This window comes from Oreochromis niloticus, linkage group LG20, assembly GCF_001858045.2.
Source record: "Oreochromis niloticus isolate F11D_XX linkage group LG20, O_niloticus_UMD_NMBU, whole genome shotgun sequence".
In the NCBI taxonomy this organism is placed as follows: domain Eukaryota; kingdom Metazoa; phylum Chordata; class Actinopteri; order Cichliformes; family Cichlidae; genus Oreochromis; species Oreochromis niloticus.
The window spans coordinates 24,483,025-25,035,763 of NC_031984.2; the positions used below are offsets into that span (position 1 = coordinate 24,483,025).

Consider the following 552,739-nt stretch of genomic DNA (forward strand, 5'->3'; position numbering starts at 1 on the left):
AATTCACCTCTTTGAATCAACTCTAGATATTATTTCTGCTTCATTTGAGACAGTGGGAACAAAGAACTCCAGTTTAAGGATGGATCAGTCACCTGATCCAGACTTAACTATAAACTTTATCAAAAAAGAAAGTTATTGAAACCTAACTGGTCCTTTGTGAAAAAAAATTCATTACTTTCCAAACCTAACAACTTGTTTTGCCAGTCTTGTGAGCAAGAACTGCAATCAGGTGTTTGCTACAATTGTCGATGAGTCTTTCACATAATTATTTCATAATTATTTTAATTCAGCAACATTGATGGATTTTCAAGCACAACACCCCAGTCTTTTTCTTATTGTTGAATCATGCACTCTGACCTTAACTCAGACAAGTGAGGCCTGCAGATCTTTAGATGTTGTTCTAGGTTCTTTTTCAACCTCCTGGATGAATCGTAGAAAACTTCTTGTGGTAATTTTTATTGGCTCCAGGGACAGTTCACCACTGTTCCAAGTGTTCTCTATTTGTGAACAAAGGCTCTCAAGGTGGTTCACTGGAGGCCAGAAGCTTTAGAAATGGCTTTCGGGACTCAATGATGTTGTTTCTCAGCAGTTTCTTTAGACTGTGACATGATGTATTGCTTTTTGAGGTCTTTTAGCTTACTTCACTTTGTCAAACTGCTTGATGTTGATTTCTTGGTTCAACAGATCTTGCAGTAAAACAGTATTTTTGAAGTCTTGTATCCTAGCTTTTGGAAATCTGACATGATGAGCACGGCACTGAATTGACTGGGAAACTGAGTGAAACTGCAGGCTTATATGACAGTAACGGGTGAATTACAGATTTACAGGGTTTGCCTAAAAGCATTCCCCGCCTTATTGTGGGACCATGAATTTAAAAAAAAAGAAACTTTATGTTTTAATTATTAAGACCTGAAATTAGCATGGTCTCTGTCCATTAACCCCTGCCACAGCACCCAAAACTAGTAGTTCCTTTTACTTTTCATATTGCCCCAGGACCGTGTTTAACAGCGTTACACACAGACTCACAAGGTGCTGGACACATCACCACAGCTGCTCATGACAAAAGCAAGCAGGATGTTAACATAAATAAACATAAATATTGTTATTTAATTGATATTAAGGTATCAGTCAGTGTTTTAAAGGCACCTATAAAAATATATATTATTATCATTGTTATTAGAAATTAGATCATAAAGCCCATTTTTATTTTAGAGATACTGTTGCCTTATGTCGAGCTGCTCCTCCACGTTACATAATTCTAGTAAACACTGACACCTTATAATATACTTGAGAAGATGAGAGCATTATGTAACACCAGAATCCTTGACTGTCTTCACTAAACCTTCAGACCTTCCATTTTTGTTTATTTAAAAGCTTCCTCTCCCACTGTTTCTCTGCAGTAACATCTTTACCCCCCCTAGACACATAAAAAGAGCTTGCCTCCTCTTTCTGTCTCTCTGGGCTGAGAGGATATTTCATTTTTGATGTATTTATTTATTATTCTGAGAGGATTTCCCCTGAGACACTGAGTGCTTTGTAAAGCAGCACTAAATTAGCATCAAACACGAAGCGCTGCTGCTGCCTATTGGAGCATTAAATATCTAATTTACCAACAAACTGAATGGACTTTTGTTTTGAGTGAGTCATGTCTTCCAGTGTTTTGGATGAAGTTCATTGCTTCAAGTTTCTGCCAGAGGAATGTGTGCCCTCCATAGAGACCAGGCAGCAGATTCACAGGTTAAAGGTCAGGGATGTTCTCAGCTCTGTCGTCAGAAAAGACACACAAACAAACCCAAGGACGCACAGACGCATGCACACACGGAGGACCACAACACAAAAATAACAGCTCATCTGCTTCATCTCCGTGCCTCTTTCTCATGACCTGACAGCTCCTGTGGGTTTGTGCGAAACCGTTTGACCCCCTCGTGTTCTGTCGTCCTAGCGCTCCTTACTGCCACAGCCGTCCTTGTGATGTTCACAAGGAGGAGAATTTTTTGACGTTCACTATTCTTTGCTCTCTTGCCACTGCTTTTTTTGAGAGGAACACAAAACTGACTCTGAGATTAACGTCAAATCAGAGTTCAGGGAGTTTCTTTGTTTGTTTCACTGTTTTGTGAAAGGATCTTTTTTTAAAATGAGACTTCAGCCAAAAAACCAAGAGATCCGCCCCCAAAATGATCACGTTTGTAATCCGTGTACGCTTGAGTAACAAGGGCGTTCTCCTAAAAGTTCCTTCAGGTTGTGTTCATTTTACTTTTCTCTGCTTACAAAAAACAACAAGCATACATAAAGTAGGGATGAAGAGGCGTTCGGTATGAGCCTAAAATCTGAATTTGTTTTTTTCTTGTTTATTTCAGTCTGGATGTTTGTTCACCCACCATCCACTATTTTAGGAGACAGATGTGAATATGAATATTTTTAATACTTTAATGCTGCACTTTACACTGTGCAAAACATCCAATATTCCAATTAAATGTGAAAATTGTGGTTTTATTATGTGCTTATACCTTTTTTTTTTCATTTTTCTTGTTGATTGTAAGATTACTTGGTTTTGTTTTAGCATATTTAGCATATTCAGTGATGCTGAAGCCTCAGAAAGTTTCTTTAACTGAACAAAAATTGCTTCTGTTTGCAATATGGAAAGCATACTAATCTTATTACCTTGTTTTAGATTAAGTCAGTGGGATTTATATGTAAGCTAATGTAATTTAATGTCTTTATATTTTGCTTCCAAAGAGCCAGGCTTTCCTGTAATCTTTTAAAGTTGTCTTGAGCAACAGTTTTCCAAGCTCTCTGAAGGTCTTTTAGATTTTTTCTTTGGACATTGGCTGCTTTTTCACTCAGTTTTAGTCCAGTCTTCTATTTATTAAGTGACTTAATACTGACATATGAATTATTCATGTGTAAAAAATGCACCTAACTCACAGGATGAACCAGTGTTGTGTCTACACATAACAGAAAACTTGGCAATTGTCAGGAACTTTACTAGCAGCCTGTCTCAGAAACACATAATTTGTTCCCATTTCTCAAAGTTTGACAGGCATAAAATAGTATTTCTGCACCAACGAGGTGATTCAAAAATAGCTATTAGCTGAAAACTTGGAATATCTCAGCCTGCTGCGCGATATGCCTTCAAAAATGTGAAGGAACTGGACTAGAAGAGGACAAAAGAAGAAGTGGTCGGCCTATCTATAGCAGGTAAACAGTATCTGATAGTCATATCCTTAAAAAACAGGAAAGCAAATCCAGCAAAGACCTGAACGGATTTTGGTCTATCATGCAATACAATGTAGAACCCATCCGATTGTCAACAGCTTCATTTGTCAGCGTGACAGTGATCTCAAATATGCTGCTAATGAAGTAAAAGCATACCTGGATAGAAAAACACACAATGGATTGGCCTCCCCATTGACCTCAACATTATTGAAGAGATCTGGGGAGGCCAATCATCTTGACAGAAAGCAAACCAAAAGGGACCAAACATCCAAAGAAGGGCTTTGAATGCCCTTCAAGAGAAGCAGAGAATGATTCCTGAAGACTATTAAAAGAAATTATAGGAAAGCTGCCTAAAACAGTTCAGTCTGTGTTGAAGAACAAAGGTGGTCATACCAAATATTGACTAGCTTGGAAGAACTGTGCAGACTGTTTTTGCCTTATATTTTATGTATGTTTGCACCTATTTCCAATATTCCCAGCAAAACACAAAGAAACGAGAGGTGTATTAAGACTTTTTCATGTCCTATATATTAATGGAAAATAATACGGTGTGTTGGACACATGCACAGGTTATACATCAAAGTCTTTCAGGGGGAGGACTGTTGAGCGTCCTGCCTTGCCTGTCACTCTTCAAAGACGCTGAGCTCCTGTCACACACACTGGTACACACGGACAAACACAAATACAAAATGCAACCACACACATTAAATGCAGTTGTAAAAACACTAATCAGGCTGCAGAGTGACAGCTGCACTGCCAACAGATGGATCGGTTCCATCAGAGTTACTGATTGCGTAGGTGTGGAAAAAGATCTGTATCTGGCTCCGTTCGGTGCGGGTGTTTGAGGAAAGTCACCTGTGTATGTGCTGGAAAGCGCAGAGTGACGACAAAAGCTCTTCTAAACACAAATAAGACAGTTTATTTATTGAAAGAATTCTGCAAAGTTGATGCATCTTTTTTCAGCTTTTTTCATAACTTACACAGTCATCGCTGAATTTAGTGGCTGCTAAACCTACAATCATATGACAGTTATGAAGGAATACATGCGGTCTGGTCACACTAATATGACCTTCACTGTGATGCAGCACAGCAGGCCAGTGTCATGTTATGAAAAGCTGGTGCAATTAAAGCTCCTCACTTGCAGAAATAATGAGGAAAACATTTTAAAAAATCAGCAACAGAGGAAGAGTGTATACAGAAGTTTGAAATATAACCTTCAGTAAGTGAAAACAAAAGCAAAAAGCATTAAAAAGCATTTACAGGCTTCAGCTCCTCATTTTTTTATGACCAATCATTTCTAGATACAGAATAGTTGTCTTTCTCTTCTTATTAAAAGCAGCTCAGTTGATTTCTGTCCAACACACAAAACAGATCTACCCTACCCTGACTATATTATCATATACTACCTTGTGTGTTTACATATAAATATTTGAATAGCACGAAACTTTCTCAAACAGGCCAATCTGATGGACAATTGTATTTGTGATTGCAATTGTCTAAACATGCAAAACCACTGCTCCTGTGCCAGCAATGTGTTGTGGTTATTCCTTAGTAATGACATATGATAAAGGCTGAGTGTGTGCATATATGTGGAAATAAGCCTGTTTTTCTATTGTGCATATGGGCCTTCAGGATTGATTGACCGACAATCCCGGTCACATTAACCAGGTCACCAGCAGCTCTGCAAACATCACACAGAATCAGAGACACTAAAGGCGCATCCTGATCTGGAATCCGTTTCCCCCGTCTGCAGCGTATTTATAATATTTATGTCCAAAATGCTAACTATAAGTAACTTGACTAGATGTAAATATTCCATGTGATTTTATTACACAAGTAATTATTTCTGGATTTGATTTATTTACATTCAGTTTATCAGTTTATACCAAGTATGTTTCCTTAATGATTATTTCAGATGCATTTTACATAAAATTATTCATTTTTATGAGGCCAAAGAATTTTTTTCTTGAGTGAAGGGCAGGGGGGATGAGTCTGACCCAAGATCAGGATCTGTCATTCTTTTTGGGGGGTTTTTGTTTTTTTTAGTTACACTCTGGTTTGTGAGATTCAGAAGTCAGGTCCCTCTTTCTTCAGGTTTTTGTAGTCTGTGGTGATGGCCACAAACTGGGGGAAAAAGTAGAAAAAAACTGTGTTTGTGTACGTTGACTTAACAATCAATCGACAGTAAAACCCAGTCAGATCAGAGTTCATGTGCTGCCTTACCTTGTACTGGTATGTCGGGTCAAGTTTATTCCATGGCTCTGGGTTGTTGGTCTTGTCCCAGCTGAAGACACAGAAAATTAAATGATTAAATCTGATGAAAAATTAATCAAGCTTTCTCCTGAGAGCTTTTTTGTTTCATCCCCACTTTGTTCAACTGGTAAATAAAATAAGAAAGAAGCAAAAGAAACAAAAAGACAGTGCTCCATCCCGTGAGGTCTTGTAAAAAGCACTTAGCCATGTCTGCTGTTGTTGGAGTTTCTTATATCAAGTGCTTGGGTAACAGCAGGAGAAGAGAAAGTCCAAGCAAAAAGGATGAGAGTAAGCAGGACTCCCTGTTGGCAGAAACCATCGTGAAACAAATCCCTCCACTTAGAATGTGAAACACTTATTCATCTCCTCTCCACACGCCTTTGAATAAATGTTAACAAATGTGCATTTGAGGGTGAAATCAAGACTATCACAGGAAGGAAGGCTAAGTCCTTTCTCTGTTTGGAGTCCATCTGTGATCATCCGGTAGGGGGGCACTGGTTGCTCTTTGGAAGCTGCATGCAATTAAAGTGAAAACAAAACTAAACAGATATGCAAACCTGAGGAAACACAGGGTCTCCCAGCTGTGACACGTCTCATTAAAAGATGATGGGATAATGACTTTTAGCTTGTTGTTTTTGTCAGTTGAAAAACAGTAATGATAACGAACAATTAAATGATGTTTTTAAAAAGTTCTCACGTGTGATCAGAAGTCAGAAATTTAAGGGTGCTTACGTAACATGGGGTCCTCTGGCCAGCCGGATCAGATACAAGGATGCTCCGCCCATTCCCAAACAAATGAAGAAGAACTGGGGGATGAGCTACAGAAAAATAAGAATTAGGCTTCTACACATATTTTACACTTAAACCGTGAAAGAGAACACGTTTACACCTACATGCTCATCTGCACCACACTGTTCACCGGTGTATTGGCAGCTGTACCTTTTCCTGCAAGGCCAGGATGATGTTTTGGTTTAACATAATGGACGTTTGACTTAAAAAGAAAGAGCTCAGGAAACTCAGGAAAGCTGATAAAATACATTTCAGCCAGATGCCTCACAGACCACCCTGAAGACAGATGAAGACCCCGGGGACTGCCACATCCAGGGCTGATATACAAGGAAGTAATCTGGATATTTTTCTGCCAGCAGCAGTTTGTTTGTCTTATGTGATTTAGAAAAACAGAGCATTATTTCTATTTCAGCTGTCATTCTGCAGTCTTTATTCAAGATAAACTCATACCACCCTGAATATATTCACAAGCATCCATTGTTACCATGTGCACAATAACAGGAAGGGTAGTATAACTTGCCTCTTTTTACTGTTACTTTTAGGGAACATGTGGGCTGCTTTGTACTTTCTTTTGGGATAGAAGTTCACTGGTGACGCTTGATGTTTCTTCTTCATGTGAAGCCAAATCTTCTTATTTATTTATTTATTTTACATTTCAGCTAACCTGTCATTTTCAGATTTGTCATCATCACAGAATTTGTCGTGCAATAACAGGTAGCTTCACGACAGCATCCAGGTGTGTTAAATCACCACCTCCATGATTAAGAAGAAGAAAAAAGAAAAGTCCAGATTTGTCGGTCACAAAAAACAGAAAGGTTAAAGGTTGTTAAATAACTATTATCACGACGGGAAGCTGTTATTCCTTTCCAGCACTGCATCATCTTCAGCCTCGTGACTCCTGACAGTCTGCGAGTCGAATGTCTCAGTTAGAAAAAGCACATTCCTTGAATTTCAAGACAGATGCGGCACCTGTTTTTTTTTAAGCTAAGGTGAGGCACGAAGTGAGCCAACTTATTCAGCTGTGAGAAACTTTCTTCTAAATTAGCTGTCAGCCTTCAGCAATAGCATCATTTATTCAAAAACAGACACTCGATTTAAAACTGAGTCTATACTTAATATCTGCTGTAACAGAGGTGATCTGAGCAGCTGACCCACTGAAGCTCAGGGGATTAAGTCTTGGCCTGCTGTTGCTCCGTCACCCTGCATCATCCCAGTGAACGTGCTGACACACATCTGGCTCATGTGTGCGCGCGTATGTGCGTGTTTTTGTATAATTAAATCTCAGAGGGAAATTTTGCACTTCTGACTTCTCTGTCAGTAACTTTGAGAATAAATATTCCTTCTTTAAAAAAACTTTTGCTGCTGCTTTTACAGAATTTTCCTGTTATTTCAAACTTTATGACACATCAATAAAATGACAAACAAATATTTTTTTAAGATAAAACGGTTTAATTCTAGTTTAATGCTGTAAATAAAATTCAAATTTGTTGTGCTGAGTTTAAAATGACACAAAAAATACAGTAAAAGAAGAAAAGTTTCTGTATTTCTTTTATCATTATTTTCATAATGTGTTATTTAGTAAATGGTAAATGGTAAATGGCCTGTATTTATATAGCGCCCTAACAGTCCCTAAGGACCCCAAAGCGCTTTACATATCCAGTCATCCACCCATTCACACACACATTCACACACTGGTGATGGCAAGCTACATTGTAGCCACAGCCACCCTGGGGCGCACTGACAGAGGCGAGTACCACATAAACCCACCCTCACCTCCGTGTTTTACAGCTGGCACACCAAACCTGCTGAACTCCATCTGGTCCAATAAAACAATGTGTTTTGGTTCACCCCACCAAAAGAATATGCTGCCACTATTGATTAGACCTAAAAAGTCCTCTGGAAAAGCTTTACTTCTGCTCTGACATCCCCCGTGGAGACTGACTTCATGCAATGAGCTTTACACCGTCTGAGCCGTCACCGAAACACCAATTTTCACAGTTAATCTTTGTGCCAAGTAAGAAGCACTTGCCTGCTTATTTTTTTCAAAGTTGAAAGAAATAGTGTGCAGCGTGCCATATTATTTATTTCCAATATGGCAACTGTGCCTTCTCTTCCGTGTCCACATTAGCACTGCTGCAAGTGTTTCTCATCTTTACGAAGCCACAGATGCACAAAGGTAATTATTAAGAGGTTAGTGATCACTGATTCTAAGGAACTTTACATTCTGGATTTCCATGTGCCGTTTTTTTAGGGTACAAGAATCCTCTGACGTTCACACACTTGTGAAAAGTGTATTTTTGGACACAGTCTGTATAACTGACCCTCAGCCTGGCTCTACGTCTTAGTGCTGCCACCACCTGTCTGTCTGTCTCATTCTGCTTTTAATCACTGGTTCCATCTCCTCTCTGTCTGTCTCCCTGACTCTCTGTCTACTTTCCCATCTGACCAACGATGCATTCATCTGGCTCATTCTCTGTCTGTGGGGCTCAGACTTTCGGACTCTCTCTAACAGCCTTTCAGTCTCTCCGTCTTTCTGTTTGTTGTAACTTGATCAAGGAGGGTTGTAGAGTCTCACAGGGATTTGCTTCCTGCAGCTCTTCCCTCACTCTCGCTCTCCCTTACAGTCTGTCTCTCAGCATCTCTGCCTGTCAGGATGATAGACCACATCACGGAGCGCTGGTAGAGTCTCATACGGATTTCTTCCCCGCTGCTTCTCTCTCTCTCCCCTTCTCCTGGGAGGCCAGTGACAAGAAGCTAAAACTCTGTCACTCCCCTCTCTGACAGCAGAGCCGGTTAAAAACTGCAAAAAATAATCCCCTGCCCTGTAGGGACAACTCAAATTTAAAAATTTCTTACTAAACATTTGTGAACTGCTTAGATTTTTGTCAGTTTAGATTTAAGGGGTTTGCAGAAGTCGCTGATGTGTTTTTGATGTCTTAAGCTTCTCAGTTCAGATTTTGAAACGAGCAACTGGAGCAATTTAACTGACTGAAACAGAGCTAAGATAAGATTAGACGAGACAAAATTAGACTTCTAAACATACCTGCTGCTTTAACCAATTCATTTACCTGTTACATACATACACTGCTTAGGGTATCATGGAGTTTGCCTCAATACAGGCACTAGAATCAAATCAGTTGCAGGTGCAGCAATCGTTATATATTATATTAGGCTTCATCATTGGGCAATATTTACTTTGAGCATACACTAAACCAATAAATACACAAACCTGTGGCTTTAATACTGTTGTGTATATTTCTAACAAACAGAGCTGAAAAAAAAGAACCATCCTTGGATTCAAGTGTTTATCCAACCTCACTAGTGACAGACCGAGTTTCTAGTGCAGCTTTGGTTCTGTTTCATTCAGTGAAGCATGTTTGAATAATTTCAAAGCACTTATCCTAAGCAAAATTTCAGAAATGCAGAGCAGTTGATGGATTTCTATTAAAATGTAAGTTGCATGTTAAAAGAAGCTGGACATGGCTTCTCAAAATGTGAAACACCTAAAAAACTGGTCAAGAATTTAAAAGATTACTTACACCGGGGTGCTTCTTAGCATGCTCGACTGCTGCCCGAAACATCATTGCTCCAGTTTACAGTAAATCAGGAACAATGCATGAAAAGAAATGAATTCAGGCCTTTGTTCACAGCAAACACAAGCTTTGCACAGCCGTGCACAGACAGGATTTAAACCTGTTGCTTTCTGGATGTAGAGCTGGGAGAGGCGGGAGGTGGAGGAGGAGGAGGAGGGAGAGGAGGAGGTCGTTTTACATCTGATTACAGCCACTGCTGTTCCCCTGTTGGGTAATTACACTGTGCTGGACACTGGTTAATAGTTTGTATTCAAACGGAAAAGTTTCGCCCCAGTAAATTGTTATTTGATATCAAGAAAAGAGACATTTGATGCTATCAGGCCATTCAATTAAAAGAAGTAGGGTGGTCTCCTGCAGAGACCTCAGAGACGTTTTCTCTACCGTTTCCTTCACTGTGTTTAAAGACTTGTCGGTCATTTGGGAGCTGACTAAAGGAAATGGAAAACCATTTGAACGCTGTGTCCTTTTAAAGGCCATTAGGGAATATGGACCCTTCTCAGATCCACAAAGAGAAGACCCAAGTCCTGAATGAGGATCATTCTTCCGTGAGCGGGTTTTGATTCTGAATAATTAAGTTAACCAAATGTTTGATTGATTGTTGCTAGTATACAATTTACAAAATCTTGACACAGTGCTTTTTGCACTGTGTCCATATTGCGTGCTCTTCAGCAGCAGATTCTCTGGGCTTGACTTGGCAACCAAATTCAAAAATGCTCAACCAGCATGTTTGCTTTGTTTCAGCACAGTCAGAGCTAGATGCACACCAAGTGTGTGAAATGTGGCGACACAGCTTAACCCATCTAAAAACAAGGAAAATCTAAAGAGCAAACATAACCCAGTTTAGTCTAAACACCAGAAGTAACACGTACCCTTCACATTACGGCCGCTGCTGTGATTAAATAAAGGTAAAACCATCAATCAGCAGAGGTCAGGGCAACAACGCTTATCAGCTACACTGTTGCGTTTTGAAGGGTTATTGCACTGATTGATGATGACAGAAGTAGAGCCGCTAACGTACCTGTAGCTCGCTCACGTAAAATGCACGCTGCCTTTGGTCATCAAAAGAAAATGTCCCAGTCTGCCTAATGGACCCGTGTCTCTGATTCACTGCACTTCAATTTAATTAGAAGTGAAAACAAATACAACTCAATTTAATAAACGATGGCCTCACTTTCAACTCCACAGACGTGTTGTCCCAGATGTCTGTGCTAGATAATAAAGCAGCATCATAAAAGCTGACATGATGAGTGCTGCGGGTAAAACAGGTTTAAATAATTTCGTGTCTACACGTTTTAATTTTTGAAATGATATTTTAGCCTTTTTTTCTTCTTAAAAATGAAAATGGATCATTTGCACAGCTAGACCTACAAGGTTTTTCATAACAGCAGAGATTCATTATAATGACTTCATCGGCCTCAGACAAGGTGCCTGCAAAAGGTAATGAATCCCAGAGTGAGACAGGGCCATGGTCCCTCCTGTCAAAGTATAGTGTGTGTGTGTGTGTGTGTGTGTGTGTGTGTGTGTGTAGTAGTGGTAGTCAGACCTTTTGCAAATTGTAAATGAGTGCCTGGAACTACTCTCAAAGAGACTGTGTGTTTAGTGCCAGCGATGCTGATGTTGTGGAAACATCGATCTTTCCACACAGTCACACTCTGTGGATTTGTCTTCCTTTCGGGGGCAAAAGTTAAGTGGTTAACAAACAAAAAACTGTAGAATATAAATTAATTATGAATAAATAATTTTTTACAAAACTTCAATGGTTTTAGTGTCCAGCACAGTTCTCCAGCTGGTTGATTTGGACTGTATAAAACAAATGAACCAATATAAATCTGCTCACATCAAGGTTTGGAAGAGAGTTTATGAAATGTACTTTTTTTGGTGTTTTGAGTACCGCAATGCGAATCTCTTTTAGTTGAGTTATAATTAGGAGAAGCCAGACAGACAATCTGAAAAACTCTCCAACAACAGCTTTATAATGATGAAAGCGTCTAAATTAGGTTTGGGGTTTTACATTGTAAATGCTAAAAAGAGGTTAAAAATGAGAAATACGATTGTGTTGGGTTTTTAAAATATATCTTCATTATTGAAGATATATTTACTGGTAAGTTCTTCACTACTATGGTGCATTGCTTCTTTTTTCAGTATGTGTTTGGGAACTTAGGACACCAGCTTCTATAGTTTTAAAAGCAAATTTTGTCATAATCTTTGTTAATGCAGCAGTTCAGCTCAGCTTGGTGCAAGCTTTGTCATTTTGTTCATGCAGTGCAACAAAAAGGAAACGTTTAGCAGGTTCAGACCTGTTACCTAACAAATGTTTAGCAGGTCTGAAATGCAGCTAGCTCACTTCAGTACTTAGACTATTTTAGTACAAAGCCATGATAGTGTAATATTTGTAGAACGTGGTCTAGGATTATCTTGCTGAAATAACCATGGCCTTCTGGGTTTCCTGGGTAGTAACATGTCTTCTTTTATGATATTTAGGCATACATTCTTTTATGCACATCTCTATTAAGGTCCTGGTACAGCATTTCAGTCATGTTGAGGTCTAGACTTTGACTGGACCATGGCACCTTTATTGTTTCTTTAGCTTTAGCTGTTGGACAGATAGCCTTACACCTGACTCTAGAATACTTATATATAATATATATTGTATACAGAGGTCATCTCAATGACTGCAAGGTGCCAAAGATCTGGTGGCTGCAAAACAAGCCTAAATCATCACCCCTCCACCACCATGGTTGGCTGTTGATATGAGGTGTTTGCGCTGACATGCTGTGCTTGGTTTTTGACAAAAATGGTGCTGCTTATTATTAAGACATTGTTCCAGAAGTCGGTTTGGAGAGTAGAGACTTTCTCCTGACAACCCTTCCAAGCAAACCACACTTATTCAGTGTTTTTCTAATTATACTGTCACAAACTTTAATATTTAAAATGCAAACTGAGCCCTGTAGAGTCAGAGATGTATCTCTTGGGTTTGTTTGTTTGATTGATTGATTGATTGATTGATTGATTGATTGATTGATTGATTGATTGATTGATTGATTGATTGATTTGGTTTGGTTTGGTTTGGTTTGGTGGGTTGGGTTGGTGGGTTGGGTTGAGTTGGGTTGGGTTGGGTTGGGTTGGGTTGGGTTGGTTTGGTTTGGTTTGGTTTGGTTTGGTGGGTTGGGTTGGGTTGAGTTGGGTTGGGTTGGGTTGGTATGTTGGTTGGTTGGTTGGTTGGTTGTGGTTTCGGGTTGAATAGCCTGACCTTGGGGAGAATATGCTGAGCATTCTCACTGTAGAATGACGGACTTCCCACTGTTTGGAAATTGACTTAAAACCATTTCCTGATTGATGAGCAACAGTTGCTTTTTAAACATTGTTGTTGACGTCTTTCCTCTTTGGCATTGTGTTAAAACAAACATAATGGCTGCAGATGAGCAAAGATTCAAAACTGATCAAAACTGCTCCAGTAGTGACGCTCACACAGTTTTTGTTTTCACTATGAACCACAACTAAACTTTTAAAGAAGAGGATTTTCTTTTCATCTGTGACTCTGTGACATGTTGTGCTAGTCTGATGTAAAAGTGCTGAGTGTTGCTGACGTATAGCCATAACTGTCATTTCTGTTTCTTACAGATAAACAGCTATAGGGATCAGCTGGAACTAGTTTTATGGCCGTCCACACCCCGAGGATGCAGGGTACAGCCCCGAGGGATAAAAGTGTGTCTCTGACCTCTTTTCTGATCCATGTGAGATTACGTGTTTGCACTGAGATAAAGCTCACAGGCACTATTCTTTTATGTCTGTGTTTATATTTCCCTTCAAGACTGCGCAGTCAGAGAGGCAAATGACAACAATAATCAGGATATATCCAGCGAGCGTTTTACAGCTGATGAGGAGACAGATTCCAAATACCTTTTTTAGTATAAAAGCATAGCCTACTTTTGCCTTCAAAGGCGACTCTGGAAAGTTTGTAGTTCAGTTCAAGTGACTTACAAAGGTGTGAAAAAAGTGACAGGTTTTCACTGAGCAAAAAACTGTTTTAAAACATCCACAAACTTCTCAAAGTGCTCCTGCAGCACAGCCAACTTTCCTCTGTGAAAAACATATAGTATTTTCAAACAAAAAAAGCTTTTAAGATTTTTATTTAGATAAAAATTCTACTTTTCCATCACACAGTTCCTTGAATAACACTGCAAATATTGACGGGCAACAGAGAAGTGGCTTAAACAGCTGGAATCTTCTTTAAAGGTTACTTATTTGTGCTTTTGAAGTCGGTTACTTTACGGCTCCTTCGTCAATAGTATGAATATGAGCTTGCAGTAGCCTCTGTTCTTGTGCATAAAAACTCCAAATTATTTTGAGTACAGTATCCTTACAGTAATTTTATCTACTCACAGACTGTCCATGTTCTCTGTCAGCAGGAAATACCAGCTGTGTCAGGGTCAGTCAGCCAAATGTTGATGTTATTGTATAGCATCTACATAAAGCTCCTCTGGTTGGATGGCAGCCAACATGTCTGTTGAAGATGAATCATTAAAGTCCCATTCTGGGAGTCAGGAAACTTAAGACAGTGGTACATGATAGAATTTTTAATGGAGCAATAGATTTAAATTCATGATAATAATGTGTTTTTACTTTGATTGACCACATCAAATGTTTATTTAGCAAAAATATGAGTCTATGCTTTTGACACACACCATCTAAACTTGCAGATCAAGCGGTCAGGGATCCGGGGACTTGGACTCCAAACTGCCCGGGTGACATCTAATCAAGCATCTGTGGGAAGCCTCTGAACTATCAGCCAGGAAACCAGGGTTAGAGCATCATGTTGGAACCATCATATCACATCTTTTTTTTCCCTTTTAGGCTCATTTAAATCACCTTTTGCAATGTTAACTGAATTTTGAAAAGTTTCTGCAGAAAACCAAAGTGAATTGTAATTTTAAAACGTAACTGTGGGTGCTTATAGGAGCTTGCACTAATGGGGGGGAAGTCTTATTCAAGACAGCCACTGGAGCAGCATGTCAGAGTCAGACTGACAGCAGCTGGCACGTTGAGCTCCGGGAAGGGGGTGAGATACTGAAGTGACATTTGCAGGCAAAAAAAACAAGCGCTATTTAAATGTAGTTGGACTTTAAAATGATAAAGAAGTACATGAACATGTAATGATTATGTGAAACTTCTATTTACAATAATCCATCAGATCCCATATTTTAGATTCATTTAATGATTTCAGTCATTAAGTGTCTCTAAATCAGCAGGTTTAAAGCTGGAGTCACCTTCATGTTTGCATGTGTGTTTATAGTTTAAAAAAAACGCCATGACTGACGAGAGAAGGCATGGGGAGAGGTGGAGGAGCTGTCTGCAAGAAAGCATCCCAGACTCACTGTTACCCGGTTTACATCATTCGTAACTATGCCAACAAGACACTCTGCTGACAGGCTATTTCATATATTGCAACCACGAAGACCTCTTTCAACTTTGAACTGGCGGGGAAGTGGATAATTTCACTGAGGATCTTTCTGGAATACAACAAGTTTTACACAGAAGCAATAACATAACTGATATTGGCCAGTCATTAAGAAAAATAATACCTTTTTGTGCATCTGTCACAGCTCCAACTCCAGGTCATTATTTTTTCCTCCCCTTTACAACAGGACTGTGACATGTGCTCTGAGCTGCCTGGCGTTCCTGCTGACCTACAACACTGGAGCTCACAAATAAATCCTCCTAATTGGACACTGGCCAACCTGGTGGCACAAACAGGGTGCAAGACAGAGCAGGCTTGTTTAAGAATACACAGGATCTGCATGGTGTACCTACAGTATCAGCAGCAGTGCTTGACGTGCATCACAGCTGTATGTAGGGTGTACAATAACTGCATCACAGCGGTGAGAAGAATAAGGCCACTGGAGATCCTAACCTCAGAAAACTGTTAGGATTAAAGAGTTTTTTGCATTTTGTAGAATCTCAACTTAGTCAGACATTATTCACCTGCTTTTTATACCAAGCAAAAACCCACACAACAGACTCCAGTAGCTCACATAAATGCTGTGCACTGAATGGTAAGGAGAAGGTAGAGAACATCTGCTGGGTTTTTTCCCCTCAAAATCATTAGGAAAGCCTGGCTGGACTGCAGCGCAGCCATAGAAATAAATCCTGGTTACTAGCTTTCACACATAAAAGATTGCCTTGTTTTTCCCCTTTAATCCCTCTAGTTACATTTGAGCCAATCAACCTGCAGTCACTGGCCTGTGTTGGCTCTGATTAGCCAAGTTCAGCCCTGCTGTGGAAACCGGGGGCTATTTTATGAGTGGGGTCGCCACACAGTTGTTTTGGGAAAAGTAGAACGTTCTGAACCTTGAGCACAGTTTAACGCCACATGATGCTATTAGACTTCAGAGGCCAGGTTCATAACGAGGACCGAGAAACAATGCAATGTACACACCCTCCAAGGCAACTCACGGTGTGTCAGACAAGACTCAAAATCTTCAGATGAGTGTGGAGGTATATACACTCGGTCACCAGCAGACCGGATTCACCTGCTGTCCAACGACTCCATGAGAATAAAGTCCAGTCAGGTTTTAGCATTAAAGGAAATCTGTGGTAAGAATGTGTCTCCTTCAGTCTGGCTGATAAGTCGGCTCTCAGGCAGCTTACATAAACTATTAGTACAAAACACTAAATACTGCTTGTAACTGTATAATAGTGAAGCCAGAGTGAGATTTTGTGTTCATTTGTGCCATCTAGTGGTAGAACAATATACTGCAGCACACAATTTTATTTATTTATTTACATTTAGAGCCCATCTACTTTTACCCGAAAATATTTTATTACATTGTTCTGGTGGCATTTAGAACAGAATAACTTTATTCTCCACATTAGCGGAAAATTGTGTGTGAGTCACCAACTCACAAATAAATTCATAATAAAAATACTGGCAGCAATAAGCCCACAGTCACACAAATGCATGCATAAAACTTTAGTACAAATACATCACAGAGTCTTATAACTCAGTATGCTAATTGCTTTTGGCACAAATGATCCCTTATACACCTTTTGGCTACCTAAAGGTGTCCTGTGAAGTCATCCTGAGGGCATTAGTTCAAAATAAGAATGTTATGTGGTCTTATGCTCTCTAATCACTTTAACACCCACAACAGAAATTATATGTTCCAGGGTCGAATTACTGGTCAGATTTTCTGTAATCTGTGACTTAGAGCTCAAAAAGGATTTCTTTGATAAAAACCTACAGGACAAAGAATTAAAGCTGGCATGAAAGAATGTTTTCACTAAGGTTAGGGAAAAGAAACTAAGACTAGCTGCATGTATAAATAGCACTAGAGGTGTTTGAGCGAATGTGTGTGGACATTCAGTAAACTGAACATTTAACGAGAAAACAGGAAAAGAAAGAAGAGAAGAAGAAGGAACAGAAGACGCGAAATATCAGATTTCTTTGACAATCAAAACACAGACAACGGTCTCCAAGAGGGGAAATGTTTTTGTTTTGTTTTTTAAAAACACAGACATACAAAATAAAATTATATTTACACAATAATACAAAAAATATCCTTGGCCTTTAACAACATTCATTTGATGCCTGTTCAATATGAACTCTTGTGATTTCACCAAGAACAGCAGTGTACAATACTCCTGATTCAGTTACAGTTATGTTTAGACGGGGCATTTCCCGCCTCTCTCAAGCTCCATTTTAGGTTTTTATTCCCAGCGCCTGAAATTCAAAGACCAAAGCGTTCAGCAGGACTGACAGCAGCTTCCTGGCGGTTGTTGAAAAAGCACGATCGGAGTCGAGCTGAAGGAAAGAGGACAAAGTGAAACCCTTCACTTCATCCTGAAATTATTCCTGAATTTCGGACACGTGGGGGGGGGATATCAGAGAGGTTTGCATCACGTGGTAACCATGGTAACATCAGCAACAGCACTAGCAGAGGAGGAGGAGGGGGTCGGGTCTGACGTAACCATGGTGATGGCAGCAGGAGCTTCTGTTGATGCTTGCATTGTAACGGATGGCTCAGCAGGGCGAGCGGGTTTAGCGATCTTCATGGGAACGAAAGCGTTGGAGGCGCAGTGCTCGCTCAGATACTCGCCTCCTTTCTCCTCGTAGTCCTGTCTGCTGATCCATCCCTCCGACCCTGCTCCAGGAGGGTGCTCCAACGCCCAGCCTCGTGCTCCATGCCAGGCATCCAAGGCTGGACAAGACGCCATGGTCACCTATGAAGAAGTTTTAGGTTACCTTCAGATGATTTTCAACAACAATCAAAACATCTGAAAGGACCGGACAGTTTAGCTGGAGTCATTTATCCCATAACTGTTCCCATAACTCACTTCTTTACTTTGAAACAAGCTCTTTTGCTTCATATCTAACTATATGCACTATTTACATGGCTGGCTACTCACTTGACACTTTATTAGGTACACCTTGCTAGTACTGGGTTGGATCCGTTTTTCCCCTTTAGAGCTGCCTTAATTCTTCAACCAAGTGCTGGCAACATTCCTCAGGACATTTTGGTCCATATTGACATGATTTGTCGGCTGTGGAGGGCGTTCACTGGATATGTTTTCTTTTTCAGACCATTCTCTGTAAACTCTAGTGATGGTTGTGTGGGACAATCTTCAAAATCACTTTTTTTCTCCATTCTAATTCTGGGTTTGAACTTCAGTGCCTGCATGTGATTGGCTGATTAGATATTTGCACTAACAAGCAGTTGAACAGGTGTACCTAACAAAGTGTACCGTGAGTGTATATTAGATCATTTATATTTATGTCACATCCCATGTTGAACTCTTTGTGTTTTCCTACTTTCACCTTTAGAAAAATGTTTGAGCTGATGACTTTAAAGAGACGATACAACCTTTTTCTGGGGTTTTGCGTTCCTTTACTATGTTCAAGTTTTTTTCCAGAGAAAACACGAAAGCTTAAAGTCCAGGGTTTTACGTCCACCTGAAAGCTCTTGTTTTCGGTTTTTTGTGGTTACTGTTTGAACTATTAGATTTTTTTTTTCCTTATCAAAAAAAGACAAAGTAAACATAACAGGGTTTTAGGAGAGCACAGGCTGTACCTTGAATTGTGACTGGAAGGGTCTCATGGCCAGCAGTTCTCGCTCTACTCTCTCTTTCATGCCAGGATACTGCATGTTCCCTCCGGTCAGAAATACATTGCTCACTAGCGCCTCCTGCTGCTCTGGAGTGTACCTATTTATGATTAAAGCATCAGAGTTCTCATCATTAACAAAAAAATAAACACCACCAGTAAAAAAATAATAAAAAAGTAACAATAAAAGAATGTTTAGAAGATATAACATAGCATTTTCTGGCTCCTTGTAATAATTTCATCAGGATGAGGTTATGTGTTTATATAACTTCTCTGCATATTTGTGCTTTTGTGTAAAACCGTTACATCCCATCATTACCTGGCCAAAACATATTGCAGAGTCTCCATCAGTCCCATCTGCTCCTCTCCAGTCAGCGAGGGCTGGAACAAAATCTCTGGACACCGCAGACGCTCCGTCCCCACAAAGAGCTGGTGGTACTCCGCCATGTTAAACACGGGCTGGAGAAGGAGGACGGGGGAAAAAGTTTTCCTTCATTAACGTAAAGTTACGACAAGTACTGACACCACCACGTGTTTCAAATGTTGCAATAGCAAAGTTATGCTCAAAAACTACTAGAAGTTTTTCTACACATTTTGCCACACATGACCGCAGCAGGTATCTCCCTGCACAGCATTAATGAGGCTCTACATGTCTCTGAGACATTCAGGTATCCTGTGCCATTACCTGAACCACATTAGCAGGTTTTTCTGGCAGCGAGTCCTCAGGGAAGTCAGAATCCATCAGTGCCACTCCATCTGTCTCGTCCATCGGCTGTTCCAGCTCTGACACCTGACAGAGAGCGACAGAACAGCCTCAGGCTTCGTGTCAGGAGCACTACATCCACCGCAGCAATCAAGCATAGATGCTGTAGAGCCTCGCAGCACAGTCGTGATAATGACATTTACACCTAATTAATTATTGGATCATTTCAATTTCACTTGTGCTCTGTAGTCATTTTCAGTGTCATTTGACAACTTGAGCTCTTCTTCTGGATTATTTACATAACCATCTCATTATAGATACAGTGCTAGCGCTGTCATATGCTCAGGTCATACATAGCATTCTTCTATTAACTGCTTTACCTTTCTACCAAAAAGCAGTTACAGACTTATTTATCCAAATACTGATTCAGACATAGAGTCTGGAAATGTGGGCACAGCACATGCAAAAACAAGTCAGTACAACCGAATTCTATTTTTTAAACTTGATGGCAGAACACCTACCTCCGCCTTTCCCTCTGCTCCATCACTGTGCAGCAGCTTCTGTCTACCCTGCTCTACAGCCAGCTGCAATTTGTTGATGTACGACTGCAACTCCTCGGCTGAATCCATATTAAGCTCCACCAGACTCTTGTGAAACTGATCCAGCAGGCCGTCCTCCAGCAGCTCCTGCACGCACACACACACACACACACACACACACACACACACATTACTCTATGATCATTAGGTGAAATACTGAGAAAGGATGAATAAACTCTAAACAGAATTAGAGTAAACTCATTTGGAGGCAACAGATGGAATTTTACATTTTTTTTTTTACTTTTTAGCTCCATTTCCAAACAATATACATTGAAAGTCTGTATATTAGCTCACTGATTTTTTTCCTGCACAATTTTATCAATACAACCAGTTTCTGAGCTTTCAATGAAACAAAAAACTATCTTTGAGCCCACAGAGTACAAATTTCTTAGCATATCTTCATGTCTTCTCTTGCTGGGGCCGTAGTTCCTTTTGATGATGCATGCCTGGGTAGCTGTTTCGTTTACCGCCATCCATAAGTAAAAATGATTTACTTACTAGACATAAACTCAGATTTACACCATTGAATAACTAAAATCCTACATTGCTTTCAGCTGTTTGATGTGTTTATTACTGAGTGCCAATTTCCATCTTGTCCTCCGTCCTCAGCTGGAACAATCAATCAATCATCTTTGACTCGCAGTGTAACTGCCAACATCTAAATTATGCATTTCTTTTTCTGCAACTCTCTTTAGCTCTTGCTTGGTCACCCATGGTGTTGCAAATGATTCCCGCAATCCCAGTGGAAGTGCAATGGAATGAAAATGTATCTGCCAATCAGGTGCTGTGTTAGAAATCATGTTGTTTGTCAACACTGCACTACCATTACAACTACCGTAAGTATGCATATTAATGTACCAGCCTAAAAACAAGATCCAAACCTCCTGTTGGCAGTTCCATTGAAATATAGAAAGGCAGGCGTTTAAAAAAATGGAAAAAGATGAAGAAACAAACAGGCTGACTGATAAATAAGACAGGAATCCTCCATCAGAGAGACAACTCTCATGCTTGTGAACTTTAAAAGGTCCAATAAGGTCCTTGCCTGTACTGCTAAGAGTCTGTCCAGCCTCTCTTGGTCCTGCTGCAGCTTCTCCTCTCGGCGGCGAGCATTAATCTCTTGAAGTCGTCGAAGTTGCTGAGCTCGTCTCTCTTGCCGCTCCTCTACACTCACACAGCCCCCCGGCACCTTACTCGAAAACGGAAGCTGCATACGGTGAACTTCCCGCTCGTAAAACTCTGGGCTGCGCCACTTTTCCAGCTCTGTGGAAAACACAGCACAGGGGAAATGCAAAGTCAAGGGGAGGAGAAAGCACATGCATGCACCTCTGTGCTGGCTCCTCACTCCTTTTATTCACAGTCATCTGTTTCTCTAGGAATTCTGAGGAGGAACTCACTGTGTGCATTTTACTGATGTTACTTAAATGATCCTTAGCTATCATAAATCCAAAGCATTTAATTGCTGTCCCATAAAAAAAAATGCATATTTATATGCGCATGGATATATTTGTACCTTCATGATAATCCACAGCGGTGTAGCTGTGCTCATGCAGCAGCTCCTCCATGCGGCTGAGCGTGATGGCAGCAAGGTGACCTGGGTATTTCAGCTGCAGGAGGCGCTGCAGGTAGGACGCTGCCTGGCTCCCAGCCACATTCACACGCTTACAATTTACAGCATCCAACCTCAAACAAAAACCAGATCAGAACTAAAACTATGGTGTGTGATAAAAATCAGGAAAGCAGAGCAAACTGTAAAAGCTGTATATAAATCATTCGTTTGTGCATGTTGATCCTTACCTGCCATTAATAACCGGCAGGATGTGTGAGCAATGGTACCCTGAGGACAGAACGATGCCCGTGTGTGGTGACTGGAGCTTCCTCTGATTGTTATTGTGGTAGAAACTGTACAAGGAATCCACACCGTAGGAGACGTATGGGACGCTGTAGCACTCAAAAAGCAGCTCTGACATCATCTGGCGGCAGTGCAGTGGGTTGCAGGGCGCCTCTGTCAGCACAATGGGGTGATCCACACTACCCTGCAATAATAATAATAAAAATAATAATACAAATAATAAAGTGGTGCTGATGTATTCTCTGTCCACGTGACTTGCATGACTATAAACAGCTAGCAGAAAATATCCCGGGAGTTAAGTTGTTCAATTAATCCTGAACTCCAGATACAAAACCTTCAAACCGACCAACGTTTCACTTAAAAATGACTAATTTAACTTCCGCTCACCTCTGACGTGATGCCCAGGTGTGTAAACACATAGTCGAAGATGAGCTCCTGGATTTCAAAGTTGACCACCACGTTTCGGTCAAACTGGCTCTTCAGCAACCACCGCAGCGGCTCCAAATTGGGGATGTCGTTACCGATCTGGGTCTCACTGCGGGCAGCGCCTCTGCTTCGCGCCGCCACCGACTTGAACAGGAGCCGCGGAGGGTCGAGCTCGGCCCCCGGAGCCGCCCAGCCGGCCCGGGTCTGGAAGGAGCCGTTATCTATCACTATAGGAGAGGGTGTGGGGGTCAGATACTGTGCGGGGAGCTCAAAAATCGGATCAGGAGAGGCTTTCCAGTCCTGGAACGAGAAAATCTGACACACCGGTCCTTCTTTGGAAGCCATTTTGAAAATGTGTAACTGCAAAATACAGCCGACTGGAGTCTCGGTGTCGCCGATTTAGAGTTCCTGACAGGTTTTTAAATAACTTTTATTTAACCTTTCATAGACAGTGTGTGATTTTAGCAATACGAACTGGAAACAAACACTGATTAAAACACACACACACACACACACACACACAATATACATGACAAATCCGAATGGAGAAAAGCATAAGACTAATAGTCTAGCTCAGTGATTCCCTAAATATGAGACGCCCCCCCTGGTGGGCTAGCAAAGTACTGCAGGTGGGCCTCTGTAACATTTATGTACAGTTGCATTCATCCATCTATCCATTGTATTTATATACAAAGTGAATTAAATCTGAGAATAGGAGGTGGTTAGTTTGTGATATTACTCTTTACTCTTATTTACTGCTCTTGTTTCGAAGTTTGTGTCCCAGTGGCAGGTGGGTCACACTTTGGCCTTAAAAATGTCTGTGAAGGTTCTCAGTCATCCAGGTCATCGTAGTCAAAGGAGTTTGCAAAGAAAAGCGTCTGGACTTCTTTAAGTTGCTTGAAGACGTTTCACCTCTCATCCGAGAAGCTTCTTCAGTTCTAAGGTCAAATGGCCATCTATAATCCAGTTTTGAGTTCCCTCCCCAGACGCCTTAACGCCCACTCACATCCTGGGCCATCTGACCTCAGGAATTCACATGACAAGGTGGGGCCAGGTTTCACAATGAGCTCACCCGAAACCCTGGCTGATTAGGTCCCACACCCGCTTTCACACCTTGGCGCATGTGATTAGAGGATCACCAGGGGGTCCTTTGTCCCTCTTTGGGGGGATACTCCCACTGGGTTTAAATCTGGGACTCTCGGCCATTTGACCTTAGAACTGAAGAAGCTTCTCGGATGAGAGGTGAAACGTCTTCAAGCAACTTAAAGAAATCCAGACGCTTATCTTTGCAAACTCCTTTGACTTTGGCCTTAAAACTGTGTATACTGGGTAGTCTGAGCAATTTATAGCCAAAAGCCTGTATTAGTTATATATTTTGAATAAAATGTTCACAGTTACAGTCCAGGTCACAGTAATCTAAGGAGCTTGGAAAGAAAAGTGACTGGACTTCTTTGAGTTTCTTGAAGACCTTTCACCTCTCATCCAACAAGCTTCTTCAGTTCTATGACCAAATAGTGGAGAGCCCTAGTGGGAGTTGTCCCTTAAGATGGTCGTTGACCCGCTATTGATCATGTGCCTCATCACATGAGCCAAGGTGTGAAAAAGGGTGTGGGTCATTATCAGCAGAGGTTTTTCGGGTGAAGCCATTGTGAGACCTTGCCTCACCCTACCAAGTGACTTCCTTCCTTCCTTTTTGAAATCCTTTAAAGTGACTTTGTGGAGGCCTCCTAAGAACTGCTGATGAACTTCTTGGTAATATTTAGAGTGACCTATGCACTACATCTGCTATTTCAGTTATAGCAAAGGACTAAATAACACTGTATTCATTTAGAGTACAGACGTCTAAAGCTGGTAAACTATTCCCCAAGTTAGAAACTCAAAAGTCTGGATAACTGCAGAGCACAGTGTCTAGTTTTGTTTTGGGCTGTTGTTTTATATCATTTTTTGTTGCAATAACTGGACTACAAGAAATTTCTGATAGTCATTGTTTGGAATATAAACATTAACAACAACAGAACCAGGACAGTGGTATATGTACAATTTAGAATTTTAGAGTTTTAACAGTTTACAGTTTAATTAATCAAATCTGCCACTGAGATATTCAAAAGTACGTATCATGTCTTTAGCATTTTATATTCTTTTTGGGAATTATTTTAATATTTCTTCTCCTCTACAGGTCTTCTCTTCTGTTACTATTAGATCTATTAAGTCATTTCCCCTTTGCTCTCTCCCCACCCTCCTGTCTCCTGTCAGCACTGTCCTGTCCAATAAAGCCGAAAGGGATCATGTTCTGAAACGTTTCATCATCTGCCAAAGCGTCCTGTCTTCTAATGTAACTGAGGCTCCCTGAGCAGAGAGTCTTTTTGACATCTTCATTGATAAGAATCCGCACATGTAAAGCTGTATTTGTTATGTCCCATCCCTGATTTTCAGCTGGGAATGAGAAATTATAAAATGGGTCCAGAAAAACAGAGGATAAAATGTGTGGGAATGTGGTAGCAGACAAGCGTAGGTGTTTAAAATGTACCAATGTTGGAAACTTGTGCTGGAACGCAGGAGCAGAAAGAGACACACGTTACCACGATTTGTATCCACATTTATAGAAAAAGTGACATAAATATACCTGCCTTTCACCACTAGAGGTCGTACTTCACCGTGTGAGGGTGATTCATGTCAAGTCAAGTCAAGTCAAGTCAAGTTGGCTTTATTGTCACTTCAGCCATATACAGTTTGTACACAGTGAGGCGAAACAGCGTTCCTCCAGGGCCAAGGTGCTACATGCAACATAAATTTACAACATAAATTAACAGAAAATCACTAAACTAGCTAACTAGAGTGCTCATATTTTCATTAATAGTTCATATTTGAGTTATTATAGCCAGATTCTCGGATTAGATCTGTTAATAAACATATAGACTTACCCAAAAACATCTGTATCTTCAATCTCCCAATACAAGAATTTTAACTCCTCTCTAGAATAATATAATTGCCTTTCAAGAGATTTTTCCCCCTGGTCTGAAGCTCTTAAATTTACCACCAGAGTCATTTTAGTCTGTGTGCAAACTAAAATAAATGTTACAGTTACAGTTGTTTTATTTTCTTTTTAACACACGCAGTATCAGCTGAAGCCGTTCAATCTGTTATTTCACCAGTAAAATTCCTGGATTGTTTCCGTCTGCCATCCTGTTACTCTCAGCTGACCAGGCAAAGCCTCAGCTGGATATGTGGGGCACCTGCACATGAGAGCTACTGTACGTCCCTGTCGGCTTCCATTCAGATCAGCCATCCGCTGCATTATCTTAATGGAAATGGAACCCGCTGTGGCAATGAATGAGACACGAGATACAAAAAAAAGATGTTTTGGCAAGTATTAAAATGGAAGAATCGTTTCTTTATCTTCATCTTTTCTTCTTGCAGTTTCTTATACTTTGTTTTTGTAACCATTATGTCCACCATGTGCAAATGTACACTTCATCTACTTCACATCCTGTGAAACTGAAACACAGCGAATGCACACAAAAGGCAAACACACTCAGTTAAACCACTAAAATGCTAAAGACTGAAATACAAGACTGAAGGGCCAGTATTATGCAAATCCAGCAAAGGAGTTCTGCTGATTCTTGTATTATTATTATTATTATTATTGTTGTTGTTGTTGTTGTTGTTGTTGTTATTATTATAGTTATTATTATTGGGGGCAGCATTGTTTCCTGGATGGCACAGAGATGTCGGGGAGGAAGATGAAGAAAAGTGTGTGTGTGTGTGTGTGTGTGTGTGTGTGTGTGTGTGTGTGTGTGTGATGGGGGGGGGGTTACAGTATGATGTATGATGGTGTGTCACTGAAGCACGAGCACAGTTCACTGCTCAGGCACAAAGCTCTAAGTGACTGCCGCCCCCTTCCTCCTGATGCTAATAAGCAGATCTGGGTCACATCACCCTCTCAGACACACACACACACATACACACACACATACATACACATGACTACATACCACTGGTAACACACAAACACACACACACAACCGCATCCATACTATCCACACATCCCCACACACAGAGAAAAATATATCCCCTTCTACTTTCTGTCCTTTCAAACACACACACACACACACACACACACACACACTGGCGTCCGTTCCTCCTAGGAGCCGAGACGTGACTTTGTGCTGCTGTCCGTGCACAGTGCTTGCAGCGTTATGCTTGTTGTGCTTGTCATCCAGGCAGCGGTGATGAGGAGGGGGCAACTGATAGGCTACAAGCACTATGGGAGTGCCACGCGTGATGCCAAGCAGCCTCCATTTTGTGGAAGAATGAACAGACAGTTTCCACTGAAAGGGAGGGGGCGTGTTATAAAGGTCCTGTTACATTAAAAATGTTTATGGATACATCAGTGATTCATCAGCGACGATAAGTCTCACTATGATGAGCTGCAGTTAGTCAGTGGGTAGTGGGTAATGGGCAGGGCTTCACCTCCTTACAGCAGGACGTCACTACAGTTTCTCCTTCACAATATACTCTTTTGGGGGGGGGGGGGGTGTCCCCCGCACACAGTTTTGGGAGGAAAAACATCCGTCAGTGTGGATTAAGTGTGTGACTATGAGTCACAGCATTCTGAACTCATTTTAATTCCGTTGTCATGGCAACACAGAACTTTCTTTTGGCCCACATCAGCGCAGAATTAGGAGACATCCCTCCTTTTATCGTTTTTCTTTTTGTAATTTACGAGGCAGCTTTAACCATCCCTGGTCGTTTTGATGTCACAGTTGGATTAAAAGTCAAATTTAGGTTTGTGTCATTTCTGGCAGGAGCACAATTAAGAAGACTGCAGCAGTGCCAAAGCCAATAAGTGCATTTTTCCTCACTTCTTTTTTCTTTTCTCCTTTTTTTTTTTGAGTGTAACTCGCTGAAAATCGTCATTTTACAGACCTGTTTAACTGATCATTTGATCACACACACACATTTTCAGTGATTTTCAGTGAACCCCTGGTTGGATGGTTTATAATCCGTACTACAAAATGCACTGCAGTATTTAGAAATGTTCGTTTGTTTGCACTGGTTTGTAGGAAGAACACAGTCATGTGTCTTCGAGTATTTTGAGATCAAATCAAATGTAATGTAACTAAATTTCTGATTGGAAACTCGGTTTAAGGTTGGGATAAGATTCAGGTGCGGATAAGGTTTGGGAAAGAATTACTGCGATTAGAGCAAATCAGATAATACTGTCAGTAACTGCTGCGTTTGTGGGAGTGTGAAGAAACGAAGAAAGCAGGAAGAGAGACCAGTTTATGTAACGACTCTGACTCTGAACACTTCTGATATATCAGAGGCACGCTGCAACCTCTGTGACTCTCCTCTGCGCCCTGTCACGTCTGCGCATTCAAGCACACACGCTGAGACGCATACGCAGTAAACTGCACTCCTTTGTTTCTCTGTCTGTCTCTCTGTCTCTCTCTCTCTCTCTCATCACATACCAAAACACACACACACACACACACACACACGCACACACACACACACACACACACACACACAGGGTTTGTCACTACCGCTCTCTTCAGTGCCTGGCCCTGTAAGCCCAGCAGATCTTTTTGGGCCACAGAGTGATGAATGTGTTTGTGCACCTGTCACTATCCATGCATCAGATATGTGTGTATGAGAGAGAGAGACTGTGACAAAAGTGTTTCTAAAAATTTAATTTGTTATTAGTTATTTCATCCGCTGGGTATTTAAGAAAAATAATACATTGACGTTTGGGCCTTCCAGCCATATAGGTGTTCTCACTAGCCTGGCTGATCCAACTTCTCATCCGGTTGAGCAAAGCTGTAGAAGGACGTGCTCATTCGCAAACCCCGCCCTGAAAAGCACCTGTCCATTCACAGCCACCAGAATTAGTCACGATAGGCCCATCCAACTTTGTATTTCCACACAGGCCAAAATAGTGTGGTCGAATAACTGCAGCAAACTCTGTTCTTTCAGACGAATCTGCCCGTGTGTCATTGTAGAATAAAAATCTTGATATAAGCATGAGTGTGTTGCTGGGATTTAAGTGAGGTGTGTAACAAAACCAAGTAGTAATGAGTGTAATTTTCAGTGGAGCCATGTGCAGAAATTACAGTCATAGAAGGGAACAAGATCCGACTTTTGGGGGGGACAAAAAACCCACAAACAGTGAAACCGTGTTTTCCGCTTCCGTTGCTGCAAATCATCATTGTGAGCTCCACAATGTTACAAAATAAAATAAATAAAAATAAAATGCACTGAAATACTTTGTGCTAATTATAGATTTTAAAAAAAGAACAGTGCGGTTTGACCTCCCCATGAAACGCCTCACAGTGGTTTGATCCACTGCCTACATTCCCTCACTCCTTTACTTACCAGAGGTGGACTCGAAACAACATGTGAGACACTGGGTCTAAAATATATTCACAGTCACATATTAATAATATTCATGATTTTTTTTTCTGTGTTTATTTCTGATTTTTTCCCCTCAATTTTATGATTTCTATTTAACTTCTAACCAACATGATCAGAATCAGTGGGTCAGTGTTGCCTGATATGGGTTTATGCAGCGGAGTATAAAAATGTCTGTTTGTTTCTCAACAGTGCAGCTTTAATTAATACATTAATGAAGGGAAAGGTTCGATTTAAGCCTTCAGACAGAAAAAAAAAACCCGACCGGTGCTGAAAAAAATCTCTTTTCTCCGAAATCTCAAAGCACACGCGCACACACCCTGTCCAATTACTGTGGCCATGGCAACTATCAGAGATTATTGCTCCCAGTCAGCACTGCACGGCTGTTAGACGGGGCTGTGAGCCTCTCCTATTTCAGGCCTACACACACACACACACACACACACACACGGAGTCTGAATTAATCCTTCTCTTTGTAGCCTGGAAGCTAAACTGCTCGCCCCAGAAGCCAGTGTTAAAGTAGCTCAGTTTGAAAGAAAAAAAAAGTCAGACTGAAAATCGATTTATTTCCTTCAAGGGGAAGCGAAATATAAATCTATCCTGTTCGACAGGATTTAATCCGGACTTTTATTTTATCACTTTTATTTCCCTTTTTAATCTGTTTCACTGTTACTGATATTATTTTCGAGTGGAAGCAGCGAGTTTTTATTTCGGATGGAGCTGAATGTACCAGAGCTGCGTGTTTGCAGTCGTGTGCGCGCCCGCGCCCGTGTGTGACATTTGCAGCGATCCTCTGTCCCGGCGTTAGCCCGGGGACTGCGCGTGTCATGGGGGAGGGAGAAGCGCCTCAAGGTCTCATCCTAGCTCCTCACCGTCCTACACACACACACACTCAGACATGATGACACATACTCACTAACAAAAACTGTGTTGGCCTGAACACAAATAGCAGCTGGCAAAGCAGCTCAAGCCAAGCATGAAAATATGCGGAACTTTTACTGTCCTCTGGCTCGTTTCTAAATTTAGATCTCTCGCCCGTTTTGTTTTGTTTTTCTTGTAATGATGCTCGTTAAAACATTTGGGCCTGTGTTTCGCAATGGTTTGTTCTTTTCAGATCATCACAATTGCAATCAATTTAATCACAGTTGTAAACAGGCGTCACAAAGATTGTTCATATTTTAGAAGCTCAAAAATCACAGCTCAGGAAGAATGTCTATATTTTTCAGCCTTCCTGCCACGGAGGGCTACGTTTTTGCCACAGAGGCAAAAATATGATGGCAGTTTTGCTGTCTTGTCACAGCAAATTACGGAATGCTTCGTATTCGCAAGGATTCAATTCAATTCAAGTTTATTTATACAGCGCCAAATCACAACAACAGTCACCTAAGGGCGCTTGATCACATCTGAGGTGGAGAAGAAATATTCCCTTACACTGAGATTTTCAGCCTCGTCTTTAGATGAAAGCAGCTCACCGAGAGAAAATAATTATTGTGTATATTCGATGTTGCCCGTGTTGTGTTACATTTTAACGACTGCTTGTTTGGTACATATTTTCTGTGTGATTGTGGAGCTGTCCGTGGAGCTGTCCTCGGAACTGTCCGTGGTGCGCATTCAGCAACTGGCCTGCAGCAGGATGCGCAACGAGTTGCATCCTTCCCCCAGCCCGCTGATCACGCTCATCTGGAGTAGAGCTGCTGGCAGGAAACGCAAAGTCTGTTGCTGTGTGCGTGCGCGAAACACACAAATAAACCCTGGGATATATTTAAGTTTCACTCATTTCAATATTTGCCTCAAATTTACATGCTTCGTTTCTCTCACCTCTTCTGTTTTCATTACATAAAATATTACACATGGAAATGTGTAATATTCATCGATATTTTTTGTTGTTAAAAAAACATGTTTTTATGTAGGAACATAAAAAATATTAAAGGTGGCACGCTGGGTGGGGCCTTTTGGCTTTTACAGAAAACAGAAAATTCGCTGTGCGCTGTGTCGATTGATATAGGGAGATATGGCGCAGTCATCGTGCTTCATTTCACAAAATTAGGATAGATTTCAAGTGTTGGAAGAGACATTTTTTTATTTAATTTAGTTTTTAAAGCAAAATATCGCGATTATTCACGCCTTTGTAGACTACATTGTTTATTTGTCATATCGGCGTATATGAGGTATTCCAGACGTCCAGACGAGCACTCGGAAACTCAAAAATAGCCTTTCCAATTCAGTCATTTTTAGCAGCAGGTTTGGATAAAGGGTGGAGGTTTATTTCGCCATCACAAAGGACATCACACCCGCCGTTTGTTGGTATCGGTGTCCGTGGACCTGTTGACGGGATGAGCAGGTGAAATGTCTGGTGTTTTCATTCATGCGTGATGTCAGGCGCACTTCTGTGACACTGATGTATTTAAATGGCCTGAACGCTTTTATTCTCGTGATCACTCGGTCGGTCAACCCCAGATGAGAGATTCAATCTCTCCCTCTCTCTCTATCTATGTCTCTCCACGCCACCCGTGACAGTTCTGCTGCGCGCGAGCCTTACACTGGCACTCTGTGCGGACACGTGCACGCCCCTCTCGCTCCCTCTCTCCCTCTCTGGGTGATGCGGAGATTCCTGCGCTCACGTTGTCACCAACAAGACTCCAAACTGAGAGGACTGCTTTGTGTATGTGGGGAGGAAAAAATGCAAAATTGACATTTTTAACGACGAATGGAAATATTTTTTCGTTTTGTGTCTGTTCTGAGGCGCTTCTTCGTTGAGGCAGATGCCTAGGAGTGTTTTTTATTAAGGGAGGTAATATGGATAAACAAGCCAAGAAAAGCAGCTGAGGATATTTTTTAAGCTTTGGGTAAATCGGTTAGGCAGCCGTTAGAATGCTGGTTAGTTTATTTTGCAGTCACATCGAAGAGGCAACAGGCATGGTTTCACTGTAGCGGGTAAAAAAAAGTAAAACAATCAAAGAAATTGCCCTGCATACACCTGAATCTGCGCTTTTTACGCGTCCTATTTAACTGAAGAACGGATTTTCTTTCGGAAAGAGATGGCTCACCTAATCCGACACAAGCTCACCAACAAACTGACCAATGCGGCCCACACGGTGTCCAACAAATCTCAGGCCAAAGTCAGCGGGGTGTTCGCCAGACTGGGCTTCCAGGCCGCCACGGACGAGGAGGGTTTGGGTTTCGCGGAGTGCGACGACTTGGATTATGACTACAGGCAAGGGATGCAGATGGATGTCCTTCAAGGAGAAGAGGAAGGGGGGCAGATGGAGGGAGATGGGGAGCTGGAGGGAGACAGCCACTACCAGAGAGACGGCACCGGGCCGAGGCCCTCGTCCCTGAAGACAGCAGGCTCTCTGGAAGAAGACAAGCCAAAAATCACGTCATGGGAAGCTGGCTGGAACGTCACCAACGCCATTCAGGTACGCCGTGATTACTGGCATCCTGCACGCGTGAGTGCAAAAATACCATGTGCTGCACGGCCATATTAGGCCTGCAACCGCACATAAAGTCACCTTGAAGACTTCATATTTTCACATTTAATATTTAAGCTGGAAAAATAGGATGGTGCTCAGGGGATGCAAATAATTCCCCACAAGCCAAAATTAGAGTTAGTCACCTTTAATTTTGTGCGATGAAACTATAAAAGGTTTCAAATGTAAAGGGCCCGTTAAGCTACATTTTATCAGTTAGATCCAAGCTTCGGCTTCACCTCGAATTCGTGGTTTGTGCGTAAATCCGTTGCAGTGAGTGGGACTTAAAATGTATTTATTCAAATCTTTTTATCAGTGGAGCTGCAGGCGGGATCTGCTTGACTTTGATAGCCTGGAGGCTGAATAGCACCCACGTGCTTATCAGAGCCTCCATCATATTAAAAAGCTGAATCAAATGAATTTGAAAATTCGTTTTGGAATTTATTCGATCTATTATTTAGTACAGATCAGGTATCGGACATATTATTGCAGTCTAATTTAAAATAATCTGTGGTGACAATTTTTCCTGTTGAGTTATTTTTAAATATAAATTTAGGCTGTTATTATATAAGACGAGCTGGTCCTTGCATGCCTGGGTAAGCTCGGCCTGTCACTGCGATGTGGGTCTCGTCCATTACCACTTAACTGCGCTTGTCTTTCCGCAGGGCATGTTTGTCCTCGGCCTCCCGTACGCCATCCTCCACGGCGGCTACCTCGGCCTTTTTCTCATCATCTTCGCGGCTGTGGTGTGCTGCTACACCGGCAAAATCCTCATTGCGTGTCTGTACGAAGAGAACGAGGACGGCATTAAAGTGCGCGTGAGGGACTCCTACGTGGACATCGCGAACGCCTGCTGCGCGCCCCGCTTCCCGGCCCTGGGCGGCCACGTCGTGAACGTGGCTCAGATCATCGAGCTGGTCATGACGTGCATTCTTTACGTGGTGGTCAGCGGAAACTTGATGTACAACAGCTTCCCGGGGTTTCCGGTTTCCCAGAAAGCCTGGTCTGTCGTGGCCACGGCCGCGCTCCTGCCGTGCGCGTTCCTGAAGAACCTCAAGGCCGTGTCCAAGTTCAGCTTGCTCTGCACGCTGGCCCACTTCATCATCAACATCCTGGTGATTGCCTACTGCCTCTCCAGGGCTCGAGAGTGGGCCTGGGAGAAGGTCAAGTTTTACATCGATGTGAAGAAATTCCCCATTTCCATCGGCATCATCGTGTTCAGCTACACCTCCCAGATCTTCCTCCCGTCGCTGGAGGGAAACATGCAGAAGCCCAGTGAGTTCCACTGCATGATGGACTGGACTCACATTGCGGCCTGCGTCCTCAAGGGCCTCTTCGCCCTAGTGGCCTACTTGACATGGGCAGATGCCACCAAAGAGGTCATCACGGATAACCTGCCTTCAACGATCCGGGCTGTGGTGAATCTCTTCCTTGTCTCCAAGGCATTGCTTTCTTACCCTCTGCCGTTCTTTGCTGCGGTTGAAGTTCTAGAGAAATCTTTGTTCCAGGATGGTGGGAGAGCCCTCTTTCCAGACTGCTACGGCCCCGGAGGGCAGTTGAAATCATGGGGCCTGGGCCTCAGAGTTGCCCTGGTGGTCTTTACCTTGCTTATGGCTGTCTTTGTCCCCCATTTCGCCCTTCTTATGGGCTTAACTGGGAGCCTCACCGGTGCTGGCCTGTGCTTCCTCTTGCCAAGCCTCTTCCACCTAAAGCTCCAATGGAGAAACCTCCTGTGGCACCACGTCTTCTTCGACGTTTCCATTTTCATCATTGGGGGCATATGTGCCATATCTGGTTTCATCCATTCCATCGAAGGTCTCATAGAGGCGTTCAGGTACGACATCCACGACTGAGAACTTCAGAGAGGGCCTGTGAAGGGCAATTGTCCTAAAATAACGCACTCCTGATGAAAACACCGCACTGAGAACTTGGCATAATCTCTTGAGGAGGATTATTTGTGTGAAATGTACATCTTTTTTTATTTTATTATTTTTGCCTTCGTGATAATGTGCAATAATAAACTCTACAGTCATAGTGTAAAGTAGTCTACTCATTCCAGAAAACGTGTTTCTTTAACTGGACAGAGGAACACAACCTCCTGCATGATAGGGGGTGAATGAATATGCAGGCATTTTAAAAAGCCTGTCAAGTGTCAGTCTTCATGCAAAGATCCAGTTAAAAAGCCCAGCACGGGTCTAACTGTGTGCGTGTAGTGTTTATATCTGGGGAATGAAATATGTGGAAAAACAATGGAGTGATTATGTTCTTACTGGTTTGTTGAACTGCTAGATATCAGTATCCCCCCACTTCAGAGAAAATACAAGACTAAAGCACCCATCCGATCAGATGGTGCACCATAAACCATGAATAACTTGTGTGTAGTGGTTTGAACAGAATGATTTTTTTTCCAGTCGGTTTTTGGTTTTGTGTTTGTTTTTTTGTTTGTTTCTTTTCATTTTTATGCCTATAGTAGTCCTTGCTGTTTGTTTTCTTGGTGTTTCAAGTGTCATTCTGGATGACGTGACTTCAAGTGCAAGCAAGTGGGTCCTAACTGTGTTATATATGGAGAACAAAAAAAAATGTCTGATAATATTCTGTTCCTATTGAACTTGTCAGTTGTGAATTAATGGAACTAGTCATGGTGTGTGAGACAAAAGAGTATTTGTTGAATCAAGAGATAAATAAATGAGATATTTTATGGCTGGTGATTTCAATCTTTTCTTACCTTTTCTCTTCTTTATTTACATGGACCTCTGCTAAACTTCCCCATTAAGAATAAGTTGGTGGCGCTTCTCCTTTTCACAATGTGAAGTGGAGGCACTGAAAGTGGGGTGGAGGTACATTTCTGCATTTTCCAGTATAATCAGTTCATGACAGACAGCATAAACCTATAAAACTGCAAGTAGCAAACAGTGGGAAAACATGGCGCATTTGCTATTAATCCTATTGTAGATGTGATCAATCTGAGCATGATTGTTGTTTAACTTAAAAGTTAAATAATCTAAAAGTCAACAGATAAATTTCACTTCCTTTTATTAGCATGCAGCTATGATTTGCATTTATTCTGAGAATGAGGATGTTGGTACAGTGACTTTTTTGTTTTAAAGAATACTTTTAATCTACCTCCAAAAATGACTGGTTATGGCTGCTGTGCTTCCAGTGCAGATGGAGGGGAAATTTTCTTTCTGCTCATCAATCATATTTGGCTTAATCTAAATTGGTTTCCTTAGAAACGGTACCATCCGTGTTTTGAATGCAGACAGGGCAGAATCAAACAACTGCTTCCTCTTTCTCACATCGACATAAACAGAGTGCAGGAGGGGACGGGGTATTGTTAGATGTCTGTGAGTTTCACTTCTCAGTGACACAGGAAATTAAAGCAGAAAGACAGCACAGAGAGGCTGAGGCGACTTGTTTGCACACGCAGAGCAACTCTGAAGAGCTGAATTTGGCAAGTTCATCCCGCATTTCAGGTATGATATCTGTGTGATCTATCTCAACAGGTTTGCTGTGCACGTTTGAGTTAAGAGTTTACTTTCCCACACCAAAATGTAAATGTCTTTGACAGCAGCACTGTTTGTTTGCACCACAAACAGCAGAGGAAAATGCTTCTATCTGTGACAGTAGTGCTCGGCCTCCTCTCCTGCGTTTGTGGAGAAAATCCTGCAGTGCAAGTTGTCCTGACCAACAAGGGGCTTCAGTACGGTAAGGACATGTGGGCTCAGCGCTTGCTTTCACTTAGCTGTTAAGGTTGTGTAAACACAAGTCTGTTAATAAGTCAGTTTCATTCATAGCAACTGAAATTTCATGCAAGTGCTGTTTGTCCCAGGGAAGCATGAAGCTGCAGGATGGATTCAGGAAAGGTTGAGTAAAATCACTTTCCCTGACATCACCGGGAGTGTTCACATCATATTTGGGAACGTTGACTACACTCTAACAGGGTAGGATTGCATTTCATGTTCTACAAGTACAAAATCTAAGAATCTAAAATATCCTCTACAGAAGGAATCAGCATTTGTTATTAAAATTTCTCCACATGTAAGTTAGCCAGCAGGAGTCTTTATTTCACTCACAATTCTGATATTCCTCAGCTCTGTGACCTCATGTTTTTCTTTGCTCTCCCTTTGCGATCTAGCATCACCATAGTAAAATGTGACTTACCAGAGCCTTCTGTCGAGTTCCTTCAGAATCCCCCAGGATTCCAGACAACCATCTCAGACCTCTCTATTGCAATAACAGGCGATTGGAGAACACATTTTGGCCTAATGTGAGTTTTCTACGTGTAAAATACAAGCTTTGTACAGTAGGATTATAGGGGGTAATTTCTTAACATGTTCCATTTGGGTACAAAACAAATCATCATCCAAAAAACAAAAAAACAAAACATGTGAGACAATCTGATCGTCCCTTTTAACACATAATTTTTTTTTTTTAAACCACTGACTATATTGTGATTTAAATCTGTAATGTACAGAAGCGGACATGAAGTATAAATGAGGAAGTGATACTATAGTTAGTGTTTGAAGCTATAGTGTGTTTTTAAAGATTCTGGCAGGTGAGGTGAGAGAATTTTGGTGACTTTGCATTTAGGTTTGCCCCTCGCCTTTTCTAACACAGCTGGCATCCGAGTTATGTTAAACCTGAAAGCTTATCATCTGTATTTTAGGCTGTTTACAAAACTTGTGATCATTTCTGTTTTATCGTGTAACAACAGAGTGTTAGAGTAACTTACAGCGCTAAACCCATATATTAATTACAGCTTTAATCTACTGATGCTTTTCCAAACGTAGTTTCCATGTAACACATTTGAATGTTCTCTAAGCAGAGAAATAAGGAGGGAACATTTCACATCTATATTAAACACGAGGCCTATTTTATAAACTCTATCAGATGCCTGTTGTAAGATAGCTATCTGCCACATATGCACAAGTGACAGATGTTTCAGTGCCTTTGAAAGCAGATGTTGTGTGAATAAATGTTCACCAGCACCAACAATGCACTGTGTTTGTATTTTGTATATCCAGACACGACGGCGGGACGTTTGATATGGCTATATATAACGTAGATGTGACCTCTGTGGCGCAGCTGGGGAAAGAAGCTGACGGGCATCCGTCTGTCAGCAGCCTCAGCTGTCACTCTCAGGTTGGAGATGTGGACATAGAATTTCATGGTGGAGCCAGGTACAGTAGAGCCGAAAGAGGGAGACACGGGGCGGTGGTGGGGATTTCATGTATGATGTAAACCTTGGCTTTCTATTTGTGAATAGTTTCATCTTCCAACCATTTGTGAAACACTTCAAGGGACGGATCAGAGATGAAATACAGAAAAGAGTGAGTGCTCCCCTACAGCTTCATCGCATGTGTTAGTGGATGCTTGGGCTTTTCTGTATGATCGTCACATAATGTTCACTGAAATGTGGTGTTAAAACACCAGGACTTTGCTGTGTTTTCTCCCTAGCTGTGCCCCGGTGTGGAAGGAAACATTCAAAGCTTTGAGGACCATCTACATGTCATGAACGGTACTGCAGCTCCTAATTACAAAGAGGAAAACCATGGGCCACAAATTAGTGAACAGAATATTGAAATAACAGAATTTCAAATGTGTAAAGGAATACCACTTTTTTTTCACTCTGCTCAGTTTCAGTCGATGTGAATGAAGTTCTCACTCTTGCCCTTCCTCTCACTGATGTCCCCATCATCGGTGCTTCAGGTATGAATGTGGGTCTTAAGGTAAGGATACACATATACAAGTTTCTATGTTAATGTCCCGGGCTTCTGATAACAGTTCATCTACATGCCAACATATGCATCTAGATTTTATAATGAAAGCTTATGAAAAAACATTGAGAAAGGAATAAGAATTTCAAAATGATGATATTTAGTTTTATTTGATCTTTTTTTTTTTAATTAAAGGGGGAGTTTTACAACATCAAAACTCCTGTCGAGCCTCCCTTTGAGGCCCAGCCTTTCACCATGCCGGACGAGCCGAGCTACATGCTGTCAGTGGGCATGTCTGATTTCACTCTGAACTCTGCCTCCTATGCATACTTCTCGGCTAAATTGCTTCAGCTCCTCATCACTGACAGCATGGTAAGTGAACACACATACTAAAAATAAAAGACAGTTAAAAGCAAAACAGTTCAAGTTTTAGGTGAAGTGTGTGGTTAAGAGACGTTATTTTATCCTCTCAGATCCCTCCGATATCTCCAGTGCACTTAAATACCACCTCATTGGGAAAATTCATTCCTAAGGTAAGGCTGTCTGTGTCAGGGAAAAGTAATCCCAGAAACACTACATGATGATGTTCACCCTGCAAAACAACGATACTTCAAACATGATTGCATTCTCTCAGATTGATTTTTAAATTAGTTTTCACGTTTAAAGTTTTCAGAGCACACTGACCAAGGTGGATATGGTTAACTAAAACTAAATGAAAAACTAAAGCTAGAAAAAACATTTTAGTAGGAAAACATAAAAAAAAAAAACTTGTAAAATGTAAACTAATTTTGTAAACATTTTTAACCCCAACTAAAATAAAATAACAATTTGTAGAGTCAATTTTGTAAAATGTTTATTACAGTGTCTGATGAGGATTGATTGACATGTCTAAAAGACTGAGTCAGCTGCTTTCAATGTAGGATTGAAGGCAGGAGCCTATCCCGGCTGTTGGATGTTCTGTTGGAAGGAGATTTGGTGGCTGTGGGCATAGTTCACTGTTCTCTGTTCTCTTTTTCAGACAATTTTTTCATATCATTCACGTAAACCTTCGACATGGTTATGCTGGAAAATCCCAGCAGATCAGCAGTTTGTGAAATCCTCAGACCGATCTGTCTGACACCAACGAACACGTTACATTTGTCATTCATTCAGAAGCTTGTATGTAAAGACGTTTAAGCAGATATGTTAAAACATCTTTGCATACAAGATGAAAAGCAAAACCAACCAGCTTGAAAAACAAACATATACTATGCCTATAACTAGTCACAAAAATTATTTAAAAAAATCAAGACAGCTAAGTTTTGCTATCGTGGAAGTGAAAGTATTTAACAAATGGGCCAAGAGAGGAAGTATGTCTTCCATGCCTGTCTCAAGTACTTAGGTCAACATCCCTTTTCTAGTATGACCTCCAGGAGAAGTCTATGAAACACTCTGTGGCCTCTTGTGTGATTTTGTCTTTGCACGTATGAAAAAAAAAAACTTTAATTCAGTTCGGATGATTATCTTTGTGTCTTTATCCTCATCTAGGACTCATTTGGTTTCATCAGGACTCCGTTACCTCACTTACTTAGAAGTAGTTTGCTTTATTTATACTACTTTCTCTTTAAGTTCGATACAGTCAAGAATAAAGTGTTAACACTTGTAACTTGTTCACTTTGCAGCTTGCCGAGATGTATCCAGATATGCTGATGAGTGTTCTGGTTTATGCCCAAGAGGCTCCAAAGTTTTCCATCCAGCCTGATGCCATTAACGTCAGCATCAAGGCTGTTGCGAAGGCCTCCGTCATCCTACCCAATGGTACCCAGATCCCGGTGTTCACCATCAATGTTGTGAGTACTTTTGTTTGTTGGACCTTCGCTGTACTCACTATGTTATCTTTGGGGTTGATATCAAAGTTTGGACTAACTTAAACTGCAGCATGCATTCTTTACGATTTCTGACCTTTTCTTAACAGCACTGATCGACTACAGAATATGACAGACTAATGGTAACAGAAATTACTATTTGCTGCTGCTGAAATTGAATCTTTTTTTTTTTTTTTTTTGGTTCCAGGACTCCAAATTCAGTAGTGAATTGTGGATTGATGATGGAAAACTGAAAGGCTCTGTGAAGATGGATAAGTAAGCATAAGTTAGTTTTAAACTGCAAAACTGAGCTCAACTTCTTAAACTTCATTCTAAAAATAATGACGCTGTTTTCTTCCAGCGTGACGCTGACCCTAGCTTCGAGTGAAGTTGGGACTTTCAAGGTAAATGTCCCCAAAATTAAATAAACAAGTAAAAACAGCAGATTTTCTGTTGGTCACAGGTCAACAGCGTGTTTTTCTCTTTGCAGACCGACTCTCTTGAATCACTGGCGCGGACGGGGGGGAAGTTTGTACTGGTGAAAGTGAACCGTGAGTCTTAGATACTTCATTTTTGTGCTATTCCCACTTTGTGCTACTTCCACTTCTTCATGAGATTTATCTAAAAAACAATGTGTATCATGTCAAGCATTTTCCGTAAACTAGAGCGACGCAGGGCAGATACGAAGCACTTCCCCTTCTCTTCGATCTAACAAAGGAGAGGCTCGCTGTGTGGAAACAGTGTCGCTCCTTTCCTGACTTGTGTTTTTCTGTGACAGAGAAACTGCGAGAAGGATTTCTTGTGCTCAGGACAAAATACGCACAGTTGGTCAACTCAGTTCTGAAGAAGGAGAAGGTCGGTATTTTTTGGAGATCACACATTAGCACCGACGCTTTGGTCTTTGAATGAATCTGTAACTCAGAGCAGAATTCATCTTTGGGCTGACCACTGTCTTTGTCCCAAACAGGGATTCCTATCCATCTCTTCAGACGTGCAGGTGGTGCTAACGTAGAGACGCTTCAACTGACAAACACCAAACATGGCTGCTCCTCGTCACCGTTCGTCATCAAACCTCCGACCACCAATCGAAATGAATGTTTCTGCATCTGTAGTAACAACCCTAATGCTGTTTCCTCAGGTCTGGATTGAGAATCATGAAGGTGCCTTGCTTTGAAGTACATAATCAAAAAACTTTGACTTGAAATTTGCACATCTTATTTGCAACTTTTGAAACGCTTCCTAGGTGGAGCTGCCTGATTTCTTTTCTCTTAGTGACAACATCTATTTTTTAAAATTCTTTTAGATTCTCTGATGAAAATAATGATGTGAAAACGAGTGAATAAAGGATTAAAAACAACTTCTGTCATAACTTTAGAGGATTTTATAGACACATACACTCACCTGTCACTTTATTAGGCACACCCTCATGGGCCCTCTTTTACTTTCAGAACTGCCTCTCAATCCTTCATCGAGGTGCTGGAAACTTTCCTCAGATGTTTTGGTCCATGTTGACATGATAGCATCACAAAGCTGCTGCAGATTTGTTGGCTGTGCCAATTTCCTGTAAAAAAAAAAAAAAAAAAAAAAAATAGACTTGTGGTTACTGGACTGAGGTCTGGTGTCTGTGGAGGTCGTTTGAGTACAGTGAACTCATTTTCATGTTCAAGAAACCAACTGAGATGACTTTGTGGCATGGTGCGTTATCAGAACAGGCACACTGACAGGAGATGCATCCAGTGTGCTCGTCTGCTGCTGTAGCTTTCCGTTTTAAGGTTCATTGCAATGTGCGTCATAGTTATTGTAGTTTTGTATTTTCTAATTAGTTTTTTTAAATTTTTATTTCATTTTGATTATTTTGTTTTTTAGTTCAGTTTAGCTTCAGTTTGTCTCCGGGGAGGATTTTCTTGTTTCACCTTAGTTTTTATTGTTTGAAAATGTTCAGCGTTAGTTTGGATCTTTTTAATTATTATAGCACAAAGGGCATATGTCAGAGGCAAGATCTAGGAAAACTAGTACAGATATTACAATAAAAACACAGAATTTTTTTAAAGCAGTTAACTCATTGACTTTTGTAGACACCCAAAAGTGTCAATAAGTCCTCAGTAGTCCAGCTCTAATAACATTTGTACTAAACTCAGATACTAACAGTAAGGAAATTACTTCTAATTAATTCTTTTCAGTTCTTAGATTTTATGTTTGGTTTAGTTTTAGTTAACTATAATAACCTTGATGTGCATTCAGAGATCCTTTCCTACATACTTTGTTGTAACAAGCGGTGGTTTGAGTTACTGTTGCCTTCCAATCAGCTTGAAGCAGTCTGTCATTCTCCTCCTCTGAACTCTTTTTTTTGGACCAGTCTCTGTAAACCTTATAGACCGTTGTATGGAGAAAAATCCCAGCAGATCAGCAGTTTCTGAAATACTCAGATCAACACATCCGGCACCAACCACCACGACATGCTGTTTAAAGTCACTTAAATCACCTTTCTTCATTATGATGCTCAGTTAGAGCTTCAGCAGGTCACCTTGAGCCTGAATGTAAATCCATCTAGTTGTTACCATGAGGTTGGCTGATTGGATTTTTGCATTAACTAGCAGGTGAACTACTGTTGAGTGTACCAATACAGTTTAAAAAAAAAAAAAAAAAAAAAAAAAAAGCACCCTAATAGACAATCCTATTGTAGCTGGTGACAGTATACTGTGCGTTATTTATTCTACCACCAGAGGGCATTGTCTTTAAAAAGAAAATTACAAAAGAGGTGTTTTATTCATAAAGTCAGACAGCAGTGAACATAATTTAAACCCTTTTAAGCTTTGCCACAAATCATCAACACCGTGTTCATGAAACAATGACATCTCTTTATTTTGAAACATTTCAGTGTGCACACTTTAGATTTTGTTCCACGTTCACATTCTTGGAATGTAACACCAAAGTATCAATACAAGCCTATTTACAGCCACTGTTCTCAAAATGTTCCCCATAGAAAAACACCACATTTCATGAAATGAGACTCTGTGGACGGGTCAGGTTTTAGACAAAATGATCAGGAGGTGGGTTGCACATGATGAAACTGAAAACCAGACGGTTACTGTTTTAAACGATGAGTCAAACTGGAAGTACACATGTAATGCTGTCGAAACAGAAAGCTAACCGTGGAGCATCTTGGAAGACCTGTGATGCTGCTGAGATCCAAGGGACACTTTAACACTGTATAAAGCTCAAGATGTACCACAAACCCTTCTCATGTAAACTTCTATTTGTAGCTTTGTACGTTTTATAGTGAGAAGCAAAAAAAAAAAAACAAAAGAAAAAAAACAAAAAAAAAAGGGATGTAACATTTCTTTCATCTCCTTGTGGTCTTCGAAAAACTTATTAGGGACACTAACCATTGTTAACAATGTAGCACCTGAGAGTCCTCTATGACACAAACAAGAAAGATTTAAAGAGGGGGGAAAAACTGCACCAAATTTGCACAACATCACAAGCCAACAGTTCTTAGTTCGTCAGTTCAGCCTTTGTAAATGTTACAAATACAAAATAAATAACAATCAAATAAAACAGAGCAGGTTTGCCACAAATAAAGTTAGAATAAAGTGTTCTGGGGTGTAAAACTGGTTATTTCTATTTCTCATGTAGGCACAGAATGTGACCCTGAATGTAACCCTGCAGGGCTGCACCACAACACTGGTGAGCGTTAACAACACACTAAACACTGGTGAATTCTGACATGTTGCTCAGTGCCCACTCTTCTTTTCCTTCTTTTTAATTTGCAGCCAACGAGGACTTGCTGCCACTTAAAGTATATATGCTGAAAATAAGTTAAACATTCAAGTATTTACATTCTTAACACTTAACTATACAGCACATCACTGTAAGAAAAAACTGAATTCAGAAATCAAGTATTCTTGAAGCAAAACTCGACCACAGTGACCCACAAGTGGGGGGGGGATAAAAAGAAAAGAAAAAGAAAAAAACACTTGCAAAGTCCGGTCCACTGTGCTGACAGCTGTGGCATATACACCAGTAGTCATGAATTAGCAACACAATTTAATTAACAACAGTCTGCTCCACTTGGTTTAAATGCACTGAGACGTTTGTTAAATAACAAGTCTAAGCTGCCTTCATTGCTCTACAACACCTTCTCTCACTCTCCTGTGACCCCTCACACAGTTATGATGCAGTATCACTCAAGTACATCTGCATACTGCCTTTTATTTTTTGACTGCCAGCACTTCCTATCGTCTCTGAGCAGGACGAGTTTGAACTGTTCAGACCTCAAACTCTAACCCATGTTCTGAGGGAAGTTGCACTTTATCAAAGAGTTTCTGCTATGGTGAAAACATCACCCAAAGGTACACGGGATCTGATCCATCCACCTGACAGAAAGCTGATGCAGTTTGTAACTTACAGTTTCCCCTTTACTTTCATATTCTTTTAGTCTGTGTGCATGGCAGCGTTTGGTTTTGAGTCATTTCAGTCAGCTTTGCTGTGCACGGCATGGTCAATCAATCCAAAAGCTGACATTAAAGTTGATCCAATCAAGCCATCCTCTGCTTGTTTATGAAGATTTGAAAGCGATAATGAAATGTGAGAGACAAAAGGAAGAACCCAGTGAGATGATTCAGAGGCACATTGTGAATTCAATTCTAAAAAAAAAAAAAGCTTCCATATCACAAGACCAAGTCATATGAGCTTCAAGTGCAGTCCAATTTAAGTGTTGTTTAATTTTTTAAACCGTCATCAGCTCAACACTTCCTCGTCACTACCTGACTGGTGTAAAAGCTTGTTGGCGCAGACTGCTGAGGAAGGACTAACAATGATCTCATGACAAACAAACGCAGGGCCGAAGAATGGGGCTGTGGTTAATAGGCTGTGTTGGCAGATGAGGTGAGGGTCCCCTTTGAGGGGAAAATTACAGAGAAGCCCATCGGTTCATGATGGTGGAGTAAGAAACCGGGAAGATCCAGATCATTTATCTGCAACTGCTGCCGCCATGGGGGATCGCATGGTACCGCGAGCAGTGGCGGTCAGCTCCTCGATTTCTGTGTTTAACCGTCTGATTACCCACTCCATTGCCTCCCGACCCTAAAACAGACACAAATGCTTCACATTATAACGCGCATTGATGAGGATTTTAAAATCTGAAGAGTAACCATATTATCAAGGTGAGTTTAAGGAGGATTTTAAAGGCAGCTTTACCTTGCTGGCATTGACGGATATGGTCTTGGCCATGAGACCCTCAAGGTGGTTGCTCAGACTGACGCCTTTCACACTGATCAGAGCCTCCTGTGTCAGCACTGTCCTGAATATGCAAGCATAGAAAAGTCACAAACACAGCGGAAACAAACTGTTTCTTTGTAGAGTTTCCTTTTGTTTTTAAAAATCTTGGAGTTAAACATTCAAAACCTTTTTGCATTAATATTATGGGGGGTTTTTTATGTTATGATTTTTAACTCCAATTTAACTGATGCGAAAAATAAAACCAAGTCTCTTACTTTTCTGGGTCCTGTGGATGTGGCTTGTATGTCAACTTCTCATCCACAGACACGAGGTTGGTAAAGGAAATCTGTAAGGACAAGACACACCTGAAATCAGTCTTTTTATATCAGCATCTGCCACGAGGTGACACATAGCAACCACATCGAATCTATAGTGACAGAAGTGCTGAGTAGACAAGTAAATACAACTGCAGAGGTCAGGTTACAGTTACATCCTCCCATAACAATTCGACTTTAATGTCTGTATTGATGAAGCATAATAAAAGCATTTGTCAATCCTACTCACGTTTGTAGACTGCAGCTCAAAGGTCTGCTGTTTAGGGTCCACTACTGAATGTTCCTGGACATACGTGCATGTTCTTGTTACCCCAAACATCTGCAGGAAACAATAAAATAAAAAAATAATACAACTCTGAAATGATACAAGGAAAAACAACTTAACATTACCCAGTCTGAACAAAACACGTCGATCATTTCTCTTATCCTCTTAACTCACCGACTTGGCCAAAGCAGGGAGCCCCCACTCTGTGCTGAGCAGTCTGGTGCTGTGTAACCGTCCCTCAGTGTCCACACTTCTGTCCATAACGTCCACACCAAAGACACTGGGGTTCATGGGATTGGGATACTTCTGCATCGCAGCCTTGGTCACCGTCTCCCATGGGTGGCTGTTTTAATCAATATCAACGTTAGAAACGGGCAATTTAACATTCTGGTGAGTGCAGATGAAGATGACTAAATGCTTGCTGCTGAGAGTGTGCTCTTCAATGTGGAAAAACATCTTAAATTCTGAGGTTACTAAGGTAAACACTACTTAAAAATCCACCATGCCTGTATTTCACTCATCTTACAAGCAACAAAAAGGACCAGTTGCATTATTGTGAATCTGTATCTCCATCAGAATACGTGTACAAGTGAACTAGAACAGATATTTAATGGACATCGCTTGATTTGACTTGTTTGGCTGGAGAAAAGGTTTAGTGCATTTAGTATCTTGCAATGCAAGCAGCAGATGTGGTGCATTTATGGCTCCGAACAGTCAGATCCATTCATGCAGCGCTTTGTCTGAAACATTCAAGTTAGCGGACGACCTGCTTCACTTCCAACCCAATTTAGGAGGTAATAATGTAGGAGAAAATAATTTTCTGGAAATATGGGGATATTTGAATGTAACAACATCGCTGATGGTGAATCACAATAGCGTCTCTGTTTGCAGACAGGCGAGAGAAGAAACGCCCCCTCTGCACAGCGCAGACTCACATCAGCAGCAGCACACACGGTTTTTCTCTGGAAACTTCTAGTAGAGGGTTAAGCAACCAGACTGATTTTATTCATCAGTCGCTGTAAAACGAGCAGAAATGCTCTGATTATATACCGTTTATTGTGTTTAAACGACAGACCGGTCGTTATGTAACGCTCCCCGTCCATAATGTCAAACACGCGGGTAATTAAATTTTCTTTATCCCGTAACAAATACCAAGGCTAGGGGAAAGCGTTTGAAAATAGTCCTCTAAGGCTGAAATGTTGCAATAAACCTAAACATAATTACAGTCATAGTATTCAAGGCGAAAAAATTAGCTTTAATGTTAGCAGCACAAAGCTAGCGGCAAAAGTTAACTCGGGTAAAGGGCACTTTAACTTCAAAAACCAATACATGTAGCAAATACAGGCTTCAGCTGTAAACATCAAACGCGGTGGGAAGTCAAAAGCCATTTCTAAACATAACTAATATAAACTAAAAGCGTTAGGTAACTCGACTAAAGCGGCGCGCCTTCGTGTTATCTAACTTATCCGCAGCTTCGCCCAGACTGCACACGGAGCCACGAAAACTGATTATATAAGAAGAAATAACCAACTTAACAACCATAATTTATAAAGAAAACTACCGCAGAAAAAAGAAACACTCACTTGAAAATGTGCTCTGACGTCCAAATCTTCATTTTTACCGATTTTTCTGTCACAGCACGGGAGCCGGCGACAAATGGCAGCGTGACCGCTGAGAGAGGAAGGAAGGAGGGGCTGAGTGAGAAACCTTTGACAGTCTTAGCCGCGATGCTCCCCCTGCTGGCAGACAGAGCTGCTGCACCCTGCCTTCCAGAACAATCCATGTGTTAGTTTTAAACACCTCTGAGACCCTCAGCAGCGGATCTAGAGAAATGTTCTTAGGGTGGCATGAAAATCAGTTAGGGTGGCAAAATCAAAGCCATTTCTTTACACGTATGCAGGTGTTAATATATATATACATATATATAGTGTATAAATAGTGTTATGTATATATACCGGAGAGAATGATTGTTATATAATGTTCTATGAATGATCCATGTATGAAAATATAATTTATTTGTAGCCATTGTATAATTTAATTATATGTTTTTGATAAGGCATATACTTAAGTAATGTATATGTTTCTGGTATTTTCACACAACTAGTCACCTATGGATCCACTGATGCAGTGTCATGAGAATTGTCATTCAAGTGTACATATATGTAATGGTTCAACTCAATTTTATTCATATAGCTTCATATCACAGCAACAGTCACTCATATTGTAAGGTAAAAAACTATAATAATACACACAAAACCATAACAATGAGGCAATCCCCCATGAGCAAGTGTTTGGCAACAGTGGGAAGGAAAAACTCCCTTTTAACAGGAAGAAAGAGGAAACACTGTGGAAGAGAGCCAGAGATTAGTAATAACTCGTGATTAAATGCAGAGTGGTATACAAACACATAGTAACTGAAAAAAGGTGAGTGAAGAAGAAACACTCAGATGGTGTTTGTTCCCAGAATCCAAATGGGAGCTAGTTCCACAGAACAGGTGCCTAAGAGCTAAAGGCTTTGACCCCCATTCTACTTTTAAAAAGCCTAGGAACCACAAGTAAGCCAGCAGTTTGAAGAAAGTGGCTTGATTATTCAAGACACTGTGTGTGATTTTTTTTTTGCTTAAGTTCCTTTGTCACTTTGGCTGAACATTAATAACAAATATAAGAAATGCATTTTCTAAATTGGCTTTTCCATCTTATTATTACAAAAATTAAAAAACAAGCAATAGAAAAATATTCCAGGTCATAAATTCCAGGTCAGCGATCAGCTATTTTAGATCCAATATTGTGTAAATGTATAATTTCAAAGATTCGTGTAACTTGATATTACAGCATACATCGTCATTTACTATGAACTTAATTAATAGATTAACTGTCCATGCAGTCACATCATTATGTGAATAATATGAAGTACAAAGATTCACAAAAATAACCCAAATATTCACAGTTCCAATGTAGAAAAAGTCCTGCTCTCTGTTGCTATGGTAACAGTGAAGAAATCTTCAGATGGAAATTGAAGCTGTTGGCTGCACAGCTGAAATAAGAAAGAGAAACATTTTTATCTGTAGTTGAGTTGGAATTCTCATTCAGTCAGACCCGTTAGTGGGAAACATTTGTTAGTAGTAAAATTATTTCAAGTCAAAGATTCACATTTTCCCACAAGTTGCTTGAGCTTGTTTTTTCATTCATTGTGCAGGATGTGCTCTTTCTGTCAGTGTAAAGAACTTTAACTGCACATTTAATCCCTGAGATAGCTTAATATATCAACTTAATATAGCGGTATAATATAGACTTAATTAGAGATAGCTTAATATCGATTGACCGCTTCATGAGGTGGTGTGAGGTGAACCACATGCAGCTGAATGTGGCCAAAACAAAGGAGCTGGTGGTGGACTTTGGCAGAAACAGATCCTGACCCTCACCTGTCTGCATTGGTGGAAATGATGTCAAAAAAGTCACATCTTACAAGTATCTGGGAGTTCAACTGGATCACAAGCTGGAGTGGTCTGCTTACACGGACGCTGCCTACAAAAAGGGTCTGAGCCGGCTTTACTTTCTACAAAGGCTCAGATTCTTCAGCAGGCTGCTCTATATGTTCTATCAGTCTGTTGTTGTGAGCACCATCTTCTTTGCTGTGGCGTGCTGGAGTGTAGGCATCAAAACAAAGGACGCAAACAGACTGAACAAACTCATCAGGAAGGCCTGATGTTGGCATGAAGCTCACCACCCTGGAGGAGGTGATCAGTGATATAATTCTGGCAAGACTGCTGTCAATCATGGACAATGACTCCAGGCCCCTCCATAACACACTGGACAATCTGAAGAGCAGTTTCAGCAACAGGTTCCTTTAACCTCGCTGTCTGAGGGAACGTTACAGGAGGTTGTTCCTTCCTGCTGCTATCAGACTCTTTAATTCATCCACTAGGGTCAGATCCACACATGTGGAACAGAATTAATCACACCTCAATGCACCCTGTCACTTTTTTACACCACAACATTTATTGCACACATACTTGTCCTTTTTTTGGTATATTTATATTTATATCTCTACATTTATCCATTTATCTTAATATTTATCTATCATAACTCCGTTTGTACACTTATTTATATGAGTGCTTCTTGTTTGTTGTATATTTGCTGCTATGATAACCGATGATTTCCCTCTTGGATTAATAACGTTTTTCTGATTGTGATTGTGATAAAAAGAAATGAAGTGCAATTTAAACTGTACGTCTGCCGTTTTTCTCCATGATAAAGAAATGGTGCTGCAGTAAATGAAATAGGTCTATGAGCGTGGCTCTTTCTGTATTATACCTTCTTGAAGCTGTTTTCTTAATTGTGTACATATTAATTATTAATCCTAGTCCCTTGCACATTTTCTGTCTTACTTTTTACTGTTCTTTAGTTAACTTCATTTTTGTATTATATTTTGTGGGGGTTTTACAGTTGTAAATGTAAAACCTTTGCTCCTTCATAGTATGAGGCCCTGACTATGCACCCGTGATGCTTTTACATGAACTATATTAGTTATTTATTGAAGACTGCACTATTGTTTTTTTTGTTGGTGGTGGTGGTTTTTATCCTGCCTGCTGCTGTAACACAATATTTTCCCCTGAGGGATCAATTAAGTATCTATCATTATTTAGGCTTAAAAAGAAATAATTCACAGACCATACCACTTATTTATTTATTTTATTGCAATTTTACTTTAAAATTTACTGTCGACTCAAAGCCTGGCACTTTTTTTTTTTCATCCACGGAAGGCGGGACAAATAACAATACCAGCTGTCAACATGACCAAAAACTGTTTTATTGGCTGTGAGAACAAACGTCTTGCGCATGTCAAATACGTCATCACGCAGACATCCGACCTGTCCTTGAAGCTACAACACAGCCAAGATGGTCGCATACTGGAGACAGGCAGGCCTGAGGTATTAAAATAAAGATACATATGTAGTTACAATGAAATGGCTTGTGGTAAATGTTGATTGCTTTATTTTAACAGGGTTTAAAATGAGAACAGAATGCTCTGTCAAAGAAAATGTTGTTTTTTGGTGTGAAATTGTCAATTTAGCTACATAGCTAATATACTAAGTTTACTAACGTTAGTGTTTCCCACCGTATGCGTTTAATTTATGGCAGTAGCGTTACCTCATTACTGAGTCAGGTGGGACTTCTTCTGATAGTGTGTGGTTTATTAATGAAGAAGAGGTTGTTCTTGTCCTTTACAGACAAATCATTGTCGGTAGCATTTAGCATGTGGCTAACCTGTGTGTCCTCTCTGCAGCTACATCCGCTTCTCCGCTATCTGCGCTAACGCGCTGCGGGCTGCCCTCAAGCCGCAGTTCAAAGCTGAGGCGATAAGGGCCGCAGAGTCCAACGTCAGAGTCCTCAAACCTCAAAATAAAACAGCATGTAAGTTCATCAACTTTAAAGGTACCAACGCTGTTCTGATCACAGCTCATGCCCTCTGATAGTATGAATGTCAAGGAGAGGCGGCTGTGACGGTGCTTTCAGTGTCTCCTTCAAACAGTGGTGTACTGGGTTATTATTACTGTTGCACACACATTTAAGCTCCACATTAATGTCCTGTCTAGTTAAGGTGAAGCTGTCCTCGTATTTGAATTGTCGAATGCATAACAATGTAACAGTGCATAAGTTTAGCGTTACATTTTATTCAGACAAAGTCAAATGCTCTTAGTAAATAAATAAATAAAAATATAAAGGAACATATTGGTTTAGGAAACGTAAGTGTACACTGAGATTTATAATACACAAGGTTGTTTTTTTTTTTGAGTATTAAAATTCAGCATTTGAGTGCATTTATTTGGTTGTTTCAGTAGTGGTCAAAGGCTTGAGCAGGTAATGATGTGCTCGTATTGCTAACTGTATATGTGCTGTGGTGGTTTCCATTCTTATTAAGAGACTCTGAACTAGATGACTTGGTGAACATTACACCAACTTGTTTTATGGTGGTGAGGTGAGCTCCAGGAGCAGATATGTAATTTTAACAATTGTGACAAACTTTGCTGGAGGGGAAATGTAGATGTTTTATTAGGTGTGCTTCTAAACTCACCAAGCTTGTTTTTTGTGTCAAGGTGAAAAATCAGACCAAAACATCTTATTTTGTCAGTTTCTGTATCTAATTGTGTTATCTGGCAGAAATGGCAGACCAGGAAATGCATAAAATATGCATTATGGGGACTTTTTCTTTGCACTTCTAGTTCAAATGATCCATAGCTATTGCCCTTGATAACATGGGTACTGTCCTTTGTGGCTGACAGCTTAAGTTTAAGATCTCAAATTTGTTTAAGATAAGATAACCTTTATTAGTCCCACATGTGGGAAATTTGTTCTAACCTTACAGTCACTGAATGTTTTAGATTTACAAAAACATTTTCAGGATCTTTCCATTAATGTCGCCATTTTTCTGCTTTGCTTTCCTTCCAGGATGTATGACCATGATGTAGATATTTTTTTTTCATGGGTCGTGAGGTCCTGCAGCTTACCTGTCCTGCACACCATGGAAAAGGAAAATAAAAGCTGGTTAACATCAAGTTGATGTGTTAGACTGGAGACCTGAATGACACTGCATCCCCCTGCCCCCCTTTTCATTTGTAATCAAAATTGTATTAAAAATGGATGTTGGAATTCTGTTGTCTCTTTGTGTTCTTCCCCTTGTAGTGAATCTATTGTGGTATTTACAGTACTGCACAATAAGACCATGATTTTTGTCAAACACTTTATTTTGATATAAAGCAATGGAGTAGTCTTCATAGTTATACTCAGAAATGTAGTATTTACAGAGGTATGTGTGTGTGTGGATCCATGAGTATATTAGTCAGAAGTCAGATGGGGATGTCATCTTTTTTATACCAGTAAAAAATTGAATTCGAAAGCATGCATTAACCAATGGTATGAAAACAGAAATCACATTAAAAAGAAATCAATAGGGCTTTTTACTCTTAACTGCAGTTAAGATCATAGGGTTTGTTTGTTTTTTATCTGGCAGGTAATATAATAGATCTTTGGTCATTTAATTTTTTAGATTTTCGTGTAGGTAGTCATTTAAATTTATCAAATTTGCTTTCTGGATAGGAATTGAAGTGTTGGTGAACAAACAGCTCCATCATTAATGACCTCTAGTTTATGGTCACATGAGAGGTTTTTGGCTGTAGTACATCTTGATGTGTGACCTTTCATATCTTTAGCAATGATTTACCGAGCTGCTTAGAAACACTTCTCGACTTGTCCTGTCACTTAACGTCAGAGGCCATGATTGAAAGGACACGCAGGGTAGCTTCCTGATAAAGCCAGATCATTTTCTAATAATAGATTCATGCTGATGTTTCGTTTGTGCTTTTTATTTTTAATTTACTTGAAATCATCCTTCATAAGTTACAAGAGTAAAGCATAAGTACTCTGACAAGCCACTGAGCCCTAGCTGTCTTTCTTCTCTCTGGTCATCTTGATCATGGTCTCTGGTGATCGATAGAGGAAGATGAGCTTCTCAAACAGTGTCTCTTCTAGCTCCATCTCTCCCGTCTCACGAACCACAAAAATGTCTGTGCAAAGCTTCAGGACTCTGTCGACACATGGCAGCTCCTCAAACATGATGGACCTGGATATCCCATTGAAGAATTCCCTGACAAACTTTCCGATGACTAGCACCACTGACATGTAAAGACCCACGATGCTGTTGTGAAGAGGGAAAGAGGACAGGTTTTGTGTGTAAATGAATCCACAGCTATGAAAAAGATTTCCTGTCAGGATGCAGTTAAAATGTCTTGTTACCTACCCGTGTCCGGCCAAAAACCCCAGACTGGAGGGGCTGACTTTATCGCTGAACACCACTAACTCGATGCTTTGACATTTGTGCTCGGAGGACGTGACAACTGGGGAGCACTCTTCCACTACCCACCACTGATCTGCCTCCTTCTTTGACGTCCCATTGACCTGCTGAAGCTGGATTGACATGGGCCTGAAGAAAGCCAGCGCCTGAAGGTCTGGACGGTCTGTCAAGTCTAAGAGATGATGTGGGTTTAAAGCAAAGTGCATGTTTTAAACACCAACGACAGGGAATAAGACTGACCCGCTTTGATCAGGTAAAAAAATACAAAGAGTAACTAACCTACTTTCATCCTGGTTGCCATTTTGGACTCAGGTCCTTTGGGACCCCTGATGAATTTAGGCAGCAGAGAATCAATAATCCTAGAGAGACAAGAAAACTCAGATTAACACCATAACATTTTCAAAACATTCACTAATGTTGTACACTGGAGCTGCCTGAGTTCCCTTACATTAAATTTAGTTTGATGTTTAACCTTCTATGTGCTATAGGGACAAGAAGAGCTGCAGAGCCACATTTTCTACATTTCTGTTTGATTTATGTATGCTTTCTTTAACAAAGATTTCATCACCTGAATAAGACACAATAATAAAGCATGCATAAACCATCTGATTGTGTGTTGACTGAGACTCACACAGGACTGCTGCTGTTGCCTTTAAGCATTCGCACAATCCCTTCCCTCAAGGTTTTGTCGTCAAACTTCACAGTGTGCTCTCCCACGGTCTCTGCATTCATTGATATGGACGCATTCCTTAGGAGGGGAACATATTTGCCAGTGTCATTTTAAGTGTTATTTGCACTGGTGCAAAATGCAGCCAAATGATGTGAAATTGCAAGTACTTAACAAAATTTAGCAGAAAAAATGGGCTAGTTTCCCAGATTTTTGAAGTTGATATGACAGTATAACTACAGTCATGTGAAAAAGTAAGTACACCCTCTGGTTCAGTACTTTGTATAACCCACCTTTAGCAGCAGCAAGTTCATTTTCTCTATGACTTATGGTTCACTCTTTTAATGTAAACATTGCTTCAGTATATTGAGGTTATTAAGTATTCTATTGAGCTCATTCATGGTCCTACCATAGTATTTCAATCTGAACTCCAAATCTGGACTTTGAATGGCCCATTGCAACAAACGCTCATCTCAGGGATTTGTGTCTGCTCCCATTGGCTGCTATTACTAACATGACCTGCATTACTGAAAACCAACACAGACATGTCTCCTCCCATCTTACATGTGTCCGACAATTTAGTTAACCACTACGCTATGAGGCCAATGACTGGGCCACTGTAATAACTTAATTCTTTTATTTTTAGCCAGTGAATTGTAGATTAGCTACTGTGCATCATTGTCCTATTGCACAACCCAGTTTGGGACAATGGCCTTACATTTGATTCAACCATGAAGTCCTCTGGATAGCAAAGCATACAAAGGAGTTCATGGTTTGCTCAATGATTGTGTCTGTAAAACAAGCCCAAATCACCCCCCCCCACTCTGTGCTTGACAGTTAGTATGAGGTGTTTTTGCTGATTTGATGCATTTGGTTTTCTCCAATTGTGACACTAAAGGACATTGTTGCAGAAGTCTTCTTGCTGTGGCGCCTTGTTCTTTTTAGAGAGTAGACGCTTCCAAACAAGCCACACTTGTTCAGTCTATTTGCATTTGTACTGTCATGAACTTTAACATCTAACATGCTAACTGAGGTCTGTAGAGTCTGAGATATAGTTGTTTTTTTTTTTTTTCTTCCCTGACCATTGCATTCTGTGACTCTGGGGTGAATTTACTATGACAGTGTCTATATATTTGATGGTTAAATTACTTTTACGAAAAATAATTTTTCTTTCTTTGTCTCAACTAGCCGACAAAAATACTAAGCAGAAATGATCTGAAGGTGAAAGATACATACACACACACACACACACACACACACACAGCCTGACCTGAGCAGTGTCCAGCGTAAGGTCATGTATATGTGAGACGAGTTGCTGAGCTCCTGGATCATGGCCGCTCGACTGGCTGGGCTGATGGTCCACAGTAAACTGGCATCGCTCTTGATCTTAGCAACAAGAATGTCCTCGGCTTCATAGTTCATGATGAACTGCATGGCAGACTGAGAGAGCATTTGAGAGATGATTAGATTTCCTAGGTTATTTCAGCAAATGCCACTACAGTGTTCTGGTGAATTTAACATTTGGATAATAATATTTCAACAAACTAGTGTTATATAATACAAACACAGCATAAACTCATTCCAATATGGCACAGTGAGTCCGCGTAGAGATTTAATAATGAATAATGAATGTAATAACTGTAGTGTCATCTGACCACCAGACGTTATATCTTCTTGTAGTGGATATTGTGTAAGAAATGCTAAACAGTAATGTATTTGTACTGGTGTTCTGGTTTTCTGCTCTAATACCTGAATGACTGCGCCCTCCTGTGGTCATAGGTGGTATTATTACAGCTAGAGCTGAGCTCATAAATTTTTCGAGGTTAATGTTTTCTGTGAAAGAATCAGATTGAGTGGAGTTTTGATGCTTTATGTATTTGTTTCTATTTACAGTAAAATAAACTGTGTCTCACTGGATGAGTCGCATAAACTTTGGTTAGCCTGTTGAATTTGGCTTCTGTGTACGGCACCAAGTTCTGCTCCTGGGCGCTCATAGTGAACAAAGGCTGTGAGAACACACAAAGATGCGCAGAGAATTAACACATGTGCACACACATACACATAAACCATGACACTATTGCAAGTATGAATTTAGTTTTCCATACACCATGACTTTGCCGTTTCACCTTAGCAGGAAGGACAAACTTTATAAATGATATTAGTAACCATAAAGTTTTTTTTTGTGGAGAAAAAGTATAATTAACACAAAATATGATGTATCGATTCTGACCTCGTATCCTGCGATGCTGAGCTGGATGGAGACGTCTAAAGGCTGATTGGTCACTCCGGCTGCTGACTGGACCAGTGACATGAAGAGCAGTGGGAACCAGATGATGCTGATGAGAGCAAAGATGATGAAACCTCCCATTCCATATTTCACCACCTTCTTCTTCTTCTGCCCTGGAGGGTGGGGGTATTTCTGGAAGAATTACAAATAGATTACCATCAAAAGTTATTCAGTCCACTGGATAAAGACGTGCCATTTCAACAGCTCATCTCAATTTTCCTGCATCATAAATAAAGGTAAGCAAAAAGTTCTGGTAGCTCACAGCCCAGACTCTCTCATCTTTTTAATGGAAATTTCTATAGTCTACACTGAAAAACAGACATTTTTCTGTCATTTAATTGTTTATTTTGTACTTGTTCAGGGACTAAAATGATTTTAAAAGTAATTTCAACTACTTTCTTAAGCACTCCTGCTTACTTTCTCAGACTCCCTCCAGCACTTGAGGACGAATATGTTAGCGTAGATGTCTTCAATGCAAATCCAACTGGAGAGAGACAGCGTGGTGTCGGTCCAAACCCAATCCATCACCGCCCTCAGCTCTGTCAGGAAGGGAACCATCCGAAAACTGAAAGAGGAGAAGAAAGAGAGAGAAAAAATGTTTTGAATTAAGATAAAAAGTTTGATCAAGCTCCAAACAAACCAGTCAAATTGTAAAACATGTGTCTGATGTATTTATGTTGGAGGTTATTTAGTTACAGTTTAACCGGTTTTTGTACCCCTGAAAGAGGAAGAGGTTCAGGTAGTTGTAGTTCTTGGTGAGGAAGTTGCCCAGGATGCGGTTTGGGTAGCCACATTTGATCTGGTATGCAGACAGGCCGAAGTAGATGCACTTTACAAAGTACCACAGCTGAGCAACTGGGTTTCTGTTGAACCTCCTGTAGCAAATAAACAGAAGAGATATCGATCTTTGCTCCTTTTACTGTCATGGATCAGATTCGTTTATTTTTATTTTTATATACTGTGCTTAACAAATTGATTAGGCCTCTGTCAAATGAAAGGTTTATGTGACATTAATCCACCAGTATGTGCAAGCTCTTTAAATGAAATCATATTTTTTATGCTAAAATATATAAGTATTGTTGTTATCCATGAAATTCTGAGATTTACTGTTATACAAAAAAGCTGAAAAAAATAATAAAGCATTATTATTTTTTGATTACAATGCCAGATTACAGTTATCCAGCCCTGAACAGAAAAATTAGTTTGGTGGTTGAATGTTTGAAAAGGTCAGTCATACCATGCCAACTTTATTTACAAAGCATTTCATTGAGTTTGAATTTATTTTACTGAGTAAAAAATGAGAAGAAGAAGAATTGATTGAACAATGACCTCTCTGTGACACCGGGCAGAATGAAAAACATCCAGAAGTGTATGCCAAACACCAGCACCACCTGGAAAACACACTTCCCCAGCAGAGACTTCTTCAGGTAAAGGGCTCGGTCCACTATCATGGTACCAAACTGGATCAGTAGCATGACCAGAAAGGCCTCTGGAACCTGGTCTTCTGACAGCGACTCTGTGATGTCAGCCGCTGCAGAGTATTTCTACAGAGCGATGAAAATTACCCTCATTGTTCCAAACCATACATGTCAAGTAAATTTTGTTTATGATTTAAATAATAAGAAATATTCATATGTTTGTGTAGTCTTACCCCAAAAGCCCAGTATCCGTATATGGTGACAATGAAATTCACGACATCAATGAGAAACATGAGGGCGTAGACGTCACACACAGGGCTGTAATCTGGGTGAATGATGTCATAGAAAAACTGCCTTATAGGTAAGTAGATGTGAAGGCCGCTGCAGAAAGAGAAGAGACTGCAGAGTAAGACAGAAACGGGGAAGCTCCTCTCCACTAAAAATAAATCTATGGAAAAATATTATCTACCAAAATAAAATAATGAAAAACATCTCAGAAAACAGACTCAGTGGACTGCAGACAACTCACATTTCTATGGCGGCAGCTTTGGCTTGTAGCATCCTCTCTCTGATCTGCTGTCTGATCCTCTGCTTCCTTGTCAGCGGAGCCTTATGTCGTTCCCGTCTCTTTTTCTTGCTTTGCTGCTTTTTGGGCTTCATCTCTCCAGTTTAAAAAATAAACAAATTAAAAGAAATTGAGAAACACTAGCCATTTGCTTGTAATGAATTCAACATGAGAACTTGCAAAAATAAGATAATGAACATGGAGAATTCATTCAAGACATGTAGGGATCTTCTGAATATTCACCACCAGATTCTGCAGATTCGCCTTTTTTATGTCTACAGAATAAGGAGGTGGTGGACGCCTGAAGGGGGAGGAACCTCAGACGGCGTGGTGGTTGCTCCCTGCTGCCCATCTTCTCTGCTCCGGTCTTCTTCTTGTCCACTTTCTTCTTCAGCTTCTTGAAGAAATCGGGCATCTCAACCTCCTTGTTGTCCCACAGCCCGTGGCACTGCAGAGACATGGACACAGGCAGCACTTGAACATTTCAAAGTAGCTGCTTAGAAACGGTTTACAGTGGTTAATTTTCACATTACCTTTAGGATAGATCGGTGGAAGAACAGCGCGAGCAGCTGAATTAGGTCAAAGAGGACATAGCCGTCCTTCTTCTCCACCCCAATGATGTTGGGCAGGGCGAAGGGCCGCTCAGCGTTGATGCCTCGGTAGGCAGAGGTGGTCCAGGGGAAGAAACCAAACTGGAAAAAGTACTTCACCACAACAGTCAGCTGAGACAAACAGGAGAGACGCAAGAGATGTGAGTGAATTCTGTTTGCAGCACGCACATTAAACTACTCAACAAATCAAGCATTAAAAGCATTATATGTGTATATAGTATTTGCATTAAGAAACTAAAAACACACCCTTGCTTCATTTAGATTTTATCTGACGTATTTACACGAAAACCTACTTCAGTGTAAATGATGGCTGTCATCCAGAAGCGTTTGGTCGGCCGAGGCACAGACAGCATGGCCCAGAGGAATATGAGAATCGGCAGGATGAGGGAGAGGAGTGAAGCTGACACAATGTGGTTGAGGATGATGACAAAGTAGCACAGCATCTCTGACTTGGACACCATGGTGTTATAGAGGGCAAACAGCAGCTTCAGCGGCCTCGGCAAGGTCAAGAAAAACTTGTCGGACTCGGAGATTTCGTCATTTTCAAACATGCTTCAGAAAGGACGGAGGAGAGAGGAAGAGGAAAAACACAGTGATGGAGATTAAAGTTCTTAAGCGATGCAGCTTTTATCTCTTTCATCCTGCATACTACATTTTTTGTGTCTACTAACTTGTTGAGCAGCAGCTCGCTGGCAGTGAGGTTCCTCGTTTCTTGACTCAGAGGTCTGGGAGACTCAGTGAGGTCAAGACTCTTCTCTCCATCGCTATCCCTGAGATCCAGCGAGGTCCATTCTGGGTATTCGGCACCTTCCTCCTCTTCTCTTTGCAGCGACTCCTCATCCTGCTCCTCTTTCTCCACCTCAGGATCTTCTCGTTGTTCTTGTTCTTCTTCACATTTCATCTCAACTTCTGTTTGTTTCTCATCATCTTCCTCTTGTTCATGACGTTCTTTTTGTTCTTCGTGGCTTTTAAGAAACGAGTGAATCATAAATCTTACTTTCAGGAATCAAAGAATCACATCTTGAAAGACAATTCTTGTATCTGAAGCTGTTTCTGGTAAATGAAACCTTTCCTGCAATTATGTGTGTTATTCATGTGGTGTTTGGAGTTTTACTGACTGGGATGAGGAACAGGAAGAAGTTATTCTCAATGGAAAATAATAATTTTATGAATTCTCCACTCAGGTTTTTGTCTGTTAGAGATCACAGCTAACGACAGGATTAAACTGAGCAGAAATATGTCTAAAGCGTCCTTCACTACATCCATTCACCTGGGTGAAAGTTCATCAGTATCAAAAGATGTCATGTCAATATTGGCCTCTTTCAGGAGCCTTCGTCTGAGCTGGTCAGCAGCAGGTGACACAGCAGGAGGCTCATCCAGCTCCTCCTGCGTTGGCTGCCGGGACACCAGCATCGTCTCGTCTGTCATGCAGCTGAAGTTAAGCAGGAGGGAGAGACTCAGTGTGCGTGCCTGAAAGGTAAACTATGACTATGTTGTCTGTGTGTAACCTACCTGGAAACACTGCTGCCCCAGGAAGTTTTGGAGGCTTGGTTCTTCAGCTTGGTGTACACATGTTGTGAAGAAGGGATGGCAGGTGGAGAGCCGGGAGCTGACAGGGATTTATCTAGATTGTCCTGAGACGACAGTGTGTTCTGACGGGACTTCCAGTTTTCATAAAACTGCTTCACACTCTCCTGACTCACCTCTTTACCCTGCAGAGCCAGATAATACAGAGATAGAATGCTAACAAGTGCATTAGGATAAAGGATCCTGGTTAAATAAACTGAGGATGTATCTGGTTTTGATCAAAAACACTTGAAAGACAAATTTAAAGACATTTGTGTTTAGTGTTCATCTTATGCATGGATCATGAAGGATTGCCTGGAATTTACTGAACTTGCTAATAGCAGATAATGTTGTTGTTTTTTCCCCAGAAAACTGTGTTAATTACAAATATCAGCCTTGAGACTAATTGTGAAACTTGATCTGGAATGGTTACATTGCTTATTGACTAAAATCAAGTGTTTATCCTCAGCTGACCTTCTTTTGCTGCTGGTTGAGTAACGCTCGCTCGAAGCGCAGCACTTTGGAAATGTCCAGGTTGTCTTTACAAAATGAGTTCAATCCCTCCGTCAGGTCATCAAGAAGAGACTGAAGGAACACCCAGCTGAACTTTATCGTGCTGATGATGCGCTGCAGGATGTTTTCTGTAAGAGGTTATGTGTAAAAGCACAGTAAGCCAATTAGAGTGAAGATTTTCCATGCATTTGATTTGCTTTTAATGGTTCCTGTTTGCATTGCAACAACAAGCAGAGGGTCATTTGGAACTAGGGCATTCCCATCCCTTAGAAGTGTATACCTTTTTTCTCCTCTCCCTCCTCCTCCACAACACTTTCATCTGGCTCGTCCTCACTGGATTCTGCTTTATCAATTCCTGGAGAACAGGAGCCATCATCAAACTGTTTGTGATACAGCATGTCTTTATAGTTACAGTCCACTTTACCATACATGTCTACTAGTAAGAGTAGCACTAGTAAACACAACATGATCCTTTCTCACCCTGCTGCCTCTGCAGCTCTCTCTTTGCTTCTTTCTTTATTTTTGTCTTCTCCTTCTTCAGGTCCTTCAAGGCCTTCTTTGAGCTTGTGACCCAGGCCTCATAGGCCAACTAGAATTAAAGACAAAGATGCACAGATCACCCACTGATCTTACAACATAGCTTGTTTTTGCAGCTACAAAACTCAAAATGAACAATTTAAAGGGAAATTGTGAATTATTTTAACTGTATCTCCATTGCTTTTAGTTTTGGCTCAGACCATTCTGGCTCTAACCTGAAAAGCAGATTTCTTCTTTGGGGGTTGCTCTTCCTCTTTCTTCTCAGGAACCTCTTCTTCCTCCTCCTCACTGTCACTCTCAAACAGGTGGTAGCCGCAATTGTTTTCCACTGTGTGAAACAGAGCAGTGTCAAAACTACATGCACACAGAGACATACCACAACAAGGCATCTGATCTGCTCTAAAGAAGCAGCTCACTGGCTAAAATCTGATGCTGCATTTACTGTCAGGTTAAGAACATTTCTCTGACTAACTTGAAAAGAATGTCTTTAGTGCTTGATAAAACTAAAGACATTGTAAATGAATTTAATGATTTCTTTGTAAATGTTGGCTTTAATTTAGCAAAAGAAATTCCAGAGTCAAGAAATAATAATGACCTAAATAAACATATTACTCAGAATGTGTCCTCCATGTTTATTGGTGCTGTAACTCATAGAGAAATAATTAACATTGTGAAGACATTTAAAAATAAAAAGTCCACTGACTGTTTTGGTATTGACATGAAATTAGTTAAGAGTATTATAGAATATATAGTGCAACCTTTCGCATACATTTGTAATCTGTCCTTTCGAACTGGTGTGTTTCCCTCACAAATGAAAATAGCAAAAGTTATTCCAATCCATAAAAACGGAGAGAGATGTCAGTTTACCAATTACAGGCCAATATCACTACTCCCACAGTTCTCAAAAATTTTAGAAAAGTTATTTGTTAATAGACTTGATAAATATATAGAGAAGCATAATCTCCTAAGTGATAACCAATATGGCTTTAGAGTGAAAAGGTCCACTTCGATGGCAGTGATGGAACTTGTAGAAGGGATATCTAATGCAATAGATAATAAGGAATATACCGTTGGTGTTTTTATAGACTTAAAAAAGGCGTTTGATACAATTGATCATTCTATATTAATGAATAAACTAGAGAGATATGGCATAAGAGGGATAGCATATAAGTGGATGAAAAGTTACCTGGATGACAGATATCAATATGTTGAAATCAATAATGTAAAATCTAATCAGTTGAAGGTAACTTGTGGTGTTCCTCAGGGCTCTGTGCTGGGCCCTAAATTATTCATATTATATATAAATGACATATGTAGTGTTTCCAAACTGTTAAAATGTGTATTGTTTGCTGATGATACCACTCTGTATTGCTCAGGTAAAGACCTAGAACAGCTTCTGACTACAGTGGAAAAGGAGTTAAATATATTAAAAAACTGGTTTGATGTAAATAAGTTATCATTAAATATAAAGAAAACAAAATTGATTATTTTTGGCACTAGACAAATGAAAAATGTATCTAAAATCAGGGTTAATGGAATTGAAATTGAAAGAGTGTTCGAAAATAAATTTCTTGGAGTGCTAATTGATGATAAGCTGAGCTGGAAGTCTCATATAAATCATGTGACAACAAAAATGTCAAAAACCATTGCTATTCTCTACAAAACAAAGCATGTCCTGAACAAAAAATCATTATACACACTTTATTGTTCTCTGTTGCTTCCATATATGACTTATTGTCTGGAGATATGGGGTAATGCATATAAAACAAATACTCTTCCTATTTTCAAGTTACAAAAAAGAGCTATAAGAATTATAAATCAATCAAACTATATAGAACCAACTAACATTTTGTTTATTAATCTGAATACCCTAAAATTTTATGATTTAGTCGAATATAAAATGGCACAGATAATGTATAAAGCACAAAATAACTTGCTTTGCCGCAGTATTCAGAAGCTGTTTAAAGTCAGAGAGAGTCAATATGACTTAAGGGGAACAGATGTCTTTAAAACAAACAAGATAAGGACAAACATAAAGCAAAGATGTGTTTCTGTTAGAGGAGTTAACCTGTGGAATAGTTATGACAATGATTTAAAAAGGTGTAGTTCATTTTCCTTGTTTAAAAACATGTTTAAAAACAGAGTATTAGAAAAATATATTAATCAAGAATGAAAAGAGCAAAAATAATAATTCTGAAACTCTTGATTGTTTTGCTTTGATGTAATTATCTAAGGTGGAAATTTTTTTTTTGTTTGTTTGTTTGTTTGTTTTTGCTTTGCTTTCTTTTATTCTTTGCTTCGAGCCCTGTGTACAGGAGCTGCATGCAAAAGATTTTTTGTTAAAAGGGTTGGCATAATAAGCAAATGCTTCAGCCAATACCCTTTGATTAGCCTTGTCTCATGATTTTTTTGCTTTTTGGTAATCTTTATTTTGTATTCTGTATGCTAATCAATAAAAATCAGTCAATCAAAAAAAGAAGTGAAGCACACAACCCAATGATAGGAAACAGCATTGTCTTCACTCTTTCCTCTGCCATACTCTCATTCTTTCACACTGTTTAAGGCTCCTGCTCACCTCCAGGCTGAGAGACCCAGGGCTTCCACCATTTTCCTGCGTCTCTCTTTGCCTTCTCGTCATCACCTGGAATTTACAGTTCGTTTTGTTTATGTGTTGATGATATTTACCGGCTTCCATAAAGTAAACACATCCATCACAGAGAAAAAGACAAGCACACTAAACCCCCTCCTCAAAAATCCCTCACCATACTCTCTCTACTGTATGAGTTTGGCCTGTTTTTCTTGCTAACATTAGAAACTGAAAAAGAGTCACTTGTGTTACCAGGTGTCACCTGCTCCTGATCAGCAGAAGGTCCTTCTGGTGCTGCAGGTCGACCCTTCTGTTTAGATTTGATCTTCTCCATCCTATGGAGGTGGAGAAGAAAGGTGGACAGCAAAGAAAGAATTTCATTGCACAGAGAAATGCATTTTTTCTTTGGACACATGACAATAAACACTTTGAATCTTGAATCTATAGGAAGAAGGCTGAAAGGTTAGTTTATAACTTGCTGCTTAGGAAGAGGGGAAGTGTGATGGTCTTTACTGTAAACCTGATCCATTAATGGTTTCAGTGTAAGTGTTCTTACTGTTTCTTCAGCGTCTCCACTGATTTCTTCTCCATCTCCAGTCGGGCTGCTACCTGTTTTTTCACTTTGGCCTCAAACAATTCAGCACCCCTTCAAGGTCGAGATGGACAGGGACATTAACTGCTGCGTTACCTTTTACTTTGTTTGTTTTTACATTAACATGCTAAGTTTACATTGTGACTCTAAAGCAGGTGTGTCAAACATAAGGCCCAAAATGCATGACAAAACTGGCCCAGCTCAGACTCCAGTGCGGTCCAATTATTACAGGACAGTCTGGGCAATGATTTACACATTTATTTCTTACAATTTAAGTCTAAAGAGTCTTGGCAACAGATTTCCTTCATTTAGTAGACACTTCTCAGTAAAACTGAGACATACCGTTGAAACTGCTCTTTTTCTTATATTGAGATATTTCAGCAATTAAATGTGCAAATAAACTTCTGTATACAAACACAAAGGAAAGAAAGTTTCACTGGTCTGGCCCTCTCAGCATGAAAGTGGGTTAAATGTGACCCACCATGTAAAATGAGTTAGACTAAGAGATTAGTGATGTCTTTTTACAGCTACTATGTTGTAAAAACAGAACAGAAAAAACAGAAGAAATAAACTGTAGTTTGGTCATTCTAGCAAAGCCTTGACAGCCTTAGTAAACTCACAGCAACTCACAAACATGCAGAAATACATTTTCATGCAGTCAGGACCAAATCACGTTGTTCTTTCCAGGAAAATTACTTGAAATTATTATTAGGAATTCTGTGTAATGAGTTATCCATGAAAGAGAGAGCTACCAAAAACCCTATCGTAAACAGCTGTGAGTGCTTTCTCATGAATTCTTGTGTCTTTGGTTTTCTTTTATATTTTAAGTGTTACACTCAAGCTAGATTTATCTAACAAAACATATCAAACTTTCAAGTTTTCAAACCGCTCACTAACCTTATGTGTAAAGTTGTAAGACTACTGTATGTTATAGAGCTAAACCTGAAAGTGAAGCACTGACCTAGAGGCCAATATCTTAGAAGACTTGAGGTCAGACACCACATAGAGGAAATAGTAGCTGAGGAAGACCCTCCTTTGTGCCAAGAGGACAGTGAAACAGATCGCATCCCAGACGATGCCGGCTTCACCTGCAGGCAGCTCACATTCATCATCAGGATCAGCTGAAAGGCACACAGGGGAGGAGAAATATGTCTGAAGAATTTACAGCAGATTTTAACAAACTTTTAAATGACAGAAAACGTTTCTGCATCCTCTGTTTGATAGAATAATGACTTTGATTTTAATTTTAATATATTTTAATGTATACCAGTGGATATTTAGTTCTGCTTTATTTTGGCTAATTAAAATGATCATTTTAACCTGCCAAATAAAGTGCAACTATAAAAAACTGTAAAAAAGAGTTGTTAAACATCTAAAAAATGTTAAATGTCAACATAAAAACTCTCATTTTCCATCATGTTTTTCTGTTGTTGTTTTTTTCTTTTTTTAATGATGCTTATAATTATTGTTTCAGCACTGTGACAATTTCATAACCAAACTAGTTCTCAGTTTGAACTTCAGCAGGTCATGCATTGAGTTGCTGCAATGTGATTGGCTGATTAGATATTTGCATTAATGAGCAGTTGAACAGGCGTACCTAATAAAGTGGCTTTGAGTGTAAATATCCCATCGAAAATTCTGGCACATTCTTTTCTCCCTAACACAAATCATGACTAAATATCCTTGTTACAGACACTTACGGACATCATAACCTTTGATGGTGCAGAACATGCTAAACGCCTGAATCAGCCAGCAGCTGTTCTTCACCAGGCTGTCCAGGTAGGCACAAGAACCCAGCTGAAAGAAAGGCAAAAAGAAGCGTTCATCAGTAATGCGTGATTAAAAAATAAATAGCTGCATGTCTTAAATTATTCTGTACACAACTTCTGAACTTCTTTATGGTATGGTCGCTTACAGACAGCAGGTTCTTCATGGCGATCACAAAGCAGGTGTACCCAATGAGCCAGTCCCACAGCCGCAGGATGTATCTGACTGGCCGCATCAGCACGCTGCCTCCAAACAGCATAAAGTAGAAACAGGCCACCAGGTAGCCGAGACAGAAGATGTTGATGCGCGTCGTGCCAGTGATGAAAATGAGACAAAGCACCAGCCAAAAGAAGTAGCTGAAAACAAACACCTTCACCATATCAAGATAGCACCTGAGGACAAAACACAGACCACATCTCCAGTTTAAAAAGAAAGCAAACCATACTGCCAAAACATTACAATGCTAAAGCGTCACTATAAAAAAAATATGTAAGCACTAGAGTTAATCTAGATGGTATTTTCTATTAGTTTTTATTTTTAGACTCCACATAGAGGAGGGCATATTTTAGAGGCAGGATTTAGGCAAATCAGTACAGGTAATACAATAAAAACACTGACTCACAGTCTTACAGACATCCAGGTTCCCAATAAACACATCCATGAATGCCTCATTAGGCCAGTTGTGATAAAATCAAATTATCAATTATATCAAACTAACAAAAACTAACAAAAACTTCCAATATTTTTTTATTTTATTTTAATTTGATTTCCAAGTTCACAAAATGTTTTAGTTAGTTTTGATATCTTTCAAGAGTCTAGTTTCTATTTTTATTTAAGTTAATCAAAAAAAAAAATCACTTCTAATTCCAGTTTTTACTTTAGTTTTAGCAAACTATAATAATCTTGGAAAGCACATATTTAAAACTCTTCAAGTAGTTTCATCTTTCTCTGTATTTACATTAAGATAAAGCAAATAAATTATTATTAAAGTGCATGCTATCCTTATTTACTGTACAGGCTTATGATGTTATTTTATGGATTTAATTGAATGCATTTCTTACTTTTTCAAATGTTTGAGAGAATGTTTTTTAAATTTTGTAGAAAGAGTAAATAAAAAAAGAAATTTGGATGAAAACTGTTAAAGGTTTGCATCATTTCTGTCACGGTCCTGGGTCTGTGACCCAGTGTTTCTGTTCTGTATCATTAATCTTTGATTTCTTGATGTATCTTTGTTTATTCTTACATTTTGGTTCTGTGTTTCCCCTCTAATGTAGTCAGGTCTGTGACTACGTCTCTGAGTCTGTGTCTTTGCGTGTGTGAGTTTCCTGTTTTACTCTGAAGGTCCGTGTCTGATGTCAGTGTGTTCAGTTTACATTTCCCCTGTCCCGTCATGTCTGATTACTCCCAGCTGTGCCCTCCTTCTGTGTCTCATTCCCTCGTTATCCCTCTGTGTATTTAAGCCTTGTGTCTGCCTCTGTTAGTTGCTGGTTCGTCTGTGTTGTTTCCTTGCGTATAAAATTTTGACTGGGAAAATTAGAGATTTTGTATTCTATATTTTCAGGCTTTTCAGCTCATCAAGGAAACAAGGACATTTAATAGTAACTTACAAAATTACTGCAGTTAAGCATGGGAACACTACATGCCTAAACAGAGTTAGTAATAACACTAATACTTGCACTGTAGACAATAAGAAAGTTTTCAGTGCAGTTGTAGTACAATGAATAAATGCATGGATGTGAACAGACAGGGGAGGATTCATTGATTTATGTTTTGTTTTCTGTTTATATGTTTAATAAAAATCATGAGCTCTTTACTAAATGTTGCTTCTGTCTGGAAGATGCTCAGATGCTCAGATGCTCCCTGTGGCCACTGACATCACTCACGCACATCAACATAATGGAACATGATGTGGTGTTATTATGTGTAAACAAATAAGCAAGTTCTTTCTTTTATCCGTCATTAACCTGCTAGCTCTTTAGTACAAAGTCTGTCTGGTGAATTTACAGTAAGTCAAAATCAGGCTTCCTGCCTTCTGTGCACACTTTTCTGGCAGCTCCATTGAATCGAACTGAATCAAATCTTCCAGCATTGTCCAAAGTACATGTGTGATGACGGCTTTATTTCTTAAGCTGGCAGACGGGGTTTTAAAAGGGTGTTCCCTCTGAGTAGGCGATCAGTCCTCTGCGAATAGCCCAAAAGTTGAGATATGAATATTAATTTTGTTGTCCCTAATGTGTGTTGAAACAAAGGAGCCCGAGCCTCAAAATCTTTGCTCATGTGGCTTGCTTGCAATTTTACAAATAGGGAATTAATTAATCAATAATATAGGTGGCAGGGGTGAGTTGATGGTTAGTTGGATTAAAACAATCAGAGAAGAGGAGCAGGAAGGGTGCGTGTGAGAGAACGGTGCAGAGCAAGAAGAAGGACAATCATTTAGATTAAATCTGAACTTGTTCAAAGAGTAGTAGGACAAACAGTTCAATCTACTTTCATGTATTTTGTAGCCATCATAATCAGAAAATTCAGACTTCTTCTGCATACACGGCACTGAGTCCTGGGGGCAGCAGCATAAGCAGAGAAGCCCATACCTTCCTCTTTCAAGCCATCTTCTTCAGTTCATCCAGAAGAACATCGAGGCATTCCCAGCCCAACTCAGAGAGATAATCTCTCCAGCGTGTCCTGGGTCTACCTTGGAGCCTGCTCACGGTAGGGGAAAACACCTCATCCAGGAGGCACCAAAAAGCATCCTTGTCAGATGCCTGAACCACCTCAGCTGGCTCCTTTCAATGTGGAGGAATAGCAGCTCTACTCTGAGCCCCTGAATGCCTGAAACCTATCACTAAGGGACAGGCCAGCTTGATTCTGCCACTTGTATCTGCAATCTTCTAAGCTGCCAGGGAGTCGATTTTCTTGTCTTTATTTTGCAAAATTGTACAATTGTACATGAATTAATAATTCCAAATGTGTTTTCCACATGGAAAGTTTTTGGTTTTGTCTGAGAATTTTCAGAAATATATTTTGCAGACAGCAAGAAATCTGGAGACCAAAATAAAGCCCATTAACAAAAGTTCCTGGAAATGAGACACACATAAATTAATAATCTAATTCAACCCTTTAATGCTCCTAAAATGACCACAGACCAGAGTGATGGGCTCCCAACTCTCCATATACAGTTTAACCCACAATACAAGAAGCGGTTTGATGAGAGTGCTGGATTATGGAGTTCAGGCTATTTCCTGCTCTGATCAGCACTAAATTTAGATTTTGAGGGTGAGTCATGTTAAAGATAAGAAGAAAATAAACTGAACAATAGATTTACATATTGTCAGTATACTGATAACAGACATATCAACCCTACAACAATTAAGAATCATACTTTCTGACCTGCAGTGAAGAAAGTTGTCAACAGGTATGAACTGGTTGAAGGAGCAAGGATCCAAACTGCGGCTGATCTCGACATTGTCCCCGGCCAGCAGTCGCACTGCTGCTCGGTTCTCCTCCTCAAACACGTGCCACTGCAGAGACGAGCAGAGCAGCAGGAGGTAGTCATCTGCAGACGGAAAAGGACAGAAATGGGAGTCAGAAGACGTTTTATGGACACAGGGAATTACAGAACAGGAAAAGAAGATCAACAAAATAAGAACTTGGAAGATCAACTCACAGAATATGAATAAAGGATTGGGTCTCATGGCAAAGTCCGGCATGTAAAACCACTTAATCACATTAGAAGACAAAGGGTGAACAGCTGTTCTCCAGGGGTAATCTACCAACCAAATGGAATAAAAGGCAAAGCACAGATTATTTTCATTTATATATATTTATATTTCCTTTTAAGTGATTAGGTGATTACATTTTTTATCTTAGAAAGTTTATTTATATTTCTTTTTTCAAGAAATGGAAGCAAAACTGCTACAAACTAGTAGAAACATCCTTACCAACACAGAAAGCAGGAGGGATGCCGATGCAGAGCAGATACTGCAGCACCATGAGGCCCGCTGTAAACGTGCAGTATTTAGACCACACTTCACCAATCGCCTTCCTGCGTCGCCGAGACAGGACGGCTAGTAAGGCGCAGGAATGGAGCAGGGCGTAGAAATCCATCCTCTGACCAATCACATTGACTGCAACGATTAAACTGATCTAAGAAGCAGTACAAGCATGGTAAGAAGTCAGAGATGTGCACTTTCAATTAAAGAGACACAGAATGAAAACTGCAGGCCTGAAAAAGTACCTCGAGTCCAAATTTGTAGAAAAAGAAGTTGATGAAGTACTTGATGCATGGCAGGATGCCATGGTCCAGGTGCTGCCTGGTGATGCCTTGGAAGATAATGCTGAAGGGTGGAGGCTTCAGGCTGTTATGGAGACGAAAGTAGAGCTGGTGGCGGTGGACAGTAGACTCAAATACCAGCAGACCCAGGACCATCAGATGGTTCTACCACAGTAAAAAAAACAAAAACAACAATTATTTTAACGCTATAATAATAGTATGCAAATCAAAGTATTATTTTCTCTAAACAAAACTACTGCAAGTAACTGAAATCTAAATTTCCTAAAGATTTTTGCCCTAATGAAGTTTCATGACTAGTAATCGACTTTAAAGGAGCTTTTAAAAGCAGGCGCACTCTTTTCTAAATGTTGGAAACAGCACAGTTTTTTTAAGATACCAAACTTTGACATGTATCAGCTCACCCTGAGACAGGGGAGGATCCTGCCCTCACACTTGCGCAGTGCTCCACACCAGTAGACAGGGTCAACAGGCTCGATGTAGAGAATAGACCTCCTCAGCAACTCCACCATGTTTCCCTTCAGCTCTGCTCCATCATCCAGGCCCGAGCTGTTGGAGGGAAGAAAACCCTGGACAAGGTAGTCAGACTCATTATCAAAGCCTGTTTGTGCCTCAGTATGAGAGATGACATCAGGACCATGTGACTGAAGTTTGTAATGTTTGTGCATACTAGAAGAAATAGCATCCCACATAACTACAATCCTGAGTGGCACAGTGGCAGTTACAATCACAAATTAACTTATTATGCATTAGCAGGTTTGACCACAGAACCTTCTTGCTGTGAGGTGAGTATAACTGCACTACCACAGAATACAAGCGCAAAAAACCCCAATAACACAGAAACGAGCCACTTAATCCAACCTCCAGAGACTTATAAATACATAAAACTCACAGCAGTGCAGTTAGAGGAGTAATCAAGAGGTTTGATGACTTTGAGCTGGTAAAACATCTTGCACACCACCATGACGCATGCCCACACAGCAGAGATGCTGGATGCTAAAGGTCGTAACCGTGGGAACGGGAGTGCAAATGCCCACAGAACCAGGAAAAGCAAGTTCATCAGTGAAACCTGTGCAAATGAAAGTCACAATTTCTGTTTCTAAAATATATTAACATATTTATGTACAGAGAAGAAGAAAAGCTGGAGATTAAATGTACCCCTTTTTGATGATCATCAACATCAGCACTAAGTAAATCAATACTGTTGGGCATATTTTTTTGTTGCTGCTTTAATAACTTGTATTTACACACCTATAGAATTTATGCATACATGATCAGAGCCAACATCCCACCTCTTGCAGCGAGACCCAGATGATGCCAGACGACACAATTTTGAGGCTGTGGAGCTCCATCAGCCTCCAGCTCAGGTCCTGGAGCCTTTGAAGCCCCAACAGACCCTGGATGAGCAGCAGGCTCGCCCGATCCACAATCACAATCCACTTGTCCTCACTGCTGCTGTGCACTGTTTCTAAGAAGAGGAGATGATACCAAGGGTAGGAAAGGGCATCAGACAGAATTTGATCATTAACACTGGATTATATCAATGCTGCAGCCGCAGACAGTAACAGTACAATCTCAGTTATCTGAAGAGGAAACATCACAACATGTGAATAGACTCCAAATGCTCTAAACTGAAAAAGTAATGTTTGCATGTGTTAAAGGAAGCCAACGAAGAGTAAAATTCTACCTAAAATTCATGATTTTCACCCATAAAAAACAACAACAACCTGTGCCGGCTTGTTAATGAAAAACATTATTGTTACAGATACTGTTATTTTATAGTCCCGTTAATATTTATTTTCCCAGTTACCTTCTCCTGTCTCCTCCTCCTGCTCTTCTGCTCCTTTTTCTGAGGAGCTTTGCTGTCCAACGCTGGCCAGAGTCTCCTGACTTTTACCATTTCCCATCTGCTCCTTCACAAGCCTGCCAACCACAATGAGCGTGTTTCATTTAAAGAAAATCTGACTAAAAAAACTTTAGGAATTCAGTAACAAATCCATTGGCAGTTTTACAGGTTGTTATATATCCAAGTATAGGAAGTAACTTTTCATCCAAACAAATTATATTCAAAATTAATACAATACAGAATGAAGCTAATAATTTTAAAATCAACAATGAAGAGTTTTACCTTTTCTGGAGCTTTTGAATGTTTTCTTTAATGCTGGGACAAAATGAGAATAATGAGAATGCTTGTAATATTTCAGTTACCTCAAAGCACAGCCAGAGACTATTTTTTTATTGCCCGACTTTTAATATTTTCATGTAACTGAAACATAATCTAATGTTCTCACCACATAAAGAAAGTTCATTTTGATTCAAATGCAGATTTTATCCACAGGCAGTGAATGAGCCGTGTGAGATGCAGTCAATTTTGGTGGATCTTTGTACAAACTATCAAAGTATTTGGACTGAGAGTACAATGAAAAATTTATAATAGGATAATTGCTACACTTACGAGTCAGATATCTCATTGACTGAATTCATGAGCTCTTCCTCTCTGTACGAAGAAAAGGACAAATGAGACACATAGAGTATGTAGTATAGTCAGTAGGCAACCAGGAGATAAACATTTCATAAGACTTATCAAAATTTCCTTTAACAAAAATAAACTAAAAAACTAAAAACTCCCCTTCAAAGTTGTGTCGTTGTGCATCTTCTGACTGTACCCAGTGATGCTACAATTTTAACATCCTCTTATGACGAGTAGCACTTGAGCAGCTGTCATTTCACCTTGAACCTCAAAATCTTGCAGAACACAATCATTAACTTCTGTGCCAAACTGACCTGACTTTTACATCAAGTATCATTCGTGGTAATGAGTTAGGTCTCTGGCTACAATTGAACTATGGCTCAGGTGCGCAGGGAGACAACCCTGAAGGGAAGAATTTAAATCTGTTAAGGTGTTTTCAAGGAGTCATAGAGCTTTTTTATTGCACCTCATACAAAAAAGCCACAAAAAATGTTATTTCATTTATCTAGAGAGGGGGAAACCTATAATTACTTTTAAAATATAATAAAAATTATGTATTTTTTAAGTAGATTTATCCTGTTTTGACATGCATGACTGCCTCATTAGTTTAAGTTTCTTTTAATATAACGCTCCACATCTCCTTGTTCATATCGATGTCAAAACAACAGAATGTTTTTCTGAGCAGAATCTCTCCCTGCACACATTCCTGCTGTCTCACCTGGAAGTCTCTCTGACAGGTACGTTGTCCAGGTCAGTGAGAGTCAGAAAGTCAGAGTTAAAATAATGAAGCTGGAGGATACAAGCCAAAAGGAACGTAGCAGGAAGCAGAATGCGTGCAAAAAGCTCCACTGTGTCGTACCGTTCCAGACCCAGGTCACGAAGACTGGATAATCACACGGGAGAAAAACACACAACCTTATAACAAATAGCCAAGTCTGCTACAAAGACAAATTAAATATATATATATATTATATATATATATATATATACAGTGTTGGGTAAGTTACTTTAAATTAGTAACTTAGTTACATTACTAGTTACTTCTCTAAAAAAGTAACTCAGTTACTTCAAGTTACTCGTTACTTTCAAAGTAACTAGTTACTAGGGAAAGTAACTTTGGTTTTACTCAGAATTCTCTTGTTAATGTGTTGCTTCCGTAACTGGATACTCAGCAAGGTTCCCAGTCTTCTAGCTTGCTTACTTGCCACAAGTGCACTGTGCCACCTACCAACAGAAAGGAAAAAATAATGTGCACATTTCCACGAGAGAAATCCCACGCCTGGACCGTCGTTGACCGCCGCCATGATTCTAGCCTGCTTTTTACATCCAACACAAAAACTGCAGTCGTGGTGCTTTTGATTGTACTCAGAACTCGGAAATTCTGCCTTCTGAATAGGAAGATGTAGGTAACACCAGACTGCAGATGAGCTGCATACAGAGCTGGACTGGGACAAAAAAATCGTCCCGGGCATTTTGACTAGAGACCGGCCCACCATTATACGAAAAATCATAAAGCCTTTGAATGAAAATAAACACTGTTGTGACAGTGATGTACACTGTTCTGATGGTATATATGTATCAATCTATCAATCGTTTGTTGTAAGACTCAGATAATTATTTTTTTAAAAGCGAGACATTTTAAATGAGAATAATAAAGAAAAGTATTTCATTGTGCCCCCCTTTCCCTGTTAATGCCCTACCTGGCCCCCTGGCAACACTTTGCTAGACCTGCCCCTGCACAGTTACCAGCTGTCAGCTACATAGAAAAGGATCCTGGTGTTATTTGTCTCTCAGAAACAGTTCATAACTTCCCTTCAACTCATTCATGTGACCTAAAAGGTAAACCTGTTTCTCCATCACCTGTTCAGCTCTGATGATTCAGTAAGGACATCTCCTGGTTTCATCTGCATGTTTCCCTCTCACCAGATAACCAAACCGATATCATGACCAGCAGCTTTACAGCTGTGGCTCCAGCAAACATCAGCTGATACTAGCAATTAATATTAAATAAATTCTAACAACAGCTGATCAAGCTTAAACGTGCTGCTGTTGTTTAACGCGACATCCGCTGGTTTCCTCTTTCTGGCGCAAAGTGGGCGATAAATAAACAAGAGAGAAAAGCCGATCAGCTGATCATTGATCAGTTTCATGATTGAAGTAGAAACAGGAGAGGGAGGGGAGAGAATGAGAGAAGAAGAGGCAGCTGTGCAGCTTCAGCTTCGTGTCTTTTTCATTGTAGCTGAAGTCCGGGACAAACTGTGTTCCTTTTCACCTCAGTACGAAACGCGTAATATTTTCTCTGAATACGAGACGATTCTGTTTTTTACGGGATGGTTGGCAACTCTAATAATTAACCGTATGAACAAAATAAAGTTCAACATCAGTAACATAGCACCCACCCAGCTGTATAGAAACTCCGTCATGCTAGCTAGCACGCAGTACGAAAATGTCAGCATAACGAAAATAAACTCCACCTAAACTTGGTTTATATCTGACTCCGATAGACTGCAGGTCGTAACTTCTTACCTGAAGTTCAGTTCACCTGACACGCGGACCGGCGGCCGCTTCGGGTCTCTCCTCTTGCCTCCCTTCTCCTTCATCCACCTGCTGGCCTCCACCACTTGCTAATGTTATTGAATCTGTGGAAGCTCCGCGATATCCACCACACGAAGTAACGAGTAACGAGCCTATCTAAATCCCAGTAACGAGTAACGCGTTCCTGGTTTTGGCATAATAACTAGTTACCGTGCTCGTTACCACAATAATAACGTAGTTACTGTAACGCGTTACTTAATAACGCGTTAGTCCCAACACTGTATATATATATATATATATATATATATATATATATATATTTATATGTACTATATACTCGTGTTATAACACGGGTATATAGTACTAGACAAAAGACTCGAGTCTACACCCCTCATTTCTTTATATTTTGCTTCCTAGGAGTCAGGCCTTCTTGCAATGTTTTAAAGTGCTCTTGAGCAATAGCTCTCCAGGCTTTCTCAAGGTCTTTAAGTGCTTTTCTTTGGACATTGCCTGCTTTTTCACTCATTTTTAGTCCATTGATTGTACCTGACCATTTCAGAGGAACATTTTCTCTTTATTAAGCCACTAACCTATGAATCATTCAAACATAAAAAGGACCAAACTCAAGGTATAAACCAGTGTCGTGTCTACACATAACTATGCAAAAACTCAATCTATTCTTTTCTACATCAAGTGTTGGGTAGAGAATATGACAGTGACCAAAACCATCCAGGTTTTTCCTAACCAAAAACTCTGAATGATGGGTGAAGTACAGGCTCTGATCAAAACTAGTAATTCCGCCTTCAGGCTGAGGGACAGCTCTCTGTACAACACTGCCAGAGCCAACCTAAGGAGAGGCATCAAACAGGCCAAGGAGGCCTACAGGAAGAGGAAAGAGGACTTCCTCACAGACCAGCTGTCAGAAGGTGTGGAGAGGCATCCAAGCCCTCAACAGCTACAAATGCCAGAGGCCCCCCCAACCCCCGACAGCTGCCTCAAACCTATAGCCCTCACGTGTTTTGAGCGGATAGTGTTTCAGCACGTCCGAGACTTTTACTGTATTTACATATGTGCTTGCACATGTTTCCATAAATTGCAGCATCTATTATCCCATTTGCCTAACAAAATATATAGAATCAAGAAGTTTCTAAAGACTTCAGCACGACACTGTATGAGACTCACCCTTCCTCTGACATCCCCATGATTTGTCTGAATAGCCCAGACACACTTCTGAACTGGTACATGTAGATGGCTATCAACACCACCATGGAGTAACCAACAACCACTGCCCAGAACGTCTTCAGGAGTCGACGCCACACGTCATAACGAATCTGAGAGAAAAAACACAGTGTATAATTTCTCCTGTAGGTCTTATAATAATCAATTAAATATCCATCCATCGATCCTCTTCCCCTTATCCTTTTCAGGGTAAGATGGAGCCTATTCCAGCCACCATAGGGCGAGAGTCAGGGTACATCTTGGACAGGTTGCCAGTCTGTCCAGGGTGTACCTGGACAATAAATAAATATATATATATATAAAAAATTAAACAAAATAGTTCAGAGCAGCCAAATTAGATCTTCATTATAAATGACAGCGTTGCATTTATCCCTCGAATCGCCTTGGTATGTAAAACACCGGGGCGTTGCTGATGTTGTCTAAATAGACATGTCATCTCCAAAGCCATTAGGCCTTCCTGTAAGTGCCTACCGTCTTTCTAAAAGGTCAGCAGAAACATAATATGGGCAAGAAAAAAACAGCAAAACTGGAGCAAAAAAAGTGGCTGTGTATGTGCTTATTAGTCATAATCAATACTTTTAACTGGAAAAGAGTATGGATGAAGAGTACACAGTCTGTCTTTGTGAGCTTTTTCTACATTTTATATAAGATCTACACCCACTGCGAACATTTTTATGCACAAACAACAGCTGAATGGTTCACTGACGTTAGTTTAGGAGTCAACACATTACAGTGTAAGATGAACCTAAAATATATTGGCTTTATGTGTTCTGCAACAACATTTTAACTATAAAAGTGGATTTCCTTTCCACTTAGTGACCCATTTCAAAATCTCATTTCCCTCTTTCATCTACTATATATATATATATATATGTACACACACAAGGGTATTTTGTGAGCTGAGTAACTATACTCTGATATAAGTCTACTAAGTCTACTATAAGTCTACTTAGAAAACTAAGTTACTAACCTGGTAGAGAACAACACAGAAGAGGAAGAGGACAATGTAGAGGATTTTGTATACGACCACCTGAATGAGTGAAACATGATACAATGAATGAAACAATAGTATTTACTTATTATTTGCACGTCTCGGAAACAATTCTGACTGAGGTTATAGAAACAGCAGGATCCAGTGACTTGTGGGACTATACGAAGGAGCATTTTCATCTTCTTTTTCGTAAATAAGGTTTTACTAGCAGCCAACAAAACACGTGCTGATATTCAACAGTACTGAAGAAGGAAATATATGTGAAAAAACAACAACAAGAATAACAATAATACTACTTTTACACCTATTACTTCTACTACTACTACTAATCATAATAATATTCGTTTTTGACCATACAGAGGCTCCTAAAGATCAGTTTGAAAGTATTTTTGCAAAACTCTTTTTGCAATACATTTTTGTTTGCATTATATCCGACTTATAGAGAAAGGCTGTCCTTTATAATGATACACTATGGTGCATTTTCAGTGCATTCAAGGACGAGGTGAGAGTGCACTGATGTTCAGGGAAGTCGGAGGAGTTGCAGTTGCAAAGGTGACTGGAAGCGCTGGTTCAGCTCCCTCACTGACCACAGACAGACTCTCTGTGACTATGTCTGCAGATTAAGATTATGCAGCCTTTACTGAAAGCCGCTGTAACAACATCTTCATTTTTACTGGATGTAACTGGGACTTTCATCTCACGGCTGTGTTAGTCGAGCATTACTAAGGCTGCTGTACGTTGCCGTACGTGGCACCATGGGCTGACCCACAGCAGCAAGATGCGTTCTTACAATAACCATACTAGCTAGAGTGCTCACAGCCAGTATCTGGTGAGCACTGGGCACTACATGTAATGAGAATGCAAAAAGCATATTGAGAAGTAAAGCAAAAAATTTTCCTGTGATATTTAGGGCCTCTGTCAGTAAAAATCTGCCTTAGCCAGTGCTACGATGCTTAAGTCTGTCATTAGATACCTTTCCAGAGAAGCTGACCACAAAGAACATAGAGCAGCAGAAGAGGATCCAGTACTTCACCAGCAACCCCTTTACACCTGAGATCAGTTTCGCTACCAGAGGAGATGGTTGATTTTCCTCCGCTGGCAAGGCGCAAAACAAGGAGGCAGAAACACAGTGAGAAAGAGGAGGAGGTAAGGGAGAGCATTACAGGGACAGCTTGATGATTAAACTTGTCTTGTTGATGTCAGGATGATTTTCATTAGTGCCCAGGTAGGAGTTACATTACTCCAACATCTTCTGACATATGATCTCGAGAAAATCAATGAAAAGATAAATTACGTGGCACGACTTTGACTTCATCCAGAGATTCTGCCTTCATGCTCTGCCCCTCCTGTCTCTCCTTCAGCTGCTGACGAAACATCAACCAAAAGCTGAAGGTGTAGAAGACCTGCAGTGAAAATAGTTTATCATAAACACAAAATACACAAGTTTGTGTGCTTAGTAAATATTAAACTGAAGCCGACCTGTGTTGGGAACAAAAAATTATTTTAAAAAATCTGTCAAAAGTTTTCAAAGTACACTAGTCTGTGGATCCTGTTGGAAAATTCTTATTTAAGAAAGATTTAAACTGAATTCAGTGACTTGTCTGATTAAAAAAACACAAATTTCCTTATGGTAATAAACTTTAGATGGAATATATGAACACACTGATAAATAGATGTCAGGAAGAAAAAGTGAATTAGAGTTATTTAGAAAATAAATGTGTACAAAAAAAGCCAAACTACTATACAGGAGTAATTTTTACTAAGTACATAAGGTTACTATATACAGTAAGGCTCATGTTTCTTAAATGATTGAACGGTAACACACACAAAAAACAATATAACCTACCTACAAGCTAAGTTAGGTCTAAATACAGCTTTATTGTTTTTAATGGAAGCGAGAATAACAGAAGGAAATTACAATAGTTTATCAGGTCCATTCCTGCTCCTTATGACCCTGTCATGGCTCACCTTTGCTCCCAGGTGGACGCAGGGTGCAGGGTGATAGCTGTTCAGGTCAAAGTCCACTATGACCGCCTGGGGCAGACCCGGGTACAACTCGGCCCGGCTCAGCCGGAGCCCGCTCAAGAAGCCCAGCACCACCAGCACGGTGCCATAGATGGCGAGGAAAGGGGCGGACATCATGGCATACCGCCTTCTGTCTCTCATCATCCAAATTATACAGGACCACACAAGCATGGCGAAAGTCAGCCAGTTGTTGTAGGTGATACTCCAAATCTGTACGCAGTGGATATCATAACAAAAACAACTTAAACAGCCTCTAATGTTAGCTAGTTTTCTTTAGCTGCTTTTAGCCGCTTAGGGTGAATTAGCTAATATTGTTAATGTTGTGAATTATAGTAATAGTTAGCTTCATAACGCCATAGTGAGTCTGCTATTAAGTATGCAAAGTTTGCTTGCTAATCTTTCACCCAAATATGGCTGTTTTAGCTTCAACTGGTAAGCTGTTAATTAGTCAAAGTTAATTAGACAATTTATGATAAAACTCGTATGAAAACTAACAAATACTACTAAGATATAGTCTCCATATTTTTTTTATTTTATTTCAGTTAATTTTCCAAGTTTTTTCAAATATTTTTTTTTCAAAAGTCATGTTTTTCATTTTATTTTAGCTAACTAAAACGCCTTTCACATCTAGATTTAATTTTTATCTTAGTTACAGTTAACTATAATAACCTTGGTAGAAAATAAAGGTTGTACCTGTAGGCTCTGGGAATTTGTAATAAAAAGCTTCATAAAACAGTATAGATATATAAATTAGCCTTGTAGTTGTCTAAAGTATTGTAACTGTATAAAAAAGTGGTTTCAGAAAACAAATAAACCAGTTTCTTTAAAGGTTGAACCGTCATAGCTAATGTGCAAATCCTCCTTATCTTTGCTTGTAACATAATGTGACCTATACCTAATGTCTTCACCTGTTCTGATGATACTGGTTGTGGCTGCTAAAAAAAAAAAAAGTGACCGCACAGAACACATTTATGAACCAGTATGATTATTTGTACTCTACCATCATGATGATAAGGCCGCTGACGTAGCTGTGCTTTTGCACCTGCTGACCAAAAATGACCAGACCACTTGGGCCTGAAGGTGGAGGCAAGGTCTCTGTCAGACTCTCATGGACCTCCTCAGTCTTCTCCTCCACGTCTTCCTCGCTTTCTGTGTCTGGCAAAAGAGGGAGGGAAAGTAAAGAATGAAATGAAAGGGTTTAGTGAAAAATAAAAGTTGACTCTATAGCATAGTGGTTTACAAATTTACCTAACAAACAAAAAGTTCCCCTGTTCCATATCAAGGAGGACACACAAATCTTTTTGGGGGTTGTGTGAAGAAGGACATCTGTCATTAAAAAATCTGCCAAATCTATATGCAGTGACCCCTTATGAATAAGAGAGCAGCTGAAAGTAGCTTCTGCTTTTTTATCAAGTTTGTGTACTGTATAGTTTTAGTTAATTAAATATGTATTTAGAAAGTTTTCTGTGATTACCATGAGACAGTGAGTCCTTGCCCTCATAATGTGGTAGAGGGTAACAGTTTGTGTAACCTGCCCCTTCTAATGGACACCCAAGACTGTCAGTGTGGAGATCTTGCCAGGAGTTTCCTTTAATAAAAATCATTGGCTGAAGAAAGAGAGCAAATTATGCTGTGTGTTACAACAAAACTGTAGGATAATCTCCAAGAAATTTTAAGTGAGTCCACATCTGATTGAGAATTCAGTGTGCTAAATAGAAAATGCTAAAACATCCTCACCTCGTCAGGTAGATAGGTTTCCTCATCTGTGCTACTTAAAAGCTGAAAAGGGAAATCTTGACTTTAATAGGCGTTTAAATACCAACTTGTAGCAATAAAACTATGTGATGTCCAATAATTTATTTAGCAGCCATTAAGCTTTCAGCATGAATTCAGGATCACTGATATAAGTACCAACCAGAACTATAGTCGGATGCAAAATTCAATAATGAAGTTACCTCTTGCTTATCTCCTGAGATGTAGATGACCCTGGAGAAGCTTGGAGGAGCGTCTGGACTTTCTACTGGACTCTCAGCCTCATCTGCTTCATCCTGAGAAGCACAATCACTATTAAAAGTCTGCCAAGTAAGTGAAAACCATGTGGACCAGCAATAGCAGAGTAGCACTCAAAGTAATAGTAAAACTTGCACTTCTACTTGTAGTACTATTGGGAGTGGGAACCTTCCAAGATAAGCTGGTAGAACCTGGAAATCTGCTTCCTTGGGCAACACAGTTGTGGAAGTTGGGGCAGAGATGTGTTACTGGTATGATAAAAGCAGTAGTTTTCTTAGCTCAAGTCACTGCAACAGCTGTAGAGCAGATAATGTATGCACAACGCTAGTGTTTAAAAGCAACTTCCCCCCTCGTCAGCCAAGGCAAGTGTTGCTTATTAAAATCCACCAGCCAGAAACATTTTTTAACCTTTTTTTTAACCTCATTGGATTTTCCACCCATGTGACTGGATCTTGTGTGACTTAAGATAACCCAGCTGTCTGCATCATTGTCTGTGATTGTGCGTGTTTTGTCACTGGCTTGTCTTCGGCCCAGGAAGCTGCACGAGCTCTGATGTGTGTGAGCATGTATTTTTCTCATTTTACTTAACAAAAAGCCCGTGTTTGTCATTTCGAACCTATCCCAGATGACTTTTGACTAAACATATTTAGTCTGACACACACACACACACACACACGCACCTTCTCTGTGACATGAACCCATTTGTGCAGCAGAGCCACTAGTGTGTAGTAGAGGAGTAGAAGAACCAAAGGGTTGAGGAAGTCTGGCCAGCTGACGTTTGTGTGCACGCTAAGAAAGTGCAGGTTTGAAGTGTCGGATCTGATGACTCCTATCATACCAAACAATCTGGAGATGAATGGGTGATTAAAGGGAGAGAGAAAAAAGAATAAGTGTGAGGCATATTTTTAGTAAAAAGAATTTAAATAAAGAAATAGAAGAACCAGACTGATATAATTTAAATATCTACTCTTATTTCTATACCTGGCATAAACGTCTTCTGGTGGTATAAGCTCCTGGGAAAGTGGCAACTGATAGAGATACAGAACCAGCAGGTGTCCTCCGCTGAAAATGGCCATCATCACACACAGGGAGCTGAAGAGTAGCATGCTGATGGAGCGGCCAAACACCCACCACCATACCAGCCCCAAGAACACCCCGAAGTACACTCCTGAGGTAAGGGAGGGCAGTATGATACCTGTACACACATAAAAGATGACAAGCCATGAAGAAAAAAGGTGAATTAGGCAATACTTACCATTTTTAAGCTATAGAAAGCTGGCATGCACAAAGCTGCTGCTGTATTGTACCTGCCAACCCCAGCAGCAGAGTCACCACCACCTTCCCTGCTGTGTTCATGATAGCCGACAGCAGCAGCCTCAGTCCAGCTGCAAACACTATGAGCTTCTGGACAAACTGTGGTGGACCCGATTGTACCGGCATGGTAGTCTCTTCTGAGCTGTCAAAGGACGAACCCTCTATTTCACTTCCATCCTCTGACTCCGTGTCAGAGGTTTCCACATCCTGAAAGACCCATGAAACAATCAGCACTTTGTTAGCTTAATGCAGGGAAGTCAAACCAATAGAACATCATGGGCCACATACAGCCTGCTTTGATATTAAGTGCGTCAGACCACTGAAACTCCCCATTCTGTCATTGTAAATACATTTAGCTAAACATTTAATCCCTGAGATGTCTTAATATAAGAAAAAAGACTGGAGTCTTTGCTGGGCCAATTCTGGACCCCGGGCCTTATGTTTGATACCCCAAGGGTAATGTTATGTCATAGTGACTATAGCTGTTGATGTGCGAGTGGTTACCTGCGGTTCAGAGGGCGGGATTCCGTTTTCATGGAGGTTGACCTGGGGCACAGGGCGTAGCAATTTCCTGCAGAGCCTCAGTATGAACAACGTGGAGACCAAGAGGCCCACGTCTGGGAGCAGGAGACGCACAATATTCCCAGGATCAACTGAGCTAAATCTGAAAATACACACACATTAACGTTTGATCTTCACTGATCTCCAATAGATGATACATCAAAATATATATATATATATATATATATATATATATATATGTATACAAACCGGATTCCAAAAAAGTTGGGACACTAAACAAATTGTGAATAAAAACTGAATGCAATGATGTGGAGATGGCAAATGTCAACATTTTATTCAGAATAGAACATAAATCACGGAACAAAAGTTGAAACTGAGAAAATTTATCATCTGAAGGGAAAAATATGGTGATTCAAAATGTCATGGTGTCAACAAATCCCCAAAAAGTTGGGACAAGGCCATTTTCACCACTGTGTGGCATCTCCCCTTCTTCTTACAACACTCAACAGACGTCTGGGGACCGAGGAGACCAGTTTCTCAAGTTTAGCAATAGGAATGCTCTCCCATTCGTGTCTAATACAGGCCTCTAACTGTTCAATTGTCTTGGGCCTTCTTTGTCGCACCTTCCTCTTTATGATGCGCCAAATGTTCTCTATAGGTGAAAGATCTGGACTGCAGACTGGCCATTTCAGTACCCGGATCCTTCTCCTACGCAGCCATGATGTTGTAATTGATGCAGAATGTAGTCTGGCATTATCTTGTTGAAAAATGCAGGGTCTTCCCTGAAAGAGATGACGTCTGGATGGGAGCATATGTTACCTGAATATATTTTTCTGCATTGATGGTGACTTTCCAGACATGCAAGCTGCCCATGCCACACGCACTCATGCAACCCCATACTATCAGAGACGCTTCTGAACTGAGCATTGATAACAACTTGGGTTGTCCTTGTCCTCTTTGGTCCGGATGACATGGCGTCCCACATTTCCAAAAAGAACTTTGAATCGTGACTCGTCTGACCATTTTGCCACACTCCATTTTACATGATCCCTGGCCCAGTGAAAACGCCTGAGCTTGTGGATCTTGCTTAGAAATGGCTTCTTCTTTGCACTGTAGAGTTTCAGCTGGCAACGGCGGATGGCACGGTGGATTGTGTTCACTGACAATGGTTTCTGGAAGTATTCCTGAGCCCATTCTGTGATTTCCTTTACAGTAGCATTCCTGTTTGTGGTGCAGTGTCGTTTAAGGGCCCGGAGATCACGGGCGTCCAATACGCACAGAGATTGTTCCAGATTCTCTGAATCTTCGGATGATGTTATGCACAGTTGATGATGATAACTGCAAAGTCTTTGCAATTTTTCGCTGGGTAACACCTTTCTGATATTACTCCACTATCTTTCTGCGCAACATTGTGGGAATTGGTGATCCTCTACCAATCTTGGCTTCTGAGAGACACTGCCACTCTGAGAAGCTCTTTTAATACCCAGTCATGTTGCCAATTAACCTAATTAGTGTTAATTGGTCTTCCAGCTCTTCGTTATGCTCAAATTTACTTTTTCCAGCCTCTTATTGCTAGTTGTCCCAACTTTTTGGGGATTTGTTGACACCGTGAAATTTTGAATCAACATATTTTTCCTTTAAATAATATTGACATTTGCCATCTCCACATCATTGCATTCAGTTTTTATTCACAATTTGCTTAGTGTCCCAACTTTTTTGGAATCCGGTTTGTATATATATATATATATATAATCAATCAGTATTTTTATAAGAACGTTTAAAAAAACACAACACAGGCTGCCTACCTTACAATTCCCAAATGGTAGAGAAATCCATCCCAGAAGCCACTAACTGTTAGAAAAAGGGAAAACCAAACAGCCATCAAGTTAAAAAGCATTATTCCTGCTTTACTTGGGTATTTCTTTCCACTGTTTTATAGTCAAACTATTTTTGGGCTGTCTTTGAGGTCTGCTCGGAGGATTGGTTACATTTTATTATAAAAATCGCTCATTTATTGTGACAAAAGTTTTGTTTTCACCTTGTGGAGGAATGTATGCGAAGGGGATCTGCATGAAGCACTGCAGGGTCAGGAACATCAAACTCGTGTAGATAATCAGCCGCAGGAACTGCCCAGTTTGACCTAAGACCAGCAGCAAGCAGGAAGCAAAAGTGAGCGCAGTTACAGAATTCAGAACAAAGTCTTTTGTTCTGTGTAATGAGCTAGAATTGGTTTATGGTACCCATAATTTATTGGACCATCACATAGTTTGTAGTTTAACACCTGTGTACACCACCACAGTGGATTTTAAATTGAACAATCACAATGTGATTAAAGTGCAGATTATCAGCTTTCCTTGATAGCTTCTGTAACAAATTTTGTAAAAACTGTTTAGGAATTACAGCATTTTTATACATAGTCCGACATTTTCAAAGACTCAAAATTAATTGGAGAAACCAACATTACTTTGAATGTAAGGATTGTTTTCAATACTTGGATTAAAACCCTTTTCAGTCAATGACTGCCTGAAGTCTGGAACCCATCGACCCCACCCAGTGCTGCATTTCTTCCCATCAGATGCTCTGCTAGGCCTTCACTGCAGCCAGTTTCAGTTGCTGCTTGCTTGTGGGTTTTTCTGCCCTCAGTTTTGTCTCTTAGTAACTATAAAACTGATCTGTTGTGTTGAGATAAGGGTCTGTCTTGATCATTGAAGAATATTCAATGGTTATGACCCACTTCCACTGGCAACCATACACGGCCACACCATAACACTACCACCACCATGTTTGACAGATAATGTGGTAAGCTTCGGATCATGGAGCAGTTTCTCCTCTGCTCCACATTTTACTCTCCCCATCATTCTGGTGCAAGTTAATCTTGGCTTCATCTGTCCAAGAATTTTTTTTTTCCCCAGGGCTGTTCAGGCTGTTTCCCTCTTGATTTTCATGGTAACCTGTGGTTTGCATCTTGTTGTAAATTCTTTGTATTCCCATTTATGAAGTTCTTCAATCTTCAATCGCATCGTGATTGTTTGATTTAAAATCCATTGTGGTGAATTACAGAGGAGAAAATACAAAATTTGTCTCTCAGGGGAAACAAATGATGTATTTCACTATATATGTTGATAGAAAAGGTCCCGAGGTGTGACTTTGATGTTTTAATATTTAATATTTAGCAATTTCTCTCCCTCTAAATGTTACCAAGAAAACTTTATGAAATTAGGACAAAATCTATTATTTTTATCGATTATGAAATCACAAATAATTAACACAATTACTCATAGACTGAAAATACTGAGTCAATTCAACTTTCTTCAAACTTTAACCTTAATTCATATATAAAAGATAAATATGTAAATGAAATGTGAGCAGGACTAAATCTGTGACACCCTGGTACAAAATTTATAGAGAAACAAAAGTCAAAGAAAGAGATGTCCTGAAAGGCAAAGCAAGCAAACTGTTGCAAAACAAAATGTTATGCAATAGTCTTTTTTTTATCTCAATTATATTCTTTTATAATTGTAGGAAGCCAGAATTATGTCTGAAATTAAGTAGGATTAATTCCACAGCTGTAGTTGCAGAGAAAAGTTGGTTTGAATAAAAATAGAAGTTGCTTTTATCTTTGCTGTACACCACGTGTTTTGTTGTCTCCTGTTCAACTCAATAATCATTTTTATTCCCCTTAAATAAAGCCGGCATGTTACTCTCTGAGTTCTGGGACACAGATACACAAAAACACACAGTAATGGATGCATCCTGTGGTTCTCTTCAGACATTGTTCAGCAGAATATTGTCTCCCAGACACTTGGCAGTAAATTGGACTGGTTCTGTCCATACTCCAGTTTCTTATCAAAGAAAGAAAGACTGTCTCTGTCACGACTGGTCTAGTACAACTATTTATCCAATGAAATCTCTTCGTGGCACTATTTTTGAAATCACACTCGTGTCACAACATTATTTGCACAAGTTCCCAATTTATTATCTTTAAGACTGTCATTAAAGATATTAATGACAGTTTTAAAGTGAGTTGCTTTGTTGCGATTTTGGCTGTATATTCAAATAAATAAAACAGTTCATAGTCTCAGGGCTAGAGTTCTTGTAATCAAAAGGTTGGAGATACAAAGCACTAATAGCTGACGTGGCTTAGCATTAGCTGAGCCAGCAAATGTGTTGTCGATGTTCACGCTTTTTACTAAAAGCATTGTTTCATAAAACACACACGTACACACTCTCTCCAGCATAGGTGGGTGCACAGAAACCCATGAGCCGCACACACACGATGTACACAGGCTTCACCACTTAGTCCAAGCGCAGTAAGATTATAGCAGGGGGATTTATGAAGCTGAAGGGCAAACAGTTTTTATATGGAGGCATAGAAAAAGAGCGAAAGAAGAAATGCTGTCAAAATGCTGACATCACATCTTTTAATTCCTTGCTGTAATTACCAGGCTATGTATAATTGATTTGACCATTCAAACCACTTCCCCTTTACAAAGTACTTTGAGGGAGGGATACATATACTTTAATTCATCAGAATGCAGTGATCAATACAGAGAAGGCACACACACACATGCTGTAGACATATACACATCGCACACATTTTGATTTACCTGTGCTTGTCTTTAAATTTGTTTTACTTTACATCAGATTAACTGATTTCTCCTATTTTTGCACGTAGCTCATGTGAAACTGTTTCCGCTCTTTAAACTAAGTTTAAAAAAAAGGAAAGGCAACCAGCAAAAACACAAAATACAAGTTTGAAATGATAAGTAGGTAAGTAACATGATCACAAAACTGTACACAAATTGGTGTAAAATAAATAAAAAGAATTAAATGGCATAAAAAAAATACAAAAACCAGTTAAGATAGAGACTAAATTAAAATAAGCAAATATATAAATTCATAGTTATATGAACTTATATATAATGATCAAGTAATACCAACCTGACCTTGCGAAAACGAAAAAGTATTTGCCCAAAACACTACCTCAAAGCATTGATAATTGTTTGGAGTATGATTTGTCACACAGAGACTTTATAACTCAGAAGCATGAATTGGCTAAACGGTCTCAATATTAGCGCAACATGCCAAAATCAAAAGAAGACATAAGAAAGAGGGTGAGTGAATGACGTCAGGGTCATGAAGCTAATTCTACATTTCTAAAAATTATCTTAACTTTTATCAGTTTTAACCATAGATTTTAATTGTTAAACTAAGATGCCAGATCAATATTAGGTTTGCATGCCACAGAGCATTTGGTGTACAAATATGTGGAACCGCAAATTTTATACAAAACATCACAAGAAATGTTTCACAAAGTGAAAGCATTTTCTCTAACCCACAAGGTAGGAAATTAACATTGTTTCTCTGCAATTACCTGCTACATGCTGGAATAATCTTATAAGCTTAAAGTTCAGGCAAAAAAGACTGAATCACTGACGTTGTTTAGATTTGAATCAAGTTTGCACCGAGACCTTTATATTTTGAATCAGAGCAACAACATGCCAGATGATGTCATTAGCTTCTGGAGCCCCTCTCACCTCTCATGGTGACCAGACTCGGGTTCGGCAGCAGCGGTAAGATGAGCAAAAACAGGAAATATACCAGTGACAGACCATTATAGCGGAAAGATGAAGCTGAGAAGCAGAGGGGAAAAAACACAATGGGTCTGAGAGAAATTCAAAGAAAAGGAGTATTTTTATAAGGTACAGCATGCTTCTTTTTAATGTTTATTATCTTATAACCTCTAAAATACTCGGAATGTTTCATCTAAAGTAGCAAGTATACATCACAATCACAATAATAAAACATACATAATAATAAAATAAAGGGCAAAAGAATAAACTGTGTCTACTATACCTTTGATTTTTTTTATAGTATAACAATTTATAACACCTGGCTCAAAGAGGGTTTTTCTGGGTTGCCTAACCACATCAGTATGATTACTCTGCTTGTAGTAACAGCAGTGAGTGTATACTACTTAACAGAAGCCCTATCGTTTTCCTGTTATTCCTGCCCATTTGATAAGCAAAGGTGCACTTTATGCATAATTGAATTAACCCCAACCTAAAGTTGTTTTTTTTAAAAAAGGTTACACACTTCCGGGGGGATTTCTTATGTGTAGGAAAAATCCCTGATAAGCTGTTACTGCCATTAATATAAGCCATTATATTAGTTTTAGCAAGGAAACCTTAGTTAACAAAGCTGGTTACAGATGCTGATGGTTTTTGATGGTTTCCTCTATGCTGGAAAACACCTGAGTTCAACAAGTAGACCTAAAATATTTTGGAACAGGAATAAATATTAATTTAGTTAACTAATTTAAAAAAGCCCTACAATTCAGCTAATATTTTGGTACTTCTGAAATCTAAGGATGATTTGTTAGAATCTTAAAGAAAATTGTTTAATACAGAAAATATGTCTGACTACCTCATACCTAACCTCAAATATGATACATTCATTTTAAACAACATTATAACAGCAAAATGAGAACATTTATGGCAGCACAAATACCAACAAATGATCATCAAAATGCTCCTAAGCGGCAAGCAGAGGTTAAGTGTTAACCTTACCCTGCAGCACATAGGGACGTTATGTGCAGGTTTCACTTAAACAGTTTACTTGATGGTGGGTACAGAAATGCCGCTCAGATAGGTGTAACTGTTTTACATCAGCACGGTCTACCTCCGGTTTAATCTGAAAGCACATTGCTTCTCACAAAATGAGTGTGAATTATTATTTTTGTGTCTCGATAATATGCTGCAACAGGGGTTCACCAGTAGCTTTTACCCAGCTTATGTTGTGTTAACGATATGCAACCTTTAGTAATCACCTGAAAATTCTTGTCATGTAAACTTTTACACCCAAAAATCTGAAACCGTGTCTATAGCATGTCCCTACAAACCCCACTATCTCCGGACAAAACCACCAACAACAGCAGTACAAATAAATAAAAATGAAATAATTATACAGGCATCAACTCACCAGTGAGCAGGAGCAGGGGTAGTAACAAGTTATAGAGCATCCCAACCACGAGGTCCCCCGCCATGTCCTCCTCTGTGTGTCAGAGACACCCAAACAGCTCCTTCAGATGCTCTCACCCGCTGGATGTCCGCATAAATAAGTAAGTGACTTAGTTATGTGGAGGGAAATTTCAGCCCGCTCACATATTTGTCAGAAGAGAATTCATGTTGCCTCAATCAAAGCATCTTATAGTACAGCAAAGAAAAAAATAACAGGAGGACGAGAAGCAGTGCGATTAAAAAACACAGCAGATGCAAATATTGTGTGCGGATAATGACTCCCTTTGCTCTTCGCTTGTGTTTCTGTCACACCCTCCTTTCCTCCTCCTCCTCACCTCTCTCTTCTTTCCCTTTCTCTCTCTCTGTCTATCTCTCTCCCAGACATAATGGGTTGTAACCCAGCATCTCTGTTACTATCCTCATATTGTAGCTAATCTCACTCAGGAGAATATCCACTATCGTTGCTTCACTGTAAAACACGCTTGCAGAATTACACAAAAGCAGACAAACAGCAAAGTGCAGCAGTGATTTTTTTGTGTCATTGGGGAGTATTATAAGTTTCTGCATGTGCAAGTTGCATCCATGCCTTCATTCTTGCATTATGTTCGAACTAGTGTATCCCAGAACCTTCTCTATCTGATATATGTGAAAGCCATACAGATACTCTCGTATCTCGTTGTTTGTTTCCTTAAAGCCACGTCAGGCTGGCTCATCATATTTGCACTGAGGGGTGAAGGGAAGTGTATCTAATATTCATGGCTGTAAGGCCATTAAAGAGCTGGTGTGACTACAGAGGGATGATCAATGCAAGGACTTACAATGCAATAACATTAACTTTGTTCTAAATATAAGAGGAAGGTTGGGGGGAGAAAAATCCAGTATGATCTTTTTGTGTTTCAAATGACAGTTTTGGCAACATAAATAATGTAAATGTGCTTAAATAGCGTCTTCCAGGACTATTAGTAGAGTGAGACTGGAAAAGCACTTTATTAGTATTTAATTAACTGTGGCACAGATTTGAGAAAGCAACAGAGTTTATGCATTAGGTAGTGTAAAATTTTCTTCAGTTAATTTAAATTGCAGTATTGCAGGAATGCAGGAATTTGCTGTGTATAAGAACAGGAAAAAAAATAAATACCAGCTTCTTAAATAAAAAAAGATAACTTAAAACATTAAAAGTAGTAGTCGTTGTCCTAAAATGTCACAGTTTTCTTCTTGTTTATATATTGCAAGGAATCAGCACTTTGTATAGCAGATTAATCTATGTGTGATCTTTTAATCAAATTCATAACGTATCCTATGAGTTTTAGCGGGGTACTGAGTGTGAATCTTATTTTCCCCGTCTAAACCACAGCAGCAGAAATGACACTTGTGAATAGAAGTCACATTTTGGTCTTTAATTAATTTAAAGACTTTAAACTTTCCTTTTCTTTATTTTACATGGTAAAGATTCAAATAAGGACACTTGAGTGTTCAGACAAAAGAGATGCCACCAATTGTATTGGACCTTTTTTTAAAATGTTTTTTATGGACTAAGCAATAACCAATAATGAAAATATCAGCTGCATAAAATAAAGTGTTTTGTTAACAATGTGGCAGTGGAATCTCTTGCAGCCAGACAAGAGAATGGAGGAGGGATTTTAGACCATGCTTACCGTTAATGCTTAACATCTAACTTTTAAATTGTTGTTACATTACAACGCCACAAAAAGTCAAGCTGTAGTTTCCCAAGCTATACTAATAAATCCCTTTTGTGTATGTTTATAGATATTTAGATGACGTTTCTCTGCGTGCAGATAAGCACCCCGAGTGTAAAAAAAAAGAAAGAAAAAAAGGCTGAATTACTCCTCAGCAGTAAATCTAAATTGATCATGATGACAATGAGTGCTGAGTGTGCAGCTAACATTTCATGACAGTGCAGTTAGAAAGAGATGCCATCGGACATGCCCTAGAAGGTTCCTGGGTGGGGATGTGAGCGCATGTGAGTGTGCATGTGTCTTTAGCTATTTAAGAGATAGGAAAATATATTTGAGATGTTGTCACCTTTCCTAGGTTTTAGTTTTAAGATCAGAATGATAATTCATGCTCAGCATGTGCGCAAGAGGACGTGCACAGAAATCGGTAGAAATGGCACTCTGACTCAATGTGAGTTTTACTCTCTGAGTTTAGCACCCTGGTTTCGATGGGTGTTGAGCCAATATTGATCTGTTGCCGGGAACAGTCTCACTTCAGTTCCTCTAACATTTACAGATCATTTGCCAGCATACATCACTGATGCACTTCACTCTACCGCCTTAAAAATACAAATAAACCCACACCTGCCTTGATATTAAGGCTGCATTATGCAGAGACAGTTAGGTTTTTGGACAGTGAAGCAGTGTTTGTACTTTCGCTTCTGTACAGTATGACTGTAGATTTTAAATAAAAAAATCAGGATCTGATTGAAATGTGGACTTTCAGCTTTAATTCAAGGGGATTTAAAAAATATGATGTATTAACTGGTTAGCAGGTATTGTCATTTTTATACATAGTCTCATATTATCAGAGGGTCAAAATTAAGTAAACAAGCTACATTAATTTTAAATATAAGAATTTGGATGAAAATCTATTCCAGTCAATGACTGCCTGAAGTTTAGAAACTATGGACATCACCAAATGCTGATTTTGACAGACTAGGCCTTTGTTTGTAGGTCTGTCTGCTTCAGTTTTGTCTTTTTGCTTGAAATCAGGTGACTGACTTGGCCATTAAAGACCAGCCCATTTTTGTGTTATTTGTTTGTTTTGAGAGACTCTTGTGTTGCATGTACAGTATGCTTTTGGATCATTATCCATTTCCATTGTGAAGTGCTCTCTGGCCAGTTTTGTGGCTGAATCTGAGTAGAAAGTGTAACCCTGTACACTAACCCATATGGAAAAGAAATAGTAAAAACTTATAAAAGACTTACATAAGATGTGGTCTACTTCATATAGTGAATCATATAAGGCTTATATGATTTACTCATGAAAGTGGCCACTTTCTCATTACTTTCATATATTGTTTTAGGAAGTATCCAAAACATACAAGTTTCATTTATATAATTTTTCAAGGGATCTTATATCTGTTTTCACTCTTGTATGCTTTTCATACAAGTTTCACACAAGACAGATTCAAACTTTATAAGATTTACATATATATCGTTTCCATATGGGAAATTACATAATTTATCTTGCTACCTCTATCTGCGGTCACACCATCAATAAATACTAGTGACCTGGTTCCATTCAACATTGCCTCCACCATGTTTAGTCAGATGCTTAGCATCATAGTCTATTTCTTTCCTTCTCTATACTTTTCTTGGTTTCATCTGGTTTCAGCCTTTCTTCTTTTAAATAATTTACTAGATTATGATTTGGTTATTCCTGAAGGTTTTTGCTGTCTCTCTGATAGGTTTACTTGTTTCAGCCCACACGAGGATGGGCACTTGCACTGACATCTCTTTGTAAGTCAAATATTGAGAATTCCAGTGAACAGCTAACAAATACAAGTTTGACACTCTGAATCATCTCCAGATGTTATTGTGAATAGTATTGAGCCTCTGAAAATTGGTGACTATGTATAAAAATACTTTAGTTCCTTAACAGTTAACTCAATGCTTTTGTTCAACCTCTTGAATTAAAACTGAAACTCTGCAGTTTGATCACATCCTGATTGTTTGATCTAAAATCAAGGTGGTGGTGCAGGGAGAAAAAAATACAAGAAACTATGCATTTGTCCAAGGACTAATGGATCTATAGGAACATGCAGATCCTGCCTTTATTCTAGTTTATATTACCCACATGATATGGTGTGAAAAACTGGACAGAGAAAAGGTGGAGGAGTCTAGTTCTCTTTTGGACTATTTGTATTACAATATGACAAAAGTTACTGTGAGTTCCTTCTCCAGTGACATGCAAAGCAATATGCATACCCCAGTTTTAACACTAAACGCTAACAATATGCGGTATATATACTATTAGTTTGCAGTTAGTGAGTCAAATGAATGGGGACACAGTTAACAGGAGATTGTGATTGATTTCAAGTTTGAAGTCACAACTTGATTTCACGTGTTTTATACTTTTAGCATATTCAAAGAGATGGTTGTCAAAACAAAAAGGTGTGGCGCGGCTTTTTTATTTTTTTTATTTTACTTGAACAGATGGTAGGCTTCTCCTCAGGGATTTTGTCAAATTATTTTTAAAGAGCTCCCAGTCTGCAACGGACTCACTACCAAAGCCTACCACATAGGGTAGTCCTCAGTCCTGCTTTTTGCATTGGTCAGGTAAAATTTCATGGTTCTAGTTTTAAATCAGTAGAAAGAAGAAAGTCAGTGAAAACAGCTTAGATATTTTTCAGAATGTACTATATGATTCACTTACTCAAAAAATAGCATTTTTTTTTAAATGTGTACAATAAAATGGTGACTTTTACGTTTAAACATAAATGTAGATCTAAAACTTAATATGTTTATTTAATTTTTGTCAAGAAAACGCAGATTATGGACCCAAATGCAGACTTCTGAGACCAACAGGGAGACATCAGGGAGACTGGAAACACCAGGGTAACAAGGCGCAGCTGTAACTAATTAAGGGATTAACGAAAGGAATTAAAACTACTAGCAATGCAAAAGACACAGAGGATTAATAAAATAAAACAGGAAGTAGATGAAAGGGAACAGAATAATGACAAAGACTTAAAAAGGTTCAAGATGTATCTAGGGAGCCTAGACTGTACTAGAATAAAGTAACAAAAATAAATAATGCAAAGTAACAGAGCTAAACAAAACTCAAGGAACAAAAGCAAACAGAAAACAAAATCAACAGCAATTAACAATCCAAAACTCAAAAATGTTGTAAATACTGTTACTTGATTTGGCGTGGTGTGCTCTACAGTCAAATATGTTTTAATGTCATGAGGATAACTCAGAAGCAAAGAACTTAAAATCAAACCTGCCTCGCTGATTTAGAAAAATGCTGCCACCCAGTGTCTAAAAGTCCAAACTGCAGTATGGATTCCTGATTCTTAGGCATTTGTTTTGAAGCATGTACATGAACTTTTCAAAGGTCAACAGGACATAAAAGTTCAAAGCCATGCTTTAACCAAGTCATTTAGCCTTTAGATTAGCTGGTTGTGACTTGTGATATTTTAGTATTGTGTTTAATATTGGTAAAGGAGAGCTGTGTTGCTCCAGTGGCAGTGAACTGATAGATTACATCCACTATCACAGGCTATAGCACATTTTATTTGATATCTCTAGATCTAGATGAAGAAGGGATAAAGACTCCACCCAGGACTCGATCGGGATATTATATGAAGTCAATACGTGTGTAGGTTTGGTTATAATAAATAATGGATAACTAGAGGAAGCTGAACACTTTGGTATGTATCAGTCAGAGCTTTTAGGAGTAGAGAGTGCTAATGTCAGCACAGCTGGCTCTACTCACTTGTGTTTGAAAATACAGCTTCTGCCACAGGTGACTTTTATCTGTGGCTTTAATATCTTTGATTTATAAATTTAAAAATGTGGATTTTATTTTTTGTCTGGAGGACACTATGGGACTCCTCAACCCTCACTAAAGATTTGCATGGTATGCCACTTGATAATTATATTTCACAGTATTTTATAGGAAAAAATATTGCACACCGCTGTTTTATTTTTCTCATGAATTTATGGAGTCACACTAAGTAGTCAAAAACAGTTCCACCACCTGTGTTATTAAAGGAGACCCTTATTTTCTCTTATGTGTAGTACTATTACAACAATAAATACTCAGTTTCAAAAAATTAGGTCAGTGTGTGTGCAAAGTCAAAAGCTAAGGCTCAGTCTCAGTTTTCTTCTGCTTGTGGCTCTATATCAGGGGTCCCCAATCCCTGTCCACGACGGCCGGTGTCCCTGCAGGTTTTAGATCTCACCCTGAGTCAACACACCTGAATCACATGATTAGTTCATCACCAGGCCTCTGGAGAACTTCAAGACATGTTGAGAAGGTAATTTATCCACTTAAATCAGCTGTGATGGATCAACGACACATCTAAAACCTGCAGGGACACCGGCCCTCGTGGACTGGAATTGGGGACCCCTGCTCTATATGATGTCAGAAAGAACATACTATATACTTTAATATAGTCACCTCAGGCAGACAGCTGGGGCTGTGAGCCCACCTGGCTCATTCAGGGACAACGCCAATGGGGAGCCAGGGGCGGCACTGGCCACCCCCCAAAATTTGTTGCCCCCCCCCAATGGCTGCCCCTGGGTCCTATGTTGGTAATAATTTTAATAAATGTGAGCGCGGGAAGAGAGAGAGGAAGACACCCTACAATGAGCTGAAGCATTATTTTTGTCATTTGTGTCACTATGTATGTCCCTCACGATTTCACCCCTTCCCCTCCACTGCGCCCGGCACTCTTCTGTTTTTGTTGTGCCACCCCAATATTTTTAGTGGCCCCCATATGGCCACTACTATGAAAAAAATGCTGGATGCGCCTGTTGCACTCACCTGCTTTACAAGAGAAAGCCTGTCAGAATTAGCTTAAAGTGAGGGCAGCTTATTTCACAAGATAAAGAATGATTATTTTAATTGTGAGTTATGGAAAAATATTTTAGCAGATTTAAAGAAATGGGCATAATAGTGTTAAGTCCATTTCTTGAAAGTAACTTAATGCACCAGTCTTCCTAATAATATAACTCAGTATAATCCGCTGCTGATGTGATTGTACTTTTCCCTGAATAAATGTCTGTAACAGAACATATCTAGTGGTCTTCTAAGATTTGAGGAGCCCTGCTCAGAGGGGTCTTGTGCTGCTATTCCTGCATACAAACCACCTCAGGTCTTTTTTCCTTGAAGAGGGCGCCTTTTTTCCCCTCCGCACAGCCACGCTGCTGACGCAGCTCCGCACCCGGGTCACGTGACCAGGCGAAGCGGCCTCTCCTCCTCCTCCTCCTCTCTCGGTCCTTCCTTCCCAGGGTTCAATGAGCGTTGTGTGGCCCCACCCCGTCTCTCTAAAAGCGCTGTCTATCTGTTCAATGTAGGCTACTATTCTCGGAGAGAGAAAGCAAGAGAGAACGGGAGAAAATAATAACCTCCAAGAATCGGGTATTCCCGTCTTTCACCTTCCTCGACCAGCGACCAGGAGGGGAGCGGCCTTCACGGTGGGAATGTGCTGCTACAACAGCCCCGCGTCCTACTTTTTGTGAATGTAAATGCACATGTAGTGTCAAGTCTGTAGCCTGTTTACCCACCTAGGATTCAGGAGGAATCTACATATGTGTATATAAATGTATGTTCGTATGACAGCGTGTGTGCGTGTGCACATGTATAGGCCGTATGTAGGTTATAAAAGCCGAGCCTGACAGCGGGGGTTGCTTTTTCACCTGCAAGAAACGTGGATACATTTCGAGGGATTTTCACGTCTTTGGTCACGTTTTCTTTTTCTGTTATTTTGTCCCCCTCCTATTTTTGTAATGATTTCCCCCCCTCTCTCTCTTGAAGGGATTCACCGGAGTCGAGCCAGAAATTAAGAAAAAAAAAGTCTATCGGTGCGCAGTTTTGGAGGCTTGGTGGTGATGTGAGGGGCTGATAACACATTTCAGCAACAAAAGCGAGGGGCAGAGAGAGAGAAGGCCCTTTGGAGGAGAAAACAGCAAGGAACAGCCATCACATATAAGGAGGACAATTCGGAGGGGGGATACTAGATCGTTTCGGATTTGGAGGTGGCGAGGGATCAAGACGAAAAGACAACCGCAGTGAGTTTGGGGCTGATTTGATGCAGAGAATGAAAAAGAGCCGGATGACGACGGAAGAAGCGAGAATGCCACACATGTAGCTCGTTTGGGTGTAAATATTATTTTCCTTACAGCTGTCCTGCTGGGTCCCCGATGAAGACAGCCGTCGGGGAGACAGAAAAATAGATATAGAGTCTAAGTATAAACCCATGGAAATGTTTGTCATGAAAAGCGACGTGGAAACGAGCGGCGCTACAGCACTGGCGAGCTTTGCGGACACGCCGAGTTCGGCTCCTTGTCACGGGCAGCTGTGAGACGCAAGACCCGGGCTTTTGGAGATGCAAATTAGGCTGTTTTTTCTGCCTCCGTTTGAGGTGAACCGCCGTTTTTGTGTCTTATAGCGGACATTGTGGATTACAAGTCTTTATCTTACACGGCTGAAGGGGGGGACGAGTTTGGAAAAACGAAACACAAACTGCTGCATATAAAAGGGAAAAGCCCGAGCCGGATTCAGCAAACTGAGAAGGCGGCCTCCGTGTCGTCAGCAACAGTATCCTGCCCTTTCTCTGACAGCAAAATACGCGTTACGGACTCTTAAATCTCTACAGAGGGGCGCCACGGACCTTAAACGGTGTAAATGTGGGTAACGTTGCTGCCAAATCCGCGGGTCAAACGAGGCATCTAGTTTATCTGATTTATTTTTCTTTCTACATTACCCCCCCCACCTTCCCTTCCCCTCCCCTCCACCACCACCTCCTCCTCCTCTGCTTCTTCTACCACCACCTCTTCCTCCTCCCCTGGACCCCCTTTTTTCTTTTTTCTTGCGGGAAGATGGGTTGTTTGGGCAACAGTAAGACCGAAGACCAGAGAAATGAGGAGAAGGCTCAAAGAGAAGCAAACAAAAAGATAGAGAAGCAGCTCCAAAAGGACAAACAGATCTACAGAGCAACACACAGACTACTACTTCTAGGTGAGTTTGACACATTTTTAGATATCTTCTGTGCTTGCTGCTTTACAGACAAGGCCTCTCAGTTTGGACAGTTGAGACCCTGCTTCCTCCCTGCATAACTTTCTGGGATGTTGTTTTGGGAAACCTTGTCAACAGTGTGACTTTGCTCTTGCATAAGGCCAAAAAGGCAATACTGTGCCGGGTTTTCGGCATGTTGCTGTCAGACTGTCATTCTGCAATGCTAACTCCCCAAACCTGCTGTAGCACAACCCATTGGCTGGTTTTAGAGTATGCAGTGAGGCAAACCTGTAAGGTGGGGTAAACTGCTGGCAGTGGTTAAAGGATTAACGAGCGCCAACATCAATCAGAACCAGCCTGTCCTAATTGATTGTTAAGTTATGTATGTTTGTTCTTTAGCACCTTTTCTTTTTCAGTTGTATTAAACTGGGACTTTGCAGCATGCTGAACAGTGCTCATGTTAGCGCTAATCATGCATGCAGGCCTCAAATTTGCCAAACTAACAGAAGCTTTACATCACATGCCAGTTTGTGGGTGTGTAGCCCAAACATAAGATAATGTGACTCAAAGAAAAGCACACCAAAACTTGGTTAATGAAGAAATGAATACATGTAAGACTCAACATGTGGTTGTGTGAGTGAAATTTAGTTGGGCTGGGTCTCTTTCATTATATAAGAGTGTTTTTTGTTTTCCTGCAGAGCTCTCATCTGTACCCTCCTCGTATATCCATTCACAGGGTTTTGACTTCTAAGAATTTGCAGCGGACCCTTGGGGGAGGGGATCAATTTGTTTTGAACATATCACTATTGAGGGTGGATATTGTATGACATGTCACTACTTGCATTAGGGAGGAAGTTGTGATGACTTTTGGAAAGGAGAAGGACAAGACTCACATGAAAGACAAAACAAGTATACCTTCTGTAATTTTTAGCTCTCTTTCAGATCTAAAATATCAGCTTGATTTAAATGCGACCGTTGTTTAAAAAAAAAAAAGTTTCCTTTTTTTTTTTTTTTTTTTTTTTTTAAGGGTGAGCAAAGGTAAGTAAGCATAAAAAAGGGACACTCAGTTCACACCTGCTACTAGACCTTGTTAGCTTTGTTGGTAATAAGATGATCTCTGCAGCTTGACAGGCAGTAAATTGACCAAGAGTCTAAGAGTTCAAGCTGGACACAAAACCTAACAGATTCTTCAGCATTCGTGGTGTCAGTTTGTGTTGTAGCCTAGCTAAAACACAAACGTTGACAATCTACTGGCAGAGCAAAATTTTGAGCATGCATGCCCACAAAGTTTAAATTTGCAGATCATTGATGTGTTTTTGCTCGGTATGCTTTTGATTAACCATCCAGTCTAATTAAAGCCTTAATAGGTCCATGTTAACGAGACCTGTTAAATATGACACAATGGGTGAAGGGTAGCAGTACCATCTCTACAGACTATAGCATCTTTAGCAAAGGGAATTCCTTCAGGGACGGTTCGCATCACCATGAAGCTGCATTAGTCTTAGTGCATAAATATAAGGTTTTTGTTGGTGGGTTGTTTGTTTATTTAAAAAAACAAAAACTTAAACCTACATAAGCGCCACAGATAAGTGCTGTGAGTGATAAGTTGTGAATTGCGTGACCTTCTTATGCCAGGTTCAGACCACATGGTACTTTTGTCTATTATGATGGGAACTGTCATGATAAAATGGTGCCTTTTCATGACTGTGTGTATGCTGGTGGATATTTTGTTTCAAATTGCAGATCCAGCTACAGTATTACAGCATTCCTTTTCAGCTTTTCTGTCTATCTGTGCAAAGTTGAGCAGTAGGGGGGGGGACAAAAAGACTGCTGGATTGCTCTGTGCTTGTACTGGTCAACCCCACAAAAGTAGCCATTATGGAATAGCCCCCCCCCCCAAAAAAAGATACTTTTTTTAAATGCTATGTTAGCGTACCACTATATTAGGAGCTAATCTGATGTTTTAGTTTAAGCAATGTTGCAGGAGTTTATCAGTGCTGATGACTTCTCTGTGGCTGTGAAGGGCCTAATGGCAGATTTTAGATTGAATGTTTCTGCAGGTTCTGTCATCCAGATCATGGTTGTCTTGAATGCTTGAAAAGAACACAACTGGGCTTCTTTAGGTTTATCCCAGAGGCTTTTTCACTTCCAAAATGACCAACCGTCCCAGGTATTGAACCCTTAGTTGGGGTTGTCTCTTTGGAGGTGGTCCTTGACCCAACATTGATCATGTGGCATCTCGCGTGATCAGTAGTGTAAAAAAAGGGCATGGGTCATTCTGTCACTGGGGCCATGGTATGAAATTTCTTATATCATATCTCCCACCCTACCATCATGTGAGCTATTGAGGTCACCTGAGGCAAAGTGAGTGGGGGTTGAAATGCCTGGGAAGGACTGTTGAGACTGCGTTGTAGCTGGTGTTCAACAATGAACACGTCAAAGTGGACCTAGATAGCCTCTTTCACTCCCCTTTCAAACCATCTGTCTTGGATGAAAATGTGAACACGGGTGTCCTTCTCCTTAAGGTACAAGTGTACAGCTGAGTCTTGAGGTGGCTCTCCTATGTTGTGTTATACATTTGTAAAGTGGTTGTTTGGTTTGTCCTGTTTAAAGGTCCAGGTACTCCTGACTGCACTGCATACACTATGCTGTTTAGCTTGTGTTTGTGTGTGTTGTCCTTGGGATGAACCAGTTTTTGTCTGAGGGTGTTGCTCAGCCTGAAGTGCACTGGGATGTTATGTTTGGAGAAAAATCTTGATTTTCTTCAACAATCCTGCCACATAAGGGACCAAAGTATTGTTGTATCATTCTGTGTCTGGCTGGTTGATGTCTGACATTCTGGTGTATCTTCTCTGATTTTAATTTGATAGAACTGCCACAGTAAATCTGCCAGTAATGTTAAAGGGTCTACTAGCAGCTATGCTGATAGTGGACATGCCAAATGAGTTTTGAATTATTATTATTATTATTATTATTATTATTATTATTATTATTATTATTATTTTATTTTTTTTATTTTTTTTTTATTTTAGTTTTCAGTTATTCAGAAGTCATATTGAGGAACCTGGTAGATTATATTATCACGTCCAACAATCCTTTCCTTTCTGACAAGTTCCATATTGGAGGCCATTGTTAAGGTGTTAAAGTCAGTCGGTATTTTAATTTTGGATAATACTCATTTGGAGATATGACCTACTTTTTAAAATCATTTGTGTGGTTAACATTCTCCAAACTAAAGTTTACTTTAGTATTTAATGTCCTTATTTTATTGCTTAACAATGTAGTCTGGTAAAAGATGGGTAATGGGCACAGAAAGAGGGGAGCACTGTGACATAAGGTTATGATGTTACGAGTTCATGACATGCATTGTAGCAAGCTGAACTATCAAAATGCACAAGTCCTAGATTTGTGTGGCTTCTCTGATGTGCCTGACTAACAGTTGCACCTCAGTGCTGGGAATCGCTGCCTAAACTGGCGCAAACTGTCAGATGATGCTAATGTAAAGCTGACTAAGTTTTTACTTTAGCCTTTGTCTTTTTACTTTGGAAAGGTATTTAGTTTTTTCTTTTCTTTTTTTCATTTGTCCAAAGCAGGACCGAAAGGGAGAAAAGAGCCCTAAGATAAACGACATCTGTACAAACATGCCACTTATTACGTCTTTAACTTTAAGTGAAATATTCAGTATTGCTGTAATACTGTAGAATGCCGAAATAAGTTTTACATGTAATTATGTATTTATACATTTACTTTAACAGTCACTCATATCATGTCAAGCAATAGTAAAAAATCACCTAATAAATAGTTAATCTTATTCTTGATATTAAATAATCAAACAAATTGAAGTACTTGTGGCTTTGTGCTTAATTAAGTCTATGTTTAAGCTTTACCTTAAGTACACTAGTTTTTTACTTACATATTTATATCTTTATTTAATTCAGGGTAAATTAAATTTTACCTTAAAAATGTAAGTGAACACCAGAAATAACTAACATGACAAAGAAGACGGCTGTTTCAGGCCTTTTATTTTATTTTTATTTATTTATTTTTTTAAAATTTATATAAATAGGCCTGAAAACAGGAAAAGCATACATCTTGGTGTACATTGCATCTTGTAACATAATTTGCTCATTCCTCATGTAGCCTTGCATGCTGTAGGTTTGACATTACAGGGCAAAAACTGTGAGTTTCATTCTTACAGCAGTTCCAAGCAATTCATCTGGCAACCTGCAGCTTACCGCTAACGGCCTCGTAGTGCTGCATGCTATCAATTTCAGTCTGTTGAAATAGAAATAAGAAACGGAAATAAATAACACACAGACCATATACAATATTACACAGCAAGGTTCAGGCTCGGATAAAGTGAGGACAAGGGTATTGTTGACATCTAAAAACAAACACAAATCCCTAATTGGATTTAATTTATCTGTTTATTTTTTGACAATTCAAAATTTTTCATGCATTATCTTAGGAGAATTGTGACACGTTATACTTTTAGCTAGTCTTAGTCTAACTGAGAGCATGGGGTTGAGATCAGGGATCTGTGGGGGGTTACAACATCTGTTGATGGACTCCTTGTTCTTGTCAGATGGTTCTTGGTGCTGGCTTTTTTTAGGGGGGCCGGGGGGGGAGTCATTGTGATGCTGCAGAATGAAGTCTCCCATCCCGGGTGATATTGAATGCTGAATGATCAGAATATTGCTCTTGTGTGCACACCTCGACATGTTTTCTCCCAGGACACACAAATATGTAATCAGCTTTCAAATTGTTTTGGGTGTTTGGTTTGTTTTGTTGTTGTCGTAGTTGCTTAAAGATAAGAGATTGTAGGGGCAGACGCAACAAAATTAAACCATTATTTGAAGTAGTTTAAAAACGAATCTCAAGGTCTTCTCGTTCTCTGGCCCCTTGGATAATATTAATAGTGTTGTGCTTTATTGGTGGCCTTATTTGCACTTGTTCTCACACCTCTGTGACCTCATAGTAATGTCACCGGTGCGAACATGCCTGTAACAGCGGGCGCTGCACTAATTGTCAGTTTGCAGGCAACTGTACGCTAATTGTGGTCATCAAAACAAAAGGAGAATGAGCCTCTGTAACAAAAGCAAAAATGTAACATCATGGTAGAAAACTTGCTGCCCATTTCTCTGTATTTGTTATATTTAAAACTTTAGCATCAGCTTTGTACTGATAGTTTGTTTTTCTTAATCAAAGTGTAAATTTAGCGATTTACTCACTCTTATGATCGATCAGTCAATGTCATAGATTAATCCGCCTATACTCTAATCTTCTTCCAAAAAAGTTGTGCATGATTTTTGTTTTTTTCTTTAGAGCTTATTCAGTCAAACCCATAACAGTTTGGAACCTTTATAACCTTGTAGTGAGCTACAGTGCTTGTGTCCACATACAGGAAGTGGTACTTTACTTGCACTGTAAACTGGTATTTCAGATAAACGCCCATTTTATCCCAACACTGAGTGCATGTGAGTGTATCAGTAAGATACATAATCCATTTTCACTTTTTCTCTCTCAGGAGCTGGAGAGTCGGGAAAGAGCACCATAGTGAAACAGATGAGGATCCTACATGTCAACGGCTTCAATGCAGAGTGAGTACTAGAGTGAGGGTGAGAATGAGCAGCATCCTGCTGAGTGCTCTTTTAAGACTCAGGCTCATGTTGGCTTACGGGTTTGAAAACTTTTATATCCCAGGCTGAATCTACATCTCCTCCTCTCAGCACCACGGAGACCCCTGTAAGAGTTTCTGTCAGTGGTCATAAGTTTCTAAAGAAATTGATGTGGGCATCTGACTGAAGCTGTAAAGTCATTTCTGATTCTGGGGTGTAGTTTGATACTTGAGCTGATGGCTAGACTTGTGACATGTTACTTCAGCACTTAAAGGTATCTTGATAAAAGAGCTGGTCTAGTCTCTTTAATCATATCTGCAAGTCCTATTACATTAAAAAAAACAAAAAACATCTAGGCTGCATGGTTAACACTTTCTGATCAGTGTCACTTCATGTTGACACTAATTCATTTTTGTGCAATCTTATGCTTCTGCTTTACAAGTTGTTTGCAGACAATTTGGAATCTGCTATGCGAACTACTGGTGACCCCGTAAATACATGAGCAATCAAAGCAATTGCAACTGTGTTTTAATGAACCAAAGTATACCTCTTTGCAACTACTTTGGCCTAGCAACAGCCAGCAACCACTTGCCAACCAATTGGCAAATTTACACTTTTCACTAGCAATTGGAGGTTTCCAAGGGGTCGCTGACCAGCCTGTAGGCTTCTGTGAAGAGAACTGACTATATAGTGGGATACTTTGTCAACATTTAGTAGACCTAACTTATATTGATTCAATAGAATCCTAAAGGTAGTTTCATCTTCTGCTATATAGCCCTGGAGCATTGAAGTAATTTATTTATTGATATGCTAGTATTAGCAGAAATTATGGGCATTTATTGATTTGGCTAAAAGTGACTATTTAGTGAGCTAATCCTCTGTAAAAACAATATGATGCCACTTAGCTCACTCATTGTTGACCAGCTCTGGTCAAAGCTGAATTGACTGCAATGACTGGGCCTAGTTTTAGTTTAGAGATCTTCATAAGTGGACACATGCATGTTGGTGCATGCAAGGGTAAGGTGCTCCCAAGCCGCCTTAAAGAACTGACAGTCAATACCCTAAAAACTGCTCACCTACAAGTAAAGTTAAGCCAGCTTTGTGACAAATGATTCCAATAATTTGCTGTTCTCCAGTGCGTCAACGGCTAGCTCCATGTTGAAGAGTAGTTAGCAATGTTCCAAGTTTTAAGATCAGGATAGTGGCACTCTTGCAAGAGATCTCCAGGGCAGAAGTCCATCTGAACACCAGACAAAATAGAGAGAAGGCTGAATGATATGAAAGACCACTAGTCCAGTGTCCTGGTCAGCTTTCCGATAGGAGAACATGACATGAGAGTTGGAGCTAGCTAGCTAGCAGCTGAACTTTTGTAGTACTTGCACAAGTTTCTGTCAGGGTCTCCTAAGGTCACTCCAAAGGTGACCAACAATATAACTGATAGTTGTTCGCTCTGATGGATTGGAGTGGCGGGGGGGATGCTAAACTGAATCACCAAGCATACTTGGTTGAGGGTTAATCTGGCTGAGTGGTCTAACAAATTAAAGCCTCTGTGTGGGGAAACACTAAAGATTACACTTGTATTGCATTTCTTCCCCCCTCCTCAGTGGTTTTGGGAGCACATCTTTAACTTTTGCTTAACCAGTTTCAGTAGTAAAATGAGAGGTTTGTATGTGTCTGGGTGTGTATTGGTCTGGTGGTGGTCATGTATTGATAGGATGGAAGTATCTTTGCCAGGTTAGACTAGATTTTCAGCACTTAAGGCAAACTTGAGCATATGACCCAGTGTGTGTGACTCCACAACAGAACAGTGTGTGTCAATGTGTCTGTCTCTGCTTGCATGGGTGGGATGGCTGTCTTCATTAAGAAACAAACCCGTAGAGTGCCATTGGAGTCATAAATGTGACTCTTGTTTGTTGAGACCTGTATGGCTCATTCCTGTCCTCAGATGCAGTAAACTGGAGGCTTTTCATGTTAAGTTTATTGTCTGTGTATGTCTGATCAGACGTCACCTTTGGAATTAATCACCTTCATCAATGAAGATCTCTTTAAACCAAAACGGTGTTCCAGAACAGTTGCATGTGGGGCTTCACATGACAAGAATAATAATGTGCTTTAATTTGCCTGCATCCTCAGGCAGGACATAAATATACTGATTTGGGCCTTAAAGGGTTCAATAAGGCCTGTGATAAAAAATTGGTGGGGTGAATGGATTGAGTGTTGTGGCATCATGGTAATGTCAGAGTAATTGTCTCGTGACCGGAAGACTGGCAGTTCCAATTGCCGGCGTGATTTGGGAAATGAATGAATGGATGACTCATCTCTCCATATTCTTTGAACAAACGTGACTTAGCTGCCCTTGGGCAAGGCATTTGGAACTGGAAAGTAGGCAAAAAATGAGGACTGGGGTATATGGGACATTTTTATTGGGGGGGAGGGGCAGATGACGGGCCATGAAACCAACACAGCAAGCTTAAAAATGGGCTTAAATGAGACTTCTATACAGTCTTCGTGTTAACTTAATATTGCTTCTCGCAACTTACTGAATTTCAGTTTCATACAAGTCGTTTGTTTGTTTGTGGGGGTTTTTTGTTTTGTTTTTTTTGGTTGTTGTTGTTTTTTTTGGGGGGGGGGGACTTTGCTGGGCCTGTTCAGGCCACCGCCCCTTATGTTTGACACCCCTGGTATAGATGGCCAGTTGATTATTAATTAATCCACATTATGCAACACACTAGAGTACAGAATGTTATTGTGATATTGATTTCAAACCCTCTTTAAAAGGGCTATCATCCACCTAAATGCTTTTCCTTTTTTTTGTTGAACACATGTTTTTTGGACACAATCACTGTAGCACATATGTTGCATCTTTAAGTCCATCTCTCTCCCTCTAACCAAACAGAGGGAAGTAGTCTCTCTGGAGAGATCACGCAACCATGTGACAGGCTTCATTGACTGTAGTTTAAAAATGTAAATGGTGCCTTCTCAGTTCCCCTCGTAACCTGACGACATTCCTCTTACCCCCATTTTATTTTTTTTTTCCAGTTACCTCACACGTGGTTTATAAAATGTTTTTTTCACCACAAAGACTGAGTGCCAGAAATGCCAAGTTACTAAAGCTAGTGAGAAGTTAGCTTGTGGTGTCATGGCTTTGGCTGTATACATACATTTGTGGCTGTTAAGTGTAGATGAGTTTGTAAATTGCATTGATTTTATATATATCTTCTACATTTTTGCTTGTTTGGCTTAGTGCAGCTGCATCTCTTGCATACAAGTAAAATCCATGGCTGAACAAAGGGGACCGTTTCACCCTTGTCACTGGCATGGAACTATTGTAAACACAATGCACTGTTGTCCTGGCAGGCTCAAGGTGAAAGATAGACTTACTGGCTCTCTGGTTGCCTTTTATTAGAAACATTTTTTGTCAGTCCAAATGTCTCAAACACACAGCTATCATTTACAGCAGACAGACATAATTTCGCTAGCATGCGTGTCAATGAAGGTCTGTTTACCCATACAGACCAAAAACAAACCTAATGCAGTGGACTGTAATACACCCTGTCAGGGTAAGAGGGACCTCGAAGACTTTTTTTTTTTTTTTTTTTTTCTCTAAGCGTCATTAAAACGATACTTTATAGCAAAACTAAACATGTTTTTGATGTAAATATAGTGGTTGAAGAGAGGCAGAGTTGCAGTGCGAGCTGTGGGAATGGCTGTTTTCTTTCAGTGGCTGTGAAGTTGCTTTTGTATCATGCAGTTTTGTCCAGATTTTTACATTGTTTGACAAAATGTCACTGATTACATTTGTTTTTGAACCATTCTGTCACCATAAGTCTTAAATTATTTTTTAATGCTAAATTCTTTTTATTTACTGTATTTTGCTCCCTTTGAACACAGTTTCAGATTATTGCTGTTTTATGGTTAATTTGTGGTCTCAATCTATTGCAGGTTAAATGCTAAACATTAATATCCAAAATCTTTAGGATATTAACCTTTTCTGTATATAACAAATCACCTGCAGACAAGTTCATCTCAAACAGTTTTTATATGCATGCACTTTTTTTTTCCTGTTCTAAAGACATTTGCAGTATCTCAGTAATTTACTGCTTCTCATTGAACCTTCTGTCTGTTTCAGAGAGAAGAAGCAGAAAATCCAGGACATTAAGAATAATATTAAAGAGGCTATTGAGGTAAGTGTGCTGTTGGTGGTTTAGTAGCAGCTCAGACAAATGCGGACGTAACCTGTCATGTTGTCTTAACGTTTTTCTTTGGGTTTGTCTTTTCTATAGACCATAGTAACAGCTATGAGTACCCTAACCCCACCTGTCCAGTTGGCATGTCCAGAAAACCAGTGCCGGATTGAATACATCCTCAACTTTGTCAATCAGAAGGACTTTGATTTTCCATCTGTGAGTAGCAATATATCGCCAGATGCATATCAACCCACACTTTGACATGTAGCTTTCTTTAAGTGATTTATTTAGCAGATTTTCTAGTTTGCCTTGCTTTGATCTTCAGACCTGTTTTGTAATGACAGCAATTTTCCAGCTTTACTCTTTCAAACGTATAATTGAACTCACGGCTGACGTTTTCGTAGTTCATTGCCCCAATTTAATTATGTTTTACTAAGAATTGTAGAGTTGACCTAATATACTTGGAGGTTGTTGGATTGCTTCAGAAATTGGGATAGATGTGTAAGGTACATTTTAGGATTTTTATATTTTGGTCTGTATAATGGATCTGTAGCAGGGCCATGCCCTTTTCAGCTGTGTGTTTGTGCTTCAGTAGATGATGGTAGGAATTACTCCCAGTGTCACAGGTGATAATCTCTTGACACAGGTAAAGACTGTATCCAGAGACTGTTATAGACACTAGTGTTTTCTAATGATTCCACGGGTAATGTCTGTGTGGGTTTGGTATTCTCAGTGGGATATTTCCATTAACTAATTGTCTATCCCAAGAGATTGAGGTTTGCACAATACCTACACTTATATGACTATAGCAGTTTAAGGTGAAACAGTGGTATTTGGGAATCTTTGTCCATCTTGAAAATATGTATGTTAAGACAACTGACACTTGGCATGCCGCCATGCACTGGTGGTGTAGTGGTTAGCACTGTTACCTCAAAAACGTTGCGGTCTGGATTATGTTCTGGTTGACTGTGATGTTTCTTTGTGGCTTTGCTTCGTTAGTAAGACCAGAAATGCACTGTGTAAATGCCGTCAATCTGTGTCAACATGAATGTTGAATTAACCAACAGTTTTCCAAGGTGATGGCATTGTTTTCCGGTGAACTATCGTGTCATACTGTAATAAATCAGAAGGCACGTGGTGACTTACAAGGCCCAATCAGGATGTGTCTGCATCATTGTTTCTGCAGTGCTGGAGCTCAGCAGCATTTGCAAGAGTCTGTTTGTGGGCTAGTGCAATGCATGGGAAGTAAGTTATGCATTCAACACTAAAATGTTAGTGTGGACATTAGAGAGTCAGTGTTTATCCACAGCCACCTGTTGGGCTTGAGGTTTCAGGTCACTCAGTCTTGTATGACCTTTTCAAGAAGAAGCTTTTGTTACTTCTGTTTATTTAGTTTTATCAGCTGCCAATATGTCCATGTCACGCTGAGTCACAAAAATACAATTAAATAAAAATAAGATGAGGATTTGTCTTGCTAGTAAGGCATTGAATTATGGGGGGTGGTATTAGGCAACTAAACTGCCTCTTATTTCTGTCCATATAGTAATGCATCATGGCCTATAATAAACTAGTGTAGTCTGAATGATCTGAGTCCCATATAGTTTTAATTTGAAAGTAAAGTTTGAAAGTTTTGTTCCGAACAGTGCTTGCAATGAAGTTTTGCTACCAAAACAATTCATTCAAAAAAAGTGCTTCTAAATTACAAATAGGCAATATGTAGACTGATATATCAATTAACCGTTTTATTAAACAAGAAACTTGTTTCACATTAGCTGGTCTCGGCTGCTCAAAGTTGAAAATGTGTTACTTTAATACGGGATCGTAAACTTGAGGTTTTGAGTGTACCACAGCGTAACCAGAAGTGCTTAATAAAAGAGGTAGAAGTAAGGTTTGTGGTGCCGTGGTTGGCAATGGGAACGCTTTTGCATTGGGAAGGTTATCTCTGTGTATGTGTGACATCATAGGAATAAAGAAGATGTAATGTGAAAAAAGTTCGTAAATGATAAGTGGGGGTGGGAAATATTGAAGCTAAAGGGGCAGCTGTGTTTCAGTCAAGTAACTATCCTCACCAGACACCCATTTATTTACATAGTGGCACTGAGCTCACACTCTTACCCTGAGTGATTTGTAGTTTGTAAGCAGACAGCAAATCTAACTCTGCAACAATTCATTAAGACAAATCAGCTGTCGGAGGACTCAAATCTGAGAGATTTAACCTACGAGCCACTCTCGTCAACCACTAAAATCACCCCACTGCCCAATGAATTCCACACATACTGAGCTGTTGGGAAGCAATTATTTGTTTATGGTCGTTTTACTTGTTTGGTTGGATGACTTGTTTATGACAAGCATGGCATAGTTTCCAAGTTATAAAACATGATGGTGAAAAGTGTGTGTGTAAAGAGAGGTGAGCGTCATAGGCACATCACTTCCAGTCAGGACTGTGACATTATTAATTTATCTGGAAATGAAGACTAATGGTAAATCAGGATGAAACTGGAATCGGTTAGCAGGAAGTTGGTTGCTTTTAAACTGGTTTTAACAGTGCCTTCGTGCGCCTGCCACTATAAATGTTTAGGTTGGATTTCATTTTCAATTTAAAGGAGGGAGTATTACAGTTAATTCAGCAAGCAGAGTGCTAGTAAAGTTGTAAAGAGCTACGATGACGTGCCCACACATGACACATGCAGGTTTGTGAACAGGTGAATTCCAACATTAATAGTTTAAAGCCGTTTACCGCGGTCAAACCGGTTTAGGACTTTAATGGAGATGAGGAATTGAATCCAGTCCAGATTGAAAATGATTGGAGGTCCTTATTTTGTCAGGTACATTATTGTAGACTGCCTGCTAGATGATTGGGATAAGACAAGTCCAGGCCCATTTACTTTTCCATTACATGATGACTTGAGGGCTGCACTAATTGTTACCAAGTCAGATTTCTTAACTTTAACTGAGTTTATGGAATGAGAGCGTTTCATTTGTAAAACATGAAGAGCAAATTTTGTTTGCAATTTGAATCACAAATTTGTTAATGTCTCATCTCTGCAGCCCATAGTGTAAATTAATAGCTACAGGAATGTGCCCTTGACTTACTGTCTTAGTAAATACTGGATTACTTCCTACATATGACTGCACACAGCAAATTCCAGTGTTTGTGCAACAGACAGCCATTTGTCTATTGCCCACTCTAGTACACTATGTAGATTTTGGTAAACACTGTAATTTTCAAATTCAGATGTGTAACTCAAGCACCTAGCCATGCAGTCTGACTTTATAAACACTGCTGAAAGAGCCAGTCTAAAGAGTTTGCTGTATTAGGGATAGTACTGTTGCAGCAAATCAGTTCATGAAATCTCTTCCCTCCTAGATATTCCACCATGAACTCTTAAGTAGTATTATTGCAAAGTCAAAGTGTTTAGGAACCACAACTCTGCTTCAAAGTGGCAGAGCAGGGTCGCCGAGTCCTGAGGCTCTAACACTCCGCTGACTCAGTAACAGCCAAACTTCCTCTGGCATTAACATCAGCACACAAACTGTGCACCAGGAGCTGCATGGCATGGGTTTCCAAGGCTGAACAGCTCCTGTAGGTGTAAAGTGTAGGAACAATACCTTTGTTCCTGTAGTGTAGGAGAAACCAGATATATTTGACCTGCATTTGTTTAGTTTATAGAGGAGCTAAAAATGGCTCTGCACATACAAAATACCTTTTGAGTCACTGCAGTTGGTCTGCTCTTTATTTGCACACTTTTTTTTTTTTTTTTTTTAAATGAGCTTATCCAATTTGATTTTTTTTTTTTCTTAGTTTAGCAACTAACTGCAGTTATTGATCAGTCACATATTTCATATCGCAATCTAGAAATCTGCAGTAAGAAAGGCAGCATCTCTCATATTAAATGTCAATATCACAGCACAGATGCTGGTATTAAAAAATGTAAATGAGCAATATAATGAATCTGGCTGTAATGAAGGAGAATATACTGTATGTGTATAGAGTGGGCATCTAAATGGGCAAAAAAAATAGTTGTGCTGTTTGTGTTAAGAAATTATTTTTGGGTGATCTGTCAGCAATATCTTGATCTGGGTGATCTTACAGCCACAAGTAAATTTCAGTTGCTTCAGTGCGTATAGCTGCACACACGCGGGGAACACACTGTTGTACATGAGGTAAGCCTCCCTGATCAGGAATGTGGAGATGCAGGGTTTTGTCAAAATGCTCAACAGTGTGCTCATAGGGATTGGAAGACTCTAAGGAAATCAAACTTGTTCCTTTTTAAATCTAGGAGCAGAGTCACCTGACTAATGGCAATGTTTCTGTGACATTGATATGAGAGGTTCACAAAAAATTGTAGTTAATTCATTGCTCTGTAGTCCTCTCACAGGAGCAGCAGACCAAATGATCCATTTTTAAAAACTATGCGCTAAGTATGTATCGCGTATTTTTTAAGGATGAAGGGTTTGGATGCTGCAGTTATAAAACGGTCCTTTTTATAGCAATGATTCTCATGGTGTTGCCACTTCATTTGGTAAAATCTACTGTAAGCCTGAGCAACAGTTCAAACATCAACTCCACCTTCACAAAGCTTGCACACTTTCAGTTTTTGATGTTATTAAAGAAGTGGCAAGTCAGCTTTGTTACTGGCTTCACATAGTGGCTGGTGGTGTACCAGAGTGCTTGACATTACCTAATGTTTCTTCACCCCCCATGTACGTTAATGGAGTGGACAAAATATTGGGAACATGTCGTGTAATGCAGTCCAGCGCACCACCATCCCACCACCAGCCACCATGAAGCCAGTTAAGAAGCATGCATGTACACTGCTCTGGACAGTTCAAGTCAGGTTTAACAGGTCCGCTCAAAGTGGTCAGTGAGTGCATGTGACACACAGTGGTGGTGGTGTTGCTGTTGTTTGTGCAACTTTTTACTTAAAATGAAATCGGCAAAGGTGTTGAGTGCAAAAAAGATAAATGCTTCATTGATTTAATGTCTGCATGTCACAAAGTCTGTCTACTGTGAGGTATCTGCACCCTTATTTACCTTTTTAAAGATGTGCACACAGACATCGCCCAGGCACAACGTACGCTGCATATGGTGTCAACAGAAACGCTGAGCAGGAGGTGCCCTCACATACACATCATGGACAACAGACAGCCCTGTACTACTTTTTTTTTTTTTTCTTTCTTTCTTTTTTTTCCCCTCTGTTTTCATGTCATGTTCAGTGTAACATGCACAGGGAATACACACAATCTCCTACTTTGAGCAACCGCTCGTGCGCTTAAACATGTTTCAATCCTGTTTAATCATGCAGTGGTTTTCATGTTGTCTCGCATTTCCACTGCAGTGACACAGAACTTGATTTTTGTAATTTCATCATAAACATGATTACCAACAATGTTCAACTTTTTCTGATGCTTCAATTCTCCTGTTCTGCCTGTATGATTACATATATTTTTTTCTTTTTCCCCCCTGTCTTCTTGTTCTCAGGAGTTTTACGATCATGCAAAGACACTGTGGCAAGACGAAGGCGTCCGGGCTTGCTATGAGAGATCCAATGAGTACCAGCTAATCGACTGTGCACAGTAGTAAGTAACTTATAAGTTCAACTTCATGGTGACATGATTTATAAATGTAAGTATTCTGTGAGGGATAACTTAGTTTTTATTGATACTGTGCATGTGGTGGCATTTTGTGTGGTTATCTTGTAGTTGGTGTAGTTTGCATACAATGGGATTTTGCATTGAGGTTGTCATATTTATTTATTGTTTTGTTTGCTTTGAGTTACAGAAGCTTATTACTAGTAATCTGAGGCAAATGTTGTGTACTTGGGGCATCCTAGAAGCTGCATGGCATTAAAGTATTTCGATGCCAAGAAGCAGAGCAGCGCCTTTCAGTTTGAGATGGTGTCAGGTCCTGCTGGAAGCCGGTTACAAGCAGGATGAACAGTTGCATTATTGACAAAGAAGTAGAGACTGAAGTATGTTTTCATATTTGTTCTAATACTTCCAGTCTTATGACTAAAGCATCATAAGTAGGGTGAAATCTGGGGTAGACATGCTCATCCTGATCCCAGCGTGTGCGCTAGTAAGCGGTTTCATGTCAGATAAGGCATACTAGTTGGGTTTTTTCAATTCATGACTCTTATGACAGTGAGACATTGTATTATAGAAAAGTGCATCTTACCTTAATTTCCCCAAATCTGGTTAAATTATCCCCTTAGATTAAATGACAACTAAGGACTCAAAACTAGATGAGAGCGATGTAAGCCCTACCGTCTGATCGCAGCCATGGATGGTGGACGTTTGGCTAACTTGAGCCTCCTCAATCCGGTTGTTAAGTGATGATGTATGAATCCTGCTTCCAGGTCCAAACTACTCTGCATTTATTAAGGCTGTTTTTGTGGGGGGGTTTTGTTTTTGTTTTAATGCTTTGTATCTTGTTCTATTTCATCTGAACAAGGCCGCCCAAAACAAAATTCAGTGATCACTGTTGACCTCTGTCGGTTTTTATTACCACTATTCATTTTAAACCTCAGCTTTTAAAACCTTATGATGTAACTAAAGCCCCATGGAGCAGTATATTAATGACTAACCTCATATTTTGAATGGATTATCTCAGTAGTTTTCCTGACTAAAGATTAGTCCGTTTACAGCTTCCTGCCATGCAATTGCATTTGTCCCTAACCATCGGGAACCTTCACATGAACTTTGAGTGGAAAAAAGTTAGCGTATATCTTCCAACTTTAGTGTGCTAATGTGTTTATATTATGCTAACCATAGCTGTGTAGCTAGCAGCGACGTAGCACAACATTATGCCTGCTAGCCCAACTTTAGTAACCCTACAAACATTGTTTAGTTTTCGGTCTTCATTTATTGGAAGTGATAGCAGCGCTGTACGTTTTAATTTTTTCAGAAATCTCTCAGTCAGAACATGGTTTCCCGTGTTTAGATTGAAACTGGCGAGCTAACTCCCTGCTGACTACGAACTCTGTTAAACTTCATCAGTTCTGTTATGGTGAATGCCTGGATGTTAAACTTAATTGTTACACCTGATAGAGCAGCCACACTGATCATTTTATTAAAGAGGAAAGAATTTAGGCGGTTTGTAACTCTGTGATGCTGCTATGTTCGTTAGACTGAAGTGTATCTTGGACCCAGAAACGGCTAATGACATCAGACTTAAAGACTGGATAGTCTGGATGTTCTAGCCCCCTGAGAGATTACCAATAAATCTACTCGTTAGGGAAGCACTATGCACCTTACATAATATTTACTGTGCTTTAAAAAAAGATTCAAAAACAAAGACTCAATTCTGTTTGTTTTCTGAATCCTTCTCCATACCCTCACCACACACTGCATGTTTTCAACAACACACACTGACTCAAAGTTGAGGAAAAGAGATAAAGTAGCTCATCTATAAACAAAGTTGCATGAAGCTCTAGTTTAAAATCAACCCAGCAGATAGAAACGCCCTGCTTCTGTTTCCTCTCATTTTCCCAATGTGCGGGCAACAACGCACCCTTACACATGTAAATCACGAGTGTGGTCATATGTAAAAATGCTGGCATGCAGTTGTGTAGTGGAGAAGATTAGATTTGATGATGCTGATTCAGTGCATTAATGAGAAAAACAAGCTAGAAATCATCTCGATTGGCAGTAAATCCAACGGTTCTCAAAGCTCCTCAGCATAAAGGGAAATGAGTCTCTTGCTAAATTAAGACTGATACCAGTGCATCACTATTATTAAAACAGCTTAGTCTTCGAGTGGTGTTTCTAAACATGCGGTTTTCATGTCCTGGTAAACACTGAAATAAAACTTAATCTTTCCCAAAAAGTATGACCCTTTAAATACCTGCAGACTTCTAAAAATCACTGATGAGACTTGAAGCACTCTATTTTTATTTGTAGCAGATGCAAAGTTATCATGAGCTGTCAGGAGTATGGAGTCATCCTAACAAAGGTGGATGACTTTTAAAAGAGAGCTGAGACAGGACTCACTGGTTGAAATCTTAAAATCTGGATGTGCATGCGTTAAGTGATTAAGTGGGTCCTAAATGTATTTTTCACGGGTCAGAGTTGTGTCCAGTTTATATTTTTCCAAACAAAAGCAGGTAAAACCACAAAGAGAATGTATAGTGAAGGAGTCGTGTAACAGCTGCAGTTTGCAGGGTTTGGGAGCAAACATGGCGGAGGCTGAGTCATCTACAGATCAGAGGATGTTTAAAGGAGGAGGGGGGGGGAATGATGTTTGAGGAGGATACCTTCGCTGCTCAGCTCTGGACTATGAGCCTGTAGTCTCGACTGTCTTTTGCTAATAAATTCATCCTGGTGAATAATGCATTCGGTCATTGAGAACTTTAGATCGGTTTGATCTTTAAAAAGTTGATTTCCTCACTCAAGTGGTACAGTCCAGTCTGTGATCCCTCCTCCTCCCTCCTTGCACACAACACAAACTCATCCTGCTTTCTTTCCTTCTCTCCTCCTTTTTTCCCCTTTCTCCATCCGTCTGTCTGTCTTCTTTCTGGAGCTACTCCAGCTGCACGAGATTGGGTGCTGATAGACTATTAATAGTGCCTGTGGTTGGGTCTCCATGGTAACCGTGCTGCAGGCCAGGGCGCTGGGGAGCTATTTTTGAAATCTGCTCTGTAATGTCAGACAGACGCCACTATGCTTTCATTCTGTCTCTCTCCTTCTGTTTCTTTACCTCTTCCATTCTCATGTGTGCTCTCATCTTTCCTTCTGGAGACTTTTTTTTTTTTTTTTTCTTTTCCTTCTTTCTTCCCTCTCCGGATGGGGCTGGTGATTGCTCGGACGGGCAAAGAATCCCAAAGATTCTCCCGCTGTCCACTTCCTCTTCCTGTTTCCTAGTTCGTCCATGTCTTCCATGATATATTGATGACCCCTTGTCATTGGCAAGATGTTAGAATGCTGCGTGCGGCTTATTCTGATCTTTAACATAGCAATTTTTGGTCCTCTTTTTACTCAAATGTGAAATAATTGCAGATGTTGCAGGAAGCCCTCCTTCTCTTGCAAGTGAGGAAAAAGCTGCATTAAATACTATACATATTAAAACTACCGAATGCACTGCACTCTCTTCTCCATAAGATCTTAGTTTCCTCAAGCTGAGTGTAACCTGAATCTATCATCTTCTGCCCTTTGAGTTCTCATGATCACTTGTAGCTACGCTCACTCCCTGCTTTCACATTGATTGACGCATTTTGGCATACTGGACAGAGCTTTAGTGTTTTCCCTGCATATTGAGTGAGTAGTGAGGATGCCTCTGCCTTCAAGGTCACCTGCTGTGGAAAAATACAATGAAATTCAAAAGTTGGTTTTATTGGAGACTTTAAGTCTCAGTCAGTATGTCGGGCTCAAAGAAACCACACGGACAGCCTCTCGGGGAAACTGGTTTTGTATTTCATATAATACCACAGCTGTGGCGATGTACATGAGAGATGATACTTAAGTGTTGCTGGAGGAAAAAGTGCACAGTCATGCCTGGTGTTATACCCCTTTTGTATTTTATTTTCTCTCATTTGACTCCTTGAGCACGCCTGTACAGGTCTTCACCAATATGAAACCACTGTGTGGTCTATAGTATTACCTCGGTAACTGTTCTCCTGGCTTTGTGTCCTCCCGTCTTTCAGCTTTCTAGACAAGATCGACATTGTGAAACAGAGTGACTACACTCCAACAGATCAGGTGGGTGAACTTCTTCCACTACAAAGTTAATAATATCCTACATTTCACTATACAACTATTTCCCCTGGGTAGTATTTCATGAGGAAGGGACTTTGACATTTTGGTCCCTGTCACATATTAAAATTAAGCTTTTGCTGCTTTGGTCCTAAACTAATGTTATATCCTGTTATTTTTCACTTTGAAATTCAGTATATTGTCCACATATTCCATATGTTGGAATTGTATCTTGTGAGTGTTTCTTCAGGTTTGTCACTCTAATCTGGCACATAAAAGCCTTGTTGTTACATTTGTCACTCCTGTTCACCAGGATTTGCTGAGGTGCAGAGTACTGACTTCAGGGATCTTTGAGACGAGATTCCAAGTGGACAAAGTTAATTTCCAGTAAGTAAAAAGGGTGGAGGGTAACAGTTTCTTACAAAGATAATCTACAGCCGAGGATATAAACACAAATCAGCTGTACATATACATTTTCTCCACATGATGGCAGCATTTTCCATGTTTACATTTATATCTGTACAGTATGTTTGATGTCGGCGGTCAAAGGGACGAGCGCAGGAAATGGATTCAGTGCTTTAATGGTAAGTGGTGTTTATTTCCTCTCACTTCCCTTGACTTGTATCCTTTTCTCTCACGGTGTCTGATTTATCTCCGTTCCTCCCTCATCCTCAGACGTAACAGCCATCATCTTTGTGGTGGCCAGTAGCAGTTACAACATGGTGATCCGAGAGGACAATCAGACCAACCGTTTACAGGAGGCCCTCAACCTCTTCAAGAATATCTGGAACAACAGGTGAGGAAAGACGCCAAACCTGTCATCCTGTGGACTTGTGGTTTGTTTTGTATTGAATCCTGAGATTAAGTTGACAGCATAGGAAATCAGAAAGCCTTCACAGAACTTCAGCTTCTCAAGGGTAGACAAGTTATTTATCGAACATGGTTTTGAAGCTAGAATGCTTTGAGCAAGTCCTAAGGAAACTGTTATCTGCTGACCCCTGTTATGGCTTATTTTGGCTGACTGAACTTTGCCTTTTCACACTTGGAAACAATTTTATATTTCAGTGTGATCTTATTTCAGTCTCTTGTCTTCCTCCTCAGGTGGCTGCGGACCATTTCTGTCATCTTGTTCCTAAATAAACAGGACCTGCTTGCAGAGAAGGTGTTGGCAGGGAAGTCCAAAATCGAAGAATACTTCCCGGAATTTGCTCGCTACACCACACCTGATGATGGTGAGCTGCCTTATTACAGCATCTGCTTTTGAGCACTGAAACACAGGAACATTTTCCCCCCTGTTTGTTTGTTTGTTTGTTTGTTTTGGGGGGGGTTGTTAAGATTAAGTAAAACAAATTTATACCGACGTGAAAACGCATTTTTATTTTCATCAGTGACATTTATCATTTAAAAAAAAAATCTGAAAAATTCGATGGGACAACTCATCCAGAAATTTGAAAGGGTGCCTTTAATATCATTCACCACAAGGGGTCATCCTCGATACACCTAGAAGATTTTTGTAGTGAAGCGCTTGCTCTGTGAGGTGGAAAGCTTCTTTTTACATCTTACACATTCTGCTATAGAGATGTAGTGTCTCCTTAATGGTTGTTGCATTGTCGTGTTTAAATTATCTACCTGTGAAATTGCATGTTGTGATAAGTTAGTCACTGGCCTCGGTCTCCTCTTACAGCGACGCCAGAACCTGGAGAAGATCCGCGTGTTACAAGGGCAAAGTACTTCATCAGAGATGAGTTCCTGGTAAGTTGTTATGCCCTAATAAAATTTGGAGAGTTTTCTGCTGCACAAAAGTTGTTTAGCAGCTTTGTAACTTTTCCTTTCTTCTACAGAGGATCAGCACAGCAAGTGGAGATGGAAGGCACTACTGTTACCCCCATTTCACCTGCGCCGTTGACACGGAGAACATCCGCCGCGTATTTAACGACTGTCGAGACATCATCCAGCGGATGCACCTGCGGCAGTACGAGCTGTTGTGATGGGAGAGGAAAGGTGTTAGGCCAAAAAGATCGGACTATGGAAAACGAAAAGCAAATCCCTGAACCTGCGTCTCTGAACTCTTCTGCAAAAGTATGAGAGCTCTTGTGACACAACAGGGGCCACAACACACACGCACTTATAGTAAACACGCCGTGAACCCAGAACTTCCCCTGATGCAAACTCTCTACCTGATGCAGAATTTTTTGATGGATGGGTTTGAGGGGCTTACACGTAAAACAGACTTCAATCTTGACTTTCAGCCATACTCCCAGCCCTTTCGACATTATGTTATCGTCACGTTACCTTCACCTTCCTAAAAACAAAAAACAAAAAAAGAGTGGCCCAGTCCGGACTGAGTTTCCTGCAGCGAGGGTTGGAGCTGCAGTTTGAGTTTTGTTCCCTTTTTTTTTTTTTTTTTTTCCCCCTGATTGGGCTGAAAACTAAGAGCTACTACTTCAGTGCAATTGGGAAAGAGATGAATTACTGCAAATGGAGAATAAATATATCACAGCAGATCAACTGAACACTGTATTTAAGAGAGACGGGGGGGGAAAAAAAACAAGCACTGTGCTCAGGACTTTGACTCAAACCATGTACACCAAACCTTCCTTTCACTTAGAGACATCTTTAAATCCAGCGGCTCTGCTTGCGCGCACACACAACATATCTCACCTGCTTTTTACTGGACTGCACAACGGGGTCAATCTGGCGACGCACGTACCTTCCGACGTTTCGTTGAGATGCCGGCTAATTTATCTGGGTCGGTGCTTTTTGAGATTAAATGGGCGGAGCTCGGCTCAGCCGAGCCCAGAGGAGCAGCGTTACCACAGACTTAACCGGACCACGGGTGTGTTGGTGAGACTTCACTTGAGCAGGTGTTCACTAAAACGAGACGGGAGCCGACTGCGATTTGAATTTCTCTGATGGGAGGTGTCTGCCGTGATTGACCGGGGCGCCAGCGGCTTCTCTACAGAACTGTTTTGCCACCTGACTTTGCCTTGTTGGTATCGGAGCATCACGTGAGGAGGATATATTGAGTTTAAAACAATAAGAACCAGAAATGCCAACTTCTATGGAACTTTCAATGGAGGGCGACGGGCATCCTTCAACAGTACAGTACCATATAAGTTAAAGAGAACTCTCATCCTGTTGTACTGTCTCCACAGCTGTTTTTGTCTGTGTAGACTTTTGTGCCATTGTGCCCTGTGCGCTCTTTCTTTATCTCAACTCTTTCTGTCATTCTTTTGTCACCCATTCTCTACACGTTCTCCATCTTTCGCCCACCCTCTTCACCGCCACCTTTTCCATTTGCACTTTTACCTTCCTGGGAGTGCTCTTTTGTTTTAAAGAGAAAATAAGATATATTAATCTTGGAATATTAAAAACACAACAAATGGGACTCTATTTTTATTTTTTTCCGCCCCCACCTGTGTGCTCGCACCTCCCTGCCATTCCTCCCTCCACCATTCCTCCTCTCCTCTCTTGCTCCTTTGTATGTCTGTCTTTACTTTACTGCTGAACTATTATTCTTGTACAGACTGTAAAATGTATTATTTTGTACAACTTTATTGAGGAAAAAATAACTTTTAGAAGATCCCTGTGCCTTGATCACGACTGTACGTGTGTAATGAGCTAAAGTGGGTGTCATACTGCGCTGTATAGCTTGGCCAATCCTCTCCCAACTCCCCGCCTCCCTCGCTCTTACCTTCTCTCCCCTTCTTTATCCCCACCCCTCTCTCTCTTTCTTAGTTTCTTAGTCTAATTCTTTCTCCTCTGTTCTCCTCTCCTTTCCTTGGAGATGGTGGATGACCATTTGTAGCTTTAGTGTTTTGGGTTTTGGGTTGTTGGGGGGTTTTTTTGTTTGGGGATTTTTTCGGGTTTTTTTTTTTTGTTTTTTTTTTGTTTTTTTTTGTTTTTCTCTTTTCCTTCCAGCCTATCTTTATGATTTAAATGTCTATAATATTATTATTATTATTATTATTATTATTATTATTATTATTATTATTATTATTATTATTAAATTTTTTTGTTTTTTTTGGGGGGGGGGGGGATCCATATACCCCCAAAATAAATATGAAATGTATATGGGTTCTAAAGTATTTTATTAGAATCAAATGAACCTTGACAAATTGTACACTTGATAGTGTGCATATTGCTATAACTTAATCCTTTCAACTGAAGTTGTTTTTGGGATTTTTTTTTTTTTTTTTTTTTTTTTTTCTTCACACACTGAAGGGTTATAAGTGGGAGGTGACAGATGCAAAACATTGCTTGTTTCTACACAAATTGTTATTGTTTTTGCAAAAAAAAGAAAAAATGGCAAAAAAAAAGACCAACTTGTTTTTCTTTTCTGCTGAGGGGGGAGGGGGTCCTCCTGCCTAGCCTTGCACAGCAGAGGCAGCCTGTACAGTATTAGCATCTCTCATTTCAGTGCCCTAGTCTCATTTAATGTGTACATCAAATATGGGTCTACTTTCTGAAAAGGAGCTCTATGAAATAAAGATTTTTTTCTTTTTTTCTTTTTTTTTTTCTTTTTTTTTTTTTTTTTTTTTTTTTTTGGTGCAAACAGCAACAGCTTTGTCATGTTTCTATCATTACACTCTAAGCACCTCAGGGGATGGGAATCGACAACTGTTAGACAAAAGTGCATCCAAGCTTATCGATTCTTTTTATGATTGTTGTGCTCTGCAAAATAACAATCCTCATGGCAGTGAACATTTTGCACATCTACCTGTGTCTCTAGCTCCCAACCAAAAAACTGATCTCTCCACTCGTTGTGAAAATCAATAACGTATCGGACCTAATCGCTCAATATTTAATGGTGCTGGTATTTTTAAAAAAAAGGCAACAAAAAAAAAAAACCCTTAATGTTCCCTGGGGATGACACGGATATCCTCTCCCTCCTCCCCCACCGCAAAAAAAACCAGACATGCCTTGTCTTGCAGCTTTTACAATCAGAAGTATGATCTGAATACACTGTATCAAACATATTTGCTATTTCAGGTCTAGCTCTATAAATTCTTTAGGCTCCTTGTTTATGTTTTTCTCTTTATTCATTTATTTCTACTGCTACTCAAAGTACATGTGTAATATAACGATCTCAAAGAGTGACTGGCAGGAAGAACAGAATATGAAAGGATGTAGCACAAGTAGAAAAGCACAATGGGTTGCCAACTGCTCGCCCACTTTGATCTTAAAAGGGCTGTACTGGAGAAAATCTTTCAGCCTGTATAAAATCATTTAAATGCATATTTACTGCTTGAGATATCTTATCTATATACGATAAATGTGTTAGCATGACTCTTCGGGCTCAAATGTGTAAAATTACAAAGATCTGGTAGCTGTTTGCCTAGACGGTCCTGTAATTATGAAATGGCAAGTTTTTAACTGAATTTCCTATTTTTATTACTTGACTGTGGACACTTTGTTTTTTTTTTTTAAAAAAAAAAAAAAAAAATCCAGACCTCCTCTTAACTTTGGCACTTATCTATTACTTAGCGTTTGGCTGTGGGGGAGGTCTTCTTCGGTAGGAAAAATAAAACTTCTGAAAATACATTTAAGTGCAGGATTTATGCCCTCCTACACAATTTCCAAAGACTTCCAGCAGGCCAGCTTGGAGTCTTTGCCGAGCAGATTCTGGTCCCCGGGCCTTATGTTTGACACTGCTGGTGTAAATGATTTTCCTGCATGTAACACCGAAGTGAGTATCTAATGGTAAAATTACCTAGTTTTATTCTGGATAAAGTAACTTCCAAGCCTACTCAGCTGAGTTTCCATGGTCTCAGTCAAAAGGAAATATTGCAGCCTAAGAAGTGCCCTGATACTTAATAAAAAAAAAATATATTTTTTATCATTAAGCACCTAAACTTAAAAACTTGACATGTTGATTCCATATTTTCAAAACTTACCAGATGTGTTTTGAAGCAGTGTGTATGAAAGCGATGCACAAGACTTTTCTAGTACATGTTCATTTTGTTTTTTGTTTGTACTCTTTAAACAAAAAAAACAGTTTATTTTCCAGCTCTCCGTATCCAAAAACTCAACATTTTCCTTGGATAAAAAGAAATTTTCACTATTTTAAGCTTTGACGTTAGCAGAGTTTACTTTTGTTTTCTATTATTATTTTTCTGCTGGTCTCACCAACATAAGCAAAGTTTAAGCTGATGCCAAAGTCACCGTTGGGACAAGGATGGAGTGAAAGCAGCATCCAAAACCATACGCCGGTCATTTTTTTTCAAGGAAGGTGTTGAAGAGCATGTAATGAGGATGGATTGTGATATGGTGGTAGAAAATCACAGCAAGCAAGAACTCATATCTGATGGATCCCCCCCCCCCCCCCAATATTCCATTCAGATACAGATATAAAATAGGAGGCGAGGGAATAAGTCTAACTGGAGCACTCAGCAAGAACTTGATTTAGAAAAACATAAGACACAAATGTGAAAAAAAAAAAAAAAAAAACAAAGCCAAGAAAAACACAGACCAGCCTCTCCATATTTTTTTTCTGTGGGGTGTCAAATCTGGCTGAGTTAATTGGTGTTACCTAATTCAAAGTCTACCTATGGTGAGGGGTTATGCAGATCTATTAGAGGAATTTTGGTTGGCATATTTTCAAAGGTAAGGTTTGCAAGGTGGCTGTGAGGCTTGTTTATACTGCATGGTTTGGAGATATGACACTAACAAGACAGGCAAGTTGAGATGGTTTAGACATGTGCAGAGGTATAATAAATATGTATTAATGCAAAGGATGCTGAATATGGAGCTGCCAGACAGGAGGAAAAGAGGAAGACCTCAGAGAAGATTCATGGATGTAGTGATGGAGGAAATGCAGATGGCTGGTGTGAGAAGGAATTCAAGGGAGACGGCGAGATGAAGACCGATGATCTGCTGTGGTGACCCCTACTGGGAGCAACCAGAAGACTTTAAAAGTCTATGGCCAAAAGGATCTGAAATTTCTTCCATATACCTGTATGGTTTGTATTTTTCATTATTAAAACTAAGATTAAAACATAATATTTTAGGGAATGTTTAGCATATGTAGTAGTGCTTTAGACCTTAATGTAAAATCTTTATTGTGGCTCAAGTGTTCATAGTGCTATCTTATCTCAGTCCTGAGCTGTTCAATGTTGGACTTTTCTTTGACAGCGCTTACAAAAAGCACTTACAAAAACCAGCCTACGTCACCTGCTAGTCCCGCCCACAGCGTGACGTAGCCTTTTCCTTCCTCGTCTCCGCTGCTAGTAAAGTTAGCAGTAGCACCTTTTAGCCTCCAGCAGCTGTCGGTGGCAGTCAGTCAGCCAGCCTGTCAGTTCGAGTGGCGGTGTTTGTTTGTGCGTGTAGAAATCCCCCCTCTTTATTTACCCTCCCGTAGAAAAACCGAGGGCGGCCGGGTTGTTTCTTCGGGAGCCAACTTGCTTCACCTCTGCGGGCCACCTGCGACAAAAATATTGTTGTCCTCGCCGTCACGACAGGAAGAAGCCCTGGGACATGGCCAGACCAGAACAAGTCCTGTTGCTGGAGCCACAACACGAACTGAAATTCAGAGGTAACCGAAGAAGCGGAGGGCAGGGCCGAGCTTAGGTAGCTAACACAGGAGGGGTTGTAAATGAGAGCCAGTATTTCGATTTCTGCATTACCGAGTAGTTGAATGTGCCATTAGCTGTATATGTTGTGGTAAAACGAGAGGGATATAGCTGTTGGCTGTAGTCTACATTGCGTGTACGACAGTTGTGCGGTGACAGGTGAAACGACACTGTGCGAAGGTGCTAACTAGCTCGCTGGAGTAGCATCCAGCTAATCTCACTAGCAACAAGGCAAACTGCTAGCTGTCATTGCAGCGTCAGGGCAGGCCGCCCGTACCGTTTCTCTATTTCTCTCATTTGCTTGTCATACTTTCTCTTTTATACTCTGACAGCATTGGAAACACCTCGATGTGATCTAACGGTTCAGTTAAGCTTCCCCTTCGGTGTCGTTTCTACCGCCCGACTGCAAAGAATTCCCTATTCCAGCATTTTCTACGATCAGGGTGTCATTGCTTATCCTTATTACCATGCTATTTCACAATATTTTAAGCTAGCCGGTAGGAGATTTGGCGTTTTCTCCCACTGTGCAGCCCGAATTCCTTTACAGCTTTTCTGTATCCAAGCACAATGATTATGAAATTACGGACTGAGCTGCAGTGCCAGTGGTAATGATTATTTTCTTGAATAATTACCTTGGTGTGTCATTTTTGCTGCAGAAATGGGTCAAGTGAGGGCCTAGGGTGGTGGTATCAGTTTGAAGTGGGCTGTTCACTGATTGATTATTGCAGGGCTTTGGAGAAGATCCATACACCCACTCTGTTACTGATTTTACTTGCATCAGCATCAGTTTCCAAAACCACGATTAAGCTGTCAAGAAAAGTGTGAGAGACCTAATTGCTACAGAGACAAAAGGAAAACATTAGCACTTAAGACAACCATCTAGTAATTTTTCTATAGCATCCAACGTTTGGCTGAGGGCGTGGCATGAATTATAAACACGTGCACACTTTGCTGCTCTCACCACTGTTTTAATGTTTAATTTGCTCTTTGTGGCAGGCTCTGTAAAACCCCTCAAAAAAATCTGCTCTCATATTCATATTTGCAGACATGGCTTTTTACATTGTGTGTATTTGCACTTTTACCAACATGTCCTGGGACAATCTTTGTGCACCCACTTTGTTTTCTTAACGAGGAGTCCAAGTGACAAACAAATGCTGCATCTGTGCCCAAACTACGAGGCATGTGTAAATTCACCCACATGCTCGCACGCACAGTCAAGTCACTGCATTTCTTTCTTTCTCATCCTCAGGCCCATTTACAGATGTTGTCACCGCCACCCTGAAGCTGACCAACCCCACAGATAGAAATGTGTGTTTCAAAGTCAAGACGACCGCACCTCGCAGATACTGTGTGCGCCCAAACAGTGGCATAATTGACGCTGGAACCTCCATAAATGTTTCTGGTAAGGGTTTTTGCATCTTCTTGCCATCCAGAAAAGTTGGTAAAGCCAACTAATGTAGAAGTCCAAAGGCTTATACTGATCCATTTTTGCCTAACTCTGTAATTAACATTAACTTATTGGACTTAATGGAAGTCAAACTATATTGAGTTGTCATAATTTAAGTGCTAGATAAAGTGTAATATACTTACATTTAACAGCGTCAGATATGGAACCGTAGTGTCGAACTAGCAGCCACCATGTATTGTGTTGCAGCTAGGGCTGCCACAAACGATTATTTTGATAGTCGACTAGTCACCGATTATTTCTGCGATTAGTTGACTAATCAGATCATGCATCCATTGGACGTAAAACGTACAGTTTATTGCACCAGCATGCATCTGCTCTTATATAACTATCATTAGCTTACAGCTTGAAGTGTTTAAGGTATGAGCTAACTAAAAATAAAGACAAGATGATAGTTTATTCAATTTTAATGACATTTGCAGATTGTTTCGGTGGAGTTTAATAAACTCAGCCGTCTGCTCATTGCTATCTAAAATTTAACAGGACACCGGAGTATACTCTCGAGCTTCTCATACTTCTGATAATCAGTTGTCTGCTTGACGTTTATTCAGCTGTGTAAAAACTATAACTTTTCTCAGCCAAACCGATTTACTCAGGAACAAATAAAATACTAAAAAAAGCCAAACAATAACATTTTTAAGTTATCTAAGTGACTTATATTACATGTTTAACCTGAGTAGCGAAAGACAGCGGTGGGTTTGAAAACGATTTGCCGGGAGTCCGGTGTTCTCACGGGCTCTAGTGAGCCTTGAACCCTGGCTAACTATCGAGCTGATGGGTAACAGACGTCTCCGAAAACGTCGGAGTGCTTTTGAAAATATGTGGTGTCTTGATAAACTGAGCAGATATTTGAGGTTAAACAGCTACATTCTGGCCTGAAAATATGTTAAACTTTATTTTGTGACCCCCCCAAAAAATAATAAGAGTAATATTAAAACTAACTAGCTGTCGCCATTGTTGACAACTGCGCTGGGCCGCGCTATGAATTCTGGGACACAGCTTCTTCTTCTTCGGGGTTTAACGGCAGCTGGCATCCTTGTACATGCAGTGCTGCCATCTTCTGTTTCAGTCCGTTATTACACTCTTAAATACTACTACTTATTCCTGCGTCTTTGGGATCTTACAAAGCTTCAAACGACGCGTCGACTATTAAATTAGTCGTCGACGATTTTAATGGTCAACGTAATCGTGGCAGCCCTAGTTGCAGCACGCAAATAAAGCGTCTCGCCTGCACTACATGTAATGGTTACTGCAGTGACTACCTGAGTTTATAATTACATCATGCTTGGAGACATTTTACACACATGCCTCCTCATGACTTTCCCAATAATCTGTCTAATCTGCACAGAACTATTATATTTAAGTTAAAATTTAAAAAAAAGACTGACAACTAAAGTAGTTTCTGTGTCCTGCAGTTATCATTTTCTTTTTTATTCTTCTATTTTTATTCCTTATTTTTTTGGAGGGCGGTATAATTTACTCAAAGTTTACATTTTTGAAAACATTTTGTTCACAGCATAAGATGGAAAAGTGTCAAATGTTTAGACGTGAGACATTTTACTACCTCATGAATAAGATGAGTTCAGTTCGAATTTCATGGCAGCAACACATAAAAGATTTTTTAAAAGACATCACGTCCTCTGAACTAAAGCAAAAAGTGCTTATGTATGGCTCTAATGGTATTCGGGGTGCATTTGTCCCTATGAAATTGGAAGCTTGTACTACTTGAAAGACACAATAAGTGCTGAAAGGTACATACAAGCTTTAGAGCAATATATTCATCTAGAAGTCGTCTTTTTCAAGGAAGGCCTTGCATATTTCAGCGAGACAATAAAACACAGCATAGTGCAGCTATCATAACAGTATAACTTTCTAGGTAAAGAGTCCAAGTGCTGAACTAGCCTGTCTGCAGTCCAGACCCTTTACCAGCCAAAAACAGCAAGAAGCTTATAACAGACAAGAGTGGGACACTATTCCTCCCCTGAAAGTCCAGCAACTGGTCCCATTTCCTCTGTGTTTATGGGCTGTTGTTAAAACAAGAGGGAATGGTAAACCACAGTAAACCACAGTAAACATGGCTCTGTCCCAACTTTTTTGAGACATGTTGCTACAAATTCTTCAAATTCAAAATGGCTAGTGTTTTTCTTGACATTTTTTTTTTTTTTTTTAAATTCATTTTAAACCTGTGATGTGTTCTGTGTTCTGTTGGTTTATGAGACATGCAAATGCTGGTTTCTTCATTCTGCCTTTGTTTTTGTCCACAGTTATGCTACAGCCTTTTGACTATGACCCCAATGAAAAGAGTAAACACAAATTCATGGTGCAGTCCATGCTGGCTCCATATGACATGACTGACATGGAAGGAGTTGTGAGTACCTGAGCATAATATTTATTTTTTTTGGGGGGGGCGGGATATTTTATTACTGGAGAATCTGAAGGGTTTAAATTTCATACATTACCTCTCGGCCCTGAGTTTTGTTTTGCTTATTTGCGTTAGCGGCATCTGTGTCTTCCAGAAGTCAATCTTCAGCTGAACTGTTGAATAATGTAGCTTGCTCAATGTATCTGTCTCATTGCGCAAAAGCTATTTCAAAACAGTTTGACAAATGTATACATTTTTATGCACCTCCCATTTCTGCTGAGAATTTCCTTTGAAGTATGAACATTTGTGAAAAATGAACGTATGTGATATGAAAAAAGAGAAATCTAAAGATTCCCTTTTTCATTTTCTTGTCAACAGTGGAAGGAGGCAAAGCCTGAAGAGCTGATGGATTCAAAGTTGAGATGTGCATTTGAGATGCCTCTAGAAAATGACAAAACTGTAAGTGTTTCTCTTCACTTCAGCATTTGCCACATCACTTTAAACATTCACAATCAGTCACATTTTATCACACCCCCAATGAGCTCCACAAACGGTTGTTCCACTGTGTACTTCATTGATTTAAGTACATGATAATAGCTGTCTGTAGTAACAGATTATATGCTGACTGAGTATTTAGTGGGACCTGTTGTGACAGAAAAGCAGGAAAAGTTGTAAGCAGTAATCTGGCTGAAATCACGGGCACCCCACCAAGCTGCTGCCCAAACCTTCTGTTTGAGAGGAGAGGCAGCCAATCAAAAGAAGGTTGGCTAAAACAGAAGGCAGAGTTAAAAGGTGAGGAGCTGAAAGTTCTCGTTTCAGACAATGGATCAACTGTTTGGCTGTGCCAAAGCCAAGTATAAGATGAATAAGGAATATTTTGATTTGTAAATCATGTCGAGCTCTAGCAGCGACATGGAATAAAAGTGTGGAGCTGAAAACGAGCACAATAGGTCCCCTTCAAAGAATAAAACCAGATGAAACCATCTAATTTATGTTTCAGTGGAGTAGTAGTTTTTAGTTTTTTTCCTCCTTTCAGCATTTTTTTTTAGTCTTGTGTCCATCAGCTACACATCACTGTATCACCCATCTCGTGATTTATTTTGTTTCGTGATTTGTTTCCACTTTAATCTCCATGCTTTGTCTTTGCATGTCCCCTCGTTCCTTTTTTTTTTCTTCCACTCTCATCCCACCGACCACTCCCCATCTTCACTCTCTCCACAGCATGACAGTGAAATCATCAAAACTGTGTCTTCCTCTGCCTCTGTTAAGACTGAGCACTCTGTCCTGCCCAAGTCAGCCAGCGCCTCGCTGGATGATGGAGAAGTGAAGAAGATCATGGAGGAGTGCAAGCGACTGCAGATGGAAGTGCAGAGGCTACGGGAAGAAAACAAACAGATCAGGGTGAGACGCGCTAAAACAAATAAGAGCCTGTGTGTCTGTCTCATATTCCAGTCAGACTTGTATTTTCTGCTCTAGCTCGTCTTCTCTTGTGCTAACAGACGAAGCGTTGCTGTGGAGTTTACTCTTAAATATAGGAGGAACAAGACCAAGTCTGAAATTTAAAAGAAAGATTCATTAGGACTGTGAAACAGAATGAAAAGAAAAGGCCGAATAGCAGTGACCCCATCCTGTATGTGGTGTGGCTCATATCATTGTCAGCTCTTTACGCTGATTCTTATAAACGTCTTTTCTGTTATGTGTAAATGTTGATCAGCCTATAAATCATAAACCTGAATAGGTTAATTACTACATAATTATGAGTAAATGTGATTTTGAGTAATGTTTAAAACTACACTTCTACACGATCACTGTAGCAAAATTTTGCTAGCAGTTACACTTTAACCCTCTCTTTAATATAAATAATAGGGGCTTTTAATTGGAAACATAGAAATTAAGATGGAAATGACTGAGGAGGCAAGTCAGTACTTTACCTTAAAGGAATGAACAACCACACCTGCCATTCCCAGCGATGCAAATATCCAGGAAGGTTTCCCTCTCTCTCAAATAATGCTGTCCAATCGTATAGACACACCAGATAGCAAGTAAAGTCCTGCCAGTTCTTACAACTTAGACCCTCTGGTGACCATTAAAGTGTACTTGTAACATGGATATAAACCTAAACATTGTTTTATTTAGATGCATAAAAACGACATACATTTCCAAACCGGCCTCGATCACGCAGTTTCTAAATACAAATACACTGAAAAAGAAAGTATTTTTTATTTGATGTTGTAGTTTTAATCACTTAACATACTACAAACCATAGGTAGTTTCAGGAAAATTAAACCAGTCGTCTAGGAGTGTGGGAACAAACATACAATCATCATACTGGGTGTATCATAGCAACAGCAGTGGCTGCAGTGACTCCAGACACGCTTGCAAAAGTATGGGACAGGTTTGGATATGGTGTGGACAAATGCCATGCATGGAGAGGGGGACACATTGAGCATTTGTGAAAATTGTATGTTTTGTATATAAAGCTTTATAGTCAGCATAAAATTTCCCGTAAGCTTCCTTGTCCTTTTGATATCCGTATTGTTATTATCTGTGATTTTTTTTTTTTTTCGTTTGTTTTCTGTAGTTTGATAATAATTTAAAAATTCTGACAGCACTTGAAGGCAGCACTGTTATAGCTACTTGCAACAGAAAAGTAAAACTGTTCACAATGCTGGCTCTTTGTTAAATGATGGGAAAAGATCCTGGTGTAAACATTATTTAAAAATCCAGTAATGAGATATATTTATTTTTATATCAGATTTTTGATAAGTTAGATGCGGAGTGACAAATTCTACCAAATTAAAAGTCAACTTATGAGCGTGTATTTGTATTTCTGACTCCTCGTCTTCATCACAGGAGGATGACGGTCTGCGGAAGAGAAAGGTGACACCAGTGGCCACCGCTCACTCCTCCTCCACCATGGCCACCACAGCCGTGAGGGACGAAGGCCTAAGCACCCGCGTGCTGGCGTTCTGCGTGCTCTTCTTTGTGATTGGAGTCATCATTGGCAAGCTGGCCCTGTAGGGACACAGACGGACAGAGCACAGTGACAGACGGACGGATAGACAGCGTGCTTGGGAGGACGCGTGTCAGCAACGGCGACGGGGATGTCTTCTGGGTTTATGTTGATCTGTTATTTTCTTTTTTTTAACATTTAAGGCAATATCATGATGGTTTGGTGTAAAAAGAAAACGAAAGAAGGCTATCCCAAGTTAAACCATGAGTGCAAGCATTTTTGTCACAGGTCCTTTTTTCTTTTTTTGATCTGTTCTTTCCGTCCATCTCTCTTCCTTAAATGATCTTCCCTAACTTGCACAGGTAACAGTTAGTCGTGTGTTTAAGTGGCTTCACGCTGGCTGAATGTCTAAAGTCTTTCATTGATTCGCAAGTTTTCATAAGTTGCTTACACACGTTGTCCGTAAAAAAAGCTCTAACCCTCTTCTGATAATCTCTTCCATTTATTAATCTGCAAGGAGAGGTGAACACAGTTTGTCAGTGAAAGACTGTTTTATTTTTTTTTTCCTTTCTCTCTAGACTCAAGCTTCATGTATTGTCCTCTAAAGAGTTTGGGGTTTTAAAAAGAAAAGAAAAAGCCAGTAGTGTGTGTGTGTGTGTGTGTGTGTGTGTGTGTGTGTGTGTGTTTTGCCTCCTGCAGGAGCAGTGATGTGTCGGACTGTGTGAATGTTTTTATGCGAGGAGACCACAGACGGTGAGGCTCACAGGCTGTTTTAGGACAAAGGAATAGGGCTGGTTTAAAAATGAATAAATAATCCAAACAGATTTCTTCTATTCAGCAAAAATGGGGGTGTTTGTTGAAAATCTAATTGAATATTTGGATGATTTAGTGTAATCCAGAAATCTGTAGAAATTAAGTAAAATCATCACTCGGTAAATTCACAATTACGACTTCAGAAAGAACGTGTTCTGTATGGTGATTTATTTTTTTTATTTTTTTTTTATTTTTTGGCTTTTTTTTTTTGGTTTCATTGTTTCAAAAACAAAGCTGTAATTTACATCTTCATGCTTGTTTTTTGGTTTTTGGTTTTTTTTGTTAATTAATTACTTCCTCAGGTTCGCACACAGAGTGACGCTGAACAGAAAAAAATAAAAGGCCTAATTTCCGACTACAAAGCTGTGGACAGATCATGCAAAACCGACTCTTATTTATTCATACACATCAGAGTATGTAACACGAGTTCTGACCACTCTATTGAATTTTGCCCATGGTGCATTGACTTTGCGCCCTCTGGTGTATTACAGCAGTTGTTTGCCTTTTTTTTTTTTTTCTTTTTTCTCTTCTTCCTCTCTTGTGTTGTCATGTAGACACTTTGCTTCTGTTGTTGAAAATATTCAAATGCACTATTCTCACGTGTGCACTCTGTAGTCTGCATGGAATGACCTTTATTATGATTATTTTATTTTATTTTTTGAGTGTTGAAAAATCCATGTTAGCAAAACCAACAAACAAACAAAAAAAAAAATACTGTCTTTTCCAAAAGGGACCATCTTGAGTCTGGTTATCAGTTTGTGTGCGTTTTTGTTTTCTTTGCCGTCACCTTTTCCGTTTGTGTCCTGTTGAGTTCTGGTGGTTGTGAGATAACACAGCTGTATTATCTTGGCCATCACATGACCATCTCGGCTGATTCATTTCTTCAAAATTAAAAAAAAAAAAATGAATATCTGCTTATTTGCATGGGGCTAGGCAGGGAGGGGGTCAGATATGTCTGGATGCGGGCAGCTGTGAGAGGACTGACCTGTGAATACACACTACGTTAAAGGATTTAAAAACGACAAAGGCATCAGCGCTTCAGACCACACCTGCAGATACAGTCACAACAATGTAATCACGCAGTAATTGGATACTCTTTTTGTATGTAAATAAAAATAAAAAGACTCAAAAGATAACTGGCAAAGTTATTAACATACTGTACTAAAGGAAGAAAATAAACAGCCACCATGGATGATGTAGCATCATAATGAATTAAAATACATAAACCCCCAACTGTCTGGTTCTGTGAAAGGTTTCTTTTATCCCCCTTTCAGTTATGAATGCAATCAGGGAAGCAGGGTGTGCATATCCCTGTAACTGCTAATACTTTGGTACTTGAATAGCAGGACAAAAAATCTATACAGTGGCAAAAATACTGCCTTTACTTGTCGTTTGGGGACGGTTCATTAAGCACGAAAGCACAACAGCTGCTAAACTCAAAAGAGGAAAAACTATTGTCATTATTATTAATATATTCCTTGTTAAAGAAGAGTGATTGAAGAATTAAAGAGGATTAAAAGCAGTTGTCAGGCAGATGGCGACAGAGAACTTGCAGACGACGCCACTCATTCGCCGGGCAGAATGACGTCAGTGGGCCTAATCCAGGAAGTGGAAAAACATCAACAACCCTTCCAGGGTCCAGGTTAAGGCGAAGTGTCCGAGTAGCTTAGCAGAGACGTAGCTTTAGCTTTATTTTCTAAGATATCTCGCATTTGTTTTTTGTCTTTATAGTAAGCGCTGTGTAATATCCCAGACATGTCGGTGTTTGGCAAGATATTTGGAGGAGGAGGAAAATCGGGAAAGGGACCGAGTCCACAGGAGGCGATCCAGAAACTCCGGGAGACGGAGGAGATGCTAACCAAGAAACAGGAATTTTTAGAGAAGAAGATCGAACAGGAGCTGCAGACCGCAAAGAAAAACGGCACGAAGAACAAAAGAGGTGAGAGACCGCGGGGTTTTTTTTCGTAGTTTCTTCTCTTGCTTTTGTTAGATTTTCTTGTCAGCAACCTCAAGCTAACCGTTAGCTAGCCCGTTAGCTGAGTTGGCTAACTTTCCCGAGGTGTCATCCAGCGTCTTTACCACGGCCATGGCTGCCAGCCTGGATGGGCGGCTATCTAGCTCCCTGTGTGACTGACTTCATCATGTGATCACCGTTAACTTATGGCCCCGCGGGGACGCTAGCCTTGGCCTTTGCCGATATTCGAGTTTTCTTTTGACTCATAGGTGGCCGTTTAAAAATCAGGAGACCTGGTTGAAGGTGTGGTGTATATAGACTGTTAGGTATCATGTTGCAAATATAGCGACAATAAAGATATCGACCCAGTTAGCCAGGACAAGGGTTGAGCACGTGTTATAAGTGTCAGAGAGGTGGGCGTGTTTGCACCTTGATCAGATGTCCGTATAGAAACCCGTAGACCTCCAGCAGGTCCCACAGTCTCCTTACAGATGATTACGTGAGCCGATCATAGCTTGGGGCTCATAACTTAACTGTAATACAAGTTGACCATGTTCTACCACAACGTGGAACCAACCATATAGATTAGTACCTGTATATTGTTCTTGTTGACATCAAGCACATTTCTGGGGATCAGAGTAAATTTAATTTAGATCAGAATGGTTAGCGGTGTCACCTCCCAAGAGAAGATCGCAGGTTCAAATCCAGCCAGTGTGGAGTTTCCATGTTCTCTCCGGGTTCTCCAGCTCTTCCCACAGTCCAAAGACATGCATGATATTAGGTCAATTGATGATTTATGGTTGTCTGTGTTAGCTTGGTAATAGACTGGCGACCTGTCCACCAGATGTATTAAGTTAAAATAAAAAAGACTTAGTGCCAATTTTTAGTCAGAATACTGCAGTGTATGGTACATTAGCTAATCACTTCCTTCTTGTGATTCACAAAGTTCACACAGAATGACTCAGCGTAGCACAACCTTCTCTGACAGGATCAGTATAGCCTATCAGGTTTCAGGGGTTGTTGTCATCTGACCTCTTTGGCTGATTAATTACTCTCCAGGTTTTCCATTAGTCTTCACGTAGGCTGTATTTGACTGTCTTTCGTATTGCTAAAACTGTCACTAACGTGGTCGAATAATCAGCAGTAAATCAGCTATGTTCACAGAGTAGAGCTGACGAACAGGAATGACAGCCTGATTGGGTAGTAACACAAATATTTGCTGTGTTAAAGTACCATTATTCACTGTTTCTCTCCATTGTCACTAAATGGTGTTTCAAGGCCAATCTGTTCATTCTGACTCCCCCCACCCCCCACCCCACTCCCTGTCTTTGGATCCTCAGCGGCACTTCAGGCCTTGAAAAGAAAGAAGCGGTACGAGAAGCAGCTCGAGCAGATCGATGGGACGCTGTCCACCATCGAATTCCAGCGGGAGGCTCTGGAGAACGCTAACACCAACACTGAAGTGCTCAAAAACATGGGCTTCGCTGCCAAGGCCATGAAGTCTGCTCATGAAAACATGTAAGAGCGAGCACCAAGGCCTGATCGATTGGACTGGGACAAAACCTCTCTGCACAGATTATATTTGCAACTTCCTTTTTGTTACTGAGACTAAAGCAAGTGTAAAGAAGATTCAGTCAGTTCTGAAATGATCAAAAATATTACAAGGAAGCTTTGCTGATAATGAAATGCATATAATTTCACCAACATGCAGTAATCCTTTCTTTTATGCATTTATTTCAGTCAGTATCTGTATGTTTTGAAATGTAACCATAAAAAAGTGTATGTGGGTTTCACTGCCATGTATATTAAAAGCCTGACATCCTCCTTAGTTTTTACCGTAGAACTACTCACACATCTAATCGTCATATTTAGATTAAATAGCCTCTTTTATAAAACTTATATGAGTGAATTCTCTTTGCTCACACTCTTTCCTTCTTATTTCAGGGACATTGACAAAGTGGATGAACTGATGCAGGACATTACAGAGCAGCAGGAACTGGCCCAGGAAATCTCTGACGCCATCTCTAAACCTGTGGGCTTTGGAGAGGAGTTTGATGAGGTAGGTGAAGCTCTTCAGGTGTTTTCTGTTTACATTTATGTGGTATATCTGTCATCTGTTAGTATTAAATATTTGTGATTCTAAACGTGCAAGTGCCTCATTTTATTCACAGATTTTATTACCAAAAATAAATTGAGAGCATAGCAAAATAAAACAGGTAATGATGATTAAAGAAAAAAGACTCCATTCTAAGCTTAAATCAAAAAAACGAAATGGTACAGGAGGGTTCATATGTACTTGCATCCACAGCAACATATTGATAACTGCAGATACACACTGTTACGACCCTGGCTTGTAGGCACGTTAAAGTGTGCTTTAACCAAGATGGAGAAGGTGGAGTTGCACCTAAAAGGTTTTAATAGATTCTTTTAAAATGTTTTTTGATGTCTTTTTTCACAAAAGGAGACAAAAAACAACTACACCCACATTTAAAAGAAAAAACCTCAACCTTTGGTACCACCTTGAGATCTGTTGTCTGTACACAGAGTAGTCATGCATGGTGCATATATATAAAGATGAAACTGGCAGCCCCTTCCAGCCAGCTTCTGTAATAATCTGGAGCTTGTTTGGAACACAGGACTGGGGCAGCAGTCCATCAGCAAATGTAGAAGGTAGAGTAATGAAGAACCAGGGACCAATCAGGAGAAGGGCTCTGCACACTAACGAGCATGCAAAGCAGTTGAACCACACAACGGAGAGAGTGTAGAGAGACACTGGGCTTTAACACACAGCCTCCCACAACCACATACACGTACAGTTATTTAAATGTGCATTTATGCATATGCTCCATACTTAGTTTATACTATGTCTATGCCCTACATCTGTCTAGTTGTTACTGGTTTCCAGTGTCTATTCTAATCCTTTCTCATTCACATTAAACACATTTCTAAATTCTGCTGTGTTCCACCGTGAATCCTCTTGGCCACAGTGAAATCGTTCTGTATTTTGTATCTTTGCTTATCTAAGCAAAGATGCAAAAGACGATGATGATGGGATTTTACTGCACATGACATAAGCATCTTTTTATACGCCTGACTCAGAAATATCATTACTCATATCTTAGAGAGTTGCTTTTATCCCGTGTTTGGAGTGTGAATGTTGCACTGATAATGATATTGGGTTAACCCAGTATAGCCGAGTCTGGTTATTAGTTTTTATATCTTTTTGCTTTTGCTGGTATGAATACATTGGTGCTGGTCTTCATCCTTGGGGTCAATTTCTTTGCTTCTCAGGATGAGCTGCTTGCCGAGCTGGACGAGCTGGAACAGGAAGAGCTGGACAAAAATCTGCTGGAGATCGGTGGACCCGAGACCGCTCCTCTCCCCAATGTGCCTTCGACCTCATTACCTTCCAGACCTGGTAAGAACTCTTCAAGAAAAGCCATGAAACACTTTAGCAACCCCGACTGCAGGTTTGTGTGTTTGTTTTGTCCTGCTTTAGAGAAGATTTAGGTGTTGCTGCTGGCTCTCAGGAGTTGCTAGGTGACCTGGTGTGTAACCATTCGCATCGCATTTTTTACGTTGTTCGCTGGAGATACAAACTGTTAATTACTAACTTTCAGTGATGCTGCTGCAATGGTTTTATTTTTAGTTATATAGCACCAAATCACAACAGCGGTTTCCTCAAGGAGCTTTATTTCATAGGATCTTTACCTTTATCCTGAGCTAAAGATGCTGTTATAATAAAGGAAAAAAAACAAGCAGACGATCCCTTATGAGCAGGCACTTGCCCCAAAGGTCACATGGTCAGCTTATCCAGCCCTAACTATATGCTTTATCAAAAAGAAAGTTTTAAGCCTAATATTAAAAGTATAAAGTATATAAGTAGTGTCTGAGAGTAAAGTGCTCGAATGGAATTATTATACAAGACCTTGAACCTGAGGAGAGGATTTTAAATTCAATCCTGGATTTATCAGGAAGCCAATGAAGAGAAGCCAGTATGGGAGAAATGTGTTGTCTCTTTCTAGTCCCTGTCAGTGCTCTTGCAGCAGTATTTTGTAATAATGAATTACAATAGTACTGCCTAGAAGTGATTAATGCTGAATGAGGATTTGATGAGATCCTCAGATCACATCTTTTATTTCTGTCCTCCTCCTCCCTCCCACAGCCAGGAAAGAGGAGGACGAGGACGACATGGAGGACCTGCAGCGCTGGGCGATGGAAGCCATGTAAATGCAGCATCCGCCACATCACACCTGCATCGGAGAGGAAAGGAAAAAGGGGGGAACGAATGGACTGATGGGATGTTGTGTCTGAGTGTTTCTGTGTGTCTGAGGAGAGTGGACTGTCTACTTTATGTGTAACACTACAAAACAAAAAAAGCAACAATGCTGTAGTCTTTCTTTTCCTTTTCCCCTTTAGAGACCCCCAAGGTGCTCAGTACAAATGAGCCCGTGAGGGTCTGCTATACTGGACAAAGTCACCTAATATTTTTACCCTCAATTTTAATGCAGCACTTTGTGGTCCTTGTTGTGTGCCATGCTGGTGGCCACAGATTTCATGTCGCGGGGTGGTGTTATGAGCTGGATGGTGCAGTAGATGGAGTTATTTACCAAGCTGTTGGCATTGTTAACATCGCTGGATGATAAGGGGGGGGGGGGGGGGTGTTTAAGGATGATTAATGCTTAAAAAATCTTTCCGATTTCTCCCGTTTACCTATTTGTGGCATTTTTTTGTGTTGTTGTTTTTTGTTTTTTTATTTTCTTGACAAAATAACCCGTTGCTCCCTCGTCTTGTTAACTGCTCTGGAAATGAAGGTTCAGCTGAGCGTGTGCTGGCTGAAGAAGCTTTGAGCTGTGTGTGTTTGCCAGAATCCAAACCTCTTCTTTCATTTCAGGTTGGGTTCTTCGACCTCCTCCCCCTCGCTCCTTCTTTGCCTCTCCCCTTACCCTCCCAACCCCATCAGTGGTTCTCGTTCTTTGGTGTAAATATCCCAGCTGAGTGTGTGTGGTGGGGGGGGGTTTGTTTGTTTGTTTGTTTGTTTTGTTTAAGTACACTGCATTATTGCTGCCATTGAGCGCTTCGGTTGATGCTGCGTGAAGCATGCAACGGTGGGGAAATCACGACACAGGTGACACCACACGGCTAGTAAGAGAGATGTATAACCTACCACTTTCATCCTCCTCTGTCTGTCCCACTCATAAAGGTTTTCATTTCAAAATGTATGTTTAAAAGAAAAAGGAAAAAAAGAAACTAGTAATATTAAACAGTTGTCACACCTTATTAACTGCATCCAGAGGGAGATGGTGGTTTATAAAAGATTAGATTATAGCCAATCTACACCACATGCATTTCAGAGTTTAAAAGAGTTGAATTCCTTTAGTTTTTCAGCAACATGATGTACATTTTTTACATAGAAAACGTAACACGAGGACAAATGGATAAGCATGTTTGCATTTCTATGTTTTATTTATCCAGATGAGAATATTATTTGCGAATCATTAAATGGTTTTCAATTCTTTCATTGTGGTGGAAGCATTGTCTGTTCATGCGTTTTGTTTTGGTTTTGGTTTTTGGTCAAATGACTAAGTTAAGCAGATCACCAGAGAAAGAAACAAAGTGTGAGTGAAGAAAAACCTCAGCGAGTACATTTTTAGCTTGAATATTAAATTGGTAACTAAAGCTTTGTTACAGAGTATTTCTAAAATCACTCCAGTCTTGTACTTTAAACAAGACAATGATGACAGAATCTTTTTTTTAGCAGTCAAAATCAACAATAATAATTTATTATTTTCTGGCAGATACCTTACTACCATTCAGATATGTTGTGATGGGATGTGGCATGAAATATTTCCTGTATCTGTCTCTTGAGGGAGCGGCAGTTGGGTAAGTATAGGAGAGGATGGCCAGTCACTGAGCCAGCCTTCCTGGTCAGTTTACTCATTCTGTTGGTGTCGCCAGCTCCCCCAGCAGAACAAAGTCCACTGTGCTCGTCACATCTACGTGATGAACATCTCCATGATGTCGCATCACATATTGGAGCATCTCAGCTTCCTTTGGAAACTGAGATCTGTGTTGATCTTCTCTTCAGCCGTTCAAGTGGACTCACAGGTACCTGTAGTCCTCCACCACATCAGCATCTTGTTCCAGGATAAGCACGGGTTGTGTAGCTGGAGGTTTTTTTCCTTTTCTTTTTCCATCATAAAAACACCAAAAAACAAATATTAACAAAATCTTTTTAAAGGCGATTTAAAGACGAGAACAGTAACTGGTCTGTTCCAAAGACACTAAAACCTAAAATATCCAGGTTTTGTATTCATTCAACAAAGTTTAACTAAAGGGAAAATCAATTTGCCGTGTCACTGGTCTTTTGTAGTTTTGAAAAATGGTGCCTGTTTATCAGACCTCAATGATTTTCCTTTAAAGTACAACTATTATTCTGGATATAGCACATTAGCTACATAGCGGCAAATATTTACATAATAATCAACGGCTGTATACAGTCATTGTGACATTATGACAATCATTATGAGATCAGAAGGTCATGAGATCAGAAGGGGAAATACATAATAAAAGATATGCTCCAGGTTGTAAAGAAAGAATGGGCTATACAGCATTGATAGCAGGTGTTATAGCCAAGTTTACCTATGCTTTATATCAACTGTCTAAATTTGACAGGAAGAAAATGTTCAAACAAACTCCCACTGCCACTCAAAAGGAAAATGTGATGAAAGATTACCTGAGACTAGCAGGGCTAGAAAATGTAATGAAAGATTACCTGAGACTAGCAGGGCTAAAAAAAATCTGATGAAATATTGTCTAACCCTGCCAGTCTCAGGTAATGTGATGAAAGATTACCTGAGACTAGCAGGGTTAGAAACAGATACCTATCCCTGCCAACATTCCTAAAAGGCAAAAGAAACACACTTCAACATGATAAAAAAAATTTTTTGATTGCAATGATTTTCTAAGACGCCAATTTAACATGAAATATTTCCTGTATCTGTCTCTTGAGGGAGCGGCAGTTGGGTAAGTATAGGAGAGGATGGCCAGTCACTGAGCCAGCCTTCCTGGTCAGTTTACTCATTCTGTTGGTGTCGCCAGCTCCCCCAGCAGAACAAAGTCCACTGTGCTCGTCACATCTACGTGATGAACATCTCCATGATGTCTCTTCACATATTGGAGCATCTCAGCTTCCTTTGGAAACTGAGATCTGTGTTGATCTTCTCTTCAGCTGTTCAAGTGGACTCACAGGTACCTGTAGTCCTCCACCACATCAGCATCTTGTTCCAGGATAAGCACGGGTTGTGTAGCTGGAGCTTTTTTCTTTTCTTTTCGCATCACAAAAACACCAAAAAACAAATATTAACAAAATCTTTTTAAAGGAGATTTAAAGACAAAGACGAGATAAGCAACTGGTCATTTTTGGGGGGTTTTAACTCCAAAGACACTAAAACCTAAAATATCCAGGTTTTGTATTCATTCAACAAAGTTTAACTAAAGAGAAAATCAATTTGCCGTGTCACTGGTCTTTTGTAGTCTTGAAAAATGGTGCCTGTTTATCAGACCTCAATGATTTTTCCTTTAAAGTACAACTATTATTCTGGATATAGCACATTAGCTACATAGCGGCAAATATTTACATAATAATCAGTGGCTGTATACAGTCATTGTGACATTATGACAATCATTATGAGATCAGAAGGGGAAATACATAATAAAAGATATGCTTTTAAAAGATATGCTCCAGGTTGTAAAGAAAGAATGGGCTATACAGCGTTGATAGCAGGTGTTATAGCCAAATTTACCTATGCTTTATATCAATTGTCTAAATTTGACAAGAAGAAAATGTTCAAACAAACTCCCACTGCCACTCAAAAGGAAAATCTGATGAAACATTACCTGAGACTAGCAGGGCTAGAAAATCTGATGAAAGATTACCTGAGACTAGCAGGGTTAGAAAATCTGATGAAAGATTACCTGAGACTAGCAGGGCTAGAAAATCTGATGAAAGATTACCTGAGACTAGCAGGGTTAGAAACAGATACCTATCCCTGCCAACCTTCCTAAGAGGCAAAAGAAACACACTTCAGAATGATAAATTATATTTAATTGCAATGATTTTCTAAGACAGCAATTTAACATTAAATATTTCCTGTTTATTCTGTCAAACACATAGTGAAACATTGGACCACATTCTTTATGGGTGTGTTCATTTTGGTATTTGTTTACTTTCAAAGGTTCACGTCAGAAAATGAAAATTCCTTAGTCAGGATTGCAACAAAGTGAAATATGGCCTGATAATGTAGAGCATGCTGTTTATAATTTTTTTAATTTGTTTTGTAAGTTTATTTTTACTGTATTATTTAATTGTATTCAAGTTGATTTTCTTTCCTTTTTTCTGGTACTATTCTCGCTGATATTCTCAGTCCTTTTTTTACTTAAATATTATTTTCTATCGTAATGTTATAATGACTAGTTTGTTGTTGATAAATGAAGGTTTAATTTTTTACTATTATAACTGTAAAAAATGAACTATATAAAAACGACAACGTGCATATTTAGCACCAATTTATTATTTCTGAGTCACGATCTTGAACGTTCCCTAAAAAATGCCAATGCGCAAGCGCAGAAAGGGGTGTCACCACGAGCACGTCAGGATTTGGCGACTTCACGCTTGCGCACTGTAGTCATACGCTGATGCAAGAAATTTTGGGCGAAGCGGTGTGGGACTGATCGAGGAAGAAAGAAGAGGCATTTTTATTTCACTGTTCAGCACGCAAACATGTCAGGAGACGAGGTAAGGCACTCCGAGTCAGACGCTGTTTAATCTGTGTAGGTGTGAAGAACTGTTGGACGGAATTCGTTGAGTTTCAGGCGCACATCGGTGCTGAGGATGACTTTGGGCCTCGACTCTGCTGCTCCCTCCCTTTCTGTCCGCAGTAGCGCTCACATGGCTGCTGCAGTCGGGCTAGCACGGCCCGAGCCAGCCGGAATATCAAGAAAATCATCAATTATATTGATATACAGCTATTTATCGGAGCATATACGTTATTTATTCTGAGCGTGGCTCATCAATCCAAGCTGTCGCAGCTTCCGCCGGACTCTCAGAGAAGAGTGGAAGCTAGCAATGTAGCCTTAGCTTCCCGTTACCAGAGCTGCGGAGCTAACTGTTAACGTTTTCTGCTGGAGACAAAAAGCTTTCTGTACCTCGGTTTGTCCTTAAGGACGGCTCCTGTGGCTGTAAAATAAAACCAAAATACCAGAATCACCGCTGCTTAATGTTAATAGTACGACATTTTTATTTTTATTATTATTTTTCTAACTGAATGGGGGCAGTCTGTGCAATATGTTAGTTAAAAATTCTGGAGGGTTGCTTTACCTCAAGCCGTTTTATTAAGAAACCTACAGCAGTAGGTAGTTTTCTTAATAGTGTACTGACACGCTCAGTGTGTCACTCAGTGTACACTGAATCAACTCAAGAGTCCAGCCTCTGTCTGTAAAGATGATATGCAGCATTTTGTTATCTGTTGTTTTCTTTGTTCAGTCCTTGATATGACTTCGTGTTACTTCTTTTGGCCTATAATGGAAAAAATAGCGTCTTTCCACAGTCCAGTTTTCATAACTGAAAACAAAACTAAATTTCACAAGCAAAAAATTTTCACACTAACTCCCACAGCCACTCAAAAGGAAAATCTGATGAAACAGTCAACGTTATGTATATTTAAAGCAACCATAAAGTGTCTGTACTAAATGAAGCTTGACAGCATTTCAATATTTATTTTAATGTTATTTTTTTATTCACTCTTTTTCAGATGATTTTCGATCCCAACATGACTAAGAAGAAAAAGAAGAAGAAGAAGCCCTTCATGCTGGAGGAGGACGGAGGAGAAGGGACAGGAGGAGAAGAAGCTAAGGAGGTGGAGACAAAGGAGGCAGAACCAGAGGCTGGAGATGACAAAGAGGTGGATCTAGATGAAGATGAAGGCAGGAAGAAAGGTTAGACTTTAGATCTATTTAAGGTGCGGTATCAGTTCACAACTATGTTGTGTAGAGTTAAGAGCTCAAAGGGTTTTTTGTTTTTTTTCCAGAGACGTCGGATGACTTGAACGACCTAAACTTCTTCAACCAGAAGAAAAAGAAGAAGAAACCCAAGAAAGTGTTTGAAAATGATATCGAGGAGGGATTGAAGGTCAGCCATTGATAAACATTTTCTGATTTTGCATTACTTTTAACTTTTTGCTTCTACTGATTTGGATTGGCTTACCAATAACTTTCACATGCTGAGTTTCACTTTTCACTTGTCCAAACCAGGAGCTGAAAATTGAAGGCGAGCAGACGGAAGCTATGGAGGAGGACAACCTGGATGTGAATTTCCTTACCAAAAAGAAGAAGCCAAAAAAAGTAGATTTCGATGATAGTGAGACCGCTGAGAAAGATGACGGTACGATGAAATCGCATGGTTTTGAAACTTAGGAACCGAAACAAGGGACAGGGATCTTTGACCCATAATGTAATTTTTCTTTTTTTTCTCCCAGCACCGGATGATGATGATGGCAAGAACGGTGATGGGATCTCCTTCAGCTCTTCCACAGGACCAGCCTGGGCTGGTTCGGAAAGAGACTACACCTACGACGAGGTAGGATGATACGTGAAATGAGAGAGTTAGAAACAATTCTGGAAAGGCAGAAAAAGAGCTGTCACAGTTGTTTGTGAAGTTATTTCCTGTAAAGTGGGATAAATATTAGACTGTTTTTGGTTGTTTTGTACTGTGTGAGGCTGTGTACGCATAGACATAATAGACTGTTGTATTTTTCTCTCTCTCATTAATAAATGTCCTGATGTTAAGACCTTAGCCCATTTGGTTTTGTGAGCCCCATCCCCACAGATTTTTTTAAACTGGAATTACTTTGCAAACAGTTTCTGCCTGAATAGAGCCAGTGTCCACTAACTTAGTGCTTTTATCTACATTTATGTTGAAGTTGTATTGAGTTTTGCACTGAATATTTAACGGCATTAAATGTACTTTTTGAATAGAGTTGTTAAAATCCCCCACTTATTGTTCTATGAGGAAATGAGTGAAACGGTTTGTAAAATTATAAAGGTGGATTTACCAGTTTGAGAACAGGGTTTATAAACAGCACAGATTTACACACTGCTTACCTTTTTATTTATTTTTTTTATTCTCAGCTGATCCCAGAGGGCTCTGAACTTCTGTCCTTTTATATTCTGTATTGAAAACTTTATGAACATAGACAAAAAAAACAAAGTCACAGTATTGTCTCTGTTCCAGCTCCTGAACAGAGTCTTCAACATAATGAGGGAGAAGAACCCCGACATGGTGGCTGGGGAGAAGAGGAAGTTTGTGATGAAGCCTCCCCAGGTGGTCCGAGTGGGAACCAAGAAAACCTCCTTTGTCAATTTCACAGACATCTGCAAACTGTGAGCCTCGTGTAGCTTTTTATATTTACTGACAGATGCATCTCAGTGACACTTGTAGTATGTGTGATTCACAAACTGATATTTTTATGTTTTTTTCATGCGATTAATCACAGGTTGCATCGTCAGCCTAAACATCTCCTCGCTTTTCTATTGGCTGAGCTGGGAACGAGGTACGCTTTTTGTATTTTAAGTGGTGTCAGTTCTCAAGCTAAGTTTGTGGCACGTTTTGTTTTTGTGTGTTCACTTTAAGTAAAAGTTTAATTTGCGTTTTTCTCTGTTAACAGCGGCTCCATTGACGGAAATAACCAGCTTGTGATCAAAGGCAGATTTCAACAGAAACAGATAGAAAATGTGTTGAGAAGATATATCAGTAAGTAGGAATGACATGTTCTTTACAGTGAAGTTACATTGATGGGGTAAAATTAAACCGTCCCTGCTTGTGAACAGTAATGTTGAGTGGACTGTTCTCACCCCTGCAGAGGAATATGTGACGTGTCACACCTGCCGCTCACCGGAGACCATCCTGCAGAAGGACACTCGTCTCTATTTCCTGCAGTGTGAGACGTGCCACTCCCGCTGCTCCGTTGCCAGCATCAAGACCGGTTTCCAGGCTGTGACGGGCAAGAGGGCGCAGCTCCGCGCCAAAGCTAACTAAAGGCCATTAAAACTGGGCTCCCCCCACCTCTTCTCACGGTCCGATCTTTCCCCATCAGAAGGGCCGAAGCTGGGGTCGGGCGCCCGCTTGATCTGCTAAAAGGACTCTCTGAATCGAACTGCGGGAGGGTTTGGCTGTCATTTTGGTTGTGTCACGGCCTGACCTGACAGGGAGTGAGAGTGTCTAAAGATGACAGATAGGGTTCAGGCACCTGTTAAACAACAGATGTTTGACACATACACTGCTGAAAGCATTTGATTTGTTTGGTTGGTGGACCCTCCAGCTCTTAGGGGTTTTTTTTTTTTGTTTGTTTGTTTTTTTTCTGTTTCCTATTTGCTGTGATTCTTGATTCCTCCAAAAAAAACCTTGATTTAACACAGCTTGAAGTTTACTTTTTGTTTATTTTCTCCCACTTTACATGCACCAGACATTAATATTTCTTCAGATTAGCCAAATTGTAGATAAGGTAAGTTCATCTACAGTAACAGAGCCTAGGAATAGTTTTTTTTCTTGAACTCAACTAAAGGGTGTGTTCATGTTTCTGCTCTTGTCCTAAATGATAATACAAAAAACTGTCAGTCTAGGATTTTCTACTCAAGCTTATAGAGACAAATCAGTCACGGGGCTGGAGTACATACAGGAACATGTCACTGAAACTAGTGTGTGAGGCTCCTAACACAGGACCTGCTTTTGATCATTTTGTAGCAGGAGACACAAAACCAGAAGACTTGGGGGCTGATGAAGGGGAGAGCAACATTAAGAGTACTCTAATAAAGGAGGCTGTTTATGAGACGAGTAGAAATTATTATTATACAGTATGTTTGTGAGTGCTTTTGTGGCACTGATGAGCAGTTTGTGTACTTATTTGATTAGAAAATTTTGTCAGCCACTTGAGGTTTGATGAAGTCAATTTGAAAATAAAGATTCAATTTTTCTCTTTTTTTTTCTCTCTCCGATGAGCAGGATTCATGAGCTAACGCCAGTCACTAAAATAATAAAGTAATAATAAACAACTTCTGAGCAGGCACCTCAGATCGTCTCCTCCTTCAGGTTCCTATTTTGCAGTGTGGTTAAAGAAATTTACACCAGAGTCTATCAATAAGTATCAATCTTAATTGTTTTGAGAGGAATGTGAATATAAAGGTCTCGCTGGAATCATTTTAAAACCTGGTTTTTACAAAAATAAAATATTCTACTCTCTCTCTCCACTACTTTCTCTGCTTGCATTAATGACAGTGCCTGTTTAGTAATTGTCAGTCATGGTAATGACGTTATGATGTTTTCACTCTGTCGCAATGGAAAAAGGTCGTAATGATCAGTGAACGGCTTTGGCTCTCGTCATTATGCCCCCCTCGCTTCACCCGTTTATAGATATGGCCATTTTTTTCGAGTCCCATTAAAATATTTAAGTCTTATTTGTGTGACTTGCTCAGATGTGATTGACGGTCCTTGTGAGGCCCACGGTTTGCTGTAATGATACAAACACAGACCCACAAGGTTAAAACATGAGCAGCTGATAACCATGGTAACTGGAGACAATGTCCTTGAGATCGGTAATAACATGTCGAGTTGCAGATTTATTTGGAACCTGACTGCAGGATAATATGGAAACTGGGTGCCATTGTTAGGTTTCCTCTGCAGGCCCAAATGTCACTATATCATTATATAATAGTTGTTGTTTTTTTAGCTGTGCTTAAACTACCAGTATGCAGGCGAACACATCAATCACTGATTTATAAGTCACATAAATCTGTCATAACCAGCCAGACTTAAGCACATAGCCTATCAGATAAGTACTCATTAATCTCCACCACTTGCCATATTATAAATGTGTTTCAACAATTTTATACAGCCAAACCATGGATGTTTAAGTTAAATTCACAAACTTTGCACTTATACTATTTGGAGTCAGAATATGGATGCTATAGATATAGTTCGCCAATTTATCCAATAGTTATCAAACCATTGAGGCTATGCTGTCTCAGTTCTGCTTCACTTTGTACAACTCAGACTTTCAATCAGTGCAACTCCAGGTGATGTCGCCTAAAGAAATACTCTGATTCTGCAGCAGCTGGATGTTTAAGTGATGAGGAGGAAATAGGCATTCAGAGCAAAAGTTAATGAATTTGTGGAGTGGTCATTGAGGAAGTATCCACTTCTGAATGTGAATAAGACCAAAGAAGTTGGTGACTGACTTTCAGAAGGACACGAACCGTGTGTATTCTGGGACAGACTGCTGATGTGGTGGAGGACTATGACTACCTGGGTAACCACATGAAAGGCCAGCACAGAGGCTTTAAACAGAAATTATAAATGATAGAGATAATCCGTCACGCAGCTGTGGGCCATATGCATCAGAAATGGTAATACCAACGGAGTGAATAAACTGAAGGCTGGTTCTGTGATTGGCTGCTAACGGGAATTTTTAAAGTCAACTTTATTGCAATAGAGACTTTACTATTCCAACAATTTACTGTTTAGATGTATGTTTTTTTAACTACCTAGTTTTTGTGACTGGAGGTGTTTTCTTTTTCTTTGTTTTTTTTTTCCTTTTTTGAATTAGTTAAGATGATCTCTGTATGTACCCAATGCAAACTACAGTTACAAAATGCCTCTAGTTGGAAATGACTGGGGTAGATTTTACATAGGATTTAACTAGTATTTTCCTCTCCTGTGCGTACTGTCTGCGGTTTTGTGTGATAAACGGTAGCTTTTAATTTGAAGTTCTGTTCCGGAAATTGATCATCGTTAGCTTCACGCTTATTGGCTGGATTTGGCGAAACAGCCGACCGGTTGCTGGCGCAGAGCTAACGGTAGTAGCATTCAGCAATTTCGGAGCAGTGGAAAGGAACAGTCGAGAACCACTGTAGGCGAACCACAATGCCTCGAGTTTATATCGGACGACTAAGCTATCATGTCCGCGAAAAAGATATTCAGCGTTTTTTCAGCGGCTATGGGAAGCTAATGGAGATTGATTTAAAAAACGGGTAAGTTTTCGGCGGAATTTTGTAAGCGAGAGTCCAACTAGCATGTCGTAGCTAGCATTAAAGCTAGCCATTCATGCGAACGACGCACGGACTCGCGGGGCATTTCACTCTTACGCAGATATATATATATATATATGTGTTTATATTTTTTTACAAGTTAAGTTTGATTCTAAAGGACAATATGTCGATGTCTGACATTTAGCATTGTCCTTGTAAATCTAAAAGGTTTTGTTTCTTTAACTTCATTCATGCACGTTTAGCAAATGTCGCGTGGCCAACATGGCGTCCTTATACTGTGCACGTCGCTGTGCTAACGTATGCTAACGCTAATTAGCTAGTTGATTCGTGGAAGTAAACGGGAACGCATTGCTTAAACTAATTTCATGTGGTTTTTAGTATTTCATACTCATGCATTTAAACCCTTTCTTTTTGCAGGTATGGATTCGTGGAGTTCGAAGATAATAGGGACGCCGACGACGCCGTTTACGAGCTAAACGGGAAGGAGCTGTGTGGGGAGCGGGTGATCGTCGAGCATGCCCGGGGCCCGCGACGAGACCGAGATGGCTACGGTGGGGGTTACTGGGGTGGTGGGCGCAGTAAGTGCAGTCTATTACAAGATACCCTCTCTTCCCCTTCCCCTTGGGGTGAGGTGTCGACGTGGACTGCACAGACAGCTGTTTGAATGATTCATGGTGACGCTAATTTTAACAGACTTGCCGCATAGGTTTACAGATACTCAGCTGGCCCTCGATCAGGTTTTTCCAGCTACCCCTCATGGGTTATAGCCAGCCGCGTGGGTAGCTCTTTAAGGCGCAGGTTGCATGCAGAGTTGTAGGACTGTCAGTAGAGCTATTGTTCATGTTGTCCATTATATCATGCAGTAACTTCATCACATGCAACCATGATTTATCTTCATTCTTATAAATCAGGGAGTCCAGTTTGGTTTGATATCACCCTGCTGAACAGTTCTCAGTCTGTCACCCAAGGGGTAGTGACCTGCAGGTTTTTGCTCCTCCATAGTGATTATCATCACGAGCTACATGCTATTTGATACTGCTTTATTTGATTGCAAGGGGCAACAATCTGCGAGATTTAAAGAGCAGTTTTGAGTCTAGAGTTTAGTGTTGTTAAATAACATAGTTTTCTTATCATACATTGTAAAATTCACTTGAACCATAACTGTCATTTGGGTGAGCCATGTGAAGGTGTCCTTTCTTTTTTGCACCAGAGGGGGAAAAAACAAGCTGAACACAAATCACGACATGCATAGCTACCTAGTTAGTGTAGTCATTAGGAGTAGACTAACATTTTCATGTGAAATGTGTTTTAACTTTGGTCTATATATATATAAATATATTTTTTTTTATATTCAACATTAACAAAAGTCCTTGATGTTTCAATTTGAAAGAGTCCAGTTGCGGGCTGAGGCTGAGAGTCCATTGAGGCTAAAGATGACTGGCTAAGATGACTGCCTGTCCCGTTTGGCCTTGGCTTTCACCTTACAATGTGTGTGTGACCTTTGCCCCCCCTTGATCCTTGGCTGACCTAACCGGAAGCCATGATGACAGCAGCCTTTTGCCAATAGACCAGGGGTGATGGTGAGGATTGCCATTGGTTTTTATGTTGACAGCAAACATAAGTGGATCGGCACCTTTACAGACCTTACAATCTAAAGAAATGTTGTAAGTTCAAAACTGGAAAAAAAGAATTTCAGACTGACATCCGGTTAAATAAAAAGATACCAATTTTCAAAAGATTGGTGTGTTTTTTAACACCGTAATCAATTTGAACAGTGTCCCTGACTGCAGCCTTTGTGGATGCCTCCTTTCTGTTTGTGTTACAGGATACAGAGGTCTTGAAAGAACATCACTGTCCATTTGTTTTATGCAGCTATAGCATCACAGAGTGATGTACTGGAGTAAGACAGATGCTGATTTGTGTTTTTTGTATTGCCGGAAACAGATGCAGTGGTGTTCTTTGCAGCAGAAAACAGCTTCCAAATGCTGAAAAATACAAACTTTAAAGAGCCCATGCAGTTGCTTGTAGAGCACTTAACTGAAGCTGTTTGAAAATGAGATCAAAGAAACCCCTTTGACTGTTAGTACAAATTTAAAACCCCCCAAGGACAATAATCTGGAAACTCACTGCCTTGAGTGCATTTGATAGCCCAGAGCAGTAGTACTTTGAATCTTGTTTGGTTTAGTGGTTTCTAACTATTTGTGTGTGCTGTTGTTTTTTTTAAAGGTAGCGGTTACAGCAGCCGCAGCCGCTCTGGCAGGGACAAATATGGGCCGCCAGTCCGCACAGAGTACCGCCTCATTGTCGAGAACTTATCCAGCCGCTGTAGTTGGCAGGACCTCAAGGTAAATATTTGAAAATAAGAGAGGGGAATCTTCAGATAAAGGGAAAATGTATTGTATAAGTGCTTGGTTTGAAATCAATACTCGGCACCTCATCCTCTTCCCGTCCACCAGGACTTCATGCGTCAGGCAGGAGAGGTGACCTATGCAGATGCCCACAAGGAACGCACTAATGAGGGAGTGATTGAGTTCCGGACGTATTCCGACATGAAGAGGGCTCTGGACAAGCTGGATGGTACTGACATCAACGGGCGGAAAATTCGCCTGGTGGAGGATCGTCCTCGCAGACGTCGGTCTTACTCTGGCAGCCGCTCCAGGTGAGCAAATTTCTTACTGCTGACTGCTTTTTAAGATGAGCCTTCCTTTTGTACATTTTGTTGCTCAAAGATTTTGTTTATTTAACAAGAAACTGATGTAATTTTTTCTGAATCATGCTCTGTCATCTTCAGATCTCGCAGTCGTCGGCGCTCCCGCAGCAGGAGAAGCAGGAGCAGGAGCTCAAAGAGTCGCTCCAGATCCCACTCGAGGTTAGGATCAATGTAATCTTGGAACAGTAACATAGAGATATGAATTAAATTATTGGTATTGATAAGTTCTTTGTTCAGTATGACATTTTGTCCAGGACATTGCTGTCATGTAAGGTGGGGCTGTACTGAGCTTTGCTTCTGTTCCTACAGGTCTCGTTCCCGCAGCAATAAGAGACGGCATCATTCCCGCTCCAGGTCTGAGAGAAAGTCTCGCTCCAAGTCAGGAGAACGCAAATCACGTTCTCGCACTCGCAGGTCTCGTTCTAGATCCAACAGATCCAACAAATCCAAATCTCGTTCACGCTCTCGCAAATCTCGGTCTCGCTCAGCCGAGCACAAGTCCAAGTCTCGTTCAAAGAGCCGCTCTAAGGTAAAGTCGGAGAGGGATTCTCGTAGCCGATCAAAGGAACGGTCTGCTGAGAAGAAGTCCCGCAGCCGCTCACCCTCTCCAGTAGAGAATGGAAAAGAAGAGCATGTGGCCAAATCTGCCTCTCGCTCCCCGTCTCCACAGGAGGAAGAGTGCCGATCCCAGTCCAGAGAAAAGCGCTCAGCCTCTCGCTCCAAGTCTCGCTCCAAGTCCCGATCCAAGTCTCCCTCCAAGTCCCGTTCAAAGTCCCGTTCAAAGTCCCGCTCCAGGTCTCGCTCACGGTCTAGATCAGCTTCTCAGGATTAGTGGGTGTAGAGAGGGGAGAGGTTTTCTTATTGTTTAGCTTGATCATTATGCTGTACATACTGAGCAATGTTTAATAACTGGTTTATGCTTCTGAGGCCCCCCCCTTCAAATGTACATTTGTCTTTTAACTTGTTAAAGCAGGAGTTTATTAGACCATCAACCACAATACAGCCAATGCTTTTTGGACTTGTTTCAGATTATCTGCTCCCTAAAAAAATAAAAAAAAATAAAATAAAATTTAGAATTTTGGATTAATGAAAATAATGGGTGCTGGGCTATACAACTATAGCCTGAGGAAGTTAATGTCTCTGTAACTGGTGCCTGATTTGGTAAAGTTTAGGTTTCTTACTGTTCTGCTTTCATTTAAAGTTGTTTGTTTGGTCAGTGAATATTAAGTTGTCTAAATGTTCTTTTATTCAGTTTGCAGCAGTTTGTTTTGGTTGTTAGTCTGACAGTTTGCTGTCCTTGTCTCCAGGCCTCTTATGTCTGAAGCATCCATCTTTGCTTGGTAATTATTTTGTGTTGTACTCATTCAGCTCGCATGATTGTTGAAGAGTAGGCTCCAGGACTGGAGCATTTGAGTTGTTGACCTGCGCATTCAGTCGCGTTCTTCGACGAATCAGTTTGTCTTCGTGTTAAACAATGAGTATTCAGGATGTAAGAGCTTGTAGTGCAGAGCTGCTTAATTTAAAGCTAATGAGGGTTTGGACTTACGTTTGAATAACTTGCATTGTAGATGGATTATTTTAACTACTTGTACATAGAGTAATCAGCACAAAGCAATTGGTCCCTTTCATCTTTTTGTAGCTTTTTGGGGGGAGGAGGTTTGTAACATTAAGCAGGTGATCTATTAAGGGCCTTTATTTTAGTTTTTGATTTTCAGTTTGACTAGAGACTCCTTTGCATTGTCCTGTTTTTCCTCAGATTCTTCCATTGCGCCGATTGCTTCCCTGGTAATGTTGTTTTCCCTCCCCAGCTTCAGAACAGACTGAAGGGTTTTGGACAGCCTTATTTAAAGTGTGCAGCTAGCACTGTTTTTGTACTGGAAAGGTCCATGTGTTCAGATCTCCTGTGAGTCTGTAAACATCAGACTCGCTGAATGCAGCCACACTCTCCATCTTGTGGAACTGACTTTTTTTCACCCCCCCCTAACATCTGAGATCCAATGGGGGAAAAAGTCCTTTTTTATGCTATGTTCAATAAAAGATCTTCATTAAAAAAATAAACTTGGTGCCTGACGTTGTTTTGTCTGGATTATGAAAACCTTGACTGCAGTATTGACATGACCTATATCCTGCTAATTATATAATAAACGCTCGCTCATTATAGGCTGCAGTTGTGGAGGAAATGAGCAGAGCGCGTATTTATGGTTGTAAGCGCGAACATTTCACTTGCATGCCAAATAAAAATCGTTACAGCAGCTATTTTACAGTTTTGCAGCTAATCGAGGGAGCACTGTTATTATTTTTTTCACCTATCGACCATTACTGAAAGTGGAGCGACGCACTGGAAGTCTTTCTTTTGGCGTTATATTATAGCCAACGAGCGGTGACTGTACTGTGGACCCGCGCATGCGCAATCGGAGCCCCGGAGCCGCAGGAGATCAGAGCTGGTAAGCCAAATTTCAGTTCCTGAAAACCGAAAACACGAATTAAAATCAATTTTTAGAACTTTCCTCTAATTATAGAAGACAGAAGCATCTTTTAGTCACACTGGGTTTAAAAAGAAACCCGCCAGTCTGTTGTTTATTTTTTTTTTTCTCCCCTCACCGAGGTAAACCGTTTTTGGCGTCAGAGATGTAATCAAGCACAAAGCTTATCATCTTTAATATATAAATTTGATAATGGCTAGCGGATCTTTGACGTAGCCTGTTTAAATACAAATTTTAAATTTAAAGCAGTTGCGCCAAGGTTTCAAAAATACCCGGCACACTTAACGCTGTTATGAGGAGAAAATGTTGCTCATTCATTAAAGATATTGCCGGAATGGGCGATAAGGTTGCTTTTTTCATTAAATGGGATTTTCACAGGAATTGAGCCTCTGCTTTAGCACATTTTTTGCCTCAAGGATTTCAGATCCTCCGCCATTTTAACTGAAATGCTGTATTTTAGTCTCTGTCGGTGTGTGTGTGTGTGTGTGTAGACTTGGGAGCTTGCGCGTAAATATTGGTGTGTCACCATTATTCTTTTATTATTGGAAGGAATGCATGGTTTTTAAAAGTTCATTGCTGTTTTGCCTTATTGGAAATACTTTTAGAGGAAGATTTTTTTTTTTTTTTTGTAGGTTAAATTGTGTTACATTTTTAAAGTAAAATTTAAACTCTGTGCTGTACTTTGGATACATAGTATTTTATTGAATGATAAAAGCGGTGCTAATGTGGTAAATTAAAAAGATGTTTCAAGATAGCAGAAAATAACATAATAATTTAAGATTTGAATTTTGTATATGCCTCTAAATCGGACATATTCCAATAGAGAAATATATTTATTTAAAAACAACAAACAACATAAAAATGAAAGCTTAAATTGGCGGGATTCCTCTGGCGTCCATACTGTGGCACTCCCTCCTCAGGTTTTGGGTACAGTCTCCTCCATAAATCTTTAACACACAATGTTAAAGCTGTTACCCTATAACCAGACAGCATTACTTTGTGTTATTTCTCATGCTGTGTCTCCCAGTGCTCCAGCACAACACACTGGGACGCCGTCATGAGTGCCAAAGTGAACATGGAGGCTCCAGCCAAAGAACCGGACTGCACCCCTATGGATCCGTCATCTTCGTCTCCCACAGAGACAATCCTCATCTGCGGGGGTGATGGTGTGGCCAAGAAGGCTCGGCCTCAGCCCCACACCACCACTGCTCTCCTGCTACCAGGTGAACTCATATGTAAGGATGTTCACAGATACATACTCTACTAAAGCACTGTTGGGGAAAACACTGATAGTGTCTTCTGACCTCATTAGACTGAAAAACGAATTGAGAAGTGAGCCTTTAAGTAACCAGCAGTGTAATCATTTACCAGGCAAAGTGTAAGGTCATAGTTCAGAATTTACACCTGCAATGTTTAACCTCATTCACAGGCATCACATTACAAAACAAGGGTCGTTTTAATGGTTGACTTAATAACATCACATAGAAATATATACACAAAAGATGCAACTCATCTTATTAGGTCCCTGTTCACAAAGCTGTGAGTTTAAAAATCAACTCTGAGTCTTCATTTCCAGAAAACCTTCATAGACTTACTAAACGGCTTCAGATCATTCTTTCAGTAATTCAGGTCAGGCTTATCGATGAAAAATCTGCATTTGTGATTAAAAAACATCCAATGAAAATTAATGTTAATTAAAAAGTCATCTTTTCTTTTCATTGAACAAGTCATGCGCTTTAAATCTCAGTCTAATAAAATCATTAGCTGGATACATTTAAATTAAAATGTAAAAATTTACCTCTTTTACTTTAGGAGAGCAGATTCACCATGGCAACAGGTAAACAAGGAGCAGAGCCTCGTTTTAGTCCGTTTAGAAGTGCGGAAAAGAGTAATTTTATTGAGCCACGGGCCGTTCGATCATCATCATACACAATATAAATGTTCGATATGAAATATCTAACTTCTCTGTATTGACTGTGGTGATTATTTAGCCAACTTTTTATTAGATGAAGCTGGAGTTCTGATTTTTTAACCCTAATGATTGAGCTGTAACCTGACAGGGACAAAATCTAGGAGACGTCCGGGAAGATAAGAATCTGGAGAAACAGACGAGCCACACTTTACTGATGGACCTGTGAGATTAGTAACCGATACGGCAACAGACAGTCTGCCCTCAAGTCAGTTTTGGTTCAGTAAAAAAACAGTTATTGCAGCAGTTTATAACCATTACATTATTTTTCCAATAATTATTCAGTAAAAATTTAATGTACTGATGGGCTGTAAGAATTTCATTTTTCACAGAGGATTTCATTATGTCTGCCATTACTGGATAAAAGTTTTTAATTAGATTTAGAGGAAAAACTGTGCTTTAATGTTCCCCAGTGTAAGCGTTCATAATTTTATGGAATATCAGCCTTCAGTGATAGATGATGGCTCTCTTACGGCAACAGTAGAGATGTTTTACTCAGTTACTGGTTGCCTGATAGTAAGACTTTGCATGTTACCATAGACAAACATGTTTTTAGAAATGTCTCAGCTTTTCTAGAGCTGTTTACAGATATTTTAGTGTAATTCTGGGAGGGTGAGGCACTTTCAATAAGGAATACAGATTGTATCGGGACAAATTAAGCCGCTATGAGTGGATCTGGTGGAGATGAGCCGGATCCAGACCTGATCCAGTCTGATTCCATGATGCTTATCTGAGCGCATCCTTAAACGTCACTGTAAAACAACATTGAACTCAGTTTTAGTCTTTTTAGCCTCATCCTTAATCAAATATTCTCAACATCCCCAAGACCCAGCCGTGACAGTCATTTTTCCATCAGTGTGACTGATTACAGCACAACACATGATTGATAACTTAAACAGTGATTGCTGCAGCAAATGTTTAAAGTGTGGGCAAACTGACTGACAGTGTGACAGCTGCATTACTGTCCATAGAGATTCAGCTTTAGAAAGACCGAGACTATAGATTTAAATCTGAACTGACAATAAGTCTAAGATGTAATCGCTGTCTCCATCTTCATGTTGATTACTGATCGATTATAAAAGTGGTCATGTTAGGTACAGAAAACAGTGAACTAAGCATGCCCACTTCTGTGAATGAATTTGCCCCGTTGTGCAGTTTGACAGCGACTTTATGAATGAGAAATTAAACTGCATGTCAGTTCGGGCATAACGAGAGGGGAGGAGTCAGAGAGAGAAACTTGGTAACCATGGTAACTACTCAGAGTTGAAGTTACCTCTCGTTCAGGGGAAGAAAACCAGTGTTTCCTTCAATTTAGGTTTAACAAATTCAGAGTTGTTTACTAAGCCTGCTTCCTGGAATCGGGCCGGCTTATGGTTTAAGGACTGTTAAAGATGCTACATCCACTACCAGTCAAAAGTTTGGACACACCTTCTCATTACTTTAAGAACTGAAGGTCAGACAGTCCGGAAAATAGCTAAACCTTGAATGCAGTGCAGCTGCAAAAACCATCAAGCGCTACGATGAAACTGGCTAACATGAGGACCGTTCCAGGAAAGGAAGACCAAGAGTTACCTCTGCTGCTGAGGATAAATTCATCCGACCAGCCTCAGAAATCGCAAGTTAACAGCAACCCAGATTAGAGCCCAGATAAATGCCGCACAGAGTTCCAGTAGGAGACATATCTGTACATCAACTGTTCAGAGGAGACTTTGCGAATCAGGCCTTTATGGTCAAATAGCTGCTAAGAAACCAATACAAGCAAAAACAACAACAAGCAGAAGAGATTTGTTTGGGCCAAGAAACACAATTATCAAAATTAGCACAAACACATTAGACCAGTGGAAATCTGTGCTTTGGTGTCATTGTCCAAATTTAAGATCTTTGGTTCCACCCGCCGTGTCTTTGTGCGACGTAGAAAAGGTGAACAGTTGGTCTCTACATGCATGGTTCCCACCGTGAAGCATGGAGGAGGAGGTGTGATGGTGTGGGGGTGCTTTGCTGGTGACACTGTTGGGGATTTATTTAAAATTGAAGGCACACTGAACCAGCATGGCTACCACAGCATCTTGCACCAACATGCCATCCCATACGGTTTGCATTTAGTTGGACCATCATTTATTTTTAACAGGACAATGACCCCAAACACACCTCCAGGCTGTGTAAGGGCTATTTGACCAAGAAGGAGAGTGATGAGTGCTGCGCCAGATGGCCTGGCCTCCACAGTCACATGACCTAAACCCAGTCGAGATGGTTTGGGATGAGATGGACCACAGAGTGAAGGCAAAATGACCAACAAGATGCTGAGCATATCTGGGAACTTCTTCAAAACTATTGGAAAATCATTTCATGAAAATCATTGAGAGAAGGCCAAGAGTATGCAAAGCAGTAATAGAAGCAAAGGGTAGCTATTACGAAGAATCTAAAATATAAAACATGAGTTATTTCACATGTTTTTGTTTACTACATAACTCCATATGTGTTCATTCTTAGTTTTGATCCCTTCAGTGAGAATCTACAATTTAAATAGTCATGAAAATAAAGAAAAAACATTAAATAAGAAGGTGTGTTCAAACTTTTGACCGGTCGTGCATAGAGTTCACTCAGCCACTCCTCACTGCATGTGCAAATCCTGACAAATCTTCCAATGCCTGTTCATAATTATACAATAATTTTGAATGCATAATTTTTAATTCAGAGTTTCCATGTTCAATATTATCATGTTTGTTTGTGAAAACCTTTAAGTTTTGATGTGTTGGCCGGACAAAGCAACACTTTCTGAGGCGTTAGCTCTAGCTCACCAAAGCTGTGGAAGTTTTTTACTTTTTTAATTTTATTAACAAAAGAGTAAATCAGGTAATTAAAACTGTGTTTGTCCAAAATAACAACAACATCAAGAAAACAGTTTGATTGCTTCCAAAATCTCTGCTCTGTATTAGAGAAACCAAGACTGTTGTTGTCACTTAAAACTGAAATAAAAACCATAACAAAGTTTTGGGGGGAAAAAACACTTTAATGAACTGAAGTAAAAATTAAAATCAGACAGAATTTATTTCCCGACATAATCCTCCCATTTATCCGACTTGGCATTAGAAGCACATAAGCTTGTGACCCTCTCTGAGGCCGGGTCTGTGCCCCTGGGATCTTTTACAAACGTGTTAATCACTAATAACAATAATATAACACTAATAAGCAGCAGATACTGATTTCTGTTGCAGTTTCTCATGTCAGAGAAATGTGCAGTAAAACTGAGTGTGAAAACTGAGTGATGATATTAGCAGCTGTTTAACAGTTTTGTGAATCGTGCTGATAACCAAGCCTGTCTGTAAATCTATAGAAACAAACAAATACTATTTGCCTGGTTGTCACGGCGACAGAGCGCTGTTTTTCCTTTACCATTTATAGTGAGTAAAGCAGAGGACAATGAACTACATCACTTTGTGCTTTATTATTCCAAGTGCATCTTTTTCCTCAGCTCCTGCCCATCAGAAGGTGGAGGTGACTCCAGCTGTTGCAGTGGGTAACCCAGGTAAAGGAAGCAGAGCCAATGAGATGGCCACGCCTGCACTGACAGCACAGGTGGGCGGAGCTTGTAGCATTGTCCATGTCCTAGAGTTGAAGGAGGGGATGGCCATCCTGCCCAGTAGCAACCTCAAGGTAAAGTGATATTAAGCTTCGCTGTGGTTTAAAAAAAGTCATTGAAAGTTGTTTTTATTTCTTTTTTGACAAAGTCCTGAAAAACTTCTCACATGTATAAAAATCAGCTTAGAATTTTATTATTATTATTTTACATGTCTTCATTCAAGCATTTTTTATACGCCAGCAGTGAGCAAACTGAGCGCCTAACTGCTGATGTGAACAAAGTTGTAATTTAACAGTCTGCTGAGAAAGAACTTGATTTGAGTAGTTTTAAGGAGAGCACATCGACAAAGCTGAACCACCTAAAGAAAATGTGATCCTCGTTATTGCAGATTTAAAAAAGAAAAAAGGATATGCTAATCAAAATAAGAATACAAATCTTTAAAATCATCATATTTAGTTTTCTTTACTCTTTAAAGGCTGTGAGACAGAACAGACAAGAAAGCAGCAACGATAATATATATATATATATACATATATATATATATATATATGTATATGTATATTTTAAAGCAGCATACAGTTTGTAAAGACACGGACACATTTTGACAGATGGTGCACTGATGCGTGTGTGTGTGTGTGTATTTGTCTTGTAGTTCTGTGTGAGTGACTTAGGAGCTCTGAGCACACTGATCACCCCGGGCACCGCCAGCAGCACCGCTGAACCTGCAGCAGGGACTTCTGGGAGATCCACTGACGCAGAAAGAGTTCCAGACAAGCCAGGTAGACTCGTGGTTACATAAGGTCATAGTAATATCAGGCACAGACACACAAATGCTGCACTCTGGTGAATCATTTACATTTTGCACACACAAAGCAGAAAACAGTTTGGAACCGGTCACCTCCACGATAACAGATTTTTATACTACTTAGCCACATGTGTTTGTGATATTTTAACACATATTTCATAACCAAAGCAGCTTTTATACCATGTGTGATATTTCCAATCTAACAGTGAGTAAAACTAGTTGTAGTGTTACACGTGTCATGCTGCTTTAAACAGCCTGCACTTTTATTTGAAGTACTAAACAGCATGGGCTCAGTCATCTGTGTGTGTGTGTGTGTGTATTAAGCATAAATGAGTGGTAATTACATCAGCTGTAGCAGAGCTTCTCTTTACAAGTGAAGAGGTTGCAGCTGCAGATTTCTTTGTAAACATTTAAAATCCAGCTGAGAAACTTTGAAAAGTCAAAGAATATTCAATAAAGATGCAGACGGGCGTGTTTTCACCTGCAGCCCTGTCTGTGACAGATGCGTCGGCTCCTGCCGGCTCTGGGAGGGGCGTGGCCCTGGAGCCAGAGAGGTTGGTGCCGGTCAAAGCCGAAGTCCAGGTTGATCCAGGACAACAGAACCATAATCCCAGAGCTCAGAGGACCTACACAGAGGAGCTCCGCAGAGACCCCATCACTGACAAGTATGTGCCCCGCTGCTCAGCCTTTATGTTTACGCGCCTCGCTCCATGCGCATAAGCTCATCTTTCGTTCCCCGCGCCTCAGGAGGAGCGTTGGCGTGGAGAAGGTGCCGGCAGGCGGGAGAGTCTCCCTCAACCCCGATCACTTGAAACCCATGAGGAAGAGGAAAAGGAAGGAGTACCTGAGTCCATCTGAGGAAGACTCTGACATCGAGGGCACGGTGGAACCGCGTTGCTATTTCAGTTTTAAAGGCGCTTTTATGCGTGATTACCATCTCACCGTTTCCTGTTGTGTGCTTTCTTGTGTTTTCTTTTTAAGGATGAGAAAATGGATGATTCTAAAGCAGAGGGCCGACACATCAGAGGAGGTGGGAGCATTTATTTCTTGCATCAGTGGTTTTGTTGGACGCATATCATCTTTCACTGGATACTATTACTACTAAGCTGCAACACTACATCACATAAAATCACATCATCTCTATACTTCATCCAGAAGCTGTATGTCCTTCTTTATCCTTTCATTACATACCCTTTCTTGTTTCAATTTATTTGGAAAAAAAAACATGCAAGGTCGAAAATAAGAAGTACTCAGAGTGTATAGAAGACATAATGTTGGAGTTTCACAGCAGGCATTGATTTTTTAAATTCCGCTACATCTGAAATGCCATTAAATTCTCTTCTTCTGACTGTTTCCATTAGTTGTAAATTGTAATAAATTATTTTATAAATGTAATAAATGATGGTGTCTGTTTGGTGAAGGTGGAGACAGTAAGACAGAGCAGTGGACGTGGGCTCAGTACCTGGAGGAGACCAAAGCTGTTGCTGCTCCTAACAAGCTTTTCCAAGAGGTATGTACACACACACACACACACACACACACACACACACAGGATTTTAAAACTTGTTTTAAACGTAGTAGGCAATCAAATCTATTGCTTGGAGCAAAATTGAGTGTAGCACTCTCAAGAGAGGGACAAAGCCATATGTTCATAGTAAATCAAGGATGTAAAACTTATTTCACATTGTGCCCACAAGTGGGACAAATCAGTGAAACTCTCCTTTCTGTAAGTGTAAAGAACTTTAGTTACACATTTAATCTCTGAAGTATCTCAGTGTAAGAAAAAGAAGTCCAATTTCAGCAGTACGTCCCCGTTTTTCTACATGATGAAGAAAAGCTGCCGTATCAAATGAAAGAAATCTGTCAGCGCAGCTCGTTGGGCTTAAATTGTAAGAAATAAGTGCTGAGAATTACACAAAAGAAAGCTCATTGCTCAGATTGTTCCAAAACAGAAAGTGTCTGTTAATTCACAGAAACTGCTTCTTTTTTTTAAGCTGTGAGTGTACCCAGCAGAAAAAAGCATCTGTCATTAAATAGTTTACCTACTATGTAGTTATGTTGGTGTGGTATGAATGGCCATGGTCTTCATCAGTAGGATAAGTTATAAAATGTTTAAAAATACAGTTAAAAGTCCAAAATTTATGCCATTTTCCAAACCTGTCCAAGCGGCCTGGATTGGAGTCTTAGAGTCTTTGTCAGACTGATTCTGACCCCCGAGCCTTATGTTTGACACCTCTGTACTAAATGTTGGAGTTTGATTTCAAAATAATCTAAAGGTTTGTATAACAGTCATGAAAAACCAGATCTTGGAATAAAAGAGTAAAAAACATTAAGATGAAGACATAATCACTCTTATTTTATTAGTTTTTCTTGCGGTGTTCGGATGGATTCTCTGTTCTTTGCTGTCACTCAGTTTCCCCAGAAAAATCTTTTATGCAGACTTTGCTTCCATCTCCTTGTTGTACGGAAACTTTTGCTGTTGTCTCATGTTCCAGTCCCAGAGAGTGCCGACAGTGAAGAACGGCTTCAAACAGGGGATGAAGCTGGAAGGCATCGACCCGCAGCATCCGTCCATGTACTTTGTCCTCACTGTAGCCGAGGTGAGCCAGAGGACCGTCGCCGCCAGCTTCTTATTTAGGATCATTTTCATGTACTCACAGAATGCTTTGGATGCAGAATGAGTTCACTGAGGTGTCTCCTCTTCTGATATGTCATGTCAGGTCTGCGGTTACCGGCTGCGGCTCCATTTTGATGGCTACTCTGACTGTCATGACTTCTGGGTGAATGCCAACTCTCCCGACATCCACGCTGCGGGCTGGTGTGAGAGCACAGGGCACAAACTGCACACCCCCAAAGGTCAGAGGTCATACTTATTCTTACATTAAATAAATTCTTAAAAAATATTTGCCATCCCAGTGTGTGTTTTATCGACACAAGAAGTTTAGAGCGAATGGTTTCTTTTGGTGCAGATTAAGTAATGAGATCTAGTGTTTTTACTGAGCTCAGCTGAGTCTCTCCTGGCATTTTTACATTTAAAGCACACAGATGTGAAAACGATTCCTCTAAATGCTGCACTCTCTTCCAACATGTGACTCCTCTCTGTATTTCTGTGCTTCCTGCAGGCTGTAAAGAGGAGGAGTTTACTTGGACCAACTATCTGAGAATGACTAAAGCACAAGTGGCTCCCAAAGAACTTTTTGCCAGTCCCGGAAGGGTAACTGTCTCTGTGCAGTATAATATATGCTGGCTGTTTTAACCACACACACATATTGGATGAGGTGATTGATTTAGGGCAAAATTCCCAACTTCAGCCATTATAATGAAAACCTTGTTTCAAGAAATGTGCATCTGTTTTATTTGATAAGATCCTGGATAATTTGAATGTAAAAACCTAATGCATGGAGATCATAATCCCCAAATCTTGACAAGTGGCTCAACAGCGCACCAAAGAAGGTAACGCTTCCCCTGCTTTTCCAGATCGATGTGAAGTGTGGTTTCGAGATAGGAATGAAGCTGGAGGCCGTCGATCGCATGAACCCCTCCCTGATCTGTGTAGCAACCATCACCGATGTGGTGGACGACCGCTTCCTGGTTCATTTTGACAATTGGGATGACACGTATGACTACTGGTGAGTCATAGCATCTCTCTGAATGCTTTTGGGAAATGATTTAAAGGATTTCTAAAATTATACTATGATTGAGCTTTTGATATGTTCAAATAAATCTGAAGCAGTATCGGTGAGAATACAGCTAATCAGATATTTCGTGCTGTCATAGAAAAGGGTAATTATAATAAAGTTGTTCTCTATTCTGCTGGTGTAGCTGGAGGTTTGAGTTTAATCAAGAGGAGAGCAATCGGCGTTGTTAGGGCGGATTAATGATGGCTGCTGGAGTTTGCAAAAAGTTCTGAATCCTGTGGAACGAAATTCATACCTTTATTAGGACTGAACAGCTGTTTGATGCTGTGTCATAGGTGATATGTGACCATTTCAGATTATAAAATTACATTTGTGAAATGTTCATTTCAGAACATTTTAGAGAGGCAGCCTTGCTCAGAAGTAAAGATTGGCAGAGGTTCGTCTGCCTGCAAAAAAACTGGATCTACAATTGTGCAATTATCTCATCATCTACAGTTCATAATACCATCAAAAGATTCAGAGAATCTGCAGAAGTCTCTGTGTGCAAAGGACAAGGCCAAAAATCAATATTGGTTTCCCGTGATCGTCACACGTCAAGCGGCGCTGCATTAAGAACAGGCATGATTCAGCCAAAATCGCTGCACTTTTCTCAGTGTGAACGTCTAATATGTTTTCCATGTATCCGATTTTTTTTTCAGTACATATCACAGCAATTCAGACTACAGCAGCCGAGCTGCATAAGCACGGTATATTGATTAGCGTAAAGATAATGCCTCCATTAAACAAAACGTAACAGGCTGGACTTTTATCTGGCTCACTGGTTTCAGTGCATGTGCCAGTTTTCTCCCCGTACACAGCAGATGCATGCTGCTTACTTTTGTTTTCACTTCTCTCTTTTCTCGCTGCTGTGTTTTAATAAAAGTAACTGTCGTTCAATATTCAACACAGTCAGCTCAGATTGTTCACAGAGCGATGCAGAAAAAAAGTGCCGTGCAAACAATGACATGACAGCGATTCAGAGCAGTACGACAAATCCACCTTTACATCAATTGTTATGGATACAATACTACTAAACAAGTGCCTTTAGATCACTTCACCAGAGAGAAACACAAATCTTTCAGGGTTTGAAGTTTCACTTTCTTCAACAGCTAGAGGCTGATTTATTTCCTGCAGCATCATCTCTCATCAGTTAAGTCTTAATTTTCCTGTAAGCCTGCAGAAATTTCTATTGAACCTCAATTCTGCATATTGTTGTGTGTCACAACATGCAGGTGTGATGCCAGCAGTCCGTACATTCATCCTATTGGTTGGTGCCAAGAAAGGAACCTCCCACTAACACCACCCCAAGGTGAGGAATGTGATCCCTGTTAATCAGTACTTTATCCGTGCTCATTGTCGTATCATGGGTCATAAACCTCATCATGAGTTCTGCTCAGTTATTTTTTTGTACACTTGCCCTCTTTTTTTTTCTTTCATTACCGTTAAACTGAGGATGAACATGTGAGAGTTAAAAGTTAGTACCTGACATATGTATCTATGCTTAAAACTTAGAAAATCTGTTTTTTAATAAGTGATATATAAAGTCAGGCAAAACCGTGTAAGGTTTTATGGCTGTTTACGTGTGTATTAAGAGTGTTGGTGAAAGTTTTTTCCTGCACCAGATTATCCAGACCAGGGCCGGTTCTCCTGGTCTCGATACTTGGAGGAGACAGGATCCAAAGCAGTGGCTGCTGATGCCTTTAAAGTGGTGAGAACGCAGATAAAAAGTAAAGAAGCGCTAGCATTACGAACAGTAAAGTCACAGATTAATGGAAAATATGTCTAGTTTGTTTTGTTGTCAACTTGAATGTGAAATCCCATCATCCTCTGCTCCATCTCCAGCGGTCACCTCACAGCTTTCAGCCTCAGATGAAACTGGAGGCTGTGGACAAGAGAAGTCCCGGTCTCATAAGAGTGGCTACAGTTGAGGAGGTGGACACGCATCGCATTAAGGTACAACTTTGTGTGGTTCTTTTATGTTGTGAAATGATTACTTAAACCCATTTTCTTGAACAAAAATTAATTGATTGATCGTTTCCTGAAGATAAAAAGATTCCAAGAATCAGTCAAAGAGCTGGGAGCAACACAATTAAACATAGTCCCAGTATCAGCTAAAACAAGGAGTCAAGGTTTGATGACAATAAAAAAAATCAAGTTTCATCAATCATCAGAGTAAATTAGATATACATTCCTGCTCCAGTACTTTTTCCTTATGCTCAGCAGCCATGCTTCAGTAAATAAAACAATAAACAAGTCTGGAGATCAAATATCATCTCGCTGGACCACTTTTCAACCTCTCTGAGCTCCGCTTTCAAAGACCGACCATCCTGACAATCAAGCATATGATCCCTTCAATCTGACCATCAGCATCCAGATAAACCAAGGTGCTCGCACAACCTGTCTGCATTCTAACTGATGCAATGAATCAAACCTGGAAAACAAGCAGAAGATGCCAGTCTCATGGGTTAAACCATCTTGCCTCGTCAGGAACTGTTTGAAAAAGAATTTTGCAGAAGTGAAGAAGACAAACAGAGATAAAAGACTAGATCAATAAAGTGGATTGTGTGTGTGTGGATGATCGGATCAGTCATCAGAAATAGGAACACAACAACTAAGAGAAGTAAACAGAAGAAACAATAAAGTTTGTTTAATGTGTGCTTGTCAGTTTGAATAGGTCTGCAGGAATAAGACTTTCCATGTCCCGATACTGTATCATACGTCTGTGCAGTTGACTGTGGATTTCTGTGCATTTTGAGCTCGAGTGCATGTGCAGTATTTATATCTATTACAGCCCACTCTCTTCTTGTTCAGATCCATTATGATGGCTGGAGTCACGTCTATGATGAGTGGGTAGACTCAGATCACCCAGACATCCATCCAGCAGGCTGGTGCGAGGCGACCGGTCACCCGCTTAAAATCCCTCCACGGGACACCAAAATGCAGCAACCGCATGGTAGCAACCAGCCTCATGTGACTCCTTTTTCTTCACTTAAAACCGGAGGTCAAAAATTCTAAGCCTATTGGTACCTTCTATAGACTGTATATAAAAGATAGAAGTGGCCACAGTGACATCAGTATTGTGTTACAGACTGTTCTGAAACTTTATTTGATATTTTTGAAGCCAGATTTGACCGTCTTTGAACTGGAAGGCAGTGCTGCTAAGATACTGGCTAATGCTAGCACTGACAAGCTAGCTTACATAGCAAGTGTAATTCACTGTGATATTAAATGGCATGCTAACTTTACCTAACAATAAGAAAACTGGATTAACAGAAACTGTTCTTAGGTCTTTGAGTAAATCTACGTTGTCAGACATATCCATAACTTTAAGATTTAATACAAGTTAAATGGGACAAAACACAAAACGAAGGAGAAGATTATATTTATAGACAGTGTCATGTGGACATTAGTGGATCTTTTTAAGCCTCAAGGTTTGCCACTTGTTATTTACATGATTTCTTAAAGGCATAATCAATGCCGTGATTGTGAACGTCAGCCTATGAGTGTATGTGAATGTTCTCCTCTGTGTTTGCATCTATGTAGGTGTGAGGGAGCCTCCTGCTACAGGCCAGTCCACCTACACCTCCTCTGTTCCCTGTAAACCCATCAGTCAGCCCAGAACCAACAAATACAGCTTCCACAACAGGTAAATCCTCAACTCAGCTCTGTCATCATGTCATTAAATGCATGATTTTTCCAAAAACTTGGGATGATGTGTAAAACTAAATGAAAACAGAATAAAAAAGTCAAATATTTGAACTGAGAAAGTGGATCATCATTCTGAATTTGACATTATCAGTCAATGATCTGAAAAAAAGTTGGGACGGGGCCATGTTTTTGTTGACATTTTACAGTGTCCTAACTTTTTAAAAAAAGAAATGGAATTTTTTTTAGATATGGTAAAATGCACGGAAAGCAAATCTCCATCTGATGATAAAGTTGACGTTTGTCTTTCAAACAGGAAGTGTCCAACTCCAGGGTGTGACGGCTCAGGCCATGTCACCGGTCGTTTCACCGCCCATCACTGCATATCCGGCTGCCCATTGGCTGAGCGTAACCAGGGTAGGCTGAAGGCTGACCTATCAGACTCAGAGTGCAAGAGAAACCTCTTCTTTGGCCAGAGGACTAAGAAGACTCATTACCGTGGCAGGTAAAGTGGTGTCCATGTATTTGTGTGCACGTTTGTTTTTTCTCGCATTCATTTTCTGTATTTTCAGGATTGGTCGTCCTCCCAAATACAGAAAGAATCAACAGAGGGACTACCAGAGTAAGTTGCACTGTTTTGTTTTTTGTTTTCACAGCACATCACCTCAAAACAACAAATACTAATAATCTAATCAGCAGATTTGCATGTTAATTCTTTGATATGCTGTATTTGTTACTGTGAAAAGGCCGGCAGACCTTTTTTAATTCACCGGTGGACTTTTTAGATCTTCCACTGAGCCTAGCAATCTAATAGAAATGAATTAAACTTTGCTTTTTCTGCTATGATACCAAAAATTAAATGGTTTGAAAAAATTTATTGGCAGTTCCAGTTGTCAACATATTTATCTTATCTAATTGCTTAATACTTTTAGGATAATTTTACAATCATGTTGTCTTTATAAGATTCTAGATACAGTATGAAGACAGGCAACGGTTGCAACAAACATGCAGTCAGCTCATGGATCTCGTATTCCCCTCAAATTTGCATGTTTGTACAATCGTGTGTTTCATCATGTGTTTGTATGTTTCTCTGCACAGACATGTCCTCACAGGGAGTGTATCCATCACTGTTCATGTCAGCTTTGAGCAACCAATCAGACCGCACTCTGTCTTTGTGCTGGGAACAGCACTGCAAGCTGCTGCCCGGCGTTCAGGGCATTCACGCCAGCCAGGTGGCCGCATGGAGCGTCGAGGAGGTGGGAAAATGTCGTTCGCCTCCATAATTATTTACATTCTTTCTCTGACTCATACGATTACCTGAAATCCGCTGCATCTGTGCCGCAGGTCTTCAGATTTGTCCAGAATTTAATTGGCTGTGAAGAACAGGCTCGTCTCTTCAAAGAAGAGGTGAGAACATCAACTGTTTGTGGATTAATAACTGAAGGATGAATAAAGAGATGAATCATTTGTAGTCTTTACTGGTGAAGTGCAAACATGTCATTCATTACTGATGCTGTTTAGACTGTCTTGCACTCTTACATGTTTGCAGCTGTATAATATTTCTGAATGGATTTCACTGCTAGGATTTACTATAATTTGATATTTGACCAGATGAAACAAACGTTTCTCCACTTACTACCTCCACATTTGTGTCTCTCTAGATGATCGACGGAGAGGCTTTCCTGCTGCTGACCCAGACCGACATTGTGAAGATCATGAGCATTAAGCTAGGCCCCGCCCTCAAGATTTCCAACGCCATCCTCATGTTCAAGAGCACAGACGAGGGACTCAAGTGAATCCCGCCCTCACTCAGTGGCAGCGCTGTGCCGCCAATCATCATGTGCCAAATTCATTCTGTTGCAGGGAAAAAGACCCTGACCCCTTTTTCATGTGTTCGGTGTCCTGTACCCATCAGAGAGAGGGAGGAGGGAGGGGAGGGGGGTGGGGGGGTGAGGTCCGATCAGGGTAAAGAGAGAAACAGAGCTGAGATTAGAAGATTCAGGTTGATTAGAAAATATGAATACTTTTGGAGAGTAATGGAGGACTGTCATCAAAATCTTTGGAGGGTGGATGTGAGGATGGAGCAGATGTAGGAAAACAGAAACTGATGGGTTTGGTTCAGTGTCAGGGTTCAACCTCATCCCCAATACCCTTAAAAAAAAATCGCTTGGCCACAGTACGTCTGTGTGTGCTGTGCTAAATCTCAACATTTCAACCCACGTACTTTATACTGAATTTGAATTATAAGCCAGCAGGAACGGCTGGAAACCCCGCAGATGTATTTCTCTGCCTACCAAAACGCACTTTACATCCATGTCTCTCTGCGGGTAACTTTTTTACTATTTGAACATAAAATGTTATAATTTTATAAATAACATATCCTTTTAAGCTATTGTGAGAAATGTTATCACGGTGTGAATTATTAAGCCAAAAATGTGTTTGTTCAGTTTCGTTTTAGGTCTCGGCGACTTTTAAACACCGACTACCAAATTCGAATCAGTTCATGCTTGAACTTCCAAATTTAAAGACAATCCCGGAAAACCTTCAAAAGGTATCACTTCCTTGATTAAGATGGACAAAGGTGTCCATCTTAAGGTGTACAAACTTATGGACACATGGATGGGCAGAGAGCTGCAGACACCCGCTGCTGTCAGTGGTGTGAAGGGGGAAAAAATAGGTGATGTCATGTAACAGATGTTTGTTAAACAGACATACTGTTTTATTTGTTTTCCCGTACAAGGTAGATTAACATCCACTTCCTGCCTACACCAGTGCAGCTGATATAAGTACTGGTGCTGTACTTTTACTTCCTAAGTTAGAATCGTTCCTATTGATGTACCAGGATAGTTAAAACCTCCAAGGAGGTCAACTTACCTTAAAAAGAAGTTCACACGTGGCCAGATGTGATGAGAACTCTACCTGCATTGTGACAAAACCCATCAGTTTGCAATGTCTGACGAGTAAAAGTGAAAGAACGTGTATCAAGGTTGAAAAGAAAACATCCTGAAATACTGTATGAACTAATGGAAATGAAGGAAAATAAAAAAAAGTTGGGTAAAAGACGAGAAAGCGTTCCACATAAAAAAGTAAGTAAAAGGATTTTGATGCAGTAAGTGAGGCTGGTCTGTGAGGCTCTTATAGGCTTCACGTTTTGTGCAATAAAGAAGCTGATACAGAAGTGCTGTATTCAGCAACAGTTAATATTACAGTTCCTTATATATTAGACAAATTGTTGCACTGTAATGTTTAAAAAAGGAAATCAAATGAGCTGCTTTGTTCAGACTGTTTAGATTTGTGATTGAGTCGCAGAGAAAGCCTTTGCTCATTTCACTGATTATTCCTGAGTATTAGTTCTTTACGTTCACTGCCTCAAAATTCCGCGTGCTGCACCGATAATGTGAGCGCTCGAGTGAAGGACGAGATGTAACTTTTAAAACGTCGACCCTCAGCTCTCGAATCCGAGGCAGAGAAAACAAACGACAGTGTTTGAATTTTTATCTCTATATGCAAAACGTCTGAAATTATTTTTTAGCTGTTATAAATAGATGAAACGGACTCTTTGCATTGGGATTTTAGCACAACTGTGAAATTCAAATGGATTTTACACATGGATATTCCCACACTCGGTCACTAGAGAGTGCAAAACATCCACCTTTTGCACTATAAACACATATTTGGTATCTAGCCAATGGAGCGCTCTTGCAGTTTACATGTGAAGGAAGCTCCGGGCGAACTGTGTTCTCAGAAATGTTTACATTTGATGTCAGGGTTTGTTTAAAACACTGTATGGAGTTGATATTGTGAGACGAAAGCTGAATGTTTTAAGGGCTCCTGGAATCTTAAATATTACTTCTTTGTGTGTCTCTCTGGTGGGATTTGTGTGCGTGTGTGTGCGTGTCAAGATAATCTTGGGTCACAAACGTCATTTAAACCATATGAATTAATAAACATCCACAGCTGTCTTGTCTGATTAATGTCTCCGCCTCTTGCCTCCTGCTACGGATGATAAATACTGCATTTCCTGTGTGTGTGCAGGTATTCTGTGTGCACAGTACTGACTATAAACTGACTATGCTTACAGGCGCATCCCCCTGTTCATCATATTGTCGTCAACACTTGGCCATGGTGGCGATAACTCCCTCCATGCCCTTTCTGCTTTCACTACTTATCTTCTTGTTCCACTGCAGAGGCCAGAAAGCAGGCGCTGCTGATAAACTGCAGCAGCGAGACTACAAACAAAGCCCTCAGTTGACTGCTGGGTGACAAATGTTTCATACAGGAAGGAGCAGCAGGTGACCAGGTGCTAGTCAGGATTTTTGGTTTTAACATTAACCCATGTTTCTGTACGAGGAGCTCTGGAAAAAGTAAAATGATATTATAAATCAGGGGTGTCAAACATAAGGCCCGGGTGTTCAAATGCCCGGCAAACACTCCAATCTGGCCCACTGGACAGCTTTAGAACATTTGAAGGATATATTTTGAGTCTATTTCAGTATATTTTAAACTTTTAACTGTATTTTAAGTCAGCTTTTCCGATTAATACAGACTTCACCCACCATCCATACCACACAAAAGTACAAGTAAATTTTCTGGGAATTAATGAAAACTTTATAATCTAAATGTTTAATTACAGGGCAGTCAGAGCGATGAACTTTACACATGTATCATGTAATCTCTCTGGTCCGGCCCACAATGTAGAATGAGTTTGACATCAATGTCATAAAACCTTAAAAGAAAATGACGTGGATATTCATAAAGCCCGGGGAGTTCAATGAATGCTTCATAAATTCTTTTTAAGTTTAGCTTGTTATGTAACATCTTTATATAACATAGTGTTTAAGGGGGAAGATGACACATTTTTATTCAAATGTTCTTTCATGTGTGTTAAAACACATTTAAACCGACAAACCTTGCTGGGAGTAGAGTCTGCTGACTTATGCTGCAGTCTGTCGAAGTTTTATTGTTTTTAGTTGTTCTCAAACTGTGGGACGGTCCCCACTAGCCAAGCATAGAGCCACTCGACAACCAAGATGAAAAATGAGGTAACGGCCAAAGTGTTACCAGTCTATGAACTATGTGGGACTGTTTCAGAAGCTAGATTATCTTAATGGGTCACAGGTCACATATGAGTGCAGTAAATTTAAATGGGGCCATGATTATCAGTGTGCAGCATCCCCGCTTCTTTTAACAACAGTTTTCCTCTTTGCCTCAGATCTTTGGCCCAGTGTTTCCATATCATGTATGCCTTCTTTGCATCACAGAGCTATTACCTGCATTTGTGGGTGTCTGAGGAACTAAAGATCTTTTCTCATCATCTACAGTATTTAATATCATCAAAAGATTCAGAGAACCTGGAGAAATCTCTGTGCGCAAGGGACAAGCCTGAAAATCAATATTGGATGTTGATAATGAGATATTCAAAGTCTTTGCAATTTTATGCTGAGGACCATTATTCTGAAATTGTTCCACTATTTCAAATTAAGTCGCCCCTGCCCTGTCCCAGCCTGTGTGGAACTGGTGTTGTTTTAGTACATTCTGAAAAAGTTCAAAAGAGATGATGAACATAAGAAAAATCAGTGTAGTTTCAACATTATGTGTCAGTTTGACTTTACTGTGGCTACATATAAATAAAAACGTTTACAACAAAGCTTTAAAAGCCATTGTAAGGACAAAACTATAGCATTTGCATTGTTAGATATCAAGAAACTTGACTGTCTGTATATTTAACTTTTTAATATATTTAACTTGTTGGATTTAACTGATTAACTGATGACTTTTTCTAACTGATTCCCATGGACTGAATTGGAGCTTCTGTTGGCTGACTGACAAGAAGTGATGTTTGAAGAAGTATTTTTTTTAAATAAGGAAGATATTTACTCGTACAGTAAACAGACTGTAGTCAACAGCATTTATGAAGGGGTTATAAAATACACAACTGACATATCTGGCAAGTGTCTTTATGACTCTGCCTCATTGCACCTTCATTATAATCAATACAGCAATTTTTGCCCACTTAAGATATCTTTATGGAACCGTGGTGTTGTATTTGTTGCACTTTCTGCTGCCCTGTTGGCCACGCCTCTCTTGAAAAAGACATTTTTTAATGTGAGTAAGGATACACTAAGGATATATAATGTACCTTGTGACAACATGTTCTTTCTGGCTCAAAATGACTTGATATCATTCGTGACAGATATGTTTGACAGATTATAGCCCAGCAAGCCTTGTACAAGAGTTTAGTTGTGTTGTGCTAAAAATAACTGCCCCTAATTAAACTGTAGTAAATGATTTTATTGGCCTACAATCTGTGACAGATGCTTACAAAACATGTGAGTTTTAAAACACTTTTTATATACAACCCGTTAATAAATCCTGTTGAATACAGTTTATTTAACAGTGTGTGCGCAGAAATTACACATGAGAAAACAAACAAACAAACAAAAACCTACAGAGAAAAATCGGAAATCCCTTTTTGGCACCCCTAGTACGCATGGTTTACATGATGCTAAAGTTAGGGTTCATGTACTCATGTAACCACATACATGATACATCTATAACAATGTGACCACTGTTTCACCTTTTTCTTGACAAATAACTTTGGAAGTTTTAAAAAAACATATCAGGCTTACATGACTTTATATCTTACTTAACTTATTTTGAAACCACATAGCAATTTCCGGAAATTTAGCTCTTTGCACACACGCACACGCACGCAGGGTCGCTGAAAGTTTGAGCCCTTGCACCGCCTTGTTATTTTAAGCTCGCTAACATTTCATTAATGATTCACTCGGTGGAGTCCTGCCCACGTCCCCTCATGACGTGTGAAAAGCAGACACGCTGACCTGAGATCAGCCTCGACCTGCCACTGTGGCTGCGCTCTGTTTGGAGTCCTGTCAGTGTGAAGAGCGCAGAGCACGGATCACCTCATCCTTCACGCAGGTGAGCTGATCATTTCTGACCTATTCTGCTTGATTTATTCATTTCCGTGTTCCTCGGGTCATTTTCTATATCGGGGGTAATAATAACAGATGCACAGATGCGTCACTGTGGTGGTCATGATTGTTGCACAGGTCTGCTTGTAAAACTTGTTAACAACCTCAGCCTGCTGAATATTTAGACACGTCCATATGTGATCTGTGTGATCGATCAGGGTTACTGATGATACTGTACTGAGAGCCCCGTTAGGAAGTCTCTACATGTTGTCTTTAGTCCCAACTCTCACTCAGATCACTGACTTGTAGCTGAGCTTTTTCCTTCTTTAAAGGAAAGTCACAGTTTTCTAAGAAGGCTCTGTAATAGGTTTTTATACTTTTATGATTCAGTTTTCTATCCAGCTTTTAGTTTTGCGAACATGAGTCTTTCTGTGAGTTAGTTTCTGGTTTGCTCTGAGGAATAATCTCTGAACAGAGTTGTAATTTTGCTGAGTGTAGCTTTAGTGGCAGATTAAGAGGTTATCATAACTGTCAGTGTGAGTCATTTTAACCTCCTGTCACGTCCTTACCAAATGTGTCATTATTAAATAATGCATTAAGTTCGCTGTTATAGCCAAACTGCAGTCTATTTTATTCACTTTTCTTTGGTTACATTTAAATGAACAATATAGTGCTTTCTCATATCAATCTTAATGTGGAAACACACTCTTACAGTTAAAATTTGGCAAACTGGACACTTTTTAACAGCTGAAATTTTGAGCTGGATGTGGATCAGGTGGTACAGCGGGTTATCCGCCTATTGGAAAGCTTTTGGGTCGAACTCCGGCTCGTCCAGTCTGCATGTCAAAGTGTTTGAGTGCGTGAATGTTAGTAAAAGCACCGTGTGAATGTGTGTGATCAAGTTTGAAGACTTGTGGTAAGAAGCTTTTTTAGTGCTCAACTTGACTAGAAAGGCATTATGTAAGTGACAGTCTGTGTCTATGAGAGTTCTTCATTATTTGTAGATTATTTAATTTAGCATAAAATCTTTATTTTTTAGGTGTGAAACTGCACGGATTCGATTACTAACTGGCCTCAAAATATTATTATTTACAAACTACAATAAATGCATCGGCACAAATGTAATGCGACATTCAGCACCTCATTTGCCTATAAATAGATAAACAGGCCTAGGGTTCCTAGGAAAAGCATGACCTCAGATCAATGGGACTTTTGTGTTATATGTGTGTGTGTTACTGTGTGCGCGTGTGTGTGGGTGTGTGTGTGTGTGTGTGTGAGATGTTGGTCATCCCGCATGTTTTGACAGATATGAAAAAAGACACAACAATATTTAGCATAGAAACATGTTCACCGACACACTACACACACACACGCACACACACACACACACACACACAAATGCACACAGGGTCATGTTTCCTTCACTTTAGAGGACATCGCACTGACTTTCAATAACTTTCTGAAAACTCGCCATAACCTCTGCTTTACCAAACATTCAGTAAAATTCACAGATTTTATTTTGGCGTCTCCTAACACTGTAAAAATGTGAGCCTTCACAACTTTAGTAATGCAAGTACACACACAGACGCACACTACACAAACACGAGGCCCCTCATGGTCTGTCTGTTGTTCCAGCATCCTCTTCAGTACAAACCAGAACTACCAGCTCCTCTTGATCCTCAGGCTGTCGTCACATGAGGTGAGTTAACACCTGCGCAGACACAAGTTAGATGACCACGTTCCTCTGAGTTAGAGCTGATGAGGAGATTTTTTTCACCTATAAATGTTGAATATGTTTTATCCTTATAAAAGAATATTTCTCCTCTCCTAGCAGGTCTGTCAAACACTGATGGGAGTGGAGTATAGTAACCATGGCACACTGTAATGTGAGTGTAATTTTATTATGATGCTTTTATTTTACTCTGTTGGGTGAAGGGGAAACACACTTGCGGTCCAGTCCTGCTTTGTTTAGCAGATGTCTTGTGAGTGAACTGACATCGACATCTGGAGGCTTTCATGCCGCGTCGTCTTTGATCAGGTCACACTGAATCAATATATTAGAGATTCAGCATATGATCTCTAGCAGTGCCATTCGTTTGATGTGACCACTTAGGACGAGACAAATCTATGTATTTGTTGTGTTGCTCTCAAAATTTGATGGGTTTCCCTGTTTAAATGAGGCAAACCTCACGTGTATCTTTTCCTGTGGTTCTGGATTTTTAATTTCCAGAGTAGATTTTCACAAAATCCTAATCCACATAATTTAAATCTGAGTAGATCAGACTCGAATAGACTGCTATTTACTAAAGAAAGTTATTTACTATAACTTTCGGCTGCTCCCTTTAACGCAGTTTCACCCCATCCCTAGCATCCTCCCTGTCTCACCAACCCTCTGCATGTCCTTCCTCAATGCACCCATGAACCTCCTCTTCCTCTTTTCCTCCTGCTCATCAGCTCCATTTGCAGCATCCTTAATCTGACATATCCACTATCCCTCCTCTGCACATGTCCAAAGTCAGCCTTGCCTCTCTAACTTTGTTTTCACACCACTGAACCTGAGCTGTCCTTCCAATCTACTTATTGTTAATTCTGTCCAGAGGTCCACAAGCCACAGTACTCCCAGTGCTGGTCCCAAGCCTGGGTAACTGGGGAGGGTTGCATCAGGAAGGGCATGAAATCTTGACCAAATCAAACATAGGGCTCACAGAGAATGATATTTCCACTGCTTTACTAAATGGCTGTGCATAATGTTGAACATATTTTGATCCTTTTACATTATTCTGGTATTTCAGTGTGCATGTACAAAGTCATCAAAAAGACCTGAAAATTGTAGCGTCTGGGCTTAAGATCAGCTCCATTACGAGTCTGATCGTAATGTTTTGGACGTAGTCCTGTCTGACCATTTTTGTGTTTTCTTTGATGGTCACCCCAGTCTGTCAAGCCACATTTAAAACTATTACAAAGAGGAATTTCAATGAAAACACTAGTACTTTATTTATGCAAACCATTGGTATGATGTAATAGTAGTGCAATAGCAGAGTCTGTGGACGAAAAGCTCGAGCAGTTTAACTCTAACACTCTCAGGGTTCTTGACAATATTGCATCTGTCAAGGTTAACACTGTTTCTGGTAAACAGAAAGCACCGTGGAAAAATGTTATAATGGTAGCAAATCAAAAGAGAAACTACAAGAAAGCTGAGCAGAAGCAGTCTTCAGACTGATGATGACGTTTTTAATCAGAGTGTCTGTATCTACATCTTTGAGTTAATCCTACTTTTCTAACATTATTAATCAAAACACCACAAAAACTCACTCTGTGTGCTGCTGTAGACAAACTAACAAGCCCTGCAGCACTGCCACTTCAAGAGTTTGTCTCATCCAAAAAGTGTAAGAAGTTTTTGTAAGAAAGACATTAATATAGTTAGAACTGTTGCCTCACTGCAAGAAGGACTATGGGTTTGAATCCAGCATCTCTGTGGAGTTTTGCACGTTCTCCTTGTGTCTGTGTGGGTTCTCCTCAGGTACTCCAGCTTCCTCCCACAGTCCAAAGACATGCAGTGAGTGGGGGTTAGGTTAAGTGGTGAAAAATCTGCCCTTAGGTGTGAATATGAATGTGAGCGGTCGTCTATCTCTCTGTGTTAACCCTGCGACAGACTAGCAACCAGGGTGTACCCCGCCTCTCAACCTGAGTCGAATAAGCGGAAGAAAATGGATGGACTACAAAACCTTTTTGTAATAACTGCTCTCCCACAAGTTTTCTTAAAAAAGGTTTGGGCAGCTTTGCTCCTGAGCTTCCTGAAAATTGTAAATTGTACACACCTATTTTCAGCTCCTTGCACTGGCTTCCAGTAACATACAGAACTGAATTACAAGTATTACTGGTTGTTTATAAATCATTAAAAGGCTTGGGGCCTTAACGACATATCTGAGATGTTTAATGGATACATAATCAGTAGATCTGGTCAGCTAGTGCAGTGCACAGATCTGAAACTAAGCAGGATGATCATGCATTAAGCTGCTATGGTGCTCATTGCTACAACCATCTAGCCCTGCTTTTAACCAAGCAGGTAGCTGTGCCGTCATTGTGTTTGCCGTTGTTATTTTTAGTATTACTCCTGGGATCATTTCTGCCTTTTCTTCTCTTCTTTTCTTTTTGGTTTTAATTTGATCTTCTAAAGCTCTTTGAATGGCTCTGGTGTTTGAAAGGTGCAAGACATAAACTTACCTTGTCGAGATTTTACTGTGAACTCCTCAGTTTCTGTATTTTCATTCGATAATTGAATACATCATGACATGTAGTCTTTTTCCTGCTGCTGAAGCCTATTTAGAAATCAACTGAATGGATCTTTTTTTTTTTTCAGCTGCGGTCACCACCTTCCTCTCCTCAAGATGATGTTAACCTGGGACCTTCAGCAAACCCAAAGTCAGTAACTCACTAACCAGCATGTAGCTCCGCCTCCCCATTAACTTTCTTAATGTCAGATTGAAGCACCTCAAACAGAAACTGTAATTATCTACAGTCTGTGTTTTATTAAGGAGGTGTTGCTCTATGAGGAGAAACTCTTACCAGCATTATATCCACTATTTATATCCTGTTAGAAATAAAGTATCTCAGAAGTTATTATGTAATTTTAATACATTACTTTCCTGTTTCAGTGCCAGGCCCACTGACTTTGACTTCTTGGCTGTAATTGGCAAAGGGACCTTTGGAAAGGTAACACTGAAACAATTACTTATTTATAGATCCATCTTTCTGCTCTTTTATGCATCTCCTGGCTTTTTTTCCTCTCGGTCATTTCCTTGTTGTAACTCCTTCAGTTCACTTGTTCCACAACAGCGGCTCTTTGAGGAAATTTTTTCCTTTTTTATTAATAAATAACAAAGCCAGTTGAAGGTATTAGTGGTATTAATGCAAATGAATAAGGATTTTACTGTGCTGACCTTGTGAGACAAGTGAGAAGGAGTTAGAAAGAAGGAGAGAGAGCGCATAGCGTGCGGTTGCTGACATTGCAGCGGGGGTCAGTGAGAGTCTACCTGCTGACTACTGTCTAATCCAAATGTGCTCCTTTCTTCATGAATCATTAACTGTACAATCCACTGAGGCCTCTTACGGTCTCCTGAGCGTCGTCCAGTGGAACGTAACAAATAAGGACATTCAGCTCCTAAAGATCTTAAAAAACAGGCGTTTTTGTGGCTTCGTGTCCACCTCAGGTCTTTTTTGCTCTTTGTATCAACAAACTTATCAGATTTCTCGGTATCATCTGGTTCCACAGATGACATATCTGTGCTGCGTGCGCTCCTTCCATGTAATATCCTGAAAGCAGAATGCTGAGATGGTGGTGCAGACTGTTTGCTAAACAAGGCACTAACAAGTGAACCTCCATACAGGTCCTGCTTGCCAAGCATAAAGCCGACAGCAAATTCTACGCTGTCAAAGTCCTGCAGAAGAAGATCATCCTGAAGAAAAAAGAGGTGGGCTCTGCTGTCACTGTGTTAATGTGTTTTAAAGGTAATCTGCATTTAGTTGAAATGCATTTTGGAATTCTGTCAGGTTAAGGAGGTGACAATGGAAAATAACTGTCCAAGAGTTCCCTGGGTGATAGTGAGGATCTTTGATAGTTGTTAGAGTTTTTACCTAGCAACACGATCTCAGGCTTATCTAATCTACAGCTCTGTACAAAGGACAGATTTTATTGCCTCCAGAAAAAAAAAGCCAGGCCAGGTGTTTGTTTGACAGCATAATTGCTGATTAGACAAACTGATTGTTATTACTGACCACGCTCGCAGGCGACCTTCTTCCTCAGCCACCCCTTTCACCCATCAAGTGTGAAGATTTTGTCATAAAATGACATTAAATGAAATAATGTAATAAAATAAGCTTTTTTATAGTGTGAAAGATAACTTGCACATCACTATTTTAATTACTTTAACAGGGAGTTAAAATAATGTTTAATGAGTGATTTTGGGGGGGAAAAGTACACATATTCAACTGATTTCACTCATGTGAAAATCAAACTAAACTTCAGAGGTATGAAATTAGCAGCATGAAAAGAAGTCATTGATGTGCTTCTTTTGGTCCAGAATCATGTGAGCGCAGAAACAATCACGTTATTCATCGGGCACTTTTTTTCACTTTCTACATCATCACATTGGATTTTAATTTGGACTATCAAAATGTGATTAAAGTGCAAACTCTCAGGTTTTCAAAACCTTTGCATGCAGGATGTGTTAAAAACGTTTCCTTTTTTTCTTTTTTCTTTGTATTATTTATGCATCATCACTGCAAATGTATTCTGTGAATTGTAAACAATATTTATTTATGTTCATGCGTGCATTTCAAATTTTATAGTGAAATAAAACGATTTAAGGCCTTTTTGTCAAAAACAGGGAGCAGAAAAGCAAAAAAACTAAACAAAAAAACTGAACTTCCCAGAACTTATTTTTCTCCTTTTCCCACTTCAGCAAAAGAACATCATGGCAGAGAGAAACGTGCTGCTGAAGAGCCTCAAACACCCGTTTCTGGTTCGGCTTCACTACTCGTTTCAGACTGTAGAGAAGCTCTACTTTGTCCTGGACTACGTAAACGGCGGAGAGGTACATGCGCTAACATACATACATAAATCCACTTACATAGTTCATTAGACTTTCTCAGAAAGTGGCTTAGAGACTAGTAAATATCAGAGTTTTCAGAGATTTAAAAAATAAAGTACCTGGATCTTTTTTTTTTAATAAAAAATGTTTTGAGTTGCCTCTTAAATAAGCTGAATTTAGATTGTAGCTTCATGGTTTGTTGGACTGTCTCAATTAAAGGTGCTACATTAAACAGCAATGACATTAGATGCTCTCTGTAATAAATAAGGTCACTGTCAACAAGACTCATGCCTTGCAGCCCGTATAGTGGTCAGATTCCAAAATCTGTTCTGTACACTCATGACTGACTGTTTCCACTTGTACAGGATATATTAGTAACTTCCTGGGTGACAGGAAGCAATTACATTTATGTGTTTACTGTAACGAGCATCATCAGTGTACGAAGTACTGATGACATCACAAACAATCTACCTCTAGCTTATTTTTGTTCTCTTTTGTACAACTGCTACAAACTTGCTTTTTTCTTCCTAAAACAGTAAAAAATTAGACAAAGTGCGGTACAACAGATGTTTTCCACAAGCTTTAAATCATATTCAGCCTACAGGTAGAAGAGTGAACCTTCCCGTCTAACTCAACAAGAAACACTGAAAGAAAAGTCCACAGATTAGAAAATGTCTTATCTAAAATCTTAGCATATTTCCATCTACTGATCAGATGGTTTTTATTTTACCTATTGTGCAAATTTGTCCACATTTGTAATGATGGAGCCTAAACTGAAACTGGTATGAGACATAGTTGATGTCATATTGTTGTATTCCTCTTGTTTGCTGTTGCAGCGCTCAAAAAGCAAAGCAAGTCAAAACCTTTTTTATACCGAGCTTTTTCCTGAGACTTTGGTATGAAGTGTCTCATCCCTCAATACATTGAAATTTTTAATATAATTTTATTTTCTTCTTTCCGCCCGTCTTTCTCTTCGTGTAGTTGTTCTTCCACTTGCAGAGAGAGCGGTGTTTCTCAGAGCCCAGGGCGAGATTCTACACGGCTGAGGTAGCAAGCGCCATCGGCTACCTTCACTCTCTCAACATTGTTTACAGGTTAAAGAGACGCTCGAACGTTTATTGAAACCTATCGTTTATCACAAATTGAATTTGCAAAGTAATAATATATTTTTGCACTGACGGTCTGATTTGTTCTTGTTCATTGTAGAGATCTGAAGCCAGAAAATATACTTTTAGACTCTCAGGTGAGTCGGGATCAGCCCATTTGCTTTAACGCTTTAAAGGGAAAAAGGCTTTATTTGTGTTTGTCACTCGCTGTTTTGTGTCACAGGGCCATGTGGTGCTGACAGATTTTGGGCTGTGCAAGGAGGGCGTAGAGCCGGAGGCAACCACCTCGACTTTCTGCGGCACTCCAGAAGTGAGTGAAAAACATTTTCAGTAAAGTTTATGAAGCATATTTTTAAATTTACATTCACTGGCCACTTTATTAGTTACACATTGCTATTGTTGGGCTAGACACCATTTTCTGCCCTCAGAACTGGCTTAAATCTCCATGTCATGCATTCAACATGGTGCTGGAAACATTACTTAGTCTTTTTTTATTTATATTTAACCTTTTGGCCGTATGACTGTGATGTGGTCGCCTGCTCAACGCACTGAGCTAAACCGGCGCCCTGACTTTGGTCCTTATTGACATGACTTGATCACATAGCTGCTGCTGATCTGTTGGCTGCAGATCCATGATCCATGAATCTTCCTGTTCCACTCCCAAAAGCGCTCTACTGGTCTGAGATCTGGTGTCTGTGGAAGCCATTTGAGTACAGTGAACTCATTGTCATGTTCAAGAAACCAGTTTGAGATTATTTGAACTTTGACTCATGGCTCACTATCTTGTTGGAAGCAGCCATCAGAAGATGACTACACACGTGGTCATAAAGGGATGGACATGGTGGGCAGCAATCCTCAGGCAGGCTGTGCCATTTAAACGATGCTCAGTTGCTACTAAGGTGTGCCAGTAAAATATCCCCCACACCATTATCCCACCAACAGCCTGAACCACTGATACAAGACAGGATGGATTCATGTTTTCATGTTGTTTACTATCCAAATCAATTTGTCGCAAAAAAAATGAAGAGCCGTTTTTCTGTGTAGGCTCAGTTTTACTAACAGGAGCAGGATCTGGTGGGTGTGGTCTTCTGCTACTGTAACCCATCAGCTTGAATGTGTTGTGTGTTCAGAGATGCTCTTTTGCATAATTTGCTCATAACAAGCGGTTATTGGACTCACCGTAGCCGTCCTATGACCTCCAGCATCAACACAGCATTTTCACCCAGAGAGCTGCTGCTCACTGGATGTTTTGCATGAAAATCCCAGCAGATCAGCAGTTTCTGAAAGATCAGCCTGTCTGGCACCAACAACCATGTCAAGCCATTTAAATCACCTTTCTTCCCCATTCTGGTGCTCTGTTTGAATGTGAGCAGGTCATGTGGACCATATCTACATGCCTAAAGGCAAAGAGTTACTGGTGGGCTGATTAGACCTTTGCATTAGCGAACAGTTGAACAGGTGGACCAGATAAAGAAGACTGCATAATATAAACAGAAGCATGCAGACTATGGGTAAACAGTAGTTTGTGGGAGGCAAATGTTCCCTGATAACCCAAAGTTTGCGTCGTTTCACTTTTTGCTCTCCTTCATGTGTCTAAAGTATTTGGCGCCAGAGATTCTTCGCAAGGAGCCGTATGACAGGACGGTGGACTGGTGGTGTCTGGGAGCCGTGCTCTATGAGATGCTCTTCAGCCTGGTATGTGTATTTGTTTAGGGTTTATGGATTATGAGTTTTGGCAGTACCGTGCTGTTGTTAATTTTTTACCAAGAAGTAGTCTTCCGCAAAAGTGAGACACATTATCTTTGTGGTACTCACAGAAAAACTAGAGCATAGTTAAAACCATCCTCCAATATGTGGATCCAAATTTGACCTCAGTTTTTAGTAGACCTTGTCGTAAATGGTCAAAGAAAGGTTTTGCCTCTCCTAGAAGTTCGTATGGACAAGGTGTGCTTTTGTTAAACCTCTTAAAGACAAGATAAGATAACCTTTATTAGTCCCACACGTGGGAAATTTGTTACACAGACTGATTGAATTTTGAGTTACGTTTTATGAGGAATTCTCTTCCCTTTGTCATTTACTGGGCACGCAGGCATGATGACTTCCTGGTAGAAACTGCTAACATTTTTTTTTTCGTTTCCCTTAAAAAGAAACTGAGGATAACTTGATATGTTACATATGAATGATATTTATTGCATCCCTTCTCTTCAGCCTCCTTTCTACAGCCGTGATATCGGTGAAATGTACGATGGGATCCTTCACAAGCCGCTGATGCTGCCTGTGGGAAAGTCTGAGGCCGCCTGCTCTCTGCTGATGGGTCTTCTCCAGAAAGACCAGCACAGACGCCTGGGAGCCATCGCAGACTTTGTAAGTCTTTCGGTCTTTGCTCCGTATTAAAACAGATGCTTTCCCAGACAGGATATAAGCCTAGTCTTAGAATAGGGATAACTGCAATAAATGTTGGCGCAAATAAAAGCTGGGTGTTGTCTTTATTTAAGCGTTTTGGATTTCTTTTAAAGAGAGCTCCACACCCAAGCCCTCTGATAACATTTACCTCACATGTAGCAGCTATTGGCGTTGTACTTGCACAGTGTTCAACATGAATCACTGTATGTGTGGTTTTGTTTTTATGAAAGGCATGAAAAAGCTAAGCTTGTGCAGTTTTTTCTTTCTTTTATTTATAGTTAGAAATAAAGAACCACACCTTTTTCACTCCGATCAACTGGGACGACCTTTACCACAAGAGAATCACTCCTCCTTACAACCCTAACGTGGTGAGTTGCTGCTCCGCCTGCTGGTGTCTTTTCTGTGTGCCTGCCTCGTCATATGTGACTTTATTAACCACTTATCTCCATTTACCTTAGCTGGTGTTCTGTTTTCTTTCCACTCACCGCAAATGTTTCAGAGTGATCAGACAGTAAAACCCTCTCAGATCAGTCCCGCTGCATTTTTTTGTGAATCTCTTTATCCCGTCTTATGTTATTATCTAGCTAAAGATTAATGCAAGGAAATCCCTCTGACCTTTTGCACTCTTAGTCATTATGTAGCTGGAACTCTTTTACTTGTTGCAAAGACTGGTGTGGCTTTGCTTGCATTTCTATGAAATAGAAATGTTTTATACTTTATATCTTTAATGAAAATAAGGATCATTTATCGTGTTTCTAGGCTTTTTCAGTATATTGATGTCAACGAATAAGCTGATCTGAATTTCCTCATATGCATCATTTAATCTTTTATAAAGTGACTATTTAAACTTGGTTTTAGCACCAGCTTTAAGAAGTTTCACTAGATCAGTGTTCACTAGTTAGACTTAAGTTAGACAAATGGGCATGTGCATCGCTGTCTATTAGCTTTACATTTAGGACACCTTGTCATGCGTTGTATATAATGCATATAATAGCAGTCGTCCTTATTTACACTTAAAATTGTTTCATCTTTCAGAGGGGCCCAGCTGACACCCAACATATTGATCCTGAGTTCACCAGAGAAATGGTTCCTAACTCAGTGAGTCAGACCCCAGAGTTCAATCCCAGCACCAGCTCCAGCAACGCCTTTAACGGGTTCTCCTTTGTCGGCACCGAGGACAGCTTTCTGTGACATCCGGACAGATGAATCGCAGCTAATCGCAGAAATCCTGTTCATTATTTTTAAAATTTTTCTCACAAAGATAAGTAGCGCAGCAGGAATCCCACATGACATCGGTCATGTTTGACTGCTGCAGTGAAGCGAGTATGTAGCAGAAAGGGCAAGTCTGCAATGGAGACACTGTTCGAAATAAGTTCGAGTTCGAAATATGTAAAACTTCTTGCCTGGGGGGTCCCGTGCTTAGGATATACACAAACCAGTTATGCAGTTGGAGTGTCCTTAAAATGTAACGTGAAGAGCCTTTATTTCATTTATTTGTAGAGAAATGAAGAACACATGAGGCTGGATAAACACAAAACTTCTTTTTCTTTGTATTTTTTTAAGGCTTTAGCATGTTGTACCTGCACAAAACACCATCTTTGTGTGTCTATATCAAGACTTAGCGTTGTTGCTCACTGATCCTATTTTTATAGAAAGTAGATCCTGATGAACATGTTTTTTTTAATATAACAACAGATAATAATCATGGAGTCCAGCACTGAGTTAAAACAGGGAATAATACAAAAAGAAAGAAAAAAGACTACAAGAAGAAATTCATATATTTTTAAAAAAACATTTCTTACTCTTAACAGGGTAGATAGTAACAATTCTAGTGGAGTGTTTTGCTTTTTAACATCAGTTAACACACTTGGCATGTTTTCTTCATTTGTTTTGATCTTTTTGTCATACGGTGCTACTGATGATTCTATGCAGCATGTTTCTCCTTAAAGACCAAAAAAAGGATAAAAGAATCTTTGACCAAAGAAGGTGAAAAAAATGCTGAAAAGTAATACCAGCCGTGCTTCTCGCAGTGATAAAACAGTGAAGGTGGCATGGCTGGGTGCAAAACACTGGCTACTAGTTATTGCAGCAGTGATCATAGCTGTAAATGTACTAAATGTCCACACTGATTTGCTAATGATGCACTGATGCAGTACCTTTGATTAACTTCAGTCAGTCAGCTATGGCTCTGTGTGCACATTATAGCTCTTTATTATGAGGAATATACAGTAGTTATGATCAAAGTATTCATTTATTTTTTTTGTCTGTAGATAGTAGTTTAGCTTCACTGGTTTATATAACAGGTTAAAAAAGCTGCCATGTCGTTGTGGAAATACGGTATCGAGTACTGTAAATATACGGTAGCAGCTTTGCAGCAGGATTATTACAGTACTACTGTGATTATATCAGTGTAAACTGTGAAGTGCCTCTCTGACTTGGCTGTGAAGTTGGTGATGGCAGTTGTGGTGATACAGTTAAAAATGTACAGTCAATAAAATGTCCTTCTGTTTTTATAATTCTATCCATATACGCCCGAAGTCTTGTTTGTGTATGTATTCTGGTTTCTGAACGTAGCACGCTGATATTTACCTCCTTAAAAACTTGTTAATCTTGTTCAACATTTCATCTTAACAAATGGTGTATCAGATGCTTTACTGTGAAACCAAATACACTCATGTACCCGCATGATTTCTGGAGTGACGGCTGTCATTTTTTCCTCCAAATCTACAAATGGTCTATTGCTCTTAGGAGTCAAATTCTGCTCAGACCTTTAAAGCTGTAAAACTGTGTGCCGAGCTGCCGCTCGCCATCAGATCTCGTAAACGCAGGGACTGCTGGGTCACGCTGCCAGCAGCGGCGTCATACATGACTGAAACCAACATTAGCAAAAATCCACGTATGTGTGTGTAAATAGAAAATGTGTTAATAACTCAAATATTTGCCAAAATATTCACGTTCTTTTGCTTGCATCGTTTAACGTGACCGAACTATGTTTTTGATCATTCGCTTCAGTCGTCGACCAGCTTGTAAAAACGTCAAGCTCTCAAAAATCAGTGGTGACCTGTGACACGGTTTATCTACTAAAGATTGAATCAGAGGGTAATGTGGGATTGAAGACTGTAGTAGAACAGACCTGTATAACAAATGAGGGATTCAGTGGACCAGAGTCTGTGATGCAATCAATCAGCAGTCATGGTCACCCCCCTTTAAAGCAACAGTTTACTTACTGTGAGACAGTGATAGCTTCTTGTGCTGAATTAATGTATTGGTGCGACTATATGTCAACAAAGCATATTCATCCATAAAGACATTATTTTTTTAATAAACAGCTTGGACATGATTTGTAATTTTGCTATTTTTGAAGTCAGAATATAATAATTTCTAATTATCTTTCCGTGCAATTAAATTTAAAAGCCCACATCTCTTACGTTTGGGATAGGTAAATACAATATTACTTCTACTTGAATAAAGACAAAGCACAGGTGAAAGTCATACAGACTGGAAGTTATTGTGCAACGCGTTTGAAATGACATGCACCACCACACAATCGCTTCAAAGTCCTTTTGGCACCACATTTTATTTTATTACATAAACATAACTCTGCTCAACTCGTCATCGATCCAACGATTCTCATTGGTTAATCGTTTTTGCCTGCTTTCTTTTTCAGTTGTGAGAGAGCAGTTCTGACAGTGGAAAAACAAAAAACAAACAAACAAAGAAACAAACTTGCAGTTGTTGAATTGAGGAGACGCAGCAGGGTAGATTGGAGACATTCCTCACTTTGCAAAGCAGGAGAAGAAGCTGGCTTTTACAGGCCCGTAGCTTCTACCTAAGGGGACATGTCAAAATGTCTTCTTTGGGAAAAGAAAAAAAAAATCAGGAAACAAAATTAAATATAGAGTAGGATTGTCTCCAGTTCCATCCCTGGGCTTTATAGGTAAAGTAAAGACTGTGCTGTGCTTTCCGATTTCTGGTTATTGCTACTGAGCCACAACGGCACTCAGCTTCCACATGTATTCAAAGTGGGAATTTCCATAACTGTAAAGAGGGAAATACCATAGTATTGTAAATTCAGTGCAAGCGATGATATGTTGGAAAACTGGTTATGTAATAGATATGTAATATATGACATTACTGTTATCCAGATAATCCAGATATTACACTTTTATAGCAAGTTAACAAAGTGCTTTCCAAGAAAAACTAAAAACACAGTTAGAAGATGCACAATAAACAATTGGCATCAACAAAGCAATGTAACATAATAAAACAATAACTGCATTTATCAAACTGATATAACAGTGAATAATTAAAAGAGCTAAGGAAGTCTTTCATTGATTCCGGATAGTCATTTATTCTCCAAAAGATTTCATATACAACAGGCTTTAACTGACAGCCTTGGGTGAGTCATCTGTATATGATGGAGGCTTTGTCTCTTTTTCATCACCGATCGTATCTTCTCAGATTTCATCACTTTATGCTTCTTATTATATCACCACAAACCTATCCAAGCGAAGCGCTGCAAGCTGTGGTCACATTAACCACCAGAGACTCATTATTTTTGAATTTTTCAGGTGAGATTAACAGATAAATTATTAATCCAACAGTGAAACATGTTCACCTCAGTGAGGAAAGTTGAGAGTTATTAACAGCTCGCCATCACCTTGAAGTGCCCCACTTAGTGGTCAAAAATCACCAACACTACACGTGAACACTGCTCTCTCAAGCAGAAGTCAAGTCAGTGTACACACAGAAACATGTTTGCAACGTGCATGGTTCTCAGTGTCGTTATGTGGACAACAGAACCTGTCGTGTCCCAGAGTCTTCTTTGGATTTCAGTGAGACATTAAGCTGCAAATACAGGATCCAACATAAACACCGAAACTGTTTTTTTAATTCAACACTGCAAACATATAAACTTTATAAATTATAGGAAACACACAGTGTGAAACTGCACCAACGATGAGGAGCCAGTGGTTCCTGAGCAACACTGCTGCAAAGGGTGGATGTTGGACTACACCTTATCAAACACCGGCATCCTTAAAAAGGTGTAGACATCAAACCTCCTTTAGGTAAATTGATAACCAATAAATAAATATTAGGGAGGATAAAACAAGATAAACATGTCGTAAATAATGATATTTATTTATTTATTTCAAGCCTTTTTTTAAATTAAAGACACTTTAAATAAAAACACTAATTTCAGCCTCCATCTTTACTTCGTTCCAGTCTTATAGAGCGGTTTACCTGGTTCACAATTCAAAATAATCTTTATTCATCTGATTCTGGGCTTTGGTGTAGGTCCTGGGTTCATCTGGTGTATGAAATAAATCATTTTAGCTCTCTTCCCTCTCCCTTTAAGCCAACTTTCTTCGGATAGGCTACCTCTAGAAAGCAAAATATTTGAACTGTTGGTGGATAGGGCTTCTGTGCTTCTCCCAGATCTGCCTGGCTGTCTGGGGTAAACATATTGTAGGTAGCCAAAGCCAAAGGTTTAGAATTTGGTCATGTTTATTTTGAGCATCTACCTTTGTAAAAGCACATACTTGATAAAAATAAGGAAAAGGCTTAACATGAATTTGTGGAGCACTTGTATGCTTCCTGTGGAAACTGGTGTATAAATAAATAAGAACCGGTCATACAGTAAAACATGGTTGCATGATATGTATTCATAGGACAGGCTGATTCTGGTTCTGCTTGTGGTTTGAAAGGGAGTTCCTCCTTCCCTCTGTCACCAGGTGGTTGCTTGTAGAGGGTCATGTGATTGTTGAGGGTTTAAAAAAAAAAAAAAATATTGTAGAGTCTTTACCTTACAAAATAAAACTGAATTGAATTGAAATTGAATAAGAGATTTTAAGATTTTTGACAGCCATATAATACAACGCCATGACATAAACAAAACAATTATTCCCATAAATAGGGGACTTAAACTCTTGCCATAGACAGGGTATTTACATGGATCTTAAAATGAAATTAATTTAATAATGGATGAAGTTAATCTGTTATTATTTTGACAATCTTTTGATAACAATGTGCGTTATATACATTTACATAAATGGCAATGGTAATCATCAAAACGTTATTATAACTTTAAAAGGAGGCTTTCTTATCTTAAAATGTCAATTTTTAGCAAGCACAAGTAGTATTTGCCATTTTAAAGACATTACAGGCAGAACTTTATTGAAACAGCTGCATAACAATTAGCCTACCAAGTGTTAGTGCCCCACTAATGGTTTTATGGGGAAGTTAATACGTTAGAATATATTCAGTGGTACATTAATGTTTTGACGTGGGCTTTTTATTTTCTTAAAGTCTCTTTACAAATGCTAAAGGTGAAGTCATGCATGCAGAGTAACCTGCCTGTTTTTGTAGCAGCCGTTAGCAGCAGCTCACATGGGTCGTTTCCGGGAAATGTGTGTAGCAGCTCTGCAGCAGTGGTGCTCTTGAACAGACCTCTAGTATTTCGTCCCGGCTAAATTTCAACTGATAAAACGCCAGCAGCTCCCTGTTATTGTCTCTAGATAACCAATACAAACCGCATTAAGCATATATTAGATGGAAACAATGATTTATTGTGGTTGCTAATTTCGGGTCTTCATCGGGACCGGGGGACTGAAGGGACAGAGGAGTTATGTCGCGCGGGTAAGTGTGAGAAATGTGCATGTGTGTGTATATTCTTGGTGTCTTTAAAAAATAAACAAACAAGTAATATATGGGTATATGATTGCTTTGCGTTAGCTGGAAATGTTTTACAAAAGAATATTTTGTTTGTCGTTATATTTATCACGCAGTTGCAGAGCTTGTTTGTGTTTATGGCAGTGAGTGAAACTGTGATTTCCTCCCCTGCCGTCAAGTTGTGAGCTGGAAGGGCTGAACGCGACTGTTTTCCAGAAGCACTTACACAATGTTAGATTTATTTAAACGTGTCCGCGTTATCGCTGCTTTCGTGTCGGCTAAATGTGCCTGTTACGACTTCCACTCCTGATGAAAGCGTAGTAGTTGGCAGGCTTGTTTTTATCCCGCACAAGCGCCGCTAGAGGCGCTCTACTTGCTAAATTAACAGCTAACGTTTTCTAAAGTGTGCTCACTGGATCTGCTATCAGAGAGTTAGCTTGAAGTTGCAACCAAGTTTAAATGTAAGTTCTGCAGCTTTGCGTTATATTTTTGTTCGATCAATTGCAATAACTTTGTTTCGAGAGTCGCACAATGTACTGTTGTAGATATATAAGGTAACAATTTGTTTTCACGGCGATTTAATTGTTGGGTTGGCAGAAGCTAATGTTAGCTACTTAGCTGTGGGAAGTTGTTAGCTCTTAGCTGAATAGCATGCATGCTTGTTTAACTGGTTGCTGGAGAGCAGGTGAAATACAGCAGTTAGATCTGTGATAATGTGCTCATATTTTGATATTGTATAATTGAGCAATTGTACATATTAGTGCTATTTCTTCAATTTGTAAACTCTGTAACATATTGCATTATTTACTGTTACTGTCTTGGAGCAGCTGTAATCCAGATAATTTCCTTAGAGAGAGGGTAGAATTAAGACTCAAAAATCAACCTTGAGTAATTATTTATTGACTGGTAATGTGTGTTATATTTGAAATGTACTCAGTAAATGAATGAAATTCATTCAAACCCATTTACACTGTAGTTATTATTAGATATCCCAATGGTGACCGCTTAGCTTAAGAGCATTACAGACGACTATATTGTGTTACTTACTTTTTTCTTTAATTTTGACATTAAGTTTACTTCTATATCAAACAGTTGCTCTCTTTAAATTGCAAAATATCACTGATGGGTTGCTTGCTTTAGAGACAGATAATGAAATTTCTAGGGCACTTTTTTGGGTACACCTTGCTAGTCCTGGCGCAGACCCCCTTTTTTCCTCAGCTGCCTTAATTCCTTCTGGCACAAATTCAACATGATGCTGGAAACATTCCTAAGAGATTTTGGTTTATATTGAATTGGCAGCACAAAGTACCACATAGTTGGTGCAGATTTGTCTGCTGCACATCGATGAGGTTCCCATTCCACCACATTGTTGTGGTTGTCTGTTGGATTGATGTCTGGAAATTGTGGAGGCCATTTGATTTCAATGCACTTCAGTTTAATTTATATAGCCCTAAATCACAACAACAGTTGCCTCAAGGAACTTTATATTGTTAGGTCAAGACCATACAGTAATACAGAAGAAACGAAGAAAACGGCAACAATCATGTGACCCTCTATGAGCTAGCACTTCGGTGACATTGGGAAAGAAAAAGTCCCTTTTTTTTTAAGAGTAAAAAAGAAAACAAGAAAACAGTTTGAGATTATTTGAGCTTTTTGGTCATCTTTATGAAAGCAGCCATCAGAAGATGGGTAGACTGTGTTCATAAAGGGATGGCCATGGTCAGCAGAAATACAGAGGTAGGCTGTGGCATTTAAATAGTTCTCAGTTGGTACTAATGCCTCTTTTCCACTAGTACCTACTCAGCTTGACTTGACCTGATTTTTAGGGGTTTTTTAGGGTTTTCCATTAGGTGGTAGTATCTGGTACCAGGTACTTTATTAGTACTTGCTTGGCTGGGGTTCCAAGTGAGCTGAGTCGATCTGAAAATGTAACAGCAACTGACTGCATGCCAATGATTGGTCAGTAAGTGGCGTCGCGACTTTTTCACAAAAATCAGAGTCGCCATTTTTACAAGCCATACACCAAGCAGCAGATATACCATCGTCTCGACGTCCTCCATTATTGCATTGTGTTTGTGTTGCATACAAACAACGTCATGGGACTTTCGGTGACATTACTGCAACGACCCGTAGCACATTGAGGTGCTACTCAATTGTAATTGAAATCAACCTTAACCGAGTGAAGTCAAGTAGGTACTAAGAGAAAAAGGCTTAGGTAATACAAAGCAGGAAGCATCATTTCATGTGAACACTTTATTCTGACCATAATTTTTGAATGCTGCAACATTGTTCCAATTTTCTGTCCAGTTTTGGCCTCAGTTTTCTGTTCTTAGCTCTCAGGAGTGGCACCTCATGTTGTGTTCTGCTGCCTTAGCCCATCTGCTTCAAGGTTTGATATGCTTGCATTCCCAGTTGTAGCAGGTGCTTGAGTTAATGTTGCCTTCCTATCAGCTTGAAACCGTTTGGCTATTCTACTTGGACCTCTAGTATCAACAAGGCAATTTTGCCCTAAGAACAATTGCTCACTGGATATTTTTTCTCCTTTTTTTTTTTTCAACCATAGTTAACAAATATGCCAACACTTGCATACTTCATTCTTAGTGCCTTCATTTTTAATATCTGTTACCTTTACAATAGATTTTGGTATTGACTTGCAAAAATGTAGATCTCAGTTGATACTGGATCTTTAGGGATTAACATAAATTCAGATATCTATATATGAATTCATATTCTCTATTTACATACATATTTACATGGAGTATTTCAGAGATATATTGAAAATAGCAATGAAGTCATTGTTTGTTAACTTGCCCTTAAGATCACAGTCTGCTCAACTGTGATATGTACTCTGCTGCATGTGCTGCAGACAGTACTGAGTGTATTGTAAACGATGGCTCTGGAGTTATTTGTTTGGGTTTAATGTCAACCATGTCATAGTCAGTGTTCATTGCTGAGACATCTGAGCTCTCTCTTGTGTGTCTTTGCACCTGGGAAATTTAAGTAAAGTAAAATATTTGTATTTGAGTTATTGGTTATCTTTGTGTTTGCAGCATGGACGATGAGGGAGATGATAATCTATGCTTTGACACTGACTCAGATTTAGTAGAAAATAAGGACGGTACCAGGTGTCAAGTCAAATGGACTCAGGAAGAGGTAAGTTGAAAGAAGTCTCAGGACAACTTTTTCTCTTCCTACAGCATCTTGATTTTCACATAATTTATTCAGTTACTGTTACTAATGTCATATTGTTGGTTGTTTTTTGGCTCATATTAATTAACTATAAATTTATTGAAACTACCTGGCTAACTCAGTATCTGTAAATGTCTTTGTAATGTGTTGATGATAACCCATGTACTGTGTTTGGACTTATTTTCTCTGACATTTAGGATGAAAATCTCAAAATTCTGGTCTGCAACATTGGAAAAAAAGATTGGAAAACTATTGCTAGTGTTTTACCAGTAAGTTTTGACACATGCAGACATCGTTCAAGAATAAGATGAATAACAGCAGTGAATTCTGAGTTAATACAGCGTGACATGTCTTGTTCCTTGTACAGGGGCGAACAGAATACCAGTGTATGCACCGCTGGCGAAAACATCTGGATCCTGACTTAATTAAAGGCTTCTGGTCCAAAGAGGAAGATGAAAAGGTGGGAAAATGAAAACCATGGAATATCAGATGTACACTTTTTGGTTTTAGTTTGGATATTTTCCTATTTTTGTTATTTAAATTCTGTTTTTACTTTTGTATTTTTCTCTGGATAGATAGTAGAGCTTGTGGCCAAGTATGGCACCAAGCACTGGACTCTAATTTCAAAGCATCTAAAGGGTCGATTGGGGAAGCAGTGCCGTGATCGCTGGCACAATCACCTCGACCCAATGATCAGTAAGAGCTGCTGGACTGATGAAGAGGATCTCGTCATCTATAAAGCCCACTCCATTTTGGGAAACCGGTGGGCTGAGATTTCCAGGCTGCTCCCAGGAAGGTGGGCCAGTTAGCTAGCAATGACTGAATTTTTAAAATATGATTAGCAATCAAAATGCAATTTATTTATTTATTTTTCCTTGCAGGTCTGACAATTCTGTGAAGAATCATTGGAATTCGACCATCAAACGTAAAGCAGAGCTGGGCTTCTTTAGAGATGCTGCTCAAAGCATTTCCATTGATATTCAGCAATTTGTGGATGGAGAGGTACAGTGCTTATTGGATGTAGTTGATACTTTTTAAGGCTTCATTTTCAGTTACAACTGATCAGATATACCAGTATGTTAGATAGATTTTATACTGGGACATAGCCAGCTCAAACAATTCAAAGCTGCTTGTTTTAAATGTCACTAAACTACCATTTTTTTCCTGCAGTTTTGAGTTACAGTAAACCTTTGATATTGTTAATTGTGAATTAATATTACATGATGTGTTACAGGTGGATTTCAAATATGACGTTGTTTTAGATGCCGAACCAGTAACTCCTGAAGTGGTGAGCTTGCTACAGCTGTATTTCTGAAGAAAAGATTTAGGAATTCATAAATTCATAAATCTTTCAGGATTTCACACAAGCTGTCCTCATCCGACAAGTTTGGTTTACCTATTGTGCACTTTGCTCTACTGCAGCTTAGGCCTGAGAAGTCACTGCAGGACAAGGAGCACCATAAAGCCAAGCAGAAGACTGCTGCTCCACCTCCACAGATGTCTACATCAAAGAGAGAGTCTTCCTCCCCCAGTAATTCTTTGCTCCCCAGCTCAAAATCCAGTCCCAGCTCTGGCACCGCACCACCAGCCGTGCAGGTGGACCAGAAAAAGTTTGCTGATGCAGCACTAAGGATGATTGCTGAGGACATGCTGCCCCTCAGGTGAGTTCTTCTGCTGATAGTTGAGATAGTGTTGGTTTGTGATCCACTGAAGGAGGTTTGGTAATCCTTAAGTCAATGCAATTTTCTTGTCACTCTGTGGTTATGTTGACAACTTTGTAAAAGCTTTTATATATTGAATTAATATTTACTGTATATCATTAAATGTATGATTCACTTTATTTCTCACAGCTTTGTTGAAGGGGCTGGCTTCAGGTCTTTTATGAGTACGATCAGCCCTGAGTACAACAAGCTATCCCAGCGCACAGTGGCCCTGCAGCTTTATGATGAGGTGGAACGAGCCATCAAGCCTCAGCTCATCCGTGATCTTAAATCCTGCCTTGCCACAATGAAAGATGGGGAAAGTGCCATTCATGTCACCGTTGATCTCTGGGCAGGGGCTCAAACCCTGCCAGTAGAGGATCCCATTGTTGTTGTGCAGCTTCACTTTATCAGTGATTCCTGGCAGCTCCGCCGTCCTATTGTGGCCTTCCGTCATGTCAGCCACAAAAACCTCAGCGTTTGTGTGTCCAGGGAGCTCGAAGGTGTGCTGCTGAGCTATGGGATCTTTCCTCGCAGCATCGGCTACGTCCTTGCCAACCAGGCCAAAGAAGCCCTAGCTACAAACAACTTGTTCTGCGACTACAAGATTATGTGCACGTCCAATAGAGGAGAACCGGATGGAGATGAAGTGCTGGCATTTCTGTCAGACCAAATGTCTGAAGCTGAGTCCCCTTTTTCCGAGCTGCAGATAGGGACAAGGACTACATGTGCTGCCAGGACACTGCAGATAGTGATTAGGGATGCCTTAAAAAATTCAAGGGTAGTAGAGAACCTGCTCTCACAGGTCCACAATGTGGTGGCTTTCTTCAAGAGCAGCCCCTACTGGAGCGAGGTATGAGACTAAAGGATTTAAATGTTATTTCCAAGGTATTTAAAGCTGGATTTCAATATATTGATTTTCATTGCGAGGGAGAAAAACAGAATTTAAGAGACGTTTCCTCTTGCTTACATTATTTAGTGTAATATGGTAAATGTTCTACAGAAAAGATGCAGACCTGAGCTCTTTTAACAAGATTATTTTTGCCTTTTTTCTCTTTTTTTCTTTTAAATTAGGTTTTGCTGAAGGAGTACAATGTGTCTTTGTGCCCTTCCTCTAGCAACTGTCGGTGGAACTCCATGATGCTATCATTACGGCGAATGGTCCAGGAGTCTGTCTGGAGCTCCATCATGACTCTCCTGGCCCAGGCACGCATAGAGGCTAGTGACACAGCCAGCGCTCCACCGCTGGTCATGGTTAAGAGGGAACAAGTGATTGACATTCTAGGTCTTCTTGAGCCCTTTGAGGAGGCTTTGCAGGTAACAGATCAAGTTAATAAAAACCTGATGTGTGCAATAATTACACCAGGCATCTTCAACATTTATAATGAAATTTCCAAATCTACATGTGTAACCTTTTGTTCAGTAATCCCATAATCAGGCTAAGAAGAAATGTGAACAGGGTTTTTAATAGAAGACATGTTTGTGTCTTTTCTATCGTAGGTCCTGCAGGGAAATGGTGTGACTATGTCTTTCATCATACCGTCCCTCATTGGACTTGATAAAACCTTGGAGAATTGTGTCACCAACTACACCCACTTCTGCAAGGCCCTGCGCACAGGCCTCTACACACACTTCCAGCCAGTGATTCACCAGAAGGACATGATACTAGCTGCTGTGCTGGATCCTAGGATCAAACTGCAGGTACCAAATTAGGCCAGAAGCATAGCGGACTTCTGTAGATTTATATTTAATTGAAGATGCGTGTTGAGTAGATGAAGGAAAAAAATGTGTCTACATTTTTTTTGCAGCCATTTTCTGATGACAACCAGGATGAACAGAATGATTTCCTGACACCTCCGTCAAAATCTCAGGCTCGCAGCATTGTTGAGTCCACATTAGAAAACATGGAAGCCTCAGCTTTTCCTACTGTTGAGGCAGAGAAAGATCAGACAGGCAGTGGGCTGGAGCACGATGTGAAAGAAGAAAGCCAGACAGATGGCGTGATGGACACTTGTGCTGGCAGCTCAGACAACAACTGTCCTGAAATCAGTGAAAACGACCTCAAGAGGAAGTCCATCTTCAACTTCCTTCAGCCACCTGCAAAGACTCTAAAGATGTCAGAGTTTGACGTGTACCTGTCTGAACCGCTGTGGGAAAGCAACTCTACTCTTCAGTACTGGAAATGTGCTTCTCGATTCCCGAAGCTCCAAGGCCTCGCCAAGAAGCTGCTGGCGGTGCCCGCCACATCTGGAGGTTTTGACCGTTTCAGTCCGATGGCTGCGTGCATTGTGAAAGCAAAAAGGAACCGCCTGCCACCTCACACCACAGAGAGACTGCTACTATACAAAAACTCTGTAAAAGTCAAGACTGTTAAAAAGCCCAGTCGGGCTGCTAAACACTGATGGATAACAGCTGAGTGTGGCAGAGCTTTCACAGCATTAAACAGAAACTCTGCCTCTACTTTTAAAAACTGTGCCATACGCTAAGAAGGAGGGTGAACTGTTAATACCTCTTATATTGTAGCAAATGAATCAGCTGACTCTTTGTTCCTAGAACGCATTTGCTGGACTGCATTAAAAAAACAAAGCAACAAGTCCTGTGTTACAGCTGGTTTCATCAGTTTGTTAAAGTGACGCATTCTGGTCAATGATCCTCACAGCTTCATACCTGCAGCAGCCATAGAGATGCACACTGTTCCTGCGTGCTGTACGGTGCTGCTCAGAGTTGTACTTTGTCCCTTCCACACATGATTCAAGTCAGAGCTCTCTACTGAATTGGGAAATGGCAAATTAGAAATGGAGTCAGTGAATGAATGGTATCTGATTCACTTCAAACCAAAATGAGTTCAGCTTGTATCGTTCTTTTGCAGAATCTCATGTTTTCTGACTGCAATTTTTGTTAAGACGGTAATAAATTGTCAAATCAGAGGTTGAATGCTTATTTATTTCCACTATGGACTGATAAATGAGATATTTGCTGCCAAACGTGATGGAACAGTAGATCTTTATATTGAATTTGGCTATTCAGTCCCTCCAGCAAAAGTCATTTATATTTTATAGTCAAATGAGAAATCCACTGTACATTTCTTTCAGGCATTACAGTTTCTTTCATTCATTCTAACATGAAATACAACCGTGTCAGCATCTTTTCAGCTTTTTATCAGACTTGTCTTTCACCATTTTCAAATAGCCTAATCAATAATTCATGTACTTTCATAGATGCTGTTATTTTCCTCAAAACCTTAGATTTTTAAAGAGAAAACATTTTGCTTGGATAAACTATAATGTCTGATGGAAGTTGATGGAAAAGCTTAATTTAGTTTGGTTTTGTCAGGTAGGCTGATGTTGGCATTGAATGACAGCTACCTGATTTTACTGTGGTAAAGACCGATAATGTGTTGAAAATTAACACCAGTGTTATGAGTGCTTTGATCTCCTCTGAGAAGCATTCACAAAGTTTCTGCTTGCATTAAACATTGGAGTATGTATCAGCTGTGTTATCAAGAAACTGAGATATCTGCTAGAAACTGGAACTGATATTAAAGACAGTTTGCAACTGAAGAAAACTGAGAACATTTTTTTTAATCCTCTCATTGATTCATCTTCAGTTGAAACTGCGTCAAATCTGCTGCCAAGAAGTAATTTAAATGCATTCTATTTTATTTTAGTGTTATTATTTATTTACATTTTATTGCATCATTGTTGTGCATTTTACTTGTTTTAGTTGCATTCTAGTTTGTAAAGCAAGTTGTGCAGCATGGGCTGTTGGAAATAAATAACTTGACCTTGACCATGTGTGGAGGGAGCCAGAAACATGCTGCTGTTTGCACATATTTAATAATCGTCTCTGCAGAGGAGCTAAAGAAGAGTCCAGCATGTTGCTCTGACTGTGTAATACCCATAAAGGTACAGTAACGGCAACATTGCCTAGTGACTGATCAGGCCAGTAACATTTCTGTTTCTCATATAAACCATCTCAGTGACTTCAGCAGAGATATTTCTTTAGTCAGGGTAAATACACGGATTAGCTACCGAACATGTGCTTTTCCTCAACGGCCGACTGCGAATTACTGAAAATGTGTTTACTTTAAAAAATGAAATATGTATTTGGCCACAGTAACTAAAGGTTCGCTAACTAAAAACTAACTAAAATGTAGCTTTAAAACTAGCTGAAAACAGCCTATTTTAATAACCTCACTCCACTTCCTGCCACTGTACAAAAATCAAGCCAAAATTCCCTTTTTATGGGGACTGCCATCACTTTGTATTTTTGAAGCCAGTGTGTGCGTAGTAGCGAATAAAAGCAGATCAAAAGTACTCAAATACAACCACTTGTACACATAAAAAGAAAAACTCAGTTCACATCAATTTTATTTGTGCCAATTTTAAAAATTTATTATATTATAATATATAATATAATATTGCAAGGTAACATCCCTACAATAATGCAGAGAAAACCCAACAATCCGAAGATCCCCTATGAGCAAGCACTTGGCGACAGTGGGAAGGAAAAACTCCCTTTTAACGGGAAGACACCTTCAGTAGAACCAGGCTCAGTGAGGGGCGGCCATCTACCGGGACCGGTTGGGGGTGATGAAGCGACATAGATGAAATGCATGTCACTTCCTCACACATGCAGAGATGTCCTTATTGTCTTACATTTATGATGTTATAGCAAATACAGCCACTCCTGGGTTACGGATGTAATACACCCTCAGGATGGGCGGGTATTTAATTTTTTTTCTAATATTGTCTCTTTGTGATTTATTTTGACTTTGGAAACAAAACATTAATATTTTTTAACCAGCTTAAAAGCTGATTATTTCTTTGGAGTCAGTGTGAGAACTGGTAGGAGGGTTTTTTAGATGTGTTTGGGTTTGGCTGAAGGCCGGCGCTTGATTGTTTTTGCACCAGGATTGTATACTCTACGTAGAGTGGCCTGGGATTTACTTACAGGTGGATGGGGATGAACCCTTTCTTCTTCTGCCTTGAGAGTAACAGTAGACTTGAGGTTGAGTGAGCTCCTAGACTCAGACTGCTTGTTTGAGTTGTCTACAGTTTTAGACTGGGCCCTAGTGGAAATAAGAGGTAGCTTACTGTCATATGTGGTAAGCTTGTTACCCATTTTGCCCTTAAGGTCTCTGATTTCTTTCTGTTGTTCTTTCAGCTCATTGTCATCTTTGGATGGAAAGTATTCCACATTTCTCAGGTCAAATCTCACCTTTTTCTGGGCTATTTTTTCATCCCCATCCTTTCTTTGCTGCTCTGGGGAGGCTTTTTTCTCGACTTGCACAGTGTGGCCGAGCGTGTCATAAATTACCTTCAGCTGTTGCAGCAGATCATCATTTTCTTTTTTCTGTACTGCATTCTTTTCTCGTTGAATGCCAATGTCAGTTTCCAGTTCTTCTATTACTTGCTCAAGCTTAAATACTGTGTGTCTGGACTTTGCCAGAGCTTTCTCAACCTTTTCTTTGTCCTCCACAGTTTGCGTCATCTTTGACTTCACTGCAAAGAGGTTGTCATTTCCAGAGCTAAGCTGTTTCTCGTGTTCTGTCTTTAGATCTGCCTGCTGCTGTTTGATAATATCCAGCTCAGTCTTTACAGCATTATAGCTGGTCTTAGCATTGGCAAGGTCTACTTTCGTCTCTTGGAGTTCTTGAGCCTTTTCTTTGATTTTATTCAGAAGTGTCTTTATAGTGTCTCTAGCTGTATAGAGTTCTTTCTCAATGCAGAACTTTGTCTCAGAAAGGAGCACTTTATCAGACCTAAGATTTTCAGTTCTCTTTATCTCCAGTTCCAGATCGTTTTCTGCTTTGCTAAGAGCAGTTTTCAGATGGGCTATCTTATTTTCTTGGGATGAAATTTTCTTCCCAGATTCCTGCATCTCCTTTTCAAATATAATTATTTGCTTAGTTTTAACCTTAAGACATTTTTCCAGGTGGTCGATAGTTAAACGTTGCCTTGGCAGCTCCTTTATCTGACTTTCAGATTCCAGGACTTTGGCTTTTAACTCTTTCCTCAACGTTATATTGTTACGTTCCTTCTCCCTAAGACGTGCTTTCAGTTCATCATTTTTCTTTGTCAGTTTGTTTTTCTCGTCTGTTGCCCAGCGCTTTCCTGCTCTATACTCCTCATTTTGTCTTTGACACTTTTTAAGTTCAGCCTGTAGTTTCTCTTTTTCTTCTTCCACACTTTTAACTTTCTGTTGACGGCAGTACACCTCCCTAGGTAGTGTAAGAAGCTCGTCTATCCTTCTTTCAAGGAAGTCATTACGATGAATGTACTTCTCATGGTTCTGAATCTCAGTTTGAAGCATCTCATGTTGTTTCTGCAGTTCTTTAACTTTTTCATTTTTTTCATCAGTCGTCTTGCTTAGCTTCATCATGAGTTCTTGTTTTTCCTGCTCATTTTTGATTTTAAGTACAACCAGAGATTCCACCTCCTTTTCTTTCTTGTCCCGCATCATTTTTTCAGTGGCACACTTATTTTCAAGGTGTTTGATTGCCTTATGAAGAGCCCGAAGTTTTGCCTCATATTTGTTTGTGAGATCTACATTCTGTGACTCTGCGGACCTTAGCTGGGATTTGGTTTCCAGCAAAACATTTTCCATTTTTTCCATCTTTTCATCTTTGGATTCCTCTGTCATCTTTGCAACCAGTTCCTGTTCTTCTTTCAAAGATGCCTCAAGAGTTGAAATCCTACAATTCTTTTCACTAATTTCCTCGAACTGAAGCTTTTCAGCTTGTTTGTACTTTTCTATTTCATTTCTGAGCACCTGCATTTCTTTGGACTCCTCTGTCATCTTAGCAACCAGTTCCTGTTCTTCTTTCAAAGATGCTTCAAGAGTTGAAATCCTACAATTCTTTTCACTAATTTCCTCGAACTGAAGCTTTTCAGCTTGTTTGTACTTTTGTATTTCATTTCTGAGCACCTGCATTTCTTTGGACTCCTCTTTCATCTTTGCAACCAGTTCCTGCTCTTTTGTCAAAGATGCCTCAAGACTTGAAATCCTACAATTCTTTTCATGGATTTCCTCAAGCTGAAGTTTTTCAGCTTGTTTGTAATTTTCTATCTCATTTCTGAGCATCTGCATATCAAAGTAGCTTAGGGAACTCATTTTGAAACGAATGTATTTAGTTTAGTTTATATAACGTGTAAAGTGTTCGCAAGGGAAACTGAAACCGCAGCTAGTTCAGAACTACAGCAATGTATGGGTTCAAGTTATGTATTCGGGGGGTATTTATGGGCTCTGACTCCGCCCCCCCAGACCTTTCTTCAAAGGAGTTCAAGTGACGTTATCGCCGAAAGTTATTTACGTCGTGACGTTCAAAGGACAGTCTATTAAGGCGTCATTTTGTAGTAGAATGGGTTAGGGATAAATCAGTAAAGTCATGGAGGCTAAATTTGATATTGTGTCTTTACAAGTTTGATCAGCTTGGATTACGATTTTTTTGCAGACTTTACCGATACTTGGCCTGTCTTCAAGTTTAAGGTATCTGTCGTTTCCCACCGTATCCCGCCCAGATCGATCCATTTATGTACGAGCCCATCCGCCCCGGATCCGTTCATCGGGGCTCATCGCTATTGTTGTAGTCACCTGCCCGGAGCTAACAACAGCTGTTGAGCTGACTATTAAGCTAACATTATGCCCGCTAATGTTAGGTTCACGTGTCCTAAACGTCACACTTTTCCTGTGATAAACAGTTGCATTAAATTCTTAGACCGTATGAGAGGCTACCAGCGTCAAAACATTAGCAATAGGTGACAACAACGAGTGCTGGAGGATTTATTTAATTATTTATTTAGACCCATTTCTTCAGTATAAGAAGCCATACTATGAGAACACCGCAATACAAATACAACTAATACTGGCGAACGTCACAAAAGGTACAAGTACTTATTCTGCAGAGAAACCTTCACTATTTGTGTTTAAGAGTATATGAATTTATATGACTACTGCTTATGTTGAAGATTAAGCTCAGTTTTAATATTTTATGTCATTCTATATAGATGAGGCATATTTGTCCATTTTAATGTTCAGCTGAGCATGAATGGAATGTTTGACAGTACATATGTATCCTATTATAATGAACATAGTGTATATATGTATGAATGTTTGATTCAAAGATAAGATTAGACATTTGAAATAAATTAATAACAAACAAAAATCTAGCAGGTTGAGCACTGTGTGAGCCAGGAAACATTCAAGCAGATGAAATAGACTAGAATAGAATAGAATTCAACTTTATTGTCATTGCACATGCACAGGTACAGGGCAACGAAATGCAGTTTGCATCCATCCAGAAAGTGCTTTAGCCGTGATACAGATATATTACAATATATATTAGCAATAATATAGATGTGTAAGTATATTACAGAAATGGGTCTATTATGGTATGTTATAATGTACACGGTGTGAAGTATGTTATGAATATTCTATAACTATAAGTATGTACAGGCTGTAGTGAGTACAAGCTATGTACAGGCTATGAACAGGATATAAATATGAAATAAAAACTATACAGAAATCTGAGATATACAGTTATACAGAAATGTGAACTATGCAAGTTATAAACAGTTGTAGGATTAAAAATTATCGTATGTACAGAATGATATTTACACAGAACTATACAGTAGTGGTAAAGTGCTAGTGGTTGTGGGTGTGTGTATGTTCAGTCCATGAGTTTAACGTGAGTCAGATGTCAGGAGGCAGAGTTCAGGAGTCTGACAGCTGTGGGGAAGAAGCTGTTCCGGTACCTGGTGGTCTTAGTCCGGAGGCTCCTGTAGCGCCTCCCAGAGGGCAGGAGGGTGAAGAGTCCATGTGATGGGTGACTGGGGTCTTTGATGATTTTCCCAGCCCTTTTCAGACACCGCTTCCTGTAGATGTCCTTTATGGCAGGAAGTGGTGCTCCGGCGATGCGCTGGGCAGTTTTCACGACCCTCTGCAACGCCTTCCGGTCCGAGGCAGAGCAGTTCCCGTACCAGACTGTTATACAGTTGGTCAGGATTATCTCGATGGTGCAGCGATAGAAGTCTGAGGACAGGTGGTTCTTCCTCAGAGTCCTCAAGAAGAAGAGGCGCTGGTGAGCCTTCTTGACCAGCTTGGAGCAGTTGGTTGTCCAGGTGAGATCCTCGGAGATGTGGACTCCCAGGAACTTGAAGCTGCTCACACGCTCCACAGCCGTCCCCTTAATGTGGATGGGTGGATGTGGGTCAGCATTCCTCCTGTAGTCCACGATGAGCTCCTTAGTCTTCTCGGTGTTAAGCAGCAGGTTGTTTGTGTCGCAGCACTCAGCCAGACGATCCACCTCCTCCCTGTAGGCGGTCTCATCGTTGTCGCTGATGAGGCCAATCACCGTGGTGTCATCTGCAAACTTAATGATGGTGTTGGAACCATCAGCAGGTCTGCAGTCGTGGGTGAAGAGGGAGTAGAGGAAAGGGCTCATCACACAGCCTTGTGGTACACCGGTGTTCATTGTGATTGTTGATGAGCAGCGGTTATCCAGGCGGACATGTTGAGGGCGGTTGGTCAGGAAGTCCAGTAACCATTTGCAGATGAGGGAACTGATGCCCAGGTCTGTCAGTTTCCTGATGAGTTGTGAGGGGTGGATTGTATTGAATGCTGAACTGAAGTCTATAAACAGCATTCTGGCGTAGGTGTTGTTGTTGTCCAGGTGTGAGAGGACAGAGTGCAGTGCGATGGAGACTGCATCCTCTGTGCTCCTGTTCTAGCGGTATGCAAATTGGTGGGGGTCCAGGGTGGGGGGGAGACAGGATTTGAAGTGTGCTAAGACCAGCTGCTCTAAGCACTTAGTGATGATGGGGGTGAGTGCTACTGGGCGGTAGTCATTGAGGCTAGATGGGTTGGAGTTTTTGGGTATCGGGACGATGGAGGTGGATTTGAAGCAGGCCGGTACCACAGCGTGGGCCAAGGACAGATTGAATATGTCTGTGAGCACTCCTGCAAGCTCCCCAGAACACGCTCTGAGAACACGCCCGGGGATGCCATCAGGACCTGCAGCCTTGTGGACATTGATCCTGCTCAGCACCGCTCCTACATCGGTGGGGGAGAGAGTCAGAGGTTGGTGGTCTGTATTCACTGGCATCCAAAAATATATTAAATGAAAATACTGAGCTTATCGTTGATCAGCTTGCATTGTGTAGATCACAAATCTTTTGGTCTGAATCTTTTTTTATTTAAATTTTATAAAATCCACTGTGACTCTCTTTTTCATCAGTGGAACTCTGTCCCAGTCTGCTCCACCACCGGGAGATTCTCCGCTGTCCACGATGTCTTCACTATGGATGCCAGTGAATACAACACAAGAAAACTTGCAAATATCATTCAGCATTGATGGTGCCTCCACAGCTGTGTAAGTTATCCATGTCAAGAGCAGGAGTGCACCCCCTGTACAATTACAACTGCTTTGGTTTTGAAGTGTGCTTTGATAAACCCAGATTGTCCATCTACTTTATAGACTAGTTATCACACCATCTGTGAGTTCAGGCTCAGGTAAGTTGGGACTGTTGCCAGATACTTTTTTTTTTATAACATAATTCGGATTGGGGGGGGCTTAATTTTACCATTGCAGAGCTTCTCCTGTCTTTTGTTGCACGTCGCAAACTTTTATGTTGCTCACATCAAATTTGTATTTTTCTAAAAGGAATACAATGCTTCAGTTTAAAGAGATGATATGTTGTCACATTTCTAACATTTCAGCTTAGATATATATTACCCTCTCAGGTTACTCTGGATGAATGATTCTGAATTAACTCATAGCACAAAACTACGGTGGCCCTGAGAGGCCAAACGGACTGCAACCTAAGAAAACACCAGCAATAAGAAAAATGCTGCAAAAGTACACAAAACCAGGGGCGATTTTAACCCATTTTTGAATGAATCAAAGCACCCCCAAAGATTTCTTACTTTTTTTGGACAATATTTGCTGTCTGTGTGACACACTGCTAAAAATATAAAAACCATACAGTACTTGGTTGAGACATAACATTTTAACAACAAAAGTATAGATAACACCCCCCCCCAAATGGTTTGTTCCAGCTCGGCTCTCCCCTACTCTGGCTCTAGCGCCATTGCTGGCAGAGTGGCTGAGACGCAGCGGAGCGGAGGTGTAAGTGCCTGGCTTAAAACAGGACATATTAGCTGCATTTAACCTTCAGTTACTCTTTATATAGTTAGGTAGGAGTCATAACATGTTTCTTTTTAGCTGAAAAACATTACACCCAGGTAACCTCCAGTGTTGAAAACATGTTTTCCGACGATCCGTCCTGCTCTGTAGTAAAATCAGCGACATTTGACCGTCCTGTTGCTCCCATTGAAATGTATACAGCCTATTGAAAATCTAAAACTTAAAATTGTCCGTAGCCTGCTGTTGTTACCACTGTCCTGTTTGAAATGGATACTAACTAGCTAACTGACTGAATGCCCATTAACCTTATAACTCCTGTTGTGTGTGTGTGTGTGTGTGTGTGTGTGTGTTTGTGTACAGAGAGACAGCCAGGTTCATAATGGATATAGGGAAGTTTTTTCAAAAAAAGGAGCCACATTCAGGTAAAAGTGTAAAATCAAATGATCCCTCAATCAAAAATAATGTTGGATCAGTGTTTCAATATTCATATCTTTTATTAGATGTTCATGTGGTTTGGTTATTTGCCTTTTGGTTGAAAGTAGACTGAGAGAGGACTTTTTATTAGTGATCTTAATGGTATTTTTTCATATTAATGTAATTTTTCATCCAATTGAATACAATCTATTTGTGTATGATTGTCAGTCCAAAGAGGGAGAGAGGAAAGAGGGGAACATGAGGAGAAAGTACAAGGTCAGGAAGAACCAGGTAAGAAAACAGACAGGGAACAGTGACAGGCAAAACAGAAACTGTTAAACTGACAAAGAGAAAAAACCTGATTTTACTCATACAGTCTGGAAGTTGTGCCCTCCCTATATTAAAGCTGCTATACAGAATCTGCAAAACAAACTGGGTTGAAACATTTTTGACCCTCTTTAACAACATTCCAACATAACATTATCATTGATTGGGGAGATTAAAATTAATGATATATTTTTATGTGGTTCAGCCACAACTCTACTAAAACTTCCCTCGGGATGAATAAAGTATGATCAATCAATCAATCAATCAATCAATCAACCTCAGCCAGTAATAGGTAGGCCAACTTTTGGACCGTCCAGTTGTCTGTATGACTGCCGCAGTACAGTATCAGAAAGTGTCAAACAGAGCCCTGGTGGAGTGAGGAGCTGTAAAGAGAAGCAGATGCTCTGTTTATATTCTAAAAGTGTTTTAAGCTGGCTTGTTTCAAAGATTCTGTACAGCAGCTTTAAATGTTTTCCAAAAGCACACATACACTTATCAGTGTTTCTCAAACTTTTTACAGTGTGTACCACCTGAGAAAAATGTCAAGCTCTCCCAAGTACCACTATGAAAGCATGAAACTCATAAATCTTACAACACAAAATTAGTATTATTAGTAAAATTAGTATCTGCAGTAAAGATTTTTATTTGTAATAATTTATTCTGTTTTGGGAGTGTTTTTTATGTATCTGTATTATATTATACATACACATTAAAAGTGAATCTCTGTCCAAATGCACTCAGTTTACTTCTTACTCACTATGAGCATCATTCATCATTTTCTCCCAGTAATTAAGGTTAGGATATGTTTTTTTTTTTTTTATTCCAATCCATTCTTCTTTTGCAGCATTTAAATAACCTTTATCAGATTTGATGATTTTGTTACAGACTTTTCAAAAAAAGTGTTTTGTTTTTCTTTCACAAATGTGGGGATTAAATTGTGTTAAAATGTACAAAACAGTGATGTCATGTTTTGAGACGAGGACCCAGGCACAGAGAGACTTGTTGAATTTAAGAATCATATGATTTAAGAAAGAAATTTGCAGACTTGCACAGAGATGGTAAAATTATGATGACTGATAACGGAGATGAAGACAATAGACGATGAGGACAGGGAGGAACAGGGGTTTAAATGCACCCAGGAGACAGTCAGAGAGAACTTGGGACAACTGGAGACATTTAAGGATGCAGGGGCTGACAGAGACAGGGAAGAAGTCTCATTGTGACGTGTAAAGTTTATCTTGCCTGGCTGGGCAGCTCTCTGGGTGCTCAGCACCCCCAAAGCTCTAATCCTAGAATCGCCCCTGCACAAAACACAACGGAAATAGGATAAAACAAAACAGAAATAGGAAAAAACAGATTTCCAAAAGCACAACGGAAGTGTTCTTCTTAGCATATTTTGGTTCCCGCAACTGGTCCGTCGGGTAATTGTCTCCCCAGAAACACTTCCCTTGTGCTTCTGGATATCTGTTTTTTCCTATTTCTGTTGTCGTTTTTCCTATTTCTGTTTTGTTTTTTCCTATTTCCGTTGTCGTTTTTCCCATTTCCGTTGTGTTTTGTGTGGTTTTGCAGTGTTTTTCTTATTGCTGGTGTTTTCTTAAGTTGCAGTCTGTTTGGCCTCTCAGGGCCACCGTACAAAACACACTATTAGAAAAACAGTGTGAGAGAATTCTAAAGATTTTAAAGAAAATCTGTGACTGCTCTGAGACACTGTGCTGGTCGAAGATCAGCAGCTTTATTAAACACCAAAGTCAGTTACTGTTTCTGTTCCTATATAATGATACCAGTTACATGGACTTTTTTGGCTTTTTGTCTTTAACTTTCTCAGTAAAACAGCTGCAGTTTTCAGTGACAGCACATAAAATAGTATGTAACCATTCCATGTAAAATTAAAGCGCATGCGGTCAATGTCTTTACTAATTTTCTTATCCAGATGTAAGGAGAGAGCAGCATATGTCAATTGGGATATCCCTTCAGCTTTAGTAATTAACACTCTACATTTCATAGATATATCCCTTTGCAGCCACTGGTTGAACCTTTTTCGGGTTTTCTAATAGTATAATTGGAGTGAAGTTTGAAGAGCATCTTGACTTTTGGTCTTTGGATATTAACAGTCCTAGGTATGTGACTTCTTGTTTAACAGAAATATTACAGATAGCATTGGCAGTGCAGTCTTTAATTGCTAGCAACTCACATTTTTTTAGATTTAGACATAAACCAGAGGCCTCAGAGAAATCACTAATCATTCTTCAAGAAGAGTGTGGTGTCATCAGCTAGCTGGCTGATGATGAGCTCCTTATCAGCTATGCTGATTCCTTGTACAACACTGTTTGTACACAAATTCTTGCAACTTATATTTCAAAGTAAAAACAAATATGGTGAGATAGGACATCCTTGGCGAATACCACGTTTCAGGTCAAATCTCGGGGTGGAGTCGTTAATCATTTTAATTGAGCTATTGCCATTCGTGTATAAGGTTTTGATAGCTTTACAGAAAAATTATCCAAAGCCAAATTTTTCCAAAGAGTGGAAAATAAATTGATGTTCAATTGTATCAAAAGCCTTATAAAAATCCAGGAAGAGAATCAGAGTAATCAGAGTATCGAGCAGATCCAAAACCAGTCTAATGTTATTAAAAATGTGTCTATTTCTCACAAAGCCTGACTGTGTCTCATCAATAACTGTGTCCAAGACCTCTTTAATTATGTTGGCAAGTACTAAAGCCATAATCTTATAGTCATTATTGAGCAGACAGATGGGTCTACAATTATCAATAAAAAGTAAGTCTTTGTTTGGTTTTGGAATAAGTGTTATGAGACCTTGAGTAAGAGTAGGAGGGAGGGTGTTATTCTCTATACTTTCTATGAAAACCTGCAGTAAGAACGGAGCCAGGAGATTAGAAAATGATTTATATAACCCTGCAGTTATACCATCCGTGCCAGGAGATTTGTTGGGCTTAAGTGCAGAAATGGAACTACAAACTTCCTCCACCGTTAGAGAGCTGTCACAATAACTTCTATCTTTTACAACAATAGTTTTTAGGTTTTTAATATTATTGAGAAATAGTGTTGAGACGTCCTCATTATATTTTGAGTTGTACAGTTTAGTATAGAATTTGGCACAAAAATTGGACATTTCTCTGGGATTGTCAGAGACAATACCATTAATATTTAGTTGATGAATGGAGTTTGTTCTGGATCTGTATTTTTCAAGCCTGAAAAAGTAAGCAGAATTTTGTTCTCCCTCCTCCAGCCACCTCTTCCTGGATCTTACAAAAGTACCCTCAGCCTTGCGTCGATATAAACCGTCCAATTTATTTTGAAGGTCTAGTAAAGTTAATTTATCTTCCTCTGAGATTTCTTCTGCGGATTTTTGGTAATAAGAGGCAATTTTGCTTATCACTTCTTTCTCTTCAGCTTTCCTCAATTTAGTAATTTGACTCCCATATCTTCTCAAGAAGTGCTGACATTATCTGGTTTACATCAGCTGGGTCAGAGCTGCTGTACATCACCTTCTTTGGAGCTGGTGATTTAAGAGGTGTAACAGGGAGAGGTGGGAACTCATCCATTTCCTCTTCGGCTAACATGAGTGTTACCGCAGTAGCTGCGTAGTTATGGCAGCTATCCATTAGCACGTTGCTGGGCGTAGCATTCTCCTCGATAGCATTCTCAGGCGTTATCTTAGACTTGGAACTTTCCATTCCCCTTTTCGTTCCTTTCTGACTGGGCGTTCTGCTGCTTCTTGCCCTATGACTGTTGTATCTTCTCTTTTTTAGTGAATTGTACTTAGCAGCATAAAGTTAAGGTTTTACCGTTGTTCATGAACTTTCTGTGCAGAACTTGGTAGAGAGCGCCTACTCACTCTGCCATGTTGGCACGCCCCCCTTAATTTTGACTTAACACGCCAAATGCCATCATTTGGTCTCAGGATGAAAATACTAACAATCAGCGGAACTACTTTCAAATGTAGTCAGCTCTTTTCACATTTGCAAAGCTCATTTAAAAAAACTTAAATAGTTGGATGATCATTTTGTAGTATCTGAGAATGATTCATAATGAATAATCACAGATTTCAATATAATACACCAGTTAGAGTTAGTTAGTTATCAATCCTGAAGAAAGGGCTGAATCATGTTGATCCAAAGTTTTTAGTTAAAGAATAAGTTGATAGCAGAAAGAGAAACATGCTCAGCATTTTTTCAGTCACTTCATCACATGGAGGCAGTTGTCCAAATCATTCAGCACTTAACCCAATAATGCCCTTCATATCATATTTGATACATGAGTTTCTGAGACCTCTATTTTATCAACATGCTCAATACTTGCCATAATATCAAAATGTTATGGACAAAACTCTTTTTCTTTGTCTAAAATTAACATTATTTTTAACAAAAAGTTGCCAAAAATGGCCAATGTATCAAATGTGATGCAAAAAATATATAATAGATATATCATAAAAATATATCATACACATCATGATATAGCAAAAAAAATGTGTGGATTTTGTTATAAGAGTTAATAAACAGGGCAAGTCATGTAATCATTGTCCATATGATATGTGTGAACAGAATAATATTGAACCTTGGTGGTTGGTGCTTTTACCTATTTTCATGCATCTGAAGCAGTGTCTATATCGAGCTTGCTCTGATTCATTCTCACATTCCTGTATTCGACCTTCCAATAAGTCTTCACAAACAACTCTCAAATCATGTGATCTATAAATTTTCTACTTATATTATTTTGAATGCTCAGTAGTGTAATTAATCATTAAGGTGAAATATTAATTACAGTCCCCATACCATTTGCCAGCACAGGTTTTGTAAACCAAACTTTTCTAGTCCTCACATTGCTCATCTTAGCTAGCTAGCTAGCTAGCTAGCTATCTTCAGTTGCAGCTCTTAACCTCATTTCAGTTAAGTACAGTAACAGCAGCAGAACTAATATTTGAACTATAGCACTCTTTAATCAACATTCAAGCACAGCATAGTGATTTCTTTAGTCAAGGTAAATACACGAATTAGCTACCGAGCACGTGCTTTCCCTCAACGTCCGACTGCGAATTACTGAAAATGTGTTTACTTTAAAAAATGAAATATGTATTTGGCCACAGTAACTAAAGTTTCACTAACTAAAAACTAACTAAAATGTAGCTTTAAAAATAGCTGAAAACAGCCTATTTTAATAACCTCACTCCACTTCCTGCCACTGTACAAAAATCAAGCCAAAATTCCCTTTTTATGGGGACTGCCATCACTTTGTATTTTTGAAGCCAGTGTGTGCGTAGTAGCGAATAAAAGCAGATCAAAAGTACTCAAATACAACCACTTGTACACATAAAAAGAAAAACTCAGTTCACATCAATTTTATTTGTGCCAATTTTAAAAATTTATTATATTATAATATATAATATAATATTGCAAGGTAAAATCCCTACAATAATGCAGAGAAAACCCAACAATCCGAAGATCCCCTATGAGCAAGCACTTGGCGACAGTGGGAAGGAAAAACTCCCTTTTAACGGGAAGAAACCTTCAGTAGAACCAGGCTCAGTGAGGGGCGGCCATCTACCGGGACCGGTTGGGGGTGATGAAGCGACATAGATGAAATGCATGTCACTTCCTCACACATGCAGAGATGTCCTTATTGTCTTACATTTATGATGTTATAGCAAATACAGCCACTCCTGGGTTACGGATGTAATACACCCTCAGGATGGGCGGGTATTTAATTTTTTTTCTAATATTGTCTCTTTGTGATTTATTTTGACTTTGGAAACAAAACATTAATATTTTTTAACCAGCTTAAAAGCTGATTATTTCTTTGGAGTCAGTGTGAGAACTGGTAGGAGGGTTTTTTAGATGTGTTTGGGTTTGGCTGAAGGCCGGTGCTTGATTGTTTTTGCACCAGGATTGTATACTCTACGTAGAGTTGCCTGGGATTTACTTACAGGTGGATGGGGATGAACCCTTTCTTCTTCTGCCTTGAGAGTAACAGTAGACTTGAGGTTGAGTGAGCTCCTAGACTCAGACTGCTTGTTTGAGTTGTCTACAGTTTTAGACTGGGCCCTAGTGGAAATAATAGGTAGCTTACTGTCATATGTGGTAAGCTTGTTACCCATTTTGCCCTTAAGGTCTCTGATTTCTTTCTGTTGTTCTTTCAGCTCATTGTCATCTTTGGATGGAAAGTATTCCACATTTCTCAGGTCAAATCTCACCTTTTTCTGGGCTATTTTTTCATCCCCATCCTTTCTTTGCTGCTCTGGGGAGGCTTTTTTCTCGACTTGCACAGTGTGGCCGAGCGTGTCATAAAGTCCCTTCAGCTGTTGCAGCAGATCATCATTTTCTTTTTTCTGTACTGCATTCTTTTCTCGTTGAATGCCAATGTCAGTTTCCAGTTCTTCTATTACTTGCTCAAGCTTAAATACTGTGTGTTTGGACTTTGCCAGAGCTTTCTCAACCTCTTCTTTGTCCTCCACAGTTTGCGTCATCTTTGACTTCACTGCAAAGAGGTTGTCATTTCCAGAGCTAAGCTGTTTCTCGTGTTCTGTCTTTAGATCTGCCTGCTGCTGTTTGATAATATCCAGCTCAGTCTTTACAGCATTATAGCTGGTCTTAGCATTGTCAAGGTCTACTTTCGTCTCTTGGAGTTCTTGGGCCTTTTCTTTGATTTTATTCAGAAGTGTCTTTATAGTGTCTCTAGCTGTATAGAGTTCTTTCTCAATGCAGAACTTTGTCTCAGAAAGGAGCACTTTATCAGACCTAAGATTTTCAGTTCTCTTTATCTCCAGTTCCAGATCGTTTTCTGCTTTGCTAAGAGCAGTTTTCAGATGGGCTATCTTATTTTCTTGGGATGAAATTTTCTTCCCAGATTCCTGCATCTCCTTTTCAAATATAATTATTTGCTTAGTTTTAACCTTAAGACATTTTTCCAGGTGGTCGATAGTTAAACGTTGCCTTGGCAGCTCCTTTATCTGACTTTCAGATTCCAGGACTTTGGCTTTTACCTCTTTCCTCAACATTGTCTTGTTACATTCCTTCTCCCTAAGACGTGCTTTCAGTTCATCATTTTCGTTTGTCAGTTTGTTTTTCTCGTCTGTTGCCCAGCGCTTTCCTGCTTTATACTCCTCATTTTGTCTTTGACACTTTTTAAGTTCAGCCTGTAGTTTCTCTTTTTCTTCTTCCACACTTTTAACTTTCTGTTGACGGCAGTACACCTCCCTAGGTAGTGTAAGAAGCTCGTCTATCCTTCTTTCAAGGAAGTCATTACGATGAATGTACTTCTCATGGTTCTGAATCTCAGTTTGAAGCATCTCATGTTGTTTCTGCAGTTCTTTAACTTTTTCATTTTTTTCATCAGTCGTCTTGCTTAGCTTCATCATGAGTTCTTGTTTTTCCTGCTCATTTTTGATTTTAAGTACAACCAGAGATTCCACCTCCTTTTCTTTCTTGTCCCGCATCATTTTTTCAGTGGCACACTTATTTTCAAGGTGTTTGATTGCCTTATGAAGAGCCCGAAGTTTTGCCTCATATTTGTTTGTGAGATCTACATTCTGTGACTCTGCGGACCTTAGCTGGGATTTGGTTTCCAGCAAAACATTTTCCATTTTTTCCATCTTTTCATCTTTGGATTCCTCTGTCATCTTGAACTCCTCTGTCATCTTAGCAACCAGTTCCTGTTCTTCTTTCAAAGATGCTTCAAGAGTTGAAATCCTACAATTCTTTTCACTAATTTCCTCCAACTGAAGCTTTTCAGCTTGTTTGTACTTTTGTATTTCATTTCTGAGCACCTGCATTTCTTTGGACTCCTCTGTCATCTTTGCAACCAGTTCCTGTTCTTTTTTTAAAGATGCCTCAAGACTTGAAATCCTGCTATTCTTTTCATGGATTTCCTGGATCTGAAGTATGTTAGATTCTTGGTAATTTTCTACCTGATTACTGAGCATCTGTATGTCAAAGAAGCTTAGGGAACTCATTTTGAAACGAATGTATTTAGTTTAGTTTATATAACGTGTAAAGTGTTCGCAAGGGAAACTGAAACCATAGCTAGTTCAGAACTACAGCAATGTATGGGTTCAAGTTATGTATTTGGGGGGTATTTATGGGCTCTGACTCCGCCCCCCCAGAACTTTCTTCAAAAGAGTTCAAGTGACGTTATCGCCGAAAGTTATTTACGTCGTGACGTTCAAAGGACAGTCTATTAAGGCGTCATTTTGTAGTAGAATGGGTTAGGGATAAATCAGTAAAGTCATGGAGGCTAAATTTGATATTGTGTCTTTACAAGTTTGATCAGCTTGGATTGCGATTTTTTTGCAGACTTTACCGATACTTGGCCTGTCTTCAAGTTTAAGGTATCTGTCGTTTCCCACCGTATCCCGCCCAGATCGATCCATTTATGTACGAGCCCATCCGTCCCGGATCCGTTCATCGGGGCTCATCGCTATTGTTGTAGTCACCTGCCCGGAGCTAACAACAGCTGTTGAGCTGACTATTAAGCTAACATTATGCCCGCTAATGTTAGGTTCACGTGTCCTAAACGTCACACGTTTCCTGTGATAAACAGTTGCATTAAATTTGAGAGGTTACCAGCGTCAAAACATTAGCAATAGGTGACAACAACGAGTACTGGAGGATTTATTTAATTATTTATTTAGACCCATTTCTTCAGTATAAGAAGCCATACTATGAGAACACCGCAATACAAATAGAGCTAATATGGCGAACGTCACAAAAGTACTTATTCTGCAGAAACAATTTAACCATTTGTGTTTAACAGTATATGAATTTATATGACTACTGTTTATGTCTAAGAGTAAGCTCAGTTTTAATATTTTATGTCATTCTATAATGATCATAGCGTATGCATAGATGAGGCATATTCGTCTATTTTATATATATGTACATATGTATCCTATTATAATGAACATAGTGTATATATGTATGAATGTTTGATTCAAAGATAAGATTAGACATTTGAAATAAATTAATAACAAATAAAAATCTAGCAGGTTGAGCACTGTGTGAGCCAGGAAACATTCAAGCAGATGAAAAATATATTAAATGAAAATACTGAGCTTATTTTTGATCAGCTTGCATTGTGTAGATCACAAATCTTTTGGTCTGAATCTTTTTTTTATTAAACTTTTGTAAAATTCACCGTGACTTTCTTTTTCATCAGTGGAACTCTGTCCCAGTCTGCTCCACCACCAGGAGATTCTCCACGCTCCAAGATGTCTTCACTATGGATGCCAGTGAATACAACACAAGAAACTTGGAAATATCATTCAGCATTGATGGTGCCTCCACAGCTGTGTAAGTTATCCATGTCATGAGCAGGAGTGCACCCCCTGTACAATTACAACTGCTTTGCTTTTGAAATGTGCTTTGATAAACCCGGATTGTCCATCTCCTTTTTGACCTAGGTATCACACCATCTGTGAGTTCAGGCTCAGGTAAGTTGGGACACTTTAGCTATCAATCCTGAGGAAAAGGCTGAATCACATTGATCCAAAGTTTTTAAAGTAAAGAACAAGTTGTTAGCAGAAAGAGAAAGATGCTCAGCATTTTTTTTACAGTCTTTTTTACAGTCTTGGAGCCAGTTGACCAAATCATTATCATGTAAAGCAGAATTATTCAATAAAGAAAGTGGAAAATCACACTTCCACTCCATACCCCCGGACAAAAAGCAAACTGATTATTGTGCACTTTAATGTGCAGACTCAGTACAGAGCATGATCATGTATCCTAAATCCAGAATAGATTTGCAGTCTGTGACATCATTGAAGTTGCAACTATCCTGTTTATGCCATGTTTAGAATGAAATGAATCCTGTCAATCGCTACTATTCATATCAATAAATATGTTCTTCAGAACATGCATTGATATTTGCTGCTGGAAAGCACACACAGCCTCAATGAAATGCATGTCAACTTATTTAGTAAAAATATAACCACATTATCAGAACAGTTTCCACGTTTGCTGTGTTTCAGTTCAAACATGTTTTAAATCTGCATCAGTGATTTATGTCATTAAATTACCTCGTCATCTTCTTTCTGCCGCAGCAACTTCACTCTTATTTAGGTGATTCATGACAAGCCACGCTGTTAAAGCATCCCAAGGAGAGAAGAACATTTGAGGACAACCTTTTTGTATTGCAGCCAGACACCAGGGGGCGATAGAGACGTTTTCTACTGTCTTTGATCCGGCACCAGTTACTGCTACTTACGTCAAAAGAAAAACAGTGCGTCAACGAGTACTTCCGGTGTCATGACCTCTCCTCTCACGTGTGCACGGAGGAAAAGTATAGAAGAAGCTGCTTCCGTAGAGCTGAAATAAATCCGCTCGTTGTTTCCTGCCCAGAACTAAAGAAAGAAGAGGAGTGTTTGAGCGCAGTAGGAAAAAAAAAAAAACCCTCTTTCGCCATGGCTCTGTACCTGAAAGCAGCAGAGATCATGGAGAAGGTCGAGGGGAAACAGGGGGCTTTGAAAACTCTTGTTTACGACAGTCAATTCAAGAACATTAAGCAGCTGTTTGCTCTGGTTTGTGAGACCCAGAAGTTTTCCTCCATCCTGCAGGAGATCATCGAGTCCACCAAGCTACTCAGGCATACCAAGCTAAAGATGCCCCTGGCTAAGGTGCTCGTGTACGACCTGCTGATAGGCCAGGGGCTGAAGTGTGGCGGATCCTGGAAGGCCATGATGATGAAGCATCGCTCCAGGCTGCAGGCGGAGTTGGCTCGCATGAAAGTGAAGCAGAAGGTAAGCAGGAATGAAGACCTGCTTCCTTGCAGTGTCAAACACCCTGCGGGGGACCAGCTGCCTAGATATGTACGTGTGAACACTCTGAAGACCACTGTGGAGGATGTTGTGGACTACCTGAAGAGGGATGGCTTCTCCTACCTGGGGAAGGCTTCCAGGCTGGAAGACTTATCCCTGAAGGACAGATACTTTTTGAGTGACCTGCACCTGCCAGAGCTGCTCGTCTTCTCTCCTAAAACTGACTTCCATGACCACTTCCTGTACAAAGCAGGCCACATAGTTCTGCAGGACAAAGCCAGCTGCCTCCCAGCTCATCTCCTTAGTCCTTCACCTGGTAGCCACATCATTGATGCTTGTGCCGCACCCGGCAACAAAACCAGCCAGCTGGCAGCCATCATGAAGAACAAGGGCAGGCTGTTTGCTTTTGATTTGGATGGAAAGCGCTTGGCCACCATGTCAACTCTCCTGCTCCGTGCAGGGGTCACCTGTCAGCAGCTGGCCAACCAGGACTTCCTGAAGGTGGACCCCGACAACCCGCAGTATAAGGATGTTGAGTACATCCTGCTCGATCCCTCCTGCAGTGGTTCAGGTAGAGTGACCAGTTATCCCTGTGTTTGTATGACTGCAGTAGGGTTCTTTAGAACATCTGTGCATATGTATCTTCAATTTGTGATGCTTTAGTTTGAATGCAAAATGTATCATATTTATTTCATTTTTTTAAACATTGAATTTGTTGTTTATCTAACAAACGTTAGTCATAGATGTGGGTGTGCAGAGTAGAAACTGGAATAAAAACCCGTTTAGGCATCACAGACCTCTCAAGTTCATGTTTCCCCCTAAGCAGATACTGCAAAGCTTGGCTGTGTTTCACAAGTATAAGCAAGAATCAGAGTCCCAGTGTGCAAATAAAGAAACAAACAGCTTAATTATAGTAAAAAAACAACAACCAAAAAAAATGTAATCTGTGTGTGTCGGGGTTCAGGTATGGTGTGCCTCCAGGACAACACCTCTGCTGACCAGGAGAAGGAGCAAGCTCGTCTGGCTTCTTTGGCCTCCTTCCAGCTGCGCTGCCTTAACCACGCTCTCAGGTTTCCCAGACTGAAGCGCCTGGTTTACTCCACCTGCTCCATCCACAAACAGGAGAACGAGGAAGTGGTAGCTGCCTGTCTGCAGCAGAACCCCGGCTTCAGGTAGCAACAGCCTGAAGACATTCAGACTGTTTATTTATCATTTTAACGCATTCTATTCTTATTTAGCTGTCTAGACGATAAAACCTGGAGATTTTTTTTATTTTTCTGTGATCTCTCCACCTTGACACACATGCATGTTATAGTAGCAGTACTGCATTGTAGTGTTGTCAATAAAATTTGACGTTACTGGTGTGTGAGACCATTTTCAGGACTATGCAATGACACTGACGGCACAAGATTTAAGATTTTCATTAAAAGAGGACTGTGACAAAGTGCAGCTCTGACAGTGAAATAATTTCAAATATCCATAATTCATATGTAATGGGGGAGGGGGTTACGGTTTTGTTTCTAAGTGTAGAGATGCAGGCTGAGGTAGCTTTTACAAACTCAAAACATGTTAAAAAAATGCAACAAATGTTCAGGTGTTCAGTGTTGGGGTTTTGATCCCTGAGGTATGTTATTTATGCCAAACTGGTTGTTAGAAGTGTTACTCGAATCCTTTCGTGTCTCCCCGTCCAGACTGGTTCCTCTGTTGGCTGAGTGGCCTGAGCGAGGCCTGGAGCCCCTCCCACAGTGTCTGCGTGCCAGCACCGCCAAGACCCTCACGCACGGCTTCTTCGTGGCCCTGCTGGAGAAACACAGCGAGCCTGGAAATACAAAGCAAGAACTGGTTGTTCAGAGAAGGTGAATACTTTAGTGTCATGTAAACTTACAAAAAAAACCTTAACACCAGCTGTTACATTGAGTTAAGGCCTTGAAGGTCTGCGCACACATCTGTGTGGTTAGCTAACAGTGTGTTTAGCTAAATAGTTTTTAGTTGTACCTGTTATATTTGATTTTCTGTATTTGTTCCCTATCTGCTCATAAAACATATTGAATTTGTCAGTAATTTTTTTTCTTTTGTTTAATTCTACTGTAACACTGTCTAGATCTGTTCAAATCTTTGTTTTGGGATAAAACATGATTGCCTGATGAAAGTAGCTGTGCAACTTATTATTTTAATGTTTCTCTCTGCTGTGGAAGTTTGCTGTAGTGTTTTTAGATGAGTAGGTTGACTCTTGCTCTTTACTCCGTCACAGCGGCCCAGAGGTGAAACCACGCAATCTGCCTTCCTCTGAGAAGAGACCTGCAGCTTCAGAAGAAGACTCTGAAGCTTCAGAGACAGAGGACAGACCAACACCTGTAGGAGGACAGACTGGCAGCAAACCCAACAATAAGAAGAGGAGGAAGAGGAAGAAAAAAAAGAAGGGGGCAGAAACTGCAGAGTGAAATTTAAAATTGGACTGCTGCACAGTTCGTCTGGATGAACAGTGCTGTTGATTTCTAATTGAGATGTAACTGAAAAGTAAAGATACTTTTTATTTTTACCGCGTCACATCTGTGTGTTATTGGTGCTGCTTGTTTTCGAGATATGTTTTCAGGTATTTTAGTCCCCTCCTGAATTATCCAGCAGGGGGCAGCAATCAGCAGCCAGCTTGCCTGTAGAGTGAATTTTATTTCCGGTAAAAACGGCGTCAGCTATTGGTGGAAACAGTGGTCTGTTTTGTAACTGTTACCAAACTCTTTTGTAACTGATAAATGTTTCAAACTGACGGCGATAAGCGGTGACCTGCAGTGCTGCATGCTGGCTTTGAGTCCAGCAGGTCTTTTGGCGTACACGGAGTAAGTCACTTTAACACTTAAGTGATTTAGTACTTCACCGGATAATGCACGACACCGCTCCCAGCAAGGACGCTTATTAAAGTTGTCCTTTTTCTTTTATTTACAACTGGGGAAAAAGTAAGACGGCAGGCCGCCTCCAGCAGCTTCTCCCCCGGCCCTGACAGCAGAATGTCCTCGGTGCCCAAAGTGACACTGTCCGGAGGTTTGGAGATCTGCCGGGTCCTGAACGGGATGTGGCAGGTGTCCGGGGCGCACGGAGCGGTGGATAAAGCCAGGGCAGGTGAACAGTACACCCGGGGAAGCTATTACTGAAAACAATAGCTGGCTGTCTTGATTTTATTTTTTCCGTATGCTTTATTCATTCAGTGAACTTATTAGGTACAGTTATAATGCAGTTTAATACAATAATCCTACAAAAAATGAAGCACTCATGTAGAGTTGTACTGTTGGTCTATTTAAATTGTTCTGGGATAAATAAATAATAATAGCTAAAACGTATCTGGGCAAACTAAGGATGATAATTAAAGCTGGATTGATACACTAGAAATGATTCACACTACTTCTCTAAGCTCCACCACGCATCGCCTTTGCTGTGCTGCTTTCCTCCTTTTCTCTGCTTTCCTCTTTCCTCTCATGCCTGTAGTTGAGGCCATGCAGGAGTATGTAGATGCTGGTTTAACCACATTCGACATGGCAGACATTTACGGGCCTGCAGAGGAAATCTTTGGACAGTTTAACAGCCAGGTAAGTGTGTATATACTGAATTCAGTATTACTTACACATCGCCAAATCACCACAGCAGTTACCTCAAGCCACCTTATATTGTAAGGTAAAGGCTCTAAAATATTAGAAAGAAACCCCAAGAATAAAATGCACTTGGTGAGAGTGTGAAGGAAAAACTCCCTTTGAACAGGAAGAAACCGCAGACAGACCAGACTTGGGGCGAGGCACCAATTGGTTTGGGGTGAGAGGAAGACAATACACTATCAGAAAGAAACCCCAACAATTACACAATCCCTTATGAGCAAGCGCTTGACAACAATGGGAAGAAAAAAGCCATTTTAATTTGAAGAAACCTCAGTTTTGCCAACTATTTGCCAGCTTTATTCAGTGTGCTGGAAGATATCAATACAGGAAAATTAAACTTGAGTGAGGAGGGACAGGGGACTCTTACTACTGTGATGTTTAAAATCTGATGTTTACACAGTTGCAGTTGGAGTGATGTACCGCAGCGTGTTTGTATGTGTGATATTCACAAGAAAAAGATGAACTACAGAGAGCAGAAAGGGTAGAGCAGGGTTCCTGATTTAGAGACAGAAACCTGTGTAAATTCTGTCATATGCTGAGAATCATTATTTATTTGACAGTAAATAACGACCTTGCCTTAGGAGATCTTGACAGGACCTTGTCAAGTATTTTGTAGGAAAACACAATTACATCAGAATTTAAAGATAAGATAAGAGATAAAATGAACCTTTATTAGTCCTGCACGTGGGAAAAGTTTTGTGTCACAGAAGAAAGTGCTGATATTTTTTTTTAGCATTGGTTATTCACAGAGGTGCAGATACTTGGCGTGCACTTTAAGACACTCCCACACTCACCAGTGCCAGTGTGTGCGCTCAGGTCAGTTAATGCAATATCAGCTGATGCGTTGTGGCAGTCTGATAGTGTCGGCCTTTGTCGGCTGTTCACCTGGAATAATGTGCAGATGACCGGAAAGCTCTTCGCTCATTCAGCAAGCTTCTTGTTTTTATTTCCCCACACAAGCTGTCCAGGCTTTTTTCCCTCTATAATGAAAACCCATCCACATATACTTTTTAACTCTTCCACCCTTAATTCAGAATTAGTGTGTTCAGTCTAGCTGTAAAACGTAACCCCGCTCAGTCATTGATGTTTTTTCAGCTTTTATCTTTGTTTGATCTTTAGCTGAAGTCCAAATCCTCTGGGAGTCCCAGCCCGGCTCTGCAGGGTTTGACTAAATATGTGCCGAGACCTGGACTGATGGAGCGCAAGGTGAGCCGCTCAGTCTGCCGTGCTTTTAACGGTGAGACCGGTTTTATCCACTAGAGAGCAGTGCATGTCTTTATTAAGAATCAAAGCATAACCTTGCTGCCAGTATTTCTTTTCTGTCTTTATCTCTATGAATGGCTTGAAATAGATACAGCTAGGTTTGATTCTGGTATCAGTCCATAAAATCCAGCACTCAGCTTTGACATTTTTTGATGTTTCTGGGAGAACTTTAAAAAATATCAGCTGAACTCTCTCTGTTCTTGCAGGTGGTGGAGAAGGCGTTGCAGCGGTCCATGACTCGAATGCAGGTGGACACCCTGGACTGTGTTCAGTTTCACTGGTGGGACTATAGAGACAAGAGATATCTGGAGGCACTGGGTCACCTCTCTGACCTGCAGCAGGAAGGAGTCATACGTATGTGCAGTGTATGCACAATTATAAATCAACAGACAACATATGATTATAATATGAACTCATAAGTCTTTATGAGGGACAAAAAGGAATGACAAAAAATTGCTTTGCACTCTGGGAAACTCTGAGGAGAACAACATAAATGTATATAAACACAAGAATTAGACTCTTTTGGTGGCTAATCATGGTTTAATATCAGCGTGGACTTTGATATAGATATAAAAACACAAACACAGCAATTTTCCATTGGCTGAATTTTTAAAAAAATCAGCTTGATTCAATTACTTGTTTTTTTCCCCACTGAGTCAATATTAATCTTAACAGTTCCCAAAACTTTGAACTTCATTTGTACATATTTGAAGTTTGATGTAATATGTTTACAGGTAGCATGACCTGTTATCAGCTTGGTTTATGAAATGTGTTTTTTCTATATAAAATGTAAAATCAGATTTGGTTTTGACTCTTAACAACAAATCTTGACTAATGTGTGTTGTTATTGCATCGTATTAAATCTTGACTACAGTACCAGAGGTGTGCTGGTTCCCAGACACACAAGTTAAGACTATGACTATTTTCTCCTCAGGTGAGCTCGCCCTCACTAACTTTGACACACAGAGGTTGGAAGAGATCACCGGCAAAGGCATCCGCATTTCCAGCAACCAGGTAACACATCCCTCTACATGTGAGAACACTGCTCCATCACATTTAGGATAGTCTTCCTCTTCTCTCTGTGTTTAATGTGGCCGTCTGTGCAGGTTCAGTACTCGGTGATTGACCAGCGACCTGCAGCCAGGATGGAGCAGTTCTGTGTGGCCAACAACATTAAGCTCCTCACTTACGGCACGCTCGGTGAGATATAACTCCTTTATTTGCATGCTGTCATCTTACATTAACAATATTCGACTTCAGTCTCTCTTCAGTAGACGTTACTTCAGCTTTAGTCATGCGAGTTGTGCATTAATATTGTTGTGTGGGACTGTAAAATGGTGGGTTTCTGAGATGGAGTCAGATGACATGACGACACATCCTCTTTCTCTCTCCCTTGCTTGCATTTTTTTTCCCTCCCACCTTCTATTTTCTGTTAACTTTCCCCCCTCTGCATCCCATCCTCGTCCTAACCACAATGGTCATCACTTCTCCCCTCCCTTCATGTTTTCCATACCGTTTCCCACTTATCTCCATCCTTCCGCCCCATCTGTCCTCCGTCTTCTCCCCTCTCTCCACCCTGACATTTTTAACTCCTTCATCCGCCCCCCTCCATTTCACTTACATCCATTTTTTCTTGGCGCAGCTGGCGGTCTGCTCTCTGAACGCTATCTCGGAAAGGTGGAGCCTATGTCTAGGGCGGAGCTCTACACCGCCTCCCTTTCCAAGTACAAGAACATGATCGACACTTGGGGTGGCTGGAGTCTTTTCCAAGATCTCCTCGCCACCTTGGAGACTGTAGCTAAGAGACATGACTCCTCAATAGCCAGCGTGGCGACGCGTTACGTGCTGGACCGGCCTGCAGTGGGTGGAGTCATTGTGGGTTGCCGGCTAGGCGTCGCAGGGGCGGGGCAGCACATCAGTGACAGCCTGCGTAGCTGCAGCTCTGACCTGAAGCTGACGGCTGAAGATCTCTCCACCATCGAAGCAGTGACACAACGCTCCAGGGACCTCATGGCGATCATCGGGGACTGTGGGGACGAGTACAGGAACTAAAGAGGGAGGGGGGACTGACTAACTGGATGTGACAGATCGCTGCAGAGGAGGAGGAGGAGGAAATAGAAAGATCTCCCACAGAACACGGAAAAGAGAAAAAGAAGCAATTTCTTTTGTTTTTTTAATGAATTTTTTCTTTGACTTCTACAACCCCCCACCCCCCAAAATGCAACCTAAAAATCCCCTTATTTGGAATAATTTTCCCATTTTATATGCTTAAACCACTGAGGTGCTTTAAGAAGCTTCTCTTTCAGCCTTGAATGCATGCAGATGCTTAAATATACATTCAAGTGTCAAGTGTGTCCTTAAGCCTTAAACATTTAGAGAAATTTCTTTTTGTATCGCCTTAAAATAAATGTATTTTTCTGTTAGCTTTAGTAAATTAAAATAATGCTAAAGTTGCATCTTGCAATGAACATAGGACCAAAATATATGAATGTATGTAACATGTTCTATTTACTCACAGGGTGTGGCGTGCAGTGATGTGTAAGGATGTAGGGAAGCCTGGAGCACTGTTGTACTAAATGAATTTAAGACAAAAGCATGTAATTTATCAAGGAGCTCTATCATCTGGACTTTATAAAAAAAGATAAATACTTATTTCAAATTTAGCAGTGGAAGAAGTAACCAGGTGATGGATAACTCTACTGTTATTTCTTGTCAACAAAATTAATACGACTCCTGATTTTCATCATAAATGTATTGGGAATTATGCTTATGTGTGTATGTATGCATATTTTCTTTTTTCAAAATATTTTGAAAGATACTTTTGTCATGTACCTGGAAAGACTAATTACAGGGAAGACAAATATGGGAGTGTGATAATATTATTTTATGTTTTCATCTTTTCGGTTGACTTTCTCATTTCTCTTCTTACTAAATGACCTTTTTTCTTTCAGATGTCTGTCATGTTCACGAATGTCAATGTGAAACAATAAAAATAAGGAAAAAAAGACCAAAGAGTGTGCTGCTTTTGTATGAAGGATGGTGAAATTCTGTGTTTGTGGTGTTTGAAGAGTTAGGGCATAATTATTTTAAAATGCCTGTGAATAATCTGTGTGTGTGCTGCATGACTGAATTTTATTTTGCATGTATTTCGCATGTGTGTTTTGAAGGTGCTCAAGAAGCAACAATCTAATGTGACAGGAGGCGACCGCGTGTGGTCAACAGTACGACAGCGTTTCAGAGAGAAACAGCCAGCCTGTGTGCAGCCACAGCACCTACAGTGTGTGGAGAGTGTAAACATACAGCCACATACTGTACTTGCACGCATGCAGTCTGTCAGTGCATTTCACTCTGCTCCCTCACACAGCCCCAGGTGACACACTGTCCATCTCAAACACCAGACAGAGTCGTGCAGCGCTATAGGAGACCAAAGGTGATGAGGTCCTGAAATTCAGTGTAGGATTGAAGTCCGGTACGAGGACGGGGAGGATCTTATTGTCTTATTAACACCAAAGCAAAGTTTGCATTCAGTGTTTGTGGGGTCAAGAACTCTATATCCAAAATAACACTTATTTATGTACTCGATTAATATTACACTGTCATCACAGACGTCTTCTTCAGGCATTTTAATTTTGAATCTATAGGTTAGGATACAATAAAGTGTTGGTAAAAATAGGCAGTGTGTTGGAAATCAATTAAACTCAGTATTTATTTGAATAATACAGAAAGAATGTATATTACATATTTTTGTGTTTTTGAACTTACTCATTTTGAAATTACTCATTTTAAATTTGATGTAAGCAAAAAGTGTGGACATGTTTAGATTTTGAGATTTTTTTCAAGAAGTCTAAATTTCTTGTCTTTGCGTGTCATGCAGTGTTAACTCTCAGTTGCTGCTTAATCTTTCTTACAAACTAAATTTCATAGTTTAATGACTTTATTGCAGTTATGAATAAATCTGAATGCAACAAAAAAACAAAAAACAAATGTTTGACAGCCGCACTCTGATAGTTCTTTTATGCTGTGGGCTGCATTTTTCTGGTTTGGGTCCACTTAGAGGAAAAACTCACCACAAATCAACAACCCCATAATAGGAGCAGTCTCTTCACCCTCATCCATAGTGCAAATGGCTTATCTAATGCTTTAAGAAGCATGAAAACATGCGACACATATGCTCACATCACATTAGATGACGCTGGTGCTCCATCACTCAGTCTTGTAGAATCAACCCAAAGCTGTTCTGGGGAAACACCACATTTTTCCTTTAATCTGTCACCTTGTATGTATATAAGGCAGCCAACTTAAATCTTTCAATGGGCTGTTAAATTATTAACGCACATTAAATATAGATGATACACAGTAGCTGTGTGCTTGTGTGATCCTACAGCCAGTCACCAGAACACTTTAATTTGACTGCTTCATAACTGAAAGATTTAGTTTAAAGCAATTATTCGATTGCTTGAGGCCACAGTGACCACTATTCAGCAAATTAACGCACATACAAAGTTAAACTATAAGCTTTTTAAGAAAATACATTTTCATAGCGGTAACAGCTGGGCTATTGCTAATAAAATTAATGCTGGTTTTCTTGTATTAAAGTGTGACAGTGATGGTAATTCACTTTAATAAAGCACTAAATCACAACAGTCTCAGAAAGCCCCAGCAATTCCTGATGCCATATGAGAAGGCACTTGGTGACAGTAGGAAGGAAGAACTCCCTTTTAACAGGAAGAGGGGAAAGAGAAGTGAAAGAAGAACAAATGGAGACAGGACAGGAGTAAGACCAATACTGGGACCCTGTTTTTTCCTCATAATATGTTTAATACAAAGCATCATTGCAGGGCAACTTGTGAAACTGAAACAGACAATGAGAGTTCAGACAGATGGACACAAAATCCTGCTTAGCGACATCAATCCATCTGAAATAATTGACTCTATTCCATTTATTAACCTGATATTTCTGCATTTTATGGTCACACTAGCAACTAGTTTGCCTGAAATACTTCACTGTGTGATTGAATTTGCCACTTGCAGATAAGAAAACAGGAGGATTTTGACTTAAAACTTAAAAGATGCTTGTTTCGTGCCATCACCGAAACCCTCAAGAAGACCTCAGACACAAGTACCGTGAAGTAACCATCCCTTTATTGGTGTGAAACAGTCCTATCCAAGTCAAAACAGGTTAAAAACAGTCAGTGCTCAAAACAGACCAAACCAGAGTTTCTCCACACCCTGCTTTGCTCATGTCGGGTGGGACTTTACAAAGTTGTACTGGGTGCAGACGCTCATATCGCTGAGCCCAAGAAGTGAGAGGGGGTTCCACAGAAAAAACGATAAAGACTTGACGTCACTCCAAACCACATTCACTGCTTTCACTGAGACACTACAGCAGCACCAGAACTTTCTCTGAGAGGTAGGAAGGAACTAGAGGGTGGAGGTGTGGGGATGGGTGAGTTAAGGGGTAGGAAGTGTGTTTACTGAACTCACAAAGTGATAGGGTAAAATTCCGGGGTGGGGGTGTCAGACAACACTGATGACAGAGAGAAATCATGTTACTTTCTTTTTTTTTGTTTTGCTTTTAAACGAATGCCTCCAATTGGTTTATGAGGAGGAGAGCGTGAGTGGGCCAGTCGTGCTATCCCTCCCCCCGTGTTGGTTTTGTTTGTTTGGTGCCTCTGTGGAGGTAACCAGTTAACCACGGAGTCAGTTACCATGTTGTTCCCGCTGCTGTCACTCCTGCAGCCTTCCTACTTGGCGTTGGCTGAGCTGCTGAGCATCTTACGGACCGCTTGAGCGATGGCGTCACGGTCTATGCCAAAGATTCGGAGTAGCTCGTGGGGCTTACCGCTCCGGGGCACTTGGGAGACTGCCAGGCGGTGGACGGTGAAGCTGGTCTCATTCACCACCGCCGAACATACTGCCTCACCTAGACCACCTGAGGAATCAGAATACAGAGCAGACAAGACTATCGATTAACGGGTAGTTCGTCCAAATATCAAGTTTCTAAGTTGCTCGGCAGCTTTCCGAGTGTCTTTCACCCTTCTGTCATATTTAATCTATCTACACCTCCATGAGCGATTACGCTCAGCAGAGATGTAATGTGTGCTGACAGGACTGGCGCCACCCTCCCTCTGTTTTCTCACTCCTCTCCTGTCACACGTTCATCTCCTTTAGGAATGCGATCTGAAGGCTGAATATAGTCAGGTGTGTAAGTAATACGTGCAGTTACTTCCTTTTTTATTCTGGCCATTAAGAGGTACCTGAAGGAAAAAGTCACTGCACCTTATTGAACTAAACCATCTCTGGCCTACCTGAACAGGCCACAATCTTTAAGATTTCCAGATGCATGCAACCTATTATACATATCTGATTTTTAAAGTGTGTGCAATCAAATGGGTGCAGTCTCTTTCACAGACAGAAGTTCTCTCAAAGAAGGAAAAACAAACCGCTAAATTTAGGCTCACAGAAACACACACAGTGGCTGAGAGGAGACAAAGGAAAAAGCAAAAATTGGATGCTTGTTTTTTTTTTTTTTTTGTCATGTTGGTACTGTATGTAGGTCACTGAGAGCCCAACGGCCGGAGATGAAATTAAGAAATCCTGACAGGCTCTTCCACTTCCACCCTCTGTCCTCCCTCCCTCCCCCCAACAAACATTTTTAAAAATATACGTTTTACCTTTTCCTTAGCGTACACCTCTCTTTACCACTACAACATGCACCTTAGTTCTCTGTGATGTTCCGTATCCCATACTTCTGTCTTTTTCCTCCCTTCCTCAGGCCCTTCTGCTCTCTCCGCCTAAGAGCTTCTCCGTCTGTCCTTTGCTGCTCAGGGCTTTTTTATTCATGAGCTGATACACAAGCAGCGCAGACATGCAAACAGCTGCATAACAATCTCTCTTATGCCTGTTAGTTAAATCTCTCCTGCTGCTGCCAGACTAATGTGACTTTGACCAAACAGGAATATAAAACGGTCAAAAAATAATCAGCATATTTTAGATATAATAATAAAATATTCTACATATAATAGTTTTATTGTAACAAATTGCAAATAATTTGCTATTCAGATACTCGTTTAAATTTACAAATATTATTTTTCAAATTTGGTGTAGAAGGAAATATACAACTTCTTGGATTAAGTTATGTTTTTTTGTTTTAATGTATTTAGTTTTGGCTTTTAGCCTTTATTGACAGGACAGTAGAGAGGTCAGGAAACCATTAGAGAGTATACAGAGAGAGAGTCCTGCCCCTAAATTATTTTGTTGGTTTTTGTCTTGAAATTAATTTCTGTAGACCGTCTTTAATAGATTGATGTAACCATTGTGATGATACCCATTCATTTTTTTAATCCTTGACTTGCTGTTTCCATCCAACCAGCCAGCCAGCAGTCCAGGCAGTGTTGCCAGACCTTCCTCTGACAAGCCTTTTCTTCCTCCAGCTCTTCTGTGGGGAAGGCGAGCAAGAGGTGTGATGTCTCTGTGTCCCCTCTCAGTAGAGCATGCCTATAACGCCTCACCTGGAGATGTTCAGGAGGCATCCTGAGCATCCCCGGGTGAGTGTGAGGCAGACCTGGCTGAGAAACGTGCCAGACACCAGGAGCCCACACCCTATATGATACCCACTTTATTGTCTATTTGACTTTAAACGGAACCCACCCCCCAAAAAACAAAACAAAATGAATCTCATGTTGCATTAAAAAATACACAGTAATTCAGACAACAAACCGATCATGAAAACTTTTACTGTGGTCCTAAATGAAGTAAGCAGCAGTCATTTTTCTTCTTACCAGACTCCTTAGCATCGTTTTCCCAGACAGAATCAGTGCCCCCTGCTGGCTAATAGACCAGGTTTATTGTGCTTGCTTTTTATTTTCAACACAGAGCTTCTGGCCATCTTTTATATACAGTATTTGTTCATTTTCACTTGGGGGCGCTGTGCAGACTCCTCACCTTCATAGTAGTGGTCCTCCACTGTGATAATGCGTCCTCTGGTGGCCCTGGCGTTGTCGATGATGGTCTTGGAGTCCAGGGGTTTGACGGTGAATGGATCGATCACACGAATGTTTATTCTCTCTGAAAAGCAAAAGAGGAAGGTGAATAGTGAATAGTTTTTCCACTGTTTTATGTCACAGGTCAGCTTTATCTTTTTTTTTCTTATTTCTTCATACCTTTCTTCAGCATTTCAGCAGCAGCCAGAGCCTCATGGAGGGTCACTCCCGCTCCAACCACAGTCACATAATCATCATTGGTTTTATATGCAACCTGTGTGCGAAGGGAAACTATACATTTGTCTTTGTTTGTTTCTACTCCAGAAGAAAATGTGCACAGAGTCTAATCAGATCAGCAAAATTAGAACAAACAGATTTTATTTAGAGCACAGAGCAACAAACCTTAGCCTGTCCGACATGGAAGTCTTCGTTGCAGTTGTAAATAATGTTGTTCTCTGGGCGGCTTGTTCGGATAAAACACAAACCCTAGAACAAATCAGAAAGCATCCAAATGAATCGCTACTTTTAACACACATAATCTTAAGTACTTAGTATTTTTATTTTCCTGTTATCAAAAATCATTATGAGTACCTTTGTGTTGGCGGCAAGCTCCACAGCTTTCTCAGTGGAAACACCGTCACTTGGGTAGAAGACAGTAGCTGCAGGAATGGCTCTGAACATGGCCAGATCCTCCAGACCCATCTGAGAGGGTCCATCCTCACCTAAATATGCACACAAAGTATTTCAGTATTGACTTTGGGGTGTGAAATGATAATAAACCAAACACTGTGGACTCTTCACAATGGTGAAGACATAACACAAAAGGGAAGATGGTAACTGACCGATGGAGACACCGCAGTGGGAGCCACAGAGGTTGATGTTGCTCTCGGAGATGGCGGCCATGCGGAGCTGGTCATAAGCGCGGGTAAAGAAGGTGGCGAAGGTGCTGGCGAACACCACGTTACGGTCTCGTACAGCACAACCGATCGCCACGCTCACCTGCAGGAGAGAAGAGAGGCCTTAGGAAAGTAATGCAGTTCAGCATATTTTATATTTGAGGTTTTTGGGGGGGTTTTTGCTTTAAAGAAGTCGAGCACTATACAGTTACAGTTTCCAATACACTTTGTAATTAGTGTGAATAAAGTAGAGCCTCACAGAGCTGCTAGCATAGATGCAGCATAGGTCATCACCTTGTTGAAGGTGCTACAGAGTATACTGAATATTACTTTTCATGTGAAATCATGATGATGCATTTCTTCATTAAGAAAACTGGTGAAAATTGTTTCCTGGAAGGTTCCAAGAAATGGTTGATAATGATCAGGAACAGTAAACATTGGACGTTGGATGTTAAGGCTCCTCGAAGGACAGCGACACGTCAAAAACATCTAGTAAGCAAACTGTGCCCCAATGGAAAATAACAGATAAGTGGAAAAACCTTAAACAAAACACTTTGTGTACATGTAATAGCTTCAGTCAGGTGGTGATGGACATCTTTTACCACTCTATACATCAAAGTTTGAATCTTAGGTCTATTTTGTTATAGTAACGTGCTAGCTTTCTCATACTTCTTCACACTTTAGCTTCTCCTGTGAAACTCTGCTGCAGTGTGAACCATGCTCACCATGTTTTGCTCTGCAATGTAGCATTCCACGTAACGGTTGGGGTGTTCATTTTTAAAGAGCTCAGAGAAGGTGGAGTTCTTGGTGTCTCCATCCAGAACCACCACACGCTCGTTGTAACGCCCCAGCTTGGCCAGAGCCATGCCGTATGCCTTCCTTGTAGCGATCTGATCACACGGGGAGAAAACAGAAAACAGATTCAATAAAGTACGCTCGGCTCAAGTTTTTATTTTTAAAAATAGCAAAAAGATTTTATTTACTTCTTTGATCTAATGTTATGAACAGGTAAAAATTACTTTTAAAGACAAGTGAGGGTGGATTGTCTGCTACCACTGATCCTACCTTATCTCCAGGTTTGTAGCTGGGTGCACTCGGCATGCGGATGTTGCGGAGGCTAACAGGGGACGTGTCCTCATTGGGGGCAGCAGGATAGAGGCGCTTGTTGCAGCTGATGATGCGGTTCTGCAGCTCCTTAATCACGCTCTCTGCCATGTCCTTAGGCAGGGGTTTACCATGCCAGCCCATTTTATCCTCAGCCGCTGAAAGACACAGATGCGCCTAAGTATCCGCTGAGCATCTATTCTTTTGACCAAAAGAAGCAAGTGAGCTTTCAAACACCTAATCAAAGTTTAACATTTAAATATTTTGATCTATCCATCTTCTTCTTCTTGTCACAAGACCCTCAAGGTAGGGAACACCCCGGATAGGTCAGCACTGGGCTAACACAGAATCATGAGTGAACCCAGCATAAAAATGCAATTTATTTTCATTTTTCGAGAGGGAAAAACAGAATGTTGAAGTCTTAAAGACTCACAAAAATTGCATCGCTTTGCATTGCATTGCATCTTAAACAGATGTTCAGCAGGTTTTGGGTCACTTCAGGACACTGGGTCTTTTCGGCTGAGTGTTTTGGTTCATTATCCTGTCAGAGAATCCATAAGCTTTCTGATGCTGGGCAGCACTTTTGGCTCATGCCGCCATAGTCTTGAAATTTCATGACTCATCAATACGCATTTTGACAAATTACAAATGATTTGTTTTCAGCGGTGGTGTCCTCCTCAGTCATCTTTCACTAAAACCACTTTAGCTCAAACAGGGAAGAATGGTGCTACCTGACACTGACGTACCTTGACCTTTTAAATTTGTTAATTTTCAGTAAATTTCTATTTATTGTTACTTTTATCAGTTTCAAGTTATTTAAGCGACCATTGTTCAGTTTTCTTTCTTTAACGGAACCAATTTGTCCACGTCTTGGGAGCGTACGCCCTCCACATTCATGCAGGTGCACATGTTGTCACACTCATAACAATGTTCCACACCAGTGGGTCACAACAGCCTCTAACAGAGGTCAAGGGTTAAGGCCAAGGGGCCACAGGCTTGCAACAACACTGAAGATTTCTGGTCCACTCTTCTGTACACAAAGACCCTCTTATAACAACCGTCAGTTTCTCCCCAACAAACACATGCGGTCGGTCGCACACACTCCAACTTAGCTTATCACAACACAAGTACAATGGGCTGTTGTAGGGAGTGTATCCTGCACATTCTGAGGGATTATGGAGCTGCAGCAACTAAAGCACCGAAGCGCTACCTGGATTATGGGGGGTTAAGGCCTCTGTGCACTCACAGTGGGTGCTTGGGGCAGTTCAGAAAACTTCAGACAGATCTAATATTCCCAGTCAGATGCCACATTTTACCCAGTCTTTAAAAAAAAAGGATTTTAGAGCACTTTTTAAAAACGTCTTAAATGTTAAACCTTACAGTAAAACTTAACAATTTATCTGCATGCTTTAAGAATGATTAAACAACCTTTATTTATTTAGTAGAGCAAACTGGTGCTCGCTACAGTACAAAATACTGATATTTGAGCACTCTGAACCACTGTCTGCATAGTTGCTATACCTGGGATGCCCTTGCCCTTGATGGTCTTGGCGATAATGGCAAGTGGCTGGTGGCGTGGTTGACTCAGCACCTTACACAGCTCCTCCACACTGTGGCCATCTACTATGATGGCATGCCAGCTGGGGAAACAGACAAAGTCAAACATTAAACACACATATGCTTGAGTCAAAATATAAAAAACTAATTTTGAGCAACAAATCTTACATATTAATTAAAGAACAAGTGCACTTTGTTTTATAAATAAATGATTGAAGCTGAGTTTGATTAACGGGTCTTGGAATGACTCCTTAAGCAGTTACTGAAGCACTAAATAACCCACTCAAATAGTTTCTGGCTTCCCCTCTGGCTCACCCAAAGGACTCGCAGCGCCGCTGGTATTTCTCCACATGGTGCTGCAGGGGAGTCGGGTCACTCTGACCCAGTCGGTTAATGTCCAAGATGGCTACCAAGTTGTCTAGCTGGTAGTACGAGGCGAAGGCCATGGCTTCCCACACCGAGCCTTCTGACAGCTCTCCGTCACCCAACAGGCAGAACACCCGATAGCTACAAACAGAGACCAGGGAAAGAGAAAGGAGTTATTTTTCATATCAGCTCCATTTTCCTCTCCTTTCACGTCCTCCCATCATCTGATGCCCCCCTGTAGTGGCATGATATCACAGCTGACCATGACACCTAAACACACACACAGACGCACAAACACAGATCCCTCCCCCAATCCTTATCCCCACCACGCTCTGATCATCCTCAGTAGCTGCTTCTGTGGCGTAACAACTCCTGACAGCTTTCCAGTCAAATAGACACGTTCTCATTAAAACTGGAAGATAGGCCGAGACACGGCGAATTACACCACGCATTCCAACTCTGACCGCAGAGGAAAAAACCCCAAAAAATCACAGGACACACAAAGAAAGGAAGAAGAGGGGAATTCCACAGAGGTGGGACTGGAGAGAAAGGAGTTAGAGACTTTAGATTGGAGGGAAAGGACAACAGAAAAACCAATAAAGTGTATAAATGGATAGTATTCAAATTCAAATTCAATTTTATTTACACAGCGCCAAATCACAACAACAGTTAGCTCAAGGTGCTTTATATTGTAAGGTAAAGACCCTACAGTAATACAAAGAAAGAAAGAGCAAAAGGCTGTTTATTAACCTTGATGAAATGTTAAAAAATCTTTGAACATAACCAAATCACATACTATTCTGCAGTGCATCTTTCCTTGAAATTATGCAATCAACTGTCTGTACGTTTATTTCTGAGTTAACACGAGATAGATTGTTGTGAATTACACAAAATCAGGGAGGGGGTCTGCATTTCCAAACTAACGCTGAAATATGACAATGACCCAAAACAAACAGGCTCAGGAGTTCTCAAACAGAGGGTCAAAAATGTAAAACTCAGTGATAAAAGCTGCAGGTGGTGATCATCGAAACATATTCTAAGACACACATATGCGCTCGTGTTCACAGTAGTCTTAAAGTAATATAACTGATCCAACTACAGGAGTAATGTTACTCCCTTAGAAGGTGTGTGTGTCTGTGTTACACCTTCCTTCATCCAGTGTTTGTAGGTGTGAACAGCAGACTTAGACAAGGTGATACCTCTCTCACGCACATGCTTTCCTTACTTGATCCTGCAGGTTATTGTGTGAGAGTATCCACAAGTGGCTTTGATGCAGTTGCTATTCAACAGTTCTGGGCTCAGATCATATTATGAAACCAGTGATGTAGCCGGCAGCCAGTAGTTGTTGTCACTGCATGCACCATGCAAACACGCATGGTGCATGCAATATTATTGTCTGAATGCACAGTGTATAGCACAATATAAGATTTCATCATTTTTTTAAGAGGTGGTGAGGGAAATGGGTGAGGCAGGGAGATGAGGGAGAACTGTGCTTTTGCGTGTGTGATTATTAGAGCAGAAACAATTGAGTGCACATAGAATGCAAAGAGAGTGAGAGAGATATGAAGGACAGCCAACACTGAGTGCAAGTGCAGCACTCCCTGCAAAACAGCAAAAAAACAAAAAAAACAAAGCTGCCTTTCAAGCAATCGCATTCTGCTCGGCTCGTAATCCAATGCACCAACAATCATCCTGAAAGTCAGGTTTCAGCTTGGATGCTTAAAAAAAAAGAAAATCATAACAATTTTTGAAAACGTGAATCCAGCATGCTACAGGCTACACGGCTCTAAACGTCTATTGTCAGACAGAAACGGCCGGGTATTTTCCAGACCACGCAAGAACAAAGGAGACAAACGTGGAGCGAGATCAATCAGCTAAAATTCAGCTGAGTAGGAGCCACATGGCTGTCACAGCACTGAGATGAAACTACATTTGAATTGTGAAGAATAATGTTAGAAGAAATTGAGAAAAAAAAAGAGTATACTGTTTTAACAACCATAAAACTTTTTATATGCATTCAACTCTGAGCTCACTGCCACTGATTTCATCCAGCACCATTAATCCTGATGTGAAGGTAAAACAGGATGAAGGTCGCCTCTCATAAGCTCTAAGTGACTGCCTAAATGTCAGCACAGACCAAGCCTGTCAGAGAGCGTTTTATTCCCAAGCTCCAGGCAGAAATGTCACATGTCTGTGCAGCTCGCTGCAGCGTACATTATGTCATGCATAATTTCATACAATCCATCTTAATGTGTGCAGATGCAAACTGGGCTGTTGCACTTCTGCAGAAATGTGCATGTTTTCCCCCCCCACAAAAATGATTGTGTTTATACGCGTGAGTGTGACTTTGTTTTTGTTACCTGGCCTTGTCAAAGTATTTTCCAGTGTAAGCCATTCCACACGCGGCTCCCAGCCCCTGACCAAGAGATCCCGTGGCCACATCCACAAACTGCTGCTTCTGCATCCACACACACATATAAAAACATGCACATTACTCACTCCAGCTTGAGCTAAGCAAGCAACAGCAGATGGATTGTTTTTCATTTCTAAATGGATCATAAAAGCAGCAGCAGTGAAACTGTTGGAACAGCAGCTATGGTCTGGATCTTACAGTGCGCCAATTTCTGGGTTTATGTGGACAAAGTGTCACTGATGTTTGCAGCAGACGACAGAGCATCTCTGTCACACAGGCGCAGCTTTGTCTTGCTGTCTCTGCCTACAGATGCTTTGCTGTTATCTATGGAAGCGTGTCCACACCTCGTGTGCAGCAAGGATACTGTAATGTTCTTATTCACAAACACTTGTCCATAAACTATGCAGTATTTAAAAGAAAAGTCAGAAAGCATACCATATATAAGATTTTACTTAACTTTTCAATATACCTCACTCTGTTCGTGTGCATTTCAACTTCAGTGTGAAAACATGACAAATACTTCTATCTCAACTCCAAAGAAAGCATGAAAGGCAGCATAAAGGTTTTAAAATATTCCCGATTCATGATAGTGACTCTCAAAGCTTTAAACTTCTTGCAGGTTTCAGTGTTGCCTCACCGGCACAGGGTGTCCCTCCAGGATTGAGTCGACCTTGCGGAGGTTGAGAAGCTCATTCTCCTTCAGGTAGCCTGTCTCTGCCCACACAGCATACAGCACCGGGGCTGCGTGACCCTGAGGAGGCAAAGTTTAGGCCTTAAATGTACTGAAGTGCAGTCGGTGTGTTGTTAGCATGCAGATCAACTGATCTGCTTATGCAGTTTAGCAGATGTTTGCCTTCTTGCACTACAGCCTGTTTTCAGAGCTCATTGATCAGATAACTGAACAGAGGGAACACAGATGACTGCACTAATTATGTAGCATGGTAATATATATGCTAGAGCCTTATATGAATGAGTTATTTAGACACATGCTATATCAAAATCATATGTATACACTCAAGCACATGCACATTATTTGACTCAGTTCAACCTCCCTCTGTGTGTTGATGCTTTTGAATAACGTCTACAACCATTATGGATGTGTGCGCATTACCTTAGAGAGGACAAATCGGTCATTGTTGGGGTTACGTGGGTCTTCGGGCCGGTACTTCATGGAATGAAAGAAAAGCACGGACATGATCTCTGCCACGCTGCTGCATGATGTGGGATGACTGCAACAAAATAAGTGCGGAGGCAAAATGACATTAGAAATTGAGTTTAACTGCCCGGTTCATCCCGTCAGTGCACATTCAGTGGGTTAATTAAGACCATCGGTATTTGGGGAGTTATGTAAGGCCATCACACTATCATCAAGGTCACACAACAGTAAGCACATATACAATAGCTCCTACACAGCTCCTTCAGTCCTCCGTGCGCACATAGTACAAACCATTCAACGTGTAACTCACTAACTGTTAAAATCATGACCATTTAACACAAAATAAGTCAGATTTTATTTCTTGTATGTTATTCTCAACGTCATTTTCCAAGCGACATGCCAAAAATACCTCACTAAAGCCTCTTTATTTAAATACCCTGAAATGAAGAAAGAAAGAAGAAAGAAGAAGGAAAAGGGTGAGTGATTGGTGCAGCACACGTTATTAAAAAAAAAAGTCTGTACGTGTTTGATGTCTTTAAGCTAAAAAGGGAATTCGAACCAAAAGTGATGGATGGATTTGGAAGCATCTCCACTAGAAAGAGAAGAGCTTCATATTGAAAGCAATCACTGAAGTCTGTGCACTGACCGAGAACAAAAGAAAAGAAACAATTTATTTATTTCTCGATAAAAAAAATTTTTTTAAAGTCACCAATAATGAAAAGTTCGATTTATTTTCCAGATCATTGTATTTTCTATCATGACAGCATATTTGTCATCGCGACTTAAAAAGTGCACACCGGACGTTGTTATTCGCTTTTGCCTCTTGCCGCTTAAGCGTTTCCGTCGGGACACGCGGGCGCTGCAGAAGCATGTTTGCGCACTGAGCGGCTCTCTGCTCTGCTGCAGCACAACACATCGACCCATGAGCCGTAGCAGTGGCCACATAAAGCAACTGTCCGGCGTGAGTTGTACGTGTGTGTTGCATAAGTGATCTCGGAGAACAAGAGGAGCGGAACACCAGTGCACCTGCAGCAAGCTCGATCCAAATGGCTAAAATAATAAACATGTTTTATTATTTCTAAGGGGCACAACATATAATTAAATACATTAAGACTATATTTTCTGTCAGGATATTGCTCGCAGCATGTATGTATACGTATGTACAACCGTCCTTGCTTTTGCGTAAATTGCGCACAGACTCTGGTATAAAACTAACTATACGCACAGGTAAACAATTGGAATGCTTAAAAAAAAGTTTAGGCACGTCACACACAGAGACAGATTTTCATATGGTGCATCTACAATATTTTAAATACACAGTGTGACTATTTTACACGTTAAAACAGACGTAACTGTGTTCTCCGACCAGTTCATCTGTAATTACGATGCGCTTCCCTGAAGCAGGTCCTCATAATTGAAAGAAATCACACATCGATATTTAAACGGATAAAAACGACGTGCATAAAACCACGTTTTCTGCTGTCACGCGTCTCCTGCTCGGTTTAACCATCTTACCCGCTGCCCGCTGCAGTTGTCGCCTTGATGGAGTTGATCCGGAGTCGGGTGGCGATGTTCCTGAGCGCCTGCACCGTCTGCTGGTCCGGTTTATGATAGTCCTCCATCTGGCCAGTGAACCGAAGAGAAGCACACTCACTCACACGCAAGCCGGTAAAATAGAGTAAAAAGAGTTAAAAGTTCCCCCCGGTCTGCTGTTCTGAGAATAAAAGTGAGGAGCGCGCAGCGGACGATGGCAGGGGTTAAAAAGAGATAACGCTGTTTAACCACAGAGACAGAGGAGGGAGGGAGGGGGCGTGTTTGCAAGCGAAGCCTATGAATATGGCTAATCTAGGGCCAAAAGAAGCCTGCAGTTAGTCCAAACTGTCGCATGAACCGACAGTAGGAAGGCTTTGGACTAAAACCAAGGCCACACGCGCGGGTGCACGCTCACAGCAACCCGGCACACAGACTCTGATCAGGGACACTCAGGTTCAGCATATCCACGCTCTAAAAGCACAGACAGCGACTCTGCAAACCAAAACAATGCGTGCAAAAAGTGGGAGCACATTAAATATGAAATATACATTATAATATATAATATAAAATAAATGATGCACACCGAGATCAGTTTATACTGACAGATTTTTGTATTCGTCATTTTTTAAACAGCGGGAAAGTTTTATTTATTAATCGTGAAGTCGCACTGAGGAGAGTTTCATCTCATGCATCCATACAGGCTGCAAAATGCGTTCACACCGCTCTATAAATAGACCCCGATGCTCTCATTTTATACAAATGGACTTTCCTTGTAGCTGCAGCATTGCTGTGGAAATCCATTCTTGGTAAATGGTAAATGGCCTGTATTTATATAGCGCTTTACTAGTCCCTAAGGACCCCAAAGCGCTTTACATATCCAGACATCCACCCATTCACACACACATTCACACACTGGCGATGGCAAGCTACATAGTAGCCACAGCCACCCTGGGGCGCACTGACAGAGGCGAGGCTGCCGAACACTGGCGCCACCGGGCCCTCTGACCACCACCAGTAGGCAACGGGTGAAGTGTCTTGCCCAAGGACACAACGACCGAGACTGTCCAAGCTGGGGCTCGAACCGGCAACCTTCCGATTACAAGGCGAACTCCCAACTCTTGAGCCACGATCGCCCTCTTACACAGATTCGACCAATATCACCACTAAGCCCATACATTCAATGCACTTGACATTTGAACATGAGCTTAAGGCGCTGACATTTGGGCTCGTGTTATGATGATACTATGAAGATAATACAAAAATAAAGCTCTTTCAGTAATGTGTGACTGATGCTACGTGTAAAAGACTGAAGAACCGTATAACACTTCTTTAAGTAAGGCCAGTGGGCTTTTTTCGGGCCATGATCAGAGGAGAGTGTATTCTGGTGTAAAACAGTTCCTAATGAAGGAAAGGAGACATACAAGCATTCAGGTAAGGTCTGCACAACCTGCGTTGCATAGTTATTCTAACGTTTGATTTTGTTTGACTATTTTCCCCAATTTTCTCTCTGATGTTCTTGAAGAATCTTCCCTTTTGTTGCCTGCAGATGATCTGGAAAGTAAAAGAGAAAAAGCGAGGCGTGTTGTTTTTTTAAAATCAGCATTCAATTTGTCATTTAAACCCGGAACTACTACCCGATTAAGTTATCTGAAGAAATACGACCTTGTACGTACCTGATACCAACTAATTACAATTTGATGTTGGCTGTGACAACCGATTACTGTGGGGTAGTGCGTATTTAAAGTAAGCAACTAGTGACATCTGGTGGTCAAAGACAAAACTTCACCATTCAAGACATGATTGCCTTTATAAACTTGGGCTTAATTATAAATATGAATAATAATATTATTAATAATAATCTGTTAAGAGGCTCAAATTTTTATTCTAATAATCACATTCCTCTTCAAGTTCTGAAGCTTCTCACTGCTCACCAAAACATTGACTCCTCCAAGCAGAAAACAAGAGCAAACAACTACTTTCAAATCTTTAATATCACAAAATATTCAAATGACGCACAATAACATCAATCTTAGAAAAATTTGTGTTATTTGCAAAAACTCTCAAAACCACACTGCGGGCCAATAAGATAAATTAGACCGACATGTAAAATAACCTTAAAATCTTAAATATGTGACCGGGATTAAAAACAATCTCTAACATTTCAATTATTCTTTATTTAACCAACACATGCAAAGAAAAAGAAAATGTGTTGGCAAAACCATCTCTGACATGAAAAATGAGTTTTTACATGGTAATGAAATTAACAAATGATCCCATTTGCTCCCTGGATCCGGACGTTATTTCATATTTGAAATTTAAACTTTTCCAAATTATAAAAAAACAAAATAAAATTACAAAAAAAAAAGTACTGAAAGCATGAGAAAGACAACTGTGAGTAAACTTCACATTCAAATATCAAATACCAAGCTGTGATGTCACAATCGAGGCAAGAATTCATGTCGCAAAATTAAAAAAAAATATATACAAAGCAATAATCTCTGCTCTTCTTGTTGCTCACAAATATTAAAAAAAATACACTGTTTGGATATTAATGACTTTGTATACTGGTCGTTTAAGTAACTGGATTAATGGCCCAACTACTGAACATCACTGTACCACTGGTCAGAAAACCCTCTAATATTTTCATGCATTTACATCTTTTTTTCTTCCTTTTTTGTATAAATAGACAATTTTAATAGTTTGAATATGCTGAAATTTTTGTGAGAAACTCATTAATATATATATTTTTTAGATCTTAGATTTCATGACGTACATTTATTCTTTTTCTTTGCTCACAAACAGCAGCCACTCAGCGGTGCACACGAGGAAAACTGATGTGTTTACTCCTGCTTCCACTGCAGTCTGCAGGGTTTATGGGTACGTGCTGCAGTAGCCTTTTACTGCAAAAACACCCGAGTTTATTTCATCTTCAACTTATTGACTGCAGCTTGGAAAAACATACTTGGGGGGGGGGTTAGATGGGTCTAGAGGTAGTTTAAAGTTTTCAGCGTTAGTCTGGGTAAATGTAGCAACTCAGCTTGTTCGAAGCTATCAAAAGCACATTGGTTCCACCTGTTTAAGCATTTTACTGCTAAAAGGATCGAAATGAAACAGAAATCCAAATTTGCTACTTTGTTTTTTCTTTTTTCTCTTAATACTCGAAACATAAATCACTTGCAGACCCCAAAAGGCTCTGTAGTAGCACACTAAGATATCCCAAAATGCTGGTATCCCTAAAGGCTTTGCAACTGTCGCCTATTGCACATTCACCTCCGAGAACATCCACGACTGCAAGATCAGCTGGTGGAGGAGAGATGACAACACAAACAAGGGGAAGGACGTAGACAAAGCAAGGGTAAGGAGACTTGTGGAAAAACCAAAGGTAGCAAAGGAGCTGGTTTCTGAGTCATAAACATATTAGCATCTGTAACATTATAAAAGCAGCTGAGAGGGACAGGTGATTAGTTTGAGTTCTTGGCTGCAAGTGCTTCTTCTCCAAACAATGATAGAAGTTATTCATCTTCACTGGACGAGAGCTTAACTTCCTCAACAAACTCCTGCCAAACACAAAACGCCTGGAACGGCTGTTCAGCATCTTCCTCAGCTTCAAAACGTAGAAAAACAAAACGAAACAACAAAACAGGGAGAAAGATTGGTTCTGCTTAAATGCCACATAGCAGGACAGCTCAGGTCCCCAGCACAGAGGTCTTTCTCATCACAAGTAGTCGCAGTATAAGTGTGCTCATGGTGAGAACACCAAACACGTGACGAGTAAGAGAAGCAGCACCTGTGAGTCATACAGCTGCAAAACTATCTGCCTGAGGGTCAGCGGGTTTGAGGTTCCCAAAGGTCCACTGTGGTTCTGTCCTCCAGATAAAAAAAACAAACAAACCCCAAAACATCAACAGCTAAACTTTATCCAGCCATAAAGTTTGACCACATTCAGAAAGTTCAAAAGGAAAAAAAACAAACATCAAGATTTAACTGGGAAAATGTATCTCATTAGTCTTTCCCACAGTAGTTCTGCTTTTCATAGATTTTGACAAAAGGTAGATCCAAAACGAGTATTCAGCATCAGGAACAGATGGTTAGACGGTGCGGTGCATGCTGTAATAACCTTTAGCACACAAACTAGTTTTGAAGGGTTTTTTGGTGTACAGTGTGTTGAAAACCTGTTTGCTCCACTTTTTTTAACTTCTCCATTATTTGTGTGTCTCTTTATTGATCCTGATGAGGTCAGAGCACTGAAAGTGGTGATGGCTGAAGTAGGACTATAGTTTTACGTTGCCAAAGTCCTTGGATAGGCTCTGCAGGTAAGCATCATGAATGGCACCAAGGAAGTCTGGGTCATTCTAGAAAATCAGGACAGGAAGAAGAAGAAGAAGAAGAAAAAAAATGAAACTGCTTAAGTGTGTGGATTTTGCAACACTTAAACAGCATCAATGGTTTATTATAGCCAGGGGTGCACATAAGTGGTCCGCAGGTGCACATTCGCTGTCAAAATAAAAGGCGCACCAGATAAGAAGTTGCAACGCGCGTTGCGTACATACGATTTTCTGGAGGAGACAGACATTTGTTTAGGACTCTTAAAGATGTCGAAGAAGCAAGCTCCTTTAAGCAATTACTTTGGTGATCCTCCACCTTCAAAGAAATGTCAGAAGGAGTCCGAACCGCAAAAGAAGCGCGTATTCTCGGAAAAGCAGTTGCAGGAGGTGAGCTGGCTTCAAACAAACGATGAACGCACAGAGATGTGGTGCAGAATATGCCACGAAAATCCCACTCTAATGGACAAAAACAGTGCCTTTTACATGTATGCAAACGCACGCTGCAACTTCTTATCTGGTGCGCGTCTTTTATTTTGACAGCGAATGCGCACCTGCCGACCACTTATGTGCACCCCTGCTTATAGCTTTCTGCAACCAGAATGGTCGCCCCCTGCTGGCTGTTAGAGAGAATGCATGGACAACGGCTTCACACATGAGGAAAAAAAAGAGCAAATTTATTTTCTATATACGGTATATAATCCATATTAATATAATTCTACAAGACCATTCACATTGGGCATACACATGTTTATGTACACAGGAAGCACATTGTTGGTTATTTAGTTCTGGGAAGAACACCTAACATTGAACCCAACTCTGAACGTCAATGTTGGCGTCTCAGACCTGCCACTGTCTACACACTAAACAATTTTTAGTTCCATTGTATGTGTGGAAAAGGTATTCAAAGTTACACATAATATTATACTACAAGGATAATTAGCTCTAGCTTGAACTTTTCTCATGCTATAGAGTGCCGACAGTTTCTTTTACATGCTTCACGCTTCTAGTTTACCTTAATGAGGTGTATCAGAGTCTCCTGTAGCTGTGCTTTACTGCAGGGGGCTGCTACAGGTTCTTTAGCTCCTCCAGAGGCTGAGGTGGGCTCAGTGGGTGCAGGAGGGACCACTGACGTTGCTGCCGGTGTCTTATTGAGGGACTGCTGGAAGGCACTGGGGGACAGCAGCACAGAAACCTCTGAACCTGGAACAGCAAGACTTGGACTCATGGGGACAGCCTGAAAGAGGAAAGAAAAGCAAAAAATGAAATAAGATCAAACATACTGGATTCAAATTTACCAGAAAAATAAAAAAAATTAGCTGAACTCACAGATATTGGTTTAATCAGATTTGGAGACTGAGAGAAAACATCCATGTCCTTTCCGTGTTGGAGAAGGGGTTTTCCCATAGGCTCTCGGAAGCTATGGGGTGGGACCAATGTGCTTGGCAGGAAGTTAGGTGCGAGGATGGGTTTGTGGTGATCTGAATTTACAGAAGGTGCTGCCGGTTTGAGTGTGGCAAGGATGTCCTGACCCATATAGGATGTTTGAGCAGTTGGAGGTCCTGCGGTACCAGGGGGAGCAGCTGAAGGCACTATGAGTGGGGACACCGAGGAGTGCTGGGGGTCTGACCTTTGGATCACTGACTGGAATACAGGACTTGGGTGTAATGCATATGGAGCAGGGAGCAGACCGGGGGCTTGATTCCTTTGGTTGGAACCCGGGTCTTGGGCTGCATGTTGGCGAATGAGGAGAGTGCTTTGTGGAGGTGGAGCAGGATACGGTTGTTTGTGGACGTAGGCAGCGGAGGGGTCACTGGAAACGGTGGTGCTCTGCGTGGGCATAGTTGGTAGAGAGGGATCCTTAGGGAGAGACGAACCAAAGAGCTCCTCCACTGTGATCTGCTTTACCACGTGGTGAGAGCTCTGCTGGGTAAAGAAACAATGATCTCAAATACTGCGGAGCTCCAAAAAATCAAATAACAGAAAACTAATCAAAAACTATTTTGATCATGTATTAATCACTCAGGTTGTTTAATAAGTAAGATTATGAAAGTTTGTTGGAAGCTATATGATTATCATATTTTGACAACATAGTTGGCTGCAAGTTTTGTTTTGCCGTTGCTAATCAGCTGGAGCCATTTTAGCTGTTTTTAAGCTGTCGTCATCGTTGAGCTTTGCAAACAGCAAACAGTGTAAGGGGGGGCTTTTTTTGGTAACTATTGGGATTTTAATGCAAAAACAAAAAAGTGACTAATCGGATGAAAAGAAGACTTTTCTGTAAAAATTACAATCCTTAGACCTGGTAAACATGGAGATGACACAGCTCCACTGTTTGTGATAAATATCTTAGAAATGTATCAGGAAACACGGGCTACAATATATCTAATATAATACTGGTATATGATTGATTCACAACATGGCCCATTTCCCTTTCCATTTAGTTAACATTGATTGCCCCAAACTGTTCAGTTCATCTTAGCCCCGCATGCAAACCCTGCAGAAAACCCAAGCAGCACTGATGGCTGTGACATAAATTGAAGGCACGTATTTGGGCGTCTGTTTGCAATGTTCCTTGCAGCATTCTCTGCTGCCAAATGCTAACTATGTATGGAGTGACAAGGATAAAAACCTGCCCCTTCTAACTGTCCTCCTCCACACTTTCTATGTGTAGGAGTGACAAGAATGACAAAGCTTTAAACATTTAAAGAGAAACGAAAATTGGAGCTCAAATCATTGCTTTGTATGTGTGTTGTACCTTTTCAGGCTGCGGTGCGGTGTGGGGATCTGTAGTGCTGACAGCTGCTTTTGCAGTCTGTTCAATGGACACATCTGTTTCACCTGCTTGGGACTGCAATTATTGCACAAACATAAAAACATTAGATTATATTGAACTGATCTCTCCATCTTAAACTGACAACTCCACACCTGAAACAGACCAAGGTTATGTACCACTGTAGTAACTTATATGGATATTCACACAAGTTTGTTTTTGTTTTCAAAATTTTCTACAAATTATGGCTCAAATTCTGTCATACACTATAGTTATACATCATGTGATCATACTCGTGTGATAACATAAGTCAGATGCTACGTTAACTGTCTGTTTGCCACCTCACCCTCTGGTATTCTTCCTTGGCTTTGCTGAGCAGCTCCAAGATATCGATGCTGCGGGGTTCTGCGACTCCATTGGTTCTCCCCGGCTCTGCCCTCTCAGGTGACTTTTTCTGGGCATGGTCTGCTTCTTGTTTCACAATCCTGGCACAGAGTTAAAGCATGACATATAGCCTGCACACACAACTGTTGTTTGTTTAGTCAGATACTAAGTACTGATCATGTTGGGGTCAGAGCTAATTTACTAAACAACCTTACTTTGTTTTTTTAAGTGAAATTACTCAACTTATACAAACCATGCAATGAAAACCAAAATATGAACTAGACAATCCTGGCCTTCACAAACTGCATCTTTGCTTCACAAGAGCACAATACTGGCACAAATCAACAGATTTCCTAAGTGGACCAACAGATTTGTTTCCTTTTACTGCACCGTAGTCAACTTGGGAGTGACGTGACTGCTCCTTTTACCTCGCAAGATGGAGATGGCAGCCTTACTTTTAAGGTGAAGCCTGAATCTTACATCCCGCTGCTTTGTTGGTTCATGGTCTCATTTGCTTTTCATGGGGCTCCTATATTTCTGTTTAATTTGAATTATTCTGTATTGAAAACTCCTTACACTGCATCAACTTCATGGCATCTTATATGCCGAGTTCTTTAAACCCTGCATTTAGTGAACATAACAGACCTCCACATTTCTAGAAAGTACACATGGTAATTCATTGTGGAAATACAAATCAAACTTGATAAGTGGAAAAAACTGACAAAAGTAAAGCCTTGCCCAATTTCATCCACTTCATCCATCAAATGTCCGGTTACTTACTTGACCATGAGCTGAGCGATGCGTTGACAATCCTTCTTGTCATAGAACCAAATACTATAGATACCCACTGTTAAAAACAGACACATAAAATGCATTTAATAACACTGACAGCAGACATCAGTTTATACAAAACTCTTTAAAACAAACCCAAACCTTCATAAATACAGCTAAAATAACTATGTGTTTTTTTTTAAAACCATTAATTTAGTCAGCTTTGTGACTTAATGTAATTGAGCCATCAAAGAAAACACTGAAAACAACACTAAATGAGCACTGTACATGACTGCACATTAGTGGACCTTAGGATCAATGAGAATCTGACAGTTCAAAGCAGTGAAGTTACAAAACAATCAAATACAAAAAGGAGAAGTTCATTTTTAGCGAGCTAACACAGCATTCACCGACACCAACTGGAAAACAAGCAAACTGCACATTTGCAGTTTCTGATGAAAAACAACAATTTTATATGAAGCTGCTCGTGCTTTGTATGTGTCTATGTGATGAAACACTGGTGTATTCAAGTTCCCTCTAAAGCCTGAGGTAACCTAGCAACCCAAGCGCTTGCCTCCCTGGAGCATCCCCTGCTACCAACGGGAACACAAAGTGTTGTAAACAGGTGTATGCACGAGTCCAAGTACACACCTCACCAAGACAGACATCTGAAACTTTGAGCGCACGCATCAGTCTGCAGATGTGTTTGAAAGAGATTTCAAACACACTTGGAGCAGCATTAACATCCCTCTGAAGAATCCATCCTCTCTGTGTTCGACTCTATGCTCTTCAAACAAACATCTTTCAGCAATATCAGCCTTCATTATTTTTAATTGGAGAGAGGAGTCTCAGGAGCATCATCTACATCCTGCTCTCACTTTCTCTCACAAACCTGAACTCTACCTGGAGAGCAATCACAAACAGCAAAACAGACTTCAGGCAGAGAACAAACAAAGGCTCCTCAGCCTGTAACTTATCTTACTGAAAAGATCAATTGGGCAGTGCAAACCTTCATGTGGAACAAATGATCAAAGACTGTTTACTCTGACCCGCCTTACAGTGACCATCAGCTGTCAGACGAGCATCTTCACAGACTGAGGAATACCGTCAACCACTTTATCTGCCTGCAACTCAACACACTTTGAGGAATTAAAATGAAAACAGCAGCACTCGGACTCCTGTGAAGCACCTGGAAAAGCTGTTCCGACTCGGATACCAACAAAAAAAAATTACATCATGTCTTCCATACCAGGCAGGCTGATAGGCAAGCCGAGTCCTAAAGGGGAGCAGTCCACTCTGACGCTGAGCCTGGCCATGTTATTTTTTCTCATTAGCAAACAAATGGGAAAACAATCCAACTCCTTGTTCATTGCCTTAATGAAACTTCTGTTCAGACTTTTGATAGATTACCTCGGTGGGAGCACTGTCAGTTACTTTCTGAGGATTTGAGGATTTATTTCAAGCCTTTTCATCTGATCCTACTCCCTGCTAAACTCTCTTCATAACGCTAGACGATTTCACTGGAATAAGTCATCAGGAAAAACTGCAACGCACATAAAAATATTTATATAGTAGAAGCCTAATTCACCCCTTAGAACCCAAAGTCTTTTTGTTTGTTGGCCCAATACAGAATGAAAACTGTGGCCAAACCAAGCTGAATACTGTGTGGTTTGACAGACCAGTCTGAGGCCATGAATGACAAGGTCTTCCTCCTTGATTCTCCAAGATACAAGAAGGACTTCAAGCAAAAGGGAGAAGAGCTGTTCCAGAGAACACTGGGGAGGTGTCTGTCCAGCATTTTCAAAGGTACTAATGTGTTCTGGCATTATTGCGTTTGAGCAGGAAAAATTAAATAAAACCAATACAGCAAACAAACTTAAAACAAAATCTACAGGTAGAGAAATGCAGAAATTCTTTGAACACAACATTTTTCATTTTTTTAAGTTCATGAAATAAAAACTAAGAGTGCAGTAACATTTAGAGAAAGGTCGAAAGTTTACTGTCTGTTTGGATATTTACTTTTTTCAGTTAACGTGTAATTTTTCTTGTAAATTATCATCTCTTTTTGTCTAAAGCAGAGCCTTTCAAAGCTATGGTATGTGTTTCTCTTCGACACTACCTTTTGTGATACAGCACAATATTATGGAAGAAACATTGTACTAGAGAAATATTATGTAGCTGAGAAACATTGGCTGATATTCTGGGATAGTGGTCTTTTTTGTTCCCTCAAACTTCGAGAAGCTGTGAAGTACTGCAGCACATCCGATTTCAGTCCAAGCATACACAGAAATATGTATCTCCTGTACATGACATCTGCTGTTTCTGTGTAACTGGACTACAAAACACTCACAGTTGCCATTTCTGTAGAGCAAGAATGGATCCTGTAGCTGAAACTCCAGGTCTTTATTGATTGGTTCTACAAGGTTCTCCGTGCTCAGTCGATTCATGATGGTGAAGCCATGGTGAGGGGAAGCAGACCTTTCAGGGACAAAAAACATAAAACATCACCTCACTGATAAAACATCTCTCTATGTCGATTAGTTTTAGTCATCCATGAATGATTTTTTATGACAAAGAATTAGCACATCTAAAAAAAAAAAAGTTCACTGATTTTCAGATCAGTTTGGCCTTTTCATCCCATTTTTGTTTCTTTAGAGTGGCTTCTTGATAGCCACCCTTTCAGTGAGATCATTTCTGATGACACTACAGTAAACAGTGCATGGATCAATTGAAAGACCACATGCATCTTTCAGGTCCTGTGGCAGGTCATTGCTGGACATAGTACCGGTTTTGTACTGTACTGTTCTTGGCATCCTGAGCTTACTCCATGGCCTCATTCTGGTAGCACATGACCAGAACACCGTAGTTGCCTAGTTTTCAATGTGGAGGAGTAGCAGCTCAACTCTGAGTCCCTTGTGAATAACTGAACTTCTCATCCTATCTCTAAGGGACAGGCCAGCCACCTTTTAGATAAAACTCATTTCAGCTGCTTGGATTTGCCATTTCATTTTATTTATTTATTTTTTGGGGGGCATTTTTGCCTGACAGACAGAACAACGAAGACAGACAGGAAAGCGGTGTGTGTGTGTGAGAGAGTGAGTGAGTGAGTGTGTGCGGGGGGGGGTCAAACCCTGGCTGCTGCTCTCTGGCCATGTGGTCACCTAAACTGCCACGGATGGCTGAAGGTAGGGATGTAAGATTGAAAGTTTCCCTTTTGGACTCTGCTCTTTCTTTACCACCGCGAATCTGTAAACCCCGATCAGTCCATCAATTTCACGCTCCCCTCTCCCCTCAATTGTGTACAAGATCCCATACCTGGAGGGAGCACTCCACCCTTTTCCAGCTGAGAACCATGGCCTCAGGCTTGGAGGTAGGTTGTAGGATTCTCGTTTACTATATACATTTTGTAAATGAGAATTTCAGAGAATTACATAATTCTCAATTCTATGAAAGATATTCATATTAATCAATAACCAATTAAATCGGTTGCTAACATTTCGTTATTTTCAAATGAATACGTGAACAGCCCTCAAAACAACGATGCGCATTAAAGCTGTTTATCAAACAAGTCTTTACACTTCAAGTGGAATTAATTTACTAAAACTTTTACTTATTAATTTCCTATTTAAACAGGCTGCAATTTTCGTTCTGTGAGCGAATAAAAATCACACGTAATCTAATTCGTGTTTGTTTACAAAGACTGAGGCCTGCACACGTGCGTAGAACACGTCAAATGACAGCGCGTGAAACGTAAGAACAAGTAAACAAGCCCTCGCGGTCAACGCGTTACATTACTATAAAAACCTCACGTGCTTACCTTGCATAAACAAACAGGGTGCCCTCGATTTCAGTCTTCTCCTGTAAAACAAAAAAGTGAAGGTATGAGTCAGAAACTATAAACATGCTGAATAATAGCAAAGGACGCTGTTAGCCCAACTATAGCTAGCGCATAAAAGATTACGCTTATTGGCATTTAAAAAAAATTAAATAAAACAATTATCAAAATGACAGTGGTGGCAAAACACAACGTGTGTAAGCATTACCCGAATAAAGTTCACTTCCACAAATATGATCAAATTTCTTTGTATTTTTTGTTTATACAGAATAGCTAGCATGCTAAGTCAAATACTTAGCTAGCTTTGACGGCTTTCTGCAAAACTCTGTACGTTACTTACAAACTTACCCACTCATTCGCCTTGGAGTTAAAGTTATAGAGAGCCACCTGGCCGGTAACATCGAGCAATTTGTTTATGTATGGATCGTGCCTCTGTAGAGCAGCTAAGCTCATCATATGTCCAGCATTTACGGTCTCCATCTTGGATATGATTGTTGCTCCCGCACGGACGGAATTCAGCAGACACATATAACTTCCGATGTCCCCGGAAACCACGGCTCTTTAAAAAAGTTTCCGAGGCACTGATTTATTCCGCATATTAATTCGAACTGTAATTCTGGTCAGTCGCATTTAGCTAGAGCTTAAATACAAAATGTTTGTACGAAAAAAAAATCTGGTGACTCTTTTGAGCTTCAAAGTCGATCAAACAACGACAACAACAACAACAACAATAATAATAATAATAATAATAATAATAATAATAATAATAACAACAACAATAATAATAACTCATGATAATCGTGGCATGATTAGATATTTAGGATAGGATATAATTTCCAAATAGTAAAACCTATTTGAGGAAAACCTGTTAAAGAAAAACGATATTTATAGCTGTGTGTTTTAATTCTGAACCTCTGTAACACTTTATGTCTTCTTTAGTTTATGTTCTTTATTTGAAATCGCACTCATCTATAGTCACGTTAATTCCGAACTTTATTCGAAATGGCAGACTGATAGTGAAAAGTTAAAACGCCCCTGTGTCCTGGCGTGACCTCTTTGTGCTTATTGTAATTATTTGGACATAATACTTTAAACCCATTGCATGCATAGTGGGATTGTGCAGGATTGCCGTCCGGACCGAGCTGCAGCTGCCTCCCTCACCTGCAGTTTATGGAACAGTGGAGCAGGATTATAATCTGGGGATTACGCGCCACCGTGAAACTTTATCCCGCAGGCTCAGGTAATCCAATCACGGGTAACCTTCCAGCACCGCTCTAACATCCCATTTCCTCTCGAATCTTCGCGGAGAGAGGACAGAAAAAAGCGCAATGAGGCCCCCGAGAAGAGCCAGGTGATCTAATGCCGTTCATCATAAGGGCAAGACCCCTGAGGGGTAAGTCCGAGCGTTTAACTCTTCAGATGGATAGGATAGGATACGGACATGGTGTTCATCCTCAAATACAGAAATTTCCCTCTTAAGGGAAAGTATAGTTGTCACCATTTGTTTCTAGCAGATTGTTCACTGTTCCGACTGGTTTCTTTTGCGTAGTCACGTGTCTCATGACCTTCATCACAGCGCTGAACCGAATCGTAAAGAATAAACAGATTCGGAGGTTTTGAGACCCGTGGATAGTTTTAAAGTAGAGACAGTCCGAGGTACACGGTTGTACTTTAAACGACCTTTAATTGCAGCCTTGCAACAGTTTTTAATTTAGGATCATACAATATATATAGTGAGATGGATATACTGATTTCTCCCTGTCTTCATTGCTCTCTGATGTCATCGCACGACTTTATTCTCCAGTCAGCTGTTTTGTTTTTAGAGGGTTCTTTTTAAAGCAACATCTGGCGTCTAGAGTTAAAAACATTTTAATGTTTACGTTGAGATGATCGCATTCGCTCTTTGCAAGTTTCCCAATAGGCGGCAACAGGTGCATTTCCAGTTGGTGGGCGCGCGTGATTTCAGCACAGTGGAGCCCACGCGATTGCTCCAACTTGTGTCAGTCCGTCCCCAGCCACAGAGAGGATAATTGACAGCAGTGGATTGACTGCCCCTGCCAGCGCGTCCTCTCGGATACGCCGTGAATCTGCAGGCAGGCACCCGGATGTGGCGAAAATGTTTGGCGCTCCTCTCAGGGTCTGCGCTCGGAAAACATTTTATGATTCAGGTTAAAGGCTCTGTTCAGGTTTCGCGCCTTCGACACCTTCGGACGGTTTTTCCAACGATGAGTTGGATTTAAAACGGATCTTTTCGATGTGGATTCGAGGATGCAAGAAGCAGATGAACAGTCTGAAGGTAAAAAAAAAAAAAAAAACCCCAAAAACGTGCGTGTGGAAGCGCAGGAGGAGAGTTGGAGCGCAGCAGAGAGAGAGGGAGAGGGGGCGAGAGCGCTCGTTCGGTTTATTCTCTGGATTTCTGATTAATCCGTGTGATTATATGCTTTGAGTCGTGGCTGCTGCTGACATGTTTTTTTCCCTCCCCAACTTATTCCAGTGCAGGGATTGTGTATTAACACTGTAAGCGCTTGTAGGCTACATTATTGTGATAACATCAGTTCTCAGATCCACTGGGAAGCGAGTTGAGGCTAGTTCTCCGAAAAATGGTTGACTATAACGGTCATTCTGAAACCATGTGACAGGGTGCTTTGAATATATTCGCTCTCCAGAACAAGCTGCGAGACGCTAAATGAACTTTTTAAGTAAATTCCTTCTCTTCTAAGTTTTTCTTTTAGAGTTTAAAAGCTGTCCAAACAAAAGCAGCAAAACTCGACCACAGCAACATAGTCAACAGCTGTTTTCCAGCATCTTGTGACAGATGTGCGACATCCAACAGAAGCGCTGGGTTAATTCCTTTTACATGTCGGACAGGCTGTGACTATTATTAACTAGCAGCGTGCACTTGTTCTGCTGCACCTGTGGTGGTGGTGTATCGCTGTATGAGAAGGGGTGGTGATGAAATGTTTTGAATGCACCTCTCACCTGCGATCGCGCTGACATCAAGCGCAATTAAAGTGAAGTGATGTTTCGGATAGACTTCCCCGCATAATAAACTATCATGTTTTGACTACACCGTGAGCGTCGAGTCATGGTGACTATGATTTTGCACAGACGAGCCCAGAATATTGATGAAAAGTAATAAAATTAAGTAGCTTGCCTGAAATCTGATAAAGGAACCAACTTTGTGTAATCATTACCTTTTAAAAGAAAAGCTTTATTCTTCTCAGATTTTGTGCCTCTCTCTCATATTGCACATGACCCACACAAATAGATTTCTCATTTTTTTTCTTTCTTTTTCTTTATTTGCTTAGTTGTGTGTTGGAGCTGTTTTTGCTGGATGACACGGTCAGTCTATAGCTGACAACACTCCCCGATGTGACTGTGCTATAGAGTTGCAGTGTGCGACTGTGTCAAGGGCACTGTCTTTTTAGCTCATGGTCTGCATTGATTTTAATGACGCTCTCTGTCTCTCCCATTCATGCAGGCTGTTCTGCTTTCTCTTTCTATAGCTGTCTTTTCTGGGCTCCTTTCAAGCCCGTCATCACCATAATTATAATCACCATAATCACTTCTTCTTATTTTTCTGCCCATTTTATCTCTGGATGGGTTCTTAGAGGACAGTTAATTGCATGTTCAACAAGTAATTGTACAAGGCAAGTTTAAATGTGAAGTAGTGATAATGTTGTCGACATTATATATGTATGTCCACTGCCCTTAGGATCCTAATAGACTTTTGCAAAAAGCTGAAGTGAAATTCTAGCAGTTATCTTCAGTCGCCTCATTCATAGGGAAAGCATGTTGATGTCCTTGTTTGAAAAGCACTTTAAAGACTGACTGATTTTTAAGACCAAGACTATGGGTATTATTTATGAGTCCTATCATGACAATATTGTTTAAAAGTAATCTCATTTTATTGTCACAGCAGGTTGTGGATTACACCTTTATGTGACCAGCTGATCGTTGAATTTGTAGACTTCCATCACTTTGCCAACAGTGAAAATGCAGAGTGCTTTCTGGTGGGCAAAAAATGCAACATCCAGACTAATAACATGGCTGAAGGGTATTTTTCCCATCGCTTGTTCACTCTTACACTTTGAATTTATCAGCCATTATATAGTAATGCCTCTGCCAATATATGGACTAATAGCTAACATAGCCAATATATCAGAGACATATGGCAGCTGATATATCGGGACCCAGCCAAATATATATATATATATATATATATATATATATATATCGTTTACACTTAATTTCTTTTAGATTTTATTTATAATTTAATAATAACAAACAAGCAAAACAATGTAATGTTCCTCACATCCACCCCTAAGATTACAGGTACAAGACAGAAAAACCCCCCCAATTTGATATAATTACATAAACAGTATAAATGATAGGGATGGGGGGGAGTCATTCTCCTTAACTCACCATCAGTTCATGAGTGTGCCATTATTATGTACATTAATAAGACAAAAACATCTGCATTATGAGTGAAAGGCAGCCAGGTGGTTCTGAATCTTTCCAGAGACTTGGCTCTACTGTAACTCAGTTTTTTTAACACAGCATAGAAAGCATTTCTCTGACCCAGATTTTAAAGGATGGAGTCTTGTCTTTTTGACAATGCAAGAAAATACATCTGTGAGACGTTAAAGGAGCAAACGCAATTGTCTTTGCTGGTGCTGCGGAAATCGTGACCTCCAAAGGCAGGAGAGCCACAAGATGGAGATATATGGAGATGCTACTGTGTTTTGTCTACACAAGAATGTCAGGGCCTCAAAAAATATTCTTCCGAAAACTGTTCAATGATTGGCTGTGGCAAAACATGTGAGCTGGAGTGGCTGGTTCTTGATGGAAGTGTAAACACGTTGAGCTAATATAAGAATATATTTCTGCAAGTTTATCATTTGAATAGTGTAGATTAAGAACACATTTTAAGCAATTTTTCTAGAACCCCCTGTGGAGTTCAGTGTTTTTATCCTGTTTGTGCCTTTGTTTTGCCCCATGAGCGTAGATTCATACTCTGAATATTAGTGTAGATTTTGGATATGTTACTTTTTGTATAGGGATCCAAAGTAAGTGTATCATCTGCATTATTACTGGCTGGCAGATATGAGCCTTAAATGCTTGCTAAGAAAACTTCTGACTTGTAAAAATGTGGAAAAAATTGGATTTTGGAATGTCGCAGCTTTTTTGCAGTGCCTCCAATGACACACATGTTCAAGTGTTTTTGTTTATAACTTCAATCTCAAAATGTTTTATCCTTGTTTCCCATTCGCTCTCTCCAGGGGCACAGTATGCCAGCAACAGAAGGACCACTCCCCCAACTGACACCTCAGCTCCCTGGTCAGAAAGAAACACCCATCTGCACCAGCTCCATCCATCACAGTCACTTCATCCTCCAGCTAGCACCGGCAAGCCCGTCGGCTCCGCTCATGGCCTCCTCGGGGCCAACAACTCCATTCAGGGCCCCGGTGGAGCTGCCCCCGGAGTCAGCCCGGTCCTCGCTTGGCATGCCGCCATTAGCGCAGCCCGGCAAGCGCAGGGCGATCCTGAAAAGCCCAACATAAGTTCACGTCCCTCAGTTTGTACCACTTCTGCACCAGCTCCTGTGGGCTCACTGGCACAGAAGAAGAGGCAGCAGTATGCCAAAAGCAAAAAGCAGGGAGGATCCACCAGCGGCAGACCGCCCAGAGCCCTTTTCTGCCTCACCCTCAACAATCCGATCCGCAGAGCCTGCATCAGCCTGGTGGAGTGGAAGTATCTTTTAGCCCAGGGACCAGCAGGTGTCTGGGTGTCTCAGTGCATTTGGTGTCTTTGTGTGGATGGATTGTGTCAAAGAGCAGAGAGTGAATGAAAGTATAAATGAATCTGTCAGTGAGATAAATAGCTCAGTTGCATGATTTGAAATTGGATGCTGATTCCAAATTCTGAACTTGTAATTAGAAGGGAGGGTCCATGGAGACGAGTCAGTAGCTAAACTCCTGGTGGGGGGATGGGGGGATGGATTAGAAAAAACAACAATTATATGCAAGTTTCTGTGAAATAAGGACATTTTATCATTAGCTACATTTATATTACTTTAAAAATGTGCATATTACCTGCCCCCCCAAAAAAACAAAAACAAAAAAACTGTTAACAGGATAATGACAATTATCCTAATCTATTATTACGATATAAAATACTTTTAGTTGTCTTTTCAGGTCTCTCTATGGTCTTAGTTACCGTGTTCCTTAACCGCCTCCTTTCAGGCCCTTTGATATCTTTATACTGCTGTCTATTTTTGCCAACTGTGTGGCCTTAGCCATCTACATCCCCTTTCCTGGAGACGACTCCAACTCTACCAACCAAGAACTGGTGAGTAGTAACAAGGATGTTATTCATGTAATCGTGTGTTAACCCTTTCATTGTATTTCAGTTTATGTATGCCTGTTTGTGGTCAGCTGGGTGTACTGTGTGACGGTGCAGGACTTCAAAGGCTTGGTTAGGTGTCATGTTACACATTCGGATGATTTTTGTGTTGTTTGTAGTCTTACTTAAAGTCTAATGTGAAGCCATGTTTTAATAATGAATGTGAGGGGGCATACATGCACTTTGCAGCTTTTTATAACCTTTATTGTGGAAAATTGATGCTTTGAATTTAAATTGAAGCCATGCACATAGAAAAGTCTGAAATGAGGTATTTAGGTAGATTTTTAGTTTATTTGGAGAACATGCAGTGCAAACATTCAGAACGGGCTCCTGTACATCTCTGATGCAGGAGCTACCTATGTTGGGTTGAAATGAATTGTTTTTCTCTGCTTAAAATACAGGAACATGTCATTTGGGGCCTCACATGCTTAAAAAATAGCTTGACTAGTATTTGAGGGGTACAGTTCACTTCTGAATCAAATAAACATATGTTGTCTGTGGCCATTGATGTTATTTAGATTGTTTTGTGTATGCTGCCCAGTTTGGGAGATGTTGATTGTAGAGATGCTTGCAGCCTCTTGAATATAATAGAACTAAGTGGCACTTGCTTTGTGGTGCTCAAAGTGCCAAAAATGAATTTGATTAGTTATTTTTCGAGAGTTCAATTTTTTTAATGCTGAATGGCAATAACAGGTGATACTCTTGTGGTTTCATTTTGCGTGTCTTTTTATACTTTGCTTTGCCATGTGTGCGTTTGCAGATGCTGAATGCACACCATGCTGTTAGCTGATTCCACTTCCACTATTGTCATCGGCCACATAAAAACACACAATGGCTATACACTTTTGCATGAGATTGATGTGCTGGATGTGCGAGTTTCGTCAGAGGGCTTTCCCGGCAATATTTGAATAGATGTGTTGGGTTTCATTGTTTTGTTGACACACAAACAAACACTGGTGCGTGCATTTATGAAAGCATAAATGAACTGCACACACATGCACACACCCACCCACTGGGTCATCTCTGTGCGTGTCACACAGCAGCTCCCAAGAGGAGCACTGAGGTGAAAAGACAGAGAGGGAGTTTGACATAGAAACCAGTTTGTTTTGTTGACTCCATAATTACAGTGTTGTCTGGCAGCATCAAAGCACAAACAGAATAATAGTTATTACGTTACAATGCAAGAAAACAATCTTAGATCAGATCTTAGAAATATCATCATTTTTACATCTATAGCACCAGTTTAATGTCTTTTTATTGAGATCATTTTTGAGAAAATAGAAAATTATAATTTATTTTTTGTATGTGAAGCAAGTGTATAAACTTTGTTTGTGTTTTGCTGTTGTCTGGTTTACCCTTGAATGTCCAGCAGATTGTAATTCTCATCATAGACATGAGTCTAAAAAGTTTCACCGTCAACAACAACATTAACGCTCACTCTGTTGGATTTGTGTCTCATGTGAGCGTGTCAGCGAGCCAGCATTAACAACAGCACGGCGCTGAAACGAAACCATCACACTCGCATTTTATCCATTTTGTTATTTACACCTGTGCTTTTCCCGCTGTCACATGTCAAAGTGTCTTCGGTAATAAATGGCTTTTTGTTCAGAACGGACTGATGAAATGTGAATCTTGACCCTCTCGTTATGGTGTTCATAGTGTTAGCGCAGGCAAATGCTTGAAATGGATAAATAGTGGGGCTTGTTGTTACAGAGAACAATGATGATATTTGACCCCTTTCAGCAGAAAATATTTAAGTGAAGGTAAAATGCAGGGTGGATGGATGCTGGTGTATTGCAGTGCATCTCTTAAAGCGTCTCCAGAGTTCCGGCCCACCCTCACGAGTAAAAACACCTTTTTTACTTATAAGTAGAATAAATATAGATATATATATAAAGAGCTAACTGAACACACAGCACGTTATTCAAACTGATAATATAATAATAATAGTATTCAAGAATAATTGCACATTGCTAACTACTTTTATATTTCTGCATTATTCAGTGATAGAGAAAACCTTTTAGGAGGGTTTTGACTTAAAGTCACACAAACAAACTTCGTATCCTTCAAACTTTAAGTAAAAATGGGCTTACTTTAACAGCTAACTGCTGACTAGTACTTATAAACACTTTTAAAAAACACATTAAAGCTATATGCGATGTTTCTGTGTCTTTAAAGACACAGTGTTTATTGGTAGTGCTACAAATGTATAAATTATTCACTGCAACAATAATAAATAAAATATTATAGAAAGTTATTGATTGTAATGCACTGCATTAAATTTTAAAAAATGTGTTTATGCTAGAACTATGTAATCTACACTCATAATGAATTGTCTTAGTGACATGCACAATCTTAAATACTAGACTGTGCATCACTCATTTTATTTTGATATCCCAACCAAAAGCTGCTAAATTGTCAATCTAGAATCACAACTCTGAGGCTGCCATCAGTGGTTTTTACCTGTTGTCTCCTTGTACTGAAGTCACTGGTTGTTGAATACTTGCGAATGCAGAAAACAGACACAACTCGGGTTTTTAAATAAAAAAAATAATCGTCATCCAGCTTAGAAGTTAAGTGAACTGATGAAAATGACAGAATGAAGTGACAGAAATCAGAAGCTTGTCCTTTCTTGTTTGTGCCCTCGTGAAAGTGCACACGTTATTCTTATTGATCCCCAATTGTCTCTTGAAGAAGGACATTTAACCTTCTGTCCTCCAACTTCACCCAAAATCTTTATGTCATGGTGAATCTGATTGAAACAGCAGATGACCGGACTTGTCACTGTGGCTATTCTCACTCTGTCTGACTTGTTCTGATGTGATAAACCTCGGGCATCTGGTTGTTCAAGGAAGTCTAAATATATTCAAGTTCAACCTCTTGTGTAAATGTCTTACAAAATTTTGTACATTTATGTTTAGACGTGCTGATTTAACTTGTGTGTTTGTGTAGTTTAAGCTGCACTTTATTGCCAGAGGAGCAAGAATACATTTTCTCTCATAACTTTAACCAGCAGTGTCCTCAGAGGACCTTGTCATGTGCTCCAAACATTTATTTATTTATTTTTTCCGAGGCTGGCAAGGGACCTTCTTAGCATCATAGGGAATTGTGTGCATGTGTGGATGTGTTTGTGTGTGAGTGACTGAGAGACAGACACAGGAAAACGTAACATTTTCCATCAACAGATGGGGATTATTCACGCTGCCCAAGTCTACGCTCGTCCTCACTGCACAATGTACAGTATGTGTGAGGAGGAAAGAAAAAAAGTATTATCTTTTTGCAACTGTGCTCTGTCAAAGAGAATTTCAGAGTCACATCACATAATGATTAAAAGGAAACACTTTAAAAACAAAAAAACTACAAAAAAATCTGAATTTTTATGTATTTCTTGTTTTGCAATAATTTAAAATATTGTTAAAATATTTTTATCTGGTTACCTCCAATTCATTGTGTTTTGATGGTTATTAGCTATTGATTACTTATCTTCAGAAATGATCAATACAATTAGAGCCTGATCAATATTTAAGACCGATATCGACATCAACATGATCAGGAAAAAAATATTTCAACTTTTTGGGCTATTTTTTTTCAGACCCATGAAACAGAAACAGATTTCCATCTCATTTGTTATGTGTAGTTAATTATTTACACGTTTGCACTCATCCCTCCTCTGCTCGGATCAGCTGGTTGTTTGTGGCATTCCAAACGTGTTGCCAACAGGAAAGTTGCAGGAAAGAATTCCCTCTGACAAACTTTACCTTAATTTATTGTTATTGTTATAATGCTGATACCAATAAATCAACAAATAGTTAATATTGGCCGAGCAATGAATCAGTTGGGCACAAAGTGATCATTCTCTTGGTTGTGTCATCTAAACCATTATTTACCATAATTTGACGGAGAAAATAACTAAAAACGGGCAGATTTAAGAATCTGGAAGCAGTTATGTTAAAAAAATAATAGACTTTGTATTTTTCTTTGCACCTTCTGTTGCATAAAACTGGACCATGAAAGCACTGAGAGTGAAACAAAGCAGTGAACTGAACGTTATTGACTTTGTAATCCTGTGTGAAAAAGCAGTTGTTTTTGGTTCAACGGGGGATTACAGCTGCTTTAATATGTTACTGTGTTATTTTCTTTATTGATCTTGTAGCTGATTGAGGTAGATTACAATGTAGAGTGCTGGGATGTTCGCAGCTGTAACAATGCATCATATTTTATAAACTTAGATCACTACTTGCAAATGAAGCTGATTCTATATTTAACTTGGGGCTCTGTGCAACCCTGCAGATATTTTGTTGGAATTTGTAAAAGCTAAGAGTTAATTGAGGTGTCATCAAAGGTCTTAAAGCCTCAATACACTTCAAAAGCAGTCTGGGAACGTATTAGCTGTTATCTGATAGCTTGTGTTGACAGTTCCCAGCGACTATCTAAGCTCAAGCCCCCTGACACAGTGACTGATTCACTCATTGTTAATGAATACATACACATAAAACAGAAAAACAAAAAGTGCAAAATCTTCATCAGATAATATCCTACGGTTCAGAAGTTGCATTTTTAGCCAATATATTTACTCTGTTCCTCTCCGTACACGCTGATTACCGTCATGGACCAAAGCCTGTAAAAACATTCCCAGTCAATCAGTAAACCTGCTGCTTATCTTCAGATTCTGCATATTTGTGCGTAGCTTTCTGTTCATTTTAGCAGTTCGTTTCAAGCTCGGTCGCACAATGTGCCTAAAGTCTTTGTAGTTTTATATAAGAACTGCTAGAAATGGGGAAAGCAAATGTGAAAACTGGCATCTTAAAGGTGTCTTATTCAGTTATATGATCCGAAAACCACTTTGTTTCAAGCGCAATGCTCTGAGCAGAGTTAGAGGAGTTCTCATAAAGTGTGAAGGACAGGTCAATAAGGATAGTGTCTAAATGCACAGAAAAGACCACTGAAAAGATGTCATCAGGCTCTATAAGTGACAGCACTCGAGCAGGTGTTTTGCACTTTTAGAGGCTGTGTAGGTGTTTGATCAGCTCCTTCACAGCAAAGGATGGGGAAGTGGAAAAGAAATAGATTGTTAAAAAAAACTGGTAAATTTACCACAAAGAAAAGCAAAGTGTTTTTAAATTGGCCCTCCATTGTCATCTATATGCTCATCAAAGATAACGCGTACACTTGAATAAATATCTACACTTAGGATCCAGTTGCAGATTCTAGTGTTAATGCTAATGCTTATCTCATTGACCTACAGCTTATTTTACCAATAAAGTTTTGGCTTGTTGACATAAACATATTTTTAAATAGAATATTCTTAAATCACAGTGGTTTAAAGGTTTCAAAGCTCAATTCAATGCATGCATGCCTGTTAACAAATACTCCTAAAACTGTGGAATGCAGTTTAAATTGCTCCTCTGGTGAATTTTCATCCCGTTCATATGAGAAGCAGTTAAGTTTAGGGCTGATCTCATCGGTGCTCGGTTCAGAAATGTGACTGTTTGCTGTGTATTTGTGGGTCCGTGTATTTGAGATTGCGGATGAGTATCTGGGACTGAGCGAAAGTGTGCGTGTGTGTGAGCAGGTTGAGGGATTAAGCTGGCCAGTGGATTAGCCGTCACTAAATGAGCGGAGGTTGCAGCGAGGGGAGGGGGATGGGGTGAATGCATGGATGATGGATTGGAGGATTGGATGAGTGGAGAGATGTAGGGTGGGAGCTTATACGTGGGAGGGTTGACTAATAGAGGGGAAATTTCAAAAAAAGAAAAAAAAACCAAACTCTGTCATGTGACTGAATCAAATTCTCTCTCCTCTGCTGTCAGATAATGTCTTTCTGTGTCAGACATGCTCTTCAGGTCTCTATTTAAGCATCACTCGTCACATCTGAAATCACATAATATGCACTCACTATGTCTACTGTCGCCCAACATACCTTTGTGTAAATTTCACTAGTATGTGGCAGTTGGATACGTGTTACCATGGTAACCTGACCTCGCTTGAGATGAACAAAGTGATGAAAAAAAATATTATACTTGATGAAGTGAAACTTGATGTTCATTACAAAAAAATGGGGTAATTGTCTATATAGTTAAGGACCTAACTGTAGATATCAGTAGCCATCTCCACATGTAAATTGAGCATGAAGGTATAGACTTAGCCTCAGACTTCTCAGTCTTCTCTGCTCATCTCTTCATCTCTTATTAGATGTGTCATCCTGTCTCCTTAACTACCTCAGCTTTTGCGCTTTGAAGCCTAGTTTTGTGCTCAGATCTCTGTCTGTTCTTATTCTTTTCTTTTTTTAACACGCCTCACCTTTTCCGCATTCTGCTATTCTCTTCACTTCCCCTTACTGTGCAGAGTGGAGAATGCATACCTTGTTAAGCTGGGTAGTGATTTAGGAGACTTGTGACAGCCCCTTTGACCGCTAGCTGACAAACCTTCACTGCTGATCAGCTCAGGAGCTCATTAAGAATCCAATATGAATCAGCTGAATGAAAATAGTGACTAAGTAGTGTCTGTCTGTGAGATCTTTAACCCAAGAAAATGTTCATGACTTCGGTGACATCTTGCATGTTAACAGAAAATTCTGCTTGTCTTTTTAAACTACTAATGTGCAACTTTTGACCAAAACATTTTATCTTAATATAAGTTCAGGCTGTCTTCTTATTCCACGCCTGCAGTTATCATATACAGCACATTCATTATCAGCCTGTTCCAGCTCTTTTATTAAAGCTTTGTGATATTCACCGTGGGCAGATATTTAAATCAAAGCTCATGGTTTGATTTTTTGTATTTTTTATTTATGGCTATACCATTCACTATTGGACTGGCCTGCAGGACCATTGACTGTTAGGGGTGTTTCATCCACCTTCTTTGACTCATGTTTTACATACTGAAAGAAGCATTCAGCACATCGGACAGCGACAGCCACTCATTCCAGTTTCTTTTATGTTGGGCACAACATATAAATCAAATTAAATCGCATCCAATCGTCATGATGGACTAAATAAGATGAAGTATATCTGAACCTGTCGGATCAAGAAGAGCAAATCTGATCAGTGTAGAGTCTGTGTGTGTTTGAAGAGTTCATGTTATCACTTAAATAGAATTAAAAAATTAATTATATGATATCATATATTAGCTTACACCAAACCCTCCACCCCTGGGGCTGTGAAGCTTGGACTAGGACTTGTTAATGTAGTAAAGTGTGGAATAGAAATTTCTGGTTTGGTTCACTTGTGCGTTGTAAAGCACACAAGCTAAAAAAAACTTTTAAAAAAGCACACAAACTACTACCTTTAATTATGCTCAAATACCTATTAAAATAAGGCTCTATTCAAATAAAGTCCACTTTCATTATGTTGGGTCAAATGGTTTGTCCAGTGTTCTAGATTATCACAATGAATAACATATTTTGCTTATATAGGAAGAGGATGACTCATTGCTTAGCTCCATTTGTGTCCTTGCTTTGTAAACCTGGCATGAAGTGAAGAGAGCAGGCGTGATACTCAGTGAGAGAGAAATTGTATTATCAGTGCTGCAGTCAGTGGGAGACATATAGGCATTTAATATTGATGTGACAGCCTGTACATAATGAACAATCATGGAGGAAAAAAAAGCAGACAATTTTTTGATAACAAGACAAAAATTTGTGTAACATTTGCTAATTTCTTTGATGTGTTTTCTGAGTAGTTTTCAGTGTGCCAGCCCACTTAACCTGATTGGCTGTGTGTGCAGTCTGTCCTCATTATTGGAGTCCATTTTTACTGCATGTGGGTGAGCCTTCACATGAACAGCATGAGTCAGAGATCAAAGGGTAAATAATCTTTTGGCTGATGCAGGGTTGGATATTAAAATTAAAACCATGGTAACGAGCCACACAATTTTCTGATTAAAACCATAGGCAGACACTGCAGGAGGGTTGTTTCACTGTTAGTCATAACATGAAGTCAAAGCACATACCATGGAAAATCCAGGCTTCGCCTAAATTTCATTTATTTTGACTGTAATATAAAAACTGTTCTCACAAAACCTGCCTGAAAAAATCATCCCTAAGGTTATTTTCAAGTTTGAGTACAATTTATGTGAGTTTGAATATATTTTTTTAACTTATAAATGCTTTTTCCCCCCCTGTTGGCAGGTTAACCTCAGACAAAGGTATTGTAGTGAGTGAGTTCATTATATGTATATCTGTCCACTGATGTTCTCAGGTGCTTGTCCAGCTATGTTCATTGGGGATGGGTTGGGGGTGCATCTGTAGCCTAGCCCAGCTGACATCGCACAGGAGGTAAGGTACACCCAGGGTGGGTTACCAGTCTTTCAGATTCCTAAAGCAGAGGCAGGCAACTTTTGAAGCTCACATGAACGCCTACAGACTGTTTAGAATCATTATAATTAACCTAACAAGCCTGTCTTTGGATGCATGCTTGGAGAGGAAGCCAGAGCACCTGGAAAAAACCCACACAGGGTTGCATTGAGGCAAGTTCATGAACCACTGGACCACTGTGCTACCCTGTATGTGTGTGTATATTTATGTGTATTTATGTTCATCCACTCATTGTAAAAACTGTTTTAAAACTCCAAAAGTGTTTAAAGGGGACTACTTATGCTCATTTCCAGCTCATTTTAACCGTATGTGAAGGTGGTACATCCCCTCAGTTCACTGACGCTGCTTTAGCTTGTCTCACTCAGCTTTCTTCTAACTGGCTGCCGATCACATACGCAATTTAAAACTAACTGTATTAAACTTTAAAGGTAAGATTTCATAATGCAATACTGTAACATTTTTATAGTAAGAAGCTGCAGCTCCAGCTGCCAGTCACAGTGTTTTACTGCAATTTAACAGCGACATTTTAAAGAACGTGTGTGTTTGTGACAGCACGTGAACATTTTCCCTGGAAGTTGAGAAACTGATCCTGCTGTTCTTATACAGTATTATTGTGCATCCATCTATACTGTACAGGACCCCTGTTTGTTTGTATATCTACAACTGTACAGTCAGCATACAATTGTGTATATGCATTTGTTGCAATCTTATGGGGTTTTTAAAAAAATGTGTTTTGCCACATCTGACTTAAGTCTTAAAAATGGTTACGTAAGTTTCTCTCAGGCACGGATTAAAGGTTTAGGGAAGAGGCGAAATGAGGGTCACACTAAGCAGCGCACTGCTCTGTCAAGCACGTGAGTGTCTGTGTTTGAGGGCTGTGTCTGTCTCTGTGCATGTGTAAAAAGAGGGGACAACCATATAGAGCTGCTGTACATTTTGTTCTATAATTGTAGAGAAACGTGGTCATTAAGAGTCTAAGATAACACAGTTATTAAAGCTATTCCTGTAGGACTGATTTCATCCATATTTTCTATCGATTACTGAGGAGCACAATCATTCAAAACAAGAGGAAGGAGACAAAGATGCGCTAGGATCAGTATTTGGGATCAGACTAGCATAACATGAGACCTAGCATAAACAGTCATATCTCAGCTTCTACTTTCTTGAGTCCATTTGCATGCAGGTGCAGCGTCTCCTTTTTATGTGTATGCATGTATATAGTGTATGCGTGTAGGTGGGTGTAAGGAACGATGTAGGTGTTCCCATGTGAGTATGTGCTGTATGTGAGGTGAAGCCCTCTCATTAACAGCCAGGCACAGAAAGCATGGATGCTGTTTGTATGTGTTTGAGCAGAAAAAGATTGGCAGTGATAGCTACAGATAGGAAGACTGTTCTAGAAAAAGGTGAAGACAGACATATCACACCCATCACATAACCACATGGGTCTCTATTCTTCTTCTATATGAGAATCAGCATCTCACCGCAGACCTCAGTTAGTATTTTGCTGTTTTACTAATCACAGCTGATCCATTTTTCAGATTTGTAACTTTCTGGCAATGGTTAATGCAATAATAATAAGGATAAGTGAGAAAAAACAGACAGTGTGTCTCTGTAGTTCACTTCAGCCTCACAAGGCTGTTTTCTTTTATGCCACTGAAAGGGCCACATCTCTTCAACATAAACCCATAAAATGAAAAGGATGGAAGAACATCTCTGCACAGAGATCAGATGATAACGTGTTCACAGTGTGCACACGCTGGCTTTTGACAGAAGCGGGAAAATTAGGTTGAATTTAGTTTATGTGGCTAAAGCTGTAAAATACGCAATAATAGGAATGTCCTGTGTGTGCAGGAAGGGACGGACAGACAGAAATCATCATCCTGTGTTTTTATTATCTCCTTATTTGATTATGTTTCAAATAAGGATCTGAAAGGGACTTTTTGAGCATTTGATCTATGCCAGTTAAACATTTTAATCAGACTGAGCTGGACTGGCTGCAGTGAGGGAACGATGGCTGAAGGGAGAAGACCAAAGTCAATGTTGTTAAAGCTTCATTTATCCTGTTGGTTTACACTCTGTTAAAGCTTGCTCACTGCACATTTGTCAGGACTACGTATAAGTGTGTCCATGCTTGTGTGTGAGTGTCTTATGAAATGTCAACAGCAGTTTTATGCTTCAGGGTGTATGTGTGTGTGTGTGTGTGTGTGTGTGTGTGTGTGTGTGTGTGTGAGAGAGAGAGAGAGAGAGTACATTCATCCTAGGCTTGCAGATAATACAGATAGAAAGTGTTGACACACCATGAATGGGAAAGAAAGTTCATGCGCAAATCTTGTGTGAACATATTTGGTATTTGTGTGTGTGTGTCGTTCACGATGGAACTGCAATGTGTTCAAAGTTCATCATCTGTTCTTCTGTGTGTGTGTGTGCGTGTGTGTGTGTTAATTCTGAAAGTATTATCTTATCAACTTTAACAAACAGACTCACAAAACAACTAAACACTATTTTAAAACTACTGATTTATTGTAGTCTTGTTCTTCTTAGAGTCTCCAGAATGTTCAAATATGGTGATGTTGTTAATTTTTAATTGAATTATGATACTTCAAGTTCACTAAGTAGGGTCTAAATAAGGAAATTGAATTTTTTATTTTATTTTAACGCTACACAACCGTGGGTCAGTCAGCGAGCAGGATAACATGTAATCACTGCCATGGAATACTTTAATAATGTATTTAATTTACTGAACTGGGCAAAAATCTTTCTCTGTTGTTATTTTATTCATTAACGTTAACCTCCGGTGTGTTAAGAAATTGCATATGTATACAAACGCAAGCACAGGTGTAGTAATCATGGTGTCTCAGTTTCCTTTAATGGTCCAGATAGCTGTTCTAGTAAGCCTCAGAATTCCATTCAGTGTTCCTGAGCGAAATTCCGTGGTGATGTCAACATTTGTAATGCTGGCTGTAACAACAACAAAAAAAGAAAGTCATTGATTAGTTATTAATAAAACATTAGTATAAGCTGTTAGTTTCAGGCTAGCTTGTCTCTTTGTGGGGAGCAGCTAGACATTTTGGAACATATTGGGAAAGTGAGGATCTTTTAGCCAGTCCTTGCTTTCTGACATTCCCTCTGCTTTTAGACATCTTTTTAGGGTTAGGGTTAGTTTTAGGCTAGAAAAATGACTGGGGCTGAGCCTTAGTAATGATGGGTAGGGGTAAGTCAGTGAATATGCTCACAAAGATATCCAGAGATAAAGAAATATTTCTCTTTGTCCCTCTCGCTGTCTGTGTGTCTGTGTGTGTGTGTGTGTCGTCGCTGTTAAAGTAGCCTCAGGACATCCGTGATCGTACAGCTTTATTAGAGTGTGGTCCCATCATTGTGAGTCATTTCCTTCCTTCTCTGAGCTGTCACTCCTCTTCATCATTATCATGTGTTAAATATAGACTTTTCTCTATAACCACAGCAAACATGCTCATGCAGTTTAAACGCGAAAGAATATAAACTCTCATTGAGGTGAACGAGCGAATGTGCTGCACAACATGTTTTCCTGTAAAACCTGCTTGGAGCGGGGAATGGCATATTTTTATATACTGGCACTCACTTAACGCTTGAAATGTTTACATTTAGTCCATTATGAGTTTTTATCAACAATGTACTGAACATGTTGACTCACACATGCTTGCACACACACACACACACACACACACACACACATGCAATTAGACTTGTGAACACACATCTGAGTGTTATGCAAGTGGAGCCAGGGGGCTTTACAGGTTTTTAGGCCGTGGGGTGACAGTTGCCCAGATGTCAGGAGGCCTGTTTTACTGACTTAGCACCCAAAGGCCCAGGGACCACAGACACTGCAGGGAATGTGGGACACAAACACATAAACGGATAAACACACACACACGCTTTCTAAAACCTCACTTGGGCACAACGGAGCAGAGCACACTTAGCAACCACAGTGTTAAGCCTTGCACAGCAGACACAACACAGTGTTCTGCTGGACTTGACCCAAATCGCGGTCTTCTGAGTACAAGCTCTTTATATTGAGTTTCTGGTATTTCCACATTCTGCATGAACTCTGCTTGGAATGACCAGGTGCTGTGTTTTATTTAGCAGTGAACAAAAAGCTAATGGCAGCAAATGTTAAAGGAAGAACAAACTGTAATATGGATGAGCCTTTGTATAAGCTGCGATTGTCTTGACCTCCTCGGGCTCAAAGGTGATTCATTTTCCGCCAGTGAAGCTGCTGTTCTGCAGGTGTTGTGCATTTCACGTGAAAATGTATATTATTCTAACAAAAACTGTTCAGAGTGAATAATGAAAGTGGCAGTGGATTGAATGACCAGGAAATGTGATGAGGAGATTATCTGTTACTGCTAAGCAGGTTTATAGCTGGCGGGATAAATGAGAACTTAAATCTCTTGCATACACCAGTTTTCTCCTTTAGCTGGATGCTTTGCTGTGCATACGATGAAGAGCCACTGTGGACCTGCTGCGTGTTTGTCTCAGTGGACGCTGTTACTGTTTATGCAACTTTTACCATTCAGTTAACTGCACTTGCTTCTTGACACTGCCAAGAGAGTCTCTACATTGCCTGTAATGAGTAAACAACACAAGTTTCCTCTTTGTTTCTAAGTTAAAAAGAAGTTTTTATTCTTTTTTTTATCTTTTTGATCTTAAAAACTTAGTATTCTACCTGTAAACAGGCTTTAAATGATGAGATACTCGAAGAGTCCGAATGCATACATGTGTGGTTCTGTGTGTCATCCCTGTGTTCCATGTTTCCATGCATGTGCGCTACCTACAGTTTGTTTTAACTAGCTGGATGTTTATATTCATCGTGTTTGTCATTCGCATTTTACATACAGCATGGCCTGCTGCCGTGACAACTGTGGCCATGGAGACTTGTGGAGTATCTGAGTTGATGGCTCTCAACAGGAGAGAGAGGCGGACTGAGAGGAGGAAGAGAAGAATAAGAAATTGAGAACGAGGAGGACAGGAGAGTGTTCAAGAGAGGGGAGAAGTGTGTAAGGTGGAGAAGGAGGTGATAATGAGAGCAGGAAGAAAAGGCTAGGACAGAAGGAGCCAAGAGTGGAGAGGTTAAGATTGTAGGTGTGGGAAGGAGGAGAGGGGGAAATGAGGAAAGGGTAAGGGAGGGGAAGAAAGTTAGAGAGGACGACAGGTAGATTTAGAGCAGCTTGAGATGATTGTTTTCATCTATTATTAACACGTTTGAATTCAGTCAACTGCTTGATGACTTAATGCTGCTTTTGAGCAGCTTTGATCTGGAAAAATCAAATGGTTGTTTTGTCACTTACATACACAGTGAGACTGAATAAACCATATGAAACACACATACTGTATGAATATTGATGGGTTCTAACATTCAGATCTGTGAGGCTGCTGCTCTTTGTAATACCAACTTTAGATTTGTACTTGCAGTGCATTTGGAAGTGCAGTTTGCTTTATTCCAAAATAGATTAAAAGTAATTTTTCACCTCAAAACACAATACCCCGTAATGACAAAGTGAAAAAAAAAAGTTTGCTTGAAATTCTTGCAAATTATTAAAAATAAAAAAACAAAAATATAACGTAAGTATTCACTCAATACTTTGTTGATGTACTTTTGGCAGTACAGCCTCAAGTGTTTTTAAAGAAGTTGCAAGATTGGCACATTTATTTTTGGGAAGTTTCCCTTGTTCTTCTTTGCAGAACCTCTCAACCTTCATCAGGTTGGATGATGAGCATCAGTGCACACTCATTTTCAGATCTCTCCAGAGATGTTCAATTGGGTTCAAGTGTGGGTTGTGCCACTCAAAGACATTCACAGAATGGTCACAGAAAGGCCAATCTGTTTCGTATACGGATTTTAGTTTTTGCTTTTCTGTTGTGGAATTCAAAGGAAAACATTCATTGTACAAGGATACGTGTTCTTTACTGTGCATACAATATAACTTCTTTGTTATCTTGGCTGTGTGCTTTGGGTTGTTGTCCTGTTGAAAGATAAACTTTCACCTCAGCCTGAGGTCCAGAGCGCTCTGTTGCAAGTTATCATCAAGGATGTCTCTGTACAACGCTGCATTCATCTTTCCCTCAACTCTGACTAGTCTCCCAGTTCCTTCTGCCAAAAAAACATCCCCACAGCATGATGCTGCCATCATCATGCTTCACTGTAGGGATGGTATTAGCCATTTCGGGCTTCCTCCAGAAATGTCGCCTGGCATTCAGGGGTTGATGGCTCTCAACAGGAGAGAGAGGCGGAACAAGAAGGACAGGAGAGTGTTCAAGGCTGAAGACTTCATTCTTTGTTTCTTCAGACCAGAGAATTTCATTTCTCATTATATGAAAGTCATTCAGGTACCTTATGGCAAACTCCAGGCTGGCTGTCATGTGCCTTGAGGAGTCCTGCAGAAATGGTCTTACTTCTGGAAGGCTCAACTCTCTTTACAGAGCAACACTGGAGCTCTGTCAAAGTGACCATTGGGTTTTTAGTCATCTCCCTCAGATGGGGTGGGCGGCCAGCTTTAGGAAGAGCCTCGGTGGTTCCAAACTTCTTCCATTTACAGATGATGGAGGCCACTGTGCTCACTGGGATCTTCCATGCTGTAGAATGGAATGTGGAACAAGTGAGCTTTTTGGTCGTCAGCCTTCACCGGTGATGGATGTTTTGACTGCATTTGTAGACACACTCACTCTTTTAACATCTGGATTATGAACATCTCTTATCTGAAAATAGTTGAATTTAATTTAATTTCTGTGTATCCCAAATCGATTTGACTTTGTCCAAAGATGGTTCATGCAGTCAGGTCCATGAGATAAGGTGTTTCTAAATTTATCTTTTTACATCCTTACATTGAATTTGCTATTTTAATGCAGATTTTTAGCTTGAATTCAAGTATTTTAATAAAGCATTACAATAACTTTTGAGGAATTAAATACATTTTTTGTTTAGTGCCATCATTTTTACAGGCTTTAAAGTAATTTTGCAAGTTAACATAATTATATACATAATTATTATATTTATATTTTACATACTTGGGTGCCAATCCTTTGCAATGACTGACTGATGTCCTGAACCCAGTGACATTAACTAAAAGGAGGTACTTTCTAACATGCACATCTACGACATGATGATGATAAGGCAAAGTGTTTGATCTTATTTCGGATGACTTCTTGGCTGTTTATCTTTTATTTAGTTGTTTTGGCACACTCATACAACAGATACAACTACATCTATTTCAATAATCAATTACATCTACATGTCGTGGACAAATGTATAAAGTTTGACTTAATTTGGAGAAAAATTAGTCTTGATGATACAGATTCCCCTAACGAAACACAGCATAATACTGCACGAAGTGTGGCCTGTCTCTAAGTCACGACTTATCAGTATAATAATTAGGGAGAATTACAGAGCTCTCTGTATCATCTACATCTAACATGATATCACAGGACAGACCTCTATTTCTGTAAATGAGAGATCGGTGAGGGATGAGGGACACAAACAGGGAGACAGGAAGCTTACAGTAAAAATCAAATCTTTGCCAGCTCTAACAAAACAGTAGACAGTAGAGGTGAAAACATGTAATGGTCTATATTGCAACCACTTCAGTTTATCAAATGAATATAACATGTAGATAAAAAGATGGACCTAATCGAGTGGTGTGTGCATGCGTGTGTGACCATAATCCTACCTTTCTTGTTTAATTCAGCATTTTCATGAAAGCTAAAAATATATATGCTTTTAAAGAGAGAAAATTAACATGAAAAGGTTATCACAGCCTGATATAATCTTTGTGAAAAACTTTCCTCTTCTCCTAAGAATAAAAAGATGGCAATATCGGTGGCTCTTCTGTTGATGTCCTGCTCATTGCTTTGAGCAGGACATCCTGAGCCTTTCTGGCTGTCATTAATCTGATTAAGACCAAAGGGAAACGGGCTAATAGGAGCTGATTAGCCTGCTTCTGGCTGTCTGGTTGATTCACCTACATGTCCGTGACCTCACAAACAACCATGCAGTGGCCTGCTGACAGAATCACACTAAAGCACTCTCACTCTTACACTCTCACAAGAGCATACACAGACGTCCACAAAAATATTCCCGTGCATAAACACTCTCATAAAGTTAGCTAGCAGAGGTGGTAGTGTAGCTGCCAAAGAATGTTTTTGAGGACAAAGAGGCCCTGCAGAGGCACCGTGCTTCTCAGAACCACAGTCTTTGAAGCCGTTCTGGACAATATCAGACTTCAGCATAGCTATCCACCAATCTAGTGCAACGTTAAACCCATGCCTGCTGAGTCCATGCCTCGATGGATCAGAGCCGCTTTTTTCTGCACGAGGGGGAGCTATACATTATTAAGCAGTTGGTTCTAATGTTGTCACTGATTGGTATGGGACTGGCTACAGCTCCTTGGTTCCCCCTGTGTAGATATTACCATGACACATCATCAGCTGCTGATGTCATTTGACATCAGTAAAAAAAAAAAATCTCTTGTTCCAGAGGGCTTTTCCAGTGCAGGGCGAAAGTAGGAAGACAAACAGAAAATGATTTTCAGAGGTGAAGGACATACAGAGACCAGGCTTTGGCTTTAGAGTCCAAAGAGGAGCCAATGTGACACCTCGTGTTTGTCTTGCTTGTTTCTTCACCTTTTTTAGGTGAGAACTGATTCATGCATTGGGATCTATTTAATTTCGATTCTGTTCATGCTTAAAAACACAACAATCAGCAGACAAATCATGTGATCCACTGTGACATCATCGCAGTGGATCGCAGTTCATTCACAGAACATCATGGGATACTACAATAACTCTTAGGTGCCGAATTGCCATGGTTTAAACACACACAAACCACATAAACAATGCAGCCTGAGCCACATTGCATTGAACCTAATGACAGCTCGTATTACCATCACTGAGGGAAGTGACATCGACTGAACCTGCGTCAGCTCTGTGTGTGCGTGCTCTGATGCTCCCAGCTGATTTGTTAGGCAGGTCAGGCATGGTGATGTTCCTTGTTTGTGATCGATTATAAGCATACAGTCACACACGCATACACTCAGGCATATATACTGTGCATAAATTGGGTCATCAAAAGCACATAAAAAGACGGTCCATTGGAAAAAAATCATCAAAAGCATTTTAATCTGTCAATTTCATACAAACACAGTAAAAAAATGATCCAAATAAACTAACTGGAATGATATTTAAAACCAGGGACAACATAAAAGCAGTTAGTTTGTGCTTTTATGTTAGTATCTTTAGTCTTTTCATGTTGAGATCGGGACGCCTGGACACTTTTGTCACTGAAGTCTTTGTAGCTCTGTGTATCTGGTGCCAATGGTATTGCATTACTCATGATGGGAAGACTGAAATCCTTAATATATGGAGCTAGAAGAAGGGGGAATACACCCAGCAGGATAAAGCAAATCTGTTGTGTTCAACAACCGAGGGTGTGAAGAACCAGACAGAAAAAGAAATGTAGGTTTGTCAGTATAGCAGCCATCTGCAGACTGTCACTGCTCAATTTTACAGCTTTTCTATAGTTAACACCTCCACTGCTGTCACCTCCAATCATTTATTTCCACACTTTTTCTCTCCTGTCCACTCAGATTATTTACAGCCTTATATAACTGGGTCTGGAATTGTGTCGCTTCCAATTCAAATGAAATTAGTTTCAGTACTGGGATCATTCCTGAATTCAGTCATGGATTATTTCTCAGTATAGTACACACATCTGTGCGTGTTTTTTTTCCCATGGGTTCTTCTAATAGCATCATATAAAAACACTGCACCGAACTGATGTAAATTTAGTTATAGGTAATCTTAAATCTAAAGAACAGTGCCAAAATTCCTTTGAGAAAGGAAGCGTTCGCCCACAGAGGCCGTTCAGTGAGGAGCTGCTTTTGTCCTGCATTATTTTGGTGCACACAAATCTGCCTTGCCTGCTATCTTTCGGTGTGCTAAACAACAGCAGACTCTTGTCACAGCAGCTCCTCAACTTACACAAAGGCTGATAAGAGGGAAGCATGGAGGAGAAGTGAAGATGGCAGAGAGCTTTTCTCTTCCCTCAGGCTAACAGCACAGATAAACGTGAAAACAATCTGCACTAACAATGATCCAGTATGATTTGAACCCCTTAATCTACATAATCAAACGCTCATTTTCTCAGTTTAGTGAGAGTGTTTTTGGCTGTTGTTACTCTCTGCATTTGTATTATTATTATTATTTTTATTTGGTAGACTGACACATTTTCAAGCATTAACACGCAGCTGATCAGTGCTTTGGTTTGCATAATATATTCTTTAACCACTACTGCAGATCTGTAGGTAAGATCAGGACAACTAATCCTAACCAAGACTGCCAAACCACTTTCAAATAATGAATTAGGTGGTCATGTGTACTGAGAGAGTGCAAAAAAACTGACTTGTTAGTATAACTGCAAAGATTCACACAACATAATGTGGCACTTGCAGAGTACAGCCAAATCACCACTGCTGCTCCCACTTTCTCATATTGGAGAACACAATAATTGATTCTTATCATTTTACCACAGTCTATTGACAGAGTGTACGTATGCAGCAAGCATAACTCATTCTGATTCACAACCTATGTGAAGCATGTTATACTTATTTTAAGTTACCAGTGTGTATTTAGAGGTTTCTGTTTCACGCTTAACTCTTTTTTTATCCAACAAGCTAATGCGAAAGTTATAAGATATCATATGCAGCAATACTAATTTCACACTAATCCAATTCTGTTAGTAGTTTAAAAATAATATTTTTATCTGTGGAAGTGATTTTCCTTTTTCCTCACATATGCATTGCCCTTCCTTTCATTCTCCACTGCTCTTTTCTCTCTGGCTCGCTGTGATGTCGTTGCATTTATACTCATCAACTTTTCTGTTGCGGTTTCCCAAGACAACAGCAAAAACACGAGCCATGCTCATGCAGAGCAGACTGACCGTCTGCATGAAGAACAGTGCTCTGTGCATGTTAAAATGAAACTCGATTATATCAAATTAATATAATTATTCTGTGAGGGAAAAGTCACAGAGCGTTACATTGAGTCATCACGGTCACACACGTTCACATCACACACGCACACACTGGCCAATGTAAACACAGAAATACACGCACTGTGCTCTGCCTCTTTTAGACTCCATATTATTAATATATGAGTGTATCCTTACAGTGAATAGTGAATAATCACTTCATTATATGATTTAAGGGCTAACCTGATTAGATACATGCAAGGCAGCTAAAGATGAGCTCTGTACAAAGATGCTTGGTACATGCTCCTGTAAAAAAATAATTATTATATTTTAATCTATTTCAGTCCTGTTCGGTTGACATTCATGCTTACATGGGGGTTGTACTGTCTCAGCGTATGTGAGCACCTGCTTTTGTCCCACATTAACTTCAGAGGCTGAATGTGAGGCAGACGTCCACGTGCCCTCTCAATTTTTCTGAATGTGCAAACAAGGGTACCACCTACACATGTCCTCCAAGTGGAGTAGGAAATACTATAATAAGAACAACTACTTGTCCGCAGATATCTACTATGTGATACAAAATAATATTCCACATTTGTGCACACTGCTCTTTGCAAAAATGTGTCTTCTCTCTCCTATAGTTTTCCTCTTCTCTTTCCCCCTCCCCCACACATTAAAAGAGAGATTTTTTACTCTCAATAAACTCGAAGCAAGAGTTTTGTGTTAAATGCAGCTGAAATATATAAACGTTTTTTGTTCCAAATACCTATAATATTCTTATAAATGTGCTTGGCATAAACTGAATGGATGCAAAATACATTCATTTTACCAGATTCCATTAAATTTAACATGTGACATTGTACTTTTGTAACACAATTACATGGAAAATTTACATGTAATTAAATGTGTTAAAGTGGGTAGAATTTAGTGCAGAACACAGCAGAAGGCTGACCCTGTCGGAGTCAGGTTTCTTCCTGTTACAAGGGAGTTTTTTTCTTCCCACTGTCACCTGGTAATTGCTCCTAGATCATCTGATTGATTTGGTTTTCCCTCCAGTAATGTGGGGTCTTTACCTTACAGTATAAAGCACCTTGAGGCGTCTGTTTATTTGGTGCTATATAAATGACCTCGAATTGAATTAAATAGAAACAAGCGGGAGGAATGTGTACATTCACCCATGCCCACAGTACAAATCCACGACCCACTTGTAAAAGTATTATACTGTATTGTTCAAAACTCCACAGGTTACCCCAAGGACTCCTGTTAATGAAGATAAAATCAGTATCTTGGTATCACAGAATATTAGTTTCTACCAAGTCAGCAATTTTTCAAAATAAAAAATAATCAAAAGAAAAATATATTACACGCAACATTTGAGTTTTAAAATCAGGGGCATTCATTTATGTGCGTGGCATCCTTGCAATTTAGATTTATTAAAGGAAACACCAATGTACCAGAGTTTGCTCTTAAAACTGGCAGTGCAGCAATTTGCACATTTGTCCAGTCAAGTGAAGGACTGGCGTGCAGAAAAGAGCTGCCAATCATCTGTCGTACAGCCCAGTTAAAATACTAAAGAAACGTAGCTGCTGCATTGCAATCATTAAGCTCACATGGAGCATAACCTTTTAAATCTTTTCATATCAACAGCACAGCTCTACCTGAGTGCTCATAACCCAAACTGTGCTTGATTGAAAACATGGTCTGGAGTCTCTGTAAGTCCAAAAACATCAACTAGGACATTTTGTTCATCCGCTGCACACAGACCGTCAGCTCTTTTGGCTTTAGCTCAAGCAAGCGAAATTTCTTGTCTAGCTCCCAAAACAGGGGATTTTGGAGCTTACAGGACTCGCTGCTCCTCCTTAAATCAATTAAGCTGCTTCGCTGGGAGTGGATGGACCTCAGTTTGTGCTGCTCTCTACGGGAAGCAAACCCATCTTATGCCATAGTGTACAAAGTCATTTTGCACAAGGAGATTAATGCTCGGTGCCATCCTGTTTTACTAAACTGACCATAAATGCTTACAGTGAACACAAAAGGCCTTTTGCTCTTCCAGAGAAAAGTCCTTCTTCAGTTGTCTTCAGCTCCACTGGCAGATCGATCTCTCCTCCACACAATAGGAAGCGAGTATATGGAATTAAAAAGCGTAATAACAATGAAACAGTAATATTAATACATAAAGTGCATTATTTGGATCATACGTTTTATCATCCTCAAATTGTCTTTATTGTCTTTCGTATTTTGATGACGTAAAAACATTATTTTCTAAAACGTTCAAGCTAAAGAACTAAGAACTGAATGTAGGGCATCTCCTGTTCACCTAAACCAGTAGGGTGTACCAGAGGCAGTCGTCTTGAGTATCCCTCACTTCAAGTTTCATTCTCTGCCCACACATGCAACAAGCCTGATTTCCATGGCGACAGCATCCCTGCTACAAGCACGGGAGGAGCATTTTTCACTGAGCTCGGACACAGGAAACAAACACAGGGGATGCCCTCCTTTGAGGAAGAACATGACAAAAACAAACACAACATTCGTTCTGGATCCTGACTTTTTACAGAACAAAAAGCCAAAGACAGACGTGTGTTGACGGTGTTTAGGTGCCCCCCCCCAACACACACGACCCCGTCTCGCTTTTTCTCTCTCCTGGTCAGCACTCAACCCCGCTCCAGTTCTCTCACGCAGAGGCAGCTTCAGGTCTGCGCCACGTGCTTCTCTCACACTCCACTTACTATCCAGGAATCCCTCGGGGATGTGAAGAATAAAAGGGATTTAATATTTATTATATAACATCATAGCATGTGTGCTATAGCTAGGTATGTAACAGGGCAGATACCAAAGTCTGCTTTTCTGACTACACGTAATAAATCCACTTCTGTGCATTGTAGGCTACAATAGTTCCTATAATCCTTACCTTATTATGGGCTTAAAAACAAAATGAGTTCTTGCAGGTTGTTATTCAGTGGCGAGATTTAAACAGAGAAATAGCAAAATTGAAAGTGCCTCTCGATGTTCACGAAGTGCTGAAGTCTCCCCGCAGCTGCTTCACAGTAAACGTCATAATACGTCATTTCACTGGAAAGCTTTTAAAGTGAAGCAGATGCAGGAAGTGTTTACTTTTAATTAATAGCATTGCATCCCTGCACCTGTCCTGCTGCTATCTGCTGCTTCTGTTCTTGTCTGCATAATGGTTTGGCCACTACTTAATTTATCATGGAGGTTTACAGGCAATTGTTTAAGCACAGCTCTCTTAAGGTCCCATCACAGCGTTACAATCAGCTTGAGGTCTGGGCCTTGCAACACCTTGATTGTCTTGTGTTTTCAGCTATTCTGTTGTAGATTAGCTGCTGTGCTTGGACCCATTGTCCTGTTGTATGCTCTAACAAGCGTTAGCAGTTGGACAGATGGCCTCACATTTGACTCCAGAATACTTACAGAGGACTTCATGGTAAACTCAATGACTACAAGGTGGCCAGATCCTGTGTACCCCTCCACCAACATAGCTGGTATGAGCTGTTTCTGGTTTTCACCAAACGTCCGTGCTTTACAGCCAGACATCTCCACTTTGGTCTCATCTTCTTGTTCCAGAAGTCTCGTGTTTGTTCAGATGCAGCTTCAGATGCCGGGATATTTTCGAGTTGTACTGTCATGAGCTTTAACATTTAACATGATAACTTTTTCTATCTACCTACCATGCAAATGTGTATTCATTAGGTTTTTTTTATACGACTTGCATTGTGAGATAACCTATGCACTCCGTTTGTTGTCTCCATTGTCCTGTGGTAATCTCCACTCTTCATTATCGGCCTTACTCCCAAGTCACGACCTAAATCCAGTTCCCTGAAACACACACACACACACACACACACACACATAATTTGTCAGCTGTTCACTAAACAGAACAGCGAACATTTCATTCCTGTGTAAACAACAAGAGGACAAGAGGCAAGAATGCTAAATTGGACGTAGGCAGGTGTGTGTTCATGTGTGCTTTGAAGGCTCTTATCACTGAGAAACAGCTCTGAATTGTGGGGCTTGTTGACGTTAACTGGTCACCCCCCCCCCAGCTACTGTTGAGACACCACTCTCAGTTTACACCGTTAACAATTAAGACACAGACAAAGACATGGCCATTGTTGAAATACCAATATTTACACAGCAGCTGAGTTACTCATCCAGAGCATCTGGATAGTTCTGCAATATGAAAAGACCAAAGCAGTGAATTTGCATGTTTTTGATTTATTTATTTTTTTAAACTTGCATAAAGGATATTTCCATTTCTGGTGAAGAGTTTGCAGACCTTGTAGAAATATCTCAGTTGATGTTTTTCTGTATTGCATCTAAATCAAAAGATTTTGATACACAACTGTCAAACTCATATTTGTTTGAGGTACAGTAGAAAATGCAGTTTTAAACAGCTTTGCCAAACCAATGTAAAAATGTTTTTTTTAAACTTAAGCTTCTTTGAGACATGCGCTCCTTTCCATTAATCTGACAGCATCTGAATAGGCTGTCTTCGAGTTTGACTGAGCCACCTGTTCAGCTTTCTGTTACAAGTTGCAAAAGCCCCATGAGTTCTAGGTTTGACCCAGAAACATTTATCAGTTTTATGTTGCACAAGACTGAACTGCGAGCAGACAGGTACTCAAAACACAATGCCTGTCTTTGACATTTTTGTGAGTTGCTCCGCCCACTAAATTCCCCTAAAAGTAATAAAGTTTGCATAATGATGTGATCTCACCAACACTTTTCTTGTTTATTTCAATTTTGCTAATAAAGGTATAGTTAAATCTCACTAGAAGTTCATGCTGACAATTCCTTTACATCTATTGTCACATTCTGCCTACTCAATAAAAAAAAAAACCTGAAGTCATGAAAGGCAAATATTTTAATTTAAAAGTTTCATAACTGGAAAAAAACACGTTTCCTGCACTAGAGATTTAAAACTTTCCAGATCACACTGAACGACAGCGGGTAAACAGGTCTGAGTGACCGCTGTTATCCTCGTTCCATGTTGACAATGCCTCCCTTCATCACACATGAGGGGTGTGCTTTTGATAAGGATGACCATCATATGGTATATCAGCAATCACCAGCTGTGACCCCCAGTGGGGTCACCTGTGGGAGATTTTGTCAGACAGCTCTCTCCACCACCATCATTAAAACATCAAATCCAGGATGTCTTTTGGAAGATGGAAGCATCCATCCTTCCTGCTGTGTGACGTGGCCGCTCGACAGCTTGCTATGTTTTGTTGTTTGTGCCTGTTATTTGTAGTCTTACTGTACATCTTTCTGCACAGTGATGCTCAGAGCTCCAGTGGCTGCCTGAAAAGAAAATACGTCTGTAATCTTAAGTAGACTGCATGGATAAATTGCATCCTCACAGTTAATCTAAAGAGTCAATGCACTTAGAGCTAAAACTTAAAAAAAATACTGATGATAGCACTATAGTAGCCTACAGTGGCTGCTGATTAACTGTTCTTCTTTAAGCCACCATTGCCAGCGGCATTTAAAATTTTTCAGTGAAAGTGTTGGTCTGGTTGACTTGCTGCTTTTCAGAAGCATGGTTTGAGTTTGTGTATCATTGCAGGTCTCTCTGCCCGCTTGTGTGGGTGTGAAGTCTGAGTGTGCGTGCTGCTGATGTCGTCAGTCTCTTTCAGTAACCACGTATCTTTGCGCACGCTGTCCGAGTGCGCTCTGCGTGTCTGCGTCCTTTAAATCAACAACGGGAGTGCTTAACTTAATGGGCCTTAAAACCTGCCGACTCACTAACCTTTTGGTTCGTAAATTAGAGGCAGAGAGAGGATGACAAGCAGAGAGAAAGCGAGAGAGAGAGAGAAAGTTGTGTGTGGGAGAGACAGAAAGAGAGAGAGAGAGGGAGAGAGAAGTGAGATACGTAGGAGAGAGAAATGTGTTTCTGTGTGAGAGAAAAAGAAAGTGGAGGTGAGAAAGTGAAATAATGTGTAAGCACAATAAATAGATGTGTGCGTGTGTGTATGTGGAAATATCCAAATTCTGGGACATATTTCCATTACCGGGCACGTAGTTGCCATGGAAACATGCTGATGATGCACCAGGACATACAGTATGACTTGAAGACTTTTCATCTTTTCTGTTTTTTGGCCTCGAAATATACGCACTGGCAGCATGTCTGCTGCTTAGCGGTCACCGCTTCGGTTTTTCTGCACCGCTTTTGCCCGAGATGATGTGTCAGTCACACAGCGCCATTAATTTTGCGACGTCCTCTTTTGGATTTTGTGTTGTTGGCTTTCAGTACGTCTCTCCCTGAGCTGTGTTTATGAGGTTCACCTGAATGCAAATGAATGAAAGGGGGTCATTTCCACCCACAGTCACATCCTTCCATATAAAGCCGGTGTTACATCATATTTCACAATGCTGCCGCTGTATAAAACCTTGAGCTCTCAAAAGACATCTTATGATTGTCTCTTCTGTTTTTTTCTTTTTTCTTTTGGTGCAAACATCGTGTGCTCATTAAAAACTCACAATTTTCTTTACTTTCAGAACCAGACTCACAGTCCATTCTTGAACTTGTGCGATCTGCTTTATGGGTACCTGAACATTTCAGGACTGAGCCACATTTAACTTAAAACATAACTATTGGAAAGTTTGTTTCTGCTTGTTGTGTTATGTCTATTCTCAATGCATCATGATGTCTGCTCCTGCACTTCAGCACTATTGTGTTACATGTGACACTACGGCTCTAAGAGAAATGCTGTTTCAGTTTTATTTTATATGGACACACTTGAAGTCCGAATCATGAAAATACAAATAAATCATCAGAATGAACACAGCGCACTATTTTAAGCCTTATATGTAGAGTCTTTAGCAAACTTTTATTTTAAGTAATGATAAGGTTCCTTAAGATCTAGATTTAAATTGTCACACCCCACAAACATGTAAACATGGGAGGAAGAGTGCATGTGTAATGGGAAAAGGATGTTGAAGATGGAGCTGCCAGGCAGGAGGAAAAGAGAAAGATCACAGATTTGTGGATGTAGTGAAGGAGGACATGCAGAGGGTTGGTGTGCCAGGGTTAGCCTGAGATGGAAGCAGATGATGTGCAGTGGTGACCCCTGTGGCAGCCTGAAGAAAAAGAAGAAGAAGAAGACATGTGTTACATGTGTATAGATATAGATACAAACAAAACTGGCGAGGCTGTCTTGGCTCACAAGCAGATATACACCATAAATACCACAGAGTTCACCAAGTTTGTATCAGTGAAAATTCATGTATTTTAAAGCTGTGTTTTCACGTCAATATTACAACCTTATTATAGTAACTCAACTGATAATTGATCAGCGGATTATTAGAGAGATTTCTGTTTGATGACGTGCTTTATGTCCATGGATGAAATATTACCTTTTTAAATCTTGATTTCATCGCTGAATAGATTTAGGATTAATTTTTAAAGTACTTTTTCGGGGGTTTTTTCTTTTTAGTCAGCATGTCCTCTAGCTCAGCACATGCTACAGGCTACATTTGTTGAAAGTGCTTTTATGTTCAAGTTATTTCTGTGATAGGACTGAAAATATGGGGAAGCTTAAGTTGAAATTTGTCATTGACCGTTTGCCTTTTATTGATAATACCTGTTATGGCTGCAAGTCGTTGCACACACCACTGACCAACATGGTCGCAAAGTTTAAATAAACATCTTTCATTGTTTTCCACCCCTCTCCCCTTTACACCTGTTTTCTTCCTTGTTTCCGTTCCCTCCATGCAGGAGACAGTAGAATATGCCTTCCTCATCATTTTCACAATAGAGACATTTCTGAAGATTATTGCCTATGGTCTGGTGATGCACCAAAACTCCTACGTCAGAAACGGCTGGAACATGCTGGACTTTGTCATCGTCATTGTGGGGTGAGTTTACAGGTAGCACATGATGCAGGATATACGTACAAATACACATTTGCACACGCACTCCCACACGCACACAATTCTTCTTACATAAGAAACCAATCATGCACACATCTTCTACGCTCTCTTTCATGTACTTGAAAAAATATGTTATAACACAAATTTAAGCATTTGTGCAACTTAGCCCAACATCTGTCCATCCGCTCTCTCAATCGAAAATGAATCATGAGCTTATAAATTCTGTCCTGTATCAATACAATAGTGATGTTTTGAGCACATGCACCAAAGTGCACACACACACACACACACACACACACACACACACAAAGACACGAACACATGGCTTTGTATAGAGTGACGGTTTATCAGTAGACCACCTGGCTCCTGTGGGACTTCAATGTAAACTGTGATGAGGTGTGAAAAACTAAAGGTAAATATGCATAGACATATGTAAAGAGCACACACATAAACCATACACACTTGCACAGGCAGGTGCGTGAACAGAGAGACAAGAACAAAGAGGACTCGCGGCTTTGTTCATTGCTTTCTGACTCTTTTGCGTTTATCTTTTTCTGCTCTGTTTTCATCACATTGCCATTACTGCTTCTTCTCTTACATGCCTCTGCCTCACTTTCTCTATATTTTATCTCCCTCTCTCATCTCCAGGTTGTTCAGTGTGGTTCTGGAGATGATAACCAAAGATGCAGATTCTGGTGGTCAGTCTGGAGGCAAACCTGGAGGGTTTGACGTCAAGGCCCTCCGAGCCTTTCGCGTGCTACGACCCCTTCGCCTTGTCTCTGGAGTTCCCAGTGAGTAAACACAAAAATGTGTAATAAATGTACATGTTTTACGCCCTTAAGTCCAAACCAATTAATCTTCTCTTTATTTAAGCGCCCTATGAACTCACACAGGAGTTCTCAGCTAATTTCACATTGACTGGGTTGAGATGAGTGTAGATAATGTATGCTTGGATGCACGTGACGCTGCGATGGCACTGAAACACACAATGGAAGTAGAAAAAAAAAACAAAATCTCACAAAACACAATGGAAATGTATTTGGGGAGACAATACTGAGACTAAACAGCTGCTGAAATGACAGAAATCAAAACATGTGAAGGATTGCTCTGAGACACATTAAAAAGAAGCGGAGGATTCATCGGTGTAGTGAGGGACAGATAGATACGTGTTTGATATTGGAGCCAGATGTTCACACCCACATAGTCTTGAGAAATGGGTGTACCCAGCAAACATAACATACTGTATCCTCAAAAGCTGGATTGGTGTCACTTGCACATAATTAAAACAGTAAAGCCACAACAGATCACATGTTGACATGAGTCATGGACTCTGAGTAAGGAAGGATGAGAACATGTGGCTTGTTATTGGTGCACATTTCAAAAGCCAGCATCTGTGATGGTATGAGGGTGTATTAATACGAAGTGCACGGGACACTTTTGTGATACACACATTAATGCTTACCGGTTTTGGAGCAAAGTATGGTATGCAGACAAACCACACTGTGCACATATGGGATGTGAAGACTATGGCATCATAGTAATGGAATCTACAGAATAGGATACTGAGGTAAACATGGCCCCGTCCCAACTTCCTACTGGCATCATATTCAGGGAAAAATTCAAAAAACAGTAGATTTGTTCGAACAATTTTCTCCTAAATGCATGACTATGGCCTGTTATTAGTCTAAATTATCATTAGGTCTGTTTGGTGAAATTGATCTGTTCTGCGTTAGCATGGTTCCACCTGCTCCAACTATTCATTTTATTCCACTTATCCAGTTTAGGGTCACAGTTGGGCTGGAGCCTATTCCAGCTGTTACAGGGCGAGAGGTGGGGTACACCGCTGACAGAGCCTCAGAGCCTTTTATGTGCTGTTAGCATAAGTTAGAGTTTGCACTATTTTCTTATTTCTTATTATAAGACACATCTAACACCTTAAAGGTGACGGCATGTAGTCTCTTCACCGGCCAGGAATACTTTTTATCACAGATTTTAAAAAAAGAGGCGCTCATGTATGCTGTAGATGTAAAGTTCACTACATCTATTTAGCGAAAGGCTTCCTTACTGAAAAAACAGTTAAATCAGTCACATTAAAATGTAATTTGAACAGAGATGGCAAAGCATTGTAAAACACTGGTTTAATAAATTGGACGCTCTTCTTTGTGCTTACCTAGCTTTGTCATTCAGTCTTATGAGTAGTCCAGTTTTTCAGTGATTTCAAAGTAGTGTTTTATTACATTATGGAACTTATTGAATTAGGGGACCGTGTATTTCACATTAACATTGTGTTGATATTTTCAGCCTGTTATGTTTTATTCAACCCGGTGTTTTGTGTGAAAAACACTTCTTTGCTGTCCCCAGGTTCTCTCTGTTATGTTATTAGATTTCTATTCCAGCTCAGCTGAATTGTCTCTGCAAAGACAGTCACTATGGCAACCTTAAAACACCCAAGTAAAGGGTATTTCAAGCAGCTGGAGTGTTTCTGGTCATTTGCCCTTGAGGCAAAACAGCAGTTCTCATATGTTTTAAATGCATTTGAAAGTAATTAACTGGCTTTTATTAGTCAGCATGGCCAAATATCAACTACTCTATATTTTTCACTGCAAACAAAGGTGACAGGTAAACATGGGGCAGGATGCAGTTGGGAAGTGGGACATGGTGACCCTGACCGAGTCTGTTGTTTCTGGTGTCGTTATCGTATCAACATTTGTAATAACAAGCCGTTAGAACTGCAGTGCTGTCAGATAATTATTTAAAATTCATTCAGTACTATTTAAATTGATGATTTTGATATTGAATTATATGTTTTTATTCATTCAGGATGGCAAGAAATATGCAGGAATAAATAAAACATCCCTAAGAATTTTCACTGGATGCTTATTAAAGTTTTTATGTAAGCAAACAAGCTACCCAAAAGTGTATGATTATGCACTGAGATGTTATAATCTTGATAGTATTGTTAACAAGGAAAAAAGAGCCATAAAAATGAATCTGTGAAAAGCACAAGTCTAGCCAAAAAAAAAAAAAATTATGAAGATGAGCTGCAGTCACAAAGTCAGTTACCCTACCATAGGTACTACATAGTACTTTGTAATATCACACATTTAAATTATACACATACCTTTTGTCCTGTCTCCCTCCCCTCACGCCCAACTAATGGCAGCAGAAAGCCGGCCCTTCCTGAGACTGGTTCTGTTGGAGGTTTTCTTCCTGTTAAACGGGAGTTTTTCCTTCCCACTGTCACCAAGTGCTTGCTCATAGGAGATCGTCTGATTGTTGAGCTTTTCTCTGAATTATTATAACGTTTTTATCTTACAATATAAAGGTGATATTAAGATGACTGTTGTTGTGATTTGGCTCTATATAAAATAACAATGATTTAAACTGAAATTAAAAAGACCTTAAATAATATATTGTTTAGTCTTTATTTGGCTTATTGATCTCAATATCCCACCTGTTTCTGAAACAGCTCAAAACTTCTTTTAGTGGCCAAGGTAGGATGTGGGTAAAAGAATGATGGACTATTACAAAGTAGCAAGTGTATAAATTTTTATAAAGCACTATAACACTAACCTGACATCAGTGTCTCTCCAGGTTCTCACCACTGAACGAGTAGCAACAACTAACTATTTGCCATAATTCTGCTGCAGTTGAATTTTTGAGAAGGTCTCGCTAAGTGAAATATTCACTGTGTTGTATTAAACACTTCAAAATTAAATCGCGGCGCTAGCAACAGTAAAGCAGCATGACCTGTTCTTTGACTTGCTAACTTTACTGTCTGCTATACCCACTTCAGCCTTTCATTGGAGTCCAAGCTGGACCTACTGGAACATTTCTGTAGTCATTACTATTATCACTAACTATTTAGTGAGGTTTTTTTTAGCTTGTGCTTTTGGGTTATTCCAGTATTGTATTTCTGCCACTGCCCCCCAAAGACAGTTGTATCCACTTGACTGTTAGCAGTTTAAAGGTAGTTTACCAAAATAAAAATAAGGTGGTCGGTTAAACATTAGCTCTTAGAAGTTTGTGTAGGTCCTATCATATTACCCAGTTTCTTTATCATTCATTATATACTGTTTTCCTTCAGTGTTTCTGTTTTCAGCACACATTTGACCTTAAATCAACACATGCCCTAATGTGTCTACATTCTTTGAGTTGCCATAGCAACGTAGCATTTGCTTGGTCTGAGGGAAAAAAGTACCTCTGGGACAGATGAAGATGCATTGAGTTTAAACGACATTTTCAGTTCTATACAAGTTTAACATTTGTCTTTTCTTTGCGGTGTAATTTAGCTGGGATGTTTCAACCCGTTAGCCAGTAAAACAGAGGATAGTTTGCTAGCTTTCATTCCTATCCACTGATATAATTAGACTTTTGTAAAAATAGTGCATTCTTACAAATGTGTACGTTTGTACTATTGTGAATACAGTGTTTGTGTGTGAGTTTCTGCATACCTATGTATTGTATACCAATACACACAGTAGACTGCCCATGTGCCAGGTGCTAGCTAAACAAACTTTGACTGGAAAAGTGGAATAAAGTCTTGATGGTTACAGTTCCACCTTTTTAATGAATTTGCAGGCTTTATATCTCTTTGGACTGTTTGTCAGACAAAACGATCACTAACCCCACATTAGGAAATTCATTTTTCACCGCTTCTTGTATTTTATTTATTGAATTTGACTTAATACTGAGAAAATACTGTAAGACAAATTGCTAATGAAAATAAAAGTTATTTGCAGCTCTCACATTTATGTCTGTTTATTTTATATTTCCAGGATTCTTTTAAGGATGTTTAGTGAATAATAAGAAGAAACTCTGTGTTCATTTAGATGTTGTGGTATCAGTAGGGTTTTCAGCTGATTACTTTTTACAGTACCTTTCAACATCAAATGCCATGATTTACCATGTAAAGGGTTACCATTAGTGTTTGTTGGAGTCGTATTCATTATTTACAGTCTAATTAGGCTGTAATATTTTGGCCCTTTGTTTGCTTTCTTGCATAATCATTGTTATCATGCGCTTTTAGATTGATAATCATATCACGACTTGGCTAAATGATTGGGTCAATAATTTGTGTTTTTGTCTTTTTGCATCTGTCCCAATTCCCACAGAGTAAAACTGATGCTTCTTCGGACTGACTTTAGCTTCTGTTTATTTTTGCAGGTTTACAGGTGGTTTTAAATTCCATTATTAAAGCCATGGTTCCCTTGCTTCACATCGCTCTGCTGGTCCTCTTTGTCATTATTATCTATGCCATCATCGGCCTGGAGCTTTTTATTGGCAAAATGCATGCCACCTGTTACGTGACAGAAACAGGTAAGATTTCTTCCTGTCTTGTCTGCTACTACACGTCTGCTTTACTTCCTACAGACACCTGTTAAAGGAGGGATTTTTACTCCATAAAGTAAACAGGCATACATGTCACCTTAGAAGAGACTCAGGATTCAATCCCTGACCCTGAGAATGAATGGACACATGTACCTTTGTGAATGGTGACAAGCCACTGAAAACAGGGCAGAACAGCAGATGGTGGATTAAATCCAGTGATTAAATGACTAATATCTAGCTATTATGTAAACATGCTTGACCTTTACTTTACCATTACTCTTTGATGTCAGTGTACCAGAAAAAAAGGGACATGTTGATGGACACTAGCACATATGCACACAAAGACACATACATAAAACCACAGTTATAGTCCAAAATGGCTGACTGACGGGATTGAAGCAGCTTAAATCACAGGGATTTGCTGCATTACGACAGCTGTTATCGTGGAGTGTCACTCTCCCTCTCGTACACCTTTAACGTAATCTCTCCCTTTCTTGCTTTCATCTGTTCTGTTTGCCTGGTGACGTCAGGAGAAGCACAGTAGGCTAAAGTCGAGAGGTCACGACAGAGCAGGATTGAATCTCGCTTTAATCAAAGCCACCGTGTGTTCACCAGCCCTGAAAAATAGCATTTAGCTTGTGTTTTTTGGGGGGATAGGTCAGAGGGACATGCATCCGAAAAAGGAAGAGGCCACATGTTTGGATTTGTGTGTGTAGAAGCACTGTTGTTATTTTATTAAGAAGGTGGAAAGATTAACATGTGGGCTAATCTACAATGAGTGCACTGTAAGCGTGGGGTGTTGGGGCAAACTGTAATTAATGTCAGTGTATAGCATAATTTTCTGCATTGCTCCTATGATGATGGAATAATGTCAGAATACTGAACAGTGCAATTTTAAAGTGTGACACAGAGGACGGCATGAATGCCTCTATGGATTTCTGATACCCATTTTCTCATGGATATAGCTTAAACTTAACTTTATTATTATCTTTGCATGAAGTAATAATGCAATCATAATGTCAGAATCATAGAAAAATACAGTGATGGGGAACTCATAAAAATAATGCTGGAGGAAAAGAAATCCACATTCTGGAAAAAGAAAGATTAGACACTAAGAATGAAGATGCAACATGAGATTTAAAAGTGGACAAAGAACATACGTGAAATGATGTGACAAAAAATTGAACAACTTTTGCCAGGATGATATGAAGTCGCTTTCATGTTGTTTCCATGTTGATTTACCTGTTTGTTTTTTTTATCTCCAGGTGCCCTCGCAGAGGAAGAGCCGGCGCCATGTGCAATATCAGGGCATGGGCGGCATTGCCTTCTCAATGGTACAGTTTGCCGGGAGGGCTGGCAAGGCCCCAACAATGGCATCACCAACTTTGACAACTTTTTGTTTGCCATGCTCACTGTGTTCCAGTGCATCACCATGGAAGGCTGGACTGACGTTCTCTACTGGGTAAACCCAAATATACAATGTTACTTGAAAATATAGTGCTGTGCAAAAGTCTTGAGCCACCCTGCATTTATTTATATGTTGTTTCCAAGGAGCCAGACTTTCTTGCAATTTTTTAAAGTGGTCTTGAGCAATAGTTCTCCAGGATTTCTCATGGTGTAGGATGTTGGCTTTGGATATTGGCTGCTTTTCCAGTCATTATTCAGTCCACTCTTTGTACCTGGCTATTTTCAGTAGAATGTTATTTGTGTTTTTTAAGCTACTTAATGCTGACCCATGAATCATTCAGACATAAATAAAGACATGTAGCTCCCTGGAAGGACCAGAGTTGTGTTTACATATAAAGACAACTAAGAGCCAATTTTAAATCTTTAGGCACTTTGTTACTAGCAGCCTGTTGGGAAAAATGTTTGGCTGAAAACCTTGGCATGTGTTGGCATGGTGTGTCTTGGTGAAACTGAACCGATCAGCAGTATCTGAAAGTCATGTTTTTAAGAACAGGAAACAGTCCTGTCACAGGACCTGAGAGATGCATCTGGCCCTTCACTTGATCCATCTACTGTTCCCTTTCTTAAGAATGGGAAACTTATAGAAAAGGCTGAGGTAACCCAAGTTACACAAGACTGAAAATCAGTAACAAGTCTTATGAAGTGCAAATAATCATCACTATGCACCGAGGAGGTCAGGAAAGGGTGTCTACAGCCATTTGTAAAACACGGTGGAGGCTCTGTTATGGTTTGGGGATTTTGTCGAAATTGATGGAATTTTGAAGACAGAAAAGTACCATCAGAGTTTTATGCAGGATGCAATTGCATCTGGAAAGCGTGCGACTGGAACTGGAACTGGATTTTTTTTTTTTTTTTTTAGCATGATAGTGATCCCAAACACACTGCAAATTCGGTACAAGCATATCTGGATAGGAAAATACTTTCAGTCATGGATTGGCCTCCCCAGAGCCCAAACCTCAACATTACTGAAACAGTGTTGGATCATCTTGACAGAGAACAGAAAAAACGGCAGGCAACATCCAACAAAGAGCTCTGAATGTCATTCAAGGAGCCTGGAGAACTATTCCTGCAGACTAGTGAAATATATTACAAGGAAGCTGCCTAAGACAGGTCAGGCTGCGTTGAAGAATAAAGGTACCAAATACTGATTTCCAACTTTTTTAGAATTCCACAAACTCTATTTGTGCCTTATATCCTGCATTTCTCAAAGTTTGCACATGTTTGAAGAAAATGCTGGCTCAGGAGATTTACACAGCACTGTATGTATAATATTAAAGTAATAATAAGTGTAATAGGATTATGCATGTTTTTTTAAAAACAAAGTTAATGTCATTTAAATTCTATAAAAAAATGAAGTTGTTCTTTATAGCTCCTTCTAACAAAAAAAAGGGAATCACATGACAAACTATCATTATATAGCTCCATTGTTATGTAGACAATGGAGCTATAGCTTAACAATGGAACATTAGTTACAAATGTGACAAAAGTAGTAAGACACCATTCAGAACCATGATTTTTCATGCAGGTTTGACCGCAACAAGACTTTTTCATTCAACCCTTTCAGTTTTTTTCTCTCAGTTTTACAAATTCATGCTTTATGTGATTTTGTTGTTGTTGTTGTTATTTTCTAAAAAAGTTTTCATTGACAGCTAGAGTGTGTAACCCATTTTTAAAGGCTAACCTGAACCCCCCCGGCTTCATATTAACACAAATCACCAACAGCTTTTAATTAGCCAAAATACTCAGCACTGATGATGAGTTTTCATCACAATACACCCACGCCCTTTTATTGATGGAGACCCTCATCTATGAAATAATGAACCTCTTCACCTCCTTCTCATTCGTCTTCTCAGACTCTCTCTCTGTGTCCCACACACACTTTCATGCATGTATGTGTTACCATGGCAATCCCATGCTAATACTGCTGTTAAAGTGGTGGAAGGAAGGAGATTCAGCAAACCTAAAAGATGGAAAGAGAGATCATGGCAGGATAGATACGCAGATGTATAAATTAAAACTGACCTTTAGCCTTTCGTACTGATATATAAGCTAAGTATAAATGTTTCTTCGGGGTGGGCGGTTCTGCAGCTGGAGGCAGGCACATTAGTGGGATTTTTTTCTTTAACGGGAAAATGAGTATCAAAATAGAAGCGTAAACTGTAAACATTTACACTGAGCAAATAAAAGCGCCTACTGTGATGAGAGCTGTGTGAAATGTGATTATGAAAAAAGGGCAAACTTTTAGGTCCTGGTGTTGCCAGCAGCTCAGCTAAGAGGCACGTTGGATTTAGTGCGGTCATTTGGCACAGCCTCATTACTAACACTAATACAAGTACTCACTGTCATTCATAACTGACCCAGTTGTCTCTCACGTGGTTCCCTCTAGTGGTCACCCTTCCTGCTGCAGTTTTAGCTGTAGTTGAGTGACAATTGTCTTTCATGCTCAAGGGATACTGTGGGCTTTGCACCTCCATGAGTTAATGAATTTTTTTTTATTAGAATTCAGTTTTTATTTTGAATAATTTATTCTATGTAAGCTGTAAGAATAACATTGCCATGTCTGCATTTAGAGTTAATTCAGTTAAATGTTGCTATTATCTCTTCCTGTGTAGATGAATGATGCAATGGGCTTTGAGCTGCCGTGGGTCTACTTTGTCAGCCTCGTCATCTTTGGATCCTTCTTTGTTCTTAACCTGGTTTTGGGTGTGCTGAGTGGGTATGTTTCATGTTTCTGTTTTGAATTGTTGTTTTAATAAAATGAGACTGAGACTCTACTTGAAAGAAACATGCAGTTTACAGAATGTGTGTAATATATCTATAAAACATATTCATAGATGGGGTATTTTGCTCATTTTGGTAATAAATTAAAAATGTGATGCTGCGTGTGAATTCCACAAATAACTTTAACCCTGCACATTTTAACAAATGATAAGAAATTGTTTGATGAGGTTATTAAGTTATCAGTTTTAGTGCAGCCTTATTGTTAAGACTGCAGAGTGTTGCCATTCTGTTACGGTGACCCGCGTTTGACATTATGCTTTCCCCTCTCTAGAGAGTTCTCCAAAGAGCGCGAAAAGGCTAAGGCTCGAGGTGATTTCCAGAAGCTGCGTGAGAAGCAGCAGTTAGAAGAAGACCTGAAGGGCTACCTGGACTGGATCACCCAGGCAGAGGACATCGACCCTGAGAACGAGGAGGAGGGAGATGAGGAGGGCAAGCGTAACCGTGAGTTACCTGGATTTAATGTTTTTTTGTTTCCTACTCTTGTCCAAAGCAGGCCAACAAAGAATGCAAACAGAACTTCGACTTACAAAGCCTTAACCTCTTCTGTCCTGAGCTAATGCTGCGCATTTCTTTGCCACTAAAACTGTTACAAGAGGAAGGAGAGATGGTCAATCTGTTATGCATCTAACTGGCAGTTCTCATGATCCTTTGCTTACTTTGACTTGAATGCGGCTCATTGTGGGAACATGATGTTGTTTTGAGACAGCTGCTTCCTTGCAATAATTTCTGACTTGGCATTTGACTAGTATAGTAAGTGAGGGGTGACTGCATCTGTTTATTTGTGTTGACAAGGAGCACAAGGACTGAATTAGAATAAGGAAGCTCAGGCAGGGATCACTTGAAGCACCTAAGATTTCACTAAAAATTGCATGAAAATGCACCGAATGCAATCTAATACATGAATGTAAATCTTTTGTGAGTTCCTACATTTCTGCAAACATACTGTATGACCTACAACAATGACTCCTGAAGCCCCTGGTGGGCCATAAAGATACTGCAAGTAGGCCTCAGTAATAACAGAAATTCATTAGTTTGATTACTCACAGATTTGTACAGTTACATTTTTATAGACATGTATTTATTTATATAAAAAGTGAATTTAATTTGGTAATAGGAGATGGCTAGTTTGTGATATTACTCATTGTTCTGACACAAATGAATCGATCTTTATAAGGTTGTTTATGTTTTTTGAACACAAATTTAAAGGAAATATATCACTTTCTCTTGTGTTTTGATTATATTTAAGATGGATGGGCCCGTTGGGATTTTCTGGTTTTTAAGTGGGCTGCAGCAGTCCTGACTTTGGGGATGGCTGACTTAGAACATGATCATGACAAGAAAGCCTAGTGTAACAAATGGCATGAAAATATTATATGCGGTCATTTATTTAATGAGAGAAATGTGGGAAGATCAGTGTTTTCAGCTGCTCTCAGTCATTCATGGCACAGCAGAGAATGATTAAGCTATGACAGCCTCATAATTCATTCAACAAAATTATAATAAAAAACATTGCTTTCAAATAGAAATGTGTTCTGCAACAATACGCTTCTTAACATCCACCTCCACCTCTGACACAGTTAAATGCCTACATTTTTGCCTTTGTGTATACACTACGAATATCTCAGTCAGACATATTATGTACCTTATAACCGCTTAATATTATCTTCCACATAATTAGTGTTAAATCACTATAGCAGTGAATCACAGCCTCTGAATTACCACCTACTTTTTCAGATACGTTCACTTATAACAGTTTTGACCATTCATGGGTCTCTCCAGCCGGTCAGAGTAAACACCAGCGTTAGTCTAATCCATAACAAATGTAATGGAATCATTATTACATGGACGTAATGCTTATATTAGCGTTCACTTAATCCTCACATTTATATACAACTGGTGGTACAAACACCCATCTTTGACATGCTGGAGGATTTTATCTTTGAAATCATAACCACTGCAGCAGTGCAGTTTGTGTGTTGCTCTACACTTTCACACTTGCGTGTCGTGAAATTAAATCTCTAGAATTTTCTTTGATGTGTCTTCAGTGACTGGTTGCTTTAATCCAGAAGATTAAATCAAGATTCAACCATGTGAACAGCGCAGCACGTTCAGTGCCGTGGCAAAAGCAGTGTGTTTATCTATCCTTTATTTCAATGTTTGTATGGGTTGTAAATAAAAATTCATATAAATACTGTATTTTACTTTTATCTGGATCCCAAAAACGTAACTATTTCAGCTAATGTGATGTAATGCAACATACTGTGGATGGACTGCAACCATAACGTAATTCAGCTCCATGTTTAATAAGAGTGCCACAATAAACATGATTTTAACGTTGCTGGTTAGATTTGGTTACATTTGCAGACAATGTTACTTGGATGCAGTAGCAATTACACAGAAAATACTGACAAGTAGTAACAAAAATATATTTTTCGTTACAGGCACGCCCTGGAAAAATATTTAGCTGTAAGTTTTTCAGATTCAGAAAAAGCCTTAGTATCAGCGTAATTCTTAGATTCTAACTAGAAAAATTTGCATTTCCTGCGAAAATGCTGTGTGGATGCTGTAAAGCTGAAGCTCTGCTGAAAACTGCTGAAAATAGCTGAAGAAGCTGAAGTCAGTATTTGAAAAGAAGTTGAACTTTTAATAATTTTGCAGAAGCATAACGACTTAGCAAAAATGTAACAAGTTAGCAGAAATGCAATAACTTAGAAGAAACATAATAACTAGGCAGAAATAGTACAACATAGCAGAAGTATTGTAATTCTGCAGAAATGTTAATATGTAGATAAAACATAACAACTTGGAAGTTTTTCAGATTCAGAAAAAGCAGTAGTATCAGCGTAATTCTTAGATTTTAATAAAGAAGGCAAACAAAAAACAGGCAAACTTGATTTGCAGATTGACATTTGTATTCGTGTGTATTTAGCTACTGTGACTGGTGGAGAAGCCAGTATGAACAACTTGAACAGTTAGTTCTGGTTTCTGACATTTGCTGTATATGGAATAAGTAGAATGAGCCATTAAATAATCTAACAGTCCAAAGTTGATGAACAGGAGAGATTTGTGGGGTTTTTTTTTGCATATGACATAGCATCTTGCCCTCAGAGAGAGATGAATTTCCTTAGTTGTTTTCTCTACCGTAAACATTGACTCTTTTGTGTGTTTATTTAATCATAGTATTTCTGATGTCTGGTATGAAAATCGGATGGCGCAACGGCTCAGTGATTCTGTTAACTGACAGTAGGAAGGCCGTTTAAAATTATCTGTTGAATTCAGGCTTTTTCTTTTGTTTTTTGCAACAAATGTTGGGACTGAAGCTTGTGTCATTAGTAATTATACTATAATCCATCTGGATGTGCAGGGAAAGAAATGTGGGCGTAACTGACATGAAAATACATCTGACCCGAATTATAGCTAGAGCGCCTCGTAACCATTCACAGAGCAGTCAGTGCGTATGTACCTGTCAGTTTTTATGTTCGGCAGTAAATGCCTTGCTTTTAGCACTGCTGTCGATGTTATAGATGACGACGCACTAACTTTACTTCCTTGCAGTGTGTGTGCGCCTCCTAAAAGCTGTCTGTAGAACTTCCCTTCGTTTCTTTACATCGTTTTCTCTCTTTACCCACAGTTGTTCTCTTCTCTGCTTTCTTCTATTTCCTTTCCCAAGTCGTGTTTAATGTTGATCGTTTCCACTGTTACAGTGTATTATATAGTTACTCTGTCCAGAATTCACAGAGCTAATGTTACAGCATGCAGTCTAACAGATAATGGATTTTTATTGCTTTGTTTAATTTGATTTTGCTTCATGTACTCAGCGGGACACTTTATAGTCGTGGACAATCTTATGATGACACATTTAAAAAACGAATGTCCATGATATTCATTCATGACTGTCTTATTTATTTGCTGATGTTAATACTAATACAAGTATATAATTTATAAGCTGATTTATATCATAACAATGACTTTAATTACTTCTTTTAGAGGCCCTTATGTTCATCATGTCCTCTCTCTAAATGATCTGCTGGCTTCAAATCTACAAATTACTGTGAATTCTTCCTTATTTGGTCTTTTTACTCCTTACTGCCAGTCACTTTTGCCCTAGGAGCAAATATGATGAATTAATTTTTCCACACACAATTCATGCATAAATAAATGTAGTTAGTGTATTATTAGTAGTAGTTAATCCACTAGATATAATTCAAGAATGTCCTGTATACTTTTCTGGACACGGTAGCTGTGCCAGTAGCTTGTATTGCAGCTGTCTCTTGCTGTACGTTCCTCTCTCTCTTGTTGTGCTGTGTACTGACTCACTGCTTCCTCTGCTGTCTGGCTGTATGATCTGCATGTTGATAACACCAAGGGGTCACGCTGGCTGACCTTACTGAGAAGAAGAAAGGAAAGTTTGGCTGGTTCACTCAGTCCACAGAGACACAGGGTAAATGTGTGTGCGCGCGAGTGTCTGAAATTCCCCGCACATCTTCACCGGGACGGTTCATCACCTGCATGTGCTTTGCTTATGCTTTGTGTGTGCTCTTGTACTTAAACACCCTTTCCTTCATTAGTCAGTTTCTGATCCTTACCATCTTCAACACATACATGTTATTCTATTATTGCACTGGCATAACAGGAAAGACAGTCCAACTTCCAGTGAAATTCTTTAAAGATTTTGAATTTTACAGCACATGAAAGGAAAGGAAAAAGAAAATGAAGGCGTGTGACCCGTTTAGAGCAGTTTAGAGAAAAATTATATATTTTTATTTAACTGAGGAATTAGTAACACTGATATTCCTAATACCACCCACACACCACATTGAACATTGTTTTACATACATATGAGTGTGGGCGCATGTGAATGTAAGCCTAATTCACAATGCATACTTTAGTAAGTATAAAACCATCAAGATAACAACAATAAGCCTCACTTAAAATGATAAATATCCTGTGAAACTCTAAAAATATATGGCATTGAAAATAAATAATGTTATCAGTATATGCTACAACAAGCCTTAACTTTAAAATATAAACATAACTGAAAATGAGCTCCCTTAAAGTACTTAAAATGTAAATGTTGGCATTTTGGTGCCCAAAAATGTACTCGCATGTATAATATGTGAGTGTTAAATGTCAGCAAAATCTATTTAGCTCATATTTATTGTATTGCCATGTAAGTATAGGGTATATTTATCTAATATTAATGTTTTAGATTCTAGATTTTCAGTATTTTGGGTCAGAAATAAAAAGACCTTAGCTACAAAATTATTAAAATTTACACTAATTACCATCACTATATGTTGTAAAATAAATTGTAAATTGAAGTTTTGTTATAAGTTATTTTAATGTTTACCATGAAAGTAAAACTACTAAAAAAATTACTTGTATATAATAATGAGTAATAAATTAGTTATTACTCATTATTATTGTTAAACGTTATGTTTATTTTAATAGATTTAAGTGTATCTTTCTACAAAATGGCTTTATTGTAATACATTGCTCATGTTATAATAGGTGATAAGAGAATCTAATTATTACTTTGATTTATTTACAAAGAATTATAGACATTAGTTTAAAGTTTCCAATAACCATTAAGATATAACAGTTATCTAACAACCCAGATAATTATCATATGCAACTGTAGAAACCAGTTATTAGCACATTAGTGTACATTATGAATTATAATTTAATCTGTTAATAAACAATAACTTACCATTTTTTAATGATGGCTGAGGGGAAACATAAAATTTTATCTAGAACTGGTTTTCTCATCATCATTATCATTAATAATGGCATCTTCATCATCTTCATCATCATCATTTTGAGTCATATTTTCCATTGCAACAATATTTTGTGCATGTACAGTAAATGTGAATTCTAATGTGTTTACCCATGACAGACCTGGACAAGATAATTGATGCATTTTGAATCATAGAACAAATATTTCATCTGAACACTGCAGTCAGTATTTCAATCCTCACCATGGAAAATGGATTTCCAGTTGATAAATGTTTAAATGAATAACAATAAAGAATAATCTATCAAATTTAGTTTGACTCTGGACTGGCAACATGTATTCACTGTTACTAGATCTGTGCAAAAACCTTGAGCTTCATCTTTTTGCAGTGCTCACAAGCATTACAGCTGGTTTCATACTGTGAAACTTCGACATCCAGGGGTCAAACTGTGTCAGGCAGTCACTCCAGCATTTTTATCTGACACCTGCAGATTTTGCTGTTTCATTTTTTTTTTCTGGTGGTTTGGCTTGGCCTTCCAAATGACAAAAAAAGAGATCAATGGAGTTAAATAATCACAAGCTGAAATCTGAGCTCAACATTATATTGTATTGTTTTACTGTAACCACTGATTAGAGTGTTTATTTGGGCTTTGTTTGTCAGATTTAAAAATAAAATCACATTTATTTTTAAGGATATTTTATCACTCAAAAACCAAGCCAAATCAAAAATGCATGGATATCAATAAGATAATCAGTCATAACATAACATAACATAACAGAAAGCCTGTCTAATAAACTTTTTCCATTAACGTGTCTTTACGTGTGTGTATTTGTATGTGTGTGTGCGACATGACAGCGAGCATACCCACAAGTGAGACAGAATCAGTGACCACAGACAATCACAACGGAGAGGAAGACAAATCACCATGCTGTGGTCCGCTGTGGTGAGTGCTGTATATGTTATATTACACGTTTCACTCTAAAATTTTATTGACAGCTTAGGCTGTCTGGTACTTGACAGTCAGTAATATTAAAACTCAGACATTTGATTGGATTGCAGAGTGCACATTTGCACATGCTGTTACATTTAATTAAAAGTTGCTTCTTTTTATTCTCCCCAGTCAAAAAATTACTAAATCAAAGTGCAGGTTGGTAGCCCGTTGTGGTGCAGCATGGTAGCTTTGTTCATCATTTACTGGACTTGTCTCATCTTGCATGGTTGATTATGGCATCATGTTTTAATTGTTCAGACCCCTGATGCTTTCATCTGTGTTTTTTCCCCTAAATGTCATCATTGTGTTTATGCACCTGAAACCTACCGTCTTTTCCTCCTAATCAACGTTTGTTCCATTGGAATCATAATGAAGTTGCTTTTATTGTATTTCACCAATCAAATAATCCAATGAATAGCAATACAAAAACCAAAAACCTAAACATGTGAAACTGATTGCCTTCAGCCGTCAGTGGCGTCGATGGAACCGTTTCTGCCGCAGGAAGTGTCGTGCAGCTGTGAAATCGGTGACCTTTTATTGGCTCGTCATCATCTTGGTGTTCCTCAACACTCTTACCATCTCCTCTGAGCACTACAACCAGCCGGACTGGCTGACTGAAGTACAGGGTATGTGCTTTGCTCTGTTTGTTCCACGGTATCCTAAAACGTGCATCTAGACTTAGCATTGTTTTTGTCCCGCTTTTTTCTCCAGATGTTGCCAACAAAGTTCTTCTGGCCTTGTTCACCTTGGAGATGCTGGTGAAAATGTACAGCCTGGGGTTGCAGGCCTACTTTGTATCCCTGTTTAACCGCTTTGACTGTTTCGTGGTGTGTGGTGGCATCGTAGAGACCATCCTGGTGGAGTTAGCGATCATGTCTCCTTTGGGCATCTCTGTATTGCGCTGCGTACGCCTCCTTAGAATCTTCAAAGTCACACGGTGAGCAATTCCCGCACTAATACTACTACTGACAATCACAATAATATTAATAATACTAATGTTTATATAGCACCTTTATTAACAAGGTTAGTTTTTGCTGAACTGAACATAAGTCAAAGAAAAAAAATTTAAAAAAAAAGCATAAATTAAGTCACACAAAAGATAAGAATTCAAAAGTGCATGAGGTCTATGAAATGTCCCCTAATTACATTTAAAAACAACAACAAAACATTTAAATATATTATAAGATAATCATATATAGGTTCCAGCGCCCCTGAAAATTATAAGCAGAAGAGAATGGATAGATGGATGAATAATAATATATTTAATACAGACGTCAGACCAGCGAGCCTCAGTTAAAGCTGCACATCTACACATCAGGGGCTGTGACAGGGACGATCAGCCCCACTGGCACAGCCTGTTACAGACATGACCAGTAATCCATCAATGGGAATGTCTAAAGTTTCTATTTAGCACAGAGCAAAACAAAACTATTAAATCTTTTAAAAAACAGAAAGTCATGTGATCTCCGGACGTAAGATGTTTAAAACCCCGTCTTTTGATTCAAATCTGGGGTTTTAAAATTTGTTTATATAGTTTTTCATTTGTAGTTTTTTTAAATTCAGTTTTCAGACTTATACACGTGAGCTTAGATTGCAACTAACGTAAGTGACATTTAATCTCTCACTGACAGAAAACAAGCCTTTTATTTTATATGTAAAATGTATCACTTGTATGAAGCTCAGAAAATAAGGAGGTGGTTATTTGTACCTTCTCCCCGACTATTGCCAAATGTGATCTGTTACATGAGGACGTGAAAGAGCTCACTGTAAATCTTCCACATGATGGCTTACGACACTTATTTCAAACAAACCGAGGGATTCAGGCATCAGTGAGCATATTAACTGACTACAGCATGTCTGATACCAGGTGGCTAAGTTGAGCGTATCGACAAGACATAATGCCTTATTGTTTGTTTCTTCCTCAGTCACTGGGCGTCTCTCAGTAACCTGGTGGCCTCTCTCCTCAACTCCATGAAGTCCATCGCATCCCTGTTGCTGCTGCTTTTCCTCTTCATCATTATCTTTTCCCTGCTTGGCATGCAGCTTTTTGGGGGAAAGTTCAACTTCGATGAAACTGTGACTAAAAGAAGCACTTTCGATAACTTCCCCCAGGCCCTTCTCACTGTTTTCCAGGTATCTGTTTGGTTTCATTGTTTCAGTGAAAATTAAAGCTCGCTGTGAGCTAATTCAATGCTAATCTGTCAAAGCGTCTGTTTGTTGAGATGCGATTTGTAGGAATCACAACATCCAATCTAAGTGTCTGCAGTAAGACAATAAATACAGTTTAAATAATAACAGACTATCATTTTGGTGTCCTCTGCTCTATATTGTGTTCACCAGATCTTGACAGGAGAAGACTGGAACACAGTAATGTATGATGGCATCATGGCATACGGTGGTCCTGCCTCCTCTGGAATGGTCGTCTGCATTTACTTCATCATCCTCTTCATTTGTGGAAACTGTATCCTACTGCCTGCGAAATGTGCACACAGTTACCACTCATGAGTGTGGATGTGTGTGAAAAAGTTGTAGTGTTTTCTCTTTAACTCAAATGATCAGACATCCTGCTAAACGTTTTCTTGGCCATCGCCGTTGACAACCTGGCAGATGCAGAGAGCCTCAACACAGCGCAGAAAGAGGAGGAAGAGGCGAAGAAGAGGAAGAATAGTGCCAGGTGAAGCTGTTTAATATTTTATGTTTGAAGGTCTAGTGTTGATTTTATGTTTAAAATCTTTTGTCACAGTCACTTAAAAAAAAAAGTGTTGTAAATCAGACCTTGTTTCATCTGTGCCCAACAGGGATGCAAGCGCTGATAAGAAGAGATGTGACATAGCAGAAAGCAAAGATGGCGAGACCAAGGTAAAAATTCAGAGATTTACATTGTATTCTCAAACTGCAGACATTCATATGTTAAATGGCAGCACTGATTTTATTAAAAATTTCTCTTAAACCTGAACGCTGAAGGTGCCGCTGGAGGGGTTGCAAGAGGAAAACAAAGAGTTGTATCCTTCCAGTGACTCTCCAGGTAAAATGACTTGTTTTACACGTACTGAACGATACATGTACAGTATATACACACACACACAAATATATATAACACACAGCTTAGACACTGAAGAAAAAAAAGAGACCTTTGCTGACAACACCTACTTGCAGTTTAAGGGAACTGAATCGTGGGAAACACTGTGAGCACTTTGAAGTCAAACACAACACAGCAGTTAGTGGAAGGGTGATTGTTGATCAAATCAATTAGATAAACACTGTATTTTTGTACATCTATTATTGTGCAGTAGACATATTATATGTTGAATGCCAGATTTTGAATCTTCAGTTCATCATTTAAGTGTCTCTTCTGTATGCTGGGATTTACAATTAAAATTAATCTTTTATGTGAATTTTAAGTGATCTTTTAACTTAAATTCTTTGTAAGGAATGACAATAAATTGTATAGTCAATGAAAAAAATAGCAAAGTGCGCAAACATTAAAAGAAATATTTAGAAATTTGACTAAAACAAAACATTGGCACTCATGTAAAGTTGACATGCTTTTTCATGCTAGGATCATGTCTGAAGGACTGTTTTAATATTTTCCAGTGTGTGATGATGGTACCGACAATGACGAGCTCCCAGAAGTCCCGTCTGGGCCCCGGCCTCAGCGACTTTCTGAACTCACCATCAAAGAAAAGATTCCACCCATCCCCGAAGGCAGCGCCTTCTTCATTTTCAGCAGCACAAATCCGTGAGCTTCGTATATCAGACATATCAACACAGATGTATTTGTAGCCACTAAAAGAGTTCAAGCAGTCCCTCTCTTTACTGCTTTCTACTCTCTTTTTGTAGGTTTCGTGTATTCTGCCATAAGCTGATCAACCATCAGATCTTCACCAACCTCATCCTGGTCTTCATCATGCTCAGCTCTGTCTCGCTGGCTGCCGAAGACCCCATCCGCAACTTCTCTGCTCGCAATATCGTATGTAAACAACCAATGAGTCTGGACACTGTTTCACTTTTTTACACGTCACAGTCGGAGTCCAGCTGTAATTTAGTAAATTATGTATTACTACATTTCATTTACTACGTTCCATTTTAAGGTCCTGGTGTTGAAAATATGCATTAAACATCCATCATTAAAGTTATAAGTAAAACACATATTTTAACAAATCAAAATTTTTCATTAAAAAATAGCAAGAGACGTATGAAATGACAGATTTGGCAATAACAATAGTTCTTAAAGTAGTTACAACTACTGTTATTTATTATTATGTTATTATGTTATTTAACCTTGTCTGTTTCTCACACAATTTATAACATTCTTAAAAGATAATTCAAAATTATGTCTTAAATTTGAGGAATTTTTGGCTGTGAAATTAAATGCAGTTGAGTAAAAAAGAAAGTTTTTAGAGGACTCTATGTACTCCTGTTTACCTGAAAAACTAAGTACAGCCTTACTGCTTACATAAGAATTAAGAGGGTAAGTAGCAGCCAAATGCTGCTGATCAAATGCACTTGATTAACTGTACATTAGCAAGTGTGAACGCCTCTATAAAAGCAGAAGTTTTCTGGTCTGAAGCAATCAAATGTGTCTAAACACAATCCCATAGTCTTGCCAAGGGTGAACGTTTCAGCAGATTCTCCCTAAATTCAAACTGTGCACTGCTCAGAGAAATTACACAAAATCTCTACAGGCCTCAGTTAGCATGTTAAATGTTAAAGTTCATGACAGCACAATTAGAAAAAGACTGAACGGGTACGGCTTATTTGGAAAGGTTACCAGGAGAAAACTTTTCTGAAAAGAACCTGGCAACATAGCTTTGGTTTGCGAAGCTCCATCTGAACAAACCACAAGACTTCTGGAACAGTCTCATTTGGACAGATAGTCCAAAATGGAGATGGTTGGCCTCTATGCACAGCACCACATTTGGCAAAGACAAAACATAGAATAGTATCAGAAACACCTCATAACACATTGTTTTGGACCATTGCTTTGTTTTTGACCATGAGCTCCTCTACCAAAGTATTCTGGAGTCAAATGTGAGAAAATCTGTCTGACAGCTAAAGCTTTGTCGAGACTGGGTCATGCAACAGGACAGCGATCAAAGCAGAGCAGCAGATCTACAACAGAATGCCTGAAAAAGAAGCGAATTAAAGTGCTGTGATGACCCAAAGTCCAGGCCTCATTTTAATTTAAATGTTGTGCTGGGACCTTAAGAGAGCTGTGCATCAAACCTCAAGGATCTGAAGCAGTGATGTAAAGAAGAGCAGAACAAAATTATTCCTAACAGTGATGTGACAGACTGATAATCCAGTCATACGGGAAGCAGTTACTTCAAGTTATTGCAGTAAAGGTGGTTCAACAAGTTACTGAATAAAAGTGTGTACTTAGTTTTTCAGAGGTCTGCATGGAGTCCCATCAAAAATGTCTTTTTCTCATGATTGTATCATCGTGTTAAACTGCCCACGAGCTGTGATTACATACATTTTCAGGGCAGACTTTAGAAGCAGATAGTTCTGCTTGGTAGGAGGTCCAGCAGGCTCCCCTTTGTGTCTGCAGCTACAGCATGTCACTGTAAGGAGTTTTAAATAGTCTGTTTGTGTTCATTCTGTACCAGTGCTGATTGCAGGCACAACATGGCTTCTTCCAACACTAAAAAAAGACAATGGCCCAGCTTTGTTTGCATTCAGAATTTCAGAGAAGGAACATCACTGTTTCTTAACAAACAAGAATTTATTTGAGACTTCACACTAACGAGTGATTGGTCAGTTAAAATATAACCTACTTAGTGCTTGGCTACACTAGTATCTGTTTCATCTGTGTTTAAACTTTGCAGTAATTACAGCTAAAAGTATTTAATAAATCTCTCACTGTGCTGTTGTCCTGGAATGACTTGAACTTGTGCATTGCCTTTTTCAGATACTTGGTTATTTTGACTATGCTTTCACCGCAATCTTTACTGTTGAGATCCTGTTGAAGGTAAATGTCCTTTGCGTGCTGTGTTGTGCTGTGCTGAGTAGAGCTGTAGTAACCCTGCGCGCTTATGTCACTCTGATTGCTTCCTCAGATCCTAGGCTATGCAGACTATGTCTTCACTAGTATGTTTACATTTGAGATCTTTATTAAGGTAAACAATTCAAACCGTTGCGTTTGCTCAGCAACAACCCACCACTTCCAAGCTTGCTGCACACATTCTTCCTCTCGTCATTTTTGTCTCTATAGTCTGGTCAGAATGGCCGCCTGCTTGTCTTGTTCTCACAGCGCCGACATGTCAACGTGGAGCTCGTGCCTTTTTGTCAGAAATTTTTTTTGTCTGTCAGTCACTTTTCCATCACGGCCTACTTCCCCCTTTTAACCCTCGACAAGTTTATGGACCTTTGGCTCTCCAGAATACGACCGCTTGTTTGGCTTTTCCCGAAAATTATGTTTTTACCGTTTTTTTTCTTTTTGGATTTTCAAAAGATGACAAAAATGTATACTTTATTCACAGTTTTACAAAGGGATTGTTTTTAAAAGCATATCAGCAGATTAAAAAAAACAGTAAACATTAGAGTCCCGTATTTTAAACAATTCATATGGTTTTATGTTTAATTACAATAACTAACAAAAATCCACCCAACAGGCAGTTTTTGCCAATTCTGCAGCACTTTTCACTTCACTCTCATATGTGACAGACCTTATGTTATTTATTTTGTTGTTCTGTATATCTTCGTTATACCACTGTACATAGTGAAATGACAAAAACTTGGTTAATTATTAAAACTTAACAGCAGAATGATGTATGTATGCATGTAACTAATACATATATATACATATATATGTATTCTTCTTTTCCTTCTTCTCCTTTGCAAGCTACATAGAAACCCTGTCAGTTTTAAAGCTAATCTGTACATGTTTAACCTGAAAATGTAAACGTGACATGATTATTGATTTGTTTGGTCAATAATCTCAGTTTTAATTCACATCGTAGGTGTGGATGTAAATTTGCCCCGTGATCACTAAACCTCAAACTCCTGCCCCCATAGCAGTTCATTTATATTTTAACTGAATATGTATATCTACATAATGCAACACCCACAAAACATTTACAATTTTAAATAGAGCTTTAGATCAAAATTAGCACTCATCGTAAGGCTTGCACAATTCTGATTTTCATCGAAAATGTTCTCACCTTTACTGGAGTGAATTGCTGTTTGTTCAGATATATGTCTGTGATATTTAAGGACCTCATTTCAGAACTCTTCATTCAGTGTTTAGTGGTGACTCAAACAAAAGTCTGTCACATATACAGATACACAGAACATTAAGTTACTTACAGGGGACCTTCTGAGAATGTAATATAATAGATTGAAATAACTAAACATCTATGAACATCTATAGTAATGGATGTTCATAGATGTTAAGGAGGAGGTGGGGTATATGCATTCGTATACAGTACTACCATCATTATAGTAGGATGTTTGTTAAGTCTGCTATATTTCAGACTGTAGATGAACTCCAACTAACACCAAGCTTTAAAATCACACTGTCTGATTGGACACTGTGAACACAGATAAGAAGCTTTTTTGGAAAACTGTTCTTCCAAATAAAAAGCTTGAAGAAATCCACAAAAATCCTAAACAGTTTTATTATTTTTACATTCACAAATCAGTCTCTAACCTTTCCCCATTGCTCGCTGCATGTCTGCACCAGGAAAATCTCATTTTTATGGCTTAAGCTTGAAAGTCCATCAGAAGATAAAGGGCCTTGTTTATGGTTCACTTTGTGGCTTAATCTGTACAGGAAATGAATGTGGTTTTAAAATGTTCCCCATGTCATGTGTTAACATTTTGCAATGTCTGTACCTAATGTATCTATATGTACTGCATATACCATCGATGCGTGTGTGTGCGCGGTGCTGCACATAAATGCATCGCTGACGTTTCTCATTTCAAATGTGTTTTAAATATTGATTGAAACTTTTACCTGTTAATTTAACTTACCAAGCTTGAGTGCTTTTGTTAATCCTTTCGATTCATTTCAACTCAGAGCCCTCAGAAACTGCTCAGAATTTCTTTGCACTGTTATTATTTTCACTAACGTCTGACATACAGAATGACTGTGAGTGTACAGATGTGTACAAATCAGCAAAGATTTTTTTGGTAGACTTAGAATATAACAGATCATCTATAGCAAACAGTTATTATGCATTTTTAGTCATATTGCTGCCTTGATTGAACCTCCTCTCAGTGTTGATGGCTAATCAACATGGTTCTCTCCTTTGTCCAGATGACAGCATTTGGAGCATTCCTTCATAAAGGGGCGTTCTGTAGAAACTACTTTAACCTATTAGACCTGCTGGTCGTTGGTGTGTCTCTGGTGTCTTTCGGCATTCAGTAAGTGTGATCGTCATTAAAAATTGAGCAACTATGTTCAGATGATTAGTTAAAAACTATCGTTTTCACACGTGTACTACAGTTCCCTGAACCTTTCTAGACATTACCCAGCACAGCCATATGTGAAAATGGAAATGTGTGACTCAGTCAGAATGAACATTAAATGGTCTTTATCCTGCCATCACCCTAGTAGAAAGTCAGTGTAATATCCAATGTGAGAAAAATGCGAGTAACTCACCAGTGAATTTATAGAATAAGTAGACTTAATGTCTGTTTTGTGTTTCCTACTTGATTCAGCCGCACTAATGAATCCCTAAACATTACCTAAACTAAATCAGCAGTAACAACTTAGGTTAATGGCCTAATTCAACTGAAAATTCTGAAGTAAAAACAACTGAATTAACATGTTATATCTTGATTATCTAAACCCTGTCTGTTAACTGTCACAGTTAAGTTGCTCAGCAACTAAAACTTTAGGGTTCAGTATACTAACATGTTCAGGAGAAAAAATGTGAATCCCTAATACCTCTGTGGGGACATGCCCATTAAAAATTAATACCTTTATTCCCTGGTGTGTTTTTCTGTTCCTATAGGTCGTCCGCTATCTCAGTGGTGAAAATTCTTCGTGTTTTGCGAGTTCTTCGTCCTCTCAGGGCCATCAACAGAGCTAAGGGACTCAAGGTGAGAGTGACAATATCTCTGTCTGTCTATACGCATGGGTTTAGTTGAATCTGAATTTGCACCCATGTTTGTGCAAACACACACTTTTGTTGGTGACACAAACTGTGTATTTCTAATAGCACTGTAACCGTATGCTTTGCAGCACGTGGTCCAGTGTGTATTTGTGGCCATCAGGACCATTGGCAACATCATGATTGTCACCACTCTGCTGCAGTTTATGTTCGCTTGTATCGGAGTGCAACTTTTCAAGGTACAGCAAAGAGCTATAATGGGAAACAGGCCCACAATGATAGTAATCTCGCTTCTCTTCTGCACTTCACTAAATTAAGCAATTGTTCTACCATGAAACAATAAAAAGCTGTACAAAGTTTGGGATTCTTGCACAACACTGCAGCTGACATGATCTGCTTTCTTTTTTAAAGGGTAAATTTTATCGATGCACAGATGATGCAAAGTCCAGCCCAGATGAGTGCAAGTGAGATATTTGATTCCTTACTGGTTTTGCTTGCATTTTCAGTCTGCACACAGGATATGTAGTTAATATTATCTTTACATCCCAGGGGTACATATATTCTCTACAACAATGGTGACACTGCGCTGCCCATGGTGAAGGAGAGGATCTGGTATAACAGTGAATTCAACTTTGACAACGTCCTCATGGCCATGATGGCTCTTTTTACTGTTTCCACCTTTGAAGGATGGCCCACGTAAGTACTGCTTTATGTGCGAGATGGAATTTAATGTTTGGTATTTATTTCGCTTCTTCCAAACTTAATGCTGTATTGCCACTGGATAGTAACTCATCACCTTGACTTTCTGTCTCCGTTTTGTCCCTACAGTCTGCTGTACAAGGCCATCGACTCCAACAGGGAGAACATGGGCCCTATCTACAACTACCGCATCGAGATCTCCATCTTCTTCATCATCTACATCATCATCATTGCCTTCTTCATGATGAACATCTTTGTTGGTTTTGTCATCGTTACGTTCCAGGAGCAAGGGGAAAAGGAGTACAAGAACTGTGAGCTGGACAAAAATCAGGTAGGAAAGTCTGTTTATGATTATTTCAAAAGCGTGAAGAAATGATGCAACATTATAGCCAAATAATATCCTAATAATTAATTACTTGTTTATGAGTCTGTGCTTCTTTTTGCCTTAACAAACCATCAACACCATGGCAGCGTCAGTGTGTCGAGTACGCTCTTAAAGCTCGCCCTCTTCGGCGCTACATTCCCAAAAACCCCTACCAGTACAAGTTCTGGTATGTGGTGAACTCCACCGGCTTCGAGTACGTCATGTTTGTCCTAATCATCCTCAACACCTTATGCCTGGCCATCCAGGTAAGAACTATTCATTCTGTCTGTAAGGTAAAGTTAAACTGGGTTTACAATCACTACATACACTTTGTTGACTCACTTATTCAAATTAGTGATCATCCAATCACGTCCATGGTCACAGGTGTATAAAATACACCTGGGCATGCATACTGCTTCTACAAAAATTTGTGAAAGAATGGGTCACTCGCAGGAGATCCGTGAAAACCGTGCAAGTCCAGCCATGAAATTTCGTCACTACTAAATATTCCAGAATCAGCTGTTAGTGGTATTATAGTGTGTGGAGGTCATCAACATTCTATAGGATCAATCATTACAGACCTCCAAACTTCACGTGGGCTTCAGATTAGCTCAAGAACAGTGTGAAGAGAGCTTCATGGAATGGGTATCCATGCCCGAGCATCTGCATCCAAGCACTGCTTGGTGATCCAAGCACAAAGCAAAGTCTCTGACGCAGTGGTGTAAAGCACCAGAGCAGTGGAGATGTACTCTGGTGTGATGAATCACACTTCTCCATCTGCAAGTCTGACGAACAAGTCTGGGTTTGGTTGTCTGGAGAAGTACCCTTCTCCTGAAGGGTACAGTTTGGCAATGGCCCCTTGTTGTTCCAACATTACTGCACTCCGGTGCGCAAAGCAAGATCCATAACGACATGGTGAGCAAGTCTGGTGTGGAAGAACTTGACTGGCCTGCACAGAGTCCTGATCTCAACCTGATAGGATGAATTAGAGTGGAGACTGTGAGCCAGGCCTTCTCGTCCAACATCAGTCTGACCTCACAAATGTGCTTCTGGAAGAATCTTCAAAAATTGCCATAAATAAAGACAGAAGAGTTGAAGCTGGTATAGGTGAATATGGAGGGTGGACATCATATTAAACCATATGGATTAAGAATGGGATATCACTCAAGTTCATATGTATCTGAAGGCAAACGAGCGAATACTTTTGGCAATCTAGTGTAGCATATAAATATTTAATTTATCAGTTTGTCAAATATTGCTATGTCTGGAAATGTTAATGGTTGAACTGATCTGATCTGTACCTAATGAGTCTAAAATGATGTACAGTCTTTTGTCATCATGCAGTATATACATACACCTGAAATACATATTTGTTTCTTAATATTTGTGTGTTTAGTCTGTGCATATGTCTCTTTTCAGCACCATGGTCAGTCTCATTTATTTAACTATGCCATGGACATCCTGAACATGGTGTTCACTGGGGTTTTCACTGTAGAGATGATCCTCAAGCTGATTGCCTTCAAGCCCAGAGTAAGTCTCTTCTCTCCTCTCTATGATTTATTTTATTTTTTGTCAAAAATTGTCCTTACTGCAAAAACTTAAGTGTTTAACCTCCTAGGACCTGGCGTCCACATATGTGGACATCACATTTTGAGTTATTTAGACCAAAATACTCAATTTTGCTCTACAAGGGCCTGATATCCACTTACGAGGACATTATACTGCTACTGTTCTAACAAAATTTTAAACGAATATCCTCATATGTGGCTCTTATTTTTCTTAAAAACAAAAATAAGGTAAAAAAAAAAATCTGGTAATTCTTTGTTTTTACATTCGTCGGGCCCCAATATGCCCAAATATCAAAGACAAATTAAAAATGCATGCCGTGGAAGAGTTCGGCTCTTAGGAGGTTAAGCAAATTATATGCAGATCTAGTCAAAATGACCAATAGTACGTTAACTCCACCTTAACCACCTCTCTACAATAATGATGAGTTTTGAAACCCCAGTATATGTTAGTAAAGATGCAGTTACAGGACCATTAGATCATGTTCCAGGTTTTTCCAAGCGTAGCTCTATTAAGCTGTGTAGGCAGAGACCACCCTCAGTAACTTCGGGTGGACACCCAGTCATTTTGTTCTGGAAGGAGGCCTCAAATATGACAGACACTGCTCAGTTTAGGAAAGTGATACAGGGGTTACCCATTTTAGGCATTCAAAAGGGAAAGAGTTAAACCACTTGAGTTTTTCTCTAGATGTGCTTTTATATTTTATCCCCAAAAAGATCAGTGTTTGAGTTTTTACCTGAAGACACTTTTAAGCCAACCCTCTTTCTTCCTGTTCCTGTTGCCTCCCATCACGGGCTCTTTGCTCGAATCTCATCCTTCCACTGATTTCTTATCGTCACCCTCCTGTACTCCTCACTGTAACCTCTTATACTTTCCTGCATCACCCTCCTCTCCTGCCTCCCCCCTCTCCTCCTGCTGGCTGTGCATGCTGCCATATTCAGGGCTATGTCGGGGACGCCTGGAACGTCTTCGATGCTCTGGTGGTGATTGGCAGTGTAGTCGACATCATACTCAGCCAGGTAGAAAGACGTCAGTATGTAGAACTCTGTCATTCCCTCTTCCTGCTCTCCAACTGCTACTGCCACTCTCCTTTTTTCCATCCTTCACATCTTTCCTCCTTCCTTACCTTCCTGTCTTAAATTAGTGTTGACCAGTGTCTACACTTGAAACCATCTTTTAAATCTTTGTCGGGCTCATTGGTTGATAAGCACCACAGGCCAAATATCTGCTAAATAACTTGAAAATCTGCTGTTAGCTTTCGGGGGCAATAAGTGCCAACAAACAGCATGTATTCCTTTAAGCCAGCAATAATAAAAGTTGGCACTCTCACAAGCTCAGACAGGAAAACCTTCTCAGCCTCGCTCTGTTATATCAAAGCACAACTTTTTGATGCTCTTTTCTTTGTCTTTCACACTTCTTTTTTACTGCTCTTCTTCCTTTTCTTCCCGGCTTTGTTGTCTCTCTTTCTTCTTTTCTGTGTGTCTTTGTTGCCTGTGCTTGCAGAACTATTTTGCTGATGCATGGAACACGTTTGATGCCTTAATTGTTGTGGGTAGCGTGGTTGACATTGCCATCACTGAGATCAATGTAAGTAATCATTTATCGCACATGTCCTGCTGTGTCTTCTACTGCAGGAGTGCCTTGGTGTAGCATCAGTGTTACAAATCAAGGGCGCGGCTGTTTTTTTTCAGGCATTATGAATTATTCTTTGCAGTTTCATAACAGGAAAAGCTGCTGCTTTAAAAAAACATATAATCGTATTCCAATTACAGCGTAGATGAGTAAGCATATAATAAGCTTTTTAACCCTTACATACTGTTCAGGTCAGATTTAATCTGTTTTTAGGTCATCTGAAGACTGATGACTTTTATTTAAGTGAAAATATGTTAAAACTTTATACTGTTGCACAATACAAACTGAGGCTGTTCTGGGTCAAATTTGACCTGTATCTATTCAAATGGACTTTAAGTCATTAAGGAGTTAAGGAAAGCTATTGTTTGAGGGAATCTTGAAACTGTAATACCCATGTCTTTATGTATTTTTTATGGGGCAGTAATGAGTTCAAGGAAGGGACTGACCTATCAGGAGAATTGTCTTCCCACCACATTTGTCCAGGTTGCTGCAGAGACCTGCTGGTCTTTTAAAATAGTTAAACAGTGTAGGAGTAATCATATACAGCGCACATCAGGAGCAGAGGTCATAAGCGCCTGAAATGTGAGAGAATAAACATAAAATAAACAAATTAGGATCCATCTATTCAGAGCTTAAACTAACTGAGAGTAGCAGAGATTAAAAGAGCTCAAAAGAGGGCTTTGGGTCTTTTATAAGATTATAAAAGCACTTCAGTTGCCATTCAGTGAGTGTGGGAAACACATGTGCAAGTCCTGTGAAGGGATGAAATATGAACAGTATGTAACGGTTTTACCACTTTATGTAATGACACACATTTGAGAATTATTTAGTCAATCCAGAAAAAGGGAGACACTGGTTTTTGTGTCAGCGTACTCTTCTTTTATTAAATCTGTATTTAAAAAAAAGAATCGATAAAATAGCAAGTTATGGATTCGAATTAGATCCACTAAGATCTTGTTTCTTAATTATATACGTACTTAATCTGTGGATGAAATTGTTATACTGCTACTCCAAGGCAACTCTTTGTCCTTTTCTGTGGCTCATGTTAACACTGATTTCACGCTTTTTGCCACCTTTTCCACGTCATGATGTGTGTCTGTTTGAATTTTTTTGAATGACTGTTTAAAATAAGACACGTCCTGTAATTGAACTATAGAACTTGATAGTAATATACAGAATAAATCCTGTGACAGAAAGCTTGAACATTTAGCAGAGCAACAGGTATTTGCATTCTTTTTTCCATGAATCTTATTTATGGTGTTACTGCTAAGAACATGTGGCGACAGGCTTACACTGCTGATCTTGTTCTTGTTGGTAAGTTTTGATGCTGTGTTGTTTGTATTTTTTTTTTTTAAATAAAGTTGCATCTGAGAGTTTTTAATGTATTCGGATGTTGAATGAAACACAGGTCACTGATGATATGTGATGTTTGCAGCAGCACTTACCTGTGAAAGGTTTGGTGCTGGTTCGTATGACTCGGATTAACTTTAGGCTTTTGGTTTCAAGTCGGCAGCCATTCCTGTTGTCAAGGTGATAGTGGAGCCAGGGGTAAGAAGCCCCTCCTCTTTTATTTAAGACCCTCACCCTTCTGTGACCATCCAAAAAAAAAAAAAAAAAAAAAAGTCAAAGCATCAGCATCTTTCTGTTATTACACTTTTTGCTCAGTTACTGCTGAAAACCTTCTTTAAATACCAGAACTGATTGAATCACTTGTAAGGGTTTGTGTTTAACGCTCAGTGTCTGTCACAGTCCCGTTTTGAATCCACCTGGTTTGTTGCATTTTGGCACCAGTTTTCAATCTGCTGATATTTTTGTCCTGTCTCGGTGCATGGCATGACACACGGGATTAAAACTGGCCTTTTTGTCTTTCATTCTAGTGTAGCTCTGTGTAGCGTTAGCAGTCAGATCATTTAAAATGAACTGCTCTTGTAGCTCTTATGTATTTGCAGATAAAGCTCTCTGTGGTTGTCCACAGTTAAATGCACAGTTAAATTTCCCGTATGTGCAAGTCCTCCAGGTCTGTTAATGGCATGGCGTTTAACACACAAGTTGTTATGCATGCTTGTTTATTGTCGTCACTGTAAAGAGTTTCTAAAGTCCAAAGTGGGAGGCTTTTTCACGAGCATTTAAATTTATTTGGTGTTGCTTGGTAACTAATATGTCCCATACATGACTCTCATAAAGAATGCATGTATGACTGACTGCATGAATGAACGAGTGGTGCATATCTGCATTAGTGTGCTGGAAAATGTTGTTCCTTTTATTCCTTTATCCCACAATAACTCTTTCCCTCATCCGCTTCAGAACACAGAGGACAGCGCTCGCATCTCCATCACCTTCTTCCGCTTGTTCAGGGTGATGCGATTGGTCAAACTGCTGAGCAGGGGTGAGGGAATCAGGACTCTCCTGTGGACCTTCATCAAGTCCTTCCAGGTGAGACTGTAGCAGAGAGAAGAGACTCACCCCATGATACAATATTATCACAGTATGTTATTATTACCATTTTAAACATGCTGAGTTAATGCAGCAACATTATTTGGATATACTATGATATACTATAAGGTAAACCAGTATCTGTATTATCTAATGAGATGAAGTTCTCAGTCTGTTCCTCTCACTTAACCAATTTTTATTAAGGAGACAGACTGAACTGAAAACATACATTAACCTATCGTAATGTATTATCAGTATAATAAATATATTGATGGGACAAATATACTTTGTCCCATCAAGTTAAAAATTCCAAAATAAGTTAATATGTTTGACTTAAATGTGGATGATGTTTTTCTTCTTTATTTGTCCAATTCCTTGATCTTTGACTTACCAAAACACCATAACACTGCACATTCCTTCAGAGTGCGCTCAGTCTTTTGGTTTACGATGTAAACTGTAGTGTGTGGTGCTAATTCTTGGAGAAATATATTTACCACAGCAGTAAATAATTAACGTTGCTTAGGGTTGTGATGAAAAGAAGCAGAAGTATGTTGAAATGAGTTTGCAGCAGGCACACTCGAAAAACTGATAGGGGTATGTTTTGTTGTGTAGAATACCAGCATAAAATAGAAGCAGTTATGACTTGACACTGCTCAAGTTAAACACTGCAGATTTCACAGCGTCCAAGTTCTTTTTTTTTCCTCCCTCAGGCTCTTCCCTATGTTGCACTCCTGATAGCCATGCTGTTCTTCATCTACGCTGTCATTGGAATGCAGGTAATTTGTTAGGAAATGGTGTCATTACATGAAACGCTGGAACCTGTTAGACACCCTGCACAATATGTATTTGTCTTTCTTTGAGAGAATCTAAGCATTAATGGGATATTTCTTCTCTTTTTTAGGTGTTTGGGAAAATAGCAATGGTAGATGGGACACAAATCAACCGCAACAACAACTTTCAAACCTTTCCCCAAGCTGTCTTGATGCTGTTCAGGTCAGTATGTATTTGTAGGTCATAATAGATAATGCATCTTTCTTTTTTATGTACGGCTGCAGCTGTATTGACGTTGTTCCTCGTTCACTGTTAGGTGTGCTACAGGCGAGGCCTGGCAGGAGATCATGCTGGCCTGCATGCCAGGCAAGCTGTGCGATCCAGAGTCAGATTACAACCCTGGAGAGGAGAGGACCTGTGGCAGTGGCTTTGCCATTATCTACTTCATCAGCTTCTACATGCTCTGTGCTTTCCTGGTAAGCTTCAGCCATCTGATTGTGTTCAAAGTGACTAATTTTTACACGCAGACCTCAGTTTTCACTGTCCCGTGTACAGTCGCTGTTACAAAAAATGTTGCATGTTTTTTTCTTTCAGATCATAAACCTGTTTGTTGCTGTCATCATGGATAATTTTGACTATCTGACCCGTGATTGGTCCATTCTCGGGCCGCACCACTTGGACGAGTTTAAAAGGATCTGGTCAGAATACGACCCAGAAGCTAAGTTAGTACTTGGAACCAGTTGTGAAGAGTAGTCTTAAGCATTGTCTCTTGTTATTTATCTCTTAAATGGTACACTATACTAGTGTTAAAAACTACTTTATTAAATATGATAGTGATTTTTTATAATTGTAAATTCTCTAAAGTGTACATACTTATTAGGACCTGTGGCTATAGTGGAGACTGCTTGCTTGGTGTGATGCGTTTAATCTGAATGTGCTGTCAGGGGCAGGATAAAGCATCTCGATGTAGTAACTCTACTGAGGAGGATCCAACCCCCGCTGGGCTTTGGGAAACTTTGCCCTCACAGAGTGGCCTGTAAGGTGGGTTTCCACAACTTTCCATACAATAGCAATGAAGATAATGCACTACACAGCCATTCCTTTACTGTATCACCTAAAATAATTTGCAGCTTATGCACATCTCACTTATTAAAATTGCAGTTTTCACAGTACTAATTTAACATGAGGTGATTCAGTGTTAATCTGTGTTTTGAATTATTTTGCAGCGTCTGGTGGCAATGAACATGCCCCTGAACAGTGATGGAACTGTAATGTTTAATGCCACCCTGTTTGCTTTGGTCCGCACTGCTCTCAAGATTAAGACTGAGGGTGAGTGTGCACCTTTAGCCGCTTTGGATCTGCAGAATTATTGTTTGCTTTCTTATAGATTGGTTTAGCATTTTGGAGCTGACTGCCATGTCTTGTAGCATGTAGTTGGATGCCTTTTAAGCGTTATGACATTTTGACATTTTAAGTAGGAGGACTAAGAGGTGAGGCTAATGGGATCAGTGACCTGTTGTATGTGCAGCAGCTTAAGATTACAGCCCAGAGAAACCACTGCAGCAGCATGAAGTTAATAAGAGACAGCTTTAAATGGACTGGGAATCAAGTCTTATACTAAAATTAGCATTAAATAAGGGAAAAAAGACATTTCAGTTGAATATTTAACAAATAAAGTAAGTGGCCACTTAAAATTTTGCACAGGAATATACTATTTAATTGAGCAGTCAAAAAACATGTCACTCTGAGTTGAACCACTTTTATTTTAGTCAGCCAAACTCAGTTGTTCCATTCAGAATTAAACACAAGAGGGCGCTATAGATCCTATTTAAGTAGTAGTTCCTCCTGCAGACCACTGCATAACCAACATGGCCCTTTAATTAAAAAAAAGAGAAAAAAAAGGTAACTTAGCACCAAAGTAAAGTATAATCATCCATTATAACTCATGATGGTAAGAACTGTTTTGGCCTGTGTTATGACTGTGTGTGAAAGGCAAACTTTATACCAGAGGTGGGACCAAGTCATTGTTTTGCAAGTCTTAAGTAAGTCTCAAGTCTTTATCCTTAAGTCACAAGTCAAGTCTCAAGTAATGTCAGGCAAGTCAGAGTCAAGTCTCAAGTCACTGGTGTAAAAGTCCGAGTAAAGTCACAAGTCTGAAACTTTGAATTTCAAGTCCTTTCGAGTCTTTAAAAAAAAAAGAAAAGAAAAAGAAAAGAATGTTGCAGTTATATGCTAAATGTAAATATTAGACCATGTGATTTTTAAATCTCTGTTTTTCTCAACACATGACAAAATAGTGAACTTAAAAAATATACACAAATTGTGAAATTGCACCTCTATAAAATGCAGCTCAATTAAACTTAGCTCCAAGAATAATTTTCACCGACAATTCTGAGATAAGCTGCATGTTATTCTTGGATGCGCTTGTAGGACCGGCTTTAAAATCACATGACAAAAATATCATACACATTAAAACCAAACAGTATCATCAACGTAGCCTGGACAACATTTACTAGTTAGATGAAGTCAGCTATCTCTTCGTAGCAAAAGAGAAGCACCACCTACCGTTCTTTATGCAACTTCAACTGTCGGACAAAGTTGGAAGTTGTTCCATCTCCGTCTGTGATTCTCTTCTTGCATGTTTTGCATATTGCATTTCGGTTTTTTGTTGACTATTTCATAGTTTATGTACCTGAAAAAAAATAACTCCTTGCAGCATTTTTGAGCGTTTTTTTTTCTTCTTAAAAATCTTAATTGGATTGGCTGTGCTACAGCTCACGCACACATACTTACGGAGTGTGGTTTAAATAAATGAATGAATGAACTGAATTAATGGTGCACACTTTCTATATAATATGCGTGTTAAATTTTAGATTTGGGGTGAAATATCAAGTCTTTTCAAGTAAACCGGTTCAAGTCCAATTCAAGTCCCGGGTCATTGGTGTAAAAGTCCAAGTCAAGTCACAAGTCTTAGAACATTTTTTCAAGTCAAGTCTAAAGTCATAAAATTAATGACTCGAGTCCAAGTCATGTGACTCGAGTCCGCACCTCTGCTTTATACTCTTACTTATTTTTAACCTTTGTTGCACTTTTCAAAGGGAACCTGGAGCAAGCCAATGAGGAGCTTAGAGCCGTGATCAAAAAGATCTGGAAGAGGACCAGTATGAAGCTACTGGACCAAGTGGTGCCTCCTGCAGGCGGTCAGTGGTCGTTGTACACAAATGCACAGGGACAAAACTGCTTTCGTTGCTTTTGTTGCTTTTGTCAAGTGACAGTCTCTCTCATGTGTCTGTTCCATTCTCTTGCTCACACGATAAAAATAATTGTACGGATGGATTCTTATATTTATATCTATCTTTTTTTTTATATTTCCAAAAAAATAATAGTGGAAGCCTAAGCATGCTAAATATGTCTGAAGCCAAAATAATTTTAAAGTCAACAAAAGAATCTTGACAAGTTCCTCGCCTCGTGATGTAGAGGAGTAGGTGTAAAGGACAAGGTGAAGATAAGAATAAGTTTTATGAAACAGAAAACAGGAGGTGAAGACGAGCCCACAGGAAGCCTTTATCATCCTGTTTTTGCCTTTCTGAAACTGCAAGATCAGCTATTTTACTACAACAAAACTTTTAATTGTTGAGCTTATGGATTTCACAGAAACTCACCTTATTCCTTTCAGTTGAAAAGTATCACTGTTAACCACAATGTGTTTCATATGTTTAACGATAACTCAAACAGAATCTTCTCATTGAGTAATCAGTGTGTTGGAGAGTCAGTTTTATAATCTAAGTGAGAGGCTTTCACATTGTTGTGAGTGAAAACAAACGTGACTTTCTTCAGCTGTGCTAGCGTAGCAGCTCCAGTGTGTCCCCATGTTTTCTATGCTTGTACTGCATGTGTTTGTGTTCATTAGTTCGCTAACCGCTCTCTTTTCTTTTTCGCCAAGCCTCTTTGTTCTACAGCTTCCTTTTCTTTCAGTCACTGGCCTTCCTTTCTTCTCTTTCTGCCGTCCTGAGCTCTTTGGAGCAGTTCTGTTTTAGTCTGGTGGCATGAAGCTACTGATACCTCACTTACTTCATCGGGCTCTGTCCAGAAAGGGAATCCACATGTGGGCATAGTTGTGATCCCTTTAAACCAGGATTCTTTTCTTAGTAAGGAAAACAAAAAGAGTCAGGGATTATTGGTTTTGAGATGTTGCTCACACGTGTAAAATCAGTTCATTTGTTTTCAGCAAAGAGTTCCTTAAAAACGTGAATCGTGAAAATCCCCAAATGCGATTTTTCTGGGGAAAAAAATCGTACTTAATCGTATTAAATAAGATTTCATCCTTCCTGTCAAGGAGTTAGATGTTTTTGAAAGTGAAATCGGTGATGCTATGTATTTACTTAACTACAAGAAATTAGCAATTTCCATTGATCCAGTCATTCTTTTCTGCTTATCCAATCAGGCTCGTGGGGAGCCTGGAGCCTATCCCAGCTATCCCAGGTAGAGGCAGGGTACATCCTGGACAGGTCACCAGTCTGTCACACAGACACTACCAGATTTACTCAGATCATCAGTTTCTGATTTTAAAATACAGATGAGCATTTTTAAAATACCTTTTTTTGGCTCTATATCTTTGGTCCTTTCTGAACAGAGCCCTGTGCAGTTTAACTCTGGCTGTGTCGTGTGTGTAGAGAAACGAGTCTGATTCTGAAAGATGGATCACAGCCACATAAAGGTCACCGCTCTCTTTGGACCCCTGGAGTGAATATTGGCCACAACATTTGTCACGTTTACTCAGTTCCCCTCCAGTTAAAATAGGTTAAGGAGATGTGGTGACAAACCGAGAGAAAACCACTTGTTTCCTGCACACAGTGATTCAGCTGGGGGTTTTTCGTTATTGTCCAGCATCTCTCCCCGTTCTGCTTCAGCAGCCACTTATCTGAGAGAATTAGAGCCAAGCCCGATAAGCCTCCCTGCATGGCAGATAGTGTGTACAGTCGTCGCTTCCCTTCTAGCTAAACTAAGTTTATGTTTTGTGTCTTGATAGAAGATCTGTAGAGCTTTCCCTTGCTTCTATAAACCTTTTACTCTGCTGTTTTCTTGCATGCGCTTCTTGCTACAGATCATGTCGTTGCTCTAAGACATAAAACACTTCACCGGCACTGAACTGTGCAGGCATAAATGTTTTGGTTTATTTGAATTGAAAGTAAAAATGCGTCTGTGTCCTCATTTTAAAAAAAAATCAGTTATATAAACTTCATTTTTGAAGATTTGAGGTTTTGTGTATTTGTGGTTTTTTGTGTGTTGGAGGAGTTGCTTCATTTCCAAAATGCTTCGTGCATTTTAGAAATGAAGCAAGATGCAAGCTGCAGGCTTAAATGTTATCAGTCATCAAGATTAATCTTGCTGTACACGAATTTTTTGAGAGTAAATGTCATTTGCAGAGGTAGACAGTTAGATACTCAGCTATTATCAACAGTTCTGAGTTTATATCTTTATTTCTTTGTTTACCATGAATCTAACAGTACTTACCTGAGAAAAGACATATTTTTCATGTGCTCAAAAAATGTGCTTATGCATGCAGCAGTTGTTAACCTCTTAGACAGAAAGGTCAGTGTCCTGCTTAAGCATTGAGGATTTATGGCATTTTGGGAATATGGGTCAGTATTCTTTTGGCATTTGGAATAAAGCTAAAATATTTGGTTTCATTTCCAAGATGTTGTCTTTTTTCCCAACATGCTGCAGTAGTGGTGCTTCATGATTGTGATTTTTTTTTAGTTGTGAGGACACATGTTCTCTGAGATGGTGACATAGCAGCAGTAGGAATAACTGGCTGACTGAGTATTTTGAATCTTGAGTGCGTGGATATGAGCTGATTTTCGGTGTTGAGGTGTTTTGGTGTTGACCTGGGAGGCTTTGGTGTGTCTGCTCACTCAGATGACGAGGTAACAGTGGGGAAGTTCTATGCCACCTTCCTGATACAGGACTACTTCAGAAAGTTCAAGAGGCGCAAGGAGCAAGGTCTTGTGGGAAGGCGCTCGTGGGAGAGGCTGAATACCACCTTGGCTCTACAGGTGAGGAAAGTGCAACGTTTCAGTCAGTCTCTTCAGTGCACAGTGAGTAATTTATGGAGCTGTTCATCCAAATTAAGGTGAGCACTATCAAGCAAGCGAGTCATTTTTTTCAATAAAAGCCTTTGTGCTCATCACATTATGGGCACATGAATAGACAATAATCACTACCTACTACAAATCACTGAGTCAGGTTTTCTGTGGAACTTTCCAATGAGACCTTTGGTTACATATCATAATCAGGAGTGGGGGAATAACCTGGGAAATCTGGAAAAACCAAACCCTGTTTGCACACAGTGTGTTAACAAAAGAAGAGAAAGCATGTCTACTATGATGTGGGTGCAGTGGCTCTTGCCTTTCTTCTCGTCTTTTGCATGCATTAATCAAATCTGAAAAACTCTAGAAGATAGATGACAACCTTTAAACAGATGTTTTGTTCATTGGTTCGGGAAGATTCATTTTCATGCATGAGAACATTGAAATGTTTGTCAGCAACAATACTAATGAGGCTTCCTTTGACACACGTCCTTTTTCCAGGCTGGCTTGCGTACGCTGCATGACATTGGACCAGAAATCCGTCGTGCCATATCATGTGACCTGCAGGAGGAAGGACTAGTAGATGAAAATGCAGAGGAAGAGGAGGAAATCTACAGAGTAAGATTTCCCGAGAAATTCCCCTGCTGTGCACAGGAGCGTGTTAATACGATTCCTATGAATGTCCTTTTTTGTTTTTGTTTTTAATGCCACATAACTGTCTCACTGATATGCTTCCAACATATCTCAATAAGTCACTCACTTCATTGCATTGAATTTTCCAGGAAATCTGAGAATGAGTATTTTGGTAATACTGTCACTGGTTCTCTCTGGTAGAAAAGAGTATGTTCTGAGTTTAGTTTCATTTATTAAGCAGTCCTATTTAGTCTTTGTTTCTGGTGTCTCCGTGCAGCGTAATGGCAGCCTTTTTGGGAACCATGTCAACCACATAGGTGGGGATCAGCAAGCCTCTTCTCACCCCACCACCGTCACACAGCGTCCACTACAGATCCTGCCCTTCTCCAGCGCTGCCTCAACCGAACCCCCACAAATCGTCAGGAGAGCCAGCAGTAACGACAGGGAAGGAGAGACAGAACTGAACTCTTCACCCATCCTGTACAATCAACTTCATCACACCACTCATTACCCTCACTGTAATTCCACTTGTGTTCAATCGCCAATACCTTCCAATGCCAACCTCAACAATGCCAACGTGCCCTCACTTCTCTCCATGACCATTGCGAGGCAGCAGAAGTGTTTAAGACGGAGTCGCCCGTCCTCCACCAGAAACGCATCATCAACAACTACTTACAGCAAAGGACTGCAAGGCAAGCCTTGGAAGTCGCACTCCACAAGGTCGGTTGCATAATAATGCACTCATGTATTGCATTTTGTTGTGGAAATTGTAACAATAACCTGCAACACACCCAGTGAGCGTTTTGATGTGAGTTTAACAAACACACTGCAATGTGAAGAGAAACATCCCAGCCAAGGATCATCTCTGCCCAATTGCCGCCGCCTTCACATCTTATATAACACACAGACAAAGACATTCCACAACTCTTACATGCTGGCCCATCTCACGGGGAAAAGGCCCATATCTTTTCCCTTACAGAGAGAATTATGACCCTGTTTTCTGTCACCTAAAGATTTACAATCCTGATAAGCAGAAGGAGTCTCACAATCTATTTAACTTCTCCCATGAACTTACAATGGCCTCACTGTGTGCGCATATATGTGTGATACAGCATAAGGCCCATCTGTAGTGCACATGCATACAACTAAGTGACAAAGTGATATGGTTAAAATATGTGATTAATACCTGAATAAAGAAATCTGCCAGTACAACTGTATACAGTTACACTAACAAAGTATGTTAATGACTTTTCCCCCTGACATTTCAGAAGTTTGGTCTGGCAGTGCACTGTATAATATAATGTATATCATTACATTATAGTCCACTGCATTAAAAAGGTCTCAGTTTTGTAGTGTTTTATCAGTATGTATTTAACAAATGATCGCTTTTATAGATTCATTCATCTGCATGTTCTACACATATTCTCAGTTACATTGAGTCCTATGAAAAACTAAGTACACCCCTTTATTCAGTGGCTTGTAGAACCACCTTTAACTGTACTAACTTGAACAGTGTTTTCTTTATGTCTTTATCTCTCACATCATTGTGGAGGAATTTTGGCCAACTCTTCTTTACTATATTATTTCAGATCATTGATGTTTGCAGGCATTCATTTATGCACAGCTTGCTAAACGTCCCATTTAAATTGGCTTGAGGTCTCGGCTTTGCACCTTGATTCTTTTTTTTTTTCCAGTCACTCTGTAGATTTCCCGCTGTGCCTGGGATCGTTGTCCTGTTGCACCCGTTCGGGTTAAGCTTTAGCTGTCGGAGAGACGGCCTCACATTTGACTCTAGTATTACTTTGGTATACAGAGGAGTTCATGGTCAACTCAATGACTGTGAGGTGCCCAGGTCCTGTGGCTGCAGAACAAGCACACATCACCCCTTCACTAACGTGCCCGATAGCTGGTATGAGGTGTTTGTGCTGATGTGCTGTGTTTAGGTTTTGCTGTACATAGCATTGTGCATTATAGCCAAACCTCTCTACTTTGGTCTCTTGTTGCAGAAGTCTTGAATTTTTTCAGATGAAATTTTGCAGACCTAAACCATGCTGCCATCTTTTTTTGAGAGAGAAAAGGGTTTCCTCTGGCAGCCTTTCTAAACAAGCCATCTTTCTTCAGTCTTCTTCTAATTGTGCTGTCATGAGCTTTTAAAAAAAACATGCTAACTGAGGCTGTCGAGTCTAACATATTGCACCTGGGTTTGTTGCAGTTTCTAGGAATCCACAGTTTGAATGTTCAGTGGTGTTCATTCTTGGAAAAACCGTTGCATCGTGTGACCTAATTTCTTATCTGTAATTTGTGGATTATTTATAGATCTTGTTTTCTAGCAGGAGCAACAAACTGACAAGACCATTTAAGCATTCAGCTTGTATCCTCTTTTCATTTTTCATTGCATGAACCCCCCCCTCCCCTCCCCATCCTGGTTTCTGGTTCCAAAAAATCTTCCTGTCCCTGGAGCAGGACACGCTACTATGAGGCCTATATTAGGTATGTACATGATGTTCCTGCTCACAGAGCTTCAAAGCATATTGGTTTTGTGTACGATTGTCACAAAACATGTGAAAGCTTCTTACCTTTTAATAAAAAAAAATGATAAATGGGCCAGTTTATACAGTATATATGTGGTGACTGGTTGTATTAGCAGTCTATGGAAAAGCAACTCTATGACAATAAGGAGCATTACTGTTTACAACATACCCACTTTCAAAGAGTTGAGTTTTGCAATGATTTGCAAATTCATATATAAATCTTTTATTCACAGTAGAACATATTAAATATATCTAGTGTTTAAACTTAGACATTTGACTATTTTGTAAAAAAATATTAGCTTGTTTTGAAGTTGATGGCAGCAACACATCTAAAAAAGTTGGGACAGGGGGAACAAAAGACTGGAAAAGTTAGTGGTATTAAAAAGAGGATGATAGAGAGGCAACATTTCTTAGAGGTAAAGATGGGAAATGTGCAAATAAACTGTACGTATATGTCACTGTCAGTTACAGTATAAGATGTGTAACAATTTCAGAATATTGTTCCTCAAATTTGTGAAGAGTTTGAATAGATCATCAATAGATTGAAAGAATCAGGAGTGGAACAAGAGTAAAAATCGGTACTGCAGGCCGTTAATCTTCAGGCCCTCATTCGATACTGCATTAAAAACAACATTGTCTTTAGTGCCATCCATAAATGCAGATTAAAGCTCTATCATGCAAAGAAGAAGCCATATATGAACATGATCTAAACATGCTGTCATCTCTGGGCCAAAGCTCAGTGAAAATGGAAAACTGTTCTGTAGTCAGATAAACTGAACTGTGAAATTCTTTCTGGAAAGCTTGGACACTGGACTAAAGACAATGTAGACAACTTGTTGTTATCAGTGCTCAGGTATGGCTCTACAGCTCTGTGGGTGGCATTAGCACCTGTGGAATTGGCACCTTGCAAATGCACTATTTTTGCTGAGAGGTACTACAGTTTTAGAGCAGCATGTGCTTCCATCCAGACGACCTGTTTTTCTGATACAGAAAAACCCCTCCTAAGAGTCAAGTAATTGGGCTCGTCAGTTCTCAGATGTTTGTGGACTGTTGATTAAAGTGGAAGGGATGCTACACAGTGGTGAAAATGGCCCTATCCAAATTTTTCTGTGCTTTTTCTGTGCTGTCATCAAATTCAAAATGACCTTATTGTTTTTTAATTGAAAGTAAATATTGTAACACATGTGTCGATGTGTTTTCTGTGTTCTATTTTATTTAAAAAAGAAGTCAAGTTTTTATGTTTGCAAATCACCAAATTCTGTTTTTACCTCTATTCTATACAGCATCCCAACTTTTTTAGAATGCGGATGCAATAATGTGAAGAAAACAGATGATAACGGTTAATCCAATCCAGCGACATCAGTGTGATTCACTGTGTCTTTGCCGTTTGGATGCCAGGTCAGAGAGCAGCGGAGCACTTTATCCCACCATTCGTCGAGAGGAGAGGGCCAATGGGGACAGCGATGAAGAGAGAGGCTCGGGCGAGTACTTCAGTGGGGAGGAATTTCATGAAGATGACATCATGCTCACAAAGGAAAGGTAATTCTGGAAAAGAAAAGTCGGTTTAATCTAATCTGAGGAAAGCGTGAGATAAAATTGACACACCAGCTACATAAATGCAGCCGTGGTTTTACTACTGTGTACCAATGACTTCACGGAAGTGTTTTCTTTCCTCTGAGTTCAGCTGTTTTATATCTAGACTGAGTACTTGTGGTTTATGCTGGTGGTTAACGTCACCAGTCTATTACTTTTCTGTGTAACTTTCTTTCCACTGTTTGTGTCCCGTGACATCATAGTTACAGAGAAAGTTAATTTTGAAAGTCTTTATCTTTGTGTCAAAGGTTGTCCAACAATGAATGCCATGATGACGCAGAGGGAGATTTTGACCTTGTTTCCAGGGGTGACTGCCAGTCTGAAAGTTACTGTGACGATGATCAACGGCCAATCTACCAGGACAGCAGGCCGTCACCCAGGAAATGGTTTTTACCCTCACCTCAAGGTGAACTGATACTTTTTTGTTTTTGTCACTACACCTTTGAAATTTAATAAAGGATCATTTTACTTGTTGTTTGCAAGACATTTCTCAAGTCAGATGTTTATTAGCTGATTCAGGCAAATTGATCTCACATCTGTGAACTATGCAGAACTTACTAGTTTGTACCATTCATTTTGAATGCGTACTGTCATTGCCCTATTGCCAGTCTTGGCAGCCGGGGATCAGTCCGCCAGGGCCTCTGCTCCTGGCTGCCGCCCAGCACACAATGCACCCGACCCCTATGGCGCCTCCTGCGGGTGGTGGGCCTGCGGGAGGATGGGCCCATGTCTCCTCTTCGGGCTGTGCCCGGCCGGGCCCCATGGACTAAGGCCCGGCCACCAGACGCTCGCCCTCGGGCACCCTCCCCGGGCCTGGCTCCAGGGCGGGGCCCCGGTAACCCTATCCTGGGCAGGGTAAACTGTTCCCTCGATGTTTTCTTCATAAGGGTCCATGAGCTTCCTCCGAAGGGTGGCTGGCCTCTCCCTTAGAGATAGGGTGAGAAGTTCGGCCATCCGGGAGGGGCTCAGAGTAGAGCCGCTGCTCCTCCACATCGAAAGGAGCCAGTTGAGGTGGTTCGGGCATCTGACAAGGATGCCTCCTGGGCGCCTCCTGGGTGAGGTGTTCCGGGCATGTCCCACCGGGAGGAGGCCCCGGGGCAGACCCAGGACACGCTGGAGAGATTATATCTCTCGGCTGGCCTGGGAACGCCTTGGTATTCCCCCGGATAAGCTGGAGGAGGTGGCTGGGGAGAGGGAGGTCTGGGCTTCTCTGCTTAGGCTGCTGCCCCCGCGACCCGGCCTCGGATAAAGCGGATGAAGATGGATGGATGGATGGATGGATGGACTGTCATTGCATGGTACACTACTGTATGTAAGCTATTATTGTTAAACAGCTAGGGTTTCATCTTGCTATGTTTTTAAATGGGTGAGGTTCACAGAGAAATTACCTCGTTGTTGAAAGAAAAGAACATTTTTTTCCTCATCCAATATAACATGAATTGATGAGAACTGTTGTAAATTGCTGTTAATGGATAACAGAATAAGAGTCTGACTGATGTAGGATTTTAAAAATAGATAGAAATATTTGGTGAGTAAAATCTGAATATATAGGGGCTAAAAATGTTTTTCTTTAGGACACAAACATAAACAGATTTGCCTAACATTTATTATGTTTGGTGATTTATCACTCCGTATTAAAGAAAAGGATTTTTATTTCAAAATAAATTTCATTTACAACTGCCTGTAGATTATTCACTTGTGCTCTGCACGACTCAGATTAGCACGTTGTTGTGTTTTGTGTTCCATACAGATGTGTCACTAGATGTGTCCTCAGTTGGACAAAATGCAACATCAACTCTCTTAACATGATTGAATGATGTTTTTCATGTTTTTTTTTAATTTTTTTATTTTTTAATGTTCACTTATTGGCTATTATAAAGGCCGAAACATATATACTTACAAATAGCTAATATTACCCAACATAGCTAATATTGGTGAACTGGCACAGAATCATTAATAATAATTCACTTGTGAGTTGTAGTTCCAGTGGCAGATTGTGTTAAACTTATGAAAGTTTATTGTGTTAACAGTTTTATGTTATATGTTAGCACAGATAAGAACTGTGTTATTTCTTTAAAGGAGTAATAAACTTGGCTAACTGACTGAAGGATTCCACGTGGGAAGAGGTATAAAAATCTACAAAAGTATTCGCCACTGCCTTCAAGCACAAACACAGTCTGCATCAGATAATATTTATTTAGCAGCTAGCTGATAACAGTTGTGATAGCCTGCTGTCAAACCAGAGATGTACTTGATGTACTTCTCTGCTAGTGCACGGAAGGATATCACTGCTTTCACGCTCTGGTTAAAGAAATGCAGGTGCTCACTGGTTTATGAAATCTTGAGGTTTTTTGTTTGTTTTTTTGTTTAATTAGTTTTTTATACCCTAGAAAACTGACTTCTTTCCTTAGAATAAGAATACCAGCTGATGCGTCACACAGTCAAGCAACAAAATGTAGAGCAGAACAGTTAACTGGAAACTGTTGCGCTGATAAACATAGAAAAGACCTGTTAATGGTCATTTAGCAGTTTGGATGATAAGCATAAAAGAAAACAACATGTAATTGCAACAGTTGCAGTTGTCTATAAATGTCTGTGGGTTTATGATGAATGATTGCATTAATCATTACTGTTTTCTGTGTCCTCTCAGCCTCCAACAGACCAACATTCAGCTTTGAGTGTCTTCGGAGAAGAAGTAGTGAAGATGATGCTCCTCCTTCTCCATCATGCACAGCTCTTCCACTACACCTGATGCAGCAACAGGTACCTACACCTTTTTCTGGGCATTAATATTGTGATGATGAAGGAACGGCACCTCTAAGAACTGTTGTTTTGTTTTTGTTTTGTTTTTTTATCTACGCTCTCAATCACTCACAGGTGATGGCGGTGGCCGGTCTCGACGCAAGCAAAATTCACCGTCTTTCTCCCACAAGGTCTATGCGCTCGTGGGCCACTCCTCCTGCCTCCCCAGTTAGCCGTGACTTCTCGCCCAGTTACACGCCACTCATACAGGTCTCATTATTGAGTTGTTCTTTGCAAAAAACCCCACCAAACTACTGTTACACCAATATATAAGCATACATATATATGTATATGTTTGTGTGTATAGGTGGATTGGCGCAGTCCCGGCAGTGTGGCCAGCATCCCTGGAGCAGTGAAGAGGAGTTCATGGTACACAGATAGTCAGGACGGCCCTCCCAGCCAAAGCCATTCTCCGTCACGTCTGCATTTACCTGCAGAGTGCTGCTCGCACTGCCTGCAAAAGAGAGGCAGTGCCAACAGTCTGGTGGAAGCTGTGAGTACATAACAAATGCTCTGTTGTTGTTACCGTGCTTTTTTTAATCCACAGACCCTCACAAATTAGGATAAGAGATCTGGTGATATTTCATTTATACACTGCTCAAAAAAGTTGAAAGGAAAACTTTTTAATCAAAGTGTAGCATCAAGCCAATTCAACATACAGAATATTGATCTGGTCAGTGAAGTAGCATAAGGGGTTTTTCATCAGTTTCAGCTGCTTTGGTGTTTTATAGGTGAAGACCACTGACATTTTTCCCTCCTCATCGTTTTAGTTTTGCCTTTAGCTAGGCTCAGTGTCACTACTGTTATTATGAGGTGATACCTGGACCCTACAGAGGTTGCAAAGGTAGTCCAGCTCCTCCAGGGTGGCACATTGAAACGTGCCAATGCCATAAGATTTACTGTGTGTTCTAGCAGTCTCAAGAGTGTGGAGGAGATAAGGCTGTAGAAGGTCCTTAACCCATCATCAGGACGGGTATCTGCTCCTTTGTGCAAGAAGGTACAGGATGATTACTGCCTGAGCTACAAAATGACCTTCAGCAGGCCACTGGTTTGAATGTCTCTGACCAAACAATCATTAACAGACTTCATGAGGGTGGCCTGAAAGCACGATGTCTTCTAGTGGGCCCTGTGCTCACTGCTTGGCATTTGCCATAGAATACCAGAATTGGCAGGTCCACCAGTGGCACCCTGTGCTTTTCACGGATGAGAACAGGTTCACTCTGAGGACACGTGATGGATGTGAAAGGGTCTGGAGAAGCCGTGCAGAATAATATGCTGCCTGTAACATCGTTCAGCATCACTGGTTTGGTAGTTGTTCAGTGATGGTCTGAGAAGGCTTCTCTATAGAGGGATCCACAGCCTTCTACAGGTTAGACGAATGCACCCTGACTGCCATTAGGTATCGCGATGAAATACAAACTGGCGCAGTGGGTACTGGGCTTCATGAGGTGAGAGTATGTTTGCAGCTCCTGCACGCTACACTCGCCTGAGTTAATTCAAATATAACACTTCTGGGACATCATGTTTTGGTCCGTCCGATTCAGCTAGCGTGCATCTCAGACTCTTCAGGAGCTCATGGTAAATGGTAAATGGCCTGTATTTATATAGCGCCTTTATGGTCCCTAAGGACCCCAAAGCGCTTTACATATCCAGTCATTCACCCATTCACACACACATTCACACACTGGTGATGGTAAGCTACGTTGTAGCCACAGCCACCCTGGGGCGCACTGACAGAGGCGAGGCTGCCGGACACTGGCGGGCCCTCTGACCACCACCAGCTCAGTGATGTCTTGGTTCAGATCTGGGTGGAGATTCCACAGGACACCATTCACGTCTCATTAGGATGTTTTCAGGCGTGCATACAAGCAGATGGGGGCCAAACAAATTACCGAGTACCATTTTAAGTGACTACAATGAAATTCCAGCAAAATGGACCAGCCTGCTGCATCATTTTTTCACTTTGAATTTCAGGGTGTCTTTGAATTTTGTTCTCTGTAGTATGGTCATTTTCACTTGCATCAAGTTATTTGTCATCCTTTGGTTCTAACAGATTAACCAGTCTATATCAGTATAGATATGCAGCATGATGTTTTCCCCATTGAGGTCGGACATGTTTTCAAAGTGTCCCCTAAATGTTTTTGAGCAGTGTTTTCTTTCTTGAAGCTTTTGTTCTTGAACTTCTTGTTCTGACTCATTTGTGATGTACACCTCAACTTTTCCACTATGTCAAAATGAAAAACATTTTCATAATTACCTTTATTAAAAACAGGCTGCATGTCCAGGCAGCTAACTCAAGTTGGGAAGCGTGATGAGCAATGCTTCTGTCAGTAAAGCACTCATTTTACAAGTCAACAGGATGTTGCAGAGGTGATCTATTGGCAGCTAAATGAATACTATCTGTAAGACCCAGAATGTGTGGTTCTTGATAGTAATATCTTTGGATATTTTTAGGTGATTTCCCACATGAAATCTTTATTTCCATAACCCCTGTTCTCTAAACACATGAGTCCTGTAATTCCAGGATGACTGCCATATTTTAAAAGGCTTACTTTACAGCCACTGAGGCACAACCGTTTGGTTTACACCTTGTACACTAAATGCCAAAAGTACTCTGCAGTGACAAATAAAAGTTGAAAAGTTTAAATTTTAAAGAATCCATCTGAATGTCATGTCACATAATCAAGAACTTCTAGCAGACCGACTACATTTATTTCCAGGGCCATATCACAGTTTGTGTTCTCTACTAGAGTAGCTTTACATGATTATCTGTTCAGATTAATCCTTTAATTAATTAAAGTCTGGTCCTTCAGTTCATCCATTGTCCGAAACAACAAGGTGATTTAGCGTTTTAGCCTTTATACCAACTTTCTTCTGATTGGCTGTTCCTTCCAAACAGATCTATATAAATCAGAAACATGAGCAAGATAAGTCCACTAATAATTTCACTCTTGCAGATTATGCAAAGCATTGATTTCTGCATGTTTTGCTGAAGATCACTTTTTCCACTTCATGGTTTCAGCTTTAATTATCTCCTGACTGCTCTCCCCAGGTGCTGATTTCTGAAGGTTTGGGGAAATACGCCAGGGACCCTAAATTTGTGTCAGCAACTAAACACGAGATTGCAGACGCCTGCGAAATGACCATCGATGAAATGGAGAGTGCCGCCAGTAACCTGCTGAATGGGACCATGGGTAATGGCAACACAGGGAGGAAAGAGAGCGTTGGCTCGGATTCGCATGCCAGTGCAAATATTAGGGACCACAGCATCCGTGACTACAGCGATGAGGAGCCATATGTGGCTGTGAAATGTGAGGAGGACCTAACAGATGAGATGATATGCATCACCTCACTATAACAGCAGCTCACACTGGGATATATTTAGGTTTTTTTCAATTGAATTTTTACTACTGTTCTACGGTGAGGGGACACCTCTATTCAAGTGCATCATGCAATAATGAAAACGTGTAAAACACAGATGGATAAGAGAGCAAAGTGCCTTGTTTTCTCTTAAGAAATGATGAAGAAATGGTTGGGTTTATGGAAAATGTTTGATAAATTTAGCAAACCAGAGGGAATCAAATCTGCCTGCCAACCAGTCTGACATCTAGCGAAAATTCAAACCTCTAAATGGAGTTTTTCTTTATTGTTACACCGGTTTCTTACAGCAGGAAAAACTCAAATGTGGGTTTTCTAACACAGATTTTAGGGATCATCGTAATCAGCTTCAGTTCAAGGCGATAATGGGTCGGCCCAGCTGCATTGTTCTAAAATAAATCTGTTTACTCGATATATAAAGAGCCAAAAAAAACAAAGTGTTCAACGTTTCAATCATTTTTAGATTGCAGTGCATGATTTTGTTTTTCCCACAGAAGCTGATTTTATTAAAACAATTTTAGAAAAATTTCCAAAGCATTCAACTAACTTATGTTCCAGTTTAGATGTCTGAAAAAACAAAACACCAACGCCAGGTCAGCGTATGGTTGTCCAGTCATTCCAAGCTTCCCTGTATTTCGTTGCCAGATCCATGTATATAAATAATGTGTGACTTTAACCTTTTATTGGTCATGTTAGCAAACACTGGTTGTTCGCATTACATTATTTTACCTTCGTGACTCGATTTCGAGTAAAAACAACAAAAACAAAAAACTTGACAGAAACAGTTTTTTTTCGTGGTAGTCTTGATCACTTAAACTTCTCTGGGTCACAGTTCAGGATTTCAGGGCTAAGCTTGGCTATGTCTCTGTTTTTGACTTGAAAAGGAAATCACATATCAGTAGGAAAAAAACAACAACAAGTCTTTGTCCTCAGGCATATCCTCCTTCTACACGTAATCGCGGAGACATTCTCTTAGTCCTCCCTTTACACCAACAGCAGTGCTACATTCAAGGAGTTTGGTCAAGCTACACGCCCTTAAAATAAAGGAATATTAGGATGCTGTGCGTCACTCACTGGCCGTGATGATCCTTAACTTTGAAGACTGGGATTTCCTTGTTAAGCCCTTTACTCAGATATGCAATGGTGTAGATTACTATGAATCACTATTCCCCCTGAATCACTCTGAGATCAGCAACAGTAGATGATCTCTGAGGTTTCTGTGTGATGTGGCTCAATAGACTCATGAGTCTCTTATGTAAAACTAGTGCATGAGACCCAGACTACTCATGTTTTAAAACTAATTACTTGTTGACAGCATGAACTTATCTTTGACAGTTCTTGAAGGTGAAACAAAAATAAAAACAAAGACCACCGGAGTTTCTTTGTGTCACAGATGACACATCAAGTAAACCTTTTATTCCCTCCACAGCTTCTTCTTCAGTTCCCATAAGTCTCTCCAGCCGAGCTGCCGGGAAGTAGAAAATCCTGTCAAGCGTGCTTGTTTTTGCAATGGAATGAATAAGACCATACAGGTCTCTACATAAGGGGCGACTATTTACTGGATTGCCTGACAATATGCTATGTCAGTATATTTGCTCTTGTAATGAAATGACTGCTGTTGCCTTTTATCTGTTGGAGTTGTTTTTGTCAAGACAAAGAGCACAACTGGGGGGAAAAAGTAGTAAAGCGTTTCTGCACCACTAATGGGTGTTTGTCTCCCACTGCCAACTATAATAACCTTCAGATTAATTTAAACAAAAAAACAACACACTGAGTCATGGCTAGGCAATCTTTCATTTTTTCTTATTCTAAATACTGCTGTAAGGGCAATCTGTTCTGTACAATCAAAGGGCTCCTTTAAAACCAAAACAAGGGAATGCTTGGTTACATTGTAACCCTTGTTCTCTGAGTGTAGAGACTCTCTCCACCCTACTACGTATTCCATTTATGAGTTGGAGAGATAGTCTGGACATAATAGAGAACACTCCATACTCAGATGCGTCAAATGTTTTTTGTTACCAAAATTACTGAAGTTTATTTATTTATTTATTGTGACTAAAAGTTGACTAAAGGGTCTAAATCTGGTGCCGGTATTTGCTATTGGACATTCTGATGATGTAGATATACAGATGTACAAGCAGGATACAAGCTGCTATCTGGACTATTGTTCAGATGGACTGCAAATGCACTCTTTCCTCTTCACGCTAGAAGAGCCTCATACAGGTTTAAGTGGCCAATACAGCTGATAAATGAGACATATGCATTTTTTAACTGCAAGTAAATTGTTTTTAATGTAGACTTTGAAAAAAAATCTTATTACCTCTGTAACTCTCCGGGCCTGTTGGTTAACATGTCAGGGAAACTCTGGTAACGCTGCATTTGCACAAAAGTAGTAATCGTAAACATTTATGTGTGATTTTTTTTCTTTATTGGCAGCGATCGTGATTGGTTGTCCAAAAGTCCATAGTAATGAATGATGAACCACCAAATCTTTAGTAAAAATCAGTGTTTGATTGACACGAGATCTACTGCCAAACTGAAATGTTTGTACCACCCAACATTACAAAGATTAAAGAGAAGTACCAAATTCAACACTGGTTTGATTTTCAGGAAGCCATAAAAACTCTGAGGTGAACATGCTGGCTTCTATGTGAGACTTTCGTTTTTTATTGAAAACCACCCAACCCCACTCCCCAAGGCATTCGGCTATGCTTTGAATCACTTACGTCAGCTTCTTGACAGGAAGCCACCTGCTTAGGAATATAATCTGTCAAAAGTGCACGACTCCAAACAGTTCAGATTTACCCTGCGGCTCACATGCGAGAAACTCGAAACAACAACAGTCATGTGGAGATTATTACCATACGATTATCACATGAGATCGAATGACAAGGACTGCAAAGCTTTGTTTTGCAACGCAGCTTTATTTTTTTGTACTGTTCCACTGCTTTACAGATGTCTATAAAGTGAAAATGATGTATAAAATCTGTACAGCATTTGTAAAAAGTATGCGATTAACTTGAAGATCTCTGCTTTCTACCCAGTTGTGTGAACATTTAAAAAAAAAAAAGCAAACAAGAATAGCTCTATCTCTACTTTGTAGCATAAGTACTAGTACCTTATAAGTTTTGTACCAATAAAAAGAGAAGCCCTTTTTTGCACATTTGAAGTTTTGCCTGGAATGACAATGAACCTGCTGATTTTTTTGTAACGACCACTGAATAAAGACACAAGAACAAGGTCAGGAGGCTTTGTTTAGCGTCAGCACAGAAAAACAACAGAAAGGCTTTGACGGTGTTCACAGTAAGTTTCCCTTCATAATTCACCTTCATTAAGACGGATGATTTAAAAATTCACGTCATGTTAGACAATACTGCATTATAATGTAAACCATAATTGTCACAGTGATGAAGTTCTTTATGATGTAGTGCAAAGCTTAACAAGACATATAATTTATGTTAGTGCTTTCATTATAGCTGCTAATACACACTGATTATTCACTCAAAGTCTAAAATCTCAGCACCGGTGTGTGTCAGTTCAAGCTGGACCAAACTGAAACACACTGTAGCCATGTGCAACATATACATGAATTAATAAAAATCAGAATGTAATCATGATCTCATAGGCACAAACGAAATTACAGTTACATTAAAAAGAAAAAGCATAGTTTTAAAAAATTCACAACACAATCAGAAAAAAAGCTGCTTATAAAAGTGACACTGAAGATTTTTAGTTTCAAAGTTCTTAGTGTGTGTAAACATAAAGTGTTAAAACATTTTGCATTAATTACTGTTTAGACTAAACAGCTTTCAGGCTGACTGAGCGGTGCAAAAGCTGTGAGTTACGAAGCTCGAGGACTCAAATTTGGCACATAGCGTGAATCAAACAAATCAACTGAGATGAGTTTTACAAATGCATTGACAGCATTTAGGAGGTCTCCTTTAACTGTCTGTTAAATCTAGAGACGCGTGCATTGGTAGTGTAATCGCTACAGGTCTGATTATAATAGTTTCTTTTCCAAGTTTGAATCAGGGTTTGGTCCAGTTTACAATACCACTTGTTTGTAAACAATGTACGGTTATTTTCCGCGGTTCTCACTAAACAAGTCTGTTTAGTGACAAGTCTGTTTAGATGTGCAAAAGAAAAAAGTTTGTTTCTTTCATCCTGCCTATTCAATGCTCTGTTGTCACGCCAACAGACTAACAAAACAGAATATTTTCTGCAGATGTTGATGGTAAAGCTGTAGCTATAGAAACTGCTATAAAAACTGGCTAAATTGTGGGAAACGTGAAGTGAAAGCGAATCACTTTATTGCCTTCATGTTCCTGAGAAATGTGTGTGGGGGGACAAAAAAAAAAAAAAAAGATTTTATCAAACTGTTGAACCTGCAAGTTTTCAGGAAGGAAAACGAATGTCACAGCCAAAGGCTGGCAACCTCTGATGTGAGCAGACAGGAGCGTGCTGCTAAGTCTACACTTTGCTCCAGCTGCTGACTGCAGCTCTCAACCACATTAGATGAAGGCTCATAAGATTATTTTTTTCTGAAAAGCAGTGTCGTGGAAATAGATTTTCATCAGAAGCTCATATCCTTGAAATATTTAAGTTTCTTTAGTTTTTTAAAGCTGATTTGCAATTTTTTAATGTGATGCTGGATACTAGTGTGTAATCTTGAGTAATTACTTTATGTTTAAGATTATATTTCAGAGCACTTTTACTGAAATGCATGATGAGGCAGGCTGGTAAATTGTTTGCTAAGCGTGAAGCCACATATTAGACACATTTCCTGTCATAACCACAGTTATTTTGCAATCTGAATCAGCACTGTTCCACCCCAATGGCAGCGTGAGACAGATGTGAAGTGTTTATGGTCCTGAATATGTGTGTTAGGCCAGGAATGTTCCCACGGTAATTATTCACAATATCAGCTCAGAGGTAAATTGATAAGCTCCTAATCGAACATACAGCTTGTGATTTACTGCTATTTTTGCCTAATAACTGACTCTATTGAGGGATTTTTCTAACTCACAGATAAGCTGTGCACCTCTCTCTTTATCTCTGCGTGTCAAGTGTTGGAGGCTGGTACACAGGAACCCCCGAGTCAACGAGTGCAGGGCGACCTCTGATAATATCAGCAGCCTTCTCTGCCATCATGATGGTCGGGGCATTCAGGTTTCCACTGACAATGCTGGGCATGATCGAGGCGTCGATCACACGAAGCTTCTCCAGGCCCAGAACGCGTGCGTTTGAGTCAACCACCGCCATCGGGTCAGAGGGCGAGCCCATCTTGCATGTGCAGGATGGATGGTAGGCAGTGTCTGCCTTTTGGCGGACAAAAGCATCGATGTCGGCATCGGATTGGACCTGAGGACCAGGCAGGGCTTCGGGACCACGAAAGGGGTCAAAGGCCTTCTGGGCAAAAATCTCTCTGGAGAGTTTGACACACTGCCTGAACTCCCAGACGTCAATATCTGAGAGGAGGAGAGGGAATCAAAACCAGAAAAACATGCCAGAGCAACTTTGTTTTAACTCAAAACAAACTTGCTGAGGTAAAAGTTGATGCAGAGGGACTTAAATACGGCAACAATGGCAATAACTACAACCACGTCAAAATACTTTCAACGTTTAAAGAGTATAGATTCTTTTTTTTAAAAAGGGGGAAATTTGAAGGAAATATCAAATACATCCAAGCTAAAGAGGAGCACCTATCTTACCTGTGGTGAGATAGTTTGGCTGAATGATTGGGTGGTCCAGGGGGTTGGTGCTCTTCAGCTTCAGCCAGCCTGTACTGGTGCTCCTCATTGGTCCAACATGAACCTACAACACCAGCATGAGTAAAACTGTCACTGCTAACCAAGCTAACTAAAACAGCACAGCTGAATTTCATTTAAAAAAATCCTAGTTTGTAAACCCAAGCTCTTTACATGATGAAGGCTTTTTAACTTTAAGTTTTAAGTTATTTTGTCCAAGACAAAACCTCAAAACACTAAATTCTAGGGATGTTCTAGGTGATTTATTTCTTACTCGACTAACCATGGGAAAAAAAAGTAGACTAACCAACTAGTCTAAAACTAAGGAACACTCAAATATTAAGTTTAATTTGATAACCGTTTGATTGAAAATGTCAAAAACTGATAAGAAAGGCGTTTTTAAATCATTTATGACATTCTTCAATAATTTTTAAAGTAGTATTATTAAAATACGACAAGTTAACATCTAGAAAATGAATAAATTGTGAGTGTAAAGTGTGGCACGTTGCTGTTTGAAAATTCATGACACCCACTTCAGTAAAAGTTCTAAAAATCTAAAATAATAAAACAATGAAAACAATAAATCATCCGTCCATTTTCTTCTGCTTATCTGAAGTCGGCTCAGCGGGACAGCAGCAGGGAAGCCCAAACTGCGCTCTCGCCACCAAACATCAAGCCTCTCCCAGGCCAGCCTATAGCTGTAATATCTCCAGCATGTCCTGGACTACACCAGGGACTCTTCCCGGTAGGACATGCATGGTTGGAACACCTTACCCACCTTACCCTATTTTTGATGTGGAGGAGTAGTGGCTCTACTCTGAACCCCTCTGGCTGAACCACTCACCCTATCACTAAGGCAGAACTCATCCATCTTTCAGAAAAAGCTCATTTCTGCTGCTTGTATCTGTGATCTCATTAGTGTTAACAAAAAGATGAGGCCTAGATTAACAGATTTATGGCATTTCTCAACGACAAAACACCATCTTGTGCCAGATGTCTGCATAACATTGGGACACAATAATTTAGCGGCATTGGGCATCAATTAAAATTTGAACTGATTGAACAACTTAAGCCTGGTACCGACTAGTAACAATAGCGACAAAACGTCGGCTAGTGGAGTAGCCTTGCACATCCCTACTAAATATACCATCATAAGTGCTCATTATTGATATGGAAAAACTGAGGCCACTATCATTTTTCAAATGAGGAACAAACTGAGGCAACTTGAGATGTGGGCCTTTTCTAGGGAGCAGGTTTAGCTAACACGTCTGAGTTCATTAATCCTGAGATGAGCGGATATTCAGGTTATTTTATTTCTTTGTTCCAAGAAACAGAAAGAATGAGACACATGGTCTCAATTATTCAAACAGTGAAAAGATCAGAACCTGTAGCCAGAACAGCTTTTAATAATTATATAAAGCTATCCAATTCTAATTTACAGATGCATGACACTACTAATTTAAGTAACAACTCAGGCCATAAAAAGAAATAAAAGGGCACGCCTTCTGCAACGTTTTAGTAGAAGACAAAGAAAAAACCTGTGAGTGATTTTGTTCCAGGTGCACTTCTCTGGAAAAGAGGCTATAAATAAGGGTGAAAGGTTCCCTGCATTGAATTTCCTGGAAAACTCATGGCGCTTCTGTTTGTTTCCATGGAACATATGCGAGTCTATAAATACTCCTCTGCTTCCTTTGGATTACGTGAATGTCGGCAGGTATAAATGTTTCATTGTATACAAAACTTGGCATATACTATGTATTGCAATTCATGCCTCGGGCTCTTTACTTGACTTGTTTCTACACATTTCTCTAAAAGGCTTAAAGAACATAAACATGCCCTCTACCCCAGGATTAAGCAGTCACGGTTTTTGCAAACACAAGCTTTCCTCACCTGATAAGCCTCTATTTTGGAGGCGACTCGTCCATGGTCAATGACTTGTGAGGGCAGAAAGTGAAATTGGATGTCGGGGTGTGCTACTTTGGGACGACTACGAATAAATCCTCCACTTTCCAAGTGGGCTGTTGCTCCATAACCTTGTGGGAAATTGATGCAGTTAGTGAAATGACTGTAATCTTTAGCAGACAGACGTGTCTATTTACAAGAAATGCCACTGGTGTGATGTGATTGACTAGATTTTCCGATAGTGAAAGTTCTTTCAACTACCTTAGCTGACTGTCTCCAACAACCAGGAGCCAGACAAAAATTATAATGTACTAGGATCATCAATAAAACACCTCACGTCACATTTTCTATAACCTGTGGTGATTCAGCATTATTAAAACTGTAAGAGATTCTTCTATACTCTGACTCAACATCAGCTGTGGCTTACAAAGAGGCAGTGCTGCAGGCTGACACATTCCTTACATAGCTGTGTGCCCAGTGAAAACAGTTTAATATTTAACATCTCCATAATAAATGTGTATAATCATTAATATATCTGAAATCTAAATGAAAGTTAAGAGGTTTATATTAACTCTGCGGTTTCTTTTAAATGATATTTTCTGATTAACAAGCATTTTAGATGGCAGTTTGGAGATGTCTTCATCTAAAAGTGATGCAAACTCTGGCTAATTCTATAAAACATTTGGGAGATTGTCCCCTTATAAATGTGCAGGTGACTTGGTTACCAGTAAACATAGTGAGCCACTCGAGGCCTATCTTGACCATGTGGAAAGGTTTCTGGGCTTTGTACAGGGTGATGGGCTGAGTACACTGCTGCTGGACATACAGCTCCAAGTGATCCTGCAGGTTATTACCGACACCTGAGAAAGGAGGAAGGCAAAGTGGTCTGACAGTAAGCACCGAAGAGATGAACATCTGAAGTCACCCAAGCATCAGTTGGAAAATTTTCTATTTTTTTGAAGTGCTTTATGTTAAAAGTAGGCACAAGGACTTTCTTCACACTAACAACGCACCTGGTAAGTGTTGAATCACAGGGATGCCAAGCTGTTTCAAGTCATCTGCATTTCCAATCCCAGATAGCATGAGAAGCTGAGGGGAATTGATGGCTCCTCCGCTGACTATCACTTCTTTTTCTGCAAACACCTGAACAGACAATAGAAAAATCGCTGTAAAGGGCCAAATTTAGCCTAAAAAACATAAATCAGTGTTTCAATTCATTTAATTTTATGATGCATTAGTTAATCTTCTAGCATCTATCCTCCTTGCCTTTTTCTTTTGTCCATTTTGAATGTATTCCACCCCCACAGCACGGTTGCCATCAAACAGGATTTTAGTGGTCACGCATCGCACCTCCGCCTTCAGATTGGGTCGACCCAGGGCTGGTCTCAGGTAAGCACTGGCAGTGCTCCACCTCTTCCCTTGATAGATTTAGGCAGTGAAAGTATTTAAAGATTGGATCAAGAATTAAATAGTTCTTGAACGTATTTGACCAGTAATATACTTTCTGTTCTGCGGCCTCGGGAATTATTCTATGTGACGTACAACAGTAATTACTTTCTTAAAGTGCCTAAGTTTCAGATTTATTTGGAGGTGGTTAAGTAGTTCTATGAACAGACAGTGAATTGTGCTCAGAGGTTCAAAAACACAAATGCATTGTGGTCAACGACAAACGCACATTTTTCATCGATAGATGCCAGCAGACAGTCTGTTCCCCTTTTGTACTTTCCAAGAAATTAAGCCCCTTCTTTTGTTAAAGGTCACCAACAGGTCGAGCTAAATTAGACTGAGATCAGATGTCTGATTCTGCCACTCGAAAAGATTTCATCAGAAAAGGTTTGTGGCACTTTACCTGTAACTAACCCTATTAATTATCTATAAATTCTACAGCATTTAGTTCCTTGAACCTTTATAAATGGTCATGTCCATCCAGCCCACGCCTTCCTGTTGGTATCCATTCATGTCATCAGTGAATGGATATCCTGCCTGCCGCCCCGCCTCAATAAAAGCCTTATGAAGGGGATGGTTCGTTTTCCCTCTGGACACCTGAAGAGGTCCGTTGCCGCCTCGGTATCTACAATATAGAGCAAACATTTAAAGATAACATAAAAAAAAGAGAGAGACAGAGAGCAGTTTAATTTGTTTTCATAGGAGGTCATGTAGTTTAGGCATCCAAACAATATGAATAATTCACTTTTCTTTACTGCTGAGCATATGCAGTCCAATAACTGAGAAGGTTTTGTTTAGTCTTCCATAATTGTTACGCTTAAATTTAAGTGTTCTTCTATGTTTCTGTAGCATATTATCAAACCCAGTGATTATACTGCTTCCTTTAAACATTTCAGTTTTACTCAGTCATCTTCATCATTCAGTTCTGAATGATGAAAGTTATCAGTTAAACGTGGCATTATCCTTCTTCCACAAAGTTATCCTGTAAATACGTGGGTAGAGTCTTTGTAGTCTGCCGGTGTTTGTTTTTGTTACAATTACTGTGGTTGTTGCCAAGTCACTGTGGTTGTACTGGAGAGTTTCCAACGAATTTCACAAAGGTAGTCTCATCAATCACATTCAAAGTTTGCTGACATTTATTTCATGCTTTACTATTTATGAAATGACACATTTTATATGGTATAAATATATCACACAGTGCCTTAAATTTCTGTTTGCACACCATAGTTTTAAACTGTAAAGTGCTTTTGAGCTGTGACCTTTTTTTGACTGATGTATTTCCTGGTTTCTCATGTTCTTACTTAGAAATTAGATTCGAGACAGACAATCCAGGTATGCGTGATGCTTAGTGTAGGCAGGTTCTGCAAAAGAATTCAATGCAGTGCTGTGCATTTATGTACAAGGAAAATAGTGTCTCGTTACATATTTGATATTTTAAAGCCTGGGTTAGTGAGACAGAGAAACCAGCACTGTCACACAAATGAAAAATGCTGTAATCATACGTAAAAAGATACTGGAAACGCAGCAGTAAAAACAACCAGTATATATTTGTATTAGGTACCTGTTTTCTCCCAGCTCATGACACTGAGCTTTCCTAAAATAAGGCAAACAATGGTCATAATCCCAGCCATCTGCGCCCTCTCTTTGCCAGCGGTTATAATCTTCAGCATGCCCGCGGATGTACACCATCGCATTGAGTGAAGAGGACCCTCCCCAGACGCGGCCCCTCGGCCAGTACATTACCCGATTGTCCATGTTGGCTTGAGGTAAAGTGTGGTAGAACCAGTTATACCTGAGCAAAAATGAAATGAGATGGCGACAAGTCAGACTATTAGGTTAATAACAGTTTATACAATGTTATTATTACTGGTATCAGAATACTGGGCCATTAATGTTAGGCCAATACTGGACTATTTCTGCACGTGTAAAAGCTCTGTAATATTGTAATGCCATTTCATTGTTCACATTTAAACAACTGAGATGTAGGTTAAAGGTCAAAGGTCTGCTTTCTACACGTTGAGCTAATTTAGAAACAGTTTAGCGTGTAATATTAAATGTCATGCACTAAGGCAAATGAATCTGTTTTTATAGATCTGAACTAAAACATTTAACAACCTGAATAACAAAACAGATCAATCAAAGTACTTGTCATCGCAGAGGTTGTAGGTCAGGGCAGCTGGCATGTGGATTTTCCATGAGAGTCGCAAGCTGCCTAACCACCTGTCCTTAGGGCCAGCCTCGAGCAGCAGCGCGGACTCCTGGGCGTCTTCTGTGAGGCGGTTAGCCAGGACGCAACCAGCGGACCCCGCCCCAATAATGACATAACTGTAAGATGGTGTTTTCTGATCGGCTGCAGGTGACGATGCAGAGGTCCGCTGAGAAGATGAGACAGTGAAGCATCTGTAATGGCTGGAGAAGGATGAGCTGGGGGAAGAGGAAGGGCCCATCTTTCTGGTCTTGGGGACAAAGCGGCATTCAGGCACACTGGTAAAGAAGCACCTGCAGTCCCTTATAAATCGTCCCTGTCTCCAAGTCACAGCCCTTTGGGCTCCAGTTAGGCTCCGTGCGGTCAAAGACGACATCCTGTTTTCCTTATTCACTGGAAATCACAACACATATTTGAAGGCAAATCAGAAGGGGGTGAGCTTGGAAATGTCTAAAACTGAAACTCTGATGAAAAGAATGAAATGTGTAGTATGTGTCTGCATTTCTGCACAACTCTCTTAAATATTGTGATTCTATATGAGAGAGAGGCTGTAAGGTGATATAGCAAGGAGCATGACGTCCACATCACATCACCTCATTCTGTCATCAAGGAAGACCTGATGTCCACTACAAGGGACCGAAGATAAAAATAAATAAATAACTATTCTGTTATTTAGCATGTAACGTGTTTCTTTCGTCCACAGCACAAGTTATCTAAAGGCCGAAGGATAAAATATCTGTCTCTGTCTCTCTCTATTGGCCTTGAAAAGACTAAATAATTATTCATCTAATATGACTTATGCCACTCCTTTCCTTTGAAATGCCCAACTGATACTTGTGAAACTGTCAGCAGTTAAATGAGTAACTAGTGACAACTAGACACTCAGTACTTAGGTTAATTTAACTTGCATCAAGTGCAGCATGTTAAAAAGTAATTCTATGCCACGTCAGAACTGCTGCCTGGCTTTGTTATTCAGTCTGATAAAAGTCATAAAAAAACGAATTCTGTTCACAGGAAAAACACACCTGTGGTTTGTGGCTGAGCGGACATGAATTTAGTTCAACAGACCTGGAATTGCACCGTGTGTTTCTGGTGAATGTGTGGTCTGAGGGCTGTTCCGTGTTGTTTCTCGAGAAAACAATGTGCAGTTTTCCCAATCGGACTGAGGCAGAGAGTGATATCTAGGTCACGCCAGTCATATCAGTAAACCAAGAGTCGTAAATGTCAGCAAGTATTCACTAACAAAGTAACCGCTGTCTAGCAGTCTCTACGCCTTTACTAATGTCCAAACTCTGCTTTTAAGTAATTCTGATTCAAACTTTGGGATGAAAAGTCAGTTTCGCAACCGCTAACTTACCAGCATCTAAGTCCACACATCCAGTTACATTAGTTGATACAATTCTGCTTTAATAGAATTCATTAAAAAATAGCGTCGAAATGTTACATTTAAATCATTCAGAGACCTGGCGATAGTAGTAGCGGGGCTGCTTATAACCTCTACGTTTGTTTAGGTTTACCTATTGACCGCGAACGAGTGGTCAGAGCTCACAGTCGTCGTCTGGACCTTAAACAGCACAAGGACACGGAAAATACTCAGTATAACTTCACACATGCGACACTTAATTGGACCCGAGCCGGTGCTGCAGTAGTTTAATGACAAACGCAACGGAAAAGAGGACATGAAGCCGCACTGCAAAATAAGCAGACCTACCTCAACATGCAACATGCAAACGGTCAGCGTGATGGGCGGGGCTTATCGTCGTGTTTAAGTAACGGAACTCAGCGTGTCAGCGCTACAGTATTCCTGTAGGTAGTTAAACAGTTACCCAGCAGTCTGTGTAAATTTTAAATACTTTGCTCTCGTTTTCTGATCGCTCGTTTCTGTAACTTTTACTGGTGTTTTATTATGTGGAGAGTCACGCTGTTTTTTCTGTTTTGTGTCGCTGCCAAGGTGACATCACATAACATTGTAAGTGACCCACTTTTTTTTTAAGTAATCCTTTATTATTTATTTATGTATTTATGTATTTTAATTCAAACTTCAAAGGGATCTTGCACGCTCATTTATTTGTGCTGTTGCTTTTCAGGAGGTGAAATGTGAAGAATATCATGGTAAGCCTATTTCATGTTTATTAGCGCTAGATGGAAACTATAATCTGCCAATATGTTATGTTTAAACTATTTCAGGTCGACACTGAGCACCCCGGTGTTCCAAAGTAATCTGGTTCTAGACAGATTCTAAAATGTGTTAAATACTCCCTCAGATGAACAGCAACACGTAACATATAAAGATCTTTGTCAAGATATAGAGTACAATGAAATTCGGTTTGGCTTTCTCTTAAGATAAAAACAATACATAAATAATGGTAAATGGCCTGTCTTTACTAGTCCCTAAGGACCCCAAAGCGCTTTACACAACCAGTCATCCACCCATTCACACACACATTCACACACTGGTGATGGTAAGCTACATTGTAGCCACAGCCACCCTGGGGCGCACTGAAATAGAATGAATAAAAATAAGTAAGTAAAGATACAAAATAGCCTGGCAGCGCCAGCAGAGGCGAAAAACAACAGCACTTTACAATTAAAATGCCCTCAGCCCAGACTTGTTTGTATCTGAGTATTTCTGTGCCCTGTTTACAGTCAGGTATGTAGAGAGGTGGAAGCCACTGCTCCTGGACAAAAACTCTTCCTGAGTCTGTTACTTCTTGTTTTTATTCTTCTGAACCGTTTGACAGATGGCAGCTGTTCAAACCCAGAATATTCTGGATGTGTACTGCCCTTGCTGATGCTTTCTGTTTTCTCCTTTATCCTGGGCTTGCATCCCAGCAATGGTCTGTGCCACCTTGACCTCTCTTACCTGTATGCACCAGTGCAGCTAGCAACACTGGCACACCATTTGTCAGGATGCATTCCACTGTACTCTTGTAGAAGTTCAGTAGCTTGAGATATTACACAGTGTCGTTATTTAGTTAACAGAAACTAAGGTAAGATGCAGAAGGAGTGTGTGAAAGCGCGCCTCAAGACTTAATTACTTTGGCACTCATAGACTGCAGACTATGACTTCATCAATCTCTCACACTGTGGAGGATCACTGTTGAGAAATTTTGTTATGCTCTTTGTGACAGCATTGCTTCACTTATTGAGATTTGTGGGGCTTGATGAAACTTCCACTCCTAAAAAGATGTCAACTGTCTTTCCACGTGTGAATAATATTCCTCACTGTAGATTGATTATATGTTAACAGCCTTATATCCCATCCCAGACTGATGGTCATCAGAATGTCTTTTTTCTCCTTGGAGGTGTATTAGCCTTCAGATTTTTAACAAATTTCTCTGAGTATTGCATGGTTTGACTGTTGGATGAATCTGCTGGCGTATTTATTACCTGCAAGCTGAGGCATGTAGAGTCTGAGATGTAGCTCCAGGGCTGTTTGCAGTTTCTGTGAACATTGCACAGTCTGAATGTCCAATGTGTTCCCTCCCGGGAAGATTGCAACTTTTGTATTAACACACATCTGAATTTCCCAGACCAGCAAACTCACAAAACTTTGTGATCATCAGCAAATCAGGTGGATTTGATTAGCAGAACCCGGCTGCTGCTTTTTACTTTTAATCCCTTTGGAAGCAGTAAGGGTGTTTTTCACACAGTGCTTTTGCTTTTTGATATGTTTTTGTTAAATTATTATTTTTATTTTTAATATTTGATAACTGATAACTTTCATCAAATATTATTTTTAATATTTGCTGATATATTAATACTTTATCATTTAAAGAGGGTGAACTTTCTTTTTCGCGATTGACTCTAAAGCTACTAGTGGTCATATTTTTTCTGCTTTTCTACACTTTAAAAAAAAAAATTCATCACTGACAGACACATGAAAGGAAAATGACAATAACAAATGCATATAAAGTAAGAATTTAATATAAAAAAAATGCATTACATATTTTGTGAGTTATCAAATATGGTAATAGCCATGCTCAGTTGAGACCTTCAGATTTCATTATACTGTGTTTGTTTTTATCTTTTTTGCAACGAAGACTGTTACAGAAGCTGCAATATATACATATATATATATATATATATACATATATATATATGTATATATATATATATGGATAGATAGATAGATAGATAGATAGATAGATAGATAGATAGATAGATAGATATAATTTATTTTGAACATGCAAATATAATTGAAATAACAACAGAAAAAAAACAAAAAACAAAACTTAAAAATCATCAAGTTTTCATGTATATATCTATGTCTACAGAATGCGTGTGCTCGAAAAGCAGTAGGATGAAGTTTACACTTTTTTTCTTGTTCCTACCCCCTTATTTCAAATTTCATTGCTTACAAATCCATATCCAGGATTCAACATTATTTGATCATATATGTTTAACTATGTACAAGTCTAACACATTGAACATACACAAATAAAACTATTTTCAGCACGTAAACCAGAACAACAACAAACTGCATTTTTACATAAACTAATCACCCTGTCTATAACACCTGCTTAATCTCTGAGCTTATTTTATATCTATGTGACAAACACCTTAATGAACACTTAAGGTTGGGTTACTCAGGCCTTGATCTATAAAAAATGAGGACACATTGAGACAACTCAGTCACTGAGAGGAAGATTTCCTATATTTATGCAATTTATTATTTTTGAACAATCGTGTGAATTTCAGCTGCCAAACACTGACCATCTCTTTAAATATCCGAAAACACAATCCATCTGCGGGGACAGTGAGCACTGCTGTTGTTTCTCATTTCAGGTTTTCCCCCAGGACACGAGACCTTGGTTCCATCTGTAGTGGCAGGCTTGAATTTGAACACGGTGTCAGTAGGCGAAAGAGTCATGCTCAACATAAGCTGGGCGATCAACATTGATGGTTGGAGACCACATTTTGTGTGTTTTTTATATATCACTTGGTACTGCTGATGTTAATGTTGCCATTTACTAAACAATCATACACCTGCAGAGTAGACAGTAGGTCTTTGTTGCAGATGTTTTATTTGCTGATGGTGGTGAAACGTTAAGGACATTGAGATGATATCCAGCAAAAGATGTTGAAGATTTTAACTTTTCCTTCATGGATTTATACAATGTGTACTTAGTGTCAGGATCCTTGTCATGGACACTCACTGGTTAATATCGAAAGGCAGACTAATTTATTTCAGTCTGTTATTTTCTCTCTGCAGCTAGTACTAAATATTTGAGAGCCACTCGCCTCAGAACAGAAAGACAAGACTACCACTGCAAATACAACCCACCTTTGGCCAACGCAAGCTTGGATCACTTAGGACAGGTACCGGTCTTAACCTTAGTAGTACTGATCATATGTTTTGGTCCTATTTTCTACATAGAGAAAAAGGTCTGTGATGCTGTTAATTGTTTTTTCCCCTTTTTTTCTTTTTGTTCTGAAACCTAGATATGGTTTCATTATGCTGTAAACCCTTCCTATGGTTACAATTCAATACAAGTTGCAAATCTCCCTTTGCCTCCACCGGTGGACGGCAATTTAGTTTATCTGATGAAATCTATTTATATTCCCAAACCACCAAAAAGTAAGTGTTTTTTTTTTTTATTTGTCCTTTTTTCAATATGAATTTTTGCAAAAACCATTATAGCCAAAACTTGATGGACACAATATACTTAGGAGATATAAATGGGTAAAAGTATTAACATTTTCTCTGTTTTATAGCAACGGTTACACCAACTTCTCCTCATGTAACTACAGGTGAGCAATACTGTTCAGTATAGTTCAGCTAATAATTTCAGTGAGTCTGCAAAGATAAGTACATATATAAAATCCCAGTTTCTTAGTACTGCAAGGGAATATATCAAACCACACGCATGAAGTGCATTGTATGATTTTAAATACTTACTACACCAATTTACAATGCATGTGGTGACTAATCTATCTTTTCTAATTATTTACTCCAGTTAAGGTCACTACTGGGCTAACTACTCCAGGTACGAGTCACAATTTCCCAAAGCACCTGTACTGAATCAATAAAATCTGAATAAATGTGTTTCCTCTGTATGTGCCCGCTTTTGCAGCGCCGAGAGTTAAACATGCTGCCATCATCTTTACCGGAGGAGTGGTCAGCCTCATTATCCTGAGTTCATTCTGCATAATCTGTAAATATAAACATTTTGGGGTTTTTTTGGAAGATGCACCCAAATTATTAATGATGAATAGGAAAAATATATGCTCAACCAAACGCACTTTTACTTTGTGTGTGCACAACGTGATTTACTTGAATGCTGAATTGTATTTAGCAAAAAGGCTCCCTGCTACAGGATGGCCTTACCTGTGAGCCTTTTGAGCTATGTTTGGAGTCACTTGGATATGAATGCTTTAAACGTCTTACCTTAAAATGCTTTTGAAAGCACAGAAACTCTGCTTCACCATCCTAGGTTTACAAGTTGTATACAAGAAGTAGTCAAAGCTAGGGATTCCCCTTCTAGACACCACTGCTGGCTGGTGCTGAAGCTGACTAACTCTCCTTTCCATTGTTTTCTTACTACCCAGATAATAATAGGAATGTTAAAGCTGGCAAATTACTGGACTACCAGAACATTCCCGTGGTGCCTCCTCATGTCCTTTTGGTGTACCCTGCTGTGAATTCAGCATTCCAGCGTGCTGTTGTGGCACTTGCAGAGTTCTTGCAGTTGCATGGCGGCTGCAAGGTTGCAATTGACATTTGGCAGCAAGAAAAGATTGCACAGAAGGGGCCGATGCGCTGGCTGGCAGAGGAAGCTAAGTCTGCAAACCAAGTCCTTATTGTCAGTCCACAGGTACAGTCTATATGAAATCATCATTCTTAGTCATTGCCAGATTTATTGATATGCGTTCAATGTCACACGATTACCTGGACTCTTGCATCTTTAAGTCAAGAAACAAAATAAGGATGTGATAGAACTTACAGGTGCAGTATGTCTAAATGTCTAAATATACTACTGTGTTGTATCAAAATCATTTCTCACTCTCTTCACAGCCCAGCCACTGTCCTCCTGACCCCAGCATGTCAGAATCCTCCATCCCAGCTGCAGCTCATGACCTTTACCCTCTGATTCTTAACATGGTGGCAAGCAACGCAAAGAACCCCAGTGAGCTGTCCAAGTTCTGGGTGGTGCAGCTGGGTGAGCAGAAGGACAAGAGTTCTTGTATGTTGCCCCTGGAACTGAGGCTCTGCAAAACTTTTTGTCTGATGAAGGATTTGAAAAAACTTTGCAAGGGTCTTCACACTTGCAAGCAGATTGACAAGAAGATAATAAATCTGATTTGTAAACGGGGCGTTTCCTACAGTGAGAACAGCACATTGACATTGAGGGAAAGTGTAGAAACACTAAGGGGGCATCAGGTTAACATTTCCAAAGAAGTGCAACCATTAAATTCTGTGATCACCACAATTTGAATATTTGTCATGAAAATGTTTTGACTGTTTGATCAAGATGGGTCTGAATAGGTGCTGACGATTTTACTAATGATACTGTTTGCAGAATGTATTTATGTGTTTGTTTGTATAAATACAACGAAGGCATACGTTTGGAGCTGTGCCTGAATGTTTAATACACACAAAGAATGAAAGAGAAAACAGAAAATTTTCCATCAAGGTGTAAAGGAGGCAATCTGTGTACACTGCACCATCGGCTGTCTACAGTGCAGTCCTGAGATCCAGGCACATTTAGTCCCCACTAAATGAGGTGACCTCATTAGGTCACATGATAGGGTGGGCCAAGGTCTCACAGTGGTTTCACCTTTAAATCCCCAGTGATGGCGACCCAAACCTGGGACTCTTCATGTTTTGTTTTTAGAACTAAATAAGCCTCTTGGATGAGAAGTTAAAAGTCTTCACAGACTCAAAGAAGTCAACTTGCCTTCTTTTTTCAAGCTCCTAAGACTATCCTAACCTGGATGTCTGAGAATGTATATATAGATATATATATATATATGTATCTCCGTTAAAGAGAAGCACTAGTATGAACCATTATGCATGCTCCTGGAATAGCTGCCCATCCATCCATGGTCGCATGGAGGCTGGAGCTCACTAGATAAGCTATATGTTTCCTTAATCTAGTGTGTTTTATTCAAATAAAAATTGAAAGCAGATGATTGGCTGTGGACTGTTGTCTTCTGGTTAAAAGGATTCTGGGCTCCAACTCAACCCTGTCAAACAAGGCTTTTTTTGTTATGAGCACATTGCATGTGTGTGTTTTCAATCCTGAAAATTGTTTGCATGTGTGTGTTTTTGTCTCTCTACATATTCTAGCCATGTAATATGCAGTTCTTCATATGTACGTTATGAGTGGGACATATGTACTTTAGTAGGCAGTGGTCTATCTACTGGACCTCCATCCAAAAACATAAGCAACAGCAGAATATACAACAGATAAAGTGCATCCATAAGTGCACAGGCCAAGTCATTTGGTGGTTAAAATAGCAATTTATGATTGACACATTTTTCATTTTCTGGAAATGAATTAATTAACTATTACTACTGCACCAAGTGCCCCTTAGTAGCAAATGAACACAGTTTATAAAGCGCAGAGTACGAAGGTATCGCTGCTGACAGAGACAGTAAGAGAGACTTCACCTCCCTAACGGAGCCCCGCCTGACTCTAACACTGTTAATAAATGTAACAGGGCTGGGTGCTGGTTCTAACTGCTAGCACGTTATCTTCAACATGTCATCTGGTCAGTCCATCCATGCACACTTGGAGGATCAAGTCTCCATTTCACTGCAGTATACCATCAAATTTTATCATGCATCAGTGCTGAACATTTAAGAGTGAATGTAATTGTGCAAGCACAGACACTTCTAAAAACGGTTTCCTTAGCAACGGAAGATTTTGTGCAAACAGCAGGTTGAAAAATCCAGGTGGCCAACCCTTGTCTCTCTGTAACAGATCAGAGGACTCCTTACATTGCATCACATGATTAATTGGCTGTGCTTTTTTCCCACCAGAAAAAGGACCAAAGACTCAGGCTGAGGAAAGGCTAATGAAGAAACTAATCCAATAACTAAGAGGAGTTGTAAAGGAGGAGTGGGAAAAAAAAAATCTGTATTCTAATTTTAGCATATAACACATATTTTTCCTGTGGTAAATTGCATTTTAAATATATATATATATATATATATATATATATATATATATATATATATAAATTTTTAATTACCGAATTTAGAGCAAAAGACTCGTAGAGTTACTGTTAATACACAAACATCACACATATCCATGGCACTCTCTATGGACTTGATCTAGTCAAATGCTTTGTGTGATCTTAAAAAAGATGAATACTCTGCGAGGTACAAATAACTGGACTCCTGTCCTACTTCATTCCTCTACTCTGCTCTGCTTCATTGCGGTACTCCAATAAATCACGTTCACTTCTTTCAAATGATCGCCCCTTGTGTGATATATGCAGTATTCGCTTTTATTTATTTCTGGACTCTGGACTGGATTAATTATGTTCAGCTTCTTAGTTTGTTTGCTATTTAATTTCTCTCCTTTGTGTATGCCTTTGTATTTATTTATAGCTGCCTGTAATTACTGATTACATTTGATCTTACCAGTGATAATGTCACGTCCAATTTACATTCTTTAGCCTTCCCCTACTTTAAGCACTAAAATGAGCTTTTGAGCCATAGTCGTGGTGCTTTTATTCTGAAAATCTATGAGCGGAACTGGTTCCGCAAACATCAGCTCGTCCTACAGTGACAGAGTAAGTACAATGTTCGCAGTAATTATAGTCAGTAATGACGCAAACATCTTTCACTTGTCAGGGGATTAAAGTGAAGACAGTACTGTGATTACGCTCGTATGAGCTTCATTTAACAGATTTTGAATGATGCCTTTGTGTCCGTCGTTGTGCACAGCTTCTTATTCACTAATTCTTCAGGTATTGTAGGCTCCATACATTTATTGTAAATAAACGCAACTGTGTTTTTCTTTCATGTTGTCTAACTGCTTTCTCCATTCTTTTAAGGACCAACGAGAGCACTAAATTTAATGGCTTTTCAGCTGCTGATTGATGGCCTAGAAGCAGGAAACATGGGCAAGCGTAAGGATTTGAGTGACTTTGACAAGGGCCAAATTGTGATGGCTAGACGACTGGGTCAGAGCATCTCCAAAACTGCAGCTCTTGTGGGGTGTTCCCGGTCTGCAGTGGTCAGTATCTATCAGAAGTGGTCCAAGGAGGGAACAGTGGTGAACCATCGGCAGGGTCATGGGCGACCGAGGCTGATTGATGCATGTGGGGAGCAAAGGCTGGCCCATGTGGTCCGATCCAATACACAAGCTACTGTAGCTCAAATTGCCGAAAGATTTAATGCTGGTTCTGATAAAAAGGTGTCAGAATACACAGTGCATCGCAGTTTGTTGCGTATGGGACTTTGATGCTTTGAGCAATGTTCTGCTGGGAAACCTCGGGTCCTGCCATCCATCCATTTGGTGTTACTTTCCAGACACTTCTCTGGATCGTCGATGAACATCCCGAGTACACCACCTGTAAGATAACCTCAGAGCTGAACAGACACCTCTGTCACATGGTCTCTGTAAAGGTATCTTTGCAGATATTGGCATCTTTCGAGGAGCAGCCAATCAGAAACCAGAGATAGAAACTGATTCCCCAAAGTTCGATAGAAAGAACAGTGAGCCTTACAAAGAATGTGATGCAAAGACTCTGTCTGAACCCCAGGGTGTTGTGCACAACACAGAAGAAGCTGAACCTCAAATCTGAATGTGAAAAAGGTCACTACTCCCAAAGTTTCATGACTGGAATAAAGAACCTGAACCTCAGACTAATTAAAAGGAATTACTTCATCTGATGGTAGATTTCAACATTTTTATTATGTCCAGATTGGTTCACTAGTAATGCTCACAATCATGATTTAATTCCTTCATTCCTCTCCCAAGCCTTTTTTATGAGTTCAAAAGCCAACATGGAACTTTTGGAAATTATTAGAAAATAAACACTTGTTCTTCTGCATTAATGTGTCTGTATAAAATCCTCCACTAACTTTCTAAAATATTCCACAAGATGTTCCTCACAGAGCTGATGGTGGTCATTGGAGACTATCCTATTTTCTGAACCATTTATTCAATTCATGGTCGCAGTACTGAGAAATATATAATATTTTATTATTGGAGTATTAAAAGTTTTTTTTAGGGAAGTGCTGTTTATTTAGGGCTTATGCTATTTAGCTCAGCAGCAGTTACTTATCTTACTATGTATCTCCCACCCTCTAGAGCAGGGTTGTTAAACCCACTTTGACCCACAGTTGGTTAAACCAGTGACCAGTGAAACTCCCCTTTCTGACAATGCAAAGGACTCTACCTGCACATTTAATCCCTGAGATATCTTAATATGAGAAAAAGAAGTGCAGTTTCAACAGTACATCTAGGTTTTTCCACATAATAAAGAAATGCAGCTGTAGGAAAGAATTTCTGGTAGCTCATTCTCCAGACTGTCCTGTAATTACAGGAAAGATTTTTGAATTCACAGAAAATGTTCTTTAAAAAAACAAACAAACCAAAAAATATAGTCTACTTGTGAAAAGAAAATTCTATAGTAAACAGTGAAAACAGGAACCTTTCTGTCTTTTAATTGTTTATTTATTACTTAATTACTTTGCTGAAGTCTGAATGGTGATGGGGGAGGTCCTTATTAGTAGGAAAAGCTGTAAAATAAGAGTGAAACAGTGCCTCCTTCACTTATTCCACAGCCATCCAGTGGGCCAAAGTAGTCTTTACAAGGCTATTTCTGGCCCCCAGCTATGTTTGACTACCCTTTTTTAGGATTGGGGTATCAGCGCTAAACAACCTCTGATGATTTCAGATAAGTAATAACTTCTGTGAACTCAGCTACTAAATACTCTGTGCTTTGCATCAAGAGAAGTGCAGGATCTGGCTTACCTAGAGATTTCTCATTTAACCAGTTTTGCTAATGGGATTTTCAGTTACACAGGCACAATAACACTGTTTTAATCAAATGGTCAAACAAGCTAACAAACTAATAGATTTCTCTTAAATAAAATAACCAATGCAAAGTACCTTAATTACTGAACATGGATTTGTTTTGTTTACTGTCACATCACTCCTAGAGTCCCCATACTAAGCCAGGAAAATAATATATATATGTACTGGCCACATCATGTGAAACTATTATATAAAAAATCCCAAACATGTCTGATGTTGAAATGTTTTTCGTTTCTTCTTCTTCTTTTTTAAAGAAAACAACCAGTTTGTCCGCAGCTTACTGTTATCACGTTTAAAAGTTTAAATAAAGTTTATGAAAAAAGAAATTGCCACGTCTTATAAAACTATCTAAAACAACACCCTGTACCATCGGAAAAACTCTTATCGCCTGGCGTTAACGCTTACACCACAAACAATGGAATATTATGTCATCTAAAAAATATAAAAACGAAAATAAAATGTATTAAAACGAACAAACAAACAAAAACGTGGAGACGCACAGAGAAGTCTTTGGACAAATAGAAATCGAAATGTTGCACCACGTGACCAAACACGGAAGTAAACTTTTCATTCAGAGGGAAGGCAATTGTGTTAGCTTGTGCTTCAATTTTGAATCATCTCGCTGGGACTAGAAGACCGTGAGTTCGTCATTTCTAAGTATTTCGTGGATTAAGTGGAAAGGAGACCATGACCCAGGCGGAGAAAGAGCAGGATAATGGAAAAGACAAAGAAAAGGAGCGAGACAGGGAGAAAGAGAAGGAGCAGCAGCGCGGGGTGAAAAGACCAATCGCTCCTCCGGCGATACCAGAGCCTCCTCAAGAGGTGAGACGGAAAATGAAGTACCCAGCTGTTGTATACATGAACTATAACCGTATATAATGCCAGAAATCTATAATGTAGAATTTGTATTTTTCATGAACAGTTTGTTCTCGCTTGACACATGCTGTGATAGTGCGTTTACTATCGTATTAGTACACTGTTGCTAAATGGGTCGACAGCCTGCTACATGTTACAACAAGGTTTAAAGCTCAGAGTTGTTGAGTTAAAACTGATATTGAAATATTTCAGCTCTGGATTGTTGACCTCTTTTTTTGTTTTTCCCAACACGGATGAAAACACGTGTTAACCCTTCCGATTTAAGCTCCTTTTTAAAGTTTCAGGAGCTTAGATGTGGTAGAACTTAGGAAACTAGGTTTAACAGTCAGTATCTTTGTTTTGGGTTAAGACTGCCTGCAAGCATGATGGGTTTTGGGCTGTTTTTAAAGGCTTAAACTTAATGATACAGCATGCAGTGTTTTAGTTTTGTGCTGGCATTAATGCACTTCTAACATTATGACAACAGCTCCAGTGTAGTATCTATCCTGCACAGAGCTCTGACCTCACCAGAGCCCTTGGATGGAAACAAATCCATGCAGCCAGTTTCCAAAAACTAGTGGCCAGTCTTTCCATAAGAGTGGAGGCTGCGCAGGTGTCCACAGTTGTTCTGTTGTTGGGTGAAACTTGAAATTTCTTTTCTTTTTCACAGCAAATACAGAGCAATTTTGTAGTTGTCATCCACCCTGGATCGAGGATGCTCCGCATTGGCCGAGCAACGGACACCCTTCCAGTGACGGTCCCACATGTAATAGCACGCAGGCACAAGCAAAGTGGCCAGCCCCGCTATGAAGATGCATGGCTGTTGAGAGAAGGTCTAAATGTATGTGACTCAAAACCAGGTGCACCCATAATACAACTTCACTGTTGTCAAATTAAGTTCGTGGTGGTGTCATTTTTAAGTGTTTATCCTTATTGTTTTGTCTTAATGTCCAACAGAAACCAGAAAGCAACGAGCAGAGGCAGAATGGCCTTAAAATGGTTGATCAGGCTATATGGTCCAAGAAGATGTCAAACGGAGTGCGGAGGACTCCTGTGTCTGCTGATCAGGTATGGTTATAAAAGAGAAATTAGGGAAGAAAGCAACATAATGCAGTGTGATTCTCTTCTAACTTATACAATAAAGAAATAAAGACTTTAAGGTCCTATAGCAACTTAGTAAGGTTTGAATGACTGATATACAATATAGAAAATAACTCTTTTCATTAATTGATTATGACGTGAATCCATAAAAGTATTTTCTTATAGCAGTGGTTCGGTTTTGTGTGTTTGTTTTTAGGCCAGAGCATATAACTGTCAGATCCGTCCTGCGGTGCTAGACAGCAGCTCCAGAGTGAAGTGGACAAACACAACCCACCATCCTCCTTATTTGGTCGGAGAGGAGGTCGGTGAATGTATTTGAGCAAGCTTGTAACTTCTGTGAAATATGACTTATTAAGCCATTTTCATTACCTAAAGCCTTGATTGATTAATTTTTATCCCCCTCCCCCATTTCTGCTATTGCACAGGCTCTTTATGTGAATCCAACAGACTGTTACAACATCCACTGGCCTGTAGTCAGAGGTCAGCTCAATGTGCATGCTGGTCCTGGAGGCTCACTGACTGCTGTCCTGGCTGACCTTGAGACAATTTGGAGTCATGTCATTCAGAAGCATCTGGAGATCCCTCTCAAAGATTTAAAGGTAGGAGAAAACTTCTCAGTTCTATAGCAGCATGCAATAGTCTTGAGACATCCCTCATTTCTTTATATTAGTATAAAAAATAAGACCCTATCTATCTATCTATCTATCTATCTATCTATCTATCTATCTATCTATCTATCTATCTATCTATCTATCTATCTATCTATCTATCTATCTTGCTTCTGTAATTGAGGCTTTCTACAGGCTTTGTGCTCCATAAACTTTCAAATAGATGATCATCCACGTTAATCATCAGTTGCTCATTTCGCATTATTTCTTTTAGTATTACAGATGTATCCTGTTGGTCCCTGACATCTACAACAGACAGCACATCAAAGAGGTTGTGAACATGCTGCTGCTCAATATGGGGTTCTCAGGTATCACACATGTAAATCTGCACACGTAACTAAGTGGAAATTTCTTTGTTTCCATCAACTTACTTCCTGTTCTCTTTGCGTGTAGCTATCATTGTGCACCAGGAGTCGGTGTGTGCTACATTTGGCAGTGGGTTGAGTAGCGCTTGTGTTGTGGATGTAGGCGACCAGAAGACCAGTATCTGCTGTGTGGAGGACGGAGTGTCACATCGAAACTCCAGGTGGGGCCGAAACCGACGCTTATGTTTAATTAAATTAAATCTATTTAATATTAAACATTATTTAATATTAAATATATTTAATATTTAATTATTTGACCCGGTTGTCACAGACAACAAACACAGAACAGTGACATAAGTTGAATATTTAATTTTAAAATTTTTAGTTTCACTTCCTGCTTTTATTGCATTATTTAGCAAATGTGTTACATGGTATCTTGTATTTGTGGGACTTTGCAGGTTGTGTTTAGCATACGGTGGCTCAGATGTGACCCGCACTTTCTTCTGGCTCCTGCAGAGGGCAGGATTTCCCTACAGAGATTGTCAGCTGTCTAACAGACTAGACTGTCAGCTCCTGCAACATCTGAAAGAGACCTTCTGCCATCTAGATCAAGTGTGTGTTGGTCAGGGTGGGAGGGTGTTAGTGTCTGTGCATTACAATGATTTGTTAGCATCTTTGAGTATTTAGCCGTACTCGCTTCTAAATAGTTGATGGAGCAGTTTTAAGTACATATTAACTACAAAATCTTTTTTCTGTTTTCTCTTAACAGGACATATCAGGGCTACAAGATCATGAATTTCAGACTCGTTTTCCAGAGGCCCCGGCTCTTCTGTACCAGGTTCGACTTGGGGATGAGAAACTACAGGTAATTATATCAGAAGGTAAAGACGATGCTGTTTTGATACTGGTGCTGAAATACTTTTCTGTCTTCTTTATAGGCACCCATGGGCCTTTTTTACCCGACGACGTTTGGGATTGTAGGTCAGAAGATGTCATCGCTTCAGTTCCGTTCCCAAGGCGACTCAGAAGACCCTCATGATGAACACTACCTCCTTGCTACACAGAGCAAACAGGATCAGGTAAAACACACACATACAGGTTTCATAGACCGAAACCAATCAAACCACATGGTTCTCAGCTATTTTTTTTACTTACTCAATTATTTTCTCCAATAGTCCTCCAAATCAGCGGCAGACAGGAAAGCTATTTCCAGACCAAGTGGATGTTTGGAAGGGGAGCTGAGCAGTCAGGGAGGGACTGGGGAGCTGTCAGATCTACCCAGGAGCTGTGGGAGTGGTGGAGGAGGAGGAGGAACGCAGGGGGAAACAGAGCTTGGGGCTGCCCATGGAGAGTCCCTGATGGGAGCAGGAGAGGTGGAAGAGCCTGTGTCTGCTCATCTGTCCAGAAAGACGGCCATCATGAGCCAATTTGAGAGCAAAGCATTAGGATTAGATAAGGCAGTCCTGCATAGCATCGACTGCTGTGGTAAGTGTTGTCTGTTTTACCTTTTTATTATTTGTTATCTTATGTGCAGGACTTTGTGATTCTGTCTAGAAAGGTTCTATATAAATAAAAGTTTATTTATTTATAAGTGATTAAGTTAATGTTTTTTTTTAATATTCAAAGATCTAGCAATGAGAATAAAAACTTCCATGGGATATCCTGTTTGAGCCTCTGTACTCATTTCATTTACAGCATCAGATGAAACTAAACGAAAGATGTACAGCTCCATCCTGGTTGTGGGAGGGGGGCTCATGTTTCATGGAGTTCAGGAATTCCTTCTTCACCGCATCATCAACAAGATGCCACCGTCCTTCAGAAGGCTGGTAGACAATGTGGAAGTTATCACACGTCCAAAGGTACCCCAAAATTACCTTATGTCTCAGAAAAGGTCACAGACCTGCATCTGTCTTCAAAAGGCAGGTAACTTTATACTGCAGACTGATCCTGTAATGTATTTTATATGACACGTATGTGCTCTAGGACATGGATCCTCGGCTGATATCATGGAAAGGTGGAGCAGTGCTGGCATGTTTGGACACCACGCAAGAAATGTGGATCCACCAGAGGGAATGGCACCGCTTTGGTGTCCGAATGCTCCGTGAAAGAGCTGCCTTTGTGTGGTGAAAACAGGCTCTTCTTACTTGAAACGGTGACTCAAACTGTCCCGCTGTTCAGTGGACTGCAGAAGGATGAAATTGGCAAACTGTCAAGTACATTTCTACAGTAAATAAAGGAAGCGTGAGAACTGTTTTTCCAGAAAAAAGATTTAATCCCTTAAATAAACTCTATACATAGTGTGACGGTAAATTCTGACAATTCTAGCACAGTCACCAGTGTTTTTTCAGTGGTTTTTCCTGGCTGTTTAAGACAATGCAGATATTTCTGTTACTTCTGAACAGTATTAAATAAGTTTGACAGTTTTATGTCATGTACTGCAGTTGTATCACAATGCTCTGAATGTTCATGAATGTCTGGAATTCTAAATACAGTAAACCCATGATACCTGGTACAAGATATTTGGAATTGATAAAAACATTAAGTGATTAAGTGTACTCCTTGGAATTATATCATATTCACACACAAGACTCTGATATAATCAAGTCTTAAACAACTTTTGCAATTTGAGGTAAAAAAAAGACAATGTATACCTGTGCCATTACCAAATTATCCATTGATTTTAGATATCCTAACAATTAGTGCTGAGCCAAAGGTGTGATACTGCTATTAGTACCGACCAACTCTTTGTGGAACCAAGCTGTGTCATTACCAAATGTGGCAATAATAGCAGGAGACACACTCAGTGGTATTTTTTATTCAACAGAAGGATACAAAAACACATTAGCTGATGACTCCCAGGAATCATGACCCATATCTAAAAAACCGGTGATACTGCAAGTTGGAAAAACCGACGCAGAAAATGAGGGAAGAAGTGATGTGGATAGCTGCGGTATCAGCCGTTCTGGCCCCTACGTGTAGGAATTCCCAGAAAGGCGTCAAGAAACTGCTTGTGGCAGTGGCAGCTGATGAGGAAGGGCCTTAGCACTGTGACTTTATCATCTTTCCTTGGCTTCTAAGACACTGTGCAAGGCCCCACGCCTACACTGCATGTGTAGGCGTTTACCTAGAGAGAGGAGCGGGTAATATAACAGTCAGGCAATGTTTTCATATCACAGCCGTATATAATCAGCTTAAAAGTACAGATGCTCTCAAGAACATCTGTGTTTCTTTGTTTGGCTAGGTCCCCCCAGGTAATAACCTAAATGCATTCATGAGTAATAATGAGTAATTTTGAAATGCATAAAAAAGGAGTTAATTGTTTACTCTTCAGCTATAAAAGGCTGAGGGCTACTTTCCAGTAGGGTGATGGTGATGCCATAGGTCCATGTACTAGGAGGCTGAAGAGTACCACTGGCCACCCCTCAGTATTTTTTGTTATTGATCTCATTAGGATCAAGTGATCAGATCATGATAACCCTAACAGTTATTACACAAAAGCAGCACATACACAGCAAACTGACATGCAAGTTTTGTTTCTGTGTCATTCATCCATTGAAATTAATTTTACTTTACATATGAGCTGATACTAAAACGGAGTGTTTAATAAAAAAAGACAAAAAATTCTCACCTTCCTCATCCTCCTCCACCCATTGGTGGAGGACTGGGCCCTGCACCATGGTTTATTCTTCCCATCCTCCTTCTGCCACCAGGTGGACCTGGAGGACTGTAAAAGCAACAGTAGACAAGAATGTGAGGAACAAGTGGTATAAATTAGGGCTGTCAGCGTTAACGCGTTAAACAGCCCTAGCATAAATATAAATTAATTCAAGTGCTGAAACGGGCAACAGCTTTGTTAAACTGCATTTGTCATTCTCTGGATTAGGACAATTTTTTTTAGATACAACTGAAAAAGAAATAACATCACATGCATCTTATTAGCTTTGTGTTACACATGACACACAATTCCTAATAAGCCAGCTTGCTCCTACATCGGATTATGTAATTTTCAGTGTTTAACATAAAGGGTAGTGTAGAATTGGTGTTCAGTGTGTGTATGTGTGCGTGACACAAATAATGGTGTTTCAGGGACTTACCCTCTGCCGTCAGTGAAGCGTGATGAAACAGAGCTTCCATTCTTTGACATGTCGGGGTGAAACATGGTTTTAAAACTGGTAAAAGAAAAAAAAAAAAAAGAGTGGGGGCTTGTGCTTAATTCAGAATAAACCATAATGAAGGCTCTAAGAAAAGCCTCTTGCTTACTCACTATATTGTAAGTTTACTACACCATATTCAAATCAGTTTTACAGGCAACAGGATCAGAGAAACTGTAAGTCATCTATCTTTAGCGGAAGAAAGAGATTCTCAGCATCTTTTTAAGGTAGAAAAACAAATGTGAAAATACAACAGTAAATACAATCACACAACTCTTAACGAACCTTAAATACAGGCAATGAGAATATTAATGATTATTCAAAAGGTCACTCATCCATTATGTTAAATAAAGATGGCTATTTTGTTTTATTTATTTCATTTAATTCTCATTTGACTTACAAGAGGCCGATAAACTCCACTGCTCCCCAGAAAAGATCAACCAGTAAGGACAGGCGCCATGGAGACTGTGCCCTGCTGTCCAGGACCTGGCCTGATGGAGAAACACAGAGGTGGGTCAGACAGCAGGGATCTGTGATGCTGTTCACATTGCAAGACGGGAATACATCTATAATAATCATCAGTGCACCAGCCAGTCGTTAACCCGGATTTACTCTTTAGCTGGCCTTCAGTACACAAGGGCTAACAGCTAATCAGGGCATAAACGAGTTGCAGCACATTTCAAAACAGTTTTAAGGAAAGATAAATTTCGTTCCACTATGAAGTTGAAGCCCAAACGAAATCGCAGTCACATATCGCATTCTGGAAAAGCGACGAAGTTTTAAAACACCACCTAAGGTTCATCAGCTCAGCACTTCTTTCTGCTACGCAGATTCAACCAGGCTAGCTAACATCCTACATGGCTAAATGTAACCTAACACTTTTCACACATTCATGCTGTGCTTATGTTCTAAAATGTATAAAAACACCTAATAAATATCAAACAAACAAAGAAACCGTTAAAGCAGGGAAACCACTCACCGTTGGACACGTACACCATCTTCCAGAAAGTAACAGCAGCGCTGCCACAGCTGTGTTTACGGTTGGCTTCGCATTTCCGGGTCTGTTGCTGCGTTATGTGACACGCATGCGCACCGGCATCACACAACAGCTACAAACACCTCATCTTACACTCATAATAGAGAAACATTTCAACTCCTGACACATTGGGGTTTGTTTATACATTTTTTTATATACTCTGTCCAGTACAGGGCTTATGGGGGCAAAAAAATCAACCCACATAGAAACTTTTATTTTTTATGTGAATAATAGATATAGCCTATCTATTTATTACAAAGAAAGGGGAGTGTCTGAGGTTGCTCAAGTTATTACTTCTTGGAACTCATTAATCTACAACTCACTCTCTAGAAGGTGGGAGACCCCATGAGTAACTGCTGTTGTCTGTATATAATAAGGCCCTACAGCATTTCCCTAAAAGCTTCAATATTACAGTAATAGTGATAAAAATGAATTGCTTGTATGAATGTATGGGTGAAAAATGAATGGGAGAAAAACATTACACATTTTCCACTACCACAACCCTGAACTAAATAAGCAGTTAAAAAAATGGATGGACTGATATTCTCCAGTCACTAGCATGACATTTTAAAAGAAAAACTTAGTAATTCAGAGGAGATAGTAGAAGCACAAGTCTTTATTTTCTGGGGATCTTGTTCCATATTCATTTTTAATAAGAGCTCTTCATGATGCATGCAAAATAAAAAAGCTTTGCCTTACAATATAATACTATAAATAAGGAGCAATATATTATAACATTATAATGGAATACTGTTAAATATTTTCAAGTTGATCTACTTTTATGAATATTTGTCAGTCTGCACAGAGACCCATGTTTAGTCATATCCAGCTTGGACAAGGAATGAAGGTTTGTGAAGGCAATTTGTGGAAGTCTATTTCAACTAAATAAAAAGTAAAGCGTTTTGAACGCTTTACTTTAAAAAAAGAAAAAGAAAAAAAAATGAAAATGCGTATAAATGAAAAAGTTCAGCACAGATGGAAACTGTGGGTTAAATAAAGGCATACTGTTGCTTTATCAACACAGAAACAGTCAAAATGCAACCGAAAGCTCAAAATACAACACATCAGACCAAGTTACTCATGATCTTTGATCTTGGATACATATGTGTTTACGTCTTCATCAGAATTTCGTTTTTCAGTCTTAGAGTCAGGAACTGGTCTTGCATTGGATTCAGTAGCACCTGCATGTTTCTGTGGCTTATATTTTTTATTCATTGCTGATGGAGTAAATCCGTGTTCATTATAAGCATTTATTACTTTCTCCACTGTTTGGCTTGATACGTTACATAAGTTGGCAGTTTCGCTGACTGACAGTCCTGCAATCCGCGCACCGACTATGTGGCCCTTTTCAAAGTCTGTTAACTCACTCATACTGGACGGGGTAGTGTCAACTGCTTCTCTACTTTTATCCGTTCCAGTGCTCAGTATACTGTACGTCAGCCTTTCTTCCCCATTTCCCTTCTTTAAGAATGATTTGAGACCATTTCTGATGAGGCTACGGCGAACAGTAGCTGGATCAACTGAAGGGCCAGATGCATCTCTCAGGTCCTGTGTCAGGTCTTTGCTGGATCTTTTCCGATTTCTTAAGGACATGACTTTCAGATATTGTTCATCTGCTGTAGATAGTTTTTTAGGCCGGCCACTTCTTCTTTTGTCCTCCACTTGTCCAGTTTGCTGAAATTTTTTAAGGACACACTGCACACCATGCCGAGATATGCCAAGTTTTCGGCTAATAGTTCTTTGGGGTTCACCTTGTTGGTGCAAAAGTACTATTTTATGCCTGTCAAACCGTGTTATCTTCGGCATTTTTTGTAGATTTAACTAAAGATGCAACTAAAGAAATGGGAACAAATGAACAAACTGCCAAAATATATCATTTCAAACTGGTTCTTTGCTATGATTTCCATTACATGTTAACATAACACTGCTTCATTCCTTGAGTTAAATGTCTTTTGAATGCTCCAATGAAGCCAATGTCCAAAGGAAAAACTTTGAAAGACCTTCAGAAAGCCTGGATATTTGATGCTCAAGACAACTTTAAAAATTACAAGCAAGTCTGGCTCTTTGGGAGGCAAAATATAGAGAAACAAAAGGTGGGTCAAATCTTTTGCACAGCACTGTAGATGGAGATGGCTGGTTTTACTTCTTGGCCTGAATGCAAAAAACATGAAAGAAGAAAATACCAGAAGTTAAAATTTCAAACACAATGAAACAACAATACACAGTTGTCTTTCTCTTTGTGTTGATTGGCAACCAGTGTGCATCCTGAGGGAGACATGGAGGGACAAATTATAGGGATGAATTATAACTGACGCCCCCAGTACTCTACCAACCACATACTCTTAATATGATAGTCTTTTCTGTATCATGAGAACGTTTACTTCAAGTTTGTTAAGCATATTTTGATGCTAACAGTTCTGTACTATCAGGCTCCTTAAAAAGTATTATGACCCTGACTCAAGTAAAGTACGTATTATATATAGGATAACTGGATGAGCGGGTGATCCATGCTATATAGATTGTGCAGAGGCCTTGGTGTGAATCTGTCCTAAGGCTATTTACTTGGTGTCTTTCTCCAGCTTTACTCTCTTCTTTCCACTGTCTAATCAAATAAAGGATTAAAAGCCCAAAACATACATTTAAAAAAGTTTTATTTTTTATTCCTTTAGCTGCTGCCCTGGTGGTGTTTAATCGGATGAGAACAGGAAGAGGGAAGAAAAAATGTAAAAACAGAATTCAAACATACATTCTGCCTATGGAAATTTGATATAAGGTCTATAGGTACTGGATGTAAATGGATGCCCTACTTTAGGATAATATACTACACTAATGTATATATATATATATATATATATATATATATATATATAGATATTACCTAAGTAAATTTATTGAAAAATTTAAATGAATTTTAATTATTACTGATGCTCATCAGGGAAGCACAAAGACGCCATTGCAAAACTTTACTCTCCTGCTATCTGCAGAAAAGTTATGTCTGCTCTGATGAGCTGTTTTCTACAGCTGCACAGAGACCCGAGGGATCTGCCATGGTGACGCTGTTTTTCAGAGAGACTGGTCAGTGGGCGGTGACCTTATACCTGTTGATCACTAATAAAATGTCCATCGTCTGCAACATCAGTTACCATGGTGATGTACCTCCGTGAGAAGTGAACCACCTTGGCAGTACAGAAAACCCGCATTAGACGAAAATCTGCTTCGTAGTACAGGCCCCTGAAAATCATCCCCAGTGTTCTCTACACCAGTTCACCCCCAACACTTCCAGAACCCCCCGAAAAGAAACAGGTTAACAGCTAATCAGTCAGGACACAAACGCAACAGGACGGCTAAAAATGGTTTAATCAGTCATGTGCTCTTCTCGGGAAAACGAGTGAGTTTTACTGAACCGCCTAATGCTGTCCACCTTAAAAATAAAACAATCAGTCATTATTGCACAGCTTCAGTTACAAAAGCTAAGAAAGCAAAGCTAACCTGGCTAAATGTAGCCTTACACCTTTCTACCGCAACACGTTCATGTTGAGGTGTAAAATGTTCTTTGCATAAAAAACATAAACACTGCAAACATATTCGCCCTGACGCCGAGAAAACGGATGAAAACACAGGTCAAACCTCTCGCGGTTGGACACGTGAACCCTCTTCCACAGAGTAACAGCGGCGCTGTCACAGGTGTGTTTGTGGTTGGCGCTGCACTTCCGGGTCTGTTGTTGCGTCACCGTGTAAAGTGCACGCACAGCCGTGAAGAGAACAAGCTAAATCACTGCAGTTACATTAGTACTGTAATTTTCAACACATGAGATTCTTTTTAAATATTAATCATTTAAGCCTCTTGCTTTTTCAATATATATGTATGACGTATTCTATTAGCTTTGCCTTGGTTATGTTATTTCATAGTTTTACTGTTTTACCATTTGATTAAAACAGTGTTATGATGTCTGGATACCTGAGAATCCTATTAGCAAACCAAACCAAAGTTCCATGTTTGCTGGTAAACTCGGGAAATAAAGGCTTGGGAAAGGAACAAAAGCTGCATGAGAACAAATTCCTACAGAAAAACAACAGGTAACACAGTGAGGACAGTTACTAGTGAACCAGTCTGGACATAATAAAAAAGGCTGAAATCTACCACCAGATGAGGTAATTCCTTTTAATTAGTCTGAGGTTCAGGTTCTTTATTCCTGTCATGAAACCTTTGAGAGTAGTGATCGTTTTCACGTTCAGATTTGGGGTTCAGCTTCTTCTGTGCTGTACCTTTGCACAGCACCCTGGGGTTCAGATATAGTCTGTGCATCACATTCTTTGTAAGGCTCACTGTTCTTTCCATTGAACTTTGGGGAATCAGTTTCTATCTCTGGTTTCTGATTTGTTGCACCTCGAAAGACACCAGCTTTATGGAGCTCACGCCGTACAGTCTTTACAGAGACTGTATGAGAGAGGTGTCTATTTAGCTCTGAGGTTATCTTACAGGCGGTGTACTCGGGGTGTTCATCGACTATCTGGAGAAGTGTCTGTCTGTCCTTTTCAGTGAGCTTTGACTTGCGCCCGCTGTTCTTTTTTGCTGATGCTGTTCGTCCATGTTTGATGTACACAGTCATGACTCTTGACACTGTTCCCCTTGCCACGTTAAACAGCTGTGCCGTTTTTGTGACAGATGCACCCGACAGCCGTGCAGCAACAATCTGGCACCTTTCAAACTCTGTCAAGTCACTCATACTGATTTGAACACTGCTTTTAAAGTGGTGAATATCTCGTTTGGACACTGTCACCTGACAAACGAGCAGGAAACCCAGCCACTGTGTTGGAGCACTGTCACTTAGGTACCCCAACGTCCACTGTCACATGGCGCTTCCATGATTTTGAATGCTGAAGCAGTGATGTCCTGGTTAGTGGACCAATCAGCTGCTGACAAGCTGTCAAATGTAGTGTCCTCCTTGCTCTCTAAATAGATGGAGAAAGCAGTAAGTCTAAACAAACAAACAAACAAACAAAAAACAACAGTTTTATTTATTTAAATATATTAATTTTACACTAATAAAAATGCTGTGGATTAATCAAGGACTCACACAACCACTGAGGGGAAACCCACAGCAGCTGAAGCATTACTAAATGACTAAAGGAGCTAGGCAAAACAACAACTCTATCAGACTCTATCAGTCAAAAACTATTAAATAAAACTCATTCTCGTTAACAGCTAAATAAGTGGTACTTCTGGATGGTATGGTAATTACGGCTAGCAGGTAGCAAGCACGGCTAAAGTAAACGCAAGGCGCGTATTCACAGTACACATTTGGGTCCTTACTGACAATAATTACAGATAAAATTGTACTTACTCTGTCACTGTACGACGAGTACAGATGTTTGTTTTACAAGGAAGCAAGGAACTAGTTCCGCTCATAGATTTTCAGAATAAAAGCGCCAGGGCCATGGGCCGCACATTCTAATACTGCTAGGAGAGGAACGACCGAGACACCTCACCAAGAACAAATTAAGTAATTTGTTCTATTCATGTCTGCTCCTCCGTCCTCCACTCTCCTGCCGGTGACCCAGAAATTAATCTCAGTACAGCATGCTGAAGGTTGTCAGCAGTTATGCTTTAACAAAATTTATGTACAATGTTCCTCCATGATATTTAATCGACAGCTTTGAAGGACGTCTAATTTTCTAACTGCCTGTTGCCTCCTCTCAGAGAGTATGTGCAATTTGAGAAATGAAATAGTGTCATTAACACAGAAAGAAAATACACAAAAAGATTGAAATTTAAGATTTATTTGTTAAAAATATGCAATATTGCTCAAAAAAAAAAAAAAAAAAAAAAAGTATGAGTTTGCAACACAGCCAGTCCACATCAGCAAACAGTTTAAGATCATTTTTGGCCACTCCTATTTTGAATTTCTTTAAACTAAACAGTAAAAATTAGTTTACTATAAATAAAGTAATTGATATTCTTTTTTTTTTTTCTTTAAAGAGATAATCTGTCAGCAGAGAGGAAAAGTGTTGGTTAAAAAAAGGCATACTGTGGCTTTCTGAAAACAGAAAAAGTGTAAATGTAACATAAGGATCAAAGTACAGCTCATCAGACCAAGTTATTCATCTTCTTGGGTCTTGGGTTCAGGCGTGTCCATGTCTTCATCAGGATTTTGTGTTTCGACCTCAGACTCAGGAACCACTTTCGCCCTGGCCGCTTTTCCATTAGCAACTGTATTTTTCTGTGGCTTGCGTGTTTTTTTTTTCTGTGCTGATGCAGTAAATCCGTAGTTCTTATAAGCACTCATGACTTTCATCACTGTTCGGGCTGAAACGTTACACAGCTCGGCAGTTTCGCTCACAGACATGCCTCCAATACGCGCGCCGACTATTTTGCCTTTTTCAAAGTCTGTTAGCTCACTCATGCTGGAGGTGGAGAGGTTTCGACTACTGCTTGTAGACTGGACAGACAACCCCAACGATCAGTCAAGCTAATAGCTGTGCAACTGCCTCTGTAGCTTGGACTCATTCACATCAAAGCTGAATTGTTTCCATGCGGTGTTCCTTGGTTTGTCCACTGCAGTGTGGGTATACTCTGAGAGGGATGATTGGTGATGCTCTGTGGCCTGAATGCAAAACATAAGAAACATCAGAAAGTAAAATTTCAAATCTAACTGACACTATTGGAGAAGCTCATAGACTAGTGGTGCAAAAAAGTGCACTTCTGGAATTGCTTTACTAACAAACACATTCAATATATTTGTACTTTAGGTACTTCCACTTCTATTCAATTACATTTTAGACTCAGTGCACTTCATTTTAAATATTGAGCTGCTTATCATTTTGCAGGTTTAATATAGATATACTAATGCGTCATTATATTATTATAATAAAATAACATGCTAAAGTCATCTAAAGCTGCAACTATCAGTTATTATGACCCAATAATATGATGCTAGTTGGCTTTATCAGAAAAAATAAATAAAAATATTTTTTCAAGCCTTTGTTAACAGCCATGTTGAAAATGGCCACCATCTTGAGTTTGGCTGGTGGGTGGCTGATGAGCTTTATCAAACAAGTACGCATAAAAACAGCATATGTGCCAGTTTTGGTGCGTGTATCCTCTTGTGAACCATTTCCGTGTAATGTTCAGGTATCTGCTGCTCTACAGGATCAAACAAAAGCGTCCTGAGTGAAGCTGATTCCAGCATCAGGAATCACAAAACCACTAAAGGTGAGCCAACATCACCTGATACGTTAAAGTAACTGTTTTAGGATCCAGATAACATCACCCGAACACTTTGCGTCACCATGCAGCAGCTCAAGCACACTTACAGAAGCTCGTTGGTGCTTTTTTCCAACCAAACCGATGATAATCAGTCTTGCTGTAACGTTCAGTTTTGCTAGCCAGGTAGCAAACCGCAACATAGCTGCCCTCAACAAACTGCATATTCCGAGCACGCCTTCATCATTGCAACACAATTTATATTCAAATTAAACATAAAAGAATTTGTACTAACTATTATGCACTGTACTTACAACTAAAGCTGAACAAGTCTGTGTTTGTGTCCACTGCTACTCTTCTGTGCGTCACGCGTTTCGCCAAGGAGAACAAAATACGTCCGGCGGGGTTTTTCACAATAAAACTCTCAATTTGTGAAAAAACTGTATTATTGATAAAGTCAAAGATCCAAGGCAGACGTTAGAATTTTATTCATACCGTGTTCATGAAATAGCTGAGTAAGAAAGTGCTTTTGTTTTCTATTTTTGTTGGTAACAGTCACCCAACAGATGGTCCTACTGGTTAAAGATAGAAAAATATATTTATGTGATTTTAATATATTAAAAAAAAATACTATATTAATTCCCCCCCACCAAACAAACAACAATAACAAAAACATCCAGAAACTATGAAACTAGTTCCTATACAGATTATCACAAGGTTTCTGAAGTAACACAGATTAAGCTCGTCCTTCTGTCAACATCCTATAAAACACAAAAGCTCCATAAATAACTTCTCAGAATATTAATGATAATTTGATTCACAATAAATAAATAAATAAATAAATAATCCCCTTGCACTACACACTGTACTGTGCAGAACTCTTGAGTCAACCCTCGTTTCTTTCAATTTCACTTCCAGGGAGCTGAGAGCAATAGTTCTCAGGGCTTTTGAAAGTATTTCAATATTTTATGTTTTTTACAGCCAAATTTGTAAATAACCCATTTTCAAATATTATCTTTAAGCCCTTTCTTACTAGCAGCGGGTCACACAAACACAGCATTTGTTCCCAATGTCATGTTCTTAAGAAACAGAAAAAAAGTTCAGCAAAGACCTGAAACAGGATCTAAAAGTTACATCTGGTCCTGAAGTTGATCCATCTACTGTTCACCGCAGCCTCATCAGAAAGGGTCTCAAAGAAGAAGGAAATATGAACACAAAAAATACTGTCAGATTTTGAATACATTTGATTTTGCAATACCATCTGAAAAACATCTGACTGGCAACAGCTTCATTTTTCAGCATGACAATGTCCCCAACACATTCCTGGTGCAATAAAAACATAACTGGAGACAGCCAACACCCAAAGAAGAGATCTGGATTATTCCTGAAACTACTTAAAGAAATAACAAGAAAGATGCCTAAATAAATAAATCACTGCACTAATTCCAATTTACTTAACAAAACACATCAAGAATTAAAATCTGACTCAAGATATTTGGACAGTACTAAACATAATTTACATGAATAAATGGAATCTCCCAACAACTTTATTAAGTGACTAGAGTTGGTCACTTAATAAAGTTGTTTCATGTTACTTTAAGTCAGAGGTTCCCAAAGTGTGGGGCCCGCCCCCTGGGGGGGGGCGCAGAGCCATTGCAGAGGGGGCGCGGTATGAAAAAAAAAAAAAAAAGAGCGCTTGGACACTGTGGACAGGTTTTTGACGGGGCTCCCACATAAACGCAAAGCAGGAGATGAAGCATCGCCAAATATGTTTCCAAACCAACTTCCTTCCAAGCCAAAGACTAGAAAATATGGTGAAGCATATCTTCCCTTTGGCTTCACCTGCACAAGTGCCAAGGTAGGTCTCCCCTGCAAAATTAGTTTCCCTGCGTCGGGAGCAGCGCTGGGCTCTCCAAATCACGGACAAACAGGATCCCACATTCTTGATTTTTAGTTCACAAACACTTCTTGTAATAACTAACTACTCCTGATATTTTGGACATGTTAGCTCTTTATGCAGTAAAGTTACAGTGGGATACAAATAATATCAGGCTGATCCTGCCGTAATTTGTTCCCCCTGTTCAAATCACGGACAAACAGCATCCCACAGCTGTTTATGTGTTTAAATCCATTTTGCACAGACAGACATTTTTTGAACAATGTATTGATAGCAATGTTGAATATTATTACACAGGAAAAAAAAAAGGTGGTGGTGGGGGGACATTTTTCTTGTAAAAAAAGGGGGGCCTGGCAAAAAAAGTTTGGGAACCACTGTTTTAAGTGTTGCTGGAGTCTTATTTGTTGTGACTGAAATGATAAATGCTCTTAAAGCTATTAAATTTACTGAGCAAAGCAACTAAGAAGCAAAAATGTAAGATAAAAGTTAAAATAGTAAAACATAGCAGAAATGAAACACGAGCGTCCTGTACTTGAACATGTACTTGAATGTTCTATTATGGAGCGCCGACATATAAATGTTATGAATGTGCCAAGAAACTATGCAAACACGTAGTGAAATCTAAAAACAGAGATAATTTAAAACGTACCAAAGTAAAGCGATCTCTCTCCTTTCATGTCGCTGTCATAATCTCCTCGCCTGCTAATATGTGCATCCAGCCTTTACATTACTGCCCTCTTGCGGCTGCAGTCAGTTATTTTCGCTGTTTCAGTCTCCATTGCTCAGTTCAGAGCTGGACAAGCTGAGAGGCCAGAAGCTTTTTTTTCACATCAACATCTAAGTCCTCATTATTTTCTGAAAGCTTTAGTATGTCTGAGAAGATGCTTTAAACAAGCAAACATGGATGTCTGAGTTAGCCAAAGTGTATTATTCATGGTAATTACAATTTAGAAAACAGTATACTGTATAGAAAGAGCAAAGAATTGGTATAAGTCACATAGTCACCTCTGCATTAAAGCAGCCATTAGTTCTCTAGGGGAGCTAATGGGATTAGGTAAATTGGTAACTGTAAAATGCCCACAGGTGTGAACGGTTATCTGTCTCTATGTGTTAGCCCTGCGACAGACTGGCGACCCCGCCTCTTGCCCTGAGACAGCTGGGATGTATCCCTCATGAATGATATCAAGTCATCTTGAGCCACAAACAACATTCCTGTCACAAGGTAGAAGCCGCAATCATTTTTTGGCAGTGACTTTTATATATCCTTTATTTTTCCAGTTAAAAAAAAATCTTGCTAACATTAAAAATGTTAGTTTTTTTCCTTCTTCTTGGTAATCTTGACAGGAGGATAGCGATAATTGCAACAAATATAACGTTCTGTAAACATATTTTATGGCAAAAAAGGACCAGATTAGTTATAATGTAAGTACAAGACAGTTATAAAGATACCTGAAAAATATGTAATTTTCAAATTTGATATATAGGCCCTAAATCCTGTTTACTAGAGTTTATTTCCCAATATAAGTAACATCATTACACATAAAAAACAAGAAACACTAGAAATCTTTTTTTTTTTCAGACGAGCTCTTAAGCAAAACCAAAATTAAAAAGTATTATAAATAGTGGAATCTAGGGGATGTAGCAGGAGCACTGAGATATCAGTGATACAGTAAGGCATTTATACAACATTTAGAAACTTGATGGTCACAGGAAGAGAGTGGGTAGAAGCAGATGGAAGAAATGATGATTACCTTTCTCAGGATAGGACACGCTGTTCTTGCTTGTCAATTCGTTTTAGTTTAACTGCCATTAAACTAAAACGAATCTGAAAGGAATCAAAAGTGATAAAGTGATCAGCAAAATGGGACTCCTCCAATTTTCCGACTTGAACAAACATTCCAGACTGGAGCGCCCAAAGAAGAAAATGGATACAAAACCTTTAAAACCTAGAACCAAATGAGGAACGGTCCATGGAAATAGATACTATCCAGTAAGTCAGACTTTTTTAGCTTTCTCCTTGTTTATCATTTTACCGCTAGCATAGTGAACCGTTGTGAAGTAGTATCATGCAAACCAAACAGGTGCGCTCAAGAATGCATCTTAGATTTTAAAAAATATCTTTTCATAGTTTTAACATTGAATTGGATTTTTTTTTCATTGTGCGACATTCTAAAAGCATCTTAAAATGCGTCTTGCTTGAAATGAAAAAATATTGTCATAAGGTAAGCTGCTCAACTTCAGCAACAAAGTTGAGTGAAAACATAATTTGAAGATGTTGGTTGCTTCAAGAGCAGGTTGGTGTTGCAGTGGTTATAGGAAAAGATTCTTGGGTACTCTAGTTTCATGCCACAAAAGAGATGCTTGTTAGGTTAATTCGTTACAAAGTTCTTGCAAAATTTTTTAAACCGTACACTGCAGTTAATTCATATGTTTGGGAAATTTTTGATCATAGTTTGTGTGAGGTGCTGTGTGTATGTGTGTAGCTGAACGACTGAACCATTGCCATCTTAGTTTTTTCCATTTAAAATTGAGCCTTTGTAGATTATTTAACAGATGATCATGCAGGTCTAATTATAGGTATGCTAGTTGTGTCTGGTAATGGTTGAAACTGAAGGCTGGCCGGATGCAAAGTGATCTACTTTTTCCACGTGGAGTACAGTGCTTAACATATTTATTAGACCAGCATCCAAGGTTTATGCTAAAACTGCTGTGGAAATAGAGGAAATTATTTTACTGCTACAATATAACCTGCATTATTATAATTGCATTAATAACATTCTTTACAGCATTATTCCATTTAATAATATTTCTTACAGTATTGATATTGCATTAAAGTTGTTTATTGAAGATGTTCATTTAAGGATCCTTCCATTATGTTAACTTTTATTACAGGTATGGCCAGAAGTATTTCTTACACATTGCATAGTATTTGTGCTTATTCAGAGTTGTGGCTTAGTCTACAGAGGGTCTTAAGCTTTGTGAAGCGCGAGTCTTCACAATCTATTGTGTTGAGGACTAAAGCATAGAAGGATAATTGCATACACGCTTACAAAACACATATAATACATATAATCTAGGAACAGGCCTGAGCAAGAGGCCCAAATGTATTCAGCTTCCTGTTGCAACCTGTTGCACTTTACCCTGCTTGGTGACAGATGACCGGAGTAAACCACCAGCCGTCAGAGACCCTTAGGGCTTGAAGATTATTGCCTTGTATGGAAGGTGTGATAGAAAGAGGAACTTCTCTGTCTAATTTTAGGGGTTTAAGATTGACCATTTACTGTAACTGATGCATATTATGTTCAATTGTGACGCATGAGGGGGCGTAACCCTGATGAATGAAACCATTCTGAATTGAGCTGTTCGGGGAAGATCGATGCTGGGGTTGCAGTATACATCTTCCCACCTGTGTGCTCAATAAATCATTGTTTGACTTAACTCTTCTGGACCAGTGTTGTTTTTGTGCCCTCCCTCAATATTTGAACTCGCAACATTTTGGGGGCTCGTCCTGTGTATTGAGGAGGGAGTGATTTCGGAGCTAAATTAATATTGTGAATTACTGTACTAGTTTTTAATGCCATGCAATGGTTAATTCACAAATTTAATAAGATATAGTTTGGAAGAATCAAAACCAAAAATCTCATGTTTCACTTTTAAGATGTGTCTAATGAAATTATTTCCTGATCTGTGTTAAAGCCCACTTAAGCTGCAAAGACCAGAGTCTCCTGCAGAGAGTTATGTTTTCATGAACAGTGACATGTCCAAAGGGGAACCGCTACACTTTAGTAATAATCAGCCAAGGTAAGATACTGTGGAAATACAGTTCTATTTAACAGTTAAGAAAACCTCATTTAAAATCCCACTGTGATTATCAAATATGTTAAAACTGTAAGTACAGCATTGTAGTCTTACTCGAAGGTAGATTGCTGCTAATTCATGTTTTGAATATTTTGGATTGTAACTTTTTGATAGGCATGAAATACTGTTGCCAACACAAAACAAATCTAGCTGCATAGGGGCATCTAACACTAAGAATGTTAATGTGACATTAATAGTTGTAATATGTGCCGTGGAATCTATCCATGAATGCAGAAGTGACAATGAGCAGTATTTAAGTTCATGCAATGTTTGCTGTAAATACATAAGTAACTGAAATACAGCATTGAAGTAGATAATTTATCACCAGTATATGGTTGTCAGTTAAATGATGACGTTATTCAGTATTTATTTTTGGTAAATCATATAATATTATCGTCGTTTGTTGCTAAGCCACGTGTGTGTGGAAGCGGAGATTCAGCAGACTCTCTGTGTAGTCAGCAGAAGTTACCCAATTTACTGTCCAGTAAAAAGACAGTGAAAAACATGAAACATAGCTGATCTTTTTCAAAGCCTAATATGTAGCCTTGGTGTTTGCCGCATTTGCATGTCCTCACACACAATTTAAAGCATTCTGTTACTGGACTCAGGAGATGCTGAGGCCTGGTCATAACACTAAATTGCATTTTACAGTGTGTACGGTTTAAGCCACAGCTGCCATAAATTAACAGTAATGAAAAGTACAAAAGAATTTTTAATTTTTTGTAATGAGTTCACTAATTTAATAAGGAGATTGCATTGTATGATGAAAGTGTTTCCTGATCTGTGCTAAAGTTTACTTGAGTGCCAAAGGCCAGAGTCTACTGCAGGGAGTACTGTGAATAGTGACATGTCCAAAGGGGAACCGCTACACTTCAGTAATAATACACCAAGGTAATATACTTTGGAAATAAATTTCTATTAAAAAATTTAAAAAATCTTATTTAAAACCTGGGGGTGGGGGGTTGGGCAATAAAATCTGAGCTAAAACCAAATCTTGACAGCATATAGTACAGATATTCCCACTCAACTCTGTCGAACGCTTTCTCTGCATCCAAGGAAATGATCACTTCCGGTACCACAGGATTAGTTGTAACAGGTGATCCCTACCTTTTTTTTTTTATTAGTTTAAGATAAAGGGGGCAATCTAATGAAACATTAATTATACAGATACAGCAACTTAAAATGGCTGCATCATTACTGACAGGACCATGACAGATACCTGGTGGGTTCTTGACCGAATGCCGGTGTTGTGCCGAGGTACACTGAAAAAAAAATAACATGTTGGGTGTCCTAATTTAATTGTGTACATTGGTTGCACACAAATGTTTTACTTTGGCAGCAACTTAAACAACAAAGTTAAGTCAACAGAACAACTTTTACCCCGATACTACTTGGTCACTTAAATTCTACATGTTGTCTTCAAATCACATAATGTTTAACAAAGTCTTGAGTTTGCTTAACATAAAATTTTAGTGGATTTACAACAAATTCAACTCCATCCATCCTCTTATCTTTATCAGGGTTGCAGGGGGGCTGGGGCCTATCCCAGATGTGACAGGGTAAGAGGCAGGGTAGGTCTCCAGTGTAGCTCTCTTCACGACAGCACGGTCACAGGTCGATTCTTTGGAATGGGTGTTTATTACTTGAGCTTTCTTTCCTCCTTAGGCACACCGTCGTCAATATGTTGTGAGAACTCATTGACTGCTTGCCCTGAAAGGAGGTCTTTAAGTCTTTATGTTGCTTTGCTTTCGATAAACCTTTAGCTTAGCAGCGCTTCATGAGAAACATCTGCTCACCCCCAGTCCATGAAAAGTCTCATACTCTCGCTAAGCTTAGCTCTTACATATTACACATGTACATTTCAAATGAAGAATTTTTTTAACCCTAAATTATATAGTCATGAAATTATGTAATTCATTATAAAGAAATCATCCACATCATGATCTCTACATAGAACATTGGTTCACAGCATTTACAGCCAGTCTATCACAGGGCTAGCACACAGAGACAAACAACCATTCACACTCACATTCAAACTTACGGGTAATTTAGAATCACCAATTAACCTATTCCTGTTCTATATCAGTTTAAATAGGACTTGTTTTTAAATAATACTTTTTTCATCATAATGAGAAGGCATTTTACTATAATGGAGATAATGATATCACAGTTTATTTATCTTGCTGTGGTGACAAACAAAATATTGATTAGAAATGTCTTCTCTGCCTTGAAGCTCAACCACATCAACTGACAACAGCAATGCTTCTGTGAAGAGTGATCGCAGTGGTGAGGCTGACTCTTACAACATCATTAACACAGAAATCCTTCTTAATTCAGAGCTATTAACAAAAGAATATTTTAGGACAGGATATTTGTACTTAATTCAACATACCATTGCTATTTTCTCTCCTCTGAGAAGGTATCACACTTAAAAAGAATGACATCTTGTATTTATTTACAACACTCATATTTGTACATATTTGTACATATTAATACAACAGATCATGGTACATTTATCTTTTTATTTTGTTCTGTTTTTTCAGAGACCTCAAAGTGATGGAAGGAGCTGGTGACACATCTGCGTGGAAGACTTCTTCCAGAAAACACTCTGATTGAAGACACCAGTCATCGTAACAAGAGAAACACAGAACACATCATAAGAGAAAAAATCACTGCAGAGAATAATGAACAGACTAGGGTGAAAGTGAATGCAACATTTGATGTCTTTAAAGATAAGAAAGAGAAAAAAATCAGAACAGTGCTGACTGTTGGAGAGGCTGATATTGGAAAATCCTTCCACGTACAGAAATTTATAAAACAGTGGGCGGAAAAGAAAAACCCTTCATTTTTCACTTGGGTTGCAGACAAAACAAAAGCTTCTTTTGGTAAAACAAAGGAAAATGAACTAGGAATATTTCCACTCAGTGAGATTAACCAGATTAAAGATATGAACTTTAGCTTAGTGGGTCTTCTTAATAATTTCTTCAAGAAAACCAAAGAATTTGTGATTACTAACTTTTCACAATTCCCAATTTTAATTATCTTGGATGGACTTGACAAATTTCAGCTTCCACTTGACTTTGACAACAACACCACCTTGTTTGATATCAGTGAACCAGCCTCAGTGGACGTGCTGTTGACCAACCTCATCAAAGGGAACCTGCTTCCTTCAGCTCTAGTGTGGATAACGTCCCGACCTTCAGCTGGTGATCGGCTGAATGTTGAGAAATGTGTTGACAGGGTGACAGAAATACGAGGTAAGATTATCATTGCAGCAACTGCAATTAGATATCACTGAGCATCTTTGTAGTACTTATGATCGTATACTAGACCAAAAAAGAACCAAAATATTAAATTTTTTTTTACTAAAAGACAAATATAGCAAATATTTATATAATAAATATTTTTTTTTATTGCTGAAAACAAGATAAATGTGCACAGGGTATACTTGTGTAATTTCTGTTTCTAATGTTTTCTTACAGAGAAGCCTGATATTAGAAGCCAACACAAACTCAAGTCTCAACTGAAGGAGCAGTTTACTCGTGTGTCTGAGGGCATCGACAGGCAAAAAACCTCTGCTGTCCTGAATGAGATCTACACAGAGCTCTACATCATAGAGGGGCAGAGTGGAGAAGTCAATGAGCAGCAAGAGACCAGACTGGTTCAAAATGCAAAGTTCAAACCAGTTAAACAAGAAACAGCAATTAAATATAATGAGATCTTCACCTCTGTTGAAAATAAACATATTAAAACTGTGATGACAATTGGAGTGGCAGGAATAGGAAAAACTATCGCATCAATGAAGTACATGCTGGACTGGGCTGAGGGTAACGCGGTTCAAAACATTTACTTCATGTTTCCATTTCCTTTAATCTGAGAAGAAAGGAACAACTCAGTTTTGAGGATCTTCTTCATCAGTTCTTTCCAGCTATGAAGACCTCAGAAATATCTAACTATGACGATTACAACATTCTGGTTGTTCTGGATGGCTTTGATGAATGTCGCCTTGATCTTGACTTCAGTGAAAGTAATAAATGCATCGATGTGAGAGAGCAAACATCAGTGAATCTTCTGCTGACCAACCTCATCCATGGAAATCTGCTTCCTAAAGCTCAGATCTGGATCACTTCCCGACCTGCAGCGTCCAACCGTATTCCTGCTGATAAAGTTGACCGGGTCACAGAGGTACGAGGATTCAACGATGAGCAAAAGGAAGAGTACTTCAGGAAGAGGTTTAATGTGGATCTGGCTGAAAAAATCCTCACCCATGTGAAGAAATCAAGAAGCCTTTATATCATGTGTCACATACCAGTTTTCTGTTGGATCACTGCAAAGGTCCTGGAGGAATATGTGACCACAAACCAAGAAGATGAAATGCCCAAGATGCTGACTGACATGTACACATACTTTCTTTTGATCGAGTGCAGACAGGCTAACAGAAAGTATAATGAAGATAAGACAAGTGAAAGCTGTGAGATAGATAAATGCTGGAATGAAAGAAACAAGGAAACCATTATATCTTTAGGCAAACTAGCTTTTGAGGAGCTTGTGAAAGGAAACTTTCTCTTTACTGAAGAAAACCTGACAGAGTGCGGTACTGACATCACAAAAGCTGCTGTTTTTTCTGGGATATTGACTCAGATCGAGAGAGAAGGTCCTTCAATGTACCCACAGAAACTGTTTTGCTTTGTCCATTTGAGCATTCAGGAGTTCCTGGCAGCTTTCTATGTGTTTTATGTCTTCAGTAACAAAAGTGAAAATCTGCTTACCACACCTCCTTCAGTGGTTTCAGACTTGCCTGCATCCGAGTTTTACAAGAAGGCAGTGGACAAAGCTTTAGATAGTAAACCGGAGACCAATCAGAAACATCTGAAAGAACTGCTAATAGACAACAAAAAAAATAAATAACAAGAAGACCAACAAAGAGACCAACAAGGAGACAGCTGAGTACATCAAAAAGAAGATCAATGAAGACATCTGTGATGAAGATAAAAACCTCAATCTTTTTTACTGTTTGAATGAGCTTAATGATCACTCTCTTGTGAAAGATATCAAAGAGCAACTGCGATCAGGAAAACAGAATTTTGAAGATTACTCTGCTGCTCAGTGGTCTGCTCTGACGTTTGTGCTGTTGACGTCAGATGAGAAACTCGATGTGTTTGATCTAAAAAAGTACTGGAAATCAGAGAAAAAAGAGCCTGCACCATTCAGGAAAATAAAATTAAATAAAATTAAATAAAAAAAAAAAATTGATAAGTGGAACCAACATTAATTTGAACCTGAATGATAGGAAGAGAAAGAATCAGCATGTGATCCAAAGGAAACAGCATTGCCATTACCATAATTTCCTTGGGGATTAATAAAGTATTCTGATTCTGATTCCTTATCAAATGTAGTGTAGGAAATGTTATGATATGGGCATGGATGGCTGCCAGCAGAATTGGGCCTCTAGTTTTTATTGATGATGAATGTCGATAGAAGTAGTATGATGAATTATAAAGTGGACAGGGCTATATTCTCTGCTCAGATCCAACTGCTAAAATGATTGGATAGTGCTTCATGGTGCAAATGGATAATAAGCCAAAGTAAATTGAAAAAGGAAAGAACTATGATATTCTTCAGTGGCAGAGTCAGTGACCTGATCTCAACCTAACAGATCAGTCTTTTCATGCTTTTTTCTTTTTTAACCACAGCCATAACTTGAGAAGGAGGTGATGTAGGATTTTATAAATTATGACATAGGTACAATTAGTAAAAGTTTGTATTTCAGTGACCTTGATGTAGAGGTCAAGGGCAGAAGTCAAGTTTTCTTGTTATGTTGAAGAATAGGTGATGCAGGATTATCAAATTTATATGATATGTGCATCTGCTAGGAGGCTGAGGGGTAGCAGTGTGGGCTGCCAGTGTTTTTCACTGAATACAAACTGAATGCAGAGCAGCCACAAACAAGCAGCAGTTGAAGACAATATAGTAAAGGTCTGACAGAGCATCCCAAGGGAAGAAACAGCATTTGGGGATTGGGTGGAAAATGTTTTCATCCAAGTATTAAGAGCAATACTTTTATATAAAATTGTGTTCGTTTGTCCAATTAATTTTGAGTCTCTGAAAATAGGAGGAATCTATATAAAAATGTATATAATTTCTAAGCAATTTTCTTTTGTTAAATCTTACAGATTAAAATCTGCACTTTAGTCACATCTTGACTGTTAATTTCAAATCCACAGCCACAGTTTTCTTTTTGTCTGTGTGTTTTGTTTTTTCACAAGTAACACTGAGGATTTTGTGAATATGCTCACAAAATTTACCTTAACAATTGCTTCAGCCTCAGGATGTCCAGTAGGATTTCTGACTGCTGTTATTTTCACAGGTTGAGTTGGTGCGAGCTAACCGAACAATCTTGCAGTGCTCTGACATCCTCAGTCCTGAGCTCTGCATTCTCAAACCTGTCAGAGTTGGACATGAGCCATAATGACCTGCTGGATTTAGGTGTGAAACATCTTGCTGAAGGCCTGGAGAGTCCACACTGCAAACTGAAGATTCTCAAGTAAGTGTGCAAAAATGATCACTGCTGGGGAGTTCTGTCGTTTTTGTCTCTTTAGAAGGGTTGCTAAAAACAAAATTGCTTACAACAAACTTTTAAGCCGAACTGTTCATAAGAAGAAATCAGAAATGAACAGATACCAGTCTAAAATTGCTCTAATTATTTACTCAAAGGCTGTTACTTTTGAGTCTTGTTCAGTGTGCTACAGTGCGTGTCTTGGGAATGATCAGAGGATGTTAATCACCAAAGGACATTCAGTTGTGCCATATGGCCACTAACCTTCAGTAATCCATCTTTGTTCAAAATGATGTCAACATTCGAAGTGGGCTTTGTTTTAGGATTTGGTCTCTCTTGGCATGACACTGAAGGTCCTTTGTAAAAGCATCTTGTTTTACAGTTTTAATGTTTACTGATACAGCTTCTGCAACTTAATTTCCTTTGTTTCCACCATGTATATTTGCAACACTTTCCGCCCTCATGATCAGTGTAGACACTGCATGAATCAAATCTGTGAACTCTTTGAACTCCATTTTTCTTTCACTGTTGTGCTAATAGTTGCTACTTCAGGACGAACTTCTAGATCCATATCTGGATGTACCAGCTCAAAGACATAAATCTTAGAGAGGTGCCCTTTTTGAGGTTTTGATAGAAATGATTGATCAGTAAATCAGTTGGTGCTTTTGAAAGTTGTGGCAGTTGTTGGTGGAGTTCCAGGGTCTGCCGAATTTTCTTCAGTGCTGATGTAATGCCACTGGTGTGGGCGAGAAGACTTCCTGATTCATGTTATCCTGTTTGACACATAGAGAAAATCTGTGTGAGGTGTTAAATATGTAACTCATTATTATTATTATTTTTTACTGTCTGTATAGTATGCCACAGAATGACTGTCAGTTTCAGTTTCAATATTCCAATTCTGGTCGAAGTCTGACATCTCTGTTGCCAAGACAGCTGTGCAAAGCTTAAGGCAGTGGTGTGAAAAAGTGTTTGCACCCTTCCTGTTTTCCTATTGAAACCCAGCAAGGGGGAAATGACACAGTGGGCCCAGAGTCTGAGAAAAAGCCATAGACTGAGCAACAGGTATACCATCACCTTGATGTCTTTCATTGTTTTGTTTGTTTCACATACAGATGATCTCATAGGACTTCAGGCTGCATTGCTACCCTTCCACCATTAAAGGTGCAATTCTAATGTCGATTGTGTGATTATTTTGACTATCAGAGGATGCTAGTGGAAAAGGGCTAAATGTCTCTTTAATGAAGGCACTGTAAAAAGGTGCGTACATTTCTCATACTACAGAGAAATAACTTTGGAACTATGCATTTGTGTGCTGCTACAGTCTAATAAGACACCAGTAACTTTTATAGAAACTTGGGTTAAACAAGCCCACATCCTCCCCCTTGTGGACTGTTGTAGCTACTGCACCCCAGCTAGTATAAAATGTTGAAATTGGTTAGTGAATCTCAGCATCATCTTAAAATATAAACTGATGTTTGCTACCGTTGAAAGTTAGGTTCCATCAAGTGTAGTTACTTAACATTCACCATAAACATCACAACCTGCTCTGCACCAGTCCAACAAAGTGCATTACTATCAAACTTTACCACAGTACTGCAAACTAACCACCTGCACTGAACTGTATCAAAATGTCTAGTACAATATTTGTATGCAAGCTTTGAATGACACAAAATCAGTATAGTTCAACTTGTTTTGCAAAATGCTTTACAAAGCATTTTTATTTGTTTGTCAGTCTCTGAGTGTCACACTTTAACATTTCCCCCCCTTTCATTGTAAATAAACTAAATTTTTACATTACTTATCAAACACATTTTGTGAAAAAGTGTGCAGAAACTGATGTGCACACAAAGGTTGCACCACTTTCATTTGAAAGACACAGGTACCAGGTTCAAGACAACAAGACTCCAAACAATGTGACTCTAACTGACTGGAATCACTCTCAGATGCATTTGTAAAGATTGAAAAAGATTTGCCATCAGATTGCAATCAATCTGAGTTAGTCTGTGCCAGCGACTGCGACTCATCTGGAACCAGTAAGTTGTATTCTGCTATTTACCTGTAGAAAAGCAAGCTTTCTGAGTGCCAGGGCAATTTAGTATTAAAATTGCTGTCCTGCAGCAGCTACGTTGTTTGTCAAGACATTTCTGTTTCAAATGTATGAGGTTATCTCTGGACTGAATAAGTAGTTAATACGAATTTCTGTGTTTTTAGAGGGCAAAGTTTGCAATTATTATCACAGTTAATCACTCTGTCACAAATGTAGTAGTATGTAGTTGCCTGCTTGAGCAGACTGAATCAGTCTTATTACCATGTTTACTTGCACTTTGAAGACAGCAACACTGCAAGTGGTCGCTGACCTGTTTCTGGTCTTTGAAGTAACTGTTTAAAAAGCAGTGAAATTGTAACTTCCTTTTTCGTGGTCACAATAATTTTGGTTGTGCTGTGGTCTCTAATAACTATTTTCCCCAGTGTGAGTGTAATATTAACAATGGTAGGCACGATTCACTTCACGTAGTTGGTCCATTGTAATGTAAATCCTCTGAGGATGAGGAACTTGTTTAGGGTTGTCTGGTTCCACAACGGACTTAAGTTAAGAATGTTAAGAATCCAGTTTCAATAATTAAGAAGGAAACGTTTCCACCAAAAATCTAAATGACAAACAATAATTTTTCTCTGCATTTGTTTGTTCTGCAGGTTGTCTGGTTGTCAGGTAACAGAGAAAGGCTGCTTTTTCTTGCCTCATCTCTTTTGTCCAACACAGCCTCCCGTCTGGAACATCTGGACCTGAGTTACAATCATCCAGGAGACATTGGGACAAAAAGACTAACAGATATAGTTGAAGCTCCAGAAATAAAGCTGAGGGCAGTGCTGTAAGTGTGTATATAATATGGTATTTATTTCAATGTTAATTTTGACAGCAAATTTTGATTTCGTTTTTGCCATATTTTAGCTATTTAAATGATTTTAGATGATATTTTAGATAGTTTTAGTATAGTCTAACTTCATTAGTTCTGATTGTGTGTCAAAAGTGTCAATGCAGCTTTTCATAGTGTTTTGTTCTCATGCATTAGTATTTGTTTAGTTATTGTCTTGTTTTCATCAAAAAAATGTTGACAAAAATTATTGGCCAACAAAATTAAAACTGATTTGTTTGAAATAATATGACAGGCTTTTTTCCCCCTCTTTTTTTGTTTTCCGAGCAAAATGTGACAGAAGCTGAAATAACAAATCAATTTTCTGATTTATAACAGTGTGGTTTTGCCAAATATTATGTCATTAGTAGCTCCATTAATTGTGTATATCAAACAAGTACAGAAAGTACAAGAAGTATTTTTTTCACACACGCACATTTGCTGCTGTGCCAGTGAATTTTCCAACCTTTCATTTAAAAGTAATCCACCATATGGCAGCTGATCAGAAATTATGAAACAGACTTTTAGTTGCATGGAAAATGTCAACTGTTGTACTAAATTTAAAGAATCGATGCTTCTTTTTCAGTTTGGACCACTGCGGAGCATATCGGTTAAAACCAGGGATTAAAAAATGTAAGTCGTCTTCTTATTTGAAATGTTTCGTTACTTTTGTCCAGAGGTACACTGGGTCTTCAGCTGCTGTATCTGTAACAAAACACATTCAAAAAACAAACATCACCACACAGACAAAAAAACCCAAACAAAACACAACAGCAGTAGGTACACAAAAACACAATTTTGCTATGGTTGGTGAATGCATGTGAGAGAAGGAGAGAGAACATGACAGTCATGTGTTCAAGTGTTTGTCATGAGACTTACTTGATGGTGAGGGTGAGAGGTGCAACAATGAACCCCCAAGAGCCAGAGGTGGAGGGACAAAGACGCAGATGACCAGGGCCATCCAGAGCCCCCCATGAGTACTGAAAACCTGATGTCACACATCTCGATGACAACCACATGTCTTGCCCAGCGGAGGAACGAGGGAGGCGCCAGATGGAGCACAGCCAATGACCAGTAGGGAGCAGCAGAGGGGAAATTCCTTCCCCACCCTCCATAACAATATCTCACAGCTCAGCAAGCCCCAGACTCAAGCCTAGCCATGTGTGCGAGTGTACACACACACACACACACACACACACACACAGACCCCATCCTTCGCTGTGCAGACAAACAGGTGTCCCCCAGAGGCAAACACAGTAAGCCTGGCCCCAAACCACCAGCCAACCCCACCCCTGAACAGGGTGCAGAAAGCAGTAGTGTAGGAAAACCTGTCTGTTCATCTGCCTGCCTGTCAGTGTTAAAGGTGACCTGATAGGTGCATGTGTTGATGTATGTGAGTGTATGAAGTGTAAATTATGAGTGTGACTGTGTAAAAACTAAAAGGCTATTAACATTAAGGGGAGCGATATGACATAAGAGCAACTGCTTGGTGACAGTGCTCTTTAACACCTCCCTCCCAAAACCGTCAGTGTCTAAGGTGCAGGTAAAATTGAGAGGCAGACAACTTTGAAGAGGTGATTGGGACCTCCTGAGCAGCCCCAGCCACCAACCTTTGGGTAGCACACCCAAAAGATTTCGAAAACAGTATTTTTGTTTAATTTTTAAAATCTAATTATCATATGTGCCTTTCTTTTGATGCCATTTTCATTTGTTGCTTGGGTTGTGTCTTTTTGATATAGTTTTTATATTTTCTGTGGTCTATGTACACAAAGACATTGAATTCATGGTTCTTTTTCAGATGGCAGAGAGCTGAAGCTTGATGAAAATACTGCAAGCAAAAGGCTTATCCTAGAAGGAGACAGAAAAGTAAGAACTGTAAAGAAGGTAGAGGAGAAACCTGCACGACCTGAAAATGAGGACAGGTTCAAGAGGTCTCAGGTGCTTTGTGCTGAGGGACTGAAAGGTCTCTGTTACTGGGAAGTGGAATGGAGTGGGACGGTCGGCATTGCTGCAGCATACAAAAGAGTGGGTAGAAAATTGGATAGTAGTGGTGGCCTAGGATGCAATGAGATGTCCTGGAGTCTGAACTGCTCTAGGAGTAAATGCACTGCCGTGCATGGGAAGACATCAAAGCCATTGAAATTACCTTCTAGTCAAAAAATAGCAGTGCTCTTGGATTGGGAAGGTGGAACTCTGAGTTATTACAGTGTTTCATCAGAAAAGCTGAGCCTCATACACACCTTCCATGCAAAATTCACAGAGCCGCTCTTCCCAGGCTTCTGGTTTAAAACGGGCTCTGTGACCTTATGTGACATAAACTAAATCACTGTGGTTAAAACAGCTTTAATGTACTGTAGGGAATACTAACAATACTCTTTTATTAACATTTCAATGCTGTAATGTGAAACATTACCTTTTCTTTTTTTAATGTAAGTTGTGACTTTACTTACTTCTGAATCCATATCAAAACTGAAAAAATGAAAAACTGTCATTAAGAAGCTTTCTGTATTCCAACCCTCTTAGCAGACAACCACTCTACTACTGCTATAAGTTACTGCATTTTTTAAAAGACTGCATATTGACTGTGTCTTCGTGAGATTTATTAGCAAAACGGAAACATAACTAAACATACTTTAAATGGAGTAATCAATAAAATTTGAATTAGTGAGATTATTATGGAAAGATTAAACACATTTTGTTTATTTCACTCATTTCTGTTTGTTCATTCATTTCGTTTATTTTTATTTTTATACAAGTAAAATTATCTGAGGAAAGATATACTGATAACAATGATGAATATTATTAACAATTTCAAGTATGTTTTTTTTCTTGGCTTCATTTCACATTACTGATACTTTTTTTTTTTTTTTTTTTTTAAGACCTTGTAACAGTTTAACTACTTTTTAAAATGTTCTACAATAAACATTTTTGGTGGCTGTAATGAATACTTCTTTTCATAATTAATATAAAGGACCTGAGTCCCAGTAACATGAATACTGAGTTAAATCTTTATTTATATATAAACAAACCTGTCCACTGTTTAATTACATGAGAATTTGGGGGCAGTGTAATCACAGCACAAACATACTCCCAACATGTTATATGACTGTGTTGTAAATTATTATATATGATTTGTTTTAATCTCTTATGTTTAAAAAATGTCAATAAATCACATCCAAATGTAAACCACCTGTTTAAACAAGGAAAGTTTATTCATTAAAATTATTTGTTACTCACATTGACATAACACTATTTTTTACACCCCTCAAAAACCAAGCTGCTCTTCAAATTTTGGCCATCGGATGCCACCAAAGAGGACTGTGTTGAGAAGCCTCGAGTAATGATCCCTTTTTCAAAACAAGGTTCAATGCTTCAAAAGCTTCACTTGGCCGTCACCACTAGCCGGAAATATAAGAAACCTAAGAAAACAGGCAAGCAAACTACAACTAACAGCACACACTCTATAGCCCATAGCCCATAGTCCTCAAACAATCAAAACAGGGCCCAAGGCCATGAAGTGTAATTTCAGGTGGCTTATATAGGCCCTGGAGAGCATCCATTGATTGCAGGATTCAGACTACAGCCAATGACATGCAAAGCACGGGGAGCCAGTAGTAGGGAAGGGTGGAACCCAGAGGACCTGGAAGCAGCACGGCAAACATGAACCTGATGTTTATTCTTACATTCTTACAATGTAGCCATTACATATACCATACAGTCACTGACCACTTCATTAGTTATCTGGTGCACTTAGTGGGTTGGTTATGCCCTTTTCCTTCTTGTTGCCATATTTTGTGGCTTGTGCTTGAAACATTTCTTGGGTCCATAGTGACATAACAGCATATTATTGCTGAAGATTTGTTGGACATTTATATGAATTTTAGCTGATGATGCTAATGATTTTCCTTATTAAATTAAATGCATTGCAACATATAATTAAAGTTGTATAAGTGAAAAACAATTGTTCTTATACTGTACTTAAAACCTCTGTTAAGGTCTAGGTTGCCTTGGTGTCTCGATTCCTGTAGATCTCCCACTAGACCACTAGAGGGCAGCAGAGACAGTCGAATAGAAATGAGTGCTCATGAAGCGTTTACCACTGTCTGCTTGCTCTAACTTATCATTAACAAACAATTATACTGTACTTTTCTTTATTGTTTCATACCTTTCTGACCCATTAAAGCCTCTTTTAGTTCCCAGGAATCTCTCTGGGAAAAACGGGCAAAAATTACTCCATCTTGGAGGCTGCATGACTTTCAAGCAACTTGTAACGACACTGGTGTTGCTCTGTGGTTGGCCCTGACACCAGCTTGGAGGCCAGAGGTCAAATGTTTAGATTAAATATTGCTCTACTTCTGCTGTTTGGCAACTGCTACAGTCATTTCAGATGCTTGTGTGTGTGACAGATTAAGGCATGTGGCTCATAAAATGGCAGTGAATTTATTTGTCTGTTTTTCTGAGTGGATTTTGAAGTCAGAAAAGTGTTTCTCAGCTATGTTCTACAGTATATTTAAAGGTGAGTGGAGTAACTGTTGATGTGCTTGCATATCCATTGTTGGTTTGCATAATTAATATAGAAAAAAGAGTCACTCCAGTCAAATGAATCTATTTTTAACAGCTTAAATAACAATATGCACACACACACTTAACCTGTGAGCACAGATGTGGAGTCTTGTGGATACACACACATACAGAAAGCTACGCAAACACTCATTTATCATCTTGACACTCAGTTGCAGGTCAGGCTCTCATACATACACAAGCTAGACTGATACTAATGCTCCTCCACTTAGACTGTTTTCACAAGACTGTAATGGCTGAGTCCATTAGTGTTAAATGGGGGGTTTGGCTATTTTTCACACCTTCCCAGAGCCAAACGTGGGCTCGCCCTCTCACAATATGAAGAACTTTCAACACTACCATCACTTTACCTGATGAAATACATCAAGGTTCACATGCTGTCTGTTCCTCTCTCTTGTCTTTATTGTATTTCTTAGTTATACTGGTAATTTTACTCTTGTGAAAAAGTCATGAACATACATAGTTACTACATGCAACCTAATTAAAAGCAACAACAGGTAAATACAGCACAGTTCAAAGATAATTTTAAAATACTACTTTGTAAGAAAAATAGGTGGCAGTATTTCCTCCCACAGAGAAATGACATTTCCTTTCAACATCGGAAACACCTGAGTGTTCAATAAGAGTCAGGGGCAAAACTGTTACTCAGCCATGTGTCCCTTTAGGTGGGACACATCTAGGTGAGAGTTTGCACAGTTCAGGGTTTTAGAATGAATGTAACTGTGAACAGATAAGATTATTTGTCTTTTGTCTGTATTTAATTGAAGGGCTTTCAGTCCTGCTGGAGTCATGTGGACAGAGGTGTTAGAAAAAAGAAAAACAACAACTGAGAAACAGGGTGAAAATAAAGGACGAGCATGGTGGAATATTAGCAGGCTCAACTTTCTTTGTTTTGGTTCTTCCTTCTTTATCCTCCTCCATTTCCTTTTCTGCCCTCTGTAATAACTGCAGCTATGTGCTTCAGCTGTTGATGGTTATTGGAGATTAGATAAGAGATGGTGCCTGGCTGGTGATCTGTGTATCTACTCTCAGTATTTGGCTTTAGCTGATAAGAAAAAGAAAGGAAATTGGCAGGAAGGATTGGGACTGCTTGGGGTGTATTTGTCTAAGAGTGGATAATGATAGCCTATAGGAAATGCTGGACAAATTGCCTAATAACAAATAAGGAGAAGATTAGGAGGAGAGACAGCTAGAAGCCGACTGACAATCGCAGGAAAGGGAATGAGAGAGAAAAGGAGAGAAAACCACAGGAACATGTCAGCTGCTGAAAGTAAAGAGGTCAAACAAAGCTTATACAGAGTCAGAAAATTACATTTAATGTTCATCATTTGTTTTACATCTCAGGGCTACTCCAGACAAGGAATGCATCATTAATATATTGTAAATGGTGGGGACTGCAAAAACCACATTTTGGGTGTCTTTTCAGTTACTCCTGAACTCTGAAAGCTCAGAAAGATTATGGAAAAGTGACCTTAACGAAACATCCTTATATTTATTTATATGAATTAATATTATAACATTGGAGTTTTAGGATGGGATTAGTAAAATGATAAAAATACTCCAACTTTTTGAGCTTCACCTCAATGGTACTACATTATTGTTGAAGTAATGATTATGGAAAACTCTATTAAGCACTTTAATCTGCAAAGCAAATTAACTAATTAATTATTTTAGTAGTAGTGCTCACGGGGACACTCATTAAGGTATATGTGCAGCACGGTGGCACGGTGGTTAGCACTGTTGCTGCACAGCAAGAAGGTCCTGAGTTCAATTCCACCATCAGGCCGGGGTCTTTCTGTGTGGAGTTTGCATGTTCTCCCCGTGTTTGCGTGGGTTCCCTCCGGGTACTCCGGCTTCCTCCCACCGCCCAAAGACATGCAGCTGGTGGGGATAGGTTAATTGGATAATCGAAATTGTCACTAGGTGTGAATGTGAGTGTGAATGGTTGTCTGTCCCTGTGTGTTGGCCCTGCGACAGACTGGCGACCTGTCCAGGGTGTACCCCACCTCTCGCCCTATGACAGCTGGGATAGGCTCCAGCGCCCCCCGCGACCCTGAAAAGGATAAGCGGAAGTGAATGGATGGATGGATTATTTTAGTAGTGTTGTGCTATAACTTGACAAAAATTGGAAATACTAAAAAAAATACTAAATTGAAAAAATATGTTATTGTGAGTTGACCCTGGATTGATTGTAATTTTAAACATCCACTTCATATACATAATATACATAATATACATATATATGGATATGTAATTGTTCTGTCTGTCCACATATATTATATGGTCATATATATGTCAGCACTTATTGCTGGCTGCATGTTTATATTCAGTTCATCCATCAAATTGGACAACATCATAAAAAACAAAACAACAACAGCAGCTGCTGGAAATAAGATATGAAAATGATTAGGTGTGAAGTTCTCAACAACAAAATTAAAAACATTCAAGCAGCTCATTATTCTTTCTCCAAATTTTTGCTGTGTGTTCATTTTCTCTGCAACAGGGCAAAGACTGGAAGAAATGTCATGAATAAATGTAGAGAAAGCAAAGAGTAAAGGTGAGTAGGAGGGGAGGTTCAGGGGATGCAACACAGTAAGGTGAAGGAAGAAGCGAGCGCTCACACATCTGTACAGATGTGATCGCTCAGAGGGAGGACTAGGCTGTGTTTTGCAGTTGCAAGTGTCAAAGATCAGGCCTTTGGGGAAATGATGCAAACCATGTCCTCATGAATCATTATAGCAGCTTAGAACTAAGAGTATGTCTCTATTGTATTCCCATAAGTGCTTATTAGTGTGTTTTTTGGTGACTGTGTGTGTCGTGAGTGTGAACCCATGTTCTCACTGGTAGATGAAACGCTCTTTCCTTTGGAGTTCAGAGGTTAAATTCTTCCACTGGAGAAATTTAGACACCCAAAATCTGTGTGAGGCACCTGGGAACACCCGCTGCACTATAGACACACACACACACACACACACACACACACACACACACACACACACACACACACACACACACACACACACACGCACTTCTTGGACAAGTATCCACAAGTGTCCATTCAGAACTGCTCCATATCACACATTATGGGACTACAGGGTCCAGTGATCCACTAATCGCTATGCGTTTTGCAAGAATAACTGTCAGGAGACACTGGCTGAATCGTTAAGGAATGCTGTTCCACAGATATGATCAGAAAAAGGAAGAAACTTAAAGTTCTGATAGAAAATCAGGGAAGCATAAATTGCCAAATATGACACAATAAATTATTCAAAAGGTTATCACAACATAATCTGTTCACACACAGATACAGATACAACTAGTGCTAAAAAAAAAAAAAATACTCAGTTGAAGTACTGATTCAACTTCTTTACTCAACTGAAATGAACTCAAAGCAAGAAAGCAAAAAGGAGCTCTTTCTACCAGCTATGTTTGTGGAAAGCTGAGTCTTCTGCTACATTAATGTAATAATAAAATGATATTAGTAGATAAGAATCCAAAGTTGATTTTATTCAAAGTTTTAATTCTTAAAATCAAAGCAGAGTAAAGTTTGACTTATCTGACTGTTTTTTTTGTGCTTAATGCTCTTTATAATCCGGTGCGCCTTATGGTCTGAAAAATACGGTAGTCAGTGTAGTTACATTTAGTTCGCTGTCAGTGACCATTCAACAAACAGGTATGGCTACCTTAAAACACACACACACACATATATATATAGGTATATATATATATATATATATATATATATATAGTATGGAGAGTTTTTGTAACCGGTGATGAAAGAGGGACAAGAAGGGACAATTATTAACAAGTGGAAAAAACAGACAGAGATGGCTGGTAAGAGAGAAAGTAGAGAGGCATGAGAGAACTCATCATAGGCTTGAATGTCATGGTACTTTGGGACTTTTAATGATTCGTTTTATCTGAATCAGTTTTATCATTTGATTGTACCGAATACATCTTTAATGACTTTAACAAGCAAGAATTGGGAGCACAAGTTTGAATTTATCTTGGATTTTCTCTAATCCTCTAGACCTATAATCTCAAATATATACATACAACCCCATTATTATTTGGTTAAATGTTCCTTAGCAAGTTGCATCTTGACCAGATTCGTCTGGTAGCCATTATTAAGCTTCAAGCATAATTTTGTCTGGATTTTTGATCACTCTTCTTGGGAGAAATGGTAAAGTTCTTTTAAATTGGTTGTTTCCCTGTAACAGACACGACTTTAAAGTGTAGTCCACAAATTTTAAATAGTTTTGAACTTCGGATGTGGGAAGGCCATTCTGAAAGCTATCCAACCAAACCCTGGAGGCCTACCTATACAAAGAAATTTCTCAGACATTTATGTCAACTCATTTAACTAATGAACATGGTTATAGACTTCATTAGAGTAGAAAAACACTGAAGAATGACCAAACTACACAGAAGGCAATAAAGATCACAATGAAAATAAATATCTGGTATGATACACCACATTTTTTTATGAGACATATCTAAATTACAGAATTTGACTGCTGCTATGGTGGAATAAGATTTAAATGTGACATTAATAGCAGTGTTAACATTAATCAAGAACCAGGAAGCACTGGCACTAAGCAGGAACTCGCCTATCGGGAAATCGCGCTTTTCCCTTCTCAGTGCCGCCGGTTCCAGGGGGAAGCAGGGTGATGTGGTGACAGCTGGAAAACTGTCTGGTCAAAAGATGAGACATCAGAGTATAAACTCAGCTCTGTTAATGATAATAAAAGCTTTTCAGAAGCAAGCCGAGTGTTGCGAGTGGTGACTGGGGTTTAGAATTAAAACACTATAATATGGAGGCACTTACTTCCTGTAAATCATCAACGAAAGCTCTGCAGTGTAATCAACTGTCATTACACTACATCATTGTCCAGTGTAAAACTTTATGATTTTTGTTTCTGATTAACTATATTGCATTCCAGTTATACATGGCACCAGTGAGAGTAACATGGAAAAAATGCAGACATGGGTGGAGTGGGTATGGACAATAGAAGTAACATTATTACTTAAATAGAAACCACCATTTAATTTATTAATACTTCTCAGCCACATTATGTTTTTCTCACAATATGCTTAAATGATAAGAATGTTTTAAGCAGTCATTGACTTTTTATCATTAAACACTTTGTATTTCACTTCCATAAAAAATAAAGTTATTTTTTATGGCTGACAGGCACAAATTAGGGAACAATGTACAGAGATGGGAAGACAGACCAAACAGTGGGGATGGGTGAGTCAGAGTTTAAGGGTGATGAGTTTTCATTGAGCTACACGGGTAATGAAAAGACATGGAGGAGAACAGTGAACAGGTGCTGACCATGTGTACACGGTAATAAAGGCAGTAGACTCACACACACTGACTAAGCCTCCTCCATACACAGGAGGTTTTACTAAGCACATGACAGGTTTGTAGGGTCATGTCTGTCATTTCATGTGCTTGCATTGTGTGTATGTGGACCTCAGGAGTGTCAGTGCATGACAGAGTGAGATTGAAGAGGTTCTATGAATTTCCATTGGGGTGGGGGGGCTCCTTAATTGTTTACCTTCCACGCCTTTTGCTTTTATTTTAAAATATATACACAAGGTTTCAAAATACCTGACATGCATGCACACGTGTTCACACACATGTTCACACACATGTTCACACACGAGCGCCATCAGGTATAGAAATGCACACATATGAGTTTTGGAGTCATATGGATCTTTAATTTTGAATGAGTGATGTTGAATAACCCTATAGAGAAACACACAATCCATTTACTGACTAACCTGTATGCAGCACTATAGTTTAATAGCATTATCTCCAAAACCCATATCTTATCATTATAAATGCCTTAATCTTTAACTAGATACTACGTCCCAGAAGACTTTGCTGCATGAGGACTGATAAGAACATGCCAAAAGTTGCCTTTTGGCACGACAGAAAGCAGCGCTGTAAACAGAAATCAGGGTAGCACTTTCTGTTATAGCTGCTAATAATGTGCTAATTGGGGTAATTAAGTGGAAAAGGAAGAGTAATAATTTGGGAATAGAAAATTAATTACCAAAAGTAATAATTAATAAAAAAGCAACTTATTTAATACAGAAATCTGTATGTGTTTCATGTTGCTTCTCAAATTTGCTTTCATTGCAAAACACGGTGTCTAAAAAAACCAATGCTGGATTCAGTAATATGAGTTTGTGTATTATCTTTGTGAAAACGCTGTGGATCACAGTCTTTATGAGGATTGCATGCTGACCCAATATTAAAATTTAAATAGTCTCAATGATTTTTTTTTTTTTCTGTTGGTGCCATTATATTGTGTCTTAAATTCTGCATTTTTATTCTTGGAAAATTATATGACCAAAATACTCTTTCAGTATAAAGAGCTGAATATGCTAAGAGCTTAAAATGATAACAATATATCTGAAATCTAAATAGCAGTTGGCACAGAAAATATAAGAATATAAGACTAAGAGAATGGTACTAGGCTAGAGGCTCTGAGGTTGTACCTGGACACAGGAGTCAGTGCTGGTGTTGAGATCTATTCAACAGCTACGGATGAAAAATACAAATGTCAGTGGCATTGAGGAACAATCAAGCTTGGGCACTACTGGAGTCTGTCTGTAGAGTAATGTAATGGAAATCCTTCCATGATAATATGTTATTAAGATATTTCTGCTTAAGTTAGCCATCCTTAATTCACTTAGAACACGACATTGTGGACAAATCTTGATGATAATAGTCTTTATTTTGTGGCAGTTGGAATGTCAAGGTCACTACAGTTGTTTCTGTTATAAATTAACCAGGAAGTATTGTAATGGACTTTGATCAGTTTCTTAATTCGTGTAAGTCATATGCACTGAAGAGATTCTGGTTTTTCTTTTTGTCATATGACCACTTCTAAGTCAGGTCAAAACCAGACTTAATTCAGTTTGTTTAGAAAGAAGACTGTTCCAAATGGATACTATGGATCAAGACTGCTTTCAAGCCAAGTCTGACTGAAAGAGTGGCAGCTTTTGTGTTTGTATAAACTTGCGCATGGATTTGGAAATAATTTAATTTAAAGTAACACCACAATTAGATAAAAACGAATGCAGGACCACCGGAAAGCAGAAAACTGTGTTTTAAACAAACATGTCTGAGGAACAAGATATGTCCACATCGACTGCCAAGTGAGTTACAATTTTTGATCTCAGTGTTATTATGCGGACTAAACAATTAAATATATTGTTAAATATTAATGTAGTTGATGTTTTAAACTTGAATGTGAAGACTAATGTGCAGATGCTGATGCAGTGTGTATTTTTATGTCACTCTGTTGCTGTAATTTTTTTCTCTATGCTAACAGATCTGCTAATCATAGGTTTGAAACTGGTAAAGCTCTGAAAATTGAGTTTTAAAATTTTCAGCAAGTTATGATTTTTCTTGTGAAACAAACATTAAAATCATTATGTAGCTTTGTAAAACGTGTGTCATTTGAGACTCAAAGATCATGTCCAAGGGAAAGCACTCAAGTTCTGAGAAGGTTCCTGGTTTGAACTTTCTGGGTTCCTGGGTTTTCCTTTCGAATTTCTGTGTTTTATTGTGGCTTTGTGGGTTTTCTCTAGGTACTCCTGTTTTTTTCCACAGTCCAAAGGCAAGCTTGTTAGGTTAGATTGTGACTCAGAATTGGCCATGCCTATGGATGTGAATGTATGGTTGTCTTTCTGCCATATCCACCAACTGACCACTCTGACCCAGCTTCTTCTTCTACGAGCTGCCTCAGCTCTTCTTTCCTTACACCCAATAACATTTGCACATTGGTTGGTTGGTAATTTTTTATTTCAACATGTGAACAACATACAGGTACATTTAGAAAAGAAAATAAGAGAGAGAGAGAAAAAAATACTATACAAAATACATACAAAAAAACCCCATTCTGATTAATTTACATGTTGAAAAGGTTTGCAGTGAGCTAAAGCTTTCTTTAAAACCTAATATGGAGCCTTAGTGTTACGCCGCATTTCCATCTCCTCTCACACTATTTACAGAATCTGTAACTGACCTCAGGTGATGCAGGTGATGCTGAAACCTGGTCATAACATCCAATTATGTTGGTTATTGAGAAGATTGTCATTCAGTTTTGACTGTTTTTCTGTTTTAGGAGTATATGGACAATAAAGACATTGAGGGTAGACTTGACACTACATCAGTTATCAGTCAGGTCTTGAAATGAATAGTGATGGGACAGAGACAGCTGGTTAGCACGCTGTGTTCAGTATATTTTTCAGCAAAACACTTAAATATATTTCCGTCACTTAACATCAAATAGCTACTGCTGGGCATCCTGTTCTGGTGATAATTGAAATTGCTTTTTGAATGGGTAAACAAAAGTTACATGATGCACTTTTAAGCGTTGTCTAATTAAGACATTTTCTGATCCTTATTGAAGTCCACATGAGCACCAAAGACCTGTTTCCATGAGAAGTGACATGTCCAAAGGGGAACCCCCAGACTTCAGTGATAATAAACCAAGGTAAGATACTCTGGAAATAAATTTCTATTAAACAAGTAAGAAAACATTATAAATCTCTCTGTCATTAGTAAATCTGATAAAAACTTTAAGAACAACATTCCAGTAATCTTAGTCAACAATATATTGCTCTTCATTCATATTTTTTTTAGAATATTTTGGATTGTAACTTTCTGATAAGCATGTACCATTGTCAGCACAAAAGAAGTCGAGCTTCATGGGACATCTAACACTATCAATGTTAAAGTGATATTAAGAGTTGTAATATGAACTGTGCAATCTGTTCCATTCATGCAAAAGTGACAATGAGTAGTATTTGGTACAGCAAAGTTCTTGCAGCATTTGCTGTAAATACATAAAAACCTGAAATACAACATTAATGCAGAGACTTTATCACCAGTATATGGTTGTCAGTTAATTATTTTTGGTAAGTCATATAATGTTATTGTCAGCACAAAGCAGGTGTACCTTAAATGTGGTGTGTGGATCTTTGCTGCTAAACCATGTGTCTGTGGAAGCACAGATACAGCAGACTCTCTGTGTAGTCAGCAGGGGTTACCCAGGTTCCAGTGAAAAGACAGTGGAGAACATGAAACAAGGTTTCAGAGCTATTGCTAAAGCTTTCTTTAAAGCCTAATATTTAGCCTTGGTGTTACGCCGCATTTCCATCTCCTCACACACAATTTTACAAAATCTATCACTGGACTCAGGTGATGCTGAGGCCTGGTCATAACATCAAACCTAACATCAAATAGTTACTGCTGGGCATCCTGTTCTGGTGATAATTGAAATTGCTTTTTGAATGGGTAAACAAAAGTTACATGATGCACTTTTAAGCGTTGTCTAATTAAGACATTTTCTGATCCTTATTGAAGTCCACATGAGCACCAACGACCTGTTTCCATGAGAAGTGACATGTCCAAAGGGGAACCCCCAGACTTCAGTGATAATAAACCAAGGTAAGATACTCTGGAAATAAATTTCTATTAAACAAGTAAGAAAACATTATAAATCCCTCGAGTAAATCTGATAAAAACTAAGTACAGCATCACAGTAATCTTAGTCAACAATTTATTGCTGGTCATGCATAGCTTTGTAAGTAAATAACTGAAATGCAGCACTGAAGCAGAGACTTTATCACCAGTGGTTGTCAGTTAAATGATGAAGTTGTTTAGAATAGTATTTATTTTTGGTAAGGCATATAACTTATATAACATATATCATCAGCACAAAGCAGGTGTACCTTAAATGTGGTGTGTGGATCTTTGCTGCTAAACCATGTGTCTGTGGAAGCACAGATACAGCAGACTCTCTGTGTAGTCAGCAGGAGTTACCCAGGTTCCAGTGAAAAGACAGTGGAGAACATGAAACAAGGTTTCAGAGCTATTGCTAAAGCTTTCTTTAAAGCCTAATATGGAGCCTTAGTGTTACGCCGCATTTCCATCTCCTCTCACACTATTTACAGAATCTGTAACTGACCTCAGGTGATGCTGAAACCTGGTCATAACATCGAATTATGTTGGTTATTGAGAAGATTGTCATTCAGTTTTGACTGTTTTTCTGTTTTAGGAGTATATGGACAATAAAGACATTGAAGGTAGACTTGACACTACATCAGTTATCAGTCAGGTCTTGAAATGAATAGTGATGGGACAGAGACAGCTGGTTAGCACGCTGTGTTCAGTATATTTTTCAGCAAAACACTTAAATATATTTCTGTCACTTAACATCAAATAGCTACTGCTGGGCATCCTGTTCTGGTGATAATTGAAATTGCTTTTTGAATGGGTAAACAAAAGTTACAGATGCACTTTTAAGCGTTGTCTAATTAAGACATTTTCTGATCCTTATTGAAGTCCACATGAGCACCAAAGACCTGACTCAGAGAGCTATGTTTCCATGAGAAGTGACATGTCCAAAGGGGAACCCCCAGACTTCAGTGATAATAAACCAAGGTAAGATACTCTGGAAATAAATTTCTATTAAACAAGTAAGAAAACATTATAAATCTCTCTGTCATTAGTAAATCTGATAAAAACTTTAAGTACAACATTCCAGTAATCTTAGTCAACAATATATTGCTCTTCATTCATATTTTTTAGAATATTTTGGATTTTAACTTTCTGATAAGCATGTACCATTGTCAGCACAAAAGAAGTCGAGCTTCATGGGACATCTAACACTATCAATGTTAAAGTGACATTAAGAGTTGTAATATGAACTGTGCAATCTGTTCCATTCATGCAAAAGTGACAATGAGTAGTATTTGGTACAGCAAAGTTCTTGCAGCATTTGCTGTAAATACATAAAAACCTGAAATACAACATTAATGCAGAGACTTTATCACCAGTATATGGTTGTCAGTTAATTATTTTTGGTAAGTCATATAATGTTATTGTCAGCACAAAGCAGGTGTACCTTAAATGCGGTGTGTGGATCTTTGCTGCTAAACCATGTGTCTGTGGAAGCACAGATACAGCAGACTCTCTGTGTAGTCAGCAGGAGTTACCCAGGTTCCAGTGAAAAGACAGTGGAGAACATGAAACAAGGTTTCAGAGCTATTGCTAAAGCTTTCTTTAAAGCCTAATATTTAGCCTTGGTGTTATGCCACATTTCCATCTCCTCACACACAATTTTACAAAATCTATCACTGGACTCAGGTGATGCTGAGGCCTGGTCATAACATCAAACCTAACATCAAATAGTTACTGCTGGGCATCCTGTTCTGGTGATAATTGAAATTGCTTTTTGAATGGGTAAACAAAAGTTACATGATGCACTTTTAAGCGTTGTCTAATTAAGACATTTTCTGATCCTTATTGAAGTCCACATGAGCACCAAAGACCTGTTTCCATGAGAAGTGACATGTCCAAAGGGGAACCCCCAGACTTCAGTGATAATAAACCAAGGTAAGATACTCTGGAAATAAATTTCTATTAAACAAGTAAGAAAACATTATAAATCTCTCTGTCATTAGTAAATCTGATAAAAACTTTAAGTACAACATTCCAGTAATCTTAGTCAACAATATATTGCTCTTCATTCATCTTTTTAGAATATTTTGGATTGTAACTTTCTGATAAGCATGTACCATTGTCAGCACAAAAGAAGTCGAGCTTCATGGGACATCTAACACTATCAATGTTAAAGTGACATTAAGAGTTGTAATATGAACTGTGCAATCTGTTCCATTCATGCAAAAGTGACAATGAGTAGTATTTGGTACAGCAAAGTTCTTGCAGCATTTGCTGTAAATACATAAAAACCTGAAATACAACATTAATGCAAAGACTTTATCACCATTATATGGTTATCCTGTACCACAGTCAGGCGTTAAAGTGGGTGAGCTTTTATATTTTATTTATCTATTACTTTGGCACAATACCAGAATGACTGCAGGTGCCTTAAGTTGCAGTTGTAGTATTCAGCATCTAGCTAAGCATTACTGAAGAGGAGCAGCATAAAGGGAGTGACTTTTTAGCTAATTTCAGCTAATTTCAAATGCAACGTTTCTATCAGCTCAACAAACATCAGTAAACACACAAACTGTTTGTGTGCAGTTCGGCTAACAGTGTGTTGCTTGGTAAAGGTCCAGTTGCTGTATTTCACAAGGAGAGAAAAGATAGAGAGCTCACTTTCCCCAGATATGGAGAGAGATAAGAAAGACAGGACATTCTGGTAGATTATGAATTACTGATTCATCTTCTTTACTCAAGTAAATGTGAAAAAGTACAGACTCTGACCTGTACTGAAAATAAGAAAGAAAAAAATAGGTCCTTGTTTGGCATTTCTATCACTTGGATTTTTAAAAAAATTTCTATTGCAAGCTAACTCTGACCATGAACAGCACAGCTGCTTTTCACCAGTCAGACACAGAATGCTAGCCTGTGTATCTTGTACTAAACTGATCGTATTTTGATGTAAACTTTGAATGTGTTACACAATATAAAAAAAACAACAACTTCACATTACATCGAGGTTCTGTATCTGATTTAACTTATGAGGATATTACATGTAAACTTTACATTTCCAGCTCATTAAATGTCACTGAGCAGTCCTTACTTTTTAATATAACCCCTCTTCTTCCTCTTCTGTCTCGTCTTTCTCCAACTATGAGAATAGTTATCGCACACTTTTCTCTCCCTGGGAACAGCAGTTGTACCTTTAGCTACCAGACACACTGCGCAACAAACTGAACAAACATTTTGCATGTTTGCTGATATTTGTTCAGCTGTTAGAAATTTTGCATTTGAATATACCTGCCACAAGATATCAGACGCTCAAGTACCATGAGCACAACTTATGTACATCTGCACAAAGTGCCAAAAAGTGATTTTCAAAATTTGCCAAAAAATGATTGCTTGGTATGTAGTAAATGACTTGTTCTTCTATAATCTTACAAATATTGATCCAGAAGGTGAAACAAGTTTTTGGCTAAATGAATTTTTATAATTCTTTTATTTAGCTCAGTTAAATCTGTCAACGACATTGAAAATGTCTTTTTCGAGAGAGATTCGAGAGATAGAAATTGGAGCAAATATTACATCATATTTCTGTAAAGATATTTGAAGTGGTGAAAAAGAACTGGATTGATTATAATATAGAACACAGAGTAGGTATAATCACATAGTCATATAGACACTTGTGAAACAGTTAAATTCTTTGTTTTGTATGTAACCCATTCATCAACCCCACTGACTGTAGTCAACTCATCAATACAAGTTCAATTCAGTTCAATTCAATTCAATTCAATTTTATTTATATAGCGCCAAATCACAACAACAGTCGCCTCAAGGCGCTTTATATTGTAAGGTAGAGCCTACAATAATACATACAGAGGAAAAACCCAACAATCAAATGACCCCCTATGAGCAAGCACTTTGGCGACAGTGGGAAGGAAAAACTCCCTTTTAACAGGAAGAAACCTCTGGAGGAACCAGGCTCAGGGAGGCCGGTTGGGGTGAGAGAAGGAAGACAGGATAGAAGACATGCTGTGGAAGAGAGACAGAGATTAATAACAAGTACAATTCAATGCAGAGAGGTCTATTAACACATAGTGAGTGAAAAAGGTGACTGAAAAGGAAAATCTCAATGCCAGCAGCCTACGCCTATTGCAGCATAACTAAGGTAGGATTCAGGGTCACCTGGTCCAGCCCTAACCATATGCTTTAGCAAAAAAATGAATGTCTTAAGCCTAATCTTAAGAGTAGAGATAGTGTCTGTCTCCCGAATCCAAACTGGAAGCTGGTTCCACAGAAGAGGGGTCTGAAAACTGAAGGCTTCCCTCCCATTCTACTTTTAAATACTCTAGGAACAGCAAGTAAGCCTGCAGTGTGAGAGCAAAGTGCTCTAATAGGGTGATATGGTACTACAAGGTCATTAAGATAAGATGGGTCCTGATTATTTAAGACCTTGTATGTAAGGAGCAGGATTTTGTATTCAATTCTGGATTTAACAGGGAGTCAATGAAGGGAAGCCAATGCAGGAGAAATCTGCTCTCTCTTTCTAGTCCCTGTCAGTACTCTTGCTGTAGCATTTTGGATCAGCTGAAGGCTTTTCAGCGAGTTTTTAGGACATCCTGATAATAAAGAATTACAGTAGTCCAGCCTGGAAGTAATAAATGCGTGAACTAGTTTTTCAGCGTCACTTTGAGACAGGATATTTCTAATTTTGAAGATGTTGCGCAAATGGAAGAAAGCAGTCTTACATACAGTGGCTTGCAAAAGTATTCGGCCCCCTTGAACTTTTCCACATTTTGTCACATTACAGCCACAAACATGAATCAATTTTATTGGAACTCCACGTGAAAGACCAACACAAAGTGGTGTACACTTGAGAAGTGGAATGAAAATCATACATGATTCCAAACATTTTTTACAAATAAATAACTGAAAAGTGGGGTGTCCGTAATTATTCAGCCCCCTGAGTCAATACTTTGTAGAACCACCTTTTGCTGCAATTACAGCTGCCAGTCTTTTAGGGTATGTCTCTACCAGCTTTGCACATCTAGAGACTGAAATCCTTGCCCATTCTTCTTTGCAAAACAGCTCCAGCTCAGTCAGATTAGATGGACAGCGTTTGTGAACAGCAGTTTTCAGATCTTGCCACAGATTCTCGATTGGATTTAGATCTGGACTTTGACTGGGCCATTCTAACACATGGATATGTTTTGTTTTAAACCATTCCATTGTTGCCCTGGCTTTATGTTTAGGGTCGTTGTCCTGCTGGAAGGTGAACCTCCGCCCCAGTCTCAAGTCTTTTGCAGACTCCAAGAGGTTTTCTTCCAAGATTGCCCTGTATTCGGCTCCATCCATCTTCCCATCAACTCTGACCAGCTTCCCTGTCCCTGCTAGAGAGAAGCACCCCCAGATGATGATGCTGCCACCACCATATTTGACAGTGGGGATGGTGTGTTCAGAGTGATGTGCAGTGTTAGTTTTCCGCCACACATTTTGCATTTTGGCCAAAAAGTTCCATTTTGGTCTCATCTGACCAGAGCACCTTCTTCCACATGTTTGCTGTGTCCCCCACATGGCTTGTGGCAAACTGCAAACGGGACTTCTTATGGTTTTCTGTTAACAATGGCTTTCTTCTTGCCACTCTTTCATAAAGGCCAACTTTGTGCAGTGCACGACTAATAGTTGTCCTATGGACAGATTCCCCCACCTGAGCTGTAGATCTCTGCAGCTCGTCCAGAGTCACCATGGGCCTCTTGGCTGCATTTCTGATCAGCGCTCTCCTTGTTCAGCCTGTGAGTTTAGGTGGACGGCCTTGTCTCGGTAGGTTTACAGTTGTGCCATACTCTTTCCATTTCTGAATGATCGCTTGAACAGTGCTCCGTGGGATGTTCAAGGCTTGGGAGATCTTTTTGTAGCCTAAGCCTGCTTTAAATTTCTCTATAACTTTATCTCTGACCTGTCTGGTGTGTTCTTTGGACTTCATGGTGTTGTTGCTCCCAATATTCTCTTAGACAACCTCTGAGGCCGTCACAGAGCAGCTGTATTTGTACTGACATTAGATTACACACAGGTGCACTCTATTTAGTCATTAGCACTCATCAGGCAATGTCTGTGGGCAACTGACTGCACTCAGACCAAAGGGGGCTGAATAATTACGGACACCCCACTTTGCAGTTATTTATTTGTAAAAAATGTTTGGAATCATGTATGATTTTCGTTCCACTTCTCACGTGTACACCACTTTGTATTGGTCTTTCACGTGGAATCCCAATAAAATTGATTCATGTTTGTGGCTGTAATGTGACAAAATGTGGAAAAGTTCAAGGGGGCCGAATACTTTTGCAAGCCACTGTATTTGTTTAATATGTGCATTGAAGGACATAAAAATGACTCCAAGGTTCCTCACAGTGTTACTGGAGGCCAAGGTAATGCCATCCAGTGTAAGAATCTGGTTAGATACCATATTTTTAAGATTTTCAGGGCCGAGTACAATACCCTCAGTTTTATCTGAATTAAGAAGCAGAAAGTTAGCGGCCATCCAGGTCTATATGTCTTTAAGACATTCCTGCAGTTTACCTAATTGGTCTGTGTTATCTGGCTTCATAAATAGATAGAGCTGGGTGTCATCAGCATAGCAGTGAAATTGTATACCATGTCTTCTGATGATACTGCCTAAGGGAAGCATGTATAATGTAAATAGAATTGGTCCTAGCACTGAACCCTGCGGAACTCCGTAATTTACCTTAGTGTGTGAAGAGGACTCTCCATTTACATGCACAAATTGGAGTCTATTAGATAGATATGATACAAACCAGCGCAGTACCTGTAATACCTACAGCAAGCATAAAAAAAACACATAAACATCAGCAATCACTTTTTTGGACAGCACCAGCCCACTTTAACCCTTGAGTATAGCAGTAGAAATTATATATATGTTTTTACCTCTTTCATCTTTTTGTATTCAATAAGCGTTGATTGATACACCAATAGGGTTGTCTTTTATGTGTTATAGTTCCCTCCATTTAGCCTCAAATCAGTGTGAAGGCGTACAGTAAGTAAACGAAATAAATGAATAACGTGTTAAATCTAAATTAACAAGCCTGTTTTGAAAAGGAACTTGGTAATAAAAACAAATATTTGTGTAAAGATGTTGGGAATAAAACTAAAAAGTTTCAGAAAAATAAATAGTCAAATATAGTACAGATACCTGAAAATTCTTCACTATACTCCATTGTGGACACAGACAGCTGAAACTGAAGTCATTCCTATTATGGAACTTTAACATGGGATGCGGCATTGACTGTGCATTGACTTCCTGTTGGGTTGAGCAAAGCCCAGCTCAGGCATGGGGTTTGGGGGTGCTCCGCCTCCGTGGTGGGGCTCTGGCTGGGCCTTGGGGGCTTGGGTCCTGGTTGGTGTTTCGCCGAGGTGTGGGCGGGTGAGTGGACAGCCCTGGCATGGGGGCCTCTGGTACATTGGTCAAACTGGGGGCCTCTTCAAGTGGCGGGGAGGTTGTTACATCCTTGCAGGACTTCTCTGCTCTCCAGGAGTTCACTCTGCAGGTGAGGGAGAGACATAGGAGAGGTGGAGAATGAACTCAACCTGGGTGTCTGTTGTCTTGTGTAGTCTGGGAGACGACTGGATGATGGGGTGGGTACAGTTTCCTCTGCGGTGAGGTCGGATGGGCCTCCCCAGGTTCTGTGGGGCTTGGCGGTGCTGCTGCCGTGGTCCTGTGTCTGGATGGGCCTGGGCCCCCTAGCCTTGGTTGATTCCAGTGAGTGGGGGTGGCTACTGGGGTCAGCAGGGGAGCTGGCCCCTAGCCCCTCCCTTCCTTCCCTCCCCATCCCCAAGTGCCTCCCTCTTCCCGCTCCACCACACCCACCCACACATCCAGGGCCTTGGGGTGCAGGGGTTTCACCAGGGTGCAGGGGAGGTATTCCCTCTCTGTCCCCTTCTGGCCACCTGTGCCTCAATTTTAAAATAAAATAAAATAAAATAAAATAAAATAAAATAAAATAAAATAAAATAAAATAAAGTAAAAACAACAAAGATCAATCAAATGGACCAATACGGCAAGGCCGTGATGATCCACTTGGTAAAGTAAATCCATTGGGCATCTTTCTTGGACAGTAATTCTGATGGCTAAATATTCAAAAGGGACAGGCAAAAAAAAAAAAAAAAAAGTATATATTTGATATTCATTTAACTTGTAGTAGTGATCATTGGCGACATGAAAACATGTATGTTCTATATTAGTTAGATAGGACTTGTTTTTAAATTATAATTATTGTTTTCATCATAATGAGAGGGCATTTGGTTTGATTACTTAATGACTTATTTTTTACTTAGTTTTGAGGTTTCCTTTAACTGAAAATCTTTGATGCTAGTTTGAGGAACTAAAGGGCACCAAATTCAGAGAATGACCCACGTAAGATATTTACTAAAGTGTGATGTTGAAAGTCCAACAGCTGATGAGTAATGTTCTAATATTTGTTATTTAGTAGTAATTTTTAATACTTTTATAGGTTATTCAAAGGATTGTCATGCTGGTTTGATCATTAGCAGGGGATTATGCACAGTTAGGAATGACAGAGGATATTGGACAGAAACGTACAAAAAGCTTCAGAGGTACCTAGAAGGTTCGACATTTATAAATGTTTGACATTGAAGTTTACCATAAAGCTGAACAGGAATACAATGTTTGATACTATTAAACCTTCTGAATCTAAATGGTGAGTAAAAGCAGGGAAAGGTATGGGTGGGCCTACTGTTATAACTGTAAAAGAATAAAAGGACATTGAGACAATATGATAAATTGCCAAAGTGAAATGTCAGTTTATTTATCTTGCTGTGCTGACAAACAAAATATTAATTAGAAATGTCTTCTCTGCCTTGAAGCTCAACTAGATCAACTGACAACAGCAATGCTTCTGTGAAGAATGATCTCAGTGGTGAGGCTGACTCTTACAACATCATTAACACAGAAATCCTACTTAAGTCAGAGCTATTAACAGAAGAATATTTTAGAACACAGGATATTTGTACTTTATTCAACATACTACTGCTATTTTCTTTTCTCTGAGAAGGTATCACACTAAGAAAGAATGACATGTCATTGTATTTATTTACAAAACTCATATTTGTACATATTAGTACAACAATTCATGGTACATCTTTTTATATTTTTCTGTTTTTTCAGAGACCTCAAAGCAATGGGCAAAGCTGGTGACACATATGCGCAAAAGTCTTCTTAGAGAAAACACTTTCATTCATCATTCTAAGCAGAAAAACACAGAGCACATCATCAGAGAAGACAGCACTTCAGCGAATAATGAACAGACTGGGGTGAAAGTGAAGACAACATCTGATATATTTAAAGACAAGAATGGGAAGAAAACCAGAACTGTGCTGACTGTCGGAGAGGCTGGTATTGGAAAATCCTTCCACGTACAGAAATATATAAAAGAATGGGCGGAAAATACAAACCCTTCACTTTTAACTTGGCTTAAAACATCTTCAATTGGTAAAGGAAAAGAAAATGAATTAGGAATATTTCCACTCGAAGTCTCTGAACTTAATCAGATGAAAGATAAAATTAGCTTGGTGGGTCTTCTCAACCATTGCTTCAAGGAAACCAAAGACTTTGTCATCACTGAATTTTCACACTTCCCAGTTTTGTTTATCTTGGATGGACTTGACCAATTTCAGCTCCCACTCGACTTTGACAATGACAACGACACCACCTTGTTTGATATCAGTGAACCAGCCTCAGTGGACGTGCTGTTGACCAACCTCATCAAAGGGAACCTGCTTCCTTCAGCTCTAGTGTGGATAACGTCCCGACCTTCAGCTGGTGATCGGCTGAATGTTGAGAAATGTGTTCACAGGGTGACAGAAATACGAGGTAAGATTATTGTTACGGAGACTGTACCTTAAAATTAAATGCAACCAAGGGTCTTTATAGTATAATATCCAAAAGTCTTGATCTGCCCCCAATTTCTTTATATATCTTCATACATTTGTAGAAAAATGAGAAATAGATGCACCGATTTATTGAAACATGTACAAACTGCATATTTCTACTTAATCTCCCACTCAGTGAAGGAGTCACACTAAAGAAGAATAACATGTCTTTGTATTTATCTATAACAGTCATATTACTACTGTCACTGCTGTTAATTAAAATGTTGCAGTTGCTGAATATTACATTGTTCATATTAACTTTGGGCTCTCTTTCATCTACAGTGAAAAATGCAGGAGAAATTCTGAAGTCTGCAATTCGCAAAAAGTATAAAAAACAGAGAGAGGAAGGGATTGACACAGAACTCTGTGTACAAAAGGAAAAAAAAGAAAAGCTAGTGCAACCCGACTACAAGGATATGTTTAATGTGCGAACGGTGCTAACAACAGGAATGGCTGGTGTTGGTAAAACATTTCAAACAAAGATGTTCACGATTAAATGGGCAAAAGGGAACACCAACAAAAAAATAGACTTTATAGTTTCATTCCAGTTCAGTAAGCTGAATAAAAGAAGAGACCAAGTTCAGAGTATGGAAGAACTGCTGAACGATCACTTCAGTGATATTAAACTACGAGGACATCTCTCCTATGACAAGTTTAAAATACTTTTTATTCTGGATGGCCTGGAAGAATGTACACTTCCTCTGGATTTTATAAACAATAAGAACCTGACTGACATGAAGGCACAGGCCACGATGGATGAGCTGCTAACAAACTTAATCAAAGAGACTCTGCTTCCTTCTGCTCATCTCTGGATCATCTCTCAACCCTCAGGAGTTGATAAGATTCCATCTGATTATATCCAGAAAGTTACAAAATGTCAAGGTAAGAGACAACACACTGGTTTCCACATTTAAACACAATTAAAAATAATTTTAATAATTTATGTTGTTCATGGTACATTTATCTTTTTTTTTTTAGAGACGTCAAAGCGATGGACGAAGGTGGTGACACATATGCGAGAAAGACTTTGTACAGAAATCACTCTGATTGAAGACACTGATCATCCTAAGCAGAAAACCACAGAACACATCATGAGAGAAGACAGCACTGCAGAGGGCACTGATGAACAGAAAAAGAAACAGATTGTAGTAAAAGTGGAGGCAACATCTGACATCTTTAAAGACAAGAAAGGGAACAAAATCAGAACAGTGCTGACTGTTGGAGAGGCTGATATCGGAAAATCCTTCCATGTACAGAAATTTATAAAACAGTGGGCGGAAAAGAAAAACCCTTCAGTTTTCACTTGGGTTGCAGACAAAACAAAAGCTTCTTTTGGTAAAGCAAAACAAAATGAACTGGGAATGTTTCCACTCAGTGAGATTAATCAGATTAAAGATATGAAATTTAGCTTAGTGGGTCTTCTTAATCATTTCTTCAAGAAAACCAAAGAATTTGTCATTACTAACTTTTCACAATTCCCAGTTTTAATTATCTTGGATGGACTTGACAAATTTCAGCTTCCACTTGACTTTGACAACAACACCACCTTGTCTGATATCAGTGAACCAGCCTCAGTGGACGTGCTGTTGACCAACCTCATCAAAGGGAACCTGCTTCCTTCAGCTCTAGTGTGGATAACGTCCCGACCTTCAGCTGCTAATCGGCTGAATGTTGAGAAATGTGTTGACAGGGTGACAGAAATACGAGGTAAGATTATCATTGCAGCAACCGCAATTAGATATAGTTGAGCATTTTTGTAGTACTTATAGTACTTTTTTGTAGTCTATTACACCAAAAAAGAGTCAAAATATTTAAAAAAAACTTTCATAAAAGACAAATATAGTAAATATTTATATGATAAATAATTTGTTATTGCTAAAAACAAGACAAATGTGCACAGTGTATACTTTTGTAATTTCTGTTTCTAATGTTTTCTTACAGAGAAGCCTGATATTAGAAGCCAACGCAAACTCAAGTCTCAACTGAAGGAGCAGTTTACTCGTGTGTCTGAGGGCATCGACAGGCAAAAAACCTCTGCTGTCCTGAATGAGATCTACACAGAGCTCTACATCATAGAGGGGCAGAGTGGAGAAGTCAACAAGCAGCAAGAGACCAGACTGGTTGAAAAAGCAAAGTTCAAACCAGTTAAACAAGAAACAGTAATTAAATATAATGAGATCTTCACCTCTGTTGAAAATAAACATATTAAAACTGTGATGACAATTGGAGTGGCAGGAATAGGAAAAACTATCGCATCAATGAAGTACATGCTGGACTGGGCTGAGGGTAACATGGTTCAAGACATTTATTTCATGTTTCCACTTCCTTTCCGAGAGCTTAATCTGAGAAAAGAGGAACAACTCAGTTTTGAGGATCTTCTTCATCAGTTCTTTCCAGCTATGAAGACCTCAGAAATATCTGACTATGACAAGTACAACATTCTGGTTGTTCTGGATGGCTTTGATGAATGCCGCCTTGATCTTGACTTCAGTGAAAGTAATAAATGCATCGATGTGAGAGAGCAAACATCAGTGAATCTTCTGCTGACCAACCTCATCCATGGAAATCTGCTTCCTAAAGCTCAGATCTGGATCACCTCCCGACCAGCAGCGTCCAACCGTATTCCTGCTGATAAAGTTGACCGGGTCACAGAGGTGCGAGGATTCAACGATGAGCAAAAGGAAGAGTACTTCAGGAAGAGGTTTAATGTGGATCTGGCTGAAAAAATCCTCACCCATGTGAAGAAATCAAGAAGCCTTTATATCATGTGTCACATACCAGTTTTCTGTTGGATCACTGCAAAGGTCCTGGAGGAATATGTGACCACAAACCAAGAAGATGAAATGCCCAAGACGCTGACTGACATGTACACATACTTTCTTTTGATCGAGTGCAGACAGGCTAACAGAAAGTATAATGAAGATAAGACAAGTGAAAGCTGTGAGATAGATAAATGCTGGAATGAAAGAAACAAGGAAACCATTATATCTTTAGGCAAACTAGCTTTTGAGGAGCTTGTGAAAGGAAACTTTCTCTTTACTGAGGAAAACCTGACAGAGTGCGGTACTGACATCACAAAAGCTGCTGTTTTTTCTGGAATATTGACTCAGATCGAAAGAGAAGGTCCTTCAATGTACCCACAGAAACTGTTTTGCTTTGTCCATTTGAGCATTCAGGAGTTCCTGGCAGCTTTCTATGTGTTTTACATCTTCAATAACAAAAGTGAAAATCTGCTTACCCCACCTCCTTCAGTGGTTTCAGACTTGCCTGCATCCGAGTTTTACAAGAAGGCAGTGGACAAGGCTTTAGATAGTAAACATGGAGACTGGGATCTGTTTCTCCGCTTCCTGCTGGGCCTCTCACTGGAGACCAATCAGAAACATCTGAAAGAACTGCTGATAGACAACAACAAAAATAACAAGGAGACCAACAAGGAGACAGCTGAGTACATCAAAAAGAAGATCAACGAAGACATCAGTGATGCAGATAAAAACCTCAATCTTTTTTACTGTTTGAATGAGCTTAATGATCACTCTCTTGTGAAAGACATCAAAGACCAACTGCGATCAGGAAAACAGAATTTTGAAGATTACTCTGCTGCTCAGTGGTCTGCTCTGACGTTTGTGCTGTTGACGTCAGATGAGAAACTCGATGTGTTTGATCTGAAAAAGTATCGGAAATCAGAGAAAGTTCTTCTGGGAATGTTGCCAGTGGTCAAAGTCTCAAAAATTACCTTGTAAGTACTTTTGAATAATTACTTTTGTAATTCAGTGTACACAAAGTTTAACTATCTAAACGGGTTTCACAGAGAAGTAGAACTCCAGTGAGTTTAGTGGGAGATTCAATCAATTCAGTGTCATTTATCAAGTTTGAATTTCAAACTTTCTGCTTTCATTCAGAGGGTTTAAGAACAACTTGACATTCACTATTCAGTAGTTACAGATAACTTTGTGGAAAGTCACCTATTTTCAGATACTTAAAAGTAATTGGATAATTGACTGACAAGCAGTTTCATGGTTAGGTGAGTCATGTTCCCTTGTTACTTCATAACAGTGGAAATGTGCCACTGGCATTTATTGATGATGTGGGCAGGGATAGCTCAGTAGGTAGAGTGGTTGCCGAAGGTCGGGGGTTCGAATCCAATGAACAGCTACCCTGAGGTACCCCTGAGCAAGGTGCCATCTCTACACACTGCTCCCTGGTGCGCCTGCTTACTGGCTGCCCACTGCTTCACTGAGTGAATGGGTCAAATGCAGAGAGAGTAATTTCCCCACGGGGATCAATAAAGTATACATTATTATTATTATTATTATTGTTAGTATGTGATTGCTGATGTAAGTCATGAATTCGGAAGTTTGCAGCCAAACACCGGAAAACTGATCAGACGATGTTCCAGAGTGCTGACATGCTAGATTTTTTTAAGGCAAAGAAATGGGATATTCGTCAGTGTCAACTTATCTAAACCTGGTTTTTCATTAAATATCAAACTGAATAACTGAATCCAAGATGGCGGCGCGCACGGACGCAGCGGCCCGGAGCTCCTACGGGTGTACGGAAGCTCCAAACGCAATTTCATTGTTTTCTGACAATGACAATAAAATATTTGAATTGAATTGAATTGAAAGACTCACAGACAAGCAGCAACTGAAGGTGGCTGCAGTAAAGGCCTGACAGAGCATCTTAAGGGAGGAAATGCAGCATCTGGTGACGTCCATGGGCTCTAGACTTAAAGCTATGACTAAGAAATGATTTCCATCCAAATATTACAAATAAACCTTTATTTAAAGGATTATTTATTTGGATTTAAAATTATGTTCTTTTGTGATAACAATTCAAAGCCTCTGAAAATGGTGAAATATGTTTAAAAGTGTCTGTAATTTCTAAAGTAAATGCAAAATTTTTGTATATCTCTTTGAATCTAAGTGGAAACCCTCATTGTCTTAATTGTTCTATTTAAAATCCAATGTGGTGGTGCACAGAGTCAGAGTTATAAAAATTATGTCTCTGCCCAACAAATAATTTATATAACTGTATACACTGGTCTTTCAGTAACTTGAACATACTAGTGCAAAGTAACAGGTCATAGCACTTTGCTGTATGTCTCATTTTCACAGGCTGACTTGGTGTGAGCTCTCTGAAAAAGCCTGCAGTGGTCTGACATCCTCAGTCCTAAGCTCTGCATTCTCAAACCTTTCGGAGTTGGACTTTAGCCATAATGATTTGCTTGATGTGGGTGTGCAGCATCTTGCAGAAGGCCTGAAGAGTTCACACTGCAAACTGGAGATTCTGAAGTAAGTGTGCATAAATGACACTGCCAAAGAGGTTTTTGTTGTCTTTTCTTGTTAGAAAATTAAAAAGTTTCCACATGGTACAAAGTATAAGAGACTGTTAGGATGCTGAGATGCTAGACTGTCTTTAGCCACATATGAATTTTATTAGAGACAGATACTTTTTACACTTTAGTCAAAGTGTGCAGAAAAGCTGTACCTTAATACATTGTTCATAATAGATCATTGCTTTCCATTACCATTATACCCTAACCCCAGACTAAAGGGGGATGAAAGCAAATAACAGGTTTCTTCTAACAGTCATCTAATCCTAACTGCCTCTACCTGCCTCTGACTTTTAACAGCCAATTTTTTGCATTGCATTCTGAGTATAGAAACCAATTAAATGGTCTAGCTGGTCTCATACTTTATATAAATAGGACACGAAATTTCTGTGAAAATTTTGTCAAGTTTACCCAAGCAGGAAAAACATTCACAGCATTCAAATGTCTTATGTAAATACATTCACTGCAGCAAACGTGATGTTAAAGAGAAGGTGATCATCTTATTAAAGACATTAATGTGTCATGTGTTTATTGAATCGTTTTTTTGAGTGTTTCAAATCTGTTATCAAAAAGTCAGAAAGACCATCAAAATAATTTCTCTCTGTGTCTTCTGCAGATTGTCTGGTTGTCAGGTAACAGAGACAGGCTGCTCTTTCTTGGCCTCATCTCTCATATTCAATGCAGCCTCCCTCCTGAAACATCTGGATCTGAGTTATAATCACCCAGGAGACCTTGGGACCAGACAACTCACTGATATAAAGGAAGATCCAGTTATGAAGCTGAAGACACTGCTGTAAGTTATAAATATCATTGTCTATATAGTATATATAAATAAAAGGCATTTATTTCTAATAATATAGAAGGATCTTTTTCTGAGCCTACATCAGCTTTAAAGCAAAATTATAATAGAACCTGAAATAACAAGTCAATGTTTCATTTATAACATAAATTAAATTTAAAGTCATATTTTTTCCACTCTGTTTGAAAATTATTGCTGCACTACTTCCTCACCCTACCTTACTAAACCTAATCCTATATATAAAATAAAATCTTGTACAGTTTGGACCATGGTGGAGAGCATCGGTTAAAGCCGGGGATGAAGAAGTGTAAGTTGGTCTCTGATTTTCAGTGTTTTGTCATGTAGTCACCAAGTTAAAGCTCCAGTTGATTATTTTTAAAATCAAAATCACCAATTATTATGTGCTATACCTGCTAATGTTGTTTTGATTTGTTGCTTTGCTTGTATCTTTTTTATGTATTTATATTTTGTGGTCGCTCCAGTACACAAAGATATCAAATTCTTGCGTTGTCTTTCTCAGATGGTGTAGAACTGAAGTTTGATGAAACTACGGCAAGCAAAAGGCTTATCCTAGAAGGAGACAGGAAAGTGAAAACTGTAAAGAAGGTAGAGGAGAAACCTGCACGACCTGAAAATGAGGACAGGTTCAAGAGGTCTCAGGTGTTTTGCGTCGAGGGACTGAAAGGTCTCTGTTACTGGGAAGTGGAATGGAGTGGGACGGTCTGCATTGCTGCAGCATACAAAGGAGTGGGTAGAAATTGGGATAGTAGTGGTGGCCTAGGATGCAATGAGATGTCCTGGGGTCTGTACTGCTCCAGTACTGAATGCACTGCCATGCATGGGAAGATGTCAAAGCCACTGAAATTACCTTCCAGTAAAAAAATAGCAGTGCTCTTGGATTGGGAAGGTGGAACTCTGAGTTATTACAGTGTTTCATCAGAAAAGCCGAGCCTCATACACACCTTCCATGCAAAATTCACAGAGCCGCTCTTCCCAGCGTTCTGGTTTAAAACGGGCTCTGTGACCTTATGTGACATTGATTAAATCACTGTGGTTAAAACAGGTTTGATAAACTGATCACCACAGATGTTCTTCATATTTCGTTCTATTAACATTTCAGTTCCTTAATATGAAAAATTACTTTGTTTTTTTCTCTTTTAGATGTGACTTGTTTATAAATGATACTAAAGAAAAAAGAACAATGTAAAAAGAAAACTAAGCTTTTGTAATATCATAAAGTTACATTTGCACAACATCCAGAGGTCCTTAAAAGGCACTAACCCATGGCAGTTGTAGATCTGCTATGATACAGGCAGCTCTGTATGTCCAGATAAGGGACAGTCGCTGATTTCACTCATTTCTTTCTAAAACTTGTTTGTGTTTCCTTGTTTAATCATTTATATTTTTCTAAGTGTAAGATATCCTGATATCCTGATAACGATGATGAATATAAGAGTTTCAAGTATGTTTTTTTTTTTTACTTCAGTTCTGCCTTGTTCCTGTTTTTATTACTTTAATTTTATATTTTATAAATGACAATAAAGCAAAACTTGTACAAGAAAGAATACATAACTGTATCCCTGTCGAATAATACTACATTTCCTCTTGAACATTGACATTTTTTTTTGTTTTTTGTTTTCACTTTCTAATAAAAAGGTAGCTAACATTTAAATTAACAGTGGGGTAAAAATCAGACATTATGGATGGATCGTTTTATTGTCAGTATCATCAGCAGTGAAGACTGATGATCATAAATAACTGTACATACAGAAACCTGACTTTTTGATATATATAGATATTAAAAAATAAATCCATTGATTAAAGTCAGACTGTGCTTGAGAAAGTGCTAAAAAAAATAATTTTGTTTTACCAACTTTGAGAGGGAGAGAGAGAGAAAAACATAAGGAAAGCGAGAGGCTTCACTCTTAAAAATTTATGGAGTGTTGAACCCAAAGTCAAATAAATATATGCCAAAAAATATCAAAATGTCACACCTCACAGACTGTGATTTGTTAAAGACAAATTACTCACATTTGACTTTGGCTCACATCACAGGATTAGGATTTTATCAGGTGAGTTTCTTAACTGATACATCTGGAAACCTAAACACAAAAACACTTCTGAATGTCACCCGATGAGTGTTGTGGTTGGACTGTATCTACTGCCTTAGTCTTTATCTTCCTGATTATGTGTCAGTTGATCGCTTGTCCAGGTGGTATGTTCCTACATCCACGTCTGTCTTTGTCTCTGTCCAAATTTCTTTTTTCATTCACTCTTTCTAACATAATTTCAGTCGAGCGGCTGTCAGACACAATTTATTTCCCTTCCCTTCCATCTGGATCCTGATCAAACTTTACTGTGTTACACTGTGAAGAAGCCTGGTTGACTTATAGGAATAATTAGGGGAGTAATGGCAGCTGCAGTGTTCAGTCTTGGTATCCAGGTCTCAAACACATGCACAATCATAGACATTTACAGTACAATAATGTGATGTTAAAACATCCTATTTCCCTGACACATACAGTTATATTCATGGCGATTGAGTCTGTTGGGAGTGAATTTTTCCATCGATGTCCTCCAGATTGTAAGAAGAGAAGAGAAAAACTGAAATAAAGACCTTTTGCATTTACAGTTAGGTAAGCTTAGCAGCTTCCATGTCCAAAATTGTCTAAACTTTCTTAATGTTTAAAACTGACTACTTTATTTCAACCTTTCCTCCCTAACCTTTGCTTAAAGTTACAGAGCATAACCTGTGATTTATTTCCTTTTTAGTTTGTGACCAGTTTGAGCCTTTCTGGTTAAGCAAAGAGGAAAGAAACAAATGTGCATTTTATCATTATATTATTGTATGCATCCCTCTTTCTTACCAAAATTCACATCCAAGCTGGCATGTTTGGGCATTTTAATGTAGGAGGCAATGAATTACACACATAATATAGGAGTGGATGGTGGCTAGAGTGAAAGCAGTTACAAAGGAAGTGATGGAAGTAGAAGAGAAAGGAAACATCTGGGACAATGTGGCAACGAGCAAACTGAAGGCCTTTTTGCACCACAATCCAATTCATTGTTTCCATAAACCTAATTTTTGACTGAGTCTGTGAAGAGCCTTAAAGAAAATCACAATAAAAAATTTAGTTCCAGTTCTCACGTCACGGGCCTTATAAAGGCAACAGAGCTGTTTGATTCGCTTAGGATCTCTCCTGTTTCTGCTTTTTTCACTCCATACCATTGATCTGCTGCAGCTAATTGACAACACATTTAGGGCCCCTCGCGCTCTTTCTGTCTCACTCTGCATCAGTCTCTTAAGATTTGTTTTGATTAGAGAGCTGCCTGAGCACGCTTTGAGTTGAATGAATGAATGGTTTGTGTGGGTTTACAACAGACTTTGTGAGAAATGTGTGAACGTCACTGCTTTTGAACTGGAAAATGTACATTCCTTTTGCAATGATCAAAAAACCTTTTAAAACCCCACAGGCCCTGTTAAATGATTATGTTGACCTTTTTAATAGTTTATGTGCATCCACTGACTAATAGAACATGTAATTGATTTTGGTTGATTTCCAGAAGTAAAAGTTTTTAAACTCATCAGGCAATGGGTAATCTAGTCATGGCAGCAATAATGAGTTGTGTTGTTGAGGATACGCGGAACTTTTGCTTTGGTAAAACTGTTGTTTTTGCTGCTTGTAACCTTTGTTAGCTGCTGTTAGCTGGCTGTTGGTAGCTGCTCTTATTGAAACTTTCTTTGAAGTGTTTAGACTGTGATGATTAGTGAATAAACTCTCATATGGTGCGAGAATGTAATTAAACTCTATATCAGAGAGAAAGAGAGAAGCCTAACATTAGCTAGCATGTTAGCTTAAAACAGCTGTTGTTGTTTAGCTGTCAGCTGTCTGGAGACAGGAAGGTCGCATTTCTAATTCAGTGTTTTCCAACCACTATGGTGCGGCACATAGGTGTGCCGTGAGAAATGATCAGTTGTGCTGTGGAAGATTATCTGGTTCCACCTGGTTAGTACTCTAAGCGATCTAAACGATCAATTACATTCTCTTTCACTAGAGGGCAGTACTACCTGCTCTAATTAAATTGGTTGCAAACTGCCAGTAAAACAGAAGAAGACAAAAAAGAAATTACATAGTAGTCATGCTGTGAGTGAGACAACGCAGAGCGTAATAACAATAGATAAATGTTTGAAAAGAAAAAGTAGTCAATCTGACCTGGGTCCTGGAGGAAATTCTGACCCAAATAAAGGCCCTAGCATGAGTAGTGGTCAAAAGAAAGCAACAAAGGTATACTGGGACAAACTGAGCCAATTCCCTTATGCCTGGTGCGCGGGGAAAAACGATCAATATGCTTCTTGTGACATTTTTGTTTGGTGGTGTGCCGTGTGATTTTTCTAATGTGAAACGTGGCGTGGCTCCAAAAGGTTGGGAAACACTGGTCTAACCTGATGAGAAGAAGTAATTGTGACAATACCTGGAGTTAATAAGCGCGTTTAAACACATGTTCATGTGTTGGAGATGACACTTTAGATGAGAAAGAAGAAGATGACGTGAAGATGAAGATGGCGTTGTGTCTTTTCTTTTGTTTTCATTTTTTCAGTGAAGGGCCTCCTTATCTGACTATAAAACATAGGTATGATCCTTTGTATCATGAGGCTGATGGTGCAGATACAAACTGAAATATCCCCCAAGAAGCCTTCTCTGTCTAGCCACATGCATAAAACACAATTAGTCAGAAAAGGGATGTCTTTCCCAGGACACTGTATTTAAATATGATGGGGAATATAGTCGCTTCCAAAAACTGAAAATCCACCCCCATGTATTTTTAGGGGATTAATTTGTTAATTCAAAATTTGTATGAAGATCTGAAACATATGTGTGACAAAAATGCAAGAAAAGAAGTCAGGAAGAGGAAAATGACTTTTTCACAGTACCCTCTGTGTTTCTGCAGACTGCTGCAGCTGCCCTGCACTCTGCTCAACCCTCCTGGCCCCAGCACACTACTACATAGCAGAGACAGAAATACAAAATGCAAGACAGGTGTGCCAACCAGCCTCTCCCTGAACCCTCCAGCCCACTTCTGCCCCCCATAGATGAGCCACAACAACACCGCGGTCTGTGGTGTTAGTGAGAGCCGTCTGCCAGTTCCAGTTCCTCATTTGTCAATGAGCAGGTTACTATTGCAAAGGGAAACTTTTTAACCCAGACCACTCTATTTTCCTAAATTTAACCAATTAGACTGTGATAACTAAAGTGAATCAAGAAATAACCACTGTATAAAAATACCAGGAAGTGAAAGTAAAAAGCAGGTTAATAAAAGCAAACTAGAAGTGAAAAGAACCAAAGTGCAGAACACAACCCTTGTTTTACTTTGTTGGGATTTGTCGGCAATTTTGTGGAAGAGAAAGAACTGAGAAGAAGATAGATTTGGAAAGTGAAGCAGGTTGTGAGTGAAAAAGTGGTGTCGTGGCCAAAAAGCCCCGGCTTTGTTAATGCACTGTGTGCAGGCGTGTTGGCACTCACAGCATTTTAGGTCATTTCTGACTGAAAGTTCTCACAGATTACATCTCCACTGACAGTCTGACCCTGGAGGACAATTCATGATGTGAATGTTAAAACAAGGAACACATCCTGGTTCCACTCCTGACCTGATGTGTTGGGAAACTCTGGAATCCTTAGTTTTTGTTTTCTAACCACAGGCTGACATATGATGATGCAGAGGAGGAGTCGGGTAGTCTGAAGAAGTTTGTGAGAACTTGCTAACAAACTAATTTTAGCATGTTAGCGAGGAAAGCCTTGATGCTGGAAAGAAGAACTCTTGACAACCTCAGTTTAATAAAACAGGCAAGTTGAACAGGGTGTTCCTCCACCACTTCCATTGTGAAGAATTAATTTTTCATTAATACTTCTACTCCTCCTGTGGATACTGACCACATTACCATGGTGTAAATTGCTCATTTAAAGAGCTAAATTTAAAGTTTTATGCTGCTTTTATTAAAAGAATCTTTCTAAAAAATACTCATATTTTTATAACCAGTGCATTTATGTGTAAGTTGAATTTTGCTGATTTAGTTGATTTAAAGAATGCAAAGCTGAACTGTTTTGCACATCTTTGGGTTACTTATTAATTATGTCACATTTATATACTTGTTACCTGTTTTGTTATTAAACATGCAAGCTATATGTTGTTGAAACATATGAGAGAACAAACCATACAGGAAAATATTAAAATGACTTTTTATACCCACTACAGTAGGAACTTTTTTTCCCCCTAAAATACTTAAAGTGTTGGTTGAACCTCAAATCCTCATCTTAACCACTTCTGGTATTAAGGGTCTTTAAATCAAAACAATGCCATAATTTCAAGACCTCTTGAAACAACATAGAACCTCGAGAGCTGCCGTCTTAACCACGATTACAGATGAAAACCTGTCTGTGGTAAGTCAGGCAGAAGGTTTTAGTTTAATTCATGCTAGATTTATATTTGAATGATTGAATGATTCTGATTAAACAGCCACAAGTAATGCTAGCTCATAGATGGCAATTGCTAACCTATGATTAGATGAGTTGACCTATATGGCTTCATCAAAGAAAAAACAGCAACAATACTACACTGTTAAAAAAAAAGTCCTAGAAAAACAGTAATATTCCAGCAGCTGGGGCGCCAAAATAATACCAGAAAATAACAGAAAATAACTTTCTCATAAAAATACGGTTATTTTCAGTAATGACAATACAGTTTGTTGCCCTAATTTTACATGGGATTTTGCCTTTTTTAAGTGCTTTTAAACATTAAATTAGGAACATGTTAATGTGATTAAACAATGAAATTACCTATAAACAAGGTCAATGAATGTGGCAATATGAATAATAATACTTAAATGTACAGAAATATACAGTTAACAGTTGGTTTAAATAATAATGGATTGCATGCCCTGGGACAGACTGACAGAAGCGAGGCTGCCATATCGCACCATCGGCCCCTCTGGCTATCACCAGTAGGCAACGGGTGAAGTGTCTTGACCAAGGACACAACGACCGAGAGTGTCCGAGCCGGGGCTCAAACCGGCAACCTTCTGATTACAAGGCTAGCTGCCAACTCTTGAGCCACGATCGCCCTAAACAGCAATAATAATAATAATTATTTGATGTAAAAAAAAGTTTATGAGAATCATTTTATATATTTTTCCATAGCATTACATTTGAATTTAACAGTTCAATCTTTCAAATAACGGACACATATTTGTGAAATCATGATACATTTGTGAATTTATTTTAACAATCTAAATATGCATATGTACAGACAGATACATTTAAAAAACAAGAAAATTATGTTTTATTACATTACAGTGATTTTACGTTAATTTACATTTGAAATGTGAAATCAGTCTATTTATGTAAATTTAATGATATTCTAGAAGAACAGAACAAAACTGTAAAATACACAGTAAAATACTTTTATATTAGGATTTTTTTTACAGTGTACTACTAATATTAATAATAATAAAATATCTTTCTGAGGATGTCATTGAGTGTAAACTTTCCCAGTTTCGTGGTACAGTATATCAACAAGAAGAGGAATAGGAAATAACTGAAAGGCAACTAAGAAATAATGTTTCAATGTTTCCTGTTATACCTTTAAAATGAACATTATTTGTTCTTAACCATAAAACCATCTCCTTACCAAGGTAAATGCTGCTTAAAATATCCTAATTTTTCCAGATTTTCTGCATTTCATTCACTGCTCTCTGATATGTGCACATAAATCTGTGTGGGGAGCTGTGATTTACTGTCCTTCACAGTCTATTCATGATTTCACTCTTCTTCAGCCCGGGCCAAATATTTCAACTTGAACATCTCTCTCAACATTAACCTGGTCATTCATTCAGAGCAATGATTTGTGAGTCTAGTCAGTGTGGCCTGTGTCAGTGAGTGTCTCTCTTTAACAAGCTTGTTGGTTCTTTGCTATAAAACCTGTTCACGGGGTCAGCTATGTGAGGCGTGCTGGATTTAAAAGCAGAGCCACATCAGAACTAAAAAGGAGCCGTGAAGGCTGGTGATTTAGTATGCTGCAGTTAAGTGAGCAGAATTCAAGTACTTTAAGTATTTCAACTCTGACATCGTGTGAATGAATGGAAATAAGCGCTTTCACCACTCTTCCCTACCGACACATCATGCCTCTGCCCTGTAGCTTGTAAGGACAAAGTAAATTAGACTCTGATTGGTGCAGATTTGCAGGTATATATGTTTGTGTATTAGTGTGTTTCTGTGTGAATAAATTACCTTTAGGTTCCAAAGTTTTTATCTTAATTAGTACTTTGCTAAACATAATGTGTTGCACATTTGCACATGTATTTGTGTATGTGTGTGTGAGTGTCTGTGTGGGTGTGTGTGTGTAAGCACATGTGTGTGTGTCTTCCAGCTGCCATTTAATCCATTCATCAGGTCAGGTTGCGCATCCACTGTGCTTCCCACATTCCTCCACCTTCCCAGGGCCCTGTGGACCCAGGGTGCAGGGCTGCAGGGTGTTTCCATGGTGCTGGGGTGATAGGGTCACCCCCTTTGCTACATCACTGATTGAATGAGAACTGAAGGGCTGAGATAGAGAGCTGTCCAAAGGCAGAGAAGACGAACGTGGATGTCTTAAAGTTGCAATCATCATGGCTAACCCAGGTCTTTAATTTGTTCTTCTAAAACTAGTGTCTTTCCAGCAAGGACTGACAAAAATGTTTACTTCCAAAACTCAAATGGATTACAATTCATGACAACAACAAAAGATTCAGAGAATCTGAAGAAATCTCTGTTTGTTCAAGCCTAAAATTATCATTGAATTGCTGTGATCTGTGACCCCTCAGTCACTATGAACCATTAAATGTACAAAGCATTTTAAAAAAAAGTCACATTGGCATACGTAGTTTTTCTCTGATTCTGCCTGTTGTTACTTCATCCAGATATCTATAGCATATGGCCAAGATATATTACTGACATACGGACCCATATGAACGTCTCTTGGGGAGACGTAGCGTGCAGTCTTGGCAACGACAGGAAACTCTGCAAAGTCCATATTGTAAAGTTACGTTACCATCATCACATGCTACATGTTTTTTCTAAACACACTTGTAAAGTCAAAACACAAATGATTTAGCCGTCATTATGATGTCATAGATAAAACCATATGTGAATACTGACTCATATTTTCATGTAGTGTTTTTAGAGTGGAAAGGCCTTGAAAAGCTGTCAAGGTTAATAATAATGTGGTGCCCCTGAACTTCAAAAAAAGCTTTGTACTGTCCTTTTGTATCAGCAGAAGAAGCACGAACAAAGTTGACTGGCTGCACTGGATAAACAGTCCTGTCATAGTGTTTTTAAGTAGATCTGTTGACCAGTTTTTCTGCATGTATGGCATATATATGTCTGCTTCAACTGCTGAATTATTGTTCGTATATGTTTTGTTTGCCCACCAGGTGATAAGCAACAATAGGCTTAAGCTTGAATATTATCGCTTATCTGCCCGAGACTCTATATGTCTCTTTAAACTGTGATCTACTATGGTTCAGTGTGACTTGAGCCAAAGCCAAGTTCCAAAGCAAACTGAAGACACGGACAGGGCAAACCTAAACAGCAAACCCAAAGCAGGTGGAGGATAGTTCGAAGGAGTTTTAATAAACCTGCTAATGCTTTTCAATCCGTTGAGCTTATTTGTGTTAGCATTTGGTTGAAACATGAGTTGGGACCACAGAAAATATCATACCAGACCAAAATAAATTTGGATGGAGACAAAAATATATCCACCACATGTATGTGGTACTGACGTGTTGCTCTGATGTTGGAGTCTCACTGCGTGGATTCAGTCTCAGTAATCTGCCTCATCTCCCCGTCGTGGGACATGATATGAAATTATTTACATAACATGGCCACATATTGAAGAGTCAAGAGCAGAACATGTGTGTATGTGTTTCCCTCAGGTAGTGTACATTTAAATATTAAAGACAATTATTGTCTGTCTGTCTATCTCTCGCACACACCCACACACACTAAGCCCAAACCTGGCCCTTTCTCTAACCTTAACCTTATCCTAACCTTAAACCTAAAGTTGTGTGATTTACGTTATGGGGACTTACTCTTTGTCCCATAAGGGAGGTGGATGCTCACAATGTGACTATGTAAACAGACTAATGTCCCCACAACATAAGTAATATAATCATTGGAACATACGCACACATATATGCACACAAGGGTGGTGTTGATTACTCATGTCTAAACACAGCATGTTTGATGAGGGTCGCCTCCGGCCTGCAGGTAAAGAGTAACTAACTGGTTCCAGATTGTGTGTGTATGTGTGTATGTGTGTGTGTGTGTGTGTGTGTGTGTGTGTTTGTGTGTGTGCGTGTGTCTGCTTTACTGGCATACAAATTGTCAAATTTGTAACTGAAGTTAGTTAAAAGTTAGGTTCACATCAACTTTAACAACATCTGATAGCTTTACTTTTTCCTGCTCATAACTTGGAGTTTCCCTTTTTCTTTTCCTTTCATTTGCTTGTACAAAAGTTTTGTTTTGCTCCCACCCCCTGCTGACCACAGCTACATTATCTTAATTTGGAGCCAGTAAGCTAACTTTACTCAGTATAACCCCTCACATAATGAAATGGGAAAACCCTGTGTTAATATCATGCCATGAGCTACAGCGAGCCATAGAGTTGAATTCAAAATGTGTCTGTTAAGGAATCATATTTGACTTGACCCAGACTTAAAACTGACCTACGTTCCTTCTGTTAAACTGTGACCTTCATGCCTGTGGATACACACGTGTCAAAACAACATTTATCACCTCTGGAACGGCTGCTATTCCCCGAGCACTCTCCTCATTTCTTTTCATCCCTCCCTTCATCTGTTTTCTCTTTCCTTGTAGTTTCTATTATCCCTACACTCCATCTTTTGTCTTTTCCCACCATGATCTACTTCATTTCTTTCCCCTGATTACAACAGCAAACCTTTGGATTTTTTTCTAAATGTATTTTTGTATGTATTTATTTAAGAAAAATACATATTTTTTAACATCTTGTTTGCTGTACATATAGACTCTTGACTGATTTCCAGGGGTTTCTCCACATAATCTTTAGGTTGTCTGGAATAATGTGTCTTAATGCATTAGCAGCATACCCAACAATGATGGATTATTGTAGCAATTACTGGTTTCACATCATGTAATTAAGTTAAAAATCCAACTTTCTGCTTTTTCTTTTTATACATAAAGAAAAAGAAAACACATATATATATATACATCTCTCTCTCTCTCTCTCTCTATATATATATATATATATTTGTAAATAAGTTAGTAGTACGCTGGCCTCTCGTGTCTTCAAGCTTCTCCATGTCTTTGTTGACAGGGTTGTTCTTTTTTCATCTCTTTTCATTACTTTTATTTCTCATATATTGCTTCCTCTTGAGTTTCTTATTACACTCCCTCCCTTCTGAGTCTCATCTGCAGGGAAAAGATGAATGATGGGGCGATAAATCAGGAGAAGTGAAGCGTTGTCAAAGAACAATGATGAGGGTCAGCACTTTGGGTACCCTGCTATGTATGATTCCCACTGGGAAATCCAGATTCAGTATAATATTGCTGGCACTCTGTCTCAGTATCTTTATCTCTCTTTCTCCCTCACTTTATGCTCTTCTAGTTTCTTTCTTTTCACCCTTTGTGCAATTTTTCTATCTTGCACTTAATTCTAAATGTTTGGTGCAAAGTTAGAGACATGACATCTGCAGCGTCAGCTGAAGACTATTTTCTTGGAAGTGCATAGTTTGATTAAATTACATAGATCTGTAAGATAAAGAGTTTGCTCAGGCTCACTTTGTGAAAGTAAAGTCTGCTGGGCAAGGCCAAAAGCAACACCAACTCATGGTAAGAGCCACATTTTAAGAGCGAGACATACTGCAAAGGCAAAGAAAAATTGTCTTTGGGAGGTGGGGGTGAATATTTTACTAGTGTGACATTTCAGCATCATTCATAAATACTGTAAATACTCATTTAGTTTGTTTTTCAATAGTGTAAACTCCACATCTGTAACTGGACCTTCCTTTAAAAATACTATAAAGAAACTAAAACATGAGGAATTTTTGGACAGGATTTATGACACAGCTGGATTAAAGTTTGCCTGACAGAACGTTTGTATGTTCAGCCCCATAAAATCCAACACGTAGGAGCAGAAATGAGGGCAAATTAATTTAATAAACCAAAATACCACATATAATGCCAAATAATTTGATAATTGAAACAGATTTAAATTGAAATTGAAAACCACAAAATGTCTTTAAACAAGAGAAAAAAGAGGCAGGAGCAGATTTTATACAGTTCTTTGCCTCTCAGGGAGTAAATCACCTAAACTAATCACTGATTCAGCATTCAGGACCAAAATCCCACAAAAGGATTTTAAACCCTTTACAAATTCCCCCAAGGACTGATCAGCATACTGAGGGAAACATTATCATGTTTCTGAATATGTGATTAATGTTCAAACATACACTCTAAATAACTCCATTCACTGTCCAACATACCTGCAGGCCTAATGCAGCAGTGGGTGCTGTTGATGGTTCATTTGTAAGTTCGAGTATGTGTCTGGAGTGTATTGTAAGTGCCTCGGGGTACAGGAGAAAGCGAGGTATTTTCATGTATGTCTAAAGGGAGAGAAAACATAGAGGCCGATTCTTCTGTGCTGGACATTGATGGAAAGATCACAGAGAATAGCGTTTCTGTTTTTGTGTAAATTCCGAACCCCAACCGAGTCTACTGGGCTTATAAAAAGAACTGTGGGACTATCCTGCTACTCTCATACATAAACACTTGGGGTGGTTTCTGCCCTATTGCAGTGTTCTGTGTATATAAATGTTGGTAAGACCTTAAAGGCAAATACCAGCTGAACTTTGAGAGCCACATACCAGCTTTGAAATTTGTTATTCCTAGGTCTTTGTAACAAACCCTTTCAGCCTGGAAAGGGTAGGACTCTTCCAAAGCCACAAGAGCAAAAGGACAGGGGGGTGAAATGCGTAACCTGGAGCTGCTCTGTTGATCCTAAATTGGAGACTGTATGTGTGGGAAATGCTTCTTCAGATTCCACTGGCTTCCGACTACAGCTGTCTAAAGTGAGAGGGTGTTCCTCAGAGATGTCAGTTCACTCACTAAGATTATACGATTCATTGGTGCATATGAAGAAAAGAGCTATCAACAGGCTGTAAGTTATTTTGGATGGAATATAAAATCTTTGAGAAAGTAATATAAAGCAACAACCAATACACGAATAAAGCTGAAACAATGATTGATTTCAAATATGTGGAAAAAAATCTACAGCATTCGTCAAATCCACTATAACTTAAGAAATGTTTTAGTTTCATTTATTATTTTAAAATGTAAATATAAATGTTACTCTCTCACAATTAACTCATAGCATCACACCTGGAGGCACTTATCTAACGCCAACAGGTCTTCTAGTGCCCACTGTTGCTTTGTATTTCTGTGTATTTGAACTATTCATTTTTGGAATTTCTTCAAGGCTTATGGCCTCAACCACACAGGCCTCAAGATTGGTTGGTGACCCTGTGGCAACCACCAGCTGCTAAGCAAAAATTCATACTCCCCCGACCAGTTGGTGAGTGATTGTCAGAGGTTGCGAGCTGCTGCTGAATGAAGTCAGTCATAAGGAGGGTTAGAGGGAGCTAGCAGCAGTTTGCCAGTTCCCTGTGAAGCTTTAGGCCTGATTCTGTGAGTGGGACCTAAAGTTTCAAAGTACCAAAGATAAATGAGATAATTTGAACTAATTTAGTCATTCATCCTCTGGTCTTTTGAGAATCAACAAGAAAGACAGATTTACATTTTAGATTGAAAGAACCCATTTAGGTCGATGCAGCTGCAGGTGTGAAGACAAAGTGAGAATATGTTCTTTTCTGTGATGGCCCATTCTGCATGCACATAATCCTTGTTTCACAATGAATATGCCATTTCCTTTCTCTAAGAATCATATCTATATAACTACTGTTTTTAGTGTTTGCTATTGCATAGTCCCTGTATATTTTGTACATTCCCTACTGAAGACTTCCTTGTATATCAGGATTTTATTTTATTTTATTTTATTTTGAGCATTTGTTTATTTATTTTCATACAAAATCTAATGGAACAAAATAAAAACAGAAACATTTTCATTGTGACATTCCCAAAACAAAATCCAAGTTGTTGGATTTTGGTGTAACTTGCTTATCCTGCCTATACATATGCCCGGTCCATCAACAATGTGAAAGCAGTTTTTCGGTGGATTTTCCCTTTAAAGTTCAACCATGGGAAACCGTACTGTGACAACAGACTTCCTGCTGAGCGGACCAAATCACAGAGCTCTGTTCCAACTATACTGTGTATCTTAGTATGTGGAGCAGCCTGTGTGTGCCTCTCTGTGTGAATGTGTATAGAGTCCATGCACACGCAAGCACGCAAGCGCACACACACACACACACACACACACACACACACACACACACACACACACACAAATGTATATGTATGTGACTCTGGTCTGGATCATTTTTAACATGCATTCCTGCTATGATCTGTGTATCAGCTGCAGGTTCCTACAAGAATTCAGGATGAGAATCAGTTTGGACTGGATCAAGTGAGGCTACTGTGACATTTAATCTTCATAATAGGCAGTGGATCTGTCAGTGTGTGCATGTATGTGTGTGTGTGCATGAGTGTGTGTGCTTGGACTTGACGGATTGCCTCTTTGGCAGAGAGATTTGTCACTCAGCAGGGGTGAGCATGGTTAAAACACACATTAAACAAAGACTGTTCTTAAGGGGATGAGAGACCGAGAGGAATGGAAAGTGTGTGTGCTGCAGGTTACAGATGGCACCCTCTCTGTGGATGAGGGCATCTATGTGTAACATGGTATAACAGATTAAATGAAATTAGTGCATGACTGTGAGAATAATGTTCAAATAATATGTGAATGAGTTTCTGTGTAGCTTATAAAGTCAGGTAACGGAGGTGTATGGCTGAGTGATGAGTGCATAATACTTGTTGAGACACACATACACACAAAAGTATTTGGACTTGTGAGAATTTATGTTTTATGAGTATGTGTGTGTTGCATCCAAGCAAAATTACACTTGGGATTTGAAATCAACATACATCATGCAAACACTGATTTGTCACAGATAACACAAGCTGGTAAAACTGTATAAATAAGGGCCACACTAAAGCCTTTATTCATCATTTTTGACTCTGAAGGGTATGACCTTTACAAACTGAAATTTATTAATTCCAAATTGAGTCCATACACTGATTAGAAAAGTGTTCACAAGGCTCATAGATCAAAAGAGCCAAGGCTAATTTTCAAAGAGGTTTCTATACAGGGTGGGCCATTTATATGGATACACCGTAATAAAATGGGAATGGTTGGTCATATTAAAGTCCTGTTTGTGGCACATTAGTATATGTGAGGGGGCAAACTCCTCAAGATGGGTGGTGACCATGGTGGCCATTTAGAAGTCGGCCATCTTGGATACAACTTTTGTTTTTTCAATAGGAAGAGGGCCATGTGACACATCAAACTTATTGGTAATGTCTCAAGAAAAACAATGGTGTGCTTGGTTTCAACGTAACTTTATTCTTTCATGAGTTATTTACAAGTTTCTGACCACTTATAAAATGTGTTCAATGTGCTGCCCATTGTGTTGGATTGTCAATGCAACCCTCTTCTCCCACTCTTCACACACTGATAGCAACACCACAGGAGAAATGCCAGCACAGGCATCCAGTATCCGTAGTTTCAGGTGCTGCACATCTCGTATCTTCACACCATAGACAATTGCCTTCAGATGACCCCAAAAATGAAAGTCTAAGGGGGTCAGATCGGGAGACCTTGGGGGCCATTCAACTGGCCCACGACAACCAATCCACTTTCCAGGAAACTGTTCATCTAGGAATGCTCGGACCTGGCACCCATAATGTGGTGGTGCATCACCTTCTGGAAAAACTCAGGGAACGTGCCAGCTTCAGTGCATAAAGAGGGAAACACATCATCATGTAGCAATTTCAAATATCCAGTGGCCTTGAGGTTTCCATTGATGAAGAATGGACCCACTATCGTTGTACCCCATATACCACACCAAACCATCACTTTTGTTGTTCCAACAGTCTTGGAGGGATCCATCCAATGTGGGTTAGTGTCAGACCAATAGCGATGGTTTTGTTTGTAAACTTCATCATTCACATAAAAGTTTGCCTCAGCACTGAACAAAATCTTCTGCGTGAACTGAGGGTCCTGTTCCAATTTTTGTTTTGCCCATTCTGCAAATTCTGTGTGCCGATCTGGGTCATCCTTGTTGAGATGCTGCAGTAGCTGGAGTTTGTAAGGGTGCCATTTGTGAGTAGCTAATATCCGCTGAAGGGATGTTCACCTAATGCCACTCTCCAGTGACATGCGGCGAGTGCTACGCTGTGGGCTCTTGCTGAATGAAGCTAGGACAGCCACTGATGTTTCTTCATTAGTGACAGTTTTCTTGCATCCACATTTTGGCAAATCCAACCCTGAACCAGTTTCACGAAACTTAGCAAGGAGTTTGCTAACTGTAGCATGGGAGATGGGTGGTCTCGTAGGGTGTGTTGCATTGAAATCTGCTGCAATGACCCGGTTACTGCATTCACCAGATATCAACACAATTTCGATCCGCTCCTCACGTGTTAGCCTCTTCGACATGTCAATGGCTGTGAACAAAGAGAAACTTGTAAATAACTAATGAAAGAATAAAGTTACGTTGAAACCAAGCACACCATTGTTTTTCTTGTGACATTACCAATAAGTTTGATGTGTCACATGGCCCTCTTCCTATTGACCCCAGACCACCTTCAGATGTAAGCCAGGGCCTTAATGTAGGCTGCCTCTGGTTGTGGGAGAAGCCAGAATGTAGATCAGACACAAATAGAAAAGCCCTGTTTTGTCCTCAGCTGCAAAAGGCTTGTACAAAATGTAATGACACTATTTAAAAGGAAAGATGTAAGGCACATAGGTAATCCTAAACCTTTTTAAAATAAACACAGGGCAGTGTGAAATGTAAGAGCCATCCTAAGCAACATGCTAAAAATCCCTGAAATTCTCTGTTTTTCTGTTAGTTTTGTAGGATTGCATTTGTAGTGGCGTGTCTGATTATCCTTCCTCTAAAGGTGGGGATTACCCTCAATGACCTCACAGTAAAGACACAACCATTAGGGACAACAAACACACATTGCTGTGGGGATGGTTCAAGGAGGTTTAAGTCAACCTGTGGTTCGACTGTGAGGTCACTCCAGTGGTATAAACACCTTTAAATCATCACATGATCTCATCAGAACACACACATGGAAAATACAGTACACTCAACTCAGGCACAGCTGTCCAGCTCTACATAAACTGAACTCTAAGCAATCATGGTCAAAGACAACATGCTAAAACAAAGCTAGTAATGAAGAATGATATTAAAGTTGAGTGTATGCTGAACCCAGAAAAGTTGTCTCCTCCAGCAGGGAACAAAATGAGAGATAAGCGGGTATGTTTGTAGCTACACTTCTAACCATATGTGTTTCTATAGCAGAATTGCAATGGCGACTGCTGTAGTTTCTCCTTGGGCTACTTTTTAGCCTTTGTGTTTATCCCTACACACTAAAAGAAAGATCCTAATGACGACACACACCAAGTACTGATTTGAGTCACTGTGTGGGGTCTTTTATTTTGTTAAATGGCAGTTATATGACAATGCATCTCGGTCATCAAAATCAAAAGAATACTGCTTAGAGCCTATAAATCAAGACAATAGGAGCCAGACAACAGTAATACACTGGCCCGGCACAACATGGCTGTAAGCTAAAGTAAACAAATGGCTGGTGATAAAAGTCCAAGCCAAATACTGTTACACTGCGTGAATACTATGGAAGAGGATTAAGGCTAGTGGAAGAATAATAAAAAGTGTCATTTAGAGATTGAAGTCAGACTTTCAGAGTTGAGAAAAAAGTCAGAATTCTGACATTCTGACTTTAATCTAAGAATTCTGAGAACAAAAAATTCTGAGAAAAAGTCAGAATTCTGAGAACAAAAAATTCAGAGAAAAAAATAAGAATTCTTTGGAATTCTTGGAACAAAGAATTCCGAGAAAAAAGTGAGAATCCTGAAATTAATGGTAGAATTCTGATTGAAAAAAGTTAGAATTCTGAGATTAAAGTCGGAATTCCGAGATCAAAGAATTCTGAGAAAAAAGTCAGAGTTCAGACTTTAATCTCAGAATTCTGAGAACAGAAAATTCTGAGAAAAAGTCTGCTTTTAATCTCAGAATTGTGATCCTAAAGATCTTAAAAAGTGAGAATCCTGAGATTAAAGAAAAAAAAAGAAAAAAGATTAAAGAAAAAAAAAAATCAGAATTCTGAGAACAACGTCAGAAAAGTGAGAATCCTAAAATTGAAGGTAGAATTCTGATTTTAATGTCAGAATTCCAATAAAAAATTGAGAATCTAGAGATTAAAGTCAGAATTATGATTAAAAAAAGTTTGAATTCTGAGGTTTAAGTCAGAATTCTCATCTTAAACTAAAAAAAAAGAAAAAAAAAGTCAGAATTCTTAAAATAAAGCCACAATTCTTGGAACAAAGAATTCAGAGAAAAAAGTGAGAATCCTGAGATTAAAGGTAGAATTCTGATTTTAATATCAGAATTCCAAGAAAAAAATTGAGGATCTAGAGATTAAAGTCAGAATTCCGTGAAAAAAAGTCAAAATTCTGACTATAATCTCAGAATTCTGTAACATCCTGAGATTAAAGTCAGAGTTCTTAGAAGAAAAGTAGAATTCTGAGGTTTAAGTCAGAATTCTGATTAAAAAATGTTTGAATTCTGAGGTTTAAGTCAGAATTCTGATCTTAAACTCAGAATTCCAAGAAAAAAAGTAAGAATTCTGAGATTAAAGCCACAATTCTTAGAACAAAGAATTCAGAGACAAAAGTGAGAATCCTGAGATTAAAGGTAGAATTCTGATTTTAAGATCAGAATTCCAAGAAAAAAAATTGAGAATCTAGAGATTAAAGTCAGAATTCTGAGGAAAAATAGTTAGAATTCTGAGATTAAAGTCAGAATTCTGTGAAAAAAGTCAAAATTCTGACTATAATATCAGAATTCTGTAACATCCTGAGATTAAAGTCAGAGTTCTTAGAAGAAAAGTAGAATTCTGAGGTTTAAGTCAGAATTCTGATTAAAAAATGTTTGAATTCTGAGGTTTAAGTCAGAATTCTGATCTTAAACTCAGAATTCCAAGAAAAAAAGTAAGAATTCTGAGATTAAAGCCACAATTCTTGGAACAAAGAATTCTGAGAAAAAAGTGAGAATCCTGAGATTAAAGGTAGAATGATTTTAAGCTCAGAATTCCAAGAAAAAAATTGAGAATCTAGAGATTAAAGTCAGAATTCTGAGGAAAAAAAGGTAGAATTCTGAGAAAAAGTCAGAATTCTGAGGAAAAAAAGTCCAAATTCTGACTATAATCTCAGAATTCTGTAGAATCCTGAGATTAAAGTCAGAGTTCTTAGAAGAAAAGTAGAATTCTGAGGTTTAAGTCAGAATTCGGATTAAAAAAGTTTGAATTCTGAGGTTTAAGTCAGAATTCTGATATTAAACTGAGAATTCTAAGAAAAAAAGTCAGAATTCTTAGATTAAAGCCACAATTCTTAGAACAAAAAATTCAGAGAAAAAAGTGAGAATCCTGAAATTAAAGGTAGAATTGTGATAAAAAAACAGTCCGAATTCTTTCGTCTCAGAATTTCCGAGAACAAAGTCAGAATTCTGAGATTAAAGTCAGAATTCCGAGAACAAAGAATTCTGAGAAAAAAGTCAGAATTCTGTGAAAAAAATGAGAATCTAGAGATTAAAGAAAAAAATCTGAATAAAAATCTGAATTCTGAGAACAACGTCAGAATCCTGAAAAAAAGTTAGAGTTCTGACTTTTTCTCAGAATTTAGGGGAAAAAAAATAAAAAGACGTCCCCAATTTTTTTTTCCCCAGTGCCCCTAATCCTCTTCCATAGAACAGTAGTTCACAGAAAAGATATTCCGTTTTTGCTGCTTGGTGGTATCCAGTGTGTGTGTGTGTGTGTGTGTGTGCTCTTTGTTATGATTTTAATTTGTAACTTTTTCACCCCCCCTCCAATGCTGTTTTAAATCCCTTTATGACTCTCCTCTTGCACTTTCTTTTTTTTTCATTTCATTCATTTTTTTCATTCATTTTTCTGTTTTTCTTCAGTGAATGTTTACAACATATGGAAACACAACATGGAGTCATGGTTTGCATTTAAAGTAATTAGCTGATCCACATGAGTAGAACTTTGTTTAATAGGTTTTACTGTGTTTAATAATTGATCATTATTATTATTATTACTCCAGAGAAATACAGATAAGTTTGTATTCATGACTTTCTGATGTGAATAAAATTAGGCGAGAGTCAAAAGCCTCTCATGTCAATAATCAGTGTTCAAAACTTCAATGATGTCTCACAACTGCTCCACTGAGAAATAAAAAAACAGACTTTTCTTTTCTCATGCAAATTGTGTCTATTAATTCATACGTGTGTGTGTGCAGCTGGTTGAGCGAAAAGCAGGAAGGATTTTCGAAGACAAAAGGGAGTCAGCTAAGAGGGCCACAGATGAAAACAACGGGGAGAGGATAAGATGAGGAGGGGTGCAATGAAAGAAAGGGAGAAAGAGAAAGGGAGGCAGAGGATCGAGAAAAGTGGGACGCTTTCCTGGAGGCCCCATATCATGAGATTCTCATTATTTGCCTCCATGGATACCAGCAACCACCCCCACCCCCCAAATTCTTTTTACCATTTATGTCATTCTATCTTTTCTTATTCTTACATCTTTAAGCTTCCCTCTACACTCTCACTCTCTTGAACTCTGTTTCCTTTCATGATTACCCTCTTTTTATAACTGTTCCAATTACATGTGTCCCATATCACACTGAATGGTAATGGCTGGGATGTGTTTAGCTTCGATAACACACCAAAAAATATTTGCAGCGGAAGTGTTTTTTGGTATACACCCTGCTGCATTACTGAATTGCAGCACTTGCAGAGTTCAAATCACTACTGATTGGGTAAATCTTAAGTACTTCAAAGCCCATTGCACCTTGTTGTACACTAAAGCGAACATCAAGCCAAGAGACATATTTATTACATCAAGAGGAAATAATTTATCTTAAATGAGCAGCTAGGACAATTAGGACAATACTTCTTGTCTCAGAGTTTGAGACTGATACTGTCCTTATTTAGAATAAGGAAAAGTTTAGTGGAAAAGTCTGCATTCTTTTTAATGGTTAGCAGGTGGTGACTCTCTGTAAGAAGAAAGAAGTTAGACTGTAAATCAATCTCTCATTAAATGACCCTACGCTGGTCACTTGCTGTATGACCTCAGCAGAGACTTTCCTGATAAGTTTATGGTCTCAGTTGCTAGTTTAAGATCTCAGTAAATACAACTTGACGTTGATTTTGTAAGTTACGTGTAAAAGGATGTTGAAGCAGTTGTGCTTCTGGAAATGTCTACTTGTGACTGGCAAGTCACTACTGCAAAGGTCAAAGGACTTAGTTCATGCTTCAAAATGTCAATGCCCATCTTTTATATACAGTCTACAGAACTAGCTAGGCTAACACGTCCTTCCTGAGTTTTTTTTTAAATCAAGTTGCCAGGAAGCAAGTGGACAATCCAGGAAGTTTCTGTTTACAGCCAAGAAATATCCCACGTCATACGACCTGCAAAAAAAGCAACAATCTTATGCATACGTATTAACCAGTGTCAGCAGATTTAGTGTGGTTGGATGTGTTTAACCTGAACTTTTCTTTAACTTTTGATTTAAAAGCAAGATTCTTTTATTAAAGATTTTTAGCTCTCTGCTATGTGTGTGTGGGTGTTTTTTTAAGTGATTAAATATTTATGTTGGTTTTCTCAGCATTCTGATTTATATTTGTGATCTTTATTTTCATACAGAGAAACAGAGTATGGTTCTCATTGTGCACAGCTCAAGCAGCCAAACTTCAATCTGCTGTTTTGTCTGAGAGATATTTCAGTTCATGGAAGAGATCAAGAGCCAACAGTGACTTCATGGAGCATGTGATAGGTTACAAGACTTTGCATTAAGGGAAAGGCAAACAGAAAATGTCAACATGTATTTTTTATAGCTTTATAACTCACTACCAAATTGTTTGTGAGATTAGACCACCCACAGGCCACCACAAGGGTGCAATGCGATTATAATCCAGGAGCTAAATGGACAGTTTTTGTTAGCAAACCCTAACCCATCGGGCAGATTGTTTTCCGCCTCCTGACCATTGTTCAGTTTTCAAGGCAGAAAGGTAATCCTTTTAAATTTGAAAGGTATCCTTTTTCTTTCTTCGGGGGTTAAAACTCATGATCCTTTAAAAGTGGACCAGCTCTTGTTCTCTTTTCCCATTTTAAGAAGAAATTGTAATCTGCTTTTAGTTTGGACCCGGATTTTCTTCCAACAGAAATCAGAGGATCTGCGAGAGGATCTCGATGATGGAGTGACGGCACAGGTGGAAGAATTAAATGTCTGCTTAAAAGTTATAAGGAGAAAGATAAAGTGAAAAATACAAACATGCCAAAAGAGAGAGGGAGATACTGTGAATGATTTTAATGAAATATTGGATGAAAACAATAGAAAGGAATAATGTGGGATCGACTGGAAACAATAAGAGGTGTAAAAGAATGAGAACGTAAATAAGAGGAAAAGCTGCGGGATGGAAAGAGGCAAAATAAAACAAGCAAACATTTGTGAACTGACATAACAAACCACACAGGATATTGAGCTGGTGGTCAGCCTGAGAAGAACGATTTTTATGGAGTGGTGAAGAGGCTGAACATGGCGTGCACACACACATGCACGCACACATATATTAGGAAACCAAATCTCCCAGTAGGAGCCAGTGTGGTTTTAACCTCTGACCCTGTGACCTCGTCTTAGTTACAACGCAGACAGCTTAGCCGCTGTGAAACCATCAGATACTTGTGGTAAAGTTGTAGCTGGGGAGTGATTATATGTTGTTAAGCCATCTCACCTGAATGAAGTGCAGTTAAAAGGCTTCGTCGTTTATGCAGTGAATTGCAGAGGTTGACATTTTGCTTCTTGTAAATAATTAAGAGTTCTGGAGGCAATCTGCCATTTCAGCGTGCAGATCTATGTATAGTTACACAGCCACAAACTGTGCAGGTACTTAATCATGTTGTTTCATATTTTTAAATAAAGTGTCTGTATTGTAAGGCAAGAATAGAAAATTTGCCCCATAAGTAACATTTTAAAGCAGATGTAGCAGCCACTGAGCCTCAGTTTGCAAGGGATATAAAACACAGTCTGTCTTAATTTCATAAGTTTGTTTCAGTTGCTAACTCTTTCTTTTCATAACTTATTGTTTTCAGTTCAGTTCCCATCCCTTGATTAAACTAGACCTTCTTTTATTCTTTCCTGGTCACATCTCCGATTTGAAACTTTCCTTCATTTTCCCTTTGCACGCATTGCTGCAGAGCTTTTGAGATTAGATAGACACGTGGATGAGTAATTGAACAAAATTTCAAAGCTCATCTAAAGATTTTCTTCTTTTCTTCACATGGATTCCTTCTGATGGCAGAGCAAACACAGGGGTTAAAGGTAGAGCAGAGTGGTTTCAGTAAATCTCTGGAGAACAACCCCCCTCAGCTCTAATGCTAACTTTCTCGATTCCTCATTTCTTTTTTCTCCATGTGTCCTTTTTGAATTTAAGCCTCTCACCTTTCAGTGACCTGTTCAATGACACTGCACTGGGCAGCACCAGGGCAGGGCAGAAGTATTGACTGAAGCTTGGTTTGCTTTGTGTGTGCATGCATGCATAACAGCTGAATGTTCCACCGATCCACTGCTACGTCACTAAACCAGCTCTGAATGTGTCCCATCTCCTGTTCTTTAGCTCCTTTCAGACATGGAACCTTTAAAAATGCTGCATTTAGCAGGCAGTTGTTTTTTTAAGGAAAAAAGAAGTTTTAGCAAACACGTGAAAGAGCACCTGCTCAGCGCTTAAACATTGATAGAGAGTTACCAACCAGCTTGTAGAACATTTAGCAGTTAAAAGGCACAATATCTTCCCTCTGGAATAGAAAAGGACTGAAGCAGAGCTGCAAGCGAGGGAAAGGTGAATCATCAGTAATGAAAGGATTACAAACATGACTTTCAATTAATGCTAATGTTACTTTGTGGCTCCAAATTCTTCCAGTTATTCTGGGGTGGCAAAAAAAAAGAAATCCCTAGCTGCATTGTGACCACAGGAAATGCATTTTTGAATGAATGAAGCTCTACATTAATGAGCTGAAACCAGAGTCCCCAGGAGGTGATTGAGGTGGACCCTTTAGGTCATTTGTTCAAGCAGCTTGTTATAAACCATTGTTGGGTTCAGTCTGACAGTGCTCATTAAGGACTGTGGTCAGTACAGCTTTATTTAAGCAGAGGAAACCAACTGAGAGTGAAGCTTTTATTTACAACAGTTCCCTTTAATTACACAGTTTGAAATATATGAAGGAAGCAAGGAAAGAATTGAGATCTGAATAAGTCTGAATAAGCAGGCGATCTGTTTGTACGAATGGCTTATTCAAATGCAGGATTTTACCATATGAGACTTCACAATCGAGCTTCATTTTAACTGAGTGTGGACAATCACACCAAGTTTGTGTGCCTAGAGGACAAAAATAGTTGATAGGGTCATATCAGAGCATACAGGGGCAAACAACCATGATCAGTCGGGCTGCCAACTGCAAAGCCATCACGGCTGCCTGTGGTTAGTTTAAATGGTGACAGATGTGGAGCAGTAAGCAGAGTAAATAACCATAATAATATGGTTAGGTAAAAACATTTAATATATAAATCTAATCAGATTTAACATTTTTAAAATGTAAAAGTTTTTTCTTGACGTATTCTTTACTTTTCTGTCTCTGAGCCGAACCACATCTTGAAAAACGGTCACTTCTGACTGCACTGCACAGTTTTTTCCAGCATACTCAGTCCTCAGGTGTTCCACCCAAATATGGAAGTAAAAAAGAAAAAAGAGAGAGACAGAAATTCTGTGTGTGGGGTGAGTGTAGGTATGTGAGGGGATTAGTGGCTGTGGCCATGGCTAATCTGCAAGTCCCCAGGGAGTCCCCACCACTGGACTGAGTTTGTGGAATGAATTGTGTGTGTGTCTGTGTGTGTGTGTGTGTGTGTCAGACCTGCCACTGTGCACACCAAGCTGCCTCCCTGTCTGCTCCATTGACTTGTGATTAAGACTTATCACATCAGGAAGTAACACTCTGCATGTGTGTCTTGATGTCTACGTATTTGTGTGGCTCTGTATCTGTGTCTGTGCTTAGCAACAGGCAGCCTTTTGCTCTTTGAAGTTTTTGGCCAAATCAAATTTATTTGAATCTGTCTGATGAATGGTGCAGTTTCTTTCACTTGCTGTTTCATGTGCGGTGCGTGGAAATGTCCCTCTGCAGAGCTGCTCATGCCTCTGCCAAAACAGAATGAAAGAGAAAAACCTTTCATTTAAAGCAAATGGGTGAAAGGCAGGTTCTGCTGTTGTATCTTATTCAAAGCATCTTTATTTAGCAGGAGCCACAATATTCTTTGTGCCAATTAACATATACACAAGCACAGTTTTTAAAGACTTGCATTCACAGCTGGGAAATAATATACTGAAATTCAATCTGACACTCTCGCGCATCTGGCATGAGTGATTTGGTGTCCCACTTTACATGGAGCTTCGCAATATATATTTCCTTATTCCTAATCCATCATAACTAGATAATATCAGACATGTTTAATTGGATCTGTTTCTCAGGAGTCAACACTGAGAGGGTTTTCATTCAGTATTGGCAAAGAAAGCAGAAAAGGCTCAAGTGAGAGCAAAAGCTGCCCATGAATGCTTTTTCTCGTTTTCCCACCTCCCAGTGAAAAATACATGTCATCACAAAGGGCTGTGTCATAAAGTGACACAGATCATGTGAATCTCTCAAGAAACATGCTGCTGAAAAAGACCCGTTAAGTGATGGATCCACCGGTATTAAAACTCAAAGGTGATTCCCCGAGAGCAAAGCAGCTGAAATCACACAACAGTTGTAGCAACAGCTCAAACAATTTATATAAGAGACAATAGGAGCAGATGAGTATAAGCGGACTGTCAAATAAGACCATAGGAGTAAAATTTAGAATTTTTTTTTGATTATTGTGTTTACTTATCAAAGGAGTTTAGATTTTGCTCAAATAAAATATGTCCTTTCATGCTAAATGTGTGACTTGCACGCTTGTTAGATTTATCAAAATTTCAGACTACTTTCAGACTACTCAGAATGAAGAGTCAAACACATGTTTCCACACAAACAAATCCTTTGCCCCACATTTAGTTTATTGGGCTCACATCATCTACTGATCCACGATGGTTCCTGCCAAGAAAACACTTTATTCTTTGGCATTTTAAAAAGGAAACTGCCAACACAAGACCAAGGATAGTCTTATTCATGGCCAAACAAGAGGAGTGGAGTATAATCTATGAACACTGAGGAGCCTGGCATCAAATGACTGTGCACTCTAAGTGTCAGTGATGGATAAGTTTCATGCAAATACAGAAGTTTTTGCTTTTTGTTGTTGTTTTTGTGTATTTCTATCTTTTTCCTTACAGTAGTGGTGAGAAGCTGAACCATCAATCCAGCTGATGAATGAATAAAGCTCTATTCATTTCTTGAGGATTGGTATTTTCTTATAATACGGCATATCTTCAAAATTATACTGCGTTTAAAATATATATAAAACAATTAGTGACTTACAATCAAAGACTGATTGATAACAAAGATAATAAAGAAAGGTAAACTCTGAAATCACCCTGCCCATGTTATCCAAACACATCTGCTTCTGTGTGCAGAGATTGGACAGACCTTTGGGGGTTCCTCAGGGCTGCTGGTGGGAAGGTTAAACACTTTGTCTGTGTATTTGTGTGTGCAGGATTGTGTTTGTGTGTGCATGGTTTAACTTTGAGGAGTCATTTCAGCAGTCAAATCAAGGATTACAACAAGGCGCCGCATGGAAATAGGAAATTAGCCTGAGGGCTAAAGAGGGGTTTGAATGTGTGTGTGTGTGTGTGTGTGTGTGTGTGTGTGTGTGTGTGTGTGTGAGTGAGTGTGAGTGCATGCATGTTTCTGTGTGGCTCAAGTCCTGTATTGCTCATTTTGTGGGGACCTTAATATGCTCACACATTGTGGGTATGTGTCCGGGGCTTAAAGCAAGTTCCCACAGCATAAATGATTAAATATTAAGGTGAAGACTTGGTTTAAGGTTAGAGTAAGGTTATGTCATTGGTTATGGTTAGGGTTAGGCAAGCAGTTTTGGTTAAGTGTAGAGTAAGGCTCAGTGAAATGTAATGTCATGTCCTCTGACATAACAAATATATAGATAAAGAAGTACAAAGACACACTGGTCTTTATGCACGATTGCATATGCATTTGTTAAATGAGCATCTGAGAGCATCAACAGAAACCAAAATTTTGTTGCATCTTGAAAATTAAATGTATTTCATGCAAAACCTTTGTTGCTATTTGTCTTTGTTGCAGAGAATATTGTGTATATGTAACCCATCACATGTCGATGAAACAGAGGACTGAGTTCCAGACACTTGACCTCCCTGGTGACTATTTACAGTCTGAGGTTATTATTCGTTCTGCATCAAAACAGAACTGCTGTCAGTTTCACAGCTGTGTGCACCACCTAATTCATCTTTTTCTGTTTGTGTGTGAATTTTGTTTTGCAGCTGTTTGCATCTTGCTGTTGTCGTTACGAATGGCCTCTTATTGTTGTATTCTGTGTGGACCTTTGACTTTTTAAATATGATTGCATGTACATGTAAAGCCCTTTGGTAGTGAAAGCTGTGTTTAAATGTGCTTTAAATACATTTTACCTAGTTACTTACTAAATCTACATTTCTTACAGTGTTGTGAGACTATGCGATTATATTAGTCATAAAGTATTTTGCATGATTAATCATATCTGACTCTATTGGTTTTTAATGAGTCTTATGTCATTGTTTAGCTGTCCTGTCCAAAACTTCTCATGTTTATGCAAATAGGGATGGAACTTTTATTTTTTTGGCTCATTTTCAAGGAACAGACAAACAGTTAGTTGCTTTGCCTGTTTATATAGTGTAACATTTAGCAGCTGGAGAGTCAGAAACTCCCCTATGACAGAGGAGTTGTTGCACATCAAAAACAGGAACAGAAATGTAATAAATAGAAATAAAATGCTAAACTTATATATAAAAAGTTAACAGTATCTTATTGGTTGGTTGATAGGTGACTAATAAAGTATATACTAAGGTATACACTGAAGCGTAACCTGGCATGCACCTTCTGGGAAATGTTGTGATTGGCCTGTTCATATTTTGAATTTATCACTGAGGAAATAACAATCATCACCTCAGTATAAAGAATAATAATCATAGCATCTATACAAGGACTCACAAATGTCAGCAAAATTCCTGGAGTGAGACTCCTGAAACTATGGAAATGGACATGAGGGAATGAACAAAGGAGTGGAAAAAATTAGAGGGACAAACTGACCATAACAAAGAGCGGACCGAGGAGGGAAAAAAGTCCCAGCATTTTATTTCTAAAATTTTTTTGGCACTGCATATGAAACACCAGGACACGTCCACACGGTAACTGACACTTAGTATACCAGCACAAGCATAAATGTGAGCAGTGACGTCACCCATTTACATTGGTGCCCTGCAGAAATCTAAATTTGGCCTCAGGGGAAATTATATTGTATATTTCCTTCAAACCTTTAAACACATTTCACTGCTGAAGTTTCAACAAATTTTTCCCTCTTTAATTAGAAAAGGCATATAGTGATAGATGAAGTCAGAGTGTGGCTCAATCTATGTCAGATTAATAAGTTTGTTAATTTGACACAATAAGTCTCACCAAATAATGTATCCTCTGTCCCACCATGCTATTTATGTGTGTTCAAAACATTTATTTCTGCTTTGATGAAAGTTTATTAGGATTTAATGTTGAGTATTGTTGTGAGGTTTACACTGTCTGATTTAAATGAATGTTTTTGGAAGGTCTCTGCTTCCCAGTTATAAACATTTGTTAGAAAAAGTAATCAAAAAATGATCCAGTGTGATTACTTAAATTACTTTGATGCTGTCATTAAAGCACTTAATGTTACCTAATTTTAGAACTGTAACTAGTAATAAACTATTATATTTCACAAGTAATCTTCCAACACTTATACAAACCAGATACCTGGCTGCAAAATATTCTGCAAACAATGTGACGTTTATGAAAATATTGACAATAACGTTGGCTGAAGTGATGCTCAACAATCCACACGAACCACTAAATGTAAATCATTAATGCAGTCTGGCTGCATGTAAACACAATTTGTAGCAAACCTGGTTTCCATGGTGGGTGTCATGTGCACAGGGAGAGACGTTTGTATTTGATGTGCATTTTATGTTTGTATTTGCTTAAGTACATGTGGAAATAAAATATATGCCAGATGAGTTCAGCTCCGCAACCCCTTCATCCCATGACCTTCTAGGGGGGATTAAAGAGGCTTCATTCACAAGAGGAAAACATTAAGAGTCTGGGCTCTGAGTTATGTTTGCCACACTTTAAAAGCCAGACTTAAAGGTGAGGTAGGTGGGAGGGGGGGCTGCGAGGGATTAAAGGGGTAGTCTGTACTTCATCAGTGGTGGCAGAATCAGAAGAAGAGTCGAGGCCGCAGAAAAACAAACCCATATTTATAAAGTTAAAGCCTGCCATTAAAAGCACATTTATGTTTATGTGGTTAAAGCCGCTCATTAAATAGCACATTTGTGTTTAGGAGGGTAAGCCATCAACATTAAATATAAGAGAGGAGCTTATTTTGTTTAAACCAGTTACTAAAACACATTTTCCTGTGTTTATGGTGGTTTAAAACCATCAACTGAGGTTTTAAAGACACTCTCTATCAGATCCTGCCGTCAAAAGCACAAGTGCTTCGCATTCGTGTCCCAGCTTGTCTTTTTTCTCACTGGTTTCTATGTCAGCTCTGGCATGTTTAGTTGGGGGTAGGATTAGGCATGAGCATCAGAGGTGCAGCTCATGATGAGCGGTTTGAGATGAAATCAGAGACCAAAGGATGAGATGGATTGGACATATGCAGAGGAGGGATCGTGGATATAATGGACAAAGGATCTTAAAGATGGAGCTGCCCAGCAGGCAGAAAAGAGGAAGACCACAGAGGCAACTGATGGATGTAGTGAAGGAGGATATGCAGAGGTGGTATGACAGAGGAGGGTGGCAGAGATAGAGAGAGGTGGAGGCAGCTGATGATGACCCATATAAGGAGCAGCTGAAGAAGAAGAATCCAATTTCTAATTTTATTATTAACATAGGAAGAACAATTAAATCAAACTGAAAGAGGTATATAGTACAAATGAGACTCACTGACATTAGAAATCTGTAGTTGTACTAGTCCTTCATAGATATGTGCACATTGTTTTTTCCAATTACTGATTTATTTATTACTTTAGAGTTACCAGCTGGAAGATGATATTAAAAATGTGGTTTTATTTTGCTACAAGTTACTTTCTGTGAGACTTTGTGTTAGCAAATGAAGTCTGCCACTTCTGAAGTGCCTTTCAGCAGACTCTTGTTTGCACTGGAAATCTGAAAGGTGAATGAAATTATTGGATAAAAGTGGACAAAATAAAAAGATCAATAACCATCCAGGACCAAAGTCAGAAGTTTTGAATTATATGTGTTCTTCCTACACAGTCACACTCACACTTTTTGAAATGTTAATTTTCTTTTCTTTTTTGCTTTTTGGCAATGCAAACCAAATTTTTGGCACTAAAAGAATCCGCAAGCCAAAGAGAGCGAGCAGTCAGTTCCACTTCCACAGCAGCAATGCCACCAGTACTCTGTGTGTCTTGGAACGAAGGGGAAATATCACACTTCATGCAGCTGCATGTGTGCATTTCAACCCCATCCTTTACTGTTCATTTGATGCATTTCCATTTTATTAACTTTCCCCTTTTCCTCCAGTCAGTTCTCCTCATAAATACTTCTGCTCTTCTATCCTTTTTTGCATGTTTGCTTTTCATATTTCACATAATTCCTGTTCTCTCAAATCCTTTCTTTCACTTTCAGTCTTTTTTCTGCACCATTCATCTCGCTGCCCCCCTTCACGTGAAGCCATAAACCTTGTGACCCTCATTTCTCAGGTGTAGTGTGAGGTGCAGCAAAATTTGTAGAGTGCATATGTGGGAGTGTGAGCAACACAAAGAGAGTGATGTGGGGATATGTAAAGGTAATTGGACTGGACACTGACTGTAAATCACAGAGGGTTTATGTTCTCTTAAAGGGAGTGTATTTCTGTTTTACCAGCATATAGAGCAGAGTTCCTGTGAGTGAAAGAACACACACGCAAGCACACACACACACACACACACACACACACACACACACACACACACACACACACACACACATACATACACAAAACCTGAAGGTAACTCAGGTTTTCTTAACCTATGCCTAACCTAGCTGTTAGGCATAGGTTACACATTAGTTGTATGGTTGGTTGAACCCAGAGAAATAAATGAACAATGAAGGAAGTGAAAAAATCAATGTGATTTGTCATGTGGATGACAACAGCATACATTTATATAAAGAACATGTTTAGTTTTAAATGACACAATAAAGACAAGCTACTCACAAAACAAAGAGAAAAATATATCGCCTCGGATGCATTTACATGCTTTCTCCTTACACACTCACACACCAGCACCATAAAGTGAAGCTGTTTAGCAGCAGCGAAAAAAAGGAATTGAAGCAGCTTTTTTATAGACACTCCTGCGGACAAGTGCAGATTTATGTGTTCTGTAAATGTTCCTTATGTGTATAATGTTATATTGCAATGGAGAACGGGGGCTCCAGAAATCTGTGTGTGTGTGTTTTTGTGTTGCCATCAGAGCTTGAGGATGGAGGGAGATTTACTGAGAAAGACTAATAAGAGAAGAAAAAAGGAAAGTGGAGAGATAAAAGAGAGAGGAGATGAAAAGTGGGAAAGACAGAGGAAGGAAGGAAGGAAGCACTGAAGACATCAGACACTGAATGAGCGTGTGATGAAAGCAGAGCAGGGAAGTTGGAGATTAATAGGGTCATAAGGAGGCTGCCAGTGACAAAGACCAAAAGAGAAATAACTTTAGCATATTAAAAAGAGACAGCAAGAGATAAAAGATAAACTTTAGACCTCTGTAACAACAAATTACAATACAGAAAGCTTGACTTAAAAGTGCTGAGAGAAGAAGAAAATGGTAATGGTTTAAGTGTAAAATATAATATTTGAGAATAATAGAGTTTGTCAGCCTCTGTACCGCGCCATAGCATCAGTTAACATTTCAAAAGTCATGGATAAATTCTGCTTTATTTCAACCACGTATTATTTCCTGTTATTTTGGCAGTCGTGCCTCGAACAGTCATGCTAACTTTGGACTCTATCCTTTTCATGCAGACTTCAGACGTACACAGAATAACACAAAAAGTGTGTGAACAGTTTATATTTGTATTTTTTTTCAAGTCCAGCCAAAGGTAAACATGGGAATGAATCACCTGGAATGGCCACTTGGTTAATTACATTCAGGATCAAAATCCATCTGGCAAAAAGGTCCCTGCTAATCACCTTCATCTTCATCTATGCTTGTCAGTTTGCTGCAGTTTGATGTATAACACAGATTTTCTGTTAAAGTCAACTATGTGAAACCTCACTTTACATCGATCGCTAGGTGTATTTATTCAAACCAGAGTGCACAGCACGGTTAATTAAAGCGGAGATGTGAGGATGGAGGCAGCTAGGCAACAGAAAGGCAGCGTAGCTGAAACTGATGTTCCTGTGTTTACTGCACCGCTGTGCTCACTGAGGAGGAACTCTTTTGATGCACAGAGTGAGACCTGTTGATGCCAGACCTCGAAAAAGTTTGATGTATTTATGGAGCTGTTTAACTGCAACTAAAAAGTTTATGACTTTGATACACGTCGCTCTTCTGTGGGTGGTGTTTCACCCCCGAAGACTGACAGGAGGGAAAGACCAAGGCTAGCTGTACTGTGCAGTCCCTTTAATTCTATGGTAAAGCTATTACAATGATTAAAAAAAATAATTATATGTGCTGAGTTCACTTGTAATTTGAGTGCAAACGTTTGCTAAATAGAAACATTTGGAGGGACTGTATTGTATTGTAACTTTATTTTGAACAACAGAGAAAAAAAAGAGAAACAAAAAAAGCAAAACAAAAGGAAAACAAAGCAATACTAATTATAAAGTACTTGCATGATCAAAAATGAGTAGGAAGAAGGATAAGCTTATTTATTCACAACCCCTTTTCACTATTTAGTAACTAGTAACATGATAACCCCAGTAACACGAGAACCCACACATATATACACATCCCTAGTGTGAAAATAGTGGGTGAGAGAACTCCCAATGAAAGCCCTGTTTCCTCCCTGTAATTTGCAAAAAACATATTTTTGAACCGCTTTTTAAACTGAGTCATGCTGAGACATTGCTTTAGTTCTTCACTTAGTCTATTCCACAGCTTCACTCCACACACAGAGATGCAAAAACTTTTTAGTGTTGTAGGGATTCAGGGATGTTTTAAATTTAATTCCCTTCTCAAATTTTATCGCCGTTCCCTTTTCTCTGACTCTCGTAGATATTCTCATGATTGCTGCTATTTCTTCTCCAGTAACAGCTTTTCTTCCTCCACTTGACGGCAACAGCTCCATTTCAAGGGTTTTAAAGAGATATTACATTAAAGAAAGTTGGAATTGTAACCCAGTGAGTTTACACGACTCAGTAATGCACTACAACATGTTATTGTTAATTGGGATTTATCATTACTCTGTTAATCACCGAGTTGAGCTAAAGAAAATCAATAGTAAAGTATAAATAATATAAATATAAGAATAAAACCCCAAAGAGTATGTTTAACACCCCTACTGGTTAGGAAGGAACAAGCCCCGCCTTTCCCTGCTCTGTACCGTCACGCGCTCAGACACAGAGAGAGACGGAGGTGCACGAGACCATTGCTGATTTTCACCGCCAAGCTTGTTGCTGGAAAATAACTATTAACTTGATAAATTGAGCAAATATCCATACCGGAGATCTGCATTGACCTTGGAGAACTGGACCTGATTTGTTGTGAACATTTTGGACTTTGAAACCATCGCGGTGAGTCAGAAGCTGTTAAGCTAACCTTGAAGCTAAAAAGCTAACAAGGAGTTAACAGGGAATATAATGGCCCAATTTCAATGTTGTAGATCTGCACGGGTGCGGATGAAGCGGACAAGATCCTCTCTGAGAGTTGAACATTAGAAGTGTGCTGGTGAGTTAAACTGGGACTGGGCGAATCAGGATAATGGAAAAGCTAACTAGCCTGATGCTCGTAGCTGTACCTGTAGCTGACCACGTTTTCACTGTGGGAGAACACACGGGGTTTCTCACGGAGTTCAGCCACTCTGAGCACTCAGCTTGTGTGCTGATGATATTCTAATATTACTTGTTGAATAATAAATGCACTAAAATAAGATGATGGGATAAGTTAATTTTGATCTTAGAGGTCATGAATCTATTTTATTTTTTTGGTACATTTGATGCTCCAGCGGCACTGTATAGATGTCCCTGCATATTCTTATTGTGCCAGTGCCTTACCACATACTGTAAAACTACAGCCTGTGGGCTTTTGTATATTTTTTGGTAATTTTATTATGTACATTGAGTGTAATTAACATATTGCTTCATTGCTATGCAGTGTAAAGCAATGCTCCTGTAATCCAGTTAAAGGTGCAGTACTGCAAAAAAATAATCTACCATAGTTCATGGTTTATTTATGATTTCTGATAGAAATGTGCACCTTGATGATAGAATAAGCTGATTGTGATTTAAAGATTGCATTCATGATTAAGATGCACTGTATAGACTATAGTTAGAAATTTGAATTAATGTTTTGTGCTTGTTTTGTTATAGCACTTACATTATTTACATATGGCCATATATATTATTAGAGTGTGAACTGAATTAGTAATAGCCCTGTTGTTTACAGGCTAGGTTTTTTTGTGGGATCGTGAGACCTGGATTTCTTCCTGACGAGGAAGATGGCGAGCCTTTCCCTTTGAACCGAACCACAGCCATTCTGAGTTGGCCCAGAAGGGCAGGTTGCTCTTCTCTCACGAACAATTGCAACAGTGCGGTAGGACGAAATCGCACCAGTCACAGACTTTTGACCTATTGGATTTGACTTGACTGAACACTGACTATTAAGCCGGCAAGACTGACATATCTGAGCTCAGATAAGATTCTGGTTGTTATTATTAATGCTGTCACTGTATTTTATTTTTATGTTTTCATTTCTGTTTATGAAGTGCTGTTAAATTGTTGCTAAATAGTTTAATATAATTCAAAGCAACTTTACCTGTGGCTCCAGTCATTCTTCTCTACGCAACTCACTTTATCCCTCCTACGAATCTAGCTATTGGCCCATTCTCTCCATCTTGCTTTAACTTCCCCTACCCTATCCTGTACTTGGCTACAGAATATTAAAAACATTACAAAATCGAACTTCTTTTTTAACAATTTTAAGGTGACTCGTTTGGATCCACTTGCAGTTCTGAACTGACCCACCAGGGGCAGTGAAAACGCTTGGAAATTTAGGAAACACCTCATTGGTCGAAATGGATTTCAGCCATCCAGGTACAAAGAAAGCAATGCAGATTACATGTAATGCTGAAATACTAAAATATAATTAAACCAGTGTCTACAGAGACGGGGAGAGATTGAAAAGTAAAAATGACTTCTCAAGACACACAATTATTTTTTCATTTCTTTGATATTTGATCAAAATTTTGCTGAAAAGTTGGGTGAATAATAAATTGTGCAAATTTGCCATTACAACCTCGTAACAGAGGCAGCAAAACAAATAAATAACTAAATGTTTTTGACTTTGTTTGCTTCTATATGTCATTCAGTTCCCGGTTGCCATTTCATGTCATTGACTGGATGTGTTTTTACACAGTTTACACTTTCAGATTAGGTGTCACAAGCAACAAAAATCCTTATATTGTAGCATGCCTTAATACAGGTCAAGCAGATATTGTTTTGACATTAATTGTTAGCTTTAATTGTTTTAATGTAAACAAACAAGATCACTGAAATATGAGTATATCAGCAGTTATAGAGTGAAAGCAGCATATTTTAAAATGCTTAGACTGCTTAGATATGATGACAATTAAACCAAGATGATGTAAGCCCGAGTTATCCTACAATGGCCACTATGCAGTAAATGAGAGGTCTTGTGTTTTCCCAGTTACAGTTTTACTTGGTGCCTAATAGCAAGGTACTACTTACCCAATTGAGTGCTTTATATATACCTCTTAGGGCAAAGGCACACTGTTGGTTTGTTTATTTGGGTGTGTTAGTAAATGTAAGAAGATGGAACTGATAGCAGACGAGCTGCAGATTTCTCAAAGGACTTTTATAAGAACATGAAAGTCTGAAAAACAGAGTTTTTTCATGTTCTCTTTGGCCTGTGTTTAACTTGACCTTCCCCAATCCATCACTGTCAAACAGATGCATGAGCACACTGTGGCGATCAAAGCCAGCCTCTGGGAAAGGTCACACTAGGTTTATCCAATACTTGTGCTGCAGAGGAAATACATTATACTGCCAGTTTTTATTCATTATGACTATAAACACATCTTCTGCCATTATTGTGAATCTCTGTGCCGAAAAGTGCCAAAATACACAACAAAATTTGTCCAAATTTGGCCGAAAAGGAAGGCTTTGATTTGAGTTCCAGTGAGCTGAGCTTCGTGAGCTGTGAGCTGTCCATTTTAGTTTTTAGTTAAACTGTGATCTGCCAGCCAGAAACCACTGGGGGCTTTAATCGGGCTCCACTGGGCACGCTCTGAATCAGCGGCTGGCTCGGTCCGGTCTGTCAACAGGGAAAGGCGGAGTTGGCTTTTGAGAGGAATATAAAGACTGAGCTGCACGACTGAGCATCAGCGAAGCAGAAAGACTCTTAGGTATATGTTTAAAACTGAAAAAGAAAAAAGTCTAAACACTGTCAAAAAATTTTCTGGATCCAAAATAAAAATATACAAAGTAGTGGACAAGCATTTATGCTACTGTTTCATTCATTCTCAGCAATGAAGATAGATGAAAACAATGAAAACGAGAAAATTCTGAGGGCACAAGTTGACTAAATTACCCTTTTTGTAAACTCTACTTTGGTAAAAAAGAGAAAAACTAATACATAGTTTTAAGAAAAGTGCATGAAAATATATCTTTAAATTAAGTTAGCTATTGAATTAGCTATTTATTACAATTAGCTGTGGTATTTATGGGTTTAACAGCAAAATCTTAAAGTATAAATGAAAAGAACAAATCTTTCTATTTGTCTCTTAAACTGGGAAGTTTTGCTCAAGACTTAAATGCTATTAGACACCAAATTATAGTATTTAGTACCCAGCTGTGTAGTTATTCACACATGTAATTGATGCTTTCCTATCCTGCTTTTACACTGGACACAGTTTGTTATAAAGAAAATTTGCTGAAGCACATTTTCACTTGTATTTATACAAAGAGAAATACCTGTTCTGTCCATGAGATCCAAACTGGAACAAAGAGACAGAGAGTCACACACATGAACTCACATAAACTCACTCTCTCTCTCTCTCTCTCTCTCTCACACACACACACACCTCTCCCTCACACCTCAGCTGAAGCACTAGTTAAGCTGTTTTACAGGCTTGGTGATTATTTTGATAAGCCTTAATGATGATGGATTGACTGAGATTTAATGTAAAGGGATTTAATGTCTCATAAATTTTAAGGTGGCACCTTGTTTTTCCTTGTTTCAGAGGTTTGAAAACCATTACGCAGCGAGGGTTACAGAACATAAAACAGCCCACCTTTATGGCCCGGAGTGGGATGGCAGCAGGAGCGGGGCTGCTGTTTATCATCCCCAAGAAAAATGATATATTTGAAAAGAAATGTTCGAAATTTGGCTTACGATTTTCATTTAATCGAAAGTGATAGTTTGTTCTAAATTAAATGTTTTCCTTTGCCAGTACCCTCCACAAGTTTGATTAAGCTGGCCGGCAACCTCTGGCTCTGTGCTGCTTCCAGAGCGTGTGCTCACTGACTGAAGGTTAAAATTTGGAAAATATGATAAGTAAGCTAGAAAAAATATTATTTCAGTCAGGCAGCAGTTGACTGGAAAAGCTGTTAGCTTTGGAAATATGACTTCCAGACAGGCAGAAACACATCAAAGGTTGGAAAGTGGCATCAGCATCCATTAACAACTGTTTAAGGAAATCACACAACACATCTAACCGCTTTAAATTGAAATGTCATACTGTTTTTGACACTAACAGCTGTGGTTGGATGTTAACAAGCACGTTGACAGTGGTCAATATGCGTGTTATTGAACAAATCCTGCACATTTCCCCCAAATCACTTATCCAAATTAACACTGATAAAGAAAGAATAATAAAAAAAATCTTTACTGGCAATAATTTAACCAACTGATGTCATGGAAAAAAGAACTGCTTAAAGGAGCCAGTCTGGTTTTCCTGAAACAAGATTTTAAAACACATAACATAGTGAACACCTACACTTTAGATCATGTGATGAGCTTCTTTAATATAAATTATTCTCTAACCTCTGCAACTATCACAATTACATGCTTTGTCCCAACCGTTAACATTAAAAAAATCCAAGTCAGTTTCAAATTCAAGAATTCCAGTCAGAAATGTCCTCATTCTAGAAACCTTAACATTCAAGAACAAACACTAACGCAACGTAACCCCAAATCTTTCTTTTTTATTTTAATGCATCTAAATATCATCCCACAGCACATCTCTCAGCACTCAATATGGCACCCTCACCCTCACCCCCAAACACACACTCCTCCTCCACCCTGACAGTGATGATGGATGCCGTTAAGGATGGGCGGAATCAATAAATAAACATCTGTGAATGCGGATCAGTGGGTCAAAAGGTTACAAGCCACGGCCAATGTCTGTCTGTGTGTGTTTGTGTGTTCATGACACCACCATGCTAATCTTGGTTATCGTGAGCTTCAGTGCAGGGTCTTGACCTTGGCATGCTGTGGTAACCACACAATAGTCATCACTCTGTCCCCACAGAGTGGTTGCACATCACCACACTGTTTGATTTAGTTTAAGGGTGATTTTTTGATGATGGACAGGGAAAAAAATGTGCACTGAAGTGTTGGCTGTTTAGAAATAATCTTATAAACAAAAAATGTAAAACATTTTCCTTAAAAAACTGTCTCCACTCTGTGAGTTGTGAAGCTGGAGAGGCACCAATAAGAAAACAATAATACTACTAAAGCTCTATAAATTAAATAAATAAATGAAGAATTAATTAAAACCATATTATTTTCCTCACTCATAGTTAATCTATGGCCTCTCTATCTATATCACAGAACAAGATAAAGGCCGGGCTGCAGTCATTATTTTCCTACAGTGCTTATCAGATACTGTCATGCATAACGCATGCCTGGTATCTGCAGGAGATACTTTTGAATACATGTGTATTTAGGAATGTGAGCTACAGGAAAACTTGTTCCAACACACTATTAAACAGAATTTATGCTGGTATTTCTGTTGATAAGAAAGTCAGTGGTAGTTTGTCTCCTTGCAGGCTGTTTTATGCACTCACCTGGAAACCAGCTGAGGGTTCCCCGAGGGAGTGAAAAAAGAGCAGAGGGGTGGATGATTCAGATGAGGGGGATGAGGGTGACGACAGGAAAGTTGCTCAATTGGGATTTCACCCAGGATAAAACTATCTGTGGGTCTGTTTACTCTGTGCTTACAAGGGCCAATTTTTCCTCACAGAGACGCTAAGTGAGGATTTTTTTTTAGTATGCTATCACTTCTTTAAGCCAAGTCAAGTCACTTTTACTTATTTAGCCCATTTAAAACAAGAGGAGCTAACCCTAAGTGCTTTGCAGGCATATTTGCATTCCAGGTCCAAAAACCTACTTAGAAAACATAAAACCCCCACACAACAAATAACATGATAATAACATTATTCTTTTTTTTTATCTGGGTAAAAGTCTTATCTAATCTGTCCAAGAGGGCAGCAGAAATTAAAACAAATACAACATGTATTAGTATAACAAGTAAACAAGGAACTGATATTGAATACAGACATGTGAATACAAACATGAAAATCACATGCAATAACAGATATGCAGTAACAAGGGGTGCACTCTACCTCCTACTTAACGTGTGGGCCAATATGAATGACATGAACATCATCACACATGTAACTATTATTACCATCTACATGTTTTAAAAAAAGACTGATTAGAAATCCTTTGATTTTCCTGTAAGTTACGTTCATTTCCTCATCTCCCTGTGAATGCTGTTACATTTTCTAGTTGCACTTGTGTCATGTGCCATGTCCAACACACATAACTTAACAGTCACCAGTAATTACAGCTTAAGAACTTAAAAAAAGTTCCAGTAATTAAAAGATAAACATATGTGATAAAATTATAAAAGCACTTTAATAAAAATACTTAAAGATATACAGAAATTAACTTTAACAGTAGAAAGAATTCAAATGATAGTGCAGAAGGAAAATGTTCACAGTGGACTTGACCTCAGACTTGATTGATTTAAAATTGTCTGTTGTTTCACAGATTTTCTTATTACCATAAAGTATGGCAGACTATTCCCGAGCCTGGGGGCAATAACAACAAAAGCCCACTCGGCTTTAGTTTTGGGTGAGAAAGTTTGGAAGACGACCTTGTAACAGAGTACATGAAAGTACGACTCAGAGTGAGGGATAAGAATGAAGCATATGTCAAGGACAGGACACAGACGCACGCAAGTGTGTGTGTAGAAGTGTTTGGTAGCAGAGTGCAGATGTTATTCCTCGTGCATGACCTGACTTCATTCCTCCCACTACAGGATGCAGCTTCTGGGAGCAACCTGGAGTAAATTATAAATTAAACAGAGACAATTTTCTCTGAGAACAAAGAAGCGCTAGTCAACTTTTTTAAAAAAAATTCAGCCTGAAAAGCCAAAAACATGCACACATGGAAACATGCACACATGGAAACATGCACACATACTCTGCTAAAGAAATAATTCAAATCCGAACTGATCCACACACTGTTGGCAACAACACATTCAAATACAGCAACTCAGTTTATTTTTCTAATGTTAGACTTGTCCTTGAGCATCCACTTAGAATGTGTATTTATATATTTATTATTATATTTACAGCCTGGGATTTTTCAGACATTTATTCTCAGACTTAACAACATGCCAGCTGCAGCAATCATCACGCACATCTGTGACATCTGTATGAAAATGATCTCACTCACACCCGGGCTCTTCTAGAAAAAATCTATATGACATGGAAACAATGCAATTAAAGTGTTTCATATTTTGCACGATTTTTTTCATTGATTTATTTTTAGCACGACATCCAAAGCAGCAAAACACTAAACGTAACCACACTGAAGGGAGTAAAATGTGGATACGATCAATATAATCACTAAAACTGTCGTTAACTGACGTACTTTTCAGACAAAAAGTATCTTCTGAAAGGACTTGAAGGCAAAATAACTGATAACAGACGCGTCGGCGTTTTCCAATACGTTTAATTATATGTGAGAAAACACTCCCTGGGCATATGAAAAATCTAAATATCGTTATAGCAGGAAACTTTTGACTTTTCCATGCTGCAGTAAAGTGAAATTATCCACATTTTGAGCAGGACAAGAAGCTTTAAATGAGTTCCTCATGCAGTTCCACAGCTTAAGCTTTTTTTTAAAAAAAAAAAATTTCTGCATAATGGAAGTCCCCATGTGGTCTCTCCAGTATGTCAGCTGTGTTTTATCCTGGTCTGGGAGTGTTTAGTGTCCAGTGGTCAGTGGCAGGGTCACAGCTTAATCAGGACAGGCAGGAGCTCTCCCTCTGCGTGTGTGTGTCAGTTCACTGCTGAGGTCAGGCTCTAATCAGTCTAAATTGAGACTGGGGGCACATATAGGTCCTAAAGGTGCCCTGCATGGTCTCTGTGTGTGTGCAGACAGTTCCCAAATGTCACCCTTTTATTAACAGCCCATATGTGCAAAAGGCCTGCGCTTCTGTTAGCTGTGTAGCTGTGTGTATTTAAAGGTGGATGAAAAAATACAATGAGAGAAAAGATTTGCAAGAAAACTAAAACAGAATCATTGTTGGCTCGTTAGCCTTCCAATTGAAACTACACCTAAATAGCCGTCCAGTCTGCTGGCTTGCCGAAGGAGCGCAGATGTTCATGATTATGTCTTCTGCCCTGTGATTTGAGCTAAATGAAATTAGCAAAATAACAAAGCAGAACACAAGCAAACAATGCTGCAAATTGTCGTCTCTGATGCCGAGTCCAAGGCGTCCAGGAAAAAACTATGAGCAGCATTACTCTCTTCATATCTTGATCAGTCACAATATTTAAACCACCGGCCAAATATTGCCTAGATAACTGATGTTCCTCAGCAACTCCCATCATTTCATCTGCTGCCTTCATCCACTCGGGACGGCTTTGTGTCAAACAATGTTACACTGAAAAAAAGACCATGTTGGATTTGCTTAAATTAATAGTGGAAATTGGTTGCACACAATCGTTGTGCTTTGGCAGAAACTTAAAAAACTTAGTTAAATCAACACAACTTATTCATATTCAGTAAACCTGTGCATTCTGTGTTGATAAAACGTGATTGAAACATGTTTAGATGAAGTAAGTTGAACTCTTGGAATATTTTAATTCTTTACCATTTTATCATTTTATTCCAACACTATTCAACTTTTACCCCGATACTACTTGGTCACTTAAATACTGCATGTTCTCTACATATTACATAATGTTCAACAAAGTCTGGTAAACATAAAAATTGAATGGATCTACAACAACTAGCATCCTTTATACTGGTTGCAGGGGGGCTCGGGCATAACCCAGAAGTGATAGGTTAAGAGGCAGGACAGCTCTAACCAGTCTATCACATAAAGATAAATGCAGAATTTTTTGTACGAATTTGTTGTTGACAGGTTAAATCACAATAAATAGCGACAGCATTCATGTGGTGTGTGTGTAGTTGTCTGCCTTTTGTTACTCCAGTGATTTTCCTGCAGTTTGAAATCTCATGTAATCTTGTGAATTTCATGAGTCCAGCAACTAACCACACTTACCAGATTGTATCATGTCATCTCAACAAGAACACATTAAGTTACAGATCCTACATGATTTAATTACGTTCACCATAGAAACATGAAATTATTTTGTTCAACTTACAAGTTAGACTTTTGTAAATGTAACAACCATCCAATTTCCATTTTTCGGTATACTGAAAAAGTAGAGGCGGCTGCTCGACTTGACTGAGATGGACGCCTTCCTCAAACCACGATCCAAAGCGCGCGTGATCGCCAGATTTAACATTGCTATATTACTGACATACTTCACTCGAACATGATATGAACAATTTAATATACCCTCTCTGCATATCATGTAGTTTCTACACTATATAGTTACACTTAACTTGCTTACATAAATCCAAGAGATGGCCACTCCCTTTTTTCAGTGTAGGATGTTCAACAACATGCACACGAATGCCAGGACCCAACCTTGCATTGTAATGAGACAGCTACACTAGCTGGGAAAGCCACATAATATAGCATTAGATGGAAATATTGCTTTCAAAAAAGTAAATTAATAAACACTACAACAAGCTTAAGAAACATACACATAAACAAATACAGCCATAGCCAAAGAAAGCCGCAAAATAATGACAGAGAGCTGCATTTTGAAGAATGTGGCGAAACTTTTCAGGGCTGTGTGGAAACGCTGCGCTCCCCCTTCTCGCAGATGCTGCAGCTGTTGTGAGTATTTTTCTCAATGGATTTCTTTCTCTCAGTCTGGTGGAAAGCACTCAGTGTTTGATTGCTGTTAATTCTTGTGCTTGCTCACAGCTCATACATATCTTGTTCCCGATCAGCTGGCTGTTTTGAGAAACACCTGACTGGAATGTGTGACCCCCGCTTACAATTATGCAGGTTGATCTTTCTTTGTCTAAAGTGAAAGGTGAGTAAGAGTAACATGTGCTTAATAATGTTGGCTTGTGCTGATCTTTCCTTCCTACTTCTCCTGTGGAAAAGTGGGGAAAAAAAAGAAGTAACATGCTGTAGCCTGCTAGAAAACAGACTTCCAAATTTGGTCAAACTGACTCACTCTCATTTCAGTTTTCCCACAATTACTATTTACACTCATATCAGCAGCTCTTCATGTTAAGGTTTGCCAATTTTAGGTCATTTCCATTTTGTATAATGTCGTTGTGTGCCAAAATAAACCGCTCACTCTTTTATATTTAAAGTTTTCTTGTGTTTCTACCACTGAGTGGTACAAGATGCATCATCTAAAGGTTCAGATCCATCTTTCCAGTCCTTTTTCTGGTCTTTGGTGGATAATGGATCAAGTCTTTTGCGCAGTACATAATCATAGCTTCTAACAATTACTTTATTTGTTTTAACATCCACATACATTGTGCACTACATAGTATGTTTTTCAAACAAAATGCAGCAGCACAAAGCTGTAACATCACCTCACAACAATACAGGGCTTTTTACCTGCATGTATTTTCCTCCAGGGTTTCTGTTTTCCTCCCACAGTGCAGAAACATATGTGTGAATAGGTTAAATGAAAAATAGCTGTAGGTTTGACTGACACATTGATGAGGTGATTGAAGTGCTGTGCGAATGGTTGAATGTGGTGTACTGTACAGCACTTTAAGTGGCCGGTGCGACTGGAAAGGTCCAGTTTAAATGATATTTCATTTCAGTGTGTCATACTTTTTGGCAGTGCTGTGTTCACTGTCCTTGGACTGCAGAGTATTCCTGAGCTTCCCATTCTACACATTTGACACAGACTACAATTGACTGGTCATGAATATCAACATTCTCTCCCTCTGCCCCGTCACCACTGATCACTGCTTTCTTAACATCTCCACTCACTGTGCCTTTCCTAAACCATTTTGTTCATCGCTCTGCCTCGACACACGTGAGCCCCGTCCTTTGTAATTCTTTTTCACCACAAAAGATGAAACATTTACGAACCCTGTGGCATAAAATCAAAAACACCAGCTGTCTCTTTGCCTTGTGCCTCCAACTTCTCCATCCACTCTCTCTGCCCAACCTCCCACATTGTGAATTCATGAATTTCTGCTCTGCCATTCCTAATCACCACTCAAGGAGCAGCAGTGTGATTTGTCAGTGTGACGCAATGTCAGGATGATAGTAAATGGTCTTGGGTTTCATCTATACTGACAGCTCGAAGAGCATAATGTAGCCCCCCGGAGGATTTTGTGAGGTGCAAAGAAAGTCTTTCACTCATACAGTACGAATGGCGCACCTTTCAGAATGAATTATGTTGTTAAAGAGTTTTGGTGAGACTGAGAACCAGGGAGATCCGTTGTGAGATTTTTGTAAAGAGAAAGCAACATGTTTGAAAACCACACCAGTGTCGTCTGTGATTGGTAATGACACTGAGGAATTCACGGGCAGCGTTAGAGAAAAGACAAGTAAAGCAGAGCAAAAGAAAATTGATTTAGTTTAATCATCTCAGCTCCTTGTAGTCCTCTCTGCCATTTCTGCTCCCAGGTCGTTCCCACTCCTTCTTACAAAAACGGGGAACACTCATTCACCAGGATGGAAAGAGGGCTGCTGCTGCTGCTTTTACAAATTAATTAATTCAGCTCTTAAACACTCGCCCCGCTTGTGGCCTCTTGTGTTACTTTCCCACGTCTGTTTGTCCTTCTGAAAGAAGCTACATTTGAGGACCTTTGTCCAATCACGAGCCACCGAGGACTTTTGTTGAGCACTTCAACAAAACTGCCAGTCACAATGACTTCAATCACAATCGGTCACCAATTTGTAAAATCTGTTTGTACTTGTAAAGAAAATCTTAATTGTCCTTCTCTTTAGCAATTATGTAAACCTAAGAAATGCAATCATGTAATCTTTGTCAGCTTGCTTTCATTGTCATGTGAATCGTTTGTCTGCACAGTTAGTTAGCAGTGCGTTGTTGATACACCAAAAATCTTCTCTGCATAAAGTTCAAGCAATCCTTTGTTTTATGTTAGAATAAGTCAGTTAAGATTACACAGTTATTGTTTTGACCGATGCATTTTATTAAAGAGTGTCTAAAAAAGCAATATCTGCTCCGGTTATTGATTAATGCATGAAAACATCATAAATGCAACAAACTTCTGAACTTCAAGGTTGAACTGATCATGTTTGGATTAATGTGAATAAACTTTATATGTTAGGATTTCTGAACCATGTTTTTAGTGCAAACTGATTTCACCCACCTTTTAATCATTAAAACAGAGAACACAGCCTCAAACTGATGTCATATTAATGGTGGCTGAAAGCAGAAAACAAACACAGCATCATCCTTGGCAGCTTCTACTGACTTACTCAAACATAGATCATCATGCACAAGTTGCATTTCTGCATGAATACCATTATACCTGATGTTTTTTTATCTCTAATTTAAATACATCTGTTATATTGTTTAAAGGTACAAACATGAGAACGCACAGATACTGTTTCAGTGTTTCTGGCAACAGAAAACCAAAGAATGTCAAATGGAAAAAATCCCTCCAAACATGTTTGTGTACTAAAAGATACCGAAAAGTGCCCAAAGAGAAAGAGAAGTAGAAACATCTTTTTTCCATCAGTGAACATCAGTATTTACTCGAAATATGACCTCAATTTCATGAAGCATGATACCGCTAGAATGAGATGGAGGCTACCCCTTGTCAGCCTTATGGTCTCATTTATCTGCCGTCATTTTGCAAGTTATTTTGATAATTTGCCCAGTGATAGACTAATGTTTGTGTTACTTCACAAGAGACTTTTAAAGCTCCCTGGAAGCTTGCCTCAGGTATGGTTTAATCCACACCTGACTAGGTGTGGCCAATTAGCACCAGCTGAACACATTAAGATGATTAGGGGCTGCAGAGGGACGTAACAAATGGTAATTACCGTGCATGTTTCTGTTCTTTGCAGTACAGACTGTGTACTGCACAATAACAGTGTGCAGTACACAGTTAGGTATCTCTCCAGTTCTTGAGAGATATTGCATTGTGGTTTTAAGTGCACTTTCAGCATGTATTCAAAAATAAGACAGTAGGTGTTGTTTGCAAAGTTTAAAAATCTCCCAAATACTGAAAAGGAACAAACGATTCATTTTAAAGAAGTATGCAAGAATATTTGTGGGCTCCACAGTGATGTTGACAAGAACTAAGAGGTGGCTCAGTGTTAGGAGCACACAGTGTGTGGGACTTTTTCCATGCTACAAACAAGCGTTTCCAAAAGACCCGGGGTTGCAGTAACACAGACACCTTGAATGGCTCTTTCTCACTCTGCCGTGACCTCTGTGTTCACTTGAAAGTTTGCTTGTGAATAGATGCACATAGGAGGAGGGGGTTTTGAACTCCACAACTTAATTAAAATCATCACAATGGTGCTTAAGGGGTTAAAATAGAGAACTTGCTTAAAAGTGTTGTGGAGGAAAGAAATGTAAAAGGGGAGATCTTTTTGATTCATTCATAGTTCATAAATTTGTGGGTCTTTTGACGTCTTCAGTCCCTTGAGAGAGGGGCGTCTTCCTCCCTCTGTCCTGTGAAACCCACAGCTCACACAACATACACAAAAATAGCTTTTGCTACTTTTAGAAATTGGGAGCTTTTTATTTTTGTGAAAGGAATGTTCTGCAGTTTATCAGGAGTTTGCCTTGAGCCCATCAGCAGCATACAGTCCAGCTTGAGAGTCCTCAGTTTTTGCTACATGCTGCAGTAATCTTTCTGTGTTTGTTATGTGCTGCAATTGAGAAATATTTACAGAATGTCGGTGGAATTAAAGTGGGGGTTAAGATTTTATTGTTGTCTCTAAAAGTTTTACTCAGCTGTGTGTTCATGCTGTTAGAGTGCCTTCACTAGCAGATGATGATAAATTTGTACTATAAGTCATCTTCCAGGTGCGTCTGTTTGGAGAGTGCTCTGTTATGCGTAAAGAAGGGGCAGGTCACTTCTCGCTACTACAGCTCTCCCTCTCTCCCTTCTGTTGAGGCGTGGTACTTCTCTCTCCGTGGCTGCAACAGACTTCTGTGGGGCAGCTGTTGGAAGTGAACTGCTGAAGCCTTTAGAGCAGAGTCAGTAAATCTTCTCACCAGCCCAGGCTCAGTCACTAAGCTGGTTGGTCAGAGAGCCATTTACGCGCTGGGGGGGAATTACACTTCCAAGTCAAATGCTGGCATCGTGAGAAGAAGGATCCGTCGGATTTTCCACTCTTAAATTCTGTGGGAATATTGTGTTTGACAGTTTCTGTGTACAGCTTCAGTTTAAGGCTGGGGGACATCTCCTCGGGATGATGAAGATATTTTCACCTTGCTCCATCATGATTATTGTTGCGCTACTTGTCGCCACCGTCTCTGCCACCAAATTAAACGTGCCACGGCTGAGACTGTCCCACAAAGGTAATCTATCTATCTATCTATCTATGGGCAAAAGCTCTCCATCACTATTTTATGCGCTTGGTTGTTTCCTGCTGTTCGTTTTTTTCGGGAGAAAAGTCTTGGTTGTGAAATATTTATCTGATACTTGGAGACGCTCCAATAACTGCTTCTTGTATTTTGCGCATTTTCTCCTCAAACCACTTATTGTCTCCGTGGTGGTCTGAGCTGGAAGCGCTAAATTGCTTCTTTTTTTTGGCTACTGTTTCAGGGAGTCAATGCGCTTTAGGAGACGCACATGTATGCATTTGCTGGTTCGCAGGTTGAAACAGCTTCACAGTACAAGCCGGGTGCGCAGCAAGAGGAGAGAATTTGGCTGAGGCTCGTCTTTCTGCGGTCAGACACACCGCGGCGATCGTCTCACTGTAAAAGTTTTATAGGGAGGGGAACTGCGACGGAATAGGTACCTAAAGCGAGGATGTTTCATAATTAGGATTTTTGCTGCTAAATTGTTATCAGCACTGGAGAAGTTAGCTAGACTTGGTCTTTTTATTTGTTCTTTGTTTCCTTGCTGTCGCCCTCACAGGTGGATTTTGTGCGTCATTGTGTCCAAGCTGTTCCGCTACCGTAATCACAATTCTCCAGCATATGACTGTACTAATTGCTTGCTTGATGATAGATTTTTTTTTCTTGTTTACCAAATATTTTTCCTAAGCATTGCCATATCTTTTGGCTTGTTCCCACACAAGATCTCCTCCTTTCCTGGCTCTAATCTAAGCCCGGTTGTTGTCCATGACTCACTCAAGTTTAATGATAATGAGGCAGTAAAGTGTGCGAGTGGTTAGGTGATGCTTGACTGGATTTTTGCCAAACTATTGTCATTGTTTCGTTTCACTCAGGCCTGAGTGATTCTGTAATCATCATCAGCGCTAGATATCACACAGGATTTCCTTCTGTTCATTTTTTCAGGAGAAAAGTCACCAACTGAGCTTGCTGGGCTTCCTGTTGCCTGGACTGAAAATAAATACAGCTCAAGGGGAAGAAAGAGAGCGAGAGAGGCTCATAGAAAATAGGGAGTGGAAATGGAAGTGGTTTTTAATATTGAGGTTAAAGGGCAACAGGAGGAGCAGAAGTTAATAAATGGCATGAAAATCTGAATTTGTTTAACATTTTAGGAGAAGAGGCAGGGAGGAGATACTTCTGTTACGGAACAAATAAAGTCAGGCCCCAGGCAAACACCAGAAGTGGAAAAAGCTCATGATTGTGACTCACTGTATTTGCTCATGCAAAGCCTAGTTTGCAAATCCCATATTTTCACTTTGGTGGAGCAACAAGCAGATCCATATTGAGCCATTTTTCTTCATAGCTTGCCATCAAAAGACACTCACTTCTCATTTTATGAGCATCACATAGAGTGTGGAGAGGTCTCTGCTTATGAGATTATCATTATGGAGCTTCCTTGCTTCCTTTCATGATGACCTCAGATTTGACCCATCACTTTACCCTATTTTACATAATTTCCCCATTGATTCAAGTCTTGCAGTTCCTCATCTGTTTTTTACAAGCAAATCTCTCATAACCTCTACATGTGTCTCATCATTTCACTCTTTAGTCTAATCTCTCCCCTGCCTCACATCTATCCTTCCCCTCTATATTGCTCTCTTGTGCTCTATCAGCTGCATATGCCATTGCAACCCCCAAAAGCCCAGAGGGTGTTTGTATTCCCAGGAGGATGTAGAGGTAATTTAGCAACAGGAAAAGCTGTCATTATCTCATTTCAATCACTTAGTTGGTAGAAGTTCAAGCAGGAAGAAGGCCATTTTTACCTCATAGGAACCATTAAAGTACTTGGATCCCTCTTCTCTTCTTAGTTTTTTTTTCAAACACCATAGTTTGAAAAATGTATTCACAGGTTTGTTGAATTGAACAATTCAGTTAAATTAATGATAAAACATCTTTTCTACATAACACATGGCTATGGTGTCAATAGCATTTTAATGACTGTTGCAAAGTGCGCCCAGTTTCAAATGTTTTCATTTGCACATGCAAATCTTTCATTCATTTTCCTTTTTCATTTGAATGGTCTTGTGACTCGTTTCATTAGAAAAAATATATTGTAGTTTATATTTTCTGAAAACGTGTTTGTGCAAAAGGAAAAATGCATGTGTTCATGTGTCTGTGAGCTGACGCTGCAGCGTTGAGGTCTGTAATGTGTGATGTGTTGGCTGGGCTCCCTGTCCTCCCAGCAAAGCATCTATACAAATCTCCCATCAAGCTTCTTTCTCTTTCTGTCTGTGTATGTCTTTCATTTGTTCTCCTCTCCCTTCAGCTGGCCCGCTTCTTTTATTCGTTCGAATTCTCTGGGTCTTGTGTGCTCACGCACTATCCCACACTGACTTTAGACACACACACACCGTGTCTAACACAATATTCACTTTGTCTGGCGTAAGGCAGGGGGTGCACTTGAAAACACAAACGTTCACATCAGCGTCCCATTCTGATCAGATTGCATTAGCTCTCCGTGTGAAGGGTCCTGTTTGTTTTTGCTTACAGCCTGTGAATTAATGAGTTTGTTTTCCTAGTTGGCTTTGCCCGGATGCTTACATGCAGACTGGTGTTAGTTGTTCTTAGGTGGAGGAGTGTAATCTGTCATCGAGTCAGATGGAGATGGTCCGGACAGATGGAATGTAAACCGTCTCCCATCCTTTCATCTTTTGGGTCTTTTTCCTCTGGTCTGCATCAGTTTCTCCCACCCTCCTCATTTATTGTAGTCTTCTTCCCTGATGCCTTTGTCACATTCAGCTGAAGTGCTCCCAGTCCTCTGACCTGATTGAAAGTCCAGCAAAGAAAAAAAAAACTTAACAAAGGAACGAGACTGGAGGGTTTAGTACTCAAGCCAATGAGCTTTTCTACCTTTTTTTTTTAACTAGAATGTATATGTGTTTGCGCTAGGCAGTCAAGAATATTGTAGAGGTTTTTTTGTGTGTTTTAGTAATAGCTGACATGTGTTTAAATCTAAAATGCCTTTGCAAAATGCTAACGTACAGTCAAGGGAGCCTTTAGCCTGCAGGCTCAATAGGAAATATTTAAAGTTTACCGTACATGAACAATAGTGCAGATAGCTTAATAAAACTGGAAAAACACAGGAATGGCAAGAAACAGACTTTAAATAAGGTTCTGATCCAAGTGAAAGTAGTGATCCTTTATTGATTTCAGCTGTACCATACACCTTAGTTAGAAAAAGATGTATCTAAAAAAGCATTTCAAAAGCTCTCTAAGCTTTGGGTCAAAATCAAAGTGCTGCGTTGTTTTTTTAAGCCTTGCATGTGAGTTTTTGTCCAAGAATGATCCACTGGATCTTATTATGCATGTGTTTATGTGTTGCAATTACTTTTTTATAGTGGCAGTATTATCCCAGTGATATTTAAATGGATCATATGAGGGCGAACAACTTCTACTTTCCATTCCTATCATGGAACATTTAAGTATGGAGGGTATGATTATTGTTCTTGTGCTAACAAAATGCTAAGAAACATCTAAGTGAGTATCAGGTATTTTAAACATGCATAGACGAGGTCATGTAGAGGTTTAAATTTAAAGATGAACTTTGAACTGCTGCTGTTTCACAGTTCACAGCTTTCCTGCGGTGCACCAACTGGAGCGCATCGCCCCTCGTTTACCCACATCTGCAAACCTTTGAACACAGAATGAGACAAATCCTACATTTACTGAGATCAGCTGCTGCATATGGGATGATGTTCATGCAAAGTTTTATTTGGATTGGCACACAGATTAATGAGGAGATAGGGTACAAACAGGCACATAAATACGCTACCGTACAGTCATTATAGTAAGGAAAGAAGAAGAACATGTGAAAATGACTCAGTTCTGTTGAATGTATTACAGCCTCAAAGATTGCAGTCCCTAACTTGTGAATGATGCAGTGCAGGACTGTTCTTTTCACTCAGATATGCGTCTGCTTCTCTCTATCAGCCCATCAAAGCAGCTGCACCATCACTTGCTAGGCCAACAAACCATGTGCGTGATTTCCTCAGACACACAGCCTTCGTAACTGCAGGATGTGGCAGACAGCAGAGTTTTAATTTAACAACTTAATGGAAGAAGCTGTAAAAGTCACCTTTGTATAGAATTCTGAAATCAGGATTCAGGCAAAAGTTCGGTACACAGCTGGAAAATTTCAAGGACTTTTCTTTGAGTTTCTCTTTTTACCTTGTTACTCTGAAACAGTGGTGTTTAGTGTCTTAATGAAAAGTTGAAATGGACAAGCTCATGTGTTACTGATCACGAGTGCTGAAAGTCAAAGTCAGCCTCTGTTTCTATTGTTGCTTAGATAAATTCAACCTGGTTTCTTCAACATTGAGTGAGTTCACTGTACTCAATTGACTTCCAAAGTAACCAGAGCTCAACCCAGCTACATCTTTGGGATGTAGTGGCCAATAAATCGGAAGCAACTGTGTGACGCTATCCTATAATTATTCTGTAAAATCTCTCAGAAATGTTTCCAGCACTTTGTTAAATCTGTGTGAATGAAGAATTAACGCAGTTCTGAAGTCAACAGCAGGTACAACTGGGTATTAGCAAGGTGTACCTAATGAACTGCCCAGTAACTGTAAGCCGTAAACTGTTTCTAACCCTACAATTACCAAAAAAAGCACACAGCACATTAAACATCCTATCAAAACAGCACGTAACTGTTGTCCATGTTTGTTCAAATGGGTCAGAGTGGGCTGTTCATGTTATCCCACAGACAGCCTCCAGCAATCAAAAAGCAAATATTGTTTTAAAACATTGTTTTGGTATATGTAACCGAAAGCTAAGCTTTCACATTTGTTAGTCGTGATATAAGCTTATCAACTAAAACAAGGTACTTACAGCTTAAATCATAAGAGTGATCTAGAAGTTGCCTCAAAGATTTACACTTCTGACACCGTGAAATTATTTGCAAATGTGATTGGTTGAAGGGTGTGGATTAACTTGCACAAATGCATGTATGCAAAGCTGAGCTTTCAGAACATAGTGAACACATTGCCTGCACATGTCACTGTAGTTCAAAACTGTATGCAGTGTTTTGATAATATATAATTACTGTAAATCTAGTCATGGTGGAAATGTGTGTGTGTGTTTTAAACTCACAGGTGCTTTATATAAAATATAAAAGAGGCACAATAGTACTTTGTCCCGTTCAGGAATATCAGCCATAATTGTTTTTGAGGCTACAGAGACATAATGAGCGCTTTCCTGGCTGGTATGTAGACCTGCTGACAGAAGAAACACATTGCATGTTTCTAACACCACAGGCACGATATGAAGGGTGAAGAATGTCTGAGAGATAAATACAAAGCACTAATGTGTGAGTGTGCATGTTTTATGTGTGTATGAAGTGTGTAATGTGCACGCGTGCGTAGCCTTCTCCTTGCTAAATACATAGACGTACTGCTTTTAATAGTAAACATCTGCTTGTACTGAACTACTAGAATATGTGTGCGTGTGCAGAGTTAACTGTGTGAGAGTGTCTCAATCAGAGAGCTAATGCATCTGATGTCCACATTTGTGTCTCTCAAGGTGTCGCTTGTGTGGCCTCGTGTGACAAGCCTCAGACGGTGACAAGCCAAAATCACTGACAAGACGCAGATGGAGAAATTAGTGACGAGGGAAATAAGAATTGACAGTAAATGTGTGAGACACGTGTTGATATCAACGCAGAGCCAGGTTTGAGAGCGCAGATGCCAGGATGGAAAAATAGTGTATGCGTGAGAGAAATAGAAAGGATCAAGAAAAAAATGGCACAGTATAAGACAAGAAAGATAAAGACACCAGGAGGAGGAGGCTGTGTCTATGATGTGTATCTGTGTTGGTCCAACACATTCCTGACACTTAGTCAGAAACCCCTCATCACATTTCCAATGAACTTAGAACCTTAAAAAATGCATCATAATTTCAGTTAACAGTGTTCAAGTCCACCACAATTTTGCTGACAAGAACAAACAACCAACAAACATCCACGTTAACAGATATACAGAGTGACGAGTGACATAATCACGCAATTAAGCAATCTTGTTGCGGACTGATATTATGGCAGGTTTACTGTAGGCACCGAAACATCTTGGTAAAATTTTAGGGGGAAAAATGCTTTGGGTTAAAATATATCCCTTTATATAATTGACCAGACTTTAGTAGGCACATTTCTCCTGTTTGCAAGATGTGCTATACCTTTATCAACATAAGGAAGCACTTTTATTTCAGTGATTTGGTGCCAGACAGTGTTAATTAAGTGTTAATTTTGTCATTTTGTCATTTCACTGAATTTGCTTACAATAAGGAAAATATAAAGAACAGCTGATAAGAAATAAGACAGCCTTATTCTGTCAAATGTTCAACCATCACTTTTCTGGGAGTCTCTGAAAGATGACCGCAATAATAAAGTTCTTTTAGGTTTACATAGCTGTAGCATATTTTAAGATATACTTGTGGCAGTTCTGCCTATGGATAAGCACCTACTCATTATCCTTAGGAGATAAATATAACACCCCAGCATAGCCCTTAAAGTTCAAGGCTGTACTGATAAACCAGTGTTGGATTTAAATGGCTTAATGCTGGTGCAAAATATGTTCAGATAAACACTGCATTGATGCCCTAAAAGGTCAGTGCGCTCAGGCCTTACAAGGCTCGACTGTCTAAAGCTGAACTCTGAATTAACACATGCGCCCCCAGTAATCAGTGAGGTGAAAGATGAACTGAAGAGGGGGAATGCTCATGAAAGCAAAGAAACATCAATGAAATTTTAAGATCAGAGACGGAAAAGGAGAGAGGTAATGAATGAAAGATCTGTGAATGTAGAGAGAAAACCAATGAGGGATTTTTGATAGAGAGACTGTAAAAGAAAGCAAAAAAGGATGGTGAATTGGGGGGGGGGGGGGGGGGGGCGTATTTTACAAGATGGAAATGCCAGAGGAGGGCAGATAAAAAGAGGTCATGGTAGTAGAGAGAGATAAATGGATGATAAAAGACGGAGAGGGGCTAGGAGAATGAAACGGAAAGGAAACGACAGGAGGTTGAAAGGGTTGAGAGAGAAAAATGAGAGCGGTGTAAGCATGACAGATAGAAGGATAAAGGGAAGACAGGAGCTAACCTGACGACTGAAAGACACTGGTCCCTTTGAGAAGCAAAGGTTGAGGGTTCAAGTCCCAACAATGTGGCTTTGACTATCTGTCTTGTAGATTACTAAGTATGCCACTACAGGGTGTGTGTGTGTGCGCTGGTGAGTCTTGTGCATATAGTGGGAGTATCCTGTATCCCTGTCTTTTGTGAAACCCTTCTGGCTACCCACAATTGTTTGACTAACATGTTAAGAAGAGTTGATGTGTGTGTAAATGTGTGTGTGTGAGCGTGCACGTGTGCTACGAGGCTAGCCAAAACCAATCTCAGTGTCCTCAGAGTCGGCGGTTATGTTGTCTTGAGCGAGGGGAGGGGGCTCAAGTCCTGACAAACTATTTATCTAGTCTTTCCACACTCTGCCACACCCAAAAGACACACAGCTGCCCCCCTCCATGCTTTTCACAATAGGTCTTCTCTACTCTGAATCTAGTTTGGGTCTTGTTTCCTGATAACAATCAGACTTAGAAGTAAAGAGGAAGTTTTCTGAAAGGTTTTTAGGAAATCTCTTACATTTTCATGCTTGTTTGCCAAATTAGCACTTAGCATCATTGAGAGCTTCTTGAAGACAGCGTCAGTGGAGCTGCAGATCATGTCAACTACATGTCAAGTGAAAAGAAAAATGGTGAGATTATGACCAAAAAAGTGGCATAAAATATCCAAGCCCAGGCTCTCAAGGCAGGCTTGGAAAAGTAGTCAAAGGAAAATTAGAAGACATTGAAAATACACTACACCCTTCTTCAGGGTATTGAGACTCTTAAACTTGAAAAAATGCTAAAAATGATGCTTTCTGGCAATAAATCTAATGCGGTTGGAAAGCCTGTTTATTTTTTCCTTTAAATGGTGCCACATTTTAAAGGGATATTCAAATTTCGGGTCTAGCAGCAGAGTTGTATATGTGGGTTGCACCCATTATAAATTTGCCAAATCCTCATCTCCATTGCCAAAGTGGTGGACTGACTATAGGCCACAGACAGGCACACCCTTAACCCTACAACCTTTCTAATAACCATCAGTGGGCAGCACGTCTGGTTGCAAGAAATAGTCAGACTGTGTAGAAACCTATGAGAAAATGACCCTACATCTTAGGTGATCTATGACCTCATTAAACATTTTCTTAACTAGTTTATCATCAAAGGTGTTAGTTTTTTGTCTTTTGTAATGCAACAGGATGAAACTATGATGCCATTTCAGTTGTGAAGACTGATATTGGCACACACAGAGATGTGATGTGATTTGAACGTAAAACTATGCCTGTAAGAGTCATTCCAGTTGGTTTGTTACCATCACTTTAATAAAATGGGGATTTCACCAAGCTGCATGCATGAGCAAGCGAGAGTCTTTTGGGACCTGTAAACTGAACTGAAATCAGTGAACAAGATGCTGTAATCACAAAAAGTCCATGGTCACCCTAGGTAAAAAATAATGATAATTGTGTTATGGCCAACAAACAAATATAGGTTTAAAATGAAAGTCCACATATTTTACACGATCATCTGTACTGCTAGTCCACCCAAAGTTTTTAAAAGCTTTACACAAATCACACTGAAAACTTTGTACTCACTTGGACTAATGTTGAACTTGGCCTCCTCCAGCATGTCATCATCCGCCAAGAGCATGTTGGGCTGTGGTGCTGAAATGACAGATGCCTTGCCAGTGTTTTTCATACAAAGTCCTGCTGTTCCAGCTTGAGGAACAAACATCATTCAGCCACTCTTTTTCTTGATCTGAGAAAGATAAATGAATTTATCATTGCTTATGTATTCTTTCTCTGGAGACATAAAGGGAGTAGTAAGCATTTCAGATAAAAATGTGGTACAGCTGAGTCTTCCAACAGAAATGAAGCAAACAAAAAAGGACACAAAAACCCTTTCAGAGACAAAGAGGGTTCCTCTTGCCCACTCACGTCATTGTAGTGTGCTACTATTTAGTGTTTTGGCTCCGAGCCAAAGTGAAATGACAGATAAACAGGTCAGAGCCCTCTCTAATGCCGGGCGAGGGGCATTACAAGCCACACGTAGGGAGATGCTTCACCCCTGCCACCGAAACAAACAAACTCAAGCTTGTAGCAGTCAATTAGTTCCACAAGAGCTGCTGACAAGAAGAACACAGCACAAAGGACTCCACTGTGGACTGATGGATCTATTAAACAGCGACTGCAAACATACAAACATGGCCGTTAACTTATGCCAGAGGAAGGCTCTATGCGTGAATGCATCTTTGTGTTTGCTACTGTGACAGCCAAACGTGTATTGCAACCAGCTGTCCGATTTTAAGCGTTCTGTCTTTAATTGAATCCTGATTCATTTTGCTACAACAGAACAAATCAATCAGTTTTTTTTTTTTTACATTTCAAAACTGAATTTGAAATATTTTGTATGATTTAGAAATGATCTGCAGCGCAGCGACATCGTTCATCTTCATTAGCGCAGCAGCAGATTACAGCAGAGCTACTTCAGTAGTCCTAAAATCATTTAATCAGTGGATTTGATTTAGGAATGAGGAATTAAATGCATATTTGACTTCATTTTGTTGCATTTAGTTAAAGTGTGGGTGAGGCCTGCTGTAATCTGGTTGAATGTTGAAATGACATGACAGAATTTCACACAGATTTGGAGGCATCGAGGGAGCAATGACTGGGAGCAAAACCGTAAATTAAAAAGCTGAGTCTGAGGAGAAAATCTAGAAAGATGCAGCATAGTTTTTTTCTCTCTCACACAGTTAAGTGCGTTGTAGGACTGATGAAGTGAAATTAAACAAGAGCCTGACAGGGGAAGACAGAAAGATTTCTGAAACAATGGGAGAAAGAGTGAGATTAAGAGAGGTTAGAAGCAAGGATGATGAAAACAATGGAGGAAAGCTGAGGCCAGGAGATATGGAGTTTATGAGGGATCAGTTTGGATGAAAGACATAAAGAGTAAAGTGTGTGGTAAAATTGATTAATGGAGTTAGAGTGGATTAAAAACGGGAGGAGGAAGAAAAGATGAAAGAGGACAAAATAGAAAGCTGGATAAAAAGAAAGCATCTGGCTGTCAGAGAGGATGAAAGATAAGGAGAGAAAGAGAGGAGGTAGAGATGATGAAATAAAGGAAGAGGGGGGAGACCTGATGGGGATTGAGGGTGATGAGGTAACACCCTACGCTGTGTTTTGATTGGCCCAAGAGGGAAGATCGAATATCAGGAATACTGACAGGCATCCTGAGACGACTTAGGGAGAAGATGCTTTGACTACTTGTGTGTGCATACATGTGTGTGTGTGTGTGTGTGTGTGCGTGTGTGTGTGTGTCAGAATTTTGTGACAGAAGGAAGATTCAGGAAGTAAGAAAATAAAGAAACTGAAAATCTCGCATAAGATTGTGCTCCCTTTCTGAAATTCATCTCAGTTTTTATTACATGTCATAAGGGACCGGCAGCATTAAAATGTGAGCTGTGAGGGTAAAATGACATCTGCAGTGAGGAGCAGTAACAGGTTGGCAGGAAATCCCAGGATTTATCCTGCCAGATAACTCATGACAGGATAAATCCTGGGGATATGTAATGTGGGAATTAATAGCTGCAAATTAATACTTTCAGAATAACTGCATAACAAAACTGATAGATAGCACATGGGTGATATGTGCAAGCTGCATGAAAAAATTACATATTTTGTTAGATTTCTCTCCAGTTTCAGCAAACTGAGTAGAAAACCCCCCAAATAATTATCTTACAGGACAGATTTAACATACATGAGTATAGAAAAGTGTTTTTTTGTGTGAGTATGTGACACAGGCTACAACCACAGCTGTTATTAAAAAATGTGTGAACTGAACTGTCCTAATTCTGTGCTGTGCTCAGTTTTGTTCTTGAGGATACTTTTTTTTTTTTTTTATAAATCATCTATAGAAACAGATAATCTGTAGACTGGATTCTAAAAGAGGTTGATTAGTAGGTCTGTGAACTGAGTAAAACTCACATTTAGTTTGGATGTTAACATGCATCCTTTCAAACAATGTGAAGATGGAGATTTGAAGCTTGTGTTTACCATTTTAATCTGTTTATTGTGTCAGTTTGCTAATAAGCTGTAGACAAATGCGTTATATTTTAGGAAGTGTTATAGACTGTATATAAAAGATGGACATCACTGACCCACGAAAAGTGCGGCAAACGAAGAGATATATTCCTTCTAATGACCAGCAGAGGGCGACTTTTGGTTTTAGTCTTCTTTTTTCTGAATGCTTTGAGTAATTTTGCAGTTTAACTCGGTTCAGTTTTATTTATATAGTACCAAACCACAACAACAGTTGCCTTAAGTTGCTTCATAAGTTTTTTCAGATAAATTTAGAAAGAAATGTTCAGATTATCACTAAATGCGAGGCAATTTGAGCTGAAAGTGATAGAAAAGTGAAAGAAAAAGTGAGAGAAAAAGGAAAGGTGAAACTCTGTGGAACCATACCATAATGTAAACAAATCAACCCAGAGAAGAGTAAAGCCCGTGATGAAGCGTCAAATGCAATACGTAAGTAGTTAACAGTAAATGTAGCAGAATTACATTGTGCAGTTTTTTTCTTTGCATATGCTGTCAAGAAGGAAATAAAAAAAGCGAGTACATAGGTCAGGAAGAGGTCCATAATTCTGAGGAATTTTCCAGCTCTCATAAAAATGAGGAGGAAAAATGTAAAGGATGAGAGGGAATCCGATATCCTTGAGAGGAGGATGAAGCCCAGGAGGAGTGGGTGAGGTGAGAGAAGGAGAAGCATTGTGAGATGACTTTTTGTGCACGCAGCGGATTCCAGAGATATTTGGCACTCTGCAATAATATACAGCCGAGATCTAATGATACCCTGGGAAGTCTGTCAGCAGTGTAATGAGTCTAATACGTCTCTGTTTGTGGGTGTGTGTGTGTGCGTTTTTGGTATCAGAGCTCATGAAAATAAAACATCAAAGAACAATATTTAGAGAAAGCGTCTGACAGTAAGTTTTGTCAGCTCAGATGTGCACAGATGTGGTTTGAACAAGGATAGTTTGACCTTATTGGTTCATTATGGCATGCATGTGTGTCTTACTAGCACGTATTTCGTAGCTCAGGGGGTCTAATAGGCATCAGATGTGTTCTTTTCTCCTACTGAGCCAACAATAACACTGATACTATCAGACATGTATGCATGTGCTTATATATCTATCTATCTATATATATATATATATATATATATATATATATATATATATATGTATATATATATATGTGTGTGTATATATGTATGTGCATGTCTGTGTGTGTTCAGTATGCAGTAACATAGCTTGTACCTATACTTTGTTTGTGCCCAATTTGTATATTAGAGCGATGTTAACATGAGATTAGGCTTTTCTTTACTTTGTTAATTTGAACCCACTTTTTCTTTTGTTTCCGATAGTCCATTAATAAAATTCGCAGTTCAAACCAGCATTTATTCTTTATCACTAAATGGAGCCACGAAAATGACAGCAGCAGACTGGCGGACGATGCAGACAGAAGTGTGTGCTGCTGGCAATAAAACACTAACTCTTAGGTTTACCATTGAGATTTTGTGTTAATGAAGCTTCATCACTTTTTTCCTCCTAAATATTGCGACGTTGCATAGACACTCTTCAAATACGGTGTGTGATAATGGGCTGTACAGTTACTCATTAAAAAAAACAAGGCGTATTTGCTGCTCATGAAAGCTTCTTTTCATTGTTATTCACTTGTTTGGTGATATTTTACATTTTCAAGCAAACTTTGTGGCACCAGACATCAGTGGCCCACACAGTAACATACAGTACAAAAATCTCAAGCCATCACTCAAGATCACAGCTCACTCATTTTCAGTCTCATCATTGTACTTGCCTATTTTCAGAGAAACATTTTTGGTTTGTAAAGACACTTAGCACTGACCTATGAATCATTAAAGCATTCAACCCAAGGGATGTTGTGTGTTGTGTCTGCACATAAGAGACAAGTTTGCAAAGAACAAATTTTAAATTGTATCTTTAGACACTTTGTTTTTACTAGTCTGCCACATCACTATCACAAATTCTGTTCCTTTTTCATCATTAAAATTGATGAAACATGACAAAGATAACAGAGTTTGACAGGCGTAAAACAGTATTTTTGCTGATTCCCAAAGATTTCATGGCTCTTTTGGCATATCGCAATGCGGTTTCCTTAAACAAAGGGGACAAAAGAAGACCTTAAAATTCATATATAGCAGAAGAGCAGTATGTGAAAGTGACATCTCAAGACTTTTGTACAATACTGCATGTACTCCCACTCCAAAATAACTGAATTTTAGTGTCTTTTTTTAACCTTTAAAAAAAAAGAAGCTTAATAGTGTGTCATTAATCTCCACAACTTTTTTAACTTCTTGGTTTCATTCATTTCATTTGATTGTCCAGGTCCAGTTACTTTTTATGTTTCAGCCTTTCAACCTCAGTCTGACCACAAAATCCGACCACTGCTCTGAGGGAGTCTGCAAGTTGGCAGCATTATTAGTGGTCTAGTCATAGTCCATCCATCCATTCTCCAGAATGTATTGGACATGAAGTAGGATCCAATGTGGACACACAACTTTCACTTCTACATGTAATTTAGAGTCCACAGATAGCCAAACCTGCATGCCTTTGGACAGTCAGAAGTAACTGGACACCAGAGAGACACCCACGCAGGTAATGCAAACTCCACACGGAGAGGCCATACTGCTTAACATGATGGAAAAAACAGTTGCAGATAAGTTTTCTCAGCAGAACATGTGATACCTCCTAGTTAAGAACCAAATTAAAATCTATTCAGGCAGTGGTGGTGCCCTCAATTTTACCTCACTTCTCTTTTTCATGCTCTTTCCATCACTGCACAGGCTCCCGGATCAAAGAATAATATGCAAAACAGGAGCAGTGAATGAGATTGCAAAGTCCACACGTCTGACGTTTAGATTTGACAAACACCAGGGCATGCCTTAACCCGATTGTGCAGAAGAGAGAAATGTAAACAAGTCAATAATAAATTATTGCAAACACATCTTTGCAGCGGGTGAGACTGCGTGAGGGTTGACACAGTGAAACCAGATGCTCATTCGCGTGTTGCTTTGCTTTGGCACATCTGCTGTTTGTCAGTGCAGCACTGGCTGACTGCTTTTAGGGAAATAATGCACATTGAAGACAGATGTTTCACTATGGATGCTGTCATGAATTTGTGGATGTACATATAGACTGTGCAAAAAGATGGATAAAAAGAAGAGAGACAAGGAATAAAGATCAAGTAGCAAAAGGGACAGGAAGACAGAAAGAAACGAGATGAAACTTAAGACTCTATTATTCAAAAATGACTTCAAGCAAGGACGTTAAAGATGGATATACAGAAGAGACGGAGTATGGTGGAGACTCAGAAGAGGTTAAACAGATAGAAGAGAGGTGAAGCTGGATAGAGAGCAGGGACGAGAGAGGGGGGAGAGGTTGGTGAGAGGTGAGACACTGGCGTGATTTCCACACTGAGGTGATGAGCTGCTAGAGTGATAACAAGCTACAGATGGAAGCTGTCAGCTCACCTTTCCTCTCTGTTTGGGTGTGCTTGCTGGTGTCTCTGTGTATGTGCGCTCTGGTATTTATGTCGCTGCATTTTTGCTTTGGTTTGAGGAAGATTTGTGTATACAATCGAGCAATTTATGAGAAACAACGGGAGAGAGAAAGGCTGCTTCCAGCCTGAGTGGGTTTGTGTGCATGTAGGTGGAAACAGAATGAATCCAATTGTGCTGTGGAAAGCAAATGGCTCAGAACTGCACACACTTCATATTGAGAAAGAAGAAAAAAGAAGAGTTTGGAGTTAATGATGCAAAACATGTCAGACTTTTGAGACAACACAAGACTGATAAATGCTATTCTCTGTCTATAAGAGACATTAATGTTGTCAGCAGCTAGGCTATAAATTAATTCTGCCCCTGATTAGAAAATATAACATTTTATAACATAAAGCCTTACATAAATTCTTTAATTATAAAGTTCAGTTCAAGTGCAGCAGCCACGTGGCTCTGGGGTTATGCTTGTTAAGAAGCCTAACAGCTTCATCTCTAAGTTGAAGCTGTCATCTCTAAGTTGAAGCTGTCCCTGGAAATGCTTGGTTTGTGAAAATAAGCAAAGCAACAGTGCAGAGGATCTCTGTGCAGCAGATGTAAAAGTTGCAGCGGGTGGAAGAGACTGCTGAGCTTCAGCTACTGTTGGTTATCTTTCCTTCTGTCTCTCCAACATATTTTTTTCAGCCCTGCCAGTTTCAAGAAATCAATCAGTCGTGCTGCTCTCTTTGTCTGTCTGCCTTCTAATCATTTTCAGACTCTTACACGTTGCTGAACTCTTCAATGTCTGCATTCCTTCTCTTACCAGTTATTTCTTTCTTTCTCTAACTTTGTCTAACTTCTTCTCTCCCTACCTTATATTGCTATTGCTTGGGAATTTTCTCATTAATCTTCCTGCAAAACTGTTTCCTCCCTCTTTGCAGTCACATTTAAACATGCATAGATGTTTAAATGTAAGGAGGCCACAGAGGAGGACAGTGTTTCACCCAAGTTTGGCTGCAGCAAAGACACAGGATGAAATGAATGTCAATATCAGTGGAAACCTCTTTGGAAGGCGTTTATGTGTGAGTGTGAGCTAAAACAAATAAATGATGGATAAGTGATGAAATAATACCTGAGAAAGTAAAGCATACTTGCAGCACTGCTGAAAACTGTTCATGCTTATGTATGTGAAAAATGCCGATTTCTTATAAACCTGGGACCAGGAAGCAGAGTTGCAGTCTTACACGCCTCTCTGCAGCTTCTCTCCTCCTGCTACCCCCCCAAAAACCCATCTCCATTGAGACTGTGTCAGCTCCCAAAAAGACAAAAAACAAACCAAAAACCAGCAATAAACAACTTAAACATAAAAAATCACAAAGAAAGAACAATACAGTATCCACATCTGAACCAAAGAGTAAAACAGTGAAATGTGGATTATTAAATATTAGGTCTCTCTCCTCCAAGTCTCTGTTAGTACATGACTTAATAATTGATCAACAAATCGATTTACTCTGCCTTACAGAAACCTGGTTGCAGCCGGATGAGTATGTTAGTTTAAATGAATCAACACCCCCGAGTCATTCTAACTACCAGAAATCTCGAAGCACAGGCCGAGGGGGCGGTGTGGCAGCAATTTTTCACACCAGCCTATTAATTAACGAAAGACCAAGACAGACTTTTAATTCATTTGAAAGCCTGATGCTTAACCTCGTCCACCCCAGCTGTAAAACTCAGAAACCAGTCTTACTTGTTATCATCTATCGTCCACCTGGGCCTTACACAGAGTTTCTCTCTGATTTCTCAGACTTTTTATCTGATTTAGTGCTCAGCTCAGATAAAATAATTATTGTGGGTGATTTTAACATCCATGTAGATGCTAAAAATGACAGCCTCAACATGGCATTTAATCTGTTATTAGACTCAATTGGCTTCTCTCAAAATGTAAAAGAACCCACCCACCACTTTAATCACACTCTAGATCTTGTTTTAACATATGGCATAGAAACTGAACATTTAACAGTGTTTCCTGAAAACCCTCTGCTGTCTGATCATTTCCTGATAACATTTACATTTACAATAATTGATTACACAGCAGTGGAGAGTAGACTTTATCAAAGTAGATGTCTTTCTGAAAGTGCTGTAACTAAGTTTAAGAATATAATCCACCCACTGTTATCATCTTCAATGCCCTGTACCAACATAGAGCAGAGCAGCTATCTGAACGCTACTCCAACAGAGGTCGATTATCTTGTTAATAATTTTACCTCCTCACTACGTACGACTCTGGATACTGTAGCTCCTGTGAAAACTAAGGCCTCAAATCCAAAGTCCCTGACTCCGTGGTATAATTCTCAAACACGTAGCCTAAAGCAGATAACTCGTAAGCTGGAGAGGAAATGGCGTGTCACAAATTTAGAGGATCATCATTTAGCCTGGAGAAATAGTTTGCTGCTTTATAAGAAAGCCCTCCGCAAAGCCAGAACATCTTACTATTCGTCACTGATTGAAGAAAATAAGAACAACCCCAGGTTTCTCTTCAGCACTGTAGCCAGGCTGACAAAAAGTCAGAGCTCTACTGAGCCAACAATCCCTTTAACGTTAACTAGTAATGACTTCATGAACTTCTTCACAAATAAAATTTTTATCATTAGAGAAAAAATTACCAATAATCATCCCACAGATGTAATATCATCTACAGCTACTCTTAGTACCATCAATGTTAAGTTAGATTCTTTTTCTCCAATTGATCTTTCTGAGTTAACTTCAATAATTAATTCCTCCAAACCATCAACGTGTCTTTTAGACCCCATTCCTACAAAACTGCTCAAAGAAGTCCTGCCATTAATTAATGCTTCAATCTTAAATATGATCAACCTATCTCTAATAATCGGCTATGTACCACAGGCCTTCAAGGTGGCTGTAGTTAAACCTTTACTCAAAAAGCCATCTCTAGACCCAGCTGTCTTAGCTAATTATAGGCCAATCTCCAACCTTCCTTTCATATCAAAAATCCTTGAAAGAGTAGTTGTCAAACAGCTAACTGATCATCTGCAGAGGAATGGCTTATTTGAAGCGTTTCAGTCAGGTTTCAGAGCTCAGCACAGCACAGAAACAGCTTTAGTGAAGGTTACAAATGATCTTCTTATGGCCTCTGACAGTGGACTCATCTCTGTGCTTGTCCTGCTAGACCTCAGTGCTGCATTCGATACTGTTGACCATAATATCCTATTAGAGCGATTAGAACATGCTGTAGGTATTACAGGTACTGCACTGCAGTGGTTTGTATCATATCTATCTAATAGACTCCAATTTGTACATGTAAATGGAGAGTCCTCTTCAGACACTAAGGTCAATTATGGTGTTCCACAGGGTTCAGTGCTAGGACCAATTCTATTTACATTATACATGCTTCCCCTAGGCAACATCATTAGAAGACATAGCATAAATTTTCACTGCTATGCAGATGACACGCAGCTCTATCTATCCATGAAGCCAGGTAACACACACCAATTAGTTAAACTGCAGGAATGTCTTAAAGACATAAAGACCTGGATGGCCGCTAACTTTCTGCTTCTTAATTCAGATAAAACTGAGGTTATTGTACTCGGCCCTGAAAATCTTAGAAATATGGTATCTAAGCAGATTCTTACTCTGGATGGCATTACCTTGGCCTCCAGTAACACTGTGAGAAACCTTGGAGTCATTTTTGACCAGGACATGTCCTTCAACGCACATATTAAACAAATATGTAAGACTGCTTTCTTCCATTTGCGCAACATCTCTAAAATTAGAAATATCCTGTCTCAGAGTGATGCTGAAAAACTAGTTCATGCATTTATTACTTCCAGGCTGGACTACTGTAATTCACTATTATCAGGATGTCCTAAAAACTCGCTGAAAAGCCTTCAGCTAATCCAAAATGCTGCAGCAAGAGTACTGACAGGGACTAGAAAGAGAGAGCATATTTCTCCTGTTTTGGCTTCCCTTCATTGGCTTCCTGTTAAATCCAGAATTGAATTCAAAATCCTGCTCCTCACATACAAGGTCTTAAATAATCAGGCCCCATCTTATCTTAATGACCTTGTAGTACCATATCACCCTATTAGAGCACTTCGCTCTTGCACTGCAGGCCTACTTGTTGTTCCTAGAGTATTTAAAAGTAGAATGGGAGGCAGAGCCTTCAGTTTTCAGGCCCCTCTTCTGTGGAACCAACTTCCAGTTTGGATTCGGGAGACAGACACTATCTCTACTTTCAAGATTAGGCTTAAAACTTTCCTTTTTGCTAAAGCATATAGTTAGGGCTGGACCAGGTGACCCTGAATCCTCCCTTAGTTATGCTGCAATAGACGTAGGCTGCCGGGGATTCCCATGATGCATTGAGTTTTTCCCTTCCAGTCACCTTTCTCACTCACTATGTGCTAATAGACCTCTCTGCATCGAATCATATCTGTTATTAATCTCTGTCTCTCTTCCACAGCATGTCTTTCATCCTGTTTTCCTTCTTTCACCCCAACCGGTCGCAGCAGATGGCCGCCCCTCCCTGAGCCTGGTTCTGCCGGAGGTTTCTTCCTGTTAAAAGGGAGTTTTTCCTTCCCACTGTCGCCAAAGTGCTTGCTCATAGGGGGTCATATGATTGTTGGGTTTTTCTCTGTATTTATTATTGTGCTATCTACTGTACAATATAAAGCGCCTTGAGGCGACTTTTGTTGTGATTTGGCGCTATATAAATAAAATTGAATTGAATTGAATTGAATTGAATAAAAACAGCTCCATTGTGTGTACATGGCCCCAGTGATGGACAAGGTATCACGGGTACATAGGACCCTCCTGCTTCACTCAGTCAGTACTCACGCTGAGTGGCGAGTGACTCGGGCTCCCCCTCTCACTCTCTGTGTTCATGCATGCTAGTCAGTGTGTATTGTGCTGAGTGAAAATGAGGAGAGAAATAACCGACGTGACAGATGAGTGATGAGAGACAAACGAAAAGTCGATTCAGCCCGAGCTGACTCCTCCGCTGAGAGTCTGACATACCAGCGACGTGTTCACACACACACACATACCCACACACACATTTCTCTCCTCATTTTGATACCTAGACAGAAAGAAAGTAAGGTGGCAGGCGATAAAGATGAACAGAAACAGAAAGAAAAACTGGGAAAAAATAAGACGTGTTTGGGTGAGAGAGTAGAAAATGTCAAAGTTGTCAGAGACTTCCAGGCAGTTGGGTTTTATGTTTGGTTTCTGTGGTGTATACGTGCATCAATATGCAGTGTGTGTGTGTGTAAAGAGAAGACACCCTGTGTCTAGCTGAACTCGAGTTCACCTCAGTCTGCACCTAGCCTGCAGAGTTATTGCAAGAACCTCTTTGAAGCTGCTGCCAGATCACTCCATATTCGTTACCCTGGTACTTTTACTTTTAGCATCATGAATTTCTGCAGTACTGCATCATGTTAATATTTAACATTTCCTCTTATTGTTTTAGTGCCGTGTTTTAACTACAAGAATGTTTGACACACATGCAATTACAAAAAATGGCGAGGTTACATCAAGATTTTATTTCAGTGAAGTAATTTGATTTCAGTGAAATGAATTGACACTAAAGTTTTGAATCCCATACAAAATACAGCAAATGTAATGCAAAAAGTGCATTCTTTCAGAATGCACAATAGCAGGGCTGTGACAATAGCACACCCAAAAATATTACGGCCTTTATTCTGTTTTTTATTCTGCACTCCTCCATGTTTTCTGTTGTCACTAATGCCTTGCTCTCTTTGCAGACCTGCTGTCCACCAACAGGTCATCCGTCTTCAGCGGTCACCATGGCCACCTCTCTGTTACCGCCGTCTTCCTGGATGAATACCGTGACCGTTTATTCCTGGGCGGGAAAGACGTCCTGTACTCTCTCACGCTGGGACCTGTTAGCAGTGAATCGAAAGAGGTAAAAATGATGTGTTTTATAGATTTTTCCTGAGTATGCAGAGCTCTGCTTCGATGATTGATGAACAGTAAAAGTTTTTTTTACTGCACAGTCTACATTTGTCGTTTTATTTTGATTTAGGTTGTGGACACTGTGCTTCAAGTGGTTTCACCCTGTAGAGAGATGATTTATGACTTGAAGAGACAGATGCAGGATTTAACATTTTATCAGAATTCCTTCTTTGTAGAACACCTGTTTAAGTGTTCTGTTACAAATCAGCTACAAATATGGCAACAGCCATTTCATTTAATATTACTGGTATTGCATCAAACTGAAAAGTCTTCCTCCCATCACCCACAACTCCATGAGCCTGGTTCCACTGGAGGGTTCTTCCTGTTAAAAGGGGGTTCTTTCTTCCCACTCTTGCCAAAGTGCTTGCTTATAGGGATTCATATGACTGTTGGGGTTTTCTCTGTTTTTTTTTTTTTACTTTTACATTACTTTTTGCACTTCTTGTGTTATAAACAGGTTACCTCTAAACTACACTTCATTTCTACCCTTCCCAGTAAAGGAACACCTGTAATAATGCAGCTACCCATAAATCAAACATTGTATTTCTGTCTGCTTTGCTTTTAATTTCAGCACCGGTTTGTCATTAAGGTTTGTTAAACACTGTAACTGCAGAGAGACTTGAAAGGTAAATTACAAACCAGGATCCAGATGAGGAGCAGAGTGCTGCACCTCCCTGCAGGTTTATCACAGGCTGAGAGTCTGACCAAGATAGAAAGAAGAGATGTTCTATTGCCTTTATCATAATTAAAATTTGAAAATTTCTCTCTTTTATATTAAAAGAAAGTATCTAATACACAGTCTAGATTAAGTTAAGAACAATCATTGATTAGTTTAAGTCAAAAAGACTGAATATGTTAAAGATTATTGAAAAAAACTGCATTTCATACTAGAGTGTAATCTAGGTTTTATTAGTATTTATGCTCTGGAACAGTAAATCCATATGGGGTTTTCTATGGTTTGTGAACTTGCAGAGTTATTATACCTTTCAGCTGCATCCTATAAGGTTTCAGAGAGTTTTTATTAGAAGAATTTGTCATCGGGGAAATGAGTGAGTTTAGGTTCAAACAGGATATAATTCCATCTAACTGTGTTACTTTAGAGCAAAAATGTACTGCAAATTTGCATCAATATTTAATTTTCCAGTAGGATGCCCAGTGTACTCTGTGTTCCATTAAACTGGTTTCTAGTACATAGTGAACAAAAATAACTGTTTTAAACCAAAGTCCCAGGTGTGCTACAGCACTTAGCTAAGAACAGCGGTGCGTGTACATGGGTCAGAGAGACTGATGACATAAAGTGAATGGGTGAATGGGGAATTAAAGTACGCAGGAAGCCAGATGTCGCTCACCGTATCTACCTCTTAATTTTCCATCCCTCTCTCGCATTCTCTCACAGCTCTCTGTCTTGGCTCGTGATCACACACGGTGTTTGCCGACAAAGTGCGCTGTGAGCGGTGTGAGGTTTAACAACCATGTATCTAAAGGAGTCAGCCATTGTGAGTTCAGTAAAAGAAATTTTTACAAGATTAAAGACATCTGCCAAATCGTCCATAAACCAGCACTCGAAGAAAGAAATTTTGTTTAACTTCAACTTTAGTTTCTCCTCACATGAGGGAGCATCGCTGAGAGAAAGTATGCCTAACTTGAGAAGCACAGCATGTCCCGCAGCTTATCCCTTTTTACAACATGATTTTACATCATGCTGTAAAATCACATCCTTCTTAGTTTAGCTAGTTCGTTTAATATGCACCCCTTTCTCATTTAACCTGCCAAATGTTTCCCTCAGCATGCATGAGTGTGCAAAGATCTTCCCAAATATGGTGAAAAAATCCAAAGTTACAATTAAAAGTTTGGTCTGAATAATGATCTTACAAATTTTACTAAAATGTGATAAGAACTCAGTCAACTGCTCCAACAACGAGATTCACAGAGAGCTATTAGCTGAAACTTGCCGTTTTTCAGCACAGTGTAGAGTATTTTCTTAAATCTAAAGAATCCTGGACAAGTGGAGGACCAAAGAAGAAGTTGCAGGCCCAAAAAAGATCTACAGCAGATGAACGGTATGAAAGTCACGTCCTTAACAAAAAGGAAAAAAAATACCTCCAAGGACCTGAAACAGAATATGGGAGCTATGTCTCGCCCATCTGGTGGTCCATCTACTGTTTACTTAAGCCTCATCAGACATGGTCTCAGTGGAAGGGTGGCTGTCAAGAAGCCATTCTTAAGGAAGGGAAACTGGGAGAAAAGGCTGAGGTATGCCAAATTACACAACAAGTGGAGTGAAAATCAGTGCCAACAGGTCTTATAGAGCGATGAATCCAAATTTGAACGTTTTCGCTCGAGTTGTCCTCAGTCGGAGGTCAGGAGAGAGGTACAACAGTAAGTGTCTATAACCATCTGTAAAACATACTGAAGGCTCTGGCATGGTTTGGAGCTCCATTTCAGCCGGTGATTTTGGAGATCTTATCAAAACTGATGGAAATATGAAAACAGAAAAGTGGCATCAGAGTTTGATCCACCATGCAAAACCATTTGGGAACACATTGCCAATGCAGTAAAAGCATACCTGGATAGAAAAACACACAGTGGAACACTACCAGTTATTGGCCTCCCCAGAGCCCAGACCTCAACATTGTTGAAGCAGTGTGGGATCATCTTGACAAAGAACAGAACAAAAAGCAGAAACATCCAAAGAAGAGCTTTGAAACTATTCATGAAGACTACCTAAAGAAATTACAAGGAAGACTTTTTCATAGTACTTCATATTGTAGCTTTTCAACTTAATCTTTGCCCATAAAAGTCTACAGTATATATTTGTTATATAATCCCAGGTTGGTGCCCTCTATAAATCTGACCAGCAGTGCAGTAATGCAGGGTGATTTAATTCTAAACTCAAGGCTTTAGTCGAATAAAAATCAGATGGCATTAACTCGGTCCATGTTGCATGTGTCAGCCCAGAACTGGCTCCACTACGGTCTGAATCACATCGGGAAAGTGGAAAAATTTCCTTAATGATAATTACCAAGGGAAAACTAAAACAAATAATGATTTAGTACATCTAAATGTTTCATGTGATCGAATAAATATTCCACTTGCTCCATGCGAAAAGATAAACACGTTTGATTGGTATTTGATATCCCGTCTTTGAAAAATGTATATGAAATCTTCACTCTTGCTTTTCTGGCTTGAAAATGTGGCTGGCTGTCAAAAACATTGTTTTTCAGCAAGTTTAGACAACTGGTTTACTTTGCAGAGTTTTTGGTTACACACTAGAGTGTATATTGTGTGCTTCCTTGGAGATTCTGGAGATGGCATCTAGCCCAGCTTATTTAGCGTAAGGGTGATCTCTTTGGCCCGAAAAAAGCACAGCATAAAACGTGATGTGTTGATAAAAGTGGTGGTTGTGTTGACATTTAAATCAGTATTTAAATCTTCTTAGAGAGAAGATTTAAATACTGAGCTAGTTTTAACAGACTCGTAATGTTTTCGTTTAGTATTTAAATCAAGTTTCCATTTACATCTTGCCTTGGCTCTGTGTTACTATGCAGAGATTATTTTGTGCATAAATGCAAAAAAAGCAACATACAGCACATAAAAAGTCTTGTGTTTGATGAATAAAACAATAAAATACATACATCTGGCATTTATGGTCTCAAAATTAAGGAGCACTTTAAGACCCTCTTGACTGTGTATATATTGAAAAGTTTTGAAACAGACCATAATCGAGCCAAGGTTTAGCCTGATCCACAGAATACATTGTTTCCAGTTGATTTCTACCATTGCAAGCCAGCTTGTGGAGTTGTAAATGACAAATTAATCAGTAATAGTGTCCATTTTATGCTAAGATTTGTCTCCAATACATTTTTGATTAGGAAGCTGGAAAAGAATTGGATGAAGCGTGTCACCACTCACATGGCTGTGGTGAGAAGTCATGTTTCTGCTCAACTAAACAGTTTCCATCTATGTTCAGCTGCAGTGTACACACTGGCTGGATTTGTTTAAACTAAATGAAGCACACTATTTCAGAACAGCGCCAGGAGGTAGTTGGGATGGACAGCTAGTTTACAAAGCGCTAAACCTTCATCTAGGAGACCAAAACGCTTTCTTTATGGATCCCAGTGCTAAAAAATGTGCATCAATTTAGTTTTTCATTATGATAAACATACATCAACATAATGCTCTTTGATAACAGTGACTTTCACAGTGGCACTCGGTGCATGTGCACATGCTGTTCATCCACGCACCGAGCGCAATCAGACATGGTGAAGCAAGTCAGGACCATTTGTTTTCCCCTCTGGTTGCTATCGTCCCTCTAAGGCAGTTTCCTGTTAGATCAGACAAAGACTTATTGTCTCAGAGAAACTCGTGGTAGTACACACAAACACTATGACTTTACACACGTCACTGAAGCTCAGCTGAAACCGACTTGGGCTTTTCTCTTCAGTGGCAGTGTGAAAACTAGCCCCATTGTTTAAAGTCCAAATTTTACCTCATGCTTATCTGAGATTCACCTCATCTGATTATCCAATTTGCAGACTAAGAGGAAGACTCCGGGAGTTTCCTAATCTATGCTGTGAGAACTTGTGTTTTATTATAGCTCCAGATGGTGTTGAAACGACACTCTTAAGGTGGCTGAACACTTTTCTTCCTGCTTATCTATAGCCAGAAATCTAATTTCCTGTTTTGGCACAGAAAAAGAAAGTCTTGAAATATTTCAGACATCTGTGTAGTATGTTAGTGTAGCCTATGTACAGTACATGCGAGATTTGCTCTTCGGACCAAGCGAAAGGAAAATTTCAACCAAAAGACTTACATTGTGGTCTAAAGATTCTTCAGCACTGTGGAAGTAGAGGAGAGGGACAATGACACACAGAGCATTACATCATTCATCAGAAGCATTTCTTTCCACAAGCCTTTGGCCTCGCATCGTCACTAAGACATTGCTGTTGATCATTATAAATGCATTTGTTTTACTGTGAGGGCCTCAAAAGGACCTTCTTTCACTGTCATATCAAAAACTTGGGGAAAATCCAAACCAAATCATCTGCATGGCTTAAAAGAAAAACTTTATATAGCTCAGTTTTTGATGTTTTTAGTTTATTTCTTGTGATAGTTATGATTCAGTGTGTGGCTCTGGCTTCTGGTGTTGGAGTGGAAAGTACATTTTTGTCTTGTCCCACACAGGGTTTCAGCTTTACAAGCCAAAAGTTAACGCCTAACATCTTTGGCTGCCCACTGGAAAGCCTTGTTTCATCATTTGTGGATGAGCTGTTCTCCTCAATTTCCTTCTAACTGTTACAAAAGTTGTATTTTTGAGGAAGATAATTTAGATTTAACGACTCAAAGACTGATATTTCTGTTCTATCCCACCAAAGTCGCTCCGAGAAAAAATTAAATTTGGCAGTATGGCTGAGTAAGGCGGTTCTTTGCATTACAGTATTTGATAGTTATGAGGTCATTAATCATCAAACTAATTTTTCTGTGTCCCCGTTTTCTCATAGATCTTCTGGCCTCCGTTACCTGGCAACAGAGAAGACTGCATTCAGACAGGGAAGGACCCACAGGTAGCACTTTAATATTGTTAATATCTGCTTGTTTTAACATGGGTATTTTAATTTTCATCACAATATGGTACATAAACTCATTTATGTCAAACTGAACGCTTTAACAGGCACAACTACGTCCAGTGTTTTCCCGTCTCCTTTGTTTCCACTTCTTTCTTCAAATGGACACTTCGGGGCGTCTGTTGGCTCGCTGGCTTTAAATGGGTGTTGTCAGTTTGGCTACGTCCATCAGCGTGGTTCAAACATAGCCAAAGAGCTAGAGTTTAGAGCATTCATGTCCTTGACACTTTCATGCCCAGTCCTGCCTCACCTTCCCTTTAATTCCTCTCACGTTTCCATTCTTCAGGGATTACCTGACCTGTGCACGTCTTCCAAGCTGCTGGTTATTCCCTATAAAGTTTTGATGTCCACCTTTAGAGTTTATCCTTGTTTCCAGAAACTTGGACTCTGACTGTGCATTGCTGCCAAAAATCTCATCAGAACCTCTCCATAAATGTGCCTGAGTTGGCTCATGGTGCTCAGAAACTCTTTACTCAATAAACTGCCTCCACTATGACAGAGAGATGGCTCTCTCCGAGGCAACATCGTCCCAAGTTTGCCTTTAGGCAATTCTGAAGGCTCACGACTCAAATCCTGCATTCAGAGTTCAGTTGGGTTTACATTTTGTTTAGTTTAAAACAAGATTTTATTAGGTTTGAAAACTAGGATGCAAAATATTTACAATGCTTTTCATTAACAGCAGTCCTCAAATGGTGTGTTATGATGGGAGGAGCAGAGTGTTCCTCTAGGGATACTAAGCGTGCAGTAAATGGGATAGCTTGACAGTTTGGTGCCATGTTGTGTTGTGCTGACACTGCAGTTTCCTGCCTTAAGGCAAGTCATACTTTGCCTTAAAAAAAGTACAGTAAACTACTTAAAGTAAGCCTTTTAATGAGTTAGGAGCCAAACAAGTTTCTCTGTATTGAAGTCTACATCAGAGGGAAGTTGAGGGAAAAGATTTTTGTTGTTCATTAGAGCTCTTAATAAAGACTTCAGTGAAGGATGCTGGGGAAGTAGGAATATAGAGAGGTAGGAGGAGAGGGAGGAGGGAAAAAAACAGTGATTTACTATCTGGGCAGTGACACAGAAGCCCAAAGCTGGAAGGACATTTCTCATCCAAATATATGTGTTTATAGTCAACAACCTAGAGTGAAGGAAATGTAGCACTCGTATTGGGTTTAAAAATGAAAACATATCAGTATGTTATTAACATTAGGAAAACATCCATTATGAAATCTATTTATTTTGAAAATGATCCTAAACTAAAGCATTATTGTATAAATATAAACATGAAATATGTGACTGAATGTAACACATCTTTAATACGAAGAGACAATAAATTTTAACATAGAAAAATGGGATCTCGACAGTACACAGACATGCAGTCCAAAGGGTTAGGTTAGCTGGTGATTTTAGATTTTCCACATTGTGACTGTGAGTGTGAACGGTTGTCTGTCTCTCCGTGTTTCTGCTCAACTAAACATTTGATTTTTTAGAGAGCGATGAACTCCTTTTTCAAATTGAAAGGAAGGAACTCATAAGTTACAATGATAGAAGTCATAAACTGGTGTCGGAGCTGATCCTGGCAAAGTTTATTGGATTTAAAAATCTGACTGGCAGCAGGACACATGAGCTGCTAACAATCATCTTTAAATACAAAAGAAAAATGATGACAGAGGAAATTAACAGCAATATATCAAATTGAATTTGATTGAAATAAACAAAAGATTATTTCAAGCAAGAAAGCTTATTATGCAAATGTCATCATGTGAACAGTTCTAAGCAACTTCAGGTCAACTCAGTGCTTTTTTTTGGAAGGAAGGATGTAAGGAAGTAGGAAAGAAAGGACTGTAGGAAGAAACGGGCAAATTTATTAGAGTGTGGTTAATTTAATGAGACATCGCTGCACTTGGTTCCAGTTGGCGAAGCAAATGGTACTGTTGGTTAACACACATACAGACACACACACACACACACACACAAAATGAATGCATAGTGTAAGAGTTATAAAAGCACAGCAATTTTTGTACCCTTTTGTGCTTATGGCAAGGAGTTTGACAGCCCCTCCATCTGGAAGTGGTTAGATATTATGTGTGTGTCTGTAAGTATGTATAGTCTCTGTGTTTGAAGTGGCAGGTGTGTCATGGGTGTCTTATATCACCTTTATTAGGTGTTTCCTCAACAGGCCGCTCATACGGTGCTGGATGTGTGTGCGCTACTGTACTCTCTATAGTGGAGAAGTGATGTCACGATCCATTATTACACAGGTCTGAAAACCAGCTGTGTGAAACTTTACCTTACTGGTACCAAAGGGGTCGTATTGATTGTGTGTTTCCTTACACGGGAAATAAATTGAGATATTTGACAGTTTTTGTTAAACTGCACCGCCACCTTTATGCATTCCTTCACATATCTCCTTTACTGTGTGTTTCTGGGCTTTTTTTGGTGTCAAATGAGATGGATTACTGCTGTGTCCTATATAATCTACAAAGCAAAAGACGTACACACTGAACACACACACACACACAGGCGCATGTGTTACAACTTATATGGTTATTGTCAGAAAGCGATAAAGGTTGAAAGGTGAAAGGTCTTTGGACTTTAGTGTGTGGGTGTTTGGTGATTTAGGGAGAAAGGTCCAATCACACTGAGGAAAATCAGGTTAAAAATACAGTTCATAGTTTATGGAGAATGTATTTTAATCTTTGGAATAATCCTTGTTACACAAAGTAAAAAAGCAATGAAATGCAGTTTTTCTTCTCAGCACATTGCAGTAGAATCAATATCTCCAGCATCCACATCCTGACATCATGACACTGAAACTCGGTGGAAATAAATAAATGTGTTTTTCTTATCTCCTTAATGAAAGTCTGTCTCCACACTGTTCTACTGACACGTGCTTACCACCTAAAACATGTTTTTACTGATAGTGTTTCCTCCCAGAATCACAACCTCATGGCCTTCACCACCATTAATCACAGCTCACACAAATAAATACCAGGCAGAAGGGAAGGGAGGCGGACAGCAGCTTCTGCTAAACATGTAGTGTCTTGTTTTAAATTTTCCTCCACTTGCCGCTGGGTTGATGATCAAATCAATTCATTGCTGCCAGGAATTGTCACAGTGTTGTTCCTATGGTGCACAAACAAAGCTTTCTAGGGCTTAAATCACTGAGATCAAGAACACAGGTGTTAGGATTGCAATGTTGACATCTGTGCGTGCATATTTGAAGCATGAATTCTTTATGTAGGCTCCAAAAATCAATTGTGCACTCACAGCTCTGCTTTTTTCTTTAATGACAGCCCTGATAGTGTCAGTATTCCAACATTTCTTGTAGAAAGACCTGATTATGTCAAGATTCCAAGCACAAAACATTCAGTTTAAAAAAAATAAAATAATGTATGATAAATAATGCGCTCAGACTCCCAAGCTTTGGCCTCCAGATTGGGGCTTCTGCAAAAGCTCCTCTCGATTGCGTTTTACTGTTTGTGTTAATATGAATGTCAATAAGATGCAGCAAATGTCTGTGACTGCTCAGAATGACTTTTAAGTTCTCCCAGAAGCCACAAAGGTCTCCACACAGGAGTTTCGTGTCTTGACTGAGTGCTTTCAGTGCTCAATCGAGAAAAGTCGTTTCTTTGAGGATCAAACAGCAACTGAGACCAGCTTTGAACTGCCTGCACAGTGTTTGTGTGTGTCTGTATTTATGTAGGAGGTCCTGTTCACTGTAGCGTTATACATGCGTATATTTGTGTGCGTGTGTGCGTGTGTGCAAATGTGTTGGTCCTCACTTCCTGTTAGTATTACAGAATAACAGATTTCTTTCTGTTGAACATCGGCTGTTTATACTGGAAACTGCTCCCCATGTCCAAACCTGCCTCTCCCTACTCGGGTCAGTCATCCTCAAACATATTTGGCTGCTGCTTGAGCTTTCACTGTGGTTTGCTGCATGTTAGCTGTAGCTTTGTGTTCCAAGGACACGGGTAATTAATGGACCAGTGACCGCAAAATTAAATTTCTCCAATCAGCATCTCACTGGTGCCTCAAACTTCCAAGCAGTCCTCCTCAAATGTGATCCCCTCTTCCAAAATGAGGTATTACTGGCAAAAAAATAACCCTGGACGACCACACAGTGCAGAACTGACCTTCCAGGATTAAACATAATAGCAAAGTACATACCACAATAAGCCCAGGAGATATACACTTCTGATTGCAATTCTATCTTTTAGTTAGTTTAAACATAGTTGGTCTCCATTCACCTTTCTTTGTTTCTTCAACTTGTGTTTTTTTTTTTTACTTCAAATTGACTGAAAAATATGTTAAATATAGTAAAATATGTTAAATATAGTTTATTGTGCACACTACAAGTAGGAAGGTAGATGTCAAATGAAACTAAGAAAAAAACACAAAGGTTTCTCTGTCCAGTAGCACCCTGCAAATGTTTAACTGTCACTTTGAAATCTCGTACTATTAATGAAAGTACACTGCTTTACTCCTGTATGATCCAAATTAATAACCGTATTCAGTGGGAAAAGAGGTTTAATGCTGCAAATTGCAAAGATCTGCCAGAGATTTGGCTGGGATCTTATTTGCTTATGTTAATGATACTTTTGTCTCAGAGCAAAAGATTAAAAGGTCACTGTTTAAAATGCTCTACATTCTTCTTTTCAAATACCAGGTTACGCAAATGTGGTTTCTGTGGGTAATTTCAGATTTTTAAGCGTGGAAGCACTGTTGCTGGGAACACATTTTGGAGGGCGGCAACCTTCTCTTGATAATTAAAGGTTAATACAAGCACATTACATGCTTTTGTTTTCACCATCTTGCCCTAACCATGACTTTTTATGTGGTAAATTTCAGCCCTGGCCATTGTTACGACTGCTCCCCGAGATCTCCCAGTGAGACAAAGCCAGATTTAGTAATCAAACATCTTCGTTTTCTGTTAAATACAACTCCCTTTATTGCCACTTAATCCCAGTAAGCCCACACAGAACTGTGAAACCAAACGTCCCAGAGTGGGAGAGACATATTTCCTCTTTTCAACATTTCACTTTGCTCTTTTCTCAGGGCCACACAGATCTTCAGATGACTCCCCGAGTACAAGAACAGAAACAGAGGAGGGGAAGGTTTCTACTCATTTCCAATAGGTTTCGTGGGCTGTGCTGTTTGTCTTCTTACAACCACAAAATTAAATTTACATCTTAATTTTATCCCTTTAGAAGATGATTCCAACAGGCTGGAGATAAATTATAAGCAAATAAAACAACACTAATTTAGGATAAATAACTGAGGGGACGCGGTGTCCGAAAACCTTTAAAAGCCATGCCAAGCTGGCTCAATGATATCCCATCATCCTCACTGGAAACAGAATGTTTGAAATCTAGACGCTTGTACATCGAAAAACCAGTAGTACATTTAGATTTGCTGAAAACATTTTTAATATAAATGCGTTTTCTGTTTTTCACTTGCCTGGTTTTGTTTGAAACACAGAAATTATCCAGTGGAGAAGAGTAATATAATGATGTAAACTGTTTCTCTTAGTGCAGTGACATGGTTTACATCACGTCTGCAACGAAGCACTCGAGGAAACGATCAGAGGCGGTTAAATGTCTGACTGCAGCATCGAGAGGGACAGGGGCCAAACGCACAGCATGGCAGATTTACTCGACACATGCACTTGTAAAAACACAAAGACTAGCAAATGCACGCATGTGGAGATCAAGATGGCACATGCAGATAGACACGCAACACACGAAAACCATCACCAACACTCTAGTATCCAATTCTCAGTCAAGCACGCTCATGCAGACACACACACACACTCTAGGCACTGATTGTGCAGATGACTTTGACCTGCGAGTGATCGCTGCCCGGTCCTTTCTTTCCTCAGGCTGACACCCGTTTTGTCTGCTGCTTTTGTTACACAAAGGAAAGAGGAAGTAGTCATGCCCTCTGCTTCCTCTGCAGCTCTGTGTATCATAAAAAGGTCTTAATACTCATTTCCTTAGCCACTACATCTATTGTTCCTGTCATGTGTCACAAATCTCTGTTTTTAGGACCTTTAACATGTGTCCACTTGAATTTCTTCTGAATTTCCTTCTGTTACCGAGTGCCTGATAAAGCAGGAGCAGCTTCTAGCCTTCCTTTCCGATGTGATCTTTCTTTGCTTCTACATTTTTTTCCTCTTCTCTTTCTTGTTGCTGTTGTCAAAAGTTGAATTTAGATTTATTGCTGAACTCTTCATCTTATCCTCTACATAACCACAAACGTTTTATACAACACCCCCAGAATTATCTACCACAGTTTAACACTGGCTCCCAGGTTTTTCTTGGGTTTCATGAGTTCCTTTGACCTGAATATGATGAATCTCCTTCTTTATCATCGCTTTGGCGGACATCCAAAAATCACCAGATACCACTCCTGGATGGAGGCTATCACATTTCATCTTTCTCAGGGCTCAGGACTACATTTGGTATCAATAAGCTTGTTGGTTTCTCTTCGGTACCCTCAGCTTGTCTGCAGTTTGTTAACATCTTTGAGATACAGATTTTTAACCTGACTTTGTGTTTGTGTGCTTTGCAGACAGAGTGTGCCAACTTTGTTCGCCTGCTGCAGCCCTACAATCGTACGCACCTCCTGGCTTGTGGCACTGGCGCCTTCCAGCCCATGTGTGCCTTCATCTATGTGGGGCACAGAGGAGAGGTAAGAGGGGTTGAAAATGGGCTGCGGGTGGAGGTGGTAGTGGTGGCTGTGGGCTGCTACTACTTCTTATAGAACTCTGGACATCTGCAGATTGTCTTGGGCAGCTGATTATCTCACTGCATCCATCATTCAGCAGAAAATACAAAAACGTGCACTATCAGTTACCTAAATACAGCCACAAAACCCCCAAAACACAGACATGCAAACACATATATCAGTTGGGGTTGGTGATGAAAGCTCTGTGGTGTGCAGCTGTCACAGTTGTGGGAAACCCGTATTTTAGTGCTGAACTGCACTCACTCTGCATTTTTGTGAACTGTAAATTATACGTGCTTTTTATGCACTGTGTAGTTATTAGCAGTTTGAGCTGCAACTTTAGAAACTCTGAATATATATTTCACATGACAATTTAATAAGAGCCTGACTTCTCACCTCCACATAACTGACCAATCACAGCATCGAATGCTGAGAACTTTTATTGCTTCTCTCTCTTTTTAAAATACACGTACAAAAACACTTTACTGATCGCTAATTTGTTAACATTCATATGCAGCCGGCATGGATCAATATATTTAGTTACACTGAATTACATTTCAGCTCTACTTTGCACTCCACAAAGTCCAGATGAAAATATGAACCTCTTAAATGGGTAAATGATTCTCTGTGCTCGGCTGTAAATTTTGTCTGTTTCACTGGCTTCAGCCACGCAGATTAGACACTAATCAATGATCCCGCCCCAGCACAGTTTTACCTTGCACTCTGTGGTTGCCATGGAGTCATTGTCTGTAGGACTGGGACCTTACCAATCACTTCCCAGCAACCTACAGCAACCTCTTGCCGACCGTTCAGGGAATTTTTTTTCCAGCAAGCAGAGGTTTCTGTCTGCTTGTCTTCCTGCGAAGGTACCTGTCTCTACACCTTTGTGGCTGAGGCCTTAAGTTTTTATTAGACTCTATGACAGAAACAGACATGGAAAACTGGAGACACCGCAGTAGCAATTCTTTTTACGTTTTCTTTGACGTCCACTGAAAGTCCTCTGCCTGGGGTGCATACGTAGCTGCTGCAATGAAATGTAAAGCCTCAGTGGACGAGTCTGTGGCCACACATCCCCCCAAAAATTGGCAGGCATGTGGCGGTCCACTGACCATTTTGCGCACCGTGTGATGATGAAATTTATATCATTTGGACCCAAGAAGACCCCAGCAGACTCACAAGTGCAGAAAGTATAATCAAGGCCTAAGTCGGACATATAAAGATACCATTGGCTTGAATTTTCCTGGAAATGACTGTCGATGATGTATATGTTGAGACTGCTGAAAGACAAATAGTAAGAGAGTTCAAAAAGATGGGTGTTACTTTCTGCACACTTTTCCATTGGTCATCAAACATGTTGTCCAGCGACTCTTAAAATGTTCATTTGAAATTAATTTGTCATTACTAAGTAAATGAACACTGACTAAAGGTCAGTTAATCAAACGTTTACAGTTGACATGATAATGAAAGGTTGGTGGTCTTACTACTTCTCAGTAGAAAAGCATGGCACCATACAAAGGAAATAGTGTATATGTATGAGATGATACAAGGAACGACTGGGTGGCCTCAAAGCTGTGGAGGAAATCAGTCTAATGGAGCAAATGGGGTTGGTGCCAATGTGGCTTTTCAGAAAAACACAGTTCAGACTGACTGGGGTCTGTGCACAGATCCCTGAGGTTCAATGTTAATTCTCTACAGGCAGCTCTGCCATGAGTTTTTCTGCAGGCTACTCAGCCGCAGCATTAAACCCTCTATACATCTTTTCAAATGCACAGGCTGGCTCTCAGATGCTCAGCTGAGTGGAAACCTCTGCAGACTCTCAGACTTGGAGCCACTTAAAGGACAAGAATGTATGAATGGAGCTATTAAGACAGACTCGTAGCTCTCTGTTTAACGGCACTTGAACAGATCCTTGCCCAGTGTGCTGCCCTGTAGGGCCCAGCAGGAGAGGGTCAGTCTTTAGGGGAGGGGGGAGGTGGATGTTGGCAAAGCGCTGTGTTAGGGAAATGAGACAGTGGGATGGGAGAGTGCCAACCTTGTAGAATGTGTGCTGATTTGTGTGTGTGGCTTGTGTGTGCATATAAAGCGCAGGAAGTGCATTTTTCCTTTTCTGTTATGGATTTAGGTGCTCGACACAGCGTGTGTTCTCCTTAGCGGTGTCATTTTCTTCCTCCCCCCTAATCTGTCATCCCAAGTGTGGTTTTTGAACTCTGGGTTTTATGGCACATCATGGAAAATGGAATACATATTTCTCTGTTCATGTTAAATAATTTAGCTCAGAGACAATATACTGTGGTCTGTGTGGCTCAAAACTGGGGAAACAAACACTGGAGATAGAAACAGTTCAGCAGAATCCTCGTTAAGGGTTGCGATGCATCTGGGAGCAGAGCAGAAATGTAGGCCACATGTTTTAAACTGCAGCCTGCTGGGAAGTGCAGGAGTTTCTGCCCCCAGTGCAACTAAGCAACACACTTGAACTCAGCACTTCTTAGTAAGCAGGTTTTTTTTTTCCCTGCAGGAATGATTCAGATAGCCAGTTACAAAACTCGTGAGGTAGCTTTTAACAATTTTTCTTTCACAGATTTCGTTTTGATCTAAGAAAGGATTTTATCCAAGTGTGCAGAGACTGTAGGTGTCATTGTTTTTGTTAAAGTGCATTGAACCATCTGTTGCTAACCAGTTTAAGATGATGAAGGTGGTGCACCTGTCTTTGCAATCATTGCTCCTTCTGTTTTATTTGCCCCACGGGATGCACTTTGTGATAGGATAGTTGTGTTTGCACACGTATGCGTGTCTGCCCAGGTGTGTATTTAATGAGCGGAACAGCCTGCATCAGTCGTATGGGTGTCAAAAAACAAATCACTTCTTCTCTCCTAAAATATATCATGACACCAGCTGCTCTCCAGCGTGCATGTCTGTCTGAAACCACCACTCAGACTACAAGTGTTTCCTTTCAGGTAGTCACCGAGTCCGGCTGAATGGACTGCACCAAAGACAGCCTGTCCATTTATATAACCAATTGTTAACTGGTGGAGAAAACACACCCATTTGAGTGCTTGACCTCTCCCAGGAACTGAGGCTGCGGGCTCTCACTTCCTGGACTCTGGGTGGGATGACCTTTGACCTCATAGGTGTTTCATCTCAGTTAGGGGGCATACACATACCCTTTCTATCGCTCCGGTGGCACTCCTTTCTCTCCCCTTCTCTTTTCCTCGGTGTCACTTTGTTGCCTGACTTTCAACAATGTTTTATGCAAAAATTTCAACATGTTGTGAGAAACTATTTGATTCATTTTACAACAGCTGGCTCTCAGTGGAAAAAAATGCACTGTCAGACAGTGTTTTGACAAAATCTATTAGTATTGGACATGCTGTTATTGCCTTTTGGTGTTAGCTAAGCCCAACTGTATTTCATACTTTTATTCAAAGATGAAAACAAAGAATTGGATTTGGAAACATTCTGGTCAACAAACCCACCAGCGTAACCTCATGATTGGCCGTGTCAGTAATGTTCATATTTCTTAGAGGTCGTGGAGGTCAGGCGTGTCTTAGACAACATTTAAAAACCACTAAAAGCATTTTTTATGCTCATGTGCAATGAGATTAAGTTTCATCGGGCCATTCAAGAAGAACTCGTGCGTCCCGTTCCTTGCTTCAGAAAAATGACCCATGATTTAGTGAATTATCACCAGTTGAAAGCATCATAATCCCCATTAAATGAACCTCTAATTTTTGTCTTAGGTCTGCGTGTCTTTGTCTCCCCCTTCTCTCTCTCCCTCTCTCCCCCACACTTAAAGACTAACATAAACTGAAGTCCCCCCCCCCGGTGAGTGACACGGCTTGCCTGGGCAGCGTCATAGATGTGAAAATAAACCAACATGTTACAGTGACGACATAAAGATACAAGACCACACACACACACGGGCACACACTTATACACACACATAGAAGCCATCAAAACAAATAACACCAGCTAAAACATAAATATGTGGACAGGGAGACAGAAACACAAGCAAACATTCAAACATAAAAGTTCAATGTATATGTGCAGATACAGGCATTTAACCAAAGCTTCATTGATCCAGAAGCTCCATTTTTCACTTAAAGCTGACTTTTACTTAAGATTTGTGCTTTGTGGAGCTTACAGAAATAAACTTGCTTAGTAAAGAATTTGCTAAATCATTTCCGCTCACCATCATGGCCTGAAAAGAGTTATTTTTCATGTCCGTTGGGAAAAATAGTAAATGCCTTTCAGCGTAACAGCATTGCAAGCGAACTAAAAAGGTTGAAAGCATGATGAAAAATTGATTCCTTGTAAATCACCTGTTCTACTCTTCTCATGTGTGTTGCCTTTGGATCAGACTCTTCTCTAGAGCTCTTTAAGCGAAAGCTAAATTTACTGCCTGTGCTTTTTCTGCTCATTTTGCCCCATTTGCCTCATTTTAATTGGTAGTTTACATCAACTTTCACTGTAATAATTGCTATAATTGTATGCAATAGCTCTCGTTCCGTCTATCCTTGTGTCTTTATTTTTTTTCTGCTTTATCTTCCCGGCTTGTCTTCTAATCTCCGTCCATTCTCAGACTGTTTCTCTTTGGCTGACGAATATTCAGAAATATTCAAAAACAAATAAAACCAGAAAAAACAAATTCGAAAACAGAAGAGGAATGAAAGGCAACAAAAGATGAAATGGGAGAGTGTGATTCCCATGCTTGCTTCCCCCAGAGTGCGAGTTGAATGGTGAGAGAGGAAGCCCAGTCATTATTTGACTGGACAGAGGGGACATAGCCAAGTACAACATGGTGTCACATGAGGTCTGCTAGTTGTCCAAGATGTTTGAAGCGAAACCAAACACTTTTAGACGTTAAGTGTTTTATACAGTGTCGCAAAATTTTATCTGATGTTAAATAATAAACCTCGGACAAGTCAAATAAACTTGACGATTCAATGTCCAGGACAGATGATTTTATGTTTTAATCTGGCATCACTTCTTCAAAACATTTATAACAATCAAGGACAAGATGGGATTCTTTTTTCTTTCTTTGTTTATCTTAATGGGACAGATGATCTAATTCAATCTGAAAGTCTAATTTTTGTTCCTGTCTGTTATTTTTGCATGCAGCCTATTATTTTATTCTTAGGATTAGGATCAGAATGAACAACCCCAAAGAGACAGTATCCATTTATTTAACTGGTGGAGAAACACACCCATTTGTGTCGTCAACCTGACCAAGATAGGATTGTAAAAATATGGGAGGTTGAAGGCGTTCAGTCTCAAATGTCTTGTAAAAGTTAAATGATAAGTAACAGTATAGATGCAGTCACCAAAATAGAAGATAAATCGAAATTAAAATCCTCCAAAAGGTTTCAACAGCACACAGACACAGTGAACAGGTCCAGTTTAATCACTTTAAGTAGTGTTGAAGCCTGTGAGATGCTAATTGAGACACTTCAGTCAGTGCAGCCTCAGCTCTTACCATATTACCCAGATGAATGCATCACAGAAAAATGTCACCCAGTTCAGAGTCATTACAAAGGCAAAAACTCTCATAACCACTGAAGCCACAGAACAGAAGGAGCTGAACAACCTGTGTGTGCACTGGAAGATACAGAAATCTATACAGTAAACTATATGAAGAAATGACCAAATCCAGTTGTACAGACCTTTTGTTTAAGCCAGGCTGTAACGATCCCTTTTAATGCTGAAAGTTGGACATTTTAACATGTGAGTTTATGGGGACTTAGGTAGGAGCCAGCCTCAAATGGCAAGTAGAGGAACTGCACTCATTTCAACACTTCATTTTTCAGCTTCAGACGTTGCCCCTTGGTTGTAACCAGTAGCTGGTTTCACATTCCCAACGATAAGAGCAATAGAGTTGTTTTTACTAGACAAGTCGGGCCCTATATTTATGAATGCAACTTTGTCATTCATTGAATTCTGGTTTACTGTAGTTGCTGTCAGCAATGAAAACGCACATATTTGACTTTCCTGCAACAGATTCCTGTCTCTGTGAGTAATAAAAATTACAAGAGGTATGCAAAGAAGACAATAAATGTGCAGTTTTAGGTATAGACATCAATAAGGAGTTGCTTTAAAAGACAGCCTAAGTGATATTTGTTAGTTATATCCATATTACTGCTAACATTACTCACAAAATATTAGCCCCCTAAGTGGTCAAACCACCAAAACAGCTGGAACAGAAAACACCTGGATATCCTGCTTATAGCAAAGTTGTGTTCACTGTCTCGTGAATCCCAGTACCTCATTTATAAGAAGGTGGGTCAGTCTTTAACATTGAATCTGAAGTCTCTCTTTTAGTCCGCTGATTAAGGGTGAACATTGTTTTCAGTATTAGTTTTAATTTAGGCAGTGCGCAAGGTTAAATAATCCGCTGAATGGAGGTTAATGAATAAACTAAATAAATGAAGGTTTCCGCATGTTAAATTACACAAATGGAAGTGTGTGCCTGTGTCAGTAGTCACTTGTCTCGCTGGTCTTGTAGCGGGAGTCCGATGTGTTTTGCTTGGCACAGCTGTGTGTAAAGTGGCCTGGATGTTTCTCTCTCCCTGTATCACGGCACTTCTGTGTATTTGTTTTGGCAAAGTATGGGCAAAGTGACTCTGACAGTCTAATCAGCTGAACAGGCAGCTGCGCCATTCCTCCGGATCACAATGAGATAACGCAGACGCACACGCACACATGCAAACACCCCGAAAGCCGCACCGACTCGTATTTGCTGCACAAGTGCACAGTGGAAAGACTGCATATAGAAATGCAAAACACACACACATGCACACACACACACACACACATATGTGCACACATGTGAGTGAAGAGGTGCTGAAAGGATAAGGATGACTAATGAATGAGCTAAACGACCTGTGCATGCATGAGAGGAGACGAAGAGCAGAAAGCAGCTGGAAATGAGAAGAAATGCAACACAGAAAGAGTCAAAGTGGTGGAGGAAAGGGTTTACTGTATGACATAATGAACTAATTAAACAATACATTTACACAGAAGGTTTTGCTACAAAGTTATTGATATATGAAGAACTTTGAATAAAAATCGTCACGGTGTGGATAAAATCTGGTCAAAATGACAAATGAAGCCCTCATAAATCCCACTTGTGTAGTACTGGAAGAAATAAGAAGATCTTTTCTCATACAGGGCAAGACATGAATCAGATTACTTTTAACTTTACCTTGTAATCTAAAATTTGATGAAGTGTGAATTCTGTGCATATGCCTGGATTGTATGCCTGCCCTTCAACACCTTTAAAAGTCATTCAAACCCAAAATCTACATGTAGATTAAATGAAAAAGTTTGTGCATTAAATTTGAAGTGTGAAGAAATTTGACGTGTCCATGATATCTGGCACGTATTACTGCCCGGGTGACACTGTGTGTGGGCGTATTTGCTGTCCACTGTGTTTCGTACAGTGTTTTTATCAAGCCTACTTCAATGTCATCATCTCCCCTGTGATCTCTGCTCAGTCAAAGACTCGCCCACCTTGTAACAATGCTCCATTGTTTATTACAGGAACAAAGACTGAGACGGACAGAGTTCACTGTAAGGACACTTAAATCAGTAACATGCACTTGCATTAAACCAGAGGTCCTACTGCTGCTCTTGTCACCTTCTATTCCCCTTTTTTCCCCTGGAAGTTGACTGCATTTGGAATTGATCACACGCAGGCGTCTCTGGCAAACACAGACTGGTACACTGGTGGCACTGAAGTGGAAATTCAAAGACAGAAAAACACAAGGCCTTTTGTCCACAATGACCCTTTTTTGAGCTGGCACATCACACAATCCAAAGATGCAGTGTGGCCAGTATTTTTCAGGTGAACTTTACAAATGGGTAAATGACAAAGAACCCTTCTGTATGAGGCTTTTTTAATTGCTTCCTTACTCCGCTCTGCCAGAGTAAGAAAAATAGAATTTGAATGCAGTTTCACGTAAAGTGGACGTCAGCAGGGAATGTGAATTTATGTTAACTTGGCAGGCAAGAACTGGATTATTAAACCTAAAATATATTCTTCACCTGGACGCACTGAAGGACTAACCTGTAAAATCATGTCTCCATCCATTTCCATTCAGCATACTCAAATTATCCTGCCAGGTTGGGGAAAAAGCAATTTACCTGTGTTTAGCTTTAATTTTGACAAAAGCACAGAAAGGTAAGTGACAGCGATGTAAGTGTGGCATGAAACCCCCAAAATGCCATCAAATCCCAGGTCATTTGCATCAAATGTGCTCCATCAGATACCTTGGGATGTTGTCAGGGTGCACACACGATGCCTTGCTTCTGCCTTTTTGGAGACAGGCTTTGATTTTGACTGAATTCACAGACTTTTTAGCCAAACAAAACAAAGGTAAGCAGTAAATCTGTAGTGGGTCAGATAACAAACTGATTTCCTCACAAGATTCAGCCATTGTCCCAACATGCAATATAGAGTGATGTCACATTCATATTTCCTACATTTTTCCAGCACCGACTGTTTTTAGAGTGAGTGAAGGAGCTGATGTGGCTGCAGACTCTTGTCGCCTTGTTTCAGACTATTGTTGGTGCTGCTGAAAACAGCAGTTGCTGTGCAGCAGGATATGCCGCTGTTATGAAAATAAATGAAATAGGAAAGGTTTGAATGAACATGGTGTACGGATCAGTCTATCATCTGGCCACAGACTCAAAAAACTGTTTATATTTTCATGTCATGAATTTGGCTGTATATTTTTGCTTGTTTTTTCCCTGCAGAGTATGTGTTGACTGAGTTTTATGATCTCAGGATTGAAGCACTTTTTTTATTGTTGACAAAGTTTGCATTTTAAGTCTATTTAATAAGTGTTTTACGGACTCTTTTTTTCCCCCCTTTATTACCCTCCTGGCTCTTCGAAATCCACAGCTCTAAGGAATAATCTGCACTGGGAACAGGGTGGGAAATTTCTCTGAACCCTGGCAACTGCTCTGATCCTGCATTTCCTCTTATCTCAGACAGCGCCGTCAGTCTCAGACAGTCGCCGGGTTCGCTGAAAGGACAAATAAATGTAACACCCGGTGAAACTAAAACCAGCCCCTGGTCTCTTTTATTTGTGTTGACAATGGAACAGAGGGGAAGAACAATGGCCTTTCAGTTATTAAAAAAATTAACCTTTTATACGAGATCCCATTTGCTCTGCTATGGAGACGTACCTGCTGAGCTTTTCCTAAGAATCATAATAAATCTCCGGTGTTAGGTTGAGTTTTGAAGCAAGACAGTTCTCATTTTTTCTGAAGAAAACATAAACATCAGTACACTGATACATTATATCAGCTACTTAATGAATTAAACACTAACTGAGTGTCTTCCTTCCCCAGCACGTGTTCACAATGGACCCTCTAAATGTGGAAAATGGAAGAGGAAGAGTTCCACATGACCCCAGCTTCCCCTTCGCCAGCACCTTCAGTGGTATGCCCCGTATTGTTTGGCCTACATTTCTAAACAACTTCCTGAGTGGTTTATGAAGCGCATATGGCGAGGGCACCCATTTAAGATTCATTAGATGTTTTGTCGTACAGCAATAACGCTGACATATTCCAAACATTTAAAACACAGACTGCTCTGGCACGTGTCAATTCCCCTTTTCCTTTTCGTGTTTACTGTCTGCCTCTCTGCTGTCAGAGTAAAGGTAAACATGCCAAAAAAGAGAGAGTAGGTTAAAGACCCAGTAGGGGGTGTTCTAGCCGTCATCATTTTCCGTCAAAGGGGTTGCACAACAAAATATCAATTTCATAAGCCTCTGTGGCACAGCTGTTAATTCATTTGCCGCATCTGACTATTTAACCCCCCAACCCCCGGACAAGGTTGAAAAATTCTGGGTGTTTCTCTCTAAATGTCACGAGGTATTTACTGGGGCTTGTGAAATAACGCTGATTTATGCCAATGACACACAATCCCAGGATCCACTAAGGGTGGAAATATATATAGTGTGTGTGTGCACATATACATCCCTTTCTGGCTCCACAGCTGGGCGCTTTCAGCATCAGAATTCATCCCTCAGTGCGCTGTAATTGGCAGGAAGACCGCAAATTAGAGCCAAATAGTAGTTTGGACATCTGCAGTGATACTGCAGCGGTCACATGCATACAGAAAAAGAGACACAAAAGCATTTGTCATAGAAATAGTAACAGATAGAGACAAGACCATACTGTACATGCTGGCAGAGGCTCGTAATTTGTTAAAGGTTTAGGATTCATCATCAATTTAAATGGTAGAATCTAAAAAATGCAGTCAGCAAATCTCCAGCTCCCCTCTGGGTCAGCAAGGATGTGTTTGATGACAGACTGAATTCAGACTCTTGTTACGAGACTGAATTTGACTTTCAGTCTGTCCGCTGGCCTCAGTGATCATTAGTGGTCAAAACCACAAGGTTTTGTTATGCATATTTTTTTTCTTCGCCTTAAAGCCTCTTCTTTTGTATTCCTAAAGCCTTAACCAAATGCTGAAAGAAAGAAACAACAAATACACACACAGAGCTTCGACCGACACTCTGCAGCCCTGGATGAGAAAGATAAAGAGAAACAGAGACCCTGAGAATGAAACAATAAAAACCTGATGAAAATCCTCTTCATCAGTTATCAACTCAATGATGTCTCCTCCTCAGTTTTAGGATCTTTTCCCAACAGGCGCAAACCTCAATTCCCCACGACCTGTCAGCAATCATTATGATGTCCGTGCGTTTATACTTGTATGTCATACCACATAGGTTTGACTGCGTGTCTCGCTGTACGGTAAAGAAGTATCTGTGCATTTCTAATACTATTATCATGGCCAAATAAAATAAGAAGAATTAATTTTCACTTTCCATAAGGTCACATGAGAGCAGTCTGTCACCAGATTGAGTTTCTACACCAGCTGGGAAAAATTAAAAACAGTTGTGTTTTTGAAAACAACCCAGCTTCACTATGAAAAACTCACTCTTATAATTCTTCATTATGTGATAGTATCAGTGGGTTGTTTTATAGCCGCTTGGGGTCGCTGTCTTGTCTTGTGACCGATAACCCCCAACAGCTGAGGATTTCCCAAAATGTACTGTGACAAATGTGTTGGAGGAGGGATTTTGTTATTTATCTCCATTTGCAAGAATTTTCGGAGCGGCTGAAACTTAAAATTGGTCCACTGCTGATGGTCTCAGTGCAGGATGCTTAAGTTTCAAATAACACTCCCTGTGTGTTCTGTGTTGGGTTTGTTCATTTTCTTCTTTCCTGTCCTGCATCTATGTTCTTCATTTACCTAAACCTCAAACTCACCCATTATTTTTTGCTGCCTTTCCTTTTTTATTTACTAATTACCCTCTTTTTACATTCTTGCAACCATTTTCTGTAAACTCTGCTCTTCTCATCATCTTTTTTTCCCCTTCTTTTAAACATTTCCTGTCTCTCTGTAGGTGGGGAGCTGTATACAGGACTGACAGCAGATTTCCTGGGAAGAGACTCTGTGATATTCAGAAGTATGGGTGGTCGCTCCACAATGAGGACAGAGACTGACCAGAAACTCCTTCATGGTAATGTTTCACTCTTTGGCCAAGCATTTCTACAATACAGTGACAATACAAGACAATGTTAAGTCAACAAGAAGTACAAACAAACAACAGCAAGTCTGTCAGAAATATGCAAAATTTTACTATAAAGATGCTGAAATAAAGATCAAAGTGATTTACTCATACTCCCACATGCAACTCTTTTCCATCTTCAACCTTGCAGATCCCAAGTTCATTGCAGCCCACCTCATCCCGGATAATGATGACAGAGACAATGATAAGGTGTATTTCTTCTTCACTGAGAAGGCCACAGAGGCTGGAGAAAGAGAGGGTGCCATACACACACGAGTTGGACGAGTGTGTGCGGTAAGATACTCCATAATACTTTTTATATATGATGTAAATTTTTCTGTTAAGGTTTAGAAATTAAGTTGTAAAAGCCACCTCAATAGAGACAGACCCTGGCTTTTCACTATGTATGTGTTTATTATTAATCTCTTGTCTCTCTTCCACGGTGTGTTTTTGCCCTATCTTCCTCCCCTCACCCTTAACCGGTTGTGGCAGATGGCCGCCACACCTTCAGCCTGGCTTTGCTGGAGGTTTCTTCCTGCTAAAAGGGAGTTTTTCCTTCCCACTGTCATCAAGTGCTTGCTCATAGAGGGGACATTTGAATGTTGGGGTTTTCTATTAGTTATTATTGTACGGCCTTTACCTTACAATATAAAGTGCTTTGTTGCTGACATTTTAATATATCTACAACTACACCAGAAACTGCATTATTAGAGGATTAAGCATTGATAAAATACATATAGCATCATACATGTCGCATATAATGCCACAGAAAGACAGAGAAACAAAGTTTCATTAACTCGGGAGATCCACAAAAACTGATGCTTACATATGCTGAAACACTGAAAGATGGTTTGTTGATAGGTGTGGATGAGAGAAGCCAGATGTTCAGGTGAGCTAGACATGCACTTCCTCGAGGCCATTCAAATATCCTGTCCCCGGAATGAGTCATCTGTTGGGATATTTCACTTGAAGATGAGATTGCAAAGGAGCACAAGAGTAGTCACAATAGGTCTCATATTTTGAGTCATTGATAAGCTACAGAAACACTGAGCTAGATACTGTAAAGGCAAATACTTTGACTCAGGGGACTTTCTGAGTGTAAGGCCACATACAGATGTCTGCAGAATTAATTTTCCAGGATAGAAGGTAATGGTTTTATGGGTTTATCCTCCTATTATGTCAGTCATAAACTACCTTGTGGGAAAAAAAAAATTTCTTTTGGGGCGATCAAATATTTACTTTCCCCAAGGTTGATCGTGAAATTTAGAAGTATATGAAATGTTTCTCCTTCCAAAATGCACACAGCTGTCAGATTTCCCAACAATGATCTCCATCTGCCCTACACGCTCCGTAACATTCTTTCACGCAATGATTTGCCTTATAAACCCATGTCTGCACTGTAACAGCACACGCAAATACAGGCATGCATAAAATATTACACACAAATACACACAAGCACAAAAACATGCACACAGCTGCTGAGGTTTCCATTGATTTTGATAGACTGTGTCAGTAAAGTTTGGATAAACCACTCAGGCAAAAACCCACTTAAACTTTCACCATCTAACCTTCTTTCTCCTTCTCATGTGTTCACCTTTTTCCATCTTTATTGTTTTCTTCCTCATACAAGTAGTATTTCCTTCTCAGGCCTCCAATTCTTTCCGAGACAAATGTCATCCACACTCCTATAGTGATTTTTGCCAAAAAGCTTTTTACCAAAGCTGATCACCATTATACGCATTCACACATACACATAAACTGAGGAGCTATGAGTAGATCTCTTGCTTCGAGATCAGAAAATCCTAATTCGAAGCTAAAGCTGAAACTCAGCACTTTCATCATCTTTCACTTCACATCCAGTGAGGTGGTGTAAAGAGCCAAAACAATGAATGATTTGTGTTTGGAAATAAATACGCAGCTGTGCTTTATAGATTGATTTTCTGTATCTTGAGCCAGAATGATGTCGGCGGTCAGAGAGTGCTGGTCAATAAGTGGAGCACCTTTATCAAAGCCAGACTTGTCTGTTCTGTACCAGGACCTCACGGAATCGATACTCACTTCAACCAACTTGGTGAGACACATTAAAGCACACACACACACACACACACTATTTACATGAGAATTTTCATATGATCCTGCACTTGGTTACAATGTATCATATCTGCACATATTTATACTCCCACGCCACATTGACACTGTCTTTTGGTAAAACAGAGGATGTTTTCCTGATGAGGACCAAGGATGAAAGGAACCCAGATGTCTATGCAATCTTCAGCACCATCAGGTAAACATGCATAGAGCTCAACTTTCAAAATAATGTGCACTCAACATCCGTACGACTCAGTAACATGATTTTTGGGTATGTTATATTCTAACACTGTACATTTCCATTCTCTTCTTTACAGTAATGTATTCCAGGGCTTTGCTGTGTGTGTTTACCGCATGACTGATATCAGAGAAGTTTTCAACGGACCTTTTGCACATAAAGAAGGTCCTGACTACCAATGGGGTGCTTATGAAGGCAGGGTTCCTTATCCAAGACCAGGCGTGGTGAGTGATTACAATCCAAATGTATCATTTTTAATTTTAAAGTTACTTGAGCATTGTTGCTGCCCAGCATTAACCATACAAATGACCCTGCTGTGCTTCCCAAAAACGTAATACATGTTGTTGATGCCAACATTATGAGGAAATACTCATAATGCAACTTCTAATGAAATTCAGAATCTGTCTCTATAATGTGCATAACTAGTGTTGGCGAACCAACTGCAAAGACTTTCTGAATGCAGACACCTCACTTTATCGTTATTGTCAGGTGTGCTTAGGTTGTCATTTTGAGGGTTTTTTTTTTTTCAGAATCACCTATTCTTAATGTTGTTATTCACACTGACTGCATAATTTCACTGGACGAATTTGTGGCAAGATTTTCCAGATCCAAATAAACAGATTAGACCACTCAGACCACTGCATTTGGCAACAAGCTTAAAATCTGCACTGAATATACAAATATTAAAATCATAGTATTTTACCTCATCCGGGTCAGTTGGGTCAAATATTTCTCTGCCTCCTCAGATGACGTCCCATCTTTGCCAACAAGAGTTCAAACCTCACTAAAAAGTTCAGTTGTGATACATCTTCAACTCCGAGATCAAACCTTAAAATTTTTCCTGTTGCTGACTTCTCTGAGAATTGGATGAATCCAGAATTTCCATTTCTTCTCTCTCGTTAGAAACATCAGGACCAGCTTAATATTGCTTGATGTCGATGCATTCAGTGTGCATGTGTGTATATATATATATATTATTATGCAGAACAACTTCGGAGCCAAAAAATGTAGACTTTAGTGTTGTGTTTTTTGGAACACGCTTGGAGTGTAAAGGCCTTACAAAAACTAGTAATAGTAAAACTTGACTGTTGGATAACTGACTTAACTGATGCTATTTCTTCATAACATTTGCAAATTAATTCCCGTACAGTAGCTGAAACATATCAGAATGTGGTTTGACACTAAAAAAACGGACTGCAGTGGTGTGCATATATAATAACAGTTGCTCGGCTCCTGTGTGTACTAAAACTGAGGGGAAAGAGGAGCTATCACAACATTAAGGATGGGGTGTAGAAAGTTTCCGTGTCAGTAAACTAAACTACTGTACACGGCGGTGCAGCTGTGGTGACTGTACGCAGTGCAGACCCTTCTTCTGGTTAACATCCTGACACTCAGCAGAGCTCTGTCAAGTTCTCCCAGCCACATCGCTGTAACTCAGTATTGTTATACACACAAACACATGTGTAAGCAGCATCATTACCATAGTGAATGGGAGGGTATGGGGGCAGGAGGAAAATGAATTATGTGAGAACAGAGCAGACACCTCTGTGGTTTCTCCGCACTGGCTCTTTGATTAACAGGAATGTCTTGGCCTTAATCTGCGAGTAAGAGAAGGAAAAAGGAAATAGAGAAGGAAGAAAGAAAGAAAATGGTGATGGCTCAGGGCAGACCGGAGGAGGCACAGATGGTGGGAAGAGTGGGGTTGCTTTTTTTCCTGGCTTGATATTTGGCTGCAGTTAAAATTTTTACCCTCTCCTCTTAAACTCAGTTACAATAACCTACATTGTTCTTTTTCACTTGCACCGACAGAACACTAAAGTCCTTTTTATTTCCATGGATTTTTCATTGAAACAGATTTAAGCCTCATCCTACCCATCATCGACTCTTAAGTCACCTGTCAAAACATAAAAGAATGAAAAATGGAAGTTAATTTCAGATTTAGTTGATTTATCTGCTCAAGATATTTATCTTGGATTGAGATGTTCCTGTGTTTAAACTTCACCAGAATTGTTTCCAGCAGACCAAATGACGGGGGGATCTTTTTTATTACAGTTTTACTAAAGCTGTAGAGGTAATCCTACCAAGGCACAGATATGGAATTTGATAGATTTATTAACCTTGTGTTTTCCAAAATTGTTTTTTTTGTTTTTTGTTTTTTGCCATCTTTACTGAAATTTTCATCACCAAAGCCTCAGATTTGATCTTGAACTTTATCTTAATTCTTGATCTTTATAGAACAGTGAAGTCAGATGGGATGAAACATACTTTTTGGCATTAAAGTTATATTTGTAATGCTTTAAATCAGCCCATATCTGCCCACACCAACCTATCTAGTATGAAGTATTGGGGTTTTTTTTTTTACCTTCGAGGTCAAAAAGGGGTGAAAATGCAGGTGATTCATTAGGATTTAAACTTACAAAACATATGCTTGACACATGAACATATACAGTAATAGTATAAATTAATAGGTGCCTGTCAAACATACATCATTTCCTTCTCATTATTTATTGTTGGGCTTTAAATGTAGACATAAGGCAGTTCAGCTGCTGCAGCAAAGTTTAGATAGGTCGAGTATTAACTTGGGAACTTTTTCAGTTTAGGTTTTACTTGAAGTGCAAACAGATGAGTGGAGACACATTAGTGAAGTTTCCTCTGCTGCACAAGCATTTAATGTTCAATGTGTAAGCTGAGCAGGTCGAAAACAGATGCATTTTAAGTCCACTTATTTCTGCTCAGAAACCATGTTTAGGGTTAAGTGTGAGGTCAGTTTTACTGTATACGAATGCCACCAGTTGATTTTGATCCATGTTTTATCTGAAGTTGTGCTTGGAAGGTATGCAAGGACAATTTACAACAATGTCATACATTCATATTTAAAACTGTATGATAAACATTTGAAGTTTGTGAGTCATCATTATTCCCTTTGAAGGATTTAGCTTATACATTCCACATCTTCTGGAATAAATTATAACCAGTGTGATTTGGAAAACATACTCAGAAAAATTATGCATCGATAGTTTGTGCATATTTGAGGGTAACCTCCCTGCACAGCTCAAATCCCCCCTCTGAAACTGGATCTATGCCATTCCAGAGCTATTGTGTGGATCAGTTACTGTTGTGATAAGCAGTAGTAATTATATTCCCTCCATATGGAAGTGCAGTCTGGAAAGACAATTACACGCAATACAATATAACAATACCATACCTTCCATTATAATGTGATCAAATACGAAACTGGACTCTCATGAATCCGTTATGTGTAAGTTCATTAATCTCTATTTAATTTCTCTCCATTTCTCAACCTCAATTTAAGATTTTTTGGCAAAACTGTTACTACTGCAACCTTTTTTGTTCTTTGAATTTCAAACTTGTCTTCAGCATGGAGAAGCCAAACTTCAAATAATCAGAGAATCTGATAGTCTATAGTCTTTATTCTGTAACATAAAAAGCATTGGGGATACTGGTATCTCTACACGTTTGTGTCATAATACCTCCAATTACCCTGAAACAAATGAAACTCAACTCAACCAGAAATAAAAACTCAACTGAAATGAGCAATCTGAACTGTTGAAACAAATGGTTGCAGCACTTGCACTTCAATAAAGTAACACTATTGAAACGAGCCACTAAGTACTCTTTTGTTGTCTTTGGTGACCATTTGTATATTAAATCCAGACTGCAGTCTTGTGAACCTCTTTTCTTTATCTTGAAAGGAAAGACCTCTGTAAAGAAGAGGTCAAGCCCTACTTGCTTATTGTTGAAGTACTTGAACTTAATAAGAGCCACAGCAGGTTGCATCATCCTTTAACTGTGACAGGAACGCCATCAAAGCTTAAGAGAAAACTAAACGAAGTGACAGTCTGAAGAAGGTAAATCAGCTTTGGAAGTGCAGAAAAAGCCGTTGCTTTTCAGTGGTTTTGACCACCAGCAGAGATGGCGGGGTCAAGTATTTGGTGACTGGCATTTTCTCACCCATAAATCTAATGTAAAAGAGTTGCAATGAAGATTAATGAAACTGTCAGTGTGTCACAAAACCTTAAGCTGCTTCATGGAGAACTGTAGATCTAAATCAAATAAACAAACCCAGAGACCATATAGTTCATATAAATGCTTTCATTTGGACTGTTTTCAGCACTATTAATTTTTTACAGAATCTCCTAACACATTCATTTTCTCACTGTTACACTGAGACAAATGGCTGGATTTTTTTCTTTGTTTTTTGGCAAACAAACTGCTTCCATGCACATAAAGCTACAACAGTGGTTCTGAACTTTCATCCAAAGTTTTCAGGCACAATAAAACTCTTAATGAGGGCTTTCTGAGAAGTTTTCTACACGATAATTAGCCCACAGTTCTTACCGAAAGCACACCCCCTGTATGCAAGAAAATGCTGGGAATTTAATGTCAACGTGGAAAAGGCGAGAATTTAGATTTCTTCCTTCTGTCGTGATTCTGTTTGCCTGTCCATGTCTCATTCCACTTTCTTCACTTTAAATGGCCCATCAGTTAGCCAAACAAAATTTGCTCTATGGATTGAATATCAGCTGTAATCATTCGTTTTCTCTCTTTTCCTTTGTTTTTCTATGTCTTTCTTATCTCCCTCATATCTCTCCAGTGCCCCAGTAAAATCATCAATCAACCTGGCAGGGAGTTTGGGAGCACAAAGGACTTCCCCGATTCAGTCCTGCAGTTTGCCCGCAACCACCCGTTGATGTGGCGGCCGGTGTATCCAGCCCTTCGTCGCCCTGTGCTTGTAAAGGCCAACATTCCTTATAAGCTGAAACAAATAGTGGTGGATCGTGTTGAGGCGGAGGACGGGCTGTATGATGTCATGTTTATTGGCACAGGTAGGTGCATTTCATTCCATAACTTTTAGCCATCCAGGTCCATTTTAGCCATCCAAGCACAGACACTGAATTATTGGAGCAGACAACACTACGCCTGTTCTGTAGCCCTTTAATTTTCTCCTTGTCTTTCAGATATTGGCACAGTATTGAAGGTCATTGCACTAAACAATGGAAACAGTCTAGAGACAGAGGAAGTCACACTAGAGGAGCTACAAGTCTTTAAAGTAAGGCTTATTCCATTAAGTATGTTAAATATACACTCTGTGATAATGTACTGTAGGATTCATCCATATTCCAGAAATGTTTTATCATTATAGGTAACATTTCATTTACTTTATCTTTTAGGACTTATTTGCAGATGATAGTATCCAAGAACTATGCAAAAAGCTGGTTCATAAATTGTAAAATTTATAATTCTGCTCTTCACTTTCAAATGCATCTGTTTTGAGTCTTCTTTAAGTCCCTAAGTGCAACAACAGAAGTTAATCATTTTCAATATTGCAGGTGCCAACTCCAATTACATCACTGCATATATCCGTGAAAAGGGTGAGTTAATCCAACTGTAATTGCTACTTTCAGTTCCTGCTTCTGTCAGTTGACATGCAGTGTTCTCTACATGATGCCTTACTTCCTTTTTTCTCCTCATCATTTCAAACAGCAAGCCTTGTATGCAAGCTCTCCACTAGGTGTGGCGCAGGTGAAGCTCCATCGCTGTGAGACTTACGGGAAAGCCTGTGCTGAATGCTGTCTTGCCAGAGACCCTTACTGTGCATGGGATGGATCCTCCTGTACGCGATTCATTCCCAACAGCAAACGACGCTACCGCAGACAGGACATCAGACATGGAAACCCTGCACTGCAGTGTGTGGATCAGAATCTCAGTGGTAAGCTTGGCTGTAACTCTGCCCCTTGTTTTGTTTCTTCTTTGTTGATTATGTGGGACTGGCCACAGCGACTTCTTGAAGTAACCACTGTAAGGCTTTTCTCTGAAAGTCAAACAATTGAATCATCTGTCACATACCCCTTCATTGACGGGGCTTCACTGAATCAAGTAGTCTTTGGTTTTGTCATCTAGTGTGCATTGCAATCACTGGATAAACAAAAGCTTACTAAATTGATATTTTCATATTCTAGTAGGGCTAGCTGTCATGATTAAAAAAGAAACCCACATGACATCATGGACTGGTGGTTAACCAATCCATCATGGGAGAGCTGAAACCTGAGATGGAGTGGTTTTTAAACTATGTTAGCTACAACCGCGTCTTAACGAAGTGTAAGGTATGGCAATATTTCAGACTTTTGTAGGACAACCCAGAAAAACATTGAAGTTGCTGATCATTCCACATCAAAGTGGCAATCAGCTGAAAAATGCACGACCTCTTTTCACTGATTTTAAGAGATTTAGGAGTAGACAGGAAGGACACCAGTGAGATGTCAGTCTCCTGTATACTGCACATCTCTTTAGAAATCAAAGGCCAGCTTCTTTTAGTTTGAAAGAATGAATGAACGTGGTTGTGCCTGTCTGGGTCGGATTATGTTTGTGAGACTTCTTCCACAGGATGAAAACCATAGCGATTACAGTAGGAGGTCATTAAAACAGCCATTGAAAACCGCAGCTCAACCAAAATGATTCTCGGTCCAATGAATTTGATCTCATTGCCTTTGAAATGGTTGCTTCACCATGTCAGTGACCAGTCAGTTGCCATCTTCAAAGCAACTTTGGTGTAGCAATGAAATAAAAAGCTAAGAAATCAGAGTCAGTCATCAAGCTGTTTGCATCAGTTGAAATGGTCAAATTGTCAGTTACATGTACTCTATTAAATCTTGTTACCCTGCACAGAAATCAACATTAACTAGTCACATGCAGAGTCGAATCACGAGCTGACAGATTTGAAACAAACATTTTATCTGTTTTCAAATGGAAACTCGGAAACTTTGCTTTTAACTTTATAAGAATATAACCAGATAACAACTAGCTGGATCAAGTCACCTACTGCAAAACAGATGAGTTGAGTCAGGTCAGTCAGTCTGCATCTCAGTGCAGACTGACTCACACTGATTGCAACTTGCTGGTCCCACCAGGCAACCTGTACAATCAGCTTGTAAATTAAAGTGGTCATCTCAACTATTTGCAGTTGGTCTCCGACTACAAAAATTACTATACTATCTCAGGGTAAGCTGTCCTATTTTTACTCATGTGACTGAGACATATTTGCCAAGTATATGAGACAGAGGTTTTACAATACGTTAGTGCATGCAGAAAACAACCTAGCAATCATTTAAAACTAGTTCTCATAGTGTAAGCTTTGGGATTTGTGAAGTAGAAATATCAGCTAACATACTGAGTTCTTGGCAGAAAATGGCTGAGTTGATACCGGAGATCAGGGTGAGAAAAATGTGAAGACAGACAAGAAAAAGGAATTACATCATTGTGAATTGGGATAGAAAGAGTGTGTATGTTTTCTTACCTAAAGGCACACAGTGTAAGGGAGTGCACGGATGAAAGATGCCTCCCTAACAGCCTCCTGGTGAACCAAAGTTTCTTTGTGCCCAAGTGTGAGGTTGTTTACATAAGTATTCAAGGGGCAGACGTCTTCAGATTCCATCTCTTCATTGTTTATGTGTAGTCACATGACAAACTCTTAACTAAGTCAGTCAGAGTTTTATTTTATTCACTATATTGTCTGGGGCTACACACCAAATACTCAGGTCTTTATATTTATCTTTATATGTAATGCTGTACAGTAGAAGGTGTCCTTGAGGAGAATGTAACCTGGATACAGGCAGTGGTACTTATTTTTAAAGGTCTGGGCTCACATTGTCAGATAATGGTGAAGAGCTCAGTCATTCAGGAGGGAATGAAAGTAGAGTCACTGTCCTCTGCCACAAAAGAAACCAGCAGAGATGATGATGATGTTGGATTCTTCACTGGGTAAACCCAGGACAGACTGAAGATGTTGGATGGATGGATGGATGGATGGATAAACAGATAGATGGATGGATTTCATTCTTTAACTATTTGTCACTCTCTGTTTAAAAAAAAGAAGACCTTGACGTAACAGAAGACAGAGTGGTCTTTGGTACTGAGAACAACAGCACCTTCCTAGAGTGTGTTCCTCGCTCCCCACAAGCAACTGTCACCTGGCTGGTCCAACGTGATGACCACAAGGAAGAGGTAAGATTCCCAGTGAACAACATTCAGGTTAAAATCAACACAATAAAAGGCCTGTCGATGTCACTGCATCCAAAATAGGATGAAGGTGGGAACGTTTTGGCAAACAGTCGAGGGGTGGAATAAAACTTCTGGCAAAGAATGTTCTGAGTAATTGCCTTTAAAAGTTAGACTTGAGTGTGAGTTTGGCACGTGGTTGATACAGTTGACAACCATTTGGCATGTGGTTGAAATTAAGCAGCTGCATTTCAAAGCAAAATGCACAATCATTCTCTCCCTCACTTCCATAAACAGTGAATTCTCTGCAAACCTTGACCATATGCCACTGAAAGTGTCACTCACTGTCTGCTGGTCACTGAGACTTAAATACAGTCTTTTTTTTCTTTTTAAGTCAGAAAATTATGTTGCTCTGTGTGCCCAAACCCACAGTAATCACTCAACCGTTTGAGGTCATGTTCCTCCAAGCTAAACTGAGTGTCGTGGTCAGCCATGCAAGTATTAAAGCATTACCACCCTTCTCCATTTCCCTGCAAATAAACATCTGGCTGCCACTCTATCTGACAAGGCTGCCATGTTTTTGTTGGCATCAAAGGGTGGTTGAAGGATAGGATCTGACGAGGGAGTTGGGAGGTAGATGGAGGAAAATGTAGAAATGAATAGGGTTGGCAGAGAGACTTTGGGTGGCAGTATGGAAAGATTAGAGAATGTGAGGAAAGAAAACGGAAGAAAACTAAAAAATAAAAACAGTGACTGGATCCCATGATATATTTTTGATGTTGCAAACCAAGTTGAGAAAACAATACAAACAGTTCTCCCTTTCTCTTTTTCTCATAATGTGAAGTGAAGACTAAAAGCTTTCTTGTCCCGTTTTCTTTGTACTGTGTTTACACATTGTTGGGCAGTTTTCAGTGTTTACTTCTTTAAAGAACAATGCCTCTGTGGTATTTGCCCTGGGAAACATGTGATATTTAAGGTCAAATTCTGGTCAGAACTAGAAATTTCTGCTCCTTTAGGGACAGAAATCCTAAAACTTTAACACATAAATCAAGAATTAACCAACCAACAAACAAATCTATATAGATATATAGCAATAAATTAAAAAGATAAAGGTTAGGTTGAGGGTCTGATTGCAGTTATATATGAAGTGCCAGTTAACTTTTTCATGCTTTTTTGATTAGCACGTTTAGATCTTTGCATTAGTCAGTGGAGATTTAACCAAATCTGTGAAAAGTTATTTCCATCACGTTGCATCATTATGACTTGACAAATTGAAGCTGAGTCATGAGCAAACTTCAAGTGAAAAGCAATGATGGTTGAATTGACTTGGTGAGGTCATTAATATGTTGTTGTATCAAATATCAGACACATATTTTCTATCTGCCACACTTAGGTGAAGCTAGACGATCGTGTGATGTCCACGGATCAGGGTCTCCTGTTTCGTAACCTTTTCCACCAAGATGAAGGCGTCTACATCTGCCGCTCTCGAGAGCACGGCTTCACGCAGACGTTGGCCCGCATCACCCTCGAAGTCCTCCAAGGGGAGACCGTGGATGAGCTCATGTCGCGTGGACACACAGGAAACTCTGACTCAATCAAAGACCGGTCTACAGGGACTCTCAGAGCCTGGATGCCTTGCAGCGCCTACAGCAGGGGCGGTTCATCAAGCCAAATCGGCCAGTCGCGCATATGGTTCAAGGATATCATGCAGCTCATCGGGCCGTCTAACCTGCCGCACGTGGAGGAGTACTGCGAGAGGATGTGGTGCAATGACAAGCTGAGGAGGAAACACAAAAGCATGATAGAGAAGTACCGCCAAGCACAGGAGAGCGCCAGGAAGACTCGTAGCAAGAGCTCCGGTGAACGTAACAGGACGCCGCGGGATCTAAGGGCGTGGGAGGAGTGACAAAAAGAAGGAGAGGAGTGGAATATGAGAGCAAAAATGTAAATGTGGGATAAAAGACAAATGTTAGTTCAGGACAAGATAAATAGACAGGCATGAAGACCAGCCTAATAGTTTTTTGTAAAACCATGGTAGATCAAAGCAGCGTGTCTCTTTTGCTCATTTCAACAAAATGAATTTTAGTGTATAAAGAAAATTAGTGCATTAAAAAATTAGTGTATAAAGAATCTGAAAAAAATGCTCAGAATATTTGACAGTCATGTTGGATGGAAGCACACTTGAGCTGAAAAACTCCTGCATGTGAAAGTGTATGGGAAGTTTCGGGTATTATGAAGTTAGTGCATAACCCGTGTGTTTCTGACTGTCCCCCCAACAAAGACCAAAGTGTTCACTTGTCTGGAAGGATGGCACAAAAAGAGACTCCAACTGAAGTGAACAGGTTGTTGCTAATCCTGATGTTGACAGTAGTTAAAAAAAAAGAGATCAGAGACAATTTTTCAACAACACTCTGAGGATGCTTTTTAAAATCTCAGTCACTGAGGAGTTGTCTGCCTTCCCCACCTTTGTTCTTTCGTATTTCTAGTGTCACTGATATGGCAGGAAGTGTTTTGATTTAATCAACTTCTGTCTTCACTGAGAAAACCTGCAAAACTTCTCATTCTCAGATTTAAGTGACATACACGTACCTGCGGGGTGATTTTAGTTACAGCTGGTTTCCTGCTTTTCAGCCTCATTGACTCTTCAGTGATGGTTTGTGATTTCTTGTATGTAATCATTAATTTTCTTTTGCAAAGAGTACATACACACAGACACACACACACACAGACACACACACACACACTCTTTTTTTTGCAAGAATTTCATACGATGCAGTTCACTGGATTCATTTCCTTCTTCTTTTACATTTAATGACCTGTGTCTCTTACCTTGCTTGTTATTACATATTCATGTTTGACTTCAGCTCATTAATGACTTTGCAGTATATTTGCAGAAGGAAAGTGCAACTTGTAAACATGTTTAGGCAATTGCTGTATCTGATCTTGGTCTGTCTGGCTCCATTTGTGCCAAGTCTTACATTAATGGAAGTCTTTAAATGCATAAGCTCAAACCAGAAGCTACCATAAGACGACTGTTGATGGTTCAGCAGATTAAAAGCACATGGCTTTATTTTTATTCCACTGGGTTGAACTTTCCATTAAACAACATGGTGGTTTATTTTTCATGATTTTGGTTACATGTCATAACACCTGTTAGAAAGAACCCGCATGATACTTGTCTCTGATATTTACCTCTATGAACTTTATGCATCTCAGTGCACTAAGTGCTCTCACTAAAGCTCCTTTTTAGTCCTTTCCATCAAGCTAAAGTCACTGGCACATGTCAGCATCCTGTCTGAATGAGGACCCTGATTTATTTTGCCATACAAATAACAATTATTTTAATAACCTCTTAATTTATGCATTTATTTTGTCTGTACAAAATGACTTAGCATTATGCTTTCAGTTTGTCTGCGTGACAATCTCATAAACATTTTCAAATAGCTTTTTTTTTTCTTTTCAAGTGCTGGTTAAAAGGAGCTATTCAAGTCAAAATTACATAACTTGACCTCTCAGTGGGGGATCCTGCCTCACACTTAAGCCACCCACTAAACTAATTTTCCCACAGTTTCTCTGTGTGCTGAAGCTCTCTGCTGATAATGGGGGAACAATAGAAAGGGGTCAAGTGTATTGGCTGGCTCCTCTTGTTTTCTGCAGTGTAAACACAAGTTTTAAGTGAAGCTTTGTTGTTAAAATATGATTTATGATTGCCGAAAAGATTTTTTTCTAAATTCGAGGGTGGAAAAGAGAATATAGGGTTGACATCACGGAACAGAGCACATATCTCAAGACAGGAGGAATTGACACTGAACAAACATACTAGTCTGGAGAGGAGTGAATTTCACACTCACGTTCGTCATCCCTGTGTTGGTGTAGCAGTAATGATGAGACCTCAGTCTCCCTCCATCTCCCCCAGGTCCTCCTAAGGCTTCGCTTTGCTTTTGGTTTCTGTTGAGTGTTGTCTGAAAAACTACAAATACTGAATAAGGTGAAATATAAACATTATATATTTGGGTAAAACACATAGTTTCTGTTAGGATTATCAAAGTATTGCGATTCTGATTCTGATAAAATATTCATGAACAAAATGTAAAAATCCATCATGACAAAACAAAATCTGTTTGTTGAACTGATGCGGGTGAGACATGAGTGTTGGGATGACTCCTCTGTTAACACTGGCCTCATATTTATTCAGACTATTATCCAAAGACACCAGATATATTCCTCAAGGCCAGTGATCTCTTCAACATAAACACTGTTTTGGGAGATTTGCTTAATAATAAGAAATGCTTTAAAAGAAGTGAAGTTCAGGAATGGCTATGAAGCTGCACGTCGATAGAAATAAGGTCTTAGGAGCATCTGAAGACACAGAAATCTGGTAAAGAACTGTATAAAAAGACCAGGTAATCAAGTACGCTTAGTGAAAGGCAATTCTTCACAAACACAGGGAGTGTGTGCTATACGCATAATGACAACAATGCACTTATTCTTATAGTCCTTCCAGTATTTACAGTTAAAAGGGAAGCTCTGTGGTCTGTGTCGATGGCTTTTTAAGACAGAAATGAAATGAGTAAAGTGACAAAAGCAGAGAAAAAGAGTCAGGGTGTCGTTAATTAAAGAGGTACTACAAGCATCTTATTTGGAATTCCTAAGGATCCTAACCCATATTATTATTTTTTTAATACATCATTGTATAATATTTCTAAAATGTGACCCCCCAAACTCCAACCCCAGTTTTGCAGCAAATGATCATTTTTAATCCATCCAAGCTTATTTTCTTAGTTTGAGAGTATGAGAAAGCCTATTAAATGACACCTATTACTTGTGTTTTCTCTGTAAACTCTTCTTCTACTGCACTGTTAATCTTAAAGAAAATGACTATAACAGGATAGAAGAGGGTTTTTTTTTTCTCAAAGCTTCCTATTTTAGTGTGAACGTTTTTCCTTTTCTTGTGTTGTGTCTTTTGTTTGAGCTTCTGCTTATGAATGAATTACTACCACTGCGACATTTTTAAAATGTATTTAAGGTGTAGTCGATTTGTAAACATAGTAAAACTGTATAAACATGCAAATTTCCATCTAACAGTAACTGTCAGAGGAGAGGAAGAGGAAATTGCCAAAAATAAATGCTAAAACTTGCTTTTACTTAACTTATACATGAAATTGAACAAGTATGGACTCCATATTTACAGACAAATGTGCCGTGACTGACTAAATGCAGTTATTTGTGCATGGTTCATAAACAATGTAAATCTATTCAGTGCTTTTCAGATTTGCACAAAGTGTGTTTTGTTATTGCATGTGATATTTTCTATTTTTATCTTCTTAGGATGATGTTCTTATAATGTTCGCTTTGTATAGCTATCCCATGCTCTCGACATCATTTCATTTTCATGTAAAACTGTTTTTTAATGATTATATAAAACAGCTGATGGATTGGTCATTTGATGGGGATTCAAACACCCGTTAATAATGTGATACTTGTGTTTTAAGACATCTTTTTCACAGTCTTCATTCTGACATGCAGATAGATGTAAATGCAAAACTTTTCGTCCCATTTTATTTGATGTATAGAACCGTGGCATATATAAATGTCATGGACTATAACTAATGCTGTTAATCACACCTGTGTTTAAGCAGAAACAATCTGTCAAAATGAACCTTTCTGAGGCAGGAAGCTTGTTTCAGTGTTTACACCCTCTGGCAAAAATTATGGCATCATTGCAAGTGGAGGATCTTCATTCAACTCCTTTACCTTGTAGCAAATAAACAAACTGTGCCACAAAACTGTTTTTGTTTAATAGCGGAACATGAAAGATACCTCAAGCACATTAAATAATTGTAATTAATGTATTTAGTTTTTTCAAAATCAAGTAGAGGAAGAGAAGCTGTTGCACCCGGCTGATTGAAAGGAGGCAAGCCCCCAACAAGAGAGCTGTCAGTCGAATCAAACTCATTGCCAGAAGAATCCAACACTAAGTGTGGCTAAAGATGTTTGTTCCCAGTCAACCGTGCCTATAACTTGGAGTAAGCACAAACCAAAATGGGAAAGTTCTAGGAGGAAAACATGCGGGTAGACAGGAGATGTCAAAGTGTCAGGATAGAAAATCAAAGCAGTACGCCCTGAAAATGGAAAATGTTCAAAGCTGTTAACAAATGGGCCATAACAGGAGTCAATGTTTGTGACAGAATTATAAAAATGAAAACCAAAAGGAAAACCAACACTAACATCTAAACAGAAACAAGGTTACAGTGAGCTAGAAAGAGAAAGAAAAGAAGCAATCTTGGGACTATGGATGATTGGATGAAAGTGACCCCAGGGATAAATCACAAAGTCAGCCTACTGGGTAAGGAAAAGATACCCTGATGCTGTTCCACTGACACATATATGAAGATGACTGCTTGATGAAAACAAGCAAACGTTACCAGATAAAAGGCCCGGGGAAGATGGCAATCATTACTTCAGCAGTAAATGCAGAAGTGTACACTCAGATTTTAGGACCCTTCTCATCGGAAACCAGGTTTAGTGATGATAATAAAGTCATTTATCAGGTTGACAGTGCCTCTTGCAAGAGCCTTAAGAAGTTATAGAGCCTTAAAACCTTGAATCAGAAAAGACACATTACCTCAGTGCTATGGCCACAAAAAAAGGGTTAAGATTTCAATCTGACTGAAAATTTATGGTGAAAAACTGAGCTCAGCTGTTATTTGAAAAAGTTGGAATTAACCGGATGGAGAGTATTGCTTTTCATTAGTGAGCTCCATGCCTCAAACCATTTGGGGCATCATAAAAGGCTGAGGAGGTACTAAATTCAGATGATTTCCTCAACAGTGATTCAATTTTTTCCCCTCCACATGATCTTGAACAGAAATGTCATGTATTAAAATAGTTGAAATTAATTTGTTTGAGGTATGATTCATGAAGCCAGAATGTTCAGCTAATGAATAAAATAGCTCTGTGTCATATCTGTGATTTATTATTGTGCCGTGATACCATAGTTTTGCTGGGGGCTGTAGCTGCTCCTCCTGAATTTGACAGAAGTCTGCACATGCTCTGAACTCCACAGTTAAGGTGCATCAAGAAACAAAATGCAAAATGTGGTTTATCAGTTGTACAACAGCAAAGACTGTAGTTCAGTATCTACTACCTACAGTATCTGTAAAGTTGCAGTCCAGCTAGCACATAATCATTTTAAACCTGAAAGGTTCTTGAAGCATGCTTTTGATCGTAAGGATTCTTCAGCTAAAAATACTTTGCTTTGTGAAGTTTCCCATTATTATGTGGTTTAAACAAGTGTGCTGGTTTTAGACTCTGGCAGAAAGAGTCTTATTTAAATGTATATTTAAATACTATTTAAATGTCTTTCTATCCTGCATGCTATGAACTTGTATGCTATTTAACACAATTAAAAGTTTTTAACATCAGGTGATCCATGACTGGCTGCTTTGCTTTAACTTTATTCACAGACTGCGGTGAACATTGGTTGACTTTGCAGTGTTGTGGGAGGACTAGACTAATGGCACCAGTGACATAAATGTGGACAAATAGCAATGCCTTAAATCGAATCACTCATCAAGACTGCAATATATACTCTACTGAAACCAAGACATGCTCTATTTCATACTCAGCAACAAGCACCATGCAGCACACTGGCGATGAAGCACTAAATGTCACAGTACAGGACACTGACTCTAATTTAATATTGTTAAGACCTAAAGCATTGTTTTTTAGCTCAAACCAACCTTAAAGTTAGAAAATACATACAGCTAAAGGTTTTCATACTATAACAAATATCTCGGTGGAATAGTATCTGCTCTTCACATGCTTATGAGTGTGTGTGTGTGTGTGTGTGTGTGTGTGTGTGTTTGTGTGTGTGTGCACTCTCTCAAAAGTCTTCATAATAGCAGGAAAACATATGTAGGTCATTGGAGACTTAGAGACCAAGTGTCTGCCTATTTTACTGCCCGGTTACTGGTTCTGGCCATGCGTGTGATTGGAGGGTAATTGGGTTGTAACATCTCTGGAAATGTGGGGTAACAATGGCTGCTTGTCGCTTCAGCAAACAGACCATCTCATAAAAATCAAACCTGCAACTGAACCCACTAAACGACTTCACACCCTGTCAATTACTACAACCACAGAGCAAACAAGCCTGAGTGAACGTTGGCTCGTGCGTTTGACGTGCAGATGAGAAATTCTAGCGTGCACACAGCTCGCTATAAAACTCCAAAATACCAGTTCTGACGTCAGTCAACGTGTAAAAGAGAGTAAAGCAGCCTCGGTTGTTGAAGTAAGTTTGACGATTTACTGATGTGCAGAAATCAACAAAGGGAAACCAACAGGAGCCTCAGGAGGTTCGTGTCTGCGGGTTCCGAAATGTTCAAATTCTGGACACATCTCATTAACATGTAAAAGCCTTACAGGCTGTGGAAAATAGCTTTATGCTTTGGTTTCCAGTGATTTAATGAGAGATTTCATTTGGGTGTACAGAGATTTACGTCCAGGCTATGGGCACATCAAGCAGAAATCTCTGAGGTTGAAAAATTAAGTTCACTTTGTCAGGAAGGTGCATTTTGTTTTGAGTCTGGCATTACGTTTAATGTCACAGCGACTTATGGAAAACTAGCATGGGGGAATATTAACTGGTAGATTAAACAATTTTATCCAAATACGGCGATGTCCTGTTTTGAAAATAGCAGTTGAACTGAAAACCAGGCTCGAGGGTTCAAAATGAGAGCCCACAAAACCAATGGGTGCCATGACACTGGCCACATCCATCTTATATACACGTTGTATCACTGATAGACATAAACATGGTCAGCTATTACTGAAAAAGGAGATATAAATTTTCTAATGATGAAATTCACTTTGGCTGTTTAACCTCTATTATTGACTACCGGGCTTGTACAAGTGTAACGAGCACAATAGACTTCCCAGTCTTAAACATATAAAACAAGTCTAAGCAAAGGCTAAAGCTAAGGATATTTCCAGTATATGTTTATTATATTTTACTTTATTTTACTGCTTCAGTCTGTCTTTTTTATATCAGTTAACTAAATTGTTGTTTTACACTTTAGTTTAATTTTAGTTAACTAAAATAACCGTGATCCACAACAGCATTATTGATGCTGCTGCACTGCCATCGAGTTATGACCTACATTTGCTTCCTGTTATGACTACAGCTCAGAGGGAGCTGCTGCTGTCTCCTGTAATAACAATTAAATTCAAGTGCTAAAATGGTAGAATAACATTTATATTCTTTGTCTGTGACATGTTCAGGTGTATCCTAGACATTTAAATCATAACAAAACCTGTCCTGTTATATAATGCTGCAGATATCAATGTGTCTCCCAACAGAGGTTTAAATATAATGGCTATACTGGCCAAAAAAAGTGAAAATCCTGCAGAAATAACCTAGAAAAGATAAACTTTTACTTCAGACTTTTATTATTACATCCTTATTTTACGTCCCCTTATATCAGAGAACAACTCTCTCAAGATGCTAAGCTTTTTACAATCCCTGAAACCAAAGGCGTTGGTGTCGTTATTCAAATTCAGTTATGTTTTACACATAAGTCATTACTTTTCTTGAAGTAATCCAGTATCCTATTGAAATAATCACTGAAAAAAGTAATTTGTCACATTAGCTTGTCTGTAAATGATCTGAAGCACATTTTTTGATGATTACCATGTAACAAAAGAAACCTTATACTACAGTCCCACAAATCATTATCCTAATGAGGAGGCACCTAGATCTGTCTTTTAGTTTTTATGTATGAACACAAAGCTGACAACACAAAGAAAAAATAAAAACCAACCCAAAGAGCCGTCAAAGTAATCGCCACAGTGATTCTACTTTAGAAACATGAATGGGGAGAACTGGAGGCTGCTCACCACTGCTCTTGTTACCTGCTGAAGATCAGACTCTGGCTCCCTGCCTGGGTTCAGTTTTACTTTGCTTTATCATCGTTCTTGGTTCTTTGCTAGCTTTGTGTTAGCATGCTGTCTGTACTTGCAAAGAGCTGAAGCTCTGTTAGGAGCATAACACGATTGTTTCGGTCCCGGATACCATTTGCATTATTTGCATTTTACTGTCACACTCATGTCCTATTGTTCAGTAAAAAAAAAGAAACTGCTGGCAGCAGCCAGTGGTACCTTTCAGCCTCCTAGTAGATGTGTACATACGTACGAATACATGTGTGTGCATATACACCTATGGTATCAGTTTCAAAATCTTAGCATTCACAAGATTTTCTGAAATCTTGAAATCTGACCCCTGACCTTGAGGTTGAGGTCACTGAGATTTGAAACATTCTGAGATTTTTAGTACATAGTAATTTTGCAGAAACGGACGGACTGTATAGAACTAGACATGGGTCTTTTTAGCTTAAATGCTACTTTGCATTTCTACACTTTTTTGTGAAAGAAAACTTTATTTTAATTTGAAAATAAATGCACCAACAACTATATACATAATTAATTCCCCTGTCACTCCTGCGGGTGGTCTTTATCCTTCAAGCACGGGTCCTCTACCACAGACCTGGGAGCTTGAGGGTCCTGTGCAGTATCTTTGCTGTTCCTAGGTCTGTGGTCTTCTGGACAGAGACCTCAGATGTTCCTGGGATCTGCTGGAGCCACTCGTCTAGCTTGGGAGTCACTGCACCAAGTGCTCCAATCACCACTGGCACCACCGTTACCTTCACCCTCCACAGCTTCTCAAGCTCTTCTCTGAGCCTTTGGTACTTATATTCTTTCAGGTCTTTCAGATCTTACAATCATTTATTTGTACTTTTTTAAAATTTTCTTTGTGTCTGCACTGCATACTAATACTAAAGCATTTTCTCTCTCAGAGAAAATAACCATTGCATGCACTGGTATCAACAGTCTTGACAAACATATTAACGTGTTTATGAGGAATGAAGTGAACTTTAACGACCAGGGCTCAGACAGTTTCCCATATTCACAGACAATTAACTTTTGAAAAGGGTGTTTTTGATACTGTTGTATTTGTTTCCTCTATTCACAGTTCCTGTAACCATAAAATTTATAATGTGAATCTGAATGATAACACTTTGTTATAAATTACACGCCATAAAAATCCATCAGATGATTTAAAGCTGAATGATTGAAGCCACTTTGTTTTAAAAAGAGGAATGCTCTTCCATGTCTTCATCAGCTCAGGCTGCATTGTTTCACTTAGATGGATTAAAGCTTTTTTTCTGGTTCACAGTTGAATTTTTTGGAAGCACGAATCTACACGAATCAGCTTGGCCACCATTACAGATTTGATTCACATATGCATACGTATAATGTTTCATTTGAAACTGTAGTACACAGCCTTCTTATGCCTGACTAAACTGTGACCATATGGAAAAACACTTGGCCTGTTAAAGTCAAATTTTGGGTATGTTTATATACTTATCTTTATCACAATATCTCTCATTTTATAGGTTTAATGATATTAAATTAGCTGATCAGGCATACATTTAATAGCTATAATGGATCACACTGAAAGGACTTTAATTATTTTAATAATACCATGCCCAATGCTGAGCAGTTAATGCAATGCATCACTTTTTACCAGTAAAAAGCATGAAAAGGAAAAGAGAGACAAATATAATAGAACTATATTTGACACCACTGTGGTTAAATTCATATAATCAAGAACAATCATTTATCCCAGTGAAAAGATTGCTGCTGAAGGCTGGCTGTTCCCGGGGCAATAAACATGTTTTAAAAGTGGTAAACGTTAGAAAGGAAATACAGCACACGACTGCTGTTTTATACTTTGGCTGCATGTCTAGAAAAAGTCTATATTATCTCGGTAATAGATCAACCTTCATGTTTCAGCCACCGCTGTTTCCTTTTGCTAAGACCAAAAATATGTTGTGATACTGTCTCTGCTACTTTCCCAGGATGCATTTAGCCACAGTCCGGTGTTGAGGTGTCATTTGCGTTCAAATAGGTTGGGCTAAGCAGCTTTATAGCCTCTGATTTAACTTTATCACAGCACCTCACAACAACTTTATAGCTCAGTTTTCCCACCTCACCATGTTGGCCTCAGTAGGTCCACTTTTTTTGTCTGGAGGACTACAGACAAGTGTCCACTTCTTGAGCTTATTTTGCTCTGTTTCAGGAGCAGTCTGAACTCACTGCTCCTAACTGGGAGGGTTAGGCTGTCTTTTTAAGTCTGTGTGCTGGAAAGTGTCACACGGACTGACTGCCCAATACTGCCATCATTTCTATAACATTATATTAAATAATATATTAAACAATTTCATTTCATTTTAATTTTTGGCTGTATTATGATTTTGTTATGCCTCAAATTTAAGCTTTGCTTCCAAGTCTAGGACCCTTTTTACAAAAATTGAAAAAAAAAAGATTTTGAAAGGATCAGAAAGTATTTAAAATATGTATAAAACATTACACATTTACTATGGTGCCTGTACTATTTCAGATTATCTGCATCCCTGCTGTCCTATCCTTCTTTCATAACAGCAGCATGTTTCACATGTGGGCAGACTCACTACAGCTGAGCTTTCCGGTATTTGTCTTTGGAGAGCCATATTTTACTTACTTACTTATTTCATTATTATGTTCTGCATTTTGTGCATAACATACCTTTGCAGTAAGGGTATAATATAATATCTTCAAACAGAGCTATCTGCATTAGATGTATTGGCTCTCACTAGAAAATGTATGCTGATTGCACTTTGCTAAAAGCAGATGAGAAGCTTTTGTGAGCTTTAGATTAGGCTGGTAGTGATTACGTTCTGAGAGGGAAATCATAAAGAGACACAGGTGTGTGTGTGTGTGTGTGTGTGTGTGTGTGTGTGTATGTGTGTGTGTGTGTGTGTGTGTGTGTATGAAGTACTGGCATTCTCAAGCAATCTACAGGGAGCTGGCTATAGATGTAGAGGCTCCATTTTGACTGATGAAGATTAATCCACAGAGACGGGGCCGGCTGTGCTGGATAGATGGTGAAGTGATATTTCATTTTGGAACTCTGGTTTCTGTAGAACTTTCCTCTAAAGTAAAATATCACCCATCAGCAGCAAAACCAGGCTGCCCTGGGGACTTGACATCAGGTCTAAAAATCCACATGTATTTGTAGTAAGCTGAAGTGGATGAGATCTGTCTTCATTCTCAATCATTTTTTCCTGTTACTACCATGGCAGTTATTGTGAAACGGGGAGCTTTCAATCATATGTATCAATTTAAAAGGATGTTTCTAATATTTTTTTCTGACTTGTTTTTTGAACATTTTGATAAAATCTCATTTTTAGAATAACGACTTTTCATTTCCTTTTTTTTTTTTGTAAGGGAAGCTCTTAACAGACTACTTTTTTACAGCTCAACTTAAAGCAGCTATGAAAACAGAACCAAGCCAAATGAAACTTTGGTTGGTCACGTTGTCCTTAACTTCCACATGTCAGGATCTCTCCCAGGATGCATACATGACTGCTATTTTTTCTGAACTGTAAACCAGTGAACTGTGGATTTGCACATATCATCATAATTATATCAAAGCAACAACTTTGGACTAGCAGGAAAGAAATAGTACACAAAGGAAACGGAGGAGGAAAACATAATAGTGTGAGTGTGGGGGTATGGATGGATGGGGTTGGGGGGGGTGCGCTTGATAGTAAATTTTTGGAGGGAAAGTGATGATCAAGGGCAAAGCTGAGGAAATGAAATAATTGGCCAAGGGAAGAAGGAAGACTCATGAGAAATGAAGCAAAGCTTGAGCATCAGTCTTTTATGTTTGGTCTCAGTCATCCCGAAGGAAAGAAATAAAAGACATTCAAAATAAAAGATTATTTTGTGTCAAAGCCTTTAGCAGAATGGGACTCTGTATACAACAGAACCATTACTCATTAATGTCATTATCCCACAGTGTTACAGGAAACGCAGTCCCTGGACGCACTTAAACACTGTGGCCCACTTTCAGCTGGACTATATATTACTTATCTTTCAGTACACAGTCCAGGTTCATTTATCTCTCACTGACCCTCCTTGATGTTTCACATAACCAAAGAACGTCCTTAGGCTTGCATACTTCATAAAACCACACTGATGCAACTTGAAAGGATGCTTGATTAAAATAGTGTGGAAATCTTTTTTTTTTAATCAGCGCAGACTTAAGTTTCATTTGAAAAAGAACAGAGCTCTGAAAAAAATCCTCCAGACACATAATCTGTTTGCTGAGAAGAAAGATATTGCAAGTTGTCTTTCCTTTTTAAGATTTAAGATGACAAGATTTGATTGCAGCTTCAAAGTTAATAAGACAAATAATAGGTTTGTTGCAGGGTCACCAAAAATGTAACCTATAGAACAAGGAGGAAAGGAACATCTGGCTGAAAAACACAGAGTTGATCGATTTTCTGTTTAATGATTAATGTAGTTCAAGTTGTTAACTCAATCCCAAGCGACATTTTTTTTAATGTTTTCCCCCATATTTACAACTAATATCAAGTTTAACTTCCATTATGTGGATTAGTCTGTCATCACTTGCTTAAAAATATTAAACTTCCACTTGAAAGTACGTAAGTAAAATCAGTAAGTGTTTATTGGATTTCATGGGAATTAAACTTCCATTAAATGCGCCTCCCTAACTGAAAACCTTTCCCATGAGCATGTGCTCCAGTTTAATTACTCGAATCTTTCCGAATTAAAAAAAAAGGTTGTGTTTGGTGTAAAAAAAAATCTTTTGTCTGTCTTGAAGATAAACTAGGACTGTTAAATTCAATCCCAGCAGTTTCTTTTGTCTTATGTTAGTGAACTTGGAGAGAAGCGCAGGGAAGCAAGAATTTTTTGAATCATTTTGTTTGTGTCTTTGATGAGTGACAGGAAACCCACGACAAACCTCTTGACTGTAAGACCCCGACATGGAGACGTCTGGATTCATTCTGCTGCTGGAATCAAGTTGATCATAATTCGCTGTGACACATTTATTTGATGTTGAATTTTACTTCTTCTGTAAATCTCACTGAGACCAGCATCTCTTTTGAAAGAGATCAATGAAATATGAAAAACATCATATTAGATGCTGACGTTTCCAGCCACTTTCTTAGTCACACTTTATGAACAGTCTACATGTCTGTAAATTGTGAGGATTCCTTACTTCCTGGAAGCACAGATGGATTATAAAGGCTTAATGACATCTGAAGAGTAAAAATAAGGCAAGGGAATTCTAACTAACAACTTCAACTTATGAGTAAAGAAAATAAAACATCCATTCAAATCTGGTCACTAGGCAGGAGGAATAGATTAATGGATTAGTGGTTGGGCGAAAGGTGAAAGTCTAATACTTCAATAGTAAAGCATAAGACTTTTGCTACTGTAGATATCCTGTCTGGGTCAGTGGCAAAGGCAAGGAGAGGGAGGATGGCTGTAAATACCACATTATTTTCCTTTTTTCTGAGTCTGGTGGGTGTAAACGTTGTCCTGATTGTGGTGATAGACTTGAAGTAATGGACCTGGGTAAGATGAGTAAGGAAGCACAGATTTACTACTGCACCATTTCAGTTTATCTGCTGGTATTTAAAGAAAATATGAGAGACAGAGCAATTTGCTTCACCTCTGTGGTGGTGAGGCGCTAACGTGGCTGCATCTGGGGTGTCGTGACACTGTGGCCTGTTCCTGCTCCGCGCTGCGTTCATGTCTGGGCGTGTAGACTTAAAGCAAAACAGATTATTAATAGTCTAGAATCCAGACTCAGAATATTCACCCACCCCTCGCATACCTGATCCTGAACATGATTTATAGCGCATCAGCGTTTATGAGTCATCACTGAGGTCAGCACTTCATTTGCACTGTTTACCAAGCAGATGACAGGGTTTTGGTATCATCACTGTATAACACAGCCTGTCATCAAGAGATATACATGATGATGTTTGGGCTTTTTAATTTCCTGATATTAGCAAGATTTTTTTTTCGTTTTTGACCCTTGAACAGATGTTTTCTGCACGGATAAAAAGAACATGTGTTTTCATGCGGGTTGGCAAGGAGAGTCATCTGTTAGGCATTGGAAACTGATTGGATGGGAGACAAAGTAATAGTGTAGTTACACAAAACACGTCTCAGAGAAGAACAAACACCTGGTTATTTAAAATGGAAGTAAACAGTACAACAACACACATGTTCATGCCAAATGTTTGAATAAATGTGGAAACTCCGGTGAATAACAGACATACCACTGGTTGTTTACCGTCACACACACTTTCAGTCCACTTCCTGGTCTTTTTCCTGTTTGGGATCAGTGCTGCATTTGGATTTTGTCCTTATTATGTCAAAGGTAATGAACAGTCTCAGAGCACTGGGCAGTTGTGTGTGTTTGATTGCTACAACAGCTGTACCTGGTAACAGAGCAGACACGGTGATGAAGAGAGGAAGAAGAAAAAAAAGAGTACATTATTTTCCCACCCTCTCTCATATAATTCAGTACGTAATTCACTGCTGTAATGTTTTCATCAAAACATATTGGATAATCATCTAAATAAGGATTCATATAGTGATTTAATAAGCTTATCCCCTTGTTTTCCTCTTGTCCCTTGTTTTTCCTCTTTCAAAAGCCTTACAGTCCATGCAGCTGCAATTTGAAGATGTGTTTTCTTTTAAATTTCAGTGAAGTTCAGCTGTGTGTTTCACTGCCACGTGCTGTGTGTAAGTAAGTGTAATCCATTATCCATGTTTATATATGTGCGTCTGTCAAGGGAAGTGTCTTGTACAGAACGCAGCGGTCATTCAGCTGCTTCCTTCCTGTAGGGACAGTCACACCTTGATCAACAGGAAATGTTGCTTCCTATAAGTACTTGTAGAGATATTTGTCATCCAGAGATTTGTGTCCAGCTTTGTGTCATGTGTCAGTGCATGCTAGTTGTTGACTTATTGCTATTTTTATGTTATATGGTTTTCTGGAACATATCATTCCATATTTAGATACATACACTAATACACTGTTACTGTTTCTGTTCTGTGATGTGTTATTGTCAAGTTTTGTTTCAAAGAATATTTTGATTGTCTTCTTTTTTTCCCTCCTTTTTACTCTTGTGCTACCTACTGCATTTTAGTGGCCTTGGTAGCTTATTTCAGCTATACCGTGTAAATGACTGAAAGTTGTTTTTCTTTTCTTTGTGTGTGTGTGTGTGTGTGTGTGTGTGTGTGTGTGTGTATTTTACTGATCCCTTAATGTCTTCTCTTATTGTGAGGCCTGATGAGTGAATAGCTATAAAATCTGGTACACGTTTTCAAGTTCTCTCATTATCATGAGCAAAACTTCCTCTAGCACCACCTTCAGTTCAAAACTGTAACTGATCCAACACTTTGGTCTACGATCAAACATGTGGAATGTAATAGATTTACACAAACATCATTTCAGTCAGAATCAATGTAGTCAGAATAAGTTTTGTTTTGTCCATATGCAGTGGAGCATCAGCAGGACCCCAGCACAGAACATAGCAAGCATCAGTGAAAAGAGATTTGACACCTAGTTTGGAAATGGAAATGAAGGTTTTCCTATCTTAGAGTAACATTGGGATGAAAGAATCCCGCATCAGAGAGAGTCTGACTATGGAGACATCATTTTTAATTTGGTCTCCCCTCTATCTAGATATGGACCTCTTTAACATCTATAACCAAGTAGTCTTCTTAATTATAGAGGTCTTTTTCTTTGGAAAATATATAGTTGTGTGTCATTTTGGAAAGTACCGGCAAACCACCTATTTCACCAGTAAGGCACGCGGTATGAACTTTTCACTTAACCCCCATTTTCCCTTTATAAAGTAAATAGTTGGTCAAATGAGGTGTGTTTCAGGGACACAGCTAACCCTTCACTAGCATAGATGATTAAATAACCTGATTTTGCTCATGGGATATTTGATTTTGGCAGGACATATGCATGAGTCCATATACTTTTTTTTTAACAGAGCTTAGAAATAGCCTGATTTTAATGGTCTGCTCTCAACTTACACACAATACATGCTGCAAACACTAAGTAACACACTCCCAGTATTAGATTACATTTGTGTTTTTGGAGTACAGTATTCTTCAAAATGAAAAGACATGCTCTGACTGGTTCTAGGTCAAAACATGATGTATAATTATGTCCAAGCAGAGTAGCCCGTACTTTTGGCCAACTGTCAGCATTTCAGGTCAAACAAGCATTTGGAAGCATTTTCTGTAATCTTAATCTTAAATAGAATCAATCTTAATAGATCTCAATCTTAATCTTGTAATAGAATCAATCCTTTTCAAAAGGGCGTCTTTTCTTGTCTTTGCTTTTGTATCATGTCGTTCTGTCTGAGCCACTTGTTTTCTGTAGAAACAATTTGCTGTTTGTTTGTGTTGTCAGGGTGGTAGGTTTCCATCACCGCAAATCTGGCACTGGCTCGAAGTCGGTGTGTGTGCGTTTGAATGAGTGACTATGGTTATTTAGTGGGAACCATGTCTCCGTTGTGCCAACAGACTTTTTAACTTGTTAAGGCTAATCACCAAGGTAATTACTTTTAATTAGGCTCATTAATCATTATACTTGTCAGTGAGTTTTACTGTGTGTGTGTGTTTGTGCGTGTGTGTGTCTGTGTGTGGGAGGAGGTCTTGGTTGTGGACTTGGAAATGCAAATGAAAGTGTCCCTGTGGGTGTTTTTTGAGGAATACTTAGGAAGCTTGGAATATCAGGCCCACTGTTACAGGCCAGTCAATCACTGTACAACAGGAGCAAGTGTTTGGTTTGCATTGCTGGTAAAATGTCAGACTGTTTCCCTGTGTGATGCTGGACACCACCAAGGCTGCCCTATGCTGTAATATTTCTTCACAACATATTTCAGGTAGCTAGGTAACATGGTCCTTCAGTCTTCTGTGCAACTCATTCATTTCTACGTAACTCCTCTTGTCATGCTCTCTCTCCTTTCCCTCTGTGTGTGTGCGTTTCTTTCTTCCTTTCCTTCATTTCTCACCTTTGCTTGAGATAATGAACTCACCTGTGGCAATCTGACTGACTGCCTGCTATTCAAGATGTAGGAAAACCCCTCAGTTGATGCCTGATTGTTGAACTGGCAACAGTGGTGTTGGCTTCATTGTTAGTACTGCTGTATGCTCCGGTTTGTTGTTGCCTTACCTTTGTCTCTTCTCTGCGCAGGAATTGTGGTTATGTCTTGTTGAGTTACTAAGAGAGAGATTTTCTCGTGTTAAGGGATAATCTCTGCCATAGACCCAATAACCCATTACGTTAGCATTAAAAGAGTAGAGGCACTGGTTGGAAGAGGCCAAACGACCTTTGGTGGTGTGAACTCGTTATAGGAGCTTGCATCCAAACCACTAAAAGGTCAAACTCCTGTCAGGCTAGCTGAGTTTTGTCACTTACTGCTCTGGCTTCTTCTGTTAAGTCTGACACCGTCTTTCAGCAGTTGTCTTTTAGGGATGTTCCAGCCTAACCATCATTTCCCAGCACTGTCTTGTGGGAGGCCTTGATTGAGCCAAGCAGAGGAACCAGACCAAGTGGAAGCCCTGCTATTTATTTACCTCTTCGTAAACGCCTGCAGCTGTGGAGACCACCAGTCTGCCAGTGCAGCATGTGTTCAGCCTTCATGACAAGGATAGCTTGACTTCAGGGTTTCACCCAAAGAATAATGAACTACCTGAACATGCAAATCAAGCATTAGAGGCACATCCTCCAACGGATCCACCTAAAGCTCTCATCTTCACTAGCCTGAGTCACTGATAGAAGACAGGATGGATCCATGATTTCATGTTATTTACACCAAATTTTGACCCTACCGTCTGAATGTCACAGCCGAACTTAACATCATCAGACTTATGTTGTATAATTTTAGTGAGCTTGTGTGAACTGTAGCCTCAGTTTCCTGTCCTTAGCTGACAGGCGTGGCACCTGGTGCGGTCTTCTGCTGCTGCAGCTCATCTGCTTCAAGTTTCCATGTGTTGTGTGTTCAAAGATGCTCTGCTGCATATCTTGGCTGTAACAAGTCTTTCTCTGACCATTTTCATTAAAAGCTGAAATACTCAGATCTGACCGTCTGGCACTATCTGCCAGATTTAGCTCTGAACTTCAGCAGATTATCTTGGACATATTTACATAACCAGATGCGTTGAGTTGCTGTCATGTGACTAACTGATGATCTGTGTTAACAACCAGCTGAACATGTGTACCTATCAAAGTGGCTGGTGAGCATACTGTTTGCTTTTTGTTTTTGTTTACCTTATCTGTAATCCTTGAAGTTGAAGTTCTGTTTATCCTCAGATTTCCAAAGAGTTATGTTTATATTAACTCAATTTATTAGATATTTTTTCTAAAAGTAATTTGTTTTTTTAAATTTACAAATAAAAGTTTTAATGGAGGAATCTCAGCAGCACACATCCTAAGCATAGTATTATATTTGAAGAATGTAAGTTGTCATCAGATTCATCAGAATGTATTGTCATAATATTTAAGTTTTCAAAGTTGAAAATTAAGTTTTTTTCAGTTTTGCATAGGTATTGAGTGAGAGTATGAATGGCGACAGACTGGTGACCCTTCCAGAGTTTACCCTGCCTCCTGCCCTAAGACAGCTCCAGACCCCCACCCCAACCCCCGACTCTGAAATTGATAACAGAGTGGAGGATCTAAGGAAGCAAAGTTGATAAGCTTAAAAGAAAACGTAATTTTTTGCAAGGTGGGAAGTTTCTGACATTTTGTTGATGCAAGCTATTGATTATGTCTCTGGATGTTTCCCAGTACTGAAGTGCAGTGTCTTTGTGTACGCTCTGCTCTCTCAATACAAGCTGCCATGGATATATCCATTTGCTACACTGTTGCAAGTCCGAAAATTTTCCAATATATTTAAATATTTCTCCATTAACACTACAGAGTTGTGTCTTATATCCACTGCCTTACTTTTAGATCAAAATATTGTTTTTTATTATTATTTAAAATATGTTATGAGATCACTAATGTACAGGATTCAGCTCTTTTTAGTATGGAATGACATGGGAACGCCTTCTCTATACTTATTTATTGGTGTGACAAATTGAATGAAAACATAGTGAATATAGAGGGCATTAGTTTGCATGTGTGTAGGAGTCTCAGTGATATCATGTTTCCTGCAGAGGTCACTGTGTGCCAGCTTCCATTCTTTCCATCATGATGCACTCTGTATAGCTATATATGAAAATACAGTTCTTTGTAAAAGTACTGAGTCACCCCTTCTTTTATATTTTTCTGGGAAAATGGGAAACAGGTGCAGCGATTTATTGAAACATGAAAGTATAAATGGAATAATAGTATATGAGTAAAAAACAGAGCTTGGATAGCTCTAACAAGCTTGAAAGTTAATATTTGCTGTATAGGTTTCTTGTAATTTCTTTAAGTAGTCTTCAGGAATCGTTTTTCAGGCGTCTCAAAGGACATTTAAAGCTCTTCTTTGGATCTTTCCTCCTTTTGTTCTGTTCTCTGTTGAGCTGATCCCACACTGCTTCAATAATGTTGAGGTCCAATCCATGACTGATAGTGTTCAATTGTGTGTTTTTTGCATCTAGGTATGCTTTTACTGCATTGGCAGTGCATTTGGGAGCATTGCCATGATAAAATATGAAGCTGTTTCCAATCAAACAGTTTCCAGATGGTATGCACCGTGTTGCATGGTGGATCAAAATCTGACGGCACTTTTCTTCAATTTTGACAAGATCTCCAACACCACTGGCTGAAATGCAGCCCGGAACCGCAGAGCCACAGTGCCTCCACCACGTTTTATGAATGGCTGTAGACAGTCACCATTGTACCTTCTCTTGACCTCCTCAGTACATCCTGATGATGATTTGAACCAAAAATTTCAAATGTGGATTAATCACTCCATAAAACCTGTTGCCACTTTTTTTCAGTTCAGTACTTGTGTAATCTGGAGTACTTAAGCAGAGGTGGCAAAAGTACAGAAATTCTGTATTTAAGTAGTACAGATACTTGCATTTAAAAATACTCCAGTAAAAGCCGAAGTACTGATTAAACTTATTTACTCAAGTACAAGTGAAAAAGTAAAGGCTCGGAAATGTACTCAAAGTAAGAAAGTAAAGGACAATTCTACTAACCCTTTTCTTCTGCTATTTTAATATAATAATAAATTAATATATAATACAAGAAGAAGAAAAACAAGCTACACGAATGCGATCTGTGGTATTTTGTGCGCAGCTGTATGTCATAAATCAGTCAATAATGAACACAAGTTGTGTTCATTATTGACTGATTTATCACTAAAAATCTCTGCAAATCTATCAGCTCACTTTTTTGGAAAAAAAAAGTCTTGATATCCTGTGTCTGCGTACAGAGCAGGGGCAAACCTCTAGGATCAAACCTTTTGGGAGGGCTCAGCCGCTGATCAAACAGTCATGTTTACATTGCCTTGCAAAAATTATTAATGGAATATGTTGTTTGCAAAAAATATTCAATCCTTTTCACATTTACACACCTTAAATCAATTAAGTACACATTAAAATGTGACTTTTAACAGCAACCTAATTGCCAATTAGTACCCATTGTGGTGTCTAAGAATAAATAATCACAGTTTTCAATATAAAACAAAAATTTTAAAGTAGGCAGTTTAGTTATAAAATCTAAGGGAAAGGTTCAGTAATGTGACCACAGTTTTCCAAATTGAAGGAATTGTTTCAGTCTCTTAACCACACAAAGGCAGTACATTTTACCTAAAGCAATTAAAAACTCGCACTTCTACTCTATGCATCTGGACATAATGCTAACTAATTGCTTTTACATTAAAGTTTTCTCATTCATATTAATCTTCCTGTTTTTGTGCAGAATAAACACGGGATAATGTAATGCATGTTTACAGTGATACGAATTCAGTTAAAAGCTACATTCATGTCAACTCATATTTTCTATTTAGAATGTGAAATCATCATCAATGAATGTGGGTGAAACAGAAGCTACCTTAGCTATATAATTTTATTGACAGTGACTGCATGTCCACTTTTACTTGCTTCTTTTTGTCCAGTGCAGTACTCTTAGACTCAGACTTAGAGCTTTTTACTCACTGCAGTAACTAGAGTAGTTTTAGAAAATTGTCTTCATTCATTGTTTTTCTCCATCTGTCTTAGATTCCCTCTGGTGTGCCCAAAGAAAACAATCCTTCTCTCTGGGAAAGAACAACTCACTTATGGATGTTCACCTGTCTGCCTTTGGCTGCAACACCTTCTCTTGTGTAATAAAACTTCTAAACCTGGTTCCCTTCTCACTGTCTGCCTGTGGCTCCAAAAACCTGTGCTGGTTTTGACTTTTGCAATGAATTAAACTTGATGTTTCTACCAGCTATTTTTGTGCAAAGCTACCTGAACCTTGTGCTATGTTAATGTAATAATAAAATCATATTAAAAAATCAGAATACAAACTTTACATCTTTAAATTATAAAGTTACTCAGCTTGAATCAGTTAAATAGATCATCAGCAGAAAAAAAGAAGAAAACTTTTTTAAAAAATCATCTATTTTCTGTTGCCAAAATGGTAGAGGGTGACTTTGCCTTTAAACAGAAAATGAGCAGGGAAGGGGTTAACGTGGGATTCAGCCTGTGGGGTAACTCTAATATCGCTCGTACTGGCTTGAGGAATTAGTTGGAGGTTTAAATTTCCAGTTTTTCATATAGCACTGAGCAGTCCTTGCCTTATAAATATGATCTCTCACGTCTTTCTTATCTTTCTCCATCTTGAAGTGAAGTTTGCTCTCTTTTTTTCTTTCCCTGTGAAAAACAGCAGCTGGACCTTTAGCTAGCAACACACTGTGCGACAAACTGCACAATAGAAACGCTGCATTTGAAACTGCCTGCTACTTAAAACATTACTCCCTTTATGCTTCTCACTCCAATTATGTAGTGCTGGCTAGATCCTGAAGTATGGCAACTGCAACTGATGAACATCTGCGCTCATCACAGTGTTCTGCTAAAAAACATAAAAACACTTTAACCCCTTACTGTGTCACTTGGCTTTGAATCTTTGACCTCCTTAAATGCGACATCCCCTGGTGATTAAAACATGAATAGCACTGCCTTTCATGTGTTACTCAGGCTCAGACTGGTTTGATATATGAAGGCCCACAATGACATGAAAAAACAACTTGAATCAACTGTTTTAAACCAAAAGCCTGTTTTGAAGTAGTAGAAAGTACAGATATTTGTTTAAAAATGTAAGGAGTGAAGGTAAAAAGCTGTCCAAAAATAAATACTCAAGTAAAGTACAAATACCTGAACATTTTAGTTAAGTAGAGTGATGAAGTACTTGTACTTAAGAAATAATCTAGCAAAGACCTGACAAAAGACCTGCGAGATCCATCTGGCCTTTCAGTAGCTTCAACTACTGTTCACTGAAGCCTCATCAGAAGACCAATTTCCTCAAAACGTTTAAAGACACACTCCACAGCATGCTATGATATGCTAAGCGTTCACCTAATAGCTCTTTGGGAATCATGTTGTTGCTGTAAAAATACTGTTTTATGTCACTTAAACTGTCCCATCTTTGACATTGTTTGTGGATTTAACTAAATGAGAACAAATGATGACATTTTTAATAGGCTGCTGGTAACAAATTTTAGCAAAAAGTTGTCTACTACGTGTTAACAGGTCATTGGCTTATACCTTTTGTTAACTAGAGAACGACCCAGAGCCAATGATTGAGACAGACACATACAGATCGGTATCTTGATAAAGATACACAGTTAGAAACATACAGTGTACATACACATGGACGTAATTTTACATCTTACATAATTTAGTACTGACCACTGCACCCTACAATGGTTCCTCTGTTTAACAGGACAAGTAACTGTGTGTATGTTTAATCCAAGTTCTTATCATTAAACCCCTGTTGCTTCATTAGTGAACCAACAATTGACTTCTTTTCTTTCAAAATATCCTCACTCTTTAATCTCAACCCTGACTCAACATACGAGTCAGGGAACACATAAATAGGAACAGAGTGGTAAATGGTAACCAGTAAAATCAGTATACCTCAATTATAACTCCACAGAGCACTGCAGACCCATTTTAACACTTGCAGAATAATGCAGCTCATTGAAAGCACTGGGGAACTAATGGGTTGCCAGTTTGAGTAATATGGACCCAATTTGGCTTCCCATGTGTTTATGACTGGTGACCGCATACTCCATTTGTGTGTGTAAGCGTCTGAAAACTTGAACATATGTGAATGTTTTTCATGCGTAAAGGAATGGTCGTGGTCTTGCTCGTTTCTTTGTGTGCGCTGTGTTGTAAGTCCCAGTGTGCATGTGCGTCCCTGTTCCCATTGCTAAGCGACCTGCCGTGACGATCTTAGGATGAATGTGGGTCTTCATGGCAAAGATGTAGATGCTGTTAAACAGTTAAATAGGGAGAGGAACAAAAAGAGAGGTCAACCATCCAAAGCAGCTGTCTGCTGCTATCTCTACTCTACATGCCTGTGCTAAATGTGTATTTGTGTTTGTTTGCACTAACGCCACTGGTTATCTGAACAAGTAACAGTTTTCATCAGCAGTAACAGGCCAGTCAGTGGGCTTAATATTACTAAGACAACAATTAGCAGCTTGTTGTTGGTGTGTTTTTATTGAGTGCTATAGTTCACTTTTTGGCAGCTGGAAATCCAAATGGTGCGTTTCTGCTTCCGATTTCTAGGAATGATTAACACTGTTAATGTTACTATCTATCAGTTTTACTATATAAAATATCACCATTCAGCCTTTCCAATGTCCAGCCCTGCATGTGGATTCTCAGCTCTACAGCAGTGTAGTCATAGCGACTAAAACAAAAATGATTGTTCTTACACTGCCACCATGTGGTCAAAACACAGATGACACTCCAGTCCTGGTAAATTAAAAGTTGAAATAAGCTAAATTTAATAAAAGATTAATCTAAATGTAAATCACTTGAAAATGTAATATTTATACTTCTTTAACCTGCAAGGAG

General features: G+C 39.5%; 30 protein-coding genes and 4 long non-coding RNA genes across 79 annotated transcripts; 22 read left to right on the top strand and 12 right to left on the bottom strand.

Moving 5' to 3' along the window:
• Positions 1-4,115: 4,115 nt before the first annotated feature.
• LOC100690915 (NADH dehydrogenase [ubiquinone] 1 alpha subcomplex subunit 4-like 2) lies at positions 4,116-9,977 on the bottom strand. Its single transcript, XM_003444772.4, has 4 exons — positions 9,798-9,977; positions 6,202-6,287; positions 5,440-5,500; positions 4,116-5,340 (listed from the first exon to the last, which is right to left on the bottom strand). The coding sequence occupies exons 1-4, from the start codon at positions 9,840-9,842 to the stop codon at positions 5,284-5,286; spliced, it is 249 nt and encodes an 82-aa protein (XP_003444820.1). The 5' UTR covers positions 9,843-9,977; the 3' UTR covers positions 4,116-5,283.
• Positions 9,978-17,593: 7,616 nt separating this feature from the next.
• Positions 17,594-22,909, bottom strand: actr5 (actin related protein 5). Its single transcript, XM_003444856.5, has 9 exons — positions 22,490-22,909; positions 22,048-22,286; positions 21,764-21,933; positions 21,296-21,513; positions 20,176-20,340; positions 19,637-19,741; positions 19,271-19,410; positions 18,920-19,052; positions 17,594-18,071 (listed from the first exon to the last, which is right to left on the bottom strand). The coding sequence occupies exons 1-9, from the start codon at positions 22,871-22,873 to the stop codon at positions 17,748-17,750; spliced, it is 1,878 nt and encodes a 625-aa protein (XP_003444904.1). The 5' UTR covers positions 22,874-22,909; the 3' UTR covers positions 17,594-17,747.
• An 8,466-nt stretch (positions 22,910-31,375) lies between these two features.
• LOC100691355 (vesicular inhibitory amino acid transporter) lies at positions 31,376-35,110 on the top strand. Its single transcript, XM_003444855.5, has 2 exons — positions 31,376-32,358; positions 33,075-35,110. Exons 1-2 carry the CDS (start codon positions 31,978-31,980, stop codon positions 34,260-34,262), a joined length of 1,569 nt encoding a protein of 522 aa, XP_003444903.1. The 5' UTR covers positions 31,376-31,977; the 3' UTR covers positions 34,263-35,110.
• Positions 35,111-35,724: 614 nt separating this feature from the next.
• On the top strand, positions 35,725-41,327 carry bpifcl (BPI fold containing family C, like). Of its 3 annotated transcripts, none has more exons than XM_013271145.3 (16): positions 35,725-35,882; positions 35,981-36,114; positions 36,239-36,350; positions 36,545-36,676; positions 37,434-37,589; positions 37,676-37,739; positions 37,867-37,927; positions 38,047-38,138; positions 38,322-38,498; positions 38,600-38,659; positions 39,788-39,955; positions 40,179-40,246; positions 40,332-40,374; positions 40,461-40,521; positions 40,749-40,825; positions 40,938-41,327. In XM_013271145.3, exons 2-16 carry the CDS (start codon positions 36,015-36,017, stop codon positions 40,980-40,982), a joined length of 1,416 nt encoding a protein of 471 aa, XP_013126599.1. In that variant the 5' UTR covers positions 35,725-35,882; positions 35,981-36,014; the 3' UTR covers positions 40,983-41,327. The 3 variants fall into 3 exon arrangements, with proteins under 3 accessions (XP_013126599.1, XP_013126601.1, XP_013126600.1); XM_013271147.3 differs by having other exon boundaries at positions 36,006-36,114; XM_013271146.3 differs by having other exon boundaries at positions 35,727-35,882; positions 35,978-36,114.
• Positions 41,328-42,807: 1,480 nt separating this feature from the next.
• LOC100709084 (PRELI domain containing protein 3B) lies at positions 42,808-47,588 on the bottom strand. The gene is made up of 6 exons (XM_003444770.4): positions 47,374-47,588; positions 45,965-46,133; positions 45,755-45,844; positions 45,466-45,536; positions 45,170-45,272; positions 42,808-45,055 (listed from the first exon to the last, which is right to left on the bottom strand). The coding sequence occupies exons 1-6, from the start codon at positions 47,571-47,573 to the stop codon at positions 44,939-44,941; spliced, it is 750 nt and encodes a 249-aa protein (XP_003444818.2). The 5' UTR covers positions 47,574-47,588; the 3' UTR covers positions 42,808-44,938.
• Positions 47,589-50,589: 3,001 nt separating this feature from the next.
• On the top strand, positions 50,590-52,441 carry atp5f1e (ATP synthase F1 subunit epsilon). Its single transcript, XM_003444769.4, has 3 exons — positions 50,590-50,721; positions 51,078-51,205; positions 52,241-52,441. Coding segments are annotated over exons 1-3 (162 nt in total). The 5' UTR covers positions 50,590-50,689; the 3' UTR covers positions 52,243-52,441.
• On the bottom strand, positions 52,245-82,748 carry si:dkey-11f4.7 (piezo-type mechanosensitive ion channel component 2). The gene is made up of 48 exons (XM_025901537.1): positions 82,728-82,748; positions 82,253-82,345; positions 81,772-81,904; positions 81,298-81,452; positions 80,241-80,507; positions 79,567-79,675; positions 79,246-79,367; positions 78,252-78,311; positions 77,225-77,373; positions 74,226-74,390; positions 73,493-73,534; positions 73,166-73,198; positions 72,848-72,960; positions 72,330-72,505; positions 71,930-72,106; positions 71,442-71,606; positions 70,984-71,184; positions 70,688-70,892; positions 70,414-70,515; positions 70,137-70,302; positions 66,901-67,144; positions 66,686-66,782; positions 65,947-66,106; positions 64,950-65,039; positions 64,646-64,728; positions 64,382-64,447; positions 62,022-62,134; positions 61,750-61,858; positions 61,550-61,624; positions 61,231-61,397; positions 60,703-60,902; positions 60,461-60,622; positions 59,862-60,155; positions 59,484-59,742; positions 59,113-59,301; positions 58,823-59,027; positions 58,544-58,676; positions 58,248-58,395; positions 57,926-58,140; positions 57,313-57,471; positions 57,014-57,161; positions 56,540-56,728; positions 56,223-56,315; positions 55,580-55,749; positions 54,274-54,390; positions 53,922-54,001; positions 53,589-53,814; positions 52,245-53,486 (listed from the first exon to the last, which is right to left on the bottom strand). The coding sequence occupies exons 1-48, from the start codon at positions 82,746-82,748 to the stop codon at positions 53,231-53,233; spliced, it is 7,101 nt and encodes a 2,366-aa protein (XP_025757322.1). The 3' UTR covers positions 52,245-53,230.
• A 39-nt stretch (positions 82,749-82,787) lies between these two features.
• Positions 82,788-91,241, bottom strand: LOC109196175 (piezo-type mechanosensitive ion channel component 2-like). The gene is made up of 8 exons (XM_025901538.1): positions 91,125-91,241; positions 89,681-89,776; positions 86,182-86,283; positions 85,949-85,994; positions 84,126-84,285; positions 83,615-83,828; positions 83,289-83,502; positions 82,788-83,153 (listed from the first exon to the last, which is right to left on the bottom strand). Exons 1-8 carry the CDS (start codon positions 91,186-91,188, stop codon positions 82,913-82,915), a joined length of 1,137 nt encoding a protein of 378 aa, XP_025757323.1. The 5' UTR covers positions 91,189-91,241; the 3' UTR covers positions 82,788-82,912.
• gnas (GNAS complex locus) lies at positions 83,375-123,023 on the top strand. Of its 6 annotated transcripts, XM_003444766.5 has the most exons (15): positions 98,083-98,328; positions 98,669-98,922; positions 99,036-99,540; positions 99,733-99,871; positions 105,396-105,468; positions 109,616-109,670; positions 109,770-109,889; positions 115,156-115,253; positions 119,315-119,369; positions 119,677-119,750; positions 119,889-119,947; positions 120,039-120,159; positions 120,465-120,595; positions 121,048-121,115; positions 121,205-123,023. In XM_003444766.5, the coding sequence occupies exons 4-15, from the start codon at positions 99,733-99,735 to the stop codon at positions 121,349-121,351; spliced, it is 1,140 nt and encodes a 379-aa protein (XP_003444814.1). In that variant the 5' UTR covers positions 98,083-98,328; positions 98,669-98,922; positions 99,036-99,540; the 3' UTR covers positions 121,352-123,023. The 6 variants fall into 6 exon arrangements, with proteins under 6 accessions (XP_019205083.1, XP_013126544.1, XP_013126545.1 ...); XM_013271090.3 differs by lacking the exon at positions 99,036-99,540 and having other exon boundaries at positions 98,080-98,328; XM_013271089.3 differs by having other exon boundaries at positions 98,083-98,375; positions 98,669-99,540.
• Positions 123,024-126,544: 3,521 nt separating this feature from the next.
• Positions 126,545-135,757, top strand: LOC100711919 (vesicle-associated membrane protein-associated protein B/C). Of its 2 annotated transcripts, none has more exons than XM_003444764.5 (6): positions 126,545-126,897; positions 128,184-128,336; positions 130,664-130,767; positions 131,140-131,220; positions 131,983-132,162; positions 133,615-135,757. In XM_003444764.5, exons 1-6 carry the CDS (start codon positions 126,840-126,842, stop codon positions 133,780-133,782), a joined length of 744 nt encoding a protein of 247 aa, XP_003444812.1. In that variant the 5' UTR covers positions 126,545-126,839; the 3' UTR covers positions 133,783-135,757. The 2 variants fall into 2 exon arrangements, with proteins under 2 accessions (XP_003444812.1, XP_005478375.1); XM_005478318.4 differs by having other exon boundaries at positions 132,031-132,162.
• A 350-nt stretch (positions 135,758-136,107) lies between these two features.
• LOC100711648 (charged multivesicular body protein 4b) lies at positions 136,108-142,000 on the top strand. The gene is made up of 5 exons (XM_019349537.2): positions 136,108-136,466; positions 137,822-137,999; positions 138,426-138,540; positions 139,773-139,899; positions 140,647-142,000. Exons 1-5 carry the CDS (start codon positions 136,283-136,285, stop codon positions 140,709-140,711), a joined length of 669 nt encoding a protein of 222 aa, XP_019205082.1. The 5' UTR covers positions 136,108-136,282; the 3' UTR covers positions 140,712-142,000.
• Positions 142,001-145,120: 3,120 nt separating this feature from the next.
• eif2s2 (eukaryotic translation initiation factor 2, subunit 2 beta) lies at positions 145,121-149,783 on the top strand. Its single transcript, XM_003444762.5, has 9 exons — positions 145,121-145,278; positions 146,294-146,477; positions 146,570-146,670; positions 146,793-146,922; positions 147,017-147,117; positions 147,772-147,920; positions 148,034-148,090; positions 148,205-148,290; positions 148,400-149,783. Exons 1-9 carry the CDS (start codon positions 145,264-145,266, stop codon positions 148,573-148,575), a joined length of 999 nt encoding a protein of 332 aa, XP_003444810.1. The 5' UTR covers positions 145,121-145,263; the 3' UTR covers positions 148,576-149,783.
• Positions 149,784-151,344: 1,561 nt separating this feature from the next.
• Positions 151,345-156,139, top strand: LOC100690823 (serine/arginine-rich splicing factor 6). Of its 2 annotated transcripts, none has more exons than XM_005478319.4 (6): positions 151,345-151,562; positions 151,998-152,158; positions 153,807-153,925; positions 154,037-154,239; positions 154,372-154,449; positions 154,600-156,139. In XM_005478319.4, the coding sequence occupies exons 1-6, from the start codon at positions 151,456-151,458 to the stop codon at positions 155,120-155,122; spliced, it is 1,191 nt and encodes a 396-aa protein (XP_005478376.1). In that variant the 5' UTR covers positions 151,345-151,455; the 3' UTR covers positions 155,123-156,139. The 2 variants fall into 2 exon arrangements, with proteins under 2 accessions (XP_005478376.1, XP_005478377.1); XM_005478320.4 differs by having other exon boundaries at positions 151,346-151,562; positions 151,998-152,131.
• Positions 156,140-156,474: 335 nt separating this feature from the next.
• On the top strand, positions 156,475-174,419 carry l3mbtl1 (L3MBTL histone methyl-lysine binding protein 1). 5 transcript variants are annotated; one of them, XM_005478323.4, is made up of 22 exons: positions 156,475-156,734; positions 157,801-158,008; positions 162,215-162,396; positions 162,975-163,101; positions 163,615-163,792; positions 163,875-164,010; positions 164,109-164,157; positions 164,549-164,637; positions 165,623-165,727; positions 165,848-165,983; positions 166,250-166,341; positions 166,605-166,756; positions 168,037-168,113; positions 168,427-168,512; positions 168,647-168,757; positions 169,616-169,805; positions 170,348-170,450; positions 170,766-170,954; positions 171,022-171,071; positions 171,548-171,705; positions 171,794-171,856; positions 172,111-174,419. In XM_005478323.4, exons 2-22 carry the CDS (start codon positions 157,831-157,833, stop codon positions 172,243-172,245), a joined length of 2,586 nt encoding a protein of 861 aa, XP_005478380.1. In that variant the 5' UTR covers positions 156,475-156,734; positions 157,801-157,830; the 3' UTR covers positions 172,246-174,419. The 5 variants fall into 5 exon arrangements, with proteins under 5 accessions (XP_005478380.1, XP_005478383.1, XP_005478385.1 ...); XM_005478326.4 differs by having other exon boundaries at positions 171,046-171,071; XM_005478328.4 differs by having other exon boundaries at positions 169,616-169,757.
• Positions 174,420-177,230: 2,811 nt separating this feature from the next.
• On the top strand, positions 177,231-190,168 carry sgk2a (serum/glucocorticoid regulated kinase 2a). 3 transcript variants are annotated; one of them, XM_005478329.4, is made up of 14 exons: positions 177,231-177,388; positions 179,017-179,080; positions 179,213-179,267; positions 181,742-181,803; positions 182,037-182,094; positions 182,769-182,852; positions 183,843-183,974; positions 184,953-185,065; positions 185,178-185,214; positions 185,301-185,387; positions 186,677-186,772; positions 187,286-187,441; positions 187,759-187,848; positions 188,516-190,168. In XM_005478329.4, exons 3-14 carry the CDS (start codon positions 179,253-179,255, stop codon positions 188,669-188,671), a joined length of 1,086 nt encoding a protein of 361 aa, XP_005478386.1. In that variant the 5' UTR covers positions 177,231-177,388; positions 179,017-179,080; positions 179,213-179,252; the 3' UTR covers positions 188,672-190,168. The 3 variants fall into 3 exon arrangements, with proteins under 3 accessions (XP_005478386.1, XP_003444809.1, XP_019205081.1); XM_003444761.5 differs by having other exon boundaries at positions 179,216-179,267; XM_019349536.2 differs by lacking the exon at positions 179,017-179,080 and having other exon boundaries at positions 177,249-177,388; positions 179,216-179,267.
• Positions 190,169-193,827: 3,659 nt separating this feature from the next.
• mybl2a (v-myb avian myeloblastosis viral oncogene homolog-like 2a) lies at positions 193,828-202,830 on the top strand. Of its 2 annotated transcripts, none has more exons than XM_005478330.4 (12): positions 193,828-194,119; positions 197,203-197,305; positions 197,539-197,610; positions 197,709-197,801; positions 197,917-198,137; positions 198,223-198,343; positions 198,576-198,629; positions 198,764-199,002; positions 199,192-199,894; positions 200,116-200,358; positions 200,542-200,742; positions 200,850-202,830. In XM_005478330.4, the coding sequence occupies exons 1-12, from the start codon at positions 194,109-194,111 to the stop codon at positions 201,441-201,443; spliced, it is 2,655 nt and encodes an 884-aa protein (XP_005478387.1). In that variant the 5' UTR covers positions 193,828-194,108; the 3' UTR covers positions 201,444-202,830. The 2 variants fall into 2 exon arrangements, with proteins under 2 accessions (XP_005478387.1, XP_005478388.1); XM_005478331.4 differs by lacking the exon at positions 193,828-194,119 and adding an exon at positions 194,355-194,613.
• A 667-nt stretch (positions 202,831-203,497) lies between these two features.
• LOC106098218 (trichohyalin) lies at positions 203,498-207,383 on the bottom strand. The gene has a single exon (XM_013271084.3). The coding sequence runs from the start codon at positions 206,155-206,157 to the stop codon at positions 203,902-203,904; it is 2,256 nt and encodes a 751-aa protein (XP_013126538.2). The 5' UTR covers positions 206,158-207,383; the 3' UTR covers positions 203,498-203,901.
• Positions 207,384-209,277: 1,894 nt separating this feature from the next.
• Positions 209,278-224,234, top strand: nsun5 (NOP2/Sun RNA methyltransferase 5). 2 transcript variants are annotated; one of them, XM_025901435.1, is made up of 7 exons: positions 209,278-209,413; positions 220,099-220,232; positions 220,343-220,372; positions 220,982-222,266; positions 222,660-222,867; positions 223,387-223,551; positions 223,947-224,234. In XM_025901435.1, exons 4-7 carry the CDS (start codon positions 221,342-221,344, stop codon positions 224,134-224,136), a joined length of 1,488 nt encoding a protein of 495 aa, XP_025757220.1. In that variant the 5' UTR covers positions 209,278-209,413; positions 220,099-220,232; positions 220,343-220,372; positions 220,982-221,341; the 3' UTR covers positions 224,137-224,234. The 2 variants fall into 2 exon arrangements, with proteins under 2 accessions (XP_025757220.1, XP_003444898.1); XM_003444850.4 differs by lacking the exon at positions 209,278-209,413 and adding an exon at positions 219,082-219,271.
• On the bottom strand, positions 216,374-218,752 carry LOC109196174 (golgin subfamily A member 4-like). Its single transcript, XM_019349534.2, has 2 exons — positions 218,738-218,752; positions 216,374-218,563 (listed from the first exon to the last, which is right to left on the bottom strand). Exon 2 carries the CDS (start codon positions 218,561-218,563, stop codon positions 216,779-216,781), a length of 1,785 nt encoding a protein of 594 aa, XP_019205079.1. The 5' UTR covers positions 218,738-218,752; the 3' UTR covers positions 216,374-216,778.
• A 138-nt stretch (positions 224,235-224,372) lies between the features above and the next one.
• Positions 224,373-229,444, top strand: LOC100689745 (uncharacterized oxidoreductase At1g06690, chloroplastic). Of its 2 annotated transcripts, none has more exons than XM_003444849.5 (8): positions 224,373-224,529; positions 224,648-224,809; positions 225,173-225,273; positions 226,456-226,542; positions 226,806-226,953; positions 227,534-227,613; positions 227,706-227,799; positions 228,242-229,444. In XM_003444849.5, exons 2-8 carry the CDS (start codon positions 224,698-224,700, stop codon positions 228,649-228,651), a joined length of 1,032 nt encoding a protein of 343 aa, XP_003444897.1. In that variant the 5' UTR covers positions 224,373-224,529; positions 224,648-224,697; the 3' UTR covers positions 228,652-229,444. The 2 variants fall into 2 exon arrangements, with proteins under 2 accessions (XP_003444897.1, XP_005478389.1); XM_005478332.4 differs by having other exon boundaries at positions 224,380-224,529; positions 224,639-224,809.
• Positions 229,445-231,723: 2,279 nt separating this feature from the next.
• LOC100710574 (transketolase) lies at positions 231,724-243,861 on the bottom strand. Its single transcript, XM_003444759.5, has 14 exons — positions 243,589-243,861; positions 242,029-242,146; positions 241,555-241,668; positions 240,865-240,962; positions 238,454-238,645; positions 238,103-238,221; positions 236,543-236,739; positions 236,203-236,367; positions 235,424-235,580; positions 235,173-235,303; positions 234,984-235,067; positions 234,762-234,855; positions 234,544-234,666; positions 231,724-232,531 (listed from the first exon to the last, which is right to left on the bottom strand). The coding sequence occupies exons 1-14, from the start codon at positions 243,693-243,695 to the stop codon at positions 232,344-232,346; spliced, it is 1,887 nt and encodes a 628-aa protein (XP_003444807.1). The 5' UTR covers positions 243,696-243,861; the 3' UTR covers positions 231,724-232,343.
• A 1,718-nt stretch (positions 243,862-245,579) lies between these two features.
• dcp1a (decapping mRNA 1A) lies at positions 245,580-256,219 on the bottom strand. 2 transcript variants are annotated; one of them, XM_003444848.5, is made up of 9 exons: positions 256,037-256,219; positions 255,671-255,711; positions 254,204-254,331; positions 251,863-251,929; positions 251,045-251,183; positions 250,684-250,776; positions 249,258-249,851; positions 248,944-249,165; positions 245,580-247,958 (listed from the first exon to the last, which is right to left on the bottom strand). In XM_003444848.5, exons 1-9 carry the CDS (start codon positions 256,214-256,216, stop codon positions 247,878-247,880), a joined length of 1,545 nt encoding a protein of 514 aa, XP_003444896.2. In that variant the 5' UTR covers positions 256,217-256,219; the 3' UTR covers positions 245,580-247,877. The 2 variants fall into 2 exon arrangements, with proteins under 2 accessions (XP_003444896.2, XP_005478392.1); XM_005478335.4 differs by having other exon boundaries at positions 249,258-249,854.
• A 1,145-nt stretch (positions 256,220-257,364) lies between these two features.
• On the top strand, positions 257,365-342,443 carry cacna1db (calcium channel, voltage-dependent, L type, alpha 1D subunit, b). 20 transcript variants are annotated; one of them, XM_025901560.1, is made up of 52 exons: positions 257,671-257,984; positions 260,971-261,442; positions 261,934-262,039; positions 289,142-289,281; positions 289,945-290,087; positions 294,463-294,615; positions 295,893-296,089; positions 298,707-298,810; positions 299,147-299,316; positions 303,242-303,316; positions 305,466-305,553; positions 305,731-305,757; positions 306,067-306,227; positions 306,313-306,538; positions 307,527-307,734; positions 307,942-308,062; positions 308,161-308,275; positions 308,400-308,460; positions 308,566-308,626; positions 309,196-309,340; positions 309,442-309,571; positions 311,513-311,572; positions 311,661-311,720; positions 313,862-313,968; positions 314,562-314,649; positions 314,792-314,899; positions 315,072-315,124; positions 315,210-315,356; positions 315,489-315,690; positions 315,831-315,989; positions 317,143-317,253; positions 318,231-318,308; positions 318,793-318,876; positions 320,428-320,469; positions 321,226-321,354; positions 322,065-322,130; positions 322,256-322,347; positions 322,442-322,601; positions 322,720-322,847; positions 323,070-323,166; positions 323,352-323,454; positions 325,224-325,325; positions 328,045-328,181; positions 328,716-328,832; positions 329,125-329,567; positions 331,311-331,337; positions 332,777-332,917; positions 333,220-333,377; positions 335,622-335,734; positions 335,849-335,983; positions 336,081-336,266; positions 338,826-342,443. In XM_025901560.1, the coding sequence occupies exons 1-52, from the start codon at positions 257,957-257,959 to the stop codon at positions 339,129-339,131; spliced, it is 6,870 nt and encodes a 2,289-aa protein (XP_025757345.1). In that variant the 5' UTR covers positions 257,671-257,956; the 3' UTR covers positions 339,132-342,443. The 20 variants fall into 20 exon arrangements, with proteins under 20 accessions (XP_025757359.1, XP_025757345.1, XP_025757347.1 ...); XM_025901562.1 differs by lacking the exon at positions 320,428-320,469; XM_025901561.1 differs by lacking the exon at positions 305,731-305,757.
• Positions 342,444-342,877: 434 nt separating this feature from the next.
• chdh (choline dehydrogenase) lies at positions 342,878-352,214 on the bottom strand. 3 transcript variants are annotated; one of them, XM_019349862.2, is made up of 11 exons: positions 351,810-351,836; positions 351,521-351,614; positions 350,392-350,845; positions 349,808-350,038; positions 348,705-348,871; positions 348,067-348,218; positions 347,814-347,943; positions 347,526-347,660; positions 346,789-346,931; positions 344,863-344,965; positions 342,878-344,619 (listed from the first exon to the last, which is right to left on the bottom strand). In XM_019349862.2, the coding sequence occupies exons 1-11, from the start codon at positions 351,813-351,815 to the stop codon at positions 344,201-344,203; spliced, it is 2,034 nt and encodes a 677-aa protein (XP_019205407.1). In that variant the 5' UTR covers positions 351,816-351,836; the 3' UTR covers positions 342,878-344,200. The 3 variants fall into 3 exon arrangements, with proteins under 3 accessions (XP_019205407.1, XP_003444895.1, XP_013126586.1); XM_003444847.5 differs by lacking the exons at positions 351,521-351,614; positions 351,810-351,836 and adding an exon at positions 352,164-352,214; XM_013271132.3 differs by lacking the exons at positions 351,521-351,614; positions 351,810-351,836 and adding an exon at positions 351,970-352,148.
• Positions 352,215-352,235: 21 nt separating this feature from the next.
• Positions 352,236-358,585, top strand: il17rb (interleukin 17 receptor B). Its single transcript, XM_005478337.4, has 10 exons — positions 352,236-352,421; positions 352,540-352,564; positions 355,241-355,357; positions 355,668-355,774; positions 355,898-356,033; positions 356,171-356,206; positions 356,413-356,442; positions 356,530-356,610; positions 357,005-357,270; positions 357,471-358,585. The coding sequence occupies exons 1-10, from the start codon at positions 352,359-352,361 to the stop codon at positions 357,888-357,890; spliced, it is 1,281 nt and encodes a 426-aa protein (XP_005478394.1). The 5' UTR covers positions 352,236-352,358; the 3' UTR covers positions 357,891-358,585.
• A 1,103-nt stretch (positions 358,586-359,688) lies between these two features.
• On the top strand, positions 359,689-362,298 carry LOC106098219 (uncharacterized). The gene is made up of 2 exons (XR_001224347.3): positions 359,689-360,199; positions 360,464-362,298. It is a non-coding gene; the product is annotated as an uncharacterized LOC106098219 (long non-coding RNA).
• Positions 362,299-362,987: 689 nt separating this feature from the next.
• On the top strand, positions 362,988-368,012 carry actr8 (actin related protein 8). The gene is made up of 13 exons (XM_003444757.5): positions 362,988-363,276; positions 363,980-364,150; positions 364,267-364,377; positions 364,607-364,711; positions 364,836-365,009; positions 365,293-365,386; positions 365,472-365,604; positions 365,842-365,995; positions 366,153-366,248; positions 366,322-366,462; positions 366,559-366,868; positions 367,079-367,242; positions 367,367-368,012. The coding sequence occupies exons 1-13, from the start codon at positions 363,142-363,144 to the stop codon at positions 367,508-367,510; spliced, it is 1,932 nt and encodes a 643-aa protein (XP_003444805.1). The 5' UTR covers positions 362,988-363,141; the 3' UTR covers positions 367,511-368,012.
• selenok (selenoprotein K) lies at positions 367,901-370,651 on the bottom strand. Its single transcript, XM_003444756.5, has 5 exons — positions 370,514-370,651; positions 369,935-370,025; positions 369,478-369,552; positions 369,012-369,107; positions 367,901-368,507 (listed from the first exon to the last, which is right to left on the bottom strand). Exons 1-4 carry the CDS (start codon positions 370,530-370,532, stop codon positions 369,017-369,019), a joined length of 276 nt encoding a protein of 91 aa, XP_003444804.1. The 5' UTR covers positions 370,533-370,651; the 3' UTR covers positions 367,901-368,507; positions 369,012-369,016.
• A 1,634-nt stretch (positions 370,652-372,285) lies between these two features.
• On the bottom strand, positions 372,286-378,228 carry LOC109196262 (uncharacterized). 5 transcript variants are annotated; one of them, XR_002057800.2, is made up of 5 exons: positions 378,089-378,228; positions 375,916-377,175; positions 374,198-375,523; positions 373,669-373,746; positions 372,286-372,721 (listed from the first exon to the last, which is right to left on the bottom strand). It is a non-coding gene; the product is annotated as an uncharacterized LOC109196262 (long non-coding RNA). The 5 variants fall into 5 exon arrangements; XR_003215514.1 differs by having other exon boundaries at positions 374,060-375,523; XR_002057799.2 differs by lacking the exon at positions 373,669-373,746.
• A 6,114-nt stretch (positions 378,229-384,342) lies between these two features.
• LOC100710759 (uncharacterized) lies at positions 384,343-424,961 on the top strand. The gene is made up of 9 exons (XM_019350192.2): positions 384,343-384,420; positions 385,763-385,815; positions 417,299-417,898; positions 417,995-418,723; positions 418,958-420,752; positions 422,131-422,307; positions 422,965-423,141; positions 423,408-423,454; positions 423,668-424,961. Exons 1-9 carry the CDS (start codon positions 384,377-384,379, stop codon positions 424,189-424,191), a joined length of 4,146 nt encoding a protein of 1,381 aa, XP_019205737.1. The 5' UTR covers positions 384,343-384,376; the 3' UTR covers positions 424,192-424,961.
• On the top strand, positions 388,497-394,823 carry LOC109196263 (uncharacterized). Its single transcript, XR_002057802.2, has 4 exons — positions 388,497-390,073; positions 392,780-392,955; positions 393,584-393,630; positions 394,796-394,823. It is a non-coding gene; the product is annotated as an uncharacterized LOC109196263 (long non-coding RNA).
• LOC112843283 (serine-rich 25 kDa antigen protein-like) lies at positions 404,459-416,782 on the top strand. The gene is made up of 6 exons (XM_025901667.1): positions 404,459-404,754; positions 406,014-406,097; positions 406,970-407,053; positions 407,951-408,049; positions 408,920-409,003; positions 416,253-416,782. The coding sequence occupies exons 1-6, from the start codon at positions 404,717-404,719 to the stop codon at positions 416,305-416,307; spliced, it is 444 nt and encodes a 147-aa protein (XP_025757452.1). The 5' UTR covers positions 404,459-404,716; the 3' UTR covers positions 416,308-416,782.
• A 32,119-nt stretch (positions 424,962-457,080) lies between the features above and the next one.
• On the top strand, positions 457,081-458,715 carry LOC102083210 (uncharacterized). Its single transcript, XR_003215609.1, has 3 exons — positions 457,081-457,476; positions 457,566-457,630; positions 458,348-458,715. It is a non-coding gene; the product is annotated as an uncharacterized LOC102083210 (long non-coding RNA).
• Positions 458,716-471,437: 12,722 nt separating this feature from the next.
• Positions 471,438-534,216, top strand: sema3bl (sema domain, immunoglobulin domain (Ig), short basic domain, secreted, (semaphorin) 3bl). Of its 2 annotated transcripts, none has more exons than XM_005478340.4 (16): positions 471,438-471,849; positions 492,314-492,474; positions 498,026-498,088; positions 504,710-504,829; positions 514,217-514,307; positions 516,286-516,402; positions 516,602-516,744; positions 518,407-518,521; positions 518,665-518,734; positions 518,856-519,000; positions 523,392-523,623; positions 523,756-523,847; positions 524,128-524,169; positions 524,282-524,507; positions 526,671-526,798; positions 528,186-534,216. In XM_005478340.4, exons 1-16 carry the CDS (start codon positions 471,741-471,743, stop codon positions 528,696-528,698), a joined length of 2,367 nt encoding a protein of 788 aa, XP_005478397.1. In that variant the 5' UTR covers positions 471,438-471,740; the 3' UTR covers positions 528,699-534,216. The 2 variants fall into 2 exon arrangements, with proteins under 2 accessions (XP_005478397.1, XP_005478396.1); XM_005478339.4 differs by having other exon boundaries at positions 471,439-471,849; positions 526,668-526,798.
• The last annotated feature ends 18,523 nt before the right edge of the window (positions 534,217-552,739 follow it).

Coding starts and splice junctions, on each gene's coding strand:
- LOC100690915 (XM_003444772.4), bottom strand. CDS start 9,842: ATGATGTTTCGGGCAGCAGTCGAGCATGCTAAGAAGCACCCCGGT. Junction 6,288..9,797: donor ATGCTAAGAAGCACCCCGGT/GTAAGTAATCTT, acceptor ATTTTTCTGTAG/CTCATCCCCCAGTTCTTCTT. Junction 5,341..5,439: donor ACCCGACATACCAGTACAAG/GTAAGGCAGCAC, acceptor TTTTTCCCCCAG/TTTGTGGCCATCACCACAGA.
- sema3bl (XM_005478339.4), top strand. CDS start 471,741: ATGATGAAGATATTTTCACCTTGCTCCATCATGATTATTGTTGCGCTA. Junction 523,624..523,755: donor TGTCATGTTTATTGGCACAG/GTAGGTGCATTT, acceptor CTTGTCTTTCAG/ATATTGGCACAGTATTGAAG. Junction 523,848..524,127: donor AGGAGCTACAAGTCTTTAAA/GTAAGGCTTATT, acceptor TCAATATTGCAG/GTGCCAACTCCAATTACATC.
- LOC100691355 (XM_003444855.5), top strand. CDS start 31,978: ATGGCTCACCTAATCCGACACAAGCTCACCAACAAACTGACCAATGCG. Junction 32,359..33,074: donor ACGTCACCAACGCCATTCAG/GTACGCCGTGAT, acceptor GTCTTTCCGCAG/GGCATGTTTGTCCTCGGCCT.
- eif2s2 (XM_003444762.5), top strand. Junction 147,921..148,033: donor TTCACAGACATCTGCAAACT/GTGAGCCTCGTG, acceptor GATTAATCACAG/GTTGCATCGTCAGCCTAAAC. Junction 148,091..148,204: donor TTGGCTGAGCTGGGAACGAG/GTACGCTTTTTG, acceptor CTCTGTTAACAG/CGGCTCCATTGACGGAAATA.
- LOC112843283 (XM_025901667.1), top strand. CDS start 404,717: ATGTCTGAGGAACAAGATATGTCCACATCGACTGCCAA. Junction 404,755..406,013: donor ATGTCCACATCGACTGCCAA/GTGAGTTACAAT, acceptor TCCTTATTGAAG/TCCACATGAGCACCAAAGAC. Junction 406,098..406,969: donor TTCAGTGATAATAAACCAAG/GTAAGATACTCT, acceptor TCCTTATTGAAG/TCCACATGAGCACCAACGAC.
- LOC100711648 (XM_019349537.2), top strand. CDS start 136,283: ATGTCGGTGTTTGGCAAGATATTTGGAGGAGGAGGAAAATCGGGAAAG. Junction 138,541..139,772: donor TTGGAGAGGAGTTTGATGAG/GTAGGTGAAGCT, acceptor TTTGCTTCTCAG/GATGAGCTGCTTGCCGAGCT. Junction 139,900..140,646: donor CTCATTACCTTCCAGACCTG/GTAAGAACTCTT, acceptor TCCCTCCCACAG/CCAGGAAAGAGGAGGACGAG.
- LOC100689745 (XM_003444849.5), top strand. CDS start 224,698: ATGTCCTCGGTGCCCAAAGTGACACTGTCCGGAGGTTTGGAGATCTGC. Junction 224,810..225,172: donor GGTGGATAAAGCCAGGGCAG/GTGAACAGTACA, acceptor TCATGCCTGTAG/TTGAGGCCATGCAGGAGTAT. Junction 227,614..227,705: donor TCCGCATTTCCAGCAACCAG/GTAACACATCCC, acceptor CCGTCTGTGCAG/GTTCAGTACTCGGTGATTGA.
- sgk2a (XM_005478329.4), top strand. Junction 181,804..182,036: donor GGACCTTCAGCAAACCCAAA/GTCAGTAACTCA, acceptor TTCCTGTTTCAG/TGCCAGGCCCACTGACTTTG. Junction 185,215..185,300: donor ATATACTTTTAGACTCTCAG/GTGAGTCGGGAT, acceptor TTTGTGTCACAG/GGCCATGTGGTGCTGACAGA.
- nsun5 (XM_025901435.1), top strand. CDS start 221,342: ATGGCTCTGTACCTGAAAGCAGCAGAGATCATGGAGAAGGTCGAGGGG. Junction 222,267..222,659: donor TCCCTCCTGCAGTGGTTCAG/GTAGAGTGACCA, acceptor GTCGGGGTTCAG/GTATGGTGTGCCTCCAGGAC. Junction 222,868..223,386: donor CAGCAGAACCCCGGCTTCAG/GTAGCAACAGCC, acceptor CTCCCCGTCCAG/ACTGGTTCCTCTGTTGGCTG.
- l3mbtl1 (XM_005478323.4), top strand. CDS start 157,831: ATGAGTGCCAAAGTGAACATGGAGGCTCCAGCCAAAGAACCGGACTGC. Junction 169,806..170,347: donor TTCTTCACTTAAAACCGGAG/GTCAAAAATTCT, acceptor GCATCTATGTAG/GTGTGAGGGAGCCTCCTGCT. Junction 171,857..172,110: donor CTCGTCTCTTCAAAGAAGAG/GTGAGAACATCA, acceptor GTGTCTCTCTAG/ATGATCGACGGAGAGGCTTT.
- bpifcl (XM_013271145.3), top strand. CDS start 36,015: ATGCTTCTATCTGTGACAGTAGTGCTCGGCCTCCTCTCCTGCGTTTGT. Junction 38,499..38,599: donor TCCTCATCACTGACAGCATG/GTAAGTGAACAC, acceptor TTATCCTCTCAG/ATCCCTCCGATATCTCCAGT. Junction 38,660..39,787: donor TGGGAAAATTCATTCCTAAG/GTAAGGCTGTCT, acceptor TTCACTTTGCAG/CTTGCCGAGATGTATCCAGA.
- gnas (XM_013271090.3), top strand. CDS start 99,733: ATGGGTTGTTTGGGCAACAGTAAGACCGAAGACCAGAGAAATGAGGAG. Junction 120,160..120,464: donor AAGAATATCTGGAACAACAG/GTGAGGAAAGAC, acceptor CTTCCTCCTCAG/GTGGCTGCGGACCATTTCTG. Junction 120,596..121,047: donor CTACACCACACCTGATGATG/GTGAGCTGCCTT, acceptor CTCCTCTTACAG/CGACGCCAGAACCTGGAGAA.
- atp5f1e (XM_003444769.4), top strand. CDS start 50,690: ATGGTCGCATACTGGAGACAGGCAGGCCTGAG. Junction 50,722..51,077: donor TGGAGACAGGCAGGCCTGAG/GTATTAAAATAA, acceptor TCCTCTCTGCAG/CTACATCCGCTTCTCCGCTA.
- si:dkey-11f4.7 (XM_025901537.1), bottom strand. CDS start 82,748: ATGGGTGGAAAATCCAATGAG. Junction 70,516..70,687: donor CCCTCCTGCTTTCTGTGTTG/GTAAGGATGTTT, acceptor TTTGGTTGGTAG/ATTACCCCTGGAGAACAGCT. Junction 58,396..58,543: donor AAAGCTGCCGCCATAGAAAT/GTGAGTTGTCTG, acceptor CTCTTTCTGCAG/CGGCCTTCACATCTACTTAC.
- LOC106098218 (XM_013271084.3), bottom strand. CDS start 206,157: ATGAGTTCCCTAAGCTACTTTGATATGCAGATGCTCAGAAATGAGATA.
- LOC100709084 (XM_003444770.4), bottom strand. CDS start 47,573: ATGGATTGTTCTGGAAGGCAGGGTGCAGCAGCTCTGTCTGCCAGCAGG. Junction 46,134..47,373: donor ACGTCAGAGCACATTTTCAA/GTGAGTGTTTCT, acceptor TGATTAAAACAG/CCACCCATGGGAGACGGTGA. Junction 45,056..45,169: donor TATCCGTCAATGCCAGCAAG/GTAAAGCTGCCT, acceptor TGTCTGTTTTAG/GGTCGGGAGGCAATGGAGTG.
- actr8 (XM_003444757.5), top strand. CDS start 363,142: ATGACCCAGGCGGAGAAAGAGCAGGATAATGGAAAAGACAAAGAAAAG. Junction 364,151..364,266: donor TGTTGAGAGAAGGTCTAAAT/GTATGTGACTCA, acceptor AATGTCCAACAG/AAACCAGAAAGCAACGAGCA. Junction 365,605..365,841: donor GTGTCACATCGAAACTCCAG/GTGGGGCCGAAA, acceptor GGGACTTTGCAG/GTTGTGTTTAGCATACGGTG.
- LOC109196174 (XM_019349534.2), bottom strand. CDS start 218,563: ATGACAGAGGAATCCAAAGATGAAAAGATGGAAAAAATGGAAAATGTT.
- actr5 (XM_003444856.5), bottom strand. CDS start 22,873: ATGGCTTCCAAAGAAGGACCGGTGTGTCAGATTTTCTCGTTCCAGGAC. Junction 21,514..21,763: donor CGCTGTGGATTATCATGAAG/GTACAAATATAT, acceptor TGTTTTCCACAG/AGCTGGAAAAGTGGCGCAGC. Junction 19,053..19,270: donor CTGCAATATGTTTTGGCCAG/GTAATGATGGGA, acceptor AATCATAAATAG/GTACACTCCAGAGCAGCAGG.
- LOC100710574 (XM_003444759.5), bottom strand. CDS start 243,695: ATGGAGGACTATCATAAACCGGACCAGCAGACGGTGCAGGCGCTCAGG. Junction 238,646..240,864: donor AAATACTTTGACAAGGCCAG/GTAACAAAAACA, acceptor CTCTGTTTGTAG/CTATCGGGTGTTCTGCCTGT. Junction 235,304..235,423: donor CCACTGCGGTGTCTCCATCG/GTCAGTTACCAT, acceptor GTGCATATTTAG/GTGAGGATGGACCCTCTCAG.
- LOC100710759 (XM_019350192.2), top strand. CDS start 384,377: ATGTCCAAAGGGGAACCGCTACACTTCAGTAATAATACACCAAG. Junction 385,816..417,298: donor TGTGAAGAGTGATCGCAGTG/GTGAGGCTGACT, acceptor TTTCATCTACAG/TGAAAAATGCAGGAGAAATT. Junction 423,455..423,667: donor AAAGCCGGGGATGAAGAAGT/GTAAGTTGGTCT, acceptor TGTCTTTCTCAG/ATGGTGTAGAACTGAAGTTT.
- LOC109196175 (XM_025901538.1), bottom strand. CDS start 91,188: ATGGCGGGGGACCTCGTGGTTGGGATGCTCTATAACTTGTTACTACCC. Junction 89,777..91,124: donor ACCCCTGCTCCTGCTCACTG/GTGAGTTGATGC, acceptor TCTGCTTCTCAG/CTTCATCTTTCCGCTATAAT. Junction 84,286..85,948: donor TACCATTTGGGAATTGTAAG/GTAGGCAGCCTG, acceptor GTGTATTTTCAG/ATTTAGCTCAGTTGATCCTG.
- selenok (XM_003444756.5), bottom strand. Junction 369,553..369,934: donor GTGGAGTTTATCGGCCTCTT/GTAAGTCAAATG, acceptor TTCTTTTACCAG/TTTTAAAACCATGTTTCACC. Junction 369,108..369,477: donor CGCTTCACTGACGGCAGAGG/GTAAGTCCCTGA, acceptor TTGCTTTTACAG/TCCTCCAGGTCCACCTGGTG.
- LOC100690823 (XM_005478319.4), top strand. CDS start 151,456: ATGCCTCGAGTTTATATCGGACGACTAAGCTATCATGTCCGCGAAAAA. Junction 154,240..154,371: donor TACTCTGGCAGCCGCTCCAG/GTGAGCAAATTT, acceptor TGTCATCTTCAG/ATCTCGCAGTCGTCGGCGCT. Junction 154,450..154,599: donor CGCTCCAGATCCCACTCGAG/GTTAGGATCAAT, acceptor CTGTTCCTACAG/GTCTCGTTCCCGCAGCAATA.
- il17rb (XM_005478337.4), top strand. CDS start 352,359: ATGTGGAGAGTCACGCTGTTTTTTCTGTTTTGTGTCGCTGCCAAGGTG. Junction 352,422..352,539: donor AGGTGACATCACATAACATT/GTAAGTGACCCA, acceptor GTTGCTTTTCAG/GAGGTGAAATGTGAAGAATA. Junction 352,565..355,240: donor GAAATGTGAAGAATATCATG/GTAAGCCTATTT, acceptor TTCTCATTTCAG/GTTTTCCCCCAGGACACGAG.
- cacna1db (XM_025901560.1), top strand. CDS start 257,957: ATGCAAGAAGCAGATGAACAGTCTGAAG. Junction 315,990..317,142: donor CCTTATGCCTGGCCATCCAG/GTAAGAACTATT, acceptor GTCTCTTTTCAG/CACCATGGTCAGTCTCATTT. Junction 328,833..329,124: donor AAGAGGAGGAAATCTACAGA/GTAAGATTTCCC, acceptor GTCTCCGTGCAG/CGTAATGGCAGCCTTTTTGG.
- mybl2a (XM_005478330.4), top strand. Junction 197,611..197,708: donor CTATTGCTAGTGTTTTACCA/GTAAGTTTTGAC, acceptor TTCCTTGTACAG/GGGCGAACAGAATACCAGTG. Junction 198,138..198,222: donor TCCAGGCTGCTCCCAGGAAG/GTGGGCCAGTTA, acceptor TTTTCCTTGCAG/GTCTGACAATTCTGTGAAGA.
- dcp1a (XM_005478335.4), bottom strand. CDS start 256,216: ATGTGTCTGCTGAATTCCGTCCGTGCGGGAGCAACAATCATATCCAAG. Junction 255,712..256,036: donor ACTCCAAGGCGAATGAGTGG/GTAAGTTTGTAA, acceptor TTTGTTTTACAG/GAGAAGACTGAAATCGAGGG. Junction 250,777..251,044: donor CCAAGGAAGAATACCAGAGG/GTGAGGTGGCAA, acceptor CAATAATTGCAG/TCCCAAGCAGGTGAAACAGA.
- LOC100711919 (XM_003444764.5), top strand. CDS start 126,840: ATGGCCAGACCAGAACAAGTCCTGTTGCTGGAGCCACAACACGAACTG. Junction 128,337..130,663: donor AACCTCCATAAATGTTTCTG/GTAAGGGTTTTT, acceptor TTTTGTCCACAG/TTATGCTACAGCCTTTTGAC. Junction 130,768..131,139: donor TGACTGACATGGAAGGAGTT/GTGAGTACCTGA, acceptor TCTTGTCAACAG/TGGAAGGAGGCAAAGCCTGA.
- chdh (XM_019349862.2), bottom strand. Junction 350,846..351,520: donor AACACACGGTGCAATTCCAG/GTCTGTTGAACT, acceptor TGTGATTTCCAG/TGAATAAGGAAAACAGGATG. Junction 348,872..349,807: donor CATGAGCTGGGAGAAAACAG/GTACCTAATACA, acceptor TCTATATTGTAG/ATACCGAGGCGGCAACGGAC.